Source organism: Schistocerca gregaria, chromosome 1, assembly GCF_023897955.1.
Source record: "Schistocerca gregaria isolate iqSchGreg1 chromosome 1, iqSchGreg1.2, whole genome shotgun sequence".
Lineage (NCBI taxonomy): Eukaryota > Metazoa > Arthropoda > Insecta > Orthoptera > Acrididae > Schistocerca > Schistocerca gregaria.
Window position 1 is genome coordinate 290,263,513 of NC_064920.1, and position 468,869 is coordinate 290,732,381.

General features: G+C 42.9%; 1 protein-coding gene across 2 annotated transcripts; it reads left to right on the forward strand.

Moving 5' to 3' along the window:
* The first annotated feature begins 9,455 nt into the window (after positions 1 to 9,455).
* On the forward strand, positions 9,456 to 411,741 carry LOC126341392 (uncharacterized). Of its 2 annotated transcripts, none has more exons than XM_050001772.1 (4): positions 9,456 to 9,761; positions 398,810 to 398,977; positions 407,119 to 407,235; positions 410,621 to 411,741. In XM_050001772.1, the coding sequence occupies exons 1-4, from the start codon at positions 9,615 to 9,617 to the stop codon at positions 410,705 to 410,707; spliced, it is 519 nt and encodes a 172-aa protein (XP_049857729.1). In that variant the 5' UTR covers positions 9,456 to 9,614; the 3' UTR covers positions 410,708 to 411,741. The 2 variants fall into 2 exon arrangements, with proteins under 2 accessions (XP_049857729.1, XP_049857728.1); XM_050001771.1 differs by lacking the exon at positions 9,456 to 9,761 and adding an exon at positions 150,302 to 150,695.
* Positions 411,742 to 468,869: the final 57,128 nt, after the last annotated feature.

The window sequence follows — 468,869 nt, forward strand, 5'->3', positions numbered from 1 at the left end:
TCATTTTGAAATATGACCAAGGAGAGATTATCTACTCGAATCAAAGAGATGATTTAAATATACTCTTCAGTTTTTTTACAAAAGAGGCATCAGAATGAAGAAGCAACTAATAAATCATCAAATCAACAAAAAAAATACAAGTATTTAGTAAGAGAAGTAGGTAAGTGAACTACCTGTTGGCAAAGTTACGTGGCGGTCGCAATTAGTTCTTGGTCATATACCTGAGTTTTTGAAATTTATTTTGATCTGCCTACACACCAGCTGTGGCGATTATTTTGTCTGACCGGAGAAAACCAGGGCACGAAGAATGCGCTGGCGAAAGTGGGAAATTGAATCCGTACATGATTCTGAATGTCTTGTTTGCGATGGTTCTAACATGCCGAAGCTAGAAGCTATGCTCACCTTTACCGTCGGTGCGATATGAGCAGATGAGTGATACCGTGTCTGGGTGCCATCAAGAACGTTGTTAGAAGGACTCTACAACTGGACCGTACTCTGCTAATAGAGTCTGTTGTTCCAGTTGAGAGTGACTGATTACTTATTCCCACCAAGAATCTCGGCAACTACACAAGTTACGCCAATGGCGTGTGTTTCCTTGTAACAAAATCTCCCGCCAGAAAGGCCAAATGTCGAAATCTAGTTCTTTCGATTTCCTCGCCACTTGTGCTAAAAACTTCGCACAACGCGTTATGTTCTCCTGATATCACATCAATTTCACCAGTCTGTGCCCTCCCAAGCACCAGTTAGCCTCGCATCACAGGCACAGGGAAAAGCTATAAAACTGTGCTCAAGGTTTTCCGTCAACTCTGCGGTATCTTCTGAACCTGTAGTACATCCGAGCTGTTTCGGCATGTTTTTTCAGCCAGTTTTATCAACTGAATGTACTTTTCCTAGCGCAGCCTGGACGCGCTCTGCCTGCCACTCACAGTTCTATAGTCCGGAAGAACCGGTTTCAGCTAGGCCGACCAAAATGGACACTGCAACAAACCGCGCAGTAGACTTGATGCTAATATAATGCTAATCTAGGCGACTTTACCCAAGGCAATGAGAGGGCAACTTCTACCCGTCGATCCTCTTGCTTGTTACAAACGCACCCTCGGCCCTTAGGTAATTGGTCTCCTGTCCCATATACTCAGTCCATCTTAATACAGAATGTCACCCAGAAAAACAGCTGAACGAGGCAGCACCAGGTTAAATTAAAGATTGTTGAAAAGAGGAGATGAAATCTGCGCACAGAACCACTGCAATCGCATTTATCGGTATCAAAATTTATATTATCAGACCCTTTCTAAATGGTTCAAATGGCTCTGAGCACTATGGGACTTAACATCTATGGTCATAAGTCCCCTAGAACTTAGAACTACTTCAACCTAACTAACTTAAGGACATCACACAACACCCAGTCATCAGACCCTGTCTAAATCAGCTCGCATACGATCGAATTATTTATCAAATATGAATGAAAAGTGAGACGTACCGAGTACCTTGGTGTTTTTCATCGTACAGAAAAGACTTCGTAACAAAAAAGTTTATATTCGATGTTAACAAATGCCTCTTTTTCAGAAACGATTTTCTTGCTGTTGTCAATCTGCATTTTATATCCTCTCTACTGTGGCTATCGTCACTTATTTAGTTGCCCAAAAACCAAGCTTCGTCCATCACTTTTAGTGTCTCGTTTCCTAATTTTAATTTCTTAGCATCCCCTGATTTAATTCGAGTACATTCATTTACTCTTGTTTTATTTTTATTTCTGTTCAGTTTACAATTTCTTTCGAAGTCAGTATCTATTCCGTTCAATTGTACCACCAAGTTCTTAGCCGTTTCTTATAGAATTACAGTGTCATCGAAAAACGTGGAAGTATTTATTTCTGTTTCTTGAACTATAATTCCCCTTCCAAATTTTTCTATCCTCGTAGTTGTTAAAAAAAAGAAGCAATGCATTATAATACGAGATGCGACAATAAAGTAATGAGACTGAAGTGAAAAAAAAGTTGCTTACCGTTTTAGTCAAGTTTAGTGTTGTCTCCTTCAAAGTAGTCCCCTTCTGATGCACACACTTTTTCCAGCGCTTCTGCCATTGATGGTAACATTTCTGGAACTCATCTTCTGTAATATCCTCCAAGACCCTCGTCACAGCTGTTTGGACATCTTGTGTTGTTTGAAAACGGTGTCCCTTGACCGCCGTTTTGACTCTTGGAAATAGAAAAAAGTCGCATGGAGCGATATCTGGTGAATAAGGGGGCTGTGGTAGTACTGATATTTGTTTTGAGGTTAAAAATTGCTGTACTGACAGAGCAGTATGGGATGGCGCATTATCGTGATGCAGAATCCAATTATCAGCAAAGTTGGCACGGATATGAAGAACTCTTTTACGAAATCTTTCTAAAATTTCTTTGTAGTAATATTGGTTAACTGTTTGTCCAGGAGGCACCCACTCTTTATGAACAATTCCCTTGAAATCAATGAAGCACACAAGCATGCATTTCACTTTTGACTTTGACATGCGAGCTTTTTTTGGTCTGGGTGATCACTTCGAGAACCATTGCGAACTCTGGCGTTTTGTCTCTGGATCGTACTGAAAGGACCAATTTTCATCACCAGTGATAACACGGCTCAACAATTCTGGATTGATTTCCGTTTGCACTAACAAATCGGCTACTACTTTTTTCCGTGTTTCTCGGTGTTGTGGTGTGAGATTTTCGGGGACCATTTTTGCACAAATCTTTCTCATACCAAGATCTTCAGTTATTATTAGACGAATCATTTCTCGACTGAAGTTCAGTTCTTCTGCAATCATTTTCACGCATAATCTTCGATCAGATCGTACGAGTTCACGCATCCTGGCCAAGTTGACATTCGTCCGTGAGGTTGATGGTCGTCCATTGTGGTCTTCATCTTCAACATTCGTTCTGCTCTCACTCAACATTTTATACCAATGAAAAAGCCTTCTGAAGCTTACTGTGAGTTGTCGCGTTTACACCCAATTCAACGCAAAAATAAATGGCATACTGATGCGCAATATTATGCGATCCCATTTCCGTGACGAGAGAGACAAGCACATGTTAACTTATTACAGCACAGCTCACGACTGAGCAGTTGCATCGATGTGCTGCTTGGACTAGAAGCAGCTTATAGACCAAGGCGAAAGACATTGTGCCTACGCAAGCCTGCAGGGTCGCCACATCTAGCAAAGAAAATCAGTCTCATTACTTTATTGTCGCACCTCAAACAAAGAGAGAGAAAGTGTCATCGCTCACCTGACAACAATCTACACTACCAAATAATACAAGTATGATACGAAGATTGTATCATTCCTGCTCTTGGATCTATTACTTTATTCCTGTATATTACACATGCTTTGAGCTATGCTGTGATCGCAGATGTATGACGTCATAAGATGGGAAGATGCAAGTGCGACTGTTGCCGATACCCTGGTGAATCGTGGAAAGCTGCGCCAGCAGAAACTACTTGCATTCTGACTGGCTGCTGCAGTGAAAGCTTGCGGCGGTGATCCTCCTGTCTGCCCTCAAGTCCGCTAATTTTCATTGGTTTATAATGACCAAATTAATCTCCGGATACAGTCTAAAATAGCATGGGAGATCTTCTCTGTACAGTGCTATTATGGCGTTATTAGAAATAGTTTTAAAGATAATTTTAGATAAATAACTGACGGACTAAGGAGATACGACTCACCTCGTGCGTCATCGGCGGTGTAGCGATTGCAGGGAGGTTTGCTCGAGCTAGTCAGTGTTAAATCCGATGGCACGGCAATAGGAATTGCGTGGGTAAAGTTCGGTCTTTTGCGAGCAAAGCATCTGTTATGGTTTCAGGAATGTTTACTTTGCTATATGATACGTGATAATGTGCAAAAGTGATAAAGGGCTAAGTTTTGACCAATGAGATTGTACAATGATTTATCACGTGACTGCGCAGCATTGTAGAGCTCAGATTGATATTTTCTGTGTCGGGCTAGGTTTGTAATAGAAAATAGCTGGCGTTCGCACAAAGGACCGGTCTACTTATTGAGCTGAGATAAAAGCCTTGGCCTCTTTCACTATAATTTTGTAAGAGCCTCTCATCAAATGCAACAGACTCAAGACTTGCGTCCTGTTCCGTGCTGGGACAAGACATTTCGTATAGACGGCAGGATGGTGGAAGTATCATATTTTGAGTGTCTTGTACTAATGTGACAAGATGCAAGCATGGCCATTACACGTCCTGCTACTCCAGTACAAAAGAAGGTAGTTACGTGTTATCTACGGTAACACAGAGCATGTAATACTGCTTCTATAACCACGTTTCATTATTAGCCGCGTATTTAATCACTGCTGTGAAAAAGTGTGCTACACACATAAAATGTACCGACCGACAGCACTGCCATCCTTCGCCAATGACATTACTGGATGCAGCGTGGAGGGGCGACACTCTCCCGGCTACTTCTCTATCAGGCAGCTCCTCAACTGCCCTCGCGAGACTGAATGCACACCCTATTAGACCTAACACCAAGGAAAAGTCCCCGGCATTGCAGGGTCCTCTGCACGGTAGTCAGCCGCCTGACGACTTTTCTCCACACTCTCTTTCGTTCAATCTGTCTGTGTCTTCGTCATATTTCGTCAGCAGTTCTGTGCGGATGTCGCGTGACACCATTAATGAGAACTTCACTCAGGTGTTGTTATTGCAGAAGTTGGCCAGACCTTTGACGGAATGTGTTGGCCTACCGTGCTGACGACCTCTCAGCTACGGAGGTGGACATATCATGCGCACGCTACAAAAAACTACGATTACAAAATAGATTGAGATAAAAATAAAACACTCTATTGTATGTGATATAAATGTCGCAGATGCACCTTTTCGCGGGTGGGGGTCCATGAAGGATTTGACGTTAGTGGTGTTTGGAAATGATACTCAAATTACCATGTGGTAATTATTGTTTCCTAGATGTTGGTGGAAACGTCGTTCGTTAGATTAATGCGCGCTGGCATCTGCGCGCTAATGATTGTCTGACATAATCGAATCAAATGTGTTCCAACTGTTCCACTATTAATGGGTACAGATGAGCAACCAGCTCTTCTGGAACGTGTATCGGTGTCCCGTAGACCGTATTTTCTTTCTAACAAACTCGACGGAGGAAATTACCGTGTCCTTCTCCGTGAAGTACTATCGGAAATGGCGGCAGGCAACGATTGTGATTCCAACATGACGGGGGCGCACCACTATTTCCGTTGGATACGAGAGAACGTTTAACGTTTTGCCGAATTGTTGGACTGAGAGGGATGCAGCGCTGTGGCCACCGCGTTCTCTCAACCTTCCGACCTGCAGAAGAGCTGGTTATCCGTTTGGCTGAAGCTGCAGCCGTTATTCGTGAAGCGGCTGGTTGTTTTCAGTGTGCGAGGACACAAATGTCAGTTGTGCTTTATTGTAAACAGACGACATTTTCAGGAACATGTCTGAAACTACACAGTCTCTGAACATCACTAATGTCACCATTTACGTCGATGTGTGGTGGTAAAGTGGTGCTCCTGTTGACACTTTTATCTCACAAAAAGTTGATTTAATGGAATTACGTTTTCTTCGATAAGGATAGAAGTTGAAGTAATGAATTAAAATTTGTACCACGACCAGAACTTGAACCCAAGTCACCTGCTTATTAGGCAACATACTAAGCACTACACCACTGTAGCAAGAGATGCGGGTCCTCATTCTGTCACATTCTGGTACATTATATCGTCCGTCCCGATAACTGAGTGGTCAGCGCGGCCGTCTGTCACGCCAAGGGGCCCGGGCTCGATCCCCGGCTGGGTCGGAGATTTTCTCCGCTCAAGGAGTGTGTTGTCCTCATTATCATTTCATCATCATCAGTGGAAGGCAACAGGAAACCACCACTGGAATCACTTCCCTAGATGCTCATGCGGTGGACCTCTCTGACGAGGCTTCACCCATGACAAGACCTGCCGTAAGGCAGAACACAAAGTTTTTTCAGCTTCTGTCCTCATCGAGCATAATAAAATGTGTAAGTATGCTGTTTACGTTTTTATGTTGGTAACGCCACATAGCGCTCTGTATGAAAATCACTGACTGTGCTGTGTGCAGTCTGTGGCTGGTTGGCATTGTTAGAATATTTGCTATTGTAGTGTTGGAGGACTGGATGTGAACAGCGCGTAGCGTTGCGCAGCTGGAGGTGAGCCCCGCCAGCAATGGTGGATGTGGGGAGGAGAGAGATGGCGGAGTTTTGAGAGCGGATGATCTGGACGTGTGTCCATCAGAAAGAGTAAATTTGTAAGATTGGATGTCATGAACATATATATATATATATATATATATATATATATATATATATATATATATAATGACTTTTGAACACTATTAAGGTAAATACATTGTTTGTTTTCTATCAAAATCTTTCATTTACTAACTATGCCTATCAGTAGTTAGAATCTTTTATTTAGCTGGAAGTATTGGCGCTCGCTGTATTGCAGTAGTTCGAGTAACGAAGATTTTTGTGAGGTAAGTGATTCATGAAAGGTATTGGTTATTGTTAGTCAGGGCCATTCTTTTCTAGGGATTTTTGAAAGTCAGATTGCGTTGAGCTAAGAATATTGTATGTCAGTTTAGTGTTGATCAGAATGAGTAAAGAGAGTAATGTTTGAGTACGTTCAGTTTTGTTCAGCTATTTGAGAAGCAAATAACGTAAGAGGTTTATCAGCACAGTCATTCATAAATTTTTCTAAGGGGACGTTTCAAATGCTAATTTCCTCTAAACACCCTAAAATTCTGTATAAGTACGAGGGTATCCGAAAAGTAAGGTCTCCTATTTTTTTATGATTACATAGACCTGTTTATTTCTCCAATGGTTTACATCAGTGTATAGTTTGAACATTTAGCTATTTTTCGACATAATCACCATTTCTGTCGATAAATGTTTGTAGACGCTGTGGCAGTTTTTGTATTCTCATGTCATACCAGCTCGCCGCCATGCTACTTAGAAAGTTATGAACCACTTCTTTCACCTCTTCGTCGGAGCTGAATCGCTGGGAACACAATTAACGCTGACAGGTACTGTCAGACTGAAAAAACTCAAACGGGCAATTCAGAACCGGAGAAGAGACGTGTTGAGCTAGGGCGTACACATTCTACATGACAACGCTCGCCCACACTTCGCTCGGCAAACCGTTGCTCTCATGCAACAGTTTCAGTGGAACATAATCACCCACCACCCTATAGTCCTGATTTGGCGCCCAGTGACTATCACCTGTTCCCTAGGTTAAAAGAACATTTGGCCAGAAAGCGATTCAGCTCCGACGATGAGGTTATGAAACGTCCCCTTTGAAAAATTTATGAATGACTGTGCTGATAAACCTCTTACATTATTTGCTTTTCAAACAGCTGAGCAAAACTGAACGTACTCAGACATTACTGTCTTTACTTATTCTGATCAGCACTAAACTGACACAATATATTTAGCGCAACGCAATCTGACTTTTAATAATCCCTACAAAAGAATGGCCCTGACTGACAACAACCTATACCTTTCATGAATTACTTACCTCACAAAAATCTTCGTTACTCAAACTACTGCAATACAGCGAGCGCCGATACTATCAGCTAAATAAAAGATTCTAACTACTGAAGTCACTAACTACTGATAGGCATAGTTAGTACATGAAAGATTTTGATAGAGAACAATGTATTTACTTGAATAGTGTTCAAAAGTCATAAAATATATATATCAGTTCATGACACCTAGTCTTACAAATTTACTGTTTCTGATGGACACACGTTCAGATCATCCGCTCTCAAAACTCCGCCATCTCTCTCCCTACATCCACCACTGCTGGCGGCTCACCTCCAACTGCGCAACGCTACGCGCTGTTAACAGCCAGTTGCCCAACGCTACAATGGCGGATATTCCAACAATGCAAACCAGCCACAGACTGCACACAGCACAGTCAGTTATTTTCATATAGAGCGCTACATGGCGTTACCAACATAAAAACCTAAACAGCCTACTTACAAGGTGAAAGAAGAGGCTTATAACTTTCTGAACAACATGGTGGCGAGCTGGTTTGCAATGGGCTTGCAAAAACTGCCACAGCGTCTACAAAAAAGGCATGGACAGAAATGGTGATTATGTCGAAAAAAATAGCTAAATGTTGAAGCTGTAAACTGATGTAAACCATTGTAGAAATAAACAGATCAATGTACTTTTAAAAAAAGAGACCTTACTTTTGGGATTGCCCTCGTAGTTTTGTACACGCTTTCTTGATTTAGCCGCACCTGGCATCCCCTGCAGGAAAAGGTGCAATATTGGTCGATTTTGAGTTGTAAGACCACACGATATGAAACGTCCCCTTAGAAAAATTGTAAATGACTGTGCTTAAACTGACACACAATATTTTTAGCGCAACGCAATATGACTTTCAAAAATCCCTGCAAAAGAATGGCCCTGACTAACAATAACCTATAACCTTACCTCACAAAAATCTTCGTTACTGGAACTACTGCAATATAGTGAGCGCCACAACTGCCAGCTAAATAAAAGATTTTAACTACTGAAGGCACTAACTACTGATAGGCATCGATAGCAAATGAAAGATTTTGATAAAGAACAAACAATGTGTTCAAAAGTCATTATATATATATATATCAGTTCATGACATCCAGTCTTACAAATTTACTGTCTGTGATGGACACACGTCCAGATCATCCGCTCTCAAAACTCTGCAATCTCTCTCCCGACATCCACCACTGCTGGCGGCTCACCTCCAACTGCGCAACGCTACGCGCTGTTAACAGCCAGTTGCCCAACGCTACAATGGCGGATATTCCAACAATGCAAACCAGCCACAGACTGCACACAGCACAGTCAGTGATTTTCATATAGAGCGCTACATGGCGTTACCAACATAAAAACGTAAACAGCCTACTTACAAGGTGAAAGAAGAGGTTCATAACGTTCTGAACAACAATGGCGGCGATCTGGTTTGACATGGGCATGCAAAAACTGCCACAGCGTCTACAAAAATGCATCGGCAGAAATTGTGGTTATATCGAAAAATAGCTAAATGTTCAAGCTGTAAACTGATGTAAACCATTGTAGAAATAAACAGGTCTATGTTCTTAAAAAAAAAAATAGAAGACCTTACTTTTGGGATTGCCCTCGTAGTTTTGTACACGCTTTACTTGATTTCGCCGCACCTGGCATCCCCTGCGGGAAAGGGGTGCAATATTGGTTGATTTTGAGCCGTAAGACGACACGACACGTCGCAGATTACTTATTACTTATTACTTGTTGCCTTCATAGCGCGCTGGTGTCGTGCAGCGAGGCCAATTGTACTACCTGGGAAGCGGCGGAGTCGGTCTGGTGGTCTCAGGAGGAAAACACTAACAACCGTGTCGGCTGCAGCGGGCGGTTGCGCAAAAGCTGCCCCTCCCCTGCCTCCCTGCTGCTGGCCTAGGCAGATCTGGCTCCCCCCCGCTCGCCTCCGCTGCTGCTGCTATCCTGCCCGCAGCGAAAAGCGTGGCCGCGAGCAGTGGGCCAGTAGAGGGCAGCCGCGCGCCGCGATAACCCATCCGGTCCGCTCGTCCCGCGTACTGCGTGCTGTAGTGTGCGCGCCATGATGGCCGAGACCAAAGTCACCGTGACGACGGGCACCGCCCAGGTGAACAGCGACCCGGGCCCGCAGGGCGCCAGCCGCCTGCCCTTCGGCGCCAACGTACCCTACTTCCGGACCACGCCCGGCATCATCAAGCTGGTGCAGCTGGTGAGTCCAACTCGTGCTCACGCCGGCGCAGCGGGCCCGAGAAATTCGCACCTCCAACTTCGGTATCGATTAGCTGGTTACAAATCTCACGTCGCCATATTTCTGGGTGCCGAAGATGATCAGTGTTGGGGTAGCGTGAAGAGTCCTCGGTCCTACAATAAAAGACTTCTTCAGAGCCAAAATGCGATTATTTCTTGACGTAGTTCTGGGGTTTTTCAAGGAGGTCCATCCTTTTAGCAGGAGGTCTCTGGGACGACGCCCGTTTACTATCGTGACAAGTAAATAAAAACACCTACAGCCGTCGTTATGAGTTTATTTTATTTTGTTTACTCAACATGCATCAGCATGACACTATGAACTGCAGCCCCGTGTCTTTTGGACGTGTGTATCTGTAAATGTGTAGTTCTTATCAACGGTTGGGCAGACAAATATGTGTCAAAGATGACATAGATGACTCCTACGATTACAAACACGTGAAGAGCTTGCCTGCAGACAATGTGGTTCTTCATCGGTGATGCTACATTACCTGCGATGTTATTGCATTTTCAGTCCTTTTTTGTGTTTGCACCTGTGTAGATGTAACACTAACGAACTATTACTCCTATGCTGTGTACTAATTAATTGTGGAACACTAAAATTTATACTCTGAGTAGCATGTTAATATTTATACATCAATAACGACAAAAATAATGAACATATGCAAAAATTTAACGGTTTATCTCTTCTGAGATCTAAAAACAGGAAAGGACAGCTTAATTGAGAGATACTAAATAAAGGAGTACAGTAACAGTGTAGAAAGAAGGAATCATGATTTGTGTTTCGAGAGAATTAAACTATGGCATGGCAGCAGTGTTGATAGTACTGGGGAGAGGAAGGGTTGTGTTGGACAGAAGGAGGCTCTCCGTCCAAGAAAATAAGCACATAGATTAGGTCAGTTGTTAAAAGCTCTGCCTGCGAAGGTTAAGAATCCGAGTCTGAGTCCAGGTGCTGTAGGCAGGTACCGAATGTTAACTGTATATAGTAATAACCAGCCACATGTTTGTTTTGGTTTGTTTATTGAAAATACAGTTGTTTTCGAATTGATCATTCACCTTCACACGACGTACATGTTTTTATCAAAACACGGAACACTGGATTAAGTGTAGGTTACTGAACCCTCGTACAATTGATGATTGCTGTAGGACATAAAACTGAGCATTTTGTGCTTAATTTCGAACGTAACGAACCATTGCAGATCTAATAATTGTAATTAACTAATGCATAACGTACAAATTATGACTTAATTTAAATAAAACTTGGAATAGCACATACTACGACGCTTTAGTAGCAATGAAACACTTTCCCCGCTTTGGTGTTCTTGGGTTGAAGACAAGTTGCTTTGGATTCACCACAGGAACATTTGCTTTTATCATCTGTCTTGTAAGAATAACATTTTTGTTGTTATTCATGTTTGCACACAATCACTATGTTCTTCGTTATGATTCCGGTTCGTTGGGCATCAACATAGGTTATTTCCCCATCTGACATGAGTCAGTCAAAACCGGTGTTGTTGACCAGTGAATAGCTGTATAGGCGGCAGTGTGTCTATGTAAATATGAAGTACATCGTAAGTATTATTCTTTCTAGACAGACGAAAAAATTAATGTTGCTGGTGGTGATTTCACGACAGCTCATCTTTAAACCGATGTTCACGCGTTTTGATGAAAACTTGTAAGCCATCTGAAGACGAAAACAGTAACGTTGGTTTTTATTAAGAAAAGAAACCAAATAGTTGCTCTTTGAACCACCAACGTCCTCTGATACGTAACAGATACAGTTCTCTTATAATGTTGTTATTTGAGAAACAAGCGCGGTAAATAAGTATTTTGTGTATCGTCTGGAATCACTCTTCAGGAATGGAGTCCACTCCGTTGAATTCTGTTGTGACAAGTAAGTAAAAACACCTGCAGCCGTCCTTATGATTTGATTTTATTATATTTTGCCCCAACCAGTTTCAACGCTTAAGTGCGTCATCTTCAGGCTCTTTATGATGCGATACAGGTTGATATGACCCCCATGCATACAACATCTATTTTCAGCATTACTGGATACGCAGATAACGTGTGCAGTTGATGGTTGGAGTGCTGACATGTAAGGTGCAAACACAAAAATGGACTGAAAATGCAATAACATCGCAGGTAATGTAGCATCATCGATGAAGAAATCCACATTGTCTGCAGGCAAGCTCTTCACGTGTTCGTAAACATAGGAGTCACCTATGTCATTTTTATGACAGCCATGAGCTGTTAGTTTCCGCTTATATGTCTGTCCAACCATTTCTAAGAACTGAATATTTACAGATACACCAGTCCAAAAGACACGGGACTGCAGTTCATAGTGTCGACTTATGCATGTTGAGGTAACATTTTAGATTACCACTTGTCCAGGCCAGACTCTCCATCGTAAAGAGTAGTACTTAATCTGAGAGACTTCTTCGTTTATCCAAGTAGTAGAGACTGTAGTTGGCAACTTACGCACCCAGCAAAATTCCATGAAAAAGCCGACAGGGAACCGATTACAAGGTGACGAAAGCAGTGGTATGAACGATTGGCGTTGTCGAATACGCCTTCTATTAGTTTTTAAATTTGACGCTACGAAATGATTACAGCAGATTTTAACTACTATTTCGCCTACTTCTCCATCGCCTCCGCCCCCTTATTCCCTCTCACCGTATTCTCTCCTCGAAATAGCATTAGCATTATATAGGGACCGATGACCATAGCAGTCTGGTCCCTTTAATCCCCCAAACCAACCAACCATTATATAAAACAAATTATGGAATTGATTTTTTGTCACTCACTGTCAAATGTATCGTAAATTTATGATGACGATGAAAGGTATAAATGAACTGTTTCTCATTCAGTCTCAGGACAGGAGGTACACTAAGGACTTAATAGAGTTTCCTCTGTTTGAGCAATCATGTTACTCTGATATTTCGACTACCTAGATACAGTCGAGAATTTGTTTATACGCCTTGTCAATACAATATCTGCGATTACCAACTCTCTTGCCTTCTAAGAGTTCTGCTACTCTTAATGCCCTATAAGTAGTATCAAAATGTCCCCTTTCTTTTAAGCTTCCCAATGGACGGGCTACAGAGACATCTTCCTGCCACGTTCTGTCTGACAGCTGTTCATGTCATCCTTCATCTACCTTCCTAATTTTCAATATAACTCTGTACTCCCACATTCATGTGGCTCATTTTTTCTTACGAGAGGAGTTTGAGCGATTAAGCGATTGAAAGCACCATTCAGTCACGCTGGTCTAGGTTTCCTGTGCCCATTACAACTTGAGGCGAATGCTGGGCCGGTACTTGGAGCAAGGCCACAGCCCATTTGTACCTGGGTGAACTGTTGCCCCTCAGCCTCAGCGAGACGTTAGTTCCGAAGGTGCCTTCTGCCACATTGCCTTCATTTGGAGTACAGGGCCGTAGGCCTGCTCCCGACATTCTATTTTACTGAGCTAGCCGTTTTTTTAAGCTGTTTTCCGTTGCACTGTAAAACGTTGGAATTTCCTTTTTCATTAACTGACTTAGGAACTAATGCAGGCATCTCATATTCCATTCTTGATGAGTCTAATTTGATGAAAGGTCTGCGTCTATACTGTTGTGGCGGAATTTGGAATTGTACGAAGGTTGACGATAAAAATCAGTGCCAGCACGCAAGAAGTGCCCACCTTGAAGTCCGCATTCAACAAATGCATCATATGGAGCAATCTCTAGTGATCTCTCTTGATAAAATTCGGCTGATAACTTTAACCAAGTTGACGGTGGTGGTGAGCGTCACTTTATAGACTTCCAACCTGTTGCCTCTAGAACAAGGCGCTCGCGTCAGATGAGCGAAAATAGTAAAGTAAAATAATACGCATACTCTGGCTATTTATCTCTACAGTCTTTCTTCTTAGACGCTGTTTCTCGCTTCTCTGCGAGGTCGGCATCGTTATATGGCTTTTCCCCCTCAGTGGTAGATGGTGGCCGGATCCCCTTCCATGACGTCACAACCCCCCTCCCTCTCCTCCACCCCCTTCCCCCCCCCTCCCCCCCCCCCACACACACACACTTCGGAATTCCTGTACCCCATTCGTCTACATCAGGAGTAAATGGCATGTTCAACCGGTGGGGGAAAGAGTTCTAAGTGTGTGGCGTGTATCGGAGGCAAGCTATATCTCGGCGATAGCGCGCAAACACTTTCTCCGCGTACGTGTACACCATAATTACTCTACCTCGCAAACATTGGGGCTACACTCGTCTGGTGTGAGACGTTCCCAGCAGGGAGGTCACTGGGGGCCGAACTGCACAATAACCCTAGGTTCGGTGCAGAGCGGCGATGGGGTGAGTGGACTGCGGTGTGGGGTTGTGGACCACTGAGGGCTAGCGGGGACGAAGCCTCCGTCGTTTCTAGGTCCACAGTTCCATACAATACAATACAACCGGAAGCGAGACGCGGATAACAGACCGGTATCTACCTAGTTAGACGTGCGAAACAACCTAAAAACAAAAGCCGGGCTTGTCGGCTCACACTAGCGCTCGTCCTTAATCAACGAGTCGGATCTAATACGGGGCAGTCGCAAGTCCCCGAAACCTCCAATCGACTCTGTGATCTATTTTGTTCCTGTGCCCGTGAGATAACGCAGAAGAACCCCACACCGTAGTATTCACCCACCGTTTGCAATATGGAGGGTATGACTAATAGAAGCGTCTGCCCCCGGTAGCTGAGTGATTAGCGTGACAGAATACCAATCCTAAGGGCCCGGGTTCGATTCCCGTCCGGGTCGGTGATATTCTCCGCTGAGGGACTGGGTGTTGTGTTGTCCTAATCATCATCATTTCGTTCCTTCGACGCGCAAGTCGCCGAAGTGGCGTCAAATCGAAAGACTTGCACACCGCGAACGGTCTACCCGACGGGAGGCCCTAATCACACGACATTTTTTATTTACTGACAGAAGTCAAAAGTATGGTCACTTGAGACACCAGACGAAATTTGTAATTGGATTGATGGTTTTTTGATAGGAAGGATGCATTATGTTATCTGAGATGGAGAGTAAACATCAGATGTACAAGTGTGTTGGGATCCATGCTGTACATGTCGTGTATTAATGATCTTCCGAACTATGTTAATAGTAACCACAGTGTTTTACAGATTATGCAGTTATGTGTAACGAAGTATTGTCTAAAAGAAACTACCTAAATATTTACTCAGATCTTGAAAATAATTCAAAGTGGTGCAAAGATTGGCAATTTGGTTTAAATGTTCAAAAATGTAAAACTGTGCTACTGTGCTCTTCACAAAACCCTATGACTATTATGTCAATGAGTCACGGTTGGAACCGGTCAAAACACACAAATATCTGGGTATCGTAGAGATTTTTTTATTTTTTATTTCGGGTTATCAGTCTTCTGACTGGTTTGATGCGGCCCGCCACGAATTCCTCTCCTGTGCCAAACTCTTCATCTCAGAGTAGCGCTTGCAACCTACGTACCTAATTATCTACTGGATGTATTCCAATCTCTGTCTTACTCTACAGTTTTTGCCTCTAGTGCCCCCTCTAGTACCATGGAATTAATTCCCTCGTGTCTTAACAGATGTCCTATCACCCTGTCACGTCATCTTTTCAGCGTTTCACACATATTCCTTTACTCTCCGATTCTTAGCAGAACGTCCTCATTCCTTACATTATCAGTCCACCTAATTTTCAGCAGTCTCCTGTAGCACCACACCTCGAATGCTTCGATTCTCTTCTGTTTTCCTACAATCAATGTCTCACTACCATACAATGCTGTGCTACAGACGTACATTCTCAGAAATTTCTCCCACACATTAAGGCCTATGTTTGATACCAGAAGACTTCTCTTGGCCAGGAATGCCCTTTTTGCCACTGCTAGTCTCCTTTTGACGTCGTCCTTGCTCCGTCCGTCTTTCGTTATTTTGTTGCCTAGGTAGCAGAATTCCTTAACTTCATCTACTTCGTGACCATTAATCCCGATGTTAAGTTCCTCGCTGTTTTCATTTCTGCGACTTATCATTACTTTCGTCTTTCTTCGATTTACTCTGTCAATACGCTGTACTCATTAGAGCGTTCGTTCCATTCAGCAGATCATGTAATTCTTCTTCACTCCCATTCAGGATAGCAATGTTATCAGCGAATCGTATCACTGATATTTCACCTTCAATGTTAATTTCACTCCTGAACTTTTCATTTATTTCCATCCCTGCTTCTTCGACATACAGACTAAACAGTAGGCGGGAAAGATTACATCCCTGTCTTCTACGCTTTCTAATCCTAGCACTTCGTTATTGGTCGTTCACTCTTATTGGTCCCTCTTGGCTCTTGTACATACTGTATATTGTTGGTCTCACCCTATAACTAACCCCTATTTTTCTCAGAATTTCGAATATCTTGCACCATTTTACATAGTCGAACTCTTTTTACAGGTCGGCAAATCCTATGAACGTGTCTTGCTTTTTCTTCAGTGTTACTTCCATTATCAACGGCAACGTCAGAATTGCCTCTCGGGTACCTTTACCCTTTCTAAAGCCAAACTGATCGTCATCTAGCACATCCTCAGTTTTCTGTATATTATTCTTGCAAGCAGCTTGGATGCATGAACTGTCAAGCTGATTGTGCGATAATTCTCGCACTTGTCAGCTCTTGCAGTCTTCGAAATTGTGAGGATGGTATTTTTCCGAAAGTCGGATGGTATGTTGCCAGACTCATACATTCTACACACCAGCGTGAATAGTCGTTTCGTTGCCGCTTCCCTCAATGATTTTAGAAATTCTCATGGAATGTTATCTATCCTTTCTGCCTTATTATTTGACCTTAAGTCCTCCAAAGCTCTCCTAAATTCTGATACTAATAGTGGATCCCTTATCTTTTCTAAATCGACTCCTGTTTCTTCTTCTATCACATCAGACAAATCTTCCCCCTCATAGAGGCCTTCAATCTACTCTTTCTACCTATCCGTTCTCTCCTCTGCATTTAACAGTGGAATTCCCGTTGCACTGTTAATGCTACCACCGTTGATTGTAACGTCACCGAAGGCTGTTTTGACTTTCCTATGAGCTAAGTCAGTCCTTCCGACAATCATTTCTTTTTCGATTTCTTCACTTTTTTCCTGCAGCCATTTCTCTTAGCTTACCTGCACTTACTATTTGTTTCATTCCTCAGCGACTTGTATTTAAGTAATACTGATTTTCCCTGAACATTTTTGTACTTTCTTGTTTCATCGATGAACTGACATTTCTTCTGTTACCTACAATTTCTTCGCAGTCACTTTCTTTGTACTTATGTTTTTCTTTCCAACTTCTGTGATTGGCTTTTTTTAGAGATGCCCATTCCACTTAAACTACACTGCCTACGGAGATATTCCTTATTGCTGTGTCTGTAGCGTGTCTTGTCATCCCTTAGTACTTCCGTATCCCACATTTTTGCGTATTGATTCCCCCTGACTAATCTCTTAAACTTCAGCCTACTCTTCATCGCTACTACATTGTGATATGAGTCTGTATCTGCTCCTGTGTGCGCCTTACAGTCCAAAATGTTATTTAGGAATCTCTGTCTCACCATGATGTAATCTAACAGAAATCTTACAGTATCACCAGGTCTTTACCAAGTATACCGCCTCCCCTTGTGATTCTTGGCCAGAGTATTCGCTTTTACTAGCTGAAATTTATTACAGAACTCAATTAGTCTTTCTCCTCTCTCTCATTCGTTGTCCGAAGCCCATATTCTCCTGTAACCTTATCGTCTACTCCTTCCCCTACAATTGCATTCCACTTCCCCATGTTTATTAGATTTTCATCTCCCTTAACGTACTGTATTACCCTTTCAATATCCCCATATACTTTGTCTATCTCTTCATCTTCAACTTGCGACGCGGTATGTATACCTGAATTTTCGTTGTCAGTGTTGGTTTGCTGTCGTTTATGATAAGAACAGCCCTATAATAGAACTTTTCACTGTAACACACTCTTTGCCCTACCTTTCTATTCGTAACGAATCTTACTTCCGTTACACCATTTTCTGCTGCTGTTGATATTACCTTATACTCATCTGACCAGAACTCCTTGCCTGCTTTCCATTTCACTTCATTGACCCCCACTGCCGGCCTTTGTGGCCGAGAGGTTCTAGGCGCTTCAGTCCGGAACCGCTCTGTTGCTATGGTCGCAGGTTCGAATCCTGCCTCGGGCATGGATGTGTATGATGTCCTTAGGTTAGTTAGGTTTAAGTAGTTCTAAGTTCTAGGCGACTGATGTTAAGTCCCAAAGTGCTTAGAGCCATTTTTGACCCTCCCCCCCCCCCCCCCCACTATATCTAGATTGAGTCTTTGCATTTCCCTTTGCAGATTTTCTAGCTTCTCTACCACATTCAAGCTTCTGACATCCCACGCCGCGACTAGCAAAACGTTATCCTCTCGTAGATCATTCAGTCTTTCTCTCATTGTCACCTACCCCTTGGCAGTCCTCGTCTGGAGATCCGAATGGGGCACTATTTCGGAATCTTTTGCCAGCGGAGAGATGAGCATGACACTTTTTGAGTTAGAGGGTGCATACCCTTGGATATACGTTGTGTGTCTTTAATGCAGTGGTTTCCATTTCCTTGTGTATCCTAATGCCGTAGATCATTGTTGATTCCTCAGCCTTTAGGGGCAGTTTCCCAATCGATGGACAAGAGGATGCCCTGAACCTCTGTCCGCTCCTTCACCCTCTTTGACAAGGCCGTTGGCAGAACGAGGTTAACTACTTATGCCGGAAGTCTTCGGCCGCCAATGCTGATTATTAATCAAAATGCAAGCATTGGCGTGTTTCAAACCAAGGACAGAGGACGTTTTGATTACTGATCAAAGACGCTATCTCTAGGCCATGGTTAATGCAATGGAAAAATCAGATAGGCCCAGTCGTGGATAAAGCAGGTGGTAGAATTTGGTTTATTGGTAGAATACTGGGGAAATGCAATCAGTCTACATAGGAAGATTGCTTATAAATTCTATAATATTGCTCAAGTGTGTGGTACCCGTATCAAACAGAACTAGTAAGGGATACTGAACGCAGACGGAGAAGTGCAGCACGAGTTGTCACAGGTTGTTTGACCCATGGGAGAGGGTCACAAGATGCTGAAGAAACTGAACTGGCAGACCCTCCAACATAGACGTAAACTATCCCTAGAGAAAGTACTAACAAAGTTTCAAGAACCAGCTTTAAACGATACCTCTTGTAATATACCACAACCTCCTATGTATCGCTCACATAGGGATCTGGAGAACAAGATTAGATTAATTACAGCAAGCACAGAGGCATTTAAACAATCACTCTTCTCCGTACATGAATGGAACGGGAAGAAACCTTAATACCTGGCACAGTGAAACGTAACCTCTGCCATGCACTGCACAGTGGATTGCAGAGTATAGGTGTAAATAACAGAATTAACAACGCGGTGCCAAGTAACACGTGTCCTGACTCAGTAGCAGAGTTGGCCGAGGCCAGCAGATGGCTCATACCGCGCCACTGTCGCATCGCTTGGATGCGCCGGACGCCTTCATCTCTGTCTGACAGACACCCCAGCCGTGCACAATTTGCGCCGCTGACACGCATTACAGAAGCAGAGGTGACGCGCCGCCTGGGATCGTTTGCCAGGTCCCTGAGGCAACGTTCCAACCAGCCCGCGGCTCTGACGTCAGCAGCGGCTAGGCACACCTCTCCTGGTGGCGTCCTACTGCGTAAGACTGACACTCCCTCACTCGATACCGTAGATTCTTGCGCGAAGCGGGGCTTGCAGACGTGCAAAACGATAAATTAACCAAACAGTGCAGCAAAGCCAATATCAAAAACATGGTTGATTATTATTTCTCAAGAAAGGGTCGCTGTCATTTTCCATTTCATTTACGCTTATTTCAGTACTGGGCAACGGCCTAGCCGCAGTGGATACATCGGTTCCCGTGAGATCACCAAAGTTAAGCGCTTTCGGGCGTGGTCGGCCCTTGGATGGGTGACCATTCAGGCTGCCATGCGGTGTTGCCATTTTTCGGGGTGCACTCAGCCTCGTGATGCCAATTGAGGAGCTACCTGACCGAATAGTAGTGGCTTCGGTAAAGAGTACCATCATAACAACCGAGAGAGCGGTGTGCTGACCCCACGCACCTCCTATCCGCATCCTCCACTGAGGATGACATGGCGGTCGGATGGTCCCGGTAGGCCACTCTTGGCCTGAAGACGGAGTGCTTGTTTTTATTTCAGGACCAATCTTCGTAGTCGAGGTCACCAAACCAAGTCATTGGTGTGATAATTGACAGGAAGTAACTGGGTCGATCCCCTTGGAAGAATAAATGTTAACAGTATGAAACCAGTTCTTCCCAGCTTATACAACGTACAGGTAGCTAACGGGAATTCAGCCGGGAGACGACGTAGACAATCGCAGAGGTTTCAACAGATGCAAACAAGCGCTGTGAAAGTGAATTTGAAATCTCGTTTTGCAGAGTAATTCCGGAGGGATAAACACACACACACACACACACACACACACACACACACACACACACACACACACACACACACGCACCAAACATTAACGCCATCACCAATCAAATATGACTGACGCCAGAAGTTATCGATAGTAAAAGTTCTTAAAAAGCTCGTGGGACTGCATTAACTCTGTCCCTATGTCTTTTGACAAGGGAGAGAGCAGAATTACACGAAGAATCTCTGCTTCTCTTTACAAGGTGACTTGCCAATTTGATCTCATCTGCTTCGGTAGGAGCTCTATCCCAATAGCTAGAAGTGGATGCCAGATTCTCCGTGTTACGTTTCATAGGACAACCGGTACCAAGACAATGTTCTTCAACTGCAGATTTGCTCAACTGTAAGTGTGAGTGACGCTTAAGCTCAGTGCACCGGTCCTCCACTGCCCTGATAATCTGACCTGCAGTATATATGACATACCACACCTGCAAGGAATACGATAGACACCTGCTTCAGGAAAACCAAGATCATCCTCAACGGAAATTTGTAGGACGCTGATCTTAGCTGGAGCTAGGGAAACGCATTTCACGTCATATTTCCGCAAAATACGACCAGTCTTATTAGAGATTGTCTCTGTGTGAAGCGCGGAAGGCACAGTCCTACGTGCCGAATCGGTACTATCACCACTCATCCGGCTGACAAACTGTCAGAATCTGAAATGACGTGACCGAGGTACGAAGTACATCTTCACACGGAACCGGATCGTGACAGCTATCAGCCTATGGATACAAGTGAATGTGGGTAGGCTTCCTAGAAACGGCCACGGTGGTCTCGCGGTTCTAGGCGCTCAGTCCGGAACCGCGCGACTGCTACGGTCGCAGGTTCGAATACTGCCTCGGGCATGGATGTGTGTGATGTCCTTAGGTTAGTTAAGTTTAAGTAGTTCTAAGTTCTAGGGGACTGATGACCACAGATGTTAAGTCCCATAGTGCTCAGAGCCATTTGAACCAACCTATAAACAGCATGTCACCTGACCAACACATCAAGAAAGGGGAGGAACCATTGAATTCATATGTTCTAAAAGTCATTCAAGTTCTCACTGCTATGAGGCCAAACGAAATATCCCCCACATATCTGGGAAACACGGAGGTTTCAAGGCCGCCGATTTCAAGGCAATTTCCTCGAAATCTTCCATAAACAAATTTGCGGTAGTAGGTGACAAGGGCTTCCCATCGGAAATCCATCTGTGTGCTCTTGGTAATGGTCATTGATTAAAAAGTGAACACATTTCGAAATTGGTTCGTTAATTCAACACAAAGTCTAACGTCAAGGAACAGAGTTAATGATAAGTCACTTGTTTACAAATAATAATTTCTGGCGTCGATCAACTTAGATAGTGTGTGATGCTAGTCTTTACACTGTGTGTGTGTGTGTGTGTGTGTGTGTGTGTGTGTGTGTGTTTTATCTTGTGGAATTCACTTGCACAGCATTTACTTGCTGGAGTTTCAGGTTGTACACAAGGAGGAAGTGACGGCGGTTGTCGACTATGTCACCCAGCTGCATTCCCGTAAGTTATCTGAAAAGTTAATAGTATTGAGCTGTCAATGGAAAGCTTCTGAACTTCAGACTATTCACTGATGTCTTGTACCCAATCCTTAACATTTCCACTTTATCTTACGAAGAAAGGACAATAGGCATTTTCAGTGATAATTTGTCTATTAAGATGTTCCCCGCAAAATAGTTGCGTCAGATCTTCCACGAGAAGACTATCTTGGCCTTTCATTTACGCAGAGTGATACGTTACACAGAACATCTACGTAAAGGGTGAGATATTTGTCTGGCTGAGACAACCATGTCAACATAATCTGTAGGACTTTTGACTGCTGCATCCAAATTCCTCACGACGATGGTCTGTGAGAAAGAGGAAATGAAATCATGTCGCCACTGGCGGAGCAAGTGGTTATTCTGTCTTTGGCTCCAGTAAGGCAACCAACTTATGCTGCAAATGACAGCAGAGCCCATTGACGATACAGTCAGGAACTTAAATTCCGAGAAACATTGTAAATTAATAAGTGGACGCACGCAGAAAGAACTTAATTTCCACACCCAGTTCAGTGATCTTGCTTTTCGTCTCCCCCCTCCCCCCTGTCGTTTATTTCGAAGTTAGAACTGGTAACTGAAGAATCGTGCTCATTTCCTCACTACCTTTTGCCCCATTGTGATGGGATTTTTCTCCCGAAACTCACAAAAGCAACTAGTCTTTGAGCAAAATGTCATGAGGGGACTGCTTTCCTCCCGGTTCATTCTACTACGCGCACCTAGTGACGAGGTTTACACTGCGCGAAACGAGAGAAGCGAGGGAATTCTACACGCACCCAAAAACAGACTGTAGTCTGCCTCGTCATGAAACCGCCACGCTATACACGTTTCGCGGTAGGGATCACGTTCGCAGTACCCGAAACTGTTGCGCGAGACTGCTTCGTATATTCTGAACGGACTTACAGCTCGAGAGGAGCAGGCTATATGACACAACTGGGTTTCACTGTTTTCCTCCCATTTTTTTTAGCACATCATCTTTACTTCAAGCATTAGGCCCTTATTTGTTTTGCCTGTTACAGTTCCCATAGCTTCACCGGTCCCAATCGTTCTTTCGCCTTCTCCCGACAGGCTTACACCATTCTTTCAAGTTGTTCATTCCAGCTTGTATTTTATTGACGATATAAAATATATTCAGCTCTTACTTAATTTCCAGATTTCGATATCTTTTGGCACTTGTGCATCCCTCTAATGCTCTTAGAAACCTCATCTCTGTTGCTTGTATCGACTTTCTTGGTGTTCACTTATAACCCACCTTTCACTTATACAGGGTGCGGCAGCGTTCATAGTAGGATATTAAAAACACACCATCAGGCATCAATTAATAGTTAAAGGTATCCATTTACTAATGTGTAAGGCATTGTCCATTGCGTGGATTACTTTTTGAATATGACTCCTGTCAAATGATGCCCCCTCTGCACAACACATTCATCTAGGCGGTGTTGAAAGCTTTTTCGTAACTCGGCGTAACGTATTCCCTGGGCCATTGCCGACGGCAGCTCTGATGCGATCCTTCAACTCAGGAATGGCGGCACAACGTGTTGGGAACACTTTTTGCTTCAGGTAGCTCCAAAGGAAAAAGTCTGCACATGAAAGGTCAGGTGAGCGAGGCGGCTAGGAAATGTCACCAAAACGGGAAATTACTCTATCGGGAAATGTCTCTCGTAAGAAATCCATGCAAATTCTAGCCACCACTCCTGAGATGAAGGATCTCATCAGAGCTGCCGTCGGCAGTGTCCCAGGAAATACGTTACGCCGACTTACAGAAAGCTCCCAACGCCCCCTAGATGATGTCTTGTGCAGAGGCGGCATCATTTGACAGGAGTCATATTCAAAAAGTAATCCACGTAGCGGACAATGACTTACACATTAGTAAATGGCATACTTTTAACTATTAATTGACGTAATAAATTAATTACAGTTAATGCCTGATGGTGTGTTTTTAATGTCCTTCTATGAACGCTGCCGCACTCTGTATAAAGAAGCGTTGGAACTGTCACTGTCTTGTAAAATTTCCATCTTTTTTTCTTTCTTCGTCTTCTTTTTTAGACATTTGTCCATTTATATTCCTGAACTTAGCTAATTTCTTCTGCCTTCGTCATACTCATGTGTGATGTCACAACCTAAAGCGTTAAAATTCTTGTCCTGTTCTATTATTAATCACATTTTTTTTATTTAAAAGCGAATTATTTTGTCTTTTTTTCTGAAATCGTCAAATGATACTCGTCACAAATCTTACTTACTAAACGTATTCTCCGTCCTAGGACATCTTTATTCTCCGCCAACAGTGTGTAATTTTGCATGTAAATGGTGCTCTAACATAGCTTGTAGCCAAAAACAAACAACTTACACAAGGATGCAGCATTTCGCCCTCACTTCTTTACAATTATCAAGATAACGCAGTTCGATAATTGAAAGATATTTTTAACGAGGGAATTAAGCTTAACGGAAATTTTTGCTTGAGCTGTGTTTATTTCATACACATATGTCAAATACAAACATAATTTTAAACTGTGTAGCTCCTCTGACGAGTATTCAGCGCTGAACACTGATATGCTGATGTAATAGCTCGACCAAGAAGAGGGTATTCCCCGTTTCGAAGCACTATTGACGCAGAATGAAATACCATATACCGTGCCTGTAAGTCGCTAACGTCAATCTTTTCTCACCAGTAGTCATTCTAATTTACCATTGTTCTACAATTACTCGCAGCAACAATTCTGGTGTGCCAGACGAATACCAGCACTACATGCAGGACTTAACGGGGTTGTAGGTAATATCCACATCGCGGCATTCGGCTATGGTTCGTCAGTCGAGCTATACAAAGCGCTCACTCATAACAGGCTTACAACTGAAGCAGATACACATTCGTCACCCTACACTGATGTAATGAATGGCGGCCTACCAATTTACTTCAGTATCTTTCATTGCCACCCGCGAATATTTGACGGAATTAGAGTTCGAGCCAATAATTAAAAATAATTGCAAGGGGAATATCATACTCGTATAAAGAGAAGATGTTGCACCATTGCTGCCATTCATACACTACTGTACATTTTACAAGTATGTAGGTTGCGGAAGGTGTTAGGTCTGATAAGAGAAGTGAAATATTAGTTAAAGCTGAAGGAAACGAAACTATTGTTAATGTGGCTTCGTTTCTCGGAAACGAAAAAAAATGACACATCGGGTGTATGATTACGAGAACTATCGAGCTGGATTTTTTCTGAGTGTTAAATGATTGTTTTTCATGATTAACATTAAAACTAATTTCAACGTTGGAACAATGTGAGAGTACCTGCTTCGAAAGTACCAAACTGTGATCGAGAACATAAGGTATTCCCGTCACGATGAGATGTCTCAAATTTGATCTCTCTAAATGTATGGGTGGGAAATTAGGGAGAAATTATTATAGCAATAAATCCCCATTATTGAGGTTTAATTTTTATATAACGATCTTTCCTGTGACCCAATAAACAGCTTTTTCAATGGTAACTGTACACATCTAGTTTTTTTTCTTTCCTGCAGCATCTTCAGAGGCCTGCAACACATGATTTAATTATATATGAGACGTGTCGACATAATTTTAAACATTTATTCCAAAATTTTTAGTGTTAGTCTCTTTTCATAAGCTACAACCAACTTCTGGACCAGATCTTTGACGAGTCTGAAATATTATTAATTCCACTTAAGACTTCTTACGATCGTTTATTTACGACCGTGGTGTAGTGCACTGTTTGTCGTTGGTTTGTTCAGTCTAGCAGAAAATTCTTTGATAATTTTCTCAGTATTTTAAAAACTTTCGCATCTTGTCATTTTGCTGGAAGTGCTGCCAACTGTCATATTTCTGTGCGCTGACGTCCATTGTTGTTTACGCGGAGCGAATTTGTTGGAAATTGGAAATTTATGGTGAGGACTATGGGAACAAATTGCTGCGGTCATCGGTCCCTAGGCTCTCGCACTATTTAATCGAACTTTAACTTACGCTAAGGACAACACACACACCCATGCCCGAGGGAGGTGTGTGTGTGTTGGTGAGATATCGTTTTGTGTAGTAATTTTCTTGTATTGGTAAGATCTTTCTTTTACGATTTATTGTTGAAACTAATTGGAAGTACCCTAAAATAAAGATAATGACAATATACTAATTTATAAACAAAGGTTAGACAACTTACAGAGTTCTGTGTGATTCGGTATAGCTGTGAAGATTCCTCGAAATCTGATATTGGCACATCTTGTGTTTCGTGTTCATATAATTGGTTGTTGAGCCATATACATCATCGACGTCTGCATCAGTTACACAGATTTTATTCTCGAGATCGAAACTTCAGAGGGAATGCGTTCTGTTTATTGCTACATTTCTGTCTCTGTGTGGATTTACCCGTAACATTTTATTTTAAATCCTTCAGTTCTGTCATTTATCCGTGCATTTTCAGTAGATTTAACCTCCGTGTAAGGTATGGTAGCTGCTGGTACAGATCGATAATATCGGTAGTCAATTCAGTGGAATGAACAACGCTCGTTCGTTTACTTAAACATACACAAAACGGTGCGACAATGCAACTTCAGTAAGGTTTCCTGTGCTAAACTTCAGTCAGTTCGTTGTGCCATGCTTTCCCAGTTGCGCTATTCTTCCGTCATTGATGATGCTGATGCTTTTCGCGATCGTAAGTTTTGCCATGAACGCAGTCGTCTTCTTTCGCAACCATACAGTCATCTAAGCAAGTCTCAGTCCCCCTATGAGGCTTGACAACAGCTGGCACCGCTGAACGAGATAATGCATAAAAGTTGAGTGGGAGAAAGGGGGGGGGGGGGGGGGTAGGGATTATTCTAGGGTACGAGTGACTCACGACAGTACACGCGCCGGGTCTTCTCCCAGAACGACAGAACTCGTCACGAGGACGACCTTGCAGCAGCACGGAGGCTTGGCGAAAGCTGCTCCCCGTTGGCACCAGAGGCAGGAAGGGTCACGTGGCAGAGCTATCCCTGAACAATAATTACTATATAATCTCGCATCCGGTACAACATCACGCAGCAATGAAAATATTTCAACTTATGCCTCAGTCACATCGTTCTTATTTTAACCATTACGGGTTTCAATGATTACGCCATCGTAATGCCGTGGAAAAGCCTCGTTTCCATAACTGTTGTTAATGGAAATTCATCCCACTGGTATGTAGTATACGTAGTGTCTTACACTAGTAATTAGCACACCAGAAAGAAATATGGTTAGCGTCTTAAAAAAGTGGTCGCAACGGAGCTCTGTAGGTGGTGTAGCAGTAGTGCTAGAGGGTCTCGCGATCCTCCACCACTGACAGTGATGGAGCGACATGGGTGTACGTGTCAGTCAAAAAACAATTCAAATGACTCTAAGCACTATGGGATGTAACATCTAACTTCATCAGTCTCCTAGACTTAGAACTACTTAAATATCTACATCTACATCTACATCTACATCTACATGACTACTCTGCAATTCACATTTAAGTGCTTGGCAGAGGGTTCATCTAACCACAATCATACTATCTCTCTACTATTCCACTCCCGAACAGCAAGCGGGAAAAACGAACACCTAAACCTTTCTGTTCGAGCTCTGATTTCTCTTATTTTATTTTGATGATCATTCCTACCTATGTAGGTTGGGCTCAACAAAATATTTTCGCATTCGGAAGAGAAAGTTGGTGACTGAAATTTCGTAAAAGGTCTCGCCGCGACGAAAAACGTCTATGCTTTAATGACTTCCATCCCAACTCGTGTATCATATCTGCCACACTCTCTCCCCTATAACGTGATAATACAAAACGAGCTGCCCTTTTTTGCACCCTTTCGATGTCCTCCGTCAATCCCACCTGGTAAGGATCCCACACCGCTCAGCAATATTCTAACAGAGGACGAACGAGTGTAGTGTAAGCTGTCTCTTTAGTGGACTTGTTGCATCTTCTAAGTGTCCTGCCAATGAAACGCAACCTTTGGCTCGCCTTCCCGACAATATTATCTATGTGGTCCTTCCAACTGAAGTTGTTCGTAATTTTAACACCCAGGTACTTAGTTGAATTGACAGCCTTGAGAATTGTACTATTTATCGAGTAATCGAATTCCAACGGATTTCTTTTGGAACTCATGTGGATCATCTCACACTTTTCGTTATTTAGCGTCAACTGCCACCTAACTAAGGGCGTCACACACATCCATCCCCGAGGCAGGATTCGAACCTGCCACCGAAGCAGCAGCGCGGTTCCGGACTGAAGCGCCTATAACCGCTCGGCCACGGCGGCCGGACGTGCCAGTCGGTTGTGTGGTGTCAGCATCACAATGCCGTTGACCGTTGAACGTACCGTGTTCAATGATTTGGATGTCAGTACGCCGATGCTATATTAAGCTTCCTCACACCACAACACGTGCACCACCAATACGATCATGTTTGGTAATGTTCCTAGCTGCACACCACTTGCCTCACTGATGACCTTAGAAGCTAAGTCCCATAGTGCTCGGAGCCATTTGAACCAAAAGGCTAAGTCCAGCATTGTCGAACATGGTCGCTTTGATGGTTCAGGTTGTTATCGCACGGGGAAGCATAGTGTTACATGGAAGTACTGGTCTACGAATCATGCTCCTTTCCAATGTCTTTCGAGGGGTTCATTCACCCCTGATTACATATTAACGGATGGCAATGCGCGTTCGTGTCGAGCACCACAGGTGCAGGAGCTGTGGCGAACGCAACTACTTTCGGCTGACCTGCCCATTCCTCCGCTTTAAAACCCATCGAGAACGTGTGGGATGCCTTAGGGAGACGTACAGCTGCACGTCCAGATTTACCAACCAACAGTGGTCAACCGCGCTAGTGAAGGAATGGGACGCCCTGCCAAAGATTCCCTTACCGACACGGACCGTGCATCCGAGCGTTGAGCGTGCCGAGTTTCTGACGTCATAGCGTGGAATAGCACGTTCGGGACTCTTTCCGAACGTGCAGAGCAATATCTGGCATATCAGATATTCTGACGTGCCTCTGAGCGTTGACCAATGAGATGGCACAACGCCACCTACGTCACACGCACGCTGTCTCCCTTCAGTACAGAGTTGTGAGGCGCCATATTGGCATTCATTTCAAGCCTATATGTATAGATGCCCTTTTCACCAGCAAATTGAGAATTACTGGAAAACCCGTTGTTAACTGTGTGATTCGTTCCAATAAAATAATGAGAAATATCATTTTCGTGGCAAAAGAATTATTGTAACTTTCGTATTATGAGAGTAGGCTATTTGAAGACAGCGACACACTGAAGATCCACCCAAAACGTAGTGTTCTTGGTACAATTTGTTATAATTAAACTTCAGTTAGTAACATATCTACGATTGAGGTTTTCAGCAGGGGTAAGACACTGTTGTCAGACATAATTTGAAAGTTGTTGGTGTAGCGTAATGGTTAGCTTCACCGTCTGCTGATACGATTCGTGTTGGGGCGGCGTTTCGTGTTTTGCCACTACCAAATTTTTTTCCTAGCATTCGCGTTTTTATTAGGTTCTGGTACTTTATTATTAGTTTAATATAAGTATATACTATAATATTTGATGTTATGTAAATATAAGTTCACCTTTTTTTGAGGGGTGACTGTTCGATTGGCTTAATCTACAGGACAGCTACTTGTATAAAGATATTTTGCTCCTTTTCCTTTTACGCTTCGTGATTCACATGTTACAAAGATTCTGCTACTGGGTAGGAACAGTGATAAAAAAAAAACTGATCTGGGGGTTTTACTAAAATGTAGGAATGATGAAATAATGTTTATCTTATGCGGGGAAGTATTCCAAATTTGTACCGCACAGTTTGTAATGGAACTTTTATAAGTCTGTGTCCTTAATGATTGGACACGGTACTTTCCTTTTCGCGGACGATGGAGGATATGTGCGTTTTAATACAGCTAACGTGGGAATTTTACGCGCGCCCGTTGAGTAAACAGTGTGATTTACAAACTAGAAACATCCCTCAACTGCCGCTGGAGCGTGTTGCGATCGCGTATGCCACGTTGGGGCCCATGTACCGTATGCACAAGTCGCATCGTTCCTGAGCGTTCAGCAGCACGTTGAACTTGGCACGCTCAACGTTAACGTTCGACAGCACAGTCCGTGTGTGGCCATCATGGGAGCACATTGCAGAGTAAGTACTGCCATCCGTGGTGATCACACACCCTGTTGAGAACAATGTCCTGCCGTTTTTAATGTTCTTTGAATAAAAATGTCATTTCTGCTCGTCTCGTTGCGTAGTTCTTCGTTACCATCTGTTCTATACTGCAGTAGCTCTTTCTATGTATGGCTCAAGTTTCATCGAGCTATTTTACTTGGCAGTGACACATCACGCGGAAGTTAGTTTTCACCGTAAGTTTCACGCCAGGGTACTTCTTGATATCAGACAAGCGAACCCGACCTTGGAACGACTTTCCCAAAAATCTCAGGATTTACATACCTTTCGGGTTTCAGAAGACGGTTAATGGTGCTCCCTCACATCACAGCAGCAACGCTATCCTCAAATTTGACTGCAGCGCGTATCGCTGCCATTTCCACTTCGTTACAAAGCTCAGCAATGTATTTCTTTGGTGAGAAAGCATTCGATATGATTCTTATTATTTTAGCTTTGTTTTCTGTAATATTCCCTTTAATTCTTGCAAACTGTAACAGGCTTCCAGGAAACTAAATGTGCCATCAACGGATATTTGCTTCCGGTGGTCGAGCTACAACGTTGCTGTCTCAAAGCAGAGGTTCTAGGTTCGAGCTGAGCAACCAAACATTCATTTACTATGTTTATTCGATGTAGTTACTGCAGTTTAACTCATGACTTGTGTTCACGCGACATAGAGAAGACAAGATAAAACGCGAAATCAGTTGGTGTAAGTAAATACAGTGCGCGTGACGAGCGAGTGCCTAGACGGCAGAGATACAAACACTGGCGTGCTGTCTGTATGGCGAAGAGGCCAACTGAAAATCTAAAAAAATGGTGAAAATAATGTCAAGAATTTGCACCTGAATACAGGGAATTACATTTGTTTTTTTGGAAAAGCGTCGAGGAAATAGTGAGAGACCGAAAAGACTAGAGGAGGAGAAATAAGTGCTAAAGTTGTAATGGAGGAACTTGGCGATGCGTCATCATATTGATGGGGACTAGGGATCATGCAAATATTATTTGATATGTGATAAAATACTACATTTTACTGTGATTCTATTCGATCGCGCCATGCGGTGTTCTTTGAAGAATAACAGTTCATATTTTTAAGAATAGAATTCTATTTATTGTGTTATCAGAATCTGCGAAAAGCTTCAATCATGTATATGATATATCAAGCGATGAAATTCTGCTTACTTCCCACGTCACAGTTCGAAGTTTTTAGTTTTAACACCGACTACAACAATGGCTGTTAGTGAGCCATTGTTACCTAAGAATAATTACAGCACATCGGTACACCGGGAACTGCTGGAATGATTGGTAAGAGTTATACTATCCGTAGTGCCATATGATAAACGTGTCGTGTACGAGTCAAGAACCGTCTGCTGTGAACGTAAGACACAAGGTAAATATTGTACTAAGAAGGAAACATCACCAACGTGACCTCTATTTTAAGAAGAAAAAAAAAAGACACTAGCAGGATATCAGCCGCAGAAACCGATCCTTCTCGAAAATTTGGGACATAATGCAGATGGTACGCAACTGACCTTTTGAACGTACAGCTTTTTAACTTCCGCGGACCGTTTGGTTGTCACTCACTCCGCCCCACTGCAGCCGCCTAGAGCCCGAGCGTGAAGTACTGCACAGTGGAGTCACGAGGGGGTTTGTGAACTACTACTCTGACATTCGTAACATGCTTTGTTCATTGTGTCGAAGAGAACGGTTTCTAACTTGTAGCTGGTGCCAGAGGTTTCTTTGCTTTGGACATTTTTATGTTCCAATTCACAAATGAAGCGTAAATATTCGGAACGAATGAGTGTGTAATTAAAGAAGTAGCGCACCACTGTTTAATTACTAATATCTCTGTTGTACGTTAACTTCTTTGGCTTTGAAAGCTGGCACTGTCAAAATTAAGCACATTTCTGGAAGATGCGTTATTCTTCAATTTGAATGGGATGATTAAATTGTAAATCGAAAATAATTGGTTTAATTTCATATTAATTCTTCAGCTGTGAAGGTTTATTCGTTTTTGATTTTGAGGCGTAGTATAGTTGGACAGTGTCAATACCAGAATATTGTTAGAATACTACTTAATATGCACTCTAAGAAAGAAAAAAAAGAGAGAACGTCGCACTACTAAGGAATTATCCGAGTGGGACGGAAATTAGTAGATGTGATGTACATTTACGTACGATCAAATGATTACAAGGCCAGAAAAATTGGAAGATTTATAAAAGAGAATGAGCTTTGCAAATGAGTAAGTGAAGCACTCGTTGGTCCACCTCTGGATCTTGTGCAATCAGTTATTCGCTGGTCACAGGCGCACAGTTCGAAGCGGAACTCGTCACTGAAGACCTGCTTCACTCAATGAGATTCCAGGACGAAGACGTGCCTGGAGATGAGCCGGACAGCGGTGGGATGCCAACTTGACGGTCACCTTCCGTAAGGGCCAGCAACCACGAGTGATGGTTTAGGGTGACATTTCCTTTCGTGGCCCAACCTCTCTGGTTGTCTTCTGTGGTACCCTAGCAGCACTACCCTTCGTGACAAGCCATCCTGGGCTTACATTTCAGTGCGATGCCCGCCCACACACGGCAAGTTTCTCCTGCTTGTTTGGGTGCTTGCCAAATCCTACCTTGGCCTGCAAGGTCACCCGATTTTTCCCCATTTGAGAACGTTTGGAGCATTATGGACAACCGACTCGGGATTTTGACGATCTAAAGCGCCAGTTGGACAGAATTTGGCGCGATACGCCTCTGCAGGACAGGCGACAACTCTGTCAATGATGCCAACTGCTTGCATGTCGGCCAGAAGTGGACCAACGCGATGTTGACTTGCTCAGTTTGTGAAGCTTTTCTCTTGAATAAACCATCCAGTTTCTACTCAAATCGTGATAATTTGTTTTTGTCCATACATGTACACCACATTTACCGGCTTCCGTCCCATTCGAATAATTCCTTCGTGGTGCGTCTTTCTTATTCTTTCTTTTTTGTCTAGTGCCATGTTGATGTACTGTGTGCTTATATTACTATTTTTGGCGTAAAATAGCATTTGTTCCCGAATAAAATTCCTAAACGCGTTGGGCGGATGTCTCCTCCTCCTCTTCCCTAGGTTTCACCATCCCGCAAACAAGAGTGCTCTGGTTCTCTCTCCAATGTACAGTACTTCGCGCTCCGGCATTTGGCGGCTCGAGCGGGACAGAGTGAGTGACAAATAGCGTGCGGCAAGTTTAAATATTGTACATTCCTGAAGAGGGGCAGCAGCCTTTTCAGTAGTTGCAGGGGCAACAGTCTGGATGATTGACTGATCTGGCCTTGCAACATTAACCAAAACGGCCTTGCTGTGCTGGTACTGCGAACGGCTGAAAGCAAGGGGAAACTACAGCCGTAATTTATCCCGAGGACATGCAGCTTTACTGTATGATTAAATGATGATGGCATCCTCTTGGGTAAAATATTCCGGAGGTAAAATAGTCCCCCATTCGGATCTCCGGGCGGGGACTACTCAGGAGGATATCGTTATCAGGAGAAAGAAAACTGGCGTTCTAAGGATCGGAGCGTGGAATGTCAGATCCCTTAAACGGGCAGGTAGGTTAGAAAATTTAAAAAGGGAAATGGATAGGTTAAAGTTAGATATGGTGGGAATTAGTGAGGTTCGGTGGCAGGAGGAACAAGACTTCTGGTCAGGTGACTACAGGGTTATAAACACACAATCAAATAGGGGGCATGCAGGAGTAGGTTTAATAATGAATAGGAAAATAGGAATGCGGGTAAGCTACTACAAACAGCATAGTGAACGCATTATTGTGGCCAAGATAGATACGAAGCCCACACCTACTACAGTAGTACAAGTTTATATGACAACTAGCTCTGCAGATGATGAAGAAATTGAAGAAATGTACGATGAAATAAAAGAAATTATTCAGATAGTGAAGGGAGACGAAAATTTAATAGTAATGGGTGACTGGAATTCGAGTGTAGGAAAAGGGAGAGAAGGAAACATAGTAGGTGAATATGGATTGGGGCTAAGAAATGAAAGAGGAAGCCGCCTAGTAGAATTTTGCACAGAGCACAACTTAATCATAGCTAACACTTGGTTTAAGAATCATGAAAGAAGGTTGTATACGTGGAAGAACCCTGGAGATACTAAAAGGTATCAAATAGATTATATAATGGTAAGACAGAGATTTAGGAACCAGGTTTTAAGTTGTAAGACATTTCCAGGGGCAGATGTGGACTCTGACCACAATCTATTGGTTATGACCTGTAGATTAAAACTGAAGAAACTGCAAAAATGTGAGAAATTAAGGAGATGGGACCTGGATAAACTTAAAGAACCAGAGGTTGTACAGAGTTTCAGAGAGAGCATAAGGGAACAATTGACACGAATAGGGGAAAGAAATACAGTAGAAGAAGAATGGGTAGCTCTGAGGGATGTAGTAGTGAAGGCAGCAGAGGATAAAGTAGGTACAAAGACGAGGGCTGCTAGAAATCCTTGGGTAACAGAAGAAATATTGAATTTAATTGACGAAAGGAGAAAATATAAAAATGCAGTAAATGAAGCAGGCAAAAAGGAATACAAACGTCTCAAAAATGAGATCGACAGGAAGTGCAAAATGGCTAAACAGGGATGGCTAGAGGACAAATGTAAGGATGTAGAAGCTTATCTCACTAGGGGTAAGATAGATACTGCCTACAGGAAAATTAAAGAGACGTTTGGAGAGAAGAGAACCACGTGTATGAATATCAAGAGCTCAGATGGCAGCCCAGTTCTAAGCAAAGAAGGGAAGGCAGAAAGGTGGAAGGAGTATATAGAAGGCTTATACAAGGGCGATGTACTTGAGAACAATATTATGGAAATAGAAGAGGATGTAGATGAAGACGAAATGGGAGATACGATACTGCGTGAAGAGTTTGACAGAGCACTGAAAGACCTGAGTCGAAACAAGGCCCCCGGAGTAGACAACATTCCATTAGAACTACTGACGGCCTTGGGAGAGCCAGTCATGACAAAACTCTACCAGCTGGTGAGCAAGATGTATGAGACAGGCGAAATACCCTCAGACTTCAAGAAGAATATAATAATTCCAATCCCAAAGAAAGCAGGTGCTGACAGATGTGAAAATTACCGAACTATCAGTTTAATAAGCCACGGCTGCAAAATACTAACGCGAATTCTTTACAGACGAATGGAAAAACTGGTAGATGCAGACCTCGGGGAGGATCAGTTTGGATTCCGTCGAAATGTTGGAACACGTGAGGCAATACTGACCTTACGACTTATCTTAGAAGAAAGATTAAGAAAAGGCAAACCTACGTTTCTAGCATTTGTAGACTTAGAGAAAGCTTTTGACAATGTTGACTGGAATACTCTTTTTCAAATTCTAAAGGTGGCAGGGGTAAAATACAGGGAGCGAAAGGCTATTTATAATTTGTACAGAAACCAGATGGCAGTAATAAGAGTCGATTGGCATGAAAGGGAAGCAGTGGTTGGTAAAGGAGTGAGACAGGGTTGTAGCCTCTCCCCGATGTTATTCAATCTGTATATTGAGCAAGCAGTAAAGGAAACAAAAGAAAAATTTGGAGTAGGTATTAAAATTCATGGAGACGAAGTAAAAGCTTTGAGGTTCGCCGATGACATTGTAATTCTGTCAGAGACGGCAAAGGACTTGGAAGAGCAGTTGAACGGAATGGACAGTATCTTGAAAGGAGGATACAAGATGAACATTAACAAAAGCAAAACGAGGATAATGGAATGTAGTCAAATTAAATTGGGTGATGCTGAGGGAATTAGATTAGGAAATGAGACACTTAAAGTAGTAAAGGAGTTTTGCTATTTAGGAAGTAAAATAACTGATGATGGTCGAAGTAGAGAGGATATAAAATGTAGACTGGCAATGGCAAGGAAAGCGTTTCTGAAGAAGAGAAATTTGTTAACATCGAATATAGATTTATGTATCAGGAAGTCGTTTCTGAAAGTATTTGTTTGGAGTGTAGCCATGTATGGAAGTGAAACATGGACGATAACTAGTTTGGACAAGAAGAGAATAGAAGCTTTCGAAATGTGGTGCTACAGAAGAATACTGAAGATAAGGTGGATAGATCACGTAACTAATGAGGAGGTATTGAATAGGATTGGGGAGAAGAGAAGTTTGTGGCACAACTTGACTAGAAGAAGGGATCGGTTGGTAGGACATGTTTTGAGGCATCAAGGGATCACAAATTTAGCATTGGAGGGCAGCGTGGAGGGTAAAAATCGTAGAGGGAGACCGAGAGATGAGTACACTAAGCAGATTCAGAAGGATGTAGGTTGCAGTAGGTACTGGGAGATGAAGCAGCTTTCACAGGATAGAGTAGCATGGAGAGCTGCATCAAACCAGTCTCAGGACTGAAGACAACAACAACACAACACATTCAGACGTTCATAAATGCTTACGGTCAGAATTGAAGCCCGAATTTTCGCACCGGATAAATATCTGGGGCTGATATCTTGCTAGAGCGCTTCTTTCTCCTTAAAATACGAAGTCGTGTTGTAACTGAAGCGGAGTCAGTGGCCAGCATCTAAGATGTATCGAGCGTGTGAGGGTTCCTCGTGGAGGTCTGTTCTGTAAGACCTGCTGTGATCCCAGTATATTGTGCTTGAACTGTGCCACCAACCGAGGTGTCGCAGTGGTTAGCGCACTAGGCTGACATTTAGGAGGACGACGGTTCAAACCAGCGCCCGGCAATCCTGATTTAGGTTTTCCGTGATTTCTCTAAATCGCTATAGGGGAATGCCGGGTCGGGCCTTTCGAAGGGCACGGCCAACTTCCTTCCCCATCCTTCCCCAATCCGAGTTAGTGTTCCGTCTCTAAAGATCTCTTCGTCGGCGGGACAATAAACACTGACATTCTCCTCCCTCCTCCTTCAAATGTACCAATATAGTGTCTTGGATTTCAAGGAGAGCATATGTTGGTGGTGTTCGCTAGTGTGTGTAAGAACTTCTGCTAAAGCGCGGGATTGACGGGCACTGTCAGCACTTAAGCCAGCCCTTGCGATGTAATATATTTACGCCCTATTTCCAAGCAATGAGATGGCCATTAGAATCGGATGTGGGACAGACATATGTGGGATGACACTCCTGCCTGTCTGAATACGAGTGGTTATCAATTCTGAACAGAAGTTGTAGCCGCGTGGACTAAGGGCGCCTTGTCACGGTTCGCGCGTCGGGGGTTCAAGTCCTCCCTCGGGCATGGGCGTGTTTGTTGTCCTTAGCGTTAATTTAAATTACATTAGTTTAGGGACCGATGACCTCAGCAGTTTGGTCCCATACGATCTTACCACAAATATCCAAAAATATCCAGAATGTTTAAATAAATAACCCCAGAAAACAACTGACATCGTGATAAGTATATTAATATTCTGATATTGTATACCACATTAACGCTTATTCAGTATAACCTGTAATGGGAAAAACTTATTTCTCGTTTTTTAAAATCCATAATACACTCCTGGAAATGGAAAAAAGAACACATTGACACCGGTGTGTCAGATCCACCATACTTGCTCCGGACACTGCGAGAGGGCTGTACAAGCAATGATCACACGCACGGCACAGCGGACACACCAGGAACCGCGGTGCTGGCCGTCGAATGGCGCTAGCTGCGCAGCATTTGTGCACCGCCGCCGTCAGTGTCAGCCAGTTTGCCGTGGCATACGGAGCTCCATCGCAGTCTTTAACACTGGTAGCATGCCGCGACAGCGTGGACATGAACCGTATGTGAAGTTGACGGACTTTGAGCAAGGGCGTATAGTGGGCATGCGGGAGGCCGGGTGGACGTACCGCCGAATTGCTCAACACGTGGGGCGTGAGGTCTCCACAGTACATCGATGTTGTCGCCAGTGGTCGGCGGAAGGTGCACGTACATGCCCGTCGACCTGGGACCGGACCGCAGCGACGCACGGATGCACGCCAAGACCGTAGGATCCTATGCAGTGCCGTAGGGGACCGCACCGCCACTTCCCAGCAAATTAGGGACACTGTTGCTCCTGGGGTATCGGCGAGGACCATTCGCAACCGTCTCCATGAAGCTGGGCTACGGTCCCGCACACCGTTAGGCCGTCTTCCGCTCACACCCCAACATCGTGCAGCCCGCCTCCAGTGGTGTCGCGACAGGCGTGAATGGAGGGACGAATGGAGATGTGTCGTCTTCAGCGATGAGAGTCGCTTCTGCCTTGGTGCCAATGATGGTCGTATGCGTGTTTGGCGCCGTGCAGGTGAGCGCCACAATCAGGACTGCATACGACCGAGGCACACAGGGCCAACACCCGGCATCATGGTGTGGGGAGCGATCTCCTACACTGGCCGTACACCTCTGGTGATCGTCGAGGGGACACTGAATAGTGCACGGTACATCATAACCGTCATCGAACCCATCGTTCTACCATTCCTAGACCGGAAAGGGAACTTGCTGTTCCAACAGGACAATGCACGTCCGCATGTATCCCGTGCCACCCAACGTGCTCTAGAAGGTGTAAGTCAACTACCCTGGCCAGCAAGATCTCCGGATCTGTTCCCCATTGAGCATGTTTGGGACTGGATGAAGCGTCATCTCACGCGGTCTGCACGTCCAGCACGAACGCTGGTCCAACTGAAGCGCCAGGTGGAAATGGCATGGCAAGCCGTTCCACAGGACTACATCCAGCATCTCTACGATCGGCTCCATGGGAGAATAGCAGCCTGCATTGCTGCAAAAGGTGGATATACACTGTACTAGTGCCGACATTGTGCATGCTCTGTTGCCTGTGTCTATGTGCCTGTGGTTCTGTCAGTGTGATCATGTGATGTATCTGACCCCAGGAATGTGTCAATAAAGTTTCCCCTTCCTGGGACAATGAATTCACGGTGTTCTTATTTCAATTTCCAGGAGTGTAGTACAATTCACACTCTTGTTGTTTCTTCCAACATTTTTTCTCACGGTCCGCATTCCAAAGCCATGCAACGTTATGGTCCAGAGATTCGCTTTTATTTGCTTCTTTATCAATCTCAAGTCAGTTTTTGGTACAACTAAATATATTTTGTTCTGAGAAACCTTTTTTTAGTTGCTTGACTTCAGTTTCTGTTTGAGCGCATTTTATATAATCTTCATTCTTCAGTAGTAACTCAAGCTTCATTTAAATTGATGTACTGTCGCTGTAAAAGGTATTACACGTTCAAATGCGAAAGTTCGGTTACAAAAGTAAGCATCTTACGAAAAACCTTATGTAGTATGCCCATCGCTAAACAACGCTGCAGAAATGATTTTGGCATGTTAACGAGATTCTTCTTGCGTTGCAAACCATTAAGTTAATTGTACAGTCAAACTTTTAGGATAACAAATGATTGCTTATTTTGGAGATCCCAAAGTGACTGTTTCGTTGTTTCGTCATTTCGTCATTTAATCTAGTTAAAGAGGAATCTCGTGTTTGCCATCATGCGCTATTTCGAAACATTCGCGGAAGTGCGTAGCAGGCAGACGCTGAGAACACTGCAAGAAATATGATCATCTGCATTTAGACGACGTTTGTTTTTCAGTAGAGTGCACTGTGGCCTTGAGAAGGCACGTCCGAACTGTTTCTGCTAACAAATCCAGCTATGCTAGCCAGAGGCATTTCCTGCGGCTAGTTCGGCAAAATTAGACCCATTGTAGAGATGCAGGAACGTAGCAAAATTGATAGCCTTGCGTAGTAGGAGAGCACTAATGCGTATCGGTAGTAGAAACGTGTAACTTGTTAGTTAAAATTCACAATGAATCAGTGTGACAAGGACCTGTCTTTTGCTGGAAACATTCATCAGAGCGTCAGAGAGTTGAGGAAACATTCTCGTACTTGGCTTCTTGCCTTACAACGTGACCACTTAACGATTCTGCGACCAAATAAATCTATAACATCACACATTCCAGATTTCTGTGGAGGAGCAAAAGGAAGTTTTTAATCTAGTAGGAAAAAAAGAAAAAAAGAAAAATGGGCGTCAGTTCTACTGTATGATGTCAAAGATTCGAATGTGCTCCGAACAAATTTTGGCTAATTGTAAGTTTGATTCTACTTTACTGCTTTATCACGCGTTCCACTGTTGTTCGAAACAACGCCATGTGACGAAGGAGAAAGGAGGAGAAATCCGTTAGATGCTACAGTAGCGAACGCAGCACTGCCACGCAATTGCTAAATACGTGTGGGAATTGGATGTATGTCCTGATCTCTTTCTCTCACCCCTCACGTATCTCTTTGTCCATCTTCTCCTCCCCCCCCCTCTCTCTCTCTCTCTCTCTCTCTCTCTCTCTCTCTCTCTCTCTCTCTCTCTGTCCACCTCCGCTTGCCACTTCTCTCCAACCTTCAGTCTTGTTTATTGGTATTGCAAGCTGAACCTTGATTGGAAATTGATGGCGCTTGAAACGAATGGGTAAATCATTTGGGATCGTCGGTATGTAGAGTATTGGAGAGACCTCTCGAGCTGCTGGGCATGTGAGGATAGTACCCTCAATTACAGTACATAGTTTTCATCTCCGAGAGGGTAGGATTAAAAATTTTGGACAATTCAGATTCCGTAGTAGTAGCAGCTGATAAGCCATGAATACAACTTTATTGTTTTGTGTTAAAACTGGCAGCAAGGAAGAAAAAAATATAGCACATTGTTGTCTACTAGTTTTGTTTAGTTATATATAAGGTGAAGGAATGTATCTGGAAGAACAATTTGTCTAATAGCAAATGCCCTGATGTCGTAGTTGAACCTGTCTGCGAGAGAGAGAATGAAACCATCCATTTTCACAGCAGAACACAGAATTTTTTTCTTGCAGTCGGTTTTTACGGGGGAAAAAATGTTGACCTATGTCCATCCAAATGTTTCTTAGAACACTGTAAAAATTTGAAATAAATCTATGAAGAACTTTTCTAGATTTTTGGTAACAACATTAAACGTAATCTTGTCTTTAAATGGTAGTAGAGTCTAACCAAATACGTCAGTGCATGTAATGCATAAAATGAAATGTCTCAATTGTGCAGAGGCCCCTTGAACTTTGCATCATTTGCTCAGACATGCCACTACGGATGATAAATGACGAATGATTATGTAAGTACTCCGTAAGTACAAACTGATGTTTCCGTGTACAAATGAATCTATTTGTCTAATTAATGTTACCTATTTTGTACGTGAATCGATGTTCAAGTGGCTCTGAGCACTATGGGACTTAACATCAGACGTCATCAGTCCACTAGAACTTAGAACTACTTAAACCTAACTAACCTAAGGACACCACACACGTCCATGCCCGAGGCAGGATTCTAAGTTGCGACCGAAGCGGTCGCGTGAAGCGATGTATTGCTTACGTAAATATTTTGTAGCCACTCAGTGTCATGCAGACACTTGCTGTGAATATGACATTTTATTGCTCTCAACAGGGAATTAAATGTAGTGTTTTAACAAGATAACATACACTTCTGGATACTACATGCGTCTATTTTGACAACAGATGTGTACAACATAACAGATAAAATTACAGATACAATGTTATAAATGATAACGCTTTTCCTGAAACATACACTCCTGGAAATGGAAAAAAGAACACATTGACACCGGTGTGTCAGACCCACCATACTTGCTCCGGACACTGCAAGAGGGCTGTATAAGCAATGATCACACGCACGGCACAGCGGACACACCAGGAACCGCGGTGTTGGCCGTCGAATGGCGCTAGCTGCGCAGCATTTGTGCACCGCCGCCGTCAGTGTCAGCCAGTTTGCCGTGGCATACGGAGCACCATCGCAGTCTTTAACACTGCTAGCATGCCGCGACAGCGTGGACGTGAACCGTATGTGCAGTTGACGGACTTTGAGCGAGGGCGTATAGTGGGCATGCGGGAGGCCGGGTGGACGTACCGCCGAATTGCTCAACACGTGGGCCGTGAGGTCTCCACAGTACATCGATGTTGTCGCCAGTGGTCGGCGGAAGGTGCACGTACATGCCCGTCGACCTGGGACCGGACCGCAGCGACGCACGGATGGACGCCAAGACCGTAGGATCCTACGCAGTGCCGTAGGGGACCGCACCGCCACTTCCCAGCAAATTAGGGACACTGTTGCTCCTGGGGTATCGGCGAGGACCATTCGCAACCGTCTCCATGAAGCTGGGCTACGGTCCCGCACACCGTTAGGCCGTCTTCCGCTCACGCCCCAACATCGTGCAGCCCGCCTCCTGTGGTGTCGCGACAGGCGTGAATGGAGGGACGAATGGAGACGTGTCGTCTTCAGCGATGAGAGTCGCTTCTGCCTTGGTGCCAATGATGGTCGTAGGCGTGTTTGGCGCCGTGCAGGTGAGCGCCACAATCAGGACTACATACGAGCGAGGCACACAGGGCCAACACCCGGCATCATGGTGTGGGGAGCGATCTCCTACACTGGCCGTACACCTCTGGTGATCGTCGAGGGGACATTGAATAGTGCAAGGTACATCCAAACCGTCATCGAACCCATCGTTCTACCATTCCTGGACCGGCAAGGGAACTTGCTGTTCCAACAGGACAATGCACGTCCGCATGTATCCCGTGCCACCCAACGTGCTCTAGAAGCTGTAAGTCAACTACCCTGGCCAGCAAGATCTCCGGATCTATCCCCCATTGAGCATGTTTGGGACTGGATGAAGCGTCGTCTCACGCGGTCTGCACGTCCAGCACGAACGCTGGTCCAACTGAAGCGCCAGGTGGAAATGGCATGGCAAGCCGTTCCACAGGACTACATCCAGCATCTCTACGATCGTCTCCATGGGAGAATAGCAGCCTGCATTGCTGCGAAAGGTGGATATACACTGTACTAGTGCCGACATTGTGCATGCTGTGTTGCCTGTGTCTATGTGCCTGTGGTTCTGTCAGTGTGATCATGTGATGTATCTGACCCCAGGAATGTGTCAATAAAGTTTCCCCTTCCTGGGACAATGAATTCACAGTGTTCTTATTTCAATTTCCAGGAGTGTATATGTACACTAAATGCAACTTCATTGTTTTGATGAATTAAAACAGTCAATGTTATCTGTTACCACTGCAAGAACAAAATCACAAGAGAGATGGCCAAATTGGTAGTTTATATGAACACATCTAACGGTTACATCGGATTTTCCTAAAGAAGTATTGCAGTACTGTGTTGATCTGATAGATAGTTGCTTCAGAGACTGTTTGTCAATGACGTAGAGTTCATAACCAGAAAAAATAAATACCACTCGAATGGCGTACAGATCAGTGAAACCCCTAACTCCAATATGGCGCACAACGCAGACGTGCAGGCACGCTGAACAGAGGCCAGAGTTTACATCCAAACAGTATAGAGCAGGGATTGCGGTTATCGCAGAAACAGCGGGTTTTCGGTTACATCGTTTTTTTTTTTTTCAACGTCAGTTTAACCCCAGTCTTAAAACTGCACAAAATAACCGATTTATGAACTAACGGACTATCATAACATGTTAGCTTTCACGGCCGGCGTCTTCATTAATTAAAACTTCCGGGCTGAATTGCCGTGGTCCGTATGTAAAACTTCTCTTTCCTGACGTTTCGTTGCCTACTGCGGGCAATATCTTCTGAGGTGAGCAATTCAGCCCGGAAGTTTTGATTAATGATAACCGACTATCGATTATTTAGCCTAGCGGTTCTAGGCGCTTCAGTACGGAACCGCGTTGCTGTTACGGTCGTAGGTACGAATCCTGCGTCGGGCATGGATGTGTGTGATGCCCTTAGGTTAGTTAGGTTTAAGTAGTCCAGGAGACTGATGACCTCGGATGTTAAGTCCCATAGTGCTTAGAGCCATCTGAACAATTTTTATTATGTATTCCCATTATTTCCTGTAATATACATAGAAATCGAACAAGACTCAAAAATTTTGACTTCCGTTTCAAGATACATTCAATGAAAATATTAAATTAAATACGAAAGTAAAAGAGAACTTAGTTCAACCACCGTTTGCAGCTTTTAGCCGTAAGTGACAAGTGGCTGAATACTACGAAAATGACCAGTATTTTGATTCAAATATTTTGAAACTCTGCTCAAAATGGTGCTGTAATCGAGGATCATATCACTGTTTGGGTATTACGAATAGTATGTGCTAAAGGTTGAAAACAAGTCCGAAGAACTATATTTTCCATGATAATTCGTCCGTTTTCCAAAACTACGAGCACAAAAAGACATAAGGAAAGACACAGGGAAAAATCAGCTACTTTCTATTTTAATTGTAACCTATGAATGAACTGTTAAGTTTTTCTCCTATTATGATGTCACAAGTTTGTTGTGGCTCACACCATTCTTAATCTTCTAAAGCAAATGGGGCACTGTACTTCGTTGATACTGCAGTTCGTAAAATAGTTCCAGAGAGGGAACGGCGCAATCCTGTGGTAATGTCCGACTACAACAGCGAGAAACTACCATATAGACCAGATGGAGCAAGTCTCACACATAACATGTAAATGCGTACCATTCATTACTCAACGTCTCATGGGAACAGGTACATTACTGTCTTATCATAGCTCCACCAACTCTTATGCCTTGTATTTGTTGCTCTTTGCTGTCGTCATTGTTATGAAAATGGCACTGGTCGCTTTTCCCATTTTCGATAATAACGCAATATTTCAAATCAGTGTAAATTTTGCGAATAAAAATTACTGGCCTTTTAAGTTTATCTAAAAACCAAAATTTTTAGTTCCTTTTCCCGATTATTAGTGACACTAAAACATACATGATATAACCGAGACCAAACAAGTACCTAAAAATACCGATTATTCAAAACGAAAATATCGGTATCGGATATAACCAGTCGGTTTTTCCCAGCCGTAGCACAGAGATCATTGACCACGTACCACAGTGTGTGGAATTATTGCTTCACAATCGACATACAGGGAAAATTATCTTACATTATATATTTCTATGGAAGTACTAGAAATTAAAGTTAAGTGAAGCATAGCTATAAACAATCATATGCACTGCCTGACAAAAAAAGTAAAGCACCAAGATTGGCAAGAGGAATCTAAATGAAACTTCACGGGCTGAGAGAATATGTTATCTATTAAAAATAGAGTCAAATTTACAAAGAACTTGGCCTACCTCTTAGTATGAAGTTGCCATCCTCTCTGGTCTGCAAGCACACACTGATTCAGTTAGGAAAACCGCTGAAATAGGCTGCCCCTGAATTGTCGTATCTGGTCCTTGGTATCCTGGATGCTGCCTCTGTGACGGAGATGGAGTCCGTGCTGGTCCCATACATTCTATCAAGGCCAGATATGGGGATCTTCCTGGCCGCAGGAGTGCCTGAACATCACGCAGACAATTCATATAGACAAATGTTATGTGTGGACGAATATTGTCCTGTAGAAAAATGACACCACGATACCGTCGTAAGAGCGGTAACTCATGAGGACACAGAATGACCATCATCTACTGTTGTGCCGTCAGAGTTCCCTAAATTACTATCAACACTTTTATATTTTAATTAATTATTTATTTAAGAAATTTTGTTTAAGAAAATTCTATGCTTCTTATTTATTTTTGGTATTTTTAATTATGGTTTCCAGTGGTTTTACTTAGGTTTTAGCTTCAGTCTTTTAAAAGCTAAAGAATTTGTCTTTGGTTTTAAATACTACAGGGGAGCTAGATATATGTCCCGCTGCGTCGATCTCCCTGATATTCATCGTCAGAACTGCTCCACCTGAAATCTCTAAAATGTTTATTTCGCTACGAAGAGCGTTCGGCACAACTAGGTTCTATGGTGCATGATATGTATGGATTGACGTGTCAAACTTTTTTATCAACGAAAAGTTTATTGCTTTTGAGATATTCTCTAGAAGAATATTGACCGTGAAAAGATGCAGGATCGTACTATCATTCCACACTGCACCTCCGATCTATCTACGTCACGTGATATCTGAAGAATGTTTGTCAAATCTTTTATAAATTGATAAATACACGCCTTGAATGCTTATTATTTGCTTGAATTTATTTATTATGCCATCGACTAACTAAACATTCACAATGGAGCTTAATAGCGTCGCACAACACTAGCAAAATCTCTCCAACATAAAACAGTCCGATCTTCACCCAGAGTACCCCAATATACTTTGATTACTTATTTCAGAGAGATGCGTCCATAGCACGGAACGTCCAATTCTCGCAGTCAGTTACACTACTCTCGGCATTAATAATACACCGCAACTGAGTGTGAGGTTTTACCGAACATATCAAGATGTACCTGCGGATATATCAGGTAGAACCACCACACATGCCACCACCACAACCAGTCCAATGTTAGAAATACCATAGCTTCGACCACACGAGGGAACAATGCAACCAGGGCCCCAAGTGTGGAAGATGCGCCGGACCACATGCAACACACGCCTGCGCAGACGAGAATATCACGCGCAAACTGCGATGGGGAACACCATGCAATGGACATCAGATGCCCCAAAAGGCCAGCAGAACCAAAATCCCCGGAGGAAACAGCACCAATCAAGTGCATAGACCCTCCAGCAACCACCAGCCCAGACAAATCTGCAGACGAAAAATTCGTCAAGGTTGAGGACTTCCTGCGAGTAATGACAACAGCACTGATCAATATCCTACCAGAAAGGAAAACAAAGATCACAGACACCATCAACGAAGTGTCCAAAAAATTCTTCTCTCTCAAGATCAGCCCCGTGCCCATCAACAACAATGTGCATTTCCACCTACAACCAGTAATCAGACAACCACCATCCACTGCTCAGGACGAACCACCGACCCTCTCCCCAGCTCTCCGCAATCCACACATACCACCACAAGAAGAAAACCACGCCAAAAAAGAGAGACCCAACAGCAAAACCAAACCGACCAGCTCATAAAACAAAAGGGCCCAACACAAACCCCGACTTCAAGATGGCGGGCAATATGACCAAATCAGCCACGATCGGCTTTGTGAACGCCAATGGCTTCCGCCCCAAACAACCTCTACTCGAACACCTTGTGCACAAAGAGCAAATAGACATCTTTGGCGTCCTAGAAACGAAAGCCAGCAGCCTTCCACTAAGAATAAAAGATTACATTTGCTACAGAAAAGACGTTCCAAATGTAAACAGGCCACACGGTGGAATAGCAGTCTTCCACAATAAGAACATCCCTGCCATCAGAATCGATATTCCGGACACATACGAAAACATACAAGCCATCGTACTCAAAATAAAAACTCCGAAACTCCACTTCTATGCAGCCACTATCTACACCCCCCCCCCCCCCCCCCCCCAAGAGAACCGGTCCCCACAGACTTCTTTAACTACATAAGCAGTCTAGGACAATGCCTACTTATGGGCGACCTCAACGCCAGAGCGGAATCCTTCGGCGACTCAGTGACAAACCGCAATGGACATGAACTACTATCATACCTAGAGGACGAAGACACAAAACTAACAAGGCTCCCAATTGAAGCACCAACGTTCATCAACCACAGGGGCTCCTCATCACCCGACCACGTTCTATGCAGTGACGGACTAATCGGCCGAATAAGTCTCCCCTGGGTTGGAGATAGCGTGGGGAGTGACCACCTTCCTCTCATATTTCAGACATCACTCTTCTCTGCTCCACAAGCACAAAACCAACGACAGACGATTATCGACACCAGCAAACTAAAAATAAAAGACTACGAGGAACAGCTGAAAGCGTCACTACCCACACCAGGACACATCACCAACTCTGAAGAACTAAACAAATACAACGACTCCATAACCCAAGCTATAAACAACGCAGTCAGCAACAATGTCCCAAAGAAAATCATCAAGCCACACGCAGAACGAATCCCACAAAGAATACTCAACACCATCAAAGATAAAAGGCAAATGTATAGGCTATTCAAGAGAACAGGCTGCATCCAGTACAAGCAGGAATGGAACCAGCTGAACGCCCTAGTCAAGCGCCAGCTCCAAGAGTACAGATCTGAACGATGGACACAAGCCTGCCAACACCTCAACCACACACAAGGTACAAAGTTCTGGAAAACTTTCAAAAGGATTGGAGGCCTTACACACACTGCTGATCCCCCACTACTATACGAGGGCAACATCACAGCAAATGACAAGGACAAAGCAGACATTTTTAAAACCGTGCTCGCCGAAACATACCAACACCCTACCAACCAACACTTCGATGCCGACCACGAGGAACACGTAAACAAAACCATCGACACATTACTAACGACACCAAACGTCCCAACAGAAGAAGAGGCAAAGCTCACGAACACCATTACACCAGAGGAAATAGAGCAGGCACTACAAAAAGGCTCCAACAACGCACCTGGTCTAGATAAAATTACGCGGAGACAACTACGACTGGCCCCAAGAAAACAGTTAATTGACTGCCTCGGCACCCTCTACAACGCCACCCTTAGACTGACAACAGTGCCAAGTAGTTGGAAAGAAGCAAAGATAATCATGCTTCTGAAACCAGGGAAAGCGCCGAACAATCCAAAATCATACCGGCCGATCACACTACTCTCGGTAATAGGGAAGACATTTGAGTCAGTCATAAACAGCAGACTGATAACCTATGCTGAAAGAAAGCAACTTATCCCCAAAACACAGGCTGGCTTCCGAAAGCACCATGCCACAATCGACCCCATACTACGTGTCTGCAGCGGGCTAACAGAGGGAGTAAACCTGACAAACCACGCCGCAGCCCTCTTCCTCGATATAGAAGGGGCGTTTGACAGAGTGTGGCACAAGGGACTATACTACAAACTCCACGAGTTAGGAATACCAACCCAACTGACCACACTTCTGTCAAACATACTAGACAACCGGCCATCCAGGGTATACGTCAACGGTAGCCGATCAGAGGCCTTCCACCCCGAAGCAGGCGTACCACAGGGAGCGATTCTCTCGCCGCTGCTCTACAGCCTGTACACTTCTGATATCCCACACCCTAAAGGCTGGAACGAGGGAATAGCCCTCTACGCCGATGACACGGCCTACTGGTGTCACGCAAATGATATAAAAGAAGTAAACAGGAAAACAAACAGCCACATCAACAAGCTAGAGCTTTGGCTGCGAAAGTGGAGGATCAAACCAAACGCACAAAAAACCCAGCTGCTCATCTGCAACCACAAACACTTCTCACGTACAGCAAATAGAGCACTACCTCAAACGAACATTCAGTTATGGGGAGAAAAAATCGAACGCAAAAACACGGCTACATACCTCGGAGTGGTCATAGACAAATCACTGACATGGACGCCTTACATACAAAAAATAGTAAACAAGGCAAACAACAGAAGCAACCTAATAAAACTAATTAGAGGAAGGGCAAATGGAGCAAACACTGAAACATTAATTCACACCTATAAAGCCTTCGTGCGCCCGGTGCTTGAATATGCTGCCCCAATCTGGATAGCCAGTAAACACAACACGCTGAGAATCATGGCACTAGAGAGGAAAATCCTGAGAATAGCAGGTCGTCTCGATAGAAGAACAAGAAACGACACAGTATATGAAACCACGCGGGTCCTCCCTATAAAACGCAGATGGATCACGCTAACAGCGAGAATAGGCAACAACAGGAAAATAAACAAAACTCTGACAACAGACCTCCTGAATTATACGCCAACGGAATTTAACTTCCCACAATACAAACATCCATTCCCACCGAAAATAATCAACGAGTGCATCACAATCGAAAACAACCACCCACAGAACGCCACAGTAGAAATCCTGAAGCACCTGATAGAAGACGAAAGCCAAACCTAAACAAAGGCAGAAGCATCACAGCAAACAACAACACAATGACCCTTGCTGAGGTTTTCAAGAGGTTTCCCTCCAGCACTTGGGCGAATGCCAGGGTCTTAACATCCTCTCACAAGCTAAAGAACAGAAATAGCAAGACAAATCCCTTCTGAAATAATAAAATGTGCCAACACAGCATAACATAAGATAAGCTAAGGCACCAAAGAACACTAGGTTCTCCATGTGCCCGCCTTCTCCCGTCAGGGGAAGGAATGTAAGATGAAAAAAAAAAATCACACCATTACGATCCATTATGCAACCGTAACCTGCAGTCATACCTACTGGCTCTCGGAATTAGTAATTCGCCGCAATTGAATACAAGGTTATCACCATTACGATCCATTACGCAACCGTGATCTGAAGTCATACCTGCTGGCTCCTGTCATCTTGACGAAAGCAATGTAATGCCACTACACAATGTAATGTTATTGTAATATTTCGGCTGCGAGTACCAGCGATGATGCGCTACCGTAATTGAGATAACTCTCTGCTACGATGACAACGCTCTTTGCTTTAAAAAATGGATCTAGCCTTTTTTGCAATTGTTGGAGGTGCTTTTGGAGATTGCTTTTTAGACGTAATTTGAAGTGCAGTGGAGATACAACTTGTAATCGCAATTATCAAGAATAAAAAATTTCTGTTATGGAAAAGAAGGTAAGTAACGTCTACGAACTATTATTCGATGTTGGATCCCCGGGCCTTCATAAAAACTATTAGTGTGTCTAGCAATATTGTGCACAGTGATTTCTTCGCAGATTAACAATACTGGGAAAGCCCGTAGCTCGTGGTTAGTGGCTGGCATTGCTGCCTCTTGATCACAGGGTCCCGGTTTCGATTCCCGGCGGGGTTAGGGATTTTCTCTGCTCTGGGACTGGGTGTTTGTGTTGTCCTCATCATTCAATCATCATCATCACTCATGACAGTGGCTAGATTGGACTGTGTAAAATTGAGACGGGAGCTGATCATCATCATCATCATCATGAACACTGAGCGAATCTGCTATTATCACGGCCCGAACGACGAGCAATATTTCGCCGTCAGCTTATGCGTTCAAGACGTTTCCTAAGCTACCACTTTGCTAGTCAGAATATACCACACTGCCACTGTTGTTCAACCTTCTCATTCTGAAAGTGTGTCCAGAAAAAATTACGGCGACTGTGAGTAACTTACCTGCCAAGAGAAACGGAATCTTTATCGCGAGTTGTAGCAATTTTCTCCGATTTTGCCTGGCGTTCTCTGAGAACATGAGAAACGGAAACCTCAGACCGCCAACTTATGCTGTACCTAACCCTTTCTCTACTTACAACAGCCACGAAGGAAACATAATCATCTGTAGTAAATTTTTTTCACAGATTTTATCTTAGTGTGGTAACAAATTTCAAAATGTATGCATCTAGGCAAAAAAAAAAAAAAGAGTTTAAATGCACTACCTGCCTTATCTATGTCAAAGTCAATGGTCAAGTTAGTTAATTTTTTTTACGACGTAGCAGTTCATTTTACCGACCAGTGGTGTAACATGGCAAAGAATATTGCAGGCACAGATGTGTAGCGGTTGTTATAGGCTTGGTGCACAGTAGAAGACGTGGTCGACCAGAACCTTGACAGTAAGTACGCGTACCCTAACATCCCCATGCAGTCCAAGAGAGAGCCACTGCCACGTCTGAGTGCCCCATAAATCTAGACACTGCACAATTCGACCAACTGGCCAAATGGAGGTCCACAATGTAGTGCCGATAACGTTATGTCTCCGGAGAATGCTATAACCCCTTCATAGTGTCCACTTAAAATTTGACATTGTTGGCACCCCTTACATGTTCTATCAGCCCTGGTAACAATACAGGCAAACACTACCTGTGACAGAGAATTGCAACACGTACTCAAATTAAAAAGTACTACCTGTGTGATAGATTGCAGTGGCGGGGGCAGTGTTGCCAGTGTGGTGTCAGTTCAGCTTCACAAGTTGCTGCATGTACATTCAAAACATGCAACACTGCGAACACAAGGCTCTCGAGAAAGGACTAAGGTTGGATGGCAGTTGCCTCTACCACGCGACTCCCTGAAATGTCGACCACAAAGTAATTTAATCGCAGTATAAACATTTATATAGGGTGTTACAAAAAGGTACGGCCAAACAATCAGGAAACATTCCTCACACACAAATAAAGAAAATATGTTATGTGGACATGTGTCTGGAAACGCTTAATTTCCATGTTAGAGCTCATTTTAGTTTCGTCAGTATGTACTGTACTTCCTCGATTCACCGCCATGATTTCATACGGGATACTCTACCTGTGCTGCTAGAACATGTGTCTTTACAAGTACGACACAACATGTGGTTCATGCTCGATGGAGCTCCTGCACATTTCAGTCGAGCTGTTCGCATGCTTCTCAACAACAGATTCGGTGACCAATGGATTGGTAGAGGCTGACCAATTCCATGGTCTCCACGCTCTCCTGACTTCAACCCTCTTGACTTGCATTTATGGGGGCATTTGAAAGCTCTTGTCTACGCAACCGCGGTACCAAATATAGAGACTTTTCGTGCTCGTATTGTGGACGGCTGTGGTACAATACGCCATTCTTCAGGGCTGCATTAGCGCATCAGGGATTCCATGCGACGGAGGGTGGATGCATGTATCCTCGCTACGGAGGAGATTTTGAACATTTCCTGTAACGCTGGTACGTTCTGTTTCTGTGTGTTTCCGTTCCATGATTAATGTGATTTGAAGAGAAGTGATAAAATGAGCTCTAGCATGGAAAGTAAGCGTTTCTGGACACATGTCCACATAACATATTTTCTTTCTTTTGTGTATGAGGACTGTTTCCTGAAAGTTTGGCCGTACCTTTTTGTAACACCCTGTATAGCCGCCGATGGTGTGTACGTGTGTAAGCTTTACATTGCAATTTGACCATGTGTTCTGTGTGCTACACTACTTCTAGCACGTAGAGTATATTTTTAAGTGGAAGATGTAATTGTGTACTGGAAAAAGAACTTGAAAACCGTATAACTGATGCAATTCCAAAACCATAAACAAATGCAACTCAGGCGACATGATAAATATAACAGCTCCAGCAAGCTTCTAATAGATGGGAAAATACGCCAAGACAAAAAATTCAAACGTTAACACGAATCCCGACACTAAAGGGCTTGAACTGGTCTGCAACTAGGGGAGGTGCAGCACAACATTTGTCATCACCCAGGACGAAGAGGGCGCAGTCATTCGATGTGGTCAGAACGCTCAGTTTGAGCATGTTCATAGATGGCTATCCAAGTGGGATCAGATGCCACGGGGACCACAGTCAGTGACCAATGCTGCGTGATACTACATATAATCATAAAGGGCTATTAACAGCAAACGGCCGAGATTTTGTCCAAAAAAATGGTTCAAATGGCTCTGAGCACTATGGGACTTAACATCTGTGGTCATCAGTCCCCTAGAACTTAGAACTACTTAAACCTAACTAACCTAAGGATATCACAAACATCCATGCCCGAGGCAGGATTCGAACCTGCGACCGCAGCAGTCGCGCGGTTCCGGACTGAGCGCCTAGAACCGCTAGACCACCGAGGCCGGCGGGATTTTGTCTCAGTGTGCGAGTTTGTTTCTCAATAACAAGGCTACACATTGGAAATGTAAAACTTAATACTTTTCATCTTTTCTAATGGGACATCTTGGATCAACTACCTTAGGGATCTGTTGGGTTGCGATTACAAAGTGTTTTGTTCCTTAAGGAAGTCCCTGAAAAGTGGGTGCTTCCTTGAGTTCAAGAAGTGCGTTATTTTGTAGGGAAGGAACCCCATCGTTAGTCTCCATTCTTCACAGAAGATAAACAAGTTCCACGCTTGGACAGTTAGCGCTAGTGATTACTTGCGGCGTCTGATGCAGCTGTTTGGAATGTCCTTGTTAGTTAGCTCTTTCACTTTTTCACCATGTATTTCACCTTCCTCAAGGTTTATAATATTTTATTCACGGCTGTAATTTTCAGCAACTGTAGTATTATTTTTCAGGCTGAAATTCAGTCGCCAGTTGCAACTAAATTTTATTATGCTTTACATGTTTCGACAAATGAATCTGCCATCTTCAGAAGCCTACAAAATTAGGGATATTACAACCTTTAGAGCTTGACTATAGAGTTACGTGAAGAAAAGTAGGTATATACAGAAACTTAGTATTACTCTACCAGATGTCAATATCTTCTTTCGTTTCCTTCGCGCAATGTAGGTTCTGTCAGTTTCTTTATTTTACCAGGGCCATATGTGAGTGCAGAAATTTTTGTGCGTTTCAGGTTACATCCTTATACGGGTCGACATGACAGGTTTTTATATACAATAGTTAAGTTTTGTTTCAAACAGCTCCCAATGATTTTTTTTTTCAAACATTTCCCACAGACCAGGTCTACTGAACGTAAAATTATTGGTTTGCTAATTTATTACCTTATGAATGAAATTGGTTTTCACAGGCAGAGGATTCTTTTCAGTTTCAAATAAGTGATGTGGCTTTGAGCTCAGTAGCACATTTAGGTTGTCAGTTTTCATTCCCAGAGTTGTATGTACGATAAAACATACACAAGTGAAGGCTACTCACTTACAGTGTTCTTTAAGTTTTGGAAACAGAGGCAAATCGGGGGAGCCAGTGGAGGATGATCGGTGACAGGGAACCGAAAGCGTCGGATTGTTGCAGAAGTCTCAGCTCCCGTATGTGGTCTGGCATTCTCATGCTAAAAGAGAGGGTGCTCCGTGTGTGGATGAATCATTCAAGCCCCCACCGTACACACAGTTTTCTGTTCCGCAGTTCTGCAGTGATGTCCTGTGCAAGCTCTCTTTTCATGTCGCACTTACCCGAGAGCTGCGTCTGTGTTATCAGACGGTTTTCTCTGATAAGTTCATCAACCCGTCGTGTGCCGGACGCTGTCATCCACTCCGAGCTCCGTCACACACGTCGAGGTTAGCACCAATTTTTATTACGAACACGAGTAACACAATGTTGCACATTACTGGTGTCGAAATGATCATCACAGTACACGGCTTTAATTCTTCTAAAGATTTCAGTTGGAGGCAAGTTGTCTGCAGTTCGAAAGTCCCTTACAGCGGGCTGTTTCTCTCGCACCGACATGGTTAATTTACACAACGCCACCTTGCACTCTACAGCTACTATGATTCATCATAATTGCGCACAAAGTAACATAATTACATCAATTTAGCCAACTGATAACATTAAAACACGTGCTCATTGAAATTCCCTAACCACGTACACATAACGAAATGGTACCGAATGATTTAGTCAGTCCCGAATTTGCGGTTTTTATTGAGTCAGCCCATTCTGTTACAACTGAAAGCCGTTCCCTTCGCGAAGTTCGTTTGTAAGGTTAAGAAGGATCTACACAACCTTCTGTTATTTTGTCACGTCTTTACGTTCACCCATCTTACTGCGCTGATAGCACACAACGGGCTGGCAAGATATACGCAATGAATAATAAAACACACATTTATAAGATTCTCGCAGTAAAATTTGTTATTATTATTACATATGTTGTAAGTGGGGCCCACCATTAGCAAAATATTTTTTGTTTTGTCCCGGACATGTTTCACTGCATTTGCAGCATATATTATTGCTTAAACAAACACAGACAAAAGAGTTTCAACATCAAGATGATTATTTGTTATTACTGTTCAATATGAAGAAAGAATCTACTAACATGTTAGTAACAGAATGCTCTGTAATTAAAGAGTTATTTAGCTTTGTAAATTATGCAGTCTTCTAAAACTATGTTTTCTGTATTTTGGCAACGTTATCGTTATTCTTTCGACCTGTTTGGTATTCCGGAAAGTTTGCAATGATTTGTTAATCTAAATTCTGTAACTTATCCTGTGAAACAGTTAAACTTTTAATTACAATCATCAAAATTATTATGTTAAGCAATGTAAACTGCTATGTTACAATTGTTCAAATGGCTCTGTGCACTATGGGACTTAACTTCTGAGGTCATCAGTCCCCTAGAACTTAGAACTACTTAAACCTAACTAACCTAAGGACATCACACACATCCATGCCCGAGGCAAGATTCGAACCTGCGACCGTAGCGGTCTCGCGGTTCCAGACTGTAGCGCCTGGAACCGCTCGGCCACCCCGGCCGGTGTGTTACGATTGTTACTATCTATATAAAACACTGCGCCAAAAGCCGGAGCCAGTCAGTTTTGTAACAGATTTCGAAGCAGTCTTGTATCAGCTTTTGCAGCGTGTGTGCTACGCCATCTTGTGACACAGTAAAAGTGTTGTAAACAGGTCGGTTACATCATTTCACAGAAGATCAACTACGATACAGATGACCTAACCGTACGGGAAATCCAGGATCTAATTTTGAGGTGGAGCAAGCTGCACCGAGCAGATGCACCCCGAATCTTTGGACATCGACAGTGAAGTTGAGTATTTTGAGCTTGGTTCCTACATTAAACAGTTAAGGTATACGATGGAGATGAGTACCTCGGTAAAGGCCATTGTTCACAGTGGCACGTAAACCTGCGTGTATTCAATGGACGAAACAACTCAGAAATCAGACAGTGGAGTCGCCATTTTGTCTCTTTCAAACGCTGTAAGGCATCGAGTGCGCCTATGACCCAATGATGAGTTGTAGTTCAGTCTGGACCTAGTTCTGGGAAATTTCGCTTGTGTGTTCCGTACCGTGACTTGGTCCCACTCATTCTGGTTACCATGAACATGAACCACAATATTTTCTGCAACATTATCGCTGGGAAAGTGTCGCTCTTCCTTTTACATCTTCATGTGGATAACCCCATCTTCCAATCTGACGACAGGTATGTTCATAAAACATCACTCTTACGTTCCTGGTTTGATCAACGATTAGACAGCCTACCGTACCTCAGCCTGCCCACTAAATCACCTGATCTTAATTCCACAAAAGATATCTGGTACTGAAACTTCCTGGCAGATTAAAACTGTGTGCCAGACTGAGACTCGAACTCGGGACCTTCGCCTTTCGCGGGCAGAATTGAAGCTGTGAGGACGGGTCGTGATTCGTGCTTGAGTAGCTCTATTGGTAGAGCACTTGCCCGCGAAAGGCCGGCCGGGGTGGCCGAGCGGTTCTAGGCGCTACAGTCTGGAACCGCGCGACTGCTACGGTCGCAGGCTAGAATCCTGCCTCGGACATGGATGTGTGTGATGTTCTTAGTTAGGTTTAAGTAGTTCTAAGTTCTAGGGGACTGATGACCATAGCTATTAAGTCCCATTGTACTCAGAGTCATTTGAAACATTTTTATACCTCAAGTGCGTGGCACCTGTGTCAGATAGGACTGTCAGGGGACACTGGACGTTTACAGACAAGGCCAACACGAATGGTCACAGGTTTGCTTGACTCGCGGGAGAGCGTCACTGAGGCGTTGAAACAAATGAACCGGCAGTCTCTTCAAGACACTGGAAACTATCCCGAGAAAGTCTACTAACAAAGTTTAAAGAACCGGCTTTAATTGATCTGTATATGGACACTTATACAGGTGGTGGTAGTATCGCATACACGAAGTATGAAAATGGCAGTGAATTTGCGGAGCTGTCGTTTGTACTCAGGTAATTAATGTGAAGAGGTTTTCGACATTATTATCGCCGCACGATGAGAATTAAGACTTTGAACACAGAATGGTAATTGGAGTTAGACGAATGGGACATTCCGTTTCGGAAATCGTTAGAGAATTCAATATTCCGAGGTCCACAGTACCAAGAGCGTGCCGAGAATTCCAAATTTCAACCATGTGTCCTCAGAGTCTTTTGCGCCGACATACATGAATGAAACGTTCTCGGTTTTCAAGCCGCGTCAATTCGAATAAAATCCTCGCTCTTCCGATGACAATCCCCGCCATCGTCGTCAGGAGTTCACTCACTGCCGGGGCTACTACAGTTTCTCGCTTATATAGGCATGATATCATCAGCAGCCAATCAGATAGACCCAATGTGGCGCGCACTTAAGTCGACCCGGGCAGCAAGCGGGGCTATTGCCCGTGGCAGCACCTGTGACGTCAGGTGGCGCTAGGGGTAGGCGCCATGTTTGAAACTGCCGCTCCCGCGTCGCGCATCTGTCTTCACTTTCTTTCGATGTCCATCGCCCGCCCCCGTGCCCTGCTGAGTCTGTACTCCTGGTCTCTGTTGAAATTGTTGTTGTTTAAACGAATCTCGGCTACTTCTTTTATAACGGAGTCCCAATATGTAGATGCATGAGCCAACAGTTTTGTATTTTCGAACTGTATTTTATGTCCGTTTTCTGTGGCCGACTTGTGAAGCTCGCTTTGTTTTGTATGGAGCTTGTGCTCAGTGCAATGCTCCGCAACCGTGCTAATTGTTTGCCCGATATACATGCTGCCACATTCACGCGGTACACCATACACGCCGGACACTAGAAGAGCAATGTCGTCTTAAACAGGGCGCAACATATCCCGTATCTTGGGGGCGGGTCGGAACACTGGTCTTAGCCCATGTTTCTGCAGCAGATGTCCTAACTCGCAGCTAGTTGCACCACAGTATGGCAGGAATGCAGTCCGTTTCGCCTACTGATTCACTAGGTGTCTTTCGTCGGCGGCCCTTGAACGCGTTTGCGATGTCTCTTTTGCTGTATCCATTTCTCCAAAAACACGTTTTAAGTTCTGCAGTTCAGACTATAGGTGGTCGTCGTCAGAGAGTCTTGGCTCTATGAACCAAAGTGTTCAAGACCGCTTTGGGTTGGGTTGTTTGGGGAAGGAGACCAGACAGCGACGTCATCGGTCTCATTCGATTAGGCAAAGAAGGGGAAGGAAGTCGGCCGTGCCCTTTCAAAGGAACCATCCCGGCATTTGCCTGGAGTGATTTTGGGAAATCACGGAAAACCTGAATCAGGATGGCCGGACGCGGGATTGAACCGTCGTCCTCCCGAATGCGAGTCCAGTGTCTAACCACTGCGCCACCTCGCTCGGTCAAGACCGCTTTCTTGTGTACAGTTTGGTGGAAACTATTGACGTTCAAGTACCGATCAGTGTGCGTTGATTTCCGGTACACTGAATGACCAAGCTGGCCTCCTGCCTTCCGCTCAATCAAAACATCCAAGAATGGTAGCTTGCCATGCTTCTCCATCGCGGCAGTAAATTTAATGTTGGGATGGACACCATTCGTGTGGTCGACGAACTGCTGTAGCATATTTCACCATGAAGCCATATCAGGAAAGTGTTATCAGTGTATCGTAGAAAGGAAGATGGCCGTAATGTCGCAGTTTGCAGAGCCTGCTCTTCAAAGTGGTTCCAGATGGAAGATGTTGGGCCAAAAGATCGGCCATTCTCTGTCAGCACGGACAACGTAGTGGCCGACGGCCTTCACTTAACGACCGAGAGCAGCGGCATTTGCGTAGAGTTGTCAGTGCCAACAGAAAAGCAACACCGCGTGAAGTAAACGCAGAAGTCAATATGGACGTATGACGAACGAATCAGTTAGGAAAGCGTAGCAAAATTTGGTGTTAATGGGCTATGGCAGAAGATGACGGACGCCACTGCCTTTGGCATCACCTTCAGCTTCTCTCCTGGGCTCGTGACCATATCGACTGAAAAACCGTGGCGTGTTCCAGGGAAAAAGCCTTAATAACCGACACAGTGGGACATTCCCTCTGCCATACACTTTCCGGTGATTTGCAGAGTATAGACTTTGTGCGTTATAGCGGTGATGCACGGAGTTATAGGAGTGTGCCTCCTGGAGTGCTTAATGGTTTCTCCCGTGTGCTTAAATTTATAATGGCGGACGACAGCAATATGGGCGACTACTGGCAGAGTGTGCGAGAGGAAAGAGCGTCAGCTACCGATGAGCCACGGCTAGGCGGACTGTCGCACACTCCACACAATCGGCGTGGCGGCAGCCGCGGCAGCGGCCGGGTTTAGCTGCCTATTTATATCAGCGCTGACCACAGTCTGGATACACGCCCACCCGGCGCCACTCGCGGTTCAACGCCCCTTCTCTATTATCTCGTCGTCGACTTTCACGCGAATAGCAGCTGGTTGCTAATACTTTCATCTTCGCGAATACTTTCCTCCTATTAATAAATCCTGGCGACGAAAATTTCTTCTACCAATTGGATTCGAAAGGGTTACCCCAAGTCGAGCACCGACAACTTGCAAGACTGCTCATGCAGGTCCAGATACTTACAGCTGCTCCGCATGATTACATATGTAACATCCGTCCAAAAAGACCATGTCGGCGGTTCATACACTGCGACCAGACATATTATGTGACTACCATACCGTATGCTGACTTCAAGAACTCCTCTTGCCCACACAGCCCATTGCCTCACATCAGAGGTTGAGTACTGTAATCGTCGTTGTTGTGTGTCCCAGCCCACTCAGTCTTCATTTGTTCACCAGAGTTTGGCGCCAAATTTGAATATTGTTTACATTTTATCAAATGGTTCAAATGGCTCTCAACACTATGGGACTTAACTGCTGACGTCATCAGTCCCCTAGAACTTAGAAGTACTTAAACCTAACTAACCTAAGGACGTCACACGCATCCATGCCCGAGGCAGGATTCGAACCTGCGACCGCAGCGGTCTCGCGGTTCCAGACTGTAGCGCCTGGAACCGCTCGGCCACCCTGGCCGGCTACATTTTGTGTGTGTGTGTGTGTGTGTGTGTGTTCTGTAAGCTTCTTAGCTGTTCGTGTTGTCTTTTTCGTGGTGTTCCTTTACTGTGTAAAATTGTGAGCCCTTTGCAGAGTGTAGTGTATTCATTTATCATGGGACACCATCTAAAAGACTATAGAAACAGCTAACAGCTAAGAATTGTACGGAACACACACACACACACACACACAAAGATAATATGTAAACAAAATTCAGATTTGGCGCCAAACTGACTGGTGGACAAATGAGCATTGACTAGGCCGGGACACGCAACAGTCACGATTACAATATGTTTTGGTGAGGTGTAATGTCCTCTTTACGACCAAATTTATGAAAATATGTATTATAGTTACGTGTTTCACAACACCTCATCAGGATGATGAGAAAAAAGGGCTTGCCACACAAAAATGTAAACAAAAATTAATATTTACGCGTCAAACTAAATTACTTTCAAAGCATAAAATGATAGGTTCTACATCTACATGGATACTCTGCAAATCACATTTAAGTGCCTGGCAGAGGGTTCATTGAATCACCTTCACAATTCTCTATTATTCCAATCTCGTGTAGCGCGCGGAAAGAATGAACTCCAAAAAAAATTTTTCATCAACATTGTTCGGTGGTAGACGACGAACTACCAGTGCGAAATAATACACAAATGTTCCTGCAAACCCATGCAAACCGAATGTAAAGGTATTAACTAACAGAAACAAATACTTGTTTGAATTAAATAGTTCAGTAATTTCGTAATCATTTACTTAAAATGTTCACATTGCAGCTTAAATAACACAGAAAGCCACTGATGATGGCAGAGAGGTGCTGAAACATGTTTGGGAACTTTGAAATATTGGTGTTTTGCATAACTGGCGAACCTTACATCCAACAATTTTAACTTCAAACACGAAAGATACTAGAGCTTTAAATCCAAATGATGAATAAAACGATTGCACTTCAATCCTCTGAAAGCTAACTGTTCGGTGGTGGGACCAATCGCAGTGACCACAGCAACAGTACATTAAAAACACTGATAATCAGAATTTCAACGTCAATTTGTGGTAAGATTCCTACTAGGCCAGAGACGGCTCCATTAGCTGCTATCTTCAGATTTCTTTTGGGGTCAGGTGCAGAGTCGTCGTTGAGAAGCGGGAAAACTTGGTGACAGTGGACCGTGGGAATATGAAGTATAATGGAACAAATGATTTGCTTACACAGAAACAGGTACCGTACTTCGTAATAAGAAATTTATGTTACAAGGTCCGACTTAACAAAACGCAAATGTGTATTTGATGGCGCGATGACGATTTAGATAACATTATTACTGTAAGCAAAATTACTGAGAATAAGGAAATGCGTCTTTACATGAAGACGTGAGTCAAAAGGTTATAAGAATGAGATCTTATGTGCATGAATTATATTGAAAAATATGAAAAACGAAATTACATAAGCGATGCTAATCATTTGCAGCGATGCAGATTATAAATTGATCTCTGACACAATGAGATATATTAATTTGTTACAGTACCTGTCGATTCCGTGTAATCGAAACACAACGTCTAACTCATCTAGTACCCGCTCTGTACCCTTTCTACTTTATTTTTACTTGTGCAGTACCCATCCATTCTACCGTCGTGAGAAACAACCCCTTGTGACGAAGTAGAAATCTGTGAATTAGATTCTGTATCAGCGAAATATTTCAGTGCATGTAACTGATAAAATGAAGTGCCCTAAACAATAAAGTAGCCTCTCGAACAAAATTGGTAAGGTTTGCTCAGTCATACCACTTTTAATGAGAGAATTACGAATGAATTACGCAAGTGAACTGCTTGACAATTGCTGAGCAACAACAGGTAAATTGCTACGTGCCCATGTAAGGCGTGTCGTTCATACGCTTGTGTCCAAGCCAACCGCGGCGTGGTGGAGAGCGCTCTTGTGGATTAATTAAAGCAGTAATTATCAGGTTCACTTCAGCATCGCCGGACAGTAAACATTTTTGTTTTATTTTTAGTCTTCCAGTAAAAGTTTATACAATTTGTAATTTATTTGCTACAGTGATTCATTAAATTTGTTTTGTGCAATATTTTCACTAATATGGTTCATTAAATTAATATTATTTAATAAAGAGTCATTTTTATTAAACCTATTCACAGAATTATAACATTTGCTAAATATGCCTAGAAAACACTGCGTAAAAGGTAGGTTTACAGGAGGGAGGCTGGTGGTGTAGGGAAAAGTAGCTTTCGCTGTTCAGCAAGGGACTCTGGTCTTATGTGTGCGCCGGCGCGGCGTTAGGTGGCTTGCTGGAGTCGAGCCCTTGCAAGAATTTCAGGTTAAATTTCAACAGACGATATAATGAAAGATCATTTGAACGTCACTCATTAAATTTTCCTATGCACTTTCCTTGTTATATAACTGAGAGCCGAGCAGCATCCTAGAAGAGATGCAATTCTGATTTTAGAGTGGGGGACAAGGGTCTCAAAAAATTTATCGAAGGCAGCCTGAATCCCTGTGTGGACTATGTGCGCTACATTCTACCACAAAACTGGACTTTGCCCGAGACATAAATTAACACAGAATTCCCCTAACAGCGGCAAATTTCGTGCTGGGTTTGGCTCGGAAACAGACCGTTTACTGTCGTCCTTATATTCAGTCGGTTACGGATCAGTGTGGCTTATTGTGACACTTTGTACACTGATCAAATCGTAATATATTTAGCCGACAGCAATGCTAAAGAAACAAACTGCGAGCAGCTACTTCCCTCTGTCATTGTCACTTATGAGAAGCTGCGCTCCCGCTAAATTACTAAAGAACACCGCTCCTTGCAATAGTATTAAAGAACGAGGATTGTATGTCTCAGAAATCACTATCGAGATGTGTTATATGCTAAAGAAAACTTATTAGAGAAGTAAAAATTTATTGTAATTCAAACAGAGCAGTAGGTCTAAAATTGCTCGGGCAGTCAGCACCAAGGACAACTGTGGCACATTGATTAGACTTGCTATCTGTCGCTCGTTGTCGGAAACTGAAGAAGTGAAGTCCTGCCGCGATGACGGGGTGGGGTGACTATGTTCGAGGTGAGAGGCACGTTCCGCAAGGCACTTGTTCACCAATTAATGTGCGCTTCCGCAGCAGTGTCTCGTTATTCTTTACCGTATCAAATGCGCTTTGTGTTTAGATCACCAGCGTTAAATTTTATTGTTAAATTCAGTGACTAGGCTTTTTCTTTGAGGTCCACATGCGGTATCTAACATGCGTATCTGAGAGTACATCGAGCTCCATACTTCCGCCAAAAGCATCGTTAGTTTCAAGTGTACTTTACTTCCTGGTGGAAGGCCGCTTAGGAATTTTGGGATGAGCAGCAGGTCTACAGCGAATTAATCAGATGCTGACGTGACTGCAGTCTTTTCACTGCTGCAGTTATGATTTCGAAGGAGAAGGCTCCAAAGACAGAGCAATAAAGTCTGAGTGAAACTTCCCAGCAGATTAAAACTGTGTGCCGGACCGAGGCTCGAACTCGGGACCTTTGCCTTTCGCGGGCAAGTGCTCTACCGACTTTTTTTTATTTTTTTTTTAATCTCATATTGTTCGCTTTAGTTCGTTGTGTCTGCTTTGGGCGGACGTCGTAAGACATGCGTTCAAGTTCGTTGATGATCGATTAACTCATTTTTTTATTACAGAGGGCGCGTAACCCTCTTACCAAACACGCTGAGCTACCGTGCCGGCGTCCGACTGAGCTACTCAAGCACGACTCACGACTTGTCCTCCCAGCTTTAATTCCGCCAGCACCTCGTCTCCTACCTTCCAAACTTCACAGAAGCTCTCCTGCGAAACTTGCAGAACTAGCACTCCTAGAAGAAAGGGTATTGCGGAAACATGACTTTGCCACAGTCTGGGAGATGTTTCCAGAAAGAAATTTTCACTCTGCAGGAAGTTTCATATCAGAGTACACTCCGCTGCAGAGCGAAAATTTCACTCTGGTAACTTTGAGTGCTGTCGTCGGAATATAACTACGTAAATGGTTGGACTTTTCCTTAGATCCTTTATGGAACAGTTTCGTATATATATGAGTTGTTCCTCGTGATAAATAACTTGTAAAATTGTCACATACGCCCTATTAAATTTTTAGTTGATTTTGTCGCCGAGCACCCACCATTACGAAGACGTTCGTCTCGCAGCACACTTACCAAAGTAGGAAGTCACAAGAGTTAAATAAAGGACACACAACCATGCGCGGGCATATGAAAGTGGAACATAATCATAAAAGGCGAAACCGCTTAAACGTGTGGCTCCAGTAATCTAAATGGACTTCTGGCGGAGCTCCTATCGAAGTGTATGATGTTATCATGTGATGCAATAAATCTTTAATAACACAGATTTATGCGTTCAGGGTTCCGTTATTTTATAGAAGAAAATTAACTAAGACATAGATTGCCAGACCATACTGGAAACCCAGGCTCTAATTTTCAGGTGAGCAATCTGCAGCTACCTTCAAGAATCTACGTTCAGTATAATTTTACCTGATCCAACAAAATTGTTACTTTATAATGTCAAAAGACTAAATAATGCTCAATCGTCATGAGACTGAGCCACGAAAATTGCCACCAAAAACTAGGTCTGTGACCAGATGTACGAACATACATTATCAGTGGTGTACGAAATGCCCTTATAAAAGAAATTTGTTGTTCGCAAGGAACAAAGTTACCATCCAAACGGCGGTGCTTCTCCTGTAAACATCAGTGAGCAGTGGTGGTAGAGCACATCCGTAGACTAACAGTCGAATAACTGCTTTACTGAGGGAACATAAATTAGTCAAAGGTAAATACCAAAGGAAGGGAATACCACTACAGGCAAGATACATATAAGTGATACGGAGGAAATCACACAACAGGACACAATTGTTGCAAAGACGTGCGAGATAGTATACAATACATCAACAATTCGAAGAACAAAAAACTTTTCCTACTACGTATATAAATACTGCATACAGTTCTTCCCCAAATGAAATCACAATGAAAATACAACAGTTGTGTAACATAGAGTGATATGAATATATTCAGTTGAGTACAATGAAATAAAATCTACATCTACGTGATTACTCTGCTATTCACGATAAAGTGCCTGTCAGAGGGTTCAATGAACCACCTTCAAGCTGTCTCTCTACCGCTCCGCTCTCGAACGGCGCGAGGAAAAAACGAGCACTTAAATTTGTCTGTGCAAGCCCTGATTTCTCTTATTTTATCCTAATGAGCATTTCTTCCTGTGTAGGTGGGTGCCAACAGTGTGTTTTCGCAATCGGAGGAGAAAATTGGTCACTGAAATTTTATGAGAAGATCCCGTGGCAACGAAAAACGCCTTTGGTTTAATGATTGCCACTCCACGTATCATGTCTGTGGCACTGTCTCCCCTATTTCGCTATAATACAAAACGAGCCGCCCTTCATTGTGCTTTTTCGATGTCATCCGTCAGTCCCACCTGATGCGGATCCCACACCGCACAGCAATACTCCAGAATAGGGCGGACAAGCGTGGTGTAAGCAGTCTGTGTTCTGCCCATGAATCGCAGTCTTTGGTTTGCTCTACCCACAATAATAATAAATATACAGTGAATTAGCTATTATGGCCTTTGTAAGGTTTGCCTGAGTGAGATACACTTTGAATCACAACGTGTGAGATGTATTAAACATTGCAGGAAGTTTATCATTAAAGTCACACTCCAATGCATAAAACATCAGCATGTAAGCACGTTTGTAAGGAGATGGTTCCATCGCGAATAGGCTCTCTCTCATAAAGTTCGATCCCGCCATTTTGGATGAAAGAAAAGTGTTAGATTTACAAAGATATGGAAGTGCTAACAAAATAAACTGAAAAGATATACCGATGTAAGAATTGATTTAGTATCAACCAAGAAACACAATTCCCATCCTACCAGTTATACAGGTATATAATCCAATACAGTTCATGACATAGTAGAGAGACTGTTGCGGTCACAGGACCAATTACTATTGAGTCCATTCAGCCGGAACAAAAACACAGATATAGTTAATACTGTAGATAATCAACACTCAATAGAAGAAACAAGTGAGAATGTAAAACAATGTAAAACATAAAATGAAGAATGCTACAACGACATCACGTAGTACTGAAACATTAGCTCTGAATGCTGCTTTACATTATTAAAACGTATATTCTATCTTAGAGTTAAATATATTGGTCAAATAATTTTAATATTTTTTCGTAAAATAGCTACTGAATAGCTCTTTGCAGTTCTTTGAGTTATTACAATTAGTAACGGTAAATTTATTTGCATCTTACAGACCTGCATGTTGTCGAATTTTTGTTGTTGCCGCGTGCGTTCTCGAGTGAAAGAGGTCGTGGTGCCACACACCGCATCCGACAACACCGCCGCTCGGCTACGTGAAGAGTGAATACCATTGATTTCTTCAAACGTAGAAGAGCTGTATGTGCTGTGACAACGAACTGCGACTGGACGAAGAGACACGTGTGCATAACACAAAGAGTAATCCAGGCTCCTTACAACACTGTGCAGAGCATACTCTTTATTCGATGAGCAAGCAGCAAGAAATGGAAGCATCACACTTCCTCCATGTGGTAACCCACCAAATAAATTTGGCTTGTTGCCTATGCAAAAATCAAAGTTTAAATTTAACATCGAGTCCACGTGCACGTGGTTCCACGGGTCTTCTAAATAGACAATTGGCAGTTCGAATGTTTTCAATCCTTTGAAAAACCTAGCTTAGTATTCCCTGCCGGCCGGAGAGACCGAGCGGTTCTAGGCGCTTCAGTCCGGAACCGCGCGACCGCTACGGTCGCAGGTTCGAATCCAGCCTCTGGCATGGATGTGTGTGATGTCTGTAGGTTAGTTAGGTTTAATTAGTTTTAAGTTCTAGGGGGCTGATGACCTCCGATGTCAAGTCCCACAGTGCTCAGAGCCATTTGTACCATTTTAGTATTCCCTCTTCGAAACTATCTTTAGTCGGTACACATGTACAGTCGTTTAATCAGAAATATTTAATTTAAAACTGAATCCTGTACAGAGAATAACTTCTCCGAATCGCCCTATGGTAAAGATGAAACCTTTTTTCAAAAAGAAAAATTGCTTCAGACAATTCGCCAACCATGTAGAAAACTGAGGTAACACGTGACTAATTTCGTCAAAACTTCTTTATGTGTAAGAAATAAGACACACACGGAAGTTTAAACTTAATGGATGTATGACTTCGTGCCATGAATGCACGATTTGATTCAACGTTGAACTATAAATTATGAACTAATCAATTGACGGAAGTAAGCATGTAAGTTGGAAAACTTTAAGTTAAAATAAAAGTGGCTTTTGGAAAATCGAATGAATTTACAAATGTATTTAAAAGCTTGAAAGATCAGTCACATTAGAATTACCGGGAGTCAAAAATAATCAATGATTTTTCAGAATTTTGTGTAGTATTTTTGCTCTTTATTTCTTGTACCTTAATTACGTGGTATGGTCTTGCTCGTCGTGTGCGTTGTTGGGTAGCCCTGAATGAAGTTCATTTCACGCCATTTAACTCAATAAATGGCGCTGACGACTACGTTTTTGTTTTAACTCCAAATGGACAGAAATAGTCAACGGACGAGAGCTTTTGCAGGTTTTCAGTCAGCACTTAGACTGGTTCTTACGCTGATGTGGTCGGTACCCATCAGAAACATATAGATTTATTGATATCATTCGCTCTAGTAGCATTTCTTGGGATATCCTTCACATGTAAGAAATTTTAGGGTATTCATAAAATCGGTACAGATGGCAACAGTGATATTAACGGTAGTTGTTAAAGTTTCTTCTTCCAAAATCCATCATTCTCCACAAGATTCCATATTCTAGGCATTTTACATTAATGTGTATGTTAGAAGATTCCGCCTAACGGCAGTACAGAAATGTCAATTTTATCTACACGATTAAATTAAGTGTTGTCACTTCTTATCCAAAGGCTGTGGCCCTTTTATTTTCCATAAATGCGAACCGAATTGGAAACTCGGTGGTAGCTAGAAGATTTAAAACACTAATAGTCAGTGGGATGCCTCGTGGTTTTATTATACCCTATCAGAAAAAGCACGAAAAATAGTACCAATCGCTTGTCTTTGTTCATCTGAACAACAACACTGTAATTCAAATGGCTCTGAGCACTATGGGAGTTAACTACTGTGGTCATCAGTCCCCTAGAACTTAGAACTACTTAAACCTAACTAACCTAAGGACATCACACAACACCCAGCCATCAGGAGGCAGAGAAAATCCCTGACCCCCCTCCCCGGGAATCGAACCCGGGAACCCGGGCGTGGGAAGCGAGAACGCTACCGCACGACCAGGAGATGTGAGCCACTGTAGTCCACATTATACACCAAAACAGTAGATCTGTACGTGGTACTACATTAAAACTTCCCCAGGACCTGAATGGCTTCAATTAATATATTCTAAAATAATTTTCTGCAGTAGGTCAAATAGTTTTCAGATGAAACTATGGATCGAGATACCTTCCACGTATCGAACATCTATGATTTATACATGCAGAGTGAAGTGACAAATCCCGACTTTGGTACAAATTTCCATTTGTCGCTTCAGTTCACAAATATACTTCAAATACTTCTGCTTTTGTTTCTGTTAAAAAATATGTGTTATGAACAGTATGTAATTGACTTAAAAACGTTGTAACATTAACAGTGAAATACCCTGTCACACTGAATACTTATTACTGACTCGAGCCTGCATAAAGTCCGTACAAGTCACGCGCTCATTTGCAGAAGTTCAGCAAATTTCAACGGTTTTCGTACAAACGATGTTTTTTTTCCTGTTACATAACATATTTACTAACTATGCAGTTTAAATATCGAGAGTAATTATTCAAAACCTCCCATTGGCGATTGTTTGCTTCACTGTTACTGCTACTAAGAGAAAGACGTAGTGATCTTCAACGTACAGTGCTGAAGGTTCACTGTCGAAATATTGCCAAGTTTTATGAATGCCTCCTGCCACAATTGCCGAGCGATTCAGCGGTAGTACAGTGTCTGCCGACTCCAGAGGTAGGTGTCGAGGACTGTGTTTTCTTACGACCCACCAGCGGCATAGATTTCATTCTAAACCAGTGCGTGTTTCCTCGCTGTGGACGTTACGCTATCGGCAGAGGGGCCGTACAGTGCCTGACCAAACAGGCCTGTGCGGCCGCGCGGAGTGCATCTGCGAGGGGCAGAGGGATGATGAGGAAAAGGAAGATAGCAGCCGCACGCCCCGAGAGCGCCGCAGTAGCCACACTCCTGATCCGCAGTAACAACGGGCCGAGCTGAGGTGGCGCAATGGTCTCTCTTTTGTGACGGCTGCGGTTCACGCCTTCGGCCTATTATCCAGCTTCTTCTTCCAGCGGTTTACCTAAATCGTTTAAGGGAAGTGCCAGCTCGGTTCCGTTGAAAATATTACGACCGATTTTCTTCCCCAGTGAGAATTTGTGCTACCTCTCAAATGACCTCCTTGTCGATGGGATGCTAATCGCTAATCTTACTTTTCCTGATAACTGCGTAGGCCTTGGTGGCCAGAATCAATTGACGATACACAGGAAACTATCGTACCGCGTCGTATTGTAAAACAACAGTTTCTCGCCGGCAGGGCAAAGCGCCACGTGTTATAGGTGTCAGATTCAGACTGCTGGCAGCTAGGATAGGGCAAGGCTGTATCCACGCCCTCTGTCCATGTTGTCCTTCGTGGAGCCGAGCACATCCTGGATCTTGCGGCTGCTGTCGTAGACAGCTTGGACACGAACCCAGCGAAGGAATTTAACAGACCGGTCAATGACATTTTCGCGTAAGATAAAGGCGCTGCTGGCTGCAGTTCGTCGATTTTTTGCCTTCATCGCTTCTTTTGTTTGTTTGCAATGACTCTCTGCATCTATTTATGGTTGTAGCCGTGTACGTTGTGCGCAGCCTTTTATGTTCTAGCATCACTTATGCGCTGTGCACAAATAGCCAAAGAACGAATAACTGACTTTTCTGGGCTGGGTAGTGGTTGGATTGGGGGTCCAACGCACTTATCTCACTGACTAGATTGGAAAACTCCTTCGTGGGTCGACGTACAGCCTTAGGTCCGAGAAGGATGTGGTAGATGCTTTACACGCTGCAGGTATGTACAAAGTGGAATGTCAGTATGGAGAAGCATACATCGGTGAGACAGGCAGGCAGGTGGCAATGAGCATACGAGAACATCAACAATACGTTCATCTGGGGCAACATAGCAAGTCTGCAGTTACCGAACACCAACGAGACTGCGGAAAGGATATCAAGTCTAAGGGAACCCGCTTACTGGATAAGCAGCCGTCGTTGACGAAACGCACGATCAGAGAAGCCATGGAAGTAATAAAACAGCCTCAACATGGACAGAGAGCGCCTGGATACAGGCTGGGCCCATCCTACCTGCCAACGATCAGTGTCCGACGGGCCGCACCAACAAGACGTGGCGCGTTGCCCCGCGGGCGAGAGACTGCCGCCGCGCCGCCGCGCCGCCGCGCCGCCTGCGTCCAGCACGAGCCCACGGCCCCTTCTCCACTTAGCAATAATCACAGAAAACAATTCAAGAAGCGATACACGCTGCACATCCCCACTCCCTCAAGCGTGGCAACTTATTACAATAAACTTCCCGCTCCTTCCGCCTAAAGGGTCCAATCGTAACAACCATCTTTTAAAATTACGATGAAACGTCATGCTCAGTGAGCAGCAGTGACAAAATATAAGCAATTCCACATAGTTAAAGCACATGATCAGATCAAGAAGAAGGCCACTGTAACCATGGCCGAAACATTATTTTCTCCATAATAGTTTTTTACATTATGACACGGTGCAATACTCCTAAAACTTTTATGTCAACTTACTTTTCCTTCCTACGATTATCGGAGTGACAAGGGAACCCAGTAAGATATAGCTATTCTCCTGAAACAACCAACCAACCAATCTTCACTGAATGACGCTCGTATCTAATGGCTCTTCGTATGAACTCTGCACTCGTAGTTTTATCTTTAAAAAATAAGCTTTATTTTGTGAGTGGCGCGTTTTTTTATTTATGACGAAAGTCAATTCCACTGCTAAGAAGGGATACATTCTAGACGACTCAACGTGTAAAGTGACGTTTTCACACTTGAAAATCATCTGCTGAATCTTCTTTCTAGTGCCTGTAAGTTTTTAGAACAAAAGAGGAAGTAATGATGTTCCATATGCGTGCTTCAAAATAATAAAAGTAATGAAATATTCTAACTGCTAAGAAAACCACAAGAATCGCTAATAAAATGTGCCACGAAGGCCCGGATGATCCCTCTATACCACTCTAACGCGGAAGTCCCCCCCCCCCCCCCCCCACACACACACACACAAAAAATCGCCGCACTCCATTGCACAATACCGTCACCACGTCCCACAGGGCACGTATAGGGAATTTGTTATTTTGGAAGATCCTGAAACGATAACATATATCTGTTATTGCACTTTCCCACCTCTATTTTGTGTATAAAGATGAACAGGTCTTTAGCTGCAGAGCCCCAAGGGTAAATAGATATGATCAGCAGCGTGTGTTACAATACGCCTCCGTCTTCTCCATGAATTTTTCCGCTTAAAAGCACACCATTTTGCCACCTACTCCCTGTTACCGAGAAACCAGCTTCTGACACCAAAGTTCTCGGAGAGATTACAGCTTCCAATGCTTTATCCTTTACAAACGATAAGCCTCACTGTTGCTCAATAGACCACCTGAATTAACATAACTGCGCTTTGGGTGGGGGGAGAGAGGGGTGTGGAGATAAAGAAACGAATTCGATTGACTACCGCGTTTGGTGGTCAATCCGTGGAAGTGTCAACCCTCTATGACTATCTTTCTGGAGAGATTTAAAGTAGAATGATTATAAAATATATACTATCTGATCAAAAGGATCTGGACACCTATTGCTGGACAGCAATATGGGGGATGTCCACAACTCGCCTCTACGAGGTCTTGAACTGTGCTGGTGGCACTTTCAACTAGGTGTCTGGATGTTTGTGGAGGAGTGGTTGCTCATTATCAAGAGCCGAAACTTGAGAATGGAGTGATGTTGGACGTTGAGGTCTGAAGCGAAGCCGACGTTCTAACTAGTGCTGAAAGTGTTTCGTTGCGTTCAGATATGGACTGTGGACAGGCTAGTCAGTTTCAGGAATGCTACTTGTCCGCAAATCGTTCATCTGCTTTATGACAGCGTGCATTGTCATCTTAACACAAGCAATCACCGTTCCTGAGCTGCTCGCAGTACAGAATTCTGTAAAATCTGTGCCTATCCTTCCGCATTTAGCGAGTTAAGCGCAATAAGGGGACAATACCCTAATCAAGAAAAACACCCCCGTACCGTAACGCCGCCGCCGTACTTCACTGTTGGCTCTATACAAGATGGCAGGTAACGCTCTCCAGGCATTCGTGAAACCCAAACCCTTTCATCGGATTGCCATGGCTTGACAACGCTCGACGTTCCCTGTCCATCAGAGTCCGTGAGGCTTCCCTGCTCTTGGCTTAGCCGTGGTCGTTCCTTCGCCTTTCCACATCACTACCACAACACAACGGTCGCCTTGGCCACCTTTAGAAGGGTTGCAATGTCGCTGGCAGAGTTGTTTGGACAGGTGACGTCCCATGACCAATCCACGTCCGAAGGCACTGAGCTCTGCTGACCAACCCATTCTGCTGTTACTGATTCCCTGCTGATAATTTAACACTCCCCGCCTCATTTAAGACCTGCGGGCCTGCCTCTCGTGACATCCAGTGTCTGTCTACTTCTCATCAGATGGTGTAGACAGGAGAGGGAAGATAACAGGCTCATGGTTATACTGTCTGGGTTTGATGGAGGAAGCGCTTCGCTCTTCGTCAATGATTTTTTTTAGCTTTAGTGTGTGTGTGTGTGTGTGTGTGTGTGTGTGTGTGTGTGTGTGTGTGTGTGTGTGTGTGTGTGTGTGTGAGGGAGGGGGGGTTGGGGGGGGGGGGGCGGACGTCGCACAGCTCAACAGACGGCAATGGGAGATGGTTACAGGGGTTACTGGAAATGCAGTGCGCATCGGTGAGTGTCAATGTCTTCCAAAATCCCAGTTAAAAGTACTATAAGAGACAGGTTAGTTTCTCCCAAACACATCTCGCGTAACAGCCGAGGCGGCAAATTAGGACATATTCGGGTTTTTACGTAGAGTACCAAAGTTTTATTTCCGCGTACCTTCCCCAAACAGATTAAGATTCACAGAATGAAGGGGAAAAGGGGAGGGGGGGGGGGCGGTGGTGGACCTGATCATACAAATTTCCTGCCGCAGAAAGTTCACATTTCGTCCATGTGGCTTAGATAGGCAGTCTTCTCATTCTCTTCACAGACGGTAGCAGATCAATGGTAATGCACTTGCCTATCATCATCGACGTTAGACAGTTTTGGATCACATATCCTCTGAGTTACAAAGAACAGCGCTCGCTTCAGCCATCGTTCCGTAACGCCTTGACGGCGTAAGTTCGCCAAGAGTTTACCAGGGCTGACAGGAAGTCATGACTGACACGTTATCAGTTCCAGCCACTCGAACGCTAAACTTTCTTTCCCGTTCCCCCTACACCCCGCCCACGAGTTATCAAGGCAGCGGAACCGGCAAGAAACGACCGCCACAACTTTGCTAGTAGGATGCCTGAAACAGCCGCTACGTTCAGCTAGGGCGGAGGTTTTCCTTTTGCTGTGTCCTCCTGTGCCATACACCTCCATCTTCTCGAAACTGTGTTACGCTGTCGAGACAACTTTGAAGTACGTCTGTGTACAACAATAGTATACGAGTTATATTTTACTTTACCAGTTATAAACAATCGGCATCGGTTAACCAGCACTGGTATGCAGCATTTTACATTCAACTTTATGCATGTAGGCTTTAAACAGTTACGCCTATTTCTGGTTAATGGATGTTTTATTACTTACACTGATGAGCCAATACATTACGACCAGCTGCTTGGTTCGGCAGCCGAAGGCAATGTAGCTCTGATTTTTAGTGACATGGGTTGCCCAAGTCGTTCGCAAGTTTCCGGCGGTATATGACAGAGATGCCGATGCGCCGCTCCTGCAAATCCCGTAAATTATGCATCGGTGCTTCGTGGGCGCAGAGCTGGCGCTCGATGGAGGCCTAGACGTATTCCACGAAGTTCACATCAGGCGAATTTGGTGGAGGAGACTTCAACGCGAGTTCGCCATCATGCCCATGAAAGCACTAAAGCACATTTCTTGACAGTGAAGGCTTCAAGCATGAAGGGAAGCAGGCGGTCGGCAATGACGGTCACGTAGTCCACAGCTTTCGTGGTGCCTTCGATTATCGTCACAGATCTCTCGGAAGCCCAGGTGAATGTCACACACAGCACTATACTGATCCTACCCGCCTTTTGCGTGGCACGGTTCATGTTTCGAGCAGACTTCCGCCTAGGCGAAAACGTAACAGGACACCCTCCACGCCCCTCGACCATGTAAGAAGAAATGAGTCGCATGACTAAGTGACACATTTCCACTGATCCACAGTGCGATCTCAATGATCCCGTACTCACTGCAATCTTAACTGACGACGTCATGGGTCAACATGGGTAGACATAGAGGAGAAAATGGTTCAAATGGCTCTGAGCTCTATGGGACTTAACTTCTGAGGTCATCAGTCCCCTAGAACTTAGAACTACTTAAACCTAACTAACCTAAGGACAACACACAAATCCATGCCCGAGGCAGGATTCGAACCTGCGACCGTAACGGTCGCGCGGTTCCAGACTGTAGCGCCTAGAATCGCTCTGCCAAATTTCAATCCGTCTTGCTCACAGGTACAGTCAACAAAGCATCTGGCTCGTGTTCATTTATTAGACTTGTAATTCTGGTTTCCATGTGCAATTATAGTATTTCTTGTTTTTTAATTATTTCATTGTAAATGGTGTTTAAAATATTTTGTCGTATTGAGAAAGAACCGAGCCAGATTCATGTACGTTGAGTCACACTACTACACACAGAACAGTTACACTTGTACTTCGTTGTTTCTTAGCTTTTATAGTTGTAGGGGACTTAATTAATCAAGTGTGTTAATGGAAATTCCTTGTCATTCTTTATTTTTATTTTATGCAGTCAGATTGCGTTCTAATACTAGTCAGGGCCAACCGGTTACGAGACTTGGTAACCGGTGACACAGCTACTAAAATTATTGCATTTATTCATTAATATTAGTCCTTTTTCTTATTTATTAAGCCCCCATGCAACACATGTGTTCACACCAGCGTCCTACTCTGTCGTCATATCTCCGCCTGTCAGAGGTCCAAGTTCGGTGTTCCAGCGTGGGCATCCAACATCTCTTCGCCCTCTCATGGTTTCGCCGTCCTTCAACCAATTTTCAGAAGATGTTATGACAGTATCACGAAAACAGTCCACCAGCCGTTCCCTCTCTGAGGTGCTCGCTGCCACAGGACTTATAATAAGAGTCTGCCCTTTGTCAAAGTCGTTTGTGTCAGTGGATTTCCCCATTGCGGTCAGCGTCGTTCCTACGCTACCAGGCGGCATCCAGTCTCGGGATGGGCAGTGGGCATAATGTTTTTGCTCCTCAGAGTAAGGCGTGTGTTATGATTATTTCTGCTAGTGAGATAGTTGTTCTACTTCCAGCGTTACAACAACTGCATTCGCAGTTTTCCGCCGTATTACAAGGTTTAATTAGATCGATATGCAAAGAGGAGGATTGAACGCACTATCGGCGACGAGCTTACTAGACACTAAGCAGGTGCTCGTATTGGGTGTGCATTCGGAAGGAAATCGGCCGTGTTCTTTTCTGAAGAACTATCCCTCGATTTGTACCAAGCGAATTAGGGAAACGACGGACAAATCTAAGTACGGAGTGCTGGATGCGTATTTAAACCTCCGTCCTCCGTATGTGGAGACACGTGTCTCCCACTGCGGCACCTTGTAGTTCTCCCAGTGGAACGCTTCGATGCGTTCTTCTAATCCGTCCTGGTACGGAAATGGTGAGGCTCAATCGAAATGCTAGAGCTCAATCTGGATATAGTGGGGTCAGAGAAGTAAAGTGGGAGGAAGACAAGGCTTTCCGACCAGACGAGAGTAGGATAATATCAGCAGCAGCAGCAGCAGCAGCAGCAGCAAGTTTTATAACGCAAATAGAATTAGTTATGAATAGGAAGGCAGGGCAGAGAGTTAGTTATTGTTAACAATTCAGTGACAGGGTGTTCTCATCATAATCCACAGTAAATCAACACAGACACCTATAGTTCAGGTACACATGCCGACGTCGCAAAGAGAAGATGAAGACAGAGAAAATATAAGAGGATACTGAACGTTTAATTCAATACGTAAAGGAAGATGAAAATCTACTCGTAGCTGTGGGAGGGAGACTGGGAAGCGTTTGTTGGAGAAGAAGTAGAAGACAGGGTTGACTTGGTGGTAAGAATGAGAGAAAAGAAGGACTGACTTCTGCGATAAATTTCGTCTAGTACCACTACACAACAGGAGAACATATACTTGGAAAAGGCCAGGAGGTACGGAAAGATTTCAGTTGGATCACATCATGTTCAGGCAGGGATTCCGAAATCACGTATTGGATTGGATGGAATACCCAAGAGCACACGTAGACTCCGATCAAAATTTTGTAATGATGAAGAGCCGGTTGAAGTTTGACTCCAAAGAATCAATGCGTAAAGAAGTGAAATATGGAAGACTTGAGGAATGAAGAGAGATGCTTAAATACATTCGTGACATGGTCAGTCTGGGAGCAATCTGCAGTGTATGGTAATTGAAGAAAACTTTACAAGCCAAGATCGTTAAAAAATATTTTGTTCTATGAGCGGTTTCGGAGGAGCTATGCTGTCATCATCGGATCTTATGCTTTTGGTAGGGAAAATGAACACTTGCAATTGGCGCAATGTAATTTCGTTTATGTCTGTACATAAAACTATTGCATAGCTCAGTATGAAGTTGAGTTGAAGAGGAATGGACATCTCTAACAAGGACAATCACAGAAGCGTAAACGAAAACATAGGTACAAGGAACGTAACTGCGAAGAAACCATGGGTAACGGAACAAATACTACAGTTGATCGATGAAAGAAGTGCAAAAATGTTCAGGAAAATTTGGGAATACAATACGTTCTCTGCAAAATATGGAGGATAACGCTTGAGTGGTGCTACGTGATGTGGTAGAGTTCATAGGCACCGCAGATGTGAACTTACAAAGTGTCTACCATTACGAGCCAACGAGTGTTCCCAAATGGTCCTGCCAAGAAAATGCGCAGTCGTTGCCATGGCGACTGAGTCTTAGGCCAAGCTGAGGTGGTCTGTGTCGGAGCAGATTGGTTTTCCGCGCATGCGCGACACTGTGACGTCATCTGTACAATGTGGGCGTCCACACCCTGCCAAGTACAGTGCCGTCGCGCTAACTATTAAGTGCGAGCAACAGCAACACATCCTTTTGCAACACTTTCGGAATAAGCACAAACGATTCTCCACTGTAATTTTGAACGAGAATCACACCCTGTTGAATTGTAAGTTTATGCCGACGTGCAAAACATCGGCGCACAGCTGATTGGTTGGTTGTTTTTGGGGAAGGAGACCAGACAGCGTGGTCATCGGTCTCATCGGTGTACGGAAGGATGGGGAAGGAAGTCGGCCGTGCCCTTTCAGAGGAACCATCCCGGCATTTGCCTGCACTGATTTAGGGAAATCACGGAAAACCTAAATCAGGACGGCCGGACGCGGGATTGAACCGTCGTCCTCCCGAATGTGAGTCCAGTGCCTTACCACTGCGCCACCTCGCTCGGTGCACAGTTGAGTTCTGGGTACAGTTCAGTGGGCGAAGCCAAGACGTGCGAATGCAATGCAACAAAATCTTGAGATATCGCTCTACTTTCGCAGCCTGTGCTATTTTTGTGTAGTGCTAGGGAAAAGATTGCAGCAATTCAGAGTCCTGCGCATAGATTTGGCAGCAAGATGTGGCAGATGCATCAAAATCAGGGTCTGGGCGAAACGGAAGGCGAGACAGGGCATCCGCATTTACATGGTTTGCCGTAGGTCTGTACGCAGTTTCATACTGATACTGAGAAAGCAACAAAGCCCAACGTTGCAATTTTTGAGCAGTGGGTGTAGAAACCGGCTTTGACGGATGAAACAAGGACTGCAAAGGCTTGTGATCTGTCACTAAACAGAACTTACGACCATACAAATAGTGATGGAATTTTGTCACACTATACACAATAGCGAGAGCCCCTTTTTCAATTTGTGAATAACTGCACTGAGTTTGAGTGAACACCAATTACGCGCGAAAGCACAGCGCCGAGTCCGTATGAAGTAGCGTCGACTTGCAAAACTACTGTATTGGTAGGGTCAAAATGCACTAAACATCTGAAACTGAGAAATCATTTTTGAGTTTCTGAAATGCGTCTTACAGTCTTTAGTACACACAAAAGGTACATTTTTTCGACTCAAGCGATACAGTATATCCGCGAGTTGTGCAGCTTTTGGTATGAACCGAATGTATGTCATTTTGGCTAATACTGACTGCAGTTCAGACACATTGCGGATTGAAAGCATATGAGAGTCGAGGAGGTGCACACCCTGAATGTTTCACATGACCTAAGTAGTGTAGTTCAATTTGGAAAAAGTCACGCTTTACGAAACGACACTTGAGTCCTGCTTCTGACAACAGTCGAAAAAGAGTACGCAAATTGGCCATGTGTTCCTCTGGTATACGACCTGAGACGACAATATCGCCAAGGCGCTTTGAACAAAATGCCACTTTTGCACTCAGCAGTCCCAAGTAACGTTGGAAAATGGCGAGTGCAGAAGCACTGCCGAAGGGCAAACGCAAATACTTTAAAGTCCTAAATGTATTACAACAAACATTTTCTGTGATTCTCCATCCTGTGGAATTTGCTAGTAGGCATCACGCAAATCTATCTTAGAAAAGTAAAGTCCTGCATCAAGTCTATCCATGAGTTCCTCAGTGCGAGGTAAAGGATATGTGTCAGCTACTGCCTGTGGGTTGACTGTAGACACAAATGCGAATGTGACATGAAGGCTTAGGCAACAAAACGAGGAAACCTGCCCATTGACTAGCTTGAATGGGAGCAATTACACCTTTATCTTGCAGTTCTTTCAATTGTGAGACCCCCTGATAAACCCACAGGACAGGACAGGTAGTTTAAGTTGTGGAAAGGGGCCAAAATAAGCGGCTGTCCGTTACACTCGAACATAAATCTTTTATTTGATCAAACATTGCAAGAGCCTAGAACATTTAAAAAAAACACACAGCTTTAGATTTGGAACTTAATTAGAGGATGAATGTGCCGTACAATTTTATGCCTAAAGGGCAAGACCATTTTAATTTAAAAACGGCTGAAAGCCAATAATGTTAAGCTCAACCAAAATCGGAAATTTAAAAGGCAAAGCCTTTTCTTAAAACAGTTCCTTAATTAGGCTGAAAGCCCAAAGAATCTGACACTCTAAGAGCAAACAACTTAAATTCAAAATCGGCTGAAGGCCCAACACTTCAGACTCAATAACCCAACCTACAGACAGTGAACTGACCCACCGACAAGATAACCTCTGCTTCACCCGACCAGCACACAACAGGGAGTTCAGTGGAACAACGTAGAAGGTATTGGCGCCCACAACCAACTATACATTGAGCTGTCAAACTACACACCATGCTGGACAGCGACGACACGATGAGGAAAATACACTGCCTGAATTTACGTCATCATCCAGGGCAGGTAACCGGAACGTTAACGGCCACAGGGCAGAAGATTCCTCTGGTGCACTTCAATTCAAATAAGCAAGTCAGATAAACTCCACCGGAGGGTGGCTAAAATTTGCCAACTTGAAAACACACGTTGTTGCTCGCGGGAATGTCCCAACAGCCGACAACGAAATCTAAACGACACAATGTGAACAGTAGTGACTCAACTTTCATGTCCAGGGTCGGTGGGCCACAAACCTCGTAGCAATGGGAACAGCACCACACACTCCGACACCGCATAAAGGCTGCCAGCGGGCCTGGCCAAACTACGCCAGATGACCACGCTGTTTAGCGCCCGTAAACCTCAAACACACACACACACACACACACACACACACACACACACACACACACACACACCAAACTACGCGCCGTGGAGATTTCCTCGCTCCTCCACGCCAACCGACCAACTGCCCGCACACAACCCAGCCGGAAACTATAAGCGCCAGGCCAAAGATAGTCCAAGGTGATATACACCGCAGCTGCCACCTGTGGAAAGAGAGGATAACCGCATAATCGCGATAACTGTGGGGGACTGAACAGAGAATAGCAACCAGGGTTTAATCCAACGCATAGCACGAACCAACCACAGCTCAAATTCATTGGTTACTTTGTCTCTTAAAGCAACTGGAACTGAAGAGGCCCAGAAAAACTTGGCTGTGCATTGTCATTCAATGAAACATGTTCTGCAAAGCTATTAGCTTTTCCAGTTCCTTCTGAAAATCGTTCAGGATATACTTTAAGCAAGTTAGCGACACTGTCTTTAGGCGCAAAAGTCGATACCGAAAGAACACTGGCTTGGATACTAAATCCAAACAAATCAAAGACATCTAAACCGAATATGTCCTCACTGTCTCTTGATTTCAACACAGTAAAATTCACTGTCCTAGTGTGAGTGCACTGTCCAAGCACTAGAATTTCCTGTCCGTTGTAAGCAGTGAGGTGCTTGCTAGATTTAAAAAGGTGTGGTGAGCCTAATTGTTCGTAAGTGGCACGATTAAGCAAAGTTAATGAAGCACCTGTGTCTAACTGAAAGTTCACACGACGGCCAGCAGCTCGTAACGAGATAAATTGCTTGCTAGAATGTCGTCGCACAGCACTACAGCGAGGAGGCGGCACAACCTTAATCTTACTTTTATCAGAACCTGTCGTAGATTTTGAAAACACGCCGTTCACTGCATGAGCACGAGCCTGTTTCTTCTTGGAGCGGGCAAAGTTGGCGTTTTTGTTCCGTTGCAAACACTGTTTGGACATGGCCTTGCTTTCCACACGTGTAACACGTTGTGTGACTTGAAAGGCAGTCCTGTCTTTTATGGTGAGCAAAACATTGAAGCATCCCCAACTCTTTTGTGGTTCCCTTTTTAGGTACTCCACGTTGACGTCTGCTCGTAGATACGTATAGTCGGTAGCTTTTCCGGCTTTACTTCCCGACGTGACAGCGACGACTCTCCGATGAGGTGCGGGCCTTGTGTTTTGCTATTACTGCGAGTCTTGTAAATATCGCTTTTATTTAGTAATTTGCCCGGCTAAAACTCTCCCCTTTTATGATTAAGACAGCCTGCGACACCTTTCGGAGGGAGTGGAGACGTCAAAGAGTCACAAAAGTTCATATTAAGCAGTCCGTAAAACACGCAAACGTTCACTTCAGTTAGCGTGTTAGTTAATGCCTAGGGATTGCCTACGCTTTCCGCTAGATGGTGCGGTCTTACTGCTGAATAGCTTTGGTTCGGTAAAACCTTCACTGATTAGTACTAGGTAAATAAAATAAGTACAACATTCTTATATTTCAGTTTCACTCTATATTCAAGGATTAAGATGGATGATGGTCTATTTAAAAGGTTTCTAGCCTGGAGGAATCTAAATAGTCCGCAAATGCCGATACGCACACGCTCTACATCCAGATTCGCAACTAACGGCGCACAACACTTTCAAAAGTCTACACGTTAATATCTGAATACCGGTACCTCTGAATTCACTCGTATCAGCAGATAATTTGAGTTTCTGTCGTCTATATGTCCGTAAAGTTCCAATGTAGCACTAAAGTCCTAAAATCCCCTTAATACTCCGTTGCTACCAACAGTCAGACATCGTACACTACATCACTTTTAATCTCCGTAATATTCTAACAGTTTATCGTGCATCTTAACACGATAAAGTCCAATCTAATTATTGTCTCGCTAACTGACACGGGTTCCCCGCCCTTTAACGAGACAATCAAGGAAAAAGGCGGCAATAATGACGATCAAGCCTTTTTATAGGTTTTTCATCACAAGAGTTTAACGTCATTGCCTTCTCCATGACGGAGCTTCGGTGGCTTTGCTGTACTTAGACGTTAAACTACTTGCTGATATACTATAATTTTGATCTGCAATTACCGAACTCTGATTCTACACTATTTTCCCCTCTAAAAATTCTATTCTTAATTTTAAATTATTCTTTCTATAGCTTTTATCTCTGTAAACTGAACCGAGGTGTTACCACATCTAGGGCAAGACTGCACTATATTCGCAGGCCTGTTTGGCTGCCTACGTGGCTGCCGAGCGGCTGTGTACGCGCTCGTTGTTGTGGCTGCTTGGGGCGCTCGCGAGCAAGGGGCGACTCGACCCGACAAGCGGGGCCTGGTCAAACACATCGGCCGCTATGACATCCGAATCATATTGCTCTAAGATTTATAATACTTGAGGAAGTGATGGCTAAGAGTACTTTAGGATCTGTTCCCGTATTCCACTATCTGGGACAATGAATGCTATTGCATCCCGTATCATGAGATCACTGTAAAAAAGTTGCCCCAACTACACTTAAATTTACTCTTCTTAATCATGCACGTTAATTCTATGTAGTACTGGCGGTGCGTCTGTTCCGGCTTTTCTGCAAGCGGAAGAACTAATACTTAGCTGCAGCTACACGGACTTGCTGGTCATAGTATCGAGTTAATGCAGCGATTACTTGGTAAGAGACGAGTTCATCGAGAGATGAGGTTGGGAATAGTTTTTGTATTAACCTGAATACTGGGGACCCCGCACTCGAAAGGAAGTATTGTAGCTTTACAGTACCTTGAACACGATGAACTTGACAATGTGCTTGGAACTGAGTCAGGTATTCAATCCATTCCTCTTGTGTGTCGTTAAACTGCCGGAACGTTGGTATGCTGAAGGCGGCGGTTGTTGGGCTGGTTGGTTGGTTGTGCGACCGACGCAGGCTGTGCAGCCAGTAGTTGTACCGTCGTCAATAGGCTAGCAATTTGTTGGTTCTGAAACTGAAAAGCTTGCGTTAGATCCATTACATCGGCCATCTGCGGCTGTGGCACGGGGGCAGACAGTGGAGGGGGCGGGGAATTCATGGCTTACAAGTAAACGTTATAGCAAAAAAGTAAGCAAAGCCTCTGGAAAGAGAAATTTGATTAGTTCTGCGGCTCCCCTCGTGGAATACATGCAACAACACAACAACAAATAGGTAAACAGAAACAAACATCCCTGTAAGCTTGAACACAAGAGAAGCAAGCAAAATCTTCGGCCAAGTTGATTATGTGCGATCGCCACTGAATTAACCTCATCGCCGCTGTCGAGTCCTCGTCGCCACTGTAGAGTCTTGTACCATGGAAGCAAGAGAGAGGATGTGGTTACAGGTGGCCGGCATCCTCTTTTTGCAAGAGAAGTGCACATGTGATTAATACAGTTCATTTACATGATCTGGACACTTAACTTTAATAGAGTCCGTGTCTTCTGGTACAAGCTCTTCATTAATAGTCCACGATAGCCTCACTGCTGGTGAAGTACAAGTCCCTCTACAAACACTACTCTAGTCGCTATGCGCTGCTGTAGGCAAACTGGATGCAAGATTATGCATCAGTGACTGAGACTCTGGTCGCTATGTACCGCTATAGCCAAACTGGAATACAAGTTAATGCATCAGTGACTGAGACTCTCCAGTCAGCAGTGGCAGCCTAAATACTTGAGGTCAAGAAGGCGTTGGCAGCTTGTTGCTTGCGAGTCTGTCTCTGGCCTCTCTCATGATAAGCGCACTTGTTGTGCGGCCTGTGTAGGTATGCATGTTGATGTCGGGGTACATGGGCAGGAAACAGTGGCGTTTGGTAGCACATTTGTTTCGGGACGGTTTCCTCAGCTTATCACCAATACCATGGACTTACAGATATGTGTCGTGTGTGTACCCTATGTGCCTATGCTATTAGCGCCAATTTTGTGTAGTGCCACGTTGTGTGGCACCACATTCTGCAGTTATCCTTAATTTATGAGCATGAATGTAGTATAACACAAAAAGACCCTCAATGGCTAAGTGCAAATAATCGTAGGTAAACACAGGACATAGCAAATGCAATTTGAAACAACAGTCTGTGGACGGCTAAGAGTTCACTATACGACGTTCCCTTTCTAAGTCTGTCGTGGACGATGATAAATAACCACGTGGGCGAGAGCTGCTGTTCTATCTTCCGAGTAGGCTCCTATCCCTTTTCGTTCGGCTTTGGCGAATTGTACTCGTCCGGCAACTGGCCAAGGCGAAGTCGACATCTTGATCCTCTGCGCCGCCCGTAGCGCAAGTAGCGAGTCTCTATGGCACTGGCATCAGCTCACATCTTTGCGCCTGTGGTTCTTTTGCCCTGGCTGCGTCTCGTTCGGACGACACAGACACAGTACCAAGTAGGGACCGGCATATCGGAATGTGATTCGCTGATCTTCCCAATGATTGTAATACAGTCAACGTGAGAACTAATCTTATTAATTGTATACCAAAATGTTCAGGAAGAAACATTCCTGGAGTCCTACAACTTTTATCTTTCTAAGAGTTCATGTTGTTTAATTAGAGCCGTGTGAACTTTATGTAAATTGATTGTATTTTTCCAAGCATTCAAAAGCAAGTTACGTTAAGGGTATGAGAGTAAATGGTGGTATACATGGAGAGTAGGAGCGAGCGGTCTGAGACACTTCGTTATGGTATGTTTGAGAAACTATACGAGAGGACTTCGACAGGATTTAAGAAGCTAAAGAGAAACACTGTCAGATTTGTGCTATGAGAGAGGCCATGAGGTGTAGTCGGATTTTTCGATTGGTATAAGTAATGCCCTCAACGGTCCCTGCACATGGTTCTAATCTCTTATGAAACACTACGTTTTGATTTTATTTTTCCCGCCACATGCCTGTATTGTACATACTTTAAAGAGAAGTACGATTGATTTGGGTAGTAGGAGTGAAGCACGGTGTACCCGTGGGTAGGTCAGGCGTGCCTTACGACCGCAGGCAGGTCTCCTTCCGCTGCCCGCTGACCACATCCCTCTAATTTGGCGGCGGCCTCCCATCGATCTGAGTTAAACATGCAGCGCCAGCGCCCCCCACCTCCCTGACATTTCACGAAGTTCGCCCCCACGGGGTAGCCTACCTCGAGAATGGACGAGTCCTGTCGATATCCGCCCCGGAAGCTTTTAGACCCTCGCTCTCCGAGACGGTTGACCGCCAACAATGGACGCTTCCCGCAACCTAGAGTCGAACTCATAATCGGGAGTCTTCCGCCACTAGAAACCAAGGCGGAAGGGCGGGGCGCGGAAATTGGGACTAGGGTACAGCAAGGAGAGAGGAAACGGCTCACAACTACAAGACTACAGATTTACGTAAATAGCAGGTACTTGAATAAACAAAAACAGTAATCAATATGAAATTGCTTCGTGCATCAAACAGCTTTGGTAGCTGTGACCATGCAGCCCCTAGCGATAACAACCCCCTGAGAGGTAAAATGAAATTTATTGATAGGTAAAAACAGAAGGATTTGAGTGTGTTGCTGTTACGAGACTTATTTAAAAAAAAATCATTATTTCCTAAGACGGTAATACTGATTACATAAGTTACCAATGACTATATTAATAAGCAAACTAACTGACAACACAAAACAACCGTAACTATGTAACGTCTACTACATTGCTGAAGGGCCTGCTCATTATTATTAGCCGGCCGCGGTGGTCTCGCGGTTCTAGGCGCGCAGTCCGGAGCCGTGCGACTGCCACGGTCGCAGGTTCGAATCCTGCCTCGGGCATGAATGTGTGTGATGTCCTTAGGTTAGTCAGGTTTAAGTAATTCTAAGTTCTAGGGGACTGATGACCACAGCAGTTGAGTCCCATAGTGCTCAGAGCCATTTGAACCATTATTATTATTATTATTGCCAGTAGCAATGGTCAGCAAAGCATTGGCTTCCTGAAGGCTTCCAGGTTCTGCTAATTCAGAAGTAGTGACTCTAGCGATCAAGATATTTACACACTAAGTACAGTGCACACAGTTTAACTTCGTTGCTTTCAAATGGAGGTGCTGGCTGTGGATGAGGAAAGTGACAATAGGGAGAGGTGTGGTGCAGAGGGTGTACGTTTCGTAGCAAGTGTCTACCCTCAAATTGGTTCAAATGGCTCTGAGCACTATGGGACTTAACTTCTGAGGTCATCAGTCTCCTAGAAGTTAGAACTACTTAAACCTAACTAACCGAAGGACATCACACACATCCATGCCCGAGGCAGGATTCGAACCTGCGACCGTAGCGGTCGCGCAGCTCCAGACTGTAGCGCCTAGAACCGCTCGGCCACTCTGGCCGGCTGTTTACTCTCAATTTGGATAGTTATGTTTCGTTACTGAGGAGCACTCGCGATGCACTGAGAATTGCTTCATCCTTCTATAGAGAAAATGTTGTTAGAAAGAAGCGGTACCAACTGTCTGACTGATTCAAAGGTTCGTGGTTTCATAAAACACCCACAGAAACTAAACATCATTTATCTTTTGTTGTTTTAAAAATGAAAGTGTCCCAAAAAAAATCGTTTTCATACTGAAGTTTTACAGTTAGAAGCTAATGTTGATGGTGGGCTGAGGGACGGAGGGGGGGGGGGGGGGAGACGAAGTGGGGGGGGAGGGTTGGGGTGCACTTAGGGTAATGGTGGCAGAAAAGTTGGGAAACACTGTTGTAGCGTGTGTGTATGTGAAAGTAAGTTAAGGTATATTTCAGGAGGATGTCATAGAGCTTTAATTTGGTTATATGCACAATAAATACGCTGGTGGATGTTGTCGGCAGCTCCATAAGGTTATTAGCGGATGGTGCTGCTATATAGAGGGTATTCGGAAATTCCCCTTACGAACTTATAGGACTTATAGAGGGGAGTGAGTACATAACATTTTGAATAGGAACCCATGTCCGGAAACGTACCATTTTCATGCTGCAGCCGCTTGAAAACGTGTTTGTTAGCTGAGTTTGCAACAGGGTAGTCATGGTGTGGGATGGTTACTTCGGATCGGGTGATGTTATTTTACGTCTATCCTACCTCTCTGATGTGTTGGAGCCTCTTTCACGTGTCTTTGAGTGCTACAGCAACATGATTGAGTACATGTTTGCAGAATACACCGACATCATCCTTCTGAATAGCGCACCTCACGGTAATGGAAGAGAATACGACTGCATCGCGTACCCTTTTCGCCACGAACACGCAATGGCTTCGAGAAAGGGTACCTTCACGGTCAGCAGGCGTGACTGTTGTGCTCCAAGTGGACGCCGCAAACTCGAACTCGAACAGGCCGTACCGCACGACGCTGAAGAAATCCCATCAACGAATACACGACCAACTTCTTTGGCTATTAATGAATAGAACCGTAAAATAAGTGATGTACTGAGTCACGCCTAATCAGTTACTTGTAAAAGTGGTCGCGTCGCCAGCCTATTACCGAGCGAGGTGGCGCAGTGGTTAGCATACTGGACTCGCATTCGGGAGGACGACGGTTCAGTCCCGCGTCCGGCCATCCTGATTTAGGTTTACCGTGACTACCCTAAATGGCTCCAGGCAAATGCTGGGATGGTTCCTTTGAAAGGGCACGGTCGACTTCCTTCCCCGTCCTTCCCTAATCCGATGAGACCGATGACCTCGCTGTCTGGTGTCCTCCCTCACAACAACCTCAAGCAGCATATTTTCAAACGGTTGTAGCACGGAAACGGTACGTTTCTGGGTTCCAGTACAAAATATTACCTTCTCACACCCAAACAAGACCTAGAAGTTTGTAATAGGAGTTCCCGAACACCCTGCACATGAAATCTGTAAAGCCATAAAACCGTAGCTATATGCACGAACATCTGCAGTTTGGTGCAGGAAAGAAATATAATGTACTGAATACAAGTAAGTTGAAAGATTTGCGATTGTTCGATAACATGGTTGATGATCAATCAAAGAAGACATGATAATTGTTAAACTTTAGGAGTATGAGATCCTTGAGAAGTAACATGTATCAACCACAAGAAACGAATTATGAGGAAATCATATGCCAGAACGAATCTTCAGAAAATGTAGTTCACTTACGAAAGAATTGGTTTCGTTCAGTCGGTTCTATTGTCAGTCCGAGACAGAGAACAAAGAAGTTCGACGCGTTTCGTCGCAGGTTCGTTGACAAGAATGAAAGAGTTACGGAGATGCTCGGCAAACTCTAGTGGCATGGTCTACAAGGGACGTAATGTGCGCATCACGGATGGTTGTACTATATGACATTCGTAGTCTGCACGCAGTCCGGAACCGTGCGACTGCTACGGTCGCAGGTTCGAATCCTGCCTCGGGCATGGATGTTTGTGATGTCCTTAGGTTAGTTAGGTTTAAGTAGTTCTAAGTTCTAGGGGACTGATGACCACAGCTGTTAAGTCCCATAGTGCTCAGAGCCATTTGAACCGTAGTCTGCACGTTCCAATACCGTTTAAACATGTTAGTTCAGCCTACGGGTGGAATTCAGAAAGTGTGCTGCGCAGGTCGTCCCACGCTAAGACTATCACGTCACTCTTTGACGCATTTGAGAAAAAAGTACATTTTCTGCGTTTCCAATTGACACATTTCTGCTATGGTGAGGTTAACAGGCTCATGAGGCTGTGGGAGCGGAATAGTGCCGCAACTGGAAATGTACTTCCAAAGTTGAAGTTTACGAGACAGTACGATTCTCGGGGCAAATCATGTATATGGCATACACAAACACCGTAAAATTCCAGAAGTACAGGGATCAAATGGAACATCGCGTCCAGCCATAGCAAATGCTGCCAGCTATTTGACCAAGGTCGCACAGACGTAGATGGTGATGATCGGGAAGTCCAGATCTTGTACCATCAATCCAGCAAGTTAAAGGAACATCTGGGGTGAGAGAGATTTTCCATCGATGAGAAGGTTCACACAGCGGTTTTCAACTACCACGTGACTAAGGGACGGATTTCTGTCGTCGAAGAAATGTATTGGTAGAACGTTCTGACGACCGTTGGTGGCTATGCTAAAACAATCGTTTCAAGTATCTTTGTCTCTCTGAAGCATTCAATGAAAGTTACCTGGCGCGCTATAACAATGTGCACTTATTTTGTGAAGTTCTCTCGTACACCTCGTGAAATGGCCATGCCAGGAAAATCAGTAAATTACAGATCCTGATGCTAATCGACAGCCGTTCTTTCCGCGGAATATTCCCGAATGGATTAGGAAAAAAAGGGGGCGGGGTGGGGATGATAGTGGTATCTGAGATAACCTGGTCACAAACTGTAAGTTGTCTTGCGAAATGTCGGTGTAGGTTTAGAAATAGATTGCTTTGGAAATGACTAACTTTGATATATGTAAAAGACTTACACTTTAATAACTTGAATACGAAGTATGAATGTTCCACATCCTCTTAGGCAATCGTCAGATAACTTGATGCTAGACAGATAGTCCACACAACTTCACCCGAGAATTTATAGATGTACAAAGATATATGGCATTTTATGACAACATCGATACAAAAGACAAGCGTGATGTAATACCTAAGAGACTCTGAACAAATAAATCGTATATTACAGTATATTCAGATATTAAAACTATGTAATGGCACAGGCTACTATGTCATACGGACAAATTGTTGAATGTGACGAACAGATCGAATAAAGAAAGGGGAAGGAAGAAGTCTATGTAACGTAGGTGTGGAATATTTATGACTAGCTTGTTAGCTAATGGTGAGAGGAATAGTAACTGGCTGCTACTTTAATAAGTGTGAGTAATGGAACTGTGTTTCGTCATTAACGACCAGGTGAAGATTGTTTGATTGGTGTTTATTAAGGGCCAGAATTTTAAGCAATGTTAGTTTTCCCTCTTTAGTTCCTTTATGAAGAACATCACATTTCGCACCATAAAAATGACATTTAATCAGAGCATATTCAGATAAGGCGGAATCTTTCTTTTTCAGTCTCCAGCTCCCTTCATGCTCAGCCAGTCTAGTAGTTATAGCCGTACCTGATTGACCTACATATAATTTGCCTCACAGATTGCGGAAGATTCTTTAAATCCCACTCTGTTCCAAAACTACAATCTTATCTCTACCGTTGAACAGAAGGTGGGCAGCATTATTCCTAATGTAAACAGCTGGAGGATATCTCCAGAATTTTAGTTTCCTGGCAAGAACCTGTGAAGTCCTACCCACATGCAGCATGGGAGCCCATTGTGTTGTCTGAGATGGACAAAGGAGAGCTGTTATCCCCTGTCTCTTCTTTTTGTTGAGTATGCTGTAAAACAGTGTAGGATTATAGCCATTACTGTATGCTATTTCTTTAATTATTTTCAATTCATCTTCAAAATCTGGTTTGGTTTGGGGTACAGTTAGTAGGCGGTGTATCATGAAGTGTTGTGCCTAGGAATCTTGCATTACTCCGTTCGCTAGACGAACAATCAAAGAACTCGTTTGAATGAGTTGTATTACGATTAATCAGGTACGATACTTAACTTTGGCAATTACACAAATGTGTCACAAGCAAAGGGCGACATACGAAATAATCAGTCTTTGCAATGATTGCTGATCTCTGACAAAAGTCTATCCTGAACTGCTGTCGAAATGGCTACCGTTGACGCTGCTATCCAAGTCGTTAATGTTGAAGCTGTTAGTGAATCGGATCGTCATCAGTCAGGCGCGGCGCTTACCTCCGTTTCCTTCAGTCAAAGGAAACGATTAGTATTACTCCTTTCTTATGTACGCAATACTTTTCTTTCTTCTATTACCGGACCACGACATTATTGCACTTTGCCTCCGTGACCGTTAGCGGAAAAACGCGGTAAAGTTACAGTAAACAAGTACATTGTTGACTAACAAAAACGCGTCGCATTGTGAAAAATTTCAAGACAGTTGTGCATATACTGTCAAGTGGTTCAGCGCGGCCATCTGAAATGTCGCAATAAAAACTAACGATAAGCCGACCGAAACGCTCTCACTACTACGTGCAATAATATTATGGTCGTATACGCTAAATACTTTCGAGAAATACAGAGTTACATACTAACCACAATGTAAATTTCTTTTTTTAAACACACACGAAGGATACATCAAAACAAAGTTGCATTCAACACCAGAAGGACACTACAGAGGATCGAGGAGCCAATCTTTCGACTATTAACGGCAAAATTTTGTAGATTGTTAACCCGCGTCGTGTTCCTCTTCAGATTTCTGCTTCACAATCGACGTTTCTATCCTATTCCTAAAGTCTTCAGTATCGTATGTTTCCGGTTTGGCCTATTACTCTGAAAGTTGAACAACTGAGCGACCGGACAACAGGTATCGACCATAGCTTAAATAATGAAATTTTAGTGAGAAACGTTTACGGTTACGAACAACAAATATTGTGAAGGTAGCTGAGTCAAGAAATACACGAGGCGCCGATTAGTGAAAAAATTGCATAATCACTTCTGCTAAAATTTCCACTATAATTATAATATTCTTTCAAATCTGCAGATTAGGAATATGGTCTTGGAGAGGAAAGGTTACACGCTAGACGAGAGCTGAAAAAAATATTAAATGTATGCAATTCTTATGTTTTGTTGACCCGGTGTATGAACAAGTCTTCCGTACATCAACATACATACTTCGCAAGCCACGTACGATGCGCGGCAGAGGGAACCCTGTGCGACAAATAGTCACGTGCCTTTCGTTCTGACTGTCTATATGCCTCTGTGCGAGAGCTAATCTTATCTTATCTTCATGGTCCTTACGCGAAATGTAAGTTGGCGGCAATAGAATCGTCTGCAGTCAGTCTGAAATGCCGGTTCTCAAAATTTTCTCAATAATGTTCCTCGAAAAGAATGTCGCTTCCCTCCAGTGATTACCATTTCAGTCCCCGAAGCATTCCTGTTTCTTCGAACTTACCGGTAACAGATCTAGTAGTCCGCCATTGAATTGCTTCGATGCCTTCCTTCAGTCCGACCTGGTGCGGATCCCAAACACCTGAACAGTTTTCAAAAGTGGGTCGCACAAGTGTCGTATAGACGGTCTCCTAAGGATGAACCACACTTTCCTAAAATTCTCCCAATAAGCCGAAGTAGACTATTCGTCTTCCCTATTGCAGTCCTTACACGTTCATTCCATTTCACATTGCTTTGCAACGTTAAAAAACATGGCTCTGAGCACTATCGGACGTAACATCTGAGGGCAGCAGTCCCCTAGAACTTAGAACTACTTAAACCTAACTAACCTAAGGACATCACACACATCCATGCCCGAGGCAGGATTCGAACCTGCGACCGTAGCGGTCGTGCGGTTCCAAACTTAAGCGCCTAGAACTACTGGGCCACACCGGCCGGCTGCAGCGTTAAGCCTAGACATTTAACCGACGTGAATGTGTCAAGCAGCACAATTGTAGAGCTGTTTTCCAACTTTTTTTTATTTGGTCTGTTAAGGATCACATGAAATAATTTATATTCTTCATTTTCTCCTTTCTTTCCAGTAATGTTTCATTCTTTCCTTATATTTTTCTCTTCTTCCTTCTGTCCATATTGCATCTGTCTTTTGCTTTGTCTTCTCCCGGAAGGCCTTGAAACCTTTTACTTTTGCTCTGAACCTTTCTCTTTCTCCTATTTCTTCCTCCATTACTTCGATTTCCCCTAGCTCTGCTTTAACTTCTTTTATCCGCATCATTGGTGTTTTGGGGTTTCTGTTTTTTGTTGCCCTGTTTTCATCTAGCCTTTTTAGGTGCCCACAGAATGCAACTGTTCTTCTTCCCCAGTCTCATATTTTGGTCCCAAGATTTTCCTGATTATTTTTCTTTCCTTCTTTTCTGTTTCAACTGATTGTTTGGCTGTACTTAACGTTAGGCATTCTGGTTTAATGACAGTATTGTAGTGCCGCAGTTTTGCATTTATTGAAATAGATTTTTTGTTAGTTGAAAACTCATCTTGCTCTTACTAGGTTAGCTCGTTTCTCTAAAGCATTTGGTTGTATTATTACACCTAAATAAATTCTGTAGCCTTTTTTATTCTACCATAATCAGTTTACATATATTTCGGTGCCTCCTTCACACCTATCATGTACTCCGTTCACTCGAAAGTTCCATGTAGGCCTTTTTTTGAAGCTGTCTCTTGTAGGAGGTATATCTGCATTGTTGTGTCTACTATAGATTCAGCAAAGAAGGCAAGGTCAGACAATTAAAAACTCATATTATCCCCCTTTCTCCCATTTGTGATTCTTCTAATTCATTCTGTTCTTTTCCTACATTCCCTGATTTCCTTTTTTAGCACACAACTGAACAACATTGGGGACACTCCATCCCCCTGCTTTACGGCACTTTCGATCTGAAAAGCCATGGAGGTTTCGCCTAAAAACTTGGTTTTGCATTTTATATTTGCTAGCGTGTCTTTTATGTTGCCACCGATTTGTCAGCCCCCAACTCTTCAGGTGTTGAATCACGTTTTCCAGTCAATCGAATCACGTGCTTTTTGAAGCCTACAAATGGTTTTTGATATCATTCTTCTGTACCTGGTTATGAATTTCAGCTTTAAAATCTGTTCCACACAGGATCGTAGTTTTCTACACCCTCCTTGGTACTGTCCTACTTGTTGATCCAGTTTGCTTCCCAGCGTGTTTTGTAATGATTTCGAAAGAATTTTGTAAATCACTGGATGGATGGATATTCCTCTGTAGTTGCTAGGGGCAGTTTTATCACCTTTTTTTTGCGGATTGGATGAATTAATGCTGTTTTGCAATCTTCTGGTATAGCTTCTGATTCCCATATTTTTTGAAAGACTCCATGTAGCTTCTTGACTGTTCCCACTCCTGTAATTTTCCATATTTCAGCAGTTGCTGAATCTTCCTCGGAGGCCCTGTTATTCTTCAGATCTTTAATGACATTTTGGATTTCATCCATGCTGGGTGGTCCTGAGTTTGTGTGACGGTATCCTGGATATTGTTCTGGAAAGTTTGCTCTTGGTTCCTCACAACTAAACAACTTATTGAAATAGCTTGCTAAACTTTCAGAGTTTTCATTGTTGATTAGGGTTAATTTTCCTTCATCTTTATTGAAGCAGAAGGTAGGTGGTTGCTATGTCTGGAGGCTTTGTTTAAAAGTTTTATAGAAATTCCTAGTATTATTCTTTTGGAAGTCTTTTTCAGTTAGTGATAGCTGATTTCTTTCAATCTTGCTTTTGACTACTCTTATGTTTTTTTGATTCTTGAGACTTTTGTTGTTTAGAGTTGGTAAAGTCTTGATTTGTTTTTGTGGAGTGCCATTTCTTCCGGCCTGTTTTTCTAAGTATGAATGCATTTTAACACAGTTCATTCCAACATCTGTGCTTTTTGTGTCTTTTGAGTGGTGCTATTTCAAGGGCTGTTGCTTCTCCCAGTCTTCTGAGTCTATATTTAGCCGTTCGTGAAGTACTTGTTTCCTCACTTTGAAAGTTTCTGTATCTATTTTATGAATCCTATGTCCTTGCTTGGAGTCCTTGTTTTTCGAATAAATTTGATTTTTATTGTGGCTAAATAGTGATGTGTTTTCAACATTTGGACTAGGTTAAACCTTCTGCTTAGTTCTAATGATCTTTCTACATCTTTTATTGTTCTTTTGTGTGTTGGACAGTCTCCAAAAGTTTCCCCGAACTTTCTTTATTCTCAAATGTGCTCACTGAAATTCCTGTCCGCCCCCGGTAGCTGAGTGGTCAGCGCGACAGACTGTCAATCCAAAGGGCCCGAGTTCGATTCCCGGCTGGGTCGTAGATATTCCCCGCTCAGGGACTGGCTGTTGTGTTGTCCTAATCATCATCATTTCATTCCCATCGACACGCAAGTCGCCGAAGTGGTGTCAAATCGAAGTGGAATATTTTTTCCCATCTGATTCCAGTCTTTTTTTCATTTGAGAATCCTATAACCCTCTGATTCCATGATGGCTTAATCAGTGAATCTAGTTTCCTGAAAATCCAAGAGTTGTATTTGGTATTCATGTAATACTTCTATTATTTCTTCTAGTTTCCCTATTTTCAAAAGTGAAGTTACGTTTAGGGTACCAAAAAAGTACTTCCTTTTTGTTCTTAATTGACATGTAGGGCTTCCAGAGCATTGTGAGTCCTTCACTTTGAATGCTGTTCCGGGCTCCCCGGAATCCGATCGCTTGGTTGCGCCGCTTTCTGCGACAGAGGATTTCCTTTTAAGGTTACCTCCTGGGGTAGTTCCACTTGAAGAAATTTCCATCATGCCCTTCAGATGTGGTACGCACGCTGACCGAAAGCCGCCCGATACGGGAGCTTTTATATTGACCCTAAAAGCAGGCTTCTCTCTCTCGCCAGTTCTGCCATACAGACGATCTTCATCTCCGTCTTGACTGTCGTTAAAGTCTTCGCCGCTTTCCTGGCAAGGGGTAATCACAGGGTATTACCACCCGGGCCAGGTGAACCGAGGTCTTTTAAAGAGTTGTTATTCCTCCTACCCTTCCCCCCTTCCTCTCCCAACCGGGCGGAGTTTGTTTTTTCTATTCAGCTGCATTACCTTACATTTTTCTACCTATAGAGCTATCTGTCATTCATCGCATCAACTAGATATTTTGTCTGTCTTGCATCCTCGTACACACATTCAACTTCGACATCTTCCCGTTCACCGCAGCATCATTAGCAAACAGCAGAAGGCTGCTGCTCGCCCTGTCCACCAGATAATTTATGTATATAGAAAGTAACAGTGATCCTACCACACTTCCCCGGGGCTTCTTTTTTTCCCATTTTGTTCGTTGTTGATCGTTGTGTTTCGTCGTTGCGGACGTAACATGACATCCGTTAAAGTTCGTTTGTTGCTCGTTCCACTCACTTTTTTTTATTACAAAGGCCAACCAGCTCTCTGGCCAAACACGCTGAGCTAGGCAAGGGCTCTCGTGAAGATACCCCTGTCTCTGATAAGAAAGGAAATAAGTGTTGGAAGTTAATCATAAAATACGTGCAACTGCGATGAAAACGTAAATAAATAATAAATTATATATAATTTCGCGAAAATGTAAATGGTCTGTCGGTGTAATATCTAAAGTCTCTAAACACTGCATAAGACAGGGGAAGATGCCGCACTGTTAGAGAATAGTGAATGTAGGCTTCCTCGGTCAGTTTCGTTGATGAATTCTTCATGGGTGGTTTCACTACAAGATGTCAAGTTAAATAAGATACTGGCTGTAACGCCGCGCGTAAATATTGCGTAGGCGAGAAAAAAGAATGTGTATTTCTTATAAATATCTGCGACAGAGCGCTGCGATTTGTTATCGGTTAATTCATTCTGGATCTGGCTTTATCACTGTATAAATAGATCTATCATGCCATCTATTATCAGAACTTTCTGCAAGTATCGCATCCGGTATTGCATTAAAGCAGTCGGCAGAAACTGTGGCAGAAACGCTTCACTGTAGCGGTTTCGCTGGCCACGAGAGCCTCTCTACTTTGAGGAAGTTTTCCAATCTCGTCTGGCCGCTTCCAATATCTCTAACTAATAAGTACACTTCTCTCTCTCTGAACCAGTTCTTTTTTTCCCATTTCCTCGTCTAATTTATTTTTAATCCGACGCAGAAGTAGACCAGCATTTCTCATGACTTGAAGATCCAATTTAGAAACAGCGTGACTTTACTGAACACCACTTCCTAACAGTAATAACGAATACAATGAAGGTAACAGTAATAACGAATACAATGAAGGCTTCCATAACCAGACTTTACTCGAGTTAAAACTTCCAGGCTGACAGGTCATGGTCCATTCACCGATGTTCCATCCCCTTCTACAGAAGACATCCTCAGAGATAAATCGGCCACTCCCGTTTGCTCTCCATCCACACCTACACTCTGCGAATCACTGTAAATATATAGCGGAGCATCTTCTTTACTGCACCAAAAATTTTAGTGAAAGCAGAATGTATTTTTATGGATCTCCTCGCCAAGCGATTTCTCTGGTAGTCTTTAGCAAGTCGGGAGCATTTTGATTTTTTTTCGTGATAATATTAACCTGCTTCTAAAAATAAACACCATGGGATTAGCAATGTGAAGTACATTTGGGTGTTACAGCTTTTACAATGTAGGTGCATGCTTGTCTTTCATCTACAAAGATTTTGTCGAAAGTGTCTGATCAGTCTACTCTCCACACAAATCAATAATGTAAAGAAATTTTTCTTGTCCCACGTACGGAGGAAAGATTTTAAAAACTCTTTATACAGCACTGAACGTCCTTGATTTCATGTAGGCCACAATCAGACTTTTTTTTAAATTTACGAGTCAACTAGTCAACTTTTTTTTTCGAACAATGTGACCAAATTTCTGGAATGATTCTTGCATACAAGAAAACGTAAGGGAATGTCTTCCGTGACGCAGTTAAAGTATACTGCGCTGTGATGAAACGACTAATCTTGTTCAAATCAGTTTTCGCAGTTTGTTCGGCGAGGGATGTATTGTCTGCGATTTGCACTGGTAGCTGGTTTGATCGGTATGAATTACATAATCGAGGTCAAAAGCAGAGATGAGTACATTAGCAGTACCTGTCACCCGCAGCCACTAATATTTTGTTCATCGTTGAGAACTCCTTGGAGCCGTCCAAATAATTGGAATTAGGAATAACCAACGCAGTACACATTTGAAGGAAGAGTACTGTAATGACTGATTTATGAATGAAATTACTATGGCGAAAATATTTTTAACAATTTTGCAAGACATTGTACATTTAATGACATTTTGTCGATAAAATTGAAGAAACAAATTTGGTACACGTGCGGGGTTTGGAGCCTTACTGCCAGCATAGTAGCCGTATTCGTATGATACCTTCCTGCACTAAGCTCGCTCGGCCGAAACTCATTTGACGTTACGAGTATAGGAGATACGCATAAAACTTCAGCATCAATTTTCTCGTAAACTGGAGGCCGTCGCATGAAAAGCTGCTGCCTTGCGAGCCAGGTAGTCAGGACAGGACCCTCCGCAACGTACGAGAGTTGACCAGAAAGTAATGCACCACATTTTTTTTTCTCAGCCCAAAACAATACTACGAATGCGAAACTTTACGTGTGTATTTATTGAAGTCTCCTGAGTCACCGCGTCAAGTTTCCGTCACTTCCGACAGTTAGCGTAGTAGCAGGACAGTTTCAAAATGGCGTCTGTAAGTGATGTGCGTTACAAGCAACGTGCCGTCATTGATTTCTTACTGCAGAGAAAGAAACTGTGGGGAATATTCACAAACGCTTGTGCAAAGCCTATGGAGCATCTGCTGTCGACAGAACTACAGGTATTTCTAGATTCAAGAAACTTTACCAACAGACGTATATTATAGGTTATTTTACTTTATATATCAAATGCTTCCAGTTTCGGCAATTCAGTGTTGCCATCTTCACGCATACGCTTTTTTGGTATGAACAAGCTTACCGTATGGTGTCATAAAACTGGAACCGTAAATCCGAACCGTTATGCAACTGATTCATGAGAAAGGGTGACACAGACTGGTCCACGATAAGCAATGGTTGGGGAGACTATCCACAGCTTTCGCACCTGAGACACCTCGGACTTCCACTTGTTTGGGCCAGTAAAGGATGCCATTCGTGGAGGACATTTTGGGGATGATGAGTAGGCGATTCTCACCGTGACGCACTGGCTCCGCAACCAGGACAAGGATTGGTATCGACAGGGCATATACGCCGTTGTTTGACGCTGGAAGAAGGCCATAGCCAGGACGGAGATTACGTGGAAAAATAGGGTCTATAGACAAAACACCATTCTTTTGTGCACGTAATTCCCAGGCCGGCCTTCTAACCGAGCGGTTCTAGGCGCTTTAGTCTGGAACCGCGCGACCGCTATGGTCGCAGGTGCGAATCCTGCCTCGGGTATGGATGTGTGTGATGTCCTTAGGTTGGTTAGGTTTAAGTAGTTCTAAGTTATAGGGGACTGATGACCTCAGATGTTAAGTCCCATAGTGCTCAGAGCCATTTGAGCCATTTGTAATTCCCATTATGTACAATAGAGAATTGTTGAAGAAAAAATGTGGTCCATTACTTTCTGGGCAACCCTCGTACTTATAAAGATCCATGGTAAACAGTTCTGATAGTCGCCTTGCAAGATACACGCCCTGACATCTTTTCCTGCGGCGTGCTCTGTTTTCATCTTTCGTTCTTCTGTTAATAACGTCGCAACTTTCTGTGAACGCATTTCCCTTAGTTGCCTGTTAGTATGGACCATGAAATGACAGCGTGTGTCAATGGAGCTGGATTTCATGCGAATCTAATCATCTAACCAAGTCTAATTTCTGCTACGTCCTGGTCCACACTGCTCTTTGTCGATTGTAACCACCTTTGTGTTGGTCCACCTTCGGAACGCAGTATAGCACTGGTTGTACCTGGTGTGGATTCGCCAAGTCCTTGCTGGGTTTCCGGAGGTATCGGTACCAGATTTCAACGCACGGGTCACTTAATTCTCGGTGTTAATGGGCGTGGTGGAGTTAGTACCCGACTGCGTCGCAGGTGTGTACCATCGGGATCGGCGAAGATGAATTTCATGATAAAAACCTCAGTTTTAATTAACCGTGGTGCTCCTCAACCTGCTGTAGCACTATTCACACGCCTTGTGACACGGACAGCTATCCTGCTGGAGCATAACATCGCCATTGGGGAAGATATCAGGCTTGAAGACTTGTTGTTGTTCCTTTATAATGTTAAAGAAGTGCACAGCTCTGATGGTGACTTCGAGTACTACCATGGGTCCAGTGGAATCCCACGATAGTGTCTCCCATATAGTAATACCGCCATCACTGGCCTGCATCTGTGGACGGTTTATATTTCTTGCAGCGTTTCGCCTAAATGACGGTATATCCGGACACCACTACCTACCATGCAGCACAAAACGACCAGGCCGCAAGTTACCACCGATATCCGGTCCACTCTCGTTGATCTCAAGTCCACTGCAATTGTGGTTGACGAGATCGTTGTATCAACATGGCCTCATCTGCTGTGGAGCCTATGTTTTTACAATGTTGGCTGAACAGTGCGCTCCAAAACCCTTTTGTCTGCACTAGCATTTTACTCTGACGTGATATCTGTAACACATTGCCTGTGCTACTTTACACAACGGGCAAGGCACTGAAATGCAGGTTTTCTGTTCTAAGGAGCGGACATCCGACATCTTCTCGCCTGTTCGTGGTTTCACCAGGGGCTCTATGTTGTATCGTTCATACCGATCGGTGTAGTAGGTTAGTCTCGGTAGTGACGTCATTTTCGGTTCTTTATCGAAATATACTATTCAGTAAGCTTCTGAGACCAGTTACCGAACGGTCGTCCCACCGATTTTACGACAATTCTACCGTAAGGTTTTGGGTATTGGAGTGGCCCTATCGATCGGTGAGCTGTGCTTTATGTACACCTATAATTTGTTATCTGAAACAAATTTAGCGGTTTTAGCTTTGGATTTAGTGATTGTGTTACTAAAGAATCACCAGAGGACGCATATGGTTGGAAAGTGAGTTTGTAATACACTATTTTCCCTTGTTAGAAATGTGGTTAGGTTAGGTTGTTACTGTGAATGATTACATCAAAAAAGTTTTCGGTCAATATTCTCTCAAAATAAGTGTTACTTTTATGCAAATAAGAGTTTGAAGATCATCGGCTTACGTATATTACATGAGTGTGAACTGACTTTACTAGTGACTTTATGTATTTTTTTCCCACAAATGGTTTAGTTAGTAATTATCGAAACATGTTTACAACTTTAAAGTAACAACGGAAAGCAATTATGTGAAACCTGATAGTGCAAACCTTAAATAACGTAACTATCTGGCGAACGGTCCGGGCACTTGGATGATGTCGTGCAGGATACCGAGCAGCATACATAGCACACGCCCGTTGGCCATTTTGATCACAATAGCCATACATCAACACGATATCGACCTTTTCCACAATTGGTAAACGGTCCATTTTAACACGGTTAATGTTATCACGAAGCAAATACCGTCTGCACTTTCGGAATGTTACGTGATACCACGTACTTCTACGTTTGTGACTATTACAGTGCCGTCTATCACAAAGCGAAAAAAGTGGTCCAACTAAATCATTCATGTTTCTTTACGTACTACACGAATATGTTATAAAAATGGGGGTTCCTATTTAAAAAAAAAAAAAAACGCATTTGATATCCGTTTGACCTATGTCAGCGCCATCTAGCGGGCCAACCATAGCACCATCTGATTTCACCCTTCAAGCTAGACGAGTTTCGATCTTTGTAGTTTTTTCGTTTGATGCTTATTTCGTGAGATATTTGGCCCGGACTCTATCAATGGAGCACCCTGTATAACTGCTGACTTAAGTAGCAGTTATGTGCATCTGCTGTGTTTATTATACTTAATGGAAAAATACTACGAACTTATGCACCAACCCAACAGTTGGCCGTGTATCCTGCTGCCCGGCGACTATTTAAGTCGACGCACTACACACAGTGAGCCAGTTTCGTCGGAGCGCGCCGACTGGGCCAAGTACGGAGTGCTTTAAGCACTACTTCAGTCAGGGGCTCGCTTTCGACGTGGCATCAGCCATACAAGATGGTCGTCATGCCTCTCATTCCAGGACTTCGATTTTGCTGGCCAATATGACGCTTCTGGCACTGCTTTTCTTTTACTCACTGTTATCTCGTTAGATTGTCAGACGACTGCGAGTGGCCGAGCGGTTCTAGGCGCTACAGTCTGGAACCGCGCGACCGCTACGGTCGTAGGTTCGAATCCTGCCTCGGGCATGGATGTGTGTGATGTCCTTAGGTTAGTTAGGTTTAAGTAGTTCTAAGTTCTAGAGGACTAATGACCTGAGATGTCAAGTCCCATACTGCTCAGAGCCATTTGTACCATTTGACGGATTTAGAAGAGCCCAAGGCAGTGTTGTGACTGTCCAAATTGTTTTGTTTTGAGCTAGTGTGGTACTCCAGGCTTAAGAGCGCCCGAGTAAAGTATTGTTACAGTGTTTCCGTCATTAACGTCGGGATTTCTATATAGTAGTACTTCACATAAAAACGAGAGATGCGCAAGCTTCTATAAACATAGTTGTTTGTTCTGGAACTATGAAAACTGTGAATAAGCTTTCAAGTTCTGGTAAAAGCAACCAGAGCTTCTTTTGTGGGAGTATATTCTGTCGACGGATACTTGAGTGTGCTGTGATTACGTGACGCAGTTAACGTGCCGCCCCGCTCCGCAGTTGGCCCCAAGGCTGGAGGTGGCTGTCAATCGCAGCAGAAGGCGGGAAGCAACAAAGCAGCCGAACACGGCGCGACTGGAGGTGGGGAACGGGCGAACGCGACAGCGTTGAAGTCCTGCGTCGAACGGGGGTCGGACCAGCCACCAGCCGGAAATTGAAGCCAGCGCCGCGCCCGCAGGCGGCGGTTGACTGGCGGGACGTCGTGAGCAGCTGAGGAAGCGTAGAGGGAGCGCTGTCCTGTGCTGTCGCCGTTCCGGACTGGTTGGCTCCGCAGCCTTGTGCTGGCAGCAGACGGGTGAGAGCTTGATGCCAGCGTCTGGTCGCTGCTGTCTGACAACAGGATGATAAAGCGGTGTCGAATGCTCTGGGGCGCGCCAGCCTGTGCTGCCTTGCCTGCCAAATGGTCTGATCTCTGCGAGCAGCTTACGGGAAGCGGCGCCGAGCGGATTAGCCGCGACAGCAGCTGAAACACATACTTGGGCACCATCATTTGTCGCTGGTCGTGGTTGACGTTTCACATGTGGCTGAACACTTCCTTTTTTCGTTAAATAACGTAACTATCTGGCGACCGGCCAGGTCACTTGGATGATGTGCAGGATACCGAGCAGCATACATAGCACACGCCCTTTGGCCATTTTGATCACAATAGCCATACATCAACACGATATCGACCTTTTCCACAATTGGTAAACGGTCCATTTTAACACAGTTAATGTATCACGAAGAAAATACCGTCTGCACTGGCGTAATGTTACGTGATACCACGTACTTCTACGTTTGTGACTATTACAGTGCCGTCTATCACAAAGCGAAAAAAGTGGTCCAACTAAATCATTCGTGTTTCTTTACGTACTTCACGAATATGTTATAAAAATGGGGGTTCCTATTAAAAAAAAACGCAGTTGATATCCGTTTGACCTATAGCAGCGCCATCTAGCGGGCCAACGATAGCGCGATCTGGTTTCCCCCTTCAAGCTACACAAGTTTCGTTCTTTGTAGTTTTTTCGTTTCACGCTTATTTCGTGAGGTATTTGGCCCAGTCACGATCAATGGAGCATCCTGTATATTCACTTTCACTACTTACAACAGTCTGAAAATGTCGGGGTAACTTTTCGTTTCCGCGACTGTAGAAATCACGTCTTTTTGAGGCGAAGAACTCATCACATTTGGCAGTTTTCGAGTACGCTGACGTGAGTCATCGTGGATTAATGCATTTAAACAATCTTCATCAAACCTCGAAGGTCTTCCTGAACGGGGAGAGTCGCTAACGTCGAAATGATCCTACTTAAAACGAGCAAACCATATTCTTGGCGTGCTCTGTCCAGCGACATTATCCGCGTACATTGCGTAGATGTTTGTCTGCCTCTGCTGCTCTCATCCTTCTAATGAGTCAAACAGAAGAATACGTCGGAAATGTTCCGATTACTCCACTTGGCACTGCATTTTCTGGAGGCGGAGGCGATCTTTTGCTGGACTTCGCTGTCGTAGCTGTGCCGCCGGCGGAGGACGACCCGTTATCTCATTCCGTGCGGCGGTCGTGTTGCTAGCTGGCGGAGCTGGCGTATCGGGGCACCACAGCGCACCACTTGCCTACTTGCGGTCTGCCAGCGTGCAAACTCACGTTTGTTTTACCGAACGGGCGTCCTGGCGGCAGGCTTGTGCCCCTACAACTTGTACACTGCGTGGCTTCGTTGCACGACTTCCCTGGTTATGGTTGCGTTTTATAAATTATGCGTGTCCGTTGGAAGTCAGGTGTGGAAGCTAGAGAGACTGAATAAGAGTCCGTAACTTGTCGTCTTCTAAAGTAGTATCTCCAGCGCAGAAGCGCCCGGGTTCCCGGGTTCGATTCCCGGCGGGGTCAGGGATCTTCTCTGCCTCGTGATGACTGGGTGTTGCGTGATATCCTTAGGTTAGTTAGGTATAAGTAGTTCTAACTTCTAGGGGACTGATGACCATGGATGTTAATTCCCATAGTGCTCAGAGCCAGCGCAAAAGACAGCTCGTCGGTCGTGGATCTTCTTCGGCGGAAGATGCTATGCTGTCAACTTGAACCTGTGATTGTGCTTTTTATGGGGTGCTACCTGCTCAGGTTAGTCTCCATACCTACAGAGGGCAAGATCTGTAGCACTGACAATGATGGTAGGCGACACTTTCCATTACTGTATCCTGTTTCCTTATTATTTTAAATAATCACACTTTTTACACTGTCCTTTACAAAACTAGACTTAGCTTTCTTACAGATATACTAAGATGGTATGTGTTCTTTCGGACATGTCCGAAAGAACAGATAGCATCTTATTATATATATAATTAAGGCTCACCGGCCGCTTGACCATCTTCTTCTTCTGTGCGAATGAACAAACAGTGCCCGAACTCTTATGGGAATCGGTACCGCGCCGCGACCAATTAGTATAATGGGCGGGGGGCACTACGAATGCAGTGCGGGACAATACGTTGAGAATGTGGGTTTCGCGGGAGGCGTGCCAGAGATAAGTCCCTGCAGTCGCACTATCCTCTGTGTCCTCAGTGGCTCAGATGGATATAGAGCGTGTGCCATGTAAGCAGGAGATCCCGGGTTCGAGTCCCGGTCGGGGCACACATTTTCATCTGTCCCCGTTGACGTATGTTCAAAGCAGCTAAGGCTGTTCATTTCATTGTAATGTCATAGCTTTCTTAATTGTACAGTAACCTTTCTGACAACTTCCGATATAGAGTACGACATGTCCAGCTCCGATGAACGTCCGAAACAGTCTTACACGTCCGGCCGTCCGAAGGATGGAAACAGTCTGACTAGTGCAGCCGAAGTACGTCGTCTCTTGGGCGCGCCAAAGCGACCCGAATGTGTCCGAAGCACTTCGGTTGCAGTATCGTTACTCTTATGTTTCTCAAAACTAGTGAATTTTAATTAAGAAAAACGATAAACTCGTAGGGTAACCATGAGAGATTGACATACTGAAAACTGGGTTAAATACAATGAAAAGTATATAAGTAATTAAGAAGAGAAGTTAAGCATTTTGGCGCCTACCACCCGAATTTGCCGACCAATCAGAGGCAAGTTCAGTACGACTGGCGGACTCTCCCACAGGAACGGTACATACTGTACCATCTGTTGCTTGTACCGCACTCCACTTCTGTACCATATGCTACTTCACGTATATTAAGTTACATCAATGTTGCTGGGCACATTCGGGTGTTAGGCGCCAAAACCATTGTAATGATAATACAAATGCGATTCAGGGCGTTTGAGAGAAATAGAACAGAAGGTAGAAAACATACCTCGACTAAGCGAGGGGAGTGAAAATATAGATAATATGGAATTTCCGTTAATACAGAAACTCAAAACGTGGATTCAACAGGAAAAACGTATGGGTGTCGTTCATATTAATTAAGTAGTCAATAATTCCAGTGCTTACAAATTTCATAACTTCTCCAGAAAAGGTAGTTTACATCCCGTTGCTTTGATTCGTCAGCTTGAGGGCATCACACCTGACAACATGTCAGAAGAGCAGAAAATCAAATTTGCAGCCAGTCATTTGGAAGGGGACGCAATATCATGGAAAACAGGAGCCAGTAACACATGTAAAACATACCAAGAACTTGTTAGAGCATTCTTAAACCAATACTGGTCCACAAGTACACAAAACACTACGAAAACAGAAATATTTGAAGCTAGGAGCTTTGGAAACAGTGGCTGTAATAGTTATTAGGAGTTCTTTCAGCACTACTGGGAAAAGAATCAGTGTTTAACTGATCCTTTACGTGAATGTGACTTACTACAAATAATAGGTCCCAAGTTTCCAGTGTCTGTACAGGAGAAAATAACTAATGTCAACAAGAGTGAAGTTAACAACCTGCTGCATATATTAGAACAGCTGGACGCGCTTCCAGGCAACAGGCAAGCGCCAGCACGCTTGCATAAAAACAGGTGGCGTGCAGACCTGCGCAGCGAAAACCTCTGGGGACAGTAGCACTCTTTACATTGCTAGGCAGCCGACGCCTACCAGGTATCCGAGTTAAATGACACTTTACTTCATTTCTTTTCACGCTGTTAGTTCTTCCCTTTTCGTCATTCTCCACTAAAATCTGTTATCTATCCTTCTTCTCTATTCAAGATAAGAGACAAAAAGGGATCAAATCAAACAAAAGACATTCTAATTGAACAGTTATGCAACTGATCATAGACTATACTTGTGTATCACAAAAGATAACAAGGAACATAAGTTTTGCAAAACAAGTGCAGAATCTAGGCTGTAAGATCTAAAATCATCATCCGTACAGGCAGGTGTTATACAAAAAAATTACATATGCAAATATACAGATAAAACAATCTTCTGTATTTTTTTTATTTAGTTAGCTTGCAGCAGAAGGAGAGAAAAAGGATGGCGCCAAACCAAGTAAGTGGACACAATCAGAACAAACAGTACACAATGGTTCTGAGACGATTACATTAAACTTCATTAGCTACAATTGGTAGATGGTATGCGAGTGATTCCAACCAGTGATGAGGTTTCCACTGCAATACATATAGAGGGTCTATACAAGGGTGATGTACTTGAGGACAATATTATGGAAATGGAAGAGGACGTAGATGAAGATGAAATAGGAGATATGATACTGAGTGAAGAGTTTGACAGAGCACTGAAAGACCTGAGTCGAAACAAGGCCCAGGGAGTAGACAACATTCCATTAGAACTACTGACGCCCTTGGGAGAGCCAGTCCTGACAAAACTCCACCATCTGGTGAGCAAGATGTATGAGACAGGCGAAATACTCTGACTTTAAGAAGAATATAATAATTCCAATCCCAAAGAAAGCAGGTGTTGACAGATGTGAAAATTACCATACAATCAGTTTAATAAGCCACAGCTGCAAAATACTAACACGAATTCTTTACAGGCGAATGGAAAAACTAGTAGAAGCCGACCTCGGGGAAGATCAGATTGGATTCCGTAGAAATATTGTAACACGTGAGGCAATACCGACCCTACGACTTATCTTAGAAGAAACATTAAGGAAAGACAAACCTACGTTACTAGCATTTGCAGACTTAGAGAAAGCTTTTGACAGTGTTCATTGGAATACTCTCTTTCAAATTCTGAAGGTGGCAGGCGTAAAATACAGGGAGCGACAGGCTATTTAAAATTCGTACAGAAATCAAATGGCAGCTATAAGAGTCAAGGGGCATGAAAGGGAAGCAGTGGTTGGGAGGGGAGTGAGACAGGGTTGTAGCCTCTCCCCGATGTTATTCAATCTGCATATTGAGCAAGCAATAAAGTAAACAAAAGAAAAGTTCGGAGGAGGTATTAAAATCCATGGAGAAGTAATAAAAACTTTGAGGTTCGCCGATGACATTGAAATTCTGTCAGAGACAGCAAAGGACTTGGAAGAGCAGTTGAACGGAATGGACAGTGTCTTGAAAGGAGGATATAAGATGAACATCAACAAAAGCAAAACGAGGATAATGGAATGTAGTCGAATTAAGTCGGGTGATGCTGAGGGAATTAGATTAGGAAATGAGACACTTAAAGTAGTAAAGGAATTTTGCTATATGGGGAGCAAAATAACTGATGATGGTCGAAATAGAGAGGATATAAAATGTAGACTGGCAATGGCAAGGAAAGCGTTTCTGAAGAAGAGAAATTTGTTAACATCGAGTATAGATTTAAATGTCAGGTAGTCTTTTCTGAAAGTATTTGTATGGATAGTAGCCATGTATGGAAGTGAAACATGGACGATAACTAGTTTGGGCAAGAAGAGAATAGAAGCTTTCGAAATGTGGTGCTACAGAAGATTGCTGAAGATTAGATGGGTAGATCATATAACTAATGACGAGGTATTGAATAGGATTGGGGAGAAGAGAAGTTTGTGGCACAACTTGGCTGGAAGAAGGGTTCGGTTGCTAGGACATGTTCTGAGGCATCAAGGGATCACAAATTTAGCATTGGAGGGCAGCGCGGAGGGTAAAAATCGTAGAGGGAGACCAAGAGATGAATACACTAAGCAGATTCAGAAGGTTGTAGGTTGCAGTGAGTACTGCGAGATGAAGAAGCTTGCACAGGATAGAGTAGCATGGAGAGCTGCATCAAACCAGTCTCAGGTCTGAAGGCAACAACAACACACATATATTTAGGCTAGGATGAGTTCAGGCACTGTTAAAATGATCAGGAAAGAGTTTTGGATCGACTGGAGGAGTCGACCACTCGTTTATAAATGATAATGAAAAATTTTTGAATCGACTACAGGACTCTACCACTTGTATGTGATGAGGGAATAGGAAGGAAATAAGCAACGTGGGAATCGGCCACGCATTAAACGTTATTAATAATCCTATCACGATGCAGAACTGTTACTCACACAGCTAATGAACACATGACATGAATCTCACTTAGGACACAGACAACAACAAGTGCTGAGATACACATACATAAAACACATGAGAAATGTTTGTTATATTCATAGTGTTTGCTTGTTGGAGCAGCAAAGTTCGTAATAAGCTACTAGCGAATTAAAGCAACAGGATTTGTTTCGATATTTTTCTCTGTCATCACGATCAAGGGTATCTTCAGTTCTCTCAAAAGACCTGTGGATCTAGTTTGAATGCCTACTTAAGTTATTGAATGAAATGAAAATAAAACCTGAAATATAAAATGAGAGGTATTCTCATATCATTTTCAGTACATAGACGTAAGGTAGCGGTGCGTCGAGCGCGGTTATTGACTTGAATGAAAGTGAGCGCTGATTGGGATGTCTCGTCGGATGGGCAATGGCAAAATAGTAACAGGCGGAGCGAGAGTGCACTGACTGGTGAGTCAACGTTAGGATTATTCAGAATGAGATTTTTCACTCTGCAGCGGAGTGTGCGCTGATATGAAACTTCCTGGCAGATTAAAACTGTGTGCCCGACCGAGACTCGAACTCGGGACCTTTGCCTTTCGCGGGCAAGTGCTCTACCAACTGAGCTACCGAAGCACGACTCACGCCCGGTACTCACAGCTTTACTTCTGCCAGTAAGCCGTGAGTACCGGGCGTGAGTCGTGCTTCGGTAGCTCAGTTGGTAGAGCACTTGCCCGCGAAAGGCAAAGGTCCCGAGTTCGAGTCTCGGTCGGGCACACAGTTTTAATCTGCCAGGAAGTTTCATATCAGCGCACACTCCGCTGCAGAGTGAAAATCTCATTCTGGAAACATCCCCCAGGCTGTGGCTAAGCCATGTCTCCACAGTATCCTTTCTTTCAGGAGTGCTAGTTCTGCATGTTTCGCAGAAGAGCTTCTGTAAAGTTTGGAAGGTAGGAGACGGATACTGGCAGAAGTAAAGCTGTGAGTACCGGACGTGAGTCGTACTTCGGTAGCTCAGTTGGTAGAGCACTTGCCCGCGATAGGCAAAGGTCCCGCGTTCGAGTCTCGGTCGGGCACACAGTTTTAATCTGCCAGGAAGTTTCGTTAGGATTATTAGTCGCACGAGGAGACAGTTAAAAAAAGCCCTGCAGTCACCGTAGTAGAAACAAAGACTATGTACATACTATAGTATTGCGTTCAAAGCCAGTCGGCTTTCGGCCGTGGTCGCGTGCGGACCGGCTCCGCGCGCCGGACAGCGCACCGTAGTTTGTTTACTTCCGCGTCGCGGTATTTCGTGTTGTGTAGCGTCCATTTCTATTGCACCTCATGGCGCACTGTTACCGCCGAGCGACAGTTAAAGTAACATTCCAAGCCGAACATGCTAGACCACGCGCTTTTGAAATTGAGCAATTCATTCGCGAAGAGCTACGTCTGGACCCTCAGGAAGTGATAGGTATTCATTTCTCTATCACTAGCAGCATCGTCTATATTAAGATGACGACGGAGGAAGCGTGTGCTAACGTAGTTCGACAACACGCACGCGGACTCAAGTTCAAACATTCTGACGGGCATATTGGAGAGGTGACGGTCGATCACGCTGGTTTCGGACTTCGAACAATCCGGGTTTTTGAGCTCCCTTTCGAAGTGCCGCAAGATGTGGTCGTCGAAGCTTTCCGACCCTATGGCAATGTTGTGGGGCACATCGCGGAGAAATGGCAGACATTCACGACATACAACGTGTTGAATGGTGTCCGCCAAATCAAAATCGAACTCTCCAAACATGTACCATCCTATCTGCTGATAGGTGGCGTGCGAGCCATCGTTATGTATGATGGCCAGCCGCGGACGTGTGCCGGTTGCGGACAGGAGGGCCATGTTCGGTCAGAATGTCTCCGCCGACGTTTGCTCCAGGTCCCGACCAGTGACTCAGCTCCCAAAGTGACGGCCGCTTCTTTACCAGATAGCTACGCCACAGCCGTACGCAGCCCCGATGCGTCACTTCAGGAAGCACCTCTTCTCCACCCGGCACTCCCCACTGGAAATGACGGTGCTGCCATGGCCTCACCGGCAACATCTCCTCTGACGGCTACGACACCACCAACTCTCCAGAGCTCGATGGACATCGACGCGAATGCGGTGCCTACCTCTGCCTTTCTTCAGACTGGCGCGACCTCGGACATCGAACATCCACATTCTGATTCAGAACAGCACCTCCGAAAGCAACGGTCGCCCAGAAAACGGAAGAAGAGGAGTCAAACGCCATCTGACGACACACTTCTTCATGTGGCATCACAGGCAGTGGAGCTGATACACGACAGTGATCTCCCTTCGAGCGTTCTGACGACAGGAGAGGCTGCTCCTGATGTCCCATCTGAAGAACGATCTCACACGAATATGACGGATTCCAAGGAGGGTGCCTCCCTGGACCCCACTACAGCAGCGTCGCTACAACTCGCCCCCGAGGAGTGTGACAGTCGCTCACCGTCTGTTCCAGTCTCCTGGGCTGATGATATCGACGAAGGAGCAGTTCGAGATGGTGGTCCTCCCATCAGGCAGTGCCCCATGGAGGTGCCTGACCCACCTTCCAGCCAGTGATTACGACAACGGTGACTACGTCAGATGTTACACGCCAGCCAGACATCTCTGCCGGAACATCTGTGCCAATGGTGGGAGCACGCCCCCAACATTACCGCATAGCGACGATGAATCTGGCCACCATTCGGGCCCCCCATAAACTGGCAATGTTCCGTGAGACCATTTATGCTGCTGATGTCGACATTGCCCTCCTCCAAGAAGTGTTTGTCGCCGATTTCCATGCCCCCACTGGCTACGTGGCACACATCTCCCATGCTTCTGACAACGGTAGTGGAGTTGCCATCCTCCTCCGTTCTGGACTCCCTGCTGAAGATGTAGTGTACCTTGCTAATGCTAGGGGTATGGCTCTCACGCTGTTCGGCGTCCGTATCCTCAATGTATATGCGCCGTCCGGCTCCAGTCGACGTCGTGATCGACACACTTTCTTTGCTGACGAGGTAACGCCGCTGTTTGAGGGTCCCCTAGATGATATGGTCCTCGGTGGCGATTTCAACTCCACGCAAAGGCCTGAAGATCAATTACCGCATCATTCCCCTTGTGCGGCCCTCTCCGTCATCATCGACAGACTCCAGCTTGTTGACACATGGACAAAGGTGCATGGCACCCGTGCAGGTTTCACATATTATACGGCGCATTCATCTAGTCGTCTCGATCGTATATACCTCACACGTTCCCTTGCTGCCGACACTCGACATGCCGAAGTATGGCCTCTGGCTTTCTCTGACCATGACGCCTACATCTGCGATGTCGTCCTCGCCCGCCAACAAGTGTGGCACAGCCGCGGCGTGTGGAAATTCAATGTTTCCCACCTGACTGTCCCTGACTGCCGACGAATCGTTGAGGATGCGTGGGCCCTCTGTCATCGTCGTCGCCCCGCCTACGCATCCACCTTATCGTGGTGGGTATCATGCGCGAAACCAGCTCTGCGCAGGGCGCTGATAGGATATGGCAAAGACTTCAAAGCCTGGCAAGCAAGCACCATGGACTTTTATTATGCAGTCCTTCGTGACTGCACTTCGATGGCCTTCTCTCCTGATCGTCAGATGATGGTGCATCGTGCTAAAGCGCAGATCACTTCCCTCACGCGACGGCGCTTAGAAGGGACTCTTGTCAGATCCTGCACCCGTGACCATATGCCTCATGAAACGCCATCGATGTACCACCTTCTCAGGGAACGCCGACGTCGTCGTCGAACCCTCATCCACGATCTCACAGATGCGGAAGGACGACGACACACTACGCAATGCGACATTGGTCACGGTTTCTATTCTCATTTCCGTCAACTGTTCGCTGCCGTCCCTCATCCCCCGACCTTAATTGAGGAGGTGGCAGCAATGAATGTCAACACCATGCCAGAGGATGTGGCTCAAGAACTTCAGGAACAAGTGACCTCTGATGAAGTCCTAGATGCAATCAAGGTGGGGGCTGCCAACAAGTCCCCTGGACCTGACGGCCTCCCCCTCGACTTTTACAAGTATTTTAGCTACCTTTTGTTACCTGCTTGGACGTCCATCTGTCGTGAATTGATGTCACCCACAACGATGATCCCAGCCACCTTCCTTGATGGGGTCATCATCCTGGTCCCTAAGCCACATGGGCGATCACGGATCTGTGATTACCGGCCCATCACTCTACTCAACAGTGACATGAAAATTTTCACCCGTTTGTTGGCCTCACGCCTCAAGAAGGCAGCAAGATCCGTCACCTCCCTTGATCAGACTTCGTTGGGCGGTGACAACAACATCCATACGGCCCTTTGCCGTTATAGGGACATGATTGCGCTCGCGCGCTCGCGACATTTACCTGGCGCATTGGCATCGCTTGACTTCCGTCAAGCTTGCGACCGTGTCGACCATACTTTTCTGAAATCGGTCCTCCAACACATGGGTTTTCCGGTTCGTACAATCACCGTGGTAATGCGGCTCTTGAGCGGCGCAACTTCAAGAATACTCTGTAATGGTCGCCTCACCGCGCCTCTAGCGATCGAGCGCTCTGTCCGACAGGGATGCCCACTTTCCACGATACTGTATGCTTTGGCATTAGAGCCCCTCCTACAGGGGCTTCGCCAACACCTGGTGGGCCTGACATTGCATGGGCACCGCTTCTGTTGTACAGCCTATGCTGACGATCTAGTCCTCTACCTCCACAATGAAGACGATGTTCGCGCTGCTCTGACTTGGGTGACGACTTATGGGGAGGCATCGGGCAGTTCTCTTAACATTTCCAAATCGAAGGTTCTGCTCATTGGTGAGGGTCTACCAGAAAGATCTGTCGCTCCTCTAAGTGTGGCCACCAGTGTCCGCTGTTTGGGCATTGATTTTATGAATGACCTCCGTCGCTCAGCGGCAACCAACGGTCGACGTCTCCTACAAACGATCAGGGCTGGCCTTGTGGACCACCGGCTTCGATCCCTCGACATTATACAGCGCGCGCAATACGTGAATGTTTATCACGCCTCACGCATCCCCCATGTGGCACAAGTGTTCCCGGTTCCGATTACCCTCGCACGTCGTATGTTGATGGCGATGGGATCCTTTGTCTGTGCCGGGATGTTATTTAAAGTTCAATATTCCTCCCTTGCCCTCCCGCGGGAGCGTGGTGGAGTGGGCTTATTCCATGTGCCAGACAGAGTTACCGCACTTTTTGTTAGCTCCCAACTGAAAGTCTGGCGTCGCTGCCCGACGAGCCTGACCGGACTGCTTTTGCGTGAATACGCACCAGTCTCCATGTCAGCCCCGGTCATGTTATCCGACATTCCACCCCCCTTTTATCACTTTCGGTACTTCTTCTTTGAAATCAGTTACATTCTGCACTCCTTACCCCTTCTCCGTATACTCCAGACAAAGACTGTATACGACACCTTACAAATGTGTCAAACCCCCAACCCCATTGAACACAAGTTTCCCCAGATCATATGGCGCCGTGTGTGGAAAGCAGTGCATGCTGGTTACCTCGAGACCAGCGTTCAGTCCACCTGGTATATTACCGTCAATGGCAAACAGGTCAACCAGTCTCGTTTGCACCGCATCCGCCTTGCTGACACACCACTCTGTGTTCACTGTGGTGTAGAGGACACGGACGCTCATCGGTTCTCATGTGGTCCGTCTGCTGACGTCTGGAGGCTCGCGCAGCGTATCCTGGCTTTCCTCACCCGACAGCCGCCTGCTCAGATTATTTTCCTGACGCTTCTATTCCCGGATGTGATTCATTACCCCACAACAAAAACTAATGCCGTGAATTGGATACGCGGTCATACAGTCCGCTACCTTTTTGGGCCCGATGAGAAATCAGAACTAGGTTATTGGACGTACCTTAACGATCGACATTGTGCACTTGTTCGCAACCCCAGATACAAGCAGTTCTTTTCCAATTTTCTACGGAGCGCCTTTCATGACCCGCCTTCCAGCTGGAACGTCCAAGCCATGAGATGCTGATGCTTTTTTGCCGATATGATGTTCTGAACGTACTACACACGGAATCCCCACTAAAATTTCGAGAAGACACGTTTGGATGTTCCGCCAATCAGACGGTGCAAGCGACTCCTAGAATTCTGGTGCAACGACTGCCATAATACAAAAAAAAAAATGAATAAATAAAAACATACATACAAAAAAAAAAAAATAAAGAAAACAAAAATGCAATACAATAAACTAAAAAAAACAAAAAAAGTTCCTGTTCACAACAAATTTCATTTTTTTATCGCTACTCTCTATGTTTCTTCCCTCCTACTTTCTTCCTTTCCTACACCTTTGCAGTAATAGGTTAGTTGTTTTGGAATAGGTGTAGATAGGTGCCAACGAAAAAAAAAATAATAAAAAAAAGCAACATTGTGTATATTGTAAAACTATGTAACATCTATGTATGAATATTACGTAAGTAAAATCTTGAAGGCAAAGGGTTTCTCTCTGTCTTTCTACGTCTCCCAGACAATAGCTAGTTTCTTGTCGAATGCAAAAGACAAACAACCAGCCATCACAAAAATTTGGGTTTATAAGATCACATGCTGCGAGTGTCAGTGTTGCTGCATTGGACAGACGTGGAGGTTAATCTGTACCAGTATTAAAGAACGTCACAGAAGCTGGAGATTGAAGAAGCCTGATTCAGCCTTTAGAACTTTGCCTGAACAATAACCACAAATACATAATTGATGTACAAGTCTTTCATGCAGAGGAAAAGGGGGCCAGACCCAACCAATTAGAAATTTTGAACATTAAAAGACATATGTGTATATCCCCAAACCCAATTCAATTATTTACCTCTTTTACATGAGATCACAACCCCAGGATAAAAGCAAAACTTTGGGCCCCAGTCCATCGTAGTTAAAAAGTTATTGACTGATGCGTAATTTTAGTCCTGTCACTCTAGTGTCATTGCTGAATTGTGTAATAACGTATGTAATCTGTTAAAAATTGTCATTTACGTAATTGTACATTAAGCTATGGATCGATACCTTAAGAAGTTCGGATGATTATCTTTGCCTTGTCATCATGTTTATCTGTGCATTATCATCTTTGGGAAACAGTAATATACTTGAAAATGGGCTTATAACACGAAATCGAGGTTGTGCAGTAACATTAATAATAAAATTGTGAAACAAAGCAAAAACAATGTTTTTTGAGTTACATGTCATTAAATCTATCGCAGTCAATAACAGGCATAATAGATTACATCTTCAAAAAAAATCTCAGAAATGATCGACATTGTGCAACGCTCTTTCCGCCTACAGTGAGAAATTCATACGCTTTCCCTTCCTGGGAAATGTTTCTTATAGGATTAAACGTCTTCTGTTGGATAGATATAACTGTAATGTCTCCTTCTTTGTAGACTATAGTTTGTAGGGAAAACTTTGAGATACAGTAGAAAATAGTGGCTACTCGTTTTCCAATTCAGATGTCTATAAATTAACCTGCATCAATTGCCCACGTTATCACACTGGTCAAACAGACAGAGCTGTAAGTACAAGTTGCAAAGAGCATGTGTTAGGAAAGGAAGGAGAAAACATACATAACTCTAAGTTTGCTGAACATTACTGATTGCCGGCCACACTCCGAAAAATCTGGAAGTCACAGCTATTCTTCACAGAAGTCAAAGGGCTTAGGATGGACTTTTGAGAAGAATTAGAGATATATAAATATCTAGAGCGCAGAGATGGAAATTTACTAAACTACCAGTTGCAGCTCACCAGTAGACAATTTTTCGATGGTTTCTAACCCATACTCTTCGTAAAAAAAAAAAAAAATTCTTCGTACGACTCCCGGCTGCCTTTGGGAGTGGTTCATTTCCCGAAAATTCTATTATACCATTTTTTGTGCACACAGGTTGGTTTGTCAGTTTACGTTCTGCTAATACATTGATGCCAGCCACTGTTGTTACGTTTACCACTATACAGGGCCCTATGAATTTTTGCTGTTTGCCGTCATTGTGTTTAATAGCGTGTGTGTGCACTGGCTTTACTACTTTTCGTACGATGATGTACTGGAGGTCATATTAATCTGTTTATTGTCATTATGCTTGTATTAACGTCCTTATACACAGACATCATTATCTTCGTACGATATTGTACTGATCGTCCTATGAGGATCTTAATGTATGCTAGTATATTTTATTTTGTACTTGTCTTTTTCAATATTTTAATCTATACTCGTTTATTCGCATGGTGAATTTCCGTGATTTTGGAAGTAATTTCAATGTGGTTACGCTTGTTGGTTGTTTATGCCGACAAGCGTACATGTTTATAGGCACATGCGCCTCAGGATTTGATTTCCTGGTCCACGCTCTGCACTCTCTTTCATGTAGCTCTTAACATGGTCTGGCATTTTATGTGCCATACCACCTACTGCACTCACCTAACTTACGCGCTAGTGAGTTCAACTCGATTTCTAAACTGAAGGAAACACTTCACAGCATTCGCTTCAGAACTGCTACAAATTCGTCGGGCAATAGACCGCGCCGCTCGAACTGTCAACACAACTGGCACTGCTAAGAGTATTCTACGACTTCCATATCGCTGGCAACGGATTATACATAATGCTTGGGACCACTTTGAAGGTAGTGAAACTTTGAAACACGTATCTATTTTGTAAGAGCTGTAAATAAATACTTGCCACTATTAAAGTTCCAACCCTCGTATAAATGATCTAATACAAAGCGCCGGACGCTCTTTCAGGCTATTCGCAGATGATGCAGTTGTCTGTACCAAAGTAGAAACGCCAGAAGATAGTAAAAATTTGCAGAACAACCCGCAGAGAATTGATGAACGATGCAGGCTCTATCAGTTGACCCTGAATGTAAATAAATGTATTGCGTATAGCAGGAAAAGAAATCCACTTCTCTACAACTACACTATTGATGAAAAACAGCTGGAGACAGCGTCTGCGGTAAAATATCTGGGCGTAACTATCCAGAGCGATCTTAAGTGGAATGACCGTATGAAACAGATTGTGGGAAAAGCAGACACCAGACTCAGATTCATCGGAAGAATCTTAAGGGAATGTAACTCATCCACGAAAGAAGCGGCTTATAAGGCGCGTGTTGCCCGATTCTTGCGTATTGTTCATCTATCTGAGTTCGCTATCAAGTAGGTCTGATAGAGGAGATAGAGAAAATCCAACGAAGAGCGGCGCATTTCGTCACGGGGTCGTTCACTGACGAGAGAGCGTTACGGAGACGCTAAACAAACTCCACTGGCAGACGTTACAGGAGACGCGTTGTGCATCGCGGAGAGATTTACGATTGAAATTTCGGGACAGCACTTTTCAGGAGGAGTCGGACAACATATTGCTTCCCCCCACATACATCTCGCATATTGACCACGAGAAAAAAATTCGAGAATTTAGAACCAATACAGAGGCTTACCGACAATCATTCTTCCCACGCACTATTCGCGAGTGGAACAGTGTTGGAGGAATCATATAGTGGTACCGAAAGTACCCTTCGCCACACACCGTTAGGTGGCTTTAGGGGTATGATGTAGATGTAAGGAAGCGATACTTAGGAGTTGAACTATTCTTCTAGATTCTTTACATAAAATGGTTCTTGAAGCTTTGTAAGCAAGCTCTGACTGGGTACTTCGCGTCTATCTTCAAGTGTCTGGCAGTTCAGTTTTTACAGCATTTCCTAACGCATGCATGGGTCAAATAAACCTGTGACAAGTCGTGCTGTCCTTCTACGAATACTTTCAATATCCCACGATAGTCTTTGTACGGGTCCCATACACCTGAACAGTGGTCTAGGTCGGCTCACAATAATTTAACATCTGCAGTCCTTATAAACGCTCGTCAAAGGCGAAATTTTAAATCTGAGTTTACTATAAATATATAGGACTATGAATTTAGCGTCACTCAGATGATATAAAATTAAACTAGCGCGTTTACGTCTCTCTCTGGCGCATGTAACGTATCCCTCGAAAAGGATAGTTATTGTGAAAGAAAATGTTTGATAATCATTGCTACGAAAGCTAACTGTTCTGAGTCTGAATACATCACAGTGACCACAGAAGGGGTACAATAAAGAAATGTGTACCATTAGAATATCAGTGTTCCTTAATATCAAATATCCTACTTGGCTAAAAGGCCTCTTATCTCCTGTTATATTTTTTTCGTGGAGCCAAGTGCAGATTCCACGTTGGGGAGAGGAAAAGCTTAGTAACGGAGGACCTTGATAACATGATGTACAGTGCAACGGAATGTTGTGCATTACACAGAAGCAGTAATCGAGTTCTAAAGAATGCAGATGTGCATACAATGGCGATATTTCAACTTAATTAATCTTATTATTCTACTAATAGTACAGAGAGCAAGAAAAGTGGCGTGTTTACGCGTTGCAAGACGTAAGAAAAACAATGAAGAGCACGAGATGGTTCGTGCCTCAATTATTTAAAAAAATGAAAATCGAAATTACTTAAATGATGAAACATTAGTTTAGCATAGGGTTTAATTTGATCTCTGATTCTGAGAGAATCTAACTTGTTAGTGTGTGCATGCTCCTTTTCAGCCATTGCTGATGTTATCACCCTTTTCATTTAATTCTTACACTCACGGGTAGATGGAACTATTACCTTTTCATTTAATTCTTACACTCACGGGTAGATGGAACTATTACCTCTTCTCTCACAGGTGCACAGTGGTGGTTGCTGGAATGGGAAACAAAAATAAAAGCGGGGCGTAGTTTCCACTTCCTTAACTTCTACGTAGCCTAAGAACGAAATGTTAATTTTTTTGTTATAATATGTCTTGTGGGGAGAACGCAGATGATAATTATTCTGAATTATAATACGTGTAGATTACATCAGATTTTCCAAATCCTTTGTAAAAAGCCCAGAACTACGTTACCTTACACAGTTTTTCTTAACTATGTTTTGGAGACAAAACTAACACTTGTAGTCACTAAACATCTAGGTAACTGTAAGAAATATAACTTTCTTATTACCAGTAAGTAAGCATGCGAAGCAAATGCGAAAACATAATTATGTTAGTAGAAAGATTTTGTTACTACTTTCGCCCCAGTCCGTGACTAAAGTAACTCCCGGAGAGCGTATTTATAATAATGTCGTTTTCTATTGATAGCACAGCCACTTTGGTTAACCTCTCCTGATAATGAAGTATTCGTAAAATAGCTGTGGATTTTTTCTGTGAAAGGAACGGTTATTATAACCGTTATTTCGTCTTAAGCTTGAGATTAGTAAGCAATAATTATGAATGATTGACAGGAGATAACAGGAGGCTAATGCCAGTTATCATTATTACTGCCGTTATCAACATCATTGTTATCAGCATAGGAATTTGACTTCCTCGCTAGTGTCCAAACAATAAATACGGATGTATATTTGTGTAACTCGTGTGACACGGGAAGTTAAATAAGACACCGTATTAATAATGTGCCTGGCATAGACGGTGACTACAGAAGCAAGTAATGTAACACTGAAATGGTTAGGAGAAACCTCAGTGGTAATCTTCTTTTTAACACCTTGCCGAGATTGTTCTGTAGCCTAAACATTCTATGAGATTTGACCTTAGTGCAGATGACACTCCTCAACCAAGAAAACTCAGGAAAACCACGAGTAAACACAGACAGCGTCAGGAACTTTGCCCAAGTTAGGATGACAAGTGGGCCACTTTTACTGCAAAAGGCCACTTTTACTGAAAAATGAGAATGCTCTTACCTTTGGTCAGGCAAAAATCAAATTTTACTTTAAACATGTAAGGAAGGAGGTTAGTGCCTCGCTTTAGTACCGGTACCCTTTAATGGACAAATTCGATCCAATAGCCGGCGGGATGACGCGATGCGCCGTGTGTATAGAAACTAGGGATCCTTAATATGGATAGCAGCCTCGATAACATCGTGAATATTCATTGGCGAATAATCGAGTAGGACCATAATTTAGAGGGGCGAGCTTCTGCCATTTGGTGACAAACTGGCATCAACCATAGTTAATGGAAATATACAACTCCGACATTAAATTACTGCTTCCATTATCGCCTCTGTTAGAGATTACGTCGAACTGCCTCGGTTTCTTTCCACTGCGCTTGAATTCCTTGGTATGAATGACAGAAACAAAGCAAGCCTCTGAGTAGTAACGCTTTTATAGGTTCATCCAAGAAACTTCCAAATGATACCGGCTGTCTTCTCGGCTGAGCCTTTTCATCAAAATTTCTGTGGCTGCTATTCAATCTCTTGCTTGTCATCAACTGGCACGGCATGTGAACGAACTCAGGATTTTTAACTGGGTCGCAGAGGGAAAGTGTTAGACTGTGTGTGTCTTTCGCGTCACCTAGATTGTAACTTACCCTTTTACTTCATAAACATTACCTTCACGCTGAGAAGTAATCTAAACGAAGGTCTGACTTATTTCAGATGAAAAAAACGAGAGAAAGAAGGCTTATACATAAATAACTCTACTTTAACTGTCACAAAATTCGTAGAATTTCAAAAACAGAAGCACAAACGTTCGTTTTTATTACTTTTCTGAAGTTCCACAGAAGCAATCAAGTGAAAGATTATTCGTCATGGATTGACTCACTATGTGTAAAGTGCACCAAAAATATGGTTAAAACAAGACGCACGAGTAATAAGAGATTTTCGTGGACGTGTAAGGGCTAATTTCCAATGAAAGGCTCAAAGTTACTGTGATGAACTTCTACGCGATTTAAAACAGAGTGAAGCAAAGAAAATTTCCAAAATCTAAGTGCTGGCGCTTATTTTATTTCAATTTATTTTGAAATACTATTGAAAACGGTATTTACAGAATAATGCACAGATTTGTTTTCAGCGATAAAGGGATTCTTGGCCAAATGGCTGCCGTATCTCTCTCTAGTGTTTAGATCGCAGCACTGCTTTTTTTCCCTGAGTTGTCCCATGTTGTGAACTACAAATCCCTTGAGACGTTATACAGTATACACTGAGAGGCAGTGCTGCATGTAGTTGCTAGACGCTTGAAGAGTAGACACCATGAAGCTCAGGTCTAGCACTCAAGTCGAACTGATAGCGTTATTCTTTGTCCGTAGTATCCTTCGTGAAACCGCAGTGTTGCCCCAAAAACGAGGACGTGACTAGGAGAAATCGCAGACAGTAACTAGGAAAATCGGCAAATTAAACAATCTTTCGAACTTTAGCAGGCAACGTATTTATCAAGCAGAATATCACGTTTATGTGCTACTTGTCCTATCTCGTGCTAATGTTCGTAAATAAATCTGACGTTATTGCAATCTAAGTTGAAATCGATGTCCGGAAAAAATCTACTCCGAAGTTGCAGGTTCAGTATCGCGAAGCAATCTAACGGCTGAATACTGATTTAATAATTGAACCCACCAAATAGAATCACGATCTATAACATCAGCTACAGGGTGTTTCAAAAATGACCGGTATATTTGAAACGGCAATAAAAACTAAACGAGTAGCGATAGAAATACACCGTTTGTTGCAATATGCTTGGGACAACAGTACATTTTCAGGCGGACAAACTTTCGAAATTACAGTAGTTACAATTTTCAACAACAGATGGCGCTGCAAGTGATGTGAAAGATATAGAAGACAACGCAGTCTGTGGGTGCGCCATTCTGTACGTCGTCTTTCTGCTGTAAGCGTGTGCTGTTCACAACGCGCAAGTGTGCTGTGGACAAAATGGTTCATTCCTTAGAACAGAGGATTTTTCTGGTGTTGGAATTTCACCGCCTAGAACACAGTGTTGTTGCAACAAGACGAAGTTTTCAACGGAGGTTTAATGTAACCAAAGGACCGAAAAGCGATACAATAAAGGATCTGTTTGAAAAATTTCAACGGACTGGGAACCTGATGGATGAACGTGCTGGAAAGGTAGGGCGACCGCGTACGGCAACCACAGAGGGCAACGCGCAGCTAGTGCAGCAGGTGATCCAACAGCGGCCTCGGGTTTCCGTTCGCCGTGTTGCAGCTGGGGTCCAAATGACGCCAACGTCCACGTATCGTCTTCTGTGCCAGAGTTTACACCTCTATCCATACAAAATTCAAACGCGGCAACCCCTCAGCGCCGCTACCATTGCTGCACGAGAGACATTCGCTAACGATATAGTAGTGCACAGGATTGATGACGGCGATATCCATGTGGGCAGCATTTGGTTTACTGACGAAGCTTATTTTTACCTGGACGGCTTCGTCAATAAACAGAACTGACGCATATGGGGAACCGAAAACCCCCATGTTGCAGTCCCATCGTCATTGCATCCTCAAAAAGTACTGGTCTGGGCCGCCATTTCTTCCAAAGGAATCATTGGCCCATTTTTCAGATCCGAAACGATTACTGCATCACGCTATCTGGACATTCTTCGTGAATTTGTGGCGGCACAAACTGCCTTAGACAACACTGCGAACACCTCGTGGTTTATGCAAGATGGTGCCCGGCCACATCGCACGGCCGACGTCTTTAATTTCCTGAATGAATATTTCGATGATCGTGTGATTGCTTTGGGCTATCCGAAACATACAGGAGGCGGCGTGGATTGGCCTCCCTATTCGCCAGACATGAACCCCTGTGACTTCTTTCTGTGGGGACACGTGAAAGCCAGAATCCAGAAACAACTGAACAGCTGAAGCAGTACATCGCATCTGCATGTGAAGCCATTCCGCCAGACACTTTGTCAAAGGTTTCGGGTAATTTAATTCAGAGACTACGCCATATTATTGCTACGCATGGTGGATATGTGGAAAATATCGTACTATAGAGTTTCCCAGACCGCAGCGCCATCTGTTGTTGACAATTGTAGCTACTGTAATTTCGAAAGTTTGTCTGCCTGAAAATGTACTGTTGTCCCAAGCATATTGCACAAACGGTGTATTTCTATCGCTGCTCGTTTAGTTTGTATTGCCGTTTCAAATATACCGGTCATTTTTGAAACACCCTGTAAGTTTCCTATTATACCTGTTTTCAATTTGCCAGTTTATTTCTGCTCAGCATTAGTGTTTGGGTTATTTACTGTCGTATACTCAGAAATAATCTGAATTCACTTCAACATCAGTTGTTAATACGTAAATGATACTAACACATTTCTCAAATCTACGCTTTGCAACACAAAGAATCACTTTTCGAAACCCTCTGATCACCTCCGTTGCAACGTGTAAGTTTGGAAGTTAGCCCAAAGGTGTCTACAACTTTCCTTTGTAATGCTGCAAAAGCATGGCACCCTGCAACTTCACTCGAGGCCTCGGCCACGCTACAAACAGCAAAGTGTCGACATATGCGACAAAAAACGCCAGAGTTTGGAAGTTCAGTGTGTGAGGCGGGTTAATGATGTCACATTGGGACCAATTTTCACCAAAATTCTTCCAAACGCCGTCATGGACGTGTCATACGATGGGGAGGCCATCGCAGAAACTCTTACCCACTTTTTATGCCTTCTTCCGACGCTGACGCGATGGAGGTTAGAACCACGACGCCCAACGTTGAAATCACGCGGTTGTCTTACGTGCAGCCTACCTAAAAATTTTATGCACACCGACGCTCACGATCTACACGTAAAGGCCTCAGGGGATAGCATAAAGCAATGGAACGATCCCTTCCCTTGAAGCGCCTGCGGTCCAAAACGACAGTTCGCAGAGTGATGAGCAATACGACAACGGTGTTGACTATCTGTCACACTGCTGACGCCCCGTGGCCGCTTCAAACCTGCTATAATGACATTGAGGGCCAGCAGTCGCACCCATTTGGAGCGCAGTGCTCCTGCAGTTCTTGCTCTACTGTATAGTGTGGAACACCTAAGAAACGCTCAAAAGCGTTCCACGAAATTTGAGCGAGGTCGGAAACAGCAAAGGGTGCTTATGCTTTCTCAGCTCTCCTGTTTTGTGCCCTCCTGTCGCGTGATCACGTTCGCGTCTGACATAAGTGTAGTGAAATTTGGTGCCAATGTGAAACCATTAATCTGTTTCATTTCTAAGTGTCCTGCCAATAAAACTCAGTCTTTGGTTAGCCTTCCTCACAACATTTTCTATGTGTTCCTTCCAATTTAAGTTGTTCGTAACTGTAATTCCAAGATATTTAGTTCAATTTACGGCCTTTAGATTAGTTTTATCGTGTACTCGAAGTTGAACAGATTCCTTTCCAGCACTCATGTGGATGACCTCACACTTTTCGTTATTTAGGGTCAACTGCCAATTTTCGCACCATTCGGATATCTTTTCTAAATCGTTTTGCAATTTGTTTTGATCTTCTGATGACTTTATTAGGATGACTTTATTAGGATGACTTTATTAGTCGATAAACGGCAGCGTCATCTGCAAACAACCTAAGACGGCTGCTCAGATTGTCTCCCAAATCATTTATATAGATAAGGAACAGCAAAGGGCCTATAACACTACCTTGGAGAAGCCCAGCAATCACTTCGGTTTTACTCGACGACTTTCCGTCAGTTATTACGAACTGTGACCTCTCTGACAGGAAATCACAACTCCAGTCACATAACTGAGACGATATTCCATAAGCACGCAATTGCACTACAAGCCGCTTGTGTAGTAGTGTCAAAGGCTTTCTAGAAATCTAGAAATACGGAATCTATTTGAAATCCCTTGTTAACAGCACTCCCTCTGGGAGGGAATTGCCAAGGGTAAAGTGACTATGAGAAAAAGACTGAATAACAATCGAAAGGGTAACGTTCTACGAGTTGGGGCGTGGAATGTCGGAAGCTTGAACGTGGTAGGGATGCTAGAAAATCTAAAAAGAGAAATGCAAGTGCCCGGTCTTGATATAGTAGGGGTCAGTGAAATGGAATGGAAAGAAGGCAAGGGTTTCTGGTCAGATGAGTTTGGGGTAATATCAACAGCTGCACAAAATGAGTGAATTACTGTCAACAGTTACTGGGCTGTTCTTATCTGAATCAACGGCAAACCAACACCGACAACGATAGTCCAGGTATACATGCCGATGACGCAAGCTAAAGATGAAGAGACAGAGAAAATAGATAAGGACATTGAAAGAGCAATTCAGTACGTAAAGGGAGATGAAAATCCAACAGTGTGGGGGACTGGAATGCCGTTGTAGGGGAAGGAGTAGAATAAAAGGTTACAGGAGTACATAAGCTTGGAACAAGGAATGAGAGAGGAGAAAGCTTAATTGAGTCCTGTAATAAATTTCAGCTACTAATAGCGTATTCTCTGTTCAAGAATACTTGGAAAATGCCGGGTGATATGGGAAGATTTCAGTTAGAGTACATAATGGCCAGCGAAAGATTCCGAAATCAGATACTGGATTGTAAGCAGATATGAACTCAGATCACAAAGTAGTAGTGATGAAGAGTAGGCTGAAGTTTAACAGGTTAGTCAGAACGAATCAATATGTAAAGAAGTGGCGTACAGAAGAATAAGGAATGACGAGATGCGCTTGAAGTTCTATAAGGCTATAGACATCGCAAACAGAAATAGCTCAGTAGGCAGTACAGTTGCCGAGGAATGGACATCTCTCAAAAGAGGAATCACAAAAGTTGGAAAGAAAAACGTAAGTACAAAAAAGGTAACTACGAAGGGAGTACAAAAAGGTTAAAGGAAATTCGGGGATACATAAATACAAGTCGATGAGGAATGAAATAAATAGGAAGTGCAGGGAAGAAATAAGAAAAGAAATTATTGTCAGAGAGACTGACTCAGCATACAGGAAAGTAAAAACAGCCTTTGGCAATATTAAAAGCAAGGGTGGTAGCATTAAGAGTGCAACAGGAAATCTACTGTTAAATGCAGAGGAAAGAGTGGACAGGCAGAAAGTGTACATTGAAGGCTCTATGAGCGGGAATATTTGTCTCATGTGGTAGGAGAAGAAACAGGAGTCGATGTAGAAGACATAGCAGATGCAGTATTAGGATCAGAATTTAAGGGAGCTTTGGAGGACTTAACATCATATAATTCAGAAGGGATAGATAATTTTCCATCAGAAATCCTAAAATCATTTGGGGAAGTGTCAACAAAACGACTATTCGCGATGGTGTGTAGAATGTAGCTACACCATTTGATTTTCGGAAAAAATATCATCCACATATTCTGAAGACTGCAAGAGCTGACAGGTGCGAGAATTATCACACAATCAGCTTAACAGCTCATGCATCTAAGTTGCTGACAAGCATAATATACAGAAGAATGGAAAAGAAAATTGAGGCTTTGAGGACGATCAGTTTGGCTTTAGGAAAGGTAAAGGCGCCAGAGAAGCAATTCTGACGATGTGAAGTTGATAATGGAAGCAAGAGTAAAGAAAAATCAAGACACGTTCATAGGACTTATGCGCCTGGAAAAAGCGTTCGACGATGGAAAAATTCTGAGAAAATTTGGGGTACGTTAGCGGGAGAGACGGTATGTACAAGAGCCAAGAGGGAGTAATAAGAATCGGGGCGGGCGTTCCATGACATTCGTTCATCGTTGATCCATTCGCAAAGTTTTTTTTTTTTTTATTACAGAGGGCAGCGAACACTCTGACAGAACACTCTGAGCCACCGTGCCGGCTACTCCTAGACCACGGGTGATTTGCACCAAATAAATTAACAGACCACGGAGCTGATCCCCCTTGGTGTACAAAACTGGTGAGAACACCGTCGCAGACCCAACGAAAGAAAGCGCGTGTAATTCAAATGAACGCAAAATCCCCAAGCTTGGAGAACCTTTACAGAATCTCTAACTTAATCGCGGACATCAATGCTAGATGCTTATAATAGTTTCATCAAGGAAATTTTATGACGAAATCTGGCAGAAAATCCAAAGAGATCCTGGTCATATGTAAAATACACTAACAGCAAGATACAGTCAATGCCCTTTCTGCGCGATACCAATGGAAATACTGTCTATGACAGTGTTGATAAAGCAGAGTTACTAAACGCAGCCTTCCGAAAATCCTTCACCAAAGAAGACGAAGTACGAGGGTTATTCGGAAAGCAAGGAACGATCAGTCGCGAAATGGAAACAACAGTGAAAATCCGATGAAGTTTTGCACAGATGTGTTGGGCAGAGTCTCTAGTATGCCCATTGATCGCATTACGTCGTTCTTCTTAGTTAGGAGATCACATGGAGCACATAACGATACCTGGAACAATAGTGTCTCCCGCCAAGTACGAGGGCCTGGTGATAAATTTCGCCTGAAGTTATGTAGCCAACATCACTTAACTGTCGTGCGTTTTATTCTTGAAGACAATTCTCAGCCGCATTCTGCAGAGGCAATGAAGATGTTCCTGCATCGTTTCAATTGGAAACGTTTGATTGCCCACAATACAGTCAGTAATTGTTTCCCTCTGAGTTTTATCTCTGCTCACATGAATCTCTGGCTATGAAGACAACATTTTGGCACAGACAACGAGCTGTAGGCCAGCGTAGAGAATAGGTGGAAAGCACTGGCGGCTGCCTTCTATAACGAGGGTATTAGAAAGTTGGTGCAACGCTACGACAAACGTCTAAGTTGGATCGGCGACTATGGAGCTGGAAGTTGCAGCTAACTGTTGCAAATAAAACAGGTTTGATTTTCACTGTGGTTTCCATTTCGTGACCTATCGTTCCTTACTTTCCGAATAGTCCTCGTAAATATTTCAGAATTCAATACAAGATCAGCTGCCAACATGAGTTACTTAGAAGTAAATATTCACGAAGTAGTTAAGCAACTTAAATCACTTAATAAAGGCAAGTCTTCCGGTCCAGGCTGTACATCAGTCAGGTTCCTTTCAGAGTATGCTGATGCAATAGCTCAATACTTGACAATATATAACCGCTCGCTCGACAAAAAGTCCGTATCGAAAGACTAGAAAGTTGCACAGGTCACATCGATATGCAAGTAAGGTAGTAGGAGTAATACACTAAATTACAGGCCCGTGTCATTAACTTAGACTGCAGCAGGATTTTTGAACATATATTGTGCTCGAACGTTATGAATTACCTCGAAGAGAACGGTCTATTGACACACAGTCAACACGGATTTAGGAAACATCGTTCTTGTGAAAAACAACCAGCTCTTTACACACTCGAACTGTTGAGTGCTATTGACAAGGGATTTGAAATTGAATCCGTATTTCTCGATTTCCAATAGGCCTTTGACACTGTACCACACAAACGGCTTGTTGTGAAATTGCGCGCTCATGGAATACCGTCTCAGGTATGTGACTGGATTCGTGATTTCCTGTCAGAGGGGTCACAGTTCGTAGTAACTGACGTAAAGTCATCGAGCAAAACAGAAACGATTTCTGGCGTTGTGCAAGGTAGTACTATAGCCCCTCTGCTGTTCCTTTTAGGAGACAGTGTGTCGTTTATCGTCTAGTAAACGCATCGGAAGATCAAAACAAATTGCAAAATGATTTAGAAAAGACGACTAAATGGTGCGAAAGTTGGCAGTTGATCCTAAATAACCAAAAGTGTGTGGTCATCCACACGAGTGCTGAAAGGAATCCGACAAACTTTCCTTACACGATAAATCAATCTAATCTAAAGGCCATAAATTCAACTAAATACACTATGTGATCAAAAGCATCCGGACATCCCCAAAAACATGTTTTTCATATTAGGTGCATTGTGCTGTCACCTACTACCAGGTACTCTAGCGACCTCAGTAGTCATTAGACATCGTGAGAGAGCAGAGTGTGGCGCTCCGCGGAACTCACGGACTTCCAACGTGGTCAGGTGATTGGGTGTCACTTGGGTCATACGGCTGTACGCGAGATTTCTACACTTCTAAACGTCCATAGGCCCACTGTTTCCGATGTGATAGTGAAGTGGAAACGCGAAAGGACATTTACAGCACAAAAGCGTACAGTCCGACCTCATCTGTTGAATGACAGAGACCACCGAAAGTTGAAGAGCGTCGTAATGTGTAATAGGCAGATATATATCCAGACCATCACACAGAAATTCCAAACTGCATCACGATCCACTGCAAGTACTATGACAGTTAGGTGGGGTGTGAGAAAACGTGGATTTCATGGCCGAGCGGGTGCTCATAAGCCACACATCACGCCGGTAAATGCCAAACGACGCTTCGCTTTGTGTTAGGAGCGTAAACATTGGACGATTGAATATTGGGAAAACGTTGTGTGAAGTGACGAATGACGGTACAGAATGTGGCGATCCGATGTCAGGGTGTGGGTATGGCGAATGCCCGGTGAACGTCATCTGCCAGCGTGTGTAGTGCCAACAGCAAAATTCAGAGGCGGTAGTGTTATGGTGTGGTCGTGTTGTTCATGGAGAAGGCTTGCACCCCTTGTTGTTTTGCGTGGCACCATCACAGGCAAAGCCTACATTGATGTTTTAAGCACCTTCTTTCTTCCCACTGTTGAAGAGAAATTCGAGGATGGCAATTGCACCTTTTAGCACGATCGAACACCTGTTCATAACACACGGCCTGTGGTGGATTGGTTACACGACAGTAATATCCTCGTAATGGACTGGCCTGCACGGAGTCCTGACCTGAATCCTACAGAACACTTTTGGGATGTTTTGGAACGCCGACTTCGTGCCAGGCCTCACCGACCGACATCGATACCTCTCCTCAGAGCATCACTCCGTAAAGAATGGGCTGCCATTCCCCAATAAACCTTCCAGCACCTGACTGACATCGATACCTCTTCTCGGAGCACCACTCCGTAAAGAATGGGCTGCCATTCCCTAAGAAACCTTCCAGCACCTGATTGAACGTATGCCTGCGGGAGTGGAAGCTGTCATCAAGGCTAATAGAGGACCAACACCTTATTGAATTACAGCATTACGGACGAAGAGCGCCACGAACTTGTAAGTCATTTTCAGCCATGTGCCCGAGTACTTTTGATCTCATAGTGTACCTTGGAATTAAAATTACGAAGAAATTAAATTTGAAAGAACGCATAAAAAGGTTGCCTGGAAGGAAAACCAAATACTGCGTTTTATTGGCAGAACACTTAGAAAATGTAACATCTACTAAAGAGACTGCCTACACTACGCTTGTCCGTCCTCTATTGGAGTACTGCTACGCGATCTGAGATCCTTACCAGGTAGGACTAACGGAGTACATCGAAAAAGTTCATAAAAGAGCAGTATGTTTTGTATTATTGCGAAATAGGGGAGAGTGTGTCACGGATTTGGGACGGACACCATTAAAAGGCGTTTTCCTTTGCGGCGGGGTCTTCTCGCGAAATTTCAATCACAAATTTTCTCCTCCGAATACGATAATATTTTATTCGTGCCGATGTACACAGGGAGAAATGATTATTATGATAAAATAAGGGAAATCAGAGCTCGCACGGACTCTGCGACTTGCAGAGATTCGATCTAGATGTAGAAGTTCCCGAACTCGTCAATGGCCTCACCTACTGCTTATTTGCTTATAGTTGGAGGACCTGAGCATTTCAGTTGAGTAATTTACTTAGTGGTTGCTGAATGATACAGTTTGATATAGTAAAATAACACTTATTCAACAATATGGAGAATTACCCAGGGCACGTAAACGTCAAGGTTATAAAACAATTTGAGAATGAATTTATATAATTAAAATAGAACAATGATTAGAAAGTGAATGATTATTAAGGTCTCCACCAGCATGATACTGGACAATTACTGGTGCCCGGGCACATAAAGCACACGAATTATATTTTCAGCTGTAATTGGAAAGCTACGCACAAGAAAGGAGTATGAATACGAACAAAGCAGGCATTAGATCAATGACCAAAGAACAAGAAAAAATCATCACCAGTAGGCTGAGCTCAAATGAATCAACTCGATAAAGAAACAGAACATTAGTGGTTGCAGGAAAGATTCCCTCTGGAGGAGTGATTAGACTGCAGGAAAACATGCCTACGTGTACGTGAAGTGTGTGGATCGAGTTATAAAGGCTAAAAATAGAAACCGGGAAAGAATTCCTTTCATCTTATTATATTGCGATTTCCGAAGGCGGGAGAGTGCATTCCAAATGCGATCTTACCGTGACTTTGAAATAGGTGGTTTGAGTGAGTTTTTAACAGCAGTCTAGTATACTTCTCTGCCATTGAGGTGGTTGCCGACAAGTCACGGTGCGCCGAACTGCGACCGCGTCAAACTGTTGCTGGGTGAGCCGATGTGATGTCGCTGCGAATAGCGGATCTCATTACCTCCCTGATTAACGGTCACGGATGAGAATAAATTCAAAGCGGAATGGCTGATGTCAAGAAAACAGGTACGAGCACGGGGTCGAAGGTAGAATGCTAACTAGACCCCCCCAAAGTAGACTGCCCCTCCAAAGTTCGATAGCCTTCCTTCATACCTCGAAACGTACCTGGCACAGTCTTTCCAGCCGCTCTAAGAAAGGGCCTCACTGCTCCTTCATTGAGGGATCTGGAAGTCCGTTCACCAGCTCCGGCCGTAAAGAAGTATCCGTCAATGAGATACGTACACGTGGAAACGGGAAACGAGTGTCGCCTCCTTCAAAATTCTGGAAATTTCCTTGAATTCTAACCTCATTCTCGCGGGAAAGGCAATGTTTAGAAACTTGCAGACGCGTGAGTGGCTGTATACTTTGATCGAGGAAACAACGCTGGAGACCGCAACACTGCAGGTTAGCGGAAAGTAGACAGCAATCAAAGTTTACTAACAAGCAGAGTTCTCACCCCTTCCACCAGCGGTTTCCCATTCTGCTGTAGAGCGTCGTGTCCTGAGAAGGGCAGTATGTGGGAGACAGGGGTCTTACCTCGACTGACACAACCAAAGAGGAACGATAGTGTGGGCAGCCTGCGGAGCTCCGTGTCTCGTCTAGAGCTGAAAAGCTTTCCGGGGTACAGAACTCGGTGCAATTTTCAAGGAACAGCCAGGGTAAGTGAAGTAATTGCAGTCTCAAAACGTGGAAGTCTGTTCCTGGCAATACCGACTGACGACCACTATCTCAGTGACTGCTGTCACGAACACGGACTTCGCAGCACTTCGTGTCAGCTGCCTTCAGACCCACACCTACCTCCTTCGTGATGGCACTATTTCGGTATCTCTAAGTCAGCAGTCTGGCAACGAGGGACACCGGTGTAACTTCACAGACGCCTTCTGTACTGTCCTTCAACTTGGTGGCGATCCCGCTTTTCATACCCGTTACTCCTGTATTACCCCATGTTAGAGATGGCGTGGAAAAACCCGTCTGACGTACATAGGAGTCATTTGCTTGGACCTTACCATATCTGGACATATTCCAAGGCATAGCCTATCTCCTCGTGGTAAGTGTTTCGGGAAAGTGGTCACGAGCTCAGTGATCACTGTCCTTCTCAAGTGTGCGCAGTCTGCTTGCTTGCGTGTCGTCAGGCTGCCGCTATTTGAGTACACGGATATGCAGTACTTCTGCTGATTTATGACGACAGCTTCTCGTTACAACTTGGAATTAATGCCTACATTCGATACCGGTTTAATCCCTCGATATTGTGTTTCGTGAAAATAGGATGCAAGCTTTCGACTCCGCCGCTCATTGTCCCTGAAAGGCTTGCCCTACTGGTTGTGCAGTCCGGTAGCGTGAGACGTGAGCTCTTAGTGACTGGCGGTTCTTCAAGAACGTGCAGTAGTTCCACCTATTTTCATCCCAGCGACGAGTTCCTCTGGTCAATACTAAATGCATTTAAGGGCAACCTATTACTAGAGTTGACGGAGTAGATCGAGAAAATTCAAAGAAGAGCAGCACGTTTTGTATCATCGAGAAATGGTCGGCCAGGGTGGCCGAGCGGTTCTAGGCGTTACAGCCTGGACCGCTCGACCGCTACGGTCGCAGGTTCGAATCCTGCCTCGGGCATGGATGTGTGTGATGTTCTTAGGTTAGTTAGATTTAAGTAGTTCTAAGTTCTAGGGGACTGATGACCTTAGAAGTTAAGTCCCATAGTGCTCAGAGCCATTTGAATCAGTTTTGAACAAATAATGCAAATCAGAGTTCATACGGAAAGATATAGATGTTCATTCTTTCTGCGCGCTGTTCGAGAGTGGTATAGTAGAGAATTACTGTGAAGTTGGTTCAATGAACCCTCTACCAGACACGAAACTGTGAGTTTGAGTATCGGTGTAGATGTAGAACAATGAAATGCTAGATTACGTACAGAGAGTCGAGTCCCCTACATTGCTACAAACTAGCCGCTAACCACTGCTGTAATCAGCTGTAATCACCGCGTGATAGAGGTGAGTAAGACCTGAATCAGGAAGTAAATGGAGCAAGAGTATCTCGTATGCGGATTCAGTATGCAAATAGGATAACATGTGAGAAAGGCATGAAGCAGGCCGCCGCCTCACAAGGAGCAAAATGTTCGTATCACTAAAGAGGCACCAGATGCCCTCCCCACCAGGCCGAAGAAATACTGTGTTAACAGTATGACATGCCCTCATCCTACACTGGAGAGCCAAAGAAACTGGTACACCTGCCTAATATCGTGTAGGGCCCCCGCGAGCACGCAAAAGTGCTCCAAAACACGGCGTGGCATGGACTCGACTAATGTCTCAATTAGTGCCGGAAGGAAACACCGTGAATCCTGCACGATTGTCCATAAATCCGTAAGAGTACGAGAGGTGGAGATCTCTTCTGAACAGCACGTTGCAAAAGCATCCTAGATATGCTCATTAATGTTCATGTCTTGGGAGTTCGTTGGCCAGTGGAAGTGTGTAAACTCAGAAGAGTGTTCCTGGAGCCACTCTGTAGCAATTCTCGACGTGCGGGGCGTCGCATTGTCCTTCTGGATTGTCCAAGTCCATCGGAATGCACAATGGACACGAATGAATGCAGGTGATCAGACAGGATGCTTACGTAAGTGTCCCCTATCAGTCTTATCTAGACATATCAGGGGTCGCATAACACTCCAACTCCACACGCCCCACACCAATAGAGAGCCTCCACCAGCTTGAACAGTCCCATGCCGACATGCAGCATCCTTGGAGTCATGAGGTTGTCTCCATACCTGTACATGTCCATCCGCTCGATACAATTTGAATCGAGACTCGTCCAACCAGGCAACATGTTTCCAGTCATCAACAGTCGAATATCGGTGTTGACGGGCCCAGACGAGATATAAAGTTTTGTGTCGTGCAGTCATAAAGGGTATATGAGTGGGCCTTCGGCTCCGAAAGCCCATATATATAATGTTTCCTTGAATGATTCGTATACTGACACTTTTTGATGGCCCAGCTTTGAAATCTGCATCAATTTGCGAAAGGGTTGCACTTCTATCACATTGAATGATTCTCTTCAGAGTCGTCGTTGGTCCCGTTCTTGAAGGTTCTTTTTCCGGCCTCAGCGATGTCTGAGATTTTATGTTTCACCTGATTCCCGACATTCACGGTAGGCTCGTGCGCCGACTGTAACACCACGTTCAAAGTCACTTACATCTTGATAACCTGCCTTTGTAGCAGCAGTAACCGATCTAACAACTGCGCCAGACACTTGTCTTACGTAGGCGTTGCCGACCGCAGCGTCGAATTCTTCCTCTTTACATATCTCTGTATTTGCATAAGCCTGTCTGTATCAGTTTCTTTGACGCTTCAGTGTATAAGACACGGACACGAACTTCGGGATGTAGCTCAGAACGGAGAAACTCGACGCCTATCATCCCCTAGCTAGCAAAATACGCTGGTGAAATTTTTGTCGTCCAGAAGAAGTGGCACGAGCTACTTCAGAACTGACAGTCGCTGCCCTAGCGTACATTAACGGCGCCTGCAGCGGAGGAGGGAAAACACGCTGACACATAATTACAGCCTGCTGGGCTTCGCTGCTTTACTGTAACGAGACAGCTCTCGAGGATGGCGGGAAAGATAAACGCGCCTTTTAGCTCGCGCCTTCGCGGCCTGACGCGACCCAGGTGGGCCCGCAGGCGGGGTTTTACTGGCAGGAGAGCGGCCACAGCAAACAGGGCGCTTCCCTGCTTGCCACCACGGAGTCCCTCTCAATGCCGCTCTCATACGAGGCTGAAGCAAATGGCACTTCGGGTGAGTTGTGCCGAAAGAAACATAAACAAAGCAAAAGGGAAATCTAATAATGCAGTTCACCTACTCTCATTTCAACATCGTTTTTACTTCGCCACGCTGTACTTCGAAGCACAGCTTCATCGTCAAGGCTTCACTTGTTACGGAAGGACCTCCAGTCAACATATCAGAAACCCATCTCTGTGAGAGTTATGGTTCTATTTTAATTGCTGTTTACGAAGGTGTGGTGAAAGATTTAGAGATTATGTGTAGAATTTTGTTAAAACTTGTAGTGTGTTTGCGAATCTCGATGCTTTCTATTACATACGCCAGCACATTAAAGTAGTTCCCACACGCTTTCACCGGCTACACAAGTAAACGAGGTTTTCAAATATTAATGACAACCACCGCAGCTGTATTAATACACATTTGTTGTGCCATATTTACCTGAACTATATATCTTATATCGTGATGTTGACACAACTCAGCAAACTAATGATGTTCTAACAGGCCCAGACCGGTCTTGACGCAATAAAAGATGTATCAGTACAGCTGTGGTGGTTCCAATTAATCATTAATGTTCGTATCAATCAGCTGTGGCCTTCAAGAATGATGAAGACAGTTTACAAAGATGACATGGCAGTTTTAAGGAACACCACGAGTTTCACAGATACTTACGTGGTACCGAGATAATAAATGACTTAGATGTTACATAGTACAACTAAACCTTTAAACTAATTTCATGTGCAGATACACTATATTTAGCAACTTCTACAGTTTACACCATTTGCGTTTCTCTCCCCACCATTTGCTCTCTGTTAGGAGTTACAACGTTTATCGTACTACTCACTCTTGTTACACGTATGCATTCATTATTAATATGTGTGTTCAAATGGCTCTGAGCACTATGGGACTTAACGTCTGAGGTCATCAGCCCCCTAGAACTTAGAACTACTTAAACCTAACTAACCTAAGGACATCACACACATTCATGCCCGAGGCAGGATTCGAACCTGCGACCGTAGCGGTCGCGCGGTTCCAGACTGAAGCGCCTAGAACCGCTCGGCCACAACGGCCGGCAATATGTGTGTTAATTTCTCATATTAATAAACTGTTACTGTACAAAAAGTTTTCTGAATATTGTACACCAACAACGTAAACTATTGTTCGTTCTTGTACGAAAGCTACATGTTTGTTAAATAATTCACTTTGGTTTTGTGATTCAAGTTTAATTCCAGCCATTCACGAGAACGGCCGATAATACTACTTTTTTCACAGAAAATGTAACTAAAAGAACTTGTTTAAAGTTGTGTTGCATAACATTTAAATTATCTATCACCTTTAAATTTCCATGAAGTTCGGGATGTACCTTGATATATGTCACTTCACTTTTGAAAACTTTGCATATTTATATATAATGTATACGACATATGGGAGCTGTTTAAGTGTGTTGTCATATACAACAGAAATCGCCATAATTCGCAAGTATAAATTTTAATAAAAAGCTACATGTGTACTGCTGTAATTCTTCGTAAATTGCAATTAGGAAGGATCTGTAACTCTAACAGATAAGCGTTACTAGTGTGTTTACAGTGAGCAAGTGAAACACAGATGATGCAATGATTCGGAATATTTATTGGTGAAATAAAAAAAGATATTGATAAATACAGTAGAAGTTTTTTATTAGAAAGCTTTCCATTCGTTTCAAAGAACAGAGTTCGCCAATGGTAGCCAGTAAGACTACCATAATGAATTAAAGAAGACTTTTGTTTCCATAGTCACGAAGTTACCATGCTAATGCGGAAGTGCTGAATGTGAAAAAAAAATAATGGCACAACTTGATCAAAATAAGGGATCACTTAATAGGCCATCATGATACCAGTCTGTTAATGAAGGGGAATATGAGTGGTAGAAATTTCAGCCCCGTTTGCAGTCTACCTGGTATCATTCCATATGGCCTTTACAGAGACACCTTTCATGTCCAAAACATCTGACCAGCCTAGGATTGACTTACTCATTCTCAAAAAGCGAGTAAAATTGTATAAATGTAGCCCATAAAATGCTTAGAGTTTTTACAGAAAAGTGATTTTACCGATGAAAGTCGATCTTCTGATTAACACTTCATGACAGACTAAATGTGACTTAAGCAATTAGAAAAGGCATGTTACATGTTTCGGGGCGCCAACAAATTTTTTGGTGCATTTTTGGAGCTCTTCCCGGCTGATGTCTGCTAGGACCAATGGATAGTTGCATAGCTTTGCACATTCGTCCACCGCATTTCAATCTGTTTGGATACCTGAGGGAGTTTACGCATTTCGCATTCCTCGTGGAGAGACTATCAATGATTCATGAAAATCTGGGAGATTATAGATACCATTTGAAATTGTAAATTGATTCACGAATTAATGTGGTAGTAGTAGTAAGAGGAAGACGCTTTGAACCCTTACTGTGAGTTGACATTTTGAATTACACAGACGAAAAAAACACCAAAAATAATTAATATAGAGTGATGAACTGTCTGTTGCACTTGGTCAGTCGGTAGTGGGACGGTTAATGCTGGTCGTGGATGACACTGGAGTTGTCATCCGGTGAAGTTCCATATGTGCTCGATTGGAGGCAGATCTGGTGATGGAGCAGGCCAAGGCAACATGCCGACACTCCGTAAAGCATGTTGGATTACAACAGCTATACGTGGGCGAGCGTTATCCTGTTGGAAAACTGCCCCCTCTAATGTTGTTCATGAGTGGCAGCACAACAGGTCGAGTCACCAGGTTCATTCTGCGTGCGTAGGATAACCACGAGAGTACTCCTGCTGTCATACCAAATCGCAGCCAACACCATACCACCAGGTATACGTCGAGTGTGTCTATCACGTCTACAGGTTGGTTGTAGGCCCTCAACTGGGCTCCTTCGAAACAACACACGGCCATCACTGCCACCGAGGCAAAACCAGCTTTCATCAGAAACACATCAGACCTCCACCCTGCCCTACATTGAGGTTTTGTTTGGCACCATTGAAGACGAAAATGGCGGTGGCTTGGGGTCAGTGGAAAGAACACTACTGGGCGTCTGGCTCGGAGCTGTCCTTGAAGTAACGCATGTGCGACATTTCATTGTGCTACTGTGGTGTCAATTGCTGCTCAGATTGCTGCCGCGGTTGCAGTAAAATGCGCCAGAGCCATACACATGGTCTTCCCTCTCTGCAGTGTCACTTGGCCTTCCGGATCTCGGTCCTCTTCCGACCGTACATTTTCCTGACCACTGCTCCCAGTAGTAGTACACAGTTCGCTACATTCCTGCCAGATTCTACACCCATGCTCATAAATTAAGGATAATGCCGATACATGGTGAAACAACGCTCTGGTGGGCAGTTTGAGGGTTTAAATCACCGTGGTATGACCGTGCGGTGCATTTGACCTGCGGTCGTCGCACGGTGGCACTGGCAGCAGTCCAAATTCGCAGAGATGTATTGGTGCATGTCAGAGTACGGTGCAGCGAGTAAGTGTGCAGACGTTTTCAGAAGTGCTAATAGTGACTGTGTATTGAAAATGGCTCAGAGAACACATATTGATGACGTTATGAGGGGTAGAATACTAGGGCGACTGGAGGCTGGTCAAACACAGGAGGTCGTAGCACAGGCCCTCCGTGTGCCACAAAGTGTGATCTCAAGTTTATTGCAACTATTCCAGCAGACAGGAAACGTGTCCCGGTGCTACAGTACGGGACGACCACAGTGTACAACACCACAAGAAGACCGATATCTCACTATAAGCGCCCGCAGACGGCCACGGAGTACTTCAGGTAGCCTTGCTCAGGACCTTACCGCAGCCACTGGAACAATTGTCTCCAGACACACAGTCTACAGCCGACTGAACAGACTTAGTTTATTCGCCTGGAGACCTGCAAGGTGCATTCCATTGACCCCTGGTCACAGGAGAGCCCTTAAAGTCTGGTGTAAAGAATACAGTACATGGTCTTTGGGACAGTGGTCCCAAGTTATGTTCACGGAGAATGATTTTCGCCGGGTTTTCATCAGGCGTGAACCAGGAAACAGATACCAACCCTTTAATGTCCTTGAAAGGTACCTATTTGGAGGTCGTGGTTTGATGGTGTGAGTGGGATTATGATTGGTGCACGTACACCCCTGCATGTCTTTTACACAGGAACTGTAACAGGTCAGGTGTATTGGAACGTCATTTTGCACCAGTACGTGCGCCTTTTCAGGGGTGCAGTGGGTCCCACCTTCCTCCTGATGGACGATAACGCACGGCCCCACCGAGATGCTACCGTGGAGGAATACCTTGAAACAGAAGATATCAGGCGAATGGAGTGGCCTGCCTTTTCTCCAGACCTAAACCCCATCGAACGCGTCTGGGATGCTCTCGGTCGACGTATCACTGCACGTCTTCAAACCCCTACGACACTTGTGTAAGAATGGGAGGCTATGCCCCAGCAGCTGGTCGACCACCTGATCCAGAGTATGCCAATCCATTGTGTGGCCTCTGTACGTGTGCATGGTGGTCATATCCCATATTGATGTCGGGGTACATGCGCAAGAACCAGTGGCGTTTTGTAGCACATGTGTTTCGGGACGGTTTTCTCAACTTTTCACCAATACCGTGGACTTACATATCTGTGTCGTGTGTGTTCCCTATGTGCCTATGCTATGTTTTGCGTAGTGCCACGTTGTGTGGCACCACATTCTGCAGTTATCCTTAATTTATGAGCATGAGTGTAGTAGTTCTATTACGCTACCTCATTTAAACTCAGTGACGTGCTGATAAAGGCATCTTCGTCGCCTTAAAGGCATTCTTGACTAAGTTTGTGGGACGGAGTTCCAAGCCTGTTACACTGGGTCGGTCAATGATGGTTGTGGATGACGCTGGAGTTGTCGTCAGATGGTGTCTGCATCGAGCAGACCAAGCCAAATTGTCCATACCCTGTAGGGCATGTTGAGTTAAACAACAGTATGTTGGCAAGTGTTACACTGTTGCAAGACGCCCCCTGGAATGCTATTCATGAATGGCAGCACAACAGGTCGAATCACAAGATTGTCGTACAGATTTGTAGTCAAGAGTGCGTGGGATACACACATGAGTGCTCCTGCTGTAATACGAAATCGCAACTTGGAATATAACTCCAGGTGTAGCTCCAGTGAGTCTAGCACGCAGAGAGGTTGGTTGCAGGACCTTAACTGGCCTCCTCCTAACCAACATATGGTCAGCACTGGCACCGATGCAGAACCAGCTTTCATCAGAAAACAACAAATCTCTACCCTGCTCTCCAATGAGCTCCCGCTTGACACCACTGAAGTGGTTTGCCGGTGGTTTGGATAGGATTTGCCCTTGAAGTAACCGATTTGTTTCAGTTCTTTGTGTCAATACGAAATCGCAACTTGGAATATAACTCCAGGTGTAGCTCCAGTGAGTCTAGCACGCAGAGAGGTTGGTTGCAGGACCTTAACTGGCCTCCTCCTAACCAACATATGGTCAGTACTGGCACCGATGCAGAACCAGCTTTCATCAGAAAACAACAAATCTCTACCCTGCTCTCCAATGAGCTCCCGCTTGACACCACTGAAGTGGTTTGCCGGTGGTTTGGAGTCAGTGGAACGCACGCTACAGGGCGTTTGGATAGGATTTGCCCTTGAAGTAACCGATTTGTTTCAGTTCTTTGTGTCAATGTGTTGCCAAGTGCTTCTCAGCTTGCTGCTGGAGATGCATTAAGATGCTCCAGAGCCATATGCCGAACACAATGCTCTTTCCTCTCGGTAGTGTCACGTTACATCTAGAGCTCGGTCCGCACATCCTGGTGACCACCGCTGCCAGCAGTCACGTACAGCGCTGCATTCCTGCCAAGTCTATCTGCAGTATCGCAGAAGGAACATCCAGCTTCTCGTAGCCCTATTACATGACCTCGTTGAACTCAGTGAAGCGTTGATGATGGCGTCTTTGTCGCCTTAACGGCATTTTTGACTAATGTCAACTCAGCACGTCCAATCCCAAAGGTAACTAATGCTCACGACCGTTAAAGCGAGTATTTAAAGCGAACGTGATTTGCATCCTCATATTCGCGGTACTAGTGTCACTCTTATGCGACCGACGCGAAATTTGAATAGACATCATCTTTCAGCTGTAGAAACATGCCTACCATCTTACGTCGCACAACTCCTTCTAGGTGTTGTGATATTTCCCCGTCAGTACATTTCTGTGAGCTGTTACCTGTAAAAGTAATATGCTTCCAGTGCTAACGAACAAAATGAGAAACATTCACGGTCATACAAAGATCACTCGAAAAGTAACACACATTGCACAGCAGCTGGCAAGAAATAGGGAAATAGATTTTGTAGATATAGCATTGGTACTTCACCTCCTTACTTGAATCTAATTTTTGTTTCATTTTGTTTCAGGTAAGCCATCGTGGACGATCAGTGACAGCTACTACTCCAACGTGCAGTGAGTTCCACCACAAATACGGGGACAGCAATACCCCAGTCACAGTAAGCTGTCCCCAGTCTGTAATAACAGTCCAATGCAGTGAAGTAAAGTTTCCGATGGTTTCAGACGTTACACTCTGATGATATTGGCAGTTGGCTGCGTTAAACTCAGTCGATGAAAACGCAGCCGATGTTGGGTAAACGTTTTAAAAACAAAAGATTCATTACCGCGAGAAAGATCGTGGAGCGGACGGAACGCAAAAAGATCAATTTATGTTTATTTATTCTAGTTACGGACCTCGATATTTCATACTAGCTACTCAATTTCGGTCTCTAGCCACAGTATTTTTTCAGGGTTTATTGGCTTCGGACAGCATCCGTTCAGCCAGCCATTGATACATGAAATGAAACCATTTAAATGACATATGCATTCTCACACGCACATACACCCATGAGTCACATAGAATACTGACATATACTGGAAACATACTAACCATATACTGATATGCTCAGTCGATAAAAACTTATACATGAGTTTGTACGGTGACATATCAAGCGTTGTGAGTAGTGCCTTATTTCTCGTTGAAGAAATCGGTCGTCGCGTGGTGTTCCAGCGGACACCGAAGACAGGGTGGTCGATGTCTTCCTCCGCGCCACAATCACATAGGGATGAAGCAGTCACAGGTAGCCGATAGAGAGGCAGCAGGAAAGCGAAGGTAGAACGTGGTGACCAGAAAATTTCTGTGGTGTGTACCAAGCGCGTACCACCGTCGTACCGGGACGCTCGGTGGTATGGTTACATAACGACCCAGTAGTTGAGACATTCGGCGCCACTAATTGGTCCGTAACATTTTTATCTGCCGCCTCATGTCTTGCAGAAGGTCCACGGTGATGGAAATGGAAATGCCGTGGGGCTACGGCCTCCCGTCTGGTAGACCGTCGGCCTGCTGCAAGTCGACGCCACTTCGGCGACTTGCGTGTCGATGGGGATGAAATGACGACGATAAGGACAACACAACACCCGGTCCCTCAGCGGAGAAAATCTCCAACTCTGCCGGGAATCCAACCCGGACCGTTATGTATGACATTCCGCCGCACTGACCACTCAGATACCAGCGACGGACAAGGCCTATGGTAAGAAACATGTTCATACTTCTTCGTCCCATGGTTGATAACAAGAGCGTCAACGATTTCATTGCCCCTGATTCCACGGCGCCCCTTTACTATTGACAATATTCAGACCTGAGTTCAAACACTTTTCACTTCGTGCTTCTAAGAAGAAATGTAAACTTTACTAAATGAGAGTTGGTTACAAGGGAATCATAAATAAACAGTGCTGTAATGTGATGCTACATACCTGTCATCGTAACCTAAAGAATAGCAGGTGTGGTTTAGTGCTTCATTCTTAGCGCTACATACGCCGCCTTATGGAAAAGCCGTAGGAAATATGGTAATTGCATTCATCGGACGTCGTATTCAACAGTGTAGCTTACTGGTCACAGAACACCAACATTTCAGAAGCGCAGGGCCTGTCTTACGTCACGGACACAGAGCGACAGCAGCGCTCCAAGTGGCGTGGCAACTAGCTTTGAATACGTACGAGCAATATGGCGTGGAAATCCATATTACAACTAGATAATAATACTTTTCATTTATACTTTGTGTGGGCCTGGTAGTCTGGTGGTTAAGTGTATTCACTTGTAAAACCCAATATTGCAATTTCCACCGTGTGACTGTTGTTGTTGTTGTTGTCTTCAGTCCTGAGACTGGTTTGATGCAGCTCTCCATGCTACTCTATCCTGTGCAAGCTGCTTCATCTCCCAGTACCTACTGCAACCTACATCCTTCTGAATCTGCTTAGTGTACTCATCTCTCGGTCTCCCTCTACGATTTTTACCCTCCACGCTGCCCTCCAATGCTAAATTTGTGATCCCTTGATGCCTCAAAACATGTCCTACCAACCGATCCCTTCTTCTAGTCAAGTTGTGCCACAAACTTCTCTTCTCCCCAATCCTATTCAATACCTCCTCATTAGTTACGTGATCTATCCACCTTATATTCAGTATTCTTCTGTAGCACCACATTTCGAAAGCTTCTATTCTCTTCTTGTCCAAACTAGTTATCGTCCATGTTTCACTTCCATACATGGCTACACTCCAAACAAATACTTTCAGAAACGACTTCCTGATACATAAATCTATATTCGATGTTAACAAATTTCTCTTCTTCAGAAATGCTTTCCTTGCCATTGCCAGTCTACATTTTATATCCTCTCTACTTCGACCATCATCAGTTATTTTACTTCCTAAATAGCAAAACTCCTTTACTACTTTAAGTGTCTCATTTCCTAATCTAATTCCCTCAGCATCACCCGATTTAATTTGACTACATTCCATTATCCTCGTTTTGCTTTTGTTAATGTTCATCTTATATCCTCCTTTCAAGACACTGTCCATTCCGTTCAACTGCTCTTCCAAGTCCTTTGCCGTCTCTGACAGAATTACAATGTCATCGGCGAACCTCAAAGTTTTTACTTCGTCTCCATGAATTTTAATACCTACTCCAAATTTTTGTTTTGTTTCCTTTACTGCTTGCTCAATATACAGATTGAATAACATCGGGGAGAGGCTACAACCCTGTCTCACTCCTTTCCCAACCACTGCTTCCCTTTCATGCCCCTCGACTCTTATTACTGCCATCTGGTTTCTGTACAAATTATAAATAGCCTTTCGCTCCCTGTATTTTACCCCTGCCACCTTTAGAATTTGAAAAAGAGTATTCCAGTCAACATTGTCAAAAGCTTTCTCTAAGTCTACAAATGCTAGAAACGTAGGTTTGCCTTTTCTTAATCTTTCTTCTAAGATAAGTCGTAAGGTCAGTATTGCCTCACGTGTTCCAACATTTCGACGGAATCCAAACTGATCCTCCCCGAGGTCTGCATCTACCAGTTTTTCCATTCGTCTGTAAGGAATTCGCGTTAGTATTTTGCAGCCGTGGCTTATTAAACTGATAGTTCGGTAATTTTCACATCTGTCAGCACCTGCTTTCTTTGGGATTGGAATTATTATATTCTTCTTGAAGTCTGAGGGTATTTCGCCTGTCTCATACATCTTGCTCACCAGCTGGTAGAGTTTTGTCATGACTGGCTCTCCCAAGGCCGTCAGTAGTTCTAATGGAATGTTGTCTACTCCGGGGGCCTTGTTTCGACTCAGGTCTTTCAGTGCTCTGTCAAACTCTTCACGCAGTATCGTATCTCCCATTTCGTCTTCATCTACATCCTCTTCTATTTCCATAATATTGTCCTCAAGTACATCGCCCTTATATAAACCTTCTATATACTCCTTCCACCTTTCTGCCTTCCCTTCTTTGCTTAGAACTGGGCTGCCATCTGAGCTCTTGATATTCATACACGTGGTTCTCTTCTCTCCAAAGGTCTCTTTAATTTTCCTGTAGGCAGTATCTATCTTACCCCTAGTGAGATAAGCTTCTACATCCTTACATTTGTCCTCTAGCCATCCCTGCTTAGCCATTTTGCACTTTCTGTCGATCTCATTTTTGAGACGTTTGTATTCCTTTTTGCCTGCTTCATTTACTGCATTTTTATATTTTCTCCTTTCATCAATTAAATTCAATATTTCTTCTGTTACCCAAGGATTTCTAGCAGCCCTCGTCTTTGTACCTACTTTATCCTCTGCTGCCTTCACTACTACATCCCTCAGAGCTACCCATTCTTCTTCTACTGTATTTCTTTCCCCTATTCCTGTCAATTGTTCCCTTATGCTCTCTCTGAAACTCTGTACAACCTCTGGTTCTTTCAGTTTATCCAGGTCCCATCTCCTTAATTTCCCACATTTTTGCATTTCATCATGTTATCATGTGCGTATGTTATCATGTGGAAATTATATTCCTAATTACCACAGTCATGTGCGTATGGCACTTTTTTAATTGCTACGTAAATATGCTCCTCGTATTCCGCTAAATTTTTTGTTCTCATATGTAATACTGGGTGGGATAAATGATTCCATATCTGTTTTTATTTCATATGAAATAGAAACTGGTTTCATCACATGGTATTCTGTAAACTCATGTTATTTGTTACTGCTTACGAGCTCGTTTATGAACTGTTCGATTTAAATGCATTGTAAGTATATTGCTTGTATTCTGTGTTTTTTTATTATTATCTGTTTTTAGTATTCTCGAATTTAATGAAGGCCACAGAAATGTTCATCGACATCTGCTGAAATGCATTGTTTTGCAGTACCTGTAAACAGCGTGTGAAATCTTTTCCGTAATTACTGTCACATTTTTAGCTTTTGCAAGGAATAATGCTCATCTCACTAAGACTACAAAGCATAGAGCTTATTCATCTACATCTACATCCATATTCGGCAAGACACGGTAAACTGCATGCCCCTCAATGGTAAGAAGCAACATCATTCAAAGCAATATACAATTGAGCTCAGTACCAATACCGTCAAAAACTAGTAGCATGGAAATCTCCATTAAATACGAGAAAGTGTGGAAAACGGCTGCGAACAAAAATAACGTAGAATACGAGCAATATACGAGGGTCACTTTAAAAAAATGCTCACTATTCTTTTAATCCATCTTTTATTCTGCATGTTTGAAAGTTTTACAGTGCGTAGATACATCTTTTAGGAACAATATTTTCATTTCTCCACATAATTTCCATCCCTCTCAACTGCCTTACGCCATCTTGAAACCAGCGCCTGTATACCTGCACGGTAAAATTCTGGACCAACCTGTTGGAGCCACTGTATGGCAGCGTGCACAAGGGAGTCATCATCTTCAAACCTCGTTCCACGAAGAGTGTCTTTCAGTTTCCCAAAGAGATGATAGTCACATGGAGCGGGGTCAGGGTGTTTCAGTGTTGTCCACCCAAGTTTTGTGATCGCTTCCATGGTTTTTTCACTGACGTGTGGCCGTGCATTGTCGTGCAACAGCAAAACATCCTGCTTTTGCCGATGTGGTCGAACACTACTCAGTCGAGCTCAAAGTTTCTTCAGTGTTGTCACACATGGATCAGAATTTATGGTGGTTCCACTTTGCATGATGTCCACAAGCAAGAGTTCTTCAGAATCGAAAAACACCGTAGCCATAACTTTTCCAGCAGAAGGTGTGGTTATGAATTTTTTTCTTGGGTGAATTTGCATTTTGTCACTCCACTGATGGCCTCTTCGTCTGGTGAAAAATGATGGAGCCATGTTTCATCACCTGTCACAATTCTTCCAAGAAATTCATCTCCACGATTCTCGTAGTGTTCCAAAAGTTCGCTGCATACCGTTTTTCTTGTTTCTTTGTGAGCCACTGTCAACATCCTGGGAACCCACATGGCACAAACCTTTTTGTAATGCCAACACTTTCAGTATTCTGCAAACACTTCCTTTCCCTATCCCAACGTAGCCTGACAATTCGTTCACTGTGATGCGTCTGTCAGCAGTCACCAATTCTTTAACTCTCTGCACATTGGAGTGTGTTCAGCACGAGGCCTGCCGCTGCGAGTACAATCTTCAATACTGCCGTGCCCGCTTTCATCACATAACGTGCTTGCCCACCGACTAACTGTACTGCGAACGACAGCAGCATCTCCATACACCTTTTTCAACCCCTTGTGGATGTTTCCCACTGTCTCGTTTTCACAGCACAAGAATTCTATGACAGCACGTTGCTTCTGACGAACGTCAACTGTAGCAGCCATCTTGAATACATGCTGTGACGACGCCACTCACGGGAACAGGTTGAACTAAGTTTGAAACAAGCGGGAAGGATGTATCTACACACTGTAAAACTTTCACACATGCAGAATGAAAACTGTATTTTTACAAATATAGTGTGCATTGCATTTGGAGTGACCCTCGTACTTACAATGCATATAAATCGAGAAGTTCACACTGATTCTTAAGCTATAATAGCTACACGTAAGTCCGCTGAACACCATGCAACGAAAGCAGCTTCTGTTTTTACACGGCAGAAAAACAAATTTGGAATCATTTACTCCACCCAATATTACGGACTCGAGAAGAGCTCAATCAGAATACGTGTAACACATGTATAGCCGAATACAAAGCGTGCAATACACACGCAAAGTCGTAATCAGAAGCACATTGCGATAAAACCTATTTCTGTTAACTATGAAACGATAACAAACACGGAGAGTTAGAAGTTAACCAATAAGAAAGCGAGATGATGAACTGATAAACTTGCAGTGCTCCAAGTAGCGTGACAGTTAACTAAGCGTGTGTTTCCAGAAATCTTTTTGAGTTTCATCATCGTGTTATTGGCCACTTGGCGCGCTGCTGTCGCTGCGTATAACAAAGATGAGCAGGAGCGTAGCAACGGTATGTGTTAGGCTGCGTTCACATTGGCTTCGACATCGGTGGATTCCGCCGTTGATAAACATCAGCCGGAGATGACCGATCTTTTCAAATCAGTAAGCCACACTGTAGCCGATCATATCTCTCGAACGTTCAGACTCCGGACGACAATCGTTGAAACTCAAATCAGTTTGTTTTCTTCGGCCAAATCGACCGACGTTCTCGTACACGAAGTATGGAGCGTATGAAACTGATAAGCTTAGTCCAAGAAAGAGTGATTGTGTTGCATCCTGAGGATGAAAATACCATAATCGGGATATAGTTTGAAAGCTATGGACGGAAATCCCATGTTTATTGGAAACATCAAACAGGCAAAATCTCTATTGGAAACTTTAAGCACAGGTTATAACCCAAAATAATTTGTTCAAGTGAAAAGGGTGGCGTATATTATAAACTTAGCCGGCTGGAGTGGCCGTGCGGTTCTAGGCGCTGCAGTCTGGAACCGAGCGACCGCTACGGTCGCAGGTTCGAATCCTGCCTCGGGCATGGATGTGTGTGATGTCCTTAGGTTAGTTAGGTTTAATTGGTTCAACGTTCTAGGTGACTGATGACCTCAGAAGTTAAGTCGCATAGTGCTCAGAGCCATTTGAACCATTTGTTTATAAACTTACAGCTAATATAGTGGATCAAAATTTTTTGTGATACGTTGTCATTAGTTGCTTACAAATTATTATTACTGCTTACTGTGATTTTATGCCAGTAGGGTACTGATTACGTTAACAAGTGGTTTGTAAATGTAGTGTACGGTACTTATTTCCATTTTTAAGTGCTGTAGGTTATCAGAGTATCTTATGCTAGTCTTTATGCCTGTCTTTCACTCGTGTGCTAAATGACAGTCATTGAAGGTTAATTGTCGTACGTCTGCACAACTTTAAACAAATACAGCGAAACACTGTTTATAGCTTGCTTTTCAAGGGCACCACGAATTATCTCGAGTATGTAACATAATGTTTCTCCCGTCATCTCGTATACTCGTAAAACTTATCCGTTTATTCCGGTAACTGAGAGAAGATTTTATAGTACTCGCCACGTTCTTTACGAGACAGGAATGGTCATTCACATGCACTCGGCGTCTCTTGAATAGCAGAAGCCAACTATGCAACACTTGTATCCAAACACAGAGGCGTCGTGGTATCCACCCTACCCTAAAAGATTAAAATCTAACTTATTTCGTACATAGAATAGAGTCTAACCTAACCTAATCTCCTTTGACCCTGCCAAAAACTGACGAAGGAAATTGGACGCACTATGACCACGCCAACGGCCGACCTCTGGCGACGGCGTATGAAGCGAGTTGTCGGTGCCACAGTGAATGCAGCTGTAGGCTGTGGAGTATACCTTCGTTATAACACGGCTACAAAAAACGCTGTCACAGCAGGTCTCGAAAGTGCAGTGGGAGAATTAAAAGTGCGCCCTGCCACGCCCTTCGCGGAGGTGTGCAGAGTAAAGCAGATTTATTCTAGGACCTAGTACCGGACTCGCGCAAAAGATAGGCGTTATACGGCTGCGGGTATCTGGCCGTACCTGCATACGCCGCTCAACAGGTGCAGGCAGCCAGGCAGGCGTCCGTATGGTCGCGTTTACCTGCTCGCCCGTCGCTCCAGTGGGCGGGGTGTAAGGAGGGGAGGGGTCTCTGCGCCACCCCTCCCAGTGGCTGTTGCTGGTGGGGCGCGCCGCTGCGCGACCAGTCGCTGTCCAGACGCGCTCCGAGGCTCACGCTGTCACTAGAGCAGGCGCCAAACATGATGACCGAAACGACGGTAACCGTGTCGACGCAAGATGCGGCGCCGGGCCACAACGCGAACGCTCAGCAGCAGCAACAGCAGCAGGTCCCACACGTGAAGACGGACCCCGGCCAGCAGGGGACGCCCATCTTTTCGCTGCAGCGCCTCAACCCCAACTACTTCCGCACCGTGCCCGGCATCATCAAGCTCGTCCAGCTGGTGAGTGCGTGCTCTGTGGCGCAGCCGCTGGCTGTCTGCGAGGCGGCGCCAGATGCTTTCAGCAGGTGTTGTGATGTGTATATGTGGGTGGTACCACAGGTGTGTCATTGCATCCGAGCCAGGCAAAAGGTGTTGTGCACAACTACCAAATATAGGTCATTAGAGGGAGTCACTAGAATGATGAACAGAGCGCAGTGATATGACAGGTCTCGTTTTCTCGAAGTGCTTGATCAGTACTGTGGTCTCAGGTGTTCAGCCGGGTTGTTGATCCATTTCATGCACAACACGTTGACGACCATCCCAGGTCGTCTTCTTCAGGTGCTGAAAGTCGTACTGTTATTCGTCCCCACATCCTGGACGCAGGCAGCGAATCCGTAAAATAGCACAACATGCAGCATCTGAAGAACATACCGGGGTCAGACATGGAAGTACTGTGTATAAAATGTAATCAACAAGTCAGCTGAGCACCCGAGAGTACACCTTTAAAGTGCACTACAGATCACCATGGGCAAGCACAGCTTTTGCAGGACAGGATCTTACCGTTTGTCGGGCTGAATACCTGCAGCAGTGCAGATAACATAAGCCCTGGGACTTATTCAAACGAGGCTTCTACACGATCAAGCGGCTGAGATCGATGTAAAGTCGACAGTAGTTAATTTTATCAAAGATCCTGAGACTTAATGGACGTAATTAATTTGGTACTCGAGCGTAAGTAAAATACTTTCTACAGTAAGCAGCTTAAGTACAAGTGTTGTGTCAATGTTTGCTCTACGACACTTTCGATACTCACAGAGCACAGACACTGCAGTGAACATAAAAAGCAGAGTCAGTGTTAGGTTATTTGTTAAGAGGCATAGATTGTCTGTCGTCTGTCTTGGGCTGCGTCTCTCTCTCTCACTCTCTCTCTCTCTCTCTCTATCTATCTATCTATGTATCTATATACCTATCTGTCTTACCCATATTTAAATTTCCATCATCCCCACTTTTCTTGCACCACAGATGTCTACTGTTTTAATAATAAAACATATATAATTTGTTTACTTCAGTGCTTGGTAAACCCCTTTAGCGTAACTTATGAAGAATTGCAATGCAAAGAAATACAGTATATGAAAAGCATTCAGCCGAAAATTTGAGAAGTACACGTATCATGCATTTGATTCAAGAACTATAGTAGCAAAAAACTATCCCAACTTTGATAATGCTGAAATTCATGCGATGTAAAGTCCAAGTGCACTTGTCATTGTCAGGTCTGCAGTGTATGGCTGGGCGAGCGAGTAAATGAAGTGTATTCATTCAGTATTTAACGATTCGGGAAGTTCAGCCATTTTCTGTTAGTGGGGGTCTTTCCCCGTCTGCTTTGACGCACTCAGCTACCCGTGGTTTGCCGGTCCTAATTGTTGAATGCTTGAACTGTACAGAGTTCCTTGCAGGCAGCAGCTACCAACTGTCTATGAATGGGCGTCTATAACTGCTTTCACAGACGGTCAGACCGCAAGCAGATATACCTGGGGGAGGAACGTAAATTATTGTGTTATGCATAGCTTGTAATTTGTAGAATTGCTAGTCATTTTCGAGAATGTTAGTTGCCTGTTACTTTATTCTTCGAAAACTATCTGAGAATATACAAGCGCTTTCACTAAAATGTAATTTTGGGGGATGGAGTAAAAATTGGTCGTGATTCTTACGAGCCCTTCCTCTCTCCTCCACCCTCTCCCTCTCCCCCATTGGATCTGCACTGGTGAACATTTGCGACAAGGTAAAATGCATTCGGACCTGGGATTTGTAGACTTCAGTTTGCCACTAATCTCTCCCTACCATCAGATGTCGCAAAAGCTTTTCTGCGATGCTGCAAAACTAGCATACTGGAAGAAAGCAAGTGCAACAGTTTCACTCTAACTGCATCCTGTATGAGGTTTGGAATGAATGGAGAGAGATTAGTGGAAAAATTGAAGATACTAATCCGTCACAGAGGCGCATTCCAGTTGAGAAGCTAGTGCATGCACTATAAGCGAACCACAAATATCGGGCAACGACTCCTATTCTGGCACGCAGTTTCTCCACAGATAGTGAAACTTCATTGTAGATGACCATCAGCTATTTATTTTTTTGCTGACTACTACAGCTTTTGATAAGCAGACCATTATCAAGCCGAAGCAAAGCGTAACGAGCTTGTCAAAAAAAAAAAAAAAAAAAAAAGAGAAGGTTCAAATGGCTCTGAGCACTATGGGACTCAACTGCTGTGGTCATTAGTCCCCTGGAACTTAGAACTACTTAAACCTAACTAACCTAAGGACATCACACACATCCAGGCCCGAGGCAGGATTCGAACCGAGCTTGTCACTGAACGTTTGAAGTGAATAACTTCAATGTATAAAGAAACATACCTTTTGGTGAAATAAGTAATCTCAAAAGAAATAGATATGTAGGAGCTGTCACAAATGTTGAAATTCAGTGCCTTTTTCTGTTTTTCATCTCAAAGAAACGACTGCTACGTGAAGATCCCACGCCTGTGTTTGGTTGTAGGCCCTACTGTCGTACTATTGCCTATGTCGGCCGCTGTGGCCGAGCGTTCCTAGGCGCTTCAGTACCGAACCACGCTGCTGCTACAGTCGTAGGTTCGAATCCGGTGTGTGATGTCCTTAGGTCAGATTTAAGTAGTTTTAAGTCTAGGTGACTGATGACCTCAGATGTTAAGTCCCATAGTGCTTAGTCATTTGAACCATTTTGATCTGATGTTACTGGGTTTCCAAGGTGGAAAGGCTTATTTTTTTGACGATTACATGTATACATGTCGGAGGATTTTGAAGTGGTGATGTGCTGAAGGAAAATCTGTACTTGGAAATGGCCCGAAAGGTCGAAACTACAATTGTGAAATAAACACATGTTACAGTCAGCTGCAAACATGGCGTCCTTTAAACAATTTGTCGTTGAGGTTCTACACGCTGTATACATGTCCAGTACTGTTTGTTTTGGCATGCTGAAGCACAATTTCGCAGTACTTTATTTGATAATGAAATTGTAATAGTGAGTATTATAAATAAATAATATTAGTCAAGTGTCCATGGTGACCTTTAGAAAATCTTACCTACTTGATGGCCAACAAAATACTTTTTAGCTCTCCCACATTTTATTCTTGACGTGAATAATAACAGTACAAAGATTCGATAACCGACGTATATTGATTTTTCTTCTTTCTATACCATAAAGAGTGGAAAATCCATAAATATAATTAATGTTCTGTTGGAGCCAATACGAATTAGCAGAAAAGTGCGTGAAAATTTTTTTTTATCGGAATGATTTGGTAGAACTGTGATCGGTTATCCAGTTTGGCGCCACAGGACGTATTCGACAAACACCTTATCTTGATGGGCATTTTACATTTAAGAGCGTCTGACGATGACGCTGCTTATTAGCGTCGATTCGTTATACAACAACTTATGGTATGCTCGGGGAGCTTCCGAGAAGGTGGTTAAGATGTCTTTCATTTAGGACGGACACACGGATAGAAGTGGCGTGGAATATCTTCTACTTATTGATTCATGAGCGAGTTATGCGTATTCCATGTAAACAATCAATATAACTTTGACGGGCTGAAACTATATTTAAAGATGACTTTTTGGTTTACTTTATAACTTGTTGTCAACGGCCTTGCCGGTTCTCGTCGGATCACTCAAGTTAAGCGCTGTCGGACTGGGCTAGCACTTGGATGGGTGACCATCGGGTTTGCTGAGTGCCGTTGGCAAGCGGGGTGCATTCAGCCCTTGCGATGCAAACTGAGGAGCCACTTGATTGAGAAGCAGCGGCTCCGGTCTCGGAAACTGACATGCGGCCGGGTTAGCGGTGTGCTGACCACATTCCCCTCCATATCCGCATCCAGTAACGCCTGTGGACTAAGGATGAAACAGCGGCTGATCGGTACCGTTGAGACTTCATGGCCTGTTCGGGAGGAGTTTCGTATATAACATTGGCGATTCAGCCGTGTGGGACAGACTCTGAGAAAGTTCGCTATAATGGAGACGATACAAATGCGTGTGAAATTGTCTGTTGATTGGTATTCGGAACAGTCGAAACTTATTGCTTCTTTCAACCAGCTACGTACACACATCCTACATTTTTACATTCCGCAGTAATTGATCATAAATGTGTTGTTCGTAATTACCTCTAGACGTTGTAACGCGCAGGTGTACAAGTTTGCAGACGTGAAAAAGTACAGTTACATGTTGTGGTTTTCAGTTTTACTGCTTTACTGAGGAAACAGCGACGATTTCATTCGTTGGTATGCATTGCTCTTACCTGCACAATTAGAATCAAAATGACGATTTTCGCTGAAGTAGGATTTCTGGTGAAGCATATTATAGGCAGTTCCCGTTGTAACTTGTTTCCGTTCATTTATCACGGAAACGAAATTGAAAGTATGTAGAAAACACCAGATAAAAGGTAGCAGGCGACCATTAGGTGCAGCACCGGTTCTTGTGAGAGTGAACACTGCGTGCAGTAAGAGTTCCGCCAAAGGGGCTCAGTCAAGGTCACGGAAACGAGACGTGCGAAACACAATACATCCAGCAACAGGTTTCAGTGACTAACAAGCGCAGTAGTGCAAAAGTAAATTGTGTGCGAGAGCCACAAAAAAAAAAAAAAAAAAAAAAAAGGTTCAAATGGCTCTAAGCGCTATGGGACTCAACTGCTGAGGTCATAAGTCCCCTAGAACTTAGAACTACTTAAACCTAACTAACCTAAGGACAACACACACATCCATGCCCGAGGCAGGATTCGAACCTGCGACCGTAGCGGTCGCTCGGTTCGCGAGAGCCACAGATATGCATTATATTCTACACCGAAGCTGAAACATACTGTTTCCAGAAGTTGATATTTCGGTGGACAGGGCTACGAAGTGAATCACCTGAGAGCTTTTCATCTCTACTGCGGCATCCGGATATTGCAACGATCAGTTTTCGTAGAACTACGCTTCGTATCTCCCTCCGCTCTCCCCCCTTCCCTCTTGATTTCTATGAAGTCCACTTACGCAATTTCATTCGAATTATTTCGTTATTGTAAGTGTTATGCTATCTAGTCAAACTCTTTCCCGATTTTGATATGTCGCCTTATATTTTATTACATGAATTGTGTTGGCCATTCAGTCTGGAACCGCGCGACCGCTACGGTCGCAGGTTAGAATCCTGCCTTGGGCATGGATGTGTGTAATGTCCTTAGGCTAGTTAGGTTTAAGTAGTTCTAACTTGTAGGGGACTGATGACCCTAGATGTTAAGTCCCATAGTGCTTAGAGCCATTTCAACCATTTTTGTTTTGGCGGAGCTACACTCAAAAATACTATCTTTTTTACTTCATTAATCGCAGCAGTACTGCCAACGATGTGTTACCACTTAATGCTTTAAATGTAAGCCGTCTTTGAATATATATATATATATATATATATATATATATATATATATATATATATATATATATATATTGTCTAGAAAGAGAATAGTACACGATTACATTACAGAGTTAATGACAAACTTCTGGTGCCCGCCACGTCGTTAAACACTTGGATGTAATATTAAAAAAGGATATAAAATTATAAAACTAATTTTTTTAATTTTAAAAGAACTTTTGCTGATGTTTTCCAGTATTTCTGTAGAAGGAAAATTACGATAAAACAGTTTGTATATAGATCTTTAGCTTGAAGCATCCTTGTAAATAGATGTTAGAAACTGCTAAAATAAGTTGAAATACTAAACTTATTATTCTTGGGAATTTTAGCTAGTAGAGCCATTTCATAAAATGGAAAAAATAGACTGCGAGTGTTCATAAAATAATTCGTTTTTTTAACCAGTTTTCGGTGTACGAGATGTTAGAGGACAGACTAACGTCTACAAAACGGTATAGATGAACAGCACCTGCAGAGGCATTACAATCTGATGGTTGTTGCCTACAACTGAGTGAAAATGATATTTCTCCGTTCGATTAACGCTCTGTCCCAGAATCCCAGTGTCTTTTCCGTATACCAATACGTATAGAAACAGAAGCATCCGTTCATCACAAAACATTCAGGTATTTCAGTGACCTGCCTGAGACGGGTTGGGATTTTCAGAGGATCGTCCAACTCGATGGAGCAGAGTGCGTAATGCGTGTCATTGTTGACATCGATGAGTTCTGTTTCTGGACAGCGCCGACATACGGGTTCACTCTTGTACAGTCGTATCAGACGAACTGCCATTACTAACCACACGGCGACGGCATCCCACATTTGCAGCAATGCGGCGTCCGGAGATGCAGCCGGGACCAATAGGAAGTGTTTTCTGGGACAAGAGCACTGCTGACTAGGCGCCCTGTGGTACATACAGTGGTGTGGGCAAAGCAGCTCTTATACGAATGCGTGGTGTCTGTTCTTTCGGATATGTCCGAAAGACCGGACACCACGGATTCAAAAATGGCTCTGAGCACTATGGGACTCAACTTCTGAGGTCATTAGCCCCCTAGAACTCAGAAATAGTTAAACCCAACTAATCTAAGGACATCACGCACATCCATGCCCGAGGCAGGATTCGAACCTGCGACCGTAGCGGTCTCGCGGTTCCAGACTGCAGCGCCTAGAACCGCTCGGCCACTTCGGCCCGCCACCACGGATTCATATCATTAATTCGGCTCGAAGGGCAATAATCCACAACGTTCAATGCGGATGCACTTTCACCTTCAATCCCCAGCGGAATTTAAAATTAGCTAGCATGGAGGACACGGATGAGGACTGGGGATAGGTGGCTCTAGGTGGGAGTGTGGATCAATCGGGGAGCTTGCCGAGATAGTCTTCACATTTGCGATAAACATCACGTCCAGATGCCGCAGAGTGGTTTACGCATCCACCCAGTGAGCAGGAGATCCCATGTTCGAGTCCTGGTCGGGCACACATTTCCAGTCGGCGCCGCTGATTCCGCGTAATGTCCCGATTCAGCTGATATCATTAGTTCCTATCCTTTTTCTGCCTTTCCACCTTCAATTTAAATAATATGTAAGAAGCGCATCACAGAGGGATGGATTCACAGTCTGAAGGGACAGGAGTGTAGCGTAGACCAGGGGAGCGGTAGATACATGCTAATGTAGCTCTGGCGTCATGGTGTCGCAAGCAGTAGTCTACATCTGTGGTGCGCCTCGAGGAAACAACATAGGCTTGTTGAGCGCGTTTGAACAGACCGTTAAAAGCGTCCTGTCGCTGATGAGGTCATTCACCTGAGCGCAAGCTCGGAAAGGGCACGGCGGTGTACGTGTATGGAATCATCGTGGGATTCAGGTTAACCGATGTACAGAAAATCTAGATCGCTTTACCTGGAAGGGGATTACAACTCTGACCCTCTCAAAAGCCCAGTGCGCTAAGCATTGCACCACTTCTGGCTCTGAGCACTATGGGACTTAACATCTTAGGTCATCAGTCCCCTAGAACTTAGAACTACTTAAACCCAACTAATCTAAGGACATCACACACATCCATGCCCGAGGCAGGATTCGACCTGCGACCGTGGCAGTCGCGCGGTTCCCGACTGAAGCGCCTAGAACCACTCGGCCACCGTGCACCACTTCTGTTGATGAGAATGGGTAAGATGTGATGGGACGGCGTCTGGCCCGATCTGTATTACCTGGAAAACCCCTGACTATTTGCGATCGCAGGTAGACGAAGTCTAGATTTCCGAATGTCATAATGCAGTGACTTTGAAGGGTTGCGGATGTGTACGTATACAGAAGGATAGGCCGGTGAGTGGGCTGGTCTCTTGGCTGTCAGAGGGACGGTGACGCCACAGTTGTGGCGCCGCTGACTGAAGCCTGTCCAGGTCTGCCAAGGAGCGGACGTGATGTCATGACCTACCTCCGCCCCACGTACTTGCATCACGATCGTGCCGTATTAGCGCTGTATCTCTGCGTTCTCACGGGTCTGCCCTTTGCGACGCGTTATCTGCAGATAGCGAGGCTAATAACTTCCTGTGCTGCGCATACTTTTTCTTATCGCTAGGCGTCAGAAAGATTTAATAGATTACTGCTAGTGACTTTGGGTGAGATGGACCACTTCTCGTTATCGGGGCTCTCTCGTGAAGTAAACACTAAATCAGAGCAGTGTGATAATATCGACAGAGCACCTCCGCCTGTTGATTCAAATTTACGTTCACATCCGGCGTATTAGAATCCTGAATCGCATTTTATCCGACCAATAATAAAGCTCCGCTGTGAATAATCTGACATTTCCGAAATTATGTACCGTTCATATATGTCAGTAGTAATGTAGGCTCTTACCTGTTGCCTTTGAAGTGTTTGTTATCTGGGTTTTGGTTGGGTTACCTTGCGGAAAAGATTCCGTGAAACTGAATATATTTCGAGCAGTTTCTAGATAATAGTCTACAGGATTGACCTTTCGACGTACGTCAAGTGTCAAAAAAATATGAAATTTGATTTTTCTTAAGTCATGGTGTGCTTTGTCGGCAGAGCAAGTGTCATGACTGAAAATCAATAAGCCTTAGCCTTGTATTAGCCGTCGGTTCTAGGAGTTACTTCTGTTATACATGGTGATTTCGAAATCTGGTCCTGCATATATACATGTATATACAGTCAGGTTAACCCCAGATTCTGTTGTAAGTACTTAAGGTTTCTGAATGTGCTGGTTCACATATTTTAGGAAACCAAGGGTCTCAAAATAACCCTTTGGTATCGTATAGATCGAATCTATCCCATATCGAACGCCACATTCTCAGTTAGTGATCTGCGTGGTTGTATTTCCAGTTTTGGTCTGCGAATGACTCTCTTTGATGTGAGTACGGATGACCGTGCGGTACTTAAGCTCTTGACACTGTGTGGTTGACCTCCGCAAGTGCCAGCGGGGCTGGGGCACGTGTTACAATGTGAAGCTTAGAAACGAATGACGTGAGAATTCTGTATACGATACCGGACGCTTGAGTCATGGGCAAGACAACGTAATTAATTCTAGGGACAGATGCATTTCGGGTGCAAGCAAAACTGTAGAAATTACGTTTGGACTGCTTTGCGGCATGTTTAGGTGGAAGAAAGAGAACTTCTGGTACATTTTTATTCTTCGAAAAAAAAAAAAAAAGACCTTGGCATCTGACGGTATTACCTCCGCACTCACCTCACCCCTCTTCATTGGATTCGCTGTAATCAGCTGCTCACTTACTGCATTGTTTCTCCGTAGCGTTAAAAGTCCATTCATTATCAACTTTAGAGTCTTAATGTTCTCACACGCAGCTTAGCGGCGACTATGGTGTAATACGGCGGTTGTCTGGAATGATCGATTGAACAATACACGTCTCGAAATGTCTGCTTATTAAAGAAAAAAAAAATGGCTCTGAGCACTATGGGACTCAACTGTTGTGGTCATTAGTCCCCTAGAACTTAGAACTACTTAAACATAACTAACCAAGGACATCACACACATCCATGCCCGAGGCAGGATTCGAACCTGCGACCGTAGCAGTCGCACGGTTCCGGACTGCGCGCCTAGAACCGCGAGACCACCGTGGCCGGCTATTAAAGAAAAGATTGATACCGATGTACCGGACGGTTACAGTTAAAAGGACGGAGTTCAGTGCTGCAGTGCATGCTGTAAACATCGTAGGACGATGAAAAATAAGTATGTTCATTAATCGGTGCACCCGCTAAGAATATTGAAAAAGATAGTTTCAATTTCAGCCACCAGGTGACATTGTAGCGCTGTAAGCAGTCACAATGCGAAATGTTTCCTGTTTTGACATCAGTACGCTGTTTGTCGATTGGCGACGCGAGTTGATTTCCTTTGCGAAATGACTGTGCGTGTAAAGGGGAAGAATGTTGAAGTTTTCCGTACAAACGCAACGGCTGTTAAGAAGAAAGACCGTGCACTGCTGGTAACGTTGTTTTGTCAGAACGACAGCAATAGCAGCGCTGCATTGCGGGAGTATCGCAGACGGAAGCAGCTGCGGACACGACCCATGCCAATAAATGGGCTAAAGAATACGATCGAGAAATTTGAAGAGACAGGTGGATTATGTGGTGCAGCAAGGAGAGGGAGGCGGACATTTCCGTGGCAGTTGTTGACGAAGGTGCTGTAGCTATTACCGACTGTGCAGCATATACGTCAAATTCTGCAGTGCTTGGCCCTTCCTTATTTGGCGTACATGGTAATGGCTGAGATGTGGCCGATTGGATGGACGAGGCACATTCTAAATCGTGCCATGAATGCACAGAACTGTCGCATAATGGGTTCTAATCCTCCATATGTTGTCCAGGAACATCCACTTCACTCACCTTATCTGATTGTGCAACACATCATTCCAGCTGTACAAGAACGCAACTGTGTCCACACCACTGCTTTCATCCAGGATGGGGCGACACGACACTTTGCTTGCCAGATGACAGACTTGCTTCGAGAGACCTTCTGTGAGGACCGCATCATCTGTAGGCAATTTCAAGATGTGTGGCCTTCCTACATGTGACTTCTGGTTGCCGGAACATCTGAAAGATCGTCTCTATCAGCGATGTATAAGGATTCTTCTTGATCCGAAGGACAGCATACGACGAAATATTGTCTTGATCACATCGGATGTGCTGTGAACAAGTGTCGACCACGCCACGTTACGGATACAGCATGTTGCTGAGTCGGGAGAGCGCAATAAAGACACTCCGAAGTTTGTGACCATGCCTTAACAAAAGTGCCAGAACCAATGTTATCATGTGTTTCACCGTTCATCCACTTTCCCTGCACCCAAACCACATTCTGACTGCTTACAGCGCCGTGTTTTCACTTGGTAGCAACACCGTGTTTAATTATAACCACCTTCTATATGCTCATTATGAATTCGTCAGCAAGAGCATGAACTATCTGCGGCACGTGCACACTAACAAAAAAAAAAGCCTTATTCGTTGCGCACATTAATGATATTTTGAAACTAGACTCCTCATAAGCAGTCTGACTGTCTGTGACTCTTTCCTACTTTGCGAGGTGTAGTATGTTACTGCTTTGATTTCCTGATGAATTTACTTTCCAGTGGAGATGGGAAAAAGTCTTCATTCCATGTAAAAAACAGTCTTCCTTACTTTTATATATTCATAATTCACGAAAGTCAGTTTCATTATCAATGAATCAATGCTTTACTCTTCTCTTCTGGGGAACGCCCTGGTTGAGTTGGTATGCGGTTGATATTTCATCGACTTGGTACACGTTTGCATCTAAATTGTGTGACTGAGTGTTGTGTTGAAGTTGTTTATGGTGGAGGGGGGGGGGGGGGGGGGAGGAAGGAAGGAAAAGAGAATGTGAAACTGTGCCGCCACATAGCCTGCTCCTCTTCAAAATTTTGCCAGGGACACTGCTGAATCTGATGCACCTATACAGATGGAGGATAGCCATCAACATTGTCTCGTGACCCCAATCCACGATTCTCCGTAAAAAGCTTCGGAATTTAACCCAAGACATTGGCAATAGTGTGGTGAAAACTGTACACCGATGTCTTCCTTTGAGCATCAAATAATGATGATGAATTTCGTTGTCTTTGACCAGTATCCGAATCAGCTACACTAAAGTTAAGTACTATAACTTGTCCATCAACAATTTGAACACGATGCGGCTTATGCAAGTATTATGCATATCGCGTATGCGCTTCTTTCCCTGAAGACAAGAGACTAGCTTACCTGAATGCTGTTCCGACAATATAACCAGAATCCTCTGTTTCGGTGGACTTCTTTAATTACTTGCTGGGAAGACTGATACAATATCCACTTGTATTTAACACGATAGCCGCGAAGCTATTTGAATAAAAAGCAGCGACTGTTGCTTCTTAAGTGGATATTAAAAGTCCAGAGAGCAATGTTCTGATAATCTGCCTCTGTAATAATGCCGACCACTGCCGTAAGGGCAGGGTATGACCGGCTGAGTAGTGTCTTTCATAGAAGATTGTGTCAGGAGCTTCAGTCAGAAGAGACTTAAATATATTTTGCCATCTGCTAGTATACCAAACTGCTATGGATGTTTTGAAATACTGAGTGTATTTGCATTTTCTGGTTAATTTACGAGAGACCGAGACAGTAACGATATCAACAAATCTAATGATCTAATCTTACTGCCGAGTGGTCAGCAGGACGTAGAATCTCGTTTCCTCTGAGTATTATCAACGCAACAGTTCTCATTTGCTTCTCAGAGCGATGTCTATATAATTGCAAATGCTCGTTCGTACAAAATCATAAATCTCCGACAGCTCTTCAATGATTGCTTCGAAATGATGACACAGCGTTGTATTTGAATACCGGCGTGCTTTTCTGTGCCTCATTTTAAAATGTATGTTCTATAGAAGTAAATGCGTAATATATAAAGAGGAAACCTATTAGCAAAAATCTATAAAAGTTCTCGACAACTGTACTTCATATTTTCACACAATACTCTAATGAACATTCCGACGGACATGGGCTATATATTTCTAATATATGCAATATACACTGAAGAGCCAAAGACATTGGTACACGTGCCTAATATTGCGCAGGGCGCCAGCGAGCACGCAGAAGTGCCGCAACACGACGTGCCGTGGACTCGGCTAATGTATGCGAATTTTCACCACGAATCCTGCAGGGCTGTAAGAGTACGAGCGGTGGAAATTTCTTCTGAACAGCACGTTTCAAGGCATCATTTACCGGCGTGATGTGTGGCTTATGAGCAGCCGCTCGACCATGAAATTCGCGTACCTCCCGTCTAACTGTCATAGTACTTGCAGTGGATCCTGATGCAATTTGGAATTCCTGTGTGATGGTCGGGATACATGTCTGTCTATTACACATTATGACGCTTTTCAACTGTCGTCGATCTCTGTCACTCAACAGACGAGATCGTCCTGTACGCTTTTGTGCTGTACGTGTCCCTTCACGTTTCCACTTCACTATCACATGGCAAACAGTAAACCTAGGAATGTTCAGGAGTGTAGAAATCTCACTTACAGACGTATGACACAAGTGACATCCCATCACCTGACCGCGTTCGAACTCCGTGAGTTCCGCGTAAAGCCCCATTCTGCTCTCTCACGATGTATAATGATTACTGAGGTCGCTGATATGGAGTAGCCGGCAGTGAATGGCAGCACAATGCACCTAATATGAAAAACGTATGTTTTGGGGGTGTCTGGATACTCCTCATCATATAGTGTACCTGCCGTTTTCTCTTGTAGAATTAAGTGTGTTCTTAGGCACTAAATGTATGATGTCAAAAAACAAACATGGTGTACTCACACTTTAACAGCATCACCATCAAATATCGCCATTCAATATAGCTGATTCAGCCATCTAATAACATCTTCGTGCGTCTTCTCTGAGCGATGCAATTTTATTCTGTCACGTTATGGGTACTACATTTTCATGTACGTGATTGGAGGACGCCTGCTTTATATGACCATCTAGAGCTAGCAAAACGACATAAAATTAATTTTCCAGCTGTAAAGACAACACAATATAATACCTTAAAAGTGTTCGATAGTATTAGTATCCGGTGAATTCAGTGGGACGGACATCGTTAGGTATTGAGAGAACGTAGACTTCCGCGGCCATTGTAGCCTTTAGTGAAGCATTTCATTTATGTTAATACATGAGCCCGGTAAAGCTCACTGCCTACAATGGATGAAAACTGTTTTTATTATCAACATCAAGACGAGGTCTGACACTCGTAAACGTTTTCTTCAAAACCAGGTAGTATTTATCATATACTCCTCTACCATTGTAGCGCAGATCTGACCTTGCGACATGTGGGAAAGAGTGAGTAAGGGTTTCAGTGTCAGAGAAGGCCGATGCTTACGCACGCGTGAAATGCGGGCGGCCTATGTCTGCGTCAGGTTTGTTTACATTGGCAGCACGCTTCGACCTTGACAAATGAGGGAGGTTTTTTTTAACGTGAAAAATGTTTTTCACCCATTTTTCAGTCTTGTTTCATCTCCGGAATAGCTCTAGAAGAGGACCACTGTATCTGTGATGATGGTGATTTATTTTTAGCAGCGACTGTTTAAAAACAAAATGTTGTAGAGATTCAGAAGAGGTCGGTCAATTGTGTGCGGGCATTATTCCTCTGCATTTTACCATAATTAGCAGCCGATTGCCATATTTCATCTGAGAATGAATTCGCCAGAATAGGATACACTTTGTGTTTTGTAAAATTGAATTTGTTTCGGTATTACATCTTCGTTGATTTTTTTATGACATGTGTGTAGTCGACTATATTATTTATTAATATCCACGGTTGCAATTTTGACCTTGTCATTTTTGAGTGATAAAATGAACGATAAAAAAGATGATGTCCACATTCATAATATGAGTAAAATGGATGTGAGCCGCTATGACCCACGTCAGCATTCGTCACATACGCCTTCGGTACGTAACAGATGGAATTAAATCGCTTGAGACTAGATCCGTGGTTTCTGCACATGTCAGTAACGTATACCTTACAGTACGGTATACGTTTCTGACATGTGCAGCAACCACGACGCTGTTGTGTGGTCCCAGTGTCTCCAACACAACGCCAGCACGCTCTGTGACTGATGTTTGCGGTTACATAGAGAAGCGGTTACATTCTCTGTAACTCATTATCTCTCTGGAGATGAACGATCTATTTTTGAAGATCAATTCTACTGAGCTTCTGTAGATGCGTTTTCTTCGAAACACTTGGAACAGTAGAGTTGTCAAGGTACATGCTACAAATGTGAAATAATGCATCTAACTAAGAAACAAATTCTGCATGGTGAATGTTACGTAAGTGGACAAACTTTAGGGGAAGAAAAAGAACAAAAAAGTTCGTATCGATACATGTGTGATGACGGACTTCGAGTCCGAACTTAAACAGTCGGTACTGGTACATTGCATTAATACTGCATGGTATAAATTACTTAAATGTTAAAAAGAGATTCGAGTGCAAACGTTTACGCGATGCATTGTGGACTGACTCACTCTTTCGAATGTTCTAGGCTGCATTTGGGCTACACTGACACGCTGTTACGGTGTTGAAGCGTTTTCATACCAGCAACTGATTCAGCGTACACCACACTTTGTAGAAGCCCACATAAGTAAAAATCTTAGGGATTTAAGTCTGATGTTAGAAATGGCCAGTTGCAAGGCCCTCCTCGTCCCATCTACCTCCTGGGGGAAAAACGGTGTTGAGATGGTGAAGAACAGTGAAAAGGAAGAGGACTGGTGCTCCACCGGCCATATTAACTGTCGTATCAGTAGGAGCACGTTCTCCAGCAAAAAATCGGTGTAGTCTCTCGACCGGTTCCACATACTTGAACGTAGGTGAAAAAATCTCGCCTTGCTACTGGAATGAAAAACTGACTATTGTGCTTAGGCTTGGATGAAACCGCACAGAGAATAAAGTCGTCAACCAGCGCCATTTACCTTAGCAAGTACGCATAAATTAATGCCATGTATTGTGTAACTTAATATGACAGTCCTAATTGTTTTACTGCATATTCACTGTCCACTTACGGATATATGTTGGTAAGAACATTTTTCTACGTCTTCTTGTCAGGAACACCTCTCTTAGTTTTCATTCATCATGTATATACGGGGTGAGGTTGGTAAATGGGGACTGACTGCAGGAGGAGGTACATCCACTTGAGATAAAAGGTGTTGAACACTGTGGAATCTGACATCGGTATCAGCACCAGGCAGGTGGTTCTCCAGCAAGGGGTTAGGCAGTCTGGAACCGCGCGGCCGCTACGGTAGCAGGTTCGAATCCTGCCTCGGGCATGGATGTGTGTGAGGTCCTTAGGTTAGTTAGGTTTAAGAAGGGCTAAGTCTAAGGGACTGATTACCTCAGATGTTAAGTGCCTTAGTCCTTAGAGCCATTTGAACCAATTTTTCTTCAATGTTCACAGCTGTCTCCTGTGGCTATACAGAGTCCCTGTGGTACGGTGGTAGCGGGCCATCAGCACCGTTTCAGTCACAATGTGTGGTCGACGATTGTTGGCGCCTGCCTCTTGAGTGTGGTGCCAACACAATAGTAGAGACATAATATTCCCATTTGTCTAGTGTGTTTTCATGTGTGGTTTGAATCATTGAAATCTACACTGTCATAGACCTTTCATCTTCACTTTAGAGTGGGTGTACCTTCCATGGTAGTCATTGCGCCCCAGATGTCTATATGACCTTTTCTGCTCCTTCCCCTCTCCTGTATTTGGTCCTCTTTTAGCAAATTCGGCCTGTAGAAGGCGACAGGTGAGGTAGTTGGTTCTCCGCGGCGCGTGGGCAGTGGCACAGTGGGTAGGCCAGTGTTTACACGGGGAGGAACAATCGCAGCTGCAGACGCGTATTTCGGCGACGCGCGCCCGCTCTCTATAAATACCGAGCAGCGGCACCCTCGCCTGTGTGCTGCCGCTGCCTGCTCTCTCCTGGTAGCTCTAGTCACTGTGCTGAACGTCACGACGGAGGCTACCCCAGCATTTGCTCCACTCGCCTTTAATGGAGCGCAGTAGTTTTCGTACTGTAATACAAACGCAGTTGTGACAGGTGGTTTTAAAACTAAGTACACTACTGGCCATTAAAACTGCTACACCACGAAGATGACGTGCTACAGACAAGAAATTTAACCGACAGGAAGAAGATGCTGTTATATGCAAATGATTAGCTTTTCAGAGCATTCATACAAGGTTGGCGCCGGTGGCGACACCTACAACGTGCTGACATGAGCAAAGTTTCAAACCGATTTCTCATACACAAACAGCAGCTGACCGTCGTTGCCTGGTGAAACGTTGTTGTAATGCCTCGTCTAAGGAGGAGAAATGCGTACCATCACGTTTCCGACTTTGATAAAGGTCGGATTGTAGCCTATCACGATTGCAGTTTATCGTATCGCGACACTGCTGCTCGCGTTGGTCGAGATCCAATGACTGTTAGCAGAATATGGAATCAGGGGGTTCAGGAGAATAATGCGAAACGCTGTGCTGGATCCCAACGGCCTCGTATCACTAGCAGTCGAGATGAGAGGCATTTTATCCGCATGGCTGTAACGGATCGTGCAGCCACGTCTCGATCCCTGAGTCAACAGATGGGAACGTTTGCAAGACAACAACCATCTGCACGAACAGTTGGACGACGTTTGCAGCAGCATCGACTATGAGCTCGGAGACCACGGCTGCGTTTACCCTTGACGCTGCATCACAGACAGGAGCGCCTGCGATGGTGTTCTCAACGACGAACCTGGGTGCACGAATGGCAAAACGTCATTTTTTCGAATGAATCCAAGTTCTGTTTACAGCATCATCATGGTCGCATTCGTGTTTGGCGACATCGCGGTGAGCGCACATTGGAAGCGTGTATTCATCATCGCCATACTGGCGTGTCACCCGGCGTGATGGTATGGGGTGCCGTTGCTTACACGTCTCGGTCATCTCTTGTTCGCATTGACGGCACTTTGAACAGTGGACGTTACATTTCAGATGTGTTACGACCCGTGGCTCTACCCTTCATTCGATCCCTGCGAAACCCTACATTTCAGCAGGATAATGCCCGACCGCATGTTGCGGGTCCTGTACGGGCCTTCCTTGACACAGAAAATGTTCGACTGCTGTCCTGGCTAGCACATTCTCCAGATCTCTCACCAACTGAAAACGTCTGTTCAATGGTGGCCGCTCGGAACAGTACGCCAGTCAGTACTCTTGATGAACTGTGGTACCGTGTTGAAGCTGCATGGACAGCTGTACCTGTACACGCCATCCAAGCTCTGACTCAATGCCCAGGCGTATCAAGGCCGTTATTACGGCCAGAGATGGTTGTTCTGGGTACTGATTTCTCAGGATCTATGCACCCAGATTGCGTGAAAATGTGATCATATGTCAGTTCTAGTATAATATATTTGTACAATGAGTACCCGTTTATCATCTGCATTTTTTCTTGGCGTAGCAATTTTGATGGCCAGTAATGTATATACTCTGTAAGTGTGTGTGAAGTATGCGGTAGGGGGTACCTTTTATAGTATGGAACACTGGCTAAGAGACGCCACCACAAAGACGTCTCCTGACTATTTCTTCTTCTCCTCCTGGTAATCCAGGATTAGGCAATATGTCTTGTTCTGGCCGCACCTTCTCGTAATCGGCCTTCCCACTCTCTTTTTCAAATTATTATTATTATTATTTGGCACTTGCGCGAGTATGGTTTTGAAAAGACAATTTGTATTATTTATAACCTGATACAATGCTGTTTGTGCTTTTACCTGCGAAGGCGGATATTGAGAATTAAGTGTAGCTGGCCGCCAGACGCGGCAGGATAGATTAGTAGAGGTACGGTTGTAGGGTCGTATGGAGTGTGCCTCGGCGGGTCAGTTAACAGCAATTTGCTCGCAAGTCTTTTGCATTCACTCTATCTTGTTCGAGGCGTTGCCTGTCAGAGGCAGTGCTGAGCGCGCATTGCACGAAGGCGCGGGGTAGCAAGTCAGCGCCCGGTGAGGACTGTGCATGCGCTGGTCTGGAGATGTCGGAGGTCAGTGTCGTGGCACCCTCGCAGGAGGGCCCAGCGACCGGCGCACCACTACAGAGCGGAGTAGCTGTGGACGACTGCGCTCTCGTTCAATGTGGCTGCGCTTTGATTCGGCCCCAGAAATGTCCGTGCCGTGTTGTAGGTTAGCGTAAGACTGAACAGCGTCACGAAGGACAGTCTGAGAGGTGGTAAGACCCGGTACCTACTGCAACCTACATCCTTCTGAATCTGCTTAGTGTAGTCATCTCTTGGTCTCCCTCTACTATTTTAACCCTCCACACTGCCCTCCAATACTAAATTGGTGACCCCTTGATGCCTCAGAACATGTCCTACCAACCGACCACTTCTTCTGGTCAAGTTGTGCCACAAACTTCTCTTATCCCCAATCCTGTTCAATACTTCCTCATTAGTTACGTGATCTACCTATCTAATCTTCAGCATTCTTCTGCAACACCACATTTCGAAAGCTTCTATTCTCTTCTTATCCAACCTATTTATCGTCCATGTTTCACTTCCATACGTGGCTACACTCCATACAAATACTTTCAGAAAAGACTTCCTGACACTTAAATCTATACTCGATGTTAACAAATTTCTCTCCTTCAGAAACGCTTTCCTTGCCATTGCCAGTCTACATTTTATATCCTCTCTACTTCGACCATTATCAGTTATTTTGCCCCCAAATAGCAAAACTCCTTTACTACTTTAAGTGCCTCATTTCCTAATCTAATTTCCTCAGCATCACCCGACTTAATTCGACTACATTCCATTATCCTCGTTTTGCTTTTGTTGATGTTCATCTTATATCCTCCTTTCAAGACACTATCCATTCCGTTCAACTGCTCTTCCAAGTCCTTTGCTGTCTCTGACAGTATTACAATGTCAATGGCGAACCTGAACATTTTTATTTCTTCTCTATGGATTTAAATACCTACTCCGAATTTTTCTTTTGTTTCCTTTACTGCTTGTTCAATATACAGATTGAAGAACATCGGGGAGAGGCTACAACCCTGTCTCACTCCCTTCCCAACCACTGCTTCCCTTTCATGCCCCTCGACTCTTATAACTGCCATCTGGTTTCTGTACAAATTGTAAATAGCCTTTCGCTCCCTGTATTTTACCCCTGCTACCTTCAGAATTTGAAAGGGAGTATTCCAATCAACATTGTCAAAAGCTTTCTCTAAGTCTACAAATGCTAGAAACGTAGGTTTGCCCTTCCTTAATCTAGCTTCTAAGGTAAGTCGTAGGGACAGTATTGCCTCACGTGTTCCAACATTTCTACGGAATCCAAACTGATCTTCCCCAAGGTCGGCTTCTACTAGTTTTTCCATTCGTCTGTAAAGAATTCGCGTTAGTATTTTGCAGCTGTGACTTATTAAACTGATAGTTCGGTAATTTTCACATCTGTCAACATCTGCTTTCTTTGGGATTGGAATTATTATATTCTTCTTGAAGTCTGAGGGTATTTCGCCTGTCTCATACATCTTGATCACCAGATGGTAGAGTTTTGTCAGGACTGGCTCTCCCAAGGCCGTCAGTAGTTCCAATGGAATGTTGTCTACTCCGGGGGCCTTGTTTCGACTCAGGTCTTTCAGTGCTCTGTCTAACTCTTCACACAATATCATATCTCCCATTTCATCTTCATCTACATCCTCTTCCATTTCCATAATATTGTCCTCAAGTACATCGCCCTTGTGTAGGCCCTCTATATACTCCTTCCACCTTACTGCTTTCCCTTCTTTGCTTAGAACTGGGTCTCCATCTGAGCTCTTGCTATTTATACAAGTGGTTCTCTTTTCTCCAAAGGTCTCTTTAATTTTCCTGTAGGCAGTATCTACCTTACCCCTAGTGAGATAAGCCTCTACATCCTTACAATAGCCCTCTAGCCATCCCTGCTTAGCCATTTTGCACTTCCTGTCGATCTCATTTTTGAGACGTCAGTATTCCTTTTTGCCTGCTTCACTTACTGCATTTTTATATTTTCTCCTTTCATCAATTAAATTCAATATTTCTTCTGTTACCCAAGGATTTCTACTAGTTCTCGTCTTTTTACCTACATGATCCTCTGCTGCCTTCACTACTTCATCCCTCAAAGCTACCCATTCTTCTTCCACCGTATTTCTTTCCCCTATTCCTGTCAATTGCTCCCTTATGCTCTCCATGGAACTCTGTACAACCTCTGGTTCTTTTAGTTTATCCAGGTCCCATCTCCTTAAATTCCCACCTTCATATAGATAATGTTGTGGGTAGTGCAAACCAAAGACCGCGATTCATTGGTAGAACACTTAGAAGGTGCAACAGGTCTGCTAAAGAGACTGCTTACACCACGCTCGTCCGCACTATTCTGGTGTATTGCTGTCAAGTGTGAGATCCGCATCAGGTGAGACTGGCAGATGACATCGAAAAAGTACAAAGAGGGGCGGCTCGGCTCGTTTTGTATGATCGCGAAATAGGGGAGGTAGTGCCACAGAACTAATACGTGGAGTGGCAATCATTAAAACAAAGACGTTTTTCGTAGCGACGGGATCTTCTCATGGCATTTCAATCACTAGTTTTCTCCTCCGATTGTGAAAACATTCTGTTGGCAACCACCTACATAGGGAGAAATGATCATCACATCAGGGCTCGCACGGAAAATTTTAAATGCTCGTTTTCCCGCGCGCCGTTCGAGAGTGCAACGGTAGAGAGACAGCTTGAAGGTGGTGGTTCATTGAAACCTCTGCCAGACACTTTATTGTGAATAGCGGAGTAATCACTAGACGTATATGCAGATATATTCATCAGAGCATTCTGCGACTAGTAGAGCAGACCTTCTACCGGTATCCGTGATGCGGACGGAATGGCTTTACTCCGAGAGTTAGTGAAAAGGAGGCGAGGACTTTATAGCAGTCGATGACGTGTTTCCCCTACTACAGATGATCGAAAGTGCTCTTGTTTACCCAGCGCGTCAGCGCTCTTGGCTGGCCTAGTACTAAGCTTCGCGGTTTCAGAGCGTTCCTTTATGCAAAATTTGCAGTTCTTGTGTCAGCCCTAGGTGGAGTTACAATATGTGGCCTAGTTACAGAATAGTGTTGTGTCTGCTCTGCGGTGTTGTCTAAGTGCTGAATCAGGGGTTCCTGTCTTCCTCTTTCACACATTAAGAGGCAGTAAGTCCCAACCGGTTCTAACAAAATTTTATTGCTAGAATTAACTACTGTTCTGTTGTGCAACATATGTTATTGAGTATATCTATATACAGTGCGTGTTTCGATACCTACAACAATGGAGAATGGCTTGCAAGATCGAAATTACCCAATCGTGTAATACGCACTAAATAAAAATACCTGTAAATCAAGCTGTAACAGCCGAGAAGTTAATGATGTTAACGTTAAATGTATCCAGAAAAAGTCAGCATATCGAGAAGAGGTTTCCGATAAGCTGTAGCGGACATAGTGGCGAACTGTCTGACACACGGAAGTAATCCTTAAAGTTCATAGCTGGCAACACAATGACTTCTTTTAAATACAAGTATATAGTTTTTCCATGGCGTTGGAAACGGCATTCGAAAGAAAGTTTATATCTGGCAGCACAGTGACTTCTGTTAAATACAAGTATACAGTTTTCTCCATGGCATTATAAACGGCATACGAAGGAAGGAAGACTGGGTTTAATGTCCCGTTAACATCGAGATCATTAGAGATGTAGCACAATCTCGGATTGCTTCAAGGATGGGGAAGGAAATCGGCTGTGCCCTTTCAAAGGAACCATCCCGGTATTTGTTGGTGCGATTTAGGGAAATCACGGGAAACCGGATTTGAACCGTCGTCCTGCCAAATGCTAACCGCTGCGCCACCTCGCTCTGTATGAAACAGCTTTTGAAGATGACTTCAGTAGCATATCACGTGTGGAGGTTGATCAAATAGGAACAACAGCGCCGCAAACAACTGTTGCGCTGCCACGAAAAGAATTCTTTTTTCCATTGAAGCGTTGGCAGTTCTACGCACAGGACGTGCACTGTAACAGCAGTGGTCCGAGAACGAAGCCGTGTGGGACTGGCTGTGTGTTCCGGAACTGGACCGGCCACGCCGCGCCGGTCAGTGTTTTGTGTCGGGAGGGGGCGTTCCCGGAGGCTGAGCCCGCGGGAAGGAATGCAGCCGGGCCGGCTCGTGACCTTCCTGCTCCCAATCTGCCGCAGCCCCTACCTCTGTGTCTCTCTGTACCCATCTGGTTCATCTCACATCTACCTGTTCCTGCGCACAGCCTACGCCACTTTCCTCGCCACGGACCACTCCGTGCTTTGTCTGGAGAACTTCCTAAGCTGTTGTCAGTCGTCTGGAATTGCAGATGCTACCATCAGATCGATTCTGTCCGAGCTTTAGTTAGCGTTAACTATAACAACCATCGCCAGTAGTGGCCCAGACTGCGAATTTACTAACGACTTTACCTATTTCGTACAGAAGTCCCCGTCAACGAGTGACATTTCACTAGTGCTGTTCTCTGTTATCTGACTTCACTACAAATACTACTCTTTGGCGTCACGTCCAATTCTACAGTATCAAAAAACTCAACTTACGAAAGCTACAGCTAAAAGTCCAAAAATCTTTCGGCTTTTTAGTAATCCGAGAAGAAAGAATGGAACTGTAAGTTTTGCGTGTGTCCTCCCTCGTCAGAGGTGAACGCCAGACACCAAGAATGTAAGCGTTATCAAGTTAGCTGGTAAATTACGAGGTGGTTTGAAAAATTCTCGAAATGGAATAGATAAAAGTACTTACGTCACTGGAGCTTTGTTCATTTTTTCAATCTAGTCTCCTTTTAGATTGATGAGCTTGGTCCAACTATGTTTCTCTGCCTTGATCCCATCACGACAATGAGTTTCCTCCAGGCTTGCGAAATAGTTGCCAACTCCGGCTTTCAATTCTTCGTTTGAAGTGAATCTTTGCCCACCAAGAAAAATTTTCAGTTTTGGGAAGAGATGGAAGTCTGACAGAGCCATATCAGGTGAATATGGCGGGTGTGGCAACTACTTATACCTTAGTTCGTGTTATTTTGTCATGACGACGGACATGTTTTTGATCCAGCGTCAAGAGTCGCGGCACCCATCTTGCAGTTAATTGTTTCTTTTGTAATTCTTCAGTTAAAATGTGATATGCCTTTTCAGATTACATTTGGCAATCCTGAGCAATTTCACGCACTTTCAATCGGCGATCCTCCATGACCGTTTTGTGCACTTTTGCTGTGATTTCTGGAATAGTGACACATCTTGGTCGACCACCGCACGGATCATCATCTAAGCTCTCACGACCAATTTGAATTTCATTTGTCCACTTGGCAACAGTTGAATATGAAGGAGCAGAGCCCCCCAATGTATTCTGGAATTCGGCATGAATGTCCTTTGCTTTCACACCTTTCTTTACGAAGTACTTAATCACTGCTTGAATCTCTATTTCTTTCCATTTTCACAACGGGAACAACAGCAGAACCACGTCACCGCCACAGCTCTCTTCTGAGAGCACTGCCGTGGCACGTGTTTACAGGCAACTGTTCAGTGAATATCACGTGAACAATTCGTTGCGCTAGCACTGACCTCTCGGGGTGATTCCGAGAACTTTTCAAACCAGCCTCGTGCAACAGTAGAGTTACCTAAAGATAGTAACAGTTTTTATTAGTCAAAGAATAATATTTGAGGGTGTAGTGCGCACAAATTTTGATCACTCTAGTAGTATTTATTTCGTTACTAATCTGTTTAAGCGCATTAGGCAAGCATTAGTTAAACTTGAATCTCTGTCCACTGCTGAAGAGGTCGCTAAAATTACTATTCACCTGGTTCTTCAGAGGTGATTTGTTGACGCATTTCGGACTTTGCCCATCGTCAGAAATATCAAAATTAAGAAGAAGTCTTCACAGAGAGTATGGAGTCATATGCATCAGTCGTTACTATCAGAAGTAAGTTCTGATACTGATGGGTGATACGTTCTCTATGAAGACTTTGTTTTTAATTTTGATATTTCTGGTGAACAGAGCCCGAAATGCGCCAATAAATGACTTCTTAACAGCAAGGTGAACAGTAATTTTAGCGACATCTTCTGCAGTGGATAAGGCTTAAAGTTTATAGAGTAGTCGAGTACCTCCTACGTGATGTGGGACCTTAAATGACAAACTTGCGCTCACAAAGACACTAGTATGAAAGTGAACGAAGCACTGAAAAGTGCTAATACTACAAATTGCAGTATCTTCGTTCTTAACAATAAAACCTTAAGTCGTGAACTCTTTAAGACTGTAAATGCATTGAACTATGTTACAAGTAAACTGTAGAACTATTTTTGCATATAACTGCATTGTAGATATATATACAAAACACGGAAGAGCAAATTAAAGTACGTGCTTTTCAAAAGCATATCTGACGTCACTTGAAGAAAAAAAGCAACCACATACGTTTTTGTAAACTTCATATTGGCAAGATATGTGTTAAATTATTGGTTATTTGTCAAACTCAGTCAGCTAAACAAAAAAACTAGCAACTTTAAGATCAGTAGTTACCCTGACATTGTCATTGTAGAGAGAGCGATCTCTTATTTCAAAGAATAAGTAGTTGTTAATTCCTTTAACAACTACTGAAGCAGTAAACCTTCTACATGGTTTCATATTTCGATAATGCAGGATCATTCATTAATTCGTAACAAAATTTACGTGAAGTGAATGGGAATTTTTTGTAAATGCTGTTATTCTTTCCAGTCAGATACTGACATGTTGTTTGCATGTCAAAATGATATGGCTAAGATCGGTCACTTGAAAATGATCTTCGGGACAGTACGGACCGCACTGTGTTAGCATGTTGGATAATACGCATCTCTTAGGCGAACCAGTTTTTGGGTTATAGAGCATCTTCAACTGTCTTACTGGCGTTTTTCATTTCTCCTTCATTTATCTGTTGCGTTCTGAATGCCACAGATGACTTGTGCTGCCGTTCATTCTTCCTCTGTTGGTTATATATTAAATAGCATTCATCATATGCAGAAAGGATTGATGGATAGATGGAAGGGAGGAATGAAGGAAGATTGGGGTTTAACGTCCCACAGACATCGATGTCATTCGAGACGGAGCACAAGCTCCGGTTATCTCAAGGACGGGGAAGGAAATCGGCCGTGCCCTGTCAAAGGAAGCATCCTGGCGGAGTGATATTGAGAAATTACGGAAAACCTATATCTGGATGGCCGGGCGCGGATTTGAACCATCGTCCTCCCAAATGCGCGTTCATTGTGGTAAGCACAGGGTGTTTCACAAATACTTTTACAGACTTTGGTGTCAGGTACCAAAACAAGAAAAAGTGTGTATGAACATATATCCGAAATTCGTTTTGTAGTTATTAATGAAAGTTTACAATTTAGGTTATTGCAGCTCATTAACAGATAAACTCATAATAAATGCTCGAAATGTTACCTCTTGCTTCTAAACACGCACGCATTCCGCAAATCATGGACTGTCGCACCCTTTCAAATACTTCCTGACGATTTCTAGGTGCCACTGGAAGAACTATAGGTCTTCCACGCTGATCTTCGAGGTGTGTGACCATCCAGGGCCACTTATCTTGCGCTGTCTTCTTTGAAAGGCGGTAGAACGTGCTCTTACTCGTCCGTCATAAGATCAACACATGGGTCGTCCTCGATTCGTAGTGTGTGGTGCTACTGATCGTTTCTCGGAAATGCGACGATACAAAGCATCGAGGATAGCACGACTCGGCTGTCTGCGATCTGTAAACGCTGTCTCAGACAACCATGTAGCGTCGTGTTCATTACCATTGGCGATGTCATCCCTGCAAATCATGTCTGTCGACTCAGGAAATGAATATCCTGCCATGTTTGAACTCGCTAGCTGTAGTACATGTATACAACGGACACGCTGAAGACAAACGAATGTAAACAAGTATCGCTGGCAACACAAAGGAACCTGGGGTAAAATGAGTTAGATGGGTGCATAGATAAGTTAAGTTTCCATCTACCTGGAAAGCTGCTGAACGTCAACTTAGATCAATAACTCGAAGACGAAGATTTTCGAAAATATGCTTATATTAACATTTTTTCTTGTTTTGGTATAAGTGTTTCTGAAGCTCCCTGTATGTACTGTTCCTCCCTTGGGCATCGGCCGGCCGAAGTAGCCGTGCGGTTCTAGGCGCTGCAGTCTGGAACCGCGAGACCGCTACGGTCGCAGGTTCGAATCCTGCCTCGGGCTTGGATGTGTGTGATGTCCTTAGCTTAGTTAGGTTTAACTAGTTCTAAGTTATAGGGGATTAATGACCTCAGAAGTTGAGTCCCATAGTGCTCAGAGCCATTTGAACCATTTTGCAGGCTTTTTACGAATAGTGCACACTTCGTATTTGCATTCAGAGGCCTAGGTCGATGTGCAATGGGAAACGTGACAGAGTACCAAAGAGGGCAGAAGTCCTCCACGACAGTTATCGTAAATAAAATGATGCCTGAAGGTTGTTATTGTGGTCTTCAGTCCTGAGACTTGTTTGATACAGCTCTCCATGCTACTCTATCCTGTGCGAGCTTCTTCATCTCGCAGTACTCACTGCAACCTACAACCTTCTGAATCTGCTTAGTGTAGTCATCTCTTGGTCTCCCTCTACGATTTTTACCCTCCACGCTGCCCTCCAATACTAAACTGATGATCTTTTGATACCTCAGAACATGTCCTACCTACCGATCCCTTCTTCCAGTCAAGTTGTGCCACAAACTTCTCCCCAATCCTATTCAATACCTCGTCATTAGTTATATGATCTACCCATCTAATCTTCAGCATTCTTCTGTAACACCACATTTCGAAAGCTTCTATTCTCTTCTTGTCCAAACCAGTTATCGTCCATGTTTCACTTCCATACGTGGCTACACTCCATACAAATACTTTCAGAAATGACTTCCTAACACTTAAATCTATACTCGATGTTAACAAATTTCTCTTCTTCAGAAACGCTTTCCTTGCCATTGCCAGTCTTCATTTTATATCCTCTCTATTTCGACCATCATCAGTTATGTTGCTCCCCAAATAGCAGAACTCCTTTACTACTTTAAGTGTCTCATTTCCTAATCTAATTCCCTCAGCATCACTCGACTTAATTCGACTACATTCCATTATCCTCGTTTTGCTTTTGTTGATGTTCATCTTATATCCTTCTTGCAAGACACTATCCATTCCGTTCAACTGCTCTTCCAAGTCCTTTGCTGTCTCTGACAGTATTACAATGTCATCGGCGAACCTCAACATTTTTATTTCTTCTCTATGGATTTAAATACCTACTCCGAATTTTTCTATTGTTTCCTTCACTGCTTGCTCAATATACAGATTGAATAACATCGGGGAGAGACTACAACCCTGTCTTACTCCCTTCCCAACCACTGCTTCCCTTTCATGCCCCTCGACTATTATAACTGCCTCCTGGTTTCTGTACAAATTGTAAATAGCCTTTCGCTCCCTGTATACTACCCCTGCCACCTAAAGGTATGGGGTCGCAAATACAAGATTGTGCTCCTGCTGCGAACATGAGACGACAGACATTTTAACTGAAATAAAATTTTACTGTTTTATCACCGGGGTGTGGCCCATAGTGTTATTGCTAAACTGTCTGCTGCATTATGAAATGTATTCTTGTTTTATCAAAGGTGTTAAGGAAATACACAATAAATAAGTTATTTTTGTGGAACGATGTTTTCGAGCTTGCTTCTACGAACCATTCCAAAAGCCAGCGATGTACTTTTGTTACTTTTCAATGTCACTAATTTAAATCTACCTCTGTGGAGCTACTTTTCGGTTTGCCATCCTTTGAATTATCTTGAAAAGGGTCGGTCGCTTGCCTGTGCGGTACAAGGCTGGCATGCAGCCCGCTGGCGCCGTTCCTGGGAGAAAGTGGCAGCACATCGCGGGAGAAAACGAATCGTACAGATTTAAACGCTGATGCGAAAAAAACAAAAACAGGGCGCGGCGAGGTGAGGTGCGGTGCGGACCCAAAGAATAGAAAGCTGCGGCGGTCGCTCCCCATAGACCGCGCGCCGCGCTGAAAGAAGCACGCAGAGAGGCGAAACCCTTGTAGGGAGGGGGGGGGGGGGGAGGAGGGGAGGTGGAGTCGTGTATGTTTCGTGAGATGGGGGTATGGTGACATCTGAGATAAAATTCCTTGTAAACGTGTCCACTTTTCATTTGGCGCAGCAATAGGGCTGCTTCGATTTGATAAGTGCAGTTTTGGTGGTTGACGCGTATTGCTGAGACAGGTGGCTAGCACTTACGACTTTGATGTTTGAATAGAAAAAGGGTGTAGTTTTATGTCGACGGTTTGTGGAAATAAGAGTGTTTAAAGCGAAGGCACACTTGTTTGCACATACTACGTTACCATGGTATTTCAAATTGTTCAAATGGTTCTGAGCACCATGGGACTTACCTGCTGAGATCATCAGTCCCCTAGAATTTAGAACTACTTAAACCTAACTAACCTAAGGACGTAACACACATCCATGTCCGAGGCAGGATTCGAACGTGCGACCGTAACGGTCGCGCGCTTCCAGACTGTAGCGCCTAGAACCGCTCGGCCATCTCTGCCAGCATGGTATTTCATACGGGTATTGTATTGGACACGCTCGTAACCTCTAGCAAGAATATTGCGTTCAGTTTCTTAACTGGACAGGACTAACAATCTGGAGCAAATAGGAAGCTGAGTGAGCATGTATGTCTTATTTGTGATTGTACATTTATCCCAGTTTGGGAAGAGCGCCACTTCTTTCCTTTTTAATAGCGTCAGTCGTTTGCTGTTTGTCGTCACAGTAAGGTAAGTGGCAACAACGATTTCCTTCTGTTATGTAATACGCTTGGCTGTGAGGCACATTTTTATTATTATTATTATTATTATTATTATTTTTTTTTTGTACTGAGAGAAAAGATTCGTTTAATATCTCCTTGGTGGATCCTTGTGTCGTTCGACGTCCCATCAATCTCCTGTTGGTGACTGGCAGCAGTTTCTTTAGCGGACAGAAAAATCGAAGACGAAGAATTCTTAAATTCTTACACAACAAGCCTAAAGTGCCTATTAGTACTACAGTGGATAGGCAAAATAATGTGAACACCTGTACTTACTTGGGAATGGTTTATTAATAAGGGGTTAGACCCCCATTTGCCCGCGACTCTTCTTGGAATACTGGCATATAATTATTGTACAGTCTGCAGAGGAATGTTTAGACGATGCCACTCTTCGATCAGAATCTCGTCTAACTCCGGTAGTGACGAGGGAGGCAAAACATCTGCTCTGGAGTCTGCGCTCCAATACCGCCCGCAAGGGTTTGACAATGTTCAAGTCTGGCGACTGTGCTGGCCAGGGAAGACGCTACAGTTCAGTTGCATGCTCCACATTCTGCGATTGTACTGTCCTGGCTGTGTAAATGTGACCTGAAATATGGCATCATTGTTGAGGAACAACATGCGGTGGCCGTGCGGTTCTAGGCGCTGCAGTCCGGAACCGCGGGACTGCTACGGTCGCGGGTTCGAATCCTGCCTCGAGCATGGATGTGTGTGATGTCCTTAGTTAGGTTTAATTAGTTCTAAGTTCTAGGGGACTGATGACCTAAGATGTTAAGTCCCATAGTGCTCAGAGCCATTTGAACCATTTGAACAACATGTGAATTATGGGGTCCCCCTAACCACCTAAAATGTTCACACGGTCGCTGACTGTAGCAGAGCCTTTGAGAATAATGATGGGACCAGCAGAATACCATGATACGGCTGCCAACACCATCACACTTCTACCTCCATGCTTAACCGTTGGAATCAAGTAATCAGGATTGTAGGTTTCTTTTGGAGTTCTCCAGAAGTAAACACGGCCACATGTTCGAAATAATGAAAACGTTGACTCGTCGGATCATATGACGTGTTTCCACTGGTAAGCCGTCCAGGATTTATGGTCCTGACACCATGTTTTACGCTTCTCTGCGTTGGTTGCCGTCACTAGTGATTTCGCTACAGCAGCTCGTTCATGAATGTTCGCTTTATGGAGTTCTCGGCGGGCAGTGTCGGTAGATATGGCGTCTCGAAGATGGCTGCTGAACTCTGCAGTCACTTTATACCGTCGCAGTTTTGTGTTGTTTCGACGCAATTCGTGTTAGCGTGCGACGTACTCTGTAATTTAGTTTTGATTTGTGCCCACTATTACGTTTACACGACGATGGCTTTCCATGTTTCGTGTAGGCTGTTATGACTGTTGAAACAGTTGCCCTTCAAACAATGAATAAATTAGTTGTCTTGGTTGCCGCTGCTCCAGCTAATCGGGCCCTCACAATCTGCTCTCTTTGGTACTCTGTCACGTCTTCCATCGCACATCGACCTAGGCCTCTGAATGCAAATACGAAGTGTGCACTATTCGTAAACAGCCTGCAAAATGGTTCAAATGGCTCTGAGCACTATGGGACTTAACATCTGAGGTCATCAGTCCCATAGAACGTAGAACTACTTAAATCTAACTAACCTAAGGACGTCACACACATCCATGTCCGAGGCAGGATTCGGACCTGCGACTATAGCGATCGCGCGGTTCCAGACTGTAGCGCCTAGAACAGCTCGGCCACTTCAGCCGGTCATGTTTCAGTTAACATGTATTACAGATACAGTCCAAATTCTACGTAAATCTGTATTCTGACTGTCGCATTTTTTTTCGGTCTTTACACTGTAATAATACGCAGGCAGTCCAGTGCAGCGGTGTGCACATTCCGCTTTTAAACCGTCCATGCATGCCCGATAGGTTGCCGTTGTCAGCAGGACGGGCAGGCTGCTTTACTCTCATCCAAGCCCAGCTAAGCCCAACCCAAGCAGGCTAAGGGTATGTTGCTTGCCTGCCAGTCTTCCCACTGTGTATGCTACGCACGGTAGCAATGTATTCTGTACTGTACATTTTCATTGTAGTGTCGTGATTAGGCTTCCAAAGTTGATGGAAAGTTTTTTTTTTCTGAGTATCACAAGACGAGGCTCACTGAAATATATATTAATTTTTTGTCATTGTAGGCCAAAAATTGCTGGATTTTATTTTTAGTGTTTTTTTCTTTTCAGTGTATTTCGTTCTTATTTATTTATTATGATATGAACGGTTTACTCTGCAACTTCACCCTCTTTCGACTATACTCACTATTCTCAATTTGCTGTAGTAAGCAAACCGTCTCTGAAAGTCGAGATGCTTTATACCTAAGAACATGCACATGTGCGTTATACTGCAACACCCACTATAATAAGGTTTTCTAGTTGATGTAACCTTAGTGCGTTCCAGACAAATATGGCACCAGTTATACCAATTTTAATTATTTTTTTCCGGGATATGCAGTGCCGGTTCGCTGAATGTATTCTAAGATGCCAAAATAATACATTCTGAATTCCCCAAAAGCAGTTTAGCAAATTCGAAGTTCGTTTTTCATATGATGATAATATAAGAAGTATGTATGTGAAAGATACCTTTTTTTCCATACTAAGCTTTTTTCGCACTACGTTGCTTACCATCAGAATGTGGTTTTTAATAGCCACTGGCCCTTATTTTTTCCCCTATTTCCATCAACTTTTACCTATAAGTTGCTAAATGCCTCAAGTCCTCAGGAGGCATTTCCACACGCTTGTCAGCCACTAAGTCTTTTTCCTCCTTAAAAATATTTTTGGAGTGAGGAACTACTGGTCAAATTTACGAACATATAACATAAAACGAATGTTTAGCGACTTTTCACAGAGTTTGCATTGCGAGGCACCTACCGAGTTTTTGAAGCTGCCTGATAAACAGAGAACTTTTTCACATTTGGACTTGGGCTCCGTTTCGTCACATATATATTCCCCAATTTTAATTTCTCCGTAATCTTCTTTACGTTTGGTTTGTTCATTTTGTCGCTGTCATGGTTATGATAAATTACCTACGCTAACAAGTACCAGGCTAGTTGTGATTAAAACTCTGCTTAGGGAAAGTACGGCCAACTTTCCAGTAGCCGCCATTTTGGGGCCCACTGCGCAGCTGGTGATTCATGTGTCAGTGGGCCCAAAATGGCGGCCATTGTCAAGTTTGCCGTACTGTTGCGATGGACTGATAGCGCAACCTGTTGTCAGGTGCAGCAGTCTTAACAGGTCCCGTAAAGCTTGACAGGCTCGCGGAAATCCAAGCTGGCCCCCTTTAACCACTGTGTTTCAGTACACATGTACTCTCCTGTCTCTGTTGCGGCAGGTTGAACTGCTTTAGTGGTAGCGGCAGGGACAGCAGCAGGCAGGCCGGAAAGAGAATTTGTACATCTCTGGTCCAGTGCACAAAATTCCAGTTGTTGCAGGATTGCTGGCATGCCCTGAGAGACAGGTAGGACTAGTTGCTTAATTTTATCCATTCCTGTCAGTTTTTCTTCTAAGACTATATTACTTTCGTGAAATACAAAACAACTGCCTTCAGTGATTTTATTTCAATTCACTATACATTTCGATCCCTGAGGGTTTGGCAGTCTAATTTTTTCCGAAATTTAAGGTAATTCTGGTCCTGGCAGGATTACATTGATACACTCCTGGAGATGGAAAAAAGAACACATTGACACCGGTGTGTCAGACCCACAATACTTGCGAGAGGGCTGTACAAGCAATGATCACACGCACGGCACAGCGGACACACCAGGAACCGCGGTGTTGGCCGTCGAATGGCGCTAGCTGCGCAGCATTTGTGCACCGCTGCCGTCAGTGTCAGCCAGTTTGCCGTGGCATACGGAGCTCCATCGCAGTCTTTAACACTGGTAGCATGCCGCGACAGCGTGGACGTGAACCGTATGTGCAGTTGACGGACTTTGAGCGAGGGCGTATAGTGGGCATGCGGGAGGCCAGGTGGACGTACCGCCGAATTGCTCAACACGTGGGGCGTGAGGTCTCCACAGTACATCGATGTTGTCGCCAGTGGTCGGCGGAAGGTGCACGTGCCCGTCGACCTGGGACCGGACCGCAGCGACGCACGGATGCACGCCAAGACCGTAGGATCCTACGCAGTGCCGTAGGGGACCGCACCGCCACTTCCCAGCAAATTAGGGACACTGTTGCTCCTGGGGTATCGGCGAGGACCATTCGCAACCGTCTCCATGAAGCTCGGCTACGGTCCCGCACACCGTTTGGCCGTCTTCCGCTCACGCCCCAACATCGTGCAGCCCGCCTCCAGTGGTGTCGCGACAGGCGTGAATGGAGGGACGAATGGAGACGTGTCGTCTTCAGCGATGAGAGTCGCTTCTGCCTTGGTGCCAATGATGGTCGTATGCGTGTTTGGCGCCGTGCAGGTGAGCGCCACAATCAGGACTGCTTACGACCGAGGCACACAGGGCCAACACCCGGCATCATGGTGTGGGGAGCGATCTCCTACACTGGCCGTACACCTCTGGTGATCGTCGAGGGGACACTGAATAGTGCACGGTACATCCAAACCGTCATCGAACCCATCGTTCTACCATTCCTAGACCGGCAAGGGAACTTGCTGTTCCAACAGGACAATGCACGTCCGCATGTATCCCGTGCCACCCAACGTGCTCTAGAAGGTGTAAGTCAACTACCCTGGCCAGCAAGATCTCCGGATCTGTCCCCCATTGAGCATGTTTGGGACTGGATGAAGCGTCGTCTCACGCGGTCTGCACGTCCAGCACGAACGCTGGTCCAACTGAGGCGCCAGGTGGAAATGGCATGGCAAGCCGTTCCACAGGACTACATCCAGCATCTCTACGATCGTCTCCATGGGAGAACAGCAGCCTGCATTGCTGCGAAAGGTGGATATACACTGTACTAGTGCCGACATTGTGCATGCTCTGTTGCCTGTGTCTATGTGCCTGTGGTTCTGTCAGTGTGATCATGTGATGTATCTGACCCCAGGAATGTGTCAATAAAGTTTCCCCTTCCTGGGACAATGAATTCACGGTGTTCTTATTTCAATTTCCAGGAGTGTATATTACAAAGTGGCACATTGTGAGTATAAATTTACAAAGCTAAGAGAGATCGAAAGATAACACACTGTTTCCAGTAGTGGATACGTGATTTTTGAAGTATGAGTAGACATGTTTATGTACGTATATGCAATTTCCATCAAAGAATTTCAACTGTAAAGATGCTGCATTTCTACAAATAAACACGTTTACTATTTCAAAGAATATACAAAGCTCTTATATTATTGGTTACACGTAGTATCGTTCATGAAACAAATATTTGTATGTCAAATGCGACTGTGTTATCAAATGGTTGTACTATTAAGTATTTGTTTATTTAGGAAAACATAAACTTTTAAAATTATTGTAATAACTGTGGCTCTTAAACTCAGTTACTTCATTCAAAATGTTAACAGAAGTTTTTTCTTGTGTAACATTATTCCGAATTGCTCTAGTAGTTAAAGTTTTTTTTATCACAATTTTCTGTGTGGACTTCAGCTGGGCTGTGGTGGATGTAACTTAGTCAGTGTCTGTTGAATTACATGTGGTTAGCTATTGTAGATTTATCGAAGCCTAAAAGCATCAGTGTGTTGTTTGTAATGTGTATGGAGAGCTCTTTCTATTTTCCCTCTGTATAATTAGTAATATAATAGCTTTGTATATGCTTTGAAATCATAACACCCGTGTATTTGTAAAAATGTAGCATCTTTATATTTGAAATTCTTTAACTTGTTTTGATTACCTTATAAAATGTGCTGTAGGATGGAAAGAGTATATATGTACATAAATATGTCTTCTCGTATCATAATCATAACCACTTATCAACTGCTGGGAACAGTAAGTTATTTTTCGATTTGTGTTAGTTTTGTAAACTTATATTCACAATGTTCCTCTTTGTACTACCTTTATCATTGTAATCTTACCAGGACCAGAATTAACCTGAATTTTAAAAAAATGTGACGTAGTTTATTACAGCACCTGAAGATGAGATATCAGGAATCGAAACCCATCGTGCATTGAAATAAGATCACGACTGTGACTGTAGGCGGGTGTTCTTTATTTTAGGACTTGTTTCACGCCATTCCGAGCGGAATATTCAATTCGTTCGGATTTCAAATTCAAACCAACTCAGAGTTAGTCAACAAACTATACCCCAAGTTTTTAAATAGTGACTGGGTTCTTTTGTTGCTACGACTTAAAGAAACCAGCTTTTGGAACGGTCTCGTAATTAGCTGCTGGACAAGTGTTCTTAACCCCGTATCAAACAGATTATTCAGAAAGAATGAAGTCTTAGTTTCAGTTTTCCAATTGTCCAAGTCTTTCTCAACTAGGCGTTCGATAAAGCGTCGGTTGTTTGGCTGCGTGCCGCGCCTCGGGGCGATCCCCACGTGAATGATTGAAGGCGGCGTGCCCTACTTGCGCCGTAATGAGCAGCAGGTACTGCGGCGCCGTGGGAACTGCTGTTGCATAAGCGGCCGGTCCCGTTGTCCTCAGACCCGCGAGTCCTTCCACCAACGGATTCGCCGCACTCGAGGTGCTGCGTGGCACACCGCCACAGGCCGGCCGGAAGTACAGAAGGAACCGGCGACCCGACTGAGAAATTAAATTTCTCTCATTTAGTCTCCAAATGAAGTGTGACACTTCCTTTATGCACAAACGCGATAAAATGGGCTTCGCATAACAGAACTCAATGAAGACTAATTTACCCTGTCACTGTCAGATGACAAGTAATGGTTTATATATGAAGATGTTATCTGTGTGTTCGGACAGCTCTCTTAGAATGAAAATCAAGACCCTAAGTTGTCTGAAAGAACAGATACCATAATCATATATAGTTGAGGCTAACGGGCCATTGACCTTCTTCTTCTGTGCTGGATGCACACGCGTTTCCCGAACTATTACGGGACTCGGTAAGATTGTCCACCGCGAGTAATCTACATCTACATTTACATCCACACTCCGCAAGCCACTTGAAGTTGTGTGGCGGGGGGTACTTTGAGTACTTCTATCGGTTATCCCTTCTATTCCAGTCTCGTATTGTCCGTGGAAAGAAAGATTGTCGGTATGCCTCTGTGTGGGCTCTAATCTCTCTGATTTTATCCTCATGGTCTCTTCATGAGATATACGTAGGAGGGAGCAATATACTGCTTGACTCCTCGGTGAAGGTATGTTCTTGAAAATTCGACAAAAGTCCGTATCGACCTACTGAGCGTCTCTCCTGCAGAGTCTTCCACTGGAGTTTATCTATCATCTCCGTAATGCTTTGGTGATTACTAAATGATCCTGTAACGAAGCCCGCTACTCTCCGTTGCATCTTCTCTCTATCTCTTCTATCAACCCTATCTGGTACGGATCCCACAGCGGTGAACACTATTCAAGCAGTGGGGGAACAAGCTTACTGTAACCTATTTCCTTTGTTTTCCGATTGCATTTCTTTAGGATTCTTCCAATGAATCTGTCTGGCATCTGCTTTACCGACGATCAACTTTATATGATCATTCCATTTTAAATCACTCCTAATGCCTACTCCCAGATAATTTATGGAATTAACTGCTTCCAGTTGCTGACCTGCTATATTGTAGCTAAATGATAACGATCTTTCTTTCTATGTATTCACAGCACATTACACTTGTCTACATTGAGATTCATTTGCCATTCCCTGCACCATGCGTCAATTCGCTGCAGATCCTCCTGCATTTCAGTACAATTTTCCATTGTTAGAGCCTCTCGATATACCACAGCATCATCCGCAAAAACCCTCAGTGAACTTCCGGTGTCATCCACAAGGTCATTTATGTATATTATGAATAGCAACGGTCCTACGACACTCCCCTGCGGCACACCCGAAATCACTCTTACTTCGGAAGACTTCTCTCCATTGAGAATGACATGCTGCGTTCTGTTGTCTAGGAACTCTATAATCCAATCACACAGTTGGTCTGATAGTCCATATGCTCTTACTTTGTTCATTAAACGACTGTGGGGAACTGTCGGCCGTGGTGGCCGTGCGGTTCTGGCGCTGCAGTCCGGAACCGCGGGGCTGCTACGGTCGCAGGTTCGAATCCAGCCTCGGGCATGGGTGTGTGTGATGCCCTTAGGTTAGTTAGGTTTAAGTAGTTCTAAGATCTAGGGGACTTACGACCTACGATGTTGAGTCCCATAGTGCTCAGAGCCATTTGAACCATTTTGTGGAGAACTGTATCGAACGCCCTCCGGAAGTCAAGAAACACAGCATCTACCCGGGAACCCGTGTCTAAGGCCCTCTGAGTCTCGTGGATGAATAGCGCGAGCTGCGTTTCACACGACCGTCTGTTTCGAAACCCATGCTGATTACTACAGAGTAGATTTCTAGTCTCCAGAAAAGTCATTATACTCGAACATAACAACATAATGAGTGTAATGGGCAGGTCACTACGAACGTAGTGTGTGGGCTTTAAGTTGGGAATGTGTGTCTCACGGGGAGCTTGCAAGGGATAAATCTCTGCAGTCGCACTATCCTCTGTGCCCTCGGTAGCTCAGATCGATAGAGCGTCTGCCATGTAAGCAGGAGATGCCGGTTTCGAGTCCCGGTCTGGGCACACACATTTTCAACTGTCCTCGTTGATGCACATCAACGCCTGTCGACAGCTTAGGGTGTCGATTTACTTATCATTTCAGTAATGGTTTACGTCCCTCCTTCAGAGAGGCACTGCCCTATTATTCACTTGTACAGGGTTATTCATAAGCACCTCCAAAATTTCAGAAGACAGTTGTGCGAAAACAATATACAAAAAATACACACATTTGTGGATAGACATCTTGGTACAAGGTGTCTTAATTTATTTACTCGAGTCAGGAGCAAGCCCGTAGGATTTTATAAATTTACAATTTCTAGTTTCAGGCAAGGAAACGGAAGGAGTTTTTACGTATGCGCACATACAAAATTCAAATCAATCTTCGCCCAGAAACAAGCAATTTGTTGTGCAATGAAAAAGTCATTCTCGTTGCAAGAATCAGGAGGACAAAAATACAGACACAGATGTTTGTGTGTATTTTTCCACATTCACACAGTGTCGACCCTTTACAGTATCTCCATTTCATCAGGTTGTCAGATTTGTCAACGCACGTTCGTAACTTGTTCAGTGACCATTACAGTATCTCCATTTCATCAGGTTGTCAGATTTGTCAACGCACGTTCGTAACTTGTTCAGTAACCATCATGCTGCTGGCTTTACCCCTGCTATGAGAGGACTCATTTTGGCTGCTACACGTTATCTGTTGCTTTCTTGGTTGTAGTATCTAGTGCAGATGTTGATCTTAAAACGATTTTCCTAGACTTCAGCAATGGGGACAGGAACTGCAGCCGACCACAAAGATAAAATAAAAATTCTCAAATCCTGAGAACAACTGACCCCATACGACAACAACTCTATGGAGGAAACACACTGGGGGTGGGGGGGTGGGGGGGGGGGAGAAGAGAGAGAGAGAGAGAGAGAGAGAGAGAGAGAGAGAGAGAGAGAGAGGAGGGGGTGGGGGTGGGGGAGTGGAGAGTGAACTTTTATTAGGCCGAGAAGACGAGTAGGTGTTGTGGCTTAAAGATCTTGATCGACAGATGTGCCACCAATTCCGCAGTGTCTCATATAACGGCAGGTGAAACTGCTGACACAGGCTGGCTCTCGTTGGCCCCGATGCTGGTATTCGATAGGAGCATGTTATGTCTCAGCTGGAACTCTCGTTCTCTCCCTACTGTTGTCATTATCATCATCATCAAGTTTTGTATTACGGACATCCACAGCTGTAGAAGTGAAGCATGATGAACAAGACCACTTCAGCTGTATGATAAATATTTATTTCTGATCCAACTAGTTTCGCGGCGCTAGAGCCACATTTTCGTGGATACCGATTTATTTCACAATTTAATCGAAACGATAAGCAGTAACTGACTCAATATTCTTTATTCAGTGATAAAACTGTTCAACCATTAAGAGACTGGTAGTCCAATTTAAAATGTTCCCTGTATTCTGCTCTATTTTAAATTGTAGTATCGACATCTTAACTGTAAACAGTATTGTCAAATTGGACAAAGAATGTTGAGTATCTACTACTTATGGTTTGGAATAAATTACAAAATAAATCTGTATACCTGAAGATGTGGCGCAAGCGCCGCGAAACTAGTTGGATCAGAAACAAATATTTACCATACAGCTAAGGCAGTCGTATCCACCATTGATCTTCATCGTCAATAGCAGCACCAACATCCTCACGTCACTACAACACACGTGCATAAATAACATAGACGGGACCACTACGTTCAAGGCTCCTGACGTACAAGGCACCCCAATGGCATCAGTTAAAAAAAAAAAAAAAAAAAAAAAAAAGATAAAGAAAAAATTCTTGCCTGCGCTAGACTATGGGCCACACCAGTATATTGATTCAGTTTGCTGTAAAATTTATCTCTCTGATTTCTCATTTAGGATATATGTCCGTCACATGTCTGTAGTCGTGACCTCTTAAATTCCCGCACTGGCCAAGGCAGCTCCGTTGAGGTCTTGACGAGAGCTAGAATAGTTTGACATTGGTCATCGTGAACGTTTTCTTTCGAACTTTATAGAGTATATTACACTTCAGACCCACAGGTTCCAATACTTTCAAATTCTCGAATTTCATTGTAGGGAGTACAGCGAGCCAGTGAATGCGTAATGGTTTCACTGCGCCCGAAACATCAAATGGCTAAGTGAAAATGATAAGAGACTGCCAGAAACACTCATGGGGTGCAGAAGGCTAGGATTGTGACTGCTGCAAGAACAGAGGCTAGCAGGGAAGGGTCGACTCGGCAGTTTAGATTCGCAGCAGGCGACGCATCGATCTCGGCGTTATCGCAGCCCCAGCATCAGCAGTGTGAACGAACTCGCCACAGGTTGCACGCTCGCCAACTACTGTGCTGTGTTCTGTGCGGCCCAACCTTCTCCTGCCGACTTTCTCTTGTTCCTTGTTTCCAGGTAATGGTTCAACCCCCCCCTCCCCCCCCCCGTGTAACTCATGTTCCGGTTTCACCAGAGCAGTCATTAGCCGTCCAACTCTTCTCAACCGGGTTGTTTTAGTTGACGACGTTGCCGTGACTCATGATAATGTTACAATTATGATCAGAGGTATGCTTTCATGCGTTATCACATTTACACTTCTGAATACAAAGCAGACATAAGTTACCTGCCAATTTCTCCTCTTTTATTTTCACTGGGAGAGAGATCACAATTACGTAGTTCTACAGCCATCTCAAAGGGACGTAATCATTGATTGTGGCTATGCAAGACATTCGCGTAAATTGATCATTATGGGATTAGGGAAAAAAGATCAACCAAGCTCAACAATGGTTCACTTAATATTTGGAAAGTAAGGAGCGGAAGTACCCCATACGCCCCCCAGTTTCAACAAGCAGGGAAGAGGTTTGAATCTGTCTGTACAGAGGAGACTGCCGCAAGGTTCTGAAACCGGTACTTCGGTGATCTGCCAGTTGATATTACTTTGGTGTTGCTAGTTGGAGCCGAACGTTAAACCGACTTGATAGCTAGCTCTACCGGCAAACATTCAGTGTACTTAGAAGCACGCCCGTGTCGATACCCTGGCACAAGTTGTCAACAACCAATCATTTCGTCAGCCTTAAGATGAGTACATTATATTTATTTAAAGTGCACTTGTGTCAACCAAACTTTTGCTTGCCTGTTCAGATTCCTACGGCGACAGATCCTTTTGCTATCTTCCACGCGCATATCACTGGCAACGAGGACATAAAATTTGGCTCTCAGAATATAACGGTTGCCGACTCGTATGATGACGTTCAGTACTTAGTATTGAATGCTGACAGAAAGCTTTCATGGAAAATCAGATTCAGAGTGGGACTCTGTGCGAGCCATTCCATTTCAGGAATGTTGTTGTACACCAATTGTTGCCTCGCAGATCGTGCTTTGTGACCGTGTGCGTTGTCACGCCGATACACACTGATATCTATTATCTTCACTACAGGCGTAACCTCTGCTCTCTCTGAAACTAAAGCACGAAGGCTTATTTGTATTCTATTATCTCTTATGATGGTGTATTTCGGGACAACTCCATGCGGTCGTCAAAAACATTGAGCGATCATAATGGTCCGTAGTGTCCGTTCACTCACTTCGTGTAGGGCGTTCTTCAGCTGTCGCGGAATCCCAGCTCGGCCGTCGCTTTAGACACATTCCCTCGTGGAACTTTCAGTTAACAATAGTAACTCATCCAAAAGAAATTGCGAAATTCATGCAGTGAACATTGGACAGAAAATCCGGTATGCTCGTGGATAGGACTTTCTTAAGCACTGTACTGGAAGTTGTGCCCCGTTCGAAAGGTTTAGTTTTTCAAAAGGTTTATGAAAAACTAAATGATGAACCCCAAGTGTTCAAACCCTAGCCGAAAAGTTTGCTTGTGGCGTACTCATCCTATTATGTACAGCAGTTTCTAGGTGTCGTTCACAACTGTCTCCTGTATTATGTATTCAAAAACTCTTAGAAATTTTTCGTGTCCTTAATTCTTTTATTAATTTGTTGATACACTTTTTAATTAACGTTCTGTAAGATACATACTGAACAGATATCAAATAAAGCAGCGTGGTTGTAAAGACCTTTTCAAGTCTCAAACATCTGCGATGTACGTATGCAGACTTGCGAGCTAACATCCCTGAGATGTTCGGGCTATCATGCGGTTCCTCTTCGTCGAAATGTCTTGGCTCAAAGTTGTCTAGGGGTTGAACCGCCATAAATTAGACGCCTGTGACCCTTTGGTTAAATTGTCTGGCTGATAGCAAGTTTGCGAACTACAAATATAGCATATAATAACAGTAATAATAATCTAGGGAAGTAAATTAACGACCCATAAATTATGTAGGCCCCACAGTTGCTATTTGGTGCCCGTCGGGGTAGCCAGGCGGTTCTAGGCGCTAGTCCGGAACCGCGCGACCGCTACGGTCGCTGGTTCGAATCCTGCCTCTTGCATGGATGTGTGTGATGTCCTTAGGCTAGTTAGGTTTAAGTAGTTCGAAATTCTAGGGGACTGATGACCTCAGATGTTAAGTCCCATAGTGCTCAGAGCCATTTTTTGTTTGTTTGTAACGATTGCAATTATTCTCTCGGCAAATGTAAACGGAACGTATACGCATGGCTTAACAACAGCATTATTTTACACTGCGACGTTTCTGGGATCGTAGTATCAGGACATCGTTATTAATGATTTTCACATACAAACGAAATATCGGATCCTCACTCGTAATGCAGTAGGGCAATGACCATAAAAATTCTCATAAAATACACTTATCACAAATAGCCATTAGTCTATTACCGCTTATTACTGATCTGTTGTGACCATATCTACAGAACCCCTCGCCCTGTTGCTCGTCATAAATTTTACTGTTGGCGGCTCTTCGCTCTGAGAGCGCTCTGGAAGAAACTTTTACATACACTGTCGAAAGATGGTTATACTAAGCGTCCCGCCGCCTCCTTAACGTTGATGAAAGATGCAGACTGTGTGATGTTACTGTTCGTATCCCTTGGGCCGGACACGACTTTTTGCCGTCTAAATGACCAACTGTTAACAATACTGCCTCTGTGCGCTCACTCAAGCGAGGGCGAGCTGTGACGGTGGATGGGGCTTGTGTTTTTTCAAAACCGACAATACACAGGAAATGACAACATCGTTCCGCCCTTATCTGTAACTAATGGCCAATTTCAGTTGCGAAGCTATTTGAAGTGCATGAGCGCAAGTCGAAAGCCATTCGGCCTTCAGGATATACTAGACAATCGTTAATATATATCAGAAGCAGGCGCGCTCAACGTCACAAATCACTACATGAATGGTAATATTAGGTAATCCACGCAAGTTAAGGTTCTCATGTTAAAGCGGAGACTATCGTTACAAAAGCTGTTTTTTTTGTGCGCAGTGGGTAATGAGCGATGACAGTGTTACATGGATCACTTTGTGTCCGTAAATTTTGCCCTAAAGGATGTTCGTAGCCAATGGCTACCGGCAGGATGGGTGTTCGGTATGTTGGCGTAAGTTTCTGTATAGCTGGTGTGGTCACAAAGAGTGCTTGTAAAATACGGACTTGTGTGTACGCTGTTTTAAATACGTGAGGAGGAATATAATATTGAATTTAGAATATAAACGAGGTTAGAGTTTAATGTCTCATCGATGCCATTCGTATCCTGAAGCAACTCATATAGTTGCAATATTTGCTCAGCTAGAACTTTGCAATATTTCCTCACCTAGAACAACTTCGCCATTTCCCACAAACTAGAGTCTCAACAATTTTTCCTTCCTCGAGAGTCATAGTCTTCTACTGCGCTTATTTCGAAATTATCGTTTCCCAGCGTAGCTTCCACCATCTTCCCAAAGCATAAAATTATCCTCGAAAGCTACCCGTCTTATCAGCCAAAACTCTCCTTGTTTCTTCCGTTTCAGTAAAGGCTCCCAACTGCCACCAACCCCTACATCCACTCATTAATTCTTTCCCATAAACATTCATCATTTTTCTTTAATATCCTCTTCAATCCCACAAGTTTTCCTATCCGTCTCCTCAAGTACAGGGTGTTTATAAATGAATATCGGGGTTTTAATGCTTTATAATATTTATTACATTAAACTGACAGTTATAAATGATATGTCAAATGAAAGAGCAACTCACAGTTTTACCAACAACCTTATAAATGTTCAGTGTGAGCATTGGCATAGCGAAGTACGAGATTGGTTGAACTTCACTGTACCCAAGCGCTGGATATGCCACAAGGGGCCCAATGACAGGACTAGCTTTGCATGGCCTCCACGTTCACCCGACCTAACGCCATGCGATTTTTTCCTTCCTCAAGGACCGTGTTTACGTGGCTCCGCTACCAGCAGACCTCCCTGAATTAAGAAATAGGATTGAAACAGCTGTTGCTACAATCACTGAAGACACACTTATCAACGTTTAGGAAGAACTCCGCTATAGACCTTATGTGTGCCGTGTGACAAATGGTGCTCACATTGAACATTTATAAGGTTCTTGGTAAAACTGTTTTAGTTGCTCTTTCATTTGACATATCATTTATAACTGTAAGTTTATAATATTTATTACATTAAAGCGTTAAAACCCCTATATCATTTATGAACATCTAGTATTTTGCGGAGTCCGTATCATCTTCATTTCCAGACAACAGAATGGTATGTGGAACGAATGACTGTCTGTGAACCTGCGTATGTAATCGAATTTCTCTTACGACCATTTTTTTGGCTGTGTGTAGGAGGAAGTAATATGTTACTCGATTCCCTTCGGAACGGGAGTACTCGAAAATTTGGAAGTAACCCTTTCCGTGATGTACGACGCTTCTCATGTAGCCTGTCACTGGAGTTAGATGTGCATCTTTGTGAAGATCTCGTGCTGAGTAAATAAATGAGTGACGAAACACAGTGGTCTCTCTATTAACGTCAACTGTTAAGATTCTCAGACTGACGACCAATACCCAAGAATATACCGAGCGAGTGCTTTGTAAGCTAACTGTTTCGTGTGTGAGTGATATTTCGTAATGGTTCTTACGAGGAATCTTTAACATCTGTCTTTCGTAAAGCAAGCTTTACTCAGTAATTCCACTTTAATTACTTTTAAATACATTGTGGGAGTGAACAGTGATCAATGTGTTGCAAATATTTACTATCAAAAACAGTCTTGATCACACTTTATTTATTACGGTTACCGTTAGTGATTTACCACTAGGAGGTGGTTCTTACTCATTGGTCTGAAGATGACCACAGTAGTGGTCGAAACCGATCACTGTGATAAATAAATTGTGATCAAGACTGTTTTTGACAGTAAATAATTCCACTTTAGTTCGCTCTGTAAGCATACTCCTACGTCGTTCACACGACACGTTAATTGTTGAGGCAGCGTCCAATTGCAGAACTTGTCATTGAACCGTACAGAATTGTTATAGTAGTTCGTAATGGTGACTGGATTTTGTTAATAATTTTATTAATTATCATTTAATTTTATTTGCACTTGAGCACGGCATTTGGATAATAAAAGGACTGGGAGCTCCAGCCGCAGCACTGATAACTGACAAAGGCCGAGGACTGACCAGAGGTCTAACCCCAAACGTACGAATCTATATTTTGGCACTTACTGAGCCACCGAACAACGTGAAAATAAACGTGATTTCCGTACGCTACAGTCAGCTTCAAGGAATCGGGGATCCTTACTACTCAGTGTTTGGTTTGTGCGCTGGTTGCTGACTTTCCGTCCTACTTCGGGTTGCTTTCCACCTCCCAATGTCGCATCCATCTTCTCAGCGGGAGATTTAATAGAGTGACGTGTTTTAAAGGGAAGTTGCAGGGAGGTGTGACTGCACTAAAGAGGGCGTGATCTTCTGCAAGATGACTCATAAAGTCAGCTCTGCGGCCACTTCTGCTTTTGGCGTCTCGTGTGCAAGCGTGGGCTGCGGTGAGTGTACCTGGCCGGTCTGCGTGACGTAGCGGCTGGCGGCTTCTCTCCTTACACAGCTGGTCCGCGGCGGACAGGCGCCGGCAAAGTGACCTTGCGGCACACTTACGACTCCTGCAGGCGGAAGCCGGCATACCAGTGTGCCGCGCAGTCGTCTACAGCATTTCTGCAGCGTTCTTTGCTTTTGCTGGAGGCAGTTAAAACCAGCACCTCACCATTTATAGAAATGAATAACTGTGTGGCCTTGCATTCGAAACGGCGTCAAGTGAATTTCGAAATCTGGAAAGCAGCTACAGGGAAGAAGCATAAGCTAGGTAATCTAACGCAGATAAACATTTGTTTCGGGTAGTAAAACCTATATTGGAAAACAGAATTCTCAGCTACACTATTGTGACTACATGAAAACAATGACTTACATCACATACTCGTTTTGATGGGTTTCGATGACACCTGTGGTAGTAATCGAAAGAACCATGGCCGTAGTGAACTACACTACTGGACATTACACATTGCTACACCAAGAAGAAATGATGATGATAAACGGATATTCATGGGATAAATATATTATACTAGAATCGACATGTGATTACATTTTCACGCAATTTGGGTGCATACATCCTGAGAAATCAGTACCCAGAACAACCACCTCTGGCCGTAATAACGGCCTTGATACGCCAGGGCATTGAGTCAAACAGAGCTTGGATGGCGTGTACAGGTACAGCTGCCCATGCAGCTTCAACACGATACCACAGTTCATCAAGAGTAGTGACTGGCTTATTGTGACGAGCCAGTTGCTCGGCCACCATTGACCAGACGTTTTCAATTGGTGAGAGATCTGGAGAATGTGATGGCCAGGGCAGCAGTCGAACATTCTCTGTATCCAGAAATGCCCGTACAGGACCTGCAACATGCGGTCGTGAATTATCTTGCTGAAATGTAGGGTTCGCAGAGATCGAATGAAGGGTAGAGCCACGGGTCGTAACACATCTGAAATGTAACGTCCACTGTTCAAACTGCCGTCAATGCGAACAAGAGGTGACCGAGACGTGTAACCAATGACACCTCATACCATCACGCCCGGTGATACGCCGGTATGACGATGACGAATACACGCTTGCAATGTGCGTTCACCGCGATGTCGCGAAACACGGATGCGACCATCACGATGCTGTAAACGGAACCTGGATTCATCCGAAAAAATGACGTTTTGCCATTCGTGCACCCTGGTTCGTCGTTGAGTAAAGCATCGCAGGCGCTCCCGTCTGTGATGCAGCGTCAAGGGTAACCGCAGCCATGGTCTCCGAGCTGATAGTCCATGCTGCTGCAAACGTCGTCGAACTTTTCGTGCAGATGGTTGTTGTCTTGCAAACGTCCCCATCTCTTGACTCATGGATCGAGACGTGGCTGCACGATCCGTTACAGGCATGCGGACAAGATGTCTGTCTTCTCGACTGCTAGTGATACGAGGCCGTTGGGATCCAGCACGACATTCCCTATTACCCTCCTGAACCCACCGATTCCATATTCTGCTAACAGTCATTGGATCTCGACCAACGCGAGCAGCAGTGTCGCGGTACGATAAACCGCATTCGCGATAGGCTATAATCCGACCCTTATCAAAGTCGAAACGCATTTCTCCTCCTTACACGAGGCATCACCCAACGCTTCACCAGGCAACACCGGTCAACTGCTGTTTGTGTATGAGAAATCGGTCGGAAACTTTCCTCATGTCAACACGTTATAGGTGTCGCCACCGGCGCCAACCTTGTGTGAATGCTCTGAAAAGCTAATCTTTTGCATATCACAGCATCTTCTTCCTGTTGGTTACATTTCGCTTCTGTAGCACGTCATCTTCGTGGTGTAGCATATTTAATGGCCAGTAGTGCACATAAACATTACTGCGGTCCACCTGCGCCCCTCCTTGCTTCAAATCTGACAGCGACGGCATCTTCTCGCAGGATAACTGTCCGTTCTCATAAGGTCAGGATCTTGTTGCAGAGCTCACGTTATTGCCTTGGCCATCAAATTCACCTCATCTGAACCCGCTGGAACACATCTGGGACGCTACCGCGCGCCAGCTCCGCCACTACAAACCGCCGCCCTGTATCACCCGAGAATTGCGTGACATGAGTGTAGCTGCATGGTGCCATATGTTTCTGAAAACCAAACAAGGACTTTTCGAATCCACGCCACGCAGAATCGCTACTGTATTGCGTTCCACTGATGGACCAACTGGCTGTTGTAATGTTCTGGTTCATCAGTGTGCGTTTGGAGTTCAGTCCGTCTATGGAAAACTATAAACATTGGACAAACATAACGTCATAATAATTTATATGTAGTTACTAGCAACAGAAGATCATCAGTTCAACAACATTAAAAACCTTTGACACTGAAATCGCTTCATGTGCAGCAAGTATATCTTGCCGATTAAACGATCCAGTTCAAATAAATTGAAAACATCTCTCATTACCTGCTCTTCCTAAAATTTTCCTGATAATATTGAAGCAAGAAATGAAAAGCTCTTATAGCTACATAGAAAGTACTAGCGTTCATTCCAAAACTGCTTGACAAGCATTAATGTTCTGTGTGGGTTGGATTCCATCTCCACCAGTTAAAATATTGCAAAATTTTCCCCGAATGAAGTTCTTAAATGTCCCAGATTGCTATTGCGGGCAGCACAATACAGGATGAGGACCGGTTGTATTTTAAAAAATGTATCTTGCATATATTGCGATTTGATAGCCGCTCTTTGCCGTGTGATTGATTTGAAATACTCTGGCTTATTTTCTGTGTGACTTTGAAGGCCCTGGTCGTACAATAAGTAAAAAATGAAAATTGCAAATTAATAATGAAATCACGCCGATGGTGGATCGGTGCCACATCGAATTGTTGGGTCTTCCCTGCGAGAAAGCTCTAAAATAGAACTCGTAATACATTAAATACAAATGGTTCAAATGGCTCTAAGCATTATGAAACTTAACATTTGAGGTCATCAGTCCCCTAGACATGGAACTACCTTAACCTAACAAACCTAAGGACATCACACACATCAATGCTCGAGGCAGGATTCGAACCTGCGACCGATGCAGCAGTGAGGTTTCGGACTGAAGCGCCTAGAACCGCTCGACCACAGTGGCCGGTCATTAAATACAAACACGCGACCTGGTGGGTTAACTCCAAATAAGTTAGTATATTAGGAATTATTTACAACTACAGCCCACGAGGTTTACATTAAGATAGCTGGAAGCAGAAAGGCAAAGGCGAACAGCCAGGCTTCTCCTAGCCACTCTATCAAAAATTGGAAGGCTGCACCTTCTTGTGTTACATAGATAATACAAATATGAGCACCGACTCTTTGTCCGCAAGTCCTTACGCAAACTCTTACATAAAAATAATCGTTTTTAGGACTTACCAATGAGGTATTTACTTTGAAGAATACCAGTGTAATCAAATACATATTGAGCTGCCGGCCCATGTAGCCGAGCGGTTCTAGGCGCTTCAGTCTGGAACCGCGCGACTACTACGGTCGCAGGTTCGAATCCTGTCTTGTGCATGGATGTGTGTGATGTCTTTAGGTTAGTTATGTTTAAGTAGTTCTCAGTTCTAGGGGACTGATGACCTCAGATGATAAGTCCCATAGTAGTCAGAGCGATTTTTGAACATATTGAGCTACCAATTGGGGGTAAACAGCAGCGACTTTCTAATTAGTGTGATAAAATGTAGCTGATATTAGAATTAACATCTTAGCAATAATTAATTGTTAATAGTTTCCAGTGTCCAGGTTAAGTTTCTATAATTTCCTAGCTTTTATTAATACATAATTTTATTCTTTCCACATCGCTGAAGATTCTCCTTCTTGTTAAGGTCTGCGAAACACAATGATTAAATGGTGATAGGAATATCTGAAGTTCAACCGTGGTAGGTTGGGTAAAGATTAAACCTTCGCATCGAAATCACTAGAAAGTTCTGGCCATCCGGATTAAATTTTTCTTCATTTTCGTAATTAGATTATGGCGAAAGGCGGGTTAGTTACTTTTAGGACGGCCGACCAAAATTCTTTCTCGCTCCTGCTTTGTTCTCCATCTTTCATGGCCCCCATTCTCGATGGGGATCTAAATGTGTCCCGACAGATACCAATGGACTGTTTAACATAAAATGACGATAATAATCTAATCTAGAATAAAAAATGCAGTATTTATTGTAAGGGCAGAAGATTTCGTGAAGTTTCGAAGAAAAACAGAATTTTTCGAGTGGAGAATGTCCGGAATCGTCATTTAACCTTACTTCGACATTGTGGAACATACAATACTCGCAATTTTCATTGCGGTGGACTGCGATGGTAAATTGCTATCATCGTAAGACTCGGAACAGAAATTCTCGTTCTTCCAATGGCACAGCTGATGTCAGCCAATTTATTGACTTCTGCCTGCGATCTCGCTTATAAATCCACTTGTTGAGCGGAAAACTGAGTTACGGGCGGCAGAAACCTTGGGAGTGGTTAGCCCGCTGGTAACTGGATTACGCCGCAGCGCCTGCTGTCGATGGAACGGTAATTCCTCCTCCTCCCTTCTGCGTCTTTCTCGCGACATCCATTTCCTCGACACAAGCTTCCAGCGAGGCACATCGCGTCTTGTCTCCCTTCAGTTGCTGTATGTTCGCGAGTAACTTGTAATTCGGTTTCTTTCTGTGTCGCAGTGCGAAGCGACAGAGAAATTATATTGGATCACAGATCGCACCAGATGAACTGTACAGCATTTTATCGAAAATCCTAAGTTTGCGTGAGAGTTGTGTGAATGACAACATTTAATGGCCATTACTTATTTCCGCCAGCTCCTTGGACCTGTGTCATCAATGCTCGTTGTCTTATTTGTTATAGGTATACTAATAGTTTCAATAAAACACGTATCTTAGGTACTCTCAAGCTGGATTGAAGTCTCGCATTACCTAAATACAAGGATATTATGTACCTTCGTTCGACTTGCCTTCACCAAAAGAAAAAATTCGTGTTTTCAACTGCGCTAAATCTTCTAAATATTCTAGTGTAAAAGTAACGAACTGGTATCAACAGCACTGCACCTCGTGCATGATTAGACAAAAAACTGAATTAATCGTAATTTTGTGGCTAATGATAATAACTAGGAGGGTTCTCCATAATTGCGTAAAGTTATCAGTTTTGTAGCCGAATTTTAACTGTTCGTTCTTGCAGACAGTATAGCCGGAGCCGGTTATTAACAAATACGCATCTGACACCAGCGGATGTACTCTATCTGACGTATTTGAGATCTCTGTCTCTTGCTTTTATTTTAGGTTAATTAATGCTGCATGCAGATGTCTTTTCTGTGAGTTTACCTCCATGTTTTCGATGACCAGATGGGAATGTGTCACACGTGGGGCCTTATAATTCACGTGTACGCTGCTGATATGAAGGTGGAAATACAACTTTGCTGAAACTTGTGACCAGAATACGAGTCAACTACGATCTGGGCAATAAAACTATTTTGGAAGCTTCGTCACATTGATGCACAGATCGCGCTCCTTCTGAAAAGTCAGGCTACTTAAAAGAAATCTTCTGGGTACGAAAAAGTTAATGTTTAACTTCTATAAAAGACGTAACAGTGTGTAACGTTGAGTGAATAAAAAGACAGACTCGAGCTAGTAGCTCTGGTTTCTTCGCCACTAAAATATGACTTGGTTGGTTCAAATGGCTCTGAACACTATGGGACTTAACATCTATGGTCATCAGTCCCCTATAACATAGAACTACTTAAACCAAACTAACCTAAGGACATCACACAACACCCAGTCATCACGAGGCAGAGAAAATCCCTGATCTCGCCGGGAATCAAACCCGGGAAACGGGCGCGGGAAGCGAGAACGCTACCGCACGACCACGAGCTGCGGACTCAAATATCACATCCTAAAATGCACCCAAATGATGTTACTTTAAGACACTGTGGATTAGGTTCCACAGTGCTCGTTAGGACGAAGAACACACTAGCATTAGCGTAACACTCTGTGAAATCCACTGGAAATTGTGGTGGTGTGAAGTAGCTTTCCAGGATCTCCGGCGCGTTTTACAACTACAAACAATATAACGGTTTTATGTAACAGAATGTTTTGCCCAACAAGTAGAAATTCCCCGCTCCTCCAATAAATTACACCCGTGTTACGTAGACCGGCTGTGAGATGACGCATTCGGATGACGCGTAGTAGGCGTTCTGTCTTAAGGCCTGTGTGAACAATCTTCCTGTTGTGTACTGAACGTCCTTTGTTGCGTACAAACATTACACTAGCGCGAGGACTGATAGTTTCTCAAGCAATGTTATTTGTCAGGTATGAAGAATTTTTAAGCCACTCGTCGTTAAAATGCTGCTACGACACGGGCCTTCCTTCCGGGAGGAGGTCTGTTCAAAATGCGTCCCGCCACCCAGATTTAATCTTTCCGTGTTTTTCCCTACATCGCGTAAGGAAAATGCCGGGAAAATTCGTTTGAAAAGGTCACAGCCAGTTTCAATCCCCACTCAGAACTAGTGCTCGGTTTCTAATTACCTCATCATCAACGGGATATTACGTCCGAATGTGCTTTACTTTCTTCCATTTGTAATGGTACTATCGAACATTTATTTTTATAGTACCCTTCTGAATACCAGCTAGACACATGGTCGTTAGTAAGACAAGTTCCTGCTATTGCAGTTTGTTTCGCAGCCTCCCACTCCCGACAACACATAGTTCACTATTAACAAAATAGGAAGACGTAATTGCGGTCGTTGGTTTCTTGACTGTGTTCGTCCTGTGAATTGTATTTTTGACAATCGATTAAATAAGATTTCGTTATACATTATAACATTTCTGTGTGGTGTGGAACTGGCCACCAGGAGTCGAAAGAGGAAGAGGAAACGAGTAGTTTGTTGTCAGTATAAAAGGAGTAACAGCAGAATGAGTCGTAGAACCCACTGAGCTCGAACGTGAATTAGTCATTGGATGACACCTGAGCAACAAAATCGATCAGGGGGATTCCAACTCATTTAAGGTTGTCCAAGTCGACTGTGATTGTGAAGTGGCTACGCAAAGGAACGAATACCGCTCAACAAACATCAGACAGACCTCATATGCGGCCATCGAGCAATGTGAAGAATGGTTGTGAAAAATCACGTGACATCGACAGAAGGCATCACTCGTAGAGTGCTGCCAGGAGTCTACGTAGCGTAGGAAATTAAAAAGAACGGGGTACGATGTTCGATCAGCTCCTCATAAATCACACATTCCGGTAGTTAGTGTCGGGGACGCTTGAGATGGTGTAAAGAGCGATACTACTGGGTAGTGGATGACTGGAAACGAGTGATCTTGGATGACGAACCGTACTGCCTCCTGTGTGGCAATCGTATGGAAGGGCTGGGGTTTGGCGAAAGCATGGAGAATATTACCTCCCTTCAGGTGAAGTGTCAACATCGAAGTATGGAGAGGTGGTGTTAAGGTATGAAGGGGTTTCATGTGATTAGGGGGTGGTTTCGTTTTCGAGCTAAATGCAGAAGGATATGAAGACACGTTTAAGCATTGTGTACTGCGTACAGTAGTGAAATAGCACAAGATTATTGATTGTATCACCGTGACACTACACATTGTCATAAAGTAGAGTCTGTGAGGCAACTGTTTGTGGACAACAACATTTCCGAAATGGGCTGGCTTTTGCACACTTCTGTCTTGAACCCAATGGAATACCTTTGGAATGAGCTAGAACTTGACTGCACTCCAGACGCCAGCCTCCAAAATCACAAGCTTCTCTGGCTTCGGGTCAAGCAGAAGGATTGACTGCTGTTTGTCTACGGACACGGACACCACATTAGTTTCAGTAGAGTTCACGCCATCATAAAGGCGAAGAGTGGACACATCTCATGTTAATGTCGACTAAGAGGTGTCAGAGTATTTTTGATGAGATGCAGTGTGGAGTGTCACTATGATACTAATTAAATGAGCAAAGGTCAGCAAAATCTTTAATTTTGGCAGCTGCGAGGCTGTAAAATCAGAAGCGAGATCCATACTGCTGCGCCTAGGAAATTGTGAGAGTATACTTCCTTTCTTTTCCTCATTCACTCTTTCAGTTTAGGTGGATTGTTTGGTAGCGTTTTATGTTAAGGGGAGCCGGAACGATGAAAATGACAAAATTAACGTTTTTTTTTCACTATAACATAATTTGGAGTTCTCTGAATAAAACAAATCAAGTTGCACCCTTCTAAGTGAATTCTAAGTGTGTTTTTTATCGCGGCAAAGTTGACACGCAGCTTTTTATGTTAACTTGTCATTACTTATCTTGATTGAACGTTTTGCCTCTGGTCTTCTGTTGTATGCAATAATTTCTGTGCCTGCATAGGTCTAATACTATTTATCCCGTCAATCTTCATCTGTTAAAGCTAATCTTTCATTCTTAACTGTCTTTATATTTTAACTTATCATTCTGTTCATTTATATCGTCTGTCCCCTTCAACGTCTATTCTATGTATCTTCTGCACATACGTTTTGCATTTCAAGTTTTATTTTCGTATTTATTCTCTACTTATGATAATGTCATGCCTGTTTACCATGTCTTTTCCTTTTCGTGAATGCACATTCTCTGAATTTATTTAATAAATTACTGCACTGTAGGTCTTAGCTTCAGCAGATCACTTTACATGTTGCCCTTTTTCTAGAACAGACTTTAGTGCAGAGCCCTTTACGCCTGGCATACTCTTAGCTTATGACCTTTCCGCAATAGTAAAGACGTTTTAATACCTAGGTCGCCTTCGTCGAAAGTAATTTTTGATTGAAGAATTTCTGCACAGTTGCTTAATCATTAAGTCTTTCCTGTCAGGAATGAGAGAAGGTTTTGTCTCAAATCAGGAAGATCTTCTTGTCTGGGTTTCGCCAGCAGTTCCGGTTTCGCCAGCAAGTCCGCGTTGTCGCCGAGCGGAGAAAACTGCTAGCTATCGCTGTAGCTGAGACGCAGGTCTCATATACAAGATGAGTGTGGCTTCGCCATCTGTCCGATCTTCTTGATACGGATTCTTCATAGTTCGTAATTACCTCGTGTGGATTCTGCAGTGATCTACAAAAGCAGCTACACTTCCGCATCCTCGTCTAACAAAGATCACGCTGCGCATCTACTGATCTCGGTGACGACGAGACGTTACATTCTACCTTACCGTCGCCGCGCAGTCTAAGGCGCCTTGTCACGGTTCGCGCGACTCCTCCTGTGGGAGGTTCGAGTCCGCAGTCGGCCATGGGTGTGTTAAGTTAGATTAAGTAGTGTGTAAGCTTAGGGATCGATGACCTCAGCAGTTTGGTCCCACAGTACTTACGACAAAAAAACTTTTATATTGCCTTCCTTGTTCGATCGAGGTAAGCAGTAGCAGTCCAGAGCGAAGGCAGTAGTGCAGGCCTCACAGCCTCACAGAACAACCCACGTTCGAAAACCATGCACCTTAAGTGCCAGTTACAGCAATTCTTGCTCTTGCCTTCATTTACCTTCAGAGGCGCAAACATGTTTTGCGAGCTCTCACTTCAGTGCAAGAAACATAGAGATAATTCAGTTCGCGACTTTCACCTCTCTCTTCCGCCATTCGCCAGCGGAGAACTCTCCCCTGTCATGTTACTGAATACAGACAGTTAAGAGTAAAAACTTGAACCGCTACTGTTAAAGACAATTTGAACCTGAGACTATTTAAACATCACATAAGGACGCCAAATCTTGAATTTTAGTTCAGGAATTCTAAAGCATTGCAATATCCTTTCACAGCAATTAATCATAATAGCATATACAAAACGTTAGCTGTAACAAAATGTTGTAGCGGTGGTGGTGGTGGTTGTTGGGATGTTTAAGGGGGACTAAACAGCTAAGGTCATCAGTCCCCCACAAAATGTTGTAGCTGAGGAAATGCTAAATTATTCTGAATTGTGTTCTGTTCACTGCCCTGACAGAACTACAGAGTGAGGTGGTACAATTGTTAACGAGGACCGAATTCCGCAAAACAGTGGTTTCAAATTCTCTTCTGGCCATCCAAATTTCTGTTTTACATGGTTTCACTAAATTAGTTTGAAGTAAATCCCAGGAAAAGGACACGGCCGATTTTCTTCTCCCAATCCAAGCTTGTACTGATCTTCTTTTTCTCTAAAACACACACACACACACATACACACACACACACACACACACACACACACACACACACAAGACTTTTCAAAATACCTACTTGACGTACAGAGAAAAGACAAGGAAATAGAAGAGTGCTCAGTAACGTACATGTCAGTGATTATTATTATTATTATTATGTTTGTTATAAAGTACACTGCTGTGTAAAACGAGAATAACTTTCGCATAACGAGTCACTGCCAAGTAAAATTGCTCGATGAAACTTGGACCACACATAGAAAGAACTATAGCACAGAAGGTAACTAAAAGAAATACGCAATGAGACTGAAATAAGATTTCTATACAAAGATGATAGTCCGTTGGACAGTGAAAAAGACGGATATGGTTGTTAACAGGATGTGTGATCACCACAGACAGTAGTGAGTGCTGTGTTAACGTCCGCCCACGCCGACCACGAGGCTGGTGAGAGTTCTCGTGGTAGGGCGTTCCTTTCCTCTACCAGCGCGGTTAACAGTTGCTGGACAGCGAATGGTTCACGGAAATGTGCTGCAGTGCATCTCCCCGACACATCCCATATGTTCTCGATAGGATTTAAGTCCATTCGCCGAATATCCTCTCGTTCCAAGAGCTCCTTCACCTGTATTGTTCAATGCTGTCTCACTTTTTTATCCATAAAATGAAGTCAGGGCCATTTGCATCCTCGCTGTAAGACAGTACGTGCAGTACTGTTGGTCCACGTGTTACGGCGAGAGAAGACCTAAGTTGCACCAACATACAGACCTCCAAATCTTTGAAGACTCTCTGCTCAACGTTTTGACACTGTGTTCCTTCCCCACTGGCATCTTTACAGGTATACATTCGGCCGTTAAGAGTGAGATGTGCGACCGCGTCTAACTGCGCAGGTGACGCAGCTCGTGGAACGCCTTGCGAACCTTTGTGGCCAGCATGAGAGCACACTGGATTTTGCCGTCCGTGGTGATCACGCATCCTGTTGAGAAACACTTTAACTAATAAAAATAAAATAATAATAAATTGTAATAATAATAATTGTTTGTTTGGATAGGTAATTGAGAGATTAAAGTTTGTTCCGCCTTTAAGATTGGAATTGAATTTCTTAATGTTTCATACAATCTTACTTAGCATTGTTCATTGAGGTCACACAGTAAAGTAAATGCAATTTACGCCGCGAATTTATCGAGCTTCGCACGTCCAAAGATGTACGGAACGTAGCCAGGGCTCATATATTTGTTGTAGACCTCAGCTTCAATCGTGATAATGGGGTGACTAAAACTACTAAAACAGAGAAAAGCATACGATTAAATAGAACATGTATTCATTTCAACATATACATTACGATATGAATGACACGAACGTAACATTCTAGGTAAATAATTGCAAATAATTCACAAATGCGAGCGACTTATTAATTCTGCGCCTCTGTTCTGCAAATAAGTATCAATATGGCTAACTGTGGAGCCACACAAAATATTACGTCCTTCTGGGACAACATATGACATAAGTGTGTGGATGCCCACTGGCTGCGACAAGAGAGCGGTGTTAATTCCTTTGTTTTGCTTTCTCTTGTCTTAAAAAATCGATACATATAATAGTTCAGTAAATTAAATATCGTCTGTGCTCGAGTGCAAATGGTTCCTTAAAACACGTCCCGCCTTTTGTAACGTGCGGGTGATCTTATAAATACCAGTGGTTTCATTGTGATTATTGTCTTTGAATTAAAAGCATCTATCATTTCTGTTCGTCTCGTTGTGTGTTTTCATCAGTTCCCTTCTGTACTATACTGTAACAATTTTTTCTGTGGCTGGTCCAAGTTTCATCAAGCTATATTACTTGGCAACTACACTTCATACTTAAGTTAACTTTCATCGTTAAGTTTTTCACACCAGCGCACTTGTCACCATGAACCCCCCCACTAACAGCAAGAAAACGAAGAAAAATGCAGGTTTAGCACTAGCAAATGCCATTAAATGAAACGTAGGCATTTTTTTTAAAAAAAAAGACATGAATCGAATGCTACAACTAAGATATAACTGTGAGTCTGAAAACAACCAGTCATTTTAATAGCAGTTTCGTGAAAAAAAAAAATACTAAACCATAACTCAGCGTCGGATACTTGCACGGGTCTGCTTGTGTGAGCTGCTTCTGTAATGTAGGCCGAGAGTGAAGGAAGCGAGTAGGAGTAGGAGAGTGAAGCACTTCGGTACTGCATGTAACTTCAACACTTTTAATAGAGTCAAAAGCACAACTAAATATCAAATGCATACATAACTGTGGCTAGGGTGAGCACGAAGGTGTGAAGCCGTAGTCCACGTCTCATCCTGTGAAGTTATGATGACTGTTCTGTATAATCTCAAAACTAACAAATACTCGTTGCTGTCCAAACTGTAACTGGGCGTAACTAGTACAAAGTCTCAATAGCAAGCTAGCCCAGTCAGTATTCCAGCCCGTCTGCTCTTGATAAAATGGGAAATGAAGACGGCACTCGCTGAGCCCCACAGCGTCGGCCAGAGGGCGCTGTGGTCGGCGTAGTAAGTCTTCTCACGTCGTGTCAACTTGAGGGAGCGTGCACCTACGTTGTGACATCGTAACTATCGACGCCACAGATACCAGTTCGCATTCAAGTAATTTCAGTTTTGGGATAAAATTTTCTCACGGAAAATATTTGGCATCAGTTTGCGCTTGAAACTCAGAAAAAAAGACATCTGGATCGTAGGTCACATAAACTGTCTAATCTGGAGATAAGATAAACGTTTTTCACAGATGGCGATTATATCCATTTCAAAGCGGCATCAGGTATGAACAAACTGTATTTATAGGTAATGTGTTATAGTATTTCTCTTACGCATGGCCGATTTTGCCTTTCTTTGAAAGACGCTCCAGATCACCCTCCTCTAACAGACTCGGACGATCCAGTCGTTAAAATAAGCGTAGCGTTGGAGTCATAAGCACACCTTGCAGAACAGCGAACCTCCCACGGCTGAAACGGACTAGCGCCCTGTACGTACTCTGAACTTGCTGGTGAGAGGCAGCCACCAGGCAGAGCACTGTTAGCTGGCGCAAGCACCGGCGGCAGGGGTAGTGCTGGCGGCCCCCGGCAATCAACGTCGCCCCAGGAGGCGCCAGTTACCCGCCGTCCTTAATTAACACTGGCGCCAGCAACGACGCTCTTGCGTCGAGAGGGAGTTAGTAGCAGCGCTACTGTACGGTACAGCATCCTCACACACACTTACTCTGAGCTTACGTTTGCCATCCAAATACGTCAGGCGGCCTTTGTACTTCATGCAGTATTCGAGTCAGTAATCCGAAATGCCCATCTCTCACTAGACCAGTGACGTGTCAACCAGTATTCCGCGTCCGTGCAGTATTAAATAATCGCCGACGCAGTAAGAACTGTATGGAGCGTGGATTCGGACCAGTAGTAATGCTGATGATTGGCGACAATTAATATGTTCAGGAAAGTTTATATTGTGGGTATCTACTGCTTCTGCTGTGTGATAAATATTTATTCATGCTCCAACTATGAGTCGTTTTCATGGAGTTAGAGCCACATCTTCAGAGCTATATATTTATTACGTAACTTAGTTCAGGCGATTACCATTATATGACCCAAATTCAAATGTTCAGAACACTTTTATTGCAATTGGATAGGATTTGTTGGATCGTTTACTGCTACTCGCTTGAAGTAAGTTATGAAATAAATATGTATCCCTGAAGCTGTGGCTCTAGCGTCTTGAAACTATCTGGATCATAAATACAGATTTATCTTACATCTGAGGCGGTTTTTTTTTCATCACGATATAATCCGCGAAGTTCACAAGACGCAAACTTCTACATTCGATGTTACGGTTACTTTGGCGCACGGACCAAGTAGGCCGCCTTCTGGGTCGTGTCTCTCACGTATGCACAATCTCCAAACATAGTAGCAGTCTCCATGGTTTCGCTCGAATGTAGCGATCGAACGCAGGAAGGGCAAATGTCGAAGTAAAGAGGTTAAAAATGTGTGCAACAGCATCAGCGAACGAGGAAGTAGCTTTAGTTGATAGCACCACTGCCCACTCATTGGGCCGGCCAGAGTGGCTGAGCGGTTCTAGGCGCTACAGTCTGGAACCGTGCGACCGCTACGGTCGCAGGTTCGAATCCTGCCTCGGGTATGGTTGTGTGTGATGTCCTTAGGTTAGTTCGGTTTAAGTAGTTTTAAGTTTAGGGGACTAATGAACTCAGAAGTTAAGTCCATAGTGCTCAGAGCCATTTGAAACATTTGAACCCACCCACTGGGCTCGAATCTGAATTTTTACTTTTATACTTTTCATTCTCTTCCCTTAAAGATAGAGCGATCTATTGGAGTTTTGATCCACTGTAGGGTAAGCATCTTTTAACTACTTGGTGAGCTGAAAGTGGGGCAGGGGCAGTCTCCATTGGACTTATCTGGGGACGGGATTCTCAGTTACGACATTTGCCTTACAATCAAGAAAACCTTGGTTAGAACCAGGAATGGGGAGTAATGGAGACATTTTGCGTTTTCACAGTTTTTTCCACGGGGGTCGACATTGTTACACGTATTGGTTTTGGTGGTGTTATCGACAGCTGGTGGTCGCAAGCTCTTTCTGACGCCATCATTTTCTGCAATAAGAAATATGTGTATCCGATCGTCTGCGTCTAGAGTAAATCTATGTTGAAGCATGAGAATGTTTCTCTAAATGTTTGCATTTATCTAAGAGGGAACGACGGTACCAGCCAAGTATTTACCTTGTTGGATGTGGGAGACCGCCTAAAAACCACATCCAGACTGGTCGGCCGCTTCACCAGCCGTCCTCGTTCATACGCCGAGACGGGTTCGATCAAGGGCAGGCTTACCTCCCTTATCCCGGAAGCGATACTTTATCGCGCTCGGCTATCCTGGCGGGTCTGGCAGTTCAGTGAGTACGGTAAACATCCGGAAGGACATACGGTGGAATGACCACATAAAACATGAAAAGTAAATACCAGGCTGAGATTCATTGAGAGACTCTGAAAGGAACTGAACGTTTTAGGAAAAGCGAAGGTTAACAAAAATTTAGATTTAATAAGAGAAAAACCAGCTACACAACTCACACATCACTTGATAACTGCGTCTGTCAATTCATTACATCCTCTGAACTTCCTAAACATGCGAACAAGTATTATATCTTACCAAATGGCTCTGAGCACTATGGGACTTAACATCTGAGGTCATCAGTCCCCTAGAACTGAGAACTACTTAAACCTATCTAACCCAAGGACATCCCACACAACCATGCCTGAGGCTGGATTCGAACCTGCGCCTGTAGCGGCCGCACGGTTCCAGACTGAAGCGCCTAGAACCGCTCGGCCACTCCAGCCGCTATCTTACCATCTCCGGAAATGTTTAATCGCCGATATGTTATTAACTGGCACTGAATTACAACATATCGAACCAGGAACAACGCATTTTTTATGAATCGTCAATGCCTTAAAACGGCATGCTTGCATAACACGCAAGTATGAATACGAAATTTTCTTAACCCCAATATGGCACTTCGCGACATTTTATTACAGCAAATCGTGCCAATAACGAAGCGTTTTCGAGATATCTTCAATTTACTAGTGTTCTGAAGAGTCTTGTATGCTCAGGACAGAAACTGTTATAAAAACCCACCAAATCTTGGCTTCAACTGAAATGCGATATAACTTCTCTCACCACTGAACTGGGAAGAGAGAGGGTGTTGTTCCATATACTGATCTGCGCACAGACGCACATGCACAATATCTGCGGTGTTTGATATTGCACATGGTGAAAAGATTCCGCGGCGTGTTTTTTCCACGCACTGGCGCCAGAAATTACACACTCAACGTTGACGTTCGAGTCCACGGTTCCTGTGACGACGGCGTAAGGCAATGTTTTTCCGATGACCAATCACAGTGTCCATGGGCAGTCGCGGGGTGGAAGAGAGCGAGGGTAAGGACAGCTTCCTCACTCCCCACCCGACCACCGCAGGCATTCTTCTGACAAGCGAACCTCCCCATCGCACCCCCCCCCCCCCCCTCATATTTAGTTATAAGTTGGCACAGCGGATAGGCCTTGAAAAACTGAACACAGGTCAATCGAGAAAACAGAAAGAAGTTGTGTGGAACTATGAAAAAGAGAAGCAAAATATTCAAACTGAGTAGTTCATGCGTAAGGTATAAAACATCAAGAACATTGCGGGAAAAGTTGCGCTGTGGTCTCGTGGTTAGCGTGAGCAGCTGCGGAATGAGAGGTCCTTGGTTCAAGCCTTCCCTCGAGTGAAAATTTTAATTTTTTGTGTTCAGACAATTATCAAAGTTCAGGCACTCACACATAATCAACTTCGCTCTCCAAAATTCCAGGACATGTTCAGATATGCTTGGACATATGCAGGATTTGACGGTCTACACGCGGAAAAATTTAAAAACGTTAAAGACAAATGTTTTGACAGAGCACAGGGAAAACTGTGCGACTGTGAAACTGTTGTATTCATTTGTTGCAGTTTATGTGACAATCTCTTATGTTTTCATTACTTTTTTGGGAGTGATTATCACACCCACAAGAAAACCTAAATCGGGCAAGGTAGAAGTATATTTTTGCCCATTCGCCAAGTGTACAAGTTGGTTGGGTCGACAATATATTAGCCGGCCGGAGTGGCCGAGCGGTTCTAGGCGCTACAGTCTGGAACCGCGCGACCGCTGCGGTCGCAGGTTCGAATCCTGCCTCGGGCATGGATGTGTGTGATGTTCTTACGTTAGTTAGGTTTAAGTAGTTCTAAGTTCTAGGGGACTGATGACCTCAGTAGTTAAGTCCCTTAGTGCTCAGAGCCATTTGAACCATTTTTTTTTTTTTTTTTTTGACAACATATTCCTGTCATGTGACGCACATGCCGTCACCAGTGTCGTGTAGAGTATATCAGACGTGTTTTCCTGTGGAGGAATCGGTTGACCTATGACCTTGCGATCAAATGTTTTCTGTTCCCATTGGAGAGGCACGTTCTTTCGTCTACTAATCGCACGGTTTTGCGGTGCGATCGCAAAACACAGACACTAAACTTATTATAGTGAACAGAGACGTCAACGAACGGACGGACAGATCATAACTTTGCGAAAATAAAGATAGCAAACTTTTCACTCGAGGGAAGACTTGAACCGAGGACCTCTCGTTCCGCAGCTGTTCACGCTAACTACGGGACCACGGCGCTCCTTAGCTCTCGTTGTCCTTGATGTTGCTTATGTTGCTCACGGAGTAGTCAGATTGTACATTTGCTTCTTTTTTTTTTTCATAGTTCCACACTACTTCTTCCTGTTTTCTCGATTGACCTGTGTTCAGTTTTTCAAGGCCTATCCACTATGCCAACTTATAACTAAACCTGAGAGGGGTGCGATGGGGAGGTTCCCTTGTGAGCTGCATACTGCACCTACGACGCTGACAGTCGCTGACGATGCGACGAACTCCTTCTGTGGCAACAGTCGGTAAAATCAGCGTCGAAAGAGGCTTTAAATAACTGCGGGGTGAGTCTGAATGGGCGAAGGTCCTTTGCTATGGGTACACGTAAAGAGCAAATACGGCGACGTTATTTGTGGGACGGTGTTGCCTTCGTTTACTTTGTGCACGGGGGCGGCGCGGCACGTGCGCTGCCGGCGTTGCCTCCGGAAACGCCCCCCGCCGGCCTGTTACAGAGTGCGGAGCGGTGTTTACGCGCCGGCCTACGGTGCTGTAGCGAGCGCCTGCCAAAGGGCTGAAGGGCTGACGCCTGCTGCTCGCCGCGCGGGCCCTACAGAGGAAGCTCCTTAGGGCACTGAGGCGAGCACAGCAGGGTGCAGTTCGCCGACTTTGAGCACAACCCCGCCTCTGCCACCAGCTGCAAAATCCCTACAAAGAGACGCAGCGTGTGCGCATGTGTGAGTATAATAACCACCGGTGATAGCTTGCTGCTGATACCCTAGATAAGTTCCCCGGAGTTCTCCGGCCATAGCTGTCACTCACTATCAGACGCTGTTAGTTTCCTCTGCCTCTCAAACGCTTCTAGCGAAGGGGCTTAATCTCCTTTTAGCAACGCTCTTCCTCTGACGCTTCGTTCGCGAGTTTTACACGTCGTACAGGCAAGCAGTAATAGATTGAACGGTTTATTTGTGTTTGTAAATGACGTGTGCCTTCTCCAGCTAAATAGACGAACTGATTGTGCGAATGTGTCGCATCCCGGCACAGGCCGAAGCCACCAATATAGTGTGTGGCACAATCAGAACGCTGAGGACAATATGTTTTCGTTGTCCTTTCCTCTAATTAACCTTTATAACGGAGTAGAGCGGAAGGAGAACATTGAACCGTATCTCAGTTTAAATATTATTTTTTCTGTAAAGTGAGATTTGGAAATCGTTAATTGTTGTTGCAGATTTTTGTTTGACCACAGCGGCACAGTTAATAATGAAAATTGTTAATTACCGGCTAAGCTCACGTATATTGCACTTAGAATATTACATATTACATCTCTTACGTAAGGTGTAGAGCTTAAATATTTGGAGAGGCATAGAAGTTGTGTATTGGCCTGCGCAGTACTGATTTAGCATCTGTTGTACTGACTGCGAGAGAAATACTTTACTGTTTTATTGAATTTATCCAGAAAAACCCTTTGCTGTCCACTAAAATATTATAAGCGCCTACGTTAGTCCATCCCAAGTCTCAAGTTGGATTTTATGTCAAAATTCAGCAAGAAAATGTTAACAAATTGTGCTACTCAGCTTCTCTGCTGTTCTGAAAATGTAAATCGTTGCAGGTTATGCGCCCCTTGCACGGTTAGCTTAAATTCAAATTTGCCGCATAATGGAAGCAGCTGCAGCTCGTCAGCGATGATGGTCGAACAGCTAAGAGGGCGAAATGCCGAAAAACCTTAATGAATTATACATAGAGGAATATTTACAGTACTTAAATAATCATGGATTGAAATATTTGACGGATTTGCGCACACACACACACACACATACACACACACACACACACACATATATATATATATATATATATATATATATATATATATATATATATATATATATATGATTACTGAGATAGATACAGTTCAGCCATTAACAGCGAAACCAAACAGAAGAAAGAGCGAAATCTGTAATGGCGTTCACCGGCCGCGGTGGGAGAGCGGTTCTAGGCGCTCAGTCCGGAACCGTGCGACTGCTACGGTCGCAGGTTCGAATCCTACCTCGGGCATGGATGTGTGTGATGTCCTTAGGTTAGTTAGGTTTAAGTAGTTATAAGTTCTAGGGGACTGATGACCACAGAAGTTAAGTCCCATAGTGCTCAGAGCCATTTGAACCATTTTTGTAATGGCGTTCTTTTTTTAATAACCAAAATTTAACACGACCTCTGATATCTTTATAATGTAACTGTAAGATGAATCTTTTTTAACGTGCAGTTATTCTTTGATAACTATATTAATTACAAAAAATAATTTTTGATAGGCTTATATTATATTTTCAACACACAATGTTTCTTACCGTTTTGTGAATGTTTGTTGAAAAAACGCTTACCTTATTGTTTATTATTCGTCGTTCGTAAGGATATGATATAACGTTCATGGTTGGTTAGGGTAGGTGTTGGGGGACAGAGAAGGGTCTCTAAAAGGGATCGTGATCTCCAATATGATATGAATTCTTGAATTATTTACCATTTAACATAGTTATATGCCAGGTGTCTAACCAATAAATACCTTAACACGTATGCATCAGCTTACTTCAACCGAATTTGACTGTCGAACAACTTTCACTGCGATTCCATCCTATTACACAAGGGATTCCCATTCTCAGGAGACAAATCTTTCCTGATGGGCCGTAGCTGTAACGGTTTCACGGATGAAGTCGCAACACTCCAGGGCACATTATTGGTGCTATGATATTTTATTTATTTTCTGTAATGTATTTTACAAGCCCATGAGTCGCCTTTGTTTATAACTGGAGGGTGCTCTCGTTACGGTTGTGCGATTCAAGCACAGTATTATTTCTGGAAGTTAAAAATCAATAAAAAGTCTGGATCGCGTTTTCCGATTTTTTATTTGTTGGAAATCGGTTTCGACCCTTTTCTCAGACCATCTTCACGCTTACATTGCCATTATGGCTGGTGGTGGTTGCAGACTAAGTGAGATACGTAGAAGTATGTTTGTCTCTGCTCAGCAGCCATAATAACTGTTTAAGCCTGAAGATGGTCTGAGGAAAGGGCCGAAACCGGTTGCCATCAAATAAAAAACTGAAACGCAATCGAGACTGTTTTCATTGACTTTTTAACATTTTATACCGATAGCTGTGCTCCACTGAAGAATGCTTTCTAAAATTTTATTTCCAGAAGATTCCAAGAAGAAAGCTCGACTCTATCGAAACCAGTCAGTGAAGAAATAATAAGATTTCAACCTGCGACATCGGCTGTAAACAGTCTTATTTATCACTCATCTGTTGTTGCTGCATCTCCCAGAGTGGCACTGTCTTCTCGTGACGTACTACTGCTCAGTCATAGGCTACTGTCTTCAAAGACACCCCTCTCTCTCTCTCCCTCTCTATTATTGCGATACTCTGCTATTCCGCTACTCTCCTACTGACTTGATAACGGCTGTGGTCGTCCTTTTATCGTGTATTAAGGACCTTCTCCACTGGGTTCTGAATGCGTATGAGGCTCTTCATTATTTCTCTGGCTTGCTGAAACAATCCGTCTCCACGTGACAATCTTAATTTTCAGTCTGACAGCCAAGATTCTTAGTCGGATTTTGCTTAGCGTGTGCATGGCCTCAAACTTACATCTCCTTGGCGTTCCGACGAGTGGACCCACATGCTACTGCGTCGGCTTCAAGTGATAACTCGGTGCATGCTGTGTCCAAGCGCGTTACCTTTCTCAAATGTCCTGTCTGCCATTGTGGCGCCTCCTAGCACGTACAGACCCGCCCATCCAGAACTAGCCCGCTGGCGTGTCTGCCAAGAACTTGAATTTGAATCTTTTCTTCTTATAATAGTCTTTATAATAGTCATGACATGTGTTCACACACTTCGAACATATGCTACACAAATCTGAGAGCAAGTGATGTAGTGCTACGGTAATCGGGAGGTGCAGTGATCAAAACCTGGTTCAGCTACACATTACAGATCTCTCGTAGGTTGTTGTGATTGTTTTCGAAAAAAACTCTGTTTGTCGGCGATGAAATTTGTACACTGGTGTGTGTGTGTGTGTGTGTGTGTGTGTGTGTGTGTGTGTGTGTGTGTGTTTGAGTTCCAAAGCCAACTCGTGTACTAGAAATTTAACCTCGAGATGAATAACTCGGAGTCAGTTAAGCTCGGGTAAGAAAGCGTTAGTCATCGCTGTTACATTACCACGAGAGCGTAAGCCACACGCGACTGCCACGCTCGCAGGCGCCATAATTTACGGCACATTGTAAATTGTGAGCGAGTGTGGCGTGACAGCAGACAGCGGTCCGGGCCAACGACTCGACTACCCGCCTACCAGCCAGTGGCGGGAAATGAACCCGTCCAAGCAAGTGACCCATGTCGGACGTCCAATTCTCAGTGGCAGAGGGCGTGCAGGCTCAACGGCTCGAGGCGGGTTACTGAGTACGAAACGGCATATCAGTGATAAGATTGGCTTATAACATTGGTATCCTCAGTGGCGGTAGAGTTACAGGACCTGTTGAATGGAATGGAGGTTAATGAACGCACACTTTGTGTAAAGAGTAAACAAAAGTAAACAGGAGTAGCAGAAAAGATTTAAGCGATACAGTAAAGTAGGAAGCAATTCTGCCACCTTTGAAGCGAAGTAACAAGTGACGGACGAAGGTTGAAATGGCCGTGAACACTATGGGACCTAACATCTGAGGTCATCAGTCCCCTGGAACTTAGAACTACTTAAACCTAACTAACCTAAGGACATCACACACATCCATGCCCGAGGCAGGATTCGAACCTGCCACCGTAGCAGTCACACGGTTCCGGACTGAAGCGCCAGAACCGCTCGGACACCGCGGCGAGCTTATTGGGGAGCAGTCATTGCTGATGTAACATCAGATAAGGCAAGCAAGCACCGTAAATGATGTGTCACGTGTGTGTGAATTTCTGCATGGTGAAAGAACAATACCTTAAGAACGTAAGGACAGTAAGGAAAGGGAGAAGAAACAACACACTAGCAAGCTGCCTATCAAAAAATGATGTGAATTCTGATGGCACTTAACTAAATAAATTCTTTTTATGCGTTGCGCTATGCATGGAAATAATGTTCAGGTTCAACGATTTTATTTAAACCAAGATGAATTTTACCTCGTTTCAATTAATGTGTTGTTTTTTGCTTAATTCATTTGAGAATGGACTCCAGCTCGGAATAGCTTTTGGCTGGACTAGTGGACTCCACGAGTTGCTGACCTCCAGCCATACTTTGTATTCGCCTGCGTCGCGTCCTCCCGTTCCAGCTGGCCGCTGGAAGCAGGGCGCGGTTGCCCCACATTCCAGCGGCTGGGCCGGCCTTGCCAACACCTGTCTGTCCCCCCCCCCCCCCCCCCCCTCTCCTCCCTTGTCACGTCCGCCGTCGCCCAAACGTACTCGCGGAACTTTATAACGGGGATCATCTTTGAAAGGAAGACACCATAGTTATTGCGAAATCCTTTTGGATAGATTTAGAAAAGCAGTATTCGAAGAAGACCGTGCGATCGTATCTTCTACACGGATAATGGTACGTACGGTGCGTTTACACCTGAACTCTTTGCGGCTAGCCACCGTGCGGCTGCGCTTGCTACACGTGCAAGTAGAGGCACGTGTCACCCCGTCTGATGAGGGGAGACTCCTGTGCTTCCGTAAGCACACTTCAGAGGCATGCACGACTTTCCACGGTGAATCAACCTCCTTGCTTCTTCGTCCAACGGCTGCATGCGTCTAGGTCGCTTGGAAGGTCGCGAATATGTAAGCGCACCCTTAAATACGAGAGATCAGGATATATGCAGACGCAAGTAGTCATTATTCCCTCGCTCGACACGTCAAAAGAATAAGAAAGGAAGTCGATAATTATGATAAGGTATACTCTCCACCATACGTTCTTCAGTGTCTTGCGGATGAAGATGCAGAATTTACTGGCAGCAAACACTGTGGAAGATGCAAGTACTCTAGTTTTACTCGTTAGCGTAAACGGTGAGGGGTGGAGATCGTAAGACGATTATAGCCTTTTGAGGAACCATCTCTCTATCCACTTCCAAGAGCTTACATTAGAAAGGCTGAATGTATCGGAACGGCTTGTGGTTACACTTTCAGTGTGGGAAACACTGAATTGCTCATTAGCTGGTATAACAGTGTTAATAATTATCCGCAGTGGCTTAAGCGTGTCCCATAGGCGGCTAAGTGCCACTTCACGCGCAGCGGCGCCATCTTATTTCACTACACTTGTATTCACAAGAAGCGGGCTATGTATCCCATGCTGCCGCTTTGACTTAAATCTTGAGTGGTTTCAGCAAATCACTTCATCTTTGTCGTTCGGATAACTGTGGTGAGTTCTTGTGTTGAGAAGTCTTGTTATCATTAAAATATGACAAGTACACTGCTGGCTGTCCGAGCTGTTTTGAAATTTACTACATGCTTATATTTAAATGATTATCATTTCAGCATAACTTCACAAAGTAGGTAACGGTAACGGCACCTACATTGCGTATATAAGTAGTTCTCATTTAGAAATCATATTGTTTGTCAGAGGATCGTGTCATGACTCGTATGTGTCAATTCCACAGTGCCAGAACAGTATGCCGTAGAGACGGTATATCATTCCGCACTATCGTTGATCGCGTTATTCGGAATCCGATGACTGTCATGGGAATATCAGATCGATGGGAGCAGGAGACCCATTGCGAACGCAACGTTGGATCTGCACGGCAACCTGCCACTAGCATCCAAGAGGACAGACATATTCTTCGTTCTGCCGTGCAGTATCGTACTTTGAGTCAAGAAACGGCCTTATTTGCCAGAAGACAAGTATCCACACGCACGTCTCGAGCACCAGCCAGTGTGGCAGCCATTGGCGGTAAATGGGACAACATGCACTACACTTCTACCCTGTTGAGGGCGTTGGCTGTGGCCAGTCTTTGATGTGTCCGATCTGACCGCAGACCGTGTCCGTTCATGTATTTGTGGGCAAATCGATCGATCTTCGTGATTCCTCCGCAGACCCAGGACTCCAGTGCACGCTCGATAGGCCAGAGACCATGGGCAAGGAAGTTAAGGAGTTGCGGTTGTGTCTTGCCTCAAGTAGACTGTACAGTGCGTCGTTTTATAGGCGTTTTATTTATTGTAGTTCGTTCTCACAATCTGATAGGTGTTTAAGCTCAGGAGAGTATTCCTAGAGCCACTTTGTAGTAATTCTGCACGTGTGGAGTGTCGCATTGTCCTGCTGGAATTGCCAAAGTACGTCGGAATGCACAATGGACATGAACGGATGCAGGTGATCAGACAGGATGCTTAAGGACGTGTCACCTGTCAGAGTCGTATCTAGGCGTATCGGGGGTCCAATATCTCTCCAACTGCACACGCCCCATCCCACAGAACATCTACCGGCTTTGACAGTCCCCTCCTGGTCCCATGACGTTATCTCCATATCAGCTGAAGATATAAAGTCTGAAAATGATTCCGTCATCATGTTTTTGGCACTTTATTTTACAGGTACGTCTTGATCAAATAAATTCTTACATTTCACAATGACCGGTTTCGGCTACTGCCATCTTCAGATCATAAAATATTCTGGTGTAGTATCAACATCAAACTAAACATGTAGGTGCTTACTATGTACCTACATGTTTAGTTTGACATTGATACTACACCAGAATATTTTATAATCTGAAGATGGCAGTAGCCGAAACCGGTCGTTGTGAAATGTAAGAATTTATGTGATCAAGACAGACCTGTAAAATAAAGTTGTCTCCATACTCGTACACGTCCATCCGCTCGATACTATTTGAAGCTGCGCGGAGTGGCCAAGCAGTTTCAGGCACCATGTCACGGATTGCACGGCCCCTCCCGCCGGAGGTTCGAATCCTTCCTTCTTCCTTGGTGTGTGTGTGTGTGTGTGTGTGTGTGTGTGTGTGTGTGTGTGTGTGTTGTTCTTAGCATAAGTTAGTTTAAGTAGTGTGTAAGTCTAGGGACCGATAACCTCATCAGTTTAGTGCCTTAGGAATTCACACACATTTGAACATTTGAAAAATTTCAAACGAGACTCGTCCGACAGGGCAACGTATTTCTAGTCATCAACAGTAGGACGAGCCCAGTCGAAGCGTAAAGCTTTGTGCCGTGCGGTCACCAAGGGTACACAAGTGGGCCTTCGGCTCCGAAAGCCCATATCGACGATGTTTTGTTGAATGGTTCGCTGACGCTACTTGATGGCCACCATTGAAATCTGCAGGAATTCGCGGAAGGGCTGTACTTCTGTCACGCTCACCGATTCTCTTCAGTCGTCGTTTGTCCTGTTCTTCCGGCAGCAGCAATGTCGGAGATGTTTTAACCAGTTCCTAATTTTCACAGTACACTCCTGAAACGATGGTACGGCAAAATCCCCACTTCACCGCTACATCGGAGATGCTGTGTCCCATCGCTCGTGCGTCGACTGTAACATCACGTTGAGACTCAAATCTTGATAAGCTGGCACTGTAGCAGCAGTAACCTGTCTAACAATTGCGCCAGACATTTGTTGCCTTATATAGGCGTTGCCGATCGCAGCTCCGTTAAAAAAAAAAAAAATGAAAGTGGTTCAAATGGCTCTGAGCACTATGGGACTTAACATCTATGGTCATCAGTCCCCTAGAACTTAGAACTATTTAAACCTAACTAACCTAAGGACATCACACAACACCCAGCCCTCACGAGGCAGAGAAAATCCCTGACCCCGCCGGGAATCAAACCCGGGAACCCGGGCATGGGAAGCGCGGCTCCGTATTCTGCATGTTTACATATCTCTGTATTTGAATACGCGTGACTATACCAGATTCTTTTGGGCTTCAGTTTACCTCTCTAAAGAAAAATTGCACAAAATATGTAAAAAATGAATTGGCGAACGGCAACATTTCTGGTATAGAGATCGTATTCAAAATCGTGAGATTTCCTCTGAGTATCATTAAGATTCAGTATGCTTGGAAGAGAAAATTCTTGAGTCTTCGCGAAGTACAGTTGTCCGTAGTATCCGTAAAGTGAAGTAATGGATGTAACTTAGTTATGGATAATAGGCGCCTACAATAATGAACGTAGGTACGAGTACAAGCAACATTTTATTGGCGCTTACTGTAACGCTGGTTTATAGATCTCATCACCACCTCTTCTCCCATTTACGTTTCTTTCAAGAGACGTACACTTTTCTGACATTATTTATGAAATCACTGAACGAATTTTAAATGCGTGTTTGCAACTACAACAAAATATTTATTTTTGTCACTAAATGGGTTTCATTTTATTCAAATGAAGCTTCATTAATGGACTGCACTGAAACACATTCAAAATTTGGTTTCATTTCCACATCTAAAAACAGACATGGATGTTGCTCAGAAACATTTATATAAAGAGAGTAAGATGTTGCAGGAAAAGAAAAGCGATGCAGATACGTGTATTTGCACGTGCGTCTGTCGGTGCCATTGTACTGTCCAAAGTTAAGTGCTCATTGAAAGCTGTGTGAAGACACAGCCAGTAACGGGAGACATTTGCTGAGGAACTGGTTTGGCCCGGTTTCTCCACTCAGGTGTCGTTCGACAAGCTCAAGCATACAGTAAATGGAAGCGAGTCCAGACGGACACCATTTCCATAGTTGATAGCTGCGCGGTGGACGACCCAACATGAAAACTGCCTCCACTTGTCTTGCAGTGTACACACACACACACACACACACACACACACACACACACACCACGCCACGCCACGTTGCTTGTTACTTTTCATTTAACGCTTAAAAGATCTTTTAGAGCACTCTGGAGATACAGTTCTAGCGATGTATTTACCCCGTACTCATTATATGGTGCTAAATGACAGTGTGTAGAAAATTAAAGTCAGGAGACCTCCATGTGCAGTCTTCTGATACATAAAGCTTGAGACAATATCTACAGAAGCTAATAGTTCACGTGAAGTGAATATGTTAATTACGCTGATTCAGTTCAATAACAGCCGAAACTTCTAAATATATACAGTTAAAGAAATAGTTCTGTGGAGCTTCTTTGAGTAAAGCAGCAATGAATTAACAGTGAATATCAGTATAGCAAATGTAATAAATACTTTGGCTCGTGCTGTAGCTCAAATACAACAGTGGCATCGCCAGAAAAGGAACAGGATGTCGGTCTTGACTAGACGAAGAACTTGATGTGCCCTTCTCGAAGGAACTACGAAATCATTAGTGTCGCATGAGAGAGACGCCATGAAAGATGTGACGGTATATCAAACTAAGTTATTACATTACGACGAGCTTTTCGGGGATTAACAGCTTCGGGCGCTCATGTACCTTCACACAGCATGAGAAGTTGATGACTATCACACTTAGGGAGATGTTGAATATTTGATTCTTTCGTTCTTTCATTATTTTAGTTAACGGATTCGTGCCAGGCGCTCCTTCTCGCCCGGAAAGCCGTGCGTTAGACCGCACGGCCAACCGGGCGGGCTCAATGCTCGTTAACTCAGATGCTGATGGCAGCATCCTTGTCACACCAAGCAAACACTGTGCTTGGCTCGCCTGTAAGCTGCCAGGGGAAACCGGATCGCTCTCATGAAATTTCCAAGGTCGTTCCAAGTGCCACAAGATTTGTCCTTGCTGATCGAGAATCGTGAATTTCTTCTACGCTCCGTGATTGGCCATAAGATTTGAGAGGTGGTAATCTTCTACAAAATCACAGGCCTCGCGATGGTCGATAGCTGGCGAGTCGCAAGCTGAACCGTAACCAATTGCCTAGGTGACGTTGCACGGTACTGTACGCAGTGTATCAAGTGGCACACGTGACATGCCGTGGCGGCAGTGAGCGCAGAGCACGTCCGCAGCAGTGCGTGTCCGTGGGAGGCGGCTATAGTAGCTGGCGCTCACGTGGCGCTGCCTGCAGTGGCTCGTTAAAAGGCTCTTCGGGCGTCTGGCTCACAGCTTTGCGCAACACCAGACGCCACTGTTTCCTGATCGGCTGTCGGCGGCGCAGCGGGGGATTTCCCTCCACCGTCAGTGTTGCAACCTCACGAAACTAAACCCCTGGAATGAAACAAGAATATTTTGTTCAGTGTTCAAGCGTCAGAAATATCCTTGACATTTCCTATGAATGCGGGACAAAACTGTCGAATAATGGAGGTTTCCATTTGATGGAAAATGATAGTGTAATAGAGGAAACTACGTAGAGGCGTGTAGCAGTCACTCTCCCCCTCACGACGGCAGCGACGCGTTTTGATATAAAATCATCGGGGAACCATCTTGATCCACGGCCGCTCAACCATCGCTTACATGTCACTGTACATGGTCGGGACTGGAGCCTGGGCGCACTCTTCGCTCCACGGCCACCCAGGTGTGCTCGATAGGTTGTGTGGCCCTCGAGTTCATATCCAGGAACTATTCCTCGAACCCTTCCGACCCAGTTCGGGAGTGAGGAATTGTGCATTGTCTTGCTGAAGGTACAGGACGCCGGTGGGTTTGCTGTGTATGAACAAACCAATTCACATGATCTGACACAAAGTTACTCCATCGTTGCCAGTTGAGAGATGATGGTAGATCTGTTAGGGCCCTCATTGCATGCTATACATCTCACGAGAAAACTCCCGTCACTTCGCTAAAGGAGGTATTGTTGCAAAAGGGATAAAGCGATGCATTACTAGAAATAACATCCTTTGCAAATTTAGTGGGGTCAGTTGGGATATACAACCACTGTTCTTGAGGACTGCACTGTGCTGCTGTGGCACAGAATATGCCTGCCCTGTATTGTACAGATCAAGTCACGCTAAACAAGATGACACTTCTCTGAATAAAACGTGTCGAGCTACCACTGGATGCTTGAGACCGTCACCACGTAATAAAGTTTACAGTTTGGTGGGAATGACTCCACCAGATATTACAAGATCTAAAAAAATTGCAACACCTGTTGTGTGGATATCAGTTTACCCACCAATCGAGGCCTTGGTATAGTTTTCTCCGTACAGCCGGTGATATAACCGGACCTCCTGACACTGTAATGTTAATATTATGGATGACGAGAAACACTCAGCCGGCCGCTGTGACCGAGCGGTTCTGGGCGCTTCAGTCCGGAACCGCGCGACTGCTACGGTCACAGGTTCGAATCCTGCCTCGGGCATGGGTGTGTGTGATGTCCTTAGGTTAGTTAGGTTTAAGTAGTTCTAAGTTAGGGGACTGATGATCTCAGATGTTAAGTCCCAAAGTGTTCACAGCCATTTGAACCATTTGAGAAACACTCACCTTGCTGTTTATATGCTACCAGTCGAACATTTCACCCCTCACTGCCCCTTCCAAGGACATGAGGAACGCTGAACCACCTGGAGATCGTTAAACAGGCTTCAGATTTGTGTTGTTTCATACAGAACAAATACCTTACAGTGGGGCTTCTCTAGTTCATACATGATCTGCGAATGTGGCGAACATCGAACCACAGGCCACTTCGTGAATTGCAGCAAGTGCCCTTTGAGATGCAAAGTGAAGGACCTGGTGGCAGCGACACCTAATGCCCGTGATTTTGCAAATTTCTTGTCAGGCACTAATTGATATGTTTTGTGTATTTTGTCACTAAGAACCATTACGTAATTCAATTTTGTATTTGTATCACTGTTCGCTTTTGATACGCAAAAATAAATAACTTTGCCGTTAAAGTTAATTGCACGTAGGAATGCGGATGGTGGGTGATATGCAGTAGAATGGCAGTATACCACTTGAAACTCTAGCCAGTAGCTGCCCCGTCTGTCTGTAGGGTGCGCTTCAGGATGCGCTTAGGGTATTCAACGTTAATTGGTTGGTTCAGATGGCTCTGAGCACTATGGAACTTAACGTACGAGGTCATCAGTCCCCTAGAACTTAGAACTACTTAAACTTAACTAACCTAAGGACATCACACGCATCCATGCCCGAGGCAGGATTCGAACCTGCGACCGTTAGCGGTCCTGCGGTTCCTCCATACTGAAGCACCTAGAACAGCTCGGCGACAATGGCCGGCCAGCGTTAATTGTTATGTTAGTTTAGGTACGACGAAGGTACTTAGACACTGCATTTTTCCTCATGAATGTCTTATAACAAAAAGTGATGAAAAGTGACACCGATAGTTCTGTGAACACTCATTTTTATAGGGAGAGCCAGAAGCAGAACCAGTGGCACAACGTGGCTCTTACTTCATTGTTCCCAGTTACCATGGTAGGCTGTCGGGAGCGAGGAGTATAGAACAAACACTTGCGACGTCGCGAAGTATTTCCACCTCGTGCGCAGAACGCTCCGCGCACCCTGCTTCTTATTTGCACACCACTCCCAGCATGTAGCAGCAACATGCACAGCAACACATTAGCACTGGCGAGACTTGTCCATGCCTCTAGCGTTCAATAGAGGAGGTCCAGCGCCCAAGCAGGTTTCTGTCTCCTGTGACGTGTGTTGAGTAGCAGTGCTCTCGTGGAGCTCCTGACTTCTGTACCATAGTGAGGAGTTATGGCTGCTAACCGGTGGCTGATAACTAATTCTGAATTCTCGAGACATTTGCTGCTCTGTGGGCCGTCTCTCAGATCCACGTCAAGCTGTTCTGCGACTTTCAACTACCGCACAGTGTTCTGGGCGCTCTTTACACCAGTCGATAAAGACGTGCTGCTGATGGCACGGACCACCTGATACGGTCGAGCCCTGCGGCAGTCTACAGGTGACAAGTGAGATGTACACATTCCGCTTTCAACCTGCCCATGCTTGCCTGTTAGCCAAGCCGCACGGTATCAGCAGAAGGGACAAGCTGCTTTACTCGCAGTCAAGCCAAGCTATGCTCAAACCACGCAGGCTTAAGCAACCTTGCTTGCCTGCCTGCCTGTCCGTAGTCTTGGGCCGGCCGGGGTGGCCGAGCAGTTCTAGGCGCTACAGTCTGGAACCGCGTGACCGCTACGGATGCAGGTTCGAATCCTGCCTCGGGCATGGATGTGTGTGATGTCCTTAGGTTAGTTAGGTTTAATTAGTTCTAAGATCTAGGGGACTGATGACCTTACAAGTTAAGTCCCATAGTGCTCAGAGACATTTGTCCGTAGTCTTGCTGTGCTACGCAGCAGTAGGGTTTGGAAGTTGGTGGTTCAAATGGCTCTGAGCACTACGGGACTTAACATCTGAGGTCATCAGTCTCCTAGAACTACTTAAACCTAACTAACCTAAGGACATCACACACATCCATGCCCGAGGCACGATTCTAACCTGTGACCGTACTACGGTCGCGCAGCTCCAGACTGTAGCGCCTAGAACCGCTCGGCCACTCCATCCGCCTTGAAAGTTGATATAAAGCCGTTTTTCGTCTGAGTATCGCAATTCGAGACTCAATAAAATATATTTTCATTTAGGGTCATTGTAGGCTAGAAAATGGATTTTATTTGTCTCTTTTTACCAGTTAGACATATTTCCGGCTTCTTTATTTATTTCGATATAAACCGTTTTCTCTGCACCTTCACCTTCTTTCGACTATTGTTGGCTATTCTCAATTCAGGTCACCCCTCGTACATCTTCTGCAGCAAGCAGAACCGTCTTTAAAAGCACCTAAGAACCTGAAGACGTCTATTATACTACAATGCCAACTAAAGTATGGTTTTGGAAGTCTAGTTTCTATAATCTTTAAGTGCTTCCGCCAAATATGACCCCCGTGATACTAATTTTAATTAATTTTTCCAATATGTGTACTGCAGGTTCGCTGTATTCATTCTTAGTTGCCAAAATAGTTCATTCTGAATCCCAACAAAAGCATTTTAGCAAACACGAAGTTCGTTTTTTATGTGATGTTAATCTGAAAAGCATATGTCTGGATGAAGAACCTTTTCTTTCATACTAAGGCTTCTTCGCACTAGGTTCCATTCCACCAGAATGTGGTTTTTAACATCCATAAGCCGTATTTTTTCCTGTTTCAGTCAATGTTTGCCCTAAATTTAAAAGGCCTATATACTGCTAAATGGGCTCAGGTCCTTAGCCCAAATTTCGACACACTAGTCAGTCACTAAGCCTTTGTCCTCTTTTAAAATATTTATGGAGAGAGGAAACTGCTGGTCAAGTTTATAGACAAGTTGTAACGTACTCGGGGTTCCTAAATGAGTGTTTTAGTACTTTTTTCACAATTTGAAATGCGAGGCATTTACAGCTGTATTTGAAGCTACCTCATAAACACAGGAAAACTTTTGCCCTGCTGGACTTGGGCTCTGTTTTGTGGCTTTTGTATATTCCTCATCTCGTGATTTCTCATCAATCTTGCTGTTCTCACCGTTATGGTAAATGAGCTGCAGTGAAAGTACCTACGCAAGCATGTGTCTGGCTAGTAACGATGGACTGATAGCACAACCTGTTGTCAGGTGCAGCAGACTGAACGGGTCCCTTGAAGCTTGTCAGGCCTGCTTTAACCAGTTTGCTTCAGTACACGTGCACTCCGATACGGCAGGTAAGACTGCTTTAATGGTTGGGGTGGAGATAGGGGCAGGCAGGCTGGAAGGACAATTTTTACAATTCTGGTTTGCATGCGATAGAGGGCACAGCTACTGCATTTACCTGGCTGTGTGACTGACTGTAAGCATTTACATTCAGCCGCAGATCAGCAAGAAACAGCAGACATGAGACCAATGTGTCAAAGTTGTCATACAGTCGAAATTTTTTAATCATGGAAGGATTTGCACCGATACATTTCCCAGACGTCAAGAAATTGTATTTTCATAGAATTGTTTCTTGATGTGTCGGTTTACTGCACCAACGAATGTTAAAACCGTTTTAAATATCAATTGTAGGCTGTCAAATTCCTGATACGAGATGGCCTTGACTTATCACATATTACGCTACGTTACTGGCCAGTTTCGGCCATTTTGAAATGCCTTTAATAACTGTAGAAACAAAGTAGAAAAGTAAAAGACTTTTTATGACAGAGTCACACTTCACGTATTACAACTGGTGTTTTACTAGTGATACGTGCCCACATTTAAAAAGTATTTAGCGGTACATGGGAGCAGCGGGAAGCTCTAAATAGCTTTCAACTGTGACGCGCTTATCACTGACGCAACTGTAAGTAGTGTAACAGCAATTACGACGTACCAGTATCAAAAGAGTGCTTTATCTTCGTACTTTACTGGTATTCTTATCACAGGAATATGTAAATGGCCATAGACCGAAGTGGGCTAGTACTCTAATGTAGTGCATGATGCCTTCAAGGTCGTCTTGTAAAAAGAATTTGACAGTCTATGGTGGATAGTTAAAGCGGTTTTAGCACTGAAAGAAACTTATCACGTCCTGAGTATGTGAAAATATTATAAGCACAGGGAAGAAAATTTTAATCACATATATCTAGAAGTGACGATGGTCCATTTCTGAGACTAGACGGCTGTTAACGATGTTTCGCTGAGGCCTTTACTGCTGTAGTTAGTTATGTACTTAGATGGCTGATATTTCATATTTTTAATGTAAACTTGTCAATCCTGACTCGTTAGAGCAAAAAAAATCATCTTCATAGACCCCCATACAACTACTAACATGTTTTTTTACACATAAAAATCAAGCGCTCGGCGAGATATGTGTGGCGTATTGTGTGCAAACCATGGCATGTAATTGAGAGAAAGGGAAACGAATCACATACTCCGCTTCTTAGATGTAGAAGGGGATAAGAGAAACGTACGATTGTGCGTGAATAGTGCTGAAAGCGGCTTGTATTGCGCTGTACAGCGTCAGCAACAGTGATGCAGTGAGTGCAATGAATAAGGACGGCAGAGAGGAACTGACAGTCCTCCTCCGCGACTCCAGAAGGCTCGCTATCTTAATTACTGACCCAGATGCGTCGACACTGCTGCCTTCCATTCTCGGCCAGAGGTCACTCGTCCTATACGGTCATGGCTGACGTCATTACCATGTCCCGGAAAATATGCGCCGCTGCCTTAAAGGCTTGTGTTGAAATATGTGTTTTCTGCGAAAGGAGGCAATTCTAATAATTTACACATTGCTAAACACATTCTACCCGCATTTTTGAGTGGCGAACTGTAAGTATATACACAGGAAATGTCTTTATAACTGTAAAGTTAATATCAGTCCGTGTTCACACAGTTTTTATTTAGCGGTTTTTTATTCACTGGTTTTTACCTTGCAGCCATTATCATTATAGATAACAGAAGATTCAAAACCGTTCTAGTCAATAAATAAAAATTGTGTGAGCGGGTGCTGATATAAACTTTCTAGTCAAGAGTTAATGATTTCACGGATGCTCTCTGCTAATAACATGGCAGATATGAACAAAGAAAGATTCTCTCTACACCTGTCATCCGGCGTCTTTCGTGTGTCTGGTGCGTTTACATTCGCTACGTTGATTACTTGCTAGGATGGACACCTGAAGATTCATAAACCATAAGCGCCACAATTGTCAGTTCAATACTAGAAACAAAACGAATTCATAGAAAGATTACAAACGTGAATCACAGGTAATTCAGGACAAGAACGACATATTAATACAGAAAAGTACTAAATTACTGGAATACGCTTTCTGTAAATCAATTATGACACGCCTGGCGAAACAGTAAAGTGGACAGATCGAGTGTGTGACGTCAGGAGTAATAGTTATGTGGAATTGTAATGTGCTGACATATCTTCGCAGCACAAAACACTGCACGTAATTTTTCTTGTTTTCACATTCGTTACCTTCGGCAACTCACAACCAGAATGCCACATTCCAACCTAACCTAAACCTCGGGCTAAGATACAGATCGATCTGCCGCCACAACCAGGTTCCCATTTGTTGACCTACCCAACTCACAACCACACGTATCACATTCCAAACTAACATACACCTCGAGCTGAGCTACAGATAAGTGTGTCACAAAAGCAGGTTTTCTGCTTTCACGTTCGTTGGCTTCGCCAACTCACAGACTACCTATTATACAGCCGCACATGCCAGCAACAGCCTCAGGTTCCACGACAATGTCCCTAAAATGGAATTAGGTTATGTCTAAAACAAAAAAATTGAACACGGTAAGTTTGTTAGGGCATGTATTCCCGAACTCTTCCTCTGAGGAACACTTTGAGACTCCTGGTACATTCATGGAACACATTGTTTATTTTGAAGGTTAATACTATTTTTTAAAAATCGCATAAGTGTGGGTAGAAATCACCCACCACGGGTTCCGCACAAACTTATTTATCTATGTAGATAGTTCATCCATCCCGAGAATCGAGAATTTATAAGATTTTTACCTGTTATCGATATCAAAATAGGTGACATAAATGACCGAATCTTTTGATGGTTCAAATGGTTCTGAGCACTATGGGACTTAACATCTGAGGTCATCAGTCCCCGAGAACTCAGAACTACTTAAACCTAACTAACCTAAGGACATCAAACACATCCATGCCCGAGGCAGGATTCGAACCTGCGACCGTAGCGGTCACGCGGTTCCAGACTGAAGCGCCTAGAACCGCTCGGCCACAGCGGCCGACGAATCTTTTGATTGCATTGTCGTAGAAGCTTAAATTTGTTACACCTCCACGGAACCATAGTCCTCAGTATGTGGCATGAATTTCAACTTGATACGTGTGCGCAATGCTGAGAAAAAGTGTTCTTAACTGTATCAGCAAGGCACAGAGGTGTCAAATACATCGCACAGAGCATGTCCACTGCTGTCAGATGTGTGCATGTCATGGCTTTTATTTTAGTCTACTTAGTGTTGCATGGGAGTGTCTTCTCTGTGACTTTACACCCATGTTTTCAACAGGCAGATGGCAAAGTGTCACACAAATGGGTTTTGTATTTCCGTTGATCTGAAGATAGCAGTATAACTTCGCTGAAACTAGTTATCAGGATATGTATTGGCTGCGGGCTGGTCAATAAAACTTCTATTTTGGAAGCTTTTTTTGATTGCTGCAGAGATCGCTCTCCCGATAACGTCAGGTAAGGTGAGATAAATGTTCTTAACTTTTTAAGCGGTACTCTTTACGCTTTCGTCGTGATAAAAAATTCAAGAAAAGGCAGCGAGTACAAGCTTAGGACTGGACCTTAGCCATGAGTATCTGCACACTTTTTGAACACCTGCTGCACACAGTCCACCTAAGCGTTTTTGGCGTGTACAGTGCATGTTGCCGAGCTATGTCTCCACTATGTCATGTCTAGGTCATTCGTTCATAATCGTTTTCGTTTTACGATTTCTTACAGGTCTCCAGTACTGACCTAGTTTAATGGTGGCACTAACAAATACGCTGTTTTTTAACCACAGAATTCCATATACCTTCCTATATTATTTGGGACTATGAAGAAGAAACGAAGTTTGTCAGAGCTGTACGTATCGACTGCATAAAACGAACTACACAGAACATTATGGATCACTTTGTACATTTTGACAACACGTATGACACTCATTTATTTTTAAAGAATAAGAAGTAGTGTTGAGAGGTTTCTTTAGCCAATTAATATCAGTTTTTCGCTGACAGTTGTTTCCAAATGTACTTGGACTTCTTGTTTGTTCGTTTCGCCCACTTAAGGAGTGCGTCTACATGTGGTACCTTGCTTGATGTTTTCTGCCTTCTTAACCTCCCAAAAGTTTTCATTCATGCCCTGTATTTTTTCTTTCGTTCTTATGACCTTTTCTTTCCAGTCTTCGTTTTTAGGTTTTTCTGTGAAACTGTGCTGTGTTGCCAGTGCTCCAGTGCTAGGCGATTTATTGAGTTTCCTTCTGTGCTATTCACCACTTGTTAACTGCCGGCCGGAGTGGCCGTGCGGCTCTAGGCGCTACAGTCTGGAGCCGAGCGACCGCTACGTTCGCAGGTTCGAATCCTGCCTCGGGCATGGATGTGTGTGATGTCCTTAGGTTAGTTAGGTTTAATTAGTTCTAAGTTCTAGGCGACTGATGACCTCAGAACTTAAGTCGCATAGTGCTCAGAGCCATTTGAACCAACTTGTTAATTTTCCCTACTTTCTACTGACCAGCTGTTTTTGACCTCCTTTGAATTCATAATGTTGACTATTGGTGAGTATATTTTTTAAATATGGGAGTGAAGGGTCTGCACTTACACTGTACATTGATCTTTTTTGTTTCCGTGTAGTAGGTCTATCACCATATTGGCGTTCACATCCACAATTTATTTTCTCACAACTGCATTGCACCGTCTAGAAATGACCTATTTGTTATTTTTAATTTACCTTTAATAACAGTTTCTCAATGACTGCGTTTGCAGATTGTCTCGTTGTTGCTATGATTCTGTTATTAACTGGTATAATCCATGGGTTGAATAATTATTTAAACTGCAATTTCGTTGTTTGATCTCTGTAATGATGTCGCTAGATACCCTCGTAACCGCACGGAAGTGTTATGCTTTGGAAAGTCTGCTCTAGCAAACATAGGTCTGCAATTGTAGCGTATGCGTGGACTAGAGATCAGAAACGGAGGGAATACGTGTCTGAAGTCGGGGTTGCACACTTCACAAATCTAGGCGTCGTTGTTACTTCGGTGCTAACTGGCTCTTCTTCGTTCTGCGAGTGTGATGGATCTGAGAACAGTGGTGTAAAGCTAGTCGTGACTTACCGTTAATATACGAGATGAGCAGACGGTGTTGCTGCTGTAAGGTAGTACTGATCGATTGTCGGAATCAGATGGTCTTCAATGAAGCTGTGTTCTGTAAGACTGTGGAAGATGAAAGACGAAAATTAATTGATGCGAAGTACACAATTGCAAATGTGTTCCATTAAAGAAGGAAGGATATCTGAAATAAGTCTCACGCTACAGTCCACATTTCAAACGAAGGACGTACTAATTTCGTTCAGTGCCAACAAAATGGTTGTTTTCTTGTTTAGTTCACCTCCACCATGAGAAGCAACGTCACTCGTAAATCCCTGCGACAAAAAAGCGCGCTGTTTCTGTATTCATTTGGTCACGGCAGCTTGTGTTTGTGGAGTAACAGAAAGTTTTGTAATTAATCATTCATTTCTGTAATATATTTTTGTAATGAATCACTATTTTGAGTTTACATTTCACCCTCATATCATCTTTTCTCGGTAAGTTCTTGAAAGTGTGCAAATGGAGCGTAATTGTTAGGCATTCTCTGAATAGATATTAAATTCTAAAATAAATTTTCGGCAGTCGTGGGAAAATTAACTGCATAAATGTATGTTAAACAGAACAATATTCACCGCTAACTGATCATTCGATATTTTGGTATATAATTGCTTCTGTCATTTAGGCAAAATGGTTCAAATGGCTCTGAGCACTATGGGACGTAGCTTCTGAGGTCATCAGTCCCTTAGAACTTAGAACTACTTAAACCTAACTGACCTAAGGACATCACACACATCCATGCCCGAGGCAGGATTCGAACCTGCAACCGTAGCGGTCGCGCGGTTCCAGACTGTAGCCCCTAGAACCGCGCGGCCACTCCGGCCGGCTGTCATTTACACAGGTCAGACATTTTGTGATATTTCAACTTGAACATGAGAATGGCTATTTTTGTGTGAAATAAATGAATAGCAATTTACAATTTAATGGCGGAAATTTCTTTTAAAACGGTTGCGTATATAGCGGGAACGTCGCCACTCCGCTGTTGTACTTGCGAACTCGTGTCCTCTCCCTCCTTTTTCAATGAGTCGAGTCGATTTGTACCGACAACAGATTCAGGCAACAAGTGAGCTGCAGCCTAGACTCAGTAGTTGAATCTACGGGCACACGGAGACAGCGAGTTCGAAGATGACGTTACACAACTTGCTGGCAGGTGTAAAGCGAATGTACGGAGCTCATTTGTGACCTCTAGAGACGACCCGCAATGTCAGACACAGCACCCGCAGTCCCTCGAAGACTTGATCCGCTGGTCCGCGCCACATCTCTTATCTGGTGCTGACCCACAGCAGAACGGGCCATTCATGTGCAGGCGCTGCTCGTGACGTCACGTCGGAGGCAGAGGGCGGGGACCCCGTTCCGCCGGGCAGTTCGCGCCACGGCGTGACGTCATGCGCCACGATCTCTCCTGCTTCCCGGCGGGGTCCCAGAAAGTAAGGCTTTCTAGAGCGGCGAACTGCAGTCGCAGGAGCCTCTGATTCGTATTCGAATATGACCAGTTACGTACAGCCTCTTTGGCCCCTGCGGTTCACTACATTCCCTCATATTTATTGAGATTCTTGGAGGATTCATCTTGAGTGCGAGATATTTGAGACAGCGGAAATATTATCAGACGTCAAGACGAATGTAATAATTCTAATTCCAAAGAAGGCAGGTGCTGGTACTTATGAGTGATATCGAACTATAAATTTAGTAAATCACTGATGCGATATACTAACATAAACTATCTGTAGAAATGGTTGAAGATGACATCGGAGGTCAGTTTGGGTTTCAGGGGAAATGTAGGAGCTCGCGTTGCAATATTGAGCTTACAACATATCTCAGAAGATAGACTGACGAAAGGCTTGTAGCATTTGTATATTTACAGAAATTTAGAAACCAACAGGCATACAATACAGGGAGCATAAATTTTACATATAACATTTACATAAGCTAGACTGGTATCATAACAGTGAAACAAAATGAAAGGAAAACAATACTTCCGAAGAGTGTGTGATAGTGTTGTATGGTATCCCCCACGTTGTTCAATCTATACATTGGGCAAGCAGTGAAGGAATAAAAGTTTCCAGATTTGCTGATAAAATTGTGATTCTGTCAGAGACAGCAAAAGGCTTGGAAGAGCAGCTGAATGGAATGTGTAGTATCTTGGACTTCAGTAAAAGTAAAACGAGTTTAGTGGAATGTAGTCTAATTAAAGGGCGCGGTTGTAAGTTAGGCTAACTCTACGTGCTTGTATTTTTCTATGGCTGAAGATGGTCAATACTGATCAACATTAGTAACCTGATTATAAATAAATATCGTGATCGAAGATCGGAATTACAATAATGTAAATTAAATAAGGTGGTGCTGATGGACTAAAACTATGAAACGATGTACTAGAAGCAGAAGATGAAAATTGTTGTTTTGGGCAGGAAAATAAGTGGCGACGACGGAAGTAGAGAGTATACGATATGCAGACTGGCAACTCAAAGAAGTGTTTCTGAAAGTGGGAAATTTGCTAACGTCGAATATAAATGTAAATGTTAGAGAGCTTGTCTGGAGTACAGCCTTATACGGAAGTGAAACGTGGACAAACAGTTCAGAGAGGAAGAGAATAGTCGCTTGTGAAGTGTGTTGACGATGAGGATGCTGAAAATTGTATGGGTAGATCAAATAACAAATGAGCACGTATTGAAGCAAGTTCGAGTGAAAAGAAACTGGTCCACTTGAATAAAAGAAAGAATGGTGGAAAGTCGGGCAAGGGGAGGGGGGGGAGGGCAAAAAGTCATAGGTTTGAGTAAAGTTCAAATGGATATAGATTGCAGTAGTTGTAAAGAGATGAAGATGCTTACATAGGATAGACGTACGTGGCAAGCTGAATGAAACCAGTCCTCAGTCTGAACTCTAGAACACAACACTATCTACTACTACTATTTTATTCATAAACGTCTGTGTTTATCATATACATAACGGTTTTGGCATAATGCCGTCATCAGATCTGTTACAAAATAGAGAAAAAAAACACTGACGTGATAGAAATAAGTTCAGTTGGACGAAGGCTACATATCCAGAAAGTCTACGAATACATGAAAAATATAACATGGCTGACAGCCACATATACCATCACAATTATTCTGGTACAACTGTCAACGTCAGACAAACTGCACAAATAGGTACGTAAGATGAGCTCGAGATGTCCTGGAGGGCGACCTATATGGAAACATATAGGGTGAAAATTATTGAACTATATGAAATAAAATCGTCGTTACTTCTGAAAGGTTTGCGTTAGCACGTTCAAAGTGCACGGTTGGTCGATGGGCATGATGGGAATTAGTTTGCTCATGCATGGTTTAGTTTAGCGAAGAAACCCACATGCATTTGGATGGATTCATCAATAAGCAAAATTAACGCATTTAGGAGACTGAGAATCCGCATTCCTCGATCGAGGAGTCTCTTCACCCTCAACGGGTGACTGTGCGGTGTGCAGTATCCAGTCACGGAATAATCGGTGCAACATTCCTTGATGGCACGGTGACTACCGAACGGTAAGTGAAGGTTTTTGAAGATGATGTCATCCCCATTATCCGAAGTGACTCTGATTTCGACAAGATGTGTTTCGTGCAAGACGGAGCTCGACCGCATCAAAGCAGGAGACTGTTTGATTTACTGGAGGAGCACATTGGGAATCACATTCCGGCTCTGGGATACTCAGAGGCCACTGGCGTGGGCATCGACTGGCCGCCATATTCTCCGAAAAACCACTGCTGAGCTGAAAACAGCCATTCAGGAGGTCATGCATCGATGTTCCGACGCTTCAGTGGGTCACGCAGAATTTCGCGATTCGTCTACGCCTCATCATTACCGATGATCGAACATGTCATAAAATAAATCTGATTATTCAACATATAAACGTCACTACACATAAAGTGTGTGCTCGCCGTAGTTTGTAAGTAATCTACGTTTTTTTCATGTAGTTCAATAAATATCACTCTGTAGCTATGTCCAGCAGAGGACAATAGTGCTGAGGCACACAAGCGATAAAAATATTTAATTCAATACCTTAAATAATATACGAAGTCATTGTTTAAAATGATTTCACATGGGAAAATAAGCGTCGAAAACCATAAAATGAAAAAAGTCCGCCCTTAAATTCAAAATTCAAAATAAAAGGTCTAAAAAGCAACAGAGAATATGTCAGTAAAAAAACCTTTTGGCATGGTAAAGTAAATATGTGACATAATTTTAAAGATGAAATTACTATAAGCGGCTCTAGGATTAACGCTTTTCTACATCAAGCTGGAGTTCTGTTTCTAGACAGCTTGATTCCTACTGCTCATCAAACACGAATGAAGGGAAGAAATACACTGACTGACCATAGTTTGCTGGTGGCGCAGTTGGAAAAGGCACTAGACTTGTTTGCAGGAAGGGGCAGTAAACTCACACTTGGAGGGGATTTCAAATCCCTGTCGCTTGAAGTTGATTTGGGTTTCCATAGTTGCCAGAAAAGATATAAGAGTGATGCCATTGTGGTCCCTTATATTGACAACGTTCGATTTGTAGCCCGCTTCGTCCCCCCTACCCACCCAGGAGTGATTCCTTCCGCAGATTTGAAACAATTATTTGTCAACACCGTCCGCAATGGCCGATGGTCTCAGCCCGTCAAAAAATGAGGTCTTAGATTATCTGTGGTTGTTCCTTCAGGTAGAAATGTTTCTGGTGGGTTTGTTACTCAGATGACATTCAATGACTAATCCACATTCGAAGTCACTGAGCTCTTCTGACAGATCCATTCTGCTGTTACCGCTTCTCTACTGACAACACAGTACTCCTCACCTCCATTTATGCTGACAGGTCCACCTCCCATGACATTTGGTGGTCAATTCCGTATTACATGGGGTTTTTCTGTCCACTTTTGATCAGGTGTATGAAGTCTGACCTACGAGACACCCTGACGCCAAATAAGTCGCGCGTTTTACTGAATGGGCAACAGTTGGTGGAGAACGAAACGGTGCTATCGAAGCGTGCTACCGTAAACTGTTATCTGTATTATAGGGGAGTCTTTCTGAAGCCCGCTGGTAACATCCCTTCTAACTACTGCAAGAGCCGTCACCTGCAAGTGTGAAACCGCTGTGGGGAAGCGTCCTGAAGTGAGAAAACAAGGGCAGACGTAATGTGTGTGGCCGTACTGTAGTCACTCCCGCTGTGCAGGATGGAATAATGCGGCCATTGTGCGCCCGACACAGGCGCAGCGTCTGTGGTGTGGCTCTATTCTCCTTATTTTGGCCGGACGCTGAGCCTCCCTGCAGGAAATTGCCTTGGCCCGTAAGATTACGTCCTCCGCGTCGTTACAGCACAGTTTTGGACGTAGCAGACAGTCGGATTCAGGACATCACGACATAAAATTTCATATGCGAATTGCTCCTGTGTGCGTGACCCTTCTGACTGCGGCCGATATTACCGATCGGCACGGCGCAGCAGTTGAGATGCGAGAGTAGGATCGTATTGCTCCGTATACCGATACGGCCATTAGGATTTTGACTTTCGGTGGTGGTAAACAACCAGGTTTAATATGAGGAAAGATCTTTCAGCAATTTACCAGAGATTTTTGTCTAGATCGCATTAATTTTAAGAATTTCCCTACGAAGAGTTTCAGCCTAATCTTTTGTTTCAGTTATATTTTACGATATTCAGTTGACTCTTATCTGTGGACGGCATTATTAGCTATAACATATGTTGTAGCTGTAGTTTTGTGCCTTATAGTTATTGCTATGTATTTTCTTATAGTATCATTTCCTATCCGGTGTCCTACATTGAACTACTTCCTCGTTACATGTATTCTTCTAGTAAACAGATCTGATGACGGCGATGCGAAGTGAGTCACACAGATTAATATTAAATAAAATAATTGCCACTCGTTTAAAAATTCTTTGTGTGAGAGTTAAGAACGATTGCTGATTACTTCACGGTTTCCTTTTCATTCTGTATCGACTTTCAACAAAATCACGCGAAAATCTTTATATCGCGATGCTGTGCCTTAAATGACGTTCATTTCGATGTAATTTAATCCGCCCTGATGCTATCAATATCATCACGTTTAAACCACAGCCAAGTCCAAACCCGAAGGCAGGAGCCGGCATCGAAGTTCAACACTTAGCACTGGGAGGACATTTATTGTTGACACCAACGTACAGCCAGATCAGGACAAAAAATGTTTAAAATGGCTCTGAACGCCATGGGACTTAACTTCTGAGTTCATCAGTCCGGTAGAACTACTTAAACCTAACTAATCTAAGGACATCACACACATCCATGTCCGAGGCAGGATTCGAACCTGCGACCGTAGCGGTCGCGTGGTTCCAGACTGTAGCACCTAGAACCGCTCGGCCACTCCGGCCGGCAGATCAGGACATTGCACGGAGAGTGGAGCTATTAATTCAAATATAGTCTATTGCAGAATATGCAAACATTAAAAATATAAGGCATTGCCAGAACCTTCCAGAACAGTTGCTTTTGCAGGGAGTTGCTATTAATGACAATATATGATTATTTTTGTAAATACACTCGTTGTTGTTGTGGTCTCCAGTAGGAAGACTGGTTTGATGCAGCTCCCCATGCTACTGTCTTCCGTGCAAGCCCCTTGAGCTCCAAACAACTACAACAACTTTAATCTTTTTGAGTGCGCTTACTGTATTCACCTCTTGGTGTCTCTCTAAGATCTCCCCCCCCCCTCCCCCCCCCCCCTTATCGCATTTTCCTCAAATAATAAACTGGTGATCCCTTGATGCCTCAGAATGTGTCTTATCAACCCTACCCCTTCTTCTAGTCAGGCTGTGCCACAAATTTCTTCTCTCCCCAATTCTATTCAGTACCTCTTCATTAATCACTTGATCTACCTATCTAATCTTTAGCCCTCTTCTGTAGCACCACATTTCAAAAGCCTCTATTCTGTTCATCGTCCATGTTTAACTCCTGTACATGGCTCCACTCCATACAAATACTTCCACAGAAGACTTCCTAACACTTACATCTCTCCGTCCATGCCTTGTCGCCTCAAGATGTGTCCTATCAATCGATCTCTTCTTTTCGTCAAGTATGTTACAAATTTCTTTTCTCCTCCCATTTTCATTCAGCACCTGCTAAGTAGTTATTCGATCTGCCCATCTAATCTTCAGCATTCTCCTGCAGCATCATAGAGCAAAAGCTTTCTCTTATTGTATGAACTTTTTATCGCCTATGATATACCTATGTAAAAGACTACACTCCGGAAAAATATCTTCAGAAACCATTTCCTAGGACTAAAAGGAATTTTTTACTGCCTAGATATATATTTACATGCTTTTGTCAATCTTCATCAATATCCACTCTACTTCGTTTCTCACTTTTTATTTTGTTGCTCAAATGGTAAAGCTTACCTACTACTTCTAGTGTCTCGTTTCCTGATCTAAGTCCTTCATCATCGCATGAATTACGGGGGTCTCGGGGAATCAAAAGCACGTGTTTGAATTCTTAAGAATATATGATCAAAAGCATTCTTGCGGGAAACTGTTCTTTATCTGTGACAATCACGTTGCAATGGAAGCACACAACCCGTTCTCTGGGTTTGGGTCGTTTGCGATTCCGATCGGTATCTCTTTCTCTGTGAAGCTATTGTAACATTAAGGTTCGAAGAAACCACCAGATGTCTCAGGTATATGAATTCGACAAAAGTGATTTGAAAAACGCGGTTATGGAGACACTTTATCAAAGGAGTTCAATGAGTGACAGTTCGCAGCACGATTACTATTAGAGAAGTTGATGTAAATGGAAGCAAGCTGAGATAGCGCGTCCAACTAGCCGAGCGGGAAGGCGTGCCACTTCCCGTCGAGGTCTGGTGTGCCGGCCAGTCTGTGGATGGTTTTTAAGGCGGATTTCCATCTACTTTGGCGAATGCGAGCTGGTTCCCTTTATTCCGCCTCAGTTACACAATGTTGGCGATTGCTGCGCAAACACTGTCTCCACGTATGCGTTCACCATAATTACTCTACCACGCAAACTTATGGGGTTACGCTCGTGTGATGTGAGACGTTCCCGGGGAGGGGGGGAGGTCCATTGTTGGGGGCCGAACCACACAATAACCTGGGTTCGGTGAGGGCCGTGGTGGGATGGGTGGACTGCTGTATTGTCGCGATACCTGACAGCAGTTAAACCTTGCCGATTCGCCCATACAATTTCATGAAGAAGTGTTCGAGTGGTCAACATAATCCCTGCCCACACCATTATGGATCCTCCTCGATATTGGTGTCCTTGCACAATGTTAGGATTCCGAAATCTGTTTCACGTGCCCTCCAGAAGCGAATGTGTCGAGAATCACTCTCCAGGAAAAATCGGGACTTATGACGAAAAGAACCTTGGCGCACTGTTCGACCGTGGACTCGCATGTTGACGATTCAGCTCTAGACGATCCATTCTGTGAAGACGCGTCAGAGATACACATACAGAAGGTCTCCGACAATAAATGCTACTCTGCCCAAGCCTTCTGTACACCGTTTGTCAGGACACAACGTGTGCAGTGGAAGCTGCGAGATCAGATGCCAGTTGCCGTGCAGTACTAAAACGAAATTGTCGTGCCCTTACGGCCAAATAACGCTCCCCTCTTTTTGATATCACACGTGGTCAGCACTGTCCTGGTCTTCGGGAAGCTGTTTCGATTTTTATAAGTTGTCGCCATATCCAAGAAACATCAGAGCGATTCACATCAACCCTTCGGGCCACATCAGTTTACGGCAGTTTTGCTTCACCGCAGAGTATGTGGTAGGCGACTTCCTTGTGTCATACTGCCCAATTTGTGACTATACGCATAGATTGTGGATGTGGGCCGTTGTGGCCGAGCGGTTCTAGGCGCTTCAGTCTGGAATCGCGGGACCGCTACGGTCGCAGGTTCGAATCCTGCCTCGGGCATGGGTGTGTGTGATATCCTTAGGTTAGTTAGGTTTAAGTAGTTCTAAGTTCTAGGGGACTGATGACCTCAGATGTTAAGTCTCATAGTGCTCAGAGCCATTTTTTGTGGATGTGTGACTACTCGGCAAACACTAACCCGTTTGATAGGTGCCCTGTCATCATCGTTAAGGTGGTTGTCCATTGACGGGAATGCCATCTTCCATGCAGAACACGACTGTATGGACATATTGACACTTTTATGATTATACTGTGAATTAGACGCAACACGGGGAAATAGCGGTTTGTTGCTTTAATTTCGGACATCAGTGCAGTGTTTCAGATATATGTATTTGTGTTTGGAAAGAGATTCTCACTAAAAAATAGTTTTTACAAAAACAGAAGAGCATGGGCATAAAATACCGCTTAGAGACCGGACAATTCCTTTAATTCGGCTACATTTCATTACCCTTGTTTTACTTTTGTTCATCTTCGATTTACAGTACTGGCCATTAAAATTGCTGCACCAAGAAGAAATGCAGATAATAAATGGGTATTCATTGGACAAATATATTATACTAAAACTGACATGTGATTACATTTTCACGCAATTTGGGGGCGTAGATCCTGTGAAATCAGTACCCAGAACAACCACCTCTGGCCGTAATAACGGCCTTGAAACGCCTAGGCATTGAGTCAAACAGAGCTTGGATGACGTGTACACCTACAGCTGCCCATGCATCTTCAACACGATTACACAGTTCATCAAGGGTAGTGACTGGCGTATTGTCACGAGCCAGTTGCTCGGCCACCATTGACAAGACGTTTTCGGTTGGTGAGAGATCTGGAGAATGTGCTGGCCAAGGCAGCAGTCGAACATTTTCTGTATCCAGAAAGGCCCGTACAGGACCTGCAACTTTCGGTCGTGCATTATCCTGCTGAAATGTAGGGTTCCGCAGGGATCAAATGAAGGGTAGAGCCACGGGTCGTAACACATCTGAAATGTAACGTCCACTGTTCAAAGTGCCGTCAATGCGAACAAGAGATGACCGAGACGTGTAATGAATGGCACCCCATACCATCACGCCGAGTGATACGCCAGTAAGGCTTCAAATGTGCGTTCACTGCGATGTCGCCACACACGGATGCGACCATCATGATGCTGTAAACAGAACCTGCTGAATTCATCCGAAAAAATTACGTTTTGGCATTCGTGCACCCAGGTTCGTCGTTGAGTACACCATCGCAGGCGCTCCTGTCTGTGATGCAGCGACAAGGGTAACCGCTTCTATGGTCTCCGAGTTGATAGTCCATTCTGCAGCAAACGACTTCGAACTGTTCGTGCAGACCGCAATCGCAATAGGCTACAATCCAACCTTTCTCAAATTCGGAAACGTGATGGTACCCATTTCTTCTCCTTACACGTGGCATCATAACAACGTTTCACCAGGCAACGCCGGTCAACTGCTGTTTGTGTATGAGAAATCGGTTGGAAACTTTCCTCATGTCAGCACCTTGTAGGTGTCGACACCGGCGCCAACCTTGTGTGAATGCTCTGAAAAACTAATCATTTGCATATCACAGCATCGTCTTCCTGTCGGTTAAATTTCGCGTCTGCAGCACGTCATCTTCGTGGTGTAGCAATTTTAATGGCCAATAGTATATATCTTTCAAGACACTGTACGTTCCATTCAACTGGTATTCTTTTATTATCTTTTAGTTACTCGTCACTTAATCCCATGACAAAGATCGAATACAGTCCAGATTTGCGCACTGGTTACGGATAATCTGTTGGGATCTGCGCTCCTGTAGACCACGTAGGCGCCTGGTTACCTCACTGGACGTCAGTCGCGCAGAGACCGATTTTTCCCGCAGAGTGTAAAAGGAAGATGGCGCCTGCCGTAACGGTGGCCGCCGCCAGCAAACTGAGCGTGCCGGACCGGCCGGCACCAGGTTCAAGGAACCCGCGTCCACATTCGGACCTGGCCGGCGCGCCGGCTCGCAACGGGACCTCGTTGATCACCCGCGACTCTCTGCCGTTCGCCGCTCCAGCGCTCTCCTCCACACCAATACCGACGGTATGGTGAGATTGGCCTCCGACAAGGGCGTAGGTACAGAGGTGGCTATCTTCTTCCACCTGAGAAAATGTAAATACACACTGTTGGCACAGTGTCATTTCTACAGAGTCAGTCAGCACACGTAGCGTCCTAACGAAATTATATACTACCTAAAAGACGTATCTGACACCGTTGGCACCTACATCCCTCGCTCGTTTTCAACAGTGGAGATATCGCTGCAACTTCACTACGGTCCTGCAGGATCTCAAAGGTCGGCGAGCGTACGTTACTTAACTCTAGGTTTCCGATTTTTGGCAATTTATGCCGACTGAGAACTGAACGAGTCGTGACGGTGGGAGAAATAAGTTAAACAGGTAGAGGGAATATATAATTTACTAGGTCCTCCAGACAGTACTTTTGATGATCCCAAGTTTCACTTGGTAAGATCTGCTATGTAAATAAAAACATATCCAAGAAGTAGCCTTCAGTTGCTGATTAATAGTATCATGAGATTTCTCAGCCGTTGTGCTTATACACAGTTAAGTTCTATTGATCTATGTTGAGCCTCATTATAAACAAACGTGTGCTCTGCTACTCATCACCGGCTGCACTGCTCTAGTGTGTACGTGAAATCTTATGGGACTTAACTGCTAAGGTCATCAGTCCCTAAGCTTACACACTACTTAATCGAAATTATCCTGAGGACAAACACACACACCCATGCCCGAGGGAGGACTCGAACCTCCGCCGGGACCAGCCGCTCAGCCCATGACTGCAGCTCCTAAGACCGCTCGGCTAATCCCGCGCGGCGCACTGTCCTGTTATATGGTGTCATTAGACAACTAAAAGTAGACCTCCCTTAGTGTTGTTTTGCATTATTCTACTGTGACACGTGCGGAAGCTTCTTTGCTAATTATGTTGATAAACAGTTAGCCGTCGTAATTCTTGTGTCAGGTCTTCATGAACAGTCAGGTTTGCTGTGCTTAAATTTTGTAAAACCTACTTACAAAATCTGCTAAATATGCGTAGGAAAAATGCAGAATTTCCGCGGGGGGGGGGGGGGGGAGGGGGGGGGCAAGGGTGCAGGGCCACCTCGGTTCGGTACTGATCTTCCCCAACGCTTTCCACACACCACGAGCCTAATCTACGAATACAAAACACAGAAAAAAGAAAGACAAAAGGAAAAAACTAGCTCTGAATGCCTACCTCCCTAACGTTTTCGATTACTTTGCTCTTCATTCATCACTGAAAAAGCAGTCCGGTCACCAAAAATATGCCCAGAACGAGTCAATACATCGAGGTGCGGTCCTTGTGTTCACATACGAGCTTGAAACCTATCATTCTTCGCTCTGCTGGTGTAGCGATCACACAATGTGCTCCTGAAGCTGTTCAGACTTTAACGATACACACGACAGTCAGAAAAGTAGATGTGGTTTTTCGTTTATGGCTAATGTCGCCAAACTGTTAGACTGCATTGCTTACATTTGGTTTAGTACGGCTGAGTGTTCGGGAACTCTTCTCCTGATGCCAGGACAGTGGTTTTCAGTGCTGTTACCTTGTCACTATTTGATTTATTCCCACACACATTCGTCCTCGAAGGGTCTTTATAACCCCACAAGTAAAAAATATAAATCAGTTTAAAAAGCCAAATAATAATTCAGCAGCTATAGACTTGAAAAATTACTTGCGATGTGAGAAAATTCTCCATTTTGCTTGCTATAACTTAGCGAAAACTGCCTCTGGATACACGTACTGCTGGGCAAATTCGGGGTGTCCAGTATGAGCTGCCTCACCTGTAAAAAAAGGAGACCGACACTGAAATCAGAAACCTACAGTCTCACCCTGAATTACACAAATTCACCGCCCCTTCCAACATTTATCTTCCTCTCAAAGTTCTACAACGTCCTGTAGCAGCTAATTAAGTTCTTACGCTTCCTCAATCGGGCTTAATACTTCCCCCAGCTGCTGCTACTGCCGCTAGTAGTGTTAACAGTAATAATGACATTAATGACCGTAATGATAGTGTCAGGTGTAAAAAGAATTTATAGGTGTACAAAACAGATGTTACTGGCGTAGCGAGCTCTGGGGAAAGAAAATTTAAGGAGACTGGACCAGCTAAGAATAGTGGGAGAAAGGAACATCTGGTTTGAAAGAATGGTGTACAAGGGTAACGAGTGCGTACAAGGACAAAGTCGTTATCTTACAGCTTCCGTGGTGCTAGTGAGCATGTCAGCAGATATAGATGTGACGGAAGAAATGTGAATATTTCTTATTCCCTTGTTTTACCTGATGCCAGATTTACATGTTGACGTTCTCAGATGCAAATGGATTTATCTTCAGGTACCTTGCAACGATGGAGGAATCACGTAAATCAGGTATAACGCCAGCACAATTGCGAAGGTGGATTGATGTATGCGTCCTTGCGAGGTGCCTGAATCTGTTGCCATTGGTGCCTGCAATTAATATCATGTAAACCTGACGTCAATCATTTATACCAGGGGAGGAAAGTTGCTACTCACCATGTAGCGGAGATGCTGATTCCCGATAGGCACAACAAAACGATTCACACAATTATAGCTTTCGGCCATTAAGGCCTCTGTCATTGTTTGACGTCAATCATTTTATTTTTACGGTTCTGTACGTCAATCGGTAAAAACGGAACCCTTATAGAGGGTGTTCGGAAATTTGCGTTACAAACTTCTAGGATCTGTAGAGGACAGTGAGTACAGAATATTTTGAACAGGAACCCATGTCCGCAAACGTACCGTTTCGATTCGGATGTGTAACAATTCCACGTCTGTTAATGGAAAGAGTTAAGTCTCAGAGTTGATTGTCCTGTTATGCAATAGGGTAGACACTACGATGTGTACAACGCCAGACGGTCACCTCATGTTACTTAACGTCCGACTTGCTGCGAGATTCCTGTATTAACAGAGGAAGATCTGCTGGCACGAGTTCCGCCCGCTGCAGTACAAACAGAGGAGACACCAAGTGGGATGGAGAATTTAAAACTGGATGTGCGCGACGTTGGTGGTCGCAACATCGAGCCGCTGTTGCAGTACATCAATACTGTTCCTGTACGTACAGTATGGCTCTGAGCACTATGGGACTTAACCGCTGAGGTCATCAGTCCCCTAGAACTTAGAACTACTCAAACCCAACTAACCCAAGGACATCTTACACATCCATGCCCGAGGTAGGACTCGAACCTGCCACCGCAGCGGTCGCGCTGTTCCGGACAGTAGCGGCTAGAACGCTCTGCCGCCCCGGCCGGCTACGTACAGCATGCTGGGCTGTTTTCTATTTGGAGTAATGTAAACACCTAATGGTAAAGTTTAATATAAAGAAACGTGCTTAAGTAATAACTGGATGTTTCGTTTTGAAATGTTGCCCGCGCGACCGCTACGGTCGCAGGTTCGAATCCTGCCTCGGGCATGGATGTGTGTGATGTCCTTAGATTAGTTAGGTTTAAGTAGTTCTAAGTTCTACGGGAACTGATGACGTCAGAAGTTAAGTCCCATAGTGCTCAGAGCCATTTGAACCATTTTTTTTGAATTGTTGCCTAATAATTGTAATGCGTCACGTGTAATTCAACTGCGCAAGCAGGAGGGAATGAGTTAAACATCAGAACTGAAGCCACCGTAGAACGAAAACGATAGGTTTAAAATATTATGCCGCGCGACTGCTACGGTCGCAGGTTCGAATCCTGCCTCGGGCATGGATGTGTGTGATGTCGTTAGGGTAGTTAGGTTTAAGTAGTTTTAAGATCTAGGGGACTTATGACCACAGCAGTTGAGTCCCATAGTGCTCAGAGCCATTTGAACCATACACCGCGACTGCTCTCCTCCGCAGCCGACCCCAGAGTCCTCCTTCAGAGTTTTTGCAAACCTGGCCGTTCTTCGCCGCATAGATCGGCACGCGTTGGTAGCCAATCACGACACAGACTTCCATGTACCCGTGCGCGTTTGTACCCAACCACGACACAGAATTCTCCCGCGGTCACTGTTGCCGCCAAACGTTTAACACGTATCTCTACGCGCTCTGCGCCAATCCAGTCACAGTCTTCCGCAATTTTTCCAGTGTGGCGCGTAATCGTCTTTCTCTCTTTCGCTTATAGCTCCTTCTCGCTTCTTGTTGTGGTGGCGCAGCCTCTCCTAACGTCTTTGGTGGTCTGAAGTGCCAGCCGACAAAGAGGTCCGGCCGCGGCCATCCCATTAGTTTGACATGACATAAACACCTTCCTTAGGGGTTCCGGCCGTGTTCCAGCCTCTGAGCCCATCTCGTTGGTCTGACACGACACACGTAACTTCCTTTTCTGTGTCCATTCTCTCCTACCGCTGGGCCAATTATCAACTATTATTCGGTGTATTAGTACTGATTTAGCATCATGTAAGGTGCAAAATCTGCTACCTTACACTGGATTGCTTTTTTCCGGGTCGGATATCTTGTGCCGTATCGATGTCAGTAACAAGCAAAAATCGTTGAGATTTTCGATACCCGTGTTGGATGAACTATCTAAATGCATAATGAAGTTTGTGCGGTACCGTCAGAGAGCGAGTCCTACACGTTTTCTTTCTCCTGATGCTTGTCTCGAGGGCAAGCAAAATTGTTTATTTTCTTCCTCGAAGTTACCAGCCCAGTCAGCTGGAGAAGGCACGCAGATACGTGGCTCAGTGACCAGTGCAGACGATAGAGTGAGCTCAGCTCGGCAGCGACGCAGGCTCCCGTCCGAGGACGCGCGCGCGTGTGTGTGTGTGTGTGTGTGTGTGTGGTAGGCAGCCGCCCACCACACCTCGCTGCAATTGGCCGTGATTGCCTTGCAGCGAGAGCGTAGGACAGAGCAAGAGCCGCGCCGGCGCGTGGGACTGGCTAGGAGCAAGCACAGCCGCGACCCTGGCGCACGCATGCGCACTGCCATCCTGTATGTGCGCCGCTCTCCGTCACGTCCCAGCTTGTACGTTCTGCCCTTCTCTCACAAGGGACCCTCCCCATCGCACCCTCCTCAGATTTAGTGGATAGGCCTTGAAAAACTGAACACAGATCAGTCAAGAAAACAGGAAGAAGTTGTGTGGAACTATGAAAAAATAAGCAAAATATACAAACTGAGTAGTCAATGCGCAACATAGGCAACATCAAGGACGGTGTGACTTCAGGAGCGCCGTGGTCCCGTGGTTAGCGTGAGCAGCTGCGGAACGAGAGGTCCTTGGTTCGAGTCATCCCTCGAGTGGAAAGTTTACTTTCTTTAATTTCGCAAATTTATGACTTGTCCGTTCGTTCATTGACGTCTCTGTTCATTGTAATAAGTTTAGTGTCTGTGTTTTGCGACCGCACCGCAAAACCGTGCGATCAGTAGACGAAAGGACGTGTCTCTCCAATGAGAACCGAAAACATTTAATCGCAAGGTCATAGGTGAACCGATTCCTCCACAGGAAAACACGTCTGATATATTCTATACGACACTGGTGACGGCATGTGCGTCACATGACAGGAATATGTTGTCGACCCACCTAACTTGTACACTTGGCGAATGGGTAAAAAGATTCTTCTACCTTCCCCGATTTAGGTTTTCTTATGGATGTGATAATCACTCCGAATAAAGTGATGAAAACATAAGAGTTTGTCACATAAACTGCAACAACTGAATGCAATAGTTTCACAGTCGCACAGTTTTCCCTTTTAACGTTTTCAAAATTTTCTGTGTGTAGACCGTCAAATCCTGCATATGTCCAAGCAAATCTGAGCATCTCTTGGAATTTTGGAAAGCGAAGTTGATTATGTGTGAGTGCCTGAACTTTGACAATTGTCTGAAAATAAAATATTAAACTTTTCACTCGAGGGAAGACTTGAACCTAGGACCTCTCGTTCCGCAAGTTGCTCACGCTAACCACGAGACCAAGGCGCTCCTAAACTCACACTATTCTTGATGTTGCGTATGTTGTGCATGAACTACTCAATTTGTATATTTTGCTTTTTTTTCATAGTTCCACACAACTACTTCCTGTTTTCCCGATTTATCTGTGTTCAGTTTTTCAAGGCCTATCCACTGTGCCAACTTATAACTAAATCTGAGGGGGGTGCGATGGGGAGGTTCCCTTGTCAGAAGGGTAACTGCAATTATCACTGCGCACTGAAATCCTGCGTTTATTATGTATTCGAGTCAGAAACAAATAAAATGCATGGTTACTATCATTAAAAGCAAATGAACTGGAAAGTGTTGTATATTGTGTATTAAACCGGAGACCTAGAAACGACGGAGAGGCTTCCTCCTGCCGTAGCCCTTAGTGATTCACAACCCCACAACATGCCACAGCAGTCCACCGACCCCATCTCCGCCCCATACCGTACCCAGGGTTATTGTGCGGTTCAGCCTCCAGTGACACCCCCCCCCCCCCCCCTCCGTCTCGGGAACGTCTTTTACAAGACGAGTGTAACCCCAGATTTGCGTGGTCCAGTAATTACGAGGTTTGTCCGGAAATACGTATAAAAGTTGAATAATGTCTTTATGTTACAAGTTGCAGTCACCGCCAGGTGGGACTACTGCTGTAATCAACCCCATCAACGCTCAGTTCGAGTCAGAGCACTCTGCGTGAAGGTGGGAGTGTGCGGCAGCTTGTTGACAGTTACCCTTTTTCACCTGCCGTCGGAATGGAGCTCTCTCTGATTGAGGAACAGCGAATCAACATCAAGTTTCTTGCAAAGCTAGTCAGGAATGGCCGTGAGATTTCTGAGTGTTTGAAACAGGTTTACGGAGACAATCCCTCTGAAGGAACCAACAATGAACAAGCGGTTAAAAAGATTCCGGGATGGCCGAGAAGAAGTGAACGATGATCCTCGCCCAGGACGGCCGTCGACATCGAGTTCCGATGCAAATGTTGAACGAATTCTGGCTTGTGTTCTTAAAGACCTTAGATTGACAGTCAGGATGATTGCTGAGGAGCTCTAAATCCCCAAAACAATCGTTCACGGAATCATGAGAAGAAAACTTAAAATGAAGAAATTGTGTGCGAAAATCGTACCGAAGCTCTCGACGCCGGAACAGAAAGCAAAGAGGGTTGAGTGCGTTTGAGGATTGGTTGGAAGCAGAGGAACGAGGGGACTTTCTCAACCGAGTCATCACTGGAGACGAGTTCTGGTTTTACGAATTCGATGTGGAGCTCAAATCTCAAAGCAATTAATGGAAACTAGGAGGAGAATCGAGGACAAAAAGGCGCGAAAATCAAGGTCCAATGTGAAGACAATGTTGATTGTTTTCTTTGAATCTAGGGGCATTATTGACAAGGAATTTGTTCCTCCTGCCCAGAGAGTGAACGGAAATTTTTACGTTGAAGTTGTGACACGTCTCAGAGCTCGTGTGGCCCGAGTTCGACCGGAGTTGGCAAAAGGGGGTAGGTGGATCCTTCATCACGACAATGCGCCCGCTCACACGTCGCTCGTTGTGCGTGAGTTTTTGGCCCTAAGCTCAATCACCGTGACAGACCACCCGCCTTATTCACTAGATTTAGCCCCGTGTGACTTCTTCATGTTCCCGAAATGCAAAATGGTGCTTCGGGGGCGGCACTTGCGTGATGTGGAAGCCATCAAGGCAGAAACGACACGGCAACTGAACAACATCACAACTGAAGACTTTCAGCAATGTTATCAACAGTGGAAACGGTGTTAGCAGAAGTGTATCGCGTCTCAGGGCGAGTACTTTGAAGGAGACCATACTGTAATACCTGAATAATTGTAAAATAAAGGTATTATTCAACTTTTATACGTACTTTCCGGACAAACCTCGTATTGTGTACGCGTACGTGGAGCAAATGTTTGAGCAGCAATCGCCGACATAGTGTAACTGATGCGGAACAAGGGGAACCAGTCCGCATTCGCCGAGGTAGATGAAAAACCGCCATAAAAACCACCCACAGGGTGGCAGCAGCTTGCATAGCGGCATCGAGTAATTCTTCCGTCGCTAGCAAATGGTGCACGCTTGACTGACACAAAAGAAAGAGCCGTCTACGAAAGCGTCACAGCTCGTGGAACTCCAACGGCGAGGCGCGACCTGACGTCGAGGAAGCTGCTGGTTGCCAAGTAATATATTTCCCTGTTACGTTTTTCTAAGGGAAAACTATCTTTTTTTTACACCGAAGCTGACAACAAACTTTGAAGGAGTCAGCATGCTGGCCACTTTGTTTCTGACCAAGCATTCAGACTTTTTCGTCTCGACATGTGTTACCGATGCTTTTCTGAATCGTAATTCCATGCTACATGAAAGTTACTTCAGTGTTACGTTTCTTTCTTCTTGGAATATCGCTTTAAGTTAAATTGTTAACTGAAGGAAACCCAATCGATCCATAATATGGAAAATAGTAAAACTGACGTGGGTGTCTAAAACAAGTTTATTAAAAATGCGATTGCATCTTCTTGTTTCATGTTTTGAATGTTGATTTAGCACTCTGAGGCATCAAAGGACACAAGTCATCCGATCTCCCTTTAAACAAGAAAGGATTTACCGTTAGATGTGCATTATCCAGCTGGAGAGCCGCGCGCATTAGCACGCCTCTTGCGGGATACAGGGAGGCATCCCGCCGCCCGGCAAATAAACCACGAGGACCCGTGTGCCGGCTGAATGAGGTTTATAGGTGGTTTCCCACATCTCACTGGGTGAATACCGGGATGGTACCTACGTCCCGCCTCACATTACGCATAAGCGCTTTAAGCAGCTGTTGTATAATGTTTAGGTCTTGGGGTGCGCATTTTCGGAGCCGGTTTTATTTTTGCCACCCTGTACAATAGCAGCTGCATAAAAATTTTAAAAAATACGCACCTCTTTAAGGCGAGAACCAGTCAAATGGGTAATGCGAAGCATTACACCAAGTATGAGGACAGTGTGCACATGAATGCGCTGAAACTTGTCTTGGTGACTTAATTAATGAAGAGAAATGATACAGAGAGGAAATTATTCTCATTTATCACCAGTTGTGACGTTCGCTTGATGTATCCAGGAAGGTTTTTTCACTATCGATTTGATAGTTTTTGCTTTACTTGGAAGACGCGTCTTTGTCGTCATGACAAAGGCAATCGACTGAGTAAACAGTAAAAATCTTTTCTTGTTAGTTTTCGACTTTTGTTTGCGAGTAAAAGACTAGAAACAAAAGGGCCATTTAGCAAGCGCAAGCAGAATGGAACAAATACATCGAAAGAGAACGAGTTTTGTTTGATTTGCAATTCACAAAGATCGCCGGAAGATTCGATAAAGAAAAATACCGGCTGTTGTTGAAGAGGAAAAAAGTAAAGAGAATTTTGGATGCCCTGTGGATAGGTGAGCCTTTTCCGTAATCGAGGTCATCAACTCACGAAAATATTCTGTATTCTATCCTGAGATAGCCGGCGAATTCTTTTGTGGAGGTGAAACTGTTGAGGACGAACTGTTCATCATATAGGACGTTAGCCTCGACAGCTCCTTTTCTGCTGTTGGAGAGTACCAGGCTGTATGCTAGCACCTGGTCCCTATTCTCTCTCTCTCTCTCTCTCTCTCTCTTCCCCCTGTCCCCTCTCCCTGTCCCCCTCCCTCCCTCCTCGGTCCCCTCCCCCACTCTCTCGTTGATCCATAAGAGCATAAACACTGCACTGTTCTATAAACAAGCACCCTTCATTAATATGCACGATACAGAGACACAAATGATACAGGGTTAAATTTGCTGATAAGAAATGAATGAAGATGAATTGAGTGTAATGCGATGTTATGAAGTGATGTGAGTAGACTCAGAAGTGCTGATCTTCATTGTGTGAAATATGTCGTGACTAATGAAAATTTGCGCTAGCCGAAACTCTAACAGGGTTCTCCTGCTGAGGTTTCCATTTCTTCCGGATAATCAAATGCTCACTCGTGATGTATGCGGCAGTAGCAACATTGGAAAAATGGATCTAATGGAGGAACATGGTTTCCCTGTCAAAACGGTGTATTTTGGAAAAACGACATTTTGTCTGTGGAGTGCGTGATTGATTATTTCGTAAATTTTTGTTGTTGTTTATTTATAGACGCAATCACATGTTTATGACAGTCATAACCGGTTTCAGCCATACAATGATCATCTTCAGATTCTAAAGGCAGCGGCCGGCCGCGGTGGTCTCGCGGTTCCAGGCGCGCAGTCCGGAACCCTGCGACTGCTACGGTCTCAGGTCCGAATCCTGCCTCGGGCATGGATGTGTATGATGTCCTTAGGTTAGTTAGGTTTAAGTAGTTCTAAGTTCTAGGGGACTAATGACCACAGCAGTTGAGTCCCATAGTGCTCAGAGCCATTTGAACCATTTTTTTCTAAAGGCAGCATACACTGAACACAGGTTCATGCATTGTCAAACGAACGGTGGATACCAACTGAATTAAATTCACTGAAATCAAAACGAGTCTCTGCGGTCGTAGTCAGTTAAGATGCAATGACTTGAAGTGACATCAATACAAAAGGATTCAAAAATTCTGTACCTCCAGTATAATGAATACTACCATACAAATATAGAGGATGAGCTGTTGTAATTTATGCAAGATAAGGACTTCGATGCTTACATTTAGTTGGGAAAGCGGGACAAGGAATACATGAGCATGTTTCTGGCAGTTTTTCGCGGCTTGGCGCTGATGTCGCTTCGGTTGTGAAACTTCGGCACCTCACTTAGAAGGGAGTGTTTAATGCGTGACACGGGCGATGACATCAAGGCAGCGTTAAGCATTTTAGGCGCTTCGTCGGAACGTGTGTAACACGTGGACTGGAAAGAGCAACACACAGTTACCAGATTGTAAACTTGTCAGTTACCGCATAACCGATGTAAAAAGAAAAGAAATAAATTTTTCCTTTTTCCGCCTTCTTCTTTACACTCCACGCAATGCTACCTGCATTCTTTCCCCTATTACACACTAATCAAGTGGTCCTATTTTCAGGAACTGTACGAATAATGATTACTATGACCTCCTTCGTTCGTGTGTTTAAGGGAGACCAACCGTTCGTATGGGGAGCGATAAGTTTGAAGTGATATCACCATCATAATAAATAGAGAACAGCGTACTTGTATTCATTAGCTTGATCTCTCATGTCTTCCAGTACTGATCTGCGTGTTAATATCACTCGCCGCTCATAAATTCGGAATTTAATCCATTTTATTTCACTTTCTGATTGACTCAGTGCCAAGCATAGCACACTGCCTTCAATAAACTTACAATTTTGCTAATGAATGAAAAATACCGTCTGGACCACTACTTTTTTATTAATCGAAACCGGTTTCGGTCTCAATAGCAAAGCGTCTTCAGATCTGAGAAAAGGAAAAGAAGAGTCGTGGCATCATAAAAAAATACGTAGGCGTAACTCCTCAAATAATACCAACAATGGTTTTACAAATAACATTAAAACAATTCTGAACTTACAGCAAGAGGCAGTTTGTCAGTAGTGAAAAGAATAACAAAAACTAACGTAAAAATATATAGGTTGCAATGAGGAAGATTTAATTTCATATCATTCATAGACAATAGTGACAATCTGCATATTTTAGGACTAGGTATGAATAAATTCGGACCGTTTGAATGTTATTTCTAGTATTTTCATTTTTAAACTGTGGCGCCTCCTTTTTCCTTTTCCCTACATAGATCTGAAGATGGTGTGCCAGACAGATCGAAATCGGTCATCGTTAACCATAAAAGGGTGATTCAGGATGCTATTTCTAATGATTATATCAACGGAGAATGCCGTTTACTGAGGCATGCCGTCAATATTATGAGAGCATTTTTATTACTTACAGCAGCTGTTGGCGGTTTCCAAATATGATCACCTCTCAAAGATTGCACAAAAAACTATTGACTGTTTTTGTCGAACTGAGATCAGTAGTTCCGACTCTGGACTGTTATCGGGGAGAGCGGGGTTTAAACCCTCCACCTTCAACCCAGATTTAGGTTTTCCATCGTTTCTGAAATTTAGGAGTAGTTCCTACAAAATGGACACGGCCGATTTCCTTCCCTAACTTTCTTCTTCATCCTGAATAACCTCGCCATCGGTGAGACAAAGTGTAGTCTTCCTTTCGATTGTAGAGGACTGACTACCAAATGTGAAAACGTGAGAACCATGTGATGGATGGGATTATTTTGATTTATTCCCTGTGGAAACACGATTTCTTGCTAAACAAGCATCGCAGATGAATACGTCAGTTTGGATTTGTGGAAATTGATAGGGAGCCTGGAAAATGGAAGGTGCGGTTGATCAGGGGGCTGTTCCAGAGACGTATTGCACGCTATCAAAACTGTAATGTCAACCTTTAGGATTAAATGTTTCTGGCCGGTGCTTCTTGCAGCAAATACGTCAACAATCTGCTCGATGTCTGCCAGTGATCTTATTAACGTGTCATAACGTCTCTCGACTACTTCTTTTAATTTGTTTGTCATATGAATTCCCTGTGTTGGGGCCGTACAGCCCGCTGTCAAGTTACCGGTTTTCAGCTTTTGGTTTTCGTATTAAAGGGGGACAGGAAATAAACATTATGATAGGGGAAATTATATAAACGATGTGATTATGGATACGTGCTGGTGTTTTCGCGTAGTGGAGGTGATGGTGCTGTTGGAGATTCTTGATAACTATTTGGTAGAGACTCTGAAATATGGACGTAATGAGGATGAGGGAAGGAAATAATGAGTAGTTGCAATTACGAGGTGGCTGGATTTCAGGCAAGTAGAGGATAAATTTGATACTTCATATGGGATGAAATTACATCTATATTCCGCAAACCACTTGACGGTATGTGGCAGACGGTATTTCTGGTACCGCTGTGATATTCTCCCCACCCCTTGCCCCTCCCCCTCCCCAGTTATTATCTTTGCAATCTTTCTTTTGTGTGACTGATAGATGAGGACGTGAAGTCGGTGTCAAACTGAGTGTTAGTTGGAGGCATTTCGGTTAAGTGGCCTGAACGCTTGTGGGTTGTTAGTCCTGGGGTCAGAAAGACTGGCGATCCTTTCCTCTCATTATTGCCTATGTTTTTTGCATGGCTGATGGAGCGCTGTTCATGATTACACTTAGTTGTAAAATTGTTGAAGTCAAGTTGAATCTACGAGTAACATTAGTCTGAAAGCATTGTGGTGGACAGCTAGGAAGGCGGTGTAATGAGCATATTGGAGTAGGTACGCGGGAGGAGAAGGTTTTGGGACACCAGCAGTGTGTAGAAGGCAAAGGAAACGTGAAGAACAGATCATTGTGGCACGCCTACAGTTGGGGTAAAAACTGACGCGGATGTCGTTTATAATTGCGTGGGATGAGTGACTAGCCAGCTGTCTTAATCTGAAGCACGGAATCAGCAAGCACTATCCAGTCCACGTCCTATGTGGTAGGATGATGTGTGTATAAACGTTATGGGAATACATAGAGGCAGCAGTTCATTTTGTTATTTCAGGACGATAGCGTCATGCAAGCATAATTGGCGCGTTATTTGGCACTACTATATTAGATGGGTAGATCACATAACTAATGAGGAGATATTGAACAGAATTGGGAAGAAGAGAAATTTGTGGCATAACTTGACTAGAAGAAGGGATCGGTTGGTAGGACAAATTCTGAGCCATCAAGGGAGCACCAATTTAGTATAGGAGGGTAGCGTGGAGGGTAAAAATCGTAGAGGGAGACCAAGAAATGAATACACTAAACAGATTCAGAAGGACGTAGGTTGCAGTAGGTACTGGGAGATGAAGAAGCTTGCACAGGGTAGAGTAGCGTGGAGAGCTGCATCAAACCAGTCTCTGGACTGAAGACCATAACAATAACAACAACAACAACATATTGTAAAGTTAATAGCATTGTGTTGTATAACTTTATCGTTCGTACTGGCGCTATTGCCAATGAACAGCTCTGTTTACATATATGTCCAGCACGTCACAGAAGTTTAACGCTGAAGGTGGCCAGCGAGATAGTCACATATTGTGTTTAATACACGCGGTGTAGGTTGTAAAGGAATTTCAGACGAGTCTTTGAAACCGTTTCCCTCAGGTCTCCATGGGGAACGTCATCTCGCTGCTCTGTGATATCTGTTGGGCGCCAGGATATACACCAGAAGCTGATACAGAGTAAACGCAAAGCTCCAGCTTGTCTCGTTAGGTGCTTAATTAAACGGCGTGGTCGTCTTAATTGCAGGCAGTGCGTTGCTCTTAGCAGCGTCTGTTCTGAAAATGTGGAATAAAGTCGACATCTACAGTTCTCCGATATTACTGGTCATGACACAGCCGTGCCAAACTCCCCTTAAGTTTCCAAGGAAGTTTCTGACTGTCGAAAATGACACGTGTTACAAACTCTGAGATATCTATGAATCAGCTATCCTTCAAGAATCTACTTGCTGGAAGGACCTTACAGAAGGACTTACACTGTAGCAAATAAGAGGTTGTGGCTAATGTCGAAATAAACGAGCCATGTCATTTCCAAAAGAACTGTGTCGGTGTTTACCCTAAAAAATTTAGAGAAGCCAATGAAAACACAAATGTGGACAGCCAGATGAGGAATGTATGACCTGCTCCTTCTGAATGCCGAAACCACTGTGCTGCCTGTGCTGTTACATATTGACGTAACTGAAAATTAAATACAGTCTTCATCTGAGTTGGATACCTACGACCAAATCGTATGTAAAAGTGAAGTATGTACACTGTTGTTTCCCACATAAAACGAAGGAAAGAAGATTTGGAATTAGAGTACTGCAGACTATGAGATCAATAGAAACGAAGCTGTAGCTTAGATTAGAGAAGGTTTGCGAAGGAAAACGGCCGTGGCTTATACAAAGTAGCCACGTTGGCACTTGCCTAAGCCATTTAGGGAATACGAGGTGCATTCAAGTTCTAAGGCCTCCGATTTTTTTTCTCCGGACTGGAAAGAGATAGAAACATGCGCATTGTTTTAAAACGAGGCCGCGTTCATTGTCAATACGTCCCAGAGATGGCGGCACCGTATGGCAGATGGAATTTTACCGCCAGCGGCAAGAATGAGAACTGTTTTAAATACTTAAAATGGCGACGTTTTTCTTACTTGAACAGCGTGCAATCATTCGTTTTCTGAATTTGCGTGGTGTGAAACCAATTGAAATTCATAGACAGTTGAAGGAGACATCTGGTGATGGAGTTATGGATGCGTCGAAAGTGCGTTCGTGGGTGCAACACTTTAATGAAGGCAGAACATCGTGTGACAAGAAACCGAAACAACCTCGGGCTCGCACAAGCCGGTCTGACGACATGATCGAGAGAGCGGAGAGAATTGTTTTGGGGGATCGCCGAATGACTGTTGAACAGATCGTCTCCAGAGTTGGCATTTCTGTGGGTTCTGTGCACACAATCCTGCATGACGACCTGAAAATGCGGAAAGTGTCATCCAGGTGGGTGCCACGAATGCTGACGGACGACCACATGGCTGCCCGTGTGACATGTCGCCAAGCAATGTTGACGCGCAACGACAGCATTAATAGGACTTTCTTTTCGTCGGTTGTGACAATGGAGGAGACGTGGATGCCATTTTTCAATCCAGAAACAAAGCGCCAGTCAGCTCAATGGAAGCAAACAGATTCACCGCCACCAAAAAAATTTCGGGTAACCGCCACTGCTGAAAAAATGATGGTGTCCATGTTCTGGGACAGCGAGGGCGTAATCCTTACCCATTGCGTTCCTAAGGGCACTACGGTAACAGGTGCACCATACGAATATGTTGTGAAGAACAAATTCCTACCTGCACTGCAACAAAAACGTCCGGGAAGGGCTGCGCGTGTGCTGTTTCACCAAGACAACGCACCCGCACATCGAGCTGACTTTGCGCAACAGTTTCTTCGTGATAACAACTTTGAAGTGATTCCTCATGCTCCCTACTCACCTCACCTGACCTGGCTGCTAGTGACTTTTGGCTTTTTCCAACAATGAAAGACACTCTCTGTGGCCGCACATTCACTAGCTGTGCTGCTATTGCCTCAGCGATTTTCCAGTGGTCAAAACAGACTCCTAAAGAAGCCTTCGCCGCTGCCATGGAATCATGGCGTCAGCGTTGTGAAAAATGTGTACGTCTGCAGGCCGATTACGTCGAGAAGTAACGCCAGTTTCATCGATTTAGGGTGAGTAGTTAATTAGAAAAAAAAATCGGAGGCCTTTGAACTTGAATGCACCTCGTATATGGAAAACCTAAATTTGTGTGTCTGGACTGGGATTTTACTCTCATTTTCTATGTGCGGGTACGGTATTTCATTCACATACTTTTCCAAGCTACATTCCACAAACCAGAGGGATTCACTGTTTTGAATAATAGCCTAAACAGTGATACCCCTCTTGGTGCTGCACAAAACTGCAACTTTCATAACAAAATTAACTACTCTTCACTTTTTAATTTTTTAAATTTTTTTAAGGACCTCATAATCGCCGTTGCCTGTAGAAATTATTTCACTATTTCACTGTGTTGCCACAATGGAGGATGCCATGTCTACATTAAGACACATGGATACATGTCTAAGGATTTTGAAGTCTGATGTGTTCTGAAGCAAAATATTTTGCAGTACCACTTGAAAATCGCCCAAAGGCCGAGACTGCAATGATGAAATAAATAATTTCTACAGTCAACGGCGAATATGATGTTCTTTAAAACATTTTACATGGCTATGAACCCCGACCATGAGATTTTAATTAGGCTTTTGTTGGTTTTTGTGTACTAAGGAACAAATAAGCCTTTTCCTTTGTATTCGCTAACGTTAATTGCTGAGATCAATCAGTACAAGACAAGTAGGTTCACGGGGATGTTCTTAAAACTGCCTTTTCTGATGAAGTTCTGAAACGCTCAGCCATTAAAAGAAAACTAACATAGCGAGAGGTCAGGATGATGCATTCGTTTCTTCCTCTCTTTCAGGGTTTATTAAACGAAAAGAAAGGGTTGCTCTCAGTAACATCATATATGCGGAAAGGCGTCTAGAGATTCTGGCAGCAGCTCGTCATGAGGAGTGTGGCTATGATCATAAATTATTGGTGCTACCATGCCCATCTTAATATAGCTAATATTTTCAGTTACATAAGAAAAGAACATACTAAAAACAATATTTGCTATTATCGTCATAGAGTGCAAACATTTTTCTTTTATTAACATGTTGCATTTTGCACATCCCACACGTCATCGTTGCTCTGTATATATCCTTGGTCAGAAACAAATGAATGATAACATTGTATCTTTGAATCTTTGCTTAATGACAATATTTGCATAGTAAACAAAAACATCGAGAATATAACATATGTGTGATGTTCAGCATTGGCATTAATAATATTATGAAGTGTGCGACTGTAACTTATTTACAACACGTGGAATAGAAAACATACACATCCACCTGGAAAACAGCAACGACCACAACACAACAAATCGCCGTCTACTGGAATTTATGTAAGTGAACAAAACTATTACTAATCATATCTGAGTAAATGCAAGCACCCTATCGTGTTTTAATTAATGAAACAACTTATAAAGTGACACTAAATACTCAGATATTCATGTGCTGTGTGGGAACAGACGAAATGCTGTTGATCAAAACGTCTATGTAACTGAAAATATTAACCATCTGAAGATGGGCACGGCAAGTCGAATTGGGCTATGGCACTAGAACAAATTAAAAAGTATTTTTTGCAGGTTGCGTCGTTCACCAACTATCTTACATTTAGGCTTTGTCACCGGTTCCATTTTCCTCCCATAAGGCTTTTTCAGCTACTGTACTACTCAGGTGTCCACCCCCCAGCCAGCTATATTTAAATCCAAGTCTAATTTCGCGACATGCAACCAAACTTAAAAAAAAAAAAAAAAAAAAAAAAAAAAAAAAAAAAAAAAAAAAAAAAAAAAGGAAATTTTCATGCTGTTCCCAAAAATCAGTATCATATTTCCCACTGTAAATCGAGCGGCACCACCTCTTTTTCCGTGTTTGGAGCATCTATATCTAAAAATCTATCGCCACCATTAATGAACTGAAAATGATGCAAACATCAGTCATTATGAAGCCAGTCAAACATCGTCCTGAATGTGGACGCAAAGTTTTGCCGGTTGTGCCTTGTACGGTCTGTCACCAACCACATCTCTTTACTTGACTTCCAGCGAGTTTAGTTTGCGCTGAGATGAGGTTAGCAGCAGTGGTGGCATTCGTTATGAGTCGTGAAGCTTGTCCGGCTGACGGATGAGCGGCGGAGATGGAAACGTCATCCGCACTGAGGTCCCGGCGCCACATTACTCTTTCGAAATGAGTTACCTGGCCTTCTCGCTGGTGGGTTTTAGCTCTCCTATTTTCTTATAGGCAAGGATTACTTTTCCTCTACGAGAAAGGGAGAGAGAGGAAGCTAGTTAATGATGTACAACCGTTTCAATAGCAAAGTATCTGTGTGTCGTGTTTTGGTGGATGCATTGTTACCGTAACAATTGCTTCACCGTGCTATAATGTGATGTGAAACGGCAGACATCTCTAGTAGATAGCTGTATAAGGTCTCTGATAATTAATCCTCTAGAAGCGACACAAAAAGTGGTTATCTTTCTACTACGAAATTAATTTACCGATTGCGAAGCATTTGGCATCAGTCGTATGAGTTATAGATGTATTACCTGTTAGTGACATATGAAAATTTGTGTCGGACTCGGCCTCGAACCCGGATTTCCCGCTTTTTGCAAGCGGTCACCTTAGTCAATTTGGCTATCCGTTCACGCTACCTGGAGCGATCTAAACTTGCTTATACCACTCTGTCTATATCCCACCCTCGCAACATAACTTGGATTCCCGCAATAGGGAGACTGAGACTACGTGTTCAACGTTATTATCCTCATTTTGCCCGCTGAGGCTTGTAATACTTTATTTTGCAATGTCTGCAGGAAAGACATTGTAAAATAAGGGTTATCTTTCTATTGCTTTGTTACTGGCCAGCTTCAGTTAAAGACACAGCAATTATTACATCTTTACAGATGTCGAAAGCCATTTGATTACAACGTTAATGTATACGGATTTTTATCGCACACTTAATAGATCGCTATTGAATTTCGAATCGCCCGCATAAAACTGAAACCTCGTTTATTAATAGCGCAACCTCATTCACTTGGACATTATGATTTATTGATAACACAATATCAGATAGTGAAGAACTTTTAGATTGAATACATCCTCGTTCGGCAGTGAGATCCTCTTGCTCGCTTGTTATCGCTACCAGATGCTAGTGACACAGTGCAGAACGAGGCAGCGATTTTCTTTATTTTTCGGTGTGCTTGAACAGAAAACGTCAATTCTGATTTAGGTTTTACGTCAGAAGTGGTTCCTCCAACAAATCCCCGATCGATATTCTCTCCTATATCTGTCTAATGGAGTTAATGCTCTGTCTTTAAAAACCCTGACATCGATGACGGTTGAAGTGAAACCTTAGTTTTTTCCTTCTTAGAATGCGTGGTCAGTGATGTTGTTCGAGATGGAGAGTTCGCCAAAGTGAATAACAACTTATTCCATCATTCGTCTGGGAGATTTAGAGTACTTTCACATTGTTGTTGCCGAAGACGGGCACTGATTTTTACTTGCTCGTGTCCTGTATATTTACATTACGACTGGTATTGATGTTGTCCAATGTTTAGCCAGTTATTCATTCTGTTGCATTTTGTTTCTCCCGTCAATATCTTAGTTTTTTAGGTCTAACTAATTCTGTAGTATCGCTACAGACAGCATCTGTGGTGTCACCGCCAGACACCACACTTGCTAGGTGGCAGCCTTTAAGTGTAATATATGTCGGACCCGCGTGTCGCCACTGTCAGTGATTGCAGACCGAGCGCCGCCACACGGCAGGTCTAGTCTAGAGAGACTCCCTAGCACTCGCCCCAGTTGTACAGCCGACTTTGCTAGTGATGGTTCACTGTCTACATACGCTCTCATTTGCAGAAGCGACAGTTTAGCATAGCCTTCAGCTACGTCATTTGCTACGACCTAGAATGGCGCCATATTCAGTTACTATAATTACTATCTTCAAGAATGTATTCTGAACAGATAATATTGTGAATCATGTACCGTCAAGAGTGACGTTCATCATTAATGGATTAAAGTTAAGTTGTTGTTGTTCTTGTTGTGGTCTTCAGTCCTGAGACTAGTTTTATGCAGCTCTCCATGCTACTCTATCTAATGCAAGCTTCTTCATCTCCCAGTACCTACTGCAACCTACATCCTTCTGAATCTGCTTAGTGTAGTCATCTCTTGGTCTCCCTCTACGATTTTTACCCTCCACGCTGCTCTCCAATACTAAATTGGTGATCCCTTGATGCCTCAGAACATGTCCTACCAACCGACCCCTTCTTCTGGTAAAGTTGTGCCACAAACTTCTCTTCTCCCCAATCCTATTCAACACTTCCTCATTAGTTATGTGATCTACCCATCTAATCTTCAGTATTCTTCTGTAGCACCACATTTCGAAAGCTTCTATTCTCTTCTTGTCCAAACTATTTATCGTCCATGTTTCACTTCCATACATGGCTACACTCCATACAAATACTTTCAGAAATTACTTCCTGACACAAATCTATACTCGATGTTAACAAATTTCTCTTCTTCAGAAACGCTTTCCTTGCCATTGCCAGTCTACATTTTATATCGTCTCTACTTCGACCATCATCAGTTATTTTGCTCCCCAAATAGCAAAACTCCTTTACTACTTTAAGTGTCTCATTTCCTAATCTAATTCCCTCAGCATCACCCGACTTAATTCGACCACATTCCATTATCTTTGTTTTGCTTTTGTTGGTGTTCATCTTATATCCTTCTTTCAAGACGCTATCCATTCCGTTCAACTGCTCTTCCAAGTCCTTTACTGTCTCTGACAGAATTACAATGTCATCGGCGAACCTCAAAGTTTTTATTTCTTCTCCATGGATTTTAATACCTACTCCGAAGTTTTCTCATGTTTCCATTACTGCTTGCTCTATATACAGATTGAGTAACATCGGGGAGAGACTACAACCCTGTCTCACTCCCTTCCCAACCACTGCTTCCCTTTCATGTCCCTCGACTCTTATAACTGCCATCTGGTTTCTGTACAAATTGTAAATAAAAGAATTCTCATTCTTTGCCCTGTTCCAGACCTCACGTCAGTATAGTTCTTCCCTCCTCACGCCAGCCTGCGTGAGATAAAACGCGTGCATTTCGGCCTCCACTCGTAACACGGTGTTGGCTCTTCTGCTAACACAAAAGCATCATTGAACGATGAGCTAGTTCCCGGTGACAGCTGACGAAATGACAGGTGACGAAACGCAGCACTGCCGACGTGCCGCATCCACGTATAGAGTGTGATCTCAGCCACACGCGCTCCTCTTTGTCCATATTAACACTAATTTCAGCCCGCGTGTAGCTGAGAGTCTCTCACTCTCTGCCGGTGTGTGTGTGTGTGTGTGTGTGTGTGTGTGTGTGTGTGTGTGTGTGTGTGTGTTTGCGCCCCAAGGACTCTCGTAATTACGAATAATTGCCGCACTAATGAGGCGGTCATGGAGGCTGTTGGCGCGTGGCCACGCCCACGGGGGCGCAGACTGTCAGCCCCAGACACGCGACGCCTACGGGAGTTGTGGAGCTGTTGGTGGTGGCCGATGTTGGAGCAGACCGGAGGCACGCGCGCCCTGACCCCGGGTCACGGTGTCAGGTTAACCGGAAGCACGTCTCGGATTACCACAGGCGTCTTCTTCTCCTGACCCTCTTAGCAGGTGGTCGTCTGCCGCCGTCTGAGCCGGCCATTATCGCCTCTAATGACCGTGATGTCGACAAGGCATTAAATTCTAGCACAGCTAGCGCTGTACTCAAGAAGAGAGAGGCTGCTTTCCGCAGGTCTGCTGTAAGAAAGTAAGGAGGGGCGGAAAATTTCACGACCTGTTGACTACGAATTTAGTTAAGATAGAACACAGGCCTGGAATCCACAAGAATTGGGAAAGGCATCAGCTGTCTGCTTTCTGAAGTAACCAAACACTGTTTTCTCTCAGTTAAACTAGTTATTGTTTTTCCATTCTTTGTGTTTAATCTTGAAGGGTGCAGTCTCATTAGTACAAGCAACATACGTATTATCAAAAGGGGTTTTATTTTTATCTACACTGCGCAACTCACCTTATGGTGCTTGGAGGAAGTCACTCCTTCCCTGTCTAATTCACATGTACTGCATATCCTCGTTGTTAGGCTCGTATGGAACGAATTTCTAATTGAAATTCACGTAGAGATGGTTAGCCAACAATAGACAAAAAGTAATATTCCATTTGCTTTTGCCACAAGCCGATGTTCAATGGCTTATATATACTTGTATTTGTTTTAATTAAGTCTTTATTTACTTGAAATTCTCTTTAAGTGTAATATTCGCATTCATAGTTAGGGCTCATCATTTTTTTGGCGTCAATTCGTTTTGAAACGGAGTGAAATGCAGCTGACGTTCGTGGAGTGCGTAATACCTGCTCCGTTCGCAGCTACCGTCTACCATCATGATATGAGGTCTGAAGACTCTCAGAAACTGACCGAAACCGGTAACCACAAAAATAAAATCTTATAGCGTTTGAAACTGTTTATGTTCATTTTAGGAAAATGAAAATAGAGAAAAATGGCTTCTGACAATGACTTTGTTAAAACTGTGAATCGATTCAGTTTATGAAATACGACCACATTTACATTTACTCAAAAAATTCTTGATCTGACGGGGAAGATAACTTTAAATCGGTAACTCGACACACATTTAAGAACTCGATTGCTATTTCAATAATATTAAGGATGATATCCAAGACAACACAAAAGACTAATCAGCTTGGCAGTCAGTCACTGAGAGCTCAATATTGATAACGTTATAGGTTTCATAAGTCAAAAACAAAGATCATTTTTCGTGGTGTAATTACACGTTCTTTGCATTTCTGTACCTTTGTGGGTATATTATGTTAATTATTGTCGTATTATGTTTCTATTATAAAATATATATGTTATATTTGAAAAGAGATGCTATAGTATGAAGAATGATTACTATTGGTAGCCTCTGTTCGATCTCTTATTTGTCTTCTATTTATATACGTTTTGTGGTATCTCTGTGCTGTCTGCCACTGTTGCTTTGAGGAATGATTTACGATAACTAGTCAGTAATTAAGGCCATTCTATGAACTTGGTTTACAAAAATATGCATGTTACGGCAAGTACGAAGTTTTTGACCACTTGTTTCCTTGAGTACACTAAAAACGTCTTGATACATTGTTAGCAGTATAGGCTCTACAGTTCCTGCTTCTCTTTGTTTCAGGTGAGTGCCTCTCCAACTTGACTGTTGTTAGCAGCAGCCATAACTGAATCGGTAAGACGCCCTGCACCCTTCCATGTTTCCTTTGTAGCAAAGCTACAAGTTTTCAAGTGGACGTAAATGGTTACCTTATTTCAACGCAAAGCACGAACAATCGGACATAAGAATTAAGTATTTAAAGTTGGTCTAAGCTGTCGAACATTGAGCATATCAACAACAGGTACCAAAACATCACGAGTGACACCAAGCCCTGATAGCAGAGCAACTACTCTCATTTGCAACGAAGGCTCTTGGTCATACACTGAAGAGCCAAAGAAACTGGTACATCTGCCTAATATCCTGTAGGGCCCCCGCGAGCACAAGAATTTCCGCAACACGACGTGGCATGGACTCCACTACTGTCTAAAGTAGTGCAGGAGGGAATTGACACCATGCATCCTGCAAGGCTGTCCATAAGTCCGTTAAAGTCCGAAGATCTCTTCTGAACAGCACATTGCAAGGCATCCCAGATATGCTCCATTATGTTCATGTCTGGGGAGCTTGGTTGCCAGCGGAACTATTTGAACTCAGAAGAGTGTTCCGGCAGCCACTCTGTAGCAATTATGGACGTGTGGGGTTATCGCATTGTGCTGCTGGAATTGCACAAGTCCGTTGGAAGGCACATGAATGGATGCAGGTGATCAGACGGGATTATTACGTACGTGTCGCCTGTCTGAGACGTATCTAGACGTACGAGGGGTCCCACATCACTCCAACTGCACACGCTCCACGCCATCACAGTGCCTCCACCAGCTTGAACAGTCCCCTGCTGACATGCAGGATCCATGGATTCATGAGGTTGTCTCCATACCCGTACACGTCCATCCGCTCGACACAATTTGAAACGAGATTCCTCCGACAGGGCAAAACATTTCCAGTCACAACAGTTCAATGTCTGTGTTGACGAGTCCAGGCGAGGCGTAGAGCTTTGTGTCGTGTAGTCATCAAGGGTACACGGCTCGAAAGCCCATATCCATGATGTTTCGTTGAATGGTCCGCACGCTGGCACTTGTTGATGGCATTGAAATCTGCAGATATTTGCGGAAGGTTTGCACTTTTGTCACTCTGAAAAGTTCTCTTCAGTCATCGCTGGTCCCGTTCTTGCACGATCTTTTTCCGGCCGTATTGTGACTGTTAACACATCTCTGTATTTGAGTACGCATGCGTGGTCGCTCTTCTTTGGCTCTTCAGCATGTAAACCATGTTACTCAGCTGGGTTCACAATAGGCTCCGAATGAGAGAAATACACTAAAATCGTATCTCAGTTCGTCTGTAATGTTGGTCTTGCATCTTATCATTGGTAAAATTAGGTACAAGCAAACACAAAAGTTTCTGTTCTCTGGGTTGATCAATTATTGGCTTATATCTTTATTTAATTTCGACAATCGCAGTTGTAGAATTCGTCTGCAGTCTTCCTTAAATCGATGCAGTATGATCCAGATATTGTTCATGGCCTGAGCTACGACCACTGCTACGATAATTAACTGCCATCAAGTAAGAAACACGTAATTTAAAGTTTATAGTATTTGTCCAGAGACGGAAGATTTTCAGAAAGATTAATTTTAACAACACCTTGATTTCAGATGTCGAATTTTGTATTGTTCGACCGGGAGAAAAATGCTCTAGTACTTTAACGAGCGTGTGCTGTTGCCATGTTTTTTTAGAGTCGACATTGAAAAACAGATATACTACTACTTGACAACATGTCTGTAGCTTTAGCCCAGATTGTAGCCTTCTTTTTGATTGATCATATTTCCGCATATCTTAAACAATATAATCTTATGACTTTCTTTTAACGTGAGTCAACATTGTCATGACTTTCACAAATGACGCCATGACGTTCTGAAATACTACTCTTTGCTAATTTTCGTGCTATTGCACAGTTTCGGCACGTAGTCGTCAGAGATCTCGTACGCCCTTTAGTCTTTACGACAATGACTCTTTTTGACAGTTACCTTGAGAATGAAATTTTACTGGACTTACCAGGAATTTGTACGTAATTCTGCAGTAAAATGGTACTTTGTTGTTATTATTTCTTGGACAGTCTGTCAGCTGTACTGTCTCAGTTTACATTGTTATGGTAAAGGAAACCCTCAGTAGTATCCTTGAAGAAGCGAAAGCAATATTCACGGCGAGACCAAATCTATGGAGCTCCCTGATCGCTACGGAGATTTGAATGCTGCTCCAGTCGATGATAGATTCGATACTTCACAGGTATTCCCTCTCATTACTCGCCCCATTCACACATTTCATTCGAATCTTCCTTGACATTTCGATTCAGAATACGAGAGCTACGAACACTGCTGGTGTTCAAGATGTCTGCTGAGCCATGCGTGCAGTCATGGAATACCTTCGTGTGTGTTTGCCTTCCCAGTTCCGCCACTCTTGTGGTATAACGAGGGGACTTCCGAGGAAGCTGTCAGAATCTGCTGAGGAACTGCTTAATGACAGGTATTGATCCACGATGAGCTTATCGTTCAAATCACATTACGGGTGGAAGTGTTTGTCACCAATGGAAAATTACTAAGACGATCCACGTTTCGTACGTTTGGCGTCATTTCCTGCTTGTTGCGTGTGTACGGTCATTCACACGCGAGATCCAGATGACGTAACATCTGGATATTTATCGTGTATCAACTACGCATTAGTCTGAACGGCTCTTTTGCCTTCCATGGCGCACTTTCACTCTTAGGGTAAGGTATTTAATAATAACAAACCACGTCCAGCCAATTAGTTTTTCGCTTCCGGACTGACATGTCGTTCCGCTTCTTAACAGCAGAACTGCTTATAGATTGTTTTAGCCTTTAAGAATGCTTCAATAGTGCAAACGTATTTTATCGTTTGCGTATATTTATAGAGGATATCTACGCACAAACAGAGAATCACCAATTGTCGACCTAATTGGTGGCCACGTCCGGCCAACTAGGGCGTAGAAATTAATCCGTAAATTGGTTCTTAACTATAATTTATGCAAGTATCTCTCTGTTAGAGCATGCTCTTATTAGGGAATAAATTCTTCGAAAGACGCAATAAAAGTTGATAAGGTGAAACAGTTGCCTACGAAATCGCCGAAGTGTATCAGTATTTTACGCCTAAAGGTTGTAGGAAAGTTTTTGGAGGATTTAAATACTTTTGGATCAAAGGCACCTTGTAGGGGGGCAGGTGAGCGTGTTAGTGTGTGCTTTACTGTAGCTTGTCAGAGGGTAACTCTGACAGGTAGCAAATTTTCTGTTCTGTGTATGCCTTTCGACAACTCAAGGCTTCTTATTTTCGGTGGAGGTCTCCTTTAATTCGAAAGTATTTGCACGATTGAAGGTGAGGCGCAAAAGTCTTTGGTCGTCTACTCCACGTACTCAATACTCTTACCTTTGTGGACCTGGACCGCGATCAGCAGTTTGGAGTTACCAGCCATGTGTGGATCCCACCCGACTAATGTTGGAAAATCGGGTTGGTCTATACACCTGACCGTGTTTGTCGCGTCAGCTCTCGGTTTTTTTTCATGACAGTCGTCTTCGACTTTAGCGAGATTCTTCTAGATGTCTAACCTCGTCATGATACGGTAAAACTACAGACATTTCGGTTACTACTGCAGTCAACCTCCATCAGAGTGACTGCTTGGTGACGTGTGATTGCTGCTTTCTATACGAATATAGTATTGGGTACGCTAACCAACCTGGTGGAATAGTCTGGGTAACCTAGTATACTGTACATTGACTGGATGATAGGATGAGGGAGTTTACTATAATCACTCCAGGTCATTTTACCACTTTTGTTTATTTGTTGAGCAATCCATTCAGATGCTGTACTTAGGAAATCTAAGTACACAAACTTACCAACTGTTAGTCAAACGCTGTCACAAACTGTATCACGCGTAGACAGAGCAGTAATTCATTGTCTTTGACAAACAAAAGGAGTCATGGAAAGGAACGCAAAGTTCTAAACGTAGTAGAGACATGAAAACTGAAAGATTGTACCGACTCAGTTAAATAACCATGGCTAAATAAGGAACGTAGATCAAATCATAAGCATACCGGACATATAATTAGTCACCCTCAAGGGATAATACGCTAATGTCTTGTAACACTATCTCTGTAGCTGATAATGACCTCAGTTTTTCGAGGAATAGAATTCACGTTTCTTCACATAGGCCACATACAATTGGAGTCAATCTTTGATGGTTCAAATGGCTCTGAGCACTTTGGGATTTACCATCTGTGATCATCAGTCCCCTAGAACTTATAACTACTTAAACCTAACCAACCTAAGGACATCACACACACCCATGCTCGAGGCAGGATTCGAACCTGCGACCGTAGTGGTCACGCGGTTCCAGACTGTAGCGCATAGAACCGCACGGCCACACCGGCCGGCTCAATTTTTGATGACTACGTCTCGTAGAGCTACCAGATTGTGGGGATGTTGATACCTACATTGTATTCGCTGTTGCAAATAGTCCCACAGATTTTCTATGAGATTAAAATGCGGTAATTTAGAGGGCAGGTATTCTTCAAACCAGTAACGTATCTGCGAACACAGCTGTTGTTATGTTGATAGAAGGGTCTGACCACAATATAATTATGAAGATGTAAAAGAAAGTGCAGCACTGGATTCCGCGAACGTTGAGATGAATATCCTGCCTCGTGTTCGTAACCTGAACGAATGGACCTAGTGCTGGTAAGAAAAGCACCAAACGTCACAGAAACAACTAAAACCTGAACTACACTCTTGAAGCGGTGCAAGTTAAACGATCATAGGGCTGTCGGTGTACTCGAAGCTTACCATTATGTGAGAAGAGGCAAAATTCACGCCTACAGACAGCTACTGTCTAGTTTCTGTGTTGTTTATTCGCTGAAAATCACGGTTCTCGCGGATTGCCCCGTCGGAGGCTCCGGTCCTCCTCCAGGCATGGCTGTGTGTGTTGTCCTTAGCGTAAGCTAGTTTAAGTTAGATTAAGTAGTGTGCAAGCTTAGGGACCGATATTCTCAGCAGTTTCGTCCATAGTACTTACCACAAATTTCCAATTTTCTCACGCTACCGATGTTGGGCAAACTGTGGTCGAAGAAATGAAACAAGAAGGTAATTTTCTCTAAGAAAAATTTTAAACGCTGTATTTTACCTGGAAGGAGCACTGGTGTGTTTGGATAGCTTGACATTTGTTCCCCATACTGAATTATTGGTTGTTGTGACCAGACAGTAGCGTAGCCCGACTTCTAGGTTAGGTTGAAAGGTGATAATTCGGTTGAGAGTGAGTGAATGCCATCGAGGCTACGGAAACATGTTGACCTACAACGTAACGTAAAGTTTACGATAGCGCTTTATTTAAGCGCTTATCGCAGTTTTGATCATAAAACGTTAAGCTGAAAGGTAAATTCAGAAAATGTATATTAGATGATGGACAAGGCTCCGATAAGTATTTTGAAGCATATTGTACCCATACTCGTACATCGTACGTAAACTACAAAAAATGGACGAAAAGGTCGCTGTGTAGCTTTTAGCAAATGTGTAGCAGTAGTGTTTCCAAAAGACGGATTTTCGTTTCAAAACTACAATCCAGTGATAAAATTTTTTGTGTATTTTCAAGTACTGCAATTAAACTACTCCCAGTGTTAACTTTTAACTGGAAGATGCGTACTGCTCACTTTTTTCACTTGCGTATCGTCTACCTTAAAACACATAACAATAGCATTATTAATTTAATTGTATGGGACGGTTTTAACGTGAGACGATTGACATTTTCATTATTCACTCACAGCATATTTCACACTTATCAAGGATTTCAAATGGCATAATGATTTCAACGACACACTCTTGAAATATGCAGTTTGCACACTTTACGGGGAGAACATATCATGTCCGTTGTAAATAACAGTTGGCACATATACTTGCCAGTGCTTTAGTCGCCAATTGTGACCAATCACAGTGAAAATCGCAGAAATCGCATTTTAAAGTTATAGATACATATACGTTGTTAATTCGTAAACTGCGATTGTAGCTTCGACCATAAATATAATAGATTGCCCCTGACGTCATTTTCGTGGCTCCAACAATTCTGGGCTAAAGTCACGTGAATGTTGGCAAAACATGGTTGTTTCGTGTTGCGCTTAAGGCTGTACTCAGCGTTTAGTCGGGGGAAATGCCTTTACATTTTACGTGTTTCTATGATAGTGCAGGCGCGTTTATTGAAATCTGCTGAAGTGACTTTGTATGTTTTTTACACTTGAAATAGAGTATCACGTAAATTAAAGTGTTGAAAGTGATGCCTGGAAAGTCAGACTCATATTACATTTTAGAAAGTGTCTGTGAAAATTCTCTAACAGAAGTAAGTATAACTGTTTCTCGTTCCTACTCATAGGGTCCCTAAGGATGAAAACCGAAGGCAGCTTTAGATACATGCCCTGAAACGGAAAAACCTTAAGCCATGTGCAGATACGTGCCTTTTTCTATATACAAGTGAGATTATAATAAGGTAAGAGCACCAATAGTCGACACATTAAGAGAATTTTTTTCTACATTCTAATACTGTTAAATAAATGTAGGCTCCAAAATTATTTTCTGAAACTTTAAAGTCTCACCTTTCACCTAAAATATCATTTTTTTAAACTGATAGTTTAAACTTTTGTAAATATGTAGGAACTGAACCTCTGAAGTGCACCTAAAATTGATACTCTAAAATGGACCTGCTCCTAAAGTCGACAATTTTGGCACCTATGGTTGACAAAATTCCCATATCCCATTTTCTTTTATAAGTGACTAGAGCTCAAAACGCGGCGAATCCAATATTTGAAGTTTTGACAGGAGCCCACTCTTACTGTTTAAAAGAATTTTAACGACATTTTACTTTAATTGATAGTTTATAGTAATTTCGTCGCGCTGTCCACCAGAGGGGCATTCGATGTATTTGTTGGATTTTATAAATGGTACTGTGAACAAATCCGGGTCAAATGTAGTTCTGACATAATTTTTCGCAAATAAAAAAGTAATTTTTATTGGAAGCGTTTGGCAGTCAGTTGAGAAATGTGGGTAAAATACGATACAAATATAGGATGACAGATCGCTGATTCGAAATCCCGCCACGTTTTGCGAACAGTCACGTGGTATATGTTGGAGCCGCACCAGCCCTATAGCTTCTGCACAGAAAGGCCAGTCTACTTGTATCCATGGTCGAAGGATTGTAGACAGTGACAAATCGCAACTAAAAATCGCAGTTACCGAAAAGTAGCATTCACAGAAATCAGTGATTCGGAAAGTCACAATCTAGTTCGTTCGTACGACGGACTGCGACGACAGCGCAACTTGCGGAAACAGCTGTAATTAAATTTGAATACAGACGGGAAGAATGTTTCTGTGGGATCCGTGGAAAAGAAAGAAGCAGATCAAAAATTGGATCCTGAAAAGAAATTTGTACGTGTCTTTTGGAGTGACCGTCACAGTGTTTAGACGTGTAACTGGCGGCCACGTGTCGCGGTAGATAAGGCGCCGTGAGTCGCGCAGCGTCGTGCAGGCGCAAGCAGCGCGGCCGCCGTGAGCCGCTCCTCAGAGGCGCCAGGCCCTTCCTCGGTCACCAGCAGCGGCGGCCGCTGCCGCCACCTTTAAGGTTGTCGCACGCCGTACTGGCCTCGAAGCCCACTCGCCGTCGGCTGATAGCACGCTCACGCACCCGGTCGACACGCTGCACTTCCACGGCGGTGAAGCAGGAGACTCGACTAGGAATCAGCTTTTGAATCACCACTACACTTCCAGCATCAGTCGGTTGTTACCAAGTACAGTAGTGTCTCGATTATCCGATCTTCAGTTATCCGACCTTCTGTGATATCCGACCCTTTCACCGCACTGGCCGTGCGCCAGCCGACGACAATTCAGTGACTAACGTGTTGTTTGTTGATGCTCAGTTCATTGTCGCCGTCTGCTACTGCGCACTCCTCAGTGCTAACTTAGATCTGTAGTGGAGTGGACGTGTTGCACTTTGTTTATTGTAAAAATTTGTGGTGATACCTTCAAAACGGAAAAAGGTGGTCGCTTCAAAAGAAGAAAGAATAGAGAATGGTGAAACTTTATTAAAAGTGGCGCAAGATTACAACGTCGAGAAAACAACAGTTTTAGACTGGAAAAGGAACCGCAATGAAATTGAAAAGTGGTGTTCTCAGCGAACAACCTCGGCTGTTTTGGACGATCGGAAAACCATGAAAAAAATGTGATTATGAAAAAGTAAGTGAAGTTTTGTTTCTATGGTTTTCTCAACACAGAGATTAAGGTGTACCCCTGTCGGGACCTATTTTGCAGGAAAAAACCTTAAAGTTTCGTAAAGAACTAAACGAAGGTGGACCTGATTTCCCAACTAGTGTAGTCTGGCTCGATAGATGGAAGAAAAGATACGGAATTCGGCAACTTAATGTCTGTGGTGAAAAGCTTTCAGCAAATTTTGAAGCTGTTCAATTGTTTAGGAATGAACTTCAAAAGGTATTGGACAAAGAAAACTTAACAGGTAACAATTTGTCCATTTTATTTGGACTGTTGAGCTCCGTGGACGTGGATAATGATATTTTACTATAAAAATACAGCGACCAGCCACTTTTTTTTAATGCGTCTTATTTATGCCAATATGAATTTCGGCTTTGCGCCCTTCTTCAGCTGGCAAATTACATGTATCTTCAGTTTCTACAGTGGTAAAATATCGACAGCATTTTGGATGCTGCAGTTGGCATTCTCCTCTCCTTGTTTTTTCCTGGCCTTTCTCTTGTTACAAGAAAGAAACCCGAAACGCATATTGCCATAAATAAAACGCATTTAAAAAAGTGGCTGGTCGCTCTATTTTTATAGTAAAATAACAGGTGATCAAATTTTTAACGGCGACGAGATTGGTCTCAATTACTAAATGTTACCGAAAAAAACATTTGCGTCAAAGGCCGAAAAGGCAGCGCCAGGCTACAAACGTAGGAAAGAAAGAATGACAATTCTTGCATGCAGTAAGGCCACAGCAAATTTGAAAATGAAACTCGCTATGATAGGTAAGCCAAAAAACCCGAGATCATTTAAAGATGTAACTAAAAAATGCTTTACCGGTGAAATATTACAGCCAAAAAAGTGCTTGGAGGCTCAGACATTTTTAAAGAATGGTTTGTTAACGACTTCGTGCCACAAACTGAAACGTTTTTGAAAACCAACAACTTTCCCCGCAAAGCACTGTTGCTTCTAGACGCTGCCACTTGTCATCCTAATGAAGATGAACTTGAAGATCAAGATATAAAGGCCATGTTTTTGCCTCCAAATGTCACATCCTTATATGTCGGCCTATGGACAAAGGTACCTTAGAGACACTGAAGATAAACTACCGCAGAAACTTGCTTTCCTCTTTAATTAGTGCAATGGACAAGGGATTAGACATGCTAGAGCAGTTGCGCGGTATTAATTTGAAACACGTAGCTTATGACTTGGCCTAATCTTGGGAGAGTGTTGGAGCAAAGTCCTGGAAAATTTTGCTACAGGAAAAACAAGAAAATTCTCCAGATGATGAAAATCTACAGCAGCAGACCGAACCAGAAAATACTACCCTGATTTCATTGTTACGAAAAGTTCCGGGATGTGCTGACGCCACAGAATATGACGTAAATGAATGGATTGTCCAAGATGAAGAATTTGAAGTGACAGATGAAGAAATAATCAACATGGTAAACGAAAAAGAAGACGAAGAAGCGGATGTTGTGGAGGAAAGTGCACCCAAGATTTCTCACAACGAAGGACACAAGGCCTTAGAAACTGCTTCAAAATATGTAGAGCAACTGGAGGAAACATCATGTAGCGAGGTTTTACTTCTTAAGAGACTACGTGATTTAGCGGCAAAAAAAAAAGGGGGCAAACAGCAGGCAAACAAAAGACAATTACTAACTTCTTCACACAGTAAATATCTATTCAGTCTAATTTGATTTGTATTGTATTAAATGTTTAACTCATTTGGCCTACTTTAGTTTAATTTTTGTGTTTTTTGTATTATTTTCCGTGTTATCCGACCTTCCCGCTTATCCGACCTTGCCGCGACCGGTTTCGGTTGGATAATCGAGAATCTACTGTATACAGCTACGTGTATAATATGCAAACCGACTTATGGTATGTAGCGGACGATACTTTGTATAACAATGCCGCCGGCCGGTGAGGCCGAGCGGTTCGAGGCGCTACAGTCTGGAACCGCACGTTTGCTATGGTCGCAGGTTTGAATCCTGCCTCGGGCATGGATGTTTGTGACGTCCTTAGGTTAATTAGGTTTACGTAGTTCTAGGGGACTGATGACCTCAGATGTTAAGTCCCATAGTGCTCAGAGCCATGTGAACCATTTGTAACAATGTCAGCCCCTGTTTTTCCCGTTTCTGTCGCGAACGGTTCGTGGGAAGAACGGCGGTTACTGAGCTACCGCTCGAGCTCGAAACTTCAGTTTTCTCGGTCTTTTCGCGTGATGCACGTAGAAGATACGCAGGCTCTCGGAATTTTCACAGTAAACTAAACGATGATGCGCAACGCCTCTCTTGCAGCGTCTGCCACTAGAATTGGTCGACAATCTCCGTGACGCTTTCGCGTTTGGTTAATGAGCCTGTAAAGAAACGCGCAGCTCTTCTTTGTATCTTCTGTATTTACTCTATCAAGCCTAACCGTTTCGTAACCCATACTGGTTTTGTAAGCTACCTCGTTCGTGAGTGGACAGACTTTCCTGAAAATTCTTCCAGACAGTGTCTGTCTGGCATCTGCCTTTTAATTTTGTGTGATAGATCTACTCTAAACAGGTGCTTACGCATATTCCTAGATGTTTTATGGGCGTGACTGCTTCCAGTGATTGTTTTGCAGTTGTGGAAGAATTCAACAAGGTGTCTTTCTATTTTTTTACGAGCAATAGATTACATTTGTTTATTCTGAGAACCAACTGCCAATCACTGAACCAAGCGTCTATCCATCGATGTCTTCCTACATTTCGCTACAATTTTCGCGCGTTACGATAATAGCACCATCTGCGAAATATCTCGTGCAATTTTCGACGTTATTCGTTAGGTGATTTATATATACGAGGGTTGACTGAAAAGTAATGCCTCCACCTTCGTAACTCTTCAACAGTTGGTAGCATTGGTATGCGGCAGGAACTGACTTGTTACGTAGACGCTTCTCTACAGCTCCATGTGGCGGGAAGCCTTAGCACTGAACGGTTTTGTTGTTACAGTGTAAAGTATGGAACCCTTCGCAGACGGTAGCTCAATGCGATTTAAGCAACGTGCAGTCATTGAATTCTTGACAGCAGAAGGTGTCACCCCAAAGGAGATTAATTAGAGAATGACAGCAGTTTATGGCGATTGTGTTGATGTTAGTATTGTGCGTCGCTGACCGAGTAAGTTTAAAGATGTTGAGGCGGGAACATTTGACCTGCGTGACAAACGAAGAGTTGGACGTCCTGTGACAGCAACCACCGAGATCCACGAGCAAAATTTTGACAGGCTGATTCAGGACGATCGTCCTATCACAAAGAGAGAAACTGCAAGCACAATCGACATTTCACAAGAATGTGTGGGTCACTCCATTACTTTGCTTGACTATCGGAAAATCTATGCACGTTGGCCACCCCGGATGCTGACTCCTGAAATGAAAGTGCACAAACTTGAAATTTGCCAGGAACTCCTCTCCCGTTACGAGAATGAAGGTGACGCCTTTCTCCATTGTGCTTCTGATGAAAACGCTGAGAGAACCGTGAGACTATGATTGCGGAAGCAGAGTGTCGACTTCTTCCGTGACGGCTACAGAAAACTCTTTCATTGTTGGCAGAAAAGTGTCCAATTGCCTGGTGATTAAGTGGAAAAGTGAATATTGGTAATTAAACATCACATTTTAGGGATTATTTCTGCTTTTGATTTATTAAAAAATTCCCGCCCAAACACAATTAACGAAGGTGGAGACATTACTTTTCATTCATACCCCGTATTATAAAAACTAACCGTGCTACACCATTTCTTCGAGTTGCGCCCGAAGTTTTCTTTTAAGCGTGAAGATTTTCCTCCGTTGAAAATGCCGAGTTCTGTTTGCTAGAAACTTTTCAGTCGAGTCACACAGATGGTCAAAAAATCAACACGTTCGTGTTTTGTTTATTAGGCGGCAGTGCTGAAGGGTATCGAACACCTTCCGAAAGACAAGGAATGCAGCATCATCCTGGGCCCCAGTATTTATTACTTTCTGGGTCTCGTGGACGAACTGAACGAATGGGGTTTCACACGATCTTTGCTTTCAGAGGCCACGTTGATTCCTACAAAGACGTAAACAGAGCGTTTCGGGATCACTCTTCTATACGTCATGTGTCGACATATGTGTTCCATATCGAATTATAGCTCAGTCACGGAGTCTGTGTTTAATCGCAGTAATTAAATGTGTCGCCCATGTTACGTCTTATCTTAGAAGATGGACTAGGTACACAGCATATGACATCGTTGGTATGAAGCCAACATGTATACTAGCTGTTATTGAATACCACTTACGGAAACATTCAGTGCAAAATTTAATGTTTCTTTATCGTAATGTTTTCACTCAAAACTTTTTACTGCAATGGTTAAGTCTCGTGAAGCGTTCTGTTGCACGGAAAATATCTGAGGGGAAATAATATTTCATTGACAAGAAACGTTGTTTAAAGAATACCAAAAATTTTGCTGCACATTTTTGAGATCGTATTAAAGGTAGGATTGATCTCATTACAAAGCAGTTGAAAATGGCATTCTATTTAAGAACATTTGTATGTATTCACATGGTACAATTTTTTTAAATTGTTCTCATACACGTACATGAAAAATTTATTATTAATTACATGGACTTTCCTTTTTTCCTGTACTGTTACCAACTTCCTAACTTCTTTTTACGTAGTCATCAGAGCTGGTTAATTTGCCTCCATTGCGATTAAAGATTTCTAATACTGTATTTTAAATTTTCAAAAATATAATGATCGCAGACTCGTTTAGTGAATTTATTTCCTTTATTATTATATAGCTAATAGTTTTCGCATTGCTTAAGTGTCAAGTGATGATTCAACCTTTGAACTGAAAAGGAATCTTTTTTATGGCAAATGACTATACAAAGCTATGCACTAAACATTTTTCATTTATTTTGCCACTGAGGTGCATGATATCTGAAGAAAATTAAGATCTGTTAACGAGAAATCAATTTGTAACTTTTCTCTCTATGTAGCTCACATGAAGCATCTGCATCGAACAGTGGGATGTAAAATGTCTTTCTGTCTATACTTTCATTGATGTAATTGGACAGAAAATTATTTTTCATAGTCTCAATACCTTGTTAAAGTTTGGCTTATTTTAAAAGAAAATTATGAGAAACACCATGGCTGTTGGTCCTTATACAAGCTCTGCTATTATGTTAACTGTCAGGTTCCTGACACGGGAATTTCAGTTGTCGATAGTGGTTATACACGTTCGTATAAAAATTGTTTTTGCTTTGTTTTGAGAAGCAATGCAGAGACATGGGTTTTGTGTTTCTCTTCATATCTAAAATCGATGACAGATGAAGATAACGAGGCCACAAAATGTTAATATTATCTGACTTAAATCAGTTTTCTTAATCGAAACGTTGTTTAATATATTTTGCTCCTTTTTAATTACTGTTCAAGACTGTATACAAATTTAATAATAATAATAATAAAGGTCAAATGTAAACCCTTGCTTGGTTTTTCATAAAACCTCGACCTACTAGATGAAAGTGGACGTCATTTCTGATAACAGAGTTCAAAATATTTGATGCCTATATTTGAAGACACGATTGTAAATAAGTTCTTCTTGCCATATTGTTACGTTGTCTTTTAATTCTGTCTGATCGGTGTAACAAAAGTCAATGTAAGAAATGTAATTAGGCGCTTGTGTTAAGTATATGCAGCAACAGCTGTGTTACGCCTCAGTGGACCGAATTAGTACTGGGAATTTCGTAGAAATATCGTTAACTGCTTGGCTACATATTTACGATTAACACAACACGTCGCTCAATTCTTAACATCAGTCCTCGGTGTCAGCTATAAATGAGCAAAGCTTTTGCTGTCAGCTTTATTGCACATCGCCCGAAATGCGAGGACCAGGCTATATTCCATCTTGATACTGATATCAATGCTTACCACTCCAAAGCAAAGACATACGATCCAAGCATGACATGGTGGTGTAGTGGTACCCCTGACAAAACGTGGCATTATACTTGTGTCAGTGTGCCGAACATGTGTTTGGTGTCACAAATGACGTTTAATAAAATCTGGAGAATAAATACATCGCTTTACGTGTTTTCACTAACTTTACCATTGGTGTGAGTGGAACAGGCCAAAGATTCTTTAATATAACTTTTCTTAGCACCTGAGAAGTGAGGACGTATATGTTTGTTGACATAAAAATGACGTAGCAGCTGAAATTTGAGCGTGCACTGAAGTGGGTATTACCATTGCACTGCTTGTCAACTAGCCTTCTACTGAACGCCATACTGGGAATCTAACGGCCTTCATATCCTAAGTATTTCTTTCACAATAATGAGTATCGTGCATAATATTCACCGACTGAGATTTATATTGACGGTTTGCGCAACATATTGAAGACAGCAAAGCTTTAAAAATATTGAGGTTTCGTTAAATATCTTGTACCGTGTAATGGTGGCATTGCGGACTACATGTCTGTTTCCGGTGAGACCGAGAGACATTCACTTCACTCCGAACTCAATAAAGTATAGTAAATGACAAAAGATCAAGAAGTGACCTGGAAGATTTATATGAAAGAACGACAAGGTACTTTGACAAACGAAGTTCCTACTTTATCAAGAAACGCCAGATTCATCGTTGTCTACAATAGCAGAGGAAACTGAAGATCATACTGTGTGACAGAATCAGGAATATTTGTATTACTTGTCACTGTTCGCAGAATAAGCAAGAAATACCACGTCGTCTGCCCAGTGGGAATACTTATTTCACGAGCAACAGTTTTCGCAGCACACACATGAGATCATGTAAGCTTTTAATCAGAATAATTATTTTATTTCCTTTGCTAAAAGAGAGCACATTTAAGCCATAAATTATGCATTTCACTTGTTTAATATTTGTAAGAAGTTGCTGTAGTTTACGAATCTATGCCGCCGTGAAGGAGCCCGTGGTCCTGCTTCACAGGCTTGTTTCGCCTGTTCTGCATAAATTCTGTCCGTTTTTTGCGAGACAAGCAAATCAGTCGCAGTACACGAGAGTTCCACAACGTCGGGCGCCGACATGTTCACTGGGAAGGCAGAGTTGTAACTGACGGGTTACAAGCCTTTTCCTGTCGTACGCTCTCAGTACATACATTGCCCAATATTATTCACATTATAACGTAACAGGGCGCAAATGTAGGCAATTTCGTGCTTAGGACACGCACGTCGTATCAGATGGGTTCTCCACGAATGGGCGGATTCGTTCCAGAGGCGTAACACACGCCGCCTACTTTATCTCTTCCTGATTTAATGCTACAATGGACACGTCACCTTGAAAATTCAAGCTGTAGGGAACACCTCTAAAATTTCCACAAGTTTCATTGTGTCAAATATATGGAGAGGCAGTGCAGAGTTTTAAGGCATGCTGCGAACGTACTACAAACACAGCTTTAGCTTCTGTGCAGCTTAACCGACTTAGAAAATGAACTTGTCACGTATTATTGATCACGTATTCTTATTGATACCAAGGATCGATCGCACTCAGGTGAAGGCTAAACGGTCGTGACGGTTTGATGTGATGACCTGGGAATGTTGCACTGCGTGAAGTTACGTAATGTGACGCAGCGTTGCCTGTACGTCGATTAAGTACGGCCACTAAGAGTTGGCTTTGCAATTTCTACCGTCACAAAGAAACGCAGAAGTGTATGAAAAATGCACACACACTAAAAAATGTAATATATAATTTCGTACCGAATGCTGAATTTGTGAACTAAACTAGAAATGTAATAACACTGGAAGAAGAAAATACTCCTTATGGACCGAAAACGGAGTAATTTCACATTAAAAATTACTAGGTGAGCAGGTAGAACAGTACAGAACTGGCCGAGTACAGTATATTGTCATTACAGGAGGAAATTACAACAGCACAGCGAATTCAAACCAAAGTATGACGGATGTATTTCATAAATGACTCTGAAGTCGGCGTTTATTCCGGATGCTTTGGGGAAGCGACAGCTTGCGTGAATAAAAACTTACTCCACCGAGAGACATAGTAATTTACCTCACATTATTTTCTTTTACTACATTGTGGTTTTTCGTTGCAGAGTAAAACAGGGACGTAACATACGAACTAGCATTTCGCTCGTAAGAAAGGGTCTCGCCGACAATGTAATGTGATAGGGTAAAGTCTCAAAGCATTTAAAAATGAGAACAAAGTGCCCTAATGCTCCGTGTTTAGCGCATTTAAGCAGTAATTACAAAGTAAATTGCACAAAAATCGTATGTTCATAACGAGGATAATCGTACCGAGAGTTTGAAATTTTCATCATTTGTCAGTTATGCTCGGGAAGAAAATTTTGTGTTGCTCTAAGCCTAAAAATAATGGTATATTTAGCCGAACGATGTAGGTTTTTGTAATTTGCTGCAGAAACAGATAGGAACAAAGTAAACAGGCAGGTTAATGGTATGGTCACACGGTATTAAAAAAGACGTTTTGTGTAGGATTCAGGGTAGCTATGACTATTTCACTACTGAATTATCGTTCAAGGTATAACAGAATTCAGCCATCAATACCAAAGTTCTCAGATTTCAGGTCTGAATAACTCGAGATAATCAGAACATATTTTTCGCTATGCTATCAAAATGTCGAAATACCTCAGTTGCATACACACTGCTTAATATGATGCAGGAATTTATTCGATGATACGAAGTATGGAATTTCGTAAGCTACAAACCAAGTCAATAGAGGGTAAGGTGGTTTGAGGACATCGCTAAGTGGATTCATTCACTGTCGTAGCGATTGTACATCAGATGAACCTGACGTTAATTGTGTGGGCATACATCGTAAATGACTCGAGTGGGAGCAGAATTCGCTGAACGAATTCGACCTACTCTGTACATTAAAACAAGTTTCCTTCCACAGGGAGAAATTCTTGTAAACTGGAGGTGACACTCTGGTACTTGATAAACAACACATCCACAAACAGTGTCGCAAACCTTTGAGGTCAAAATTATCTGGTCAACAGAGGACCACAAACTCAATATTTTCAACCAGTGGCCCCGCCCTAACTTCGCACGGTTGGCACTTTGTGTCTGTGGCCGGACACTTATTTAAAATACGTTGTGAGGAGCGAGATAACGCGTGACACTGTCAGACTTGCGTCGAGTCCAACTTTCGGAGGAGGAAATTTGTGTTTAACGTCCCGTCGACAACGAGGTAATTAGAGAAGGGGCACAAGCTCGGATTAGGGAAGGATGGGGAAGGAAATCAGCCGTGCTCCTTCAAAGGAATCATCCCGGCATTTGCTGAAGCGATTATGGAAATCACGGAAAACCTAAATTGGGATGGCCGGACGCAGGTTTGAACCTCGTCTTCCCGAATGCGAGTTCAGTGTGCTAACCATTGCGCCGCCTCGCTTGGGCCCCCGCTTTCGGAAGAAGTTTTCAAACACGGAGTTAAAGCTTGATATTCTCGATCTTCACGATGTTCAATGGATTCTTGAGACCGCGTTGAGAAAGACTCGACAATTTCCTAGGCATTTTTATTCATAAACAGAACGAAATCGAAAGGTGATAAATAAAGTACCCAAATTACAAAGCAAACTCAATAAATCCATTTTTCCTAGCCAAGAAGTCAAATATAAATTAAATCTATCGAAACAAGCAAAACAGTTTCCTTAAATTTTTGATACACACTCCGAATCAGTAAATCTGTATATCGTAGCCAAATAAATTTAATATTATTGTATTCGTAAAAATAAGATTTCTGCTCTTAATTCTGTCACTCACGGAAACTTCCGAAAATACTTCTTTCACTCAGATAAAAAAAAAAAAAAGAAATGCGCCATCTATTGGTTCTTTCTACGCCTTGACGATCGCGTGACAGAGGTAAATATCCGAACTATTAAGCTGAGCAAACTCCTAATATTTTAAGATTTTTCACCCGTGATCCGATTTTGATGAAATTAATCAGGTACATCGCCCCAATCTGCGTTCAAGTTACCTTTGAAAACCCAAGGAAATTCGCCTAGAAGTTTTGGAGATCAGCTTGTTCAGGCAGAAAGGTTAAATTTTTAAAAATAATCATACTGTATACTGTTACACTCCCTCCATCACCCACAATCAGTTTTTGGTAAATATTTTCAGTGTAGATATTATGGTACCAATGCTTAAAAAGGAATACTTCAGGAAGGAAAAGGTCTTGAATGAACAACACCTGCGAAACATATGCCTTAAACTGCTTAAATTTGAAAACATATAGTGCCACCGACATTAACGACGTTACCTGGAAAATAAAATTCGCAGTCGTAGTTTCCACCACTGTTTACAGCTCACGATTCGTTGTCGCAGATGGATCATTAATCATTACACGAACTTGCGGAGATGCTTTTAAGCCATGGTATAGCATTACACAGTGTAAAAAAATGAAGCCGAAAAAGTGTTTAGGGGCGCCATCCTAATTTGAAGGAGCAGCGACTGCTGTGGATTGACACGTACAAAAAACTTGTTCAAGCGGCAGAGAACTGCACAAGGATCTCGACAAACAACTGTTGGCATAGTAGAATTTGAGGAAACGAAAATCATTCTTTAGCACCTGCCAACTTGCCAGTGAAACGCACACTTCAATTAATACAGCGTGTAGCGGTTCTGGTCGATCATCTATTACGCTACTAACGTGAGCAAGCATTGGGGCCAAATTATTGTGAACCAAGAGTTCAGTTCTGTCAGCGGATTGTCCTGTAATGCATGAGTTGAGACTGACGGTTGACACTGTGAACAATAAAAATGAAGTAAGCGCATGGCATCGCTGGCCGGGAGGCGCCATTCAGGGAAGTTCGATCGCCAAGTGCAAGTCTTGTTTCAGTCGACGCCACATTGGGCGACTTGAATACCGGTGATCGTGATGAAATGATGATGAGTACAACACAATACCCAGTCCCCGAGCGGAGAAAATCTTCAACGCCGCCGGGAATCGAACCCGGGCCCTCTACGTGGGAGGCAAGTACGATACCACTTTTTTTTTCATTTTGTTCGGTACTGTTCGTTACGTTTGGCCTGGGCGGACGTCAGATGACATCCGTTCAAGTTGATCGTTGATTCATTTACTCAGTTTTTTCATTACAGAGGGCAAGCAGCCCCCTGACTGAACACGCTGAGCTACCATGCCGGCCAACTTTGTGTCGCAGGGCATACATCGTCGTCCGTAGTGATCACACACCCTATTAAGGACCATGTTGTGCTTTTTTTAATTTCGGGGGGACTTCACGAATAGCTGTGACTTTAGTACAATTACTGTCTTCGAAAATAATTGTCATTTCTGTAAGTCTGCAGGCTTTCGCGGCCGTTGTCACTGAAGTTAAAATCTTCTGGGTTACTAGGCCGCGTCATGTTTCTTTTAAAATGATGCATCAGAGCGGGAATATTAGCCTATGAATATGGTTCATCAATGGTAGCCATATGACTTCTAACCAATACTATCACTTCTCCAGCACGGACGCGTGAAAACTCCCCCTTTATAAGAGGACGCGACACTCGTCTCGGAGTGGACGAGTGGTTCTAGGCGCTACAGTCCGGAACCGCGCGACCGCTACGGTCGCAGGTTCGAATGCTGCCTCGGGCATGGATGTGTGTGATGTCCTTAGGTTAGTTAGGTTTAAGTAGTTCTAAGTTCTAGGGGACTGATGACCTCAGAAGTTAAGTCCCATAGTGCTCAGAGCCATTTTGAAAACTCGTCTCTCACAGTGTTCTAGCAGTAGTGGACACCAGGCACCAGCAGATCCTGAGTAAGATCCCAGCAGAGGGGCCGAAACGTCCATCGTTTTAGAAGAAACATGACGCGGCCTAATAACCCATAAGATTTTAACTTCAGTGTCATTTCTGTTCGTCTCAACGCGTATTTCTTTCAATTACCCTCTGTACTGTACCGTCCTGTAGCCTTCTAAGGGTAGTCCAAGTTTCATCGAACTATGTTTCCTGATAGTGACACGTGATGTGAATGTTATTGTCGTCCATAATCTTTGCACACCAGTGTACTAATTTCCGTCTTTACGTACTTAGAGATAAGGACTTACTTTAACTAGAACATTATTTACTTGGAGGTATGGGACACGCTGTGTTAGTCGGTTCCGCTGGCTGTAAACCTCTCGGCAACGTGAGGCACGGCCTGGGCGTCTCACCAGCGTCGCCCACTCGTCGTCTCGTTGCTTAAGACGGGGGCCGCCGCCCACCCACCGTGACGTCACGCAAGGTCGCGGGCGGCGACCCGTTGCGTCCACGAGAGGGGGGGGGGGGGGGGCGTCTCGGAAGACACGCGTTGTTGGTGGTTCCAGTAAAACCTGCACACAGTACGGCGTGCTACTGAACATCTGAGAAACTGCGGTTCGAGGAGTACCGAGATATACGTTGAACTGCACCATGAAGGTTACTAAAAATGGATTGACATTACAAAACATGTAGGTAACCTGATGTAGCGAAGTAAAGAAATATTTTAGAAGAACAGCATGGGAGATATACTAGATGATAACTTGATGCTGAAGAAACGAATCACACTTAACTTTTTAACCACAGGGGGAATAAAGAAAAGACACAATTTCTTCATGACATTTCTAGATCTGGTGAGACCTTCTGCAAATGTGTTGTTGAATTAGGTATTTGGAATACCGTGAATAATGATACACAGATTAACGATTAATTTACGTGAATGTAAGTTGATATAGAGAAATATCCTCTTCTATGTCTCGTCAATGTTGCTAGTGTTGTTGACGAAACACTAGTTTCAAGTGAGCTTCAATAAATCGTGAACGTGTTCTTTAGGTTGTGTCTTTGTATGAAGTACACAAAGGAAGTCGATTTCCGTAGTGATTATGCTTTTGTAATTTTCCACTGCGTGCGTTCAAACCCTTCTGGATGTACATTAAATAGTTTTCCCTAATTTATAATGAGCAGTACGCCAGTCACTTTTGTTTACGAGGGGTGTTCAATAACTAACTCAACAATATTTTTCTCAGTCAATTTCGCTTGAAAAAAAAAATGCAGAATTTGATGTGAGACATCTTGCAATGTTCCCGCTTAAGCCTCTGTAGTTTGACGAAGTTCCTATGGGTGGCGACACTCTTCAAGATAGCGTCTACAACGGATGTGCGTTCCAGGCAGAAAAAGTCATTGCGTTTCTTTTGGCAGTAAACCAGAGCATCGGAGATATTCAAAGGTGTTTTTAGAATGTCTAGAGAGATCTAGCACAGTGAGTCGTTGGGCGAGGCTCTGTCACCATCGCACCAAGGCCACGCAAACCTGTCCGATCTGTCGCGTGCCGGCCGGTCGCAGACAGCTGCGACAACTGCTTTGTTGGAACGTGCGGACACTCTCATTCGAGGTGACCGACGGATCGTAAGCAAACACCTCGCTGCTCAGCTGGACGTCTGTGTTGGTAGTGCTGACGCACTCGTCCATCAGTTGGACAACGTGTGTGCCCGCCCGGTTCCTCGCTGCCTGACTGTGAGTTTCTTGTCGAAAATTGTCACAGGTGATGAAACATTGTTTCATCACTTCGAATCGGAAACAAAACGACAATCCATGGAGTGGCGCCGCACCATCTCTCCTACGAAGAAAAAGGTCAAATTCGCACCACAGCCATCGCGACGGTCTTCTGGGACACAGAACGGGTTATTCCGTTTGAAGTCTTCCCTCTTGGCGCAGCGATCAACTCTGAAGTGTAATGTCCTACCCTCAGCAAACTGAAGAAACCACTTTAGCGTGTTCATCGCCACAAAAATGCAAACAAGGCCCCACGCAAGGTTACACACCCAACACCCCATTAAGCGTTCTTCCTCATCAACACTACGGCCCCGATCTCGCGCCTTCCGACTTGTATGTTTGGCCCAATGAAAGACGCACACTGCAGGAAGCAGTACGTGAATGATGGAGAGGTTATTGAAGCAGCAAGACGTTGGCTCGGACGTCGGCTGGTAGAGTGTATCATGTGGTGATACAGGCCCTCCCAGTAAGGAGGACTGAGGCTGTCGCATTGAACGGAAGTTAATGTTGAAACATAGGTTCTTGTAGCCGAAAGAGTGGATAATAATAAGGCGTATTGGAATCCTGAATAAAAGCAACCTACTCTCAGGGAAAAAAATGTGTTGGCTTACTTACTGAATATCCCTCCTAGTATTTCAGTCTTTTAAAACCCTTCATAACGCCGCCGATGATAATGTTTGCAAAAATGTGCAAATGGTTCTACATTGTCCGCATCAGAACTGTAGTCTTAACGTGCCTTGGTACCCGCACGTGTTAACGCTACCGCTTCTTAGACGGGAAGGTATGCCGGCCCACATCCCACTACGTGAATTACCAACGTTCTGCACGCTGCTCAAACACTTACAACGCTGTGTCACACTCGCACATAGAATTCACTTTATACACTACTTCTGTCCGGGGGGGGGGGGGGGGGTTGATTGGCAGACTGCTGACGTTCGATATTTGGCGTCCTTAAACACTTCCGCAGCACGTAAAATTATTTTAAAAGCGTGATCCATTTTTAGGGGATATTATGTTACTAATACGTATTGCCCGCTTTCTAATCACTATTTACATAAATTTACAGAAAAAAGAGAGAGAAATACTGTATACTGCATCGCATTGTACATAAATGAGAAAAAAACAATGTATTGATCGAGTATAAAGTTATCAACGAGAAAACGCTAACTCCATTAATATAAGGTCACTACAGGTTTTTTTTTTGTACCTAGTAGCGCTTTAAAGGACCTTCTTTATGAGACTTTCTCTGTAAATCTGCTCCTCTGTACAGGCTCATCATGTCAGAATAATTGAAGACACTTAAAAATTCAAATCAGGGCTGCACGAGAGCCAATGGTTTCCGTAACTTCCGCAGCAGAATGATACAAAATGGTACACTGGTTCGTCGCCACAAAGCTGGACGTGTGATATTGATGCAGTGAGATGTTTGTAGATGTATCTTCTTTTTTTTAAATCAGTCAATGGCCGGAGCGGGAGACTCAACAAAGAAACAGCGTGACGCACGTTTTGAACAAACGGATCATGAATCTGTGTTGGGAGAAAGGCTGCACCACAGCCTCTTCTGCGGAATGGAAAACAGAACGAGGCCAGTTATTTCAAATCCGGCAAAGAAGATGCACACACTGTCAGTCTACATGCAAACTTTACCATACCATGAAACACATTCTTCGGTCGCTCCTGTGGAAAGACGGTGCATACGACTCCAATTGGACTGGCAACCTGGAACTAGAGTGTGTAGCAGATTCTCTGAAGCCAAGTGCCAAAGAAAGGACAGCTATTTTGAGTGTGGAACAAGAGCTCACTTTCACACGGACAGCATGAGAAACGTTGCGTATCGTGTGGTCAACCCCTTGAGAAATGAGCATGTGCTTCGGAGTTACCATTGCCGTAACAACCCACATAGTAATATAAAATGTGACATTAAAAACAGATTCAGCCCTTCTGTATTTTGTATGTAATTTATTTATGCGATTAGATACAGCATGTCATTACGCCATCTTCAGGCCCCGTGACCAACGTAGAATTCAACCTGACGTGCAGTCACATTGTAGGTCAGAATTAAGTAAATGGTGTCCGTAGACTCCTTATTTCAAAGACGATATCCCTTCGAAGAGCGAAGGAATGGCGTTGTCGAAACCAGACGTCTACTGACACCAGTTACTTAATTCTGACCCATATTTCGATTTCCCATGAATTTTGACTCCTACACGTTAGTCGGGAGGCCTGAAGATGGCGTAGTGAAACGTCGAAACTGGTCGCACAAATACATTCAACGGATAAAGATCTTCTAATTTTAGATTTTATACTGAACAGCCGAATTCTCTCAACCGTGTTATAAGAAGATGAACTTACAGATTCACGTAGCACTATGTTGTTCTCTCTCTGCGCACACTAACGCCGTGGCGCAACTGTTCCTGATACATCTCCCATGCTCATGAGATTTTTGAGCGTGTTATCATTCTAGCTTGTGCGTTGAAATGAATTAAGAATATATCTAATAAATGAAAAGCACTAATTGCTTTTGTTCTATAGTATTACTTTTATTGTGTTAACGAGTTTTCGGCTTACAAGACCATTTTCAGACGTTTACTGAGTATTCTCAGCAAAGATATGACAATGTTTGTAAGCGACATTGGAAGAGAAGAGTAAAAGTTTCTCGGTTTTCAAGCCACGTCAGTTCGAATAAAATCCTCGCACTTTCGATGATCATCTCCACCATCATCGTCAGGAGTTCAGTGACTGCCGGGGCTGCTACGGTTTCTCGCTTATACAGGCATGATGGCATCATCAGCAGCCAATCAGATAGACTCAATGTGGCTAGCGCGCGTAAGTCGACCCGGGCAGCACCGGTGACGTCAGGTGGCGCCAGGGGCAGGAGCCACGTTTGAAACTGCCGCTCCCGTGTCGCGCATCTGTCATTGCTTTCTTTCGACGTCCAACACCCGCCCCCGTGCGCTGCTGAGTGTGTAGCGCTGGTCTCTGTTGAAATTGTTGTTTAAACGAACCTCGGCCGCTTCCTTTATTCGAAGTGACGTGGCTTGAAAACCGAGAACGTTTATTCATGTATGCCGGCCCGAAAGATTCCGAGGACACATTGGAAGAGAAGTTACACGTCTACGCTGAAGCAGAAACACACAGTAACATCTCTGGCAGTGTGGTGGTAATGCAGTGTAAAAAGTAAAAAGAAATTCAACGGTAAATAAATTTAAAAAAATGAAAACTGAGTAGAGAGGAAAAACTTTAACACAAAATAGGAACAGCATGCCTACAAAAGTTTCAATTAATAAACAAAACTAATAAAATAAAAGTAGGACTTGACAGGGTTACTTCAGGTATAAAACATGGAAGGTGATACGCAAACCAATTAAAAGAAGAAAGAATTATCACTGTATCACTACCGACGTACCGGTATGTGACAGACGTCGACTATCAAGTAATTTTAATCGGATTACAGTTAAACCGCTTTTCTATGCGGGTGCTTCTGTGTCGTATCTCGAGTTTGCACTGCGTCTTGCACGCCTCAGTGAGAACCGACCCTTTGGTGTCACTGGAGCTCTGTTATATTCGATGCCCAGCCGGTTAGACGAGCCGTGTTGCTAGTAAGTACCAGTTATATGCACTACCGTGTGTGTTTCCAAATCAGTTACAAATTTAATAATACATTGTTCCTACTATACGGTGTGCGCACAATAAGCAAAATTTCGTTTCTGCCGTCCCTGGTGGTACTGCAGCTCCAGTGGGCGCCATTGCAGAGGCCTCGTGTGCAGGTGAGCGGCTCGTGGCCGCAGTGCTACAGCGGCGCGGCGCAGAGGGCAGCTTTGTTGGTAAACAAGCGCGGCCGGCAGAGGCGCGCGCAGCCTGCCGCCTTCCGGCCGGCCCTGCCCTGCCCTGCCGAGCCTCACAACAACGCAGCGGAACAATTGCGCTGGGAATGCGGGCCCGCGCCCGCGCCCTGCTCAGCACGCTGCTCAGCGCTGGCCTTGGCGCGCCGCTGCCTGCTGCGCAGTAGCACGACCAACTGCGCACGCGCCTAGGGCCCTCAAGTCCGGCCGAGTGTAGCAGCCTCCTACATATATGCACTGGTCTCCTCATGGGCACCAGTGTTGCACTTCTGATCTTCGGTTTGAAGGATTGTTCCGTGCAGGCAACCACGCTACTCGCTAGTGTATCCGATGCAACTCTCTTGAACTCTTTTCTTAAACAAAATAGCAGCAGCATCAATGCCCATTACAACCGGTTTCGCAACCTGTAGTTGCGTCATAAAAAAAAAAAAAAAAACAGACTGGACGATGTTTCAAGACACACAGAAATATATACTTGTATCTGCTGGTGGGCATTGATTTACATCAATGTTGAAAGTTGAAAATTTTTGCCAGACCGGGATTCGCACTCGGGTCTCCTGCTTACTGGCCAAATGCTTTGACCTCTTTTTTTTTAATCTCATTTGGCTCGTTATCATTCGTTGTATTTGTTCGCGGCGGACGTCCCATGACACCCATTGAAGTTCATTGTTGATCCAGTCACTCAGTTTTTTTATTACAGAGGGCGGGCAGCCCTCTGACCGAACACGCTGAGCTACCGTGCCGGCCTAAGCCGTCCGGACACAGTGTTGATCACCAGTGCACGGACTACCCTAGCACGTCTCCCGTCAGATCCAAATTCTCAACTTATCCGCACACTACTGACGTAGTGCCCTTACCCACTATCCTCATCACTCGCGGCGTTTCGCCGATTCCCGCAGGGGGTCCAGAGTGGTGTGCACCTTCCCTGAAGGGAGAACTGGCTAGTCTGGCTTTAAGTATATAGTGGGCAGGGGTACTACGTCAGTGGTGTGCAGATGGGTTGAGAATTTGGGTCTGACGGGAAGGGTGCTAGGGTAGCCGTGCAGTTGCGATGACCGCTGTGCCCGGATGGTTTGGTGGTCGAGCATCTGCTTCCTAAGCGGGAGACCCGGGCTCGAATCCCGGTCTGGCACAAATTTCCACCTTTCCCCACACATGTAAATCAATGCCCACTAGCAGCTGCATGTAGTAATTCCCTTTTGCCCTGACTGATGATGGCTGCAGGATCAGAATGGTATCTGTTATTTCGGCGATGTTCTAAAGAAAAAACACCACATGTATCAATGACTTTAGATATCAAATGTACGAAACTGACAATAACTCCCAAGAGAATCTGGTATGGAGTAAGAAGAATTTTCGCACTTAAGTGGTTTACAGAGAAACGTAAAGATATTTGACACCCACGTAACTCTATCAATTGTGCTAAGATGTCCTTAAAAGGAGTGGTGGTCAAAATAAGAGTTGAGAAATGAATGGGCCGTCCATAGCAACGCCTCAAGTTCTAAAAGGAAACACAATAAAAATACATCAACCGGGCTAAGGAACGGGTAAAACCAATAAAATTTTATTGTGACATGATCATCCGCAAAAATAACCATAATTATCATGTAGGGCCATCAAATCGACAGTGTTGTAAAAGTATTAAAACATATAAAATGTAGTGAAATAGAGGAACCCATAAAGAAAATCAGTAGAACGATAAAAATCCTGCCTGTTGCCGTACGCATCCGACTGACCACGGCGAGAACAAGCAAGCTTATGGGTCCTTGAGAAACAAAAAGTTTCATTGGTGTCTGGTGAATGAGAAGTTGTGGGACTTGAAGATACAGTGCCTCGAGTTCAGAGAAAGCTGCACTTGCTGGTTATTGGAGAGATTGCAAGGGGGCTTAATTAAATAAAATGCTAATAATTTTAATTTTAGTCGCTGTTTGTCCGGTTACGCAGTCTCGTAACCGGTTGGCCCTGAATAATATTAGTACGGAATCTGACTGCATAGAATAACAACAAAGAATGAAAGGAAATTTCCGTTAACACAATTAATTAATTAACTCCCCAGCAACTATAAAAGCTACGAAACAAGAAAGCATAAGTGTAGCTGTTCTGTGTGTGGAAGTGTGATTCAACGTACACATCTGGCACGGTTCTTCCTCAATACGACAAGATGCTTTAAACGCCATTTACAATGAAGTAATTAAAAAAAAACAAGAAATACTATGATTGCACATAGAAACCAGAATTACACTCAAATACATGAACCCAAGCCAGATGCTTTGTTGACTGAACCCGTGAGCAGGAGGCATTGTTATTTACGAAATTTAAAATACAAAAATGCTTTAATTACCTCATATATATTGACGAAAAATACACTCTTATCATTACATCATCCCCAATCGAATAGCATCGGCTGTCTAGCCCATCAGAACAACTGCACACGACATGCTCACAACTAGTACTGCAGCTACGCCTACCTCAGAACTACAACTGCCCACAGCAACTTCTCAGCTGCAACTGCCAGTGGAGGCGGCTGAATAATACTCTTTGGTGCAATCTCTGGCGCTGTGGCTCAGTGTAGCCACCTTTCAAGATGTTATAGTAAAACTTTATCGAGATTGATATAACATTTAACAAAATAACAAGCTGTTAGTTTACATGTGGAGAACAGTGGGAAATTATTCAGAAACTGGACAGCTATTTACCAGCTCAAGCGCCGGCACAACAGTGGTTTATGTGACACTTCCCTGATTTCCAACCTCTACAGGGTGTTACAAAAAGGGACGGTCAAACTTTCAGGAAACATTCCTCACACACAAATAAAGAAAAGATGTTATGTGGACATGTGTCCGGAAACGCTTAATTTCCATGTTAGAGCTCATTTTAGTTTCGTCAGTATGTATTGTACTTCCTCGATTCACCGCCATGATTTCAAACGGGATACTCAACCTTTGCTGCTAGAACATGTGCCTTTAGAAGTACGACACAACACGTGATTCATGCACGACGGAGCTCGTGCACATTTCAGTCGAAGTGTTCGTACGCTTCTCAACAACAGATTCGGTGACCGATGGATTGGTAGAGGCTGACCAATTCCATGGCCTCCACGCTCTCCTGCCTCAACCCTCTTGACTTTCCTTTGTGGGGGCATTTGAAAGCTCTTGTCTACGCAACCCCGGTACCAAATGTAGAGACTCTTTGTGCTCGTATTGTGGACGGTTGTGATATGTGATACAATACGCCTTTCTCCAGGGCTGCATCAGCGCATCAGGGATTCCTTGCGACGGAAGGTGGATGCATGTATCCTCGCTAACGGAGGATATATTGAACATTTCCTGTAAGAAAGTGTTTTTAAGTCACGCTGGTACGTTCGGTTGCTGTGTGTTTCCATTCCATGATTAATGTGATTTGAAGAGAAGTAACAAAATGAGCTCTAACATGGAAATTTAGCGTTTCCGGACACATGTCCACATAACATATTTTCTTTATATGTGTGTGAGGAATGTTTCCTGAAAGTTTGACCGTACCCTTTTGTAACACCCTGTATACTGTGAGACCTTAACTGCTCCCGGCGAATCGGATGTTCAAATAACTTACGGGTGTTCGACGACGTCACCCGGCAGCAAACCCGTAAGTTATTTGAACACCCTGTATACTGTAGCACAGTGGGCTGTTTCAGCACCAGACACTACACCACATGATCACGTTTCTTGCCGGCCGCGGTGGTCTAGCGGTTCAGGCGCTCAGTCCGGAACCGCGGGACTGCTACGGTCGCAGGTTCGAATCCTGCCTCGGGCATGGATGTGTGTGATGTCCTTAGGTTAGTTAGGTTTAAGTAGTTCTAAGTTCTAGGGGACTGATGACCACAGATGTTAAGTCCCATAGTGCTCAGAGCCATTTGAACCATTTGAACCATCACGTTTCTTGAGGCGCAGTGAGTGCCTTACTCGCACAGATGGAGCAGTGTGCATGTGTTTTAGTATCAGCTGACTGAGGCTATGCATCCATGGTGCGTGGTGGCCAGGATGGGGGCTAGCGACACCAAATGTAACGAGTCAAGCACGTACGTGGTAGGACATCTTGTTATAGCGTATATACAATGAAAGACTCACACGCGTGGGATTCTATCGCAGGTTACATCACTGGCTGTAGGAACGATGTAGGCCCCTGATAGTTACTTTAGAAGATCGTTCGGTAAGGCTATACTTCCTGCTCGGTCTGTGCCGGCAGCGGCGTGGCGGCCGTAAGCAGAGCGCCCTCCGCGGCGTCGGGTTGCCGCTCGACCTGTGGCCCTGGGGGTCGCCGGGCTGCCCACGCTGCTCGCGCCGCTCATTGGGGCCAGTTAGGCGTCCGGAGCGGGCGGCACGCGCCTCGTTACCACACGCTCCACTCGCAGGCCCACCCGACTCTTGCTCGAGGCACTCTTGCTGGAGGCTTCCGACGCCTCCTTTTTTTTTCTTTTGCGAAGGATGGGGTCCCTCCACGCCCACACCAACGTGGTGACCAAACCAAAAGTTCTACTACATCCACATTTATAATCCGCAAGCCACCCAACGGTGTGTGGCGGAGGGCTTTTTACGTGCTCTCTTTTCTGTTGCAGTCGCGTATGGTTCGCGGGAAGAACGACCGTCTGAAAGCCCCCGTGCGCGCTCGAATCTCTCTGATTTTACATTCGTGATCTCCTCGGCAGGTATAAGTAGGGGGAGGCAATATATTCGATACCTTATCCAGAAACGCACCCTCTCGAAACCTGGGGAGCAAGCTACACCGCGATGCAGAGCGCCTCTCTTGCAGAGTCTGCCACTTCAGTTTGCTAAACATCTCCGTAACGCTATCACGGTTACCAAATAACCCTGTGACGAAACGCGTCGCTCTTCTTTGGATCTTCTCTATCTCCTCCGTCAACCCGATCTGGTACGGATCCCACACTGATGAGCAATACTCAAGTATAGGTCGAACTAGTGTTTTGTAAGCCACCTCCTTTGTTGATGGACTACATTTTCTAAGGACTCTCCCAGTGAATCTCAACCTGGTACCCGCTTTACCAACAATTAATTTTATGTGATCATTCCACTTCAAATCGTTCCGCACGCATACTCCCAGATATTTTACAGAAATAACTGCTACCAGTGTTTGTTCCGCTATCATATAATCATACAATAAAGGATCCTTCTTTCTATGTATTCGCAATACATTACATTTGTCTATGTTAAGGGTCAGTTGCCACTCCCTACACCAAGTGCCTATCCGCTGCAGATCTTCCTGCATTTCTCTACAATTTTCTAATGCTGCAACTTCTCTGTATACTACAGCATCATCCGCGAAAAGCCGCATGGAACTTCCGACACTATCTACTTGGTCATTTGTATATATTGTGAAAAGCAATGATCCCATAACACTCCCCTGTGGCACGCCAGAGGTTACCTTAACGTCTGTAGACGTCTCTCCATTGATAACAACATGCTGTGTTCTGTTTGCTAAAAGCTCTTCAATCCAGCCACACAGCTGGTCCGATATTCCGCAGGCTCTTACTTATCAGGCGACAGTGCGGAATTGTATCGAACGCCTTCCGGAAGTCAAGGAAAATAGCATCTACCTGGGAGCCTGTATCTAATATTTTCTGGGTCTCATGAACAAATAAAGCGAGTTGGGTCTCACACGATCGCTGTTTCCGGAATCCATGTTAATTCCTATAGAGTAGATTCTGGGTTTCCAAAAACGACATGATCCTACAGAGTAGATTCTGGGTTTTCAAAAAACGACATGATACGCGAGCAAAAAACATGATCTCAAATTCTACAACAGATCGACGTCAGAGACATAGGTCTATAGTTTTGCGCATCCGCTCGACGACCCTTCTTGAACTCTGGGACTACCTGTGCTCTTTTCCAATCATTTGGAACCTTCCGTTCCTCTAGAGACTTGCGGTACACGACTATTAGAAGGGGGGCAAGTTCTCCGTATAACATGTTAGTTTTTGAATCAGGAGTCACAGGATGCGGGCTGTGATGTTAACCATGCGTCTGGGTAAGATTACTCATTAACATGGTCCATCAGGAGATAGAAAGTCGACGAAAGCGATCGAACGGTAGCGGTGGTAAGGGCAGAGGAAAAAAAGTGCCAAGGCAAGCGCCAGGGAAATAAAACCTCTGCGACAGTAGAACGGATAGTAAGGGCAGTAGCGGCTTGCTATCTGCGACAGTGCATGCAAGGTGTGGTTATGTTAGTGCGAGGTATCGTGCATCGTTTCCTTTGTCGTTGCTGGAGCTCGTTGCGGGGCTGCTGCAGTTGCTGCGTCCCTGCAACAGTTCAAGGTCGTTGTAGATTAGTGGGCGATCGGTCATAGATCGGCTCACAGACATTGTAGGGGGTGTGTGTGGTTGGTTTGCGTGCTGTGTACGGTACGGTTTCCCTGCGGTTGCCTGTTTTTCGGCTGGTCGAACATCTGGGGTTACCAGTAGTAGCTGTGTTGCAGGGGCTCGCCAGTACTGTCGTGTTAGCGTGCTATGGACCATATATGTTTAGTTCCTAGCCTCGAGGCTTCCGAAGCCTCCAGTCGCAACATTAGCTCAGAGTGTCCCAGAAGGTGTGGCCTTAATTCAGGGATATGATAGGAACGATAACTCGAAGTAGAGAAAATGACAGGCGCTAACGTGCATACAATATGAACTGTGAACAGTTGTTCAGCACAGCACATGTGTTTCACAGTAACAAAGATGAACAAATGCTCGTAGCCCTTATCGTATGCATTTTAGAACCCGTGTTTACCAGACATTTTGCTTATAATGAACATTCTTGTCAGATCCCTGAATACTGACCATTGCTCCCGGGGCACTCAGTATATTTAAATTAGTTTATTCGTATTAGTTTCAGCCACAGCCTTTGTGTGATGCTTACGTTAATCAAGAATGGTTTGAAAACCGCAAAATGAAGGGTGTGACATTGTAACTAAAAAAAAAGACTTCAAACAATTAATACAAAAGAATGGCCCTGAATAAGAAGCATTCCTGACAATAACCTATACCTTTAATTAAGCACTTACCTCACAAAAATCTTCATTACGCGAAGTACTGCAATACATCGAGTGTCAATACTGCCAGCTAAATAAAGTTGAAACCTTCCCGTCTAATATTGGATGAACGTTTGCTTGCTGACTGAACGCTGCGTCTCTTAAAATCTTTTAACTGCTGCTCTGTCAAGACTACCTGCTGATTATTACGACGAAACATAAAATGTGTTGTCGCCGTGGCCCTCAGTCGTTACCTGAAATTATTAAGACTGATTCTTACCTTTAATTATTTATACTGGATCGCCATCTGACTGCTACAGCAAACTGTGGAATGAATATACTTACTTCTCTTTAACATAATTATAAGCTGCTGGTGGAGTTTCATAATACTTTGTGACTGGAATTCTTTAAGTTGAAGTTAATTTAGATTTGATAAAAGCTGAAGCTCAGTTTAGACTTTTCTTTTAAGATAACAATAAATTCCGTAAAGCATTTACGTGAATGATTTTGGGATAGAAAATTCTTAATGCATTTAATCTGGTAGAAGTTAACTATATTCTGAGAACGATCTTGACAAACAATTACAAGGGGTATAGTTCTTTACAAAAATTCTTAAAAAGTAGCGTTGCGCTACATACCTAATTTTCCATCAAAATTAGTTAACTATATTCTGAGAACGATCTTGACAAACAATTACAAGGGGCATAGTTCTTTACAAAAATTCTTAAAAACTAGCATTGCGCTACATATAGCGAGTGGCTGGCGAGCACACCGCTTCTTTCAAAGTGTTAATTCATACCTCGCTTACAGCGACCTCCTCTCATGTCTCGCTAGCTACGACTGCCTCGTCTCACATCTTACTCGCAACTGCTCGCTTCCAACGCTCAATGCTACAAAAGTGCGGTCTCGCCGCCAACAATGGTTTTTGGTGCAGACAATCCCTGCTACCATTACAGATGTATTACTGCGCGCTGTTTCCCGCTCTTTCTCAAAATGTATCTATGCGCGGTTTCCCGCTCTTTCTCAATAATACACAATGCAATTTAATTAACAAAACAATTTAAATAAGAAACAGTTCAGATAATTACATGCTAAAACAGTTTAAATACGCCTATTACATAATTACAAAGTATACTAACTACTAAAGCCACTAACTACTAACAGGCATGTGATTAGCAAAGGAAAGATTTTGTTGCATACCAAATAATGTATTTTTTACCTTAATAACGTGACATCCAGTTCAAACACGAATATAAATCGTCATTGACATCCAATACAAAGAAATATAATGGTGAATAATTTTCTGTCTCCAAGTCGGATACTTCCAGATCGTTAGCCTACGCTAACACTTCAGACCTCTACCCTCCATCATTGTTAACTTCTCACATCTAATATCCATCACCGCTGGCTTTTCACCTCCAACTGCCCAACAGTACTTCCATCACTGCTGGCGACTAACTTCCGACTGCCCAACACTACCGGCGAATAACGTGAGAGTCCAACCAGCCACAGAGTTTCTTACAAAGAAAGCGGTCAGAGAACCAGCCATTACCAGAAGATGTAAGTATGAACTCTTTCTTCTGGTTCATTAGCCTGCCTTCTGTACTAAACGATTTTATAGAAAAATAACGAATGACAAAATAAATTTCGCATACTCTGATGACCAAGCTGTGGCTGTCCAAGGCAGTCGGTTTGATCAGGCTGAAACGAGGCTCAATAAAGGTCTATAGCAGTACGAACGATACTACGCCCGCAACCAACTGAAACCCAACTCAACAAAAATCTAGGTTTCTGCCTTTCTTTTCGGCAACAAGAATGCGTACAGAGGACTCACATCGAGAGGAACGCTGTTGAAAAAGCTTTTGTTCGGTCTTTTAAGGGAAATTTTGGAGCAGCCGATGGTCCAATCGTAGAAACCATGACTCGAAAGTGATATGTAGAGCATTGGCCGCCGTAAGTGTCAGAGACGTATGAAACAAGATGGAGATCCGACTTGAATCACGTTAGTCTTGCATAACAGTGACACCTCAGAGTCCTTGATATCGATCTGCTATGGGTTTCAAAGATCCCAAGCTCTGTCCGTATAGGGTTCAAAACCTTCTTTTTTTAACTGAAGCGTGCCGGAAACGATCCTAAGAAAGTGGAACCGCAACATTCGATTATAAGTGTCGTACCGCTCTCCTCCCTAGTTCCTAAAGACTGAGTTCAGCCATGACCACGTAAATACTAAACTACTGCCCGACCTTACTTGGCATAAACGTAATTATTTACTCCAAGATTCGTCATGAAATAGGGTGAGGTTCCTTTGAAATAAAAGAGGACGTGCTTCAACTGCACCTACTCATGCTCAACAGTGGAAAATATTCCTATGGCGCACTCATGAACTTTGATGACACAGAAAAATTTTAAGTTCAATGTCTCCAAACTAATCCTTGGACGATTTTAATTTCTTATTTCAACAAATTATTTCTCTCATTACATTATTAGACACTGTATAATGCAACTTCTTGTATTTATGATTCAGAACTCTCACTATACGCTCAGTGGATTGAGTCTGCCCGACTACTACTTCACGCGCTCACTGCTAACAGGCATTTTGATCGTGACATGAGAGTGGCCTGTCCATCAGAAAGATGTTCTAGAAGCTAAGGCTCGCCAGCCAACGCTTGCGGCTAGGCAGTTCACCTGCAAGGATATCGATTACGATATTCTTAACATTATATCCCGGAAGAAATGCATTGGCGATTATTTACGAAAGACGAAACGATGCAGAGAGCGGAAATTACGAATGGAGCCTATACAGCAGTTGACCAGGTGATGAAACCGATAATTGTTTGCACGTAATTACGAATCTCACCATTAATATCGAAACACTGAAATTGATTAAAATCTAAAGAAAAGTCCGTGAATTATTTCTTAACTTTGCTATATTACTTACTTTAGTTTACTATTTACCTTTTGCTCCTAATACTTTTCAATTTCGAAATAAGAATTTCAGTTTTGTATTTAAAGTTATTGGAAAGTAAAGAACTTACGTTATTGGAGTACGTTGTTTTGGACCCTATCTAGCTCTGCTGTGTTAAATTTTTGCGTAGGATTTGGAGGAATTTGCGCCTGTTCTGGAAAATTTTAGTTCTACACAATATGACACTGGTTTAATGACACTCCCGTTGATTTCCACTACTTTATATTCCAATCTTTGTCCCCCTACAATTTTCCCCCATTACTGTAAATATTTACTTTTATGTTGTTTTTCATAGTAATCCATTCCTTAGACCTACTGTAAGTAAAATCTATAATGAGTTGGAAAGTCTCATTTCAAAAGTCACAACTGCGTTCTCTTTGGTATGATTTTTGAAAGCTGCAGAAATTAAATAAAATGTGCGAACAGAACCGAGGCGCTTTCTTGCGCCATCAGTATGCATAAATGAAACGGACAACAATTGCAGCGAACAAGAGCGAGCAGCAACGGAAACAAGCTGGAGAGAAAGGCTGTTTATCGGTCCCTGAGTTGGTAATGGCCGTGATATGCGGCCTTAGTGCTACTAAGGCTAGTGGTAGTGCTTGCGTGCCGGGCTCACATGCTAATGCAACGTGCAGTCTTTCCCAGGCGCGACCTCTTGCGTGCCGCACGCCGAAAGCACTCGCGAAACAAAGCAGGCGTGCCGGCCTTCTTAGCAGACTGCCATGCGTTCACTCCAGGATCGGTAGCGACCGCTGTAGAGAAAGTGTGACCAACAGAGAAGAGAAGCTCTCACCGAACAAAAAATTGCTCACCTCATGGGAGACCATGCTCGTACCGCGTAACACCGTCTGTAGCCTTGGTAACGCCTCGATTAGGCTAGGAAAAGTGGCCACACGTTCCTTCACGTATGCTATATGCAGCTGGAAGTTACTGATGATTGGCTACCAGATTGTGGGATTTTAAAATCTTAAACAGGACTGTAAATTCAGCCACTGTGCGACGGTAAAGTTGGAAATGTTGAAAAATCGGTCAGCTAGTTGCAAATAATGGTTTATTTTAACCCTTGATCTAGATTTCGACAATTTAAAAATTGCCTTCTTCAGAAGGTGTAATAGATACTAAAAATTACATTAGTGATTACAGGAATATTTTAAACAAAATAAAGAAGCAACAACTGTAGACGGAAGTTGTAAGACAGCGTACTCACTTGTCACATCACATGCCGATAAAGTACAGCGAAAAAAGCCAAACGACTTATGTCATGTGAGACATTCATCTTACGAACACAAGTAATCACAAGCCATGACAAGACAGCAGCAACATAGTATTTCTGGTATAAAGATTAAATGCGAAGTGTAGCGAACCATTAACAGAAGGCTTTGCCCTCTGCATATATCTTTCCTCAGCGATAGAACTAGTACGTTTCGGCAGTTGACTTATGCTATTTGTCATATGCACGCGGTTTTTATCGAATGCCATAATTGTGTTTTACTGTGTATAAGTCAACTTTTACGTCGACAAGATAGGGCGACGCGGTTCCTTTCTTGGATTAAACCAGCATCTACCTGTGAACTCGTTGCAACAGATCGCCGGTAGGAAAGCCAAGCAGAAACCTACCGTACTGCGACTCGCAGCAGGCTGCGCACAACATAACTATTCTAAAAATCGGGAAAAGGTCTTAATTTTGAATGGAAGGTGGAAATGTTGGAAAAACTTCGGTATATTCTGAAGTGAATTACAAGTTCACTGCATTGTCGATGCTAATCCTAACACAGTCATACACAAACTCTTAGCAAGTTAATGGTAACGTATTTCCCGAAATCTGAACAGTTAATAAGTACGGATTGTTCTTAAATGAAAATGCTCGCCATACTGTTACGTTTATCAGTGTTTAATTCACTCAAGTTTTTAGTCGCCGATCTGCTCAATATGCCACGCGGAATTACTGCTGCTACGCTAGCAGGTTCGAATCCTGCCTCGGGCATGGATGTGTGTCCTGTTCTTTACTTAGTTAGGATTAAGTATTTCTGAGTTTAGCGGACTGATGACCTCAGATGTTAAGTCCCATAGTGTTTACAGCCATTTGAACCATTCGTACCACTGAAAGGCTGGGCTCTGACTACCTTGCACTGCTGCAAGCATTCTCAATCTCCAAGACAAAAGGCGCGAAGATTACTCGGTTCTGATTGGTCAGTTCTCTTCAAGCCCAATAGAAAAATATTATCCTCCCGCGTTAGTCCGCGATTTTCACAGCTAACCAATCAACAAATAATACACTTTCGAACTGTACTTTTTCCCGAAATAAATTTTTAACATTCTGATATATTGTTTATACGTTATGTTATTAACTATTTTCATTTGCACTCGAATTTGCTTTCCTTTTCTCATAAACGTACTTAATATGATACAAAAGTCACCGTCGTGTGCATTCACAGTGTCTTAAAAATTCCTCACGCTAGTTCTTACAGCGTTTGTCAGTATAAGAATGATCTAAATATTTACTTTAGACCACATTCACGTATCATTCACACCACTAAAACATATACAAACCTGCAAACATAAATAAACAAAAAATTCTTCAAGAAATAAACAGAAGAATTCACAAAAACATTCTCTTGACCTGTTTATTGAATGTTTGTCCGCTACTGTAGAAAATTAGAAATACGTACTCTACTGAATCCGCTTCAGACCATCTGTCATTGTCCACGCATGAATAGAGATGGGACCCCTCCACGCCCGCACCAACGTGGTGACCAAACCAAAAGTTCTACCGTCACCTCCGTCAACATGTTAGTTATCTAGTACGTGGATCACAGGATGCTGGGCTGTGATGTTATCCGTGCGTCTGGGTAAGACTACGCATTAACACGGTCCATCAGGCGATATATTGTGGACGAAACGCGAATGAGGGTAACGATTTGAAGAGCAGAGGGAAAAAAACCTCTGCGACAGTGGGATGGATAGTAAGACCAGTAGTGGCTTACTAGTTGCGATAGTTCATGCAAGGTTGGGTTTGTTAGTGTGGGTATCAAGCATCATTACCGTGGCAGGCGATGGCGATGTATCCTGGTTTGCTGTAGCCGCTGCATTCCTGGAACAATCTGGATCGTTGTATATTAGTGGGAGATCGGAAATAGATCATCTCACTGTGTGTGCGTGTGTGTGGGGGGGGGGGGGGGGGGGAGGGGGTATAGCTTGTCTGCATGTAGCGTACGGTACGGCTTCCCTGCGTGGTGTCAGTTTTTCGGCAAGTGTGTTCCAACCGGATATCCAGTAATGGTGACTGATTAACAGGGGCTCAACTGGACCGTTGTATTTGCGTGTACTTGGCCATAGATGTTAGGTCTTTGCAAGTATGTCTTTTGATCTGTTATGTTTCCATCTATGGTTGTGGTCGTAGTTCCCCAGATTCAGAATGAACGGGTTCTGCGAATGTCTGGAGTTTCTGTACAGTCTTGTGGTGAGTTTGTGGATTACCTCCGTGAGAGTCTCGAGTCGGTATTCCCGGTGAAGGTCCGCGATGCGTGTGTATCGTGGAGCATTGTTTATGATTTTGAGTACTTTGTTTTCTATGATCTGCAGATGGCGCAGGCGTGTGGGCGCAGCGTATCCCCAGAAAGGGGCTGCGTACATCGTCAGGGGTCGGATACGTGTCATGTACATGGACCTCGACACCTGTCTGTTCAATGTGCTACGCCTGTTGAGCCTAGGGTAGAGCTGTTGAAGCCTCGCACTTGCTCTGTTTGTCATGTGTTGTATGTGGTCCCCCCAGAGTAATTTCCGGTCCAGCCAGACACCGAGGTATTTGACTTTCTCGCGGAAACGTATTGGGCGTGCATGTAGATGAGTCATTCTCCCAATACACAGGCTACAGACAGGAGCGATATGAAGGCGCCACACCTCAAAGAGCCTTTGGACTGCCCACTTGCACACCAGGTGACGACCTTTCACGAATGAGCTGCTTGTTCGTGGCCGAGTAATGTCGGAAATTTTGCTATTCACAGGCCGATTAAGATGAAACTTTGTCTCATCAGACATCACAAGATTGGTTAGAAACACATCCTCCCGGTCCATTCCGCACAGCAACCTTGTGCAGAAAAAATTGCGACTGCTCGCTTTATCTGGCAACCATAACTGCTGAGCCACTTGCAGCTTGTAAGGATGGGAAATTTATATCCTGTTTCATAATCCTCGGCAAAGAGGTATCTGTAATGTACAGAGTTGACGACGGACAGATTACTGTGATCTTCATTGAAGACCTGTACGAATTCTTCAGACATTTTCCGGTTCTAGAACTGTCATTTCAGACCCCTTGTGCTTCACGTTGGTTACAGAACGCGACTGGGACCACTGTTTTATCCATTTAGATAATGTTCTTCAGTGTGGAACACGGGAACGGCGGTCTCTTCCAAGGCGATGGCGTGTTGTGAGTTAAGACAGACGCAACGCTCTGTACACGATGTAACACAGCACACACACCCGCACTGGCCAACGCTCCTTACTGAACTGATTGGCATCCCTTGTGGATCCGGCTAGATGCAGTAGATGGCGCGAGTACATCTACATGAAGTACTATTTCCCGCGGGCTATCCTGTATTTTTACGCAATTCTTTTTTGTCGAGGAACCGACAATGACTGTATCATTATGAAGGGTACTAGTGTTTCGTGTCTCGTCCGTCTTTTTAGAGAAGGCTAGAGCTTTTATTCAAATTAGACAAGGATGTGGGAGAAAAGTGGCCGACATCACGTCTTGTTACATACTGTACTACTGATGTCAAATGTGATGCCCCCATCGGAGGTTCGAGCCCTCTCTCGCGCATGGGTGTGTATGTTGTCCTTATCGTTAGTTTAAGTTAGATTAGGTAGTGTGTAAGGGACCGATGACCTCAACAGTTTGATCCCGTAAGAACTTACCACAAATTTCCAATTTCAAATGTGATACCATCTGACTGCATTTGTCGGTACGCTGGGTTTCACACTACTATTGCATATACACTGTGCACAACTATTTCAACGCAGAATGTTCAGTTTCCTACTAATCTCCATGCTTGTATACTGATTTCCGCTACTGTATTTTCGAATCTCTGTGTTTCCTGACAATTTACACCCTCTTCTACCGTTGAAGTTATCCTACCATTCTGACGCTTCTTCTAGTTATTGTTTTCGGCATGTTTCCTTCTGGTCAATTCTGCGAGAAACCTCGTCTCTTATCTTATGACTTCACTTAATTTTCATTGAAAGACTTTCGAACAAATAAAATGTTTTAGTTACTGAACTTTGGTTATAGAGAATGAAAACTGTATGAAGAAAATAAGTAGTAGAATGTCGCAGGGTAGAAGAGCGTTTGAAAAGGAGAGGTGTTCGTTGACGACAAAAAGAACCCCATAAAACTGAAATACTGATTGATCAAGTGATTTTATGTGGCGTGTGGTATCGTATGACAGCGAATCGTGGGCGTCAAAAAGAAAGAGGAATGAGGCTCTGAAGAAAAATGCTAAAATGGGTATGGGTATGGACCGAGAGAATGACGAATGAACTTGTACTGATAAGAACAGGAGCCGGCCGGTGTGACCGAGCGGTTCTAGGGGCTTCAGTCTGGAAACGCGCGACCGCTACGGTCGCAGGTCGCAAGTTCGAATCCTGCCTCGGGCATGGATGTGTGTGATGTCCTTAGGTTAGTTAGGTTTAAGTAGTTCTAAGTTCTAGGGGACTGCTGACCTCCGATGTTAAGTCCCATAGTGCTCAGAGCCATTTGAACCATTTGATGAACACGAGAGAGAAGAAAAGCACTGTGAATGAGGAAAACATCTTGTCTGGAAGATATACTGCGAAGAAACTGCCTCCAGTAAAGAGCTAATAGAGGGAAAACCGCATGGAAAACAGGAAGAGCAAGTCGATTTGGAATGCTGGACGACATTAAAAAAGGACGAAGTCAGCAGCAGGGTGAGGAAGTAGTACAGAACGGAAGAAAGTAGAGAACATCCAGTCGGTACCTTTCAATACAAATATATTGAAGAACAAGAAGAAAAGAAGACGAACTGATGAAGAACAAAAGTTTTCAGCATCGTCCTGTAACGTATTTCACAAATGCTGAGTCTCTTCTTTCCATGTTTGGTCCACAATCCAATACATGTAACGATGTCTTCCAGGCGTACATTCTCGGAAATGTATTTTTCAAATTGCGCCCTGTGTTCTGTGCTAGAGCTGAGACTTTTTATGGCGAACGACGCTTACTTTGCATGTAATAGTGTGCTTCTTATGTGTCTTTGCTCTGTCCGTCCCGAATTGTTTTGCTGTTATTGGCATTGCATATTACAGACCAACAAAATGAGCAGATGAAGGTTCAAATGGTTCAAATGGCTCTAAGCACTATGAGACTTAACATCTGAGGTCATCAGTCCCCTAGACTTAGAACTACTTAAACCCAACTAACCTAAGGACAGCACACACATCCATGCCCGAGGCAGGATTCGAAATGCGACCGTAGCAGCAGCGCGGTTCCTGACTGAAGCGCCCAGAACCACTCGGCCACAGCGGCCGGCCAGATGAAGGAATCGTCAGCTTTCTTGGAATGCTACCTAACCTGCTGACACCAACTTCAGTGCGACTGAACATCTGAAGCTTGTTTGGCATGTGTATTCGCGGCTACGGGGACAGAGCAGCGGAAGTGTGCAGACGTTCCGGAAGGCGGCGACGAAGCAGGGGCGTTAGGCGGAAGTCGCGCACATGCAGGAAGCGGGGTCCGCTGTGTAGGTGCGTGAGCCGTCGTCGTGCGGTACGCCCCCGCCACTCCACGCATTGCTGTTCCCTGTCGGTCACTGGGCGAGCCCTACTAACGGAGTGGCTTAATTAACTCTACAGAGAGACCTCGTACGCGCTGTTGGCCGAGATATGGCGTTTGTATTTGTAGCCGTTACGAAGGTACACGCCTCTGGTATTGGCTTTTGGCCCTGAAGCGTAGCAGGATGCAGATCACGATATTGCTGTGATAACATGCAGTGGGATATAGAATCGTTAGAGTACCAAACTCAGGGCTCACCTGTTTGATATCCACTGTAATGCACCTTTCCTTACTGGCAGAACAAAATTCGAAAAAAATATTTAGATGTTACAAAATCGAATGCAATGCATTTGAGAACGGTTTGCCACCGAAAAGGTTCGTCACAACAGCGTTGACACAATGCAATTACCACTCTAACGTACACCAAGTAAAAATGAAGTATCGTGAATAACTTCCGTCAGCTTCTTATTTACCACACAAATGCCGTCGCATTTACCTTTCGGTTTTGATGTATCGGCCCCCAGTGGCTGTTGTACTTCTTAATTGTATGAAATCATTCTTTGGTCCCGAAAATTCCATATTTACTTACACGTAATGTGGTAACCAGTATTAGATCGGTCTTCAAGAAAAAGATATATAGGTTCGACTTTGTATGAAAATAATATTTAAACGACACGACGTGCAGAAGTATTCGGTCCTTTTGCTCTCCAACAATGAGTACACAATCTTTACCCAGGTACCTGAAACACAGGGAAAACAACAAACTAATGTGATCAACTATAGGATTCTACAAATGACTTGCAGACACCGTTGTTGTTGTTGTTGTTGTTGTTGTGGTCTTCAGTCCAGAGACTGGTTTGATGCAGCTATCCATGCTACTCTATCCTGTGCAATCTGCTTCATCTTCCAGTACGTACTGCAGCTTACATCCTTCTGAATCTGCTTAGTGTATTCATCTCTTGGTCCCCCTGTATGATTTTTACCCTCCACGCTGCCCTCCAATACTAAATTGGTGATCCCCTGATGCCTAGAACATGTCCTTACAGCCGATCCCATTCTTCTAGTCAAGTTGTGCCACAAACTCCTTTTCTTGCCAATTCTATTCAATACCACCTCATTAGTTATGTGATCTACCCATCTAATCTTCAGCATTCTTCTGTAGCACCACATTTCGAAAGCTTGTATTCTCTTCTTGTCCGAACTATTTATTGTCCATGTTTCACTTATAGCGCAATATACAGAGAGACAGCCGAGGTGACATAAGAGAACAGGAAGTCTTCTTTACACTATACGGTCGAAGACGCTGCAGTCATGGGCTGGTCCCGGCGGAGGTTCGATGTCCTCCCTCGGGCATGGATGTGTGTGTTTGTCCTTAGGCTAATTTAGGTTAAGTAGTGTGTAATCTTAGGGACTGAAGACCTTAGCAGTTAAGTCCCATAAGATTTCACACAAATTTAAACATTTTTTTACACTATATTTTCATTCAAGAAAAATGAAAGTGTTACAGAGAAAGTGTTTCCAACTTCTCGCTTCCAATATTTATGCACTACATTCAATATGGACTCCTTGGCTTTTAATACATTGCGTGTTTCATGAAATATTTCTCCTTGCATTGGTTCATCTTAAGAATGTAACAAAGAAGTGAAAAATTAACACATTTATTGTAAGATATACTTCATCATCACTGAATAAAGGCCTCCTTCTTATCCACCCACTACAATCTTCAGCTACAGGATCATCATAAATGACTGAAGCAGTTTGACAGATTTGATGAAGCTATATTATTTGAAATATTGGCACAGGACTTGCAAACACAAAGAAAAACTCAAAAGCTTTTTTTAACATATTTAAAGTGCTCCATATGTGCCCCTACTGATTCTGCAGATATCAAGTCGATCTTTCCACGTTCGGCGCAGCATGTCCCTATCAATCTGTTCAAAAACACTCTTGATACGAGCTCGCAATTCTTGTAGGAATCTTGGCAGATGAGGTGTAAACGATGAATCTTTCACGTAACCACAAAAAAAAAAAAAAAAAATCTCAGCGAGTTAAGTCGGGAAAGCGTTCAGGCCATGCTGGTCATCAACTCTACGACATCAGTCTCCTGTTTAAGAGTTCGTGATAGAAGTAAGGTGCAGCATAATGCTGTTGGTATATGAAGTCCCTACTATTGGTCTTCAGTTGTGGCACGAGCCAATTTTCCAGTATGTCAGATACACGCGTCCTCTAACGGTCTTTTCCCCTAAGAAAAAGAGACTGTAAACTATAAACCGTGGGCTGTATAGTACACACGATAGCGGGGTGGTTCTCTCTTCCCCAGATTCGTACATTGTGCCTGTTCAGTGTCACTTTGCTTCATCACTGAAAGTGTGTTTCTCACAAAACCGATCCTCTTCCATAAGCTGTTGCAACTGTGTCTAAAATTCAAGGCATCTGAGACGCATGGTCAAAGGCGCATTGCCACGGTTTGCGCGGCCAAAGGCGCCTTGCCATGGTACGCGCGACAATCGCAGCCGAAGTTTCGAGTCCTCCATCACGTGTGTGTGTGTGTGTGTGTGTGTGTGTGTGTGTGTGTGTGTGTGTGTGTGTGTGTGTGTGGTCCTTAACGTAAGTTAGATTAAGTAGTGTGTAAGCCTAGGGACCGAAGTTCTCAGCGTTTTGGACCCATAGGAATTTACCACAAATTTCCCAAAAAATTTTCAAAGCATCAGACTTTGTCGAGATAGTCGGTGCTCGTAGCAATTAAAACGGCAAGGCTTCAGCTTCATTAGTTTTTGTTAAATCTTCCAATCGGTCGGTAGTGGTATGTTCAGCTCTTGCTTGCTCTGTTCGTCGACTTCTGTGGACTACGTGCAAAACTCGCCCGCACGCGGTCATTCGTTTCTTCAATTACTGCAGGCCGGACCGTTGATTTCTCCTTGCAGAGGCGTTCTGAAACTTTTAACCGCGCAGACCATCGCCGAATGGAGTTGTCAGTTGGTAGATCTTTGTCTGAGAGTGTCGATGCCCTGTAACGGCAGACTGGTATGTGCAGTGCAAGCATAACAAACGCATTCTCGGCGTCTGTCCCCATCTTGCCTTACTTCTCACTGCTGCGACCTCGTGGCAGAGATCTGAAGTGCGGCTACAACATACAATACTCTTTGAGTTTTTGTATATGGACGTTGAGCATTGTGACAATATACCAGCTAATGCAGCTACAGTGAATTTATGAAATCACTTCGATCATTTATAATAACCTTGTATACACCATGCTCTTGCATGTTATCAGTACACTTTCCTTTAGATAGACTTCTCAGTTTTTACTAAGCAGATCCACCAAAATACGTCCAAATACCTATCATTCACCTGGCTATATGTCCTACCCACTTGAGTTTCCTGTTCATTTCAGTCGTCACTACGTTAATCTTTCCAATTTGTTCACCGATACATTTGGTTCTTTACAAGTCTCTGACAGTAAATCCCGGATAACATCTCTCGACTGCTCCCCGTGTTACCCTCACAAGGTATTAATTTTTAAATTTGATGTCATACATCCTAACCCAAAAACTGTGTGTAAATTGTTCATTTGCAACGCGTTCGCACTCTGTAGTTTGTAATGGTACTTGAATTACGTAACCATTATGGTACCCCACCTGAACCTCTCGATACCAGTAATATTCTACTGTATTCCTGTTAACTACTTAACATATTTCTGAGACAACATTCACATTTGATTTCACTTTTGATACATCGATATATTTATATTGCAATGATATTATTCTTAGGTGTATTCTATCTTTTTGTCACTATGATCTTTGACGTACTTGTAACTCTGATTTTTGGGCACGTAAGCGGTTGTTGGTTAGTTGTTAACTTGTTAGAGAGTCAGACCTTGAGAAAGTCAAGTCTTCGACGTCATGTCGGAAAGATGCATATTGTAGTTGGCTTATAAAATGTGAGGAAGATGTTTTTAAGTATGTTTCGTATTGTGAAGTGATGTTTGTGTGTCAATTGAAATTGCAATAAAAGCAATTAAAAGGAAGTGTAACTTAAATTCGGAGTGTTGATTATTTTTTTTTACATCACTATTGTGCTAACTTTGAAAAGTTTAATCTCCAAGAATGGTTTGAGAAGCGCATCTACAAAACTTTTGAATATAGCAGGATAAAACCTAGGCCTCCTTGCATCCGAGCTTGGAATCATAACCACCTAGATTTTCAACTATTGAGCCATGATTTTACGACGAGACCAGCGTGGGAAACACAAAAAGATGAGTGCCTAGTTTTTTGATTATTACATAAAATGACTACTAACTGTGCTCTAATGACACCTGCCACATAATATGATTGTTGTTGCCCAAAACTGCAGTATTTAGCAGCGTGAGCAACACCACAATCGTTATTAAATGCTGACTTTTGTTGTGGTAGGGTTGTTAGAAGCTCTGAATGTGTAGGGCTACTTCCACTCAAACAATAATTCAGAAAACGAATTATCTGACAAGATAAATCACTCCCATTCTGACAAATGGCAAGATATACATATTGTATTCTACTTGCCGCAGCGCGTATTCGGTTGGGACACCACTGCTCGCCGTGGAGTCTCGGAACTCCCTGCCTGCTATCGGTCGACAAGAAATCACGCATGTTACAAATCGTAAGTGAGTGAGAAGTCATAGTTTTCACAATAACAACTTTTCACTGTCTGTCTGTGATTTTAGTCATAACTAGACTAATGAGTAGCAGCGAAAAATTGCGTTTAAAGCCGTGTGTCATCTGTTATCCGAAGTTCGTTCTTCTTTTCAAGTACCTTATGTCTCGCTATCGAGTATCGTCTCTTATAATAAAATTTCGACCCTTCCCAAGAACAGTAAAAGTCACAAGTAACAAATAAAAGTATCATTATAATAAGCAACACCGTGTGTCTTCTGTTGATCGACGTTCCTACTTAGCTCTAAAGATCTCGTGTCTCACGTTATCGATGTGTAACCTATATGTGGTTGAAGAAATGAAGTAAGAAGTAAATTTGCCATGAGAAAAATTTTATACTTCATGCTTCACCTGCCATGAAGTACTGAAATGTTTGATAGGGATATTGGACTCCACTCCTTGAAATCTTGGTTGTGGCGACAATGACGTGTAACACTGTGTGGGTTAGATTGAATGGTTGGTAGTGAGCTGCCGAAGCTAACGAATGTGAATGGTAATAGACTGACCTGCAGCGTAGCCTAATCATCACTTTCGGGCCATATTTAAACCTATTTAAGACACGTATAAAAACTAAAACTGTACGGTAAGTGCAGAAAAGGTATGTATGTTTGATAACGTACAGGACTTCCGTCGAGTAGTTTGCTTCGCAATATGCACATAGTTCGTACATAAACTACAGAGGGGGGCGCCAACAACTAACTTTTACCAAAAATTTAGCAGTAGTGTATTACCAAGACGGGATTTTTTTCAGCAGTCCCATGTACAAGTAAACTTTCGAGTGTATATCGGCCGGCCGGAGTGGCCGTGCGGTTCGAGGCGATGCAGTCTGGAACAGAGGGACCGCTACGGTCACAGGTTCGAATCCTGCCTCGGGCATGGATGGGTGTGATCTCCTTAGGTTAGTTAGGCTTAATTAGTTCTAAGTTCTAGGCGACTGATGACCACAGAAGTTAAGTCGCATAGTGCCCAGAGCCATTTGAACCATTTGAGTGTCTATTCAGTTATTGCACTTAAACTAAACTTTTCCGGATGTCAACTTTTGGCTGAAAGATCCATATTTCCGACTCATTTCGTTTCTATATTATCAGCCTTAAAACACACAACCAAGCCGTTACCAGTAACTACATGGCAGAAAATTTTGGAGACATGGGACTGCTTTAAGGGAAGGTTTACTATCTTTGGCCCGAGAAAAGCATGTTCTTTGAGATTTTTTTCCTCAGTATGTGTTCTAGAGATCAATGTCAAATTTGGTCAAAATGTTTATTGATATTTTCTCTACAAACTGAAATTTTTTCGACCGGAAATGTAAAAGAGCAAAGGCGGAAGTGCCGTCGGAACGAAACAAAATTTCCATGTAGACCTCCATGCGCGGTATGTCACAGGTCAGCCAGCTCGTCTGAAATCAAAATTGAGTTGACGTTAGCGAAGTATATAAGATTCTTTAGGAGTTGAACCTGGCTTAAGTTATTTGGACCATAGGAAACAAAATGGCGGCCATTTAAAAAAAAACAGGGTTTTTTCATCGATTTTTCGACTTCTTCGGCGAAGTAAAATATTTATAGTTGATGGATCGGAATAAAACTGGTACAGCTCCTAGGCAATTTAGTTAGCTTCGTCAGAAAGAAAGAATCATGCCAATCGGTTCAGTAGATTTGAAGTTACCATACTGCGCGATAATAATAGTGTCATTTCCAGAAAAACGCGTTTGAAGTTTTGACTACTTATAAATGCAATATTATGCAACGTACGTTCAATCTGCTACTCCGGGTCCATAAACTAGTCCTTTCTCTTCCTCATAGAGAGCGTTCTGCTGGATCTGGGCCATCCTGCGCTGCTCCAGAGCCGCTCGTACGGCCGGTGACAAGCGATTTTCGGCCGCTTGAATCCGGTGGTCGTACGAATGCTTGGCGAACTGCGTCAACAGAGTCCCAGGGTGACGTACATCGTTGTAATGGCCTTCAGAATTTCTGAATACCCTTCGTTGAAGCTGCTCACTGCCAGGAAAGTCGCAATCTCCACAGTCTTCGCAGCAGAATGCAAATGCTTGTGGGCTAACTTCCAAACACACTAATTCAAATTTTAATTTGAATTTTGTGTGTTTCCTCCCAAGCACCGGTACAATAACTCATCCTCCGAAAGAAAAGAATCTGGTTCGTGAAAAAGGCCGATTTCAGGCAGGTGCATTTTTTTGTTCAATCGCAAATAACAAACATTTCCGTTCCGTATTGGGAAAGACCGTTTCAAGGGTGGATTTTAAACACTTTTATGGGTTCAAAAATGCAATTTAAAAAATCGATTTTTTTAACCAAAAGATAGTAAACCTCCCCTCTAACAGAAGAGGAACCGAATTTTCATTATTCAGTCTGAGACGTTCACGTTTATTTATTATCCCCTTCAGATCGCATAAATTACTTCAATCACACACAGTTGATATACTTAGTTGACACACTTTACAGACGAGAACATACCTCTTCCGTTGCATTCGCACGGTTCTCATGGTCAGGTATACCAGACCTTAGTAACAATTTTTCAGTGCAAAATGGTCGACATGAGCGTTCTGTGGTACAGTTCTAGAATGCAGAATGTGAAACGCCTATACGCGTTCATGGAAGACTTCAAAATGATGCAACAGTGGACATTAGCACTGTTAGACGATGGATTCATCGCTGTAACGAAGCTGAAGGACAAACACTGATCGCTGACGAAACGCGGAGCGGCATACCGGTGACTGCATTGCCTCCACACAACATTCAGCGAGTTGATGACATCATTCGTGGTGACCGACGGGTGACTGCAGATGACCTGTGCGGCATTACTTCCCTGAGTAAAGTGGGTACTGAAAAGTTTTATGAAACATGGGTACCGAGAATGTTAACCGACCAGAATAAAGCGACAAGAAAAACAATTGCCTCCCAAATCTGCCGGCAGAAGAGAATTTCTGGAAAAAATTCTAACCGGAGATAATTCATGGGTTCATTTTTTTGGGATCCAGAATCAAAGATGTAACTGATGAAATGCAATCACAGAAATTCACCGAAGAAAAAAAGTTCAAAGTTGTGCTATCGGCGAGGAAAATTATGGCCACTTCATTTTTTGAATCAAAGGAATGCGAAATAACTACTGTACAATACATCAGAACCGTCGAACGGGTTAAAGCACGTCGTCTTCAGGGAGTTTGTCCAACAAAAGGTACATCGGATGTTCTTAAATTGCATGACAGTACCAGTCCACAAAGCAGTCGTGACTCCACTCAAGAGATTGTGAAAACTGGATGGGAAGTCTTGCGTTATACCCCACACAGCCATCACACAGCACCATCAGACATCTACCTGTTCGGGCCGCTAAAAGAAACTCATCGTCGGATTCACTTTGTAGATGATGTCGTAGAAACGTCCGTGCGTTGTGGCTGCAGACGCAAGATTGTGCGTTTTACTACACTGGAGTATATGTCCTTGTTAAGAGCTGTGCCAAAACTGTTCACGGGGATTATATCAAAAGTCATAAATTAGTCTTCAGTGTTGGCGTATTCAAATTATGTAGTTGCATTTGAAAGTCTTAACAAATAAAGAAAGTAAGATGCATCACTTTTTGACTAACCGTTGTAATTTTAAGCCATACGTCTTAACCCCCCCGCCTTCCAAATCCACACCATACGAGGTGCGACAGTAACGTAATGAGACTGATGTGAAAAAAAAATGTTTCTTTCCGTTTGAGTCAAGTTTGGTGTTGTCTCCTTCAAAGTAGTTCCCTTCTGATTGCACACACTTTTTTCAGCGCTTCTGCCATTGATGCTAACATTTCTGGAACTATCTTCTGTAATATCCTCCAAGACACTCGTCACAGTTTTTTGGACATTCTGTGTTGTTTGAAAATGGTGTCCCTTGACTGCCGTTTCGACTCTTGGAAATAGAAAAAAGGCGCACGGAGCGATATCTGATGAATAAGGTGGTTGTGATAGTACTGAAATTTGTTTTGTGGTTAAAAATTGCAATACTGACAGAGCAGTATGGGATGGCGCATTATCGTGATGCAGAATCCAATTATGAGCAATGTTGGCACGGACACTAAGAACTCTTTTACGAAGTCTTTCTAAAATTTCTCTGTAGTAATATTGGTGTTAACTGTTTGTCCAGGAGGCACCCACTCTTTATGAACAATTCCTTGGAATCAAAGAAGCTCACAAGTATGCCTTTCACTTTTAACTTTGTCATGTGAGCTTTTTTTGGTCTGATCCCTTTGAGCACTATAGCGAAATTTGGCGTTTTGTCTCTGGATCGAACTGAAAAAAAAAACTTTCATCACCAGTGATAACACGGCACAACAATTCTGGATTGATCTCCGTTTGCTCTAACAGATCGGCTGCCACGTTTTTCCGTGTTTCTCGCTGTCGTGGTGTGAAATTTTTGGGGATCATTTTTTCACGAATCTTTCTCATACCAAGATCTTCCGTTATTACTAGACGAACCGTTTCTCGATTGATGTTCAGTTCTTCTGCAATCATTTTCAAGGGTAATCTTAGATGAGATCGTACAAGTTCATGTGCCCTGGCCAAGTTGACATCTGTCCGTGAGGTTGATGGTCGTCCACTGCGGTATTCATCTTCAACACTCGTTCTGCCTTCACTAAACATTTAATGCCAACGAAAAACTTGAGCTCTTGACACGACCTCCTCTCCAAAAGCCTTCTGAAGCTTACCGTAAGTTGTCGGCACGTTTTCACCCTATTTAACGCAAAAAGAAATGCTATACCATTGCGCAATATTATGCGGTTCCATTTCCGCGACGAGAGACACAAACAGTGTTAACTTTTTACAGCACAACTCATGACTGAGCAGTTGCATCGATGTGCTGCTTGGACTAGAAGCAGCTTGTAGACCAAGGTCAAAATATTGTGCCTACGCAAGCCTGCAGGGTTGCCATACCTTGCAAAGAAAATCAGTCTCATTACTTTATTGTCGCACCTCGTAAATCCTGCAACACTAGCATCTGATATTTCAATAGTTATTGCCAGAAGAAAACTTTCAACACTTACCCAACAAGTGCCATCACAGTCGTTAGAGGAAACATTTCCTAGGAAACGCTGAAAAACAATTCGGAACAATATATAAATTTCGATGTCTCCCAAGCAGTGTAAGTGCCTTTAGATATGAGGTGGTGAGACATACGATGCCCACAGACGAGCGGCTGTACGAAACGCTCTAGGCACCAGACCTAAACTCTATTTCCTGCCACTTACGTGGCATAATTGGATGTCTTCTGATTTTTACAGATAAAAACAAAATTTTGAATTCTGTAAGAAAAATCTTGCACTTACTCGTCGAACCGCCCACGATCAAACAAGCCTAGAGTATGCCTTGCTCATGCATTGGTTCCTGTTTCCCCCGGCGAAACGCAGCAGTAATAACTTGTTGCTGGGCGGGATATTTTGTGCACTACAGCGTTTCATCCGAATTATCGGATCCAAAGGACTTCCATGTGCCACAGCAAAAAAAGGAGACAACTGCACTCAATAATTTCAGAGATACCTGTGTATCATCGTATCAAGACTAAGAAAAAAAGGAAAATAATACGCTACGCCATGATCGTTATTTAAATTTGTTTAGCTAAAGATAATTGGAAAGTAACTTTAAAGCGACGATTTTTTAAATTTCGCTATAGTAGTTTCTTTACAAACATGTTTGGAAGTTTTTTCGACAGCTTTGCTAATGAAGAAGTTTTTATGTTTGTAACAAGATGAAACTTCTCGAGAAAAGACTCCTTCTCAACCGAGGAACACTTTTGATTTTAATGTAGTCTCTGTAGTCTCTCCAGACTTCTCGGACAGTATGAAATGCATTCGTAAATTGCGAATACAGTCGTACAAGGCTGTAGGATGAACTAGAAACTTATGGAACTGTGTGATAAAGCGGGACTGGAAGTCGATGTCCCGCTCTACGCGAGCGGTCGCCTTAAGCGTTTCGGCCATCTGAAGTTCGTGTGCCTCTAAGGCAGACCCAAACTTCCATATGCCCTAATGGCAACATTCCGTAACGCTCGCATACAAATTGTATGATTCCTGCACAAGGTGGGACATTGTTTTGCTCGTCAGATGGCCTTACTTTGGCATGGAAAGCAATAGGGCAGTGTTTGTATTTTACAACGTCCGTAAAGTTCGATGTTACGGCGACCGCTCGTGTAAAACGAGAAATCCGGGTTTGAGTCCCGGTGCGGCACAGATTTTCAAGTGCTACTAGTACATCGTATACCTGATGTACAATCGTATTCGCAATTTGCGAATGCATTTCGTAATCTACTACCGTTGGTAATTGGCAGAGTGTCTGTTCCTTCAGTTATGCAGGGATGTCCGAAGAAAAATTGCATCGCAGTACACATACACTGTAAAATACAGACACTGCCCTATTGTATTCTCGGAAGGTCCGCATTTTCATTTTCTTTTTTCTTAAACTTTTACTACTTCAAATTTCATTTTTTAAATAAAGAGCAGGAACAGTTTCATAAGAGAAAGATTTAAGTTTGTTCTGAAGTGTACTAGTGTCGCAAATGCTTTTTATCCTGGCCAACGAATGCAACCTATATTTGTTTAATTACAGAATGTACGTATAATGCAGCCGAGGTGGCTATACGTACATTCTGTAATTAAGTTAACGCACGGTTGCCGGACTTCGGCCTATAAAAATGTTTAAAATTTCTATATTTGTTTGTTTCTTTCTCTCTTTCTTTTTTTTAAAGCGCTTTTTTACTGTTAAGGTGGTTCTCTAGAAAGGGTCGTGTAATTTATCCTCATGAAGTACTAGAATGTTCGTATTTTTAGTCTAAAAATAGTTGCAAGAAACAATTTCCCATGCAGTTATCTCAGGACAACCCTCAAGACAGGATCCTCCGTACAGCCAAAGGCTTGTGCGGATGAAGGCAAAATTGGCGAGTGTGAGAAAAGCTGTATGGAGAAGACGAAGGCCCTTAAGGAGAAAAATGTCGTTGAGAGGTCAGCATGTCTGTTATGTGGAGGATGCGGTATAAATTCTCGGTACTGCTGGAATTTTGATTTTATCCATACTGGATGAGAGATCGTGGTTGTCAGTGTCAATGTTAAAAAATATATCGGCTCAACCACTTGTTTATAGTGTAAAACACTAAGATTGACGCGTTTCGGAAGTCAAGCTTCCATCATCAGAATAATAGAAAATAAAGGAACCTGTAAAAACTCGCTAAATGGAACATGCACCAGGCACAATAAAATTGATAATAAAATTAAAACATCGCGGCTACTTCCCTTGTTGCAGCCGTGTCTTCCAAGGTGCATCTCCACATAGTCGTCAAAATATAAAAAACTCTAAAATGGTGTCGCCTATGGTGTTCAACATCTAACCACATGGCTCTCTCCTCTATCGTCGTAAACTGCCCGTGCATCTTCGTTGATACCACACACCACGTAGCCAAATACGACACTGAAACGTGAGTGAGCTCACGCGCAAGTAAACAAGAAGTCGCAGAGATGTCTATACAAACAGATAACGTATACATAATAATTTCGAAAAGTGAGCTGTAGCCACGCATATTTGGGAAACGGGACACCCCATGTTGGGAATAGACCAGGATCTCGTTATTTTACATAGACAGGACAAAGGCAAAAAGCTGGATCTACTATAACAGTTTGAAATTAAGATAGATAGCGTGGATAATCAGAACACACTGAAAGCACAGCTAACTGGTGATACAAATAACTTTTTAAACATTTCACTGGTTTCTTTTAGTAACTACATTTTTAGCAATTGGTAGGATACCATCATTTCATGAGGTCCAAGGAACATGTATACGTTATCTGTTTGTATAGACATCTCTATGACTTCCTTTTTTACTTGCGCGTGAGCTCACTCACGTTTCAGTGTCGTGTTTGGCTACGTGGTGTGTGGTATCAACGAAGACGCACGGGCAGTTTACGACGATAGAGGAGAGAGCCATGTGGTTAGATGTTGAATACCATAGGCGACACCATTTTAGAGTTTTTTATATTTTGACGACTATGTGGAGATGCACCTTGGAAGACACGGCTGCAACAAGGGAAGTAGCCGCGATGCTTTAATTTTATTATCAATTTTATTGTGCCTGGTGCATGTTCAATTTAGCGAGTTTTTACAGGTTCTTTTATTTTTTATTATTCTGATGATGGAAGCTTGACTTCCGAAACGCGTCAATCTTAGTGTTTTTACACTGTAAACAAGTTTTTCATCGGTGGCTGGACCGGAGAGGGATGCACTCAGCCTCGTGAGGCCAGCTGAGGAGTTACTCGGATTGAAAGCAGCAGGTCCAGCGCTCGAAAAGCTTACAACAACGGTCGGGAGAGCGCTGTCTTGACTACCTTGTCTCTTTCTACAGCGTCCAAATGACGGTGTTTGCCGGAGGATGACGCCGCAGGCGACTGGCGTATCGCGCGATTCTCAGTACTCGATCGGGAAGTTACTTGCTTTGGTGGTGTGCGGCTAGAGCGGTAAAAGTTGCAACACGTCAGAGGAATTCGCTTCGCTTCCTGAAAGCCCACCAACGGCCGTGGATGCGGTCACGAGCAGTTGCGCGGCGCGCGCAGAGGAACGCATTGGCGCCGCTCGGTGCGTGCTGGAGACTGGAAGCGGGAGGCTCCGTTACGCAAGCAGAGGCCGCGCCGCACGACCCCGACACCTGACGGCGCTCGCTTAACGGCGCCCTGGGACTCGGCTGTCGTCTTTCGCAGTCCCTCGCCCTGTTTCATTAGTGCTACCGGTGGCTTTGCTCCGACTACACGGCCCAGTCACTTTAAAGCGACCATCGCCTGTGTTTCACATCAGCTTGCGATAACCACTCACAGTACTAGCAGAGGAGGGTATAGAGGGTGTTACAAAAAGGTACGGCCAAACTTTCAGCAAACATTCCTCACACACAAATAAAGAAAAGATGTTATGTGGGCATGAGTCCGGAAACACTTAATTTCCATGTTAGAGCTCATTTTAGTTTGATCAGTATGCACTGTACTTCCTCGATTCACCGCCAGTTGGCCCAATTGAAGGAAGGTAATGTTGACTTCGGTGCTTGTGTTGACATGCGACTCATTGCTCTACAGTACTATCATCAAGCACATCAGTACGTAGCATCAACAGATTAGTGTTCATCACGAACGTGGTTTTGCAGTCAGTACAATGTTTACAAATTCGCAGTTGGCAGATGCCCATTTGATGTATGGATTAGCACAGGGCAATAGCCGTGGCGCGGTACGTTTGTATCGAGACAGATTTCCAGAACGAAGGTGTCCCGGCAGGAAGACGTTCGATGCAATTGATCGGCGTCTTAGGGAACACGGAACATTCCAGCCTGTGACTCGAGACTGGAGAAGACCTAGAACAACGAGGACATCTGCAATGGACGAGGAAATTCTTCGTGCAGTTGACGATAACCCTAATGTCAGCGTCAGAGAAGTTGCTGTTGTACAAGGTAACGTTGACCACGTCACTGTATGGAGAGTGATACGGGAGAACCGGTTGTTTCCGTACCATGTACAGCGTGTGCAGGCACTATCAGCAGCTGATCGGCCTCCACGGGTACACTTCTGTGAATGGTTCATCCAACAATGTGTCAATCCTCATTTCAGTGCAAATGTTCTCTTTACGGATGAGGCTTCATTCCAACGTGATCAAATTGTAAATTGTCACAATCAACATGTGTGGGCTGACGAGAATCCGCACGCAATTGAGCAATCACGTCATCAACACAGATTTTCTGTGAACGTTTGGGCGGGCATTGTTGGTGATGTCTCGATTGGGCCCCATGTTCTTCCACCTACGCTCAATGGAGCACGTTATCATTATTTCATACGGGATACTCTACATGTGCTGCTAGAACATGTGCCTTTTCAAGTACGACACAACATGTGGTTCATGCACGATGGAGCTCCTGCACATTTCAGTCGAAGTGTTCGTACGCTTCACAACAACAGATTCGGTGACCGATGGATTGGTAGAGGCGGACCAATTCCGTGGCCTCCACGCTCTCCTGACCTCAACCCTCTTGACTTTCATTTATGGGGGCATTTGAAAGCTCTTGTCTACGCCACCCCGGCACCAAATGTTGAGCCTCTTCGTGCTCGTATTGTGGACGGCTGTGATTCAATACGCGATTCTGCAACGCTGCATCAGCGCATCAGGGATTCCATGCGACGAAGGGTGAATGCATGTATCCTCGCTAACGGAGGATATTTTGAACATTTCCTATAACAAAGTGTTTGAAGTGACGCTGGTACGTTCTGTTGATGTGTGTTTACATTCCATGATTAATGTGATTTGAAGAAAAGGAATAAAATGAGCTCTAACATGGAAAGTAATCTTTTCCGGACACATGTCCACGTAACATACACTCCTGGAAATTGAAATAAGAACACCGTGAATTCATTGTCCCAGGAAGGGGAAACTTTATTGACATATTCCTGGGGTCAGATACATCACATGATCACACTGACAGAACCACAGGCACATAGACACAGGCAACAGAGCATGCACAATGTCGGCACTAGTACAGTGTATATCCACCTTTCGCAGCAATGCAGGCTGCTATTCTCCCATGGAGATGATCGTAGAGATGCTGGATGTAGTCCTGTGGAACGGCTTGCCATGCCATTTCCACCTGGCGCCTCAGTTGCACCAGCGTTCATGCTGGACGTACAGACCGCGTGAGACGACGCTTCATCCAGTCCCAAACATGCTCAATGGGGGACAGATCCGGAGATCTTGCTGGCCAGGGTAGTTGACTTACACCTTCTAGAGCACGTTGGGTGGCATGGGATACATGTGGATGTGCATTGTCCTGTTGGAACAGCAAGTTCCCTTGCCGGTCTAGGAATGGTGGAACGATGGGTTCGATGACGGTTTGGATGTACCGTGCACTATTCAGTTTCCCCTCGACGATCACCATAGGTGTACGGCCAGTGTAGGAGATCGCTCCCCACACCATGATGCCGGGTGTTGGCCCTGTGTGCCTCGGTCGTATGCAGTCCTGATTGTGGCGCTCACCTGCACGGCGCCAAACACGCATACGACCATCATTGGCACCAAGGCAGAAGCGACTCTCATCGCTGAAGACGACACGTCTCCATTCGACCCTCCATTCACGCCTGTCGCGACACCACTGGAGGCGGGCAGCACGATGTTGGGGCGTGAGCGGAAGACAGCCTAACGTTGTGCGGGACCGTAGCCCAGCTTCATGGAGACGGTTGCGAATGGTCCTCGCCGATACCCCAGGAGCAACAGTGTCCCTAATTTGCTGGGAAGTGGCGGTGCGGTCCCCTACGGCCCTGCGTAGGATCCTACGGTCTTGGCGTGCATCTGTGCGTCGCTGCGGTCCGGTCCTAGGTCGACGGGCACGTGCACCTTCCGCCGACCACTGACGACAACATCGATGTACTGTGGAGACCTCACGCCCCACGTGTTGAGCAATTCGGCGGTACGTCCACCCGGCCTCCCGCATGCCCACTATACGCCCTCGCTCAAATTCCGTCAACTGCACATACGGTTCACGTCCACACTGTCGCCGCATGCTACCAGTGTTAAAGACTGCGATGGAGCTCCGTATGCCATGGCAAACTGGCTGACACTGACGGCGGCGGTGCACAAATGCTGCGCAGCTAGCGCCATTCGACGGCCAACACCGCGGTTCCTGGTGTGTCCGCTGTGCCGTGCGTGTGATCATTGCTTGTACAGCCCTCTCGCAGTGTCCGGAGCAAGTTTGGTGGGTCTGACACACCTGTGTTAATGTGTTCTTTTTTCCATTTCCAGGAGTGTATTTTCTTTCTTTGTGTGTGAGGAATGTTTCCTGAAAGTTTGGCCGTACCTTTTTGTAACATCCTGTATAAAGCATTGGCTTTCGGGTCAAGGTCGGAAGTTCGTAAACTGTTCGCTCGCCGCCATGGTTAAAGCATACCGTGCATGGCGAAATGGCCGAGGCATGTGTAATGCACCACGGGCCATAGATGACAAGGGTGAACTACGGCTGTAGAGATGTGTACGGCCGAATAGACGTTGTAATGCACCTCTTTCTCCGGGGGACAAATATTGATTATTATCAGTAGTAGTCGAATTAAGTCGGGTGATGCTGAGGGTATAAGATTAGAAAATGAGACACTTAAAGTAGTAAAGGAGTTTTGCTATTTGGGGAGCAAAATAACTGATGATGGTCGAAGTAGAGATGATATAATATGTAGACTGGCAATGGCAAGGAAAGCGTTTCTGAAGAAGAGAAATTTATTAACGTCGAGTATAGATTTAAGTGTCAGGAAGTCGTTCCTGAAAGTATTTGTATGGAGTGTAGCCATGTATGGAAGTGAAACATAGACGATAAGTAGTTTAGACAAAAAGAGAATAGAAGCTTTCGAAATGTGGTGCTACACAAGAATGCTGAAGATTAGATGGGTAGATCACATAACTAATGAGGAGGTATTGAATAGAATTGAAGAGAAGTTTGTGGCACAACTTGACTAGAAGAAGGGATCGGTTGGTAGGACATGTTCTGAGGCATCAAGGGATCACCAATTTAGTATTGGAGGGCAGCGTGGAGGGTAAAAATCGTAGAGGGAGACCGATAGATGAATACAGCAAGCAGATTCAGAAGGATGTAGGTTGCATTAGGTACTGGGAGATGAAGAAGCTTGCACAGGATAGAGTAGCATGGAGAGCTGCATCAAACCAGTCTCAGGACTGAAGACCACAACAACAACAGTAGTGTATTAAGCTACAAATTATGATTTTAAGCCTGTGTGGTCTCTCTGGTGTGCCTAGTCGACCACAAGTCCCCGTCACGCTGTTAAATCTAACAACAGAGTACATACAGGGTTGAAGACATGGAGAATGAAAGGTATCATCAGAATCTGAATTTAGAGTAATATAACTTTATTACCTTTATTGGTCGTTGTTGCACGCTCGTGGTCCAGTGATGAATCTCGCCATCCGCTGTTTGTTAAATCAATTTGAGGTCCAGGGTGTGCATTCTGCTGCGTAAGAACTGACACATACTTAAACTTCCAACTTTTAGTTTAAAAATACTGATCGTGAAGATATTCAATAAATTTAAATGTAACAACTTTTCCAATACATCATTTCGTTCCTTCTATCCTTGACCTTAAAGCAAGCGCATTACAAGACGTGTCAACACCTACTGCCCATTGTCTCTACACCCGCCAACCAACGGCTCCTGTTAACAGAGCTTGCAGACTGCAGTACTGCCAACCTTGGTTGTATATCGATATTTTACACACGTATACATATATCAAAAACATAGTATGAAAAATGAAAGGTGTTTATAATATAGTTCTGTGGCAATACGCCTCATGAGTGTCCTCATATTAACAGTTTTGTAACAAAATAATATGTTTATGTCTATGTAGTTAAAGTTCACTTGTTCCTTCAAGTTGATTGACGGCATCGCACACCTGGCCAGCCGGTGATAACGGTAGTTTCAGTAGTCCGTTACATTACAACATGCAACTTAATTGTAAATAACGTAGTAGGGTGGTAATAGCGATATATTCTTCATGATCAATTAGAAAAAAACTCAGGATCGAAGAAGACCTCATTTCTTAAAATGACAGGTTTCGGCACGTTTCAACGGCTATCTTCAGATCATGAGCACTCTAAAGATATTAAAGTGTTTGTTAATTAGGGAAATCATCCTTCACATGACGTGCTATTTGACTCGAGCTTTACATAATGTGTATAAAAGATGAGAAATACTGAAGCCTAGTGTTTGCCTATTTCGTTAGCTGGCGACGTGGTCAACAGCTGCCTGTCATCACAACGGTAATTGCTGCTAGTGGCTATTCTGCTACGCGTTAAATAGAGTACAGAGCATTACGTCAGCGGTAGCCAATGGGAACTTAACTTACGTTAAAGAACATAACTTCTGAATAAAATGTAAAAACAATAGGACAATTGTATGTATAGCGTTATACAAGTGCATCTGTTTAAACAGATAATATAAGTCTATAATAATCTTTTATGGATTTACGAATGGTTCCAAAATACAAAAGCCAATAGAAACAGTTGTAGGATCTTTGAACGGCAGCTGGTGACGCTTCTTGTTTACTTCTAGCGACGCCAATGGAAATATCCAGAGATGGCTATTCGTAATCAAAGATTGTACTATAAGACGCCATTTCCATGGAGACGCTCCGTTAACGGTCGCAGGCAACCAAAGATGTATTTTGAGGACGCTGTTATGCAGACGTCGTTCATGTGACCGTTAGTAGTTAAAGATGTATTTATCGGACGCTGTTCCAATGGAGATGATGTAGTTGCAATAGGCGCTGGCCGCCGTGGGCGCGAGTAGAATACGACAACTGCAATGAAGGCACTCTGTCTTTAATAAATAATATGTTCTGCAAACTTGACTGTTTTTCCAATTGAGACGTGCCGCTGCTCAGCAGCTGACCGCCCAGATGAACCAAGAGGCTACCAACAATGTCTCCTCAATGACTGTTAACGAACGTTGCTGCGTTTCGGCCCCCAGAACAGTCTCCTGATCCACGTACCCATGCTGGCTACCATACGTCGCCAACAATAGCTGGAATCTGCACGGCATGACCTTTCAGATGAAACACGTTTTATGCTCCTTCGGACAGATTGCATTTGCCGTGTACGGCAACAGTTGTCGGAGTGTTGTGGTGTGGGAAACGTTTTCGTAGCATCCGTGGGTCATCTCGTCATTCAGGAAGGACAGTCGATCATCACACGAATGCATCTATTCTTGGGAACCATATCCGCCCCTACATGCAGTTTGTTTTCCCTCGGCATGATGGCATCTACCAGCTGGACTATGCAACTGTCACACGGCTCGCAGTGTGCATGCTTGGTTCAAAGAGCACCAGGGTGAGTTTATCTTACCTCCCCTGGCCACAAAAGACCCTGGATTTAAACCCAATCGAGAACTGTGGAACAATTTCGACCGGGCCGTTCGCGCCATGGATCCTCAGCCGAGAAGTATTGCACAGGGTGAACAGCAATCTGCAGCTTTTTGCTTACGATACTATGGTGTATTGGAAGGTGCCGAAGCTGAGGGACCGTCAGACAATACAAGATGACTTACAAAAATTTCTAGTTGGTCACATGAATGGCAGCTGGCTCTAAACGTAGAAAAATCTACACTCCTGGCCATTAAAATTGGTACATCAAGAAGAAATGCAGATGATAAACGGGTATTCATTGGACAAACATAATATACTAGAACTGAGATGTTATTACATTTTCACGCAATTTGGGTGCATAGATCCTGAGAAATCAGTACCCAGCACATACACCTCTGACGAAATAACGCCTTGATACGTCTGGGCACTGAGGCTAACAGAGCTTGGATGGCGTGCACACGTACAGTTGCCCATGCAGCTTCAACACGATACCACATTTCATCAAGAGTAGTGACTAGCGTATTGCGACGAGCCAGTTGCTCGGCCACCATTGACCAGATGTTTTCAATTCGTGAGAGATCTGGAGAATGTGGTGACCAGGGCATCACTCGAACATTTTCTGTATCCAGAAAGGCCCGTACAGGACCTGCAACATGCAGTCGTGCATTACCCTGCTGAAATGTAGGGTTTCGCAGGGGTCGAATGAAGGGTAGAGCCACGTGTCGTAACACATCTGAAATGTAAAGTCCAGTGTTCAAAGTGCCGTCAATGCGAACAAGAGGTGACCGAGACGTGTAACCAATGGCACCCCATACCAACGCGCCGGGTGATACGCCAGTATGGCGATAAAAAATATACGCTTCCAATGTGCGTTCACTGCGATGTCACCAAACACGGATGGGACCATCGTGATGCTGTAAACAGAATCTGGATTCATCCGAAAAAAATGACGTTTTGCCATTCGTGCACCCAGGTTCGTCGTTGAGTACACTATCGCAGGCGCTCCTGTCTGTCATACAGCGTCAAGGGTAACCACAGCCATGGTCTCCGAGCTAATAGTCCATGCTGCTGCAAACGTCGTCGAACTGTTCGTGAGGACGGTTGTTGTCTTGCAAACGTCCCCATCTGTTGACTCAGGGATCGAGACGTGGCTGCACGATCCGTTACAGCCATGCGGATAAGATGCCTGTCATCTCGACTGCTAGGCCGTTGGGATCCAGCACGGCGTTCCGTATTACCCTCGTGAACCCACCGATTCCATCCCATGTAGGCTTTCACGGCCGGCGTCTTCATCAGTAAACACTTCCGGGCTAAATTGCCGTGGTCGATCTGTAGAACTTCTTCTCCCTGACGTTTCGTTCTCAACTACGGAGAACATCTTCCGAGGTGAGTCGTCGACTGGCTGCTAGGAGCTGGGGCCCCCTCTACCATATTCTGCTAACAGTCATTGGATCTCGACCAACGCAAGCAGCAATGTCGCGATCGATAAACCGCAATCACGATAGGCTACAATCCGACCTTTATCAAAGTCGGAAACGTGATGGAACGCATTTCTCCTCCTTACTCGAGGCATCACAACAACGTTTCACCAGGCAACGCCGGTCAGCTGCTGTTTGTGTATGAGAAATTGGTTGTAAACTTTCCTCGTGTCAGCACGTTGCAGGTGTCGCCACCGGCGCCAACCTTGTGTGAATGCTCTGAAAAGCTAATCATTTGCATATCACTGCATCTTCTTCCTGTCGGTTAAATTTCGCGTCTGTAGCACGTCGTCTCCGTGGTGTAGCTATTTTAATGGCCGGTAGTGTAAGTTATTGCGGATGAGTAGGAAAAACAAACCTGTAATGTTCTGCTGGACACAATCACGTTCTTTCAACATCTGGGCGAACGTTGCAAAGCAGTATGAAATGGAATGAACATGTGAGGATTGAGGTAGGGAAGAGGAGTGGTCGACTCTGGTTTATTTGGAGAATTTTAGAAAATTGTGGTTCATCTGTAAAGTAGACCTCATATAAGACGGTAGTTGCTACCTATTCTTGAGTACTTCTCGAGTGTTTGGGACCGGATTAACGGAAGACGTCAATGCATTTCAGAGGCGGGTTCGTTCGAACAACACGCATGTGTTACAGGTATGCTTCGGGGATACAAATGAGAATCCCCGCAGGGAGAAAATTTGGAGAACCGGCATTAGAAGCTGGCCGCAGAACAATCCTACTGTTACCAACATACATTACACTTAAGGACCACGAAGATAAGATACGAGATAGTAGATCTCTTAGGAGGCGTTTAGACAGTCGGTTGTCGCTCGCTCTGTTTCGACTGGAACAGGAAAGCTAACGACTAATAGTGGTAAGGTACCCTCCGCCACACTCAACACGGATGCTTGCGGAGTAGGTACATAGCTGTAAAATTAGGAGCATACGTCTCAGCTCTCTGGCTTTTCTACTATAAACAGCAACACACCATTACTGCAGCAACGTTACCTTTGTAACTCAAGGGATCTCATCGCGGGCTGTTATTTAGTTCACATTCTGATATCCTCAATAGTTGCCATACGTGGTACGGGATAACTAGTTACAAGCAATGACGTGTGTGCAACTAGAATATGGAAACGTCTGGTTATAAAGTTACACGAGCTAAGGATTTGTTCGCAATGTTAAACCAGTCATCCAAAACTCCATTTCTCTATTACGTAAATATATTTGTATACCCCCTTTCCTCCGCTGGAATCATCAGATAACGGATTTGTTTGAATTTTGAATGTAAACTGATATGAATAATTTTTGTGACGCATAATAACATTGCTTTAAGTGTTGGAAAGTTTTAACATGAGATATAATACTACTGTTATTTACTAGTGTGACTTTTTTTAAAAAAAATCAGTGCTTCCTGTTACGAAATGAACATTAGACTTGTATAATTATGAAACTTTTATTCGAACAAGAACTGCATAACGGCGATTGTTGACGCGCCTAGGTGCACGATCGGCAATTGTGAAACAAACACTCTCTTTCATGAGATCGTGACGGACCGCAGCTGTGTTTCTGGGTCATTATGCCTGCATATAATCAGGTTCTAAATCCGTCATGTGAAAAATACTTTAAAACTTCTTCTATCTGAATTCTTAGAGGGTATAATAATACTTATTTCCCCAGCCCTGCCTGCATACTTAACTATAATAGAGGCACCGTAATAAATTTAGACAAAATGCAGTACTTATTGAATTGTACACCCAACTTCCTTGAATGGAATGGCATGTGTCGTTGTTAATGACGCACGATGATCACTATAGTACAAATGGAGATGCCATGTAGTATTTCTGTACACTATTCGCTGCTAGTTCTCGCCGTGTGCTTGATTGTTACTATTAGCATATTTCCATTTTTATCGGAGACCCGGCGAGTGCTTCCTTAATTATGTCGCAACCCTGGAACTGATTGCGTTTCCCTGTGCCAGGAAAAGAGCCTGCCAGGTTTATTTTGAGAGCAAATCTTCCAGCCGCTGTACGCTTAATCGCTCTGCGTGGGAAGCAATAAAAGTTATTTTCCACCTTTCCGTTCACGTGGAGGAAGAAGTCACACAGTGTGTGATATCGAGCAAGGTAAACACGTATGTGAGCGATCGAAGAAGTCAGCTGTCCGGGTCCTATCGTGCAAATTTTTTGCATAGTGCAGGAGAATGAATAAGGGAATTAGGTACCAGCGTAATGGTTTGTACATAACAAATGTAAAGACTTCTCAAACTAACTGATGAATGAAATGGGCATTCTGCAGAGCAACGAATTTAGAGTGAGAATAAACGAAGTTAAGGCGAAACAAGGAATAACGATGTGGAATAGCCACTCGGTACACACAATGACTGGAAGAGATATAGTGCCACACATACAGAAAGAATTTTCTTATTTTGGAGAGAATATCAAACATGTTGATCCAAGGAAGGAAACAATAAGTAAATAACGCTAAGCGATCAAAATTTCCCTTGCTGAAGCGCTCTACTACTTCTAAATATTGATGGTCTGGTTCTTGTACCGCAAGGCAGCAAGGGAGAGGATGTTGTTACGGATTGCCGGTATCCTCTGTCTACAACTCAAATGCACACGTGGATTAATATGGTTCTTTATTTACACCAGCCTTACTTGGATAGAGTCCATGCGCCATGGTACAAACTCTTCAGCAATAGTCTTCTTGCAGACTGGTGTGAAACACTAGCCCCTCTATCGTCACTGATCTGGTCACTATGTACTGTCGTAGTCTGTGAAGTGAACTGAGCCCGATCAGCAATACACTGACAGGCGCCAAACTGGAAGAATGAGTCAGCGAGGTCCTCCGGTCAGCAGCGGGTAGCCTAAACGTGCTGTCGAGAGGGCGTTGGCGGCGTGTTGCTTGTCGGTGTGTCTCTGGCCTCTCTCGTGATAGGCGTGTTTGATGCAGCACCTACTACCGATCTTCGTTCTTCATCTTTGCCAACCGGTGTGCTGGCGACAGCTTACACCAGCACAGTTCTACTATTAGCTTCGTTGTTAAAAAACAGAAACTTAGTGACTATATATTTAGGGCCACGTGAGAGAGTGTGATATCCTTCTCTAATGGAAAACAAAATATTTTATTATGCGTGTGCTGTACATTGTCATACTGCGCCAACAATGCAGGCTGGCAATGTATTCTACATATTCCTCCACCCTGGCATGCACTGCACTGACATAAGTAGCACACTGAGGTGACAAAAGTAATGGGATATCGATATGCACATATACAGATGGTGGTAGTATAGCGTACACAATGTATAAAAGGTCAGCGCATTGGCGGAACAGTTATTTGTACTCAGGTGATTCATGTGAAAGATTTTCCTACGTAACTGTAGCTGCACGACGGGGATTAACAGACTTTGAACTCGGAATGGTAGCCGCAGCTAAACAAATGGGACATTTCACTTCTGAAATCGTTAGGAAAGTCAATATTCAGAGATCCAGTGTCAAGAGGGTGCCAAGAATACCAACTTTCAGGCTCTACCTCTCCTTATGGACAATACGGTGGCCGACGACAAAGATCAGCGGCGTTTGTGTAGAGTGCGTGAATAACCGCAGACGTTAATGTGGGACGTACGACGAGCCTATTAGTTAGGACGGCGCCGCGAAATTTGCCATTGATGGGCTATAGCAACAGAGGACCGACGCGAGTATCTTTGCGGACAGGACGACATCGCTTTCAGCGCCTTTCCTGGGCTGGTGGCCATATCGATTGGACTCTAGACGACTGCAAAAACCGTGGCCTCTTCAGATGAGCCCGATTTCAATTGGTAAGAGCTGATGGTAACGCTCGAATGTGACGGAGACCTCACAAAGTTACGGGCCCAAGTTGTTAACAAGGCACTGTGCAAGCTAGTGGTGAATACATTATGGTGTGAGTTGTGTTTATATGGAATGGACGTGGTCTTCTTGTCCAAATGAAACTATCATTGACAGGAAATGCTTATGTTCGGCTACTTGGAGACCATTTCCAGCCATTCATGGACTTCATGTTCCCAAACAACAATGGAATTTTTATGGATAAAAATCCGCCATGTCACCGAGCCATAATTGTTCACATTTGGTTTGAAGTACATTCTAAACAATTCGAGCAAATGATTTGGCGGCCCAGGTTACCCGATGTGAAACCCATCGAGCATTTTAATTTCACGAAGTGGTCATGTGATTAGTGAAGCTGAACAGTTCAAATTTCTAGGTATTCAGATATATAGCAAACTGTCGTGGAAAGCCCACGTTCAGGATCTTGGTGATAGACTTTTAGCTGCGATTTTTACTACTCGAACAGTACCTTAAGTAAGTGATAGTTCGACACGAAAATTAGTCTATTTTGCTTATTTTCTTTCGCTTATGACACGTGTGGTATTATATTTTGGAGTAACTCTTCCCATTCCCAAAGGTTATTTTTGGTTCAGAAACGGGAGGTGTGGGGAATGACTGGTGTAAGTTCGCGAACCTCTTGTCGACCCCTATTCATTAGTCTGGGTATTCTGACGTTGGCCTCTTTACTATTGTTTCTTGTAAACCAAATCAGTTTATTTCCAAGAATTAGCAGCTTTCGCTCGGTTAATACTAGGTAGAAATCCAATCTGCATTCGGATCGCACTACCTTGACTCTTGTGCAGAAAGGTATGCAGTATAGTGCTGCAACCTTTTGCAGTAAGCTACAACAAGAATTAAAGAAATATTAGAAGTAATCCACGCGCTTTCAAAACGAAACTGAAGAGTTTCCTCATGGGTCACTCCTTCTATTCTGTCGAGGACTTCCTTGAAAAATTATGCTGATTTGTATGTTATATAGTTGACTGCGCTTACATAAAATTATGGCTTGTCTTTTTTTGGGTTAATAAAAATTTTATTTTGTCTGTTGTTACTTTTATGTTGTAATTTCATATACTGACACATTCCATTACCTTGGAAATTTTCTTTTCAATTTGGTCCTACGCAACTAGACGTGTAAAATAAGAAATAAATAAATAAAAAACTTTGCGACCTAAAGGTCAGTTCGTGGCCAAAATTCAGCATTGGTAGCACTTTCGAAATTATGAACTGCTTTTGGGGCAGCGAGGCTCAATATTTCTGCTGGAGACTTCCAACGACTTGTTGACTCTACGTCACTTCGAGTTGCTGCCCTACCCCGGACAAGCGGAGGTCCGACACGCCATTAGGAGGCGTTCCATGTCTTTTGTCAACTCAGTGTAAGTTACATAGAGCGTTTTATATGCTGTTATGATCATTTGTCACTCATGTTACTTAGTTATAAAATTTAAACAAAATTTGTGTCATGGAACAGTGATATCAACGTACAGTTTGTGACGGCTATTAAGTTCATCGTTGTTATGTTTGTCTGAGGTATAATATGTGACAAGCTATAAACTGTAAAATCTTACTGCTATTAAATAATAAAATAACAAAATGTTGCAAATTGTTTTAGCACATGCAAGTGAACTGATCATGAATTCTTGATTCAGTTCGTACGTGTCCTTTCGTATCGGCGATAACTTCATTCTGTAATATTTGTTACGGGATCACTCGACTAAGACCTTTACCTACAAAATGATACAAGAGCACTGCACGTATACCACATAATTTTAATTTTCCAGAAATAGCCGATAGTAGGCGTGGCAAAACTTGGTAATGCAATCTGTACGGACATGCCTTCTTCGCGTGAGGTGTATGTTAAACGGCGTATAAACAGCGCATCAAAAGCATATTTCATTTCGAAAATAATTGCCGTTTCAATTTTAGACGAGTCTCGTTCCGCAGTTGAATTTACAGCCATTCGATTTGACTGATTCATCGTAAAACAGAAAAGTTCAACGAATTCCTTTTTGCAGTCATGTGGATGACCTCACATTTTTCGTTATTTAGGGTCAACTGCCAATTTTCGCACCATTCATTGAGATATCTTTTCTAAATCGTTTTGCAATTTGTTTCGATCTTTTGATGACTGTTAGTGACTGTTAGTTGTTGAACGACAGCATCATCTGCAGACAACCTAAGACGGCTGCTCAGATCATCTCCCAAATCGTTTATATAAGTAACAGCAAAGGGCCTATAACACTACCTTGGGAAACACCAGACTGACATACAAATTTGCAGTCAGGATACATGGGATAACTACGAGAGCGCTCCCGCTGTCACACCAAATCGGACCCCAAACGTCCAGAATTTCTACAGAGTGGCTTCAGGAACACTCTTCTGAGTTTAAACACTTCCGCTGGCAACCAGACTCCCCATACACGAACATAATTGAACACATCTGGTTTGCCTTGCAACGTGCTGTTCAGAAGAGATCTTTACCACATCGTACTCTTACGGATTTATGGATAGCCCTGCAGGATTCATGGTGTCAATTCCCTCCAGTAGTAATTCAGACATTTGTAGAGTCCATGCCACGTCGTGTTGCGGCATTTGTGGGTGCTCGCGGGGATCCTACACGATATTAGGCAGGTGTACCAGTTTGTTTGGCTATTCAGTGTATAAGCTACATGGAATCGAATAGTGGGTAATTTTTTGACATGCTATACAAGAATAGTGAGCCATGCGTAATTAAAAAATGCCAAAGGCATTAGTCTTCTATGGCTTGTCTCAACACACGTGTTCCTATCGTCTGAAAAGTCTGCTGTGTGAAAGAACCCTGGAAATAAAAGAACCAGCGACCTTCGCGAGTATGAGGACAAGACGCAGGCAACAGAGATCTTCATGCAGGTAGGCGACCTGTTGCTGCATACATTCATGAGGTACACTTGTTACCGTCTGTTTTTCAACCGCCTCTGCCTTATTTACCGCCAGTCTCTTTACTAAGTAGCATGGTGCTGGCATGCTTCACTACTTCTCTGTCTGTGTGGCGTCTCTCTTCTCGACAAACACAATCATCGATGAAGGAGTACGAGGTGCGACAGTAAAGTAATGAGACTGATATGAAAAAAAAAATTGTTGCTTACCGTTTTAGTCCTTCAAAGAAGTTCACTTCTGATTGCACACACTTTTTCCAGCGCTTCTGCCATAGATGGTAACATTTCTGGAACTCATCTTCTGCAATATCCTTCAATACCTCCGTCACAGGTTTTTGGACATCTTGTGTTGTTTGAAAATGGTGTCCCTTGACGCCGGCCGTTGTGACCGAGCGGTTCTAGGCGCTACAGTCTGGAACCGCGCGACCGCTACGGCAGCAGTTTCGAATCCTGCCTTGGGCATGGATGTGTGTGATGTCCTTAGGTTAGTTACGTTTAAGTGCTTCTAAGTTCTAGGGGACTGATGACCTCGGCAGTTAAGTCCCATAGTGCTCAAAGCCATTTTAACCATTTGTCCATTGACCGTCGTTTTGGCTATTGGAAATAAAAAAAAGTCTCACGGTGCAATATCTGGCGAATAAGCTGGCTGTGGTAGTACCGAAATTTGTTTTGAGGTTAAAAATTGCTGTACTGGCAGAGCAGTATGGTATGGCGCATTATCGTGATGCAGAATCCAATTATCAGCAAAGTTGGCACGGATATGAAGAACTCTTTTACGAAATCTTTCTAAAATTTCTTTGTAGTAATATTGGTTAACTGTTTGTTCAGGAGGCACCCACTCTTCATGGACAATTCCATTGGAATCAAAGAAGCACATAAGCAGGCATTTCGCTTTTGGCTTTGACATGCGAGCTTTATTTGGTATGGGTGATCCCTTTTAGCACCATTGCGAACTTTGGCGTTTTGTCTCTGAATCGTACTGAAAAAGCCAACTTTCAACACCAGTGATAACTCGGCTCGACAATTCTGGATTGATTTCCGTTTGCTCTGACAGATTGGCTGCCACATTTTTCCGTGTTTCTCGCTGTCGTGGTGTGAGATTTTTGGGGATCATTTTTGCACAAATCTTTCTCATACCAAGATCTTCACTTATTGTTTGATGTACCGTTTCTCGATTGATGTTCAGTTCTTCTTCAATCATTTTCACGGATAATCTTCGATCAGATCATACGATCATACGAGTTCACGCACCCTGGCCAAGTTGACAGCCGTCCGTGTGGTTGATGGTCGTCCACTGCAGTCTTCATCTTCAACATTCGTTCTGCCTTCACTAAACATTTTATGCCAACGAAAAACTTGAGCTCTTGACATAACCTCCTCTCCAAAAGCCTTCTGAAGCTTACCGTAAGTTGTGGCCACGCTTTCACCCAATTTAATGCAAAAAGGAACGGCATACCGTTGCGCAATATTATGCGGTTCCATTTCCGTGACGAGAGACACAAACATGTGTTAACTTACTACTGCACAACTCACGACTGAGCAATTGCATCGATGTGCTGCTTGGACTAGAAGCAGCTTATGGACCAAGGTCAAAGATATTGTGGCTACGCAAGCCTGCAGGGTTACCACATCTTGCAAAGAAAATGAATTTCATTACTTAACTGTCGCACCTCGTATTATGGTTATCGTTGTAGCAATGAGCGTTTGAACCCACACGCAGCATTCATGAGCAGTGTTTCGCCTGCATCTGTTCTGTGGTAATGTCTCATTGCAGAAGCGTTGTGGAGGTTCACCCATATGAAATTGTCGATAAACACAGCAGGCCATCTAAATTGCAACAGAATGAAAGTGGAGTGAAAGAAACTTCAAAATGGGCAGCTTATATTTGCAAACGCTTAGCGATTCAGTGCAACTGTGCAGCGTTTCTACAGGGTGTTTCAAAATTCATATTAGCCGCTTCTAGATGTTGTAGATCAAGTTTTACACTAAAACCCATGACCGGAAAAGTCATCCAACGACACTACAGAACGTCAAAGATTCTGTGATGAGGCTTCAGATCTTCTAGGATGATAGAGAAGAATAAATGTATCAATTTCAGGTAAGGGTTCGCATACTGGAAACAAGCTACTCGAAAATTGTAAGCGTAAAACCATTCTGATGTCTGTGACAATGGAATACATGTAGTGATATTGTTGCTGCTAAGACTGTAGGGTAGGCAATTTCCAGAGGTGGTACTATGGACGAAAACAAGGAAAAAATGTCTAGTAAACATTGGCTCTAAGATGCATACCTTAAGAGCTACGAGCAAAGGTTCAATATAGGAATGTGCTTAACAGTAGCGAAGATAACAATTGCTCATAGTCATTGATTACATTGAAATTATCTGTTTTTCTAGCATTATTTTAGATTTCCTTTTGTTGTTCTAACGTAAGGAAAATTTGAATTAATCGGAAAATATAGTTTTAATGACACCCCACTGCGAAACGGTGTTGCTCCTGAAGTTCCTACATGAGAGTTTCATCAATGATAACTTCGGTCTGGTGACACACTATAGCATGTATCAAGTAATAAACAGCACATTTATTTACGACTTGAATGGTGCCGCTGTTGCAGCACGTACGAATCCTTCTTCCCGTTGGTCGGTGAATCTGGGAAAAACTGTCTTTAGAGCAAACACAATTGTCAGTTGCGAGGCGAATAGCAAAGTGAAAGTTACTCTCTGCTTAGATCTCACGGTTAAAGTCGCAGTTTCCTTAAGGTCGAACAGTCGTCCCCATCTTATGCTTTACGTAACTCGCAAAAAAAATACAAAAAATTAAAAGAAAACTGCTACTAACAAACGCTGCAGATTACATGTTTATGTTGCATAACTCCACATACCTAATGATGTCGTATTAGTGTGTAGTTTCTTTGCCGTTATACCCCGAACAATATCTAACCCACGATCGACCCAAACAACAGTTATCTCGCATAATATAGCACCAACTGCCCTCTATTACTGCCATGAAGAGGAAGATCTAGACGAAACCGTGATTTTAGTGTTGCAATCAGATTGAAATCGCTTTTACTACGTTTATGTACACAAATTCAGCTACTATATCTCCGTTGTACATCATGTTCATATATTAGGGACACATCTACTGTACACTGAGATGACAAGAGTCATGCGACAGCGATGTACAGGTGTACAGATGCCGGTAGTATCGCGTACACCAGGTATAAAAGAGCATGAACTGACAGAGAGTCATTTGTACTCAGGTGATTCATGTGAAAACGCTTTTGACAAGATTATGACAGCACGATGGGAATGAACAAACATTGATCGCGAAATGGTAGATGGAGCTAGAAGTACGGTATATTCCATTTCTTCAGTACTCCACGATCGACTGTGTCAAGAGTGTGCCGAGAATACCAAATTTCAGGTACTGCCCCTCATCATGGTCAACGCACTTAATGACCCTACAGCAGCGGCGTTTGTATAGATTCGTCAGTGCTAACAGACTAGCAACATTGTGTGAAATAACCACAGGAATCACTGTGGGATGTGCGACGAACGTTAATGAGCTGTGGCAGAAGTCGACCGACGTGAGTGCCTTTGCTTTCAGCACGACATCGCCTGCAGCGTCTCTCCTGGGCTCGAGATGAGCACCAATTCCAGTTGGTAAGAGTTGATGGTAGGGTTCGAGTGTTGCAGAGCGCACGAAGCCATGGACCTAAGTTATCGACAAATCACTGTGCTTGTATAGTGGTGGCTCCATAATGGCGTCGTCTGTATGTAAATGAAATTGACTGGGTCCTCTGGATGTTTGGCTACTTGGAGACCGTTTGCAGTTATTTATGGGGGTCACGTTTCCAAACAACGATGGAATTTTTATGGGTGATAATTCGCCATGTCATTGGGCCACAGTCGTTCACGACTGGTTTGAAGAACATTCTGGGCGATTGGAGAGACTGATTTGACGATTCAGATCGCTTGACATGAATCCCATTGAACATTTATGAGACATAATCGAGAGATCAGTTCCTGCACGAAACCCTGCACCGGCAACACCTTCGCAGTTCTGGACGGCTATAGAGGCAGTATCGCTCAGTATATCTGCAGGGGACTTCAAACGACTTTTTGAGTCCATGCCACATTGAGTGTACTACGCCGGGCGAAGGGGGTCGGACACGATATTAAGAGGTATCCCATGACTTTTGACAGGGTAGTCAGCTGGTTCTGGTTCGATCCTTGCTACCGCCCTACGTCCAGTTTTTGTGTCGCTGTCTTGTTCGGTTTTATAGGAAACCGCACGAGGCACACGGTTGCCGACACCGTCTCTGGCGAGCCGCTTGAACTTACGTGCGCGACTGCTTCAATGGGTAACTTCACTGTTATTTAACTCGGAACGGCGCAAAGCATCAAATTCTTTCTCCTTAACAATTCTCAAAACACCCCTGCTACATCGTTACAGACTTTTTCTGGCTACCCTTTATATGCCTGTGCCTGAATGGGTTCACAAGAAACGCAAGAGAGAGAGAGAGAGAGAGAGAGAGAGAGAGAGAGAGAGAGAGAAACATGTTACGTCAATTGCTTTGTTTTCTTGAGTTATTGTTGCTTATGTGAATTTCCTTAATTATAGGCAGTGCAATTGTGAAATTCTTTTTCGCAGTAAGGAAAAAAAAAATAGATATTGTGCATATGAGAAGCAGTCATTCCTACCAACTTAAAATAAAATTTCATAGCTTTTTTCCATTTGCCTATTACTTTACCTAGGAGAGATCAGTTATGGTCTCGATGTCAAAATGACAGAAAGACGCGACGCAGGAGACGGGATAAGAAAGGCTGGTGGCTTCGCACGCGAAGAACAGATTAAGAGCCGTTCCAGACGCTTGGTTCCGCGTGTTGGACGGCCAGGTGCGCGTGACCATATTACCTCATAAGGCGGCAGTGGCGTGGGGGGACGAAAGCGTGGGGCGTGGCTGATGAAATACGAGAGCTGCTTTCCTCGTACTGTGCAAACGGCTCCTGAATATCTAGAGGCCGCAGTGTTGTTTTTCGCAGAAATAATGCTTCTTGGGAAGCGCGACTTTATGCAAATAGAAGACACATGAAGAAGAATAAAGGCTATACTGTATATGTTACCCAGGAAAGAGAAATCATGGAAAATCAAACAGCTATGTTGAGTTCATAGTAGCAGCTTCAGCTGTCCATCTGTTAGAGGACTAAAAGATAGAAGAATGAGAAATATGAAAATATAGGAAGCACAAAAAATTTGAAAACGCTGATCAGAGTGATAAATTTTTCATTTACCTTGCCCATTAATATTTTGTTTACATGCAGTGTAAACCGATACAGGGTTTGAAACACTTGGATTTAATTTCGTGTTAGCTTCCTACGAGTAATTGCGCACACTTAGATGTGAGATCAAACTTATGCCATCTGCAGCTCTTTGTTTATTTATTTACTTATTTTTAATTTTGTCACGGACACATTTAACCTAGCTCATCTTCAAACGACGCGATTCTTTGTGATTTAGTATGCACCATCCATTATCTTGCTTACACTCTAGCCTGCCCACTTTCTGTTAACTCTGTTAATTCTCGTAATATAACAATTTCCAACAGTCGCGGAATTCTGCTGTATATATTAATATTCGAGTCTCGGTCGGGCACACAGTTTTAATCTGCCAGGAAGTTTCATATCAGCGCACACTCCGCTGCAGAGTGAAAATCTCATTCTATATTAAAATGTTTATTTAATATATGAAGGTTAGAATAGATAAGTTTTCTCATACTTGTCGTATTTCCTTCCGCAGTTACTGTTCTCAGTGGTATAGTTACTTAGTTGGTGGTACCATAGTGCAAGAAGATATTAGGATTTGTATATTCGATACTTACTATTTGTCTGAATGAAATTTTTATTCACACTTTATTTCTTTTTTTTACAGATTTCAGCTTTTTACAAAATACGCATCCCCATGTCGGAATTACACACTGAAACTGCCGCCAATAAATTACATGTGATAAGAGCTCAGAAGTGGCACTCTCAATTAATTCAGAATTTGACGCCATAATTAGTTTCTAATATAAATTCTGTTATATTAATTTTGTTTACATAAATTATTATTTCTTTTACTTTAATCATGCAAGTTTGACGTAACTGATGCCAAATGCAAAAATTATGGCTCTAGTAGTCATCAGTACCAAACACACTCCCGAGTAAATTAATAAAAATATTTGAATTTTAATGATTTCGTGTTTCAGACAGTTAAATGTCGTCATTATTACCTCAATTCTACCTGAAATTAACAGCAACGCGTAACTACTGTCGCATTTTTAGTATTTGCAAGAAAGAATGTTTTAGTCACCATACTACAAAGCTTACTTATCTACAGTTACTTCCATACTCTACAAATCACAGTGAAATGCATGGCAACAAGCAACGCCGTGACCAAATATAACATACATGATCACCACTGCTGTTAAACTCTACTAACATGGAGCTCTCCATGAAATGCGAGAAAGTGCGGTAAACATGCCATATAAAACCGATATTGCGGCGCAACACCACCTACCAGGAAAATGAGCCTGTGGCTCTCGTTGTTGCCACAAACCGAGCGTAATGGGTCAGTGTGACTTGGGAAGACGTGCAGGATCCCTTGCAGACGTAAGCGTGAACCGTACCGTCAAATCAGTGAACTTGAAAGAGATCGAATTATTGGCACGAGATAATGTGATGCATCCATCTGCGAAATTGCTGCTCATGTGGGGCGAAGCGTTTCGGCAATGCGACAGGTGTGTGCAGAATGGTTCACGGAGGACCGCAGAGTACGACAAGATTGGTCAGGTTTGTAGTGCTGCATGGTGTTGAAGATGTAATGATGTTCTGTGTGGTGTGTAACTTGGCGACAGAATCAGACATTGATTGAATTATCTTATAGTAACAAGTCACTAAATGCCTCAGCAGATTAATTTATTTGAGATTGGTAGGAAGCAACATTATCATTTCATCGCGTTTTCATGACCGCGATGCAGTCATACCCGGATCGACACTAAGAGACTAAAAGATTTGTTGAATTCAAAACAAATCAACACAATTGAAAAGGATGTTTCAGAAATGATAGGAAAACGATAATGTTCCACCTGCTTCAGTGCTGCGTTCGGCCCATCAGCGTAATTTCTGGAGATAAACTGATACAAAATGATTAAATGGTTCAAATGGCTCTGAACACTATGGGACTTAATATCTGAGGTCATCAGTCCCCTAGAAGTTAGAACTACTTAAACCTAACTAACCTAAGGACATCACACACATCCATGTCCGAGGCAGGATTCGAGCCTGCGGCCGCAGCAGTCGCGCGGTTCCGGACTGAAGCGCCTAGAACCGCTCGGCCACCGCGGCCGGCACACACGAGAAGACGTAATCTGAAACACGCTCTGTTGAAACCAGTATCTGTTAACTACGAAACTAAAACGGATGTGGAAGACCAAAAATTAGCCAATAAGAAAGTGAAATGATAGACTAATAAACTTACAGCGCTGCAAATGATCTGGCAGCGAACGAAGGACGTGATACAGGAAGTTCCTATTTGAGTTTCACCCCTGTGGTTTTAAATGTATACAATTGTCAAAGGTTATAATTATCAACACGGCTGCAGTCAAAAGTAAGCCAACTTTGTAAGAGCTATCTGACCGAGTCTGAACTGACAGCATCGAACATTCGCTATCCGATCGACGTGCTCTCTAATTTTCATTATTTAAATTCAGTTCGTAGACATGTGAGTGTCAGTGTATACCACTGACATGAATGTACCTGTAAGCTAGAACGTTATCAATAAACGAGGGTCAGTAATCTGCAAAAGGAACTCTAGTGTAGTGAGACTACACGGTTTCTTTGTAAAAGAGACATATGACGAAAGATCAATGTGTCTGTCGGTAAACTGTGATGTATCACGTCACAATCTGCTAAACTCATCTTGTTCGTCTGAGAAAGAAAGAGTGCCGTAGACAAAGCAGTGAGTCGAAACCGTTTCCGTGACTTCCGGAAGGCATTGGATACAGTTCGAAATTCCGTTAAGCGAACAAAATACGAGCTTACTAAGTATCGGACCAGATTTTTGACTGGATAAGAGTTCCCAGCAGACAGAACTTAGTACGCTATTCTAATAAAAGGGACGAAATTTATAAATACGAGGGTAAGTGAATTATTATCCACAATTTAGTTGTATTTTTGTTTATTTTGGTAGTACTGTCGTTTTACGTTGGTGACGCATGCTTTGTTTGTTTGTTGTTATATCTTTGCAATTTCCAAGGTGCTAGGTTAATTTAGTTATCGCTGCCGTGCTGTTAATCATGGCTGCTCCGCTGTTTATTTGCAGCAAAGAAGAGCAACGTTCAGTGATCTGTTTTTTTGTGGTCGGTAGGCGTATCAGGAGCCGAAATTCATCGAAGACTTTCGGTACAATACGGGAACATTGTTTTGCCACAACGGAGTGTCTACGAATGTGTTGAAAAATTCCGAAATGGTCGCACAAGTGTTAAGCACGATGAAGAAGCCGGATGACCGTTTACCGCCACAAATGAGGAAACCATTGAGCGTTCACGAGGATTGCTATCAAAAGGTGTTGTGTTGCTGCGAGACAATGCCCGTCCGCTTACTACTGCCCACACCGCTGAAACGCCCCAGAAACTCAAATTTGAAGTACTGGATCAGCCTCCATATAGTCCCGATCTTGCCCCTCCTGACTCTCACTTGTTTGGTCCACTCAAACAGGCATTAAGGGGCCGTCGATTTGCCTCCGTCGAAGCAGTGAAAGAAGCGGTGCATTACTGGCTCGCAGCTCCACCGACAAACTTCTTTTATGAGGGCATCAGGAAGCTTGTACAACGATGGACCAAGTGCGATGAAATGCAATAAGACTATGTCGAAATATGATGTTATTGTAAGTTTCTATTTGATTATAATATAAATTTTATAACTGCTTTGCCGATAATAATTGACTTACGCTCGCATGAATGTAAATTTTATGAGTACTACAAGGGAAGTTATAGGGATGGCGTCGTTTACAGCAGTACACATGAATGGTGTAGCGGGTAATACTTTAGGCTCCGTGAGGCTATTCAGGATGATGCTGTTTCTCTTTTCGAAATTTTTCAATGCTAAGAGATTTTAGTGAAGTGCAAGAAAGCCTACAAAGTATCGACTATTTGCACTGGGATTGGTAGTTCACCTGGGCTCACAATAGACGTAACGTTTTGCACAGGAACAGACTAAGGGATCTACTATTTTTCTGTTATACAATTGATGGAAAATTACTGCAAGATTAATATCTATGATGATATAGCAAGAAGTAACGATGCAGAGAGATCTAACGCGGAACGACAAAAAAAGGAAAAGTTGATGCCAGGTTGAGATTCATTAGGAGAATCTTAAATATATGCAATCCATCCACGAAGTGAATTGTTTACAAAATACCTGGTTGACCGATTCTTGAGTATTGCTCATCAGTCTGGAACTCTTATCGAAATTGCATTAGCAGAAGGGAGAGAGAAGATCCAATGAAGAGCGGCGCGTTTCGAGACTGGATCACTTAGGCCGGTATTACACTGTCAAATTTATTTGTCAAAGATTTGGTCAGAGATGTGATCCAATATTCCGTCCAATATATTTGACGAAGATCTTTGAAATAGCGCTAGACGGGGTATTACACTGACATCAAAGTTTTCGTCAAAGTTCAAGATGGCTGACAAAAACAAATTGTTATTAACCGCAGCAGCGGCTGCTTGTGCCCACAATTGCTGTGTGAGCACATGTGATACAGAAGCGGCGGAAAAAAGGAAACGTACTTGGGTGAAGCCGTGGGTTTCACGACGAGACGAAAAAAGCATTCAGCAAAACTTGTTACGTGAACTAAGAGTGGAAGACGTCAAGTCATACATCAATGGATGAGCATACTTTTCAGTATGTTCTCAGTGAAGTGATTCCTCATATCTCAAAACACAATACTCACCTAAGAACTGCTATATCTGCAGACGACAGGCTCACTGTAACACTTTGATTCCTTGCTACAGGAGAAAGTTACTCTAGCTTACAGTACAGCACTCGAATTCCACAATGCACATTAAGTAAAATAATACCTGAAACGTGTGAAGCAATTTATAAAGCACTAAAGGACCATTGTCTGAAGGTAAATAAATGTTCGATACACTTTATGTCCATGAAGATAAATTGTTATTATTTTATTTTATTTTAGTTACATATAAAATTTCAATTGATGTGTGATACCACAAAATTAATAGAGATGTATGAAGCGGATGAGACGCTTTACAATGTGAGGCACCCTGATTATAAAAACAGATTACGAAGATTGGAGAGATACAAAAATTATATGCATACATATTTATAGAATAGAATCCTCTTCCTCTATTCCAGCCTGTTGCAAGGCAGCCTGGATATATCCAGAGGTGGACGGTTGTGCACGGGCTGTCGCATGCAGAAAATCCCATCTGTCCATTAATGTCCGCTCCAGACCGTGCATAGTGGCAGTGGTGTATTCCCTGCCGCCCACTTTCTCCATTTCACGCAGTTCTGCTGCGATGTGGGCGCCAAGGGTACTGTAGCGGTCTTCATGGACAGGCATGGTTCTGGCAGCATCAGCCATAGCCTTAAGTGTTCTGATGGCCTCCTCCATGACGTTTGTTGCCACGTCTGGCGTGACTTTCCTCCTTGTAGTGGGAGGCCGCTCTTGATGCAGGGGTTGGGGCTGTGGCTGTGCCTCGCTACATGCGACAGGCTCTTGCATCTCTTGCTATAAATAAAAGATAAAAGCCATTAGTTACGTATTTCCTTGCACATACATAAATCTTATTTATTTAAAGGTACCCACAAGCAGAGGAGAGTGGGAGCAAATTGCAGAGGATTTCGAGAAGAAGTGGAACTGTTATAACACTATAGAAGCAATGGACGGAAAGCACATTCGTATCAAATGTCCACAAGCTAGTGGATCTCACTTTTTCAATTATAAATCCTTCAACAGTATCATTTTATTTGCCATGGTAGATGCTTCCTACAATTTTTTGTATGTAGATGTAGGAACTAATGGGCGTGTTGGTGATGCTGGAGTGTTTTCAAAAAAGCATACTACGTGAGTGTCTCATTGACCGATCTATGCTCAACATTACTGAAGGCAGGAAGCTTGGGAACACAAACATTACAACTCCAATGGTAGTACTGGCAGATGTCGCTTTTCCTCTCAGTTATAACATTATGAAGCCATACCCCTTAAAAGTGATCACAAAAGAAGAAAAGATTTTCAATTACCGACTGTCACGAGGGAGAAGATTAGTGGAGAGCTGCTTTGGCATTCTTGCAAGTCGTTTCAGGATTTTTCTTACTACCATTAATCTGCCTCCTGAAAAAGTTACCATTATAACACTGGCTGCCTGCACATTGCACAACTTGTTAACTGAGAGAAGACAACACTTGTACACTGGTCAGGAAACAGTGTCTGCCGTAGTAGGAGACTGCACTTATCTTGAGACACAAAGCACTGAGGACTTACAGCGAATGGAACCAATAGCTTGCCAAGCTTCTTCTGGACGTTCAGTACACAGGAGAGCAGTTAGAGAATACTTTAAGACATTTTAAAATGACGCTGGGAAAGTGCCCTGGCAAGACAATCACATTTAGTAACGTAAAATGTGAACAAATGTACATACCTCAAACATTTCCTCAAACGTCCGTGTGGCACGTTCACTCTCACTTTCCGTGCTCTCTATATTGCACACACTCTCGTTTGCGTCTGTTGCTTGGTCGAGAAATTTGAGCATTTGAAACCAGTACACTTGTGGTGTGTACGCCGCCTGCGCACTGGCTCCACTTTTGCTTTTATGCATCTGCAATATTAGTAATGAAGATAATTTAAACTACTTGTAGGTTACGTAAACATTATTGTATGTTTTAAGTCGCTGCAGTGAACAAATTAATGCTAATCATTTGTATGACATGTAAACTTTACTTGCATAAATAAATATAAGTGAATATGTCAATACGTACTTTTGCTTTCTCGTACGAGTAGCTAGTGCGGAGGCCATTTATCTTCCTGTTGATGTCCTCGGCCGTACATCCAGGCCGTATGTCTCTGCTATGTTTTTATAAATCTCCAATCTTCTTAATCTGTTTTTGTAATCAGGGTGCCTCACATTGTAAAGCGCCTCATCCGCCTCATACATTTCAATTAATTTTGTGGTAGACGCCACACACCAACTGTATTTAGCAGCCATGTTTACAAACACAAAACATGACAGAACGCTCCAGCGATGCTGGCGCTCCGCGTGGTAACATATCGCATTGCAGTGAACAGAAGACAGGCGATTTCTTTGATCAAATATACGGCCTCGCCCTAGATTTGATCAAATATTGGACGACATTTGTCAAAGTTCCCTATTACACTATCAGATATCTTTGACAAAGATATTGGACAAAGAAATTCGATAGTGTAATACCGGCATTAGCAAGAGCGAGAGCGTCACGGATATGGTGAACAGATTACATTGGCACATGCTACAAGAGAGGTTTAATGTTGAAATTGTGAGAGAGTGCAGCCGAAGAAGAGTAGTGCTACATATTACTTCCATCTACGTCTCGCGAAATAACCACGCCGAAAAAATCATAAAAATTGAATCTCCATGCGTAGGTGTATCGGCAGTATTCTCCCCAAGCAGCATTCGCGAACACAACAGGGATCATGGTATCATAAGTACGCTCCGCTCTGTAACAAGCAAAGGGGAAAGCTTCGCTCATTCCCGAAGCTGTGTTTTTGTTATGAACGACCTGTGCACGCATTCCCAGCTAGTCGGCGTTGCGGACGTCGCCTTCCTGGTGTTCGCTTTCCCTGTGCTCCGAATCGCCGCCTGGTGCGTCTCGTCCGTGTCGCAGAGGGGCAATGTGTGTCACGCAGACAAGAGGTGCGCCGCTTTCTACGTACGCGCTGCGTGCGGAACGACGCATGCCTCCAAGATACCACTTAGGCTTTGAAGGATCTCGGCGAAAAATTATCCACCTCCGTCGTCGAGTTCATTAAAGCTGTACTCACGTTTTCTTGAACGCGAAAGTAGATGCTTAGCGTGACGATTGCGGTTGTGCCATAACGCAGAATGTTAATAACAGAAGTAAAAGAAAGTTCCTTTTTCTAAACGTTTACTAGTATAGCGTGGACCAATACGATGTCAGATCGATTATGGGTCACAGATAGGACAGAGCAGACGCTATACTGGAGTACATCGTTGTGTAGTGAATGTGTATGGTGCATTTGGAATACACCCTACAGTGCTACGTAAAAAGGGGTACGGTAAAGATACACCGATAACGCTTTATTTCGCATATTATTTGCTACAATAAAATATCAGGAAATGCTATTACGGTGGTTCAAACTTCTACGATATCTTAAAGCTCAAAGTCGTTCATAGGAATATGAAGTTTTTCAGAATTTTTAGCCAATCAGTGATCGCATTACAAAATCCAATCACTTTCTGTATAGTTTTATTTGTAAGAAGACGCGTTTCGGGCTTTCACCCATCTTCGTAATACGCAATACGCCAGTTGAAGATGGTCCAAAGGCCCAAAATGTACTGGAGCAAGTAAAGCTATGAAAAAGTATGGTTTCTGTATTTCATAATGTATAATTCAAGCCGCAGCCACGGAGCCAGCAACCATCAACATGGATACATTAATGGTCGTGTGCATCTCACTGATTATGTAAGAGTCAAAACTCAGACGACATTGGAAAACTTGGTAGAAAAATTGAAAAGTTATAGGTATAATTTGGTTTATGAATTGTGCACAGATATTGTAGTTAGTTGCATATGAATGGTGGCACAAATTCTGACATACACCGTGCTCCGTTACCCGTAATAAATCAATTATCCTCCATTACTATTTCCTTGAAATAATATACGTCGGGTTTAAATGACTATTGACTTCTATTAAAAATGTAAGTACCAACGTGGGCTTGAGCACTTGCTAGGCTCAAACTGAAATTAGCGCTGCAGTCATGGACTGTGCGGCTGGTCCCGGCGGAGGTTCGAGTCCTCCCTCGGGCATGGGTGGCTGTGTTTGTCCTTTGGATAACTTAAGTTAAGTAGTGTGTAAGCTTAGGGACTGATGACCTTAGCAGTTACGTCCCATAAGATTTCACACACATTTGAACATTTTTTGAAACTGAAATTAAACCTTTCATATTATTTCATATTTTACGTTTTTACTGTCCCATGGAGTAAGTACCCTGTGCTTCTCGGCGTTGGTAGCCCCATGCTGCATTTGCTGTGACGTAACGATGTCTGCCGACGACTGCCATACGCCGCACACCGCCCAGGAAGTATCTCTGATGCTTACAGAGAAAATTCCAGAATTTAATTCAGCCAGATTCTGTACCTTTATTCACATTATCTGCGAAAGACAGGGCTCTGGCTTTGAATCCCTGTCGAGCCAACAGACTTAACGTGTCAGAAATGTTTGAAGCTCAGTTTTATATGTCTATGCTGTCATAGAGATTTTTTCAGTTGAAAGTTGGAATATTTTATATTCACCCTTTCAAGCTGATAAATACTCTTGAAACCACTAACGAATCTTCCTTCGATTATATTGCACAATCGTTTAGGAACTTAATTACTAGTTGCGTGTACTGGATGGACAGGTGAACAGTCTTGCTAAGGAATATCAGTTGTCTAAAGCACCAGTCAACGACATTTGTCCCCGTACTTTCAGTATCAAAAGGCATTGCACTGTATTTAACATTAATTACGCTGTTAGTCGATGTGAAAGTAGCTACATACGTGATAATCTATAGAGTAAAACTGTGACTTCAGTGATTACCTGAGATTGTCAGCAGGACAGCGACTTCTTATTATGAAAAATACAATATTCTTGTTAGAAAAGTTTTATGTGCCCAGTTCTCGGTAATAACACATATAGACGACTATTTCGGCAAATTTTAATTGCCATCTTCAGATAATCTACATAAATCAGATATTGTCCCACTACTACGCACTACGAACTGGGGAAATAAAATTTCTCCAACAAGAAGAGTACATTTTAAAGGCTTTAGTGTTGTAATCGGATTTTAGTAGTTTTTGCTATAAACAATCCTGTCGGAAGAACATCCGCAACATCAACCAGAGGTTGAAAATGCCGCTACAGTTGTAAGGTTCTTTAATTTAACACACGACCGGTTTCGGACCCTTATACGCCCCAGGTGTCGTAATTTGGTGCTGTGACCCCGAACGACGTAGTGGACGTGTACACGAGCGTGTAAGAGCCACAAACCGGTCTTGTGTTAAATTAAGGTACCTTACAACTAGCGGTATTTTCAACCTCTAGTGTTTACTATGTTTACACACAAATTATTTAGCTACGAGGGTCGCTCAATAAGTAATGACCCACATATTTTTAAATAAAAAGCTATTAATATACATAGACATTGTTGGTGCTTCACATTTGATGTTTGTTCTGTGCGCCGGTGAACTTTCGAGTCGTTCTGGCAGATGGCAGAGCCGTAGCACAGCGTTAAAACGGCGTCTACATATGACTCACGTTACAAGCAGTTTGCTGTTATTGAATTTTTGTGTGCAAAAAAAAAAAGAAACCATGGTGAACGTCCATAAACATTTATGTGCAGTGGATGGCGATACTGCAGTTGATAGGAATACAGTTGGGCGATGGGTAAAGAAAGTTACAGCCTCAGGAAATGCAGAAACAGAACTGCATGATCAGTCTCGCTCGGGACGTCCTGTCACAGCCACTCCTCCAGACATGATGAAGCGTGCAGACGCCATTCTTCGTGCCGGCCGGCGCATCACAACTCGTAGTTGGCTCTACAGTTGTCGATCGGCGTTGGAAGTGCGTTTGTAATGACAGAGGCTCTCGGCTATTCAAAGACGTGCTCGCGATGGGTTTCACAAATACTCACAGCGGATCACAACTTTCAAAGAAAGGCCATTTCATCTGAATTGTTGGAGCTTAAAGATTCTCTACAGGGAACACGCTATGAAGATGACGAGATTGCCAGTCATGCAATGAAAACATGGCTACTCCTACAGGACAAGAGCTCTTACCAGCAAGGAGTACATGCTCTTCCACAACGGCCATAGAACGTGATGGAGACTACGTAGAAAAATAGGATATGGACATGATATATTGATGTATATTGTCACCAAACTCTGACTCTTAACAATAAATATGTTCTGAGAAAAAAATGTGGGGCATTATGTATTTAACGACCTTCGTACTATGAGCAAATCCATATTATACAGCAAATTTCGGCTACAGACTACTAGGACTCGAAACGGGGACTGAGTACATGCTATTTACGAGTAGAATGGAACCCACGTCCGGAAACACACTGTTTCCGTTCTTCAACCATTTCAGATCACTTGATAAATTAATCACATGTGATAACTTTCGGAAACAAAATGTGTGTTAAACTTCCTGGCAGATTAAAATTGTGAGGTGGGTCGTTAGTAGTGTTTGGGTAGCTCAGTTGGTAGAGCTCTTGACCGGAAAACGTAAAGGTCTTGAGTTCGAGTCTCGATCTGGCACACAGTCTTAATCTCCCATGAAGTTTCATATCAGCACACAGTCCATTACAGAGTGAAAAATTCATTCTAAAATCTGTGTGGTTTGTACGCACTATGTAGTAGACATCTGCCACCAGAGAACGCTGTAGTTGTAGATAACGTTGACGAGCATGGGCCGTGCGAGGTGATAGAAGGCTTCTGAGCGTGCACGAGGTACATTGGGAAGGATGACTGTACGCCAGCTCGGAATCCTGGCGATGGAAGTTCTCTACAGTGTGGCCGGTAAGAAAATACGTGGTAACTAAAGGTCGTGTTAATGCCGTGTGCTGGTGCCTTGGGGTAAAATACAAATCTCTCCACACTGTATTATGGAGTGGAGGCATATGACACAGTTGGTCACGAAGCAAATGAAACACCACTTGTGAAATATTTTAAGTGCGTTATGATAATACGCTAAAATGGAGTTAACACAAAGACAAAACAATTCCGAAGCCTAATTTCCGATTCTTTAGGCTTAAAAATATCACCCACTGTGTTGACCTACAGACGAGCGCGTTAACAAATTTATCAATATTTCATTCCTTATTTTCTACTGAAATTATCTTCTGCGGCAGTGTAGCGGGTGTAAATAAATTGTTCACTCAGCAAATGCGAGGAAAATGATGAGATGAAAGAAAAATGTTTGTAATAAAGTAATATAATAAAATATTTTGTAATTCTACTACTCACTCACCAGGACATTTATTCCTTAACGGAATTTGTAGCAAACAATAGAAATAAATCACTGTCGGATTAAATGCAGTTCACATAACTGCAACCAAAGGTAAATATAATTTCTATGTAGCCTATACACAATGTCTAAGTTCCAGAGCCCAATTTTTTTATTCTACTTCAAAGGTCTTCAAAAAACCCCTACCACCATAATGCCAGAAATAATCTGAAAGTCTCTAAATAAAAATAAAAAAACAGAAAACTGACTTTATTAGTTTCTCCTTATGCAAATTCTCTCATTATCTATATTCAACAATCAAACTTTGCTGTTGCCATAAATGAGAAGTAACGATGTTCTATATAAACAGGTCTTTACTCTTACAACAAGCCGGCCGTTGTGGCCGAGCAGTTCTAGGCGCTTCAGTCTGGAACCGTGTGACCGCAACGGTCGCAGATTCGAATCCTGCCTCGGGAATGGATGTATGTGATGTCCTTAGGTTAGTTAGGTTTAAGTAGTTCTAATTTCTTGGGATTGATGATCTCAGATGTTAAGTTCCATAGTGCTCAGAGCCATTTGAACCATGTCTTACAACTAATACGTAACTATTTTTATTTGACAATCGTTTTTAATCATGTAGATATTAAGCTTGTGCTAGCACAAATGATACGTAGCTGTAGGTAATGCGGTAGTTCATTATTACTACAGAGAAGATTAGTTTCTAATAAGTATTTCCTTTGGTTACAGTATTTCTTGTTTCATATCCCTGAAGGTTGTCTCTCATGGTTGGATATACGCTATACAATGAATGAATGAATGAATGAATGAATAAACGAATGCATAGCAACTAACGAGTAAAGTCTGTGTTAGTATGTCTGCACAGTCGACTAGGTACAGAGTGTTATCGAGTTCAAAACAAGCGCTAACTTGACTTTTCAATCGCGCTACATTTGTAATTTGTCTGCGAGCTTGTAATGAATGAAAATCTGTCTCCTATCGAAAGACGGTAATAGGGTACTGAATATCAGGAACTACGTGACGCTGTCGTGTTACTGCAGACAATATACTTGAGTAGTACAGCTTAGAGGACCTGCCAGCTTGGCGCCGTGCTTCGTCGTTCTCGCGTGGCTTGTGGTTCTTACGCCCTAGTCTGAAGATAAGAGCTGTTTGGTGGGACGATTTACGACGGAAAAAGGCAGTGCGCTGCCGCTATCACCAGCGCTAATTTTAAGCGCTGCATGAGTTGTAACGAGGCTGTTTCTTAATTGCTTGTTGGTTGTTCCTCTTCTCACCGGTAACAGACGGGCGAAGATAGTGACTTGTCGAGTGGCCTTCATATCAGTGATTATTCTGACTGAGACGGAAAAATATATTCTGATCAGTAGGTGCCGTGACTGATTCTCGGTGATAGGAATCAGATTAGAAAGTTAGATGGGAGTACTTTCGCAAAGATATAACTAGAGGGCTATTGCTAACGTACCCTCTGGATGACTGAGAAAACCCCATCGCTCATCACATTTTGCACTTCGGAAGCTGATTCCTGTTCTCGACAATGACTGGATATTGTAAGAAATCGCCAAAGATCGTGAAATGATTGTTGATGGTCACGTAAAACTACATTACACTGTTATCTTGTGTGATTATTCTGTTACGGTAAACACATGTGTTCTCTTTTCTAAAAGAATTGGGAAAAAATTAAGAAAACCAACCGACGAGGATCATTATTTCGCGTAAGTGGACGTTGGATTAATGGATAACAGTGGATTTTTGCCCAGTAACTAAAGAGGCCACCTGTTAATGTTAACTAATAGCTGTTCTTTTCCACTTAACTACATACAGCACACCTGTTTATACTTATCAGATTTGGTAGTTCAGTCGTTCTCAGAAACATGAAACCCGGAAGTGCTTTCCAAGAGTCAGTTTGATATACAATTAGATCACAAATGCATCGAAACCATTTGCATTTAGGAGTAAGGGAATTGGAAAGTGTTTCGGTGTAGTGAATAGATAGCTTACTGCGCTTTTCAGCCATTACAGACAGATTTTCTTTCATTTAAATGAGCAAATGTGTAATGGTAAATGCTAGGAAGCAGAGAATTGAAATCCGCGATCCGCTAACTTCGAGTTTGCTCGATATGGAGACCTATCTCAAATGGACAAGGATGGTTGAAGGTACTCGGTTTCGCCATTTAAAAGGAAATACTCATTTTCGCCAGATACAATTGAAGAAATTCACCGAAAGCTTATGTCACATTGTTCAAAGATGGCTTACAACCCATATTCTCCCGAATATTAGTGTCTTTAGCCCTTTGCCACCCACATGCCTGCAATACTAAATTATTTTATGTTGTTGGGCATATTAATTCTTTCTTAACGTCTACATCTACATCATACTCCGCAAGCCACCTAATGATGTGTGGCGGAGGGTACTTTCGGTACCACTTTCTGATACTTCCAACGCAGCTCCACTCGCGAATAGTTCGTGGGAAGATTGGTTGTCGGTAAGCCTCTGTACTGGCTCTAATTTCTCGATTTTTTCCTCTTGATCAGTACACGAGATGTACGTGGGGGGAAGTAATATATTGTCTGACTCCTCCTGAAAAGTACAGTCCCGAAATTTCAACAGTAAATCTCTCACTGATGCACAACGCCTGTCTTGTAACGTCTGCCAGTGGAGGCTGTTTAGCATCTCCGTAGCGCTCTCTCGCCAGCTAAACGATCCCGTTCCGAAATGCCTACTTGATAGGTAACCCAGATAGATGAACAATACGCAAGAATCTGGCGAACAGGTGCCTTATAAGCCACTTCTTTCGTGGCTGAGTTACATTTCCTGAAGTTTCTTCCTATGTATCTGACTCTGGTATCTGCTTTTCCACTATTTGTTTTATATGGTAATTCCACTTAAGGTCGCTCTGGATAGTTACGCCCAGATATTTTACGGCAGACGCTGTCTCCAGCTGTTTGTCACCAATAGTGTAGCTGAACAGTAGTAGATTTATTTTCCTACGTATGCGCAATATGTTACATTTATTTACGTTCAGGGTCAACTTGCAAGAGCCTGCACCATTCATCAATTCTCTGCAGGTCGTTCTGCGAAATCTTACTCTCTTTTGGCGTTGCTACTTAGCTACAGACAACTGCATCATCTGCGAATAGCCTTAACAGCATCTGACGCTTTCTTCTAGATCATTTACATATATTGTAAACAGCAACGGTCCTATCGCACTTCCCTGTAGTACTCCGGATATTATTAAGGTGTGATGTTATTTTGCTCGTTTAAGAACACTGGTTGATCTTGACTAATGGCGGGAGAGTATGCTCGCTATGTAAATTTAGCGGAACTTGCGGGCAATGTGCTTCCTTCATCACCGCTATCATGGATATCTATTTCTTTTCCTTCGTGGAAAAGCCGTCCTGCACTTACTTCAGGGCGTGAGCCTGGTAATTTGCTTCTCATGATGACTCTAATATTTGTTTCTGCTCGTGGTCGTCCCACAACTCTCTCTTACGCGTAAAAAATCTGTGGGGAGGAGCGCCATTTATACCAGTTGTCATCGAATTGTGTGACTCATGCTTCACATGTTTCAGACCTTATCAGCTGATGGTGTGTTTCTGAAACGGAAATGAGATGCCACCTGTAAAACTTACTTGGAGTTGGAAATTGTCCGGAAGCGACTGCGAGCCTAACGCAGTTTTCAGGTAAATGGTTGTTAATCCAGCTCACGGATTTGATCCTACTATGTTTACACACGTTTCTCCTATGGTGGACCACTGCATCTTTAGCAGTAAGGTCAAATCTTCGGTACTGACACATTGTACTGTGACTGTGAATGGACCATTAGTTTTAAGAACTGAAAATAAAACTCTTCTCAATCCCAACAACTTCCTTGTTTCTGGTTACATCGATTTTAGTATACGAAATCAAGCGAGGTGAATAAGAAAAGTTATTAATGAGAAACAGAAGTTGCGAATCACGTCTACGAGTTGTAATTCTGCTTGAAATTAAAATCATGCATCTTTTCTGTCTTTCTTTTTAAAGCAGTTGTGAAATGTTGGTCAATATTTTCAGCGTGCGTATAATTTTCTTGTACATCTCCTCCCTCCTGCATTCCTGTATGAAGTGAGACTCTTTTATATAAAAAGTGCACGGCAGCGACAGGCATGGCCACAAAATAGGGAATCTTTTGACACTAACAACGCGTATCTACAACTCAGTATAGGTTGTGGTGAATCCTTATATCCAGAACTGTGGCTTATGTACCTCAGATCGGGAGAAGCGGGTGTCAAGTAGCCATTTTATGTCCCCCATTTTAGGACCTTTGCATATTCTTAAACGTAAGTCATTTAAGGAAGATTCCGGAGCTGTTTCTTTGAAAAAGACGTGGCCGACTTCCTGCAGAATTCCTGCTGTGTCACTAATGGCATTGTAGATGACGAGCCATAAACATAAATCTTCATTCTTTCATTTACATAAATCAAATCTAGATCGTTGCTGCTACTTTTCTTAAATAGATCTGCAGGTGTTTGGTGCTGTGTTTTATCGTAACATCATGAAGAGGCTACGGTTTGTTCGCGTCCGAAATGGTGCGAAACATCAGTGCTTTCGTAATGGAACGTCTGTAGGAAATATGAAGATTAAAGAGAAACTGTTGTCCGCCACTGGCTGTAAAATCGTTGATACAATTTGTATCGGCTGATTTGATTTTAAAACTACTCTCCCATGGAAAAATGGAAATGAGCGTTTGGCGTCATTGGCCGAGAGGCCCCTTGCGGGGCAGGTCCGGCCGCGTTGGTGCAGGTCTTATTACATTCGACGCCACAGTGGGCGACCTGCGCGCCGGATGGGGATGAAATGATGATGAAGACAACTCAGTCCCTGGGCGGAGAAAATCTCCGACCCAGTCGGGAATCGAACCCGGGCCCTTAGGACGGCAATAGTCCGCGGCTCGTGGTCTTGCGGCAGCGTTCTCGCTGCCCGCGACGGGGTCCCGGGTTCGATTCCCGGCGGGGTCGGGGATTTTCTCATGCTCGAGATGACTGGGTGTTGTGTGTCTTTCATCATCATTGACTCGCAAGTCACCGATGTGGTGTCAGTTAAAAAGGACTTGCAATTTCGGCGGCCGAACACCCCGCATGGGGTCTCCCGGCCAACAATGCCGTACGATCATTTCATTTCAGGATGGCAATCCGTTACGCTGACCACTTAGCTATCGAGGCAGACATTACTCTCCCATAATGGTCTGACACATTGTGTATGTACAGATCGACGGTTTTATGTCGCCTGTGATATTGGGAGCATTATTGAGGACTGCACTGACGTTCTGTCTGCGTCAATACCATTGTAATTTTCTTTTCCATTATCTTCTTGGAAGAATTTTTGTGTTTTTTGAAGGATAGTACAGCTTATAGGCTACTGTAAACTCTATGGTACGCAGGGGTTGGACAAAAATAAGACCGAGTGAGGTGGCGCAGTGGTTAGACACTGGACTCGCATTCGGGAGGACGACGGTTCTATCCCGCGTCCGGCCATCCTGATTTAGGTTTTCCGTGATTTCCCTAAATCGCTCCAGGCAAATGCCGGGATAGTTCCTTTCAAAGGGCACAGCCGACTTCCTTGCCCGTCCTTCCCTAATCCGATGAGACCGATGACCTCGCTGTCTGGTCTCCTTCCCCAAAACAACCAACCAACCATACAAAAATAAGGAGACGCAGCGAGCAACGCATGCTTGAACGTAAACGCAAACGCTAACCAAGCCTACAGATTGCGCTGTCGTATTTGGCCACGAACGGCATCTATGCATTGTCGTCAGTACGTTGCAGGTGTCAGTCAGGGCCGGAACCGTGTTCTGTGTAGCTGTGAGTGCACCATGTCGGAGCTAAGCCTTCGTAATCAAGGTAGCGGAAGTGTTTGGTGTTTCAAGAGGCATCATATCGAAGATATATATAGCAACAAGGAAAAGGGGGAAAACATCACGTGCTAAATCGCAGCGCGGTCTAAAGAACGTATTAGGTGATCGTCACGGGCGGCCATTGAAGAGCACTGCGATGAAAAATAACCGAACGGAATTTGCAAAAGTCACTGCAGAAATGAATGTCACACTTGCCAACCCTATCAGATCCAGAACAAGACGAAGCAGGAAAGTGCAGGGCGAGCTGGAATTAAAAGGCCACTCACGAGTGATGCAGATGGCCGAAACAGAAACACGTGGTGCCGAAGAAATAAAACCTGGACTCTGGAGCAATTGTAGGAAGTCATTTGCTCCGATGAGTCTTGTTTCACATTGTTTCCAACTTCTGGCCGAGTTTACCTCGAAAGAGTGAAACATGGCACAGGTTCGGTGATGATTTAGGCAGCCGTATTGTGGTATTCCATGGGGGTCATGGTTACTCCACAAGATTTCATTACTGCCGACCATTTGGCTGATGAGGTCCATCCCATGGTACAATATTTGTTCCCCAATGGTTTTTCCGTGTTCCAAGACAACAGGAGCGTCCGTTCACACAGCTCGCATCGTCCAGAACTGGTGCTGTTTGCACGAGGATCTACAGTCACATCCCCCTTGCGACCAGTCAGCAGATCTCAGTAGTACCGAGCCTGTATGGTCTACTTTGGAGAGAAGGGTTCTTGATTGCTATCTACCTCCATTATCGTTACCTGAACCTGCCGCTATTATGCAGGAAGAACGATGTAAAATTCCAGTAGAAACCATACAGAACCTGTAGTTATACATTTCGAGAGGACTGGAAGCTGTTTTGGATGCGGCTTTCCTCATTGTATTAGGCATGGTAAAGTGTTGTGTTTCTATATTTTTGTTCACCTCTTGTATGTAGGAGATGGCCATACACAATTGGTCGGGAACGAAGGCCGCCCTGGCTAGTAACGTTGATTTGAACGTCGAGGTGTTTTATTTCGGTTCCCGGCGACCACTTTAAGTTTTTCTGTGATGGAGATGTCTAGAACGGGGTTTACTCGGCTACGTTACACTAAATGAGAATCCTCTTGAATAAATAAGGAATAACATGCACGACAAAGAGGTAGCGTCAGACACAAAGAGACTTGCTCCAGACTGGTTGCCACAACAGGTTAATGGATATCAGCAGATATCACATTGCTGTAAAGATTTTACAACCAGAAACGCGTGGCATTTTTAAACTGTGTAGCAAAATCAAAAGTTAAGGAAAAGGTAACAAGCATTACGAAATACTGTTACCAGTCTGCGTCAGAGAATGGTCGTCAACAGACTGTGCATATACGGCTGCTGCAACGGATGACGTAAGTTTTCCTTTACGCTGTCAACATAAATGTACGTACCTCACCAATTGCAGCATGTGAGTTTCAAATGGCTCGGAGCACTATGGGACTTAACTTCTGAGGTCATCAGTCCCCTAGAACTTAGAACTGCTTAAACCTAACTAACCTAAGCACATCACACACATCCATGCCCGAGGCAGGATTCGAACCAGCGATCCTAGCGGTTGCGCGGTCCAGACTGTAGCTTCTAGAACCGCTCGGCCACTCCGGCCGGCTGCAGCATGTGAATTTGGATGGTCAGTTGTTAACTGGTCGAAAACGGTTACTGCATTATGAAATGTTTTAGGAAATTTATAGCAAGAAAATAAAAGAAAATAATTTGTCGATCACTTCGTCTCCGAAGGTTCAAATCGTTCAAATGGCTCTGAGCACTATGGAACGTAACAGCTATGGTCATCAGTCCGCTAGAACTTAGAACTACTTAAATCTAACTAACCTAAGGACATCACACAACACCCAGCCATCACGAGGCAGAGAAAATCCCTACCCCGCCGGGAATCGAACCCGGGAACCCGGGCGTGGGAAGCGAGAACGCTACCGCACGACCACGAGATGCGGGCTCGTCTCCGAAGGGTGAGAAGGTGACAGTGTTCGTAAGGGATGGAAGTCAGACAAGTCTTAACCGTGGGAAGAACTTTGCGTATCCTAACTTTGGTAAACAAGGAAAACTGAACCACACTGGCTGGGTTGGAACCCCTCTTCTCCCAAATACTACTCCGGTGCCTTCAGCAGTGTTTCCATTTCCGCCGGCAGTCTCCAGGCAGCGAAGTACGAGGTACGTGACGAGTGATAGCGCAGCGCACACAACGCCCCAAGGTCGCCCCCAGTATCTGAGCCGGCAGCAGACTCGCTTCGCCCGAAGGCATCCGCCTACCTGCCGGGCGGACTCGTAAAACACCCGACAGCCATACCCTACAGCGGGCGCGTCAGCTCCACTGGCCGTAGGTGGAGCTCGCCTAGTATACGAGCTACTGCTTCATTCATGTAGGACCCTACATCTACATCTGTACTCTGCAAGCCGCATTATGGTATCTGGCGGAGGGAACTTTGTGTACAACTGTTACTTCCGCCCTTTCCTGTTCCTCTCACGAACGGTTTGAGATAATAACGATTGTCGTTAAGCCCCCTTGTGAGCTGAACCAGCATATTCTTTTCGCGAGATGTACGTAGGAGGAAGCAGTATATCGAGTGAGTCTTCTAGGAACATGCCCTCACAATTTTTACAGTGGACCACACAGTGATGCAGAATACCACTGTTAGAGCGTCTGCCAGTGGAGCTGGCTGAGCATCTCCGTGACGCTTTCGCGCCTACAAAATCAACCTATGAGGAAACGTGCTGGCCGGCCGCTGCGGTCGAGCGGTTCTAGGCGCTTCAGCACGCGCGAGTGCTACGGTCGTAGGTTCGAATCCTGCCTTGGGCATAGATGTGTGTGATGTCCTTACGTTAGTTAGGTTTAAGTAGTTCTAAGTTCTAGTGTACGGATGACCTCAGATGTTAAGTCCCATAGTGCTCAGAGCCATTTGAACCATTTGAAACGTGCTGCACCCTCTATTTTCTCCCAACCCCATCTGGAACTGATCACACACTGACGACCAGCATTCATGCATTGGTCGAATGGGGGTTTTGTAAGCTACCTCCTTCGTAGGACTGCACATCCTGAGGATTCCTCCAGTGGATCTGTCTGGCATCTGCCTTACGTGCGATTAGGTTTATGTGATCGATTCACTTTAAACTTCAACTTATGCGAACTCAAAGATATTCAGTTGCTGCGTCTGCATCGTCTAGTCTTGCAATAATTACCTTTTCTGCCTGTTTACACATTACATCCGTTTATACTGAGAATCACATTACAATCCCTGTACGAAGTGTTGATCCAGTACAGGGCTTTGCAGCTTCTCTGCTTACAACAGTAGAATCGGCGAAAATCCTCACGGAACTTCCGACATTATACATCACGTCGTTGATATGCATTGTGAAAAGTATTGGTCCTATTGCATCCCTTTGTGTACGCGCTCACACACTTTGAACATCATCAGCTAACTGGGTGCTTCTTGTGTGAGTAGAGCTCCTCAACACTGATATTGTTGTTCTTGGCCGGCCGCGGTGGTCTCGCGGTTCTAGGCGCGCAGTCCGGAACCGTGCGACTGCTACGGTCGCAGGTTCGAATCCTGTCTCGGACATGGATGTGTGTGATGTCCTTAGGTTAGTTAGGTTTAAGTAGTTCTAAGTTCTAGGGGACTAATGACCACAGCAGTTGAGTCCCATAGTGCTCAGAGCCATTTTTTTTTGTTGTTGTTTCTGTAGTAGTAGTAGTAGCAGCAGCAGTTCTTTTTTTTTGTCTTCAGTTTAATGCAACCCTCCAAGTACTCTATCCCATGAAAACCTCTTCTTCTTTGCATAACTACTGCAATCTACTTCCTTCTGAACCCACACATTCTATTCATCCATCGGTCTCCCTGCGCAATTATTTTTATCCCTCACACTTCCCTCCGTCTCTGAAGTGATAATTCCTTCAAATCTCAGTTAGTGTCCGTCACCCAATACCTTCTATTAATCACGATGTGCCATAAGTTTAGTCACTTTGTGCAACTCAGTACCTCCTTATTAGTTACTTGATACACCTACCTAAGTGACCGAGCGGTTCTAGTCGCTTCAGTCTGGAACCGCGCGACCGCTACGGCCGCAGGTTCGAATCCTGCCTCGGGCATAGATTTGTGTGATGTCCTTAGGTTAGTTAGGTTTAAGTAGTTCTAAGTTCTAGGGGACTGATGACCTCAGCAGTTAAGTCCCATAATGCTCCGAGCCATTTGAACCAACACCTACCTAATCTCTAGCATTCTTCTGCAGCACTATATTTCAAGAATTTCTATTTTCTTGTTGTCTCAACTGCTTATCGTCCACGTTTCGCTTACGTACAAATTTACACTCCAGACAAGTACCTCCTGAAAAGACTTTCAGACACCTTCATATTAGATGTTAATAAATTCCCTTTTTTTTTGCGAGACACTATATTTGCTATAGCTGGTCTGTCTTCTCTACTTTAGTCATTATCAGTTATTCTGCTGCCCAGATAACGTAATCCACCCACTAGTTTTAGTGACTCATTTTCCAGTCTAATTCCTAGTGCATCCCCCGATTTCATTTTACTGCATTCCATTATCCTTGTTCACCTTATAACGTGTTTTTGAGGCACTATATTCCATTCAGATACTCTTTAAAGTCATTTGCTGTCTCTGACAGAACCACAATGTCATCGGCAGTCAAATTTTGTGTTTCTTCTCCGTGAATTCTATTTCCTCTCCAAATTTCCCTTTGATTTTTTTCACTTTTTACCACGATACGGCTCCTCAAATCACCGAAACCCGCCATGTTTCGCCATTGGGATGTAAACTCGGCCATAGGTTGGAGACGGTGTGAAAAGGGTGTCATTCGACCAAACAATATTCTTCCGATGCTCCATAGTGCACATTTTATGGCTTCGGCACCACGTTTTCCTGTTACGACCATTTGCATTTGTCCTGTGTGGTTTTGGTATTCCAGTTTGCCCTGTAGTTCCGTTCTTGGAGCTCCCTTCGAGTCTATTTGGTGCTGGCGGGGCTCGTGAATGCTACATTATGTACTGCAATGACAGTCACAACGCTCTTCAAATGGCTTCCATCTGACCAACACATGGCCATCACTGGGACCGAGGCAGAACCAGCTTCCATCAAAAAACATATGAGACTTCTACCCTGCCCCCCCCCCCCCCACCACCACCACCGTCCCTACTTCCAAGCCCCCCCAATCCCCCACCCCAGTAAGCTGTCTTTTGACACCATTGAAGTCAGTAATGGCGGTATTTGGGGTCAATGAAATGCACGCTGCAGGCGTCTAGATCGGAGCTGTCTTTGAAGTAACCGATCTGTAAGAGCTCTCTCTGTCACTGTGGTGCCAACTGCTGCTCATATTGCTGCTAAAGTTGCAGTGCGATGCGCCAGAGCCGTATGCCGAACACGGTGGTATTCCCTCCCTGTAGTGCCACGTGGCCGTCTCCTTGAGACGATATATACTCGTGGCCAGCGCTGCCAGTAATCATGTAGAGTGGCAATATTTCGTGCCAAGTCTTCCTGCAATATCGCAGAAGGAACATCCATTTTGTTGTACCCCTAGTACACGACTTCTTTTGAAGTGAGTGGGGTGTTGATAGTGGCGCCTTTCTCGCCTTAAAGACATTCTTGGCTAACATCAATACACTGCATCCAATGTCGAAGCCAACTAACGCCCACGACTGATACGGCGTGTATTTAAAGCAAACCTGATTTAAATTCTCATAGTGGCGCTAGTAGCTATGCGACTGACGCTAAGTTTGAATACAGATTTAGAAAGACACCTTCCAACTTTCGTTTACGTCGCATAGCTCCTTCTTGGTGTTGCGATTTTTTTTATTCAACGTATTAGTGCACGCCTTCAATTGGATTTACGTAAAAGATACGTTGCTCTGCTTGCAGTAAGATATTTTGCACATCCTTGCTCCATGCTTTTTATTTCACATGTTGCAACGATTATGCTACTTTTCAGGAGTAGTGATCAAGTAAGAATGACGTTCGGGTTTTACTGAAAAGTGAGAATGATGAAATAATTTTCATCTAATGCACAGAACTACTGTAAGTTTACATAGCGCTGTTTGTAATGGAAGTAATGGAACATATTACATACGAGATGCGACAGTAAAGTAATGAGATCGATTTTCTTTGCAAGATGTGCCAACCCTGCAGGCTTACGTAGGCATAATATTTTTGACCTTGCTCTATAAGCTGCTTCTAGTCCAAGCGGCACATCGATGCAACTGATCAGACATGAGTTGTGCTGCAATAAGTTAACACGTGTTTGTGTCTCTCGTCACGGAAATGGAACCACATAATATTGCGCAACGGTATGCCATTCCTTTTTGCGTTAAATTGGGTGAATAAGCTATGACATCTTACGGTAAGCTTCAGAAGGCTTTTGGAAAGGAGGTTAGGTCAAGAGCTCAAGTTTTTCGTTTGCATAAAATGTTTAGTGAAGGCAGAACGAATGTTGAAGATGAAGACCGCAGTGGACGATCATCAACCTCACGGACAGATGTCAACTTGGCCAGAGTGCGTTAATTCCTGGACAAACAGATAACCAATATTACTATAAAGAAATTTTAGAAAGACTTCGTAAAAGAGTTCTTCGCGTCCGTGCGAACATTGCTGATAATTGTATTCTGCATCTCGATAATGCGCCATCCCATACTGTTCTGTCAGTACAGCAATTTTTAACCTCAAAACAAATTTCAGTACTACCACAGCCACCTTATTCACCAGATATCGCTCCGTGCGACTTTTTTCTGTTTCCAAGAGTCAAAACGGCGGTCAAGGGACTCCATTTTCAAACAACACAGCATGTCCAAAAAGCTGTGACGAGGGTCTTGGAGGATATTACAGAAGATGAGTTCCAGAAATGTTACCATCAATCGCAAAAGCGTTGGAAAAAGTGTTTGCAATCAGAAGGGAACTACTCTGAAGTAGACAACACTAAACTAAAACGGTAAGCAACATTTCTTTTTCATATCAGTCTCATTATTTTATTGTCGCACCTCGTATATATTTTTATTGACTGGATGTGGTACTTTTTGCCTTAAGCCGGGTTCACACAGGCAACAAAAGTATCGCCACTGCGAACGGCGAACTGCAGTTGCTTTGTAGTTGCATGTGTGAACTCCTAATTTTCGGTGGCACCATTTAAGAACGCCACAAAAAGTTGAACTCGGTTCTACTTTGTTGCTCCATTTTGCCTTCTCCACAATCGAATAACGTCATTCAACTGCTACCTCGCGGCTGGATTCAAACCTTTCTAGTGCGTATTCGTTCGCAGATAGTGCTTTTGTTTGTGCGTTTGCTATTAATATGTAGAAAAAGTGGTCAACAGCGACAATTAAGAGATTCTTGGAGGTGTATCAAGAACGTGAATGCTTTTGGAACCACAAAAGGGAATTATACAAAGACTGAAATTTGAGAGAGGCTGCATTAATTGAAATAGTAAATCGTATGCGTGAATATGTACATGGAATTGATGTAGCTACAATAAAGCTAAAAATTCGAAGCATTCGAAATGCTTACACGAATGAACATAAAAGTACTGAAATCACTTAAGAGAGGTGCGTCTACAGACGGTATTTATAACCCAGGCTTGCTTGGTTTGAAGAAGCAGACCGGTTCTTAAAACATGTAGTCGAGACAAGAGAGACGAGAAACACTTTGCTAAGTAATATTTTACATTTCTTATGTTTCCGAAACATCTTATTTAGTAATATGTACAGCCGTTTAATCAGCTGATACAGGAGATGCCATTTTGCAAACTGCGCAATTACGAAGAATTTGTGGCGTCCTGTGTGAACGGTAGCTCACAGCGCCACTTCAGAATGACTTGACTTGTGGCGATACTTTCGTTGCGTGTGTGAACCCGGCTTTATACCATGTGCATGGACATTGAAATTTTTATTCGTGCATACCATAGGTAGAACAATATGACTATCATGTGGAGTAAATAATAGAGCTAATACAGGATAGGAATTTTACGCCCGCCTATTTAATTAAGAGTCTAATTTGCGAGCCAGCTAGAGTCTTCAGCTGCCGCCGGAGTACGCTTCGATCGCGTATACCACGTTGAGCCACACATTCCGTATGCACAAGTCGCGTCGTTTCTGAGCTGACTCGACATGCTAAACGTTGACGTTCGAAAGCACGGTCGGTGCGCCAATGGCCTCAGGTGAGCTGGTGAGACAGGCGGCGCCGAACGGCGCTTGTGACCGCGCAGCGCCTTGCACGGGGCTGTAACGGTTTCCGCTCGCCCCTTGGCGCACACCGTTCTACTCGCTAGCGGAACCGAATACCTCTACACTTGCCTCTCCTTCTGTCCCGAGAGACGGACGCGAAGTACCGTAATCAGGCTGCGCGCTTCTCGGAACGCAGAGGCGCGCCGCGAGCGCGACACGCTCGAGATACCGACCGGCAGCACCGCACGGCAACATACAGCACAGCAACGCTCTCTGCGTGCCTCAACGCCTCCGGGCACAAATCAAGAGGTTCGTTCCGAAGAACCCGACCACGTAACTAACACCGTGTAGACGTTCCTTAATCTGTGCAGTCCAATCTCGACGAGCGAGAGTTAGAGGAACCAGGAATATTTTCTCCTTTATACTCAATAAGTCCATGTAATACCATGACCTACCTAATACACTACTGGCCATTAAAACTGCTACATCACGAATATGAAGTGCTACAGACGCGAAATTTAACCGACAGGAAGAAGATGCTGTGATATGCAAATGTTTAGCTTTTCAGAGCATTCAGACAAGGTTCGCGCCGGTGGCGACACCTACAACGTGCTGACATGAGGAAAGTTTCCAACCAATTTCTCATACACAAACAGCAGTTGACCGGCGTTGCTTCGTGAAACGTTGTTGTGATGCCTCGTGTAAGGAGTAGAAATGCGTACCATCACGTTTCCGACTTTGATAAAGGTCGGATTGTAGCCTGTCGCGATTGCGGTTTATCGTACGGCGACATTGCTGCTCGCGTTGGTCGGGATCCAGTAATGCTTAGCAGAAAATGGAATCGGTGGGTTGAGAAGAGTAATACGGAACACCGTGATGGATCCCAACGGCCTCGTATCACTAGCAGTCGAGATGACAGGCATCTTAAGCGCATGGCTGTAACGGATCGTGCAACCACGTCTCGATCTCTGAGTCAACAGATGGGGACGTTTGCAAGACAACAACCATCTCCACGAACAGTCCGACGACGTTTCCAGCAGCATGGACTATTAGCTCTTAGACCATGGCTGCGGTTACCCTTAACGTTGCGTCACAGACAGGAGGGTCTGCGATGGTGTACTCAACGGCGAACCTGGGTGCACGAATGGCAAAATGTCATTTTTTTTTTGGATGAATCCAGGTTCTGTTTACAGTATCATAACGGTCGCATCCGTGTTTGGCGACATAGCGGTGAACACACGTTAGAAGCGTGTATTCGTCATAGCCATACTGGCGTATCATCCGGCGTGATCGTATGGGGTGCCATTGGTTACACGTCTCGGTCACCTCTTGATCGCATTGACGGCATTTTGAACAGTGGACATTACATTTCAGATGTGTTACGACCCGTGGCTCTACCCTTCATTCGATCCCTGCTAAACCCTACATTTCATCAAGATTATGCACGACCGCATGTTCCAGGTCCTGTACGGGCCTTTCTGGATACAGAAACTGTTCGACTGTTGCCCTGGCCAGCACATTCTGCAGATCTCTCACCAATTGAAAACGTCTCGTCAGTGGTGGCCGAGCAACTGGCTCGTCACAATACGCCAGTCACTACTCTTGATGAACAATGGTATCGTGTTGAAGCTGCATGGGCAGCTGTACCTGTACAAACCATCAAAGCTCTGTTTGACTCAATGCCCAGGCGTATCAGGGCCATTCTTACTGCCAGAGGTGGTTGTTGTGGGTACTGATTTCTTAGGATCTATGCACCCAAATTGCGTGAAAATGTAATCACATGTCAGTTCTAGTATAATATATTTGTCCGGTGAATACCCGTTTATCATCTGCATTTTTTCTTGGTGTAGCAATTTTAATGGACAATAGTGTAGGTTCCAAACCGCCGCACATGAAAACGAGATTTTTCCGGGGCTCATACCTCGGATTGTGTAGGTGATAGAAAGGTAGGGGCAAGTGTAGTGGTCAGAAGAATCGTCTTACTGGTTGGTTTGTTGATTTGGGGAGGAGGGGACCAAACAGCGAGGTTATCGGTGCCATAGGATTAACGAAGGATAGGAAAGGAAGTCGGCCGTGCCCTTTCAAAGTAACCATCCCGGCATTTGCCTGAAGTGATGTAGAGCAGTCACGTGAAAACGGGTTTGAACCGTCGTTGTCCTAGTGTCCTACTGCGAGTCCAGTGTGCTAACCACTGCGCCACCATGTTCGGTCTTACTGCACCACAATAGCACACAACCACGATATTATTGCACTTGGCCTCCCGTTTGCGGTTATGTCAACGCAAAGGAAAACCATGTGCATTTTTTTTTTCGACTGTGGAACTCCGAATATCTTCAGGAGCGAGTAGTCTGGTCGTTACGGTAGCTTAGATACGCTTCAAATGCACAGGGAAACACACGAGTCGACCGGGGAGCCCCCAGTCCCATGTGCAGTAATACTGTGGTCGACTGATGCAGGGTCAAAGTTTGAATATTACACACATACACCAGCTCAGCCACATGGAGCAAATCGGTTGGTCCGTTTTGCATTATATGTGGTCTGCTGTGCACCCTAAAGGCCTTATGGAACGACTATTTATTTCTTTGGCGGTTTCTGAGAAAACTCGAAAAACATCGTATTTGGGTGCCAAAAGCGAGCCACTGATTCCAAGACGGTTATGCATAGCAAATGCTTGTAAATTTAACTATATATTCCTAAGACCCGATCTCGAAAAACCTTGAATATTTTCTTTATATTTTCATCCGTTTCTAAGGTGGGGAGGTTCAAGTTGACCCTACTTGTAGACGTCAAATACGCACCTAAAATCCGGTATTAGGGGAGAACGTAGGTTTGATGTACCACATAGAAATAGAGTGTTAAGTGCCTGGGAACCGCATGTTGTCATAATGAGCCAGATGCAATATTTGTGTGCGCATGAAGACCGGTCTGAAGAATAAAATTAACTTTATTTCGGTTTCACGTGAGTAAACTATGAAAATCTTACTGATACGTAAAATTCTTTTCATATGAGTGACATGCCCTGTTGTGACAATGAAAAGAAGGGAACGATCAGAAAAATGACGAATATCCTCCGTTCAACAGTGTCTGTCTGAAAAGTGGAGTATCTGCCTCATTCTACTTTCCTCAGCACCTTTAAAATTTTCCCCAAAAATTTTGGCGCGCGATCGTATTCGCGATTTTGTATGCTGAGAGAGGAGGAGACAGTGGAATTGGAAAAAGAGACGGAAAAGTAATAAATTACTGGAAGATGATAGGCGATAGCTGTGGTGTAGAAAGAGCGAAGGAGATTATGACAATGTGCGAGAGGGAGGGATACAATGGCAGAGGAACGCTGTTGACACTGGCAGAACAGTGCTAGGAAAAGAGTGAAGTAGTGAGCGCCAGTAAGAGATGAATACAGAAAGCAGAAAACCGAAGTGAGTGAGAGGTAGTGATAATGAGAGACAGTGGGTGGCAATGACAACGAGGAAGAGAGAAATAGTGACAATGAGAAGGAAAAAATGGGATAGTAGCAGTGAGAGAAAGAAAGAGGGAGACAAAAAAATGGTTCAAATGGCTCTGAGCACTATGGGACTTAACAGCTACGGTCATCAGTCCCCTAGAAGTTAGAACTACTTAAACCTAACTAACCTAAGGACATTTCACAACACCCAGCCATCACGAGGCAGAGAAAATCCCTGACCCCGCCGGGAATCGAACCCGGGAACCCGGGCGTGGGAAGCGAGAACGCCACCGCACGACCACGAGATGCGGGCAGGGAGACAATGACAGAAGAGACAGTATTAGTTGGGTAGAACGAAGGAGACTGCGAGACAGAGGGTAGTATTTATTACCGTTAGAGAGACACAAAAAGATAATAGCAATAGTAAGTGAGAGAAAGAGCAAATTGGAGTACAACGATGGATTAGTGGGTGTGAGCGAGTTACAGTTAGGGTAGCTTGTGGGAACGAGAGACGAGATCCATGTTAAGAAAAGAGCGAATATACTCGCATGCCAAAATTTCTGAGCAAATTTTTAAAGATGCTGAGGAAGGTAGAATGAGGTAGTTGGTACCCCCCTTAGGTCAGCCCTTTAAAACAAATGATTACTAGATTATTCCGCTGGTTGTCACTTAACCGATTTATAATGTCATCTCGATCTGCGAACAAATATTTAGGAAGTCGCTGTACAACATAACTGTCATACTCTTGGCACTAAATAGACAGGTCAGTGACGCAGACCACCATGCGTGTGGAAACGAGAAACGAACTTTAAGACTGCAAGATAGGTGAGCCCAAATCAGTATAGAAGAGCAAAGTCTGAACAGTCTTGCACATCAACAGACATTCAGTCAGAATACGAAATCAAAATCAGCGTTCAACAAAACGGAGCAACAGTTGTATTACAGCATTGAATCAGGGCGCGGCAGAATTGTGCGCCACACAAATGTAAGGGGCACACAAATGGAGACAGGACAGGTGAAGACAGGGCAGAAGTTATTAAATCGTTTATTATTTCATAAATGTTTGCCATAACTCTTAATATATGTGTCCCACTTGGAGATAAGACAGTCAATGTCTTGATGATAAAATGTTTGCAGTTGCCTGCGGAACCATGATTGTATCCAGGTGTCCGCCTCTCCGCCCGAAGCGAATCTTCGGCCACGAATTTCTTTCCTCAGGGCTCGAAAGATATGAAATCGCATGGGGAGGGATCGGGACTTTATGGAGAATGTTTCTTCCCAGCGAAACTTTTGCAGCTTAGTCGGAACAACTTGGCAACAAAATGTGCGACACATCAAGGTTGCTTCGATTACGCTGCAGAAGTTTCGTTAGACAGGAAAATGCTCCGTAAAGTCCCGATCCCTCTCCACGCGATTTCCATGTAATTGGAGTCCTGAAGGAGGACGTTCCTACCCGTCGATCTGCTTCCGACAAAGAGGCGGACGCCTCGGTACAATCATGGTTCCCTAGGCAACTGCAAACACTCATCCATGAAGGCACTGACCGTCTTGTCTCACAATGGAATAGATGCATTAACAGTTACGGCTATTACTTTTGAAATAATAAAGTTCACTTTTTTTCCCACCTGCCCCTTATAATATCGCCGCCGTCTCTGTCTCAATACGTCTGTATATCGCTGAAGCCGCAGGGTATTACCATGGAGGTGGATACTTTGTGTTTCGTCCAGCCTCGTCGTCAATCTCGTAGTGTCTAGGAAGCGTGCATACTCGGTACGCTAGACAAACAATCAAACAAGTCGTATGAAAGAATTTTATTACCATTAATGAAATACAATAGTTAAATTTGGCAATCACACAGATGTGTCGGAAGCACGGAAATAATCATTCTTTGCAGTGACTGCTGATCTCAAACTGACCTGAGTCGTTCATGAACTGCTATCGAAGTGGCTAACCGTGAATCTGATATTGAACACGTAACGTTAGCGACAGCCCCGGTCGGTGCACAAGTCCCGCCCATTCACCCCCCTCCACACCGGTCCATATCGTAAGTTCCGCCCATGGTCTGCCGCATGTTCCAACATCAAAGTTGTCCGTATCACAAATATGCCAGTCATAACAAGGGAGAAAATCAGTAGTTAGTACGAAATACAGTTTTTCCGGTACCATTGTGAAAAGAATTAGAAATATGTTCATTGAATATGCGAGTTGAAAAATTATCAATAAGAAATAAAAATGATATCCACGCTGTCTTTTTTTATTTCATGAGCTTTCATCTGGACTATATCAAAAATCTGATATTTGTTAACTGTAGTGAGCGCAAATTTCCGTCACCTCGCGTAGTGTGAGAAATTGAAATTCTGTTGGGAAATATTAATTGGTAATATCGTCAAGGATGCTGTCCATTATCTCGATTGTCTAAAGTCAATGTTGTGCAAAAAAAAGGGCAAAGTCGATGTCTTGGTTTGTTTCTGTTGACCTCATTAAGACTAAAGAATATAAGAGTGGGATAATGTAGAAATGCGTAATGTAAGCAGTCGGATATTTATACAGTGACATTCTTCATTAATATTTGCCTGTGTAATGGGTGAATTTTACTTGTGAACTCTTATGACTTCTTGCTTATAGCAGACACGAGATTACGTTGAGTTCTTCTTCAGTGTTTTAGAGCTTTAGAGCTGCCTATGTGAAACATATGTACATAATTTCGTCAGTGTCATTCCAACACATCTTATCGTACTTTAATGTCTGTTAGATTTACTCATTTTAAATACTTTTAATTACACATACTACTAAGAAGTACTAACAGCACATACACATACTACTAAGAAGTACTAACAGCACAACACTGCTAGTATGAACAACTGAACAACTGCAGTCAAACAAAAAACGACGAACAAAAACACGACAGTGAGGAGGACTACCAAAGATCATATTGATGCGCTTTTGGTTGGTGTGGTGGGGGGGGGGGGGGGGGTAGGTGTGGAGGGGGGTAAGTAGGCAGGGCTTGTGCAAATGTCCGGGACTGTCGCTAGCGTATCCTTATTGAACTGCGCCGTCACCCCGTCGGGCGCGGCGCTTATGTCCTGTTCACATAGCGGCCACTGCTGTCGCTTTGTCGTCCTGGAAGGGAGGTCAGTCAGCGTCGGATTGGCTGCCCCTTCTTATAGCCTTATCTGCTCTGTCGTTACCGACAAGCGTGCCAGCGCTTGACTTTATGGTGTAGTTCTTGTACCATTGCTAGTCATTGTCTTTCCGGTTCTAATTGCAAATGGAGAGAGGGGAAAAGTGACTGCCTATGTGTCCCCAGCCAAAACCTAATCTGCCTTCTCCCCCCCCCCCCCCCCCTCCCTTGCGAACTATGAACACTGCAGTCAGTAAAATCGTTCTACAGTCTGTCGCACTTCCTGGTTCTTTAAACTTCCTCTCCAGCGTCTCGCTGGAAGATCCCATTTCTTCTTCCAAGGGTTCCCATTGAAGTTCAAGGAGCGTACCAGTCGAATCGGCCATTAGCATGTCTAGCTGTACGCTCCTCCATTGCTTCGATGTATTCCTTTAGTCAGCCATGGGAGGGATTCCAGACACTCGAGCACTTTTCAGTGAGAGGTCGCACCAGCTTGGTATTCGCCTTCTGTAGTAGTATGTGTGCTGCGTTTCCTTGGAACTCTCCAAACAAAATGAGCCATTTTCCTTCCCTATAGCTGAGTCAAGCAGCATATTATTTATGTTGTACTCCAGGAATTTTTTCTTTCCCACCCGCATCAATTTTCATAAGCGTGTTGCTTTCATCGAACTAGATATAAAATCCGTCTAAGTCATCCTGAATTTCCCTACACCCATCTAACGACGATACTTCCTCACAAAAAAGAAAAAAAAACTGTTGGAGATGATGGAGGAAATCATAGGCGCAAGGCCTCTTCCCATCTCTCCTCCCCCAGCCTAAAAATGGTTTATGGACGTGTATATATACTTTGTCCGCCCAAAAGGTTCCGAGGTCGATTTTATTCCCGGCATGTAAGAGACGTCAGAACTTTAATTACGATGGTAGCTTGAACTAAGAACTAGAGGACGAACTTCTACACATCAGAAGGCTTTTTGAAGCCAACGGGAACTCTCCACAGCAGATACGTTAGGCATTACAAAAGAAACCAACAGTGAGTATAAGAAATGCAGAAGAAGACACGGAAAGTTTCAAATCCATGTCTTTTCTGCCATTAGTGGGAAACCTATGGTCAAAAATAGGACGGATGCTTAGCAAACACAAAGTGAAAGTGATTTTTCGCCCTCCGCTAAAGACAGCACCGCTCCTGGGTTCCGTTAAAGATGATTTGTTACTTCGGAAGCCTGGGGTTTACAAGATCCCCTGTGCGTGCGGCCGTCCATACGTCGGACGGACGACACTTATAGTCCAGGGGAGATGCACTGAGCACCGCAGATACTTCCGGATCTTACAATCTAATAAATTTGCTGTGGCAGGGCACTGTATTGACACTGGCCACTCTGTGGTGTACGATGACACCGAAATTTTAGCCTCGACTTTATCTTTCTGAGACTAGTACTGAAAGAAGCAATTGAAATTCGGTTGGCGACGAATTTAATTATTAGAGATAGCGGCTTCAGCTTAGACAAATCATGGAATCCGGGAGTTTCTGTAATAAACTCACAAAGACGTTGCGACGTCGCAGCTCGCTGTGATAATCTATATCACCGTGTGGATCGACCGCGCAGCCATAGATCTAATTCCATGCATATGTCATGCCTCTTTGCCGCCGGCGAACGTCTCTGGCGCCATGTGTATATGTAGCCGCATGCGGAGTAGTGCGCTCCACGGATTTAAAAGGACGGAGCAAGTGATGGAGCGTCAGTCACCTCCGGCTCACTCTTAAGATGGCTGGACGGTATTCAGCACAAATATTACAAGAAGTCGAATCTATGCGCCCGCTCGCCCGAATTTGTATGGAGCAGTCTTGGCGCCGCAAAAATATGGGGGTGCACAATAGAAGATTTGAATACACTACTGGCCATTGACATTGCTACACCAAGAAAAAATGCAGATGATAAACGGGTATTCATTGGACAAATATATTATACTAGAACTGGCCTGTGATCGCATTTTCACGCAATTTGGGTGCATAGATCCTGAAAAATCAGTACCCAGAACCACCACCTCTGGCCGTAATAAGGACCTTGATACGCCTGGGCATTGAGTCAAACAGAGCTTGGATGGCGTGTACAGGTACAGCCGCCCATGCAGCTTCAACACGATACCACAGTTCATCAAGGGTAGTGACTGGCGTATTGTGACGAGCCAGTTGCTCGGCCACCATTGACCAGACTTTTTTAATTCGTGAGAGATCTGGAGAATGTGCTGGCCAGGGCAGCAGTCGAACATTTTCTATATCCAAAAAGGCCCGTACAGAACCTGCAACATGCGGTCGTGTATTATCCTGCTGAAATGTAGGGTTTCGCAAGGATCGAATGAAGGTTAGAGCCACAGGTCGTAACACATCTGAAATGTAACGTCCACTGTTCAATGTGCCGTCAATGCGAACAAGAGGTGACCGAGACGTGTAACCGATGGAACCCCATACCATCACGCCGGGTGATACACCTGTATGGCGATGACGAATACACGCTTCCAATGTGCGTTAACCGCGATGTCACCAAACACGGATGCTGTAAACAGAACCTGGATTCATCCGAAAAAATGACGTTTTGCCATTCGTGCACCCAGGTTCGTCGTTGAGTACACCATCGCAGGCGCTCCTGTCTGTGATGCAGCGTCCAGGGTAACCGCAGCCATGGTCTCCTAGCTGATAGTCCATGCAGCTGCAAACGTCGTCGAACTGTTCGTGGAGATGGTTGTTGTCTTGCAAGCGTCCCCATATGTTGACACATGGATTGAGACGTGGCTACACGGTCCGTTACAGCCATGCCGATAAGATGCCTGACATCTCGACTGCTAGTGATACGAGGCCGTTGGGATCTAGCACTGCGTTCCGTATTACCCTCCTGAATCCACCGATTCCATATTCTGCTAACAGTCATTGAATCTCGACCAACGCGAGCAGCAATATCGCGGTACGATAAACGACAATCGCGATAGGCTACAATCCGACCTTTATCAAAGTCGGAAACGGGATGGTACGCATTTCTCCTCCTTACACGAGGCATCACAACAACGTTTCACCAGGCAGCGCTGGTCAACTGCTGTTTGCGTATGAGAAATCGGTTGGAAACTTTCGTCATGTCAGAACGTTGTAGGTGTGAATGCTCTGAAAAGCTAATCATTTTCATATCGCAGCATCTTCTTCCTGTCGGTTAAATTTCGCGTCTGTAGCACGTCATCTTCGTGGTGTAGCACTTTTAATGGCCAGTAGTGTAAATACTTTCCCGGCGACGCTGGGTAACCAGCTACTTCAATTAATAAGCGTTATGGTGGTAGCTTGGTGACACGTGTGTCCGTCTCGCAGGAGGTTTGGTACGTTCAGACGGCCACGGTGTCCGCTGAAACAGTAACTAATACAACTGAGGCACTTTGACGAGCGTGTGCGCCTACCGTGCGTGGGCGGGCCCTCTGCCGGGCGTGTCCGCCACGCAACGTAACTAAGCATTGTGGCGCAGCGCCGGCCGCCGCGCGCGCTCTGCCGCCGCGCCCTGCCGCTGCTGGCCTGGCCTCCGGTCCTAGCCGGCAGCGGCGAGTCGCCTTCCCCTGGGGAAATCTGCAGCCGCCGGGAAATCGAGACTCCGGCGCAGCGCCGCAAGCAGCCGTATGTTGTTAGAGGGGTCAGTGCAGGGCCGTTCAATGGAACAGCTGCCGGAGCGAGGGCCCCTTGAGGCTGCACGCTCACTACTTTCACTGCCTTTTCTTTTTAAAGTTACCAGTCTTTCAACTTGTTTGACCTTGTCCTGTACTGTGGTAGTCTTTCCATATCTGCGAAACTATACAGGTGGACATTAAAATTACATCACCAGAAAAGGATAGCAAAATGAGAAGTTTCACCTACTGTTTAACTAGCCTTTTCCCTGCAGCTTCACCCACATCTGCGTTCGACAGATATATTGAACACATTTCCTCCTCCTCAGTCTATCTCTTGGTCCATCTTTCTGTCCACGTCATCCTCCATCCATTTATCTCCTCATCTCAACTCTCTCTGTCTGTTTGTTGTGTACATAGTTCCGAATAGTCAGCGCGTACACAAGTTTCCCACTGCAGTGCGCCCCGCCGAGCACAACAGCGCAGGCGCAGCGCTCGTCCGTCTCCGCACGAGATGGCGCTGTCATAGAGACGGGCCAAGTTCTGCTTCCGCCGATCCACGTATTAATATGTAACGCAGCCAATGAGACTGCTGCTGACGTAGAATCTTTTCTCCTCGCGCAGTTATACTTGAACGCGCGAGGTATTATAACGAGTGTACAGACTTCCGATTAGTCAGTCTGCATCAGTCTGCATTAGTCTTTAGTCAAGTTTCAGTCTGTGCCTAATAAGATTATAATATTCCTGTACATAGCCATGAAGAGAAATGTATAGACACTTTGTCAAGTATCAGAGATATGTGAGAATAAGATTAACGTACCAAGACTAAAGGAACTTCAGATTGTCAATTGTAAACAGCATCCAGAATCAAGTTAAGTAATTTCTATACTTTTTATTATTTTAATAAATGTGTGTGAAAATTAATCAAGTTCTGTTTAAAGTTGGTCACCGTCAATCTGCTACTCTAATCGTGCAAGTGGCATTTCTATCATCTGACCTAATGGCAGAATATAAACACGCCACGATAAGACCACGAGACATATTGCAGACACTCGCCTACTTTGTTAGAGCAACAAGTCAAATAATCTGATGGTGTGTGTACCGAAGGTCTTACAGTACGCACACCACACTGTTCATCTCTTCCTCCCCCTTTCTTTGTCTCTGTCTTTCCATCTCTGCCTTACCCTCTTCCTTTTCCTACCCCTCTACTCTTTCTAACTGCTTCACGCATCTACCCCCCCCCCCCTCTCTGTTAATTTCCTCCTTTCCCTCACTCTGTCTATCCCCTCTTCTATCCATCTACACCTGTCTGTAGCTGTGCTCATTGGCAGATGTAGCGCCTGCAATATACTGCAGTTCAATAAAGCAGGCCAATACTACTCCTGCAATACATGTCATGCAATAAAACTCTTTCTTGCCCCTGACAGGCTGCCCTGCAAAGCAAACTGATTTGCAGACCAATACTGTTCCCACAAAACATGCCTCTCACACAGGGCAGCCTATATGTCAGGAGCTAGAAATAAGTTTTTGCCTGTATCTCAGCTCATGTTGGAGCAAGTAGGTTATAAACCCCACAGTGATGACACTCCATTTAAGATCTGTAATAGTTTCCTCACTCTACAGGCAGATAAATGCAGATAAAAAAATATAGCTGCTCCATTTGCATTCAATTTTCGGATAATTCAAACATTGTTTGTGTGTCAAGTTTGTTTGGAAACGACCTAGGAGTTTTGGAGGAGATCCGAGAAATACACACAGACGCTCTAGGAGATCCCAGAAATACACAGAGACACTGTCCTTTATACATGCAACAGATACAGTAAAGCAGCAAGAATAAATGATTAATCTTGCAGGCGAATTTACGATGTACAGGATGCAAATTTTTGTATGCAGAGCTGCCATTTGTCACAGCAATAATCGCTTTGATATGGCTAGGCATCGAGTCAAATCGAAGTGGGATGACAGACACAGGCACATCATTCCATGCTGCTTCAGTTCCATGCCAGACTTCAGTAATCATTGTGACTGACAACTAATGGCATACCAGTCTTTCAGCAACCTATGACCACATGTTTTCAATGGAATATAAATCCTGAGAATGTGTGGTCAGGGCAACAGTTGAACACCCTCTGTACCAGGTTATGTCAGGGCAGCATGGTCTCATGTTATCCTGGTGAAAGACAATGTTATGGAGAAAACAGAACACAGCCAGAAGCCTTAACAATGCGTCTGTCAGATTAACAGCTATGTGAACCAAAGATGATCCTGTTGTGTACCCAATGGCACTACATTTATCAACAAGCCAGGTACTCGATCCATATGATGGTATGCTACCAGGCAACTTTCGTTCTGCAGGTACATCCATTGTGATACTGTATCCAAAATTGAAACTCGTCTGAAAGAATGTGGGACCTTTCCTGTGTCCAGTTTTGTCATCACTGTTGGCGCTCTTCTCTGTGGCAAGGGAAGCCATAACTATAGTTGCTGCCTTGACAGCCCAAGGTGCTCCAGATGTCGTCCTGCTGTCCACATGGGTGTACTGGCCTTTACAAACAAATCCATCTCCTGACTGAAGGTCGTGGCGTGACTGTACGATACTGGATTATTGAACAGACGATATGCCTGTTTTCTTGGGCCATTGAGAATATATATGGCGCTGAGTATGGGATTCACAAATTAACTGAGTCCTCCGTAGGATCCAGGCCAATATGAGTGCCAACATCGTGTAACTGTAAACCGTCTTGGGAGGTCACGATCCTGCCGCTTTTAAATTCCAAGGGTGAATGGGAAATCCGGAGGAGCTGCCGTTCAGTACACCTTCTGTATCGGGATAGCTCAAGACAACATGGCCAACATGCGGTCTAGCAATATCCTGATGAAAGACAACGTCATGGAGAATTCGAAAGTAGGACACAGCCATAGGCTGGTAGATGTATCTCATTTTTACACGAGATGTAATGCGTTCTTTACACAAGGAACCAAAATTCAAATGCACAAAACTATAGGCTTGTATCTCTGACGCCGGTCTGTTGTAGAATTTTAGCACTTTTTGTGCTCTGACTTATCACATTTCTGGAAGCCAAAAGTCTTAGGACTCAACATGAGTTCCTAAAACCACGATTGTGTGAAACTCAACTGCCTGTGTTCGTCCACAAGACCCAAGAAACAGTAGATGTTGATGCCCAGGCAGATGCCGTGTTCCTTGACTTCCGGAAGGCGTTCGATACAGTTCCGCAGTGCTAACCCAGTAGACATAGCATTTTGTCTTACAAAAGGTGGAGTAATTTTGATTTTCAGATACGTTGTATGTACTGCCCCTCTCGTGAAAAATCGAAGTTTTATATCGTCTTCCTCTTGTGAGTTACCCGCCATCTGGAAAAAACCACTAAGAAATGTCAATTTTTTCAGCTTTTCTTCAATAACTCACTTCCAGCGCATTTTAGGTAAAATATGTCATCATCAGTTTTAAAGAGCGCTAAATTTCCTACAAGTTTCATATACAGCACGTCGGAGAATTCGGAACAGCTACAAAGATACAAAGATGTGAAAATCTGCAAAAATGTCAAGAAATCGCAAAAACTTAGATATTTTAGTGGTTTCGCCGTAATAAAGCCTTGACGGATTTTCATGATATAGTCACCTCACTCGATAAATTACATAAGTGAAACTTTTCAAGAAAAAGTGTTGTTAGGTTTATCTGTATGTAAATGACCAACACGAGTTGTAAAATCAATATTTTTTCCACTCCAGTCAATAATTGTAAGAAACAAGTCAAAATTTCTGTAATTAAACAGAAAAAAGATTGAAAGCAATTAATCAAAGGAAATTGCGAAAGATGACTTTGTGTCGCTCCACTGAATCTCATATTTTATGTTCTAGCATTATATCCGAGATTTACACAGCTGGATATAAACATTTGTTCAGAGTGAATAATACTGCATCTTACGAGTGTAGATACAGGCCTTCCCATTCATCCTTCATTATGGAAATTCGTCTGAATCGCATTAATAACTATAACAATAATAATGATAATGATTTATAAACGGTGACGAGCAATTTTGTAGGACATTGTACGTCGTCGAACCTACGGTTTTACCTAGTGAACTGATCTGATGAAAGAAGCCATGCGGTCCATATTTTAGCAGTAATGATAGCCATTTCTCTCAATTATCGCTTAATGGACGGGTCTTGTCGGCACATCAGAAGCCATAAAGAATACTGAACCATGACGGCGTTAGCGTATTTTCAATTTTTCTGCTTCGGTCTGTTCGAGCACACGCCACTAAGGTGTAAATATTGCTTATTGCAGGCAGAAATGGACTGCATAGCTTTTCCACATGAAAAATACGCAATGACGCGCTTTTAATTACTTTTGTTTGAAACTGGCGATCAACAACCTCTAGTTATTTTAGGAAGACGTATTCAGTTGTCACATCATTAGCACGTAAATAATTATCTGTGTTACTGTTCCAGAAAGTGCCGAGGACACACACGTAGTAACAGCACATTTAAAGCCCACATCCATTGCGAGACGGAACACGATCATGCAATTCACGGTTTACGATTTATGGTCGTTTCAACTACGTCGTATCAGTCTCTCCCGGCACCAACAGATATACCAGAAATGCAAGCGTGACTCGGAAACTAAGATAACAAGACCTCTCAAGCACAAACTCTATTCCGCTTCAATATTGTAATGTGGTAGTTATGCTAACAGCTTTTCAGCACATCATCATACTTCTTCAAATATTTTTTTGGTTCACCGATGCCCCGCTGGCTGTATACATGGCGAATTGAGCGCTGTGGCCCACTGAACAGTTGTAGAAGGCAGCAAACAGTAAGGAACTAACGACTTGGACTACCTTTTTACTGCGCTATGAAGCCCGACCACACAATCTGATAACTAACGGGCGTTGGTATCGCTAAATCGTTGGTACTGAAAGCATCCTTTCGCGCTGCCCCAAACTGGCGGCTAAAAGTTCTCTCTGCAACACACCAGATACGAAATTTCAGCACACATTTCTGACGTGCCTGTAGGGGCTTCACACGCCTCAATTTTACACAGGAATAGGCTGCTTGGTGTACCATTGTAAGAATCGTTTCGAGAAGCATAACTAATGAAGGCACTTGCTCATTACTTTTTAACTGTATTCCTGCTCACAAAATAAAGTTAATCTATGAAATCATAGCTTCTTGAATCGTTTTTATACTTTCGTAATTTTTGTTTACGATTTTTACCGCTTACTTGTGACGTAACATTTACATCCAGACTATTTCATATATGTATAAGTACATAAAAAATACTAGATTTTTTATTCGATATCTGTGTGTGTGGTCAAATATAACATCCACATAAACGCGTTAAGTTCCAAATGACTCGTTTGTGGAATTTTTGCAACGTTTCTTCCGTTCTGAAATTCAGTGAAGACAGTTGTGTCCTAACCCGGCGAGTATGCTTCGTACTGATAACGACTTTCACACTATTCGAAATAATTTCCCTCGCTGTAGCGAAGGGCTGCACGGCAGTGTTCCATGCAGAGAGATTAGGGGGCTCTCACCTCCCCGCCCCCCCCCCCCCCCCCCAACCATCCAACTGTTACACAGGAATCTCTCAAACTTTCGCTGTGTAACGCCTGCGAGCTGTATTTGTCAGAGCTGTGTAACAGCTGTATGCTGTATTTTTCAGAGGTAGTGATACCATATATACACTGCTGGACATTAAAATTGCTACACCAAGAAAAAATGCAGATAATAAACGGGTATTCATTGGACAAATATATTATACTAGAACTGACATGTGATTACATTTTCACGCAGTTTGGGTGCATAGAACATGAGAAATCAGTACCCAGAACAACCACCTCTGGCCGTAATAACGGCCTTGATACGCCTGGGCATTGAGTCAAACAGCGCTTGTATGGCGTGTACAGGTACAGCTGCCCATCCAGCTTCAACACGATACCACAGTTCGTCAAAAGTAGTGACTGGCGTATTGTGACGAGCCAGTTGCTCGGCCACCATTGACCAGACGTTTTCAATTGGTGAGAGATCTTGAGAATGTGCTGGCCAGGGCAGCAGCCGAACATTTTCTGTACCCAGAAAGGCCCGTACAGAACCTGCAACATGCGGTCGTGCATTATCCTGCTGAAAAGTAGGGTTTCGCAGGGATCGAATGAAGGGTAGAACCACGGGTCGTAACACATCTGAAATGTAACGTCCATTGTTCAAAGTACCGTCAATGCAAACATGAGGTGACCGAGACGTGTAATCAATGGCACCCCATGCCATCACGCCGGGTGATACACCAGTATAGCGATGACGAATAGACCCTTCCAATGTGCGTTCACCGCGATGTCTCCAAACGCGGATGCGACCGTTACAGCCATGCGGATAAGATGCCTGTCATCTCGACTGCTAGTTATACGAGGCCGCTGGGATCCAGCACGTCGTTCCGTATTACCCTCCAGAACCCACCGATGTCGTATTCTGCTAACAGTCATTGGATCTCGACCAACACGAGCAGCATTGTCGCGATACGATAAACCGGAATCGCGATAGGCCACAATCAAGTAGACAAAGGAATGTGGGACCCCAGACTTGACATTCGCGTCACTGACTTCGAGAAAAAATTGCTGCACTGTTAAAATTAGGCATATTTTTCTGGCGTTGTGCATCCTTTCATTCTGTACGCAGGTGTATTTTTTGCCCCGTAAATGTTCCTTTTCCTTCTCCTTTGTACCGCATCTGCATCTTCATCAGTTCTCCGAAGATCACTCTATGGTGTTCGCCGGAAAGGGGGGGGGGGGGGTGGAGGAGTGGGTGTACAGCGTCCAGCACAGTTTTGTCTTCGTGCCGTTACATTCGTGGATAGGCAGGACCTGCCGTTGGTACACCTCCCTATTATCCCGAATTCCTCTAATTTTGTCGTCACGGTCGTTACGTGATATGCACGTCAGAGGATGTAATACTCCCTTCGGAAAGTATACTGTCGGTGTTTTAATAGACTGCCGCCCATAGTCTTCAATATATTTTACTGGAAAAAGTTGAGAACTTTTATGATACGATTATCAAAATAAAATAAGGGGAATCAGAGTTCGCACGGAAAGATGTAGGTGTTCGTATTTTTCGAGCGTTGCTAGAGAGTGGAAGGTGGAAGGTGGTTCGATAAACACTCTGCCAGGCACGTAAGTGTGATTTGCAGAGTAGCCATATAGATATAGAGATGTAGAACTGTAGAGGAAGACAGGGATTGGAATATAACCAACAAATAATTAAGGAATTTGTGTGGAAGTGCAATTCTGAAATGAAGGGTTTGGCATAAGAAAGGAATTCGTGGCGGGCTGCACCAAACTAGTTAGAAATTGAAAGAAATACGTGTCCCACATCGACAGATAATAATCTAGATTCGAGTGGACGAGTTGTATGCGACCTCCTACGTGGACGTATTTCACTTCAGCATTCGTCATATAAATTTCAATCTGGTACCTGACATCTCACCTTTTATTGCTTCAGGTGGATGTTGATGTTTTGGTAGCCAAGACTGGTTTGATGCGTTTCGAGACTTCCTAAACGTTTTATAACAGTCTTACCTGTTGTCTGCATTCGGCTCTCACAGACAACTGCGCTCAAAACCGCCTTCATGACTCTTTTTCTAGTCTCAAAAATTTCATTTTTTGATATCAGCAGCTGTTTCACTTTATAGAAAGCCCTTTTGCCTTGTGCAATGCTTGCAACTATCTCCCTGCAACTATCTCCTCCTTGCATCTTCTCCCTTTATCTGTTGTACTCGCCAGGTAGCAAAATTCACGTATTAGTGATGGTTTTTTTATTGACTTCAGTACATACTGGATTGCTGCAGTCAAACAGTATCCGGTTTTCCTGCTTGTTTAAGCGCGTGACAGCACTTATGTTATCAATTTTGCACGCTTTCTCTAACAATTTGAAACAATACCAAGGTGGGTCATTCAACAATTAACGAAGTTCGTTGCTGAAATATCTGAGAGAAACATATTTTTCAGATAACCATATTTCAGATTTGCTCTTCAATAAAATGCGCGCTGTCTTTTCTGTGCACGCAAACATGACATGCGGCCGAAACTTAAGTGCCATTGTTATTTTTTCTCCTCCTGTTTTAGTAAAATAATCGAGCGACACTTTACAGAGTTCAAGGGAATATTTAATTTCATGGCGTTTGACATTACTACTTGTAGAAGTGTATCAGTTAAACTACGGGTTGTAGGGTCCCCTGTGATGATACCTGGCTACGCATTTCTCAAAAGTTCCTTCTTATGGTTGCTTCGGTTAGGGGTGCATGATACACCAGTCTGACACCCGAGGATTCCTTCTTTGGAACCTCTGACGCGTGAACTGATGTCAAGCTGTATATGTGTGTCAAGTTAATATGTAATTTTGTTTGACAGCCGCACCTTTGTTTCCAAGATTGTGCACCTCTGCAGTCTTGCTTTCGTGCACAGGGTTAACAAATTCCTCTACAAAACTAATACTCGAAACTAGCGTCAGCCGACGTATTATTATCTTCCTCCAGATTGATACAAATAAACTTAAGCAGGAGCTGGTCTTGTTTCATCCGTTGTGGATATCGAAACTTTGCTTTTGGTAGCTATGTCGTTCGTCTTACATGTTTCGGCTTTACGTCCGTTTCGGATATCATGTGTTACAATTTAAACTCCCAGAGCCACTCCTATAGCACCTCATAAAAGTCTTATCTCTGAAGTTTCCATTCTTCTCTTATCTTGCGTCTTATCCTCATGATTCACTTCCATAAATAAAAGAGTGGATTTTGAGATGAAGTCTGCTTTTTAGTTTTAAAGTGTTCCACCACGTATATCATAACGTGTCTCCTAATGCACTCATCGAATTTGTTGTATTTTATAGATATCGTAAGGTGACTTAAATTTCTTTACAGACCAAAATGGGCCTATTTAAAAGACTTCCCGTGGTATTTGCCCGGTGACCGTTGTTTTAACATGCCACAAGCATTTTCCATGGATTGCCATTATTTTCGGCTTGCTATCTGATTTATTCATGATGTATGCTCCTAGTACTCTGTGTGCTACATTCCTCTGCAGGTTGACCTCAGTACCGTCTACCGGAACAGCACTTGATCGTCCGAAGACGAGTTAGTCGTAATAAATCTGATGTACACGTTTTGAGTACTTCTCTACCCAGTCACGTAAATATTTCTTCCACAAAAATTTCCAACAATAAAGGCGTTCGGTCACAACAAAGGTCATAAAATTGTCTTTTTGTAAAAATTCTCGAACGTTTTGGAAAATATTGTATTTGTAGTATATTATAAACTACATGTACTGCCTTAAAAAACTGATTTGCAAGAGAACTAGGATAAAAACATCAACAAAATTTTCTATCTGCGTTTCAAATTGGAAATCTACTTCTCCCTTTTTCGTTTAATACAGAATATGCGTTGTATTTCTGGATCCTCTTTAATACCTTCTGAGGCAAGAAGTGCTCCATTCTATGTACTGGTGTCAGTCTGATTTTGATTTTGGTTTTCATGAGGTTTACCTGAAATGTAACATTACTACGATGGTTGTTTTCCATACAAGAGAATATTGTTTGAAACGACATTTTAGCGCTTTGAGATTCTGGTGGTCGCTCTACTTCTGAAACAAACTGAGTGCAAAATAAAAGTGATTCGTTATAGTTAGCTTTATAATTTATTTTTTTCCAGGGACAGGCTTTGGAGCCTCGTTCTCGACTTTAATTGTTGAGCCATGGTCGGCCGCTCTACACTCAGTCTCTCCGGCTGAAGTTGTTGATTGACAGAGACCACATTGTCCTTAATCAAGGTTCCTAAAAACTTACGTGCATTTCATTAAATATATCCAGTGTATTAATTATTTCCCCAACAAATGTGTATAATGTATATCTGATAAACATGTAGGCCTTAGACAAAATTCTCGTATGTTTGCGTACGATGTTTGCTTTTGCCTCGCACCTTTCACAAACGACGAAATTCATACGAAATTCTCGTATGAGTACGAGGACTCTCGTACATATCTCAGCCCTGCTCACAACACTGTCTTTGACTTCGATTTTTTAGTATGAAATCCTTACCTGTAAATATTTTTCTAAACGAGCAGGCTTCTGATACATTTAATTATATTATTTTTTTTTATTTTTGTGGTATCTTCCACACTCTTGATCGTACGACCCTGTTGTATCCTCCTTCACAATCCAGAAATGACATATAATCTGATAGTGCATGTTCTCTGCGTTTTTGTAATATTTGCTTAACTGTAAGGATACATTATTTCCTTTTCGAAAACTTTGTCGAGGCTTGAGAAGTATGTGTTAAGGGCTACAGTCTGTTTTGCATTACTTTTGTACAAATTTTATTGACGAGGTGCATGACTGACATTGCCCTACAGTTGCCGGTAATATTTTTATATAATTTCTTTTGATTATTGATCGTGTTTCCCACTATCCATTCCTTTGGAATCCTTTGTATATTCCACTCCTCAATGACAAAAGCAATGAATGTCTTCTTGTCTCTGTTTGGTGCCAACCATTAGACTGAACGCCACTTCGGCGGATTGTGTTTCAGTTTCGCTACTCATTTTATTAGACAGGTACTTGGATTTTATGAGGTTGACTGGTCCCCTTTCCTAAACCTTTCCGCCCCACAGAAAACCGAGGTCATCGTGATTCCAGCCTGAGGTCTTCGCATGAGTAGTCACAAAGCTACTAACGGGGGCAGCTTATCTTAGTGGTGGTCTGCACCATCCATATTTTTCCCCAAAAACTGCTATTCACTCCATCTCATTTTACAGCTTAACATGTTTATTTTAATGTCTGTGAACCCTGCGTCTTAGTCATTTACTGAAATTGCGTTCCATTGACGTGTTCAACTCTCTGTTCTTCAAGTGGAACAGGTTATGCCCTCGTCTTCATGTCTCCTGCCTGTTAAAGTTTCCAAAACGTTTAAAACCAATATATAATCATTTCCTAAATCTAACTGCTCTGCATCTGACTGCTCATTAGTCAGAGACCTTCCCCTCCCGTTTGTGGCAATACAAATAATAACACTGGAGATGCGATACCGTTTGTAGTTGAGGCCCTGTTTGTAGCTCATTTGATTGCAGTCCCCTTCTAAGATGTCAGCCCACACCTGTTTTTTTTTCTGAAATACTTACATTCTGAGGCACCGACTGCATTGGGCCTGTAGGGTCCCGAGCCCCCTCAAAGATTCGTTTGCTTTGTAAAATAAAAAAAGTATGTTGGAATTTTTTACTTTCCTTCTATGAAGATAGTTACCTTTTAAAATACATTCAGTAATGTGTTAAAACAAATAATTATTGCGCTAGTAAACTAATTGAAAATGAGTGGTGTGAATCATGGCAGTGTTACGGTGCTACGAGCAAACTTAGAATTTTTCCCGGTGCGCGAAGTTTCGGGTAAAGTCTGGGGGCAGCGGGCCAGCGCTGCGGCCGCGGCGACATCAAAAGGACTGGAGCAGAAGCGCCTTGACGCTTCGAGACATTACGGTGCCGCGGCTATATAAAGCCCACCCTGCTGTCGCAGTCATTCAATGTGGATAGTTTCGTTCAGTGCATGCTGCAGACGTGTTTAGTGTTCCGACTTTAGTGCCTAGTGGACTAATTTATAAGACTGTATTTTATTCTTTTACTTTAGTCTCTTAGTGTATCGTGAATTAAGTTCGCAATGGATAAATGTGTTACCAAAATGGTGCGCTTGGAACCTGATGATACTGCAAGTCAGCCTTCGACAATTAATGCGTCGCCAATTGCTTCGTTGTCTTTAGACGAGAACCGTTCACAGCCGAAACGTGGACAATCCATTACGGGAAGATCATTTCAGAAGTCTTGCTTGATCAAATATACATGGCTAGAATATGAAGCAACTACCGAAGAAGATTTTTTGGAAAACCTGCAAAGAGGCAGATGCTAAAAACCTTTTACATTTTTCTCCAAAAAAAGAAGATGCATTTATTTCCATGGGGGTTTTCTAACTGGAAAAAGGCTTTGAAAAAATTCCGTCTGCATGAAAATATGTTTATGCATAAAGAAAATATTCTGAAACTAAATTCTATCACTACCCGAAGTGTGGCCTCCCAATTGTGAATGGACAGTTAGATGGTGATATGAAGAAAGGCCGTTTACCTCTTGAGACAATTTTTACTACAGTGCAATTTGCCGACAAGGACTAGCAGTTAGAGGGAACTCTGAAAGAATGACACACCTGAGTTTAAAGATTGGTTAGGGCGTTCGGGGTATAAGTGGACGTCCCACGGTATTCAAAACGAGATCACTGATCTGCTGGGCAAGTCTGTGTTGAGAAAGGTATTGGCTTCAGTCAAGAAGACTGAACATTTTTCTATTATGGTTGACGAAACAAGTGATTCTTCGATTCACGAACAAGTCTCATTTTGTACTCGTACTGTCGATGATTCCTTAATCATCAACGAAGACTTTATTGGCTTATACAAGACCCCCTAAACTCTGTTTAGTATTTTAAAATATGTTTTTACTCGTACATACACGCATACATGCATTAATCCTTGATACGAGGGTCGGTCAAAAAGTAATGCCTCCCATTTTTTTCTACTTAAAAAAATTAAGTTAAGTGAAAAATTTGAATTTGGCGCCATTCCTCAAACCTTCTGCAATCCACTGCAGTAGTAACTTTCTGTGTCAACAGGTGGCAGCACAGCAGAAGTTTGAAAGATGGCCGACATCGATGTTCGTTTGAGACAGCGTTGTGTGATTTAATTCTTGAATGCAGAAGGTGAAACGCCCATACGCATTTATGAAAGACTGAAGAAGGTGTATGGTGTTGTGACAGTGGATGTCAGCACTGTTAGACGATGGGTTCGTCGTTGTAAGGAAGCTGAAGGGCAAACACCGTTGACTGACGAAAAGTGGAGCGGCAGGCCGGTGAGTGCAGTGACTCCACACAACATTCAGCAAGTTGATGACATCATTCGTGGTGACCGTCGGGTGACTGCAGATGAAGTGTGTCGCATTATTTCTCTTAGTAAAGGCAGTGTGATCACGATTATTAAACAATTGGGGTACTCAAAAGTTTGTGCACGGTGGGTTCCAAGAATGTTAACCGATCAGAATAAAGAGGCAAGGAAAACAATAGCCTCCCAACACTTGCAGCGCTTCCGTTTGGAGGGAGATGAGTTTCTGAAAAAAATTGTGACCGGGGACGAAACATGGGTGCATTTTTTTGAACCCGAATCAAAGAGGCAGTCAATGGAGTGGCGTCACACAAGCTCGCCGAGGAAGAAAAAATTCAAAACTGTGCGATCGGCAGGGAAAGTTATGGCAACAGTTTTCTGGGATACAGAGGGTGTGATTCTGGTTGATTTTTTGGAGCAGGGATGCACAATAAATTCTGTTCAATACGTCACAACCCTCAAAAAACTTAAAGCACGTCTTCAGCGAGTTCGCCCAACAAAATCAATGGCAGATGTTCTTCTTTTGCATGACAATGCAAGACCACACACCAGTCGTCACACCTCTGACGAGATTGTCAAAATTGGATGGGAAGTTTTGCCTCATCCCCCATACAGCCCTGACCTGGCACCATCAGACTTCATCTGTTCGGGCCACTAAAAGAAGCTCATCGTGGGATTCATTTTGAAGATGAGGAGGCCGTCAAAACATCCGTGCGTCAATGGCTTAGGAAGCAGAGCTGTGATTTTTACCGTGCTGGGATACATGCCCTTGTTCAAAGATGGACCAAAACTGTAGAGATGGGAGGAGATTACATTGAAAAATGACAAAATGATCCTCATTGTTGTGGTTTTCAACCTATGTAATTGCATTTAAATTTCCTGACAATTAAACGTAGAAAAAAAAAAGGAGGCATTACTTTTTGACTGACCCTCGTACATAGACCATGAATACGACATTTCGTAATTTTGTGGAACGTGTTTAATTTTTCTTTACACAAAATAATTAATTTTATTTCTTTATTTAATTTAATTTTTTTACAGTTACTACTTCATATCTAAGAATTCATCTATTGAGTAGAATGAGTTGTCATTCATAAATTCTTTTAATTTGCTTTTAAATGTTTTTTGGCTATCTGTCAGACTTTTAATACTATTTGCCAAAGTGATATTTAATCCAGAATAGTGAAGATCATCCTTTCTTCTAGTGTTGTTCGCTGTTATTTTTGAATTGGGTTGGGTTATTGATGACAAATTTCATAAGTGAATATATGCATTGCAAAGGTACTGTGAATATTCAGAGTTCCTTAATTAAATATCTGCAAGGTGATCTTGTGTCGGCTCCAGCTATTATTCTGATTAAACACTTTTGTGCAATGAGTACTTTGTCTCTTTATGATGAATTGCCCTAAAGTATGATTCCATATGAAAGCAGTGAATGAAAATGGGCATATTAGGCTAATTTACTGATATGTTTATCCCCAAAATTTTCAGTAACCCTAATAGCATAAGTAGCTGAACCGTTTCAGCAGGTCATCGATGTGTTTCTTCCAATTCAATTTCTCATCAGTGCACACACCCAGAAATTTTGAGCATTCTGCCTTAGAAACAGACTTCTGTTCATAGTCTATATTTATCAATAGTGTTATGCCATTTACTGTACAGAATTGTATAAACTGTGTTTTCTCAAAATTTAGTGAGAGTACATTTGCAGGGAACCACTTAATAATTTTCTGAAAGACATCATTTGCAATTTCCTCAGCTGATTCTTGCTTGTTTAGTGTGATTACTATACTTTTATCATCATCAGAAAGAACTAGCTTTGCATCTTCTTGAATATAGAGTGCCAAGTCGTTAAAATATATTAAGAACGATAAGGGACCCAAGACTGAACCCTCTGGGACACCATTCTTGATACCACACCAGTTAGAGGACTCTGCTGGTTTTTGCAGACTATCTGTACTGTTAATTTCAACCTTCTGTATTCTTCCAGTTAAGTATGAATTAAACCATTTGTGCACTGTCCCACTCATACCACAGTACTTAAGCTTATCTAGAAGAATTTCATGATTCACACAATCTAAAGCCTTTGAGAGATCACAAAATATCCCAATGGGTGATGTACGGTTATTCAATGCATTTAATATCTGATCAGTGAAAGCATATATAGGATTTTCTGTTGAAAAGCTTTTCTGAAAACCAAACTGACATTTTGCTAGTACTTCATTTTTACATGATATATTAAAGCATTAACTTCGAGATATTTTTTTTTATTTCATGAACTGTGAGCCTTATTCAAAGTAAGCTTCAATTAGCTATTTCACTTATTAATGAAAGTTCCATTACTGTGCGACAGCAATATTTTATGTTTTATCCTTTTAATAATAGTTTAGGATTTAATTAAATATAATTTCGGTCTTTTCAGAACTATGTATTCACTCCTCTGTAATAGTCTATAAGCATGATTATTACTGTAAATTAAATTAGCTTTTTTACGAAAATACCGTGCTTGTTTATGTTTTGTTCCTTTTTTCAAAGCCAAAAAATGTGTCAGGCTTGTCGACTTTCCCAGAGTGTCGAGTTATCGAGAGTCCAGTTTTCGGGATTCTAATGTTGATCATATCACTCTAAAATGCTTTAATAAATTTAAAACTCACTATTTTTCATCTAAAATTTGGAAAATTTGCCGGGGCAAGACCACCAGTATGCCCTCCCCCCCCCCCCCCCCCCCCCCCGTATTTTTTATAAGTCGGCGCCCCTGCTTACATTGGTAGGTATCAGAGCATAGTGGTATCTGCTAATTTGCAAGAATCGAGTTATTTGCGCTGCATTGTAGATTACTATACTATTACTTCGTGAAAAGTCCTTGCGTTGTCCTAATAAGGCTCCTACTGCAATAAGTTCTTTAAAATATGGGAACGCTATTCTTAGCAAAATCGATTTTTTGTTTGCTTTAAAAGTTTCACCGAGCGTTCCAGAATATTTAAAAGTGAATTACCGTACGTGCAGACATTGGCATATCGTATCATCGAGGCCAGCAAACTACTTGGCCCCATCTTAGCAAAATCGTACTGTAATTATTGATAACGTTACTTGTATTTCGATCGATTCTTTACGAATTATAGCAAACAACAGGCATAAAAAGCTTACACGAAAAAATGTCTGTAGTTACGGGATAAATAAAACTGTTTCCAAACTATCTAATAGTCAGGAAATTAAGGGTGGACCACGGAAACAAGTAGATTTAGACACTACCCATACAACACATATCGATAAAAGCTATTTCCTGGCACCAAAGTACGAGTTCAGTCTTAACTTAGACGGAAATTGTGGACGATAGTCAAAATGGTTATTGATCCACAAGCGTTTGATTCGAAAAGCGATAGTCTTTTGAAGGTTTACGAATCCCTAAGGAGAGAGTCTTTTCTGACGTTTCCTGGTGTTTCCGAGAGAGACCAAATGATGAGTTTGTCAGCTCAGTTGCTTGTTTACTCCTTAATTAACAATGTCGTTAAGGTTTTTCTCTGAGAGGTGCCCGTTTCTTCGGTTTTGACGTCGATAGGCGCCAATTAAGCTGATTAGGAACTTTTTTCCAGCTCACTTCATAATTGTCTACATGAGCGCGTTCGCAGATTTAGTTTGGTTCTCAGCAGAAGTTTTCCCAAATCAGATTACAGTATCGACTTAACTTTTTCCAGTCGAATGAACGAACTTCGACCTTAGCCAGTTCCTAAAAACCAACCAGGCCCCCTCTTACACAGTGGTCCAGGACGTGTGACTGACGTACCTGAACATCTTCGAGCAACAGCTGTGATGGAAAGATCCACTTGTCAGATACCAAAACCACTGAGTGTATGAAGCAATAATACCTACCACACGTTGGGGTAAAAAAATAAGTGGACGGAAAAAGCACAACAGTGCAGTTTATGGAGATGGGTCTTGAGGTTGGTTCCGGATCAGAAACATCAATCAGTACCACAAACTGAAGCCCGAAAAAAATTAGATGAACGAGCACCGATGAGATGCGAGCTGTGTCATAGAGTTCGGAAGCGCATCTGATGTAATAACCCGTTTATTACAGAACTACAGGTGCTAAAGATAGCCCAGACAAATACTAACAGAAGGTTGTTAGCCAAAGCCAAATGGTTAAGTAGCTTTTCATAAATACTATGAACGACTTCAGTGTGCTTTCATATTCTCTTGAGAGTTCTTCTGAGATCTGCTTGGATTTCTTTTATGAGGCCAGCACTATTCACAGTCCGAGCGATCAATACATTTGCATTTTTTTTTTCCATAGACATCATCTTTCAACCACCTCCAAAGGCAAAACTCGAAAGGGGTAAGGTCTGGAGAGGTTGGTGGTCAAGAACGTGATCATTTATGCCAATCCATCCGATCCATCATCTAGACCTAGCATGCCCCGTAAGATGGATCGGCAGAAATGGTCGCAAAATTATCTAGAACGTTGTCCCAAGGAAACACAGCGATCGGTAAAATTATATTAAAATCATTTCGAAAAACAATCATGATCGCATGTACGTTGTATATTTCGTTTGGTGACCGGTTTCGATATTTTATAAGACCATCAGCAGACCATTTTTTGGAGTAAAAAATTGTCTGATGATTGTCTTATTAATGACCGAAACCGGTCCCAAACGAAATACAAGACATACATGCGATCATGACTGTTTATAGAAATAATTTTAATAGAAATGGTAACATTTCTTGGTCACCACGATTAGACTTTTGCCTGTGGGAATTTTTGAAAGGCGAAGTCTACACAAAGGACTAATAAACACAAGAAAGGAACTGATGTGCTACCCTCATGAATTAACTCCAAGAAGACCTCATAGAGAATTCGAAAGTGCGTTGTAGTCAGAGGTGAAATATATGAAAATCATCTTGGAACTCAATCGTTTGTCTTTGTTCAAGCAGCCTCCATAGGGTTCACAGCCTATGACTGCTATGGGAGGACTCGTGTTCGATTTCCAGTAGTGCCAGGGGTTTTTCCTGGCCGGAGGGACTGGAATGGGTTGCACTGAGTCTCGTGGTGCCAGTTAAGAAGCTACTTGTCCGAGTAATAGGGCTCCAGGTTACAAAAAGCGACAACGGCTGGGAGAGCCCTACGCCTTGCCATACTACATCCAGTGACGACATTGGCAGAGGATGATACGAAGGTCGATCGATACTGCAAACCTGTGGTCGAAGTTCATGTTTACGTTCCGCTCTTTATGCCTGTTACATTGTAACAGATATAGCTAGCAAAACTGTGCAAATGTTATATGGAATGTTAGTCCATACTGCTACTTCATAAAATGTTTACTATTCCCCCTGAAATGCCTTACACGTAAGAATGAGGATGGAGACACTCAGAATGTTACATTTAAGACAGACCTTTAACTGGTCTACATATTGTAAACATGTCACACTGGGCATATTATGAGCTACACGTGTGTCTCATATTAGCTCGCAGAGGACTGCTTATGATGGAACGTGTCCAATGTTGCAGGTGCTGGGCATCGTGTGCATGGCATGCGCGTCACCCGCCGTGCTGTCGGGCACCCACTGGTTCCTGTTCGTCGCCGCCGTCAGCTTCACAGCCACACTCATCTGGGTCTTTGTCTACCTACTCAACATTCGTGAGGCCCTCAAGCTGCCCATTAACTGGATACTCACGGTCAGTTTCACTGCCCTGCAGATCAACTTATTTACGCCTTTCCGTCTCTGTGTACCTTTGCACTTTATTGACAATAGAAATAAATCACCCAGTTTGACGAACATACAAGGTGTCCTTTTCAAACTTTGCACATTCAGCCAGTCACAGAAACTGAAATGTGGTACATATCCATACATATTATAAAAGTGTATGTGTGTTCCACATCTCATAAATCAAGGGATTGATGTCCATGAAACTTGGTACACATATCACTTACTGTCTGGAATGCAAAACGTATAAACCACCTTCCTCCCAAAAGATTGGGGTAAAGTGCAGTTAAACTGCCACATGAGGCATGAATTTTTGATTTATTACTAACCTCTTTACTACCAACTCTACTCACAACACATTTCACAGTATCCAGATATACTGCTGGATATATCTGCAAGATAATATCATTGTACCACACATAATCCAGCATGTGCTGTGTAAAAACTAAACCACAGTGCAAAATTCACTACAGGTAGAGATGACGTATGTGTACAAACATGAATGAAATATGTTAAATATACATAAAATATATGTGACAAGTGTGTACATGGGCAAAGCCTTTGGTAAAAGGGTCATTTTAAACTTCTATATAAACAAAAATTGAGATACAAAATTGATACTTAGAACAGACAAACTATAAAAAGTACTTCTAATATCGTACATTTTTGCAGTCTTCACTCCAAAGGCTGGTCTGATGCAGCTCTCCACACTAGTCTACACTGAGTGAGCCACTTCATCTACTTGGAATTAGTGCAAACATACAATTCACTTGAATGTATTTACTGTAGTCAAGCCTCAGTCTATGATTTCTACCTCTGACACTTCTCTCTATTACCAAATTAACTGTTACTTGATGCCTCAGGATGTATTGTACCTATCTGCTCCTTCTTTTAGTCAAGCTGTGTTGTAAAGTGCTTTTGTACCCAATTCAATAAAATACCTTCTCATTAGTTACTTGATCAACCAAGCTAATTGTTGTGTGCAATGTCATGCACAATGGTAAGGAGAGGTAGGCTGCCGAGTGGTGCAGCAACTGTCATCATAGGAAAGCTGGACAGGAGCGGAAATGATTAGTAAACAGGTTAACATGGCAAACAGGAGATTTACTTAATTAGTATTTCTCCAAGTGTAGAAAGACTTCAACAAGGATGAGGCTTTCTGAACTAAAGCATGAATGATGGCGTCAGAGCCGTGACTGTGCAGTGAAGCGTCTGCCAGCATGAGTGGGCGGTGTGGCTGCTCCTGGCTGTCCTATATTGTGGTGGAAGAGGGCACTCATAGTTCATATTGTCTGGAGATGTGGCTCAGTGGGTGGGCACCATTGGGTCCACTGGATCCTGCATTATAGTTGTTGACATATGACAGAAACTCACAAATCTGTTGCCAACTGCAGGATGCCGACAGGGTGGCATCGGTACGTGATACCCCACCAATCTTCAAAATTAGCTTGCAGTGCCACATTTTTAAGGCTTCTGTTCTACCCTTGCTTGTATTGTTTATCAGCCTCATATCACCCCTGTTCCAAGGATACTAGCCATAGACTTTTTGAAACGACTTTCTAAAAATTAAATTTGTACTAGAAACAAAAATATTCCTCTCTTGCAGAAATGGTTTTCTTGATATGGTCTGTCTGTATTTTACATCCTCTCGACATTGGCCATCATCAGTTATTTTGCTGCCCGAGCAACAAAATTCGAAAACTACTCTTAGTGTGTCATTTTCTACTACAATTCCCTCATTTACTGAATTAGTTTGGTCATTACACTAGTGTTTATTTTTGTTTTTTCGTCTTCAAACCACTTTTCAAGACACTGTCCTTTCCATAAAATTGATCTTATCAGTCCTTTGGCATGTCTGACAGGATTACAATTTCAGGGAATATTAAAAGTCTCATTTCTTGTGTCTGAACTTTAATTTCCTTTGCAAATTATTGCTTATTCAATGCATTTCTCTGTAAAGCATTTAATATGCAAGTGGTATTTTTAGAGTTCTATTGGAAAAACTTTTCTGCACTAAGTGAAGTTCAGCAACATGTACTTTGTTGTACAAAGGAGGCAGCATGTGTACAGTAATTCCATGGCAGCAAAAGTAATGTTTTTACATTATACTGATAAGGTGGCAAATGTGTAACAGTGTAGGTGGACAACAACCTTGTCTGTGAACATTTTCTGTAAGTTAACCCAAAATTTGTCACACCTCAAATTTCAGCACATAAGACATGTTCCTAGTTTCTCTGTATAGTCGAGCTGACTTGACCACAGTGGTTCAAGGATATTCAATTCGGGTAGTTGTGAAGATTTTGGAAGCACATTATTACTTTGTCCTTGTCAGAGTAACTTTGAACATTGCAAGCCATGTCAGGAGGGGCATTATCCTCTTGGAATAAGTCCTACTGGGAACAGTGCCTTCCATGCTCACTAACTATGGCCACAATAAAAGTTTTTATGGAATGTGCCACTTATCTTTTCTTTCCACATGACTATGTAACCAACTGAAAAATTCTCTGTGACCACCTAGATAGTTACAGAACTTCTTTGAAGTTTCATAGTTTAAAGAAGATAATATCAACTGAACTTTTCTCCTGGAAGAATTCTCGGATCTCTGCAGATGTGTCCTTGTGATCTCAAATCCTTGTGTTTGTGATGTTACTTCATTGTTCTTGTACTCTTGCACATACAAAGGGTGGTTAGGAATAATGCTGACAAATTTTGTGGACAATATGTTTTAGGATAAATGGCACATCAGTTGGCATCATAGTGCCCTCTATATTCCAGAGCATACAACATACAGACATCAAATACAACAAAGACCATCAAGCAAAAATGAAAGCTTACATAAAAAGTAAGCTTTATAATCACATGACGATTTTTACTGTCAGAAGTCTTAGAAAAGCTTTAAAAATGCAGTATAGGCATAATAACTTTTCTGTATCTGTTATTAAGAAATTACTATGTGCTTTTACATTAGATATATTACCATAAAATTTTATTTTGTACTTTACATCAGAGGGTGTAACTTTAATGAATTTTTTTTTATTATGCCTGCATGCATTTTTAAAGTTTCGCTATGACTTCTGACTGTAAAAATTGTAATGTGAGCTTAAAAGTTATTTTTTATGTAAGCTTCCATTTGCTATTGATGGTGTTGGTTGTATTCGTTGCCTGCATGTTGTACACTTATGGAATATAGAGGGCACTATGATGCCTATTTCTGCAGTACTGAGCTTAGCTAGTTGGCTGTGTATGCCACAAGCTTGCTGCATGTTGGATTGGCACTTGCTAAAATTAACTGCTAAGGTTACAAGGTAGTCTCCTCTGTAAACTTAAAGGTTATTGTAAGCAGTAAAAGTGAAGATCTCTGTTGGAAGTAATCATCACAGTACAAGTTACACCTCATAGCAAATGTTGTGCTATTATGATATGGGCCAACAAAGTTCGAATAATTTACTGTGTAGGAGAATCTGCATATTTGTGTATATTTTCTGTTTCTGTATTTTTTATGGTGGCTATAAATAGGGCCTCATTTGTGTTAACATCCTCATGTCTGATGGTTTTTATGTATTTTTAACGCTGAAGTTGGTCACACAGTGACCAAAATTGATCTGTAAAATAAAGGATTGCAATATTTATGACTGATGTTGCCATTTATCCAAAATACACTCCTGGAAATTGAAATAAGAACACCGTGAATTCATTGTCCCAGGAAGGGGAAACTTTATTGACACATTGCTGGGGTCAGATACATCACATGATCACACTGACAGAACCACAGGCACATAGACACAGGCAACAGAGCGTACACAATGTCGGCCCTAGTACAGTGCATATCCACCTTTCGCAGCAATGCAGGCTGCTATTCTCCCATGGAGACGATCGTAGAGATGCTGGATGTAGTCCTGTGGAACGGCTTGCCATGCCATTTCCACATGGCGCCTCAGTTGGACCAGCGTTCATGCTGGACGTGCAGACCGCGTGAGACGACGCTTCATCCAGTCCCAAACATGCTCAATGGGGGACAGATCCGGAGATCTTGCTGGCCAGGGTAGTTGACTTACACCTTCTAGAGCACGTTGGGTGGCACGGGATACATACGGACGTGCATTGTCCTGTTGGAACAGCAAGTTTCCTTGCCGGTCTAGGAGTGGTAGAACGATGGGTTCGATGATGGTCTGGATATACCGTGCACTATTCAGTGTCCCCTCGACGATCACCAGAGGTGTACGGCCAGTGTAGGAGATCGCTCCCCACACCATGATGCCGGGTGTTGGCCCTGTGTGCCTCGGTCGTATGCAGTCCTGATTGTGGCGCTCACCTGCACGGCGCCAAACACGCATACGACCATCATTAGCACCAAGGCAGAAGCGACTCTCATCGCTGAAGACGACACGTCTCCATTCGTCCCTCCATTCACGCCTGTCGCGACACCACTGGAGGTGGGCTGCACAAAGTTGGGGTGTGAGCGGAAGACGGCCTAACGGTGTGCGGGACCGTAGCCCAGCTTCATGGAGACGGTTGCGAATGGTCCTCGCCGATACCCCAGGAGCAACAGTGTCCCTAATTTGCTGGGAAGTGGCGGTGCGGTCCCCTACGGCACTGCGTAGGATCCTATGGTCTTGGCGTGCATCCGTGTGTCGCTGCGGTCCGGTCCCAGGTCGACGGGCACGTGCACCTTCCGCCGACCACTGGCGACAACATCGATGTACTGTGGAGACCTCACGCCCCACGTGTTGAGCAATTCGGCGGTACGTCCACCCGGCCTCCCGCATGCCCACTATATGCCCTCGCTCAAAGTCCGTCAACTGCACATACGGTTCACGTCCACGCTGTCGCGGCATGCTACCAGTGTTAAAGACTGCGATGGAGCTCCGTATGCCACGGCAAACTGGCTGACACTGACGGCGGCGGTGCACAAATGCTGCGCAGCTAGCACCATTCGACGGCCAACACTGTGGTTCCTGGTGTGTCTGCTGTGCCGGGCGTGTGATCATTGCTTGTACAGCTCTCTCGCAGTGTGCGGAGCAAGTATGGTGGGTCTGACACACCGGTGTCAATGTGTTCTTTTTTCCATTTCCAGGAGTGTATATTGAGAATAATACAGTCCCAATGCACACAGTTCCCAATGGAATTAGGCGTAAAAAAATTTTTGTGGAGTGCTAGGTCACACACACAGGGTCGTAATTTTTTATTTAAAAAATAAATAAATAAAAGTGCTTACCCTTATTAAGCATTTTTTATGAGTTATTAGCGATCTGCCCCGGTTTTGCATGGGTATCAGCATCAAATTGGCTGTTGTAGTGGTACAAATTATACTTACAAATCTTTTTGATGCAGCAATCTATCTGTTAGTGAAAACCATATCAAAATCCCTACAGTAGTTCCTGCGAGTAGTGTTCATATACAGTCAGAGAAACATGGAGATCGATTTTAATATAAAATATGTAGATATGTGGATGATATGTTCATACTGATTCACAAATTAATAACAACAGTGGTAAATAAATTACTACACATTTTTTTAAAGGCAAGCTAGGGATTTAACGCTACCTATGAGATCATTAGAGGTGAAACACAAGTTTTGTTTGGGGAAGGAAATCACTTGCATCCTTTTGAAAGATTAGCAGATAATCTATATTTGGATGGCAATACAGACCGCCATTCTGAGTTGGGATCTCCCACCAGCCGGTAATGCCATATGACCTTTTATTTTTCTCCTGCATGTGAGTGCAGTGTCATACCAGTGCTCCTCTCCACTCAGTCCAGGCCATCAGCTTATGTCTGGTGGTGCTTGGAGAATTGCACACTACACTCTTCACATGCCCCTGTACAAAGGAGCATTGTACAAGGTGAAGGCACTGGCTATACATCTGACTGAGATTGACCTGTTCAGCATTTCCTACAGCTGGAAGCTAGCTGTACACATACATAAACACTGAAATTTTTCCCAACTCCATCTTGCTGGAATAGAAGGAATATTGACAGATGTACAAGTTGATATTGCTTTGGTTGTCAGTTGTCATTACTGCTTGTGTTGCCTATTATTCTTTTCTAAAAAAAAAATAATAAAAATAGTCTGTGAAATGCAATGAGTGGCTAAATGGCACACTAAATAGGAAACAAACTATTGAACAAAAAAAGAAGAATGCCAGTTAAACTAAAAGATTTGGTGAATGAATTCCAGAGTCCATGGATATGTTTCTTTTAAGTAATTATTTTATTATTGATATCTTTTCTGTGACATGGAATCTTAATTTTGTTAAACAAAAATCTATGAAAAATTAAAACATTGAAAGTCAAAAATAGTATTTACAGTTGATAACAAGAGTGAACATAAGATGAACTCAGTACAATAGTAAAAGAAGAAGTAAATTTCATATGTGCCAGACATCCCTCTCTAGCATTCAGAATGAAGTTTAATGTTTGGGGGAAAAGGCTGCCAGTGAATATCTGGTAGGAAACTGAAAATCCCCAAATATTCAAACACAAACAAAAATAATCTCTTATTAGCCACTTCTACAATACAAGTGTATTGGAATACGTCACCTTGGAAATGTGACATCTGTGCAACTCTAATGTTTGAATTAGATAGGTCCCAATTTCGCTAGTATACTGACAGCTAATAGCGGTCTGTATAATGTTAAAATGCGTTGCTTGTCATGAATAACACAGATGAGTAGTATTGGACGAGGAGCAGATTAGTTTTGCGAAGTAGCTCTTTTTCTTCTAACATATTTTATGGGGTATGCTAGGGGTAATCACCATAATTATAAGTTTGAGTAGATTACACTAGTTATAATTTGTTGTTAGTATACATTACAGAAGCAGCCAACAGTGTTAACTGGCAGTCAGTGTATAACTTGACTCATTTCTCATTTCTGAAGGCTCTCCATCACAATGAGACTGATAGAACAACATGATGTGTGAGTGAATGAGAAAAAAAAAAAAAGGTTCAAATGACTCTGGGCACTATGGGACTTAACTTCTGAGGTCATCAGTCCTCTAGAGCTTAGAACTACTTAAACCTAACTAACCTAAGGACATCACACACATCCATGCCCAAGGCAGGATTCGAACCTGCGACCGTAGTGGTCACGTGTTTCCAGACTGTAGCGCCTAGAACCGCTCGGCCACTCCAGCTGGCTGAATGAGAACAAACGTGACATTGGCAGAGAGGGGGGGGGGGGGGTCATGTGCGAGGACACTGACGTAAATCCAGCCATGCTAACAAGAAATTACAAGGAACAGAAGAAAAATGGCTTAACAGTTGGTTACTCTGCATTCAAATCCACAAGGAATGCATGTTTTTTGTAAAGGAACACATCCTCTTTAATCCTTCATTTATGAGATATACAGTATATATAGTTTTTAATCTACCATTCCTTAAATGTTTTTCACTGAGGTACTGAAACATCCAGAAGCAAAGCGTGAGGTCACATAACGTATACCCACAAAATTTTTTGTGTTAAACCTGTTCCATGTAGTTTGTCTGATGCTATCATGTTGTCTTCTTTGTGTAAACCAGAAGCACAGAAATCCAGTCAGGGTGCAAATCCACAAAAGCACTGACTAAATTAATGGAATGGTGTGAATTGGAGAACATAAATAGTTTAAAGCCTTTAGCTTGGCCTGCTCTGCAGTTCATGTAGATGAAAAGGGCATAACACCTAATAATCTGCTACCCAGAAAAGCAACTGTAATATACCTAAATTATGACATGAAACATTATGCAGACAACAGTTTTTTTATTTCACCTAAAAATTGTAGTGTCACAGCTTTCAAAGGAAATGATACATGCAAGGAAAGAATATTGCTATGTCTTGTTTTAGATGATACAGCTTTATTTTTAACTTTGTGCCAGACTTACTTCCTTTATCCTTATTTTTTCGCTAGGAAAAAAGTGAATTCATAAACTAGTTTCCATTACTTTCTCACTCACTTCCTTCACATTTTATTGTTTGAACATTTTTCTTTTGGTTTAAGGATGAACGTGAGTGGTGAAACTTAATGTTAATGAAATGTGAAAGAAACACAATTGATTATGGATGATAAGAATTTTATGCCTAGCAGACAATAACAGCTCTTCATGTTTGTAATGTGAATATTATTTATTTCCAGGAACTGCTGAACACTGCACTGATGACACTGCTGTACTTAATTGCATTCATTGTGCAGCTTGCCATCTGGTCTGAGTTTCACTACTCCTCCTGGAAATCCAGTAATATTGCTGCTGGGGTGAGTACTTCTAATGCATAAGCCATACAGATATTAAAGAAGAGGTTGTTGCCTCTTGTAATGGTGTACAACTGGTTGCTGAGCTGTTACACACTGTATAACCATCATATGGGTGCAGTTTAATGTGAGCAATTGGAAAATGGGTGAAAGGTTCATGGAAGAGAGCAGTAGTGAACTGCTGTGCTTCCTACATTCTAAACCTCACTTTTGCGTTACACAGCATGTGACTCATCTTAACATACTAATACAATAAGTGGAGGTCATATCACTGTTGACATAGGTTATGGTTGTATTGTTTACTACATTTTGTGTGACAGATTAAAATGTAAAACACAGCAACTGATTGCCATTATGTTATTGGGATATGGAATATGTGAGATGGCATGCATCTATACCCAGTAACATTCAACAGGTTTAATGAGTTAGAACATTCTTTGTGCTGATGACAACTTTGTGGGGTACCGATAATGAGGGGAGAAGACATGTGTGACCTTATCAGCTATGTATAACTAACAAAAATATATAGTTAATGTTTTGTGGGTGAACGAATTCATTCCAAGTAGACTTCACACAGAAATACTTCCGGGGTGTGGGGAAAACAACAAGGACCAAAACTTAATCTCTAGGAATTCCTGTTCCTGTTTGTAGGTCATGCCAGGCTTTACATCTACATCTGCACCCATACTCTGCAAAACACTGTGAAATGCATGTAGAGGGTGCTGCCCACTGCACCAATTATTACAACTTCTTCTCGTTTCATTCAAGTATGGGAAGTGGGCAGAATGATTATTTCAAATGCCTCTGTGAACACTGCAATTAGTTTAATCTGTCCTTGCAATCCCTTTGGGAACAATACATATGAGCTGCAGTATATTCGTAATTCAACATGTAAAGGTCATTCTTGAAATTTTATACGCAGGCTTTCTTGAAATAGGGTAACAGCCTTGCCACAGTGGATACACCGATTCCTGTCAGATCACCGAAGTTAAGTGCTGTCGGGTGTGGCCGGCACTTGGATGGGTGACCATCCGGGCCGCCATCCGATGTTGCCATTTTTCGGGGTGCACTCAGCCTTGTGATGCCAATTGAGGACTTCCTCAATCGAATAGTAGTGGCTCTAGTCACAGAAAACCACCATAATGACTGGGAGAGCGGTGTACTGACCACATGCCCCTCCTATCTGTGTCCTCAGCTGAGGATCACATGGCGGTTGGATGGTCCCGATGGACCACTTGTGGCCTGAAGACTGAGTGCTTTTTTCTTGAAATAGTTTTGTCTTTCTTCAGGAATCTGCCAGTTCAGTTTTTACTCTGACATTCTGCAATGGGTCAGACCATTTGTGCTGACCTCCTCTTTATACGTTCAGTATCCCCTGTTAGTCATATTTGGTACAGGACCCATACATCTGAGCAACATAGTAGGATGGATTGCATGTGTGTTTTGCAAGCAATCTGCTTTTTGAACTGATATCATTTTCCTAGTATTCTACCAATGAACCAAAGCTTGCCGCCTGCTTGACCTTTGGCTGAGCATATATTATCATTCCCTTTCACAGCCCTATGAAGTGTTACATACAGGTATATGTATGAGTTAACCAATTCTAAGTGTGACTCACTGATATTGTTGTCATAGAATACAACATTTTTTTCATATTTTTCTACATTTCTGAATATTTAAATCAAGCTGTCAATCTTTGCATCACTTTGTATAACAATAATGGAAATTTCTGGATGGAGCAGTACATAAAGGGAAAGGCAACCACTCACCTATAGTGGACCAATCTGTGGGGCCCAAAGACATGAAAGAGGGGACAGCATTAACATTAGCTGTCAAAACCTCTTTTTCTAGCAAATGTACACAAAACCACACAGATGCCCAAGTGCTGGAACAAGCTGCCAGAGGCGACAGTCATTTGTGCATGAGGTGTGCTTGCTTGTGTGAAATACTATGTGCGTGTGTTTTCTGAAAAACTTTTTGTTGTGCCTGTCTGCAACCTTTATGGTATCAGTCTAACTTTTCCATATATTGTTAAGTTCAAGAAAGGCAAACCTATGTTTAGCACTTTTAGATTTAGAGAATGCTTTTGTCAATGTAGAGTGGGATACACACTTTGAAATTCTGAGGGTAGTAGGAATAAAATACAGAGAGTTAAAGGTTATTTACAACATGTATAGAAAGGTGTCTGGTGTATAAAAGAAGAAGTGCATGAGAGGGAAGCAGCACTTGAGAAGAGACTGAGTGTTGTAGCTTATGCACAGTATTATTCAGTCTGTACAGTTTCACTGATACCAAGGAGAAATTGAAACAAGGATTAAAGTTCAGAGAGAAGAAATAAAAACTCTCGGGTATACAGATGACATTGTAATTCTGTCAGAGATGGCAAAAGACTAGAGCAGTTAATTGCCACGAATAATATCTTGAAAAGAGGTTCTAAAATTATCAACAACAAAAGTAAAAAAAAGTGTAATTGAATATAGACACGTCGAATGCTGCAGGCATTAGATTTGGAAATGAGACACTACAAGTGGACCAGTTTTGTTATTTGGGAACTAAAAGGGCTGATGATGGCTGAAGTAGACAAAATATAAAGCACAGATTGGTAATAATAAGAAAAGAATTTCTCAGAAAGAGAAATTTGTTAACATCAGATTAGATTTAAATGTTATGAAGTCTTTTCTGGAAGTATTTGTCTGGAGTATAGCCTTGTACAGAAATAAAACAGGGACAATAAACAATTCAGGCAAGAAGAGTATACAAGCTTTGTAACTGTATGTTACAGAAGAGACAGTTCTGAGACATCGTGTGTTTATCATGTGTGCTCATTATTTTACCCATGTGATTCATTTAAATCAGATAAAAGCACCAGTCAGTAAGTTGGTTAACAATACAATATAAAATTAATATGAAATGCACAATCAACTACTTGGTTCACAACAGGCATTATTATAGAATTGACAAGCAGACAAATTTAATAAAAGCAACTTGAGTGTATGATTTGCTGTCATTTAATGTAATAACATTTTCCACTGTCTTATTTAAAATTGGTTTCTGTAAACAAATATTTTTGTTTGTAATTGGTAAACATATCTTAGATATTAATAATGAACCTCACTTAGGAGCTTAGCTAAGAGAGAGAAGGACCCTAAAAAAATTAAAAGAAGAAATGTGTGATACACTTTTGTGCAGCTGTCTCTGTTGTAGCATCAGTAAAATAATATAAAAATTATAAATGGTTTTTGATTGGTTAGAAATGTAAATCAGATCAAAATTATTGCAGTAAGCGAATATTTGAATAATTGCCTTGTAGTTGTTATCATTGAGATTTTTTTGACAGCTGTAGAAAAATCATTCACTAAAATTAATAACTAATGAACTATGATTTCAGGTGTTTGGATTGTTCAACTTCCTCGCCTATGCTGCAGGAGTTTACTTTCTCTTCGTGGAATGGAAGAACAGCAAGAGTGGCAACTAGTAAGATGATGGTTGCAGTGACTGAGACAGTGCTTAGGCTCTGTGAGCCCCAGATTTGCTGCCTGGTCTGTACAGATGCTAGCTCCAAGGGAGTCAAAGCCCTCATTAAGTAAGCTATTTATTGTTCAAAGAGTGTGGGCTTGCTGGAAATGTATGGCCAATGATAACACAGTGACTGTTTTAGCATTCTCATTAAATCTTGTAATGCTCTTTGCTGCATTTTATCTGTTAAAGGAACAAAACATATTACAACAGCATAAGTAAAATCATTAAGATAAGTAAATAAAGTATATCAAATCAAAATAATCATTTATTTCACTTTTAAAATGTAATGCATATCAGAAATTCATGTCACATATTAATCAATGTTTAATACTTGGCTAGTTATGTCTCAGTTAAGTACACACATCAGATATTCCATCTTTAAGCATATGTAGGTGTCAGTGTTGCACATTGCTGAATTATTTTGTACATATTGTTAAAAAATTATGTTTCATTGAGGCAGTGGTAACAAGACAAACTGTAAAAGAACATTAATACATAATGTTGTATCAGTTTTCAGACACATCATGTACAATGTAAATTATTGTTACTTGTGCTGTAAAATGATATTGTTTACATAATTATGAAAAGTGGCTTTATTCTTCACTTTATGGCTCTTGTGAAGTCTGTAGAAATTTAAATGCCATATAGGATTCTGTTGTCGTTCATATGTAATATGGAAACTGTTATCACCTTGCTAATGTCTAGAAACACTTTTTTATCAGACAAAAACCATCTACATTTTTCTCAGTGTTTGTGCGTCTCTTTCATACAATATGATTACATCTTTGGTTATGATATATATATGTAATGGAGTAATTCAAAAACAGTATTTCAGTCAGTCAATCAAGCCAGTATTTGTGTTAATACTTGTAATATGATAAGAGCAATCACACACGTACATATTTGATTTCATTTAATGCCAGTGTAAATAACTCCTGTTATACTTATGTATGTAAACATTATGATAATTAAATTTTTTTGAACAAATCAGTAGTGCCTTATTCTGTCAAAATAAAGCAAATATATGTTAATGAATAAATTGCATCATCTTATGTGATAAACATACAGTTAAAACCATGAACTGTGTAACATCTTAGGTTTAAAGAAAAACCACATCAATAATTTTCTGTTGAAATTTTTCACGTAATAGATGAAAATGTCTCTTTTGATGCACATAAGTTACAAGGCAAAAACTACAGTCAAATTGGATGAGAAAAGACTTATGTTCATTATGACCTACTTTGGAAAAATTAAATATTCCATTCAGATCAATGGGGATCATGGTCCCAGTGAGACATGTTCCTTCTTATAGTACATCAAACTTTCTCTCTCTGAACCAACAACACCACTAACTGATGTTAATCTCATATATCCTACAACAAAGGTAATGAATGAGTGTTGAAACAAAAGTGGAAATTGATTTTCACACTAAAAGCTCCTAACTTTCATTGTTATGTTACATAAAATGAAATACTGTTAATAACTTCACAGAAGAGAGTAGGCACCCATGTTGCTACAGGGAAGATTGCCAAACAAATACAGTGACATATGAAGAATAAAAATGTACAAATATGTGATCAGCAAGGACTTCTTTAAAAATTCAGTTGTGGCATGGTACAAGCCTAAAATAAATCTTTAATATGAAAGGATACATGCTACTAACCACATAGAGGAGGCACTGAGCAGCAGATGGGTGTGATGAAAAAGTCAGTTGCATGTTGTTCAATTGTCAAAATAAGTTCTTCACCAGAAAAAAAAAACAACTCAGGCACAAGTGCAACTCACACTAACATGGTCACTGTTGTCTCCAGGCTCAAATCTGTGTCTGAGGTGAGCAGCATTCTTGGCTAGGGTGGGCAGTGGGGATACAGAAGAGGGATGAGGCAGGAATAGGGAAGGATGCAAGGTAGGGATGGGGGAAGATGCCTGTGGGAATATGCAGGGACATGATGTGAACAGAATAGTGGACTGCTAGGTGCAGCACTTAGAAACTGTGCTGGCATCAGGAGGAGTGAGGAGGGCAAGGAGAAGAGAAATAACTAAAGGTGGTGAAAGGATTATACAGGTGCACCTGGTGAGGTAGAAGCTGTGTGTAGGGCTAGAATGTGATTGGGTGTTGGGATAGGCAAATGGAGGATACAGACCAGTGGAGGTTGAGGCCAGTAGGGATTACAGGAACAATATTTATGTTGCATGGAGGATCCACAGCTGCCCAATTCAGAAAAGTTCGTGTTGGTGAAACAACCCATATGGCACAGGCTGTGAATCAGTCATTACCATGAAGCACATCTTGTTGGGTGACATGCTCAGTAACTGGGTGGTCCATCTGTCTCTTGGTCACAGTTTGGCTATGGCCTCTAATGCAACTCTGTGCTGCATTTTGTGTGGGCATGGTAACTAACAAGCTTCCTGTCTGCACTGGAACCTTGTTAGTTACCATGCCCATGCACAATGCAGCACAGAGTTGGAGCTTGGTTGAAAGATCATGTAGCCGACTTCACAGATGGTCATGCATTTATGAAGTAGAAGTTGCCTGAGAGACGACTCAAGTAGATGGTCTATCTATGTCTAAGTCTGTTCTGTTGAGGGCATCACTTACAAGTAAATCTGTGATACACCAATGAGCACTCGCAAAGCAGAATCATTTACTATCCTATTCAAGGATCATCCAGAGGAGTCCTTCCTCACCATCCGGAATCCCACACCTGTTTCTTGGTTCACGTTCATTGAAGACATCTTGATGATATAGACTGAGTGTGAGGTTCTCACTTCTCCGTCTGTCTGCATGGATGGCCACTGCTTAGCTGTGGCCAAGAGACAGCTAGTATTGATGAACACACCACCCAACATAATGTGCTCTACTTCAATGATGACTTCACAGCCATTTGGATCTTATCACCCACACCAGCTTTTTTGAAATGTACATGTGGAAACTCTCCATGCAAAATACCCCCTTTCCTTGGCCTTTGCTAAGTCCTGTCCTTCACATACCTATCCTCTTCCCTGCTCCCTCTCAAGCCCTTCTACACACCTTCTATCCCACCAGCACAGCCTCCCATTGTTGCATTTTGCAGCCCTCTGTTCTCTCCTCACCTTTACCTGCTCCACCTCATCAATCCATGCATTTTCTGCACCACCAAAACCCACTCAGTTCAAGACTGTTGCTCACATCAGATGTAGCCACAGTTGGGCCTCAGTGCACAGAGTGTGGTCATGTGTGTGTGTCATGCTTGTGTGAGTTTTGTTGTTTGCATCCAATAGACATTGATAGTTAAATAATACCTAGAAGCCTTTTTCATTGCTCCTGTTTATCACTGGTCTAGAGGACTTCTTCCTAACTATCCAGAATCCCAAACCTGTCACTTGGTTCAGCTTCACTGATTCATGAATGGTCGGCCACTGCCCAACTGTGGCCGAGTAACAGCTAGACTTTCTGAACATGCCACACTACATGATGTGCTTTACTTCAGTGGTGACTTCACAGCCATGTGGATCTTACCAACTACAGCAGCTTTTTTTGAAATGCACTTGTGAAAACTCTCCTTGCATGCTATTTCTTTCCTCAAGCTTCTCTAGGCCCTGTCCTTCACATGCCTATCCGCTTCATACTGGATTTTCCACTGCTTAATGAAAATCCTTGCCTCCCAATTCTTTTCCTTCTGCATCAAGACGTCTCTCTTGTTTAGGTGGAAGTGTGTCCTATTAACCAGAGATATTCGTACATCTCTTCTGGTTTTTTTAATTTTTTTATTTTTATTTTTATTTTTTTATTATTTTTCAGTCTCTTAATTACATAGTTGCACATCTTTATGTCATAGCAAATACCTCCTTCTGCAATTTATCCTAATTTAAGCCAGCTTCAGAAGTGGAAGCAAAAGATATCTGTGCCACAAGTATACATGAATGAATCATAACTACAGACAATTGACTGCATAATTTGTCCATCAACTCTAAAAAGAAAGTCTGATTCAGCTTCTCGCACTGAAAGCAGAATATTGAGGAAATTTGTCTTCTGTTGCATAGTTTTATATTGTGTTGTTCAAAAGTAAAATTTAAATGTAAATTTGATCTAAGATAGTGGAAAAAAACAGGAAATAGAACTGTCATGAAAGATAGAAGAATTGTGCATATTAGTATTATGCATGTGGATATCACATAGAATTAACCATCCAACACACCACTGGTGAAAAGATTTTGGAATTCCAGCAGATGTCAGCTTAGAAATTTCATGGTCTTTTGATGAATGTTATACCCATAATTTTTTGTCAAAGTGTCAAGATACCCTATCCATCCTCCTATTTATATGTCAACACATGAAGGTGTGACGCTGCCACACTGATTGAAAAAATGTCCATGTCAAAGCTATCATTGGCTAATATTTTGTTTTGTTGGACTTCCTTAATAATGCAAAGTCACAATTGCCATAGTATGTATAATCCATTATTGCATTATGTATTTTTAATTCTTAGCTGCCTTGTAATAAACTTATTTATTGTTTTATTCATAGCTGTAATTTTCTTTAACTGTTTTATGTATTTCAGAATAACATTCAGTTGTCAGTGGCAACCATTTTTTTCACTTCACTGGTTTCAACAAATTAATTTTTTATCTTCAAAAGCCTACAAAATTACAGACTTATAAATCTTTATACCTTGGCTATGCATTTATGTCAGTTATAAGAAGTATGGTGTATATTACAGAAACTTGCTTAGTAATGTTTTGCAGAACATCTTAAAATCAAGAAACACACTCTTCCATCCTTGCTTAACATGGAAATTTTACATATAGTTGATAAGGGCTACAAAATGAACCTTTTAGAACAGTTTCAAAGATATGAACATTCCCACCTAAAGCAAAAGATTAATTGAATGATAAACTTGCATTAAAAAAAGTCACTATTTTGATTGCATAGCATCTCTTATAAAATGTAAAAACTAGCCCATTTCTTTTATATATTAGAACTGTGTGCCATGTTTTTTTTTCAAATGTATTTTATATAACATTTTATATACCTTAGTTACACTTTTATATAAGTTCTTTGCTGCTGCCACAACAGCTTGACATGTACATAGATGTGATTCTGCTACTGTAAACTGTCAATCTTTGTTTACAATAACAACATACTGGTACAATATGTGTACTTTTGGACATATAGTGCAGGTATGCTTCTAAGTGTAAGATGTTGACATCTGCTAAACTAACACTAAATAAGTGTCTGTAATATACTTCTTTTTACTTGAATGTAAAGCCAAGGTCTAATGATTAATAATATCCCTAATTTTGTAGGCTTCTGTAGGTGACAAATTAATTTGTCAAAATTGGTAAAGCAAACTGAAAATATTTGTGACTGATGACTGAATTTTATTTGAAAATTATTTATATTTAGATTTTGCACAATTATTCTCTTGCACGAAAAATGTTAGCCTTTCATTTATGACAGATATTTAAACTTGTGCTACTATATGTAACATGTTTTTCAGCATTCAAATTGGGCACCTAATAGAAAAACAACCAACTTTTCTAAGAACTGAATGTCAGCTAGAACAGAATTTTGTATTAGAATCGACCTATTTATGTTTGGTATGTATCACTAAAGTATTCTTGTTATTGAAAGAGTTGGCACAAATAATACATGGCAGCAAAATTAAATTTTCATTCAGGGCTTTTAATCCTGAAGGCTGATTTTTATTAACTGCTGGCCTCTATTAAAGAATGCAAAGTCAGATGTTGGCTATCACATATGAGAAAGCTGTAATCATGCTATACAAATTTTTCATATTTTTACAATATTAAGACATTTTAATATACTAATAAAGACACTTATGGCTGTACTAGTAACCTGTAAACTGTTTACCAACATATGCAGTAAACAAAATCAAACCTCAGTCATTTGTTCATAGACCTAATCAAAATTTAAGTTCAACATATTCAAAGTCTTACAGAGAACTGCACTTTTTCAGTGCCACCTCCTCTTCATATTGAAATTTTGTCTTTGAGATTTTCTTCTGTGCTGTAGCTCCACATTATCTCTTTTTAGAAATCAGCACCAGTCAGCCATCATCCTTTCATCCCACCTGCCTTGATAACATGATTCTATTTCTGTCATGTCTTCATGAGCCCTTTCTCCATGCTCTCTGCTAACATCTCAAAGGAAAACGTCAAGATGGCTATGAAGAAAATGAATTGCAAGCCTCATATTGCATCCTAAATTTATCATAGCTATCAACATATTCTCCAGCATGGCCCTGAAATCTGGCAATTTCCTATTCCCTAAGAAACTGTCAACCACATTTTAAATCCTGTCAAAGGCAGTCATTCTTCTTTGTTAGCACATTTTCCAATACTTCATCTTTCATCAAACTTCTTAAGTTCAGTCCCACAAATATTACCTCTTTAAGTTACACACAGACAGAGAAAAAAAATTGAAACTTATACACGTAAAACAATCACCATCTGTAGACAATGCTTTGATGAACTGCTTCATGATTCCCAGTCCAATACCAAGAGGTGGCAGGATGATTTTCTCTTATTTCACCAGAGATTCTCTTACCACACTTTTCTGCCCAGGATTCATTGTTGTTCTGGTAGGATATTCTATTCTATTCCAATGTGATTTGCAGGCATGACTATCCCAGAGGCACAGGAAACAAGGAAACTTTGCAAGCCTTACTGTTGTCCCAGCAGCATTCCTATTTCTTTCACATCTCCACCTACAACCCATTGGTATTTCAAATAGTTTAATGCCTTCAGCAACATCTACATGTTTTCACAGGATCATTTAAGTGCACAAAATATGCTAGTAGCACTGAGCCATTCTGATTTCCAGTATGTAGAAGTATGATCTTGAGGTTTCTTTTGTTAGAATCTATAAATAGTCCCCATTCATTCATGTTGTAACACTATATCTCAAAAACACATCTCAGTTTTTACAATAAACAAGGGAGGCTTCTATAGTGAAATGCTCAGGCAATTCTGATTCTCTTGATTGAAACCAGTAGAATGTTGTACCTGGGGTAAGCAAATGTTTTTTCTATAATTGATACCCCAGATCTTGTATTTATTTCCTCAAGCCAGTAACACACGCATGACAAACAGTATGCAGTGCAAAAGTTGTTCTGGTCTCCTAACTTTATACCAAAATACGATAGATACGTTTTTTGACAAATGAGGTTACCGTCTCTCTCCTGTCTTTGAAAGTCAGAGTGTCACAGATATAACAAAACACATCAGGTTAATTCACACATAATCTTCCTGATGAAGTCACCATTAATATGCTGATGTGAAGTGGCCTGATGACATTGGCAGATGCATATTTCTCTTCAAATTTATACTCAAATGACTACTGTTGATGCATTTGTTTACTTCAAAACTACCTGAGGTATCATTCTTTCCACAGATGATATTTTGAATCACTTTACAATATATTCCAGTATCTATTGTGTGTAAAATTTAAAAATAGGAAGCTTTAGGACCTACATGTCGGTCAGGGTAAGGTTTTGTTTGTATATTGTTTTTTTTCACATATCTTTGTGTCAAGTTTTGGCACATAACAACCATATCAGCTATTGAGTATATATCACTTGGTTATTGACAACATATTCACCTGTTTGGTACCTAGATTATATCTCCCTTTTTCGTTATTCCTTCCTTTCTTTGTTAGCATTCTAATGACTACAGTTTTATTGACATTATGAACTTTCATAATATCTTAATTTCCATTGTACTTCTTTTTTTCGGTATGATGAGTATGATTATGAGTAAGGATGGTAGAGCTTAGGTAGCCACATTCATATTCCATTTAATGTAATTAGGGATGCAGTAATGATTGCATATGGCATACTTGCAATAGTCATAGGTTCTGACTGTATATAAGCATTTGAGGCTGTCTCTCTCTCTCTCTCTCTCTCTCTCTCTCTCTCTCTCTCTCTCTCTGTGTGTGTGTGGTTTTTTGTGATTTATACCACATAGTATTTGCTTACATATATTGCCATTTAGTCAATTACTTATTTGGGTGTTCCCATTCATACAGTATCACAGCACTGTTTTGGTTGAACCTTACATAAAGTATGTAACCTTAATGAATATTAGCCTTTCATATTTTGACATGTATGGCCATACTGCTGTCATGAGGTATTACATAATATTTGCCCCATTCCTTTAAGCACTAATGGTGATTAGCAATGACATGGCCTCAACCATTACTAAAAATATGTCAATGTGGTTTTGGTGTTATTGGTCTTGTAAATTGTAAATTTGTATGGCTTTACTGCCTATGGTATATCTATGGGTATAGTACTGCACATGTAACAGAGGGACCTATGTTCCCACATGATACTCAAATCGTTAGGCTTGCTACTTTTTGAGGACTTTGAACAGATTATGTAAGTTTCCTGATGTAATTTGACACAATATAATGGAACCACTCTTACTGACTCCATTATCTTCTCTAGTTGAGTACATGGGTTTTCTCCTTCACTTCTGATCCCACATATGTCATCTCTCACATCATGTGATCCCCCTTTCTACAGAGGTTACACACCACTTGGTTCTCCACAAGTTTCATTGAACTGCCAATTGTCATATAGGCAACTTCGTGATCTCTGTAGCACTTTATGTGCTGATGACATGGGTCTCTCATTTGAGTTTAAAAATTGCACATTTCAACAGTTTAGTATTAATGATTTCTAATACAGAAATCCTGGTAACACGTGATGTTCTCAATCTGATATGGATATACATTTTCTCTCTCTGCTTTTCCCCCTTCATTTAGTCCATGTCAGTGTGTTAAACATTCTTTCACATAATGAGTTTTATACCATAACTGTGGTCGATGTATTGTACAAAAAGTCTTTCTTTTTCCTTTTATGATAAATCTATTTGAAATACAGAAGTTAGTTTCCCATGTATAGTTGTAGACTAATGTACAACAGATTGGAGGTTTTAAATGTCTGATCATTTTAGTTGTTATCAATTAAAATGGGGTTCCACTTCACAGTTATGTGTGCCTGTATATTAAAATACATCACCATAGTTCCCTGGTTATGACTCAGTGCTGAGTGCAACGTTTTTGTGTGTACTGCACTTATGAGACCACTCTAGGAGGAACACGTAACTGTCTTTGTGACCTTCATACTTTTCACTAACAATTTCTTACAATAAATATGTAATGACACACAATAATGTTTTTACTGATCTTCAACAAGTATTTTCTTTACACAAAATCATTAATTGGTTACAACGTCACTTTTCTAGGCTGCACTACAGTCAAGCAGTTACTGTTCTTCAAATAATATAGATGTCATTAGCTTTTTGGTAGCTTTCTAGTTTTTGACAGTTCTTGGGTGATGTCGGTTAACGATGCCTCCACCTACTTACTTGCTCACCTTCATTCTCCAACATGTCACCATATCAGTTGCTGCACTACATTGGCTAGTGTTATGGTGTTAGTGTTGTGAATGAGTTTTTTTCCCTCTTTACATTGTTTTTATTTTACTTGATGAGTGTTAGTTTTCACACAGTTACTAATTTCATTAGTTGACATTGGTGTCTAGTCAGGTTACTCACCTGCCTTGATAATACCTGACACAGTGTTCTGATATATTTCTTGATATCATCATTCTCAATTAACCATCTAATCACAAAGGTCCTAAGTGACATATTACACATTGTATGGTATACTCCAACACATATGCTCTGGGAGTTTTCTGTCATATGTCATACTATCTTTTCTCTTTTCTTGTTTAAGGGCTACATGACATGTAGAGGCAAATGCGTTTGGTTATTCTGATTGTAATTGTCTCTTTGGGATACTGTGTATACACTGCAGCACTTTTCTTTTGTGCTTATTCCATAACTTATGATTTAGTATCTCACATAGCCACATGCCTGTTACTGGCAGACTTATCACTTTCATGATGATGTGGTTTTGTCTCTTCCAGATTTGAGTACTTATCACTTAGTGGGAATTCGTTACAGTATATTACATTGGCTTCATAATTTGATACACTAGAAATGTTTTATTACATTGTTGAATCTTATGAGTTGTGATTGACAAATTGCATTGATGCAGTTTTACTCTCCTTTTATTGATGACTAGTTGTTAATGATGATACAGATAGTTATGGAGTTATCCTCCAGTAAGAGGTTTACTACTATATGACAGAGTTTTACTGGTATATGAGAGCATGTAATCAAACATTTTATGTTCAGGCTGAACTCAGCAGTATATGACTACATTAATTTTACTCTAGTTGTTTCACAGGCATTGCCTTAGCATTCTACCATGATTCTCTATGCCTAACATGAAATATTGACCTCCATTTAGTAGATTCCTTTCTATGATTACATGATGTACATACTTTGCTAGTTTAAGTTAATATGGTGTGCACTGTTTCTCTTAGGTTGTTTTATTCCTTAATTTATCCGTAACTGTACATAACTTCCTATACTGGATGATATTGTTATTGGTACATTACTACATATTACCACTGTATGTAAAACATGTATGTATATAATATTATACACAATGCAATAACATTTAACAGTCACACTTATAGAATGATGGCCATAGTAACATTATTAATTTTTTTCTTATTACATAACAGTACATTATATTTATAAATTTATACAGTATTATACACAATGCTACAATATTAAACAGACACACTATTCAAATGATGATTTCATCATACATAAATTCCTCAACTGAATAGTAGCATTTTTACACCAGGAGATCATATAGTTTTCTCTTCAGTGAACCTATCGCCATGCTCTGTACATCTCTACCATTGAGTTTGTTGTAAATTTTCATTCCCATGTACTGGAGTGTCTGCTGGTAGAGTTTTAAGCAATGTTGTGAATTAAGACTACTTGCAAACATGTCTATGTACACAGCAATTGCAATCAACAATCTCAGTTACACTTTGTTATGCTACACTACACTTATGTTAATTAACATTACACAAACATTTATGAGTTAATGCTTCACTGTAATGTTATGATGAATGAGACCAGATTACTATGTTACCTTGGTTCAGATTTATTTCCTATTTCTTCGAGGCCCTGCATTGCTAACTCACTGATTTGTAATGTGTCACATGTCACTATATAACTTAAGCTTTTGAATGCAAATACCTGTTCTGCAGCATACTATTCTGTGAATGAAATTTCATATTATGTCCACTGTGATGTCAAGCTATAAAGATTATGAAAAGCTCATAGCCGGCCAAGAATTTTTGTTTGACCATACACCATCTGAGGGAAAAAAAAAAAAATAAAAATAAAAATAAACAAGTATACATTATGCCATGCAACTAATCAGAATTTGCTGCAAACATGTACAGTATGTTACCAAGTTAACTCTAGTATGGTGCTTTATACTCACTTTTACACATGTCATTATACCATGAATACCAGAAAATGTTAAACCACACACACATTACATCTATTCAGCACTAAATATATGGAATTATGAGCTACAAAATACACACTTCATTATAACTGAAGATACGGTGTTCTTTTACAATGACTGAGCTGTCTTATAAGTGGAAATCAATGTGAAATGAAATTATCATAATATTTATTTATGCATTTAAGGAAGCAACCTAGTGATGAGAGTGTTGTTGTCAAGATCAAACCTACATCTTACTGAAGGAGTATGTTCAAACTTTATTTGCAGCATCATTCTAGTCAACTTTAGAGTAGGGGCACCTATCCAATGGTTTGTAGGGGAAGGGTTATGGATTATTTTGAATATTTTGGAAGTTGAATGGTTTAGATAACATTTGATGTACTTTTCATTCCAATTTGTCCATAATGAGGAGATCTTCTGGGACTTGGAACATGTCAGACAACAAGAATACACAATAAACATTTAAATCATAAGAAAAAATATGCTAATGTACTTTCCACAGACCCCAAATGAGATGTAGAATTGGAAAAAAAAAAAAAAAAAAAAAAAAAAAAAAAAAAAAAAAAAAAAAAAAAAAAAAAAAAACTTAACCATTTTTACATTTAAAACAACATAAAACTTGCCCCCAAAATTAAATGTTCAGTACACTTAGGTGCATATGACAGTTCATTAGCTGTTGTTTCCATGCTTCATCAAATAAAAAGAAGATAAAATAAAAAAAAAAACATTTTACAGCACTCATTTACAATGATTGCATTACTGCACAAACTTTTTACGGAAGTAAGATTATATGCAATATACACATTATGTGATATTAATAATAACGTACACACACCAATTGGTTCTGCTAAGAAATTCACGAATGAGGTAGAAGGAACTGGCCACCAAAATATCCTTTAGACTCCTCTCAAACTTAACTTTATTATTAGTTAAACTTTTTATGGCAAATGGTGATTTGTAAGTGGCCATTAAGAGGTTCCAGTTCTGACCCTGTTGTGGGGCTAGAGGGAGGTCAATGCCTCCTTGCCCCTGCATATGGGTGCCCTTGATCCCAGATGATTCATAGCTGCTAAAGATGTTAAATTTGTATGTTCTGAAAAGTTTGTTGAAAACAAATATGGATTATAGTTAATTGTAATTAAATATTTCACACAGTTTAGCTATACTATGCACACACACAGGCATCACAAGAACAACTAGACACTTAGTCAATAAACTTATGAATGTCATACTAATAATATTTAAAACTATTATGACATATATTAAAAACAAAGATTCCAAGATTTACCAAGCGGGAAAGCGCCGGTAGATAGGCACAATGAATAAAACACAAACACACACACAGAATTTGAGCTTTCGCAACCGGCGGCTGCTTCGTCAGGAAAGAGGGAAGGAAAAGGAAAGATGAAAGGATGTGGGTTTTAAGGGAGAGGGTAAGGAGTCATTCCAAGATGTGCTGGCCATCTTGGCACAGTGTTACACCGTCCGAGTTATCTGGATACTTCCCACCAACACCAACCTATCCGAACTCCGGAGATGGGAACTTGCCCTTCAATATATCCTCTCTTCTTGTTATCCACCAGGCCTCAATCTCCGCTAATTTCAAGTTGCTGTCACTCATACCTCACCTGTCATTCAACATCATCTTTGCCTCCACACTTCCGCCTTGACTTATATCTCTGCCCATACTCTTTGCCTTTAAATATGTCTGCTTGTGTCTGTGTATGTATGAATGGATATGCATGTGTGTGTGTGTGCGCGCGAGCATATACCTATCCTTTTTTCCCCCTAAGGTAAGTCTTTCCGCTCCCGGGATTGGAATGACTCCTTACCCTCTCCCTTAAAACCCACATCCTTTCATCTTTCCTTTTCCTTCCCTCTTTCCTGACGAAGCAGCCACCGGTTGCGAAAGCTCAAATTCTGTGTGTGTGTTTGTGTTTTATTCATTGTGCCTATCTACCGGCACTTTCCCGCTTGGTAAGTCTTGGAATCTTTGTTTTTAATATATTTTTCCCATGTGGAAGTTTCTTTCTATTTTATTTACATCATCATTAAACTATTATGACAGTTATATACTAAGAAAATACACAGTGTTTCATTAAAGTGTCATTTGTGTGAGAGTATTTTCCTACAGATAGACTGTTAAGTCAAGCCTATTACAGCATAGTAACTAGAATCCGTATGAACCGAATTTATATATGCAATGGTCGTACATAAATTACAGATGATTATTTGTAAGGGAGGTCTGCCTTGTTATTATTGGCCTTCCTCACTGTTCCTACCTTGATGCAACCAATGCCATACCAGGAGAATGAAGTATTATCACATTTGTTCCACAGAGCTGCTGGTGGTAACAAAACTACACTAATACATACTTTCATGAAATTAATACTAACATAAGTAACACACAATGAAACAGGCTTGTTTTATGCTCTAATTTATATGCACACATATTTGACTATATGCATGTGATGATTTGTATCAAAAGTATCTGATTACACAAAAAGTGGTGAGAGGAAATTGTTATCAAGGAGTGACAACCAGTTCTAGCTATAGATGTTGAAACTAATTTAGTACTATGAAATGAATTTTAAACACATGATTTTCCTGATGATGGCTTCAATGTAGAAGGTGTTGCCATGGCATTTACATGAACAAAATGCCAGGGATTAGTGTTGGGGCCTCTCCTGTTCCTTATTTATATAAATGATATGCCCTCTAGTATTACAGCTAACTATAAAATATTTGTGTTTGCTGATAACACTTTATTGGCAGTAAAGGATATTGTGTGCAACATTTACTTGGTTTCAAATAATGCATTTTGTGATGTAAGTTCATGGCTTGTAGCAAATAAACTAATGCTAAATCACAGTAAGACTCAGTTTTTACAGGTTCTAACACAAAATTCAACAAAACCTGACATTTTAATTTCATAGAATGGGCATATGATTAGTGAAAATGAACAGTTCAAATTTCTAGGTGTTCAGATAGTAAACTGTCATGAAAAGCCCATGTTTAGGATCTTGTTCAAAGACTTAATGCTGCCATTTTTACTATTTGAATGGTATCTGAAGTAAGTGATTGATTGACATGAAAATTAGTCTACTTTGCTTATTGTCATTGGCTTATGTTGTATGGCATTATATTTTTGGGTAACTCTTCCCATTCTAAAAGTATATTTTGGCTCAGAAATGGAGAGTTCGAGCAGTAAATGGTGTAAGTTTGTGGACCTGTTTTTGGCCCCCTTTAATGAGTCTGGGTATTTTGACAGCGGCCTCTCAATGTATATATTCCTTAAGGTAATTTTTTGTTAACGAAATTAGCTTATTCCCAAGAATAAGTAGCTTTCACTCAGTTAATAATTGGCAGAAATCAAACCTGCATTTGGAATGGACTTCCTTAAATCTTGTGCAGAAAGGAGTGCAGTATACTGCTCCAACCATTTTCAATAAACTACCACAAGAATTCAAAAATCTTAGCAGTAATGCATGTTCTTTCAAATCTAAACTGAAGAGTTTCCTCATGGGTCACTCACTATATTCTGTCAAGGAATTTCTTGAAAAATTAAGCTGATTCTTGTTGTATTGTTTATTGTGTGTACTTAAACTTATGGCTTGAAGCTTTTTGGGTTCATAAACATTTTATTTTTATCTGTTACTACTTTTTTATGTTGTAATTTCATGTACTGACATGTTCTATGACCTTGGAGATTTGCTCCTCAATTTGGTCCTACGGAACCTGACATGTAAATAAATAAATAAATAAACAACGCTTTTTCTAAAGGGGTCAATATGACCCCTCTGGGCATTAAAGGTAAAGCTGGAAATAAATGATAATCAATTAGGCAAAATGCACTGTTTTTTAATATAATGAAAGTACACGCCAAATAAATAAATGCCATGAAAGTAAATATTGCTTGAATCATTCTTCAAAACATAGCTAGCACTTAAAACCCGAAAAGGGTCATTTGACCCCTCTGGGCATTCAAGTTTTAAACAGAACAGAATTGAAGACAAACAAAGAACAATGTGACTCCAAAAATTGAGAAGATTTAAAAGAAGACTGACATGGCTAGAAATCTATACTATGCTACACAAATGAAGCATTTAAGGGTAAAGATGATGCATCCCCCTAAGTGGTTACTATGACATTCAGAAAAGCATGCAAAATTTCTTATATCCATTGACATAAAATTACTACTCTTTTTATGATAACACAACTTGTTTACATTTTAGCTTGAAACTTATATGTTTCCAACTGTATTACACTTCGTAGTCCAAATAACTTTCTTGGTTTAAAATAAATTAACCTATAAGCTTTTTCATGAGGAATCTTGAATCTTTCAAATTTTTCTATATATATGTCAAAAAAATTATTAAACTCTCCACTACTTGCATATGTTCATTATTTTTCACAAGAAACAGACCTCCCACCCTAAATACTGTTATCCTATCATGTGTCTGCTTCCTAATATTATACTGTTTTTCCACATTTTTTTTCTGACTGTCTATTCCCTTTATTGTACAGTAACACTTCTGTATGCACAGAATTCTATAATTTCATTTACTAAATTAGCAGATTCCATGATCTCACAAGGCAAAAATCCAGTCACTGAATGTTGGAAACTATTTAGTATAAACTCTAAAACCACTTACATGTTCAACCCAATTTGAATGTTATTTACTACAATATGTCCTACATAGTCTACCAATTTCTCTCATATATTTTTGTGGGGTTGTTTGATGGGTTATATGCTGACATTAATATGTGATCTATGTTTCCCTCTTCTATAAAACTCTTACATGATTTACAAGTAAACTTAGCTCCATTATCGGAAAGAATTGCTTTCAGGGTTCCTACTTTTTGAAAGTAATCATTTTTAATTCTTTGTATTTTGTTTTTACTGGTTACTTTCTTTATATAATGTAACTTCATGAATTTAGAAAATAAATCTACCACAGCAAAAATATAACTGTGTGGTAACTCTCACTGGGCTACCCCCAAGACATTGGGCACCAGCCAACATGTCTGATGTTGGCTATCATCAACTAAGGCAGATATATGTTCGGTCATCAGCCCCTGCAACCCAGAATACAAAAACTCATTTCCTACATCAAAGATACCAACCATTTCCTACATTGTCTGAAATCTGTGCCCGTCCATCTCCCAGCACACACCTTCTTGTCACCATTATTGCCACCTATGTCTATACCAACATTCCACCTTTTCATGAATTGTTTGGAAAGGGGCTTTCCTGGGATCCATGTCTTCAGCCCCTGGTTTGGTTTAGATACACTGATGATATCTTTACCATATGGACTCATGGTGAGGCTGACCTGCTAAAATTCCTGGAATCTCTGAATTCTTTCTTCCACTTAAAATTCATGTGGTTCTATACTGAATCACATGCCATTTTCCTTGATGTTGATCTTGTCTTCACCAAAGGCCAGCTACACATTTTCATCCACATTACACCTACCAACAAACAACAGTACTTACATTTTGACAGTTGCCATCCTTTGTCAAATGTTTCCTCCCATACGGCCTTGGCATCTGAGGCAAACATATTTGTTCAGATGCAGACTCTTTTTTAGCAATACACCACCATTCTCACCTCAGCCTTCACTCCACTTATCCCAACAGCCTAATTAAATAGCAGATTTCCCGGGCCATCACATCCATTCCTGGTACTGCTGATCCTTCCACAAAACAGCTTCAGAGCACACCATTGGTGATTGAGTATTATCCTGGTCTGTAATGTGTTAATCAGCTACTTCAACAGGGCCATGACTTCCTAAAATCATTGCCTGAAATGAGATCCATTCTATCTGAAATTTTGTCCACCACACCTAGAATATCTTTCCGTCATCCTCCCATTCTCCGCAATATTCTTGTCAGACCATATGCTCCTTCTGCACCCATCTCCCTAACCTATGGCTCCTACACCTGTGATCATCCCCACTGCAAGACTTGCCCTATGCACCCTCCTACCACCACCTATAATAGCTCTGTAACTGGTAAAACATATACTATCAAAGGGAGAGCAACCCACAAAATGACACTTGTCATATACCATCATATACCAGATATTATGTAAACACTGTTCAGCCTTCTACATAGGAATGACTACCACCAAATTATCAAATAGGATGAATGGGCATAGGTATGGAGTATATACTGGCAACTCACATTATCCTGTTGCAGAGGCTGCTCTACAACATGACATTTGTGACCTCGGCACCTGTTTTACCACAGGCGCCATCTGTATTCTCCCCCCAGGCAGCAGTTTCCCAGAACTCCCCAGATTGGAACTAGCACTACAACTTGTCCTTGGTTCTCTCCACCCCCCACCCCCAACCTTAATTTACGTTAATTTCTTCCATCTCAGCTTTTCTTCACCATAACTACTCTTTGCTTCACTCCATGGACATTAATGTGATTTCATCTGAGTCTCATGTCATAGTGGTGTCACCTGAGAAACTGTGCATCAAGTTTGATTTATGAAATAAACAAGTTCAGCTGCAGGTTGACACCATTGCCTTTGAATCTCTGTTAAACATTCAAACATATCTTCAGCTGGAAGCACCACCCCTTCATTTCACAGCTTGACACTTAATGGCATATAACAAACAACACATTCCACTGAAAGGAAAACTCATGGCATATAACAAACAACACATTCCACTGAAAGGAAAACTCACAGTCACAGCAAAGTACAAAAACCTTGTATGGCACCTCACCTTCCTTGTCATTGACAGCACAGGTATGGAGAATCTATTTGGTTTCAGTGCTTTTCCAGCTTTTGGATATGTCATCAGTGACTTAGTTCACCTAATCTTGGAACAAGTACCTGTTGTTCCAGCTACACTGCAAGAGTTTTGCTGGGAGGCCCTTACACATCCTCCATACTGTCCTGATCTCTCTCCATGTGATTTTCATATGTTTGGTGCCCTGAAGAAATACAGACATGGCTGTCAATTTGCATTGGATGAAGAGATGCATGCTTGATACAATCACAGTTCACAGGCAACTGCAAACATTTTTCATGAAGGTATTAACAGCTTTGTTTCACAGTGAAATAAATATGCTAACAGTGATGGCAATTACTTTTGAAATAATAAACAATTCATTTACTTTTTTTAATCTGCTCATTTTCATTTGGCACTCCTTATATTAATTGTTATCTCAGACATGTCACTATTGCATTGGATAAATATTCTGTAAGTGCTTTCAGTGTATATCTGATCTATTAAGGGGATGCTACATCTAAGACCCTCACAAAATGTATGAAATCTTCAGTTTAAGCCTTTCACTCAGCTTCAGACCAAAGGTCCATGGTCAATTCTAGAGCCAGTGCTACAAATTGTGAACTATGTTTTCATTTCATAATTGAGGAGTGATCTTCTCCACTTCTGAAGCCTGGGAAACAGGAGATCATTGGTGCCAACATGAGCAACAAATTGCATTCTGCATTCAATAGCTGCTGGAAGAGCTCATGAACATCTTAGATGAAGCATGATGGCAAGAGAATTGTATTTTACTCTAAAATTCCTTCCCAACCTATCTGAATTTTCATAAGAAGCTTCATAATTCACTTAACCTTCAAGTTCCCAAGAATGAACAACCCTCCCTTCATGCAGAACCAGACCTTCCAAAAAAGGTTTGGTATTAATCCAAGCACCTGAAGTGGGTTATGCTGGCACAGATGTCATTTTAACAATGGGCAATGCCTAATTTCTGTGTTTAAGGGAGAAAGCCATACATCCAGTACTGCTATTTTTCCTCTGCCTAAGATTCTCAGCCACATTGTTAGGTGCCATTTATCCTAAGGTGATGTTGAACTGCCTGGATTAAGCACATCAGAAGATGCAGTGATGTCAGTGATTCTAGAGAACACTAACAACATTAGATGTTCTATGACCTGCACTGCAACACAAGACAGTAACGTGAAGATTGTCAATCAGGGCCAACACAGGTTCTAGATATTTGTGTTCAAGTTGGTGTCAATCTCTCCTGCACTTACACAGTCCATAGGCATCTTTCACTATTAAAGAAAAATAATCAAGTATGTGAAACAATTAAAATGATCTAAGGCTGTGTGATATGATAGTCTGTGAACTGACAAGGAAATATAACCAGCTTGACCTCACATTTTAAGAAGAGAAAACCACACAAGCAAGAAGTCAGTCCCAGTGATCAATCCCAAGCAAAAATTTGGACCATAATTCTGACCTTCTGAAAGTACAGCTTTTAAACAGCTATGTTAATAATTGAATAATGCTATGTTACTTCTTTAATGACACACTCATTTGTTTCATTCATTTACACTGTATTTATGAACTCCAACATAAAAATGTTCAAAGCAAAGAAATGTCTGCTACCAGTTACAGTTTAAAAACCAAGCACTTTGCTAGAATGAACAAAGCATGTTACCAATCTCAAAATTGCATTTTAGAACCTCATACTCATACCACTGTACAGTATTACACTGTATGGCAATAAGTAACTGCAGTGGAATCCAGAAAATAGCAAACAAACAGTGACTGTAAAAGTTCAAAAGCTGTATTCTCGAAAGGTCATAATTGGGTACTATGACAATTATGGCTCAAATTTTTATGTGTGATTGATTGTTCGGGCTGATTTCTTGCTAGTGTGCTTTTTTCTCCTTAAAAAATATGATGTTAAGTTGGTGATGTTCCCTTGTGAAATACAGTAACTATGACTAAAAAACAGTAACTATGACTAACAACAACTGAACAACTGTACATATCCAAGATCTGACATACTGCCTTAACACTCCTAAAACAAGTAGGCTAAAAAATTAAATATTACTACTGAACAGTGACAAAAGTAACAGTGACTTAACTTACACACAGAAGCACAAACTAAAATAATTAAACTAAATGCTCTGTACTATCCAAATGTCAAAACTACTGATTATTACTCGCTGATTATGAGCTGGAAAGGGAAAAAAACCATCCTATTGGATATCAGCCAAAATACCCTCCCAAAATTCCCCTGTTTGATACTTCTCCAGCATGAAATATACTTATAGAAAAATGCTCATTCAAATATGAGACTACCTTTTTTTTTGCTTACAAAGCTTCACATTTAGTTAACAAAGTTAAAGAAAGATGTGTTTTGAAAGCTATATTTCTTGGGGAATTGTTTGGATAAAATGTAGCACAAGGTCAGCATTCAATGAAATGCAAATGAGAAATCTTCCAACCCTCAAATTGATCAGTGGAACTGGTTCTCAATGACCTATGATAGCACCAATGTAGGCCCCATCTCCTCAGTGTAATACATTGTGCAGTCATGCCAAATGGACTGCGCATTTAGGAAACGATACCTGCATGTTGCACAGTGATATGTTATGTACTTATGGCAAATGGAGCACACAATTGGCAACATGATGCCTGCAAGTTTGCACAGTGTTGAACAGATTGGAGACTATGACCAATGTTCTGAAAAGATCCACATCTGCCATGACTGAAAAACACCACTGAAACCAGCTACAGCCATGGAAATGCTTTAGTTTACTGTGAAAAGCCTGAGATTCAAATACATAAGTTAATGTAAAATGTGCTAACGACACAATGTTTCTTGTAGCATTCAACATTGCAAAATTTGTGGTTTAGTTGTGTAGCAGACAGTAATTTCTAGAAAAGAATGAGAATTCAGTGTATGGATAAGAAGTCTGTATCCCAAGAAGGGCAAGTGCCTCTCTTTCCTTTCAGTACGGATGCCTATGGCAGTAAGATTCCGTGGTCCAATGGTGTAATTGCCAAGTTCTATACAGGATCTATGAATGAATTAGCTTCATTATTGACCATAATTTCTACAGAGTATGAAGTGGAAAAATGTTCCCAGTGATTGGGAAAGAGAACAGGTAGCACATATCTACAACAGAAAAGATGGAACTAATTCTCAGAACTACCATCTTATCTCATGTACTTAATGATGAATGTGGAACAAAATAAACATTTGATATTCACTTTCTATATTTTTCCATGGAGTCAATGTACTGCCTTGTCATCCTGACTGAAAATTGGGGTGCGGAAGTACAACACTGACTACTAAAGTTGTAACTGACAGGTGCACATTTACTTTTCACAGTTGTTTAATTTCACTTTTCACAAACCCCCCCATTTACACATTTAACATGGTCAGTGCACTATTGTTTAACTTTCGATAAGCCTCATTAATAGTTTTCAGGTGATCATCCACATACTGCTACAATAGTTTACTATTGAATATCTATGAGCAGTAAAAAACATAACAACATGATTCACAGTCCTTTCAGAATAATTAGGTAATATGGAACAGACACTGTCATTGTTTCAACATGTGGCCTAATTATGTTACACATATTTCACAGTTATGTTGATGCATTGTTGTTGTTCCAACCAACACAGGTTTTCTTTGTCTGAAACTTGGCCATGGAATGATTGTCTCAGGACCAAAAATAGGGCACTTATATATCCTCTCAGTAATAGGTGCTGAAACTACACATTGTTCAATGTTTAATTTACAGAAATTACAATTAAAATTTAACTCATTAAATTAACTGAATACATTGAAAAATCTGTTCCTTTTGACAGTTTCTTCTACTATAAGGATTAAGCCAAATTATTTGTTTAAATCACGAAATTAACAATATAGTTATGCAAGCAATACTTTTGACAAAATTGTTAATTACTTTGGAATTAATTAAGGGCTGTCTTTGGTAACACATTTTTGAACAGAGCCAAATAAATATTTAAAGAATGCTAATGTTTCATTTTCCAACCATTTATAATTATTATAGAATTTATATTTGTGCATAAACCAACAACAGAATTTAAGTTACAAAACAATTACTGATTTCACCCTACAACGAAAAATACTAACTGGGCATAATCGAAATAAATTAGAAAATCAATTACATACATAAAACGAAGCCCCAAATGAGATCTGGTGTTGAATTCTTTAAACCGAGAGCCAACCTTTCTGTTTTATGAAAATGCAGATTATACTCATATATGTTAATGGTAATTAATTCAAAAATGTATTTTGAGGAGGCAGACGACAAAACAAGAGGGGAAGTAAAAATATCCCAGCTTGCGTCATCACATCATCCCCTCATTGGGTTGACCAGATACATACTGCAAATAGCTAACTGGGCAATACAATGACCACAAGTGATCCCAAAAATTGGGCTTAACAATCTACAAACAAAAATATTACATAAACAATCTTATCAAAAACTACAGTACATATGATTTTTTTTCAAATTTATACTTATATGAATTGGCTTTATGAAAATCCACAAATTATAATTTTAATAAAAATTAGCCATCTTCATCATAAGTGATGTCCTTTTTGGGTTAAACAAGGATTATATTCAGAGATACATATCACTTTGTACAAGTCCAGCCTTGCTAAACAAAATAAATCCTCATGGGTTGCAAAAAAGTTAAATTACACTGTGCATTGTAGGTCACTGTGTAGACAGAAAATTTCACTTCCTCAATGTTTAGTACTTTTCACTAGCACTTTCACACTTTTAATGAGCTTTAATGCACTTTCTCACCAAGCTGTCCACACCTTCAATAGTTCCAATTGGCAGTTAGCAAGGAAATGCACTGCGATCAGTTCCCTTGGATGTGGTTCACCACACCACAGTGCATGAAAGAATTAGATAAAATATCCTACTTTAGTACACTTACTTCTTTTTCTAACTTAAGTCTAAGAAAAAATGTTTCACACTAAAAAGTAGTCATTACTTCATAAATATATATACTACATAGTTCTCATAACATTACAGCAATTAACACTAAAACTAGCTATAGGTGGTGACTATAAAAAGTTTTAAAATAAAGTACACTTTACACTGCAAAACGTTACTCTATGTCATATCTGTCTGAAACTGGTTACACTTGAAAGACTCCTATTTCTTTTCCAATTGCAAAAAATCACCTTAGTGTCTAAAATATGTACATTAAATCTAGTAAAAACTCAAGATGTGCAGTAGCTGATCATTACATCATGGAAAAAGAATAGAGTCACCATTAAAAAACTTAATTACTACAAATCAAAATTAAAGGGATGCAAGTTGTACCAAATCATTGCTCTGTTTATCCACTCAACTCTGAGCACTACTCTCAATCAACCAGAAAATTAAATCCTCGCAAAATACTACCAAATAGTTTACCTGACAGAATATTCACATCACTCTCACACCACAGCTAACACTTAATCAGCAAATTTATTGTTCTTCATACTAGTAGTACCACTTTAAGCTCATAATTCCTCAGAACACCAATAGAAGTTTTCAGATAACCTATAGATCCAATGATGCAGCATTATATGACTTTACCTCACTAAAATATTGCTCTTTCTGTTACACTCTCATTCACAGCTGCAGTGTCATGAATTGCACAATATACACAGTACCCAATGTTGCCTAGTTCACAAATAGATCCTCAATACAGTTACACCACATTTGTTTGTACACAGTTATCATTTTCATTACTCAAGCATGTCTGTCAGCTCCATTATTTTACTTACCTTTCTCACTTAGTTAACTACAGGAGTGCATTCTCAAAAAATATCCCCACTGTAGAGACAGTCTCCCTGTAACACGCTGACTGGCGGTATCCAAGATTGAACTCACAGCGACAATGAATCATACTGTACCAACGTTGCTATGCCATAGATGTATGGCTTCCTGCCACGCAAAATACTTGGGTGAGCCAATTGACCACTACAGCTTTAATATGGTACAGTTTTAATTTTACAGTCAATGTTAGGACTGTGGAAAGCTATCAGATTTCAGAAGATTCCAGTTGTAGTGGAATGCCTGGCAACTACTCAAAGTCTAGCTTGTACCGTAATCACACTCTCAATGGACAAATTGAAGACAACCACTGACTATAAAGCTGGCTCGAATATCGGATACTGAAAGACAGCTCCCTTACTATATGTCATGATCAAACAGTGACACAATTACACTATTAATAGACACATCCAAACATTCTAATGACAATGACCACCAATATCAAGCAGTAGTTATGAGATAGGCCAATTTCTCTAACAACTCCAGTTATCATACTACAGGTCGAATCAAAGCATCAAACCTCTTTAAATACAGTACCTGTTTTTGATATGTCAAGATAAATGTCACATCTAGTTTACAACTGTTCTCCCCACATAACAAAACTCTCACAATACAGTATATTATCTCCGGAAAAGTCTCGTAACTTTTTAATTACTTACAAAATTTCTATTTGATACATCACCGTGTTATGACCAGTTTGTATTAAGACTCTTCCCTCAGTATCAATAAGAATTAAAATATTTTATGCTGCCACCAAATATCTTTCCACTTAGCCCAGCATTGCTATGTAAATAACATGACATCATGTACTCCACAGACGTACCGTTCTCTTTTATCAGTGTAATCGTTGACTTTTCTGTAATAAATTTTGACAACTTCCATTCAAACACTCTTTCCATCAGTGAAATCATTTTGTTGCTTGTAAAATGGTTCCTTTATTTTCAAGGCTTATCAGCTCCACTACTGGTGCAATATATTACACTGTGGAGGAACAGTTCAAGTCTGTAGGAGCCCATGCTAGGTCCACTGTAGGACTATGGTACTTAAACAACAACAAAAATGTTTTTGAGGTTTCACCTTCTTGGCACACGTACCAATCACTCCCAAACCTACTCCAACTAGACAGCTAACAATCCAATTACCTCTGGGCAAGCTGCAATCAATAATTATACACCACGGACTGGATATCGGTTTCACCGATTCCCAAAATCTCAGCACCTCCAAATCTACTTCTCACTATAACCAGGCTCACACTGGATTTACCACAGCAAACTATTTCTTATGACTGAAACTGTCCACAAGATGACAATCAATTGATAACCGGAACAGCTAATTTCGCCAGAACCAGTGTGTCACCAGTGAATATTCATAAAATCACACAGAATCTCTGTATGTTGTGTTGCTCAGCATTGGGAGGAAATGACCATCACAGTCACGTATATGAACAGGGGCCTAACGGACTAAATAGCCACACTGCCTCTGTGAGCTGCAACAAATTAAAATACTGGTTCTACCAATCAAAACTTCTTTCCCTCTCCCAAGCCTTAACAGCCAGCTGCGGTGCCTCAATACACCACTCAATGGGTCGCTCTATTATCAGACCTAAACACACTGATATATCCACTTAGTCAGTGAGAGGTCTACTTGGGAACTAACTAACTCTTTACATCATACAATAGGAACCATTTTTATGAACAAACATGCAGCACGACACCAGCTTTTAACAATTAATTAATTATTCATTGATGCTGTTGGTCATGTAAGACAGTGGCTGGCTGCTGCACATTGCTCAAGCATCAACTATGGACCCAGTGATGGGAAGTTGGTGCACCACTGACGTCACACACGCTCTCCACCGGTAGTTTTTCTTTTTTTTTTTTCTTGTTTTGTTGAAGCTCTCAGATCATCTATAACAAATTTTTTTCGTAACACACTGTACACATATATTTACAGTAACCACACAGTGCTATTATTAAGTTATTGGGTAGGACACTCAGCACTAGTAAGGGCGAATGTACGTTTTGACACTGCACATCCATAACCATTAAGATGTTAACATTATTCCTTATTTTATTATTTCATTATTGTTCCATTATCTAATAAATGAACACCTGCTCTGCTTACAAAATTGATTCTGCAGAAAAACACTCCACAGTAACAAATCCTATGCTAAGGCTAACTTAACTCTCATTACCGACCAGTCAAAATTATCACTTAGAGAAACTATTATTTCACTGTATTCCATCAAATTGCTCAATATTCTAGCCCGAAGGGCGATATACATACAAATCTTGCTTTTTCTTTCCACACACATTACTCCAGGCAACTACGTTTAAAGTTGTATTGCCTTAATGTTAGAAGAGGCTGTACCATGACACACTTCTATAGGTAGATAGCTATTTTAATAGAGTGATTGCACTGAACACAAACACTTCTATGACACCACAATTAATATTAAGATCTCATATTTAAGATGGTTTTTACTGCATATTGCCTCTGCTGCTGCAGATTATTGGTACTTCAGATCTTAATTATCCTCCAGATATGCTGACATCTTTCATTTTCTGTTTACTGCCTCTCTTTGTTTGACAGAAATTCTTTAGTCATGGTACTAATTTACTTTCTTCCATGCTCACACAGAATCTCTGTACATTCTGTTGCTCAGCATTGGGAGGAAATGACTGTCACAGTCACGTATCTGAACAGGGGCCTAACAGACTAAATAGCCACACTGCCTCCTTGAGCTGCAACAAATTAAAATACTGGTTCTACCAATCAAAATTTCTTTCCCTCTACCAAGCCTTAATAGCCAGCTGTGGTGCCTCAATACACCACGCAATGGGTTGCTCTACTATCAGACCTAAACACACCGATATATCCACTTAGTCCATTACTTACAACTAACACAACAGAATATATAAATATTTATTTATTTATGCATTTATTTTACCTGGCAAGATTAGGACCTTCAGGCCCTCTCTTACACCTAACCAGGCATACTCAGATTGAACGAGTTACAGTTTCTACATAACATTAAGGAAATATAGCCTATTATGCAGTATTGATGTTAAAGAAAAAACATAGATATTATAACAGTAGTACAATGATAATTATAACAATCAAGAATAATAATAATAATAATAATAATAATGACTATGTATATGAAAGTAAGCATACCTTTCTTTTCTGAATGTCAGTCCCAGTGTTAGTGGGAATTTTCTCGTTATGTTCTTGCAGATTGTGAGTTATTCTCATCGAGCAGAGACATAAGACAATAGAATGGGGTGAAAGAGATATATAAGAGGTAGATAGGTTAGAGGAAGAGAAATAGAACGGTAAAATTCGAAGCTGTGATGGAGAGGAGAAAGAAAGAGATGGAAGGGGCACAACAATGGTGGCTATACTGTCCCTAATATGTAAGTCTTGAGTTCCCTCTTGAATCTTGAGTAGTTCTGGATAAGACGAAGATCACATGGGAGCGCGTTCCATAGTCATATGGCTGAGATGGAGAATGACACGGAGAAAGATTTTGTGTTATGTAAAGGTACAGCCAAGATGATAGACGTATCCGATCTGGTGTTGCGATTGTGGAATGACGATAGGTGTTTAATGTGAGAAGATAAGTATTGGGGGCACCAGTGGCTAAGAAATCGATGAAGTAAGCACATCGTGTGGAGATCGCGTGCCTTATGTGAGCGTATCCAACAAAGAGACAGAGGGGCTGACCAGTAATTACCTCAGCTCAGTACCTGATAGATACACAAAACAGAACAGAAAATTTATGTATCCTAGCTTTCGGAACTTTGTTCCTTCATAGAGAGGGGAAAAAAGGAGAAGAAGGGAAAGTGGATTCAGTTACTCACAATCCAGGTTATTATTCACAACCCAGGTTATGAAGCAGCAGGGGAAAGGTAAACAGGGAGGGTTGCAAAGATGGAGGTATGGGTGTCAGAGGGAAGCCAAAGATATTCTACTGCAAGTACTGTACCAGCTTCAAACCAAAGAGGATGCCAGTTTAGTTGAGCACATGAACGAGCACAGACGAACTGTCCGCCTAGGAGATGTCCAATACCCAGTAACAGAGCTTGCCCTCCAGCATAATTCTAGGGACCTAGGAATCTGCTACACCATACACGCCATTTGGCTTCTCCCACCCAACACCAGTCCCTTGGAACTGCGGAGATGGGAACTTGCACTCCAGTGCATCCTTTCATCCCGCCATCCCCCTGTACTGAACCTACGTTAACCAACCTCACTCCCTTTTACTCTTCAGTCTTCTCTTCTTTCCCTTTCCTCTCTAGCCATCCACACATATTTTAATCCTACATAGTTGTGTTTATCTTTATACTATATACCTCTTTACTTCTGTATGCATCTTCTTTGGTTTGAAGCTGGCACAGTACTTACAACAGAATATCTTTGGCTTCCCTCTGACACCCATGCCTCCATCTTTGCAACCCTCCCTGTTTACCTTTCCCCTGTTGCTTCATAACCTGGGTTGTGAGTAATAATCTGGGTTGAAATTTTCTGTTCTGTTTTGTGTATTTATCAGCTGTACTGAGCTGAGGTAAGTACTGGCCAGCCCCTCTATCTCTTTGTTAGTATTTGTTTCACATCATTATATGAGATTTTCCATTAATCATTTAGATCACCTATATAAATATTCCCAAACTAAAAGTATCCTGCTGTACAAAATCACCTGAAAGTCGAAGATATAATGTCTCTGATTGACTTAAAAACTACATATAGTACAGGAGAACAGTTTGACTGCCTTAGGAAACATGAAAAATGAGACAGACACCTGGGGTAAACATACCACATGATGAATCCTACACAGAATGCTGAACCCCCTACTTGCTTGTAGGTCTTATTTCTGGTTCAATGAACATTATAGTAAGTTCCTCCTCTCTTTTTACAAGAGAAACATTACTCCCCACACCATCATTCAATATCTCACTAAAATTAGAAACTACAATTGTCTCACTACTATTACCTGTGATTACAGCACATTTATATACAAGTGGCTCTTCATCGCTACCTGCTTGAGTATGAGCCAAAACTGAAGCATTATCTAGTTTAAATGGTTTGATACAGAATTAAAGTCACCTCCTCCACTTCTTTTACTTTAATTTCTCCTACCACTTCTGTGTCCATTCTGACTATCCTCCACCCAACCATTCCTTGAATTTCTACTGTTAATTAGTCCTGTTCATCCTATTTACCTGAAATTCTGGCCCTGGTTGGGTATTCTGGCTGCTTTGATTTCATCTTTACACTGTTTTCTTGGAAGCCTCCACCATCCTACTATGGTCATCACAAAGCTTCTTCCTCTGTTCTACATATTTACTTCTCATTAATATTAATTTCTCATTAGCATTCTGTTCTACTTTCTTTATCTTCCCATCACAATCTTCAACTACTGCTTCAACCTTCTTATTTAATTCTCAAAGATTAGAGCTGACTACCTTCGTATTCTTTTTAATTTCTTTCTTCAGTTTGTCCTTTAAGTAAACCATGTCAGTTCTAATGCTATCAGTTTTCTTTTCCACCCTGCTGATGTCTTTTTCATACTACTTTCCTTAATGATTTCATCCACTTCAGTACTGTTTTTGTCCATTTTGGTGACATCACCATAGGATGCTTTTATCATTCCGTCTACAATAGGACTTTTGTCCCCATCATTCAAAGCTACATTAATATTTGATTTATAATCACTATCATCTACATAACCAGTCCCACTTAGATCTTTCTGTTCATTTAACAACTTAACCTCTACAGATTTGTTCTCAGACATACTGTCTTGTTCATTAAGTTCACTCATTATGTATCATTCCACACAAAACAGCTTTTGCAATGAATTACCTTGTTTTCAATTACTCATCTGTTGCTACTCTGCTGTGGTTGTCATCTCAACTCGTTGTTTGCTGCAAGTTGTAATTCACTTGGGCATCTTGTTTATCTCGGTCAGTTGTGTCCACCTGTGTGCTGCTTGGCTGTTCCTGTACTCATTGGCTGCTTCCATAGAACCTGCTTGCTAATTGGCTACTGTCCTACTGTGGTCATGAAACCACAGAACTGATTGGCTGTAGCATCTCTTCATTTGACTCACTGTAAACTGCTCGACTTCACACTTCACTGTCAAAGTGAGTCCTAGTTTATTGTGACCACTTACAATGTGATGCTTTGCCTTCTTTATTGTCCTTGGACTTGATGTACTGCATTGTGATACTGGCAGAAAAATGGGGTGTGAAAGTACAACATTGACTATTAAAGTAGTGGCCGACAGGTGCACATTTGCCTTTCTCAGTTGTTTACTTTAACTTTTCACAACCCCCCATGTACACATTTAATATGGTCAGTGCACTATTGTTTAACTTTTGATAAGCCTCTTTAATAGTTTTCAGGTGAACATTCACACACTGTTGAATATCTATGAGCAGTAAAAAAGATAACCACATAATTCACAGTTCTTTGGTAATAATCAGGTATGTATGGAACAGACAGTCATTGTTTCACAGTTACATTGGTGCATTGTCGTTCTTCTAACCAACACAAGTTTCTTGTCTGAAACTCAGTCATGGACTGACAGTCTCAGGACCAAAAATCAGGCCCTTATATATCCCATCAGTAATAGGTGCTGAGACTACACATTGTTTGATGTTTAATTTACAGAAATTACAATTAAAACTTAACTCAATAAATTAACTGAATACATCGAAAAATTCATTTTTTTTAACAGGTTCTTCTACTACAAGGATTAAGCCAAATTATTTGTTTAAATCACAAAATTAACATATATAGTTCCGCAAACAATACTTTTTACAAAATTGTTAATTACTCTGGAATTAATTAAGGGCTGGCTTTGAACATGTTTTCAAATAGAACCAAATAAATACTTAAAGAATGCTAGTGCTTCATCTTCCAAATGTTTATAATTGTTACAGAATTTATATTTGTTTATAAGTCAACAATAGAATTTAAGTTACAAAACAATTACTGATTTCACCCTGCAACAAAAGATACTAACTAGGCATAATCGAAATAAATTAGAAAATCAATTACATACATAAAAGTAAGCACCAAATTAGATCTGATGTTAAATTTCTTAAAACTGAGGGCCAACCTTTCTCTTTTACGAAAATGCAGATTATACTCACATATGTTAATGGTGATTAATTCAAATATGAAAAAATGAATTTTAATGAGGCAGATGGCAAAACAGAAGGGGAAGTAAAAATGTCTCAACTGGTTTTGTCACAACTTCTCTATGTAAATCTGCATAGATTTATAAAACATCCATTATAAAATTCCCAAATTACAGGGGAAGTTAGGATTTACTGGACCTTTTTATTTGTTCCCTTGAAAATTTACTTAAAAATTGGGTATTTTTAAAATTTTTATTCTGAAACTGGAGTAAAACATATGCAGAAACTACAGACACTTCCATTTTTTCCAGTATTTTACACAGATTTTACACAAAAACGCCATTTGGACCATTTAAACTCAGTGAATGTGTTAACTGATCATATGTCAGGGATAACTGGACCACTCAGTTACATAAACTAATTACAGGACACTAAATATAAATACTGATTGAAACAACATTAGTAACAATGTTAAACATAGATTTAGGTTTCACTAATGAAAAATCTTAGAAATAACAAAACTAATGCGGAATGAATTTAGTAACATCAGGTTGGAATTAAATTGTGTGTCCATAGCAATCCCTTGCACTGCATATCGGGTTGTGTAGTTTGGCAATTATTTCATTTGAAACTACAAAGGTATTATCTTCTTCTGTGGCTTCAAGTTTTATAGTAGAAACAACTCCCTAATAAAAATTTACTTTACAGCCATGATCATAAATTTTAATGACTTGAGCAACATTATTGCAACTATTTGTACCTTGACTATAATAAAGTCTCCTGTCTTCACTGTTTCAACATTTTCATCAGCACTTGACAAGTCAGCATCAGAGGCATCAATGTCCTTGACATGATCAGAAACTTTAGGGTTGTTGCTGTTCTCTTCCAATATTTGGCAACTGACTGGAAGCTTTACTTCATTTATTTTACACTGTTTTGACAACTACTTTGGTCTTATACCTTTTGTTGCTGCCTCTATTTGTTGTCTAACTATTGTAGTGGTAAGGACAATTGACTTCCCTCTCTTTCTACCTCTTGTTTTTCTTGGACCAGTCTTCAGATACGGCCAGACTTGAACGGGGTGTGTAATTTCTGTCTGCCGTTCTTCTGACTGATGCCAAAGATTCTCCACATTGTCATCTGCTGGTTTGCTTGCATCTCCTCCCAGTGAGTCATGTGCTATTTGTTGCTGAACTGGCTCAGGACTGTCTGTTACATAAGATGACAAAAGGTCTTGGTCAATGAATATGTTTGAATTGATAGGTTCATTACCACTGACACTAAAGCCTTTCGATATGCTGAAGACAGCATATTCCAAAGGATATGCTACACCTACAGTGTCATAAATGATATTACTTATGGCAGTGGCAGGTGTTCCTGTGAAGTTAGTCATGAAGTCAGAGCAGACACTGTTAGATTTAGCCTTTAGATGTCCAAACATAGTCAAATCTAATGGGTGCATTTTGTGACTGGAATGAGTTGGAAACGTTAACAAAACAATACCACTTTCTTTAGCATAGTTCAAAAAAACAATACTGCAGTGTGATTCTTGATTGACCAGGATTATTAATTTTGGCTGGCCAGAGTAGCCAAGCGTTTCTAGGTGCTACAGTCTGGAACCGCGCGACTGCTATGGTTGCAGGTTTGAATGCTGCCTCGGGCATGGATGTGTGTGATGTCCTTAGGTTGGTTAGGTTTAAGTAGTTCTAAGTTCTAGGGGACTGATGACTTCAGAAGTTAAGTCCCATAATGCTCAGAGCTATTTTTTTTATTAATTTTGGTCATTCTTTGTTGGAGTTAACACTTCAAAAATATTTTAATATAGATTGGAACAGCTCAACCATCATCCATCCACTTAGTTTGGCTCCTGCATCACTTACAGTTGGGGCACCTTTGAGCCTGTGGTCACAAAAATTTTTCCTAGGAAAAATAAAGGAAGAAGGAACTACTTTTCCTGTAACTGATACAATTACTGTTATAGTAACCAAAACCCATCATTCAGTAGTCGTCATTTGATCTATTTCTTTCTTTTCCATTTCACTCAATATTTCTGAAGGCATTTGAACTGTTGTCACTCCCATCTCATCGAGGTTGTAAACATCTTGTGGACCAATTTTATATTTTGTCTTTACATCCCTTGGATTGACAAAGAACACACTTATGTTAGTTTTATTGAAATTCAAGGACCTGTTTAAGGACATTTGTTCTGGCATTTGTAAGCTCAGATTATTATGTTTATGAATATCAGTGAACCAGCCTTCTTCTGCCATTTCATTTTCTCTTGATTTGGCTGGACTTTCTTTTTGCTTGGCAATGTAAACTCATAAGCAAGGCACTTTACTGCAGATTCTGTTAAGTCATAATGAATGTTAGAACATGTTTTAATATAGTCTATTGGCTGAAGCTCTTTATCCCTTGTAAAAACTTTTAAATGTTCTTTTTGTGGAGAAAAGTTAAATTTTGATACATCTTCTATAACTATAAATTTCCTGATGTAGCTTTTCAATACAATACAAGACATACTGTTGTGTACTGCAGCTAGACAGCCTGACGTCTCTCCATTTGTTGATGTCTTCACAGAATTATCAACAGTCTCTAATTGAAGTGAAAATGGATCTTCACCCAGCTAACATTTCATGGAGTATCATAAAGCAATAAACAGTGAATTTAAGGCCAAACAAAATTGTGTACTATTTGTAAATAAAACTTTAGGAAAATTTGTCAAAAAAAACCACCTCTTACCAGTGGATTTCACTTTTTTAACTATATTTTCAACTGTAGGTAATACACAGTAATACACTGTAGGTAATACACAGCAAACATATTAGATTACACAGTACAACCAACTTATGGAAATGAATTTACAGTATGAAAAAATAATTTTCTCTCTCAAATAGTTTATCAATGAAATGGTCCAATTAACCTCGAGGTCCAGTGAACCCCAACTTCCCCTACTCTTTGCACATGATTTGAAAGGGGATATTGAATGTATATAGAGAAGGTCAGCACAAACAGTCACTATTTTGTAGGAGAGTGTCACAGAGACACTGAAGGAACTGAAATGGCAGACTCTGGAAGACAGACATTAACTATCGTGAGAAAGTCTGTTAACAAAGTTTCAAGAATTGGTTTTAAATGATTACTCTAGGGATATACTACAACCCCCTACATATCGCTGACATGGGGATTGTGAGGATAAGATTAGAATAATTACTATACACACAGAGGCATTCAAAAAATTGTTCTTCTCATGCGCCATACATGAATGGAACAGGAAGAAATGATAATAACTGATACGATGGGACATACCCTCTGCCATGCACCTCACAGAGGTTCGCAGAGTAGAGATGTAGACATAGATGTAGATGTAGACAATATTCTCATTGTCATATACAGATTAACTAGGTTGTTTCAGTGTTTATAGATGTTTAAAAAAATTTTTTTCAATAACAAATCCACACCTTTGACAGAAAATACATTTTTATGGGATATTTGGGCAACATTTTTGAATGGATTAAAAATTTCTTGACAGATAGGATACAGAATATTATTATATATGGACAATCATCTAGGAACACTGAAGTAATATTTAGCATGACCCTGAGTTGTTTAATAGAGCCATAACTGCTCATGTTATACATTAATAACTTAGTGAATTGTATTAGCTGAAATCTGAAACTTTTAGCAGATTATTCACTTATCTATGAGGATATTCTACCTCACTGAAACCAAGTGTTAGGCTGGTGCCAAGAACATGACTAGCTCTTTATGTAGAAAAATATGAATTTGTGTAATTCGCAAATATTGTGCCTCGAGCTACAGGCTCAAGAAGTGTAAACTAAGGTCATACAATAAGACTCATTTTTGGTATGTGCTCCTTGTATAGTTTGCAAGGTACTAATATAGATATTTCTAATTAATAACAACAATTTCAGCAACTTAGTATAATGCTTTACAGTTTGTTACAAAATATTCAAAGTAATTTGTAATTGCATCAAGATGGCCTGTTTCCTTCCACACTCACCTCTTTTGTCTGTGAGAAAGTCTTAACTGGAATGCATTACAGTATGAGCTGCCAAAGATGACAGTCATGTGAGTGTGAGGTGTGCTTACTTGTGTGAAAGAATGTGTGTGTGTTTTCTTTTCTGAAGTTCCTTTTGTCTCTCTGCAACCCAACATGTCATCTTTATGGTGGGTAGTGATCTATCCTTTTCCTCTCATTGTTAATGTATTTATTTGTGTAAACTATTATTTCTAAAAAAAATGGACTCCCATCAGGTGAGACCTAGATCTTAAAAATTTTATCTATATTATTTGCTGATTTCATAACAGGTGGAAGCAATCTAAACAAATTTTGTCTGATCTCTTTATTTTTTATTAGTAATTGTATGTATTCTTTTCTATCATTGTTATTCTTTCTCACAGTTTTAGTCAGTACACAATTTGAAAAACACACACATAATGAAGTAAGCTGTAACACTTAAAACATGGAAACTTATGTATTTCATTGTACTTTCTCTCACAACCTATTAGGGGCATAGAAAAAGAAATGAATTGGAGGCATAATTACAGAAACCAGCACCTGTATGTTAAAAGTATTGACCTTAGCTGTTGAGACACTTGTCCCACTGTGACACAAGGTGGTGTATGGCTATCTCATAAAATTCCCTAGAATGCGATGTTAACCATTTCTGCACATACAGCTGGATGTTGTCATCTGAGGTGAATCATTTGCCCCTTAGAGCCTTTTTAAGGGGACCAAAAATGGTGTAATCACAGGAAGAGAGGTCCAGACTGTATGGAGGGTGGCTGAGAGCCTTCCATTTGAATTTTTGCAAGAGTGCCATGACTGTGTTGGCCATATGAGGCTTTGAAATGTCGTGGAGGAGAATAATCCCACGGGTGAGATTGTCTGGTCGTTTTGATTTGATCGCTTGGTGAAGGGTGGTCAAGATTTGCAAGTAACTCTGAGCATTCACTGTTGTCCATGCTGCAGGAAGTGAATCAGAAGTGGGCCATCGTGGTCAAAGAAGAACGTCAGCATAACCTTTCCTACACTTTTGTGGATGACGATGTCCAGCTGTACATGCAGAACTGATTAACATTGTAGCCCTGGGAATTTTATGAGACAGTCATTCCCTGCCTTTTGTCACACTAGGACAAGTGTCTCAACAGCCAGGGCCAATACTCCTAATATACAGGTACTGGATTCTGTAGTTATGCCTCCAGCTCATTTCTTTTTGAACGCCCCTTATAGTACCATATTTACTTGCAGAATGAATCTTGCACTTTGTTGTGGAGTGTGCATTGCTGTGACACAGTATAGAACAGATAATGCATTTTGCTTTAGTCTGAAGAGACAGTACAGGTCAGATATGAGATTAACTAAATTAAGGCAAGTGATGATTGCATTGAAAACCCTCATAATAATTGTGAGGCTACTTGGGCTGTCATTAACACAGTATTGGCTAGAAGTAGAAACTGATGTTAATACTACTGCGGAGGAATTTTGTCTCTTTTGTTTTAATGTTGGAGGTGCCAGTTCCCCAACTCATAACAAACTCTGCTTATGATGATCAGTTTTTACCAGATACTGTGATAACGTGTACATGGAACAGAGTAGATGTGTATGATGTCATTAAATCAATGGCAAAACCCAGCTGTTTGAAATATAAAGACATTTGTGGCATGTCAGATTTTATGATTAAAATATAACTGGATTGAAATATGTTCTTTTTGCACATTAACATATTGGATCATTGCAGGTGGTTATTTTATAGATTGCTTAAAACAGACGGCAGCTGTACTCTTGTGCCAAAAGGGTGACAAATTTTGTAGGAACCATTATCATCCAGTTTCTTTATTTCCTATATTTTCCAAAGTAATAGAAAACCACATAAGAAAGCAAATACGTCTGCATTTGTTAAACAATAGTATGTTGATGAAGTCCCAGTAAGGTTGTTCAATGAACAGGCCAAGCTGTTAAAAAAATTATTTCTTTTGTGTAAACCTCTTTTGAATCAAAGTTATCTATTGAAGTCATATTAGTTGATGTGGACAAGGCCTTACTGGGGGAATAATGGTGTTATTATATCTAGAACATGAAAATGTTCCTCACTATTTATTATCTCAGTAACAGAAAACATGTTGTAAATTATGATAATCAAAAGTTGATATTTTTGAATATTTCTCTGTGTTTTTTTCCAAGTATTGGTGCTTGAGTTACTTCTGTTTATGACAATATAAATGATATTCCATTAGCATGACATGTAAATCCATGCCTTATACAGATGACACAGCTCTCATAAATTCTGAAAAAGATGTGAGCAACTGAAGTCACAAAACAAAGAGTATCTTACACTATCAAATATCTGATTTGAAGCTAATGAATTATCTATTAAGTGTGAAAAGACTGGAAATTATTTTCTGTTTTCCAATGCTGACTGTGAGTACACATCTGTCAAACCCCATAGTATGTACCTGAATATTCACTTAAAAAGTCATCATATGTTATTTATCTGTTGTACAAACTACAAATACATATTTCTGAAAAGCTGTGTGTTATGCTTTGTTTCACTCCACATAACATATTATTTTGTGAGGTATTTCTCCTGAGACTAGAAAAAAATTGTACTTAGCAGAAGAAATCCATTAGGCACTTATTTGGAGTTTCAAAAACTACCATTTATTGCTCTTTATTTATTTATTTTGAACAGTTAAATATCCTTATAGTTCCACCTCTCTGCATATAAAGAAGTTTTTGTATGCAAAACGAAACCATAACAGATACAGCTGAAGGAAGTCAAGAAGTGTGCTTAATATGAGTCACCACCTATTGCCAATGATGGAATGACTGCTGTCATGTCACCTTTTGGCGCATGTATTCCCAGTTTTGCTGTTAGTTGGTGAAGCCAATGGATGTCTTTCACACAATAAAATATAAAAAAAAGAACTGGTTATAGTGATACACTAATCTCTAGGTATAGCTTAGTTTCGAAGGTGACAATCCGGTTATGAATTGGTAAAGCCAACGAATTTCATACTAAAAAGATCCTAGTTATGGTGACAAACTGATCTATGTCTTAGTTCACTTGAAAAAACTGACAATACGATCATGCTTTCGTTACCATTTGTTTCTTACTTTTATTTGCAAAATTGTGTATAATTATGAAACCACTACCTGTGCATCTTTACATGTGCATTTTTTACTTTATTGTATATATTTTAGTAAATAATTTGTAGCATTTTACACTATGGAACTACATTTTTGTAACACACCAATTCCTACTATGAAAGTCATTTGCAAATTACTCATGGCAACATTAATTGCATGCACATGCTTGAAGATGGATGAACAAATAAAGGAATTAACTTACTATGATATTAAAAGTGTGTTCCAGACTGGGACTGAAGTCTAGAGAACTGCCTTTCACATCCAATCTCTTGTACCAAGCAAAATACCCAAATACAGTACAATTATTGTCCCACTGCAGAGTCTTCATCTGCCTGCAAAAACACATATTTTTCTCATTTGACATCCTGAATGCCATGGATTAAGGTCATTAGATGGATGCAGTAATTCTTAACTTCCAAAAACCATTTTGCTGTGTTGTCCGAACAAGAGATAGCAAGGGCAAAAGCACCACACGTGCACTGATGTGAGCTGGTGGCAGTGCCACAGAGACTCACAACTTGTGTGAATTCCACCAGTGCCATAGTGGCCTGAGGACAAAGATGTTGACTTAGCCTAGGCGAACTGACAGCTGAGTGCAATCTGCCAATGACCAGATGACAACTGACTGAAGCCTACACAGAAGACAGAAGAGCAGCTCTATCCCAGTTGGTTATAGATCATCATCCAGGGCCAACTTAGAGTTATCTATAATGACGTATTATCTGAGAAAAGGTTCATAAAAATCTAGGCAGATCTTGATAATATTACAAAGTGTTATAAAGATTTGTAACTTGTTTTGAATGTTCTGAAATGTAAAATTGTACACTTCAGAAAATGCAGAAAAGGTAACAGCTTGTGACTACAACATCAATGAGTCACAACTAGGACCAATCAACACATACATGTACATGAATGTAACAATTTTTAGGGATATGAAATGAATAGTCACATAGTCTGCACTGTACTATAGGCAGTCGATAGACCTAGGTTCACTGGCAGGATAACACAAAAATGCAGCAAGTCTTTGGAGGGGTCTGCTTACAGATCGCTTGTGCAATCTATCATAGAGTATTGCAAAGGTGTGTGGTATTCATAACAGATATGACTAATAGGAGATATTGAATATATCCTAAGGACAGTACAAGTGCTCACAGGTTTGGCTGAACAATTAGGGAGTGCCACAAAAATGAAAAACTGCAGTTGGGAAGTGATTGAATGCAGATGCCAATTACTACATGAAAACTACCAGAACCATTATCCGGTGAGGAATCTGAAGGTGTTCTTCATTCAACTACACTCTAAGACAAAAATAAAGCACTGATGCACTACAAAGGAGTTAATCGAATGCGCCTGCATCATTAGACATGATGTACATGTCCACACAAAAAAAGTGATGATAATTTCAGAAAAGCTGTATGATTTATTTAATAGAAAGAGCCCCAAAAATTTAGCAAACCAGCAACATGTTAGTCCACTTTTGGCACTTATGCAAGCAGTTTTTTGGCTTGGCATTGATTGACAGAATTGTTGGATATCATCCTGAGAGATATCATATCAGATTCTGTCCAATTGGCGTGTTAGATAGTAAAAAGTCACGAGATGGTTAAAGGATACTGGCCATAATGCTCCAGACGTTCTTGACTGGGGAGATATCTGGAGACTTTGCTGTGCAAGATAGGTTTGGCAGGCAGAAAGACAAGCAGTAGAAACTCTGCCTGTGTGTGGGGAATTTAAGCCCAGGACGGCTTGCCATGAAGGACAACAGAACAGGGCATAGAATATTGTCGATGTACTGCTGTGCTGTGAGGGTGCCACAAATGGCAACCAAAGAGGTCCTGCTATGAAAAGAAATGGCACCCCTGACCATCACCCTTGGTTGTCACGCCATATAGTGGGCGACAATCAAGTTGGTATCCCACTGTTATCTGGGCGTCTTCTGACATGTATTTGCTGGTCACGGTGGCTCAATCTGAAGAGCGGCTCTTCACTGAAGATAATTCGACTCCAGTCAATGAGATTCCAGGCCGAAGACATTTATGGAGATGCCCCAGACAGCAGTGGGATGTCAACCAATCTGACTTTCACCTGACATACAGCCTGACACCCAGGAACAATGATCTGCGATTTCTTTCATAGCAGGATCCCTTTTGTCGACATCCGCGGCACCCTTACAGCACAGCAGTGTGTTGATGATACTCTACAAAAATAGCTCTTGAGCACTAAGGGACTTAACTTCTGAGCTCATCAGTCCCCTAGAACTGAGAACTACTTAAACCTAACTAACCTAAGAATGCCACACACATCCATGCCCGAGGCAGGATTCGAACCTGCGGTCGCGCGGTTCCAGGCTGTAGCGCCTAGAACTGCTCGGCCACTCCGGCCGGCGACGATATTCTAGACCCTGTTTTACTGCCCTTCATGACAAGCCATCCTGGACTTACTTTTCAGCAAGATCATGTTAGTCTGCACACGGTGAGAGCTTCTACTGCTTATCTTAATGCTTCCCAAACCTTACCGTGGCCAGCAGGGTCCCCGGATCTGTCCCCAGTTGACAACTTTAGAGCGATATAGGTAGGACCCTCCAACTAACTCGGAATTTTGATGGTCTAACGCGCCAATTGGACAGAATTTGGCACGATATACCTCAGAAGTACATCCAACAACTCTTTCAATCAATGCCAGGCTGAATGACTGATTGCAAAATGGCCAGAGATGGACTATTGCGTTATTGACTTCCTCAATTTCCGAAGCTCTTTCTCCTGAATAAATCATACCATTTTTATCTGAAATTGTAATGACTTTTTTCCGAGTGTATGTATCGCTTCGACAGGAACTTCGGAGACAAATTTAAACTAATTACAGCAAGAACAGACACATTCGAGCAGTTGTTCTTTTTCTGCTCCATACACAGTTAGAATTGGAGGGGTCACCCATGGTACCACACAAGGTGTTTTCTCTCATGCAATTGAGGATGGTTTCCAGGATTTGGATGTAGATGTAGAACAGTCAGGAGGTTTATGATGACCATGCAGGCGTACACTCCACTGCAGAGTGAAAGTGTCGTGCTCCAAATTACATCTTACTTATAAGAAACTACACTGCTGTCCATTAACACTGCTACACCAAGAAGAAATGCAGATGATAAACGGGTATTCATTGGACAGATATACTATACTAGAACTGACATGTGATTACATTTTCACGCAATTTGGGTGCATAGATCCTGAGAAATCAGTAACCAGGAAAACAACGTCAGGCCGCAATAACGACCTTGATACTCCTGGGCATGGAGTCAAACAGAGCTTGGATGGCGTGTACAGGTACCGCTGCCCATGCAGCCTCAACACGATACCACAGTTCATCAAGAGTAGTGACTGGCGTATTGTGATGAGTCAGTTCCTCGGCCACCATTGACCAGACGTTTTGCATTGGTAAGAGATCTGGAGAATGTGCTGGCCAGGGCAGCAGTCGAACATTTTCCGTATCCAGAAAGGCCCGTACAGGACCTGCAACATGCGGTCGTGCATTTTCCTGCTGAAATGTAGGGTCTTGCAGGGATCGAATGAATGGTAGAGCCACAGGTCGTAACACATCTGAAATGTAACGTCCACTGTTCAAAGTGCCGTCAATGCGAACAAGAGGTGACCGAGACGTGTAACCAATGGCACCCCATAACATCACGCCGGGTGATACGGCAGTATGGCGATGACGAATACACGCTTCGGATGCCCGTTCACCGCGATGTCGCCAAACACGGATGCGACCACCATGATGCTGTAAACAGAACCTGGATTCATCCGAGAAAATGACGTTTTGCCATTCGTACACCCAGGTTCGTCGTTGGGTACACCATCGCAGGTGCTCCTGTCTGTGACGCAGCGTCAAGAGTAACCGCAGCCATGGTCTCCGAGCTGATAGTCCATGTTGCTGCAAACTTCGTCGAACTGCTCGTACAGATGGTTGTTGTCTTGCAAACGTCCCCATCTGTTGACTCGGGGATCGAGACATGGCTGCACGATCCATTACAGCCATGCGGATAAGATGCCTGTCATCTCGACTGCTAGTGATACGAGGCCGTTGGGATCCAGCACGGCGTTCCGTATTACCCTCCTGAACTTACCGATTCCATATTCTGCTAACAGTCATTGGATCTCGACCAATGCGACCAGCAATGTCGCGATACGATAAACCGCACTCGCGATAGGCTACAATCCGACCTTTATCAAAGTTGAAAACGCGTTGGTGCGTATTTCTCCTCCATACACGAGGCATAACAACAACGTTTCACCAGGCAACGCCGGTCAGCTGCTGTTTGTGTATGAGAAATCAGTTGGAAAGTTTCCTCATGTCAGCACGTTGTAGGTGTCGCCACCGTCGCCAACCTTGTGTGAATGCTCTGAAAAGCTAATCATTTGCATATCACAGCATCTTCTTCCTGTCGGTTAAATTTCGCGTCTGTAGCACATCATCTTCGTGGTGTAGCAATGTTAATGGCCAGTAGTGTAGCGTAAATGTTTCTGTCCGCAGTTAAGAAAATCGGATGAACCGAAAAACTCGTTCACGCTTAGTTTTATCTCAGGTGCACGAGTGTGCGGACTTTCGCTACGCTAGTTCTCAATAATAGTTCGTAGAAAAGTCATCCAAAGTAGTGGCCGTAGATCCGTTGCAGGTTTCACACAAATGCCAGGTGGGATCGTAGTCTCACCTCCACGAATGTGGGCGAAAATGATGTGCAGGTACGTCTGCCAGAACAGCTGGCGGAAAACAAAACGAGCAGGTGATGCAGTAATCCGGATCGCGCTTTGCATTGGCGCCGTCGCCCGCTGAGCCATCCAAGGCGAGTGACACGCCCGCGACCGTGACCAATTTCCTTTGCGCTGCGCCGACCTGGGCAGCCGCTGACGTCATCTGGGACAGCAGCAGGGCGCCTCCAACATTCCCTCACTCTCACTCTCGTGCATCTGTAACCGAGAGCTGTCTCGTTGCAGAGTTTGCTGACGTCTGAGAAAAATACAGATTGCTACTTATAAATATACAATGGTCACATTCTCTCATTTCACACTTCTTACAACAAGTAACATCACTCTTATACCAAATACATTGTCATATTAGAAATATTGTAACCTGTAATTCGAGGAAGTTGACAGGAATACGATATTCGCTTTTCAAGTTTACACAAATTGCTAGGAAAATAATAACAGATAAAAAGGTTTTAACATGGCATCATGTTACTCCGAGGGATGACCGTCCGGGAAAAATTGCATCAAGAAAATTATCTTGTCTTTCCTAAGGTACTTCTGACAAATTATAATTAATACATGCAATATTTTTAGATTATTTTGTGTCTTAACATCTTAATTACACAACTGGCCATTACAATTGCTACACAACGAAGATGACGTGCTACAGACGCGAAATTTAAGCGACAGGAAGAACATGCTGTGATGTGCAAATGATTAGCTTTTCAGAGCATTCACACAAGGTTGGCGACGGTGGCGACAGCTACAACGGGCTGACATGAGGAAAGTTTCCAATCGATTTCTCATACACAAAAAGCAGTTGACGAACGTTGCCTGGTGAAATGTTGTTGTGATGCCTCGTGTAAGGAGGAGAAATGCGTACCATCACGTTTCCAACTTTGATAAAGGTCGGATTGTAGCCTATCGCGATTGCGGTTTATCGTATCGCGACTTTACTGCTCGCATTGGTCGAGATCCAATGACTGTTAGCAGAATATGGAATCAGTGGGTTCAAGAGGGTAATACGGAACGCCGTGCTGGATCCGAACGGCCTCGTATCACTAGCAGTCGAGATGACAGGCATCTTATCTGCATGGCTGTAACGGATCGTGCAGCCACGTCCCCAACCCTGAGTCAACAGATGGGGACGTTTGCAAAACAACAACCATCTGCACGAACTATGACGACGTTTGTAGCAGCATGGACTATCAGCTCGGAGACCATGGCTGCATCACAGACAGGAGTGCCTGCGATGGTATACTCAACGACAAACCTGGGTGCACGAATGGCAAAACGTCTTCTTTTCGGATGAATCCAGGTTCTGTTCACAGCATCATGGTGGTCGCATCCGTGTTTGGCGACATCGCGGTGAACGCACATTGGAAGCGTGTGTTCGTCATCGCCATACTGGCGTGTCACCCGGCTTGATGGTATGGGTTGCCATTGGTACACGTCTCGGTCACCTCTTGTTCGCATTGACGGCACTTTGAACAGTGGACGTTACATTTCAGATGTGTTACGACCCGTGGCTCTACCCTTCATTCGATCCCCTCGAAACCCTACATTTCAGCAGGATAATGCACGACCGCCTGTTGCATGTCCTGTACGATCCTTTCTGGATACAGAAAATGTTCGACTGCTGCCCTGGCCAGCACATTCTCCAGATCTCTGACCAATGCAAAACGTCTGGTCAATGGTGATCGAGCAACTGGCTCATCACAATATGCCAGTCACTACTCTTGATGAACTGTGGTATCGTGTTGAGGCTGCATGGGCAGCTGTACATGTACACGCCATCCAAGCTCTGTTTGACTCAATGCCCAGACGTATCAAGGCCGTTATTACGGCCAGAGGTGATTGGTCTGGGTACTGATTTCTCAGGATATATGCACCCAAATTGTGTGAAAATGTAATCACATGTCAGTTCTTGTATAATATATTTATACAATGATTACCCGTTTATCATCTGCATTTCTTCTTGTTGTAGCAATTTTAATGGCCAGTAGTGTACATACTTCCTCTACACAGTTTCCTGAATGTAACTAGCGAACAACTGTGATCAGGGCAGTCGGGTGGATGAAGTATTTCATTGCTTCTGAATAGCATTTGACTCGATGACACACCTACGCTTATTAACGCAAGTACGGTCCTGGGATACAATCACTCGTGAATGACACAGGAACTGAAGTTGAGGGTAGCAAAGCAAAAGCTGCAATGCTTAGCACCCGTTTCAAATGTTCCTTTACAATGTTCCAGGACAGTTGCCCCGATTTAATCCTCGTTACACTGACAAGATGAGTGAAATAAATGATAGTAACCTCTGCCTGGAACGTAGCGAGGGAAACTTGAGAGCTCTTCTAAGATTTAGAATTGGCGCTGGAGACTTGCAACTAAACCACCTCGAGACCACTAAAGCGAACGCCACTTACATAAGTAAAACAACGTGTAACCAACTTATTTCATGTTGTGAAACAGTGATGTTATCGAGAATACTGGAAGAAATCAAAGATTCTCTTTATTACAGCATAATCTTCGATGAGGCTACGGACATAGCGCACATTTGCCAACTGAGTTTAGCTGCAAGATATGTTGATTGTTACGGCAAATTTCACGAATGATTTTTGGGTTTCGTTGATATCCAGATATTATACTATAATTAAGGTACTAAAAAAAATTTCAGTTTCCATCTAAAATAATCCGTTCGGTGGTAATGTGTTTAGAACAAACGCTCTGTAAAGTGCAGACAAGTATCAGTCTATCAGAACAGTTCGAAGTTCTAACCGCCCTTACACAAGGAGACGCCCTCTCCCCCATATTAATCAACCTAGTGCCAGAAAAAAATAGAGGGGGAATTTATGAAAACTGACCCCATTGGAATACCCCTAGACAAGATATCAATGACTCGACTGGCATACGTGGATGATATAATCCTAATCAGCGGTAGTAGAGAATAGCTCAGAAGAATAGCAGGCTCGCACTGCAAGATTGCCAGTAGGGCAGGCCTGCAAGTCAGTGAAGATAAGACAGAATACACGGTGAACAGTCTCCAATTCAAAAGGTCAAATACTTTCAAATACCTTGGTAGTCTCTGCAGTGATCAGAACCACTGTGAAATTTAAATAAATGCAAGAATTGTCGGAGGCAACAGAGCATACTTTAGCCTTCAGGATGTGCTGAAGAAAAGATCCCTGTCAAGAAGTTTTAAGTTCTGGCTGTGCCAAAGTATGATTATGCCAGTGGTTATGTAAGGTTGTGAAAGCCTCACCTTTAGGTGAACAGATGAAAAGAAACTAATTGTTTTCGAACGAAAAATCGTCCGAAAAATATATGGTCCTGTGATAGATTCACAAACAGGGGAATGGAGAATTCGAAAAAAACCAAGAATTAAGAGAGCTTCACGCACAGCCTGTCATTATAAGAAGAATAAGAAGAAGAAGGTTGACCTGGGCTGGACATGTAGCAAGCATGAATGAAGGGAGGGTGTGTTTCTGGGAGCTGTAGCTGGAAGGAGGTAGCGGGGACGACCACGGACAAGATGGAAGGACAATATTGAAAAGGACACCGAGGATATGGGACTAGTAGCAGGCGAGTGGTGGCAGGAGGCTCGCAACCGGGAACGAGGGAGGAGGAATGTGGGGCAGGCATACGGTCACTAAGGCCCAAGCCACGTGAGTCAGTAAGGAAGTTGACGTCCATAAATACAATGATTGTAGTGGAAACATTGACGATGAACCTCAAGAGTGTCAAGATGAAGAGCGTAGCGTTACTGGTGAAGTATTAGGTACTACGATTCTAAGGAGAATGGAATGCCTTTCTCTGTCACTGGAGAGCTGTGTGGGTATAGGTACTACGATTCTAAGGAGAATGGAATGCCTTTCTCTGTCACTGGACAGCTGTGTGGGTATAGACTGTGATGGTTGCTCAGTTAACATATCACAACTGAAAGGAGCTGTGGCTACAATAAAAAAGAAAACTATCAACGCGCGAGTAGCACCGTGTCGAAGTCATCAGCTTAACCTCGCTGTCTCTCGCAGTTCCAAAGTTACAAGCGTGAGAAACTCACTTGATACTATGGAAGAAGGAGCATCGTTCTTTACAGCGTGTAGCAAGCGGTTTGCAACGTTGGAGAGTCACTTAAAACACTCGCTGCAGTCACAGTGTCAAACGAGACGGGCTGAGCGACATTATGCTGTTATTCAGTTCGCAGCTGATCTCGGAACAGTTTGCAAAGTTCTTAAAGGAATACAGTGTAGGAGAGATAGAACAGCGACTGCCAAAGCCAATATTCTCCTTTGAGCTCTCCCTAATTGCGAGTTTATTATCACTCTGTTTACACTGAATGACATTGTGAGCATAACATATCCAGTCAGCAAAATCTTACGAGACGCTTGGACGTCGCGATGGCAAAAGCAAAATTAGATTCGACGTTCAAGGTGTACGAGCGCATGAGAGCTAATGTTGTTAGCCACTTTGCTCGTGTTGTTGAAGAGGCGAAGGCAGTTATGGAGGAGTTAGACGTTGAGATGAGTGTTCCTCGTCTTACAGGCAGACAAAGACACATGGAAAACTGCGATCATAATCATGATGCTATGGCATATTGGAAAAGAACTGTGGGACTATGGGACCAAACAGCAAGGTCATCGGTCCCTGGGCTTACGCACTACTTAATCTAACTTAAACTAACTTACGCCAAGAACAACACACACACACACACACACACACACACACACAGACTGATACACACACACACACACACATACACACACACACACACATGCCCGAGGGAGGACTCGAACCTCCGGCGGGAGGAGCCGCGCGAACCCTACCAAGACGCCTCAAACCGCACGGCTACCCCGCGCGGCGAAACGGTTTAAGTGAAAGAATACTAAACAGCAGACAGAATTCCGCCTACCCCTTAAGTTGCTCTTAGATGTAAAGACTCGTTGCAATTTAGTTTATTATATGCTTGAGAGGTACACTGAAATGGCTCCTCTCGTACACCAATTTTGATTCTAAATACAAAAGCACGACATAATCTCTCAGTTTTAGAAATACTGAACATTAAACTGTTACTTAATATTTTGAAGCCACTAGAACACGTCGGCAAAAGAGTTATCAGGTAAGCAGTATGTGACTATAATCAAAATTACACAACGGTCTACTGCTTGAAAGAGCACATAAATGATTTAAGTAAGCATTATGACAACAGTGTAATAGAAGAAAATGTTCTTTCGTTTTAAAAGGTCTAGTTGCCTCACCCCCAATCTGCGGACGTCCATGTCTAAACAAGCAGCTAGAACGCATATTTTGACAAATTGAAGATACTGACTATTTTACGAGGATATCCTGCTTGTTTGACCCAAGACGCAAAAACATACGTTTCAGGATCCCAGAGCTTGTGCTGGGGCGATAACTAAATAACGTGCTTATTAGCGACTAATATTGCTGCTACTGCTGACACCAGCAGCAACGAACCAGATAGTGACTCATCTCTTGAAACGATATACAACTGTTGGAATCACCATCGTAAGACATTCGCACACAGCAAACATATGAGAAAATACTGGACGGTCGCCTTTTTCGGACCTGCTCTGGTTGATCAAAAAGATGGAATGACCCTATATTTGACAACAATTGTGTCACCACTGTGAACTAATACTTTAAAGTAATGGGCTGGTATGTAAGCTTTATTCCCCCAGTTGTACTGGCTAACCAACGAATACTTTACGATTCTAGCGACATCAGTTCCCTCTTTTTTTCAGAGGCGGGCGGCACATTATCGAAGTCACGTAACAGTTTATCAGGGCAACGAATGGGTAAAATGTGGCCTTTGAGTGACTGTAAGGAAGAAGAATGGGAAATTTAGCCATGATTTAATTTATTTGCTTCAGGATACAATTCAAATATTTTTCTGGTAATGTATTCTGCAATTTCAAATTGCAAGTTCCAAATTTAAAAAAAGGTTAATTTGCAACTAAAATAAAATAAACATTACTTTATTTAAAACTTGTATTGTTCTATCTAAAAATTGCGAAAATCGACTGCCTCTCTATTATAGATGGAATTTGAAAACAAATATGGAGACGAAAGGAACGAAAGAGAATTACGGTTTAACGTCCCGTCGAAAATGAGGCCGTTAGAGATGGAGCACAAGCTCGGACTAGAAAAGGAGGGGGAAGGTAATCGGCCGTATCCTCTTCAAGAAAACCATCCCAGCATTTGCATTAAGCGATTCACAGAAATCATGGGAAACTCAAATGTGGAATACGAGTTTAAAGTGCTAGCCAATGTGCCACCTCCTCTGTCAGATCGGCACAGATTATAACTGATAGGAAATCCTCAAGGTATCGATACATTTCTTTCAATAATTTCATGAGTGCAATATCTTTCTTCGTATACCATTCTTGAGTAAATTATCGATACTTTTCATACGATACCATTCCGTGCTTGTCTGTTTACCGCACATTTCTCTCGCCGCTAATTCTGCGGAGAATCTCCTCATTCCTTACCTTATGTATTCACCTCATTTTCAATATCTTTCTACAGTACCACGTAACAAACGCTTCAATTCCCTTCTTTGCTGGCCCCTCACAACCCAGGCGACCATGTAAAAATAAAAAATTTCTTGAGTTAAGGACTGTGTTTGATACTATTGATAACAAGAAATCCTCTCTTCGCCTATGCTAATATGCTTCTTACATCCTCCTTGTCTCGTTCGTCTTGCGTAATTTTGCTTCCAAGTTAGCAGAATTTCTTCACATCGTCTACACATTGTCCCAATTCTAATGTTAAGTATATTACTAACCTTATTGCAGCTACTCCTCATTGCTTTCAGCTTTCTTTGGTTTATTATCTATACTCTGTGACCATAAAACTATTCATTCTATGGTACGATCAACTAATTCTTCCTCATTTCCAGTACACAGTTAATAAATGAGCCCATACTTGAAACAGCGGAAAAACGCTCCTATCGGAGAACAGAAAAAAGGTGAATATGATCCTGTTTAAAAGACTGTGAAAAGTGGGATACCAGCTGCCTCATTGTATCTTATTCAGCACATTAAAAATTTTCTCTCGAATTTTGGAAATGAGAACATATTCGCGCTCATTTTAACAAGCAACTCATCTCTCATTTGCACAAGCTCCCTTAACTGTAATTCGCTCACACCTTCTGGTTCTTTGCTGTAGATCTCTCATCCTGTTCACTCCCACTTGCTCTTCTCACTCTCTCATTTAGCCCAACTCATTATCGTTATCTGTGTCTCCCTAACTGTCACTGTCCCAGCCTCACAGCCACTGTCTCCTCCGTTCTGTCCTACTGCTACTGTTTCTTATCTCCGTCACGTTCTCGCTCCTGCTCTCTGTTACTGCTACTATCTCTTTCTATCGTTTCCACCGCTGTAGTCTGTTCGCTGTTCACCTCTCTTTTCCTAATTGTCATTGTCATAGATTTTGTTCTCACTATCACTGGTTCTCAGACACTTCCATTTGCTCCTTTTTCCTTGTTTTTTGTTCCTGGCTCTTGTCTCCTTCACTCTTTTCACAGAGCTGTTCTGTCACTATCAGCTGTGTTCCAATGCCACTGCGTCCCTCTCTTTCTCTCACATTGGCCTTGTCTCCTTCGCTCTTTCTATACCTGCTATCTTTCAGTATTTATTACTTTTCTGTCTCTTTCCAACTACGATAGTCTCCTTCCCCCTCAGCATAAAAAGGCGTTGATATGTTCGTATGCCAGAAATTTTGGGATTATTTTTAAGATGCTGAGGAAAGTAGAATGAGACAGCAGCAACCGCCCTCTCCAGTCAGTCTTTTAAAACAGGAGCATAGTCGCCTTTTTTAGATCTTTTTAATCTTTCTATTTTTACATTCAAGACCGAATTTTACATGCAAAAAATTTCTTTTTACGTGCTTCAGTACTACAGCATTGTGAGATCCCCAGAACCCTTCTGACGATAGCATATTTCTAGGTCACTTTATAAACAATGTTTTCGCCTCACACCGGATATCACGTATGTATTTTGCGTGTAAAAATATGGTAACTCTGAACCTGTATTCTCGGAAACAGATAAAGGGTTTTTCGTGATATTGGTCTTAGGAATGTGTCGCAAAAACTACAGCCATTTGCTCTACACAGCCGATTTGGAATCCGTAGATCGGTTCGGTTTTGGTAATCAAAACTCATGTTTTGGGTTGTTTCTCGACAACGGATAAAGATTTTTTAAAACCGAAAGATGGCACTTCTACTAAACGCTTAAGGAATATACCGTTAAAATTTGAGCTATTTTCTGCAGTTAGTTATTTATATGTCCACTGCTGACGGTGAAAAACGCCATTTTAGGGTTTTCCAGGGAAGCGACTATATACTAAACGGTGCCTCTATAAGCCCCGTAAGGCGCACCGTAGACCACATCTAACGGAAAAAGAATGAACCGATTTGCTCCATTTGCCTAAGCCGGAGAAAGTGTGTAATTTTCAAAAACTGACCATGTTCTGTAGGATAGTTCCGTTAAATGTTGCTTCTGTTGGGTATAAAAATTGCCCAGAGGCAAAGGGCTATCCAAAACACTTGACTTCGTGTCACCAGTGGAACCCAAGGTATGAGCTCCGGAAAATTCCCATTTTTATGCACGGCGTTTCAGCATATATTGGTAGCGCATGATGTCGCATGCCTACATCGGTGGTCAAGTGTGTGAGACACATATCGGGTCGAACCTATGGCTAAATATTAGCGTATGCAAAGAAGGTCGTTAAGTATGGTCTCTTGTTTGTCTGTCAAATGAGAAACAGGAATACTGAAATATATCAACTGGCAGACACTGAAGAAAGAGGCACATTTCGCGGAGACTTGTTTAGAATAGCCGGCTTTTAGAGCGCTTAGTACTCGGCCGAAAGCGTACATATCCCGTAGAGATCGCGCAGGCAAAATCAGGCAAATTCCAGTTCGCATAGAGGTGCACAAACAGTCTTCCTTCGAATGCTCTATCCGTGAATGTGATTCGCAAAGGACAGATATAGTTAGTGTTCCAGACCACTTCCTCATGTTGTCGTTATCAGTCGAGTGGTTTTGCTGATAATGCAAACAGTGGCAGACTGTTGATAATGCAAACAGTGGCAGACACCGTGCTAGGATGTCATTCACATACCTAACGGGGAACAAGTGTGGTGTTCGCGTTGGCCATATACTGACGCTCTTCTTTTAGGTTGGAGTAGCGGGCGGGATGCTGCTAAACTGCTCAAATAAGTTTCTCACCGCTCTCATCACTTGCATAGGTTGTACCAGGGTTGGAACTTTAATAGTGGCAACTATTTATTTACAGTTCGTACGAAACAGATATGTGTTCCAAAGTATTACTGAACTTCAAAGTAGTCACCAGAATTGTGTTTCACCCGTTGCTAGCGATGTGCAAGTCGTACAATACTCTTAGCAGTGCCAGCTGTGTTGACAGTTCGAGCGGCGCGGTCTGTTGCCCGACGAATTTGTAGCAGTTCTAAAGCGAATGTTTCCTTCAGTTTAGAAATCGAGTTGAACTCGCGAGGGCTTAAGTCAGGGGAGTGCAGTAGGTGGTATAGCACTTAGCAGCCCCATCAGTCGAACAAATCAGTAACAGCTTGCACTGTACGTGCTTGAGCATTGCCCTGCAAAATGGTGGTCAGGTCCTGCAGAAAGTGTCATCACTTCTGTCTCTATGCTATTCATTTTTGGAACACAACCTACGACCAGCTTAGAAACAGGAGTGATGACACTTTCTGCAGGACCTGACCATCATTTTGCAGGACAATGCTCAAACACTTCAGTGCAAGCTGTTACTGATTTGTTTGACTGATGGGACTGCTAAGTGCTATATCACCCACTGCACTCCACTGACTGAAGCCCTCATGAGTTCAACTCGATTTCTTAACTGAAGGAAACACTTCACGGCATTCGCTTCAGAGCTGCTACAAATATTCGTCGGGCAATAGACCGCGCCGCTCGAACTGTCAACACAATTGGCACTGCTAAGAGTATCCTACGACTTCCATGTCGCTGGCAACGTGTTATACACAATGCTGGTGACTACTTTGAAGGTCAGCAAAACTTTGAAACACGTATCTGTTGTGTACGAGCTGAAAATAAATAGTTGCCACCATTAAAGTTTCAAGCCTCGTATTTTTTAAATGAGAGACCTTTCTCTCGACCGCTTACCACAGGAAAGCGCTGCCCTCATCCACCTATGTGATGGAGGTAAAAGTACACGTTCATTCTCTGTGCAGTAGAGTGTTTTGTGAATCCGACCGTGACCCGGACAACTGGTCTTGTGTACACCGTTAGGTCTGCTAGTATCGCTCGAACAGTAATTTAAAGCTTACAGCGTCCTCACAGTGTCTGATACGGAAAGTTCCCTGCCGAACTGGTCTTTTGCAAAGCGACGCAATTCACAAACTCACCCACTGTTGTGAGATATAAGACATCCAAGATCTGCCTCTGCAGCGGTCTACCGCACCACCTCATGACCACTAACTAAGTTACGATGATCAAAAGTATCCGGACACTTATTAGTGGACATTGATTTGGGGTATGTCCACCCTTCGTATTTACGACGGCTTGAACTCTGATGGTGATGCTTTCCATGAGTTCAGAATGTGATTTTCACTCTAGCGGAGTGTGTGTTGATATGAAACTTCCTGGCAAATTAAAACTGGGTGCCGGACCGAGACTGGAACTCGGGCTGTGAGGGCGGGTCGTGAGTCGTGCTTGGGTAGCTCTGATGGGGCCGGCACAGTAGCTCAGCGTGTTCGGTCAGAGAGCTGTTTGGCCTCTGTAATAAAAAAAACTGAATGGAAGGATCAACAAACGAACTTGTCCGGATGTCATGTGACGTCCGCAACGACCAAACACAACGATCATCAACGAACAAAATGAAAAAAAAGTGGAAAAAAGATGGTAGAGCACTTGCCCGCGAAAGACAAGGTCCTGAGTTCGAGTCTCGATCCGGAACACACTTTTAATCTGACAGGAAGTTTCATATCAGCGCACACTCCACTGCAGAGTGAAAATCTCAGTCTGGATAAATCCCCCAAACTGTGCCTAAGCCATGTCTCCGCAATATGCTTTCTTCCAGGAGTGCTAGTTCTGCAAGGGTCGCAGGAGAGATTCTGTAAAGTTTGGAAGGTAGGAGACGAGGTACTGGCAGAAGTAAAGCTATGAGGAGGGGCCGTGAGTCGTGCTTGGATAGCTCAGATGGTAGAGCACTTGCCCGCAAAAGGCAAAGGTCCCGAGTTCGAGTGTTGGTCCGGCACACAGTTTTAATCTGCCAGGTAGTTTCCAGCGTTATCTGAGTGTCTATGGAGGTATGGCAGCCCATTCTTCCTCAACAACCGAAACCAGAGAACGTACTGATATAGGACACTGGAGTGCAGAGGGAAGTCGATGTTCTAATTCATCCCAAGGGTGTTCCTTTGGGTTCGGGTCAGGACTCTGGGTAGGCCATTCCATTTGAGGCTCCTTGTTGTTCATAAACCATTGCCGCACAGGTGTTCCTTTGGGGCAGGGTGCATTGTCATGCTGAAGCATAGAGTAACTGTCCTCGAACTGTCCCTCTACTGTAAGCAGTATGGAATGCTGTAAAATGTATTCATGTCCTTCCGCATTTTGCGTTTTCTTAAGTGCAGTAAGGGGAACACGACAAACACTCCCACACCATAACATCACCTCCTCCGTGCTTCACAGATGGCATTACACATGATGGCAGGCGATCACCAAACCCAAACCCTGCCATCGGACTGCCGTGGCGTATAGTCTGATTCATCATTTCAAAACATTCGTTTCGAGTAATTCGCTGCCTAATGGCGTCGCTCTTTACGCCACCTAATATGCAGTTTAGTACTGACTACAGAAATATATCCCCTATGAGGAGTTGTTCGACCATTGTATCCCGTTCTTTTAACTCGCCTACGAACATCACTGTGCTAGTTGAACTAATGGTAGCACTTCCGCTCTCACATGTTTCTGCTGATTTCATGCGATTTTTATAGCCTCCCGTCACAATGGTCGCGGTCCTTGTCCTTCAGTATATGAGACACATCTGGTCTTGGTTCCGCTGTAGTTGTTTCTTCGCTTTCCCATTTCACAATCGGATAACCGTCGGCTTGGGCGTCTTTAGAAGGGTTGTAATGTACCTGGTGGACCTGTTGTCAGGTAACATTTTGAACAGTCCATGGTGGAAGTTGATCGGCCCATTCTGCTGTTATTGATTCTCTACTGACAGCACAACACTCCTCGCCTCCTTTTATACTGTCTGTTCCGCCTCTTGTGATGTCTAGTGATACATTCTGCGTTACACAGGAGTACCCGGATACTTTTGACTCTCGTGGATACTCCTGGGAGTAGGTAAAAGAAGTATGCGCTACCTTGGCAACTGGTAAAGGTGTGTGGACAAAAGCGCAATCAGTTGGGTCTCATGACGTCTATTCCCCATTCCAATCAACAGTACAAACGACTGACGTCGTAGTGTGCACGACAAAAGGGGGAGGGTTCAAGGGACATATGGAATTAAATCTGGACCAATGGCATCAGGTCCTCTTCTGATATGATCATAGAAGACTGTAAAGGCCATTTGTTTGACTGGTGGGGCTCCTAAGTGCTATACCACCTGTAAGTAGGCTGTTTAGGTTTTCTTATTGGTAACGCCGCTTAGCGCTCGGTATGAAAAATCACTGGCTGTGCTGTGCGCAGTGTGTGTTTAGTTTGTATTGTTGTCTGCCATTGTAGTGTTGAGCAGAGGCAGCTGGATGCTTACAGCGCGTAGCGTTGCGCAGTTGAAGGTGAGCCGCCAGCAGTGGTGGACGTGGGGAGAGAGATGGCGGAGTTTTGAAATTTGTAAGAATTGGTGTCATGAACTGATATATATATTATGACTATAAAGGTAAATACATTGTTTGTTCCCTATTAAAATCTTTCATTTGCTAACTGTGCCTATCAGTAGTTAGTGACTTCCGTAGTTTGAATCTTTTAGTTAGCTGGCAGTAGCGGCGCTCGCTGTATTGCAGTAGTTCGAGTAACGAAGATTTTTGGTGAGGTAAGTGATTTGTGAAAGTTATAGGTTAATGTTAGTCAGGGCCATTCGTCGTAGGGATTTTTGAAAGTCAGATTGCGTTGCGCTAAAAATATTGTATGTCAGTTTAAGCACAGTCGTGTATAAATTTTTCAGAGGGGACGTTTCACACCCACTGCACTCCCCTGACTTAAGTCCTCATGAGTTCAACTCAATTTCTTAACTGAAGGAAATACTTCATGGCATTCGCTTCAGAACTGCTACAAATTCGTCGGGCAATAGACTGTGCCGCTTGAACTGTCAACACAACTGGCACTGCTAAGAGTATCTTACGACTTCCACATCGCTGGCAACGGGTTATACAAAATGCTGGTGACTACCTCGAAGGTCAGTAAAATTTTGAAACACGTATCTATTTTGTACGAGTTGTAAATAAAAAGTTGCCACTATTAACGTTCTAAACCTCGTATAAATATTGTAGTCATTACTTTGAATCACATCATGTAGCACATATCAACCAATAAAACCATTTTCATAAATATGATCAAGATCAAAAGGAAAAGAGTAAACAGCTTTTACAGAGAGTAAATGTTTTCCCAAATTCGCGTAATATTCTTCAAATCAGTAACTATCTTGTACTACACACTTTTTAAAGCAGCTTATGTTCTTCCTTAGGGTTCAAGCTATCTCCATACCAAATTTCATCGAAATTGGTTCAGTGGGTTAGTCTCGAAAACGTAACAGAATTTCACATTTATAATATTAGTATGGGTAAAACTTCCAGTTACGATACCTTTGTTTTCCGTGATCCGATTTTGATAAACTAAAGCCTGTACTGTGCCCCAAGTTATCAAGTTACCTGCGAAAATCCCATGAAAATTCGGCTCGTAGTTTTGGAGAAACGTGTTCAGACACACAGGCATAACAATTTTACAAATTTATTATTAATATAGATGATTCTTGAAGAGGTTAATTAAACAAGGTATAATCTCATTCCATTGAATATTCATTTTTTCACTCGTCAGTTCTAATTATATTTATATGTTCAATTTTACCAATAAAAAGAGCATTTAAAAAGTGGAGTCCTGCAAGGACATGACCTCAAGCAATTGCAAGAGAGAAAGTAATAAGTGAACAAATATTTCCATCTGCGCAGAATAGCTTGATTGTTGCTACTCAGAGATCCTGCCAATATGCAGAGATACAAGTGTTTCATTGCTGTTGTCAGCATTAGTGATTCATTGAAATATTATTCCTACTATTACTGTTAATGTTATATCTCTACTAAACTAAACTCTGTCCGAACAGGCCTCGGTGAGCCCAACGGTACTGACCAACTACACCACCTTGTGAGCAGCTTCCTTGAGGAAGTAGGAGTCAGTCGAATAAATGACCGATGTTAACTGTCGACATGAACTTCTGCAAGCTTACTGGGGACGAGTTTAAAATTGCAGTGCTCTTTGCAGAAACACTGATGATCTTAGGAAGGCCGCCGTCAGAGAGTGGGACAGGCTCAAACAGCAGCTTCTCGACAACCTCCTGGACAGAGCGCCAAAAGAGGATCTGAGCATTGTTTCCTGACGTACTGTTGGAACGGTGACCAACAATTTCAGAAAAAAATAAATGCTTTAGTCTACACTCATAACTTTTATTTTGCCTACATTACTAATACCACCATCAGTCCCCCCCCCCCCCCCCCCCCCCCTATGGTACACAGTCGTCATGCTCGTTTCTCACGTATGCGTGAAACACCTACTTAGGAACACATCTACTTGGGAACACGCCCATTGGGAAACACGTCTGCTTGGAGAGAGGAGAATGGGGCGCTCCGCGGAACTCACGGATTTCGAATGTGATCAGGTGACGATATCACTCGTGTCGTACTTCTGTACGCGAGATTTCCACACTCCTAAACATCCCTAGGTCCACTGTTTCCGATGTGATAGTGAAGTGGAAACCTGAAGGGACACGTACAGCACAAAAGCATACAGGCCGATCTCGTCTGTTGACTGGCAGAG

Bases quoted from the DNA above. Each gene is read 5' to 3' on its own strand.
- LOC126341392 (XM_050001771.1), top strand. From the start codon at position 150,495: ATGATGACCGAAACGACGGTAACCGTGTCGACGCAAGATGCGGCGCCG. The intron at 150,696-398,809 runs GTGAGTGCGTGC...CCAATGTTGCAG, and splicing joins TCATCAAGCTCGTCCAGCTG to GTGCTGGGCATCGTGTGCAT. The intron at 398,978-407,118 runs GTCAGTTTCACT...ATTTATTTCCAG, and splicing joins CCATTAACTGGATACTCACG to GAACTGCTGAACACTGCACT.